The sequence below is a fragment of the Dendropsophus ebraccatus genome, chromosome 12 (assembly GCF_027789765.1).
Source record: "Dendropsophus ebraccatus isolate aDenEbr1 chromosome 12, aDenEbr1.pat, whole genome shotgun sequence".
Classification (NCBI taxonomy): Eukaryota; Metazoa; Chordata; class Amphibia; order Anura; family Hylidae; genus Dendropsophus; species Dendropsophus ebraccatus.
In genome coordinates this window covers 49,184,466-49,761,181 of record NC_091465.1, presented here as the reverse complement: position 1 = coordinate 49,761,181, position 576,716 = coordinate 49,184,466, and the positions used below count along the sequence as shown (strand labels likewise).

Here is a 576,716-nt window from a genome sequence, read left to right as displayed (position 1 = left end):
GGATAAGTTTTCTTTCATGGATCGCCGGAGGTCTCTTACCTTCCTTTGTGCGATCGGTGTCACAGGCAAGCTCATTGAGCAGAGCGGCTACTACTCTGATTAATGCTATGCCTATGGCATAGAAATGATCAGTGTATGCAATCTAATGATTGCATTTAAAAGTCCTCCAAGGGTTCAAAAAAAAAAAAAAAAAAGTAAAAATATTTTTAAAAATACCCCAAAGCCCCTTCCTCAATAAAGATTAAAATCACCCCCATCACATTTTATAAATAAAACATATAAAAATAATTAAATAAATAAACATATAATATACTGTGGCGTGCGCAATTGTCCGATCTATTAAAATTTAACAATTGTCATCGCGAAGAAGGAAAAAACACCAGTATTGCAGATTTTTTGTTACATTATATATAAAAAAAATAATAAAAAGTGATCAAAATGTCTGATCTACACAAATATGGTATTAATAAAAACTAGAGATCATGGCGCAGAAAATGACACCCCACACAGCCCTGTAGGTGAAAAAGTAAAACCGTTATAAGCCTCACAATAGGGCCATTTTATTAATAATTAATTGCAAAAAAAAACAAAAAACAGGATTTAACAAAAAAAAATATATAACATTAGAGAATCTGTGTAAACCTACATATGGATGTGTCCGGACTTACCTATAGAATAATGGTATTGTGTCACTAGTATAGTTTAATAGGTAGACACAGGAAGCCCCCAAAATTTACCATATTACATTCTTTTTTGTGATTTCACCAATTAATATTTTAATAAATATTATTTTTGGGATTACTTCGTACATGCTATGGCAGAATGAAAGACGGCACTACAAAATACACCTATTCCTAAAAAAAACAAGCCCTTACATGGCCCTGTAGATAGAAAAATGAAAGTGCTAGAGCTCTTAGAATGGGAGGAAAAAATTAAAACGCAAAAATAAAAATTGGCACCGTCCACTGGGCCATTTTAGGCTTGGTCGTCAAGGGGTTAATGCTCATGTGATCATGAACAGTATTTTCGGCTGTCATTATCAATAGATGGCCATCATTTGGGGCTAAAATTACGTCCATCTAGAAAGACAGCCGTTATTTCCCCATTGCGGGAACATAGCTCAATACTGTATTTATTTTTGTATACCATATTTTCCGGCGTAAAAGACGACTTTTAACCCCAAAAAATCTGCTTAGAAGTCGGGGTTGTCATATATGCCGCGTATGGTCGCCCCATACGGTGGGGCTGCTCAGTTAACTGACCTGGGGCCTGTTCCTGGCCCCTGCTTTTCTCCTGGCCCGTTCCCATTGCAGGCAGTCGGACGTACACTGACTGCGCCAGGAATCAGGAACCTTTTCCAAGCAGCCGAGCTTCTCATTGCAGGAGCTCTGAGACGCTCTGCTGTCTGAAGAGTTTTGAGAGAATGACTGAGGCTCAGGAAGTACCCGAAGCCTCTGTCATTTTTCCGAGGCTCTCCTGATGAGACGCTCGGCTGCTCGGGAGAGCTTCGGGGATCCTCAGCGCAGTCAGTGTACGTCACACTGCCTGCGCCGGGAATGGGCCTGGAGACACGCGGAGGCAGGGAACGGGCCCCAAAAGAGTTAACTGTTTTTTTTTTATTTAGCTGCAGTTAACCCCAGTTAACATTTTCCGGCATATAAGGTAAACCCCTGACAAGTCAGGGGTCTTCTTTTACGCCCAGTAATACAGTACTTCTCAGTTTTATTCATTAAACAAAATATTTACTATAAAAAGCTCTGTCAATATTGACAACTGCATTTTATTTTCTTATACCTAACAATAAAGGTACTTTATATTTTATTGTTTGGTGTTTTGTTTTTAAACTTCCAAAAATATTTACCACAAAAACTTGACATAAAGGGGTTATCCAGTTCTGCAAATATGCAAAAGAACACTGCAGAGACACCATCACGTGTCTTGACGTCAGTGAACTAGCCAGACCTTCCTCTGGGAAGGAACAACCAGGCCCAGGAATGTCTCCAATCAAGGAAACCACCCAAGCAAGGTATCTATTCACAGACAGCTGTTTTGTGGTATTTGCCCCTCATCAGTGTGGAGTAGGTTTCTGGCTAGTGGGAGCAATGCCTAGTAAGTGCATACAAAAGGACGCTGGTTGACCCCTGACTTCCTTTTGCATACACTTCCTAGGCATTGCTCCCACTAGCCAGAAAGCTACTCCACACTGATGAGGGGCAAATACCCCAAACCAGCTGTCTGGCTAGTTCACTGACATTGAGACACATGATGGTGTCTCTGCAGTGTTCTTTTGCATATTTGATTTCCCAGGGGGCAATGCTCTAGAATACACTGACGTTGAGACACGTGATGGTGTCTCTGCAGTGTTTTGGTTGATCTCCCTGAGGTCAACCAGCGTCCTTCTGCATGCACTTACTAGGCATTGCTCCCGCTAGCCAGAAACCTACTCCACACTGATAAGGGGCAAATACCCCGAAACAGCTATCTGTGGATGGATACCTTGCTCGGGTGGTTTCCTTGATTGGAGACATTCCTTGGCTTGCTTGTTGCTTCCCGGAGGAAGGTCTGGCTAGTTCACTGACGTTGAGACATGTGATGGTGTCTATGCAGTGTTCTTTTGCATATTTGATTTCCCAGGGGGCAATGCTCTTGAATACACTGACATTGAGACACATTGTGGTGTCTCTGCGGTGTTTTGGTTGATCTCCCTGAGGTCAACCAGCGTCCTTTTGCATCCAGTTCTACAAAAAACATGGCCACTTTCTTTCAGAGACAACACGACTCTTGTCTCCAGTTCAGGTGTGGTTTGCAATTAAGCTCCATTCACTTCAATGCAAAACCCGGCCTTGGAGACAAGTTGGAGACTTGGAGAGAGTGGTGGTGTCTCTGGAAGAAAGTGGCCATGTTTTTGTAGCGCTGGAAACCCCCTTTAAACTATCGATCATTTTTCACACAGTGCAGAATTATTTTTTTTTCTTTAGGAAGTACTGTAAAGACAGGTTATATATGCGCACAGTGCATTTTACCAGACACCTTAATGTAAGATTCTCTGTAAGTTTCATTAATTTAAACAGTTTTAGAAATACTTGAAAATACTTTTTTTCCTGATTACGCCACTCTCTTTGATTGCAGGATGTAAATGTACTTGGCATACAGAGATCATTTACAGGCAATAGCTGTGTGTATTTTAATACTATAGACATATTTTTCTGTATTACTTTTAGCTTTGGTATTCTTTTTCTTTATATAAAAATAGACAGAAAAAGAAAAGCACAGTTAACAGTCAAGAAAATTTGGGTGATCACCCTAAGACCCTAATCATATGGGTCATATCAGCAATGCAAAAATAAAAAATGAGGCCGCACTTTAAACTTGTTATGATGAAAGATGATGGATGCTTTATTTATCTATCTATCTATCTAAGTGTGACATTTCAGCTCTCCTTCCAGGAACGTTCCTCTTGTAAAAGGTGTCATTGAGGATAGTTTAAACATTGCCCTTAGAGGTGAATAAAATATGCACCCTATTTCATTATTTTATTTTATTTTTTTAATGATATTTTATTAGTGGCTTATGTAATATTTGAACATACATATTGAAAATTAATTACATATTCAAAAAGAAAGTCGCTCACAGGCAACAAAAGATTGTATGTTTACAATATCATACAGATACAATGAGCCTTTGTAATAACCTTAAAAGATATATTATCATATACAATACAACATAGTCTTACCAAAAACATAAGTAGAAAAACAGTAATTTATAATATCACCTTAAAACATGGTATAGATGTCAGATATTCAAATATGCTACCAATAGAATGGAGAGGATTGTCTTTAACAGAGAAAGGGAAAAGCTTAAGATATTTGGAGTGCTCCCAGAGTTCCCTTTTGGGCGGCCATGCAATACCAATCAGTGTCCTTAAATTGATTAATGACAGAGTCTCTCTCTTCTATAGTAAAATCATGAATTAGAAATTGTGTCCATTTGGACATAAATGTTTTTGTTGATTTTTCTTTGGTGCGCAATACATCCAAAAGTTCCCAATGAAAGATCTCCTTCAGAGCGGAGATTACCTCAGAAATGTCTGGTAGAGTATCCAGTATCCAGTGTCTTAATAAACATTTCAGGGAGACTAATAGAGTTAAATGAATTCCTTTAGAAGTAAGTAATTTAGGAGAGGGAGTAGTAGAGTCTATATCAATAAAATGAAAAACATAACTAAGAGGGAGAAGTGGTATGGCATGGCCCCAAGTGGACAAAAGATAGAGCCGCACAGAGTTCCAAAATTCCTGCACTCGCGTGCAGGCCCAGGCACAATGAAGCAAGTCTGCTTTAGGAAGTGAACATTTTGGGCAACTGTTTATGTGAAAAGTGTGGGAGTTGGAAAAAGAAATATTAAAGGCATATATAGCCTTGTGTATAAAGCGGAAATGTATTTCACGTAGAACCACATTGGGAGTGGCAGAATGCACTAGTTGAGATCCTCTCAATATTTGTTGGGTCAGATCCTCTGAAAACATTATGGAGGATCATTTTTTGAAAAAAAATTGTCTATATAAATTCTTTTGAGAACGTGATCTAAGTTTTCCATATGTATGTGATAAAGAATTATGAACTGGTGGTGTTGGGAATAGATTATCAAATTCTATATCACTTTCTGCTTCTGCTATGTCCCGCTCTCTGGAAGTAAGAAATTCAATTATAGAATCGTATTGAGGTAAATTAAATGAAGACAATTTAAATTGTGTTCTGACGATATCCCATGATAAGAAAGTGTTGGAATTAGTATCCAGCAGATCCCCAACAGAAGAAACATGTGCACTCTGCCACTCTGAGTAGTCTAATTTGTCTGAGTCAGGTGGGTAAAGTGGTGAATGCCACAGAGGAAATCTTTTCGATAGGCAAAAGGGTAAACCATATAATTTTCGTATAGCCTTCCATGTGGCAATGGTGTCTTTAAAGATAACACTTCTCTTAATTTCTGGGGGTAGTTCTGGTAATTTAGCATGTAGCAGGGTGGGTAAAGGCCAAGGTGCTGCTAAAGCTTTCTCAATTAAAATATTGGAGAAATATGACGTGTCCATAATCCAATCTTTAGCATGGCGAAAGAGAGCGGCTAAATTATATAATCTAATATCTGGGCATTGAGCGCCACCTTTAGAAGTAGGGAGACAGAGAGTGGAATAGGCAATATAAGGTCTCTTTGATTGCCAAATAAATTTAGTAAAATATGATTGGAGTAGGGAAACGTCAGAATGTTTGAGTAAAAGGGGTATTGTTTGCATTGGATATAACAGTTTTCCAAAACACATCATTTTGATTAAGTGGGTACGACCTAGAATTGACAATGGTAGAGATTCCCATCTCTGGAGATCTTGTTTTATTCTCTTAATTATAGGGCGATAGTTCAGGGAATATAGTGAGGAGGGAGTTCTGCCAATCTGGATTCCAAGATAAGTAATATAGGATTTAGCGATGGAGACCCCCGCAGGACCCGAAGTAGACCTCTTATGTGGAGTTAGGTAAAGAAGTTGACTTTTATGTATATTGATTCTATACCCAGAGAAGGAGCCAAAAAATTTTAAGGCATCTAATACTGCCGGTACATGTAGATCTGGGTTATCTAAATATATTAAAGTATCATCAGCAAAGCATGTAACTTTGATGATTTGGGAACCAACCCGTATGCCTGAGAAAAAGTCAGAAGAAATAAGATATCTAGCAAGAGGCTCCATCGCCAAATTGAACAATAGAGGGGATAGGGGGCAACCCTGTCTGGTACCTTTTTGTAAGGGAAAGCTATCTGAAAGGAAACCTGGGGTATGAATTCTAGCTTTCGGAGATGTGTATATTGTGGAAATAAAATCTTTGAATTGACCTGTGATACCAAATTTTGTAAGGTCATGTCCAGCCACTCCCAGCTGATATTATCAAAAGCCTTTTCGGCGTCAATTGCCAACAGACCTGGAGAGTGGCTGGAACGACCCCCAGATTGGACACCAAACTGGGCCGCTAGTACCGTTCTTATATTAGTGACACCAGAACGTCCTTTTATAAAGCCAACTTGATGGCTGCCTGTTAGTGATGGTAGGATGTCTGCCAATCTATTGGTCATAATCTTTGCCAACAATTTTAGGTCTACATTTATTAAAGAGATTGGCCTGTACGAATTAGGAGATGTCGGATCCTTCCCCTGTTTATGTAGTATTTTGATATATGCAGTATCTCCCGAGGGGAGCATGTGATGGTCAGTCAGAATAGTTTGGAAAGTAGAAAGAAGAGTGGGGGAGATGACAGAAGACATAGATTTATAAAATTCCGCACTATAGCCATCAGGGCCTGGAGCTTTGTTATTTTTAAGTGTAGAGATAGTGGCAGTAATTTCCTCCAATGTGACTGGGGCGTTGGGAGAATCAAGAGAAGGTGTATCAAGAGAAGGTAGAGTTAACGACTCTAGAAAGTTCTTACCAGCAGCTAGATCAAGCCTATCTTTGGAATATAGTGAGCGGTAAAATTGTTGTAAAAGTTGTGATATGACTTTAGGATCTTTTTGTATATTACCCGCTGTATCTTTGAGAGCAGGGATATGTGTAGTAGGTCTACATCCTTTTGCAAGGTTAGCTAACAATTTCCCTGATTTATTACCATAGCGGAATAAACGGGATGTATATTGATCTCTATATATAGCATTGAGTTTTTCCTGTGCAATTTCGAAAGCTTGTCTAGCTGCTGTCCATTTAGATTTGTTGTCATCTGTAGGGGAAGACAGGAAAAGAGTGTATGTAGAGCGCAGATCTTGGGAAAGTTGAGGCCGAGGAAGCGCTGAATTTCTGTCTGTGTTTGCATATGAATTGTGTCTGAACTGTGTTTTACTTTTCAGCCACACCTGCCTTGCCTGTTAGACTTCTGGCAGTGCAGGGGTTACTGCACTGCTAGGTCTGTTCAGCTGAGCTTGGTGCTGGGATCAGGGCTGCTCCAATCAGCTGCTGGACCTAAGCTCTGATCCTGGATAAAAAGCAGTCAGCTCCTCATTTCCCTGCTGGTTATTAGTTGTTCTGATCCCAGCTCCCCAGTTCCCTGTATTCTGCTCTATTCTTCTATTTTGTCTTACCTGGATTCTGACCTTTTTCCTGCCCTCTGACTACCCGCTTCTTCCTGATTTGGTACTGCGTTGCTCGTTCGGTTTCTGACTCGGCTAGTTGACCTTTCCGCATTGTGTTTGTCTGTCTGTCTGCGTTTTATGTTTTGCACGTATTCAGTATAGGGATTGTCTTCGTGGTTGTCCGCAACCGCCTAGGGTCGACCGAGGCAAGTAGGCAGGTGACAGTGGGTGGGGTCAGATTCAGGGCCCACTGTCTAGTGTCTTGTCTACGCCTGCTAGTCCTGACAGGAGTGATCCGAAATTACTATATCATGAATTTCAGAGTCTTCTACTCTGACACTAAACAGTAGTCTATTCTTGACCAGGCCGTTTGGGAGTGAGAGTAAAATGAGTATTCTCTACCATCTGGGTGTAGATGACGCCAAGAATCAGATAGGGAGGTAGAATTAAGGAAGTTGGATAAAATATTATCTGATGAAGTATATACAGTAGGGGTCTTAGTTCTTTTTCTATCTTCAGTTGTATTAAGAACAGTATTTAGGTCTCCACCAACTATTTTAAGATTTTTTGTCATCTTGCAGAATGAGGTTTTCCAATTTTTTTAAAAAAATCAGGTGTCTGAGTGTTGGGACCATAAACGTTATATATGCTATATTTGCCCGCTGGAGTGTCAATAAGAAGATGACATATCCTGCCTTCATCATCTTGATATTGAGATAATGCTGTACAGGCTAAATTTTTATGTTTAAGAATAACTACCCCCCCTTTACGGTTAATAGCTGGTGAACCATAAACTGCACCCACCCAAAAACATTTGAGTCTGAAATAATCCGATTCAGTTAAATGTGTTTCTTGCAATAATACTATATCGGCCCTAAGTCTCTTAAGGTGTTTCCGTATAGAAGTCCTCTTAGATGGGGAATGTAGTCTCTTAACATTCCAAGTGATTAATTTCATAAAATATTAATAGAAGAGGAGGTGTTAAGAAGAGACCCTGGAAGCACAATAACATAGTGGGTAACCCTTTCAGGCAGAAAAAGAGGATAGCATGTAGCATTTTCAGACAAACTAAAGGTGATATACCTAAGAATAAAACAGTTAATAATATAAACTAAGCGAATAAAGTGAGATGTGGACTTCACTTTTTTCATATTGTCCAATGTTCGGAGCATTTGCAAACTCCGCATTATGGAGAAGAAATTAAAAGAAAGAAATAACTGGTGGAGAGGTCACATCAACCTCCGCTCCACTAAATGAGTATATATTAAAATTAAAGACATACACATCCCTACCCTCCTGAGAAATGTGTGAGTTGTCACAGGGAAGCAAATAAATAAAATAAAATAAAAGGAAGAGCCAGTATATAATGATTAGTACTTAACCCCTTAACGACATCGGGCGTAAATTAACGCCCTCGCGCCCTGGTACTTAACGCATCAGGGCGTAAATTTACGCCCGATGTTTCCCCGATCGCTGCGTGTTCGCACATAGCGATCGGGATAGATGGCCTGCTATAAATCATAGCAGGCCATCTTAGCTTCTCGGCACGGGGGGTGGTTAACACCCCCCGTGCTTACGATCGCCGCTATTGGCTGATCAAATCAGATCAGCCAATAGCGGCGATCGGAACCTTTCTGGGTCATCGGTGACCCGGAAAAAAATGGCGATCGGTGCTGTCCGAGGACGGCACCGACCGCCATTACTGTAAAAAGTAATGGTGGTCACGGTGCCACCGGCCCGATCGCCGTGAACGGGTTCACGGCGATCGGGCCAGTGGCACGGCGATCAGAGTCCCCCAAAATACTAAATACCTACTCTGGACCCCTCAGCTAGGTAGCTGAGGGGTCCAGAGCAGGTATTTGTACATTACTCACCTGTCCCGGGGTCCTGATCGGCGTCTTCCGGGTTCGCTGCGTCCTCCGTCTTCTCATTCGGTCTTCGGCTCTTTCCTATTTCCTATTTTCCGCACCCTATCGCCGCTGAGTGTTGATCAGCATCGCATCGTGTTTTTTTTCTATATCCTACTGCCACGGTCTGCTGATAAGTGCCGCTTATAAGTGCGGCATTTATCAGCAACGCCTTTGTTGGCGTAGTTTTTTTTTATACTTAAACACGTAAAAAAACACGTAAAAAACACTACATTACACCACACTACATTGAATAAAGTTTGACACTACACCACTACATACCCCATATACTAGTCCCCGTATAAAGATGACCCCCAGAGTGTTTTCAGCATCGGACGCATACGCTATTATTGCCTCCGACACCGAAACAGCCAGTGAGGATGAATGGGGGGATCCTTCTTTCCTCCATTCATCCTCATCATCATCATCCAGTGATGTGTCTGGGGGTAGCGTAGCGTACGCTGCCCCCCAGACACGTATTTTCCGCCAGTACCGTCCCAATAAGAGATGACGGTATGGCGTGAAATTCTACTAACTCTGTGATCATACCTCTTTTGGTATTCTTACTGATTTAGGGTACGTGCACACTGCAGAATGGCGAAGGATAACCCTTTGTGCATTCCGCAGCTGGCACCCGCCGGCGGACTGATGCGGGCGCATGTCTCTACCCGTGTCATAGACTCCATTCTATGCACAGGCGGATTCCATCGTCCATCCAAAGAATGAATACGTTGGACGGAGAGCGGAATCCGCCCGTGCATAGAATGGAGTCTATGACACATGTGGAGAAATGTGCCTGCATCACTCCGCCGGCGGGTGCCAACTGCGGAATGCACAAAGGGTTATCTGTCGCGATTCCGCAGTGTGCACGTACCCTTAGAGTGTATGTAGGAAGGGACACCCGAATCCAGCCCCCAGATGCCCCCAGATGCCCCCTCCCCCCCATCCTCGGAACAAGTGGGAAGATCGTCCGGGAACTGATCTTCCCACTGCTGGATAAAGGTTACCACCTGTACGGGGATAACTTTTATACCAGCACCCCCTCTTCTGGTCCCTCGCTGCCCTGTAGCTTGCGGCACGATCCGAACATATCAGAAGTAGTAATAGAGCCCTAATATTTAGCAGCCATGGAGCGGCCCCAGCGCTTCTGGATATGAGGGACCCCGTATCGCACCAGGACAACATTTTCCAGGTGACGTCCCCCACACTGGAAAACAGGAGACCCCAGAAGAAGTGCAGAGTGTGGCGTAACAGGGGATTAGGAAGGACACCATTTTCCAGTGTGACGCCTGTCCTGATCACCCCGGCCTCTGCATACTGGATCGCTCCAAGGCACACCACACGTCATTGGGGTTCTACATTATCTAAATTCTGTCCCTTATTCCTATTTCAGGGGTCACGTTGATCCAGGGATTATTCTGATCGCCATTATGGAGTCGGGAAGGAATTTTTCCCCTGTGATGAGGCTACTGTCGTCTGCCTCACGAGGGGTCTTTGCCTTCCTCTGGATCAACACAGGTTGAATTTGATGGACACCTGTCATTTTCAACCTTATAAACTAATAATTGGCCTAATACCCCCAAATAAATTAGAATTGTCCCTTTTCCACAGCTAAATAGATATGGCCGCCATTCCCATTAGAGGATGCCATGATGCAATTACAAAGCCTCTGTGCGGCCAGGACAGTAGAAATCCCCCACAAGTGACCCCATTCTGGAAACTACACCCCATAAGGAATCTAACAAGGGGAGCAGGGGATATGGCCCCCTGGTGACGGCCACATTTGGGACGTAAAAATGAAAAAAAATTATTTTTTATTTTCTCTGCACATGTTCAACGTAAGTGCCCGTCACCAGTGGGGTCCATATCCTCACTGCACCCCTTGTTAGATTCCTTATGGGGTGTAGTTTCCAGAATGGGGTCACTTGTGGGGATATTCTACTGTCCTGGCAGCACAGGAGCTTTGTAAATGCGACATGGCCTCCATCCTCCATTCCAGCCTCTAAATGGCGCTCTGTCCCTTTGGTGGCTTGCCCTGTGCCTATATGGCACATTATGCCCACATGTGGGGTATTTTCGTACTCAGGGGAAACTACCCTACACGTTTCGTGTTCATTTTCTTTTTTAACCCCTTGTGGAAATGGAAAAAAATCAAGGCTAGACCAACATTTAGTGTAATTTTTGTAAAATTTTTACTCTAAATCATTAACCTTGTCATGATTTTTTCATTTTCACAAGGGGCTAAAAGATAAAAAAAAAACACTAAATGTGTAGCGCAATTTCCTCTGAGTACGGAAACACCCCACATGTGGACATAAAGCGCCATGCGGGTGCAGGGTAAGCCTCCAAAGGGAAGGAGTGCCATTTGGTTTTTGAAGGCTGGATTTGGATGGAATGGATTTCGAGGGGCCATGTTGCATTCAAAAGGCCCCTGTGTTGCCAAGACAGTTGAAACCCCCCACAAGTGACCCCATTATGGAAACTACCCCCGTCAGGGAATGTAACAAGGGGTGTAGTGAGCATATGGAACCCACTGGTGACGGGCACAAATGTGGAACAATGAAATATTACATTTTGTACACTATAATGTTGGTTTAGCCTTGAATTTATCATTTTCACAAGGGGTTAAAAGAGGGAAAAAAAACTAAATGTGTAGAGCAATTTCCCCCGAGTCCGTAAATCCCCCACATGTGGACATAAAGTGCCATGTGGGCGCAGGGCAAGCCTCCGAAGGGAAGGAGCGCCATTTGGATTTTGGAGGTTGGATTTGGCTAGAATGGATGATAAACGCCATGTCGCATTTACAGAGCCCTCGTGCTGCCAAAACACTGGAAACGCCCCACAAGTGACCCCATTCTGGAAACTGCACCCCTCAGGGAATCTAACAAGGGGTGCAGTGAGGATATGGACCCCTTGATGACGGGCACATTTGTGCCATGAAAGTGAAAAATTGAAAATTTTCCCTTTCACGTCACATTGTTCCACATTTGTGCCCGTCACCAGTGGGGTCCATATGTTCACTGCACCCCTTGTTAGATTCCTTGAGGGGTGTAGTTTCCAGAATGGGGTCACTTGTGGGGGGGTTTCCAGTGTCTCGGCAGCACGAGGGCTCTGTAAATGCGACATGGCCCTTGAAATCCTTTCCAGTGAAATTCAGCTTCCAAAAGCCAATTGGCGCTCCTTCCCTTTGGAGGCTCGTCCTGCGCCCCCTTGGCACTTTATCGCCACATGTAGGGTATTTCCGTACTCGGGAGAAACTGCGCTACACATTTTGTGTCTTTTTTTTCCTCTTATCCGTTTAAGAAAATAAAAAATTGAAGGCTAGGACAACGTTTTAGTGTAAAAAATTTATTTTTCTTTTTTCACGCCATATTGTTCAGAAAATCTGTGAAGCACCTGTGTGGTCCAAATGCTCACCACACCCCTTGTTACATTCCTTGAGGGGTGTCGTTTTCTAAATGGTGTCCCTTTAGGGGTGTTTTTTAGGTTTTGGCACCCCAGAGCCTCTGCCAACCTGAAGTGGTACAGTCAAAAATGACCAAATATAACGGAGGCATTGAAATTCACTAGGCGCTCCTTTATATCTGAGGCTTGTGGTTGCATCAAATAGCGCAATACGGCCACATATGGGGTATTTCTATAAACTGCAGAAATGGGGCAATAATTATTGGGGTGCATTTCTCTGGTAATAGGTTTATAATTATGAAAAATATTGGATTACAATAAAATCTCTGCACAGAAAATTTAAATTTTAAAATTTCTTACACACTTGGCTTTTATTTCTGTGACTCCCCTAAAGGGTTAAAACACTTTCTGGATATGCTTTTGCAGAGTGTGGGGGGTGCAGTTTCTAAAATGGGGTGCTTTGTGGGGCTTTCTAACATACAGGCCCCTCAAATACACTTAAACTGTACCTGAACAGGTCTTTAAAAATATCCGATTTTGAAATTTTACTGAAAATTTGGAAATTTGCTAATGTTTTAAGCTTCCTATTGTCTAAAAAAAAATGAAAGATCGTTTAATAAACTCTGCCAACATAAATTAGACATGTTGCTAATGCTATTTAATATATAATTTATGTGGTATAACCACTTTCAGTATAAACAAAAAAGTTTCAAAGTTGGAAAAATGCATTTTTTCACATTTTTTCACATTATTTGGTTTTTTTTCATAAAGATTCGTTATGAGTATCGACTCCAATTTACCAGAAATGTAAAGTACAATATGTCACGAGAAAACAATCTCAGAATCAGCCGGATAGGTAAAAGCATCCCGAAGTAATTAATGAATAAAGTGACACTGGTCATATTCATAAAATTTGTCTCTGTCATTAAGGCCATTTCAGGCTCTGTCCTTAAGGGGTTAAAGAAGTTGTACTTAAAACTAAAACCATACAAGGTGGAATTATACATATACATGCACACACACACACACATATACATATATACATACATAAATACATACTTACACACAGACACACACACACACCACCAAATGCATTACTACCTAGACTAAAGAAAATAATAATGTAGTAACAAGGTGTCCCTAATATAGTATTTAGTCAACATATATAGGACTAAATAGAGAAAAAATACTCAGTTTTAATGAGCAGCATAGCATCCAACAGAATAGAGATGGCGTTCATAATCATTCCATTTTTTCTACCGTGTCAGTAGGACCATCCAAACGTCGTCTCTTGTGCTTGTCTTGGATAGGTGGAGTGAGACCCTTTACATCTTTAAGGGAAGAAATGGCTTCCTCAGGAGAACTGTAAAGAGAGGCTGAACCATCCGATTTGAAAACTTTCAGTATGGCAGGATAAAGAAGAGCAAATCGTATTTGATTTTTTACCAATGTCGAGCAAATGTGTGCAAAAGCTTTACGTTTTTGAACCACTGCTGCGGAGTAGTCATTAAACATGAGGATTTTGTGGCCACGAATTGCAACATCAACTGTAGATTTTTTAAAGCTTTGTAAAATGTTGTTTTTATCATTATAATTCAGATACTTGACAACCACTTGTCTGGGTTTCTGTTCTTTTTTATTTGCATCTTGCTTTCATTTCGCTGGTGGGGGTCCCACACGGTGAGCCCTTTCCACAGTAATGTGACCGGGGATACCCAAGGCTTGGGGAATTTCTAGAGAACATATAGCATGTAATTGCATGGCTGGAATGGATTCAGGTAAACCTATAATACGTAAATTGTTGCGCCTAGAGCGGTTCTCTAGATCATCAGTCTTTGTTTGCAATGAAGCTGTGACATTCATATTCTGTTGTAGTTTTATTTTTGTAGAATGTATTTCATCTTCTAACATGCTGACTCTCTCCTGAAGTTCAGTAATCTGTGAGGTATGCGTTGCTATATCTCCCTGTATGGTTGCTAGGGAGGAAACTATAGTGGCCTCAAGAGAGGATTTTAAGCCATTTAATATCATCTTGGACACTTGAATTGCCAGTGCCTTGCAAGACATATTTAGTATTATGGTATTATACTGGTATTATGGTGTCACAGAGGTCCGGCACTGGGGTTTGTGAGGTATGTGTTTCCTCTGTGTGTGCCTCAGCAGCAGCACCTCGTGTCGGTGCCATTTTAGGTGTCCCTGTGACAGAGCTGTGAGGTAAATGAAGGAGGGCTTATGGGGAGGTGTATAACTGGTTCCCCGCTTAATGAAGCGGTGCCTCCGACTCCTCGGCACCCAGAGAAGTCAGAGATGTGGTCCGGCAGGGCCGGTAATGTCAGGAGTCAGAGCGGGGAGCGATATTATGAGCTGAGGGTGGAGGAGCTCACTCACACTGCTGCCATCCCATACGCGCCGGAACCGGAAGTCCCCTATTTCATTATAACTTAAGTGATGGCTCATTTTCAGTTTTTTATTTGAAAGCCTACTGTATATAAGGTAAAGATAAAAATAAGCAACTTTTTAGCTAAACCAAACATAAAAGTAAGACATAAATAGATAATATATCAATTCAGTGATTCAAATGAAGATATATATATATATTTTTTTTTTTTTGCAACACTGTTTTACATTAGCATAGTATTAAGGTACACAACTATTGCATATATTGCCCCAGATTTGATATAACCCTTTCAATGGTCCTTTTCAGAAGACAGATGAAAAAAAAAAAAAATCTGCCAATAAAGTAATGTACAGGCAGCTGGCTGCTTTTAGGTGGCTATAGTATGGATGCTTTTTGTATGCATACTATGAAATGTAAGGGCCCATGCAAACATCAGTATTATGGATCCTTCTTGTATGAATCCATTTTACAGCACCCAAGGTGTATAGGCCATCTGTACGCCCCATACTATAATTTTGGACGCCTCTGATCATGTTCAAGTTTTTGCCTTTTTACAAAGGTGTTTGCCCCAAGAAGCTAGAGAAGAATAAACTGCACAGCAAACCAAGTACCTGTTCATCCATAATATGAGGCTTTTCTATCTTCATGGGTCCTACAACCACATTTGGGTAAACAAATAGACATTTTATGTGACAAAAATGCAATTTTAAGGAAAGTATGTGTTCGCTGCAGCAGATCACTGTTATGTTTCTGCATTTTTTTTGCATTCAAAAATAATTTATGGGTCTGTGTTGTGCTACATTTAAAATACTCCGTTTATGAGACGTCTTTAGTGCACTTCCTGTTTTCCAATTATCTTTCATAGTAGCTGCAAAAGATAATTAAGCAATTTAAATAGAAGCATTCCGCAGATTGCTTTTACGTTTGATGATCTAGTCTTTTGTAGATTAGTAGAAAAAAGCAAAAGAAAAGAGAGTACAAAAAATAAGCTTGTGATTTGCATCTTAAGCCAAAGCAGCTGTCAGATTATGTTATTTACCCACTTAACTTTGCTAGAAAAAAAAAAAGTATTGATGTACTTACCACAATTGTTGTGTTGACAAACAATTCAGATTAACACCATACAGTGTGCTCTGAACTGAGTCCATTAAAAAAGAAAACAGGAATAAGGCTAGGTTCACACTGCGTTTTCAGCATCCGTTTAACGCATCCGTTTTTTGCAAAAAAACGCATGAAAAACGGATTGCAAAAAACGGATTCATTTGTGTGCATCCGTTTTTTGCAAAAAACACATGAAAAACGGATTGCAAAAAAAAGATTCATTTGTGTGCATCCGTTTTTCCACTGACTTCCATTATAAAAAAAACGGATCCGTTTTTTTTGGCGGACCAAAACGGACCAAAAAACGTTGCTGACCCTATTTTTCTGGACGTTAAAAAAAACTGATCCGTTAAACGGATGCTGAAAACGCAGTGTGAACCTAGCCGAACATAGAAATTTGGGCTGGCCAACTCCCAACAGCATTGATCAAGCTGAGATCATTGTCAAGATGACTGGAGGATTTGTGTACATTGATAATTTCTAGTCATTTAACTTGTATTTGGCACCATCTGTAATTTTCAGTTGTCGCTGACGTGGAGGCACGTCAATGGCAGATAAGAGACAACCAATGACTCCAACAGCATCTCTAGCAATAGTTGAAAGGAACTAATGTTGTAGAAGATGTCCCTGCTGTCCACCTATTTACCTAAAGGAATGTCGAGCCTTAAAGGGGTTATCAAGCGCTACAAAAATATCGCCACTTTTTTCCAGAGACAGACCCACTCTTGTCTCCAGCTTGGGCGGGGTTTTGCTGCTCAGTTCGATTGTAGTGAATGGAGCTTAATTGCAAATTGCACCTGAAATGGAGACAAGAGTCGTGTTGTCTATGAAAGAAAGTGGCCATGTTTCTGTAGCACTGGATAACCCCTTTAAAATGACCCATATTAGGTGTTCCAAATGTTCAGAGGGATAATATTACAATACATAGGGAGATACAGTTAACCCACACCGCAGACCACGCTGGCTAGAGTCAGTGGGATCTCCGGATACAAAGTTCAAAAACCCTTCTTTGATCACAAAACGGCTGACTAAGGGTGCAGAGACAGAGGTGAGATGTATGATGGTATACAAATAGATGAATGTCAGCTTCACTTTATTCCACGGAGCACGGGGTGCCGGGAGGGAGGATACAAGAGTGCAGGACACTATCTGGGATGGCCGTTTAAGGCATCATCAGGAAGGAGGTGTACTAAATACAATCAGGTTAGTGCATGTGATCAGAACAAAAATCAATCAATAAAAAAATAAAGACAAAGTCTAAACAAAGACACTTAGATCATTCTGCTCATTAGGTCCAAAGTCCAGTCTTTATGGATTTCACGTCTCAATGCCACAGGTCCGCTTGGACTTAATGAGCGGATTGTTCTAAATGTTTTTGTTTAGACTTTGGGGGAGATTTGTCAAACTGGTGTAAAGTAGAATTGTCTTAGTTGCCCCTAGCAACCAATCAGATCCCACTTTTCATTCCTCACAGAGTCTTTGAAAAATTAAAGGTGGAATCTGATTGGTTTCTAGGGGCAACTAAGACAATTCTACCTTACACCAGTTTGATAAATCTCCCCCTTTGTCTCTATTTTTATTGATTGATTTTTGTTCTGATCACATGCACTAACCTGACTGTATTTAGCACATCTCCATCCCGATGACGTGTAAACCTGGCCAACGAAAGGCATGACACCTGAAACTGCCGTCCCATGTAACGTCCTGCACGTCCCTTGTATCCTCCCCAGGCACCCTGTACTCCATGGAATAAAGCTAACTCCATCTTTGGGTGAGTGCAGACATTCTATTTGTATACCATTATACTACAATGTTTATAATGTTTAAGTGTCCCTGCCATTTAAAAACGTGTGACACGTTATACAGAAAAGTTTTGATCAGTTAAGGCCTGGATGTTCAGACCCCACAAATCACTAGAACAAGAAGGATGAAGCTCTCCAAGCCTCTGAAATGCAGTAAAATAGAATGTCTCCTTGCTTCCCTTCCTATACCTAATCCTGCTTGGTATTGAGGATTCCAGTTTACAGTCTGTGAGTCAGGGGTAGGAAATGAAGTGTGGAGGCAGTCTAGTTTGCTGCCCTTCAGGAACTTGAAAAAGCCTCTTTGACTCTTCAAACAGGAGACTAAAAGCATTTTTCTATTATGGAGCACAGACAGATATATAAAAGGTACCATGCGTCTCCTTGCTCTAACAGCTATCTAGCTATCTCACAGTGTCATCAGCTTGAACCTTGAACTGCAGATGGCAGATTCACTTTAACTTGTATTTGTACATTGAGAAGCCAATAAAGAGGGTGCTCAAGAAATTCAGAATCATTTAATTAATCTATTAAATTAATACATTAGTCAGCCAAACTTGATTCTCTGTGCCATGCCTTCTCCATGTCTTAAAAAAGAGTGCATTACATATGGATTTAAATAACAAAAAATGGAGAATCCCTATGTCATGGAACACCCCCTGTGAGCCTGCACTAGACATAATGCACAGAGTATCAACCTTGGCTGCTACAATGGTACTGTATTTATTACTTCCCATTCCATATGGACTAAATTACAAAATATAAGAATATCTATGAGTATATTAATTTACTTAATTTTTTTTTATTTTGCAGCCATACAACCATACAAATGCAACTAAACATAACCATTTTGTTCTGTCTATTAGATGACTAGTAGATTGCATCTGAAGAGCTCCTGCCCACCTATAGCTCTGCATCTTGTGTACATTGTCTGACAGGATGCATTCATCATCTCTCACTGACCGTAACCTTACTGTGCCTGATAAAGAATATTCCTATTTGTATTCAGACTCTAAGAGAGTGTACTGAGATAGATGTTTTCAAGCAAATTCTTTTGTTTTCAGTAGAAGCATAATCCAGGGGTGAGGAAGTCTAGTAAACAGATGGCAGGGTAGTCCATCATAATCTAAGCTGCAGTACTGGATTGTGACAGCTTCTAAATACAATTTAATGTATGGCTGTATAATGGTTATTTTTGAATGCTGTAATTTTCGCCTGTTACCGTAAAATGCAGACAACAAAATATACAGTACTATATAAAAATATAACATCTTTTTACCTTAACATGTCAATATCTTTAAAACTAGATTGTTAATAGTCATAATTGTACTGCATGTATATTTGTGATTTTTCTACAGTGTTACCAGCATTCACAACATTACTATAACATTCGTTTTAACTTTATACACTTTGTATGCTGTGTGAACCCGGCTATAGGCTGTTCACACTAAGGGATTTTTCATCTGTCATTGCCGAAAGCCGTCAAAAAGACATCCAATATTTGGAAATGACGGCCATCTATAATGATTAGAGATGAAGGAATCCGTCAAAAAAATTGGTCGTACTTGTGAATATTCGCGAATCACAAGCAAACAAATCTTAATAAAACAGCCAAACTATTATAGCTACAACAGTGGGACTATTACAGAGTAATGTTTTGTTTATTACTGTGACAGTGTCAAAAATTGCTAAAATGTCAAACTTTAAAAAATGTTAATAAGTCACTTATTTAATTTTTCGCCCTGGACAGCAGTGCACTTTGGTGTATTAGCAGTATAAAATATACAAACTAATAAGCCAAATAAACCATTTACCACATTCCAATCCCCTTTCAAGTACCTTTTGACCTCCCCTTTTGTGGCACCCTTTGTATTCCCTGTTAGTTTAACCCCTTAACGACATCGGGCGTAAATTTAGCGCATCAGGGCGTAAATTTACGCCCGATGTTTCCCCCGATAGCTGCGTGTTCGCACACAGCGATCAGGGAAGATGGCCTGCTATAAATCATAGCAGGCCATCATAGCTTCTCGGCACTATAGGCTGATCAATTCAGATCAGCCAATAGCGGCGATCGGAACCTTTCCGAAAAAATGGCGGTCGGTGCTGTCCGAGGACGGCACCGACCGCCATTACTGTAAAAAGTAATGGTGGTCGCTGTGCCACCGGCCCGATCGCCGTGGCTGGCCGGCCGTTCACGCCGATCAGGACCCCGGGACAGGTGAGTAATGTACAAATACCTGCCCTGGACCCCTCAGCTAGGTAGCTGAGGGGTCCAGAGCAGGTATTTGTACATTACTCACCTGTCCCGGGGTCCTGATCGGCGTCTTCCGGGTTCGCGGCGTCCTCCGTCTTTCCGGCACGTCTTCGGGTCTTTCCGGCGGTCCTCATCGTCTTATTTCGGCTATTTTCGGCTCCAGCCTCGTGATTTTCCGGATTTTGCGCTCTGCTGCCCTCTAGCGGCTGATATGTGTAATACACTTATCAGCAGCTACAGGGATGTTCGCACCTTATCGCCGCTGAGTGTTGATCAGCATCGCACGAAAGTGCGCTGCTAATCAGCAACTCCTCCTTTTTGGCGTAGGGTGTTTTTTTTCTATATTCTACTGCCACGGTCTGCTGATAAGTGCCGCACATAAGTGCGGCATTTATCAGCAACTCCTTTGTTGGCGTAGTTTTTTTTTTTATACTTACTGTAAAAAACCACGTAAAAAACACTACATTACACCACACTACATTGAATAAAGTTTGACACTACACCACTACATACCCCATATGCCAATCCCTGTATAAAGATGGCCCCCAGGGTGTTTTCGGCGTCAGAGGGATACGTTATTATTGCCTCTGACACTGAAACAGCCAGTGAGAATGAATGGGGGGATCCTTCTTTCCTCCATTCATCCTCATCATCCTCATCATCCAGTGACATGTCTGGGGGTAGCGTAGCGTACACTGCCCCCCAGACACATCTTTTTCGCCAGTACCGTCCCAATAAGAGATGACGGTATGGCGTGAAATTCTACAAACTCTGTGAGCGTATCTCAGGGTACACTTACAGATTTAGGGTACGTGCACACTGCGGAATGGCGAAGGATAACCCTTCGTGCATTCCGCAGCTGGCACCCGCCGGCGGACTGATGCGGGCGCATGTCTCTATTCGTGTCATAGACTCCATTCTATGCACGGGCGGATTCCGTCGTCCATCCAAAGAATGAACACGTTGGACGGAAAGCGGAATCCGCCCGTGCATAGAATGGAGTCTATGACACATGTGGAGACGTGTGCCTGCATCAGGACCCCAGATGTCTACTCCTACGGTCAATTACGATGACCTCACCGCTAACTCCATATTATTACAGATAACCACATCAAGTGATTTCCTGAGAATTCCCTCACATGAACTGAGATCTCGCTACTACGAGAAAGCTTCCCGCCGACTGGTAGCCCATGAACTTCATAGTGCTACCTTAGCGGAATATCACCGATCGAGTCAGATTCCACGGGGTCTCAGGAGCAATCTGAGACCAACCTTGTTTATTGAGGACAAGGAATATTGTGACAGATTCCAGGCGATATTGAACAAAAGTTCGCTGGATATTATCCTACTAACTCTCGAATTTTTACAAAAAAGTCATTAAGCCTGCGGATAAAGGTGGTGCGACAGTTGTCATGGATCGGCAAGATTATATATCAGAAATCCACCGACAATTGAGTGATACAACTACCTACACACCATTACCCCATGACCCCACCCCCACAATCCGTAGTCGCATTACGAGTGTACTAGAGGCAGCCGTACAAAATAAAATCATAGACAACAAAACACAAACTTTTTTGACAAACCCTCATCCCATTACACCAGTCTTCTATGTATTACCTAAAATACACAAGTCCCTTGACAAACCACCAGGACGTCCCATAGTAGCATCAACAGACTCGATCCTGTCACCCTTATCCATCTTCCTAGAGAAAATCATCACCCCTTTGATCAAGAATACTCCATCATTTATCCTAGACACAGGTCATTTCCTACAAAATCTCAAAAACCTGAAACAAGTACCGCCCTCAAGTCTACTAGTCACACTTGACGTGAATAGCCTCTATACTTCCATACACCATGACAAGGGCATACATGCAGTCAAAACACTGCTTACAGAAACAAATTTGTCTGACCAGTCTATAGAATTCTGCATCGAATTACTACACATAGTATTACATGAGAACTTTTTCTTATTTGGCGACACCCACTATGTACAACAATGTGGGACAGCCATGGGATCTAATGTGGCGCCCCCATACGCCAACAGCTACATGGCTCTATTCGAGAAGGAACACGTCTATAACCACCAACTATTCCAAACTCACGCCCTATGTTGGTACAGATACATAGATGACGTGTTCTGCATTTGGAATGGTAGCAAGGACACATTGAGACAATTTTTTACAGCCCTCAATAATGTTCGTCCAGAACTACAGTTTACAGTCCACCAAGACCTATACCAGATTTGTTTCCTAGACACACTAGTGACCAAAAGTACCGAAGGCCTACTCACCACAGACATATACTCCAAACCCACGGATCGCAACAGCTTGCTTCATTACGGTAGCTGCCATCCCAGAGCCACTAAATTATCACTCCCACGATCACAATACACACGGGTCTCAAGAATAGTCTCTGACAATACACTCATATCGTAACGCCTTGACAGTATGGCCAACAAATTTCAGGAAAGAGGATATCCCAGGGCATTACTTGAAAAAGAAAAATCCCGATGTCTCAATCCTCAACCCCACACCCCCAAACGCAATAACACAACGCGCATCCCATTTGTCCACACTTACCACCCCATAATTCCAAAAATACAACAAGTGGTGAGGAAACATTGGCCTATATTAACTAGATCTTATCCACAAATTAAGGAATTCTCCGAACCAGTCATGATGTGTCTCAAACGCCCACCTAACATCCGTAACACTCTCATCAGAGCCGATGTAGGTAATTTTAGGAAGAGTCCTAGACAAATTTTACTCAACCCCAAGAACAACGGCACCTTCCCATGTCTAAGCTGCATGTGTTGTTCCAACGTTATTAAAGCAGACCGATTCACACACCCACATACGGGGAAATCGTTTAACATCAAAGGACACCACACTTGTAACAGCCGGAACGTTATTTACCTCATTAAATGCCCCTGCGGTCTCGCCTATGTTGGCGAGACTTCGCAGCGGGTCAAAGACAGGATCAGCAGCCACAAGTCGACGATTCGCTGCAAAAAGACGTGGCTCCGATCCCGGAACATTTTCACGACAAGGGACACACTATCGCACAACTGAGATTACAGATTCTGGAACAGGTCGCCTATCCCCGCAGGGGCGGCAACATGAATCTACTTCTGAGGAAAAGAGAATCCTACTGGATTCACACTTTACAAACTCTCACACCGAACGGTTTAAATCGGGAATATGATATTTTATTTTGAATCTGTACTGTACTAATATTATTTGTTGTTTGTTCTGTACATTGACTATGTTGTTGCTTTGCCTCCTAGGTCCCATAAGCACTCCAACCTCAGAACCTGTGAGGTAGTATAAACCCCCCCTTTTTTTCCCCCTCCCCTCCCCCCCCCCCCCCTCCCTTGTCCCCTCCCTTTCCCTTCCCCCCCACTTATGCCTTTCCATAACCCCCCTACCTCCCCACCCCTTTTTTTGTTTTGTCCTATACCTCTTCCACCTTGCCCCCTCCTCTCTTTTTTCTGTTATTTTTCTACTCTACTTTATCTTAATCTCTCCCCCCCCCTGTTTTCCTTTGTCTTCCCCCCTTTTTTTTCCTCTTTTCTTCCCTTTTTTCCTTTTTTCCTTTTTCCTCCTTATCTTCCTTCTTTTCCTCCCCCCCCCTCTTTTTTCTTCCCCTTCCACCCCCCTCCCCCCCCCCTTTCTTTTCTCATCCTACCTCACCTGTGATCCCCTATTCCAGTACATTACATTCAGATCCAGACCTATACATTCATTCACATTATTCCCCTAGATGACAGACATCCTTTATTAGCTGTTTCACATACTCTTCTTGCCTCTCTCTATCACCCTATATCATGTTATAGCCATTTCACTTTGCATGCGATCCCGTACTGAGTGCGCATGCGCGGTTTCCGGCATGCGTTCCACGGTGGAACGCATTATGACGCGCACCGGAAGTGACGCGCCGCGCTTCCGGTTTTAGCGTTCTTAAGCCCGCATACAGCGGTTAGCCTCACACAGCGCTTGATACGCCCAAGGATAGTGCCAGGAGCGCTCCCCACCAGACATATCCACAGGTGAGCCACCTACACACCCCCGGACCGCATTGCTCCACTCTCCCTCCGGCTCCCCACTTTTCCACCTGCCCCATACTTTGCTTCTCCTACTCCTGCCCAGTCTGTTCCCTCTCCTATGACCCAAACCCCCCCCCCCCCCACTCTCCAGCATACTCCATGGTATATTGGATATGTATGTGACCCATAGCTCTGTATTGTTTTGCATCTTACTGTTCTAAGTGTACCCTGTTTATTATGCATTACAGCTGGTTCGATTCCTATGATACCCTTACTTATCTCTATGTTACATACTGTAATATCTGTATTGTACTGGATATAGCACAACATACCATGTGTTTGGTTTTTGTACATTATGTTACACACCAATTCAGCCTATATCCAGCGCACTTAGTATACACATACCACATGATACACGCAGATTTTGATGATCTCTCGGGACCATACTTGAGATGTCACTACGGCGACCTCACTACTAATCTCCCCATCTATTCCATTCCATGACAGAATTCACATACATATCTACTATCTAGTATTGTGTATATTTGGTTACTTACAGACGTATTTTTTCTTCGCAGCGATGTTGAAAGAGGTCCTGGATAGGATCGAAACGTCCACAGTCGCTTTGCATCCAATAATTGTCTTGCTAGTGAAAGCATTGTTATTTTCCTGGCTTCTCTCCTGCACGCTGTTAATAAATTTATGAACACTTTTGCATATAAAAAACGAGTGCTTCGGATTTTTTTCTATTGCATCACTCCGCCGGCGGGTGCCAACTGCGGAATGCACGAAGGGTTATCTGTCGCGATTCCGCAGTGTGCACGTACCCTTAGAGTGTATGTAGGAAGGGACACCCGAATGCAGCCCCCAGATGCCCCCTCCCTCCCCCCCCATCCTCGGAACAAGTGGGAAGATCGTCCGGGAACTGATCTTCCCACTGCTGGATAAAGGTTACCACCTGTAAAGGGGATAACTTTTATACCAGCACCCCCTCTTCCGATCCCTCGCTGCTTTGTAGCTTGCGGCACGATACGAAAATATCAGAAGTAGTAATAGCGCCCTAATATTTAGCAGCCATGGAGCGGACCCAGCGCTTCTGGATATGAAGGACCCCGTATCGCACCAGGGCAACATTTTCCAGGTGACGTCCCCCACACACAGGAGAATGGGAGACCCCAAAAGAAGTGCAGAGTGTGGCATAACAGGGGGATCAGGAAGGACGCCATTTTCCAGTGTGCCACCTGTCCTGATCACCCCGGCCTCTGCATACTGGATCGCTTCAAGGCGCACCACACGTCATCGGAGTTCTACATTATCTAAATTCTGTCCCTTATTCCTATTTCAGGGGTCACGTTGATCCGGGGATTATTCTGATCGCCATTATGGAGTCGGGAAGGAATTTTTCCCCTGTGATGAGGCTACTGTCGTCTGCCTCACGAGGGGTTTTTGCCTTCCTCTGGGTCAACACAGGTTGAATTTGATGGACACCTGTAATTTTCAACCTTATAAACTAATAATTGGCCTAATACCCCCAAATAAATTAGAATTGTCCCTTTTCCCCAGCTAAGTAGGTATGGCTGCCATTCCCATTAGAGACTTGCCATGATGCAATTACAAAGCCTCTGTGCGGCCAGGACAGTAGAAACCCCCCACAAGTGACCCCATTCTGGAAACTACACCCGATAAGGAATCTAACAAGGGGGGCAGCGGGGATATGACCCCCTGGTGACGGCCACATTTGGGACGTGAAAATGAAAAAAATGGTAATTTTTATTTTCTCGGCACATGTTCTACGTAAGTGCCTGTCACCAGTGGGCTCCATATCCTCACTGCACCCCTTGTTAGATTCCTTATGGGGTGTAGTTTCCAGAATGGGGTCACTTCTTGGGGGTTTCTACTGTCTTGGCAGAACAGGAGCTTTGTAATTGCGACATGGCCTCCATCCTGCATTCCAGCCTCTAAATGGCGCTCTGTCCCTTTGGTGGCTTGCCCTGTGCCCATATGGCACATTATGCCGACATATGGGGTATTTTCGTACTCAGGGGAAACTACCCTACACGTTTTGTGTTCATTTTCTTTTTTGACCCCTTGTGGAAATGGAAAAAATCAAGGCTAGACCAACATTTAGTGTAATTTAGTGTAAAAAAACACGAAATGTGTAGCGCAATTTCCCCTGAGTACGGAAATACTCCACATGTGGACCTAAAGCGCCATGCGGGTGCAGGGTAAGCCTCCGAAGGGAAGGAGCGCCATTTGGTTTTTGAAGGCTGGATTTGGATGGAATGGATTTCGAGGGGCCATCTTGCATTCAAAAGGCCTCTGGGTTGCCAAGACAGTTGAAACCTCCCACAAGTGACCCCATTATGGAAACTACACCCCTCAAGGAATGTAACAAGGGGTGTAGTGAGCATATGGACCCCACTGGTGACGGGCACAAATGTGGAACAATGTGGCGTGAAAATGAAATATTACATTTTTTACACTATAATGTTGGTTTAGCCTTGAATTTATCATTTTCCCAAGGGGTTAAAAGAGGGGGAAAAAAACAAAATGTGTAGAGCAATTTCCCCCGAGTCAGAAAATACCCCACATGTGGACATAAAGCGCCATGTGGGAGCAGGGCAAGCCTCCGAAGGGAAGGAGCGCCATTTGGATTTTGGAGGTTGGATTTGGCTAGAATGGATGATGAACGCCATGTCGCATTTACAGAGCCCTCGTGCTGCCAAAACACTGGAAACCCCCCACAAGTGACCCCATTCTGGAAACTGCACCCCTCAGGGAATCTAACAAGGGGTGCACCGAGAATATGGACCCCTTGATGACGGGCACATTTGTGCCATGAAAGTGAAAAAATGAAATTTTTTACTTTTACGTCACATTGTTCCACATTTGTGCCCGTCACCAGTGGGGTCCATATGCTCACTGCCCCTCTTGTTAGATTCCTTGAGGGGTGTAGTTTCCAGAATGGGGTCACTTGTGGGGGGTTTCCAGTGTCTTGGCAGCACGAGGGCTCTGTAAATGCGACATGGCCCTTGAAATCCATTCCAGTGAAATTCAGCTTCCAAAAGCCAATTGGCGCTCCTTCCCTTTGGAGGCTCATCCTGCGCCCGCTTGGCACTTTATGTCCACATGTGGGGTATTTCCGTACTCAGGAGAAACTGCGCTACACATTTTGTGTCTTTTTTTTCCTCTTATCCCTTTAAGAAAATGAAAAATTGAAGGCTAGAACAACGTTTTAGTGTAAAAAATAAATTTTTCTTTTTTCACGCCATATTGTTCGGAAAATCTGTGAAGCACCTGTGGGGTCCAAATGCTCACCGCACCCCTTGTTACATTCCTTGAGGGGTGTCGTTTTCTAAATGGTGTCCCTTTAGGGGTGTTTTTTAGGTTTTGGCACCCCAGAGCCTCTGCCAACCTGAAGTGGTACAGTCAGAAATGACCAAATATAACGGAGGCGTTGAAATTCACTAGGCGCTCCTTTGTATCTGAGGCTTGTGGTTGCGTCAAATAGCGCAATAGGGCCACATATCGGGTATTTCTATAAACTGCAGAAACGGGGCAATAATTATTGGGGTGCATTTCTCTGGTAATATGTTTATAATTATGAAAAATATTGGATTACAATAAAATCTCTGCACAGAAAATTAAAATTTTCAAATTTCTTACACACTTAGCTTTTATTTCTGTGACTCCCCTAAAGGGTTAAAACACTTTCTGGGTGTGCTTTTGCAGAGTGTGGGGGGTGCAGTTTCTGAAATGGGGTGCTTTGTGGGGCTTTCTAACATACAGGCCCCTCAAATACACTTTAAACCTGAACAGGTCCCTAAAAATATCTGATTTTGAAATTTTACTGAAAATTTGGAAATTTGCTGCTAATGTTTTAAGCTTCCTATTGTCTGAAAAAAATGAAAGATCGTTTAATAAATGCCACCAACATAAAGTAGACATGTTGCTAATGCTATTTAAAATATAATTTATGTGGTATAACCACTTTCTGTATACGCAAAAAAGTTTCAAAGTTGGAAAAATGCAGTTTTTCACATTTTTTCACATTATTTGGGGTTTTTTCAAAAAGATTCGTTATGAGTATCGACTTCAATTTACCAGAAATGTAAAGTACAATATGTCATGAGAAAACAATCTCAGAATCAGCGGGATAGGTTAAAGCATCCCGAAGTTATTAATGAATAAAGTGACACTGGTCATATTCATAAAATTTGTCTCTGTCATTAAGGTCATTTCAGGCTCTGTCCTTAAGGGGTACCAATATAAGTGTCAATTTAATTTCTATTTAAATTAATTTCCTTTAATCAAATTTAATTAATAATGAATTTAATGAAATTATTTATTTTATTTTATTTTAAATTATTACTGTTTATGGGTATCCCCACCTCCCTTCTCCTTTTCTTTTCTTTTACCATACAGGTGAATTGTGTTAAACCTATCCCGTGCAGGTTTGGGGCAAGTCAGTTGTGTGGGGCAGTATTGTATATATAAAGAATCATTCTGTATATTACTATTGCCATGACTAAGGGAGATCATCCTGAAACGCATCAGCATGTTTTTTAATAGATAAAAATGGTAGGCTCTCTAGAATACGCTCCTTTTTATTGTAGTAAATTAAAACAATAATATGTAATCAAAATGATTGAAATAATGTAGAATATAACACCTTCATCTATGATATTAAGAATAAAGTATATAACTAAAATGAGTACAATAACAAAAATATTAGATAGAAATATATAAAAAATATAAAAAATATTAAATACATAAAAATAGAGTGGCATCGTCTATAATAGACATAAAGTTCATCATATACTGGCAGCATTTGCAGGGCCCTTGCAAGCTGTCTTAATGATTTTTGTATATATAGGTCACATTTCAGGATAGTGTTGTTGCTGCATATAGAGAGGTTGTTCAATAGTAGTTGTACAGTTTCTTGGATACTTTATTCCAAAAGTCATTAGATTCGTAGAAGTTATTACAGTTTGTTATTTGTTTTTGCAATTTGTTATTAGTATCTTATGGTACATATTGAGTCTTGTCTCTAGTTTTCTGGATGTATATGTGTTTTCAACAGTCTATTTGTAAATCTGAGTGTCAGGGCAAGTAAGTTGTTGTGATTAGTAATTTAGTAGCATATAGAGTTAGTGGAAACCACCTCTTAGTAGCATTTATGTAGTCGGTGGGGATTTTCACTTTTGTAGCCAGTATCAGGGTTCTGTTGTCTGGGGCGTGTGTTGTCAAGCAGTGCAGTGTTCTTGTGTAGATACTTGCATTTGGGTATTGACTGGTGGGTCGGCGGCTCCGATACGCGTGTTATGGCTAGTGAGTGCACTACTGGTAGCAGGATGGCAATCTCTCTGTTAGATATGTTAGCAGCTGAATAGTCTATATACAACCCTCTATTGCAACATTTAGACGCATTTCAGAATAGCCTGTGTTTTTTATGTTGTAATGTATTTCTATGGAAAAGTAATACATTTTTAAAGTTTTACTTTGAGCTGTGGACCTTCCTCTTTCACGTGATGAGTATCCTTTGCTTACTGAATAAACATTGAACAGTTTTTGGTGCAGCAGCAGTAACGCCGAATGGAGGTCACACAACTCTGGACTCGTAGATTAATTTGGCGTCAGTATTCAGGCAGCTCATTGTGGGCCCCCAGCACCTCGACCTCTTATGATAACATAACACACCCTATTCCTTGGTAATAAACCATTTCACACGTTCACATCTAAAGAAACCTGGGCCTTCTCAGGGTTCGGCCAGTGGCAGCGGGAAAGGTAGCAGTCAAAGGGGTGGAAGTTGTGGAACACGGGGGCGTGGTAGCGGCTACTCTAAAAGGCTTAGATGAATGTTGCAGCTCCCAGTAAGATCAAGTGGTCAGGTGAATACTAACCAGGCTGGCATTGGTGAATGGATCCTTCAAAGTTCTAGCCCCACGGGAGTCAGTGGTCAATCATCTGACGGGTCCTTACTGTGGTAGTTTTGTCCAAAGCTTTCTGGCTGATTGTGAACCAAAGGTGACAAGGGACAGGACCTTGGAAACTCCCTCAGGACTCTCAGCCACTGTACTCAGATGATCTTTTTGAAGAATGGGAGGACAGTCAGCATTTAGAAGGCAGCATTAAAACTCCAGGGGTTGCTAGGCCCCGAAACAGTCAAGAGAGCAAGGGGAACCTTTTTATTAAGCATTGGGATCGAAAGGCTTGAAACTGAAGGAAGACAGCCTTGAAAAGGAAAGCTTCGTCCCTGACTGTGGTGATGATGTGGCAGACCCCACATGGAAAACATTGGGATCGAAAGGCATGTCACTGAAGGAAGACAGCCTTGAAAAGGAAAGCTTCGTCCCTGACTGCGGTGATGATGTGGCAGACCCCACATGGAATTTGGGATCACAGGTGTTGTCATTTTTGTAAAGGGACAAAAATGTGTTTTTCCCCCAAGCCAGTGTCAGGTTTCAAGAACAACTCATGGTTCCAGAGGCAAAAGGGTACACCAAGGGGTACAACATCAATTACTTGGCAGAGTAGTGTTTAGGAAGGCCCGAGGTAGATCAAGTGGTAAGTCATTAGTTAGCTGGCAGAGTAGCATTCTGGAACCTCAAGGAATCAGAGGCAGTGAACAACAGTCAACTGGTGCAACTGCCACTGCGATCAGAGTTATGTCAGTTTTTCCATCTCAGTGGCAGCAAAGACTATGAGGCTATGGTCACACGTAGCATGAGACTGGCCGTTTCGTGACCCGGCCGGGTCACGGAACAGCCGGTCTTAGAAAAGATCATCCTGGCCAGAACTGCAGTACTGGCCAAATGATCTTTAACGCCGCTGAGTTCTGATGCGGGTGCATCCGTGCATGCCCACATTAGAACTCCCCACAGCACACAATGGAGTGTGCGGACAGAATCACTCGCTCCATTGAGTGAACTGACAGGGTTTTCTGCGGCCACTATTCACTGAATAGCGGCTGCAGAAAATTGACACATCAGTTTTCTACGGCGCCGCTAGGGATCCTGGCCATAGTGTATGCTCCTGCAGCACTACATAAGAACTGCAGAAATCACGGCAGTTGTAACAGCGGCCGTGAATTCTGCATAGCTTACGTAGTGGGAACATAGCCTGATACTATGTGCACCATCTATGATCATATAGTGGGTGGTGTTTGGGTTCAAACTCAGGTACAACTTATATGTTGCAAGTCATGGAATGACATGGAATGCCTTTTAGTTCGAATGTCTGGGTATATATAATGAATGATTCACTCACGGTTAGTCGTCTTAACCAAAGACTTTTTTATTTGAATATGCAGTCCTGCATTCACCACAGCTGAGTGTTCAGACACTGGAGTATCTGGCGTTTCTACCCCTTCCGCAATGTTTTGGGAGGTGGGGCTCTCTTAATCATGCGCCATGACTAAGAGAGCCCTGTCTCCCAAAACTTTGCCGCAGAGACCTATGAACAAGACACATCTAGTGTACTGAACAGGTGAATCGGTGAATTGTTGTTGTATTTTAATGGTGCACATCAGACCAGCTACTGAAATTGATGAAGATATGAAATGCCACCACCAAGCTGCCTGTAACCATAAACATCTGGCAGCCCCATATCTGCAACATTGCGCAGCCCCATCTCTGCAAGTCAGGGGTCAGCAGCCTCACTTACAAGCATGAAGAAAATCTACCTATGCCTCCTCCATCAGGCTAGTGGGAAAAACACTGCCAACACTGCTGTCGAGATAACAGTCCCGGTGTGAAGCCATCACAATAAGGCCGGGTTCACACACAGTAAGACACTGGCCGTTCTGTGGGGCACAGAATGGCCTGTTTCAGTGAAGTTCATCCCAGCCGTTACTGCAATACTGGCCGGATGAACTTAAATTCTGTTTATTTGGGATGCGGACGCATTCAGTTGCCCCCCCCAATTCCAATTCACTCTAGCACAAAATGGAAAGTGCAGCTGGAGCTGCACTTTTTATTGTGTGAACTGACAGTTCTGTGCGGCCACTATTCAATGAATACCGGCCACAAAAAAAGACATGTCAGTTTTTCCTGCGGCTGCTAGGAGTCCCAGCCAAAGTGTATATTATGTGTATACATTCTGGCCGGGATTCCTATTAATCACGACCGGTGTTTCAATTTGCAACAACGCCTGTGATTAATAGATAATATACGTTGTGTGAACATAGCCTAAGACAGCACTATGTCAGTACCCACCCTATGGAAAAAATGCTAAATGGACTACTGGCAAAAATTGTTATTCTGTGATAGTCCCACTATCGTTGCTACTATAGTTTGGCTGTCTTAATGACATCTGTTTGTATTTGATTTGCAAATTTTTACAAAATCCACTTCAAAATTGGGCAACCTTGCGAAATAAATTTTCAACTGCTTCAATTATCTCTAGTTTTACACTTTTCTTATGGTGTATGTTATGAACATACCTGCTGATGCCTCCACTGCTCTCTCAGCACACCAGCTGGAAAGTGGGGAGGCGTCTGGACTGTCTGACAGGCATGCTGTTCAGCCTGTCAGAGTACAGAGACGCCGGTCCAATCAGAGCTGATGCTCCCCCCTTACTCCCTCCCTGCTCGGATTTAAACAGGTGGAGGCTTCCATGCCTCGCCCGTGATCAAGTCTTTTGGCTGGCTCATGCGTTTATTGTGTGCTCCTTTCTGTGTTTGACCTCTTCATCTATATTGTGGACTTTGCCTTTTGGATTCTGATTTGGATTTGACGTGACCTCCTGGTTCTGACTCGGCTTGTTTGGTTTGTTCTTTGTTTCCCTGGACTGCTTTCTCTGTTTGACTTCTGGTTTGGACTTGTGGTACTTCTGGATTGTGATTCTGTGTATGACGTGACTTCCTGGTTTGACCTGGCTTGTTGGTATTTGTTTTATCTTTCTCCTTTGTCTAGCCTTAACGGTTAGGTCTGCTGGGACTTGTAGTTCTCCTGTTGTTGTTGTTGCCCTTGCTTCCTTCAGACTTGTAACAGTTTCATCTCCCCTCCTGCACTTAGCCAGTGTAGGGAACGCCGCCCAGTTGGGGACTGCTGTTTAGGGCAGGTCGTCCAAGCAGGTAGGGATAGGGGTCTGGGTTCAGAATAGGGCTCACTCTTCCCTGCCCCGGACGTGACAGAATCACGGGCCAAGAGAGTGTATGTATATATATATATATATATATTATTATTTTTTCCCCCTCCTCTTGGTGCCTCAATATGGAAGCTATGACAGCCTTGGTAGAACAGATGCAGGGTTTGACTCAGATGGTTCAAGATTTGGCTGAACGGGTTCAGCATCAGGAAATGTCCCAGCCGCAGCCAGTAGTTGCTGCTCCAGTGGTTCCTTTGGAACCACAGGTTAGTCTCCCTGACCGTTTTTCTGGTGACTTGAAGGAGTTTTCTGCTTTCAAAGATAGTTGTAAACTGTATTTTAAGCTTAGACCTCACTCATCAGGGTCTGAGACTCAAAGGATAGGCATTGTCATTTCCCTTCTCAAAGGGGATCCCCAAAAGTGGGCATTTCCCTACCCCCCCAATGCACCTGAATTAGTATCTGTGGACCAGTTTTTTGATGCCTTAGGTCTTTTGTATGATGATTCTGATCGCACAGCAGTAGCTGAGAGTAAGTTGGCGTCTGTTAAGCAGGGTAATAGAACTGTGGAAGTTTATTGTGCTGAATTCCGCCAGTGGTGTATTGCTTCTGGATGGAACGACCCAGCTTTACGTTACCAATTTCGTTTAGGTCTGTCTGACTCTGTTAAAGACATGCTTGTTGGTTATTCCCCTCCTACATCACTGGACGAGGCTATGTCCCTTGCTATAAGACTTGACAGACGACTTCGTGAACGACGTAAAGAACGGACCACACCATCAGTGTCACGCACAACTGGGGTACGCTCTTCGCTCGAGTCTGCAGTCGAGGGTCCAGGGTCTAAAGGCGAGCCCATGCAGATCGGAAGTATGTCGGCTCAAGAGAGAATAAGATTCAGCATGTCTAAAGGACTCTGTCTTTATTGTGGTGGAGCTGATCATCTGCTAAAGGACTGCACTAAAAGACCACAGCAGGGAAACTTCAGCGCCTAGGTGGTTATCGGGGAGACCACCTAGGCGATCAGGTAATTCCAATTGTCTCCAAAAAGGTATTGTTACCAGTTACTGTTTGTTATAAAGGTCAAGAGAGATCAGGCCTTGCATTTGTGGACTCAGGGTCTGCTTCTAACTTCATTGATTTTGGTTTTGCTACTTCTCTGAAAATCCCTCTGCAGTCTCTCCCTGAACCTGTGAGGGTTACAGCAGTTGATACTACCCCATTAAAAAAGGGGTTGATTCAGTATGTCACTCCTGCAGTTAAGATGGTGGTTGGTTCTATACATTCTGAGCATTGTACCTTATTTGTTATGGAGAAACTACCAGCAGACATCATTCTGGGGTTACCCTGGCTCCAGGCCCATAATCCTGTGTTTAATTGGGAGTCTGGAGAACTGGTAAAATGGAGCTCTTCATGTTTAAAAGATTGTATGACTGTAAGTCTTGCCAGTTTGGAATTGAGTAAAATTCCAAGTTTTATTCAGGATTATGAGGATGTGTTTTCTGAGAAAGAGTCTGAAAAACTTCCCCCACATAGAATGTATGATTGTGCTATTGATCTGGTACCTAATGTTAAGTATCCTAGAGGTAGGATATATAACTTATCCAGGATATATAACTTATCCCGACCTGAGAGAATGGCCATGAAAGTATACATTCAAGAAAGTCTCCAAAAAGGCCATATTGGTCCCTCTGTGTCTCCTATGGGGGCAGGTTTTTTCTTCGTGGGGAAGAAAGATGGTGGTCTCAGACCTTGTATTGATTATCGGGAATTAAATAAGATAGCCATTAAGAACCAATACCCCCTTCCATTAATTCCCGATTTATTCAATCAGATCATAGGAGCTGTTTGGTTCACCAAGCTTGATCTTAGGGGGGCTTACAACCTCATCAGAATTAAGGAAGGGGATGAGTGGAAAACCACTTTCAACACTCCTGAGGGGTATTTTGAATATCTTGTTATGCCCTTCGGATTAAGTAATGCCCCAGCAGTGTTTCAAAACTTGGTGAATGACATTTTTCGAGAATTTATAGGCAAATTTCTTGTTGTTTATCTGGATGATATCCTGATTTACTCCTCTGACTGGTCTTCACATGTTCAGCATGTACGAATGGTGTTACAAAAACTTCGAGAGAATTCTTTGTTTGCAAAACTAGAGAAGTGTGTGTTTGGGGTTCAGGAGGTGCCTTTCTTGGGGTACATCTTGACCCCTAATGCTTTTAAAATGGATCCTGCCAAGGTCCAGGCCATTGTAGATTGGGTCCGTCCCTCATCATTAAAAGCACTGCAACGCTTTCTTGGGTTTGCTAATTATTACAGAAAGTTCATTAAAAACTTTTCTGAAATAGCGAAACCTCTTACTGACATGACCAAAAAAGGGGCGGACCTACTACACTGGCAACCTGAGGCCACAGCAGCATTTGAGGCCTTAAAGGATTGTTTTACTAAGGCCCCAGTGTTAACTCAGCCTGACCAGACAAGGCCTTTTGTGGTGGAAGTTGATGCTTCCGAGGTTGGGGTGGGGGCAGTCTTGTCTCAGGGTACTTCTGCTCTTACCAATCTCAGACCTTGTGCTTACTTTTCTCGCAAATTTTCTTCTACTGAGAGAAACTATGGCATAGGAAATAGAGAATTGATTGCGATCAAGTGGGCCTTCGAGGAATGGCGCCACTTCCTCGACAGTGCACAGCATCAAGTTAATGTTTTGACGGATCACAAGAATCTAACCTTTTTGAAATCTGCTAAACGTCTTAACCCCCGTCAGGCTCGCTGGGCATTGTTTTTTACTAGGTTTGATTTTGTGAATACTTACCGACCTGGGTCTAAGAACATCAAGGCAGATGCCTTATCACATAGCTTTTGTTCCAGCCAGACTCCAACATCCAATCCTGAACCCATCTTGCAAAAGGGAATTGTTATATCAGCTATTACCCCAGATTTGGCATCTGAAATCAAAACCAATCAAACCCTTGCCCCTAAAGACACTCCTAGGAATAAGTTATTTGTTCCTAGTCAATTCAGATTTCGTTTATTAAATAAGTTGCATGATTCTGTTTTGTCAGGACATCCTGGAGTGGCTGGAACAAGAGCATTAGTGTCTCGTGGATATTGGTGGCCTTCTATGGGCAGGGATATTAAAGCATATGTTGCATCTTGTGAGACCTGTGCACAGGCCAAAGTTCCCAGAATGAGACCTGCTGGGGAGCTTTGTCCATTGCCTATTCCACTTAGGCCATGGACTCACATATCAATGGATTTCATGACAGATCTACCTGCTTCTCAAGGGAAAACTGTGATTTGGGTAATTATTGATCGGTTCAGCAAAATGTGTCATCTTATTCCTTTACATGGTTTACCTTTTGCTAAGGAATTATCAGGACTATTCATTAGACATGTTGTACGGTTGCATGGTGTTCCAGACAACATTGTTTCTGATAGAGGGTATTAGGTACTAGGTAGGAGGTACTATTTTGTCCTTCTCATCAGCCTTTCATCCAGAGAGCAATGGAAAAACTGAACAAGTTAACCAATCTGTTGAGCAATACTTGCGTTGTTATATTGCTGATCATCAAGACGATTGGGTCTCTTATCTTCCATTAGCTGAATTTGCGTTAAATAATCATGACAATGCATCTTCTAAAATGTCACCATTTTACTGTAACTATGGATTCCATCCTAGGTATTCTTCTCTTTCCGATAATGTGTCTGATAATCATGAAGCGGATGCCATCATCACTGATCTGTGCACAGTCTGGGACCAGGGTCAGAAAAACCTGAAGGAGTCCCAGGGCATCCAAAAGAAAAATGCCAAACGTTTATGTGGTTACGTTTTTGAAGTGGGGGAGAAGGTTTGGTTGTCCACTCGTAAGCTCCGTCTTAAAGTACCATCTGGGAAACTGGCACCTTGTTTTATTGGTCCGTATGTCATTGTGGAAAGAATAAACCCAGTATCCTATCGTCTGAAATTGCCTGACTCGTTCAGGATTCACAATGCATTTCATAGGTCTTTGTTAAAAAAATACGTTCCTTCTCTTTCCGTGTCCAAGAAACCTCCTGCTCCTGTGGAGATTCAAGGTGAACTTGAGTATGAGGTTTCTAGAATTTTAGATATTCTCAAAGTCAGAAATTCTTGGCAGTACTTGGTTCACTGGAGAGGGTACGGTCCAGAGGAGAGATCATGGGTCCCTGTTAAATCTATCCATTCAGACAAATTGATTCAGAAATTTCATGAATCTCATCCGGACAAGCCCAGTCCATTTAAGGGTCCTGAGGCCCTGACACATAAAAGGGGGGGTACTGTTATGAACATACCTACTGATGCCTCCACTGCTCTCTCAGCACACCAGCTGGAAAGTGGGGAGGCGTCTGGACTGTCTGACAGGCATGCTGTTCAGCCTGTCAGAGTACAGAGACGCCGGTCCAATCGGAGCTGATGCTCCCTCCTTACTCCCTCCCTGCTCTGATTTAAACAGGTGGAGGCTTCCATGCCTCGCCCGTGATCAAGTCTTTTGGCTGGCTCGTGTGTTTATTGTGTGCTCCTTTCTGTGTTTGACCTCTTCATCTATATTGTGGACTTTGCCTTTTGGATTCTGATTTGGATTTGACGTGACCTCCTGGTTCTGACTCGGCTTGTTTGGTTTGTTCTTTGTTTCCCTGGACTGCTTTCTCTGTTTGACTTCTGGCTTGGACTTATGGTACTTCTGGATTGTGATTCTGTGTATGACGTGACTTCCTGGTTTGACCTGGCTTGTTGGTATTTGTTTTATCTTTCTCCTTTGTCTAGCCTTAACGGTTAGGTCTGCTGGGACTTGTAGTTCTCCTGTTGTTGTTTTTGCCCTTGCTTCCTTCAGACTTGTAACAGTTTCATCTCCCCTCCTGCACTTAGCCAGTGTAGGGAACGCCGCCCAGTTGGGGGCTGCTGTTTAGGGCAGGTCGTCCAAGCAGGTAGGGATAGGGGTCTGGGTTCAGAATAGGGCTCACTCTTCCCTGCCCCGGACGTGACAGTGTAGTTCATTATGTTTTGTCATTTGTCATGTTTAGTTCATTATGTTACCTGACCTCCCGCCTGACCTTTGACTATCCGATTGTTACCTGACTTTGTACTGTGTTGCCCATTTGGTTTGGACTTTGGCTTGTCTACTCTCCCTTTGTGTTTGTTCATCTGTCTCGTTCTGTGTTGCACCTTTACCAGAGCAAGGACCTACTTAGTGGTTGTCCGTGGCTACCTAGGGCCATTTGAGGCAAGTAGGGACAGTGAGTGGGCTCAGCTGTAGGGCTCACTGTCGTTTCTTGTCCCTATCTCTTCTGTCCTGACAGTATGTTTATTTTTGTACTTATTTATTTATTCATTATTTCATATTTAGAAATACAAGGCAACCAACTTAAATTACAAATCTATATAACTTTCTGAAACCAGTTGCTTTGAAAGAAAAAGATTTTTGCTGGATAACCCCTTTAATGCCCAAATGGAGACCATCGTAAAAATGTGCATTGAGGGTCCCTAAGAAGTTAACGACATTGTCAGTCTATTGACTATAGGCCATTAGTATTTGTTTGTGGACTTGCATGAACAATGTAGGTCCATCCCTGCACAGGGGTATAATTTGAAGTTTACACATTTCAGATGAGGCCTTGCCCTTAGCCATAATTAACTTTTAAAGTTGCGATTTAAGGCTTGCTGAATTACGTTGACATGTCTACAATTGTGGATAGAATATTGACCTATTAATTTCTATGGCCCCTTTCAGATCTGCACTGCAAATATTACTGGCCAGCCCTGGTAGGGACCTCATTTGTGCAGTTGTGCACGGATCACCATTCCCCTACGAATGGGTAATAAAATTCTGTAGTGCTGCTCATAGCCATGGGTCTGCGTCCATGGACAGCAGTACAAGATATGTGAACAGGGCCTTAGAGTTAAACTTCCAAATGCTCCAAAGCCTCGAACCACTGTGGTTGGGGGCTTACAAGGGTACTGCATGATATGTTATTATTAAAGAATAAAGAATATGTTAAAGAATATGTTATAAGTATGTAATGGCTACAAGAAGGCAAAATTGTATTATATCTCTTTTATGTAGTTCTTTATTTAAAAAATGTGTGTATATATATATATATATATATATATATATATATATATATATATATATATATATATATAGAGAGAGAGAGAGAGAGAGAGAGAAAAAAGCAGTTGGGAAGACAGCGTCCTTCGTGAATTAAAAAAGTTTCTTTATTTAGCCATATGCATACACAGAAAAAATCACGACGTTTCGGCTCTACTTACACATCCTGAGCCTTTCTCAAGTACTCGATAAAGGCTCAGGATGTGTTAGAAGAGCCGAAACGTCGTGATTTTTTCTGTGTATGCATATGGCTAAATAAAGAAACTTTTTAAATTCACGAAGGACGCTGTCTTCCCAACTGCTTTTTTCTGGATTATGTGCTGGATATAAGCCAACCCAGCTGAGGACTGTGCGTTCATAAAGGGATTCTGCTGCTTCCACAACGAATTGGAACTTTATATATATATATATATATATATATATATATCTTTAGTTTAACATCAGTAGACAGTTGCTGGCACAGGGATGCTGTTGTCACGGTTCTTTTTTTGAACCGGCCTATTTCCGGGCACTGGCCCAGCCTGAAGCACTGGAGGCGACCCCACTCGCCCCCAGTGGGAGTAAACCCCCTCCCCTCTGTGACACAGCTCCATTGATTCTAATGGGATTTCCTCCCATTGGGTGCAAGAGCCCGTCTCAGTGATTCAGGCCAGACCGGTGGCTCGAATAGACCAGCAGTGTGCACAGGAATTGGGCCAAGCTTCAAAAAAGGAACCGGGGACCGGCATCATCATGCCGGCCTCCATCTAAAGGCCAATTTGTCCACCTGAACTAGAATAATGTACCAACAACGGGCGGCCAATTCTCAAATAACAGAAGTAATTTTGGACTCAAAATAATGGACGTCATTTTAAAAATTATAAACAGACAAGGAAAAATGTTGGGGAAACATAGCTTAACACAGCTTTTATACTTTACTCTTGATTGGGCTTTTATTTTCTTAGGCAAGGTAAAATATTTTAAATGTTTAGTTTCAAGATGTACTGTATGCTGTCTGGGCAATAAAGTGACCCAGTATATAGAGCTTTTAAAACTAATTCCCAGGGAATCAAATCCCTTGCTATTAGTATAGTTTGGCATTTGTAGATTTGTTCACATTTGTGTTAAAGCTTATTTTCTTAACAAAAGCCACAACTGTGTGCTCTAGCCATCGTATGGTTAATCCAAGGTGCCCCCAGTAGACCTTATTGATGTAATGGGATCTATTCTTTGAATGACAGGAAAAACACAGCATGAAAACACAGATGTGAACATTGCCTTAAATTGTTGTTCACTTCTGTTTTTGTGGTTTATATAGCTAATATAAGTTCCAAGTAAATAACAGTTTCTTTTTTTGAATAGTAAATATTCAATATTACTGTAGAACAATTACATAAGTATAGCACAATTCTATGTTAATCATGTTTTTTTTTTTGTAATATATCTATCTATCTATCTATCTATCTATCTATATATATATATATATATATATATATATATATACACACACACACACACACACACACACACACATTTTATTTTTTTTAATTCTCCATTTTACTATTTATATTTAAAAATAATCATGAAAATTTTCTGTTTCCATTCTAACCACTAGGCCTAAAACTAGGCTAACACTTCCTGTCCTGTACAGATAATTTCCCAGTAGTGCCCTTCTTATCAACACAGACAGGAGCACAATGACAGGTGACACCAGTATTTAGATAAAATGATTACGGATGTCGGGGATCTGTTTTAAAGGGACTCTGTACCCACAATCTGACCCCCCAAACCGCTTGTACCTTTGGATAGCTGCTTTTAATCCAAGATCTGTCCTGCGGTCCGTTTGGCAGGTGATGCAGTTATTGTCATAAAACATTACTTTTAAAATTGCAGCTCCGTGCCCAACGGGCAAATCTGTGCTCTAACTTTGCACCACCCCTCCGTCCCTCCTTCCCGCCCTCCTAATCATTAGGAATGCTCCAGGCAGATTGCCTCCTATTCCCCACCTGTGTTACCACAGCACATGGGTTGGATCATTAAGACACCTGTGCAATGTTCAAACAGAAGTAAATGTTCCAGTGGTATTCCTAATGATGAAGAGGGTGGGGAGGAGGGATGGAGCGGGTGGTGCAAAGTTAGGGCACAGATACACCCGTAGGGCACGGGGCTGCAATTTTAAAATAAATTTTTTATGACAATAACTGCATCACCTGCCGAACGGACCCCAGGACAGATCTTGGATTAAATGCAGCTATCCGAAGGTACAAGTGGTTTGGGGGCGTCAGATTGTGGGTACAGAGTCACTTTAAGACTTGTTAGTGAGGCTCTGCGGACTATTTTGCATACAAGTATATATAACAGAGGTATACACAATAGCCGTTGCTCACAACTCCCTGTAGAATGACCTCTATAAAGGTCACTGAACATGCCCAAAAGTTCTCTCTTTCACTTGAATGGGACAGGTCCTGTCTATTATTGCCTATGATTAATGGGGCTTGTTGTAAAGCATATCTCTAAATGATGTAAAAACTGCTCAGGTAGGTTGGCACCCTGATCATGATAGACGAAGAAAAATAAGTAAAAAAATATATATTTATATACAATCAGAATATAGAAACTGTTTCAGTACCTGGTTTTGCTTAGTAAAAAAAAAAATCTAAGTGATACATTATGTTCAATATGGAATGAAACTATTACTATTTTTATTTCTAATAAAAAAGCAAACAAACATATTTACACATGGAAAGGAACCGAATACAAAACTGTAGAAAAGTCTAGGGAGTGACATACCTTATATACTAGTCAGTTCAATTTCTTTAGTTCCAAGTGAAGTTTTCATCCACCCTGTGGATCTAGAGATTTCTAGAAGCTTTGTGTGTAAGACCAAAAGGAAAAGGACTGATACTGTGCAGTACTTAAACCTAAAGGATTCTCCCACAAGGTTTTAGTTTAACCTAAGAGGAGTTTACTTTAAAGATAACAGGGCATACCTAACTAGCAGAAACTCTCCTAGCAATTACAGGACCAGTAGGCATTGAGAAGTGCTGCAATAAAATAAAATTAAAAAAAGGTATTGTAGCATATAAGTTACAGTACTTGCAAAATTCAATAATCTTGTTTTTTCTTTATTATATTTTTTATAACAATTATGTATTTTATTAACAACCATGCAGTAGTGATCATCTATTTTTAGTAACATTAAGCACTGTAATAGACCATGCAACAGAGGTCAAAAGAAAATGTTCTTGTAGCTATTCGCTCAATTTGTTGTTTGTGGGAAATTATGTTTGTAAGGAGCTTACAGCAAATCTTGGTAAATCAAAAGAAAAGTAACAAGTGATTATTCTTTAACCTACCTCATTGATTGGGTGTATTAGGCACCTATCACACAGTAAGACTGTCTCCAGAAGAGAAAGAGTCCTTAACTTTCCATTCTTATTGAAAACTGTAATAGCAGGATTCCAAAAAAACTGCCATGTGTCATATTAGCCCAACAGATGTTCTTATTGCTCCAAACTCTAGACCCACTTTCTTGTACTTGCTTTTTGCATGTGCCAAATTTCTATGCAACAGGCACGAACCTGGAACAATTTTCTGGCAATGTTGAGTGCCAGCATTTCACAGCATAGTTCCTATGTCATTTCATCTAAGTTGCAGGAAAACATCCTTTAGTATTTCCTCACATGCTGTGAGGATCAACACTGTGGGCTGTGCTCATCATTATCTAGCTATTGTATTTTAAAGCGACTCTGTACCCACAATCTGCCCTCCCCAAACCGCTTGTACCTTCGGATACCTGCTTTTAATTCAAGATCTGTCCGGGGTCTGTTCAACAGGTGATGTAGTTATTGTCCTAAAAGCAACTTTTAAACGTGCAGCCCTGTGAAATTGGCTTGGCCTACAGTGTCAGTGCATTAGGCTTGCACCTCCTCTCCGTCCCTCCTACCCACCCTCTTCACCATTAGGAACAGCCCTGGCAGAATTTCTCCTATTACTCACATGTGCACATGTGAATAGGAAAACCTGCCTGGAGCATTCCTAATGATGAAGAGGGTGGGGAGGAGGGATGGAGAGGGTGTGCCAGTCTAATGCACAGACACTTTCGGCCACACCAATTTCACAGGGCTGCAAGTTTAAAAGCTGTTTTTAGGAAAAAATAACTGCATCCCCTGCCGAACGGACCCCAGGACAGATCTTGGATTAAAAGCAGCTATCTGAAGGTACAAGGTTGTTTGGGGAGAGAAGATTGTGGGTACAGAGTCACTTTAAGGGATAGTCTGGAGTTTGGCTGTGTGGTTATTACACACAATGTAGCAGTATAATCCTAGATCTAAAAAATGTGCAAAGTAATACCTCAGTTTTCAAATGTTTCAGTACTCAAACTGTTCAGGACTTAAATCAAAATTTTCTAGAAGTAACATTTGGAACTCATACTTTTTTTCAGAACTAGAACATTTTAGGCTGGTGTTTCAATATGGTTGTAGCATACTTGCCACCTGTTCACCCTTCCTTCTGGCATCCCGACTCCTCCTGTCCTCCTGTAGTGTCTTTCAGGATAGCGCAAATCCTCTGAGGACCTACACCACTTTGGTACAGACTACAGTTGATTAAAGAGAACCCTGCCAGCGGTACAGTGGATTTTGACAGGGATGGGGGGGTTGGGCTTCCATTCTGAAGGGCTTAACTTCCTACTAGGGGAATCCTGTCTGGAACAAGGGAGGGTAACTGCCTACTAGGGGAATCCTACCCTGGGGGGGGGGGGGGGGGTTAAATGCCTACTAAGGAAATCATGCTGTGGGGGGGGGGGGGGGTTAAGTGAATACTAGGGACATGCTAGTGGAAGACGGCTAACTACTAGTACTGTTCTGTATTTTATGCATTTGCATTGATTAAACTGCGCTTTTCAAAGTTAGAAATGAGTGCTGTAGTCAGTTATTGCTAATTATTGGTAGGTGATGGAACCAAGTAAACACATTTACATAATTTCCTATGGGAATACACTGTTCTCAAACTGCCTTTCTGAACCAATAAAAGAAGTAAAAAATTTTGTTATTAGTATAAAGTATTGTATTTCCCCCCAAAAGTTATACAAATGACCAATATACACTTATGTAATTACTATATGAAGAAGTTTACTTTGGATTGTGTATTATTGAATGGAGTCACGTTTTGTATACCAGAATACAACCTAGCCATGTTGCTTAAGCTGTTTAAGCTCACTCTATAGTCTGCCATGCAATTTGGGATCTGGATCCACCATCTTTTCAAAAGAACTGTGATAGAAAGTTTGTAACTGTTCAGGCAAAGTGTATTCTGAGATCAAATATCACAGTATTCCAATTAACTTGCAATTAGCTTCAAGTTTATTAGTAGACTCAAGTTAGTGCAGCTTCACAACATTAGCATCGATTTAAGGAACTAAGAGAACGTAAGCAAATACTGCTATATTCATTTTAGATGCACTGACATTGTGGTCGACCCAGACCATTATCATGGCATAAAGATCCATGGAAAAATAGCACAACATCTATATTAAAGGGGAAAAAATACTAAAAATAGACTATAATATATAAAAAAAGACAGATAATATATCCTAATGGAAATGTTAACATATAGGACAATTAGACAATATTGTATAGTGTATATATAACCATAGATTTTTAAATGTAGATATTCAGGAATCCAAACCAGGAATTGTCACACATTTATAATAGCAGGTGTATATCATACCGGTGTACATAAGTTAATATATTTAGACTAGAGCATTTATAATACAAATTGCTTCGTTAGCTCGGCGATCTGTTTATCAGCAGGCTGCCTTTGAAGCCTGTGCTGCTCTGCCCCTGGTGGCTGGAAAAGCTGAATCCAGTCCTAACAATTTTCCTGGACTAAATCAAGGTTTTCCAGCCACCTGGGGTAGAGAGGTATTAAGCTGTACTGTAAATTAGCTCATCTCTAATATAGACAATAAAACAATTTAGAGGTGTGAAATTGTATACATAAATATCAGCAAACAAAATTTTAATGCCAATAGATCACCTCTATAGACATTGGTCAAGCACTCATGATTCTTAAAGGGGTTGTCTAGGCTTATGACCTGGATGACTTATCCACAGGATGGCCAATTATTAAAAGTGGTGTGTGGGCCCTAGCCAACTATATTGCCTGGGGCCTACAGTATATTAACCTTTATCTGCATTCTAATAACCACAAACTTTTTCAGTCAAACAACAAGGATTGGAAGGTTGTTAATGATTGGAAGATGTAGTGGTGACATCGTAGAATCGTAAAAGAGTGATGGTGGTGGTAGCACGTATTCCCCTTATACTCTTGTTCTCTTCTCTCCTTTACTCCACTTCTGTTTTTATGATTATATTTTTTAGAAAACCCTATGAAACATTTTCAAAAACAAAAGCTAAAACATATTTAGTGTTTAGTTGCCACTGATATAGTAAATTTCAGCATTTCCTTGGAGAATTTAGATAGAAACATATTATATATATTGAAAAGTCTAATGCATAAATGCCCTTGCCATTAAAGTATTGTAATGTTTGTGGTTTACAGCACATAAATAATTGGTTTGAGAATCTCAGGTTATTGATCTCTTCTTTAGTAAGAAAAATAGCCTTGGGTAAAAGATGTCTCCAGTACATTGTATTGCCACAGACAGGGACTAAGCCTGAATGAATAAAACTTATTTGTGTACTGTCCTTACAAGAAATGTTCTTACTGCAACAATGTTGAAACATACAATTCCAATAAAAGTAATATCTAAATCGAGAATAATACAGGAAAGAACTGTGTGTATTACATATGAGATTTGTACCTTATTTTATATAGTGGTAAGTCATAAATCAGTGTATTCTGAATAGGTAAAGGCAGGCAAAATATCTCAATGTCATTTTTTGTAAATAAAGAATACATCATAGGCATATGCAAAAGTAAGAAGTTAGATTTTGCATACTTCTTTTTTTTCCATTTCTGGAACTTAGGGGGACATTTATTAACACTGCGTACATGTACGTCAGTCTTAGATAAAACCCTGCCCCCATTCATACCGCAGGGTACACACTAGTGTACAGTAATGTACACTAGTATAAGGCTATGTTCACACAACGTCAAAAATGGAGAAAAAAACGTCTGATTTCCTTTTTTTAAAAACGTCAGTTTTTGCCACGACGGACTGAAGTTTTTGCCGCAGACGTCAAAATAATGAACATGAAGGCTATGTTCACACAACGTTTTTTCATCTCCGTTTAAAATTACGTCTGTCATTTTGAGTTTAAAATAACAGACGTTATTTAGCAGCCTGGCCTCTTCTTTTGCAACCGTTCTTTCTCCGTTTTTACTACTAAATTCAATGGACTTTTAAATTAAGATACACCCAAAGGGCAATTAGTAATCCCAAACTAAAATAAAGGGGAGGCAGGCTGCTAAAAAACGTCCGTTATTTTAGACTCAAAATAACGGACGTCATTTTAAACGGAGCTGAAAAAACGTTGTGTGAACATAGCCTAAGGCTGGTTAACCCCTTTAAAAAAAAACTAAAAACTAAAAATGATTATCGCCTTGTCCATACCAACCAAAGCTATAGAGCTATACCATTATTTATACCACATAGTATATCCTGTAAAAATAAAAAACTGCACCATAATTGTTGTATTTTGTCAATCCACCTTAGAAAAAAAATGTCATAAAAGAGATTAAAAATTCATATTTACAGTATGCTTGGTAAGTTGGTATCAATAAAAACTATCTTTCCACACAAAAAAAAAAATCCTGCTCTATCCATGTGAAAGATAAGCACGCTATGGATTTTTTCAGAAAGAAAATTTTTATTGTGCCAACGTGGTAATAGAAAACAAAACTGTTGAAATTTAGTATTGCTGTAATCATGGTTAAAAATATTTTTTCCAATATTTCATAATAGTTTAATGTTTTTCACAAAAAAAGATAATAGACAAATTTTGCTGCTAACATTAAAGGACAACTCCCGCGGGACCCCCCAAAAAAAAAAAAAAACACAGACACACACAGACACCATACTCACCATCTCTCCGGTGACGATCGCCACTCGATTCGCCCGCCGTCCGCCTCTCCGTCGCCGCCGTCCGCCATCCAGCGATGTCTCCGACTTCCGGGTCCAGGGGATGGAAAAGGCTGCCAGTGCGCTTGCGCACCGGCAGCCTTTTCATTGGCTGGAGCGCATCACATGGCTTCCAGCAAGCTCAGCCAATCAGGGCTGAGCAAGCTGGAAGCCATGTGATGCGCTCCAGCCAATGAAAAGGCTGCTGGTGCGCATGTGCACCAGCAGCCTTTTCATCCCCATTCACTTTGCATGAAGACGCCGAGGAGGAAGAAGACCCGGACCGCCCCTCGGCTCTGACGTCGTCGTCACCAGATGCCGCCCCGGAGAAGAGGACCGTGACGATCGTAATAGGTAATGTATACATTCTTTAACTTCCGGGGTCGGGGGTCCGAAAGTGGGGGAAGGGGGCCAGGCCGGGTATTTAACCACATTACAAAGTTATATAACTTTGTAATGTGTGTTAAATGAGCAAAAAAAAATTTTTGTGGGAGTTGTCCTTTAAATACAATATGTCACGGAAAAAAAAAACTATCTCAGATTTGCTAGAATATGTTAAAGCATTACAGAGCTATTATTGCTTAAAGTGATACAGGTCAGATTTAAAAACCAAGCTTGGTCATTAAGGTTTAAACTAGGTGCAGCCCAAAGGGGTTAAAGGGACAATACCCAAGTGTCTTGCATCTCTCGAATTACAATGGTGCTAGAGATAGAACATTTGGTACAATAAAATACCTTGAAAAAAACATTCACTTGTCCATATCATTTATGCATAATTGTCCATAGGTTTTTACCAACTGTATTACATTAAGTCTTAAAGGGGTACTCTGCCGCTGATAAAAAAAAAATCAATCAATCAAACATAGTTTTTACATTAACTATCCCTCCTGAGTTTGTCTCCATTTGAATTTCTTACTATTTGCAGGTCCCTGAACGCCCAGTTTGTGTCTTCATTACTTCCTGATTTGGGCTTTCCCATGATGCACTTTGTCTCCTGTGATGTCTAACTGTTACAGCTTGTTCAGCCAACCAGACCTGAGCAACCTGTTTCATCTAACAAAGTCATTAGGTAAGAATTAGGTAGGAAAAGATAGGGAAGGGGGGCAGATAGTTCATAGAAGCATATGTAAAGTTATATAACTTTGTAATGTGTTTCAATTACTGGGAAAAAGCTTTTCGTTAGGGTACCCCTTTAAAGTACATAAAAAAATACATGTAATATATGAACAATAATGAAAGTTAAGTAAAATATTGGTTTCTATGGGCAACAAAGAGAATATTAAATCTAGTCTAAAATGTTTCATTCCTTTTGAATCCATTTCTGTCTGTTAATCGAGTTTACTTGTTAAGAAAGTTGTTTAGGCTTTTCCAGAAGTATAATCACTCCTGTTCAAAGTTTGGGTGTGGTTTTGAAGCTCAGTTCTATTAAAGTGAATGGAGCTAAATTGTAATTCCAAAAGAAAAAAAAAAACCAGGGGACAGGGGTGGTAATATATATGTATATATATATATATATATATATATATATATATATATATATATATATATATAAAACATTTTTTAAAGAAATGCTAAATCCTGAAAAGCTCCTTAAATTTTTTGCTGTTGTGTTTTAGAAAAATGTGATTTTTTTTTTTATGCCAATTTTCTTTCATTGCCTATGACTTTTTTTTTTTTTCATTTTATGACTTTCATTTCCTGTACACACAGCATGTCAGCGAACATTTTGAAGAAGAGGTCAGCAGCCGACACTGGGCACCCTGAGAACCAGCACCTGCAGTGGAGCAGGATGAGTAAGTATATAACTCTGTTATATTCCCATAGCCCCAGCAGCATGATAAATGATCAAATTTCACTGGACAACCCCTTTTTCACTAGTTGGGAAAACTGGTCCAGCACCATGTACTCTTTACAAGAGAGTACTGGAACTATAACAACATCTACTGGGTGCTCAGTACACCAAAAACAAGTGTATAAAGTCTAATATGTAAAAAAAAAAAATACAGTTTTCGTGAAATCTTGATTTTATTCACTATACAAATAAGGTGTTTGGTGCACATGTGACTTTTCAATTTTAGCTTTAATTTTTTTAAATGCTTATGCACGCAATAGAATATGTTTTATTTTATTATTCATCTGGCATCGTGTACCGAATTTCAAGACCTAAGGATCAGAGATTTTTTTTTTAAGTAATCCCTGTTACTTAAAACAATACATCTTTTTTAGGACTGTAAGTATTATAAAAACACTGAGATGCTAAAACAACACTGATAATTAGTAAAGCATAAATACTAGATGAATAAAAACAATGAAAACAACTGTTTACACTGTATGACTAAGATGCATTTTAAAGTAGTATGTCAAAATATCAATGAAACAGCATGATTGGAGATTGTTAATAATTTACAAAAAGATCACTTAGGCAGAGCCCTTCATTTTGATTCAATACCCCCCTTTGGTTTCTAAATTACTGTTCTGCAATTCACCACAAACAAATTAAGTTAGGATATCTGCATTCTAGAAAATAAAATACAATTTTCTTTTTCACAAAATTCTACTTCACTAACAATACCAAGCACAAAATCAAATAAATATGGTAATATAAAAAGGTAAGATTCAATAAATACTATTGGAAGAATACGGGTCTGTGTATTTATTGAGCGAGCGCAAAGGGAAGGATATAAAATATAAACAAAACTTCAATCATTAGACCAATTATAATGTAAATTGAAAACTGGGCCTCAGCAAAATGAGTTTTCAGTAATTTTTGAGCAAGTGAAGAATGCTTCAAAAATAATGGTGATTGGCAGATAATTTTATAAATGAAGAACAGCTAGCTGAAATGATCGATGAGCAGACGTGGTTTCTGTAGACAGTAAAATTATTGTAAAAGCAAAAGAATTTGATGAAACATCAGGGAAAAGGGGTCTGACGTTAATCTATGCTCTTATTCAACATCATAACCTTAAATTTCTGTTTTTCTTTTATTTCAAATCACCTAAGATCTAAAATATTCCCCAACCTTTATGTTTCTGAAATGCTTTGATTTTAGAAATTTTTTTGTTAAAATACAGTAGAAATTAATACTTTCTAAAATTAATTGGGAAAAACTCTGTGCTATTTTATATGGAATTCATGGTGTGTGTGTGTGTGTGTGTGTGTGTGTGTGTGCGCGCGCGAGCACGGGTGCTTTGACTATTATTCTTTAATTCTCAGGATCAATGGAGGTTTTAAAGGCCTTATATAATGTTATAAAAAGGCTTGATTAAACAGCGGAAAAAGCTCGGTTCGATCCCTGGAATTCCGGGATACAGCCTATTACCTAGGCTGAATCACGGAATTCCAGGCAGTCCCCGGGATGTCTCCTCCTTTTGCATGGACAGGGAAGGCATCAGGAATCAAATGCAGAAGGTTCGACTAGGTTCGAGTTCGATCCAACCTAGCTTTTTCCGCTGTTCGATTTAGCCTAGTTATAAACACACCGAACTACAAGGCAGCATATACAATGCTTCTAATACACAGAAAGAACAAGTCATGATATGCCCCCAAAACACACACACAGAGCCCTGATCTTAAAATAAATCAACAATCTTTCATGGACTATATACCTTTGCAGAGTACTATGTAAATGATCAAAAATAAAAAATAAAAATTCAAACATTTATCTGTGTTTTATTCATTTTATTTTTCTCACTCTGATGCTGCCTTTTTATTAATATAAACCAATATTAAATCAATATAATATTTAGATTTCGGTATGGCTGGATAGTCGCTAACATTTGTTTTCCAGTAGATACTGGATGGATAATGTTTCTGGGGTGGGGCTTCACTGGATCTCCTTATAATAATTGTAAGATTTATAGTACAACATACTGTTGCTAACATAACAGTATTGACTTATGTAAAAAAATCAGTATTTTGAGAATGCTGCTATTCATATAATAAACTTGTTTCTGACCTGATGGTATAAGCTATATTTTATCTGACTATCCTTGTTCAATCAAATTGAGATTACAATGCAAAATACATGTTTTCAGCTTTTTCTATGAAGTTGAAAAACATTTCCAGTAAGAGCGAACTCTTAAAAAAAAAAAAAAAAAAAACATAATAAACTGTAGCCTCTGTCTGAGAGCTACATCTCAGATGTGCTTGAATGTTTTTCTCTTTTTGTACCTCCATTAGTATCTTGTCTCCATGGCAACCACAAAGAGATTCAACAATGCAACCTGTTTGATGTCTCCATGCTCCCTTAGGCTGGGCATCAACACTATAATCAATTTTCTATTGAATCCAAATATTTAGAAGCGCATAGAATATCACAGGCTGATGTCAGATCTAGGTTTCTTCATCACTGATGAGAAAGTGTCTGTCTTTCATGACATATAGACACAGCGGGTGACATAATCAACCTCAATCATAAGAGAAATGTTCAGGAAATGGAAGAACAAATATTTCTCCTACCAGGATAACAATGTACCTGTGCACTATGGTGGTGTTAGGTAGAAAATATCTGCTTACATTGTGTAAATGTCATTCAGGACAAGCTTTGTCCCTTACATTGTAAAGTACATATAATATAAAGGTTGCATTATAAATGGATGAATCACTCATTATGTATATTGTTTGTTAACATTCCTACAAAGAGTGTCATACAGGAAAGAAAACTTACAAAGAGAACATTGCCGGTAATTGACAGATTTGTGACCATCATGCTTGTGAAGCATGAGATGTAAGACCAAAATAATAAAGAGGGTGCAGTGGTGTTGTCCATCTATACTAGGCTCTATTACAATTCTTCAAGGCATGTTTCAGTGATGAATAAAACTACAGATGACTACCGGGTAAACAGAGCAATGCTTGTAACAGGAGACTACTTTTATGATTCACCACAGGATTAATTCATAGAAAAAAATAAAAAATAAATAAATAAATAGCGAGCGATCCTGTTCTTATCAAACTTCAACACAATTAAAGGGGTATTCCAGCAAATAGCGTTTTCCCACTAATTGAAACACATTACAAAGTTATATAACTTTGTAATATGCTTCAATCACCTATTTGCCCCTCTTCCCTATATTTTCCCCCCCTCAACCTCCCACCAGGAAGTGAAGTAAACTAATTCTTACCTAATGACTGTTGACCCCAGGCTTTTTTGTGGCAGCCATTTTGTGACAATGACATCATCAAAAAGGAGGTGGGTCTAAGCCCTGTTAGGCCAGCATCCCAAAGTGTAAAAACTTTGTTTATGATTGATTGTTTTCTTTTATCAGTACCCCTTTAAGAATGAGTTACTCACATCTCGGAGGGAAGGGAGGCTCCTACTCCACCTACCCCCAACCCACAACCAGAATCGCATGTAAGAGATGTTCCTAAATTAAAACTGCACTGTTCCAATCCTGCATTTACAGACAGTTCCTTATATCCACGTTGGGTAAGTGAGCATGAGCAATATATAAATACAATATCTTTATGGTACAAGAAAGATATTGTATTTATATATTGCTCATGGTCACTTACCTGACGGTCTGCAACGCCTCTCTGTCCCTCCTCCCCACCCACTTCACCATTAGGAACGCCCCTGAGTCGGATCTATTCTAATCAGAACATGTGTTGGATTGTTAAGGCAAATGTACAGTGTTCAGACAAGTAATGATTAGGCCACGCCAATTTGACACGAGTTTAAAAGTTGTTTTTTAAGACAATAACTGCATCACCTGCCAAATGGACCCCAGGACTGATCTTGGGGGGGGGGGGGGGGGTTGGGTGGCAGATTGTGGGTACAGAGTTGCTTTAAGGTTGTGTTCACATATTTGATGCAGTTTTATCGTGTTTTTGATTTTTTTTATGATTTTGGCAAAATCAGCAAACTGGTAAAACTATTTAGAGATACACAGCTCTGGGTACAACTGAATGAACACTATAGAAACAGCTCTGCTATTCCCCTCTGCTGCCAATATACATCTGCAGATATCTATATAGCTTTATCGGATGCTGTACCCTTTGCTCTCTTAGGCTATGGTCACACAACTTCAAAAATGGAGAAAAAACATCCGATTTCGCTATTTAAAAAAACGTCCGTTTTTGCAGCAATTTAACTGACTTCAATGCAATTGCATTGAAGTCAATGGGAAGACGGACGTCCTATGCACACAGTGCATTGAAAAACTGACTTTTTTGCCGCGGACATCAAAATAATGAACATGAACATTATTTCAGTTTTTTGCAAATAGCGGACGTTTTGTATTAGTTGTTCACACACAGTTCTTCTATTGTCACCGTTCTTTCTCTGTTTTTACTATTAACTTCAATGGATTTTTCAATTAAGCCACAACCAAAGGGTAATTAGTAACCCCAAACTAAGATAATGTGCAAACACCCGTTATTGCACTAAGGGGATGCCAGGCTTCGAAAATTTCGAAAATTTTAGACTCAAAATAACAGACGTCATTTTAAACGGAGCTGAAAAAAAAACGTGTGAACATAGCCTAAATGTGGCCTTTCTAAATGTGTACTTTCCATTACAGTAGAAACTAACATAGTAACATAGTTTGTAAAGACAAAAAAGTATATCATTTGACCACCACAGTATTTTATTTTTTGGACAAGGAGACAGTAAAAACTAAAATAGCACCATAGTTTGTAAAGCTGAAGACAAAAAACCCACATCCAATTCTTATAACATGTCAAAAGTTTCTGTAAATGACAGTGACACTTTAAATATTAGAAATTAATGTCTATCACATCACTTAATTCTTTTAGAACACGGAGGTGTTTACCATCTGGGATAACTTGTCTCTTTTAATTTTTTTAAATGTTTACCCAGTGCAGAAATTTGTCTTCAATTACATGGCTGATGTCATACATTCAAGTAAAGCTACACTTTTAAGTGGAACAAATTCAGCGTTTATGGCTTTTTTGCCCTTTAGCATCCTATGAAGCGGACAACCCTTTTAATATATAATTATAATATTTCATTTATAACTTGGCAAATTAGAGTGTCTGTATTTTATCAAACCAGCTCTTATGCCTGTTTAATGACATCAACACTATGACAGCAAAATGGAGAGCGGGCAGTAAATTTCAGAAGTGTGTCTGTGCAGGAATTAGCTGGATGCTGTTACTGTGTACCAAGGCTCAATCTTCTTGAAAGGAATCAGATTTACCTTTTTCATAAAAATGCAGGCAGCTGGAGCTCAAAATGGATTTCTGTCTTCCTGCTGAGACTTTGGCTTTCCTCACCTGCCACATATCATTTCTGTTCTTTTGTATTTTTACCTGGCAATGTTGAAGCTTGTAATTTAAAATTAAAACTAGCAGAGTAATAGGAAATAAGTACTTGCTGTATAACACACTAAATTGGTTTCACTTTTTATGTTAGTTGTAAGCTCCTTCCCTTACGTTATATGGAACACTTCTCTACCATATAGATACAGAGAAAAAAGTGGATGGTATTAAAGATTGAGATGGTGTGACGTGTAATCTTTAGGAGATTAATTTTTACCCTGGCAATGATATTTCACATTTCGTAAGAAGCAGAATAGGCCATCTGAACGCCACCCATATATAAGCAGTACTCTGAAAAAAATGGATTACTTATATTTGACAAAGATCAGAAATTCTCTGAAAATGGGAATTACAGAAATTGCTTCTTTAAAGCTATTTGCTCCTGTGTTTGCAATATTTGCAATGTAAATAGCAAATTCAATACAGCATAAGTTTATTACAGCCTCGTATTTTGCAGCTGTTGCCATCTTCAGAATACATCTTCTCTGGAGTCATCTGTGTAAATAGGCTTGGGTGATAGAGTGTAGTATTTGGATAGCTAAAATTAATATACTACTATTATTAATCTTCTGCTCAATTTAGAAATTAACTATTAGTCAATAGTAGAGATGAGCGAACCAGGTTCAGGTTCGAGTCCATCTGAACCCGAACGATCGGCATTTGATTAGCGGGGGCTGCTGAAGTTGGATACAGCTCTAAGGTTGTCTGGAAAACATGGATACAGCCAATGACTATATCCATGTTTTCCACATAGCCTTAGGGCTTTATCCAACTTCAGCAGCCACCGCTAATCAAATGCTGAAAGTTCGGGTTCGGATGGACTCGAGCATGCTCCAGGTTCGCTCATCTCTAGTCAACAGTAATATTCTTCTGGCAATGGACACTCTAAGACCTATGGTTTACTAGTAGTATATCAGTTAATTTTTTTTAGCTAAAACCACAAGTGAAACCAAAACAGAGAAAAGCTACAATTAAAATATGTGCACCTTTTTACTCTTTTTTGCAAATTATAAAGATGTCATCTTTGAATGTGAACATTCAAAAACTGCATTGATCTTCTCCTCTGGGGACAGAGGGGCTTGGGTCTTCAAAGACTGTCCTCTGCCAGGCACCATGGCAATCAGCTAATTCAAAGGGGTCCTAATACCAATGCCTTGGCACATTGCTGAAGAAAGCTGCAGACAATTTTTTTTACATATCTGGATAAAAATATTGTGCTTTTTTTTAAATCAAAAATACCCTATATCCCAGAAAAGAGAGATATGCCAGCAAGCTAGGAGCAAGCAGACTATCTGCAGTGTTCATGCAAGGTAAAGACGTTCTCTTCTCCCCCCACTTGCCATCTGTATAAGTGTACTATATACTGTACATAATCAGCTTAGAACATCAGCTCCACATTGCATAACAGTAAGGAGTATATCATGTGATGTGCTGTGATTGGCTACAGAAGTACGGGATGGTGTCTTGGGTAAGTACTACTGGCAAACAGCCCAGCCCTGGAGGCGCCACCATGGAGGGGCCTCTCACAGGCTTAGTAACAGCAGTGAGAGCACATTTTCATCAATCTAAAGGGTTAATCCGATAAAATCATGCAGGTTTTTAAACATTTTAAAAAAAAAGATAGATACACTTCAAATTTTCCTAAAGCATCACTGTTTGACGGAGTCAGGAGTCTTTGCCAGATATAGCAGATGATAGTAGGGAAGTCTTGTTTTTTAAGTAGACAGGTTGCAGAATTTGAAGACTTGAGTATACAATCAAGAGGTTTCTGGTTTGTATTTACTGACTTTTGCAGTCCTAAGCTATGTTCACACACAGTATTTTGCTCAGCATTTTTTCAACTAAAACCAGAGGTGGGTTGAAAACACAGAAACTGTGCACCTCTTTCCATTATAGTTTTTTCCTCTGTCCATTTCACTGCTGATTTTGGCTACAAACCCTGACCAAAATACTATGTGTGAGCACAGCATTAAAATACTTTTTAATGCTATGTTCACACTATGTATGTGTGCGGCTGTATTTTTTATGCTGCTGGAAATGTGCGGCTGAAACTACGGCCGTGGGAAAAAATAGACATGCGGCTGAAAACATACGGTCATTTACTTGGAAATCTGGTTCAACTAAAAATAAATAAAATCTTTAGAAAGTAATGCAAACACCTCTGGAATGCATCTGGGAAAGCAGGGAAACAGTTTACATGAATCGCTATTACCGGGGTTTGCGATCCTCTGCAGTAATGCCGATGCCTCTCATGGTTAATATATTGAATTAATAAAACACATTTTCTTTGTAATAAAGTCCCTTTCGTTGTTCATTAATTAAATTTAAACGAATCCATTATTTTGCAATGAAATATACTGTTTATATATATATATATATATATATATATTTATTTTTTGACAGTATATTTCATTGCACAATGATGGATTCATTTAAATTAAATTATTGAACAACAAAACTGATTTTATTACAACGAAAATGTGTTTTATTAATTAAATATTAATTAGTACAGGAAGCTCCATTAAGCCGTTAATTCATATTGCCGGCAATAGAGCATTCTGTATTAATCATCACTTTACTTTAACCCATAGCTGCACCAGGACGTTATTTAACGTCCTCGTGCCGCTATGGGAGTTCAGAGGGGGGTCGCGCGGCGACCACCCTCTGAACTGCCGCGATCCCGGGTGCCGCGTGTAGCCCGGGCTCGCGGCTATTAGCGGGCACGGTCCGATCGCCGTGCCCGCTAATTAAGTACTTAGAAGCAGCTGTCAAAGTTGACAGCTGCTTCTAAATACTTGCGGTTATACATCCCTGGTGGTCTAGTGGGGGGATCGCCCCCCTGCGGCGCGATTGCGGGGGGGCGATCCCTGCATCCATACCGGGCCGGGGTCTGCTCCGTAATGGCGCTGATCCCGGCTCGGCATTCTATTGCTTTTGGCTGCAGCAGCCAAAAGTAATAGAACACCGATCTCATGGATTCATGCAGTATAACTATACTGCATGGATCTCTATGAGAGATCAGAGTGCATATACTAGAAGCCCCCCAGGGGGGCTTCTAGTATATGTCTAAAGTAAAAGAAAAAAGTATTTTTAATAACACAAAATCCCCTCCCCTAATAAAAGTCTGAATCACCCCCCTTTCCCCATTTTATAAATAAAAATAAATAAATTAATTAATAAACAAACATGTTTGCTATCGCCGCGTGCGTAATCGCCCGAACTATTAATTAATCACATTCCTGATCTCACACGGTAAACGGCGTCAGCGCAAAAAAATCCCAAAGTGCAAAATTGCGCATTTTTGGTCGCATCAAATCCAGAATAATTGTAATAAAAAGCGATCAAAAAGTCATATATGCGCAATCAAGGTACCGATAGAAAGATCACATCATGGCGCAAAAAATGACACCTCACACAGACCCATAGACCAAAGGATAAAAGCGCTATAAGCCCGGGAATGGAGCGATTTTAAGGAACGTATATTGGTTAACAACGGTTTGAATTTTATACAGGCCATCAGATACAATATAAGTTATACATGTTACATATCGTTTTAATCGTAACGACTTGAGGAACATGCATAACAAGTCAGTTTTACCCCAGGGCGAATGGCGTAAAAACACATTTCCCCCAAATAAAAGAAATGCGTTTTTTTTTTTCAATTTCACCACACATATAATTTTTTTCTGGTTTCCCGGCACATTTTAGGCAAAAATTACATCTGCCTTAGCAAAGTACAATTAGTTGCGCAAAAAATAAGGGCTCATTTGGGTCTCTAGGTGGAAAAATGCAGGCGCTATGGCCTTATATACACGAGGAGGGAAAAACGAAAACGCAAAAATGAAAACTGGCTGTGTCCCCTAAGGGTTAATGAAAACATCAAATGTTTCTTCTAATTATGTTATCACAATAGCATTATTAAAAGAAACATTTTGAATTATATGTGCGCTCAGCTGATTGGTTGATCGGCTGAGCGCACATATAAAGAGCCGGTCCGCAGTACAGTGGCTTCATTGTGCTGCGGACCAGGGAAGAGGACACATCGGTGTGAGTATAAAGCTCTCCCCACCCCCTCCCCAGCACTGCACCCATCCCAGTAAGGAAAAAGGGTCACTTAACCCCTTCCTTGCTGGGATGGGTGCAGTCTGACATCAGTCTGGCCCCCAAAGGGTTAAGGGGGATGCAATACATCCTCCCTTAACACCTTGGGGGCCAGACTGTAAGCAGTGATATGTAAAGATGCTGCATACTGTAAGGAGCACAACACCGCTCACAATGATGGGTGTTGTGCTCCTGTTTGTGTGTTTTTTGTGTGTTTCTCCTTTTTTGTTTTTCAGATATCGGTATCCTGTGGATTACGTCGGATTCGGTGGACTACGTCGATGACCAGCGGTTGTTTGGTGTTTTTTTTTTTTTATAAAATGGTCAATGAGGGGTGTGGGGGTGTTTTTATTTGAATAAAAAAAAATTTTCACTTGTGTGTTGTCTTTATTTCTTTACTTTATAGACTTAGTAGTGGAAGCCGTCTAATAGACGGAATCCATTACTAAGTCGGGGCCTAGTGTTAGCCAGTATAAAATGGCTAACACTAACCCCCCATTATTACCCGAGTACCCAATGCCACCAGGGGTACTGGGAAGAGCCAGGTGCCAGTGGTCCCGGAGCGTCAAAATTGGCGCTCCTGGACTGGGCGGTAGCAGGCTGGTAAGATTTAGGCTGGGGAGGGCCTAAAACAATGGCTCTTCCCACCCTGGTGTTACAGGCTGCTGTCGTTTGGTTTTTAACCCGGCTGGTTATAAAAATAGGAGGGACCCTATGTGGTTTTTTTAATTATTAAAAAAAAAAAAAATTGCATAGGGTCCCCCCTATTTTTATAACCAGCCGGGTTAAAAACCAAACAACAGCAGCCTGGTAACACCAGGGTGGGAAGAGCCATTGTTTTAGGCCCTCCCCAGCCAAAATCTTACCAGCCTGCTGCCGCCCAGTCCAGGAGCGCCAATTTTGGGACACTGGCACCTGGCTCTTTCCAGTACCCCTGGTGGCATTGGGTACTGGGGTAATTATGGGGGATTAGTGTTAGCCATTTTATACCGGCTAACACTAAGCCCCGACTTAGTATTGTTTTTTTCTATTAGACGGCTTCCACTACTAAGTCTATAAAGTAAAGAAATAAAGACAACACACAAGTGAAATTTTTTTTAATTCAAATAAAAACACCCCCACACCCCTTATTGACCATTTTATAAAAAAAAAAAAAAACAACAACCGCTGGTCATCGACGTAGTCCACCGAATCCGACGTAATCCACAGGATACCAATATCTGAAAAACAAAAAGGGAGAAACACACAAAAAACACACAAACAGGAGCACAACACCCATCATTGTGAGCGGTGTTGTGCTCCTTACAGTATGCAGCATCTTCACAGATGGCTGCTTACAGTCTGGCCCCCAAGGGGTTAAGGGAGGATGTATTGCATCCCCCTTAACCCCTTGGGGGCCAGACTGATGTCAGACTGCACCCATCCTAGCAAGGAAGGGGTTAAGTGACCCCCCTTCCTTGCTGGGAGGGGTGCAGTGCTGGGGAGGGGGTGGGGAGAGCTGTATACTCACCCCGATGTTGCCTCTTCGCTGGTCCGCAGCACAATGAAGTCACTGTGCTGCGGACCCGCTAATTATATGTGCGCTGAGCCGATCAGCCAATTTGCTGAGCGCACATATAATTCTAAATGTTTCTTCTAATAATGCTATTGTGATAACATAATTAGAAGAAACATTTGATGTTTTCATTAAAGTAAAGTGATGATTAGTACAGAATGCTCTATTGCCGGCAATATGAATTAACGGCTTAATGGAGCTTCCTGTACTAATTAATATTTAATTAATAAAACACATTTTCGTTGTAATAAAATCAGTTTCGTTGTTCAATAATTTAATTTAAACGAATCCATCATTGTGCAATTAAATATACTGTCAAAAAATAAATATATATATATAAATATACATTTATTTATATATCTATTTATTTTAACAGTATATTTAATTGCACAATGATGGATTCGTTAGAAATAAATTATTGAACAATGAAAGGGACTTTATTGCAAAGAAAATGTTTTTTATTAATTTAATATATTAACTATTAGAGGCATCGGCATTTGGCATTATTGACGGCTATTTTTGAAGTACTCCGTACGGACCGCCTGTCAATCCACGGCCGTGAATTTGCACAGTTCCAGCCGCAAACAATGGTCTTGTTCATTTTTTACGGGTCCGTTTGTCAAGGGTCTGGGGATAGATTAAAATGAAAACGTTTCAATGTGCCATGATTTTATATAATCCCATAATCACTATATATATAATCCTTAATGAATATATCAGATATGCTTTTTGTTTGAAACAGCTTAATGCAAGATTATGCCTCTTACATAAACCTACATTTCCTGTGTGGTTGACAAAGGAAGTTTGAAGGCCTGCTGAAGAAGCTAAAATTCAGGAAGTTGTTCATATGAGACATTGCTATGCAACAATATATTGCGCACTTATAATATACCAAATATAGATAGAGATCAAATGTACCCAATCATGTTTTGTCAAATATATCCGTGTGACTTAATAACCACACCTTTTGTCATCGCATATAAGAAGAATGTGAAACTTATTAAACTAGGAAGTACACACAATTTGTGTCCAGAGTATCTGTATCGAGCTACTTCTGATGCAGGGTTCTGGGGGCGGCCCGGTACTACTTCTTAGAATTAATCAGGACAGAGACAGTTAATTGAAGCAAGGTGGACTAAAAATAGGACTACCACCTTGACACGTTTACGATAGGGCCGTAGGCTCATACATAGTGTGCACTGTGCAGCCGTATATCGTATACTTTCCAGCATACGCATGAACCGGAAAAATCCGGCCGATGATTTACCGCCCGCAATACAGCCGCACAGATACATAGTGTGAACCTAGCCTAAATGTAGTACAGGGCCGTTTCTAGGACCGGGCGGGCCGGGCCACCGCACAGGGCGCCGACAGCTAGGTGGCGCCCGGCGGCACCCGACAGCACCCGGCCCCCCGCACTCACTAAATCACCCGGCCTCCTGTGCCGCATCAATCGCCGCCCACCGCTATTGTGCGCCCCCTGGGGGGGATGGGGGGGGGGTGGATCTAGTGCTGGGGGTTGATGGGTCCGCCGAGGTGAGCTTCCGGCACAGACAGTCTCTGTCAGACAAGCCGGAAACTCACAGCTGCAGCCCCGAACCTCTCTCCTGCTCGATTATGTCATTTGTGGCGGGACCGCGGGGCTGCAGCTGTGAGCTTCTGGCTTATCTGACAGAGGCTGTCTGTGCCGGAAGCTCACCCTGGCCTTGTAACGCCCTCAGAGGGGCGACCCCGGCTGCTCCCCCTGCCCTACCATTGCTCCTCTTGCCCCCGGTTGCTCCCCCTGCCCAGTCTGCCCCCCACTCCCCCTGTCCCCAGACTGCCCCCTCCCGCTCTCCCTCTATTCCCCCTGCCACATTAGCTGCCCCCCCTGCTGTCACCCCAGCTGCCCCAGCTTCCCCCCTGCCACCCCAGCTGCCTGTCACCCCAGCTGCCCACATCTTCCCCCTGCCACCCCAGCTGCCTGTCACCCCAGCTGCCCCCATCTTCCCCCTGCCACCCCAGCTTCCTGTCACCCCAGCTGCCCCCATATTCCCCCCTGCCACCCCAGCTGCCTGTCACCCCAGCTGCCCCCATCTTCCCCCCTGCCACCCCAGCTGCCCCCACTGCCAACTTAGCTTCTCCCCCTGCCCATCTGCTCCCCCTGCCCCCCCCCCCCCCGGCCGCTCCCTCTCCCTTTCCTGCCCTCTGGCTGCTCCCCTTGCCCCCCCAGATTCTCCCCCTCTCACCGTAGCTGCTCCCCCTGCCACCCCAGCTTCTCGCCCTGTCACCCCAGCTGGGCACCCTGTCCCTGTCACCCCAGCTTCTCATGCTGTCACCCCAGCTTCTGGCCTGTCACCCCAGCTTTTCCACCCTGTTACCCCAGCTTCTCGTTCTGCCCCTGTCACCCCAGCCGCGCACCCTGTCCCTGTCACTTTAGCCTCGCCCTCCCCCTCTCACCCCAGCTGCTCCCACTGCCCCCTAGCTGCTCACCCTGTCCCTGCACCCATAGCTTCTGTCCCTCCAGCTCTCACCCCATCTGCTCCCCTTCTCACTCCTGCTACTTCCCCTGTCCCTGCCCCCTAGCTGCTCCCCCTCCCCCAGTCACCCCAGCTGCTTCCCCTGGCCCCAGTCACCCCAGCTGCCCCCTTGCCCCAGTCACCCCATCTGCGCCCCTGTCCCCAGTCACCCCAGCTGCTCCCTCGTCTTCTGTCACCCCAGCTGCCCCTCTGCAGATGAGTTGTGGTTGGAGAAGTCTTCATGATGGCTGCTCCAGATGGAGAAGAAAGCAAAAAGTGAGCAACGGCAATCGGAGAAGACGTCAGCTGTGAGTCTTTAGTAACTGCACTGTAATCACTTCTATAGTGTGCAGAGCCTGTGTACCATTGGGGTCTAAATGGGTCAGTGTATTGTTTGCGGTAGTGTACTGACACAGCCCTGCGGTCACTACAGTACACTAGCGCAAACTTTTAAACTAGAACCCAACTACAACAGCTGCAGGAACTACAACTCCCAGCATATCCTGAGGGCTGCAGACTGTCAGTAAATGATGGGAGTTGTAGTGCCTGCAGCTGTTGTAGTTGGGTCCTATACACTGGATGCTTTGTGATATATAAGAATACATAGATCTGTGGGGGCTCAGTGCAGGGAAGTGACCCCAGAACATCACTAACAGGGGATAGAAAAAAAACATCTCCCCTATCCCCTATTAGTGATGTTCTGGGGTCACTTCCCTACACTGAGCCCCACAGATCTATGTATTCTGATCTCCCACAAAGCATGCAGTGTATAATGCACCTAGGACCAAACTACAAACAGCTGCATGCACTACAACTCCCAGCATTTACTGACAGTCTGAAGCCCTCAGGATATGCTGGGAGTTGTAGTACAGTAGCTGCCGCTGTAGACAGATGTATTGCTGGACCTTCAGGGCTGATGGTTGTCACCCACAGATTGCAGCCACCAGGAGCCTCTGCATACAGTGATTTGTTAAAGGGTTGTCCACTAAGAAACTACAACTCCCAGAATACCCTGAGAGCTTTCTAAATAAATACACATCTTTTTCTATGGAGTATGCCCCCATTTCACTACATATTCAAGGCATACCTAGCACAGGTAGGGTACCAGACATCGGTTTCTATGGTATATACGGTCAGCCCACTGAACCCTACAGAAAAATCCTGTTCATTCTGAAGGGCTGCAACACCACTCTATGCTGCAATACACAGTGCTTCTTCCTAGAGACCCGTAACTTGATAAAAGCCCCTGTTCCTTTACCTGCGCTGAACTGAGTAATGGCCCTATTTCACGATCTCGGCTGATCGTTGCACTCTATTCCACGGGATAATTATCGTCCGTAGCGGCCGAATACAGACGATAATCGTTCTGTGGAATAGGGCCTTAAAGTGACTGTACCACCAGGCCCAGGCTGAAGCACTGGAGGCGGGCCGACCCACCCTTTGTGGGAGGAACCCCCCGCCCCTCTATGATAGGATTCCATTGATTCTAATGGAGTCACGTCATGGAGGGGCTGGGGTTTCTTCCCATAGGGGGTGGGTCAGCCAGCCTCCAGTGCTTCAGCCTCGGCCTGGTGGTACAGTCACTTTAAAGAGGACCTGTCACCCCCCGTGCCGGGGTGACAGGCTCCCGGCCATCCGTTAGAGCCCTCTATACTCAAGTGATCCCGCCGGGTCCTGCTTCCTGAGCCGGTCGGGTCACAGAGATATCAGCGCCCGAAGCCCGGCGCGCGTGCTGACAGGAGAGTCCGATGCCCATAGAGAATCATGGAGCATCGGACTCCCCATTCATTCTCTATGGGCATCTGACTCTGCTGTCAGCGCGCGCGCCGGGCTTCGGGCGCTGATATCTCTGTGACCCGACCGGCTCAGGAAGCAGGACCCGGCAGGATCACGTGAGTGTAGGGGGCTCTAACAGGGGGTCGGGAGCCTGTCTCCTTTAAGGTCTAGGGGGGGGGGGGGGGGCTCTTTTGTCAGGATTCGCCCTGTTGCCAAAATGGCCTAGAAACTGCCCTGATGTAGTATTACTATAAACCACCATCATTTGCACTATATCTTCCTATATCTTCCTGTACAGGGAAGTAAGTTGACATGACAACATAACATAAAGTGTATGTATCAAATAAATCTCTTATCTCATGTCCCTATGCCACTTACATTATTTAGAGTTTTTACACTGTATAGGATTCACGCACAAATTAGTTCACCGTTGGCCTTTAAAGGGTACCTGTCACTATGCGCTATCTCCCCCCAATACCACCACCCACACACACACACAGTTCAGTGTGAAGAAATGCAGCTTACCTTGTTGCTGAGGCCATGTCCCACACCTGATGGGTTCTGTGCATGAGCTGTATTAATTACAATAGGGCTCATGCACAGAACTCACCAGCCAAGGTCCATTTACTTGGCTATTGGCAAGCTTCGACTCTACATGTCAAACTGTGGAGGCAAAATATTGCAACAAGTACCCTTTAAGGTCAGATATACTGTATAAAACTGAATATAAGGAATGTAATAAAATAAAATCGGCCTGCAATTTATATATGTATATTATATGACTAAATAGCAGCATTAGTTATTCCTAGAAGTAAAGATAGGTACAATTTACATGCAAAAATGTTCAATGTATTCATCTACTGTATTTCAAATGTAATCTCATTTTCACATACATTCCTATCACTGTGAAGTGAGAGAACATTTATCTACCCTTCTGTGTTGCTGAATGTCCTGACCTTTGTGAATGCTCACCTATCATGCTTTTTTTCTGATTACATGGTTTTAAACTGTGCACATGCGACTGAAATCAGCATAGCAAACTGCCTGTTAAAGTCTTGATGTCATGTAAATGGAGAGTGTCATGGATAACTCCAAGATTAACCATGGTTATTTACAGAAAATGATAAAAGGAAGCATCATCCTACTTCCAGATTAGTTTTATAACAGGTACTATTTTATCGGACTGTTCCACTCACAAAAAGTTAGGAATATTTGGCTTTATTTATGGAAATTATGGAATTTATGGAAAAGTAAAAACAATTTATGCGAAGTGATATTATGTCATGACAGTAAGGGATTTATGTAGAGGCATTCAATGATGATGTCCTCATGTCAAACAACTTATTGAAACAAAAGACAACTTCACTAGTGGGTATTACTTGGCTCATCCCATAGTTTTTTTTTAATGAGATTAAAGTCTAGAGAAAGTGCAGGCCACTCCATTTGAGGTACCGCAGCACAATGACTGGATTAATTATGTTATTCAAGTACTATGGACTTGTCACTGTAGCATTTAAATAGTGTAAGGCAGCTCTGTATTGACTAGATACACCTGACCACACTGTAACACTACTACAACCAAAGACAACAATAGCTGATGCATAGCCCTCTCCTTGACAGCTCCAACATGATGTGGCCATCACTTCTGATACAACTCTTATCAGGGAACAACAATGAGGCCCACGGGTCCCTCCTTAAGCATAGATGCTCCCTTTGGTGGTTGTGGTATTACAATGAAGGCAGGTATGTCTACCCTTTCAAAAGGCACTTTATACGACTCTGTACTCACAGTCAAACCCCCCACCCCCACCAAACCCCTTGTACCAGCAGATAGCTACTTTTACTCCAAGATCTGTCCTGGGGTCTGTTCAGCAGGTGATGCAGTTATTGTCCTAAAAAACAACTTTTAAACCTGCAGCCCTGTGTCAAATTGGTGTGGCCTAGAGTGGGGGTGAGGGAGGGTGAGGTTGGTGGAGCATGAGGACATACCTTGTGTAACCTGGAGGGATAAGCCTTGGACACCTGGGGATTAGGACTGTGTAAGAACTAGTGGGTATAGTGAGAGGGAGGTCTTGCTAATGCCCCTTGTGGAGAAAACCGAATCAGTAAGAGCTGAATTATGCTTGGAAGTGAGAACAATCGTTGTTGGAAGAGACCTAAAAGAAGTTGTGGGACCAGTTAGAACTTGGTCGATATAATGGGGAATAAAGGAATAATAGACTGCCCACTCCTGAGCGATGAGTGGAGCTGGATCCCACAGTGATATGCCAGGGGAAATTATGGCTATTAGCTGTAAGGGTTGGCCAGCAAAGGGGCCAATTCTTCATGATAAATGTGGAGTCGCTCTCCGGAATGTGTGGTATAGAGTGGCCCGTTGGCCTGGAGGGGATTTGTTTCTTTATCAGGGGCGGTTTCCTTCGGGTTGGGGGGGAAGGCGGATGAGTGGGGGGATGATCTTGGGAGTGGGAACCGAGGTTGATTTTGAAGTAATCATTGGTGAGATGGTTAAAAAGGTATGGAGGAGAGTGTTTGTGAGAAAAGGCGTGATTTGGCACTGGTTCGGGATGATCAACAAGGGGCTGGCGAGAATAAAATAGAAGAGGATGATTGGATTAGAGGGTGGAGGGGAGAGAACCCTAAGGGGATAGAGCTGTATTCAATACAAGTCCGGGCGTCCTAGGGGATATCTCTTAGCAGGACCTCAGATAAAATGAAAGTCGAGCTTGTGATATTTTCAGGGGGTCCTCGAGAAGGAAGTAAGATTTCACCAAACCAAGGGAAATGGGTTAATATGATGTAAGTTATGATATTTAGTATTAATTATTGCGGTATTATTTATAAGAAAATGAATAAAGAATAAAGTATTTTTAAAAAAACCAGGGCTCTCAGTATACAGATAGGCATACTTCTTTACCCAATGCACTCTACCATCTCACACTTACCCCTGTTCCAGAGGCCTTCTGCTCTCTCTGAAATAGAGTAATAGCATCTCTGCAATCCATACAACATTTCTCTCAAGGGACATTCACAGCTATCTGGTAGAAGACTGACTCTTTCTAATGTTACTGCATACATTTTACATTTAAAAAAAAATAATGTCAATATATCTCAGGTCAATATATTGTAGCCAACTCCTACTCCCTTGTTTGGTAAGTTTCTAGATGTTTTGTTTGTTAATGTGGCAGCCATGCATATAAGCCCAAAGGCCATAGCTTCGGTGTGTCCAAATCCTTTATACTTTATACTTCATACTGAATAATATATCACTCCAGAAGGAATTGAAGAAGCATGAAACCTTTTGTTGTATTTAATTTAAGCATAAGGCCTTGTGAACTTTTTGCTCTATCCTTTTTATTTTCATTTCTAAAAATGTTAGAAATACAGGATCAGCAAAGTGTGGAAAAATATGGGGAAAACACTTATGGGGAAGTGTGTAATTTTGTCACTATTGACAGGGTACTTTTTTTGCATAGTCAATAGCAAAAGGCTTTACTCTATTATTTATGATCAATAGGTATAGTGTAGTGTTATGGGTGCATGTCCACCATAAAAAGCCACTGCACAGCAGCTATAAACTCCTTGGTTTTCTTTGAGCCAAAACAACTCCCTTCAACTATTATAAGTGTTGAAAATCTGCAAATAAGTAGGAAGAGAATTCGTCAGGGGGTTGTCTTGTTGCCATTACCCAGCACCATAAATGAGAACCCATTGTGATTCAATGCTTTTATTGATCTGTAACATTTTTATAACATCTATAACATATAACATTTTTTGCATGTCTTTTCTCATTTTACATGTCTTTTTCTCATTTTAAATAAAAAGAGACAATTTTTAAAGATCTGAATACACTTTCAATCAATAGTAAAAGAGCCAACAAAAGCGTTAATGTAAAATATGTTAGGCTGGGTTCACACTACATTTTACCTATCTGTTTTTTTTTTTTCATCTGTTTTTGCAAAAAAAAAGGATAGAAAAACACATGCACTTGTGTGCATCCATTTTTATCAGTTTTTCCATCGACTACCATTATGTAAAAAAAAAAATCTATTTTTTTTAACTTACACAAAAACATAGTCGACCTCATTTTTTGTGTCCGTCAAAAAAAAAGGGATGCCGATGCCTCTCATGTTTAATATATTGAATTAATAAAACACATTTTCGTTGTAATAAAGTCCCTTTCATTGTTCAATAATTTAATTTAAACGATTCCATCATTGTGCAATTAAATATACTGTTAAAATAAATATATATATAAATAAATGTATATTTATATATATATTTATTTTTTGACAGTATATTTAATTGCACAATGATGGATTTGTTTAAATTAAATTATTGAACAACGAAACTGATTTTATTTCAACGAAAATGTGTTTTATTAATTAAATATTAATTAGTACAGGAAGCTCCATTAAGCCGTTAATTCATATTGCCGGCAATAGAGCATTCTGTACTAATCAATACTTTACTGTAATTAAAACATCAAATGTTTCTTCTAATTATGTTATCACAATAGCATTATTAGAAGAAACATTTAGAATTATATGTGCGCTCAGCTGATTGGCTGATCGGCTCAGCGCACATATAATTAGCGGGTCCGCAGCACAGTGACTTCATTGTGCTGCGGACCAGCGAAGAGGACACATCGGGGTGAGTATACAGATCTCCCCACCCCCTCCCCAGCACTGCATCCCTCCCAGCAAGGAAGGGGGGTCACTTAACCCCTTCCTTGCTGGGATGGGTGCAGTCTGACATCAGTCTGGCCCCCAAGGGGTTAAGGGGGATGCAATACATCCTCCCTTAACCCCTTGGGGGCCAGACTGTAAGCAGCGATCTGTAAAGATGCTGCATACTGTAAGGAGCACAACACCGCTCACAATGATGGGTGTTGTGCTCCTGTTTGTGTGTTTTTTGTGTGTTTCTCCCTTTTTGTTTTTCAGATATCGGTATCCTGTGGATTACGTCGGATTCGGTGGACTACGTCGATGACCAGCGGTTGTTTGTTGTTGTTTTTTTTATAAAATGGTCAATGAGGGGTGTGGGGGTGTTTTTATTTGAATAAAAAATTTTTTTAACTTGTGTCTTGTCTTCATTTCTTTACTTTATAGACTTAGTAGTGGAAGCCGTCTAATAGACGGAATCCATTACTAAGTTGGGGCCTAGTGTTAGCCGGTATAAAATGGCTAACACTAACCCCCTATTATTACCCCAGTACCCAATGCCACCAGGAGTACTGGGAAGAGCCGGGTGCCAGTGGTCCCGGAGCTTCAAAATTGGCGCTCCAGGACCGGGCGGCAGCAGGCTGGTAAGATTTAGGCTGGGGAGGGCCGAAAACAATGGCTCTTCCCACCCTGGTGTTACCAGGCTGCTGTTGTTTGGTTTGGTAACACCAGGGTGGGAAGAGCCATTGTTTTAGGCCCTCCCCAGCCTAAATCTTACCAGCCTGCTGCCGCCTGGTCCAGGAGCGCCAATTTTGATGCTCCGGGACCACTGGCACCCGGCTCTTCCCAGTACCCCTGGTGGCATTGGGTACTGGGGTAATAATAGGGGGTTAGTGTTAGCCATTTTATACCGGCTAACACTAGGCCCCAACTTAGTAATGGATTCCGTCTATTAGACAGCTTCCACTACTAAGTCTATAAAGTAAAGAAATAAAGACAAGACACAAGTTGAAATTTTTTTTTATTCAAATAAAAACACCCCCACACCCCTCATTGACCATTTTATAAAAAAACAACAACAAACAACCGCTTTGTCATCGACGTAGTCCACCGAATCCGACGTAATCCCCAGGATACCGATATCTGAAAAACAAAAAGGGAGAAACACACAAAAAACACACAAACAGGAGCACAACACCCATCATTGTGAGCGGTGTTGTGCTCCTTACAGTATGCAGCATCTTTACAGATCGCTGCTTAGAGTCTGGCCCCCAAGGGGTTAAGGGAGGATGTATTGCATCACCCTTAACCACTTGGGGGCCAGACTGATGTCAGACTGCACCCATTCCAGCAAGGAAGGGGTTAAGTGACCCCCCTTCCTTGCTGGGAGGGGTGCAGTGCTGGGGAGGGGGTTGGGAGAGCTCTATACTCACCCCGATGTGTTCTCTTACCGCAGCACAATGAAGTCACTGTGCTGCGGACCCGCTAATTATATGTGCGCTGAGCCGATCAGCTGAGCGCACATATAATTCTAAATGTTTCTTCTAATAATGCTATTGTGATAACATAATTAGAAGAAACATTTGATGTTTTAATTACAGTAAAGTGATGATTAGTACAGAATGCTCTATTGCCGGCAATATGAATTAACGGCTTACTGGAGCTTCCTGTACTAATTAATATTTAATTAATAAAACACATTTTCGTTGAAATAAAATCAGTTTCGTTGTTCAATAATTTAATTCTAACGAATCCATCATTGTGCAATTAAATATACTGTCAAAAAATAAATATATATATATAAATATACATTTATTTATATATATATTTATTTTAACAGTATATTTAATTGCACAATGATGGATTTGTTAGAATTAAATTATTGAACAACGAAAGGGACTTTATTACAAAGAAAATGTGTTTTATTAATTTAATATATTAACTATTAGAGGCATCGGCATTCGGCATCATTGCCGGCTATTTTTGAAGTACTCCGTACGGACCGCCTGTCAATCCACGGCCGCATGTCCAGCCGCAAACAATGGTCTTGTTCATTTTTTACGGGTCCGTTTACAATAGGGCCGTAGATTCATACATAGTGTGCACTGTGCAGCCGTATATCGTATACTTTCCAGCGTACGCATGAACCACCAAAAATACCGCCGCACAATTACAGCCGCAAATACAGCCGCACAGTTACATAGTGTGAACCTAGCCTATTAACATTGCTGTTTTTTATTTTAGCTCAATTCATGAAAGGGTTAATGTCATACCTAATGTACGTAGATAGATCAATAGATCATTCTCAGTATAAAACAACAACACAGTCATGTTCAAATAACCACTAAGTGGACAGCACTGTTCTTCCTAAGCACTTTCTAGCTCAGGCTGCATTTATCTCTCCTTACTCAGCCACTTGAATCTTGAAGCTTGCCATTTGCTTCAGAGATCAATAAAATCTTGTTTATTTCTCACCAAGTCAGGCTCCGGGCTGTTGTATTATTTATCTTTTATTGCAATATCAGTTTATAAGTTAAAAAAAATGCTGCCAAGAACTTACAGAACTGAAAGCCCCATATTAAACAATCTGTGGTTCTCCTTTTTTCTTCTCTATTATCTCTTCTCAGCTGTCATAGAGCCTGACTAAGCTTTGATCATTTGTTTTCTTTTCTTTTCAGAAGAGTCAGAAGTCACAGAGCAAATAGTTGGTAGTTGGAACTAATGTTTGTATTTCAGTTGTGGACCCGGCTAAACATAATCCTGCTATCACTTATGTGATAGAACCCAGAGTGTGGTGTACAAATGTCTGCAATACTGATATTATTAATCTATGACATTTATTTAAAGAAAACAAATATGTTTTGTATTCATAAATGTAAACATTTAGCTCCAGAGGCGGACATACTGTATCACTTGTGCAGCCTGTTCAGCTGCACATAGGCCCAGGCCAGTAGAGGGGCCCACCAGGCTCAGATTCTAAAGTGTCAGCACAGCATGGCACATGTCTGTAGTGGGCCCCCCAGGCGGTATCAGCACCTGGGAAGTGTGGACCCACTTAGTGACTGGATGCTATGCCCATCCAGGGCTGGTTCTCCTCTCTCCTCCTGCTGCTGACAGTCCCTTCTGTACTCCACTGTCCAGCATACCTTGTATGAGAAGGAGAGGAGAGAATGTGTAATGAGAGGGGCTGGAGAGATCCTGCAGGGTTATGGCTGCCAGGGACAGGACTGTGATGACAGAGGCTGGAGAGATCCTGCAGGGTTATGGCTGTCAGGGAGGGGACTGTGAAGAGGAGCAACAGCAGCAGCTCTGACAGTGAATGATTGTCAGTGTGTCTGTCAGGCTGCTGGAAGTTGTAAGATAGAGGGTGGAAAGTGAAAGAGAAAGCACAGAGCCCCCATCCTCTGATGCTGATGTTTGATTGTAAGTTTATGCTTTTTTTGTCCTCAGAAACTACAACTCCCAGCATTTACTGACAGTCTGCAGCCCTCAGGATGAGCTGGGATTTGAAGTGCCCTCTCAGAAACTCCCAGCAGTCTCTGAGAGGTTCATAAGTATAAGGCATTCTGAGAGTTGTAGTTATTATTATTCTGGGAGTTGTGGTCACAGATACATCAGTGCAGAATGGGACAAGGTCAGCATGTGGCTTCTGACGGGTTCTTTATTTGTGTGCCCCCCATGATCAGTTCAATTGGTGGCCACAGGTACCCCAGTGCCACACTGGGGCCTGCACAGTCTGCAGTACAGTCCTTTAGTAGGTCCTGGCATCTGTGCTGCACTGTAGGGCCCTCCCGAGAAAGAACAATTAGGTTATGGGGGCCCAAAATTTTTTGCACAGGGGCCCTTTGCAGTCTGTGTCTGCGCCTGTTTAGCCCAGACAGTAAAGTGTCAGCAACAGCTTTGCACATGTGTACACTGCATTAAACATTTGTTCGGTGGAAAAATTTTAAGAAAACCTACGCCAGCTCTGAGCTGTGTAGGTTCACTGCGTGCGCACACTGGTCCGCACAGGATTTATGTAGCGGCATTGCACCTCTACATATATCCGGCGAACCTTGGCGCTGTGGGACATTTTCAAAAGTTTATTTCGGCAGGTTCCCTAACCTTTGAAGCAAACCTCAGTTTGTCTGAACCGAACTCTTAAACAAATCGCACTAAAACCGCATGTTTTTGTTCCAATGTTGCCGTTGGGAAAGAAAATCAGCAACATTGGAATCATCAACATGCTGTTATAAGTAATTATATACTCAAAAGATACTGGCGGGGAGAAAGCAATCTGTATATTGAAAGCAATAAATGTCATTGCTGTTATTGAGGTGGAAAAACCATGTCACCCCTCATGTGTGGTATGGCGTTCCTCCTTTGTTGTTATCACCAGTGTAATGCTTTCACAGTTAGTACCCAAGGGTGTGCCCATCTACTGGGACGGAGGAGCGCAGAAAGGTAAGCATAGGCTGACTTTTTTCTATGCATACTAAATTGAGCAGCCACCATCTTTACAATCTCCTTATGAACTTTCAGTAACAAACCATACCTTATGCAAAGTTCCTAATAAATCTCGAACCATAAAGTTCAGTTTACTTACCTCTAGTAAGAATCCATACAGAGCTACAGAAGTGAAAAAATCTGCAAGAAGATGCTATAGTGATGAATCATTCACCTGCATACTCTTTTAGGGTTTGGCTTTTGAGGCTGGGTTCACACAATGTAAGACATTGGCCGTTCTGTGACACGGGCGTGCCACAGAAAGGTAGGTATCAGTAAAGTTCATCCTTGCCAATACTGCAGTACCAGCTGGATAAACTTCAATTATTTAGAATTGGGATGCGGGAGCATTCCGGTGTGCCTGCAATCTAATTACACATAGCACGCAATGTAAAGTGCTATAGGTAATGAATAGTGGCCGCATAAAACTGATATGTCAGAATCCCGTCTGGTGTGTATACAGAGTGTATACACTCTGATTGGGACTCCATAGACTTCAATGCAATGTATATTTTCAATTAATCACAGCCAATGTTGCAATATGCAACGACGGTCGTGATTAATTGAAAATATATGTTGTATGAACATAGCCTAAAGCTGTATTCTAATTTATAGGGCATATACACAAATATTACCAGATATGGGACATATCCACAGCAATATGATCAACTGGCATCAGCTGCGACTGCACTCTTATCTAGGGAGAGAAGCATTGTGACAGCTACCCTTTAAGTACAAAATAGTCTGTCAACTGTATGTCATGCTTACCCATGCATAGTGAGACTCTCATCACAAGTGCCCAGGCACGAAAACTGCACACGGGACATCAATGAATAAAGGCTTGGGAGGGGATTGGGTTGAGGAAGCATGCATAGTGGTGTCACTCAGCAGCTCAGCATTACCTCCTGAGTACTAGAAATAACAAGAAAAGAGCAAATTGTGTCTTGTAAAGAGCAACAGCTAATAAACGGGTAACATTTAATTTGTTTATTGATTTATCACCCGTACATTGTCTACATCTCTGAGCATACAGGTTCCCACTCATGTAATTGGTACCTCTTTGGCACAAAAAGTGAAAAATTTAAAACATTTGGACAAACCAAAGCAGAAAAGTGGTGCTCAAGCTTTATTAACCCCCAACCTATGACATATAGCAATCAGTATCACTATGGATTTATGTGCGAGAAACTCGCAGTGATAAATACACAGCGATACGGTACATGTGAAGGCACCCTAAACACTGCAATTGCAGCATTTAAGTGTCAGTGACAGGGGTGGCTCCTGCCTCATTGTGGGGGTCCATATCAGTTTCCCTGATTGCTGGAAATGTAATCCTTAAAGGGAACTAATCAGCCCTGTATATTGCTCCTGAGCAGCCTGCGCACACACCGGCCGTGGCTGCAGCAGAAACTGTATACTGGGTAAAAAGACATTTTATTACTGGGGCGCACAGCAGGCAGAGGTGGGAAAGTAGTCATCTGGGCTACTCCCCGCCCTTGTGTAGTCACCGCTCTCTTCCTGTTAGCCCGCTCGGAGGGTATGATTGACAGGCAGAGAGGCCAGTTACTGGCGGTCTGCCTCAAACTCTGGTAGACCTGCCACACTAGAATGCTTGTATTGAATTCACTGTGAATGTTTGTGAACCCACCTTAAGGCACAGGGGATAATGGAGGGGTTGCTTTTCATTTCTGGCTATTTGTCACTTGAGAAGAATCCCATAATAAGAGGCCAGTCCAACCAGTAGTTTTGTTAACTAAGGTTTGAGACTTTTTCTAATTTCTTTCTAAACTATCGGAGCTCCATGTAAGGATTTCAATTACACTTCACTTTAGATCTGTAATGAACCATATTTCTCTTCTCTGTTTGATACAATGTAAATTATTCTGCAGCAGAAGAAATTTTTCACCGATAATAAAACAAGTGCTACAACAATACAAATCTTTGGGGTTGGCTGCTTGCCCCCTGCTCATTTGTCTACTGTCATGCCACATATCTTGTGCAGTGCTGATAACCGTGTTTGACCTCATTTGAAACAGAAATTAAATCTCCTTGTCTTATTGTGACTTTTATACAATACAATACAATATAGATTTGAGAAGCTTAAGGATCCTAGCCCCAAAGACGCTTTAGATACTATTGTGTTTTGGTAAAATACTCCCTGTCTCTCAGCATCTAATATGGTGACTGTGTTCCTGCTTTTAAGTGATTATTCCATTAAAGTGCTTATTCTATACACTAAAAGTCTGCTGCTGCTATAGAATCATTAGAAACAGAGCTTTCAGCTGCTAGAGCATTGCATTAGATCCAATTATGAGATGCTGTGGAAATCATTATTTCAGGATATGGAGTATTTTTTTTCCCTAAGAGGCTCGCGAAAACTTGAAGCTGGGATGGAAATGGATTATCAGCTTTTAGAGGCATTCTATATATTACTATTAAAAGATGATGATAACCTTTAAAAACGTCATGTTTCTTTCCAAAATATTTTAATCCTAGCTAAGAAAATTCATGACTTTGCTCTATACTAAAAGTTTAAGCTTATTGTTTCATAGTTTAATTATTTCTGTTTGTACCACTGAACACAGAAAAGGGCCTTCTCCTGACTTGTTTAGGTTTCTCCTGAAGGTTTAAATCAGCACGGCTGTGTCTCCTCTTACTTCCTGGTTTTGGTCAGGAGGTAAAGATATCAAGGATAGTACACATCGGTGCTAAGCTGAATCAGCTCTGCATCACTGTGTCTGCCATTGAGGTTACATACATCTCGCGGATTGTCCCTGGAGACATGTGTAAGTTCATTGGGAGAAATAGAGGGAGTAACATAATATCAGCTCTCGAGGATTCCATCTACCTCATGAGGCCACAGCACATTGTCGGGAACCTTGGCAATGAGCTGTCAACTCTACAGGGAGAGAAAGAGGCCAAAATACAAAAGAAAGCAGTTTTGCTAATGCAAAGCATTTGTAAGATTGCTTACTTTTGCATTCTCTATCACCAAACAGATGTTTAGGTGATGAGAATACCCCTAGGCTACAGACCGTTGTCTGCTGGAGGCCAAACAACTGCTATTGGAGAAGTAAATAATGAAGTTACAGAAAAAAGGCTATGGGGCACACTTATTAGTAAGAGCCGAAACGTGCCCTGTACCATTTGTTTAATTTTTTTAGATGCAATAAATACTACAAGCAAACTGATTGGTGAGTGCCGCCAATTCTATTGATATATTCTATGTGGGACTTGTTCCCTTCTATGTGCACCACCGAGAACAGAGTGCCAAACTTGATTATGATTTGACTTGATTTGATTCTGCAGTGTGAAATTTTTTTTTTTTGCATTTTATACCATGACTCATTTCTAGTTAACCCTTTCCTGGTAAGCCACACCTCCTTGTCAAAGGAAGAGGTGCATTTAAAGTGTACCTGTCATGTCCCCTCCCCTCCCTCATTGGATCAAGATGGAGGTTGCGTGCATTGTAGTCTGGACCTGTTCATTGTCATAGATACCCCGCATCTAGGCAAAGAGTGGAATTCACCATAGATCATGACAAATACACTTTAAGGCTATGTTCACACTACGTATGAGACCGGCCGTTCCGTGACTCCGGACGGGTCACGGAACGGCCAGTCTCAGGCCTGATCATCATCAGGATGATCTTTCCTCCGTGGAGTTCTGATGCGGGCCCATCAGCGCGCGCCCGCATCAGAGCTTCCAATAGCACAGCCGGTGCCGCTCACTTCACTGTGTGAACTGACAGGTTCTTCATTGAATTCATTGAATTCCGTCCACAAATAATGGACCTGTCAGTTGTTTGCGGCGCCATATGGGAACCGGCCGGAGCGTATACGATGTATGTACGCTCCGGCCGGGATCCCATAGGAAATAATGCTATGTTTTACCCCGCAAATCTACGGCTGTAGTTCTGCGGCGAGAACTATGGCCGTAGATTTACATAGTGTGAACATAGCCTAAGGCTGGGTTCACACACAGTATATTTCAGGCAGTATTTGGTCCTCATGTCAGGTCCTCATTTCAACCAAAACTAGGAGTGGATTGAAAACACAGAAAGGCTATGATCACATAATGTTGAAATTGAGTGGATGGCCGTCATTTAATGGCAAATATTAATAATAGCTGTTATTTTAAAACAATGGCCATTGTATTGAAATAATGGCAGTTATTTACCGTTATATGGCGGCCATACACTCAATTTCAACATTGTGTGAACAGAACTAGGGATGAGCGAACCGAACCGTTATGAACCAGATTCGTTACGGACTTTGCAAAAAGTTTGGTTCGGTACTGAACCGAACTTTCAAAAAGTTTGTGACGAAGTTCGTTAAAATCGCAACAGCGTCGCAAAACTGTACTTTAATCAGATAATAGAACAGGCTACAAGGGATTATTACTCCTATAATCCTTTGTATCCTGTTATTATGTGAATATCAAGGTGTGTGACGTCACTCCAGGAACAGGAAGTGCCTGAGCGTCCATGCTCTTTCTCATTGTGTGTCTAGACTGCAGAGAGAAAGGAGGTGTACGTTAGGCAGAGAGGAAAAACACATAGATTACATATCAAAACAACTGGATAAGTACAGGGAGAGATAGAGGAGTATATATTGTTTGTGAGAGAAGCCGGAGAGAGGAAGGTAAAAAAAATAAATCGCAAGATACAGGGAAAGCTTGATAAGCTCATACATAGTGAAAGAGGCTGAGAAATCAAGAGTTAGGTAGAGAGAGGGAGAGATAGGGAGATAAAAATCATGATATCTAGGGAGAGATAGGGAGATAAAAAAAAGAAATAGGGAGAGAAAAGTGAGAAGAGTCACTCAGGAGTCAGGACACGTAGCATTGAACCAGCTACTGTTCCGTGACAGAGAGGAGACACTAGACGTTTGTTTGTGATCAGCTGTTGTAGGTGACGCTAAGTCAGCGCCTCACAAAAGCTGTCCGTTTGTGCTCTGCTGGTTGCCGTTAACCCCGGCTAGCTGCCCGCAACCAAAAAAAGTTTAAAAAAAAAACCTTAAAAAAAAAAATTGGTTTGTTTTTTATCAGCTGTTCTAGGTGACGCTAAGTCAGCGCCTCACAAAAGCTGTCTGATTGTGCTCTGCTGGTTGCAGTTAACCCCGGCTAGCTACCCGCAACCAAAAAAGTTAAAAAAAAAAACTTAAAAAAAAAAAATACAAAAAAGTTGGTTTGTTTGTTTGTGATCAGCTATTCTATTTGAGATGAAGTCAGCGCCCCACAAAAGCTGTCCGTTTGTGCTTTGCTGGTTTCCATCAAACCCCTCTAGCCACCCGCAACCAAAAAAGTTTAAAAAAAAAACCTTCAAAAAAAATAAAAAAAAGTTTGTTTGTTTGTGATCAGCTGTTCTATTTGAGGTGAAGTCAGCGCCCCACAAAAGCTGTCCGTTTGTGCTCTGCTGGTTGCCATCAAACCCCTCTAGCCACCCGCAACCAAAAAAGTAAAAAAAAAAAACCTTAAAAAAAAGTTGGTTTGTTTGTTTGTTTGTGATCAGCTGTTCTATTTGAGGCGATATATATCACGGAGGCTGCTGTCCTTCAACTGTGATATAAAAAACCACCACAGTTAGTCACAGCAACAAACAGTTGCTGAAAGGCAGGTTATCTTGCCTTCTTTCCGGGTGCCTTTACAATAGGAGGCTTTTTTGTGGTTCCCTGCTGGCTAAAATCCACAGCGCATCGTTGGCTGATTTTATGCCACCTTCAGTACTATGGGGCTGGGCGCAAATACCCAGTTCAGCGCAGAACTGCGTATGTCCGGCCGGCACCCTAGTACTGAATGCCATTTTGGGAACGGTATAAAAAGGCCTTGTGGATTTTACTCAGCAGACCCACAGCCACATGTGAAGGTACCCATAGGGTGAGGTTTTTTGGGAGTGACAAAAGCAAGGGTGGGAGGTCAATCCCATACCCCATCAGGGTTTTTTCCCCTACCCACTTTAAAAGATAAGTCCAGGCAGTTATTATTGACCGGACTTATCCTTTAAGCCAGCTGGTGACAGCACTTCAAAAACACAAAAGCATACATCCATTGTATTGGACGCTACACCCGGTTAGAACATCAAACTGGTGTTAAGAAAAAAATATATATGTGTATCGCCAACAGCCATAGGCCCAGATTCAACAGGTTTGACACCAGAGTAGTTGCGTCAATTTGTAAAGTATTGCAAGTGCCAGTGAGGTGTCAATTTAATGAAAATTGGACACATATTTTTGGATAATGGAACTGGGGTAAAGCCTTCTTGAATCTGTACCTTCTTACATGTCCTTTCTTCACCTCATGCATTCTGAGGGTGAGGTTCTCTATTTTACCGTATCCGTATCCTGCTAGAATAGGTGTAATGTTAGAGGGGGTGTTTTTTTAATGTTGACTGTCCTGTGCTGAACTCTACATTAACATGTTGTCATGTTTAAAGAATGATTTTTACACACATGCATATCCTTAGCTTCAAACTTTAGTTGTCTGTACTAGGTCCTTCTGGGTCCAAAAGAATACTACTCCTACTAATGCCCCCACAGTCAATTGTCTATTTGGAAACATACTGGGTGGAAACTCCCTTCTCAACTTCTCTGTTTGTAACAATACTAGCCTGAGAGCCATCAACTGCTGCCTTCTCCTGGTCCTCAACTGGTCTGTTTTAAATAATACTGACATGGAATCAATAAAAATGCTGCCTCCTCCTCCTCAAGTAGCCGCTCCTCAATAATACTGGCCTGGAATTGATCAACTGCTGCCTCCTCCAGCTGCTCAAGTAGTCTTTTTTTAATTATACTGGGCTGGAATAGATCAACTGCTGCCTCCTCGTCCTCAATTAGCCTCTCCTCCATAATCCTGGCCTGGAATAGATAAACTGCTGCTGCCTCCTCCTCAAGTAGCCTCTCCTCGATAATACTGGCCTGGAATCAATCAACCGCTGCCTCCTCCTGCTGCTCAAGTAGTCTGTTTTTAATTATACTGGGCTGTAATCGATCAACTGCTGCCTCATCCTCCTCAAGTAGCCTCTCCTCGATAATACTGGCCTGGAATCAATCAACTGCTGCCTCCTCCTGCTCTTCTAGTAGTCTCTTTTTAATTATACTGGCCTGTAATCGATCAACTGCTGCCTCATCCTCCTCAAGTAGCCTCTCCTCGATTATACTGGCCTGGAATCAATCAACTGCTGCCTCCTCCTGCTCTTCTAGTAGTCTCTTTTTAATTATACTGGCCTGTAATCGATCAACTGCTGCCTCATCCTCCTCAAGTAGCCTCTCCTCGATTATACTGGCCTGGAATCAATCAACTGCTGCCTCCTCCTGCTCTTCTAGTAGTCTCTTTTTAATTATACTGGCCTGTAATCGATCAACTGCTGCCTCATCCTCCTCAAGTAGCCTCTCCTCGATAATACTGGCCTGGAATCAATCAAATGCTGCCTCCTCCTCCTTAATTAGCTTATCCTCGATAATACTGGCCTGGAATCAATCAACTGCTGCCTGCTCCTCATCAAGTAGCCTCTCCTTGATAATCCTGGCCTGGAATCGATCAACTGCTGCCTCCCGCTCCTGAAGTAGTCTGGTTTTAATAATACTGGCCTGGAATCGATCAACTGCTGCCTCCTCCTCATATAGCCTCTCCTCGATAATACTGGCCTGGAATCAATCAACTGCTGCCTCCTCCTCCTTAATTAGCCTCTCCTCGATAATACTGGCCTGGAATCAATCAACTGCTGCCTCCTCCTGCTGCTCAACTTGTCTCTTCTCAAGTTTTGGTTGCAATGAGGACCTGACATGAGGACCAAATACTGCCTGAAATATCTTTGCACAAAAGGATAAGATGAAGTGCGGCAGCTCACCAAAATCAGTTAAAAGATGCTTTATTTGGACATAGAAGGCATCAATAGCAGGTACTATCCACAAATAAACAGAGTGACGGCCATTTCAAGTATAAAACGCTTCTTCTCGGTGAGTGTCGCTTTATTCTTATCTTTCTACATATGGATTGTAATTTAAAATCCGTTACCTGTGTGTCCTGCTCTGCCATGATTGATATACAGAGCTTGGTTCACAACTGCAGTGCAACATAACTTTTATACTAATCACGGTTGTTGTTACCGATTTGCAACAGCGGCCGTGATTAATAAAAAAGTTAGGTTGTGTGAAAAGTAGTCAAGTATAAAACTCTTTCTTTTTATCTTTTTTTGTCGTTTTTTTTTTTTTTAAAAGACTAATGCCGCAGAGCTTATGGCTCAGGGGCACTGATTTGAAATATTGCATCCAGGCCACTAATAAAATGCTAAATATTCATATCTGTATGAGTTTAATCCCCAAACATAGATTCCCTTGAACATGCAAATGCGCACTTAAAACCCACAAAAGAAATAAAAAGGCATAAGCGTATATTTGCTGAAATAATTATCACGTTTGCTTACTATTAGCAAGTTCATTAGTGAAGCAGATATTGAAAATGCATTAATGCAGTGTAATAAAAATTCATTCTCTCATACAAGTGATGACATCACTACATTCGGTCCTTAGGACTCGGCCTCATTAATTTAATAAAGGAATAATCAATGTCTATTCTGACTCTCATTTTTTTAATAAAAAGTCATTGCACAAAATTGAATTTTCAGAGATGTCAGAGACTTAAATTATTCTAATCCTTTATTATTCATGATGAATAGCAAATCAGAGTAATAACATTTACTAATACAGAAGATGAACGGAGATGTAGATTCAACTACCCTTTTTTTTCCGCCTTTAGAAGTGGCTGATTTATAATATAATATCTCCACCTGTCAAGTGATAATTGTCAGACAAATTTACCAATAATATAACTTGCGCACAACAGTAAACATTTCCTTTATGAGCATTTCTTGTGTCAAATCGTAATCGGATGGGCATAAAGTTCCTCAAATATCCATGTGAATAATGTTGTTTGCAATCAGGAGCACTTATTAGTATAACAAACATAATATAACAAGCATAATAGATACAAGGGCCTTACCTTGTAGAAGTAGTCAAGCACCCAAAACGTCATTTAGGGGTTACAATTCTGAGACTGGGAACAGTTCATTTGTGAGACAGACTCAACTTCACAGTGAAGATGTCCAGTCAGTAATGGGTATTATTACATTCAGTTATTGGCTATGTTCACATCACGTTTTTCCTTTCCGTTATTTTATTTTTTAGGCTATGTTCACACAGCGTAGTACTTTGTACGGTGTGGAACACTGCATTGCCTTCTATAGGATCCCAGTCGGAGCGTATACACATAGTACACACTCTGGCCGGGATCCCATGCGGCGCCGCAAAGAACTGACAAGTCAGTTTTCTGCAGCCGCAATTCAGTGAATTGCAGCTGTAGAAAGGCCTGTCAGTTCAAACAATGAAGCGAGCGGCATCAGAACACTGGAAAGATCATCCGGCTAGTACTGCAGTACCAGCCGAGATTACTTTTTCAGAGACCGGCCGTTCAGTGACCTGGCCGGGTCATGGAATGGCCAGTCTCATACGCCGTGTGGACATAGCCTTAAAATGATGTCTGCCATTTTGAGTTCCAAATAACATCAGTCATTTTGGGAGCCTTCATTATAATGATGGCTGTTTGTACATTATTCTACTTCAGGTCCTTTTAGGTGGGGTTCTTTTTTTGAAGGTCCATGGAATTTAATAGTAAAGAAATTGAAAGTACAGTGGAAAAAATGTTTGTGAACAACTAAAAATAACAACCATTGTGTGGGGGAAAAAAACCATCTGCGAGTAATTGTCATGAACATTAAGTTGGCGTCAATACATACAACGTCAAATTTTTAATACATCATGAGGGACATTTATTAGGTCAGGTTTTTTTTGCATCGGGGTTGAAAATGTTTCCGCAGCGCCGACAGTATGCAGATTTATGTAGAGGCGCACTGATTTTGGCCTTTCCACCATATATGGTAATCGTATAAATTATTTAAATGGGGTTAAAGTTTGTTGGCTGGTTAGGCACTGAAACTAGTTTGCTAATTCCTAGTTATGTTATATGCAGGTCTCTTTTTATATAGGATCAACAGCATTAGACCCAGAGTAATCTAACATCCATCAATAAAGGACTTGGGTGCCTTACCAGCCGTTATAATCATGATACAGTGGTGCCTTGGATTATGAGCATAATTCATTCTGGGACTGTGCTTGTAATCCAAATCACTCTTAAACCAAAGCAATTTTACCATAAGAAATCATTAACATGTAGACAATTGGTTCCACACCCCCAAAATAATGATTTTTTATTCTTAATAACACGTAAAACTAACTAACTGAAACATACATTTAGAAACAGCAGAATATGTAATATTATAAGTTACTGTACAGTAATGGAGAGGACAGGAAACACAAGGGCTGACAGAGACTGCAGGGAGCATGAAGGAATAAGCAGGACATATGTGGGCACATACATGCAGCACTCTCTGTCCGGGGAGAGAGAGGTTACAGATTACCTCCACAGTCCTGTCCCCTGATGCAAGCCCCAGCCTGAAGTGGATCTGCTATGATTTGGAAGGTGAGAGGGACTTCCTGGGTCAGAGTACAGTGTTAAAGACCCCGCGATTCAGACCATGCCCCTCCCCCGCTCCCCCTCCCACCCAGTACAGGGAGTTCTTAAACCAAAGCAATGCTCTTAAACCAAGTTACAATTTTGAAAAACTGTGAGCTCTTCTTGCAAAAAGCTCTCAATCCAAGTTACTCTTAAACCAAGGTACCACTGTACTTCTTTATCCCCACACTTATACTATTGTATGTTGTAACTAAAAGTCCATTGGATTTCTGTGGCTATAAAATCTCTCAACAGTATTACGAAATATGTAATAACACTATTAAAAAAATAAATAAACTAATTCTATATTTGGTAGGGTGTAAGTGGTTGCTTTAAATATAGCACAGCTTTTGTATCACCCTTTTGTATCACATCTATACATGATGCATGAAATATATCAACTGTGCTGTGGAGATGATGTTGCCAAACATACATGCATTTCATACATTGCATGTAAATCATGCGCTTTTTCTTCCTTTTACTCATTCGGACAAACCATTGCTGCTTCATCAAAGTGTCTCTGACATATGTGCTTTTCCTTACATCTTGTTTTGTGTCTGTGATTCCTGTAATACTCAGCTTTAATTTCAAGTAGTCCATTCCATGAGGCTGTTTACACAAGCTGGGACAAATTAGCATAAAAATATTATATCCTCCATTAGACTGAAATGCAGGGCTGGAAGGGTCATTATTATCATAAATCGTAAGCTTCTATATCACTGATTTCCCTTTGGATTCCCCATTTGATCATTAAGAAACGTTATTACTAAATATAATAACTAGACAGAAGATCAATGGACGGAATGCTATACAAATAAAGTATTAAACAGAATGGATGTTTTACGTGAATCCATTGAGAGTATGTTTAACTGATCGCTGTTATTCTCTTCTTCAGTATTTTTGGTGTAACGGCATGGCAATCATCATTGTGCTTATTTACCCGCACACAAGTCACTTCTAATCTGAGGTGTAAATGGGTTTTTGTAGCACCTTCAAATGAGTTTTACTGGCCCAGACATTATGTTCTACACATAGAACTCGAAACTTGATATTTAATTTATACCTTTCAAGGAAATGCGATGAATGACTTCATTTTTCTACCCCATACCTTGCTTCCATATAGACTTTCATTATAGCCATTTACACAATTTGTATTGAAATTGTGTTCTACAAAACACTGAATATAAAGATTTGAGATACATTTTTTGTGTTCCATTAAACACACATTCTTTTTTTATTCACTTACTCATAGAAAATCATAGAATCAAGTGTCAAATAAAGTAATGGATACATAGACAGTAATATAAGCATATGCATGCACAGTGGTTCTCGAACGTAATTGGTTCAGGAAGGCATTTTAAGAACTAAGCAAATAATGTAAATGTGTTTAATTGGTTCCAGCGCCAACCAATAATTACCTACAGCACCCATATATTACATTGTAAAGTGCCCAGTATAACCACTACAGTACATTACAGAACAGCAGTATACTGTACAGTACATTGTATACAGGAAACATTTAACAAAACCAGCAATTACAGTATACAGCAATTACAATCACTAACTCCTCACTCATCCTTTACTGTATAGAGTCCCACCACCTCAGCACTGTAAAGTATGGGAGATGGTGGTGCACTGACTGTACTACTCCTGTACTGTATATGCACTCCAGCAATCTTATACAGTGCAGCATGGGAGATAGTGGTGCACTGATTGTACTACTACTTCTGTACTGTATTTGTACTCCAACAGTCTAATACAGTACAGGATGGGAGATGGTGGTGCACTGACTGTACTACTACTGTACTGTATATGCTCTCCAGCAGTCTTACACAGTACTGTACTGTATGTGAAGCCTCACTAGTGCTAACCTCATCATGTACAACCCACAAGAAACACTCACAAAAAACATTCAGATAATGAACAAAGTTTGAATTTTGAATGTCTCTTCCAGGTAAATTTTCCTTTGAATACCGAGGTATTACTGTACTTTAAGACTGGGGGCCCAAAAAGTGTTTGAGAACTGAGCAACGATTTGAGCACCAAAGCACCCTTTCGTTGAAAATACAGTTTGAGTTCCAAGCAGTTTGAGAACTGAGGTACCATTGTATTAGAATGAAAAAAACTCTAATACAATATTATTGCAATGGAGGTGATAGTCTAATACTAGCTGATGGTGAGGTTCAAAATTTGCCTCCGATCTTGCTGCTTGTCAACCTTTATCTGAGCTCCATTAGGACAGTTCTGATTTTCTGGAAATACGTTGATCCAAGGAATTATTTTGATTGTCAGACAATTCTTTCCACTGGTATGGGGCAACTGTCATCTGCCTCATGAGAGTTGGATCCACAAGGGATCTATGGACCATAGGTAACCCAGGTATAGACAGGGCGCAGGTACGCTAAAATGTAATCCCCAATGGGAGGAGACCACTACAGGACCTATCAAAGTAGATCAATTCCACAGATGTAAAATTAAAACAGTATGATTTATTTGGCAATGGTGCTTGAGAAAGGCCATCTTGTAATCGGCTGGCTGTAACGCATTGCCAAATAAATCTTACTGTTTGAATTTTATAACTGTGGAATCTACTTGGATAGGTCCCTTAGTGGACTCCCCTGTTGTGGATTACATTTTACCGCACCCGCACCCTGTCTATACATTGGTTACCTATGGTCCATAGATCCCTTGTGGATCCAACTCTACAAATTTCTACACTCCCCCACATTGGTGTTTCCAGGAGGAGCTGCGGTATTGCTATCTACATGTTCACTATAGATTTGTGCCTATTCATTTGCACAACTCCACCAGGTGAGTGCTTCCATTGCATCACTCACCACTTTTAAAGCATTTGTTCTACTCTATTACACCAGGAGGCGCCCCGTTTTCTTCTTGTTCCATCTGCCTCATGAGGGTCTCCTCTGGATCAACACAGTATGGTTATAGGCTTATAAAATCTTGTCTTTTTTAAGTCTACCATGTATGAATGGTTCAGATGACTACTCTTTCCCTCCGCTTTGCAGCTTTGCTTCTCTAAGTTGGTTGCTGTGTAAACACAAAAGGCTTATCATAGCCATAGCTGGAAGCCGAGGCACAGAGAGCTAATTCCTATTAAAAGCAAGGACAAAATGATTTTAAAGTACAGAGAACTAAAAAAAACAGTGAGAAGAAGATCATTATGAGATAAATCAACTCAGTAGGAGAAAACCTAGAAAACTGGCAGAGCTGAGTTTACAGAGGAGGTATGTTGCCATATGTACTTAGCCAGGAGCACTTAGTGTACTGCAAAATGAAGCCTCAATACACCATTATATTACACCTCCAGGGAACAATATTTCCATAATGCACGTTTTATGCAGTTGGTTGTGCTTCTTTCTCAGTGTTCTGTCACTGCTATTAGAAAGTTCTAACCTATCCAATCCTTTCCCATTCATAACTATGTAGCATTATCTACAGAAAATAAATTTGTGATATACATTGATCAAACACATCAATGTCATATTGGAGGGATTAACCTAATCTTAGCATTAGAAATCAATTCTGTAGGAACACCGTTAAATGCAATATACATATATCCTAAAAAAAATTATGTTATTCTTAATCTATTTGTAAGTCAGTTTGATTATTAAAAATGAATCCTTATCTCAGAAAAAAGCTCTAAAGTCTTATCTACACGGTGCCTTACTCCCATGTAAACTGATGTCAACAATCTGTCATTAGGAGAATTTAGCAGCAGACAGACCAAGATGGAACACAGGAAGTGGGGCAGGACTTAGCTAGTGCTATGCAGGGGAGAGACAGAGGCTGTGTACAATCTGAACTTATCTGCCTCCTCCAGTGCTGTATCTAAGGGGTATGTTTTTCCTCTTATGTCTGACCACTCAAAGCCTCCTGAATGTAATTCTTTCTCAACTATCTTTTTAGCTTTTCATCACGATAATCAGCATCAACTATAACATCAGCAGCAGTTTTCTGTGTAGTCCAGGGGCTTTTCTCATGTAATTCCTTCCTTGTTGTGATTGCATTGATAACCCCTTCTCCCTCCATATGCTGTCTATAGCACTGCATTGTGTAAATCATTCCCCATCACAGTGGCAATCCATTCTCTAGCATTAGTTTATGGTGTAGCAGAGGAAAGTATGTGCAATCCTGTGATTGGCCAGGCAAGAAAGGAAGAAATACATGTGGGAGCACTGCTCACAAACAGCCAAGCACTAGTCTCACCTGGAGAAATCTGGAGAATGCATGGGAACTCTCAGAGACTCAATAACAGCAGTAAAAGCACTAAAATCACCTTGTCATCACTGCAAAGGGTTAATGTAACCAAAATATTTCAATATTTCAAAGTACAATTTATAGTATTTTGAAATGGAATTTCCAGACAGTCCATCAGCCTTAGGCTATGTTCACACGTCGTATCAGACCGCCGTTCCGTAACCCCGGCCGGGTCACGGAACGGCTGGTCTGTGCCCGTATCATCGCGGTATCATCGCACCTGCATCAGAGCTTCCCATAGCCCACAGTGAAGCAAGCGGCTCCGGCTTTCTGCTTTCACTGAATTACGGACGCAAAAAACTGACATATCAGTATTTATGCTCATTCTTGGTTTGAGAGTCATGTGATTGACAGCTATCTCATAATATATGCTTTTACAAGAAAGGTCATCAGTCATGCCCCATGCAATAGAAAGGTGTATAAAGATTCCTTGCGGGAAGCGATTTTATAAGGCTGCGTTCACACTATGTATATTTCAGACAGTATATGTATATTTCAGTCACTATAGTTCAGTCAATATTGCAACCAAAACCAGGAGTGGATTAAAAACACAGGAAGGATCTGTTCACACAATGTTGAAATTGAGTGGATGGCTGCCATTTAATGGCAAATATTTGCTGTTATTTTAGAACAACGGCTGTTATATTGAAATAATGGCAGTTATTTACTGTTATATGGCGGCCATCCACTCAATTTCAACATTGTGTGAACAGATCCTTTCTGTGTTTTTAATCCACTCCTGGTTTTGGTTGCAATATGAGGACCACAATACTGACTGAAATATACGTAGTGTGAACCCAGCCTGAATGTGTGTGGGGCTGCTTCAGTGGGAGAATCCCTGCAGACATTAATGTGCCAGGAGCTGGGAATATTGACAGGCAACCGCAATCATGCAGTAGCCTGCCATTAACCCTTTAAACTCCTTGATCTAAAGTGATCAAATTATTTAAGGGAGTAAGTGACAGGACAATTACCTGTCACTGATTAATTGAGACCCCTGCAGCGTGACTGGAGGTAATACTTACCTCCGTCAGATCGGATTGGAAATCTTCTCAGTCTCCCCTCAGACGCAGATTGCAGATAATACTAATCAATGTTTTTAAATATATATTTTTTAAAAACCCTCCCTTAATAAAAGTTAAACCCCCCCCCCTTTCCCATTATACAAATAAAAATGTAAAAAAACAACAACAAAAAAAAACATATTTTGCATTGTAGCATGCAGAATTGTCCTATCTATTAAGTTATACAATATTATTCATGCATGGTGAACAAGCATAAATTATGAGAGGGAAATTTTTTTTATTATATTTTATTATATATCAGATTAAAAAAAAAATAAAAAAAATAAAAAGCAATCAAAAATTTCCATTGACACCAATATGATACCAATAACAATTAGAGATCATGGCACAAAAAATGAGCCCCAAACAGCCCTGTAGGTGGAAAGAAAAAATTTTTATGGCTCTTAGAAGGCAAGGAGTAACATTGCTTCAGTGTGACCTGGACATCTGTGCATTTTTTTCTTGATTGGAGGGAAATGTTCTGGGCACGCTCCTGTGACATTCATCAGGAGAGGGAGGCTTAGATTTCAGTTGCTGTCATATCGATAAACTTCTGGCACCTTATGTTGTACAAAAAAGATGTTTAACATAAAAATAGGTCAATTTTCTGTTGATACTTTCTACTGAATCTTTTCCCACAAAGCTATGTATCAGTCTGCTTGGCTCTTCCTGCTCTATAACATGAAACATGTAATTAAATGTACAAGTTATTTAAGCATGATAGAACCTCACTGCTCTCCTAGCATCATTATAAGAGATAGTTCTATTGTAAGTCTATGGAGACTGACTCCTGCAATGCGAAGGGTGGTGTTGCAAGCCGAAGAGAAAAATGCTCAGCTGCATCGTTTTCCTGGCTCTGTCTAGCAATTGGTGAGGGTCTTAAAATCCAGACCTCCAACTCATCAAAGTGTTTTACATGTCTGTGCTTTAAACACATGTTATACTGATACTGGCCCATTTTTCTTATAAATATTAGGCGCTTAGTTATATTTCTATACTACAACTATGCATTGAATTTAGAAATTTAACACTATGCCCTTTTAGTTAAATCTGAGGTCCAGTTTTATGCTAATGAGCTTCCTTGGTGCACTTCAGTGCAGTCCCAGTGCCACTAGTGCACTGCTTTCCCAGCCTGCTGATGTTGCTGCTCTATAATTATACACTGGGACTTCCTTCAAGGCAGCTCATTAGCGTAAAAACGATCACATTTTTTAACTAATATCTCAGAAACCATAACAACAAAAGGGACACACAGTTGGATTCAGCCCCACAGTGCCAATCTACTTACACTAAAAGGTTTGCATGGACGAAGTTTATGCTAGATTCGATTACGGTTTACAAGGTGTCAGACACAATCTGGCCGTTTTTAAGAAACTGTATATTTATTTGCTGATTTTGGAATAAAGTACACGGCTTTTAAAGTGATTGTTCCAGACTTATGATTTTGTACGCCTTACTTCACATGAGAGCTGATGTGGGATCCATGCTCTCCGTATGAGCTACTGGGAGCCTTTTTAATTGTTTTACATCATAAATTGGTGCCATGACTTCTTTGGATTGTTTTTATTGGCAAATTTGGTCATAACAATTTTCAATTTACATAAACTGAATAAAATATTCAATCTCAACAGTCTTAGGCTAGGATCACACTGTACTTTTGCTGGCCATTTAACATAACCGGTTTATGGGGGGGGGGGACAGATGCAAAAACAAATGTTAAAAACAAATGCAGTTGTATGACATCCATTAAGATCTGTTTTCCATTGACTTACATTATTAAAAAAAAAAGGATCGAAACAGATTTGCTTTTTTTATTTTTTTTAGAGTACACAAAAAGATTGATGACCATGTTTTTCTGTATGTCAAAAATAAATGGATCAGTTAAACGACAAGCTAAAACGGAGTGTAAATCTAGCCTTAAAAAAATAATAATAAAAAAAGTACACACACACACAAACACAAAAATTTGTATCATCAAAATATTAACAAATAATGCTATTGTCCCAGGCAATGGAAAGGGTAAGTAAAAAATATTACCAAATATTTTTTTTATAAATTGAATAAAAATTATCAAAAAGTTTCAATTACCTGAAAATAGCACCACATTTCCTCTGTAAGATGGAAAATTATAAAAAAAAAAAAGTTATAGGGTTCAGAATATAGCAATTAAAAATTTTTTTTTTAAAGAACTTTAAATAAAAGATCAAAATGTTGTGTGAACATAACTGTAATCGTACTGACATGAAAAAAAGACACGTCAGTTTTACTGCATTGTGAATGGCATAAAACAGAATCAATTATAAAAAAAAAATGCTATTTTGCTATACCAAAATATGCCCTCCTCCATTTTTCTTACCTCTCTCTTTCTTTTTTTCCTTCTCTTGTTTTTCTTTATTCTATATCTACCACTAGAGAATGGTACACTGACTCTTACGTTACAATATATTATGCAAAACTTCTATTTATACTGAATTTATTTTTCTTTTGTATCACTTTTCCTATTTCCAACCTGTGCTGGACATTTGTTTTTAAAGGGGTAATCCAGTGTTAGGAAAATATGGCCAATATGGTCACTTTCTTCCAAAGACAGCACCTCTCTTGTCTCCAGTTCAGAAGTAGTTTGCAATTAAGCTCCATACCCTTCAGCGTAACTGAGTTACAAAATTTCACCCAAACAGTAGACAAGAGTGGTGCTGTCTACTATGTTCTATGGAACAAAGTGGCTATATTTTTCTAATGTTGGATAACTCCTTTAAGAGCAATTTGGCTTGGCTAACTGGAATGGTATAGTTTAGTATTCTTCCTGTTTACTTAGGAAACACTTACCGTATTTTCCGGTGTATAAGGCGACTGGGCGTCTTACTTTCAATCAGATTGTCAGGGATTTGCCTTATAAGCCGGAAAATGTTAACCCCTGCCTGACCGCAGCGCTTCTGCGATCAGGCAGGGGTTAATTGCAGCTAAATGAATAAAATAACAAACAGTTAACTCACCTGGGCCCATTCCCCGGCTCCGCCCGTCTTCTTCTCCGGTCCCATTCCCCGGAGCAGGCAGTGTGACGTACACTGGCTGCTCGGGAGAGCTTCGGAAGAATGACAGAGGCTTTGGGTATTTCCGGAGCCTCCCAAAGCCTTTGCCATTCTTCCGAAGCTCTCCCGAGCAGCTGCTGGGGAGAGCATCGGCCATCCCCAGCGCAGCCAGTGTAAATCACACTGCCTGCGCTGTGAAACTGGACCGGAGAAGAAGACGGGCAGAGGCCGGGAACGGGCCCAGGTGAGTTAACTGTTTGTTTTTTTCAAATGGTCACCCCATACGAGGGGATGCGGCCATTTTTGAGCCCCCACCCCACTGTATGGGGCGACCATACATGGCGTATAAAACGACACCTGAATTCTGACAAGATTTTTCGGGGTTAAAAAGTCATCTTATACACCAGAAAATACGGTATTTCCTTGCATGAAACATATGTTTGCACAGCAATTGTTAACTCTATTGGACTTCTTAGCAAACCCTTTCTGTATTCTTTTCTTGTTGTGAACAATGCAAATTGTTTGTATATCTTTTACTGGAAAATGTTGAAAAGATCAATAAAAGCTTTATAAATAAAATAGGCTCAATAGTCAGGGAACATACATTGATGTAAAAACTTTACACGTTTTGAAACTTCCTATTTAATATGAGATAAATTATGATTTTGACTCGACATTTAAAATATATCATTGATTACAATTAAATGTACATTCATTTTCTAATGAAGGTGGCAATGTTCTCAATTACAATATTGTCTCAACACACTGTAATATTTTCTCAATTACTTTTAAGAGCTGTTTACCTAATCTTAGCAGCTCCATATTCTGCATAGGATTGCATTAGATACAGGTCCTTCCATGACTTTATTTCTGTTAAAACTCCTACTTATTTCTCAAATTCAAGAGCAAAGTTTATAACTGCAGCCTGTAATTACAGTAACCTACTGAATGTGGATGCATTAGCTGTAATAAGATGGATAAAGGGTACTGACTATATGCATATCATAATATAAATTACATACACATTAATCTATTGCCTTGTTGATTTACTGTAGAACCATTAAATAGGAGTCAGAAAAATATAACAGTTCATAATGTTAAGAGTAGAAAACATTAGGCCCCATGTTTGATGCATTCCCATAAAAAAAAAAATAATTATAGTTTGGAGAAGGATTGTTGGTCCTGGAATTTATTCTGTCAGATTTTGATTCAGGGAGCAATGTTTTTAAAGGGAAACTGACAGCAAAGGTATGTATATATTCATGCTGCCAGTTTCCAGTTGCCTACAAGTATCACACTAACATCAAAAATATACAGTATGCCAGTTTCCATTTAATTTTTTTGTTGTTGTTAAAGCCACGCAGTAAAATTTTATGTGTACCTATTTTTATTTTTATTTGTAAAAATCTGCATGGCTTTGTCAGATTACCCCCTCAGAGTGGTGACAAGGAGAGTTTTATGCTCTCACTGCTGTCATATATACAGAGGGGTAACAACATGACTCATACATAATAGAGTCCCTGTACACTGTATAATTCAGTATACAATAATACATATACACATAGGGGCAACATTGTGGCTCATATATAACAGGGTACCTGTATACTGTATTATACAGTAAAACAACATGGATCATATTTATGGAGAGGCAACAACATTTCTCATATACAATATATGAGCCAAGTTGTTGCACCTCTCTATATATGAGCCATGTTATTTCCCTGTATTCTGAATAGCACACTATACAGGGGCCCTTTTATATATGAACCACATTGTTGCCCCTATGTAAATATGAAGCATATATACAGTATAGTAAAAGAACATGGCTTGTGTATAATAGGGTCCCTGTATACTGTATTATACAGTATACAGGAATACAAGATGGCTCATATATTATATATGAGCCATGTTGTTGTCCATCTGTATGAGCTATGTTGTTTCTCTGTTAAACATGAGGCAAATTACGTCTCTCTGGCTGTGTACCTGTGAGCCGTCCTCAGCGGTCGCGACTGCCAGAATGAGGAGGATGAGCATTTAGTGCTTCCCTCCCTGGGCTGGTGCGAGGAGTAATCAGGCTGACCGGGGGAAGGGGTATACGATGTGAGCTGTGAGCACACATAGTGTGTGGGCGCCAACGGCTAGGGGGGGCCAATGGGTACCCAATGGATAAGACGGCCCTGCATGAGGGAGGCGCTTGGGACGTAAGGGCATGTCACAGTAGACGGGCCAAAAAAGAGACTGATAAGCAGACAAGACCGACGGCTGTGCAGCGTTGGGGGAGGATGTAGCCGGGCATGGAGGGGGTTGGGACTGGCCCTCAGAGTTGCCAGAGTTGCCCTATGGCCAGTCTGGCCCTGCCCTATCTAGAACCCATCCTGTATTCTTATACCACTCAAGAAACCAAGAGAGCCATTAAAATCACACACAATTAGTACCCTATTAATAGGGACACTTATCCTCCACACCACACACTATCCAAGACAGGGCAAGGACGTTACCTGCAAGGTGATTCAAAGGGTTGACCTCACCTAAGGGATCTGAGAATGATGTTGGTAGATCGTTGTTCTATTTAGCACCAAATCTGTAGGCACACACAGATTTATCACAGATTTCTAAACACTTACACCATCCACTGATGGACACACCGGGAACACAGTGTCAGCTCTTATACCAAAATCACTCCCGCCTTACTACCCCACACTAACCTCTAATTCTATCTTTCCCTGCCTCTAGCTATATTTTTCCCTCGCTCTCTCTCTTTATCTCTCCCTCATGTACAGATGCTTCTCTGTCTAGCATCTGAATGACCGCTTCCTAGTTGCTGCTACATTATATAGTGAGAAGAGGAGTGTGCTGTCAAATGGAGCTGATTAAACGACTGCAAAGCATTAAAGATAATCCTTTGCACCCGCCTTTTCCATGAGCATCCTAAAAAGAGGAGATTTGTGGCTGCAATTTTTAAAGCTTCGATCGAATTCTGCAAAAAGTTTAGTTCGTTAATGAGCCAACCTTTTTGAATAATTGTAACTGAACTTTGGTTTGAAAAGTTCCGCTTCCTTATCTCTAGTAAGGACCTTCATATAAAACTTTCCTGACACTGAATGTATCTATGTGCCCAATTTGAGGTCAAAGATCTAGTTGTTCAAATACCTACTAAAGGTCAGGCTATGATAATGACTGACAAGAGAGAATATTGAACCTATAGATGCCTAAAGACCTGAAGACGACAGACAGACTTTCACTATTATAATACAGAAGATGTACCATGTTGTTTGACTAGAATCTATACTAAGTCTACTAAGCAACAAGTGAAACACAAACAGATGCTTTTTAGTCTTAGGCTGGGTTTACACACAGTATATTCCAGTCAGTGTTTATTAACTGCAATACCACCTGGATTGTATACTTTATTAAATGCCAAATATGTAACATTGGATATGTGGGCTGTACTAAACGAAAATTGAAAGACAGATTAAGAGAACACATTTATGGAGCAACCCACAATAATATTAGAAATGCTTCTAATGTTTCAAAACGTTTTTCTTCCATTCACGCAGGTGATGTGTCTCCACTAAGTATCACTGGCATAGAAAGAGTGTCCTTCCCCGACCGTGGAGGAGATAGAAGACAAAAATTACTCAATCGGGAGGGGTATTGGATACTTATGCTAGCTACATCTTTTCCAAATGGCTTAAATCATAGAATGGATATTTTACTAAACTATTAGATACTTGTATTTATGTGTATTTTATACTAGCTTTGTATCAGTGTTTATCTATGTGAAGCATAAATTAGCCAGCAGGTGAGAGTTGGAGGGGAGGTTCCCATTCTCACATAAATTCCCTGCTTGGCCTCATACACACTATCTATGATTAAGGGCCGGTAAGGCCAAAATGCGTCAGACTGTGTGTCCTGTATGCATTTCCATGGACTTTTATGGACTTTTGTGATGACTTTTTATCAACATTATCAATAAACGGAAACATTTTTACCAGCAAGTGCAGACTCCTACAAGTTCCTTCATATTCCATTTAGTATTGTGGCAACTAAAACCAGGATTGAAAACACAGAAAGGCTATGTTCACACAATGTTAAAAAATTGAGTAAATGGCCGCAATTTCATGGCTAATATTTGCTGTTATTTAAAAACAACGGCTGTTGTATTGAAATAATGGCAGTTTTTTACCATTATATGGCTGCCATCCACTCAATTTCAACATTGTGTGAACAGAGCCTTTCTGTGTTTTCAATTCACTCCTGGTTGAGGTTGCAAAATACTGACCAAATACTGACTGAAATATACTGTGTGTGAACCTAGCCGTACAGTGTTATTACAACCCGCTACTGCCCTTACTGTGTGGTATGTGGTACTGTATGGCTATGTTCACACACTGTAAGAGACCGATCCCGGCCAGTACAGGCCAGATGATCTTTAACACTGCTTAATTCTGATGCGGGTGCATCTGTGCGCACCCGCATCAGAACTCCCCACTGCACACTATGGAGCGTGCGCCAGAGCCGCTCGCTCCATAGCGTGCATTGAAAGGGTTTTCTGCGGCCGCTATTCACTGAATGAGTCGTGATTCCCACGGAACTTACGTTGTGAGAACATAGCCTATGTGTGTTTATTGTTGTGTATGCAACTTTGCTCACTTTTCTAAATGCTGTCTTTTCCGACTAGTTTATGAACCTACTTTCCTCCATTTCCCTTGCAATGATGCTTGAGTTATGCACTGTAAAAGTAAATAAGAAAAAGCACAATGACCAAAGAGCATGTAATTGAAAATACAACTGTTCCTTGAAGATCAAGGCTTGCCTTTTTATATCTCTAACATCACTTTGCAATGTCATAAAGTCACTCTAGAAACCAAAGGACTGAAGTGATCAGCATATATGAAATTATTTATTTCCTCCCCAAGTTCAAAGTTAATTAGATTTTTCATCAGACTTACAAATTTGTGAACTAATGTAATGTTTAATTTCTATGTAAATTAACTTTTTGGAAAGTTGAGGCAGTTCAGATGCATTAAACTATGTGTCTCTAAGTTGATAAATACAATGAGTAAAAGCCCTCTGTTAGTTTTAAGCATGCCCTCTGGTCTGCACTAGAGATGAGCGAGTAGTGAAATATTCGACTTTCGAGAATTCATATCGAATAGGCACAGATATTCGACTATTCGAACGAGTATTTGTTCCCATTATAGTCTATGGGGAAAAAATTCCCGGCACTTGCAAATCAAAATTCGACCACTTGGAGGTCACCAAGTCCCCAATGAAACCTCCCTAAACGATGCAAACACCTCCGGAATGACACTGGGACATTAGGGGAGCATGCCCGGGTGCACCTAACACCCCAAAATCGCAGTATAACGGCATTCTCTGCAGTTGCGAAGGAAAAATATTTGTGAACGCTTTACAACAATTTATGGCAATGTTCTCACATTTTGTTCGTATTTCTTGCACAGTGTTACATACATGATTCCAATGTGCATCCGCAAATGCTGTAAGTTACTGGAACAGTATGTATGAAGTGACTTTTCTGGGCTACTGGAACAATATGTATGACGTGCCTTTTACTGGGCTACTGAAACAGTATATATAAAGTGCTCTTAGTGGGCTACTGGAACAATATGTATAATGTGCCCTTAGTGGTGTTAAACAGGGACACTATAAGTCACTTGTACACACAGGGTACTGGAATAAATACACCTGCTGATGCTGATGCTGCTGTTATATCATCTATGTCTTAGCACTGAGAAGGGCTTTTGATTCAGAGATGACTTTTTCGCTTGATCTTAGCCCTGAAAAGGGCTTTTGGGATCTGTAGTAAGCCTGCCTAACCAAAAAGCTACTAAAACCTATCTCTCCCTGCTGCAAGATCTTACCCTGGCTAGGTTGAAAGCTCATCTGTGGTCGATAGGAGCCAAGTATTTAAGATTCGAGGTCATGTGGTTCAGCTATCCAAAGAGGGTTGACGCCGTTTTCTCGCTGTGTGCGTACTCCTAGGGTCCCTCACGGCCTCCCTGCATGGTCATTGGATTTTAAAAAGCGCCAACTGCGATGGAAGGGCTTTCGAATGTTTGCCGCGTATTCGCCTCACTACTCGATTGAATTCGAATCCTTCGAATAACGCAATATTCGATCGAATACCTACTCGATAGAATTGTATTTGCTCTTGTCTAGTCTGCACGCATTGCTGTGAAGCAACTAGTGGCTAGATAGATTGTATTGCTTCATACTAACTATTACATTTGTAACCTGAATTTTCTATAAAATTGAGCTTCCATATTCTTTACCACTGATGATATACCAGCATCTAATTAAAGTATGTACAGGAATTAAAGAGTACCTCTCAATAATAAAAACATGTAATAATTGACATGTCAGAGAAATATATAAAAAGTTTTTATCAGTGAGGGTCTGAGTGATCAGACCCTTACCGAACAGTAGAATGAGTCAGGAGATGACCCTGCTGCCGCACACTCCTCTTCCCACTCTCTGTCTGAGACTTATACAGCCCCATAGACTTGTATTGGGAATCCTTCTATGTTATGGCAGTAGTGAATGTGTTGAACGTGTACTTGTTTTCCTAATTGGTCGTAATCTGAAAACTCAGACCTTGGCCGATCAAAAAAAAGGTAATATGTCTCTCTGAAATATAAGAAAAAAGAATGACAGTGCCTATTTAAGTGCTTTTCATTAGTTTTAAGTAAATTGTAAATAGAAATTTCTAAAAATAGTAACACTTTATTATTTGTTAATAGGGAAACTTTATTTAATAGGAAATAAGAACAACATGATTATAATTAAACACCCCTGCCTTGTGCAGATGCTGACAGAAGGCAATGATCATGATAAGAGATGAGCAATTACTAAAATGCTCGGGTGCTTGATACTCGAGACAAATATTTCGGGTGCTCGTTTCGAATAACGAACCCCATTGAAGTCAATGGGAAGCTCAAACATTTTTGCAGAGGACCAAAGCTCTGCACAGGGAAGGTTGTGTGAAAACCTGGAAACCTCAGAAAATGATGAAAAAAACATGGAAATGGACAGGAAACAGCAAATTATGGGCTCCCAGGTCTTTCCCCCATGTTTTTGTACCTCCTCCCTCACTCAAACTTCTGTTCACTGTCGGGCCAGTAATCTCCTGAGTTGATTGATGTCTATCAGGGGCCAAAGTACAGCCTTGGACACACTGATGCAGTAGCTGATCCATGTCTCTCTCCCTGTACAACGACTCCCCCTTCTTCTTGGCTCTTTCCTTACTGCACAGCCAACAGACCTCCATGTGATTGATGGCTATCAGGGTGTGATAATGCACAGCACAGTGAGGATAGGTATAGCTGAACTACAGATCCCAGCCAGCCAAGAAAATGTCAGCCTACTACTGCTTACTAGTAAAATGTTACCAAAAGTTGTTGAGAGGCATCTTCTCAGGTTACTCAGGTTTTCCAACTAAAAGTTCTAAAATACTGTTAAAGGGTTTTTCATATTTCCTAAAGCTTCCTCCGGCTTGTATATTGCCGCTATCTACGCTCTTTCCTTTCGAAACGTTATGTAAACAGTGTAGCTTGCAGGACTTTGCAGTTTCACAATTCCCATTAAAGTCAATTCAGGACCAAATCCCCATTCAGTTCCCTTGCACCTCTGGCACCTTTCTATGCAGTCCCCAATAATTTCCCTCTTCAGTCTCCTTTCCCCTCTGGCAGGCAGAAGGTTCCCCTTCAGAGAGAAAGATAATAATTATACCATGAAGTCTGGAGCAATAAAGAGAAACTGTTCTTGCTTCCTTACAATTTAATTCTCAAGCAGATTCTCAACTTTGCTGTATATCACTGCCCTACCAGTTGTAACCTGAAAAGCAGGGCAGAAGCAATTTGTATAGGTTGCTGCTTAGTGGCCAGAGAATTGTTATGCCAAGAATAAGGACCCAGCAGTGAGGAGAATGACAGCTAGGGATGCTGGGTTCTCCGGGTAATGAATGGGTGTATGACTATTCGATAGTTTACATAAACTATTAGGGAAGGTCTATATAAAGACCTATTATTGACATTGGCAACTCCTCCTCTATTTAAAATACATGAATATAGTTAAGACAGCATTCATGTGTATGTGGGGGGGATTGCGCAAGATAGCTGTCATTTAAAAGAACATTGAGCCAACAGTAAGTGCATTAACGTATAGTCAGCTTTACAAAAAAAATATGTTTTTCTACATTTATGGTTAAAAGTCTGTTTATATACATTAAAAGTTTCTTTTTCATTTTTGTCCACAATCTGATAAAAAAAAAAAAAAAAAAAGATATTAGCAATATAGTCTAGAACAGAACAAAATGTTTCCTTTCGAAGTTAAACCCCTGGTCATCCATAAATTGAGAAATCTCTTTTCCAAACCCCTTGGTAAGCGATTACAATCTTCATTTGACTATAGTGAATCCACAGCCCCAAACCATTTCACTTCTCTTTGAGATAATGGTATAAACTTGTTTTCTAAGGCTTTTGTACCCGCTGCCTGCCACTCATCTTTGAGATTGAAATGTGCTAAAGATTTCTCAAATCCAGAATGACCATAACTTTTCTGAAACAAGTTCATATACATTTGTTACATTTTCTGCCATAAGTCATGAAGAAAACTAGGACCATAGGAATGCATTATGTTCAATGAAACATTTTCCAAATTTACAAGCATTTTCTTAAATTGTATTGTTTGAGAAATATGCAAATTTGATGCAAAAGATAAACTTGCATAAACTTTTTCCAGAAAAGAAAATATTAAAGATGAATAACCTATAGAAAGGAAACAGGTAATGATAGTAAAAGTGCATGGCACACCCTAGTAAATATACCTGTTTGGCTAATATCAAGGATGTCAGTCCAGGACTAGCATCACTATAGTGAAGTTTTGCTCAAAACAACCAGGAGAATAATTGCTATAGGAAATGAGAATGCAGCAGGGGTCAAAGAGATACTGGTAATAGGGCATCTGTCTTTAGGCAGACAGGTTCATCCATCATTTTGCAATTAAATATACGGTTAAAATAGATATATAAATAAATGTATATTTATATATATATTTATTTTTTGACAGTATATTTAATTGCACAATGATGGATTCGTTAGAATTAAATTATTGACCAACGAAACTGAATTTATTTCAACGAAATTGTGTTTTATTAATTAAATATTAATTAGTACAGGAAGCTCCATAAGCCGTTAATTCATATGCCGGCAATAGAGCTTTCTGTACTAATCATCACTTTAATTTAATGAAAACATCAAATGTTTCTTCTAATTATGTTATCACAATAGCATTATTAGAAGGAACATTTAGAATTATATGTGCGCTCAGCTGATTGGCTGATCGGCTGAGCGCACATATAATGAGCCGGTCTGCAGCACAGTGACTTCATTGTGCTGCGGACCAGCGAAGAGGACACATCGGGGTGAGTATAGAGCTCTCCCCACCCCCTCCCCAGCACTGCACCCCTCCCAGCAAGGAAGGGGGGGTCAGTTAACCCCTTCCTTGCTGGGATGGGTGCAGTCTGACATCAGTCTGGCCCCCAAGGGGTTAAGGGGGATGCAATACATCCTCCCTTAACCCCTTGGGGGCCAGACTGTAAGCAGCGATCTGTAAAGATGCTGCATACTGTAAGGAGCACAACACCGCTCACAATGATGGGTGTTGTGCTCCTGTTTGTGTGTTTTTTGTGTGTTTCTCCCTTTTTGTTTTTCAGATATCGGTATCCTGTGGATTACGTCGGATTCCGTGGACTACGTCGATGACCAGCATTTTTTTTATGTTTTTTTTTAAATAAAATGGTCAATGAGGGGTGTGGGGGTGTTTTTATTTGAATAAAAAAAATTTTTAACTTGTGTCTTGTCTTTATTTCTTTACTTTATAGACTTAGTAGTGGAAGCCGTCTAATAGACAGAATCCATTACTAAGTTGGGGCCTAGTGTTAGCCGGTATAAAATGGCTAACACTAACCCCCTATTATTACCCCAGTACCCAATGCCACCAGGGGTACTGGGAAGATCCGGGTGCCAGTGGTCCCGGAGCATCAAAATTGGCGCTACTGGACCGGGCGGCAGCAGGCTGGTAAGATTTAGGCTGGGGAGGGCCTAAACCAATGGCTCTTCCCACCCTCATTATATGTGCGCTGAGCCGATCAGCCAATCAGCTGAGCGCACATATAATTCTAAATGTTTCTTCTAATAATGCTATTGTGATAACATAATTAGAAGAAACATTTGATGTTTTCATTAAAGTAAAGTGATGATTAGTACAGAAAGCTCTATTGCCGGCATATGAATTAACGGCTTATGGAGCTTCCTGTACTAATTAATATTTAATTAATAAAACACAATTTCGTTGAAATAAATTCAGTTTCGTTGGTCAATAATTTAATTCTAACGAATCCATCATTGTGCAATTAAATATACTGTCAAAAAATAAATATATATATATAAATATACATTTATTTATATATCTATTTATTTTAACAGTATATTTAATTGCAAAATGATGGATTCGTTAGAATTAAATTATTGACCAACGAAAGGGACTTTATTACAAAGAGAATGTGTTTTATTAATTTAATATATTAACTATTAGAGGCATCGACATTCGGCATCATTGCCGGCTATTTTTGAAGTACTCCTTACGGACCGCCTGTCAATCCTCGGCCGCATGTCCAGCCGCAAACAATGGTCTTGTTCATTTTTTACGGGTCCGTTTACGATCGGGCTGTAGATTCATACATAGTGTGCACTGTGCAGCCGTATATCCTATACTTTCCAGCGTACGCATGAACCACCAAAAATACCGCCGCACAATTACAGCCGCAAATACAGCCGCACAGTTACATAGTCTGAACCTGGCCTAAATGCGGAGGGTGCGGCTATGCTGGGAGAAAGAACAGAAAAATAGTGGGAGGATCTGGGGAAAGCCAATGGGGGACATTTATTAAGTCCGGCGTTTTTTTTGCGCCGTAAAAATGTCCCCGCAGCTCTGACACTATGGAGATTTATGTAGAGGCACACTGCCTCTACATAAATCCCATGCGCACCAGGGTGTGCGCAAGGAAACCTACGCCAGCTCAGAGCTGGCGTAGGTTTCCTTATCATTTTTTTTTTTTTTTTCGAAAAATGATAAATGAAGCAGACCCTGAGTCCCTAAGACACATACTATAGTGTTGTGAGCATAACAGAAATATGCCTGAATAAAAGCCACCATCGCTGGGTAACAAATGTGGAAGACTATACTGTGTTATAAAATAATAGTAAGAAAAAAACAGAAAGAAGGGAGGTTGTCTGTTTTTAACATCAAACTTAAGATCTGCAATGAACCACAACATGGGTAAACATTCATGAAGCGGGCAATAATGATACAATACTTATTAGCCTTTGTTATAAGCACCGTACATGGCTGAACAGGCTGAGTATAAAATTCTGCAGCAAATAGAAAAGGAACCAAATAAATAATGAAATCCCTATTATGGGGGAGGGGTTAACTATCCTGACATTAATTGGGACATACGGTCTACTAGTTACTCAAAGAGCTGTATGTTTTTATCTACATTTCAAGGCAATTATTCCTCTCAGTTGGTTAATGAAGCAACCATAGGAACTGCTTTGCTAGACCTGGTCCTGTCAAGCAGACCAGACACAATATCAGATGTGCAGAAGAGGCCATAACACTTGGGCAACAATTACCATAATACGGTAACTTTCAAAAAATGATACTCAATTGCAAATGAAGAATAAGATCAGTCTTGCTCACATCTAGTAAATGGGAATACTACAAATAAATGGAAAGTCTTTGCAGATTACTTAACTGAATTTTGTTTATACCCTCTGGTAACAAAATCTAAGATTAAATGGAAACAAAAAGGGCTGAGTTAGAAAGCATTGAACATCATAAGTAAAAAAAAAAAAAAAAAATGAAGGCTGAACATCCAGAAAAGAATGACTTAAAAGCTAATATAACAGTGAAATCAATTGAAATAAGTTTTATGAATTTAAAAATGGTAATTAGTTATTATTAGCTACCTAACACTAGAGAGGTACAACTGTATCTGATCAAAGTAAATATTAATGCAGTCTCCTTCCCTGATGGTATTTATCCACTAGTGATAAGGTAATTGATCATTGAAAGATATTGATTAATGATATGTGAGAGGATATGGATATAATTTACTTATTTTAAGAGCTAGTTTAATTGGATTGGAATGTCTGATGTATCAATATATTAGGAAGGATAGAAAGGTGATTATACTGCAAAATTATGAGCCGGGAATACTCTTATAACAAGCATATATTCATAAAACAAAACTATTGATGCTGAACCATTGTTTTCTGAGAGGAGGTAGGTGTAAATCTACTTGTTGGTCTTGATTAGAGATGTGTGAACTGAAAGTATTAACGAAGAAAAATGGTTTGTTACAGCTTGTCAGGCTACTGCTCTTCAAGTCGACTGCCACGTACTCCGGGTGCCTGGAAAAGCTGGATGCAGTCCTGGGAGAAGTCTGCATAAGATGCATCTAGATTCATCTTTATAAAAACTGTAGATCCAGAGACCAGAGCAATATACTGTACATGGTAAAAATTAGAAAAGAGCCAGACAACAAGACAATAGTGCATACTCAGTTAGTCAGAATTAGGATATCAAGAGGTTCTGTGTTAGGTCCATTCTTTCAGGACTTGGGCTGCTTTTAAATACTATCATTTGGTGACTTTAAGGTCACATAGTACAATGTAAGCACTTGACGTAAAAGTTTACACCTACATGGGGATAATGTGCTTTTGTGTGCCTTGTCATTAAAATGCCTTACTTTGTGGAGTTGTGATGATTTAAAGGGGTAGTGCGGCGCTAAACAATTATTCACTAAATAACACACATTACAAAGTTATACAACTTTGTAATGTATGTTATGTTAGTGAATGGCCCCCTTCCCCGTGTTCCCCCCCACCCACACCAGACCCGGAAGTGTAGTGCTCTATACTCACCTGATTCGTGTCGACCCCCGTCCGCCATCTTGGGACAATGATGTTATCTTCAGGAGGCCGGCCGAACAGCTCTGACTTACCCTCGTGCCGGCCCCCCTCTGCCGCATCATTAGCTGCTCAGCCGTGATTGGCTGAGCATAATTGTGCTCAGTCAATCGCGGCTGAGCAGCTGATGACGCCGCAGAGGGGGGGGGGGCGCATGAAGAAGGGCTAGTGCGGTCCGGCAGCATAGAAAAGCTCCTGTAAGATACTTCTTTCTTTATTTTGCAGACATCAAAAATGTAAATCAGGATCCTTAGGAGATGAAAATTTTCAATTTTTTGTGCAAAAGCATCTTGCACAAAAATGTACACAATGTTACCATTCCCCGATAGATTCTTAAAGCTTCTGTATTCAGTTTCTTCAGTATACAGCTATGTTCACACATTGCATTTCCGTTAGTCTTTTGGTCTGTTCTTTTTACAACCAAAATCAGGAGTGGGTTGAAAAGACAGAAACGGTTCACATCTTTCCATTATAGTTTTTCTCTGTTGATTACACTCCTGATTTTGGCTACAAATATTTTCCAAAATACTGAAAGAAACACTGCCCAAAATACAGCACTATGTGGGACATAGCCGAATAGTGTTTCTTTTTAAAGTAAATATGTTGCTAGTCAGTTCAGGGGAGTCAATCAGTAATGACTGGGCTGGGATCACTAATAGCCCCTATTATCTAGATAGGCACGAGTGTCTAAATAAACAAATATTTTTTGGGAGACACTTAAGGCCCGCTTACAGGTAGTGATTATCATCTAAAGATTCACTATAATGATTGATTGCTAGTGATAACTAGCACTTTAGTAGCAAACCATTCTGATGTTATTACATTCACTGATTGTTGTTATGAATAATCATTTTTACATCGTTTTATGGTCGCTAATCATTCCCCAAGACAACCCACACATCATGTTTTATCTGTGAACAGATATGTGAACGATCGGCAAACTACCAGTGATGATCTTTCGACACAAAAGACAATGATTAAGACTTTTTGTTTGTTGTTTGACCTATGGGTGTTATTACATGGGCACATAATTGCAAATTTTTAGTTGTTATAACAAATTTTCAAATGATAATCACTTCATGTGATAGGGCATTTAAGATTTCTTTTATATATTGTAATATTTTGTGTGATAAGAACATTTTCAAACAAGCAGTATTGATGGTGAGAGGCTGTACACTAATGCTTTATTATGTGGATGTACAGGCTATCAGATTGCAAAAACTTCATGGATCTCATTTAGATTTCAGTTCTTCTAATGTTAACCAACAATTGCACAGTCAAAACAGAGATGGGGCAACATTTTCTGATAAAGTGTTTATCTTTTTCCCCTGACAATAATAAAAAAATAAATTCAAATTTAATGATGTCACAGTAATCCCTCTGTCTCTCTCTCTCTCTCTCTCTCTCTCTCTCTCTCTCTCTCTCTCTCTCTCTCTCTCTCTCTATATATATATATATATATATATATGTCCCTTAAAACATACCCATCTAGTCATGCATGCGGCCCTGAGACTCCAACTAGCCACAGCCAGATGGAGTCCCTGCTGGCAACCATGCCCTACTGGGAGTGCCAGCACCCAGGGATGACACCTCTGTGATGCTGCTGGCTCCTATACTCCTATGCTTTCTCTTTATATTTTTGTTGATGTCACAGCAGTATTTGTTTTTTCTTCTCTTTTATTATGATTTGATCTCTTTTGAAAATGCATTTTAAATATTGGTTTTGCACTTTAAAAAGATTGCCTCTATAACAGAGATCCCTGAATATCTTACATTCTTATACTCTGCTTAAACATTACACCTTTACTTAAAACAGTAAGAGAGAACATAAGATTCCTATGCTCTCTCTTACTGTTTTAAGTAAAGGTGTAATGTTTATCACCTTTTAAATATAAGCACAAATAAGAAAACTTCTGAAATGACTTGAGATAGAAGGTTTTATAAAATTGTAGCATAGACAAATCTTTTTTTTTATTATAAATCCAGCAGTCTTTTAATTAAGCAGCCCTGCTGCTCATCTAGTAGGTTGCCTTAAAGGAGATATTGGCCCTCTTATCTTTTAGTACAGAGATCAAAGGGAACTAGAACTCTTACTCATCTTTTACTGAGTCATGATAGAAGTTGCTCTCTTGGGCACAGTTCCCTTGGCAAATTTCTGTCATTAACCATAAAAAGAGAACAGGTTAGACTCATATAGGACAGACATTGAGTGTATTTAATATGCAGTTTAAAGTGTGTTAATTGTTTGATAATTTGCTTTTACTTGTCAAAGGCATACACAATTTCTCATTAAAAATTAATTTGTGGCTAAAGTATACTTTCTTAATTCTTCACTGATTTTATTTAGTAAAACTCATGGAAGCCATACTTACTTACCCATACATTATTATACATTTTCATATGTGTTATATCTGAGGGGAAAAGTATGCCCTGGGCAAATAAATTTATGTATAATTTTCAATTAAATTTGTAAATTCTAGTCACTCAGTTGCCAACACAGTCAGTTAATTCAATACACTATGATTACCTTTTAAACATATTTGGCAGTCAAAGGCTATGTTCACACTGCATAATAATATCGTGAAAGGCGTCTGTTTTGTTAACACAGATGATCCATAATCCCTTGCAACCGTCCAATCACCTGCAAACACCACTGTGATGTCAGCACCTCACCCTCTATATAGAGTGAGCTACTTCCTTAAGGTGGGCAGTTGGCTGTGTGTGTAGTGGAGAGAAGGATTGCAGCAGGCAGTTACAACAGAGCAGGGAGAAAAAGAGAGATAGGGAAAGAGAGGAGAGTATAGGAGGGTGCATTGTGAGTGGTTGTCTGTGGGATCTGTGAAGCCAGTATCTAGTATACCAAGTCACTTGGTGTTAGGTGTGCATCATACCAAGTCACTGGGTGCTGGGTGTGCATTATACAAAGTCACTGGATGCTGGGTGTGCATTACACCAAGTCACTGGGTACTGTAAGACAGTGTGCATTATACCAAGTCACTGGGTGCTGTGAAGGCCGTGTCCATTCTAACAAGTCACTGGGTGCTGTGGTTGAAGTTAATGCAGTGTTCCTGCTCAGTTGAGTTCTTACTTAGCCAGATAACTGGCAAGCCTGATTCTAGAGCTGCTTCATTGTAAAAATTGCGTGCCCACCTGCCCCTGCTTATCTTTCACATCAGCACCCCCCACGACAAGCTAATCACCTGCCTGATCACACAACCCCACCCCCCTTGCGCAACCCCCGACCACCCCAGGTAGTCACCATAGCGCAGAGTAGAGTTGGTTGATGAGAGCTACCAGGTGACATCCCAGACTGAGGGACAGCATAGAGGTGAGCTGCTGTAAAACAGGGCCATGGCCACTGTAATTTTTATTAAGTTAATCTTAACTTAAATAACAGCAGTCCCTTTGGGACCACAGAATCTAGGTGACACCAAATATGACTCGACCAGTAATTTTAGCTGCTGCTGGAGGGAGATTTCAATTTTTTTAACTTCTGGTTCTTCTGACCCCAGCTTTTGTACCCCGACTATCCTCGTCATGTGGCTCCCCTAACGTTTGACTATTGTGCGCAGACTTTTCTGTGGATTGTGATTTGGTTTCTCTGCTGGCTGTTTTGTGTGACCTCAGCCAGGGATGCCCACCCAGTGGTGTTTGGAACCCTCTGCCTATATAATTCCTCCTCCATCACCATTTCATCAATCTACGGGCTCAGGTTTAGATCGTAGATCATAGCACTGCTCCCCTCTGCGATGATGTTCCTCCATGCAGTCTCCATGACATGAAGCAGGGGGGAGACGTCATTCACACTGTACTCATTGTGGCTAACCAACAGAGTTGCTTCCTTGAAGGGTATCAGCAGTCGACAGAGAGCATGCATCATCTGCCAATGGGTGACCTTGAAATTGCAATTCTTTTTGAATATGCCAGAATGCATGACGAGGAAGTCAGAAACGATTCATAGCTGATTCAACATGTGGAAGGCCGAGTGCCACCGCGTTGGCACATTGCAGATCAGCCGATGTTGTTGCAGTCCACTATTGTGCTGAATCTTAGGAAGGGTGCTACGTGACACATACAGTATGAGCATCTGAAGTGGGTACAAAGTTTCCGCGCCATCTTCAGAAGATCCTTCAGTCCTGGGAAGGAGCAAAGGAACCTGTTCAAAATGAGTTTCAGTGTGTGAGCCGTGGACGGAATGTGCGTGAGCCCTTCACACTGCAGAGTTAACACAATGTTCCTGGCTTTGTTCGTAACTATGTGGGGAATCTGCCAATGTGGAGGGGTCATCCACTTAGATATGTCGTCCTCCATGGCACAAAGAAGTTCATGGCCAGTGTGGCTGCATCACCCAGGCTGCACAGGTGAAGGACAACCAGTCAGTGATTCTATAAAAATCCTAGTATAAATATATCATATAATTTATTATGTGACATATATATAGTGTATAACATGTGTACATCACCAGCAAATACAGTGATCATCATTCCAGGGTTATAATATTCACCATTATTATTTATATCAATCAAACGTGGGACAAGTGTCATCAATAAAAGAGAAAAGGATGTTTACTTTCTCCACAAGGCTTAATGGTGTCCCATCACGGATATCTGTAAATGACAACAGCATGACTCGGAGCGCAGAACAAGCTACGTCAGTCTCTGATGCCCACGCATGCGCATAAGTAATAAAAGATCTATTGAGGTCATCTTGGATCAGGGTTGTGCTGCCAGAGTCCGACATAGGTAAGTATCATGTAATATAATGAACCAAGGATAAAAATCCCAGTCGTTTCTGGAGGCCATTAAAGAACACAGCCCGTCGGCTGAACTGTTCCAAGACTGCAGCTCACACTGGGTCACTATACTCCTACAACCTAATTAGGGAGGCAGAGTGAGCTAAGAACAACAGCATTGAAGGACAGGTGAGTTGCTTCTCTGAAGCCACATGGCATTGGAAATTGTAAGTAATTTACCAGTGAACAATGTATGGTTGATCTGAGAAAGGCTGAACTTGAACATGTGCCTTTTTTCACTCTACGTTACTATGTAACTTATAGACAAAGACAGTGCTTTCCGTACATTAAACTGCAACAATCTAAGAGGTGCTATGGTTGACAGAGATATAAGATATACCCATAATTTATCCTGTTAAGCACACAAATAGTAGAACATGAATTTCATGAGAGAAAAAAGCTAGATAACCAATTTAAGGGCATTTTTCAATGAATAAAACACAGAATTTTCTGGGATTGCTGCCGGCCTGATATCTCAACTCATTTAACAGCAGTTGTTATCAACACATTGTGGCAAGACATTTTGCAAACTGTTGCTGGAAGATATTGCCTATTATGTCAGCCTTTTCACGCAGAATAGTTTTATATATTTTTTCCCACAAGGGGTAAGGGCATGACACAGTATTTAACATAATTTAGCAGGCTTGTTGCACTTTTCAGCCCAGACGAGTCACATAAAAGACAATTTAAGACATAGAAACTGAGTTATGTATTGTGTTATAAACTCTGGCATAAGTGTTAATATATAATAAAAAATTATTGTATGTATTATTTAGTAAATACCGTAGGAAATTGCACAACATTTAACAATGCACCAGTGATACTGGATATAAGCAGCCTATAAGAAACACGCTGTAGTTAATAATCAGCACTGGAATCAGCAATATAGCAGTAAAGATAATAGGTAAGAAGTTTTGAGAAATATGGAGGAGACAAACATGCTTAATAGAGATGAGTGAATCACTCGGAAATTCATTTTACAAAGTTTGCAAATATTTGCACAAATTGGCAAATATTCGTGAATATGTTTGTTTCTGTTTTTTTAAAAGACAAAATATAGTAGCTACAAGAAAAGGACTATTACAGTAGCGTTTTTTTTTTCCCAACAGTTGTTGTTATGACAATGTCAAAAATTGAAAAAATGTCAATATTTTTTAAAAAATTCCAATCAGCCTGTCAATCATTCAATTTCCGCCATGGACAGTAGTGGATTTTGGTGGATTCGTGGCGAAATACGAATTTTCTCCCAGGACAGCAGTAAACATTGGTAAATGAGCACCCAGTGAGTTATTAAGATGAACATTGTGTTCACTGTGACTCCCTATAATACCCAGTGACTGGACAATACTGGACAATTGCTCCCACAGAAAACCATCCAAAATCCACCCTCCTCTCCTCTTTGTCCCTATCTCTCTGTATTTCTCTCCCTGCTCTAACTGCCTACTGCAACCTGCTCTCCACTATACACAGCTGACTGGCCGCCTACAGGAAGCCAATCCCCTTTTATAGAGAGTGTGTGTGTGTGTGGTGGGGGGGGGGGGTTGTGACAGCACAGTGGGGTTTTCAGCTGGCTGGATGGGTGCAAGGGATTATGGATAATCCCTTACTCCCGCCAAAAGACTGCACTGCAAGCTAACATGTGCGGGCGCCATGTTTAGCAAATTTGTTAAATAAATCACTGTAAATTTACTTAATTGAAGGAAGCGAATCGACAGCATGATTCGCAGCTAATCTTGCTTCGCTCATCTCTAGTTATTAGTCTTGAGCAATCTTCATGAAAGTGTCCAGCTTCGGCAACTTTTCCTAACTCAAACACTCAGCATTAAACTTGCTGTCCTGGGGAGCAATAGAAAACTTGGATACAGCCTATGGCCATGTTCACACTGTGTCAGAGGAATGGCCGTTGTCAAACAATGGCCACTTTCTTACATGTTCATCCATCTGATAATGTAGTATTGCCCTGATTTTCATAATTTGGAATGCTGGTACATTTGGGTGTGCCCACAATCCAGTTTATCATTGACCACAATGTAAAGTATGGCCAGGAGCCGTACTTTACACATTGTGAGCCCAGCATATTTTCTACAGCCGTAGGGAATAGACATTATCAATTATTTTATACGGCTGCACTGAACAACAGCCGTAGTGTATGCAGTGTATGTACACTACTGCCGTTGTCGCATTCACTGCGATAAAGCAGTGTTAGTAAACAACAGCCATTGTTACAACCTCCTTAAAAATACATTGTGCGAATTTGGCTTTTGGCTGTATTGATCTTTTCCAGGCAGTCCTTGGGCTGTCTCCACCATCTCCAGACATGGGAAATTAAATGGTGAGCGTTCGGGTGTAGAGAAGTTGACAAACCTGGACAGCGTGAGACCAGTGCTGAGATGAAAGGTAACACACATACTGTACCTTCCTCCTCAGCATTAGTGATGAGCGAACATCCCGATTTTAGGTTTGGTTCCCGAACATCAACAGAAAAAAAAATGATCGTTTTTTTGTTCGGTGATCATTCATGAATATTAACTAAATTCAGATGCTGTCCCTGCTCGTTTCACTCTCCCTACTGAACGGCACAAGAATCAGGAAAGACTGTGAGAAAATTTGTCTCAGCATTGCATTTTTATCGCATGTACGTAATCTACTGTATGTAATTGACGATAATCGTACATCCATTCACAGTAATGCCAGTAATAAACATGGGTACCACATTAACTGATGTTCCCGTCCTTCCCCACACATTCATTGGCCTTTTTAAATTTGTGGGAGGAAATTACCCAGCTGCGTATGCAATTGCGTACATTTGCATGTTTGAAAATGTTCTAAAATGAGCATTATAACCATTCCCATCATTGAACAAATTGTTTGTGATTGGCGAACACGAACAATTAGCATCAGGTTCGTAGGAACACATGAACATTTACGAACATGTTCGCTTATCACTGCTCAGCATCCCGGGCGTTTTAAGGGGCTATTAGCAGGTTAGATTAGTCTAAACTGCTGATAGTTCCCCTTTAACCTCTTAAGGACCCATGTCGTACCGGAACGTCATGGATCACTGTCACTTAAGGACCCATGATGTACAAGTACGCGGGTCCTTTAAGAGGGCGCCGCGGCCGGCCGGGTCCCGATCGGGGGAGATAGCCTGCTATAATACATAGCAGGCCATCTCTCCCTGTCGGCATGGAGGGTTGTTACCCCCCCCATGCCGACGATCGCCGCTATTGGCTGATAAGCCCATAGCGGCGATCGGAACCTTTCTGGGCCATCGGTGGCCCGATGACCCGGAAAAAAATGGCGGTCGGTGCTGTCCGAGGACGGCACCGACCGCCATTACTGTAAAAAGTAATGGTGGTCACGGTACCACCGTCCCGATCGCCGTGAACGGCCGGCCGTTCACGGCGATCAAAGTCCCCACAAGTAATAAATACCTGCTCCGGACCCCTCAGCTAGGTAGCAGATATTTGTACATTACTCACCTGTCCCGGGGTCCTGATCGGCGTCTCCCGGCGTCCTCTTCATCTTGTCGGGACTTCGGCTTCTTGCGTGACGTCCCGATCGGCTTTTTTCGGCTCCAGCGTCGTCTTTTTCGTATTTTTCCGGCTCCAGCGTCGTCTTTTTTCGGATCTTGCTCTCTGCTGCCCCCTAGCGGCTGATAAGTGTAATACATGTATCAGCCACTACAGGGATGTTCAGAATGTAGTAAAAAAAAAAAAAATTCCCAATTTTTTTTTTTTCTATTTTCCGCACCCTATCGCCGCTGAGTGTTCATCAGCATCGCACGAAAGTGTGCTGCTAATCAGCAACTCCTCCTTTTTGGCGTAGGGTGGTTTTTTTTATATCCTACTGCCACGGTCTGCTGATAAGTGCCGAACATAAGTGCGGCATTTATCAGCAACACCATTTTTGGCGTAGGTTTTTTTTTTATACTTACTGTAAAAAACACGTAAAAAAACACTACATTACACCACACTACACTACATTGAATAAAGTTTTACACTACACCACTACATACCCCATATACCAATCCCTATATAAAAGTGGCCCCCAGCGTGTTTTCGGTATCGGACGCATACGTTATTATTGCCTCCGACACTGAAACAGCCAGTGAGGATGAATGGGGGGTCCTTCTTTCCTCCATTCATCCTCATCCTCCTCATCATCCAGTGACGTGTCTGGGGGTAGCGTAGCGTACGCTGCCCCCCAGACACGTCTTTTCCGCCAGTACCGTCACAATAAGAGATGACTGTATGGCGTGAAATTCTACACACTCTGTGAGAGTACCTCAGGGTACTCTTACAGATTTAGGGTACGTGCACACTGCGGAATAGCGAAGGATAACCCTTCGTGCATTCCGCAGCTGGCACCCGCCGGCGGACTCATGCAGGCGCGCGTCTCCACCCGTGTCATAGACTCCATGTTATGCACGGGCTGATTCCATCATCCGTCATTCCATCAACACGTTGGACGGAGAGTGGAATCCGCCCGTGCATAGAATGGAGTCTACGACACGGACGGAGACGCGCGCCTGCATCAGTCCGCCGGTGGGTGCCAGCTGCGGAATGCACAAAGGGTTATCCTTCGCGATTCCGCAGTGTGCACGTACCCTTAGAGTGTATGAAGGAAGGGACACCCGAATCCAGCCCCCAGATGCCCCCTCCCCCCCATCCTCGGAGTTAGTGGGAAGATCGTCTGGGAACTGATCTTCCCACTGCTGGATAAAGGTTACCACCTGTACGGGGATAACATTTATACCAGCACCCCCTCTTCTGGTCCCTCGCTGCCTGAGCTACTGTAGCTTGCGGCACGATCCGAACATATCAGAAGCAGTAATAGAGCCCTAATATTTAGCAGCCATGGAGCGGACCCAGCGCTTCTGGATATGAAGGACCCCGTATCGCACCAGGACAACATTTTCCAGGTGACGACCCCCACACTGGAGAACGGGAGACCCCATAAGAAGTGCAGAGTGTGGCTTGGCACTTTATGTCCACATGTGGGGTATTTCTGTACTCGGGAGAAACTGCGCTACATGTTTTGTGTTTTTTTTTTCCTTTTATCCCTTTGTGAAAATGAAAAATTGAAGGCTAGAACAACATTTTAGTGTAAAAAATACTTTAGTCTTTTTTCAAGCCATATTGTTCGGAAAATCTGTGAAGCACCTGTGGGGTCCAGATGCTCACCGCACCCCTTGTTACATTCCTAGAGGGGTGTAGTTTTCTAAATGGTGTCCCTTTAGGGGTGTTTTTTAGGTTTTGGCACCCCAGAGCCTCTGCCAACCTGAAGTGGTACAGTCAAAAATGACCAAAAATAACGGAGCCATTGAAATTCACTAGGCGCTCCTTTATATCTGAGGCTTGTGGTTGCGTCAAATAGCGCAATAGGGCCACATATGGGGTATTTCTATAAACTGCAGAAATGGGGCAATCAATATTGGCGTGCATTTCTCTAGTAATAAGCTTATAATTATGAAAAATATTGGATTACAATAAAATCTCTGCACAGAAAATTAAAATTTTCAAATTTCTTACACACTTAGCTTTTATTTCTGTGACTCCCCTAAAGGGTTAAAAAACTTTCTGGATGTGCTTTTGCAGAGTTTAGTGGGTGCAGTTTCTGAAATGGGGTGCTTCGTGGGGCTTTCTAACACACAGTCCCCTCAAATACACTTTAAACCTGAACAGTTCCCTAAAAATATCTGATTTTGAAATTTTACTCAAAATTTGGAAATTTGCTGCTAATTTTTTAAGCTTTCTATTGTCTATAAAAAATGAAATATAGTTTAATAAATGCCGCCAACATAAAGTAGACATGTTGCTAATGCTACTTAATATATAATTTATGTGGTATAACCATTTTCTGTATAAGCAGAAAAGTTTTAAAGTTGGAAAAATGCATTTTTTCACAATTTTTCACGATATTTTGGGTTTTTTCATAAAGATTCGTTATAAGTATCGACTCCAATTTACAAGAAATGTGAAGTACAATATGTCACGAGAAAACAATCTCAGAATCAGCCGGATAGGTAAAAGCATCCCGAAGTTATTAATGAATAAAGTGACACTGGTCAAATTCATAAAATTTGCTCCGGTCCTTAAGGCCATTTCAGGCCCGGTTTAAGGGGTTAAATAGTAAACAGCGGTCTCTGTGGAAGACATATTAATTATGGTGAAGATGACAATACAGTCTTCTGTATCAGCATTTTCTTACCTAAAGATCTGAAGATAAGACACAGGCCACATTTGATGAATAAGAGGTAGAGGTCTCGGACACAGTCTTGGAGGTTGACATGTTATTAGCAAAACATACAGAGAAGACATTACTTCACCTTGAACGTGTGATTCAACTCACAGATTACAAAGCAGTATGGTTATGGGAAAGAATATAAGTTGAGATGTTTTACCAAAGCTCCTTATGATGAAAGAGAAATTTGACAATTACAGTGGTAGCCAATTCATCAAGTGCAAAATAAGCTTATTCAGATCAAGGCTATTTATTTTTTTTAAAAATGCACATTTTCCCCCTCTGTTGCCTCCAGTTTGGGTGGGGTTCCAAACTCAGTTCCATTGAAGTAAATGGAGCTTAATTGCAAGCCACAACTGAACTTGAGACAAGAGAGGGGGAAAAGTAGCCATGTTTTTGCAGCGCTGGATAACCCCTTTAAGGTAAGAATACAAGATTTAGGGCCTATTACACGGAGCTATTATCTGCCAAATCAGGCCGATTCGGGCAGATGTGGCCCTTTGTCATAAAGACAACAATCAGCTTAGAAGCTGGCAATCGAACATTGCATCTTTTAGATTTGACATAGGGGTTTATCCACAATTTATTATCCAGTACGGGGTATTTGCACAATAAACTGCTTTTTATTTATTATCACATTTAGGGATGAGCGAACTTTTGAAAAGTTCGGTTCGGTTTGTTCCCCCGAACTTCCCTGAAGTTCGGGTTCTGACGAACCGAACCAAACCAAAAACGAACCTTGCAATAACACCTGAATAATTGCAGCTACAATAGTGGGAATGTGATAGGGTATAGTTTCGTGTAGTTGCAGTTGCTATTACAATGAAAAAAGTGGAAAAAATCAAAGTGCAAAAACAGTGAAAAAAAAAAAATAGCCGGCAAATCGGCAATAATGCCGATGCCTCTAATGGTTAATATATTTAATTAATAGAACATATTTTCGTTGTAATAAAGTCACTTTCGTTGTTCAATAATTTAATTAAAACAATTCCATCATATTTAAAATGAATATATATATAAATAAATGTAAATTTATATATATATATATTTTTTACAGTATATTTAATTGCAAAAGTATGGATTCGTTTAAATTAAATTATTGAACAACAAAATTAATTTTTTAACAACGAAAATGTGTTCTATTAATTAAATATTAATTATTCCAGGAAGCTCTATTAAGCCGTTAATTCATATTCCCAGTAAAAAGAGCTCACTGTAATAATTAATACTTTACTTTAATTAAAACATCAAATGTTTCTTCTAATTATGCTATCACGATAGCATTATTAGAAGAAACATTTTAATCATATGTGCGCTCAGCTGATCAGCTGATCGGCCGAGCGCACATATAATTAGCGGGTCCGCAGCACAGTGACTTCATTGTGCTGCAGACCAGCGAAGAGGACACATGGGGGTGAGTATACAGCTCTCCCCACCCCCTCCCCTGCACTGCACCCCTCCCAGCAAGGAAGGGGGGTCACTTAACCCCTTCCTTGCTGGGATGGGTGCAGTCTGACATCAGTCTGGCCCCCAAGGGGTTAAGGGGGATGCAACTCATCCTCCCTTAACCCCTTGGGGGCCAGACTGTAAGCAGCGATCTGTAAAGATGCTGCATACTGTAAGGTGCACAACACCACTCACATTGATGGGTGTTGTGCTCCTGATTGTGTGTTTTTTGTGTGTTTCTCCCTTTTTGTTTTTCAGATATCGGTATCCTGTGGATTACGTCGGATTCGGTGGACCAGCGGTTGTTTGGATTATTTTTTTTAACTAAAATAGTCAATGAGGGGTGTGGGGGTGTTTTTATTTGAATAATTTTTTTTAAAAATAGACTTAGTAGTGGAAGCCGTCTAATAGACGGAATCCATTACTAAGTCGGGGCCTAGTGTTAGCCGGTATAAAATGGCTAACACTAACCCCCTATTATTACCCAAGTAGCAATGCCACCAGGGGTACTGGGAAGAGCCGGGTGCCAGTGGTCCCGGAGCGTCAAAATTGGCGCTCCTGGACTGGGGCGGTAGCAGGCTGGTAATATTTAGGCTGGGGAGGGCCTAAACCAATGGCTCTTCCCACCCTGGCGTTCCCAGGCTTTCCAAGTATTGACGCTCCGGGACCACTGGCACCTGGCTCTTCCCAGTACCCCTGGTGGCATTGGGTACTGGGGTAATAATGGGGGGTTAGTGTTAGCCATTTTATACCGGCTAATACAAGGCCCCGACTTAGTAATGGATTTCGTCTATTAGACAGCTTCCACTACTAAGTCTATAAAGTAAAGAAATAAAGACAAGACACAAGTGAAATTTTTTTTATTCAAATAAAAATACCCCCACACCCCTCATTGACGTTTTATTTAAAAAAATAAATCCAAACAACCGCTGGTCATCGTCGTAGTCCATCGAATTCAACGTAATCCCCAGGATACCGATATCTGAAAAACAAAAAGGGAGAAACACACAAAAAACACATAAACAGGAGCACAACACCCATCATTGTGAGCGTTGTTGTGCACCTTACAGTATGCAGCATCTTTACAGATCGCTGCTTACAGTCTGGCCCCCAAGGGGTTAAGGGAGGATGCATTGCATCCCCCTTAACCTCTTGGGGGCCAGACTGATGTCAGACTGCACCCATCCCAGCAAGGAAGGGGTTAAGTGACCCCCCTTCCTTGCTGGGAGGGGTGCAGTGCAGGGGAGGGGGTGGGGAGAGCTGTATACTCACCCCCATGTGTCCTCTTCGCTGGTCCGCAGCACAATGAAGTCACTGTGCTGCGGACCCGCTAATTATATGTGCACTGAGCCGATCAGCCAATCAGCTGAGCGCACATATAATTCAAAATGTTTCTTCTAATAATGCTATTGTGATAGCATAATTATAAGAAACATTTGATGTTTTAATTAAAGTAAAGTATTAATTATTACAGTGAGCTCTATTACCGGGGATATGAATTAACGGCTTTAAAAGAGCTTCCTGTAATAATTAATATTTAATTAATAAAACACATTTTCGTTGTAATAAAATTAGTTTTGTTGTTCAATAATTTAATTTAAACGAATCCATACTTGTGCAATTAAATATAATGTTAAAATATATATATATATATATATATATATATATAAATGTATATTTATATACATATTTATTTTTTTACAGTATATTTAATTGCAAAAGTATGGATTCGTTTAAATTAAATTATTGAACAACAAAAGTGACTTTATTACAACGAAAATGTGTTCTATTAATTAAATATATTAACCATTAGAGGCATTGGCATTATTGCAGAGGATTGCTAACCTCGTAATGCCGATTCCTCTAATACTGTTTCCCTGCTTTCCCAGATGCATTCCAGAGGTGTTTGCATTACTTTTTAAAGATTTCTTTGATTTTATTTGTTATTGTTATTTTAACCAGATTCGTTACCAACTTTCTCAAAGTTCGGCTCGGTGACGAACCGAACTGTTTGCAAAGTTCGTAACGAATCTGGTTCGTTACGGTTCGGTTCGCTCATTCCTAATCACATTGTATGTGGAGAATTTTGCTAAGGAAATGCCAAATCTTTGGTAAGTATTTTCTTTCTTCCATATACTGTTTGGGTCCCTTTTATTTTGTAGATTGTCACGGACATCTGACCTACAGCCAGCAGTCTTTTCTCCTAGACCCAGTGTACTCCAAATAGGGGTGATATGCATAAAGCTCAAGGGGCTGTAAGGTGAGAGTCCCCCATCCTGTATCCTATTCCAGTTCACTATACATTATCAAACAAGTAACTCGACTTACACATGCAATGTTCTTTGGTCTTATGCCTGAGCCAAAAAAGTGAACACAAAACCAATAGCGTCAGTTAGTATATATATATATATATATATATATATATATATATATATATATATATTATTGTTGTTGTTATTATTATTATTAACATTATCCAACATTGGTCCAGTCAATACTACTGTACAGACCAATCCAACAAGAAAGAAAAAAAAGTGATGGCACTGCCTGGCTCTCCACTAGATGGCACTATCTTAGGCTTGGTCCGGTATGTGGTGGTGCTCAATCCGAAATAAACATGCTGTATGAACAATGAATAAAGGATAAAATGAGACACTCACCAGCAGTGTATTCAGACCATCCGGCTTTTATTGCTCCGCACAGCAATAAAAGCCGGATGGTCTGAATACACTGCTGGTGAGTGACTACTGTACAGATTACATCTAATCAAGTTAATCTGTTATTTTAAGATTAATGCTACATATACTGTTAATATACTGAAAGAATTTGGCACATAGTAGGGATGAGCGAACTTTTGAAAACAAACCTTGCTCTAACGGCTAAATAATTGCAGCTACAATAGTGGGAGTGTGATAGGGTACAGTTTCGTTTGGTTGCAGTTGCTATTACAATGAAAAAAATGCCAGCAATAATACTGCACTAGTGATAAGCGAATAGTAAAATAGAGGTAGCATATGAACAATCCCAAAATTGGTGACAGCAAGCAAGGTTACTGTGTATTTCCATTAAGTGACAGCAAACAAGGTTACTGTGTGTTTCCATTCAGGGACAGCAAACAAGGACACTTGGGGGGACATGCATCATCCGGCGTACTGATGATTTTCGGCGTAAAGTGCCGATATGCAAATGAATTTATTCGCAAATGGGCAATTTCATTTGCATATTGGCACTTCACGCAGAGTACGCCGGGGGGCGGGGAGGGGGTTTGGAGGGGGCGGAACGGCGGGCGCGGACTCAGAGTCTGCGCGATTTATGATTTTTTCAACTTAAAGATACGCCGAAAACCTACTCCACCTTTCAGGTGGTGTAGGTTTTCGGCTGTGCGCACCGACGCTCACAGGATTTATGTAGAGGCAGTCCTGACATCATTGGTAAGATACCGGGGCAGGTTGGACTGCAGTCAAAGCGGTGGATGGTTGCAAGCTGGTGGAGGCAGAACTTGTGCAGAACTGGCCCCCTAAAGCTCCGGGGAGGTGACAGTGGCAAAAATGGGCTAACTTTATGGTGGTCTTCTGGGGGAATGTTGACCCAATGGGCAGTAACAGACATGTACTGCCCTTGGCCACAATTAAAGGAGCAGATATCAGCACTGGGGTGCACGGTCTTGGACACCAAGAATCCCAATGAGTCGCCAACATTTTTCTACACAACTGTGCAGTGGATGGGAGAGCCGATGGGACTTTTTTTTTCTCGGACTGTAATAGGACTTTTTATGGACTTTTTTTTGTTTCTGGGAGAGTGATGGGACTTTTTTTATGGACTTTTTTTAGTCTCTGGGAAAGTGATGGGACTTTTTTTTTGGACTTTTTTTTTTTTTTTTTACTTTTTGTTGTTGCAGCTAAACGGGGTTCTTGAACCTGATTTTAAAGCTATGAACTGATTTTCACTTAATAAATTCGATAAGCTTGAAAATTGAAGTTGCTTTCATGTGTTTTGGTTAATACTCACAGACAGCTGTCACATTACATTCTTCATTATTCAGCACCCAGATATATCTGAGGAGACTAATTTAAGGTCTCACCCTAACAGGGGAGATGTCACACATCTTGATATTCACAGAAAACCAGGATGCAAGGGATTATAGGAGTAATAATCCCTTGTATCATGGTCTATTCAGTGAAAAAAGTACAATTTTGCGTCACAGTTGTTATTTTTTCCAGATTCGTAACAAACTTTCTCAAAGTTCGTAACAAATCCGGTTCGTACCTGTTCGGTTCGCTCATCCCTAGCACATAGATATTGATAAAGGCATTGAGAACATATTTGTTTTGCTTGTGATCTTGAGCAATATTGGTGCCGCCAGCTCGGTAGGTGGTTAAGGGGACATATCTGCTTTAAATGCAGGGTTTATCAGCAAATATCAGATCCAGACCAAACCCTAAGGACAGAAACATTGTTAACTTTCTACGGAGAGGTTATGAAATAGAAAATGCAAGCCAATTTAGTAGTCAAAAGTATGCTGAATTATGACTACCTATCAAGATAATGGACTTTAGAAATAATTTACTTTTATGTATTTTGGGGATTTTTTGGGATCACTGCAGCCTGTCATTAACGGTGAGGGCCAGGCTGCTTTCTGCAGCCGGACCCCGCCTCCTATGAAGCGTGCTCGGGAGCGTTTCATAGCAAAAGAGCATACCAGTACACCCAGGGTCATCTGGGGACAGGCACCCATGGCGTACCAGTACGTCCTTGGTCGCTTAGGGATAAATTATAATTCTCTAATAATTTCTCTGTATTTTATGGCTCCACTTCTTTTAATATTCAGTCCCTTAACTTGACATGGCTAAAGAGATTATTGATAGAGCAATGCCTGATGTATTTGCATTAGAATGAATAACTGATTTGCTGATATTCTGCACCTGTTGTTTTTTCTGAAATACTTTTGATGATGGTTGGCATAACTACAGGAAAAACATCATACATGGAGCCTGCTCCAGGCAATAGTTCCTCCCCTCCTCATTATCTGCAGCTGCCGCCTTCTGAAGCAGAAAGTGTTGTATGGTTGTCTTTAATATTTCTGAAAAACTGCATGTTTCTTGGTGTTTTTATTTTGACAGAATGTGTTTGTGATTGGATGTTATGTTAAAATCTATGGAGAAATATAAAGTGCACTATATATGGAGTATTCCGTTTTTTTACATTTTTGTGGCACTTTTTGGGGTCAGTAGAATTTTGTTTTCAAAACGCAGGTATGGATTTTGTTTTCATGTTTTAACTCTACACTTCTAAAGGACTTATAAAACATAACAAAAATGCTTGTTCAGCATCAGTACCTCATCCATGTTTTCGATCCACTCCAGTTTTTGTTTTTTGTTTTTTGTAGCTGATCAATATAGACCAAAATATTAAACTACAGACTAGCTGTAGGGCTCTTGTGCACAGATTTACTCCACTACAACTAATGCTAATAGTTTTTGCTTTTTCGCTAGGGTTTATCGCTACAGGGTTTATTGCAGTTGTGCCCTATCTCCTACCAGGTTACCATAAATTCTGCATAATTGCCATAAGAGTTTTTAATGCTACCATTTTCTAGTAATTGAAAAACTGCAGTAACAACATTTATCTCTGCATCATAGATTTTTTTATACCGTTATTCAGTCTTACTGGCCTCAGTGTACCGATCCACCCCCAGCCATCCATCTCCTCTTAAGAAATATTGGGGCAGTGGTCTGCAGTTAAGTTACTCTGGTGATCATCACTGCAAAGTGCCAGATGTATTTTCATTAGAAGGGGAGGGCCTGATGGAGAGTATCTGTGAACTGTGAGTGGTTATCCTGCCCCCAGTGCACCAAACCCCCTCGTTTTTTAAAATAATTGTTTTATTTAAACCACAATTTCTGACAGCAGAAGACAACGGAAGGACACCCCCTCTGGTATTGCAAGGTCAGAATAATATTGTAACCAAGAAAAGAAGAGTTACAAAGAAAAGAAGTGTATAAATGGCAGACCATAGTTACATTTAAGGGCACATGTCTAGGGGGTGGACCCCAGTCTATCTCTGCTGTTTTTCCCACTTCAACAACATTGAGCCATAGGTCCAACAAGGGGAGGGCCAAACTTAGGGTGGAAATCCACCCCACATAACAGAAGATAAGTACCACTCATAGAAGTAGGGAAGAGAAAGATAAGACTGAAAAGAGAGAGAGAAAATCTTAAGAAGAAGAAAAACAAACAGAGTGGGGGGATAAGTAAAGGAGATGGGGGAAGGCATGAGGAAGGAATGAGGGTGCCCTTGGGAGAAAGCACATAGTAGTTGAAACATGGAGTGGAACAAGGTGTTCTCATAAGGTGTTCAGGCAGGTCAACGAGCACAACTCAAGGTGGGGTCGGGTCCCCAGAGTTAGTGCTGAGAAGAGCAGTATATTCAGCACTGTCCCTGAACTCCATCCAGGCATTTGTTTGGCATTTGTTTGGGTGAAACAAGAGTTAGAGTTCTGCATAAAGGATGTCAAGTCTCCCATTCTCATTAAATCGTTGACTTTATAGATTCACATATTGATTTGGGGTTTGGGGCATTTTCAGGATAGAGGTACGCAGGCCCTTGCTGCCATAACTGGGAAGTACAAGAGAGAGCACCTGTATTCCTTCACTGCCATCTTGCTGTGATGAAGGAGGAATAATGCTGAGGTGAACTTGAATGTGAGACCCTTGACTCGTTGGGAGATCTCCTTTATTTTGTCTCAAAAGGCTGTCAGCACAGGACAGGACCAAAAGATGTGTAAATAGGTTTCTTCAGAAGTGCCATACCGCCAGCAAGTTAAGTCAGTCTTAGGGTACAAACACACACGGCATATACGCTGCGTATTTACTGCTGCGATACGCAGCAGATACGCAGCAGATACGCAGCAGATTAGATCTAAATAACTGAACACAGTATCAAATCTGCTGCGTATCTGCTGCATATCTGCTGCGTATCTGCTGTGTGTGTTTGTACCCTTAGGCCATATTGCCTGTAGCTTCCCCAAGACCCAGTACCAATGGGACAAGATCTTATACCCAGCTTCCTGAAAATGACAGCTCTTGTGCACAAGGGTCAAGATGTTAATCCATGTGAGGCGGCATCAAGTCCAGCTGGAGATCTTCAGGACTTAAGTGAGAATGTTGGTGGAGCGTAGTCCATTGGAGACATTTAATCTGCATAAATTAGTGAGAAAGAGTGTGGTAATGGACAGGGGCCGCTACAAGGAGCTTCAAATTGCGACATTGGAGAAGGCAAGTGAAAATAGTGGGAGAGTTGAGAGACTCTCCACATTTTAACACCGCAGAGGCAAGCCAGTTCATGCTGGCGGTGAGATTTTTTTAACCTAAATGTATTTGTGGTGATCCATCAATGGAACAATAGGTCTGAGAGACCTGGCTCAAAATAAGGGTGACTAGTAATGGGCATCATGGGGAAACATAAGCGGAGTAACTGCAAGCTTACTATGGGGACCTTGCATGCACCAATCATGGGGCCAAAGGTAGGGTGAGAGCTCAGTGAATGCAGGTAATGTTTTGGAAACCAGGATATGCAGTGTAAGGGGATGTTGGTAGATGATTATTTTATAGCCACTCATTGTTTCAAGGAGAAGTGGCGCAACTAGTCAATTCCTTTTGTGTCCTGGGAGTCCAAATAATAAGTGTAAAGATCCAGTAGTGACACCCCACCACTACCACCTTCGACCTTCATAGAATGGTGCGCTTAAGGCACACCAGTTTTAACCCCCAAACAAATTTAGTTTGAACATTTTGTGCAGCACGATTAGATATTGGCCAATATGGGTGGGAAATTGGGGGGAAATAAGTCCATAGGTCCTTTAGGTCTGCAGGGATACCCAAGTACTTAAGTGACCTGGCTGCCCAGCTAAACCTGAAGAAGGATCAAAGGGAGGAAATCAACTCCAAACACAAAGAAACATTGAACACTTAAGATTTTGAAAAGTTTATTTATTCATTAAGATAGGTAGTGTGATGACAGGATTGGAGATGAAAAATAAAAGATTATCTGCATGATCATCTGCATAGGCAGCGACTTTATGAGTGGTGGATTGCAGCAGAAGGGTTGGAGTACAAGCTATGATTCATTTGTAAAAGTTTTGCCCATGACCCAAGGCTTTTAGAGTCTCTTCTATGAACGCCTTGCTGACCCGTCAAAGGCCTTTTCCACGGAAGTGGAACATCAGCAGAGTCTTTTAAAGGTGGGTGCTGTGGACCAGGTCAACTGCACAGATGGTGTTGTCGCAAGCCTCTCAGCCTAGAAGGAAGCCTAATTAATACAGATGAATGACCCCCCCCCCCCATGTGTTAGTGGGAGTAGTGGAACCGTTAGTTAATAAATTAACAAGACTGAGAGAAAGTGTGGTGTGAGCATGGGTTCCAGTGCCTTATAATAAACCAAGCTGAAACCATCTGGGTCTGGTGCTTTACCCATTTGTGTATTTTTATTGGCAGCCCAGAGTTCAGTGTTGGAAATAGGGCTCTCTAAGGTGGCCAATGCCTCCTAAGAGAGAGAGTCAGTATCCTCCTCTACTCCAAGACGGGTAAAATAGGCGCAAATCCAAAGGGTAATAGTGATATAAAATATCATTAAATTTATTTAAAGAATTAAGCTAGCGATACAACACGTTTCGAGACCCGTCTGGTCTCTTTATCAAGCGTCCTAAGCGAGATGGATCATTCCTGAGTCGGCTATGTATGTTTGTATCTGAAACCTTAAGGTAGAGCTAAGAGTGAGTAGATTGGTTCCATCATTGGGTAAAGAGCAGCATAAAAATCTCTAAACACCTTTGCAATGCCTGTCGGTAGGTGCTCCTTAGTCTGTGTGGGGATCATATTGTGGGGCATTTATGTTTTGTGACTGCTAAGTACGAAGTGAAAGGTTGATTGTTCTACCACATTTAATCCTGAACTCATAAAAATGCCTCCTATGCTTGGTGAGTGTCGCTTTTGCTTTATCACCCTAAATTTCTGAAAACGGTGCTGAGGATCAAGGTAAGGAAATTCCCTTCATCCTCAGTGCCCCTTGTGCTATAGGGATGTTTCTATCCTGCTGTTAGTTTCTCTTTAATTTCATTAAAACTGTGGTTGGTCCAGTTGTTGACCCAAATGCAATATTTTCTTGTCTACTTTTGAATCAACACTTTATTGTTTTGTAGTATTACTAGCATAGAGTATTTGTAATTGTTTTCATTTGTCTTAAAGTGAAAACCTCCAATTGTAAAAGGCAAAAAGTCCTAGATCAAGGAAGACCAGTCTCTTGCTCTACAGAAGAGGTCTAATACAGTGATAGGTTTTGTACATTATACATACTTAGAAGAAATATAATCACATTACAGTACTTCTGTGGGCTATCGCAGGGAACTCAAATGACTTACTACAATGACAATGATAAATATGCACAGATATTAACACATGCACACACCAGACAGACTTGCACAAATCACAGTTACCCTCAGCATGCACTGTCGGGTGCCATTGAGGCAGAAGCCATTTAAACCCATCCAACCAGGAAAATAACCCACTGTGTAGATAATAAATACAGACATAATCATTGTGGCCTGCGGTCAACATGAGCACTGCAGGATCAGTGCCGGCTGCTGCACTGCCAACCTGTCTGCGTATAAAGGAAGATGTATTCCTCCTTCTGTTGCAGGCTTACTGAGATGAGTTTTCTTTGTAAAGTATTTTATCCTAATCCTGTTTTGGAGGACACATAGCAATATGTTAATGCGAGTGCCACTTCAAACAAAGCTGGAACACAGACAACTGGTGGGGAAAACAGCAAATTGTATATTCATTTAGATCTTCAATATTCACCACAGAGGGCTGCTTGTGGCCGTTCTGTCCTATTATCTGCGAGCACATTTTATTTTTTGCTTGTTATGTTACACACCTGGGGAGCGCTGTCAGCGTTTGGGTTAACACGTGATTCTCAGTTTGTTAATAAAAATACCACAATGAAATGTTTAAGTGTGAACAATTTAAAGGTTTGATGTCATTATCAAAGTTGACATTCACATAATGAGGTTGTAGATTCCACCACCTTTATTTCAATCTGGAAAAGTGTCTCTTATAGGATGCATCTCTATTAAAGAATATTAGCTTTGTTTATGGAGTAGAAATAATGAACTTTTTAATATTCAGAAATTCTCTTTTATTTAGGTTGAACTCTTCAACACAGGCCAAAGAAGAAAACTGAACAATATATCAAAATTATATATTGCAATATATTGGCAGTAACATTTTTTCAAGAACACCCTTAATAAAACAGCTCTTTTTTTTTACTTCCTCTCATTCTCCAGTTGATGCTCTATATTCAACATTTAGGCTCATTTAGACAACCTCTTTTATAGGTGAAAAAAAAGTTTTTAAATTATTTAAATGAACATTATTTGCGGTCATCGTTATAAAATAATGACTGTTATTTAAGAAACAACTGGCGTTATTTGGCATTGCAGGAACATTGCCTCAGGGAGAAAACACACAGTTTCGTTATACCTATACTTATTGCATAGCGTTTGGGTTCCGATTGGTCGCATGCAGTAAATGAAATGCTGCTATTAACCTGTGGTTCTTGCCAGTTTTAGCAATTAAGTTCAAATTGCTAAATAAAAAAAATTGGCTAGGGTTGAAAGCAGCTTTTAAGAAGTGGATCCCCCAACATAAAGTTGAAAGTTGCTAGTGCAAGTTGTAGGAAGCATCAGACTTGCAGTCCTATAAGAAGGACAGAACGTGACCTCTGCCCTGATGGACTGTCGACTTCATATACATCCATGGAGGTGGTCTTGCTGCTCTGTATAGGAGATTGCCTTGTGAGAACAGGTGAGTATTTTTTTCCTCATTTCCATTAATCTTTCAAAACAGAGAATATATTTTACTATTGTGTGTGTGTGTGTGTGGGGGGGGGGGGACTACCTGAATAATGAAGGAACTACTTGCCTGATGTAAGGGAAGACACCTGCCTACTGGGGGGGGGGGGTCTGCCTACCTATGAGGGTAAAGGGGGCATACCTGCCCAATGGGAGAATTACCTGCCTACTGGGGGGACATACCTGCCCAATGGATGGACATACCTGGCTCATTGGCAAATTTCTTATGGGGAAAACATACCTGCCTACTGGGGGGTATACCTGCCTAATGGGGGAACTGTTTACCTGATGAGGGGACTACCTGCCTAAGGGGGAAGACATACCTGCCTAATGGGGGAATAAGGGGGAGGGGTATATGTGTAGGGGACCCAGTCTATCTTATTAACGATCTACTTACCTATCCACTTTTATTGCATCAGGTGGGGGGAATTATGTTATTATTATAATTTGGGGACTATAAATGTGAGCAGTTTAAAGAGGTTGAATGGGTGTTGGGACGGTGAGAGGCCTAACATGTTGTTCTGCAGATATGAGTCACATGGCTGTAAGAAGTCATCATTGTGATCTAGACCAGATGGAGAAGAAAAAGGAAAGACGTCACTTGTGGGTCACTGGATGAACTGCACCGTAATCACTTATATGGCCTGTAGTGCTGATATTTACTGCTGTATGGGGATTTATTCTTTAACAGTTTATGTGTAATTTATTTAATTTATGGCTACATAAGCACGGTCTAGGAATTATAAACCATAATTGGGTAGCCAACACAAATTCCATGTTTTTGTAAATTGAGACATACCATCAATAGATTTTGTTCAAAAAATGACACTAACATGTATCAATACTTTTCCTATAGTAATACTCTAGCAATACTGATGCAATAGGGCATCATACAGGAAAAGCTTGAGGGCAGCCCTGGTACAATATTTGTCCTAGGGTCCTTAGAATTCTAGATGTAGGGTATAATGACTTGCTTTTCATGGAATTATAAGCATGTTATTTTCTTTTATAAAGGTACTTTGATGAGTAGTGTCTGATAAACCATATTGACATGCACAACAACCAGAAATTCTTGGCATTTATTCTCTCTTTACCATTTTTTTTAGTCTGTTGAAAACTTGTAATGCTCTCCTAAAGCTCCAATTAAATTACTATATGTATCCTCCGCAGTTATAATCCATAATGGAATGAGACAGACATACTTTGTCTTCCCTATTATTTTTCTTGTGGATTAAACAATGGGGGATTATAAAAAGCAAAGATAATCCAAGAAAAGTCTTTCAATGAACATACCTCAGCAATCATTGTAAATAATTATTAGTATACATGTAAAGACTTAACTAAGATACTCCGGTGTAAACCTCACTTTTACATATCAAAAAGCAACATAACTTTCAGAAAATGATATAAGACGTTGAGACACACTTGGTTAAATAGAAAAACTCTCCATCTAACTATTTTAACATTGGTGCGATTAAATTACCAATATGCATTGATACCTCAGCTTGTCCTCATGGGAAACAGACAACAATGCTCTTATTTTTGTCACTGAAAAGCTTGGGTAGCAACAAATAATTTAATCAATATTTTTGCTTAGTAATATATTCTGTCAAGGATGAGTTAATTATTTTCATTAAAGGGGTTTGCCAGCATAAGAAAAACATGGTCTTATTATTCACATTGGCTATAGAGCCTTTGGCGTCCCTGCTGCGCTCCCACCCTGGAGTGGTTGGCTTCAGGAGAGGGGCAAGAGAAGATAAACTGGCGACGATTTATTACTCTATCTCAGTGATTCCTTCTCCTTCCTTTCTACTGCAATGACCATAATAAATGAATTTGGAACCTATTTGGGCCTTACTGTAAATTGGGACAAGTCAGTCATTATGCCCATGGATCTGGTAGACAATCTGCAATTAGACCCGACCATTCTCTTGAGGAGTGTTGACACCTTTAAGTGTTTAGGAGTATTCATTTCTAGGGACATTAGAGTCTATGAAAAATTAAATATGACACCTTAGATCTGTAAATTCCAACAGAAACTAGCCATTTGGCGCAAACTACCTTTATCGGTGGTGAGCAGAGCAAATCTTGTGAAGATGATCTGGATGCTACAATTACTGTACATCTGGCATAACTCTCCGGTATGGCTTCCTTCCCATCTTTTTCACAAGATTTATGCTCTCTGGGGTCCCCAACATCCCCGCATTAGATTAGAAACATTGCAAAGAGCGAAAAACAATGGGGGTCTAGCAATCCCTAATGCAGCCATGTATTTCCTAGCAGCCCAATTACAGCACCTTAGGGGGTGGAATGTGGGCGATGGGGGAAACCAAAACAAGGCACTTATTGGGCATCATTTACAGTCAGATTTTCTCTTTAAAATTTTAAAATTTTATTTTAGAATACTACTGCTCACCCCACAAATACCAACATTATTGCTTATTCACAAGGTGTGGGGGAAACTTAGAGACCTATATGGCAACTGTATGATGGTAGGCAGCTGAAAAGTTTTGATCAATTACAAAGCCAATTCACTCTACCCCACACTCAATTCTACAAATATTTGCAACTACGTCATACAAGTGAAGCGGAAGGAGAGATACTTATATTAGACGCAGGCTCGGACTGGACCACCGGGGGATCCCCAGGTGGGCCCGCCCCCCTTTGAAGGGCCCTGTGCTGGAGGTGGGCCTCCTGTTAAGCCTCTCCCTATAGTCGGGAGATCAGGGGGCCCTCAGCTGCCTTCCATGGTCCTCTAGTGATAAAAGAATGGCAGCAGGGCCCCTTCTTTCACTCCACTACTGTAAAGTCATGGGTCCCCCCTCCCCCTGCACTGTAAGTGGTATGGTCCGGTCCTAATCTGCTCCCGGATTGGCTCTCTTCCTGCCTGTCACTAGAGGCTCCCTCTGTCCTCACTGTAAACAAACCCTCACATGTGGCAGCAGGAAGAGGCAGAAAGCTGCACAGAGAAGCAGCAGCAGGGCCCCCTCCATCCCTCCTGCAGTCATGTCTCCCCCTCCTGTTGCTCTGTGTGCTGTCGGTGCCGGGGAGAAGGGGGAGAGGCTGCACAGAAGAAAAGGTGGAGATGGAGACTAATGGAGGCCCTGGAGCTTCCTGCATATAGTCAGTGTGAGTTTCTGTATATTTGTGTATCCTTGTCATCTGTGTGTATGTAGTGTGGCTATCTGTGTGTGTCTGTGTGTAGTGTGTCTGTGTAGTGTGGCTATCTGTGTGTGTCTGTGTAGTGTGGCTATCTGTGTGTATGTAGTGTGGCTATCTGTGTGTGTCTGTGTGTAGTGTGGCTATCTGTGTGTGTCTGTGTAGTGTGGCTGTGTAGTGTGGCCATCTGTGTGTGTGTGTAGTGTGGCTATTTGTGTGTGTGTGTGTGTGTGGCTATCTGTGTGTGTAGTGTGGCTATCTGTGTGTATGTAGTGTGGCTATCTGTGTGTATGTAGTGTGGCTGTGTGTGTCTGTGTAGTGTGGCTATCTGTATGTCTGTGTAGTGTGGCTATCTGTGTATGTGTGTGTCTGTGTAGTGTGGCTATCTGTATACTGTGGCTATCTGTGTGTGAGTAGTGTGGCTATCTGTGTGTTTGTGTCTGTGTAGTGTGGCTATCTGTGTGTGTGTGTGTGTGTGTGTGTGTGTCTGTGTAGTGTGGCTATCTGTGTGTGTGTGTCTGTGTAGTGTGGCTATATATGTGTGTCTGTTTAGTGTGGCTATATGTGTGTGTGTGTGTGTGTGTGTGTGTGTGCACATCTATTATGTATATAGTGTATGTTATATAATGTAGTTCTATGGATGTTTATAGAGAGACAGAAATGGCCGGCTCTCTAGAAGTTTTCCATAGAGTGCATGTAGACTGTACAGATAAGCGTATAGACTGTATGTAGCCCCCTTGAAGTGTGTGTGTGTGTGTGTGTATGATTAGATGTATGTATGTAAGGTGTGTATCTGTGTGTGTGTAGTGTTTGTATGATTAGGTGTATGTATGTAAGGTGATAGTTTAGGCGTCATTTTTAGTATCTCCTTCCATTGACCTTCCTCTACATATACATATACTGACTGAAATATACGTAGTGTGAACGCAGCCTCAGGCTGCGTTCACACTACGTATATTTCAGTCAGTATATGTATATTTCAGTCAGTATATTTCAGTCAGTATTGCAACCAAAACCAGGAGTGGTTTGAAAACATAGAAAGGATCTGCTCACACAATGTTGAAATTGAGTGGATGGGCGCCATTTAATGGCAAATATTTGCTGTCATTTTAAAACAACGGCTGTTATATTGAAATAATGGCAGTTATTTACTGTTATATGGCGGACATCCACTCAATTTCAACATTGTGTGGACAGATCCTTTCTGTGTTTTTAATCCACTCCTGGTTTTGGTTGCAATATGAGGACCACAATACTGAAATATACGTAGTGTGAACCCAGCCTAAGACCACATTCACACGTTCCGTATTCCACATGAAACATGGGCGTTAAAGGCCTTTAACAGACTCTCTTCCTGCCCTGGCAGCATCTGTGATAAGATACTGGGAGCAGGGGAACTGTACAAATATGTGCTGCACCGTAATGACAGTGCCACACGGCTGCTTTATTACAGTGCGGCTTACATTCGTACAGTTCCCCCGCTCCCAGCATCTTATCACAGATGCTGCCCGGGTGGAGTGGAGTCCATTACAGGTCTTCTACATCTGTCTTAAGTGGGGAACATGGAACGAGTGAATGCAGTCTGAGGCTATGTTCACACTGCGTATGATCCGGCCGCATTTCGTACGCCGCCGTACATGTGCGGCTGAAACTACGGGCGTGGGAAAAATCGACATGCGACCGGATGCGCACGAACCGCGAACTTATGTCCGTAGTACAATTATGCTTCCCTACCTTGTTTCGAAGCGATCTGAAACAGGTCATTTACTTGGAAATCTTCGCCCAGCCCAATAAAACTCACAGCACCTTTTTGATCGAAAAATCAAGTTCAGTTTGGCTGAAATAAGTACTTCATACAGGACCGCATGAAAATCCACGGCCGTGAGTTGGAACATTTCCGTCCTCAAACAATGGTCTTGTTCATTTTTCACGGCACCGTATACGATCCGGGCCTAAGCTCATACGTAGTGTGCATTGTGCGGCCGTATATCGTATACTTTCAAGCAAACGCATCAACCTGAAATCTATGTGCGTATATTCGCGGTTCGCACTACGGCCGGACTCATACGCAGTGTGAAAATAGCCTAAAGTAGGAGAAAAAAAGGGGTATAAAATCTGTAAAAAATGTTTCCTATGGCTATGTTCACACATCATCCAAAAAAGGAAAAGGGCGTCTACCTTTTTGTTTTAAAAAAGATGTCCGTTAGTGCATCATTTAAAGGGATTTCCATAAATTGCAATGAAGTCTATAGAATAAAGGATGTCTTTTCAGGTAATTCAATACATTGTGTGAAAAAGACATCCGTTACTTCATAGACTTCACACTAAGTTAACAGCATCCGTTGCATAGCAATGGACACTGTAAGGCTATGTTCACAGTACTTTTAACAGCATCGACTGCTATGCAACGGATGCTGTTAAACTGACAGGCGCTGGGCTGTATTTAGGATGTTCTTTTGTACTATTGATTGCGTCGGGTTAACCCGTAAATCAATTAGCCATTCACTTTAATGTAATGTGGTATCGCCACCCGCGTAATAACCCTAACTATTAATCACATTCCTGATCTCGCACGGTAAATGGCGTAAGCGCCAAAAAATTCCAAAGTGCAAAATTGCGCATTTTTGGTTGTATCAAATCCAGAAAAAAATTTATAAAAAGTGATCAAAAAGTCGCATATGCGCAATCAAGGTACCAATAGAAAATACATGTCATGGCGCAAAAAATTACTCCTCACACAGCCCCATAGAACAAAGGATAAAAGCGCTATAAGCATGGGAATAGAGCGATTTTAAGGAACATATATTTGTTAACAATGGTTTGAATTTTTTACAAGCCATCAGATAATATAAAAGTTATACATGTTACATATCGTTGGAATTGTAACGACTTGAGGAACATGTGTAAGAAGTCAGTTTTACCATAGGGCGAACGGCGTAAATGCAAACCTCCCCGAAATCAAAACAAATTCCTTTTTTTTTTTTTCAAAATTCCGTCCCCTCCGGCCGACATCTTTGGAACTCTCTCACTTCCGGGTCCATGTGAAGTGAATGGGAGAAAAAACTTTTCATTGGCTGGAGCGCATCACATGGCTTCCAGCAAGATCAGCCAATCAGAGCAAGCTGGAAGCCATGTGATCCGGTCCAGCCAATGAAAAGGCTGCTGGTGTGCAAGTGCACCAGCAGCCTTTTCATGTCCTATTCACATAAGCAGAAGATGCCGAGGAGAATTAGGACCTTGCCTGCACCCTGCTGTGATGACATAGTCACAAAATGGCGCCCGGCAGACGGGGTCGACTGTAATCGTGAAAGTATACTTTAACTTCTGGGGGGGGGGGGGGGGGGAAGGATCAAGGTTAGGAAAGGGGGGGGATCAGGGCCAGACCGCTTATTTACACACATTACAGAGTTATATAACTTTGTCATGTGTGTTAAATAAGGTTGACAGCTGCATCCGATTACTTGATGCAGGGGGGCTTCTAGTATAAGTGTCAAAGTAAAAATAAAAGTGGTGTTATTAATAAAAAGTGTATATCCAGAGTAGGTCGGCGCTTAACCCTTTCGTACCCACCAGGTTGGGCACCGTGCAGAGAAACAGTGATTGGGTGCCAAACCACTTTAAAGAGACAGTCTTTCCATAAATATCATCATAGAAGAACGAAGGAAGGTGGCACTCACCATCTGATGCAATCCAATATTTTTATTTCAGGACATATAAGATGCAGACATCAACGTTATGCAGACGCCAGCAGGTAGGTGGTAACAGTCTGTTTCGCGGGTTTCCGCTTCGGCGGTCCGTAGAAGCGGAAACCCGCGAAACAGACTGTTACCACCTACCTGCTGGTGTCTGCATAACGTTGATGTCTGCATCTTATATGTCCTGAAATAAAAATATTGGATTGCATCAGATGGTGAGTGCCACCTTCCTTCGTTCTTCTATGATGATAGTTATTAATAAAAAGCCCCCTCCCCTAATAAAAGTCTGAATCACCCCCCTTTTCCCATGTTATAAATAAAAATAAATAAATAAACAAACATGTTTGGTATCGACGCGTGCGTAATCGCCCAAACTATAAATTAATCACAATTGTGATCTTGCACAGCGTAAGCGCAAAAGAATCCCAAAGTGCAAAATTGTGCATTTTTGGTTGAATAAAATCCCAATTTTTTTTTATAAAAAGCGATCAAAAAGTCACATATGTGCAATCAAGGTAGCGATAGAAAGAACACATCATGGCGCAAAAAAATGACACCTCATACAGCCCCATAGACCAAAGAATAAAAGCGCTATAACCCTGGGAATGGAACATATACTTGTTAACAACGGTTTTAATTTTTTACAGGCCATCAGATACAATGAAAGTTATACATGTAATGACTTGAGGAACATATATAACAAGTCAGTTTTACCCCAGGGCGAACGGCGTAAAAATGAAAAAAAAAAACAAATAAAAGAAATGCGTTTTTTTTTTTTCAATTTCACCACACTTTGAATTTTTTTCTGCTTTTGCAGTGTATTTTATGAACAAATTCAGCCTGTCATTGCAAAGTACAATAAGTGATGCAAAAAATAAGGGCTCATGTGGGTTTCAGGGCGTCCAATTCTTATTTGTGGCTTTTAGTCTCGCTTACAGGATCATAGATAGGGGAATACATGTGTGGAATTGGGTTTAAATGTGGCTTCCAAAATAATTGTTCTTGCATACAAAGGCTATGTTCACACGTTTTTTTTCAGCTCCGTTTAACATGACATCCGTTATTTTGAGTCTAAAATAACGGACTTTTTTAGCAGCCTGCCTCCCCCTGCAATGACTGATGTTTGCACATTATTTTAGTTTGGGATTAATTTAAAAGTCCATTGAATTTAATAGTAAAAACGGAGAAAGAACCGTTACAAAACAAGAACTGTGTGTGAACAACTAATAAAAAACGTCCGCTGTTTGGAAAAGACTTCCGAAAATAATGTTCATGTTCATTATTTTGACATTGCAGTCAGTTAAATTGCTGCAAAAACCGACGTTTTTTAAAATAGCAAAATAGGACGTTTTTTCTCCATTTTTGACGTGTGAACATAGCCAAATAATGATTATGGAAATAAATGAATGGCACAAACAATAGAAAACTTCATCTGTCAACAAATATACAAGCTCAGTTTCAATGCAAGAAGAAAGTTTGGCAAAGTAAATTAACTGAAAAAGTTAAACAGAACAAATAAACAAAAGCAATACCAGAAACAATGACTGTCTACTATTGTTATAGTACATTCATTATCACCAATATTAATAATTATATAGAACATCAATGTGTTGGAGTAGAATGCTTTATATAGTGGAGCTGCTTTTCAGGACAAACGACAGCTCATTGATACACCAATTTCCAGGGATTGACTTTTTTTTTTTTTTTTTTTTTTTTTTTTTTTACAAAACACAAGAATATTGATGTATTAATAGCAATTCTATGTACCATGTATCATTCCCGTGAATAACAATAAAGAATAGTAAGCATAACGAATTAAAAAAAAAAAAAAAAAGGTTATAAATTATTTAAATATATCAATACTAGATAATGTGCCACTGACAAAGAAGATTGAAAACATACGCTAGGGAAATCAGCAACCCAGTAATGAGGCCACATAGCATTTTCATGTCTTATGCATGGCATAAGTGGATTGCTTACGTTGAGTAAAGTGATGCCCATGGCAGATGAGTCACATGACTTCACAGATTCTGTTGCTGAAGAAATACAGCTATTCTGCAGAGAAATGAGCATGCACAGGGATATGCTCTGCATATTAACAACCAGATATATCATATTTACTCACAATGTCTTGTCATTTTTTAGGATGTAGCAGAATTTTTTTTAGCTAATTCATGAATGTAGTCATGTAGTACATTGTTAATAGAACTTTGTGTACTTGGACACTCATGAAAATTTTATTCTGGGGATCCATGGAAGAAAACAACATGAACTCTGTGACAATCACTGTAGTCTATACCTGTATTGCTATATTGATATTAAACAGCAAGCAGCTCGCTGACAGACCCTGGTCTCCATTTTCTTCCAGCATTCTGCATTGTCATGTCACAGCGGGGAGCACTTACTCAATAGTGGTGTCCCATCCGAATCAATGACTGGCTGAACGGACGTTTCTCAGTTAGGTTATGACGTTGCGGGAGCTAGAGGAGGCCAAGGGCTGACAGTGAAATATTGATGCAGCGCTTGTGGGGGCATGAGGAAGGGTAAGTATAGATTCTTCATTATGTTCCCCCACCCAAGATTTTTAGATTTTGCCCGGAGTTCTTTAATTTACTGTTAATAAATATAATTAATTTTGCAAATAGCTTTATGTTCTTGATTAGTTTATCAGTATGCAACTTGATTCTATTTAAGAAAATAATCATATTATTATTATTATTATTATTATTATTATTAATTTCTCTTTAATTTTTATCTTTTAGATTTTAGTATTATCTCTGCCAGTTAATTTCTCTAAAGGTATATTTTGAACATACAATAGGTCTTATAGTAGTGGCTTCAAATAGAAAAGATAGCATACTCACCTGCCTCAGTCCCCCGCAGCTGTCATTCTGACGCTGATAGTTGGTGCATACAGCTGTTCCCTGCTTTCATGTAAATGCAGAAAAAGAGAGGGTGAAACAGGGGAGGGAGAGAATACGCGGATGAAGTGTTAAGATACCCGCAGTGGCATGGTAGCCAGGAAGATAAATGTAATTTATTATTTTCAATCTATGACAGACTAGAACATGTATATGCAAAGAAAAAAATAACACAAACGGCGCTGCATGTGCAGGTCAAAACACACTTTGGAGAAACATGCATATGTGTGCAAATGCACGCTCACCTGAGGGGGTCGTACACAATTAAGCATGACTCTAATAAGCGCTCTGGATCAACGGGGGATGCTGCCTTCCACCTTCCGATTCTCCAAAGTGGATCCTCGGTGTCAATCACAATAGTGGTAAAAGGAAGAGGTTGGTGGGATTTGTCTGGCACAAACACCCCTTTTGGAACACCGGCCACGTTCCCCTGTTCCTTCTTTGAATGAAGAGAACTCCTGGCACTGGTGTGAAGTCAAATTCAGGCTTTTATTTGATGCAACGCGTTTCGAGGGTGCAATTCCCTCTTCATCAGGCATAATACAGGACAAGACATAACAAACAAGAATCTTTTATAGTAAAACAGTAATGGATGACCCGGAAGTGCTTCCTGCTCTCTGATGACCTCTGACATCATCATCACACATTACACTAATACTAACAAACATTTGGCTAAAAACACATATCTTTCAACCGGAGATTGAGTAAAATAAAATAAAAATACACATCCTCATAAAAAGCGTTCTTTACATTTAATGGAAATGCTTCTCTGCTGTTTTCCAGACTTGCAAGATCACTATCTCTATCCCATATGGCTTTATAGTGCTGGACATAGATCATTACCAATATCAGCTGCAGGAGGCAGAATGTCTAAATGGTCTAGTGGTAAGTGTCTGGCCTATAACCAATGAGCCTAGCTGAAGTCATGGGTTCAAGCCCCTTGGGAGGTTAATAAAGTAGTATAAGATGTTTCATTTTACATATATCTATATTGATACTACATAGTACAAGGTAAATCCACCCTACAGTGAATGATTATGAATTTATATTGTGTGACTGATTATAACCTTAAAACATACATCAGATCTCTGCTACTTGGAAATCATTATAATATAGAATATAATATAAAAAGATATATAAAAAATTATATAAAAGCGGCATTTGCTAAATACCTCTATAGTATGTACTATTTGTGATAGTCGAACACTACCCATAGGTATAAGTATATGTGAATCTTCACTTGACAGACCTCATAGAGTCTGTGGCTCACCTTCCAGCACAATATAAGCACAGGGCTGTACTCCTGGGTTCAAATCCTCCATACATCCAAAGTTTTCCATTAATTGTGATCACTCGGTGTAATTCTAGGTCTAATAACATGCAGACAATTACCGCTGGCAAAGAGTGACCATATTACTTCCAATTAAAACTAAGAATACAGCTGTATAACCTATCTTGGATACAGGCCAACATTACTTTATGGTAAAGTTCATGTACTCATATACTGTACACTAGTCTACAAGGCACACACACAGAAAAAAAAAACAACTTTGATATGGCGACCAAATAAATGCGTCTGGTGTGCACAAAAGCCAAAATCAATACAGTAGTGCAGTCCCATAGGTCTCAATATGACATGAAATACATTTGGAAGTGATGTCGAACCCCTCCCATCTGACATTCTTAATGGGGATCTGGGACCATATTGTTCTACTGTATGTTCCCTTACTCGATTGGATCGCATGGTTGAACCAGTTGATTCAGACAATAAGTTCTGTTACTTCATTCAACCCTAAGGGCTGTAGTGTTTGCAAACGGTAGATCCAGTACATTTCTCTTTTGACCAACTGTTCACACCGGTTACTGGCACTGGAATTGATCTGATCAATAGGGCAAACGGTCAAACCTTTGGGGTCAGAATCATGCATTTCATAGAAATGCCTGGAGACCCCATGTTTTAAAAAACCCTTTTTTACATTGAGTCTATGTCCATTGAGATGGCAGTGCAAAGGTTGTGTGGTCTGACCCACGTATTGGAGTCCACACGGGCACTCCAACACATAGATTACATAGCAAGATTTACCATTTAAACTTTGCTTGATGGTATAGTTCTGCCCTGTTGCCCTGCTTGTGATGGTGGTAAAACTGTCCCTGATGGAAGTACCACACATACATCTCGGATGGTTGCATTTCGCCACTGCTACACATGATTTATTACTTGTTGTACGCTTCCTGCGTCTGCGTAGGCAGCAGGGAGCTATTAGGTTCTTTAAAGTGGGTGCTCTCCTGTATGTTACCAACAGTTTTTTGGGAAGCAAGGGGCCTAAAAAGGGGTCTAGTTTCAACAGGTGCCAGTGTTTCTGTAATACTTTTTGTATGTCTTTGTGTGATCTGCTATACCGAGTTATGAAATTAATCCTGTTGGGCTCTTGTTGTAGAGCAGGAAGCACTTCCGGGTCATCCATTACTGTTTTACTATAAAAGATTGTTGTTTGTTACCTGTATTATGCCTGATGAAGAGGGGATTGCACCCTCGAAACACGTTGCATCAAATAAAAGCATGAATTTGACTTCACACCAGTGCCAGGAGTTCTCTTCATTCAGAGAAGGAACAGGGGAACGTGGCCGGTGTTCCAAAAGGGGTGTTTGTGCCAGACAAATCCCACCAACCTCTTCATTTTACCACTAGACTAGAACATGTGTTTCAGTTAAAATGATCAGTCTGAAATAGTTTTTTATTTATTTTTTTTAGCTCCTTTATTGCAATGAACAAGTGAACTGCATAGGTTCTTTATCGAAAAGATTTAATCGATAAATAGCAAAGCACATTGAAGGGCGAGACGTGTTGTCTTTGTGCGATATAAACAAATTAATTAAAGTGGATCCGGCACTTTTAACATGCTGTCTAATCTGTAGACAGTATTTTATTAAGAGGAGATGAGCAGGTCACTATATATCACTAAGTCTCATGGGAATGAATTCAGTATAAACTGTAATTCATTTTAATTCTTGCTCAGTCTGGACATTTGTTCCTGTATGTGCATGCATGTAGAGATAGTTATCTGTCACTGAATGGGACCATCACTATATATCAATCTGCACAACTCCTCCCGCTAAATAACCTTCTGCCTACAGATCAGTCAGCATGTTCAAGGTGATGTCCTTTTAAAGATAACCTAGAAGAATTTAATATAGTCCAGTAGAAAACCTTTAAAAGTCTTATAGGAAAACAAATGGATTACACATTTCTCATATACATTTTTAACCCCTTTGTGTCAGAAATACGTATATTTACATTCCTGCTGCTGATGCCCCATGCAGCAGTAACCTCTGTCCTGTTGGATGGGCGATCTGTGCATAGAGTCTGCTCTCAGGCAGACTCTATGTATAGATCACCAATAGTACTCATATATGCCATGCTATGGCATAACATAGATCAATATTTACAATCTAGTGATTGTCTGAGTGGGCTGGAGGTGCAATCAGCAGGGACACCGGAGACCCACAGGAGGACACTGGGGAAACTTGTTACGAATTTTACAAAAAACACATTTTTTTGCAAAATTCGTAAAGAATCTTAGTTTGTGACATTCGGTTCTTTCATCTCTAATGATCATGCCGCAAATCAAAAGCAATTGAGAGATCATACCTTAATCTTCGTGTTTAACTGCTTATCCTGAAGATCTGCTCTATTCATTAACATTGCATCTAGAGATGAGCGAACCTCGAGCATGCTCGAGTCCATCCGAACCCGATCGTGGGGCATTTGATTACCGGCGGCTTCTGAAGTTGCACAAAGCTCTAAGGTTGTCTGGAAAACATGGATACAGCCAATGACTATATCCATGTTTTCCACATAGCCTTAGGACTTTATCCAACTTCAGCAGCCACCGCTACTCAAATGCCGAACGATCGGGTTCATATGGACTCGAGCATGCTCCAGGTTCGCTAATCTCTAGTTGCATCCTGTCTTGTTACTGCTTTGTCTTCTTTTCTAACTTCTGTTTGTTTGGGGGGGGGGGGGGCTGTTGTCTTTTAGTCAAAATCAAAGTTTGGATTATTTTTATAGCATTTAGGACATTTAAAGGCTATGTTCACACTACATTTTTCCCTCTTCCTTTTTGAAATGAAAAAATGATGTCCATCATTTTGGGTTTTCGCTGTTTGGCCGCCTGATGGCTGTTGGTACATTATCCTAGTTTAGGTGGACTGATTGGCCTTTGGGTGTGGCACTGTGTACATTGGACGCCTTTTCTATTTTTTGAAAGTTGTGGGAACATAGCCAAAGGGGTACTCCAGAAAAATTATTATTATTTTTTTTAAGATTAACTGGTCCAAAATTACAGATTTCCAAACTACTTCTATTTAAAAAATCCAGCACTTATCTGCTGCTCAGTCTGCTCAATTCATTCATACATACATGCCTACATGCATGTGCATCCACATGTGCACAGACTGCAGAGGGTCCCTGTGCAAAAAATGTGTTTGGGCCCCAATAACCTATTTGTATCTCCACATTTCTGCCTTAAAGGCACACATATGTACACACGGATATCCGTTACATCTGTCCTGGTTTCTCGGGAGGGCCCTACAGCGCAGCACAGATGCCAGGGCCCACCAAAGCATTGTACTACAGTCGTTGCAGGCCCCAGTGTGGGACTGGGGTACCTGTGGCCACCGATAGAACTGATCAGGGGGTCACCCAAAGTGACATGCGACAGAAAAGAAGCGACATGCGGACCTTGTCCCATCCTGTACTGATATATCTGTGACCACAACTCCTGAAAAAACAAGAACTACAACTCTCAGAATGCCTTACACTTACAAAGCTTTCAGAGAGTGCTGGGAGTTGTAGTTTCTGAAGGGACAACCCCTTAAGTTGTCTACTCATTTGTACTTCAAATCCCAGCATATCCAGAGAGCTGCAGACTGCAGTAAATGCTGGGAGTTGTAGTGTTTGCAGCTGTTGTATTTGGAGAGACCTGGGTGCATTACACACTGGGTGCAGTGTGGGGGATGAGAGTATATAGCTCAGAGAGCTAACTGGGGACAGAAAAAATGGGCCCTTAATCACTGTTGGTGCACAGGGGCAATACATATACTGCATGTGGCTGCACAGGTGGGATACATGTACTGTATGTGGCTGCACAGGTGGGATACATGTACTGTATGTGGCTGCACAGGTGTGATACATGTACTGTATGTGGTTGCACAAGTGGGATAAATGTACTGTATGTGGCTGCACAGGTGGGATACATGTACTGTATGTGGCTGGACAAGTGGGACACATACTGTATGTGGCTGCACAGGTGGGATATATGTACTGTATGTGGCTGCTTAGGGGAGAGATTAAAGAGAAACATAGTAACATAGTAACATAACAACCAGGCTGCAGGGGGGAGGGGCACAGTTTTTGGCATAGAAAGGCATAAACTTACAGCATGGAGGGGGGGGGGGGGGTCTGTGCTTTTCCTTACACGGTCCATCCTCTATCCCACAACTTCAAGCAGCCTGACACACTGACAATAATCACTCACTGTCAGATCTGCTGCTGCTGCTGCTCCTCTTTACTGTCCTGTCCCCGGCAGCCATAACCCTGCAGGATCCCTCCAGCCCTTGTCACCAAATCCTGTCCCTGGCAGCCATAACCTTGCACTATCCATCCAGCCCCTGTCACCACATCCCGTCCCTGGCAGCCATAACCCTGCAGGATCCCTCCAGTCCCTGTCACCACATGCTCTCTTACCTCTCCTCCTCACACAAGGTATGCTAGACAGTGGAGTACAGGAGGGGGAGGGGCTGTAAGCAGCAGCATGCAGGAGAAGAGAGAAGAGCCAGCCCTGGCCGGGCACAACATCCAGTGACTGAGTGGGCCCCCCAGCAGCAGGAGGCCCACACTTCCCGGGTGCTGATACCGCCTAGGGGGCCCACTATAGACATGTGCCTTGCTGATCTTACACTTTAGAGTCTGAGTCTGGCGGGCCCCTCTATTGGCCTGGGCTCCTGTGCAGCTGAACAGGCTGCACAAGTGAAAAGTCCGCCTCTGCACTGACGCACATACACACTGCATATACACATCCCTATGCACACAGTCACTCACTGCATATACACATCCATTTGCGCGCACACACACACACACACACACACACACACTGCATATACAGATATAAATTCACATGCACCCCCCCCCCCCCTACACACATACTGTACACATGCACTCACTGTATTTACACATACACACATGCACATCCATATGCACACTTAGGGTGTTATTACACGGGTCGATCGGGGCCCGATAATAACTGTAAATGAGCGCTGATCTGCTAGATCGGCGCTTGTTTACTGGGCCTATTACACGGCCCGATTATCGTTTAACAAGGGCCGCATGGACATTGTTACCGATATCATTGCAGCCCTTGCTTAACTTTATACATTACCTGTCCAGGCTGCAGGGCTCCTCTTGCGGTCCTCTTCTTCCTGGGTCCTGCGCGATCCAGCTTCAGATCGGCCTGTCTCAGTTGACAGGTCGCTCAACCAATCACTGGCCGAGACCGCCGCTCAGACAGGCCACTCTGAAGCTGGAGCGCAGGGTACCTGGGGAAAAGAAGACCGCAAGAGGAGCCCTGCAGCCTAGATAGGTAATGTATATTGTCAGCCACCGGCCGCACACCACTATTACAAGAAACGATGCACGGTCAGCGCCCGACAATTATAGGTTCAACCTATATCAACGATCAGCCGATGATCGTTGTCATCTGCTGATCGTATTTATTACACCTAGCCATAATCGCTATAGTGATATTGTTCCGTGTAATAGTATCCTTACACACAGACCTTATTTAAACATACATACATACACTTACTTTCCTTGCTGAATTTAGCAGTCTTCTAAAGCAGCAGGACATCAGCCCATGACCAGTTACAGAAGTCACTGGTCTTCAGGAAGAGGATGGTGGCACAGTTTAGGAGAGGACTGCAATTTACAGCTTCAGCAGCAGCAACTCCTACACCCTACCTTCTCCTGACCAGACTGCAGGAAGTAAGAATCAGCGGATAATAATTTCTGTAATTGTAGGAGCCATGGGCGTAGCTAGGGGTTCAGCCTAGGGGGGGCGAGTGAGTCTGAGTGGGCCCCCAACCAACCTTACCCATAGGGAACCTCAGCAGGTGACAAGGCTTTCTGAATAATAAAGGGAATATTCTTCTACATTACTCATAGTGGATAAGGATACAGAGCAGTGTAAGAGGCTTCTGTACATTTCACATATAGAACCACAAAAAAATGTAAATTGCTTAAGATTAGAAAAATATAGCTGCCTTCTTTCACAGACAGCACCACTCTTGTCCTCAGTTTGTGTGTGGTATTCGACTGAAGTGAATAGTGCCAAGCTGTGATACCACAGACAACCTAAGAGCAGGAGTGGCGCTTTTTTGGAAGAAAGCAACTATGTTTTTTTTCTTAATTCTGGAGAACCCTTTTAACCAGATTATCTTTGCCTAAAAATAATAGTGGTATAGGTAATAAGTTTTTAGACATTAAGGCTATGTTCACACTGTGTATGAGTCTGGCTGCATTTTGTACGCCGCCATACATGTGCGGCTGAAACTACGGGCGTGGGAAAAATCGACATGCGGCCGGATGCGTACGCACCGTAAACATACGCCCGCAGTACAGTTCTGCTTCCCTAGCTTGATTCAAAGCGATCTGAGCCAGGTCATTTACTTGGAAATCTTCGCCCAGCCCCGTAAACCACACAGAAACTTTTGGATCGAAAAATCAAGTTCAATTTGGCTAAAATAAGTACTTTGTACGGGACTGCATGGAAATCCACGGTCGTGAGTTGGAACATTTCCGTCCTCACACAATGGTCTTGTTCATTTTTCACGGCGCCGTATACGATCCGGCCGTAAGCTCATAAGTAGTGTGCATTGTGCGGCCGTATATCGTATACTTTCAAGCGAACGCATCAACCTCAAAACTGTGCGTATATTCGCGGTTCGCACTACGGCCGGAAACATACGCAGTGTGAACATAGCCTCAAAGGGGTGAGCTGGTTGTGATCATACATGTACAATCCAAGATATGTGATGAGCTGCTAGAATTCCATTTCCTATCTCTATCTATCTATCTATCTCTCTACCTATCTATCATCTATTTATCTATCTATCTATCTATCACATTACAGGAGGAGATATAAAAGGACAATGTCCTTCATGCACCAGCATCTTCTGCCGTTCTCAGCCCCACCACCTCATGACATCACCACAGGTCCTTCATCCACAAGTATCCTCTCCAGTTCTCAGCCCCGCCCCCTTATGACATCACCACAGGTCCTTCCTCATCGCTCTGCAGGCTGTCTGCAAAAGAAATAGCTTTTGCAGACAGCATTAAGCCTCTGAGACCTCAGTGGGCCCCTGCCAGTGTGGGCCCAGGATCCATGCCCCCATGTCCCCCCCACCTAATTTTGCTTATGGTAGGAGCTGATTATGGAAAGCTGTGCAGAGAGGAAGCTGCAGAGAGTATAGTTTAGAGGCCCCCTGTATTAAGGAGGATCATTACTGCGTCTGTACTACGAAACTTTGTACAAAGAAAAAAGCAGGCATAATGCAAAGAAGATTAGGGAAGCAGACGACCCAAGCAGGGAAGTGGCCCCTCTGGCATTTGTCCAAAATGCCACCTGCCCAGTCTGGCCCTGGTGACATAATGATGTCATTGTGATCAGCTGAGCAAATTTTGTAAAGAGTTCTTTCAAACTCCATTAGTTCAATACCGTTCATGGTTTTACTCAGACACAGTAGTAAAAACAGGCAGGTGTGTCCCAGAGAGCTATGGCCGATCTGCATTCTCTGCTTCTTCCGGTTGTGAGCCATACTAGTTCTTTCAGGAAGGGACTTTGACCTAACTGCACAATACCAATAAGCAGCAGCACAAACATTTCAATATCAGAATTTCTAAGTGTCTGGTTAAGAGAATTATTGTTTCATTGCAGATAAAGGGGCATTCTCTATAAACTAGAAAGTGAGGACAAAACCTGTAATGGAAAATTTTATAGCATAATGGAATCTGTTTTATACTATTGATGCTTTCATTATGACATATTGCATGTAATGGATGATTTAGAGAAGATCTAAGTGGACAATGCCAAATCCTTGCATGACCTTCAAAGGCAAGCATGCTGGATGTTTTCATTGTGAAGTGATGCTGATAGGAATTAACTGCTCAAATGACAGATTAGGAAAGAATAGAAGCGTTTGGGTACATAGAGGTACACCTGACAGACAAGAAGTCTGTCTCCACATCTGATTTGATTTAGCTTCGCGGCGGTGCACTTATGCAGACAACACACCGGATTGTGATAAACCTTCCCAAAATAAATGATGCAACTCTAAAAATAAAAAGCCGGATAACACAGTTATTTATTTTATAGTGCTTTTATTGATCCATTTATTGTCTATGACTTTTCTTAAAAAGTGACCCCCTCTCCTCCATTTATTACATAAGTAAATTAAAATGCCACAGCAATCAGTTCCATGGTATTGCTAATAGTTAGTCATTCAAATGACCTGAAAAATCCCACTCAATATATTGCAGTACCATATGACTACTATTCATAGGGTTTACTTGTCAAGTTATAGTTGTTGAATTTAGTGAACATTTCATTGGCTGGATAAACAGAGGTATAACTTAATGTCATGTATATGTAATGTTAAATTGGGCCATTACTAATAGATGACAACCTCTTATGTGTGTTTACCATTTCCTAGGACATCCCAGAACTATTACAGTTAAACATTTTTATTTCAAATTGCAATGTATTTATTTAGTTAACTAAAGTTTATCATCATTTCTTTCATTATCAGACATAATGTTAAGACAGCGGTAGACATTCATACATTACATGAAATCCATGTTAGGCCACTGGGGCTGTAAAAATTGAATTTATATATTCTATGGCATGAAGAATAGAGTCTTTATCTGGGACTCCAATGTATATTCTTGTATACTATAGAATTAGCATCAGTAATGATATGACCGAAAAAAATGAATGGAAACATAATGGAGTTGTGATAATGTTGTCTTGAGATGTTCCTTGTGGAAGAGGTTTGAACTAAATTTGCATCCCCGGCATATGTCACGGAGAAGGCACATATTCTTACCTTCTCCATGGCGTAAGCCAGCCTTAAGCCTGATGGGCAGGCAAGGGGGCAGGGAGTATGCCTCTTAGGATATCAAGAAATATCAAGAGATTGGCCACATTCACCCCCTCTTCAGTTGGCCGTACATATGAGATAGCGTAATGACATGACCCATCCCTGTTTTCTTCAAAATCTGTGGTTAGGGGGCAAGACCTTCTTTAAATCCTTTTTTTTTTAACCAAAGTCTGAAAACATTAGTAAATCTTATAACTTATCCCATGTTTTGGCTTGCAGATTGCAGTACTGCTGTATAATGTCCTACATGCTGCTGCTTCTAGGAGTGTGCTATAGAGATACAGCAGGATCCTTTCATCTGTGTGTGAAGTGTATGCAACCACCAACAAAAGAAATCCAATAGTCTATGGGATCACTTATTGTTTTACGGTGTATTTAAGACACCATAGCAGCTAGTCTCTGCCCACTAACCAATGGGCAACTAGAGATGGCGCCTATAAAGGGGAAAACTGTTAGTGACTGCCATTCTTCCAATGACAGAAATAAGTGTGCAATGATGGTGTTCTCTAGTCAGACATTGACCTTAAGGGTATCTTCATGAATGAAATGGCACTATTAGATAAGGGATATACGGTCACTTACACTTTTTAATTCACCAATCACTCTTCCTAAAGAAAGTACAAAATATTATATCTGTTCCTTTCAGCAAAGCACAATCATTAAAGAAACTATCAATTAAGACTTTTTCTGCCTTCACCCCATACTGGCCAGTGAGAATATATTTATTTATATATAATATAAAAATAGGATTTACGGATATAAGATGGCTATTATCATATACTGTACCTTATTTATGTGCAGACTTGTGTTGCCTTAAGAAACCAATTCTTGCTATCACTTTTATTTTTCAGGTACTGCTAACATTAGTTATGGGCATCCTATCCCTGCTATTCATGTAGCATTCATACATTTGTAGGTAGTTTCATGTGAATGCTTGAGTGTGGCAGAAATTGTAATTTTTTTTTAAAGGTTTTCTCATTCAATAACCATCCGTAACCTTTAGGATTAATCTGGAACGTAATGGCAATACCATGTTACAATTCACACTTTTGGTTTGGCTGAATCATTCTCTTCATTCCCAATCCAAACATGAACAACATACATTAACAGTTAACATTAATAAGCACATAGTGTTAATACATCTACATTGACATGTTTAAAAAACACATACACAGAACAGTCCTACAACTTAAAGTGAAGAGTGGGAAAGAGGAATGCAACGACAAGCCACCGGTATGCTTCTCTCTCCGATGTTATTGAGGCACATTTGAAAAGCAGGTTCATTTTGCCCTTAACATTATAGAAATTCCATTTACATCTCATTGCAATCATTGTGGCAACGCACTTCAGCACTGAGTTCATTAGAAAGAAAAGAACATGAAAAAAAAAAAAAAAAATTCAAGAAGTTCCTGAGCATTTTCATGGCAATGTGAGGAAAACGTCCACAGATGTGTACAGAGTTGGCACCTTGGGGGACAATTGATGTGACGTTCTCAGTTCACAGCAATATATCTCTTATTAAAATGCACTGAATGATTATACACAGCATTAGTAACGCAGCTTGGCTTCAGTAGATAAAAAATACAATTTAAAAAGGAACTCGGAGGACACCTTGTACATTTAAACCCACATTGTAGCCAACATTACATCTTTCTCAGATGAGTTTTTCAACTCTTCTTCGAATATCTACAGAAAGCCAGAGGGTCTGACAGTTAGAGAATATGAATGCTACAATAAAAGTACATAGACGGAAACAGCACATAACATGGGCAACAAGCACTTGGGAATAAAAATGAGGCTGAGATATCCACAGAGATATATCTGTACAGAATATACATGGCAGATGACTCTGATGGATAAACTTTAATATATATTTTCCCATATCAAGTGGGAATTCTTCCTAAAAGTGAAAATAGAACTTTTTACATGAAAAAGAGAAAGTTTCAAACTCAACTTGATACATCCTAAAAACTACATTCACATCAAAAGGGATTAATTTGTTCCCAGTATTAGACAGGTATCTCTTCAAAGATATCAGTCAAGTAAAATGCAAAGCTATCCCCGGATTCTGCATTGATGGGTTTGTGTCAAGACGTCCACTAGGATAAATACCTGCAGAAAACTTAACTTTTAAATTCAGACAAAATGGACCCACTTGAGGCAAATGAATTCCTGTATTCATTAAAAGACAAGAGCTAGAATAAATGTGCAGTTTGGAATATTTATAGGTGCAGTTCCCACCTGATCTGCAAGACTTTTAGCACTCTCTGCCACACATTAACTAAGTCATTGCCTTCCATTGGACATATGGGGACATTTATCAAAGGGTGTAAAATTTAGACTGGTGCAAACTGCCCACAGCAACCAATCACAGCTCAGCTTTCCTTTCAGCACTGCCTAAAGCTGAGCTGTGATTGGTTGCTGTGGGTAGTTTGCACCAGTCTAAATTTTACACCCTTTGATAAATCTCCCCCTATATTTGCTAAGGTAAGATAACTATGTAAGTCCACATAGTTATAATACATGTAATATTACAATGAGCTAACAAACTCAGCTTTGCTAAATAAGTCTCTTAGCAATGTTCATTTATGGGCCAGAAACAATATACCACATGTAAACTTTAAGAAGTTTAACTTCATTTTAAGTCATTTTATGAATTTACTCATACACAAAATGTATAAGACTTGATTTATAACTTTATTTAATGTTCTTGATCCCACTATATGCCTTAATGTGAAAAACTGTGATATATGTGTATTTTTGTTTTTCAATATTTTGAATATATAGTGTGAATTTATCATTCCATGTGCCAGCAATTTTGCAGAAACTAATAACACATTTCCCCATAGACCCTGACAGCCCCTATAAGATATTTCCTACCAGAGTCATACCTGGCTTATCCTTTTCCTAGTAAAAAGATGCAGTTTGTGACCCTAACCCTCTAAATTTTGGAGTGTGACTATGTGGCACTCAGCTGGTGTACAGAACCTAAGCCCTAGCAACTACACCCTATAGCTACAACCAGCTTATTGGTAGATCCTTGGAGTTGTCCTTGATGACACTGTATTTCAACGTTATGATTTAATGATAACTGTAAGAAGACTAATACCACTCTTCTCATCTCTGGTAAACTTTTGGTTTATCCATTGTTAGACGTCAACAAGTTAAGTATCGGGCATTTCAGCTATCTAATGAATAGTAAAGCTGAATTGTATCAGACTACTTATATTATAGGGAAACTAATAGCAGATTAGAAGACTCTAACCTGCTATAATGTTTCCATAGCGCACAGGAGTTCATCTTCTTACTTTCATCCTCAGCACTGTTTTTGTTAAACCCTCAGTTTAATAAAAATGTAGATTGGTGCGCTTACACTTGGGACCTACACCATTAGTGCACTGATCCACCCCGTCCACTCACGGATATTTATCTAGTCCTCTGCAGTGGAGTGACAGCAATGCATAGCACCACCTCAATATTCCTTAGATGATAGTGGCCGGTGGGGTAGATTGGTGCACTAAGGGTGGTTGTTCCGTCTGAAGTGCACCAAACTGCCTCATTTACATATTTAACGGAATATTTAGCTAAAAACAGCACTGAGGATCAAGGTAAGAAAATTACCCTTGTTCTTATTGTCCCTGGCCCCATGGGAACAGAACAGCAGGTTTGAGTATTCCAGTCATCAGTTGTCTCCTGAAGGAACTATAAGGGACTACTGACAACAAGTGGTGTTACCAATATAGTGGCCATAAGGTGGCAATTTCTACGCCAAAGCTGTAGGAGCTATATCTAAAACTGAGAACGATAAGGAGGACATATCTGACATTTTCAAAATCCTCCAGTAGAGCTGATAACATCGTTGTAAGTCTATTATTTCCAATGAAGTGAACTACTTTTAAGAAGTGACATTTCAGCTACATTTTGAACCGATATCTCGCTGCCTCATATTTCCGTTTCTTCTACCTGAGATTATAAATTTTATCATGTAGCTAGAGTAGTGAGAAATTCACATTACATTTCATGTTAGAAAGTTTTCAAGCTGTCAGTGAAATGGCAATGTTTCTGTCTGACTCCTTGCTCACTCACTTGATGCGCTAAACCAGTAAGGTTCTCGGCAGATCTATGGATTTTGGATGTTATTCCTACAAGTCAATGAACATGTTACCTATCATTCTACTGCACAAAACTCAAAAAGAAACCAGGGAAACATCAATAATCCTCTTCCCAGAAACTAATTTAGCTGTTAAGTTGTCATTTGTTCCTTTATAATTTCCATTACTGACTTGGCAGTGTTGGGTTTTCAACTTCAGGACTCTGAAGTTAATGCTAATGCCTATATTTACTGTATTCTACACATATCTCTGTATGGCTAGTACATGAAGATTTTTTCTGCATCTTTAACTGCTTGCAAAATTAATAACATTCAGTCCATTAATTACCTGTTCTTACTATGCTACTATAATTCTCCTAAAAATATAAGAACCTCACTAGATTCATATGATTTAAATGATAGGTACGACTCGTGAAATACAGTTATGTAGACCAATAAAACTGATCAATGTAGAAATATTGAGAAGTCTTGAGTTGTTCTTTCTCTAGTTGATAATTTTTTTAAAACCTTTTTTGAGATGCTCATACAGTTTAGCCAATCGACAGTATGGCAGACTGTTATTGGCTGAAAAGAAGGTCATGTTTCAAATAGTAAGAAAATTCTATAGTTAGCAGAATATTCTTAAAAAGATTATCCCTTCTTCACCCACTGTCATTGATCATAAAAGGCTAGTTTTAGCTCTTCCTGAAAATTATGATGGCCAGGATAGACTAAAGGTCCCCTTTATAATGATGTTGGCCAAACCATTCATTGGTGGATAATGATGTTGGTTGATATAGGGATCGAGAGTAATAGTGTTCAACTGCCCAATCCCTTTGTTCTCAGAGAGATAAGCAGCTGCTAGTGCAGACTGACTGCAGCTTACCCTTCCCCATAGAGAACACAGGCAATAAGCTCATTATCGCATCTAGGAATCAAAAGGCATTAATTACTATAGATATACTTACGTACTGATGCCGTGAAACCTGCAGTGCATGAGCTCTTAATCTAACATACATTTACACTGTATTAGCATAGATAACACTGAAATCTCATTTCATTTAATTATAGTCTGTTTGTACTGTTCCATTTTACAGGCATCTAAGAAATGGTTTCATCTTGGCAACTGGACGGATCAATAATTTTAGCTTGTAGAAGAACAGATACCTTTGTACATTTAGCTACCAATAACTATTATTCTGGGAAATACTGCTGAATGGAACTTTTATAACATAGCAAAACATATTTCATACTGTTCTCCATTGAATTTATCCATTACACACAGCTACCGCTACTACATACTATGCTGCCGCCTTCTTCCTATCTATCCAGTACAACATGTTTTGGTGACCACACTATGTAGGTAAGTGGCTCCAGTTAGGATCTAGTGTTGAGACAAAGTATTGTATAGCATGGGTCTTCAAACTGTGGCCCTTCAGTTGCTGCACTTCTACATTTTCCATCATGCTAGGACAGCCAAATCCAAAGCTTTAGCTGTCCGGGCATGATGGTAGGTGGCAGACATGAAAGTAAAATTTGAAATAGAAAATGGCAAAATCATTAGTATCTATCTATCTATCTATCTATCTATCTATCTCTGTCCATATCGTATATATTTTAACGATATTTTTCATGTAATTAATAAGCTTTTTTTTTCTTTTCTTTTTTTACATTTAACCAAAAATCTGGTATGGTTGATACTTATATGATTGGTGTTAAAATGCAATTCACATTTACAGGATTTCCTCTGAAACTCATTGTCTATTTTATTAACCCATGGTTTGTAATGGTTTAAGTTGCGTCAAAAACTACCATCTTTTTTCAGGCACTCTGGTTTCCTCATCAGGGTAACTAGGATAGAATAGAGTGTTGATATACCAATAATATAATATACTAATATAAACAATAATTATAAAAATGAAAATAGTATTAATCGTATCTTCTCTGAACTATTAACAAACATTGTCCCACATTTATTTAATTAAAAAAAAAAAAAAAAGGATCAAAGTGTGCCAAGATTTGGGCCATGACTCACTCAAGAAAGGAAAAAGAAACAAAAAGTGGGTGTGGTCAATCTTTTCAATGTGAATGAAACCCCACCCAGATGTGGGGGTCTAAGGCGGCACAATTTTGCAGTAATGCAGCAGATATACCAGCACAATCCTGCAACCATTGGTCATCAAATATGGATATGGTTTTGTCCAAATGCAACCAACATGGGAGCACATCTTTAGAAATTAGCCACCAATTAGGTGTAATTATGGCCATCTACCCTCTCCAGGTACCCTCTTCAGTGACAAAGAACCTACTAAATACTGATTGTCAATCCTTGTAGGATCAATTTGGATTATATATGGTAACTAATATGTTACAGTATATGTATCGGTAATGTATTGTGAAGGCCTTGATCTATATGAAGAATTCTGTTACATACAGTCATCCATATAACTACAGGAAAAATCACAAATGTGGATGAATGAGTGCTGTCCTAGGTTTTCCTAGAACTAATCTTAACTACAATGTTTGACAGGAATACATAAAGCTATACGGAAAAAAACAAACAAGAAAAAAAAACATGAAATCAGTAAGTCTACATAAGCTATATTTCTTTTAGATATGAAGTTTTTCAGCATTGTTGGTTTTGTTTTATACTATTACTAGGAAAAAATATAAAAATATCTGAAATCATCATTAGGCTATGTTCACATCATTAGGCTATGTTTAGTCAAAATAGCTGTTGTTCGATAACGACAGCCATGAATAATAATCTCAAAAATTTTTGATGGACGTCATTGTAAAACAATGGTTTAAAAACAACGACCGTTATTTTGCAGAAAAAGACGTTGTGTGAACATAGCCATAAAGGGGTTTTCTGGGACTGTTACATTGATGGCCCCTCCTCAGGATAAGCCATAACTGCCTGGTTATGTTTGGGCAGTAACACCTTGTTGATCAGACACTGATGGCCTACCTTGAGAATAGGCTAATAATCTGAATGTTTTATGTAGATAAAGTTGAGATCCATGTATTATTAAAGCTATGTTTATATGTCTTTTTTAGGAAAAATACTGGCTGTTGTTTGAGAATGACGGCTGTAAATAATCATGATCATTATTGACCAACGTCCTTTTTTTCTTTCTTTTTTTGTACATAGCCTAAAGGCCCTATTACACGGGTCACGGAACGGCCGGTCTCATACTACATGTGAACATAGCCTAAGGCTGTGTTCACACATCAAAAATAGAGAGAAGGCAGTCGATTTTGATATTTAAAAAAACATCCGTTATTGCTGCAATTTAACTGACTGCAATGGCAATGCATTGAAGTCAATGGAAAGACGGACATCCAATGCATGCAATGTATTGAATAAATGTTTTTACCACAGACATCAAAATAATGAACATAATCATTATTTTCGGACGTCTTTTACAGCGGACTTTTTTTGTTGTTGTTATTCACACACGGTTTTTCTTTTGTCACCATTCTTTCTCAGTTTTAACTATTAAATTCAATTGACTTTTTAATTAAGCCACATCCAAAGGCCAATTAGTAACCAAACTAGAATAATCTACCAACAGCCATCATTGCACTGAAGGCTAGGCAGCTAAATGACATCCGTTATTTTAGATGTCATTTTAAACAAAGCTGAAAAAATGCGTGAATAAAGCCTAAGGCTATGTTCCAACGCTGTATAAACAATGGCTATTCTGTGTGAACGGCTATTATTTAATGTTACCTACTGCCAGAATATATTATCACAATCATAAATTTTCAGTTGTAGGTAGCATTAAACAGCAGCAGTTCACGAGGAAAGGCCTTTGTTTATACAGAGTGGGAACATAGCCTAAGCAATTATATTATAAGTTACATATCTATAAAGTATGTAATAATTATGTCTAATTTTCCTAAGACTAGAAACTCTTTTAAAAGACCATGCCATCTTTGCTGCTAGAACCAAGGGAAGCAGACTGCACACTGGGAACAGCAAAAGGAAAAAGATGAGCTTTTACTGCCTACTTCTACTTACTCTGTAAATGGACCAATGTGGGTGCTCTATAACCTTTTTCCTTGCCTCTCGACTTTCTAAAAAAAAAAATGTTTTTAGGCGGAAAAGATTTTTTGTGTGAAAACTATGATCAGATTTATATTAGAAAAGAGTAAAAACTTTATACATCTCAATTTGGTTAGATCTGTTCTCAGTATTGACCTAATTTGTACTAAGCCATAATAAAACACCCATAAAAGTCTATTGGGTCATATCATACTCCTAAATCTGGATGCAGACAGATGTTTTCTCTGTTGGATTTATTTAGTGGGAAAAATTACTTCTATAAGAGAATACCTAAATAGTGATGAAAACAGAATGACTGCCTATGACTTCAATTCTCATGGGCTCTGCTGTGTTTATGAGTCTTAAGAATTTTAGCACTTTGCATGAACTTAAAGGTTAGGGTGAAGTTCAGGGTTCGAGATATCTTAATATTTCACTTTCAGACTAACCAGACTTCAAATATACCAAGATGTAGAGGGATTTCAAGGATTATAAAACAAAACAGCTTTCTTTCAAAAACAGCGCCATACTTACACTCAAGTTCTGTTTGGTATTACAACTTACCTCCATTTACTTCAATGGAACTGAACTGCAATACTAAATACAAACTTAGGACAAGAATGACATTGTTGCTGGGGGAGGGGCTTTATACCCATCCACAAAGATACTTCCTGCATTTATCCTTTAAATGGTCCAATAATAAAAGTTATCATACTCACACAGTCATACATGTATACAGTTGCTAAAAGTTCATGGTGATGCTGCATTGCGCGCTCTGTATTGTATATAATAAATGTACCTGGTTTGAAGACTTCATTACATTATTGTTTCCCAATATTCCCATAAGACTTCCCTATACCTGTCATCTGCTGAGTAATTTGTGGCACGTCCATAGATATGTTCCAAAACTGACATCTGATTAGCAGTTTGTGGCACTTAGGGGTCACAGTGCTAAAAAGGGTAGTTAGAGAGTATATACATATACATATATATAGCCATACAGCAGCATATTGTTTTGAATATCATTTTACAATTTGCTTGGTGCAAAATGACAAGTAATATCCATTCACTAGCTATGGAAATCATACATATAGTGAACTGGAACACTCACACTGTATGTTTATATAGCCCGTGCTGCAGTCAGTAATGTGACGAGTGGTGTATATCATGTATAAGAGTGATACATGCAAACAATACATGTAAATTATAGGATTTCTTTTACAAAATCTGTGCAAGAGCTATGCATTGTGCAGGCTCAGGGTTACCATTATAGTGCAGGGGTGGGCAAATTCAATACTCCAGCAGTTGTACCCACCTTGGGCGATAGAGTAGATCAGCAAGAGAACTGGAATTAGAGCTACAGTAAAAATACAGAATGTAAAATTTACCTGAAAAGGCCAATGGCTCATTGCTACAACAGTAGGCCACTATGTTTTTCTTATATGTATTAAAAATGGACTGTGGCAGAAAAAGATATGAATCAGGAACTGGGATTTACCTCTGAAACACCACACATCAATCTCATGACCATTACCTGCTTATATGAACACAAACATTTCACAAAATGTCCAAAAAAATAGTATGCATCATAATTTGTACTTCAACAACAAAAATCGTATTGAAAAGTTTTTTCCCCATTTTTCATATGTATATATCACAGTTTTGTCTCCAAAAATTGAAAAAGAAAAAAAAAATTGTACAACTAATATGTATTATTTGATACAGCTGATATTTTACAATAAAAATTCTGTTCTGAAGCTAAGAAGCACATTGCAGCCAAAGGCTTTCATTGTTTTGGCTGAGAAATGGGGGATGGGGGACAGGGGATTCGTTGGGGGGGGGGGGGGGGGGGGGTTCTAGGAGTACTATAGCTAAATAACTATATAAGTATACTAATTTTACCTAGTCACAATTATTTATATATCTATTGCAGTGTGCTTAAAAGTGTTACAAATGTCTAAATAAGCCCTTAACATTTCCTCAAACATAAAATCAGAAGAGGACAGTCTAATAAAATTGTGTCCATTGATCGATTCCTCGATTTGTCTCCACCTCTTACACTTGTACATACTAAATCATCCATACCAAGGTCCCCATCCTGTTAAATAACCCAACTGCTGACATTAGATATTGTGATCTGTTAGTTGAACCTCACATTCTTTATTATTCTTAACAACAATGCCTTCCATGACTTGATTGCAAATCGGTCATTCTGCTGGTCCAGCCAGTAGGTAATAAGTGTAAGCTCTTCTTAAAACATTAACCAGTTAATGCAAAGCTGCAACAGTATAACTGCATAACAGAAAAAAGAAAATCCTTGGTATAGATAAAAATCTGGATAGTAAGATTTGTAGTCTAGTAATATGGCCCATGTAAGACAAAAGTTTTTCACGACTGCAGCCGAGTTTATATTAAGTTTTGGTTTCAACTCATACAGAACATAGGTAAATTTCCCATAACTAAACATTGGTGGGCTTGAAATAAGTTGTATTCTGCTGGTCATACCTCAGATTCCAAGCTAGAGAAATGTGCAGATCCCCTTCTTTTATAAAGGGTTCCACTATGACTTGACCTAGGTTGACATTCTGGTGAGAAGATGTGTCTATGACATCGCAAATGGCATCTGCTGAGGTCCTCCAAACTACGGGAGGTGGGATGTATGGGTGCTAAGTCACAAGAGTGATGATGATGGTGGAGAAATGAGCAATGACCTCCACGTAAGTGTTCCCAGTCCAATCTTCTTTCAAGCTTTTCATCAGAGCAGCTGAAATATCTTGGCTCCTTATGGCAGTGAGGTTGTAGCACTTCTAAGCTACTACAATAACAAGAACCATGGCATGTATTTGGGAGGTACTCCTTGCTTAACTGTCGATATTTGCCTAATTTATCCACTGACCAGTATCTCATGGGTTTGCGAGGTGCAGATGATGTTTGTCGGTCTCTAGATGGGTATGTGCAGAAATAATTTGGTGAGTACCAACAATTATGACCCATTTCAGATTTTACACATGGAGGCTCTCTCTCACACACATCAGAATCAGAATCTGAAAGATCAGGATATTTACTTTGATTGGCGTTCATAACTAGAGGGTGAGAGTGGCTTCTGCACATATGAGAACGATTAGACTTTTTGTGAAGCAAAGGTTGAGACTCCATGTCCACATCTTCTCGGCGATGGTGGCAATCTCTTCCACAGCTTCGTTCGTCTTCATATGTAAACCTTGTATGGCCTCCATAGTGTGAACTATCACATACTTCCACACTGGCTTTATTTGGGCGGTTTGTGCTAGCATTTGGACCACCACCACTATAAACCTCACATTCCATCTCACATGTGCTCTTTCCTTGGTAACTACTTCCCATGTGGTCAAACTTTTTCACTGCTGTTTCAGGTGTACGACTCCCTCGTGCCCCACCACCTGATTTTGGAGTTCGTTCTTTTCCTCCTTGGTAGTTTTCATAAAGACCTCTTGAAATTTTTGATTGCCAACCAGGCGGCTCTGGAGCATCTTTCTCACGTACAATTGCAAAATAAGATGGTGGATTTTCTAGGAAATGTTCCCTTTGAGTTGGTGGTGACATCTGACAAGGAGATATTTTTTTCTCTTTGCTGTATGCTTGCCCTGATTCTACCAAATGATCAGAAAGGCCTTCAGGCTCGATTGGACCATAATATCTGTGAAAGCCGTCAGAGAATGTGTTCTTATGGGAATGACGAGGAGCAGACACTTTGCTATTAGGGTCATGGACAGTGCGAGTAGGAGTGTACATATCTTTATAACAGTTGGGACTCCTGGCATGACGCCATCTTTCTACAATGCGTCTTTCTCGTGGCAAAAAGTTGGAACATGGTAAAGGAGCAGATGGTGGCGGAGGTGGTGGTACAGAATTTGAAAGAGCTGGTATTCTTTGTGGTGGATAACAATGATTTAAAGTAGGAAGCTGTTGATCTAAAGCCTTTGGATCTTCACCACTGCAACAGCTGTACATGCCCTAAAGGTAAAACAACAATGTATAGTCATATATAAGTTCATAAAAAACACTACATTCATAACAAGCTTGCAAAGAATACAGCTGTACATATACCTTAAAAATATACATTTTATACATTATTGATTTTATGATATTTAGAGAATATTGTCTGAAAAACAATAACCCTCATAATAACAAATGTTCATCATAGATTACAATTTTATTCTAATTGTAATCTTTTCCATTATACTATCTATTTGTCATCTATCTATCATCCACTGTATATTTGCTTATCCAGGCTATTGAAAAATGCACCCTGAATAAAATCTATACAACAATGAATTTCTCTTGCTACTTTGTATTCTTTCCCTAATTCATCTTAAGCCATTTAGTGACACAAGCAGAATAAAAATAGCATGAAAGAAGCTTGCGTTATTGACAGGATATTGACATGCTATACAGACAGACGTGCTTTTCTTGCTTAGAATTCAGTGCTGCGTGCCTCTTGTTCCAATACCTTGAATATGTATGCTACTGTGCCATGAAAAAAAATTCTACCCTTTCCATATGTCCTTATTAATGTTTATTTGATGCACTTAATACTTTTGATCATTAAAATAAAATGCAGCATTACATAAAGAGAACCTGAGTAAACGTATAAATACTATTCCATGTAAGAAATCAGTGTCAGGCTGAGGTTTCTTAGACCCACTAGAGGATATAATTATAAGGGTTCATCCTCTAGAGGCCTCCTTAGCTTCAGCTTCATTTATATGGAATATCTTCTATATAACATACAATAGAGGCAATTGCCCAGTTAAGAAAGATTCATTATAGATACTTAGGCTTTGTTCACACAATGTTTTTTCAGCTCCGTTTAAAAGACGTCCATCATTTTGAGTCTAAAATAGCGGACGTCATTTAGCTGTCTGGCCTCCTCTCCAGCTGTTGGTACATTATTCTAGTTTGGGGTTGCTAATTGGACTTAAGGTCTGTCTTAATTGAAAAGTCTATTGAATTTAATAGCCAAAACTGAGAAAGAAAGAAAAACTGTGCGTGATCAACTAATAAAAGAACGTCCACTGTTTGCAAAAGACGTCCGAAAATAATGATCATGTTCATTATTTTGACGCCCGCAGTAAAAACATCCATTATTCAATACATTGTGCGTCTTTCCACTGACTTCAATGGATTGCATTGCAGTGAAAAACTGACGTTTTTTTAAATTGCAAAAGCGGCCTCCTTTTCTCTATATTTTAAGTTGTGTGAACATAGTCATACACATTTATTCACAGACTATTTTTAAAATTAAGTTTTCTTTTTATGTTTTTTTTTTTTTTACAACAGCCGTTTTTTTTAACAACAGCTGTTATTTGTCAATAAATGGTGTCCATCCACTAAATTTCAACAGTGTGTGAGCATAGCCAAAGGCTATGTTCACACAACGTTATATTTCGGCAAAGAAGAGACGCTCATTGCAATGGAATGAGCGTCCATTCTTTACTGCAGGGACGGCATTTCATTGAAGTCAATGCAATGCCGCCCGCTGTGTTCACACGGCGGGCGCACATTACATTGAAGTAAATGGCTAATTGATTTGCAGGTACACAAGTCAATGTTAAAGAAAGAATGTTACTGAAGCTCATACAGAGGTGTCGGCTGCAGGAACATCCTGAATGCAGCCCAGCGGCTGGCAGTTTAACAGTATCTGTTGTTATGTTAAACATAGGGGGAGATTTATCAAACTGGTGTAAAGTAGAATTGTCTTAGTTGCCCCTAGCAACCAATCAGATTCCACTTTTCATTTTTCAAAGAATTTGTGAGGAATGAAAAGTGGAATCTGATTGGTTGCTAGGAGCAACCAAGACAATTCTACTTTACACCAGTTTAATAAATCTCCCCCATAATGTTAACATAGCCTTTATGTGTTTCGGTTGAAAACTACTGACCAAAATACTAAGGGAACATAGCCTTAATGTAAAACCACAAAAGTCCAATACCGGTCAGTTAGCTATCACCAAATTAAAGAGGTTATCCAGCGCTACAAAAACATGGCCACTTTTGCATCCCTCTTGCCTCTTTAAAATTCAGTTCCATTGAAGTGAATGGGGCTTAATTGCAAACCACACCTTAACTGAAGACAAGAGTGGTGCAAAAGTGGCCATGTTTTTGTAGAGTGGGATAATCCCTTTAATCCCCTTGTAGAAACAAAGGAAGCAGGATCAAAATGGTGTTGGAGTCTGAGATGGGGGCCAGCAAACTGGGACCATTGGTACAATTGGTAATACACTTTTATGTGCAACGGTATATTACCAATTGCACAAACCTTTTCAGCGTACTGTAAGCATGATAGTCTATGCACTATGCACTTTTTTACATGCATTTATGCTGATGTAAGATACTATATTGCTTACATGTATGATATAGTGGCACCTTATTTTGTATTGCAACATGTCCCAGCAACATACATAGCCTCTCTCCCCCTAGGTCTTGATTTAATTTTTGTTTTTTGTTATAGTATGATCTAATAAAGCATTTATACAATTGACATACTATGGTTGTTTTGTTTGATCGATTTGGTGCTGAATATCTTATTATGGCTGGGTTCACACTATGTATATTTGAGGCTGTATTTGTGAGGCTGTATAGCAACCAAAACCAGGAGTGGAGTGAAAACACAGAAAGGCTATGTTCACATAATGTTGTAATTGAGTGGATGGCCGTCATTTAATGGCAAATATTTGCTGTTATTTTAAAACAACGGCTGTGGTATTGAAATAATGGCCGTTATTTACTGTTATATGGCGGCCATCCACTCAATTTCAACATTGTGTGAACAGATCCTTTCTGTGTTTTCAATCCACTCCTGGTTTTGGTTGCTATGAGGACCTGACATGAGGACCAAATACAGCCTCAAATATACATAGTGTGAACCCAGCCCCCATGTGTATTATTTCTCTTGTACAGCTACTCCTTCCAACTGGAAATACCAATGTGGAGGGACACACCGTGCAGCTTTCTGGTTCTCGAAAAAGTCAAACATTTTTCATTATTCAGACTAGAGATGAGTGAATTTACATTACAATCTGTACTGGTGTCTGCCTTTGGATGTCTAGAAAAGCTAGATCCAGTTCTGGGAAACTTCTCCCAGTTCCCCAGGACAGGATCCAGCTTTTCCAGGCACCCGGAGCAGGGCCAATTCAATCTTTAAGCAAAGTCTTTTAGATTTTAAAACATATTTAAACTGGATTTTAACACTCATGCCACATAAATAAATTGGTACAATGATCTTTTATACCTTTCATAACATTGATAGGTTTACTGTATATGGAATCATGTAGTATGTTTCCATATTTGTTTTCTCTTTTTGTGCATGCTCCTATGAAGTGAGAATGAAGTGAGAATGTACAATCATGTGTTATTTCAGGTTTGATTGATCAGTTTGTGTATTAAATTAGCAATGTTATGCAGGTAATGCCAGATTATGACTAATAGTGGTTTACCAATTTACTATTGACCAATTATAAATAATCAAATGCTTTTATTTTAAAGAAACCTAATAAAGAACTGGATTTTATGGGAGTGTGCTGAGGACCTCTTTTTCTTCCTCCTGATAGAAATAGCGTTTGAACAAAAGCCCAACATATACTCAACAAAGGCTGAACACTTTAGCCCTTGTACTGTACACAACATCTGACATACCTGCCGCCAACCTTCTGCCAGTGATGTTTTAATGGTGCTAGTCTCCACTGCTCAGCGCTACCTGTTCTCAGTCCTAACACGTACAGTAGTTAATGCTAGCTAAGCCAACCACTGGTTGAGTTGGATAACTGTTATGGCTAGTGGTTCCCTGAGTTACGTGATGGGACAGACAACAAAAACTGCAGAGCAGTTGGAACATCTTTATTTAGACCCCTCTAACTTTTAAGGGCAAGGTAGGTTTGGAATCTCCTAATGGAGCCTCTGATGCTGATCCTAACAGAACCTAAGGTGGACTAAACAGGCATGCACAATAGTAATTATATCGGACAGACACAAGGACACTTATTTAATTTTCACATTTAGTTTTGCTCATCCATACAGTCTGAGCAAAATGTTCTGGCTGCATTACAATCTTATTTTGGCACAAAAGGCAACAGGCTCTCGTACAGTCAATAATATGGATGTAGGAATAAAGCCTAAAATTAAAATTAATAAATCATTTGATACAGCTCAGCAATTAGGCCAAATTCCAGTATTTGCTGGTATTGGATATATTATAAATATGGTGCCAATTATAAAAGACAGCAGACTAGCCGACGTAAAAAGTCATTTAAAAGTATAGATTAAATACATTTTAATTCGATTTTAATTAAACTACAGAAAGCTTATGGCTACCTCTCTTTTACTCCGAAGACAGATTGTTGGGGACACATTCTAAGCATAACTGTGCTCAGCCAATCGCGGCTGAGCAGCTGATGACGTGGCAGATGGTGGCCGGCACGAGGGATGGTCAGAGCGGTTCGGCCATCCGCCTAAAGATTACATCATTGTCACAAGATGGCGGACGGGGGTCAACACGGATCAGGTGAGTATAGAGCACTACACTTCTGGGTCTAGCAAGGGTGGGGGGGGAAACAAGGGGAAGGGGGCCATTAACTAACATAACATACATTACAAAGTTGTATAACTTTGTAATGTGTGTTATTTAGTGAATAATTGTTTAGCGCCGCATTACCCCTTTTAAATAAACACAATTTAAAATACATAGTATGGAAAATTAGAAAAGAGTGGTCCTACAGGCAGAGTGGGGCACATGTATGAATCTGTGTCCTGGTGTGCTCGAGGGAAATTCTTTTTTTTTTTTTTCCTGTGGCTTCGCGTACACCTCTTAGTAAATCTGGCAGACTGCATAGTGACAGGGGAATTTTTAAGAACAATGAATGGCGATCTTGATAAATGTCCCCCCATCACCTCCCTATGATGTTGTGCAGTGGTTAGCATTGTTACCATGCAGCACTTGGATTCTGAGTTCAAACCCAACCAAGGGTAACATTAGCAAGGAGTTTGTATGTACTCCCCACGTGTTTCCTCCAATACATTAAAAATATACTTATAAATTTATCTGGAATTTAGATTGTGAGCCCCATAGGGGACAGGCACCAATGTGAATGATGGCAATCCTTAAGTGGTACGGAATATGTTAGTGCTATATAAATTATATGCTGCTATTATTGCAAATAATTGCAAATATTGCTATTATTAATCCTATTATTATTATTATTATTATTAATTATTTTCAATAAACTATGTGACTGATAACTTAATGTTTGCTGTATTAGGCTGGGTTCACACTACGTATATTTCAGTCAGTATTGTGGTCCTCATATTGCAACCAAAACCAGGAGTGGATTGAAAACACAGAAAGGCTACGTCCACACAATGTTGAAATTGAGTGGATGGCCGCCATATAACAGTAAATAACTGCCATTATTTCAATATAACAGCCATTGTTCTAAAATAACAGCAAATATTTGCCATTAAATGACGGCCATCCACTCAATTTCAACATTGTGTGAACAGATCCTTTCTGTGTTTTCAATCCACTCCTGGTTTTGGTTGCAATATGAGGACCACAATACTGACTGAAATATACGTAGTGTGAACCAAGCAGAGTCTGGCTATGTTCACACTACAGATGAGACCGGCTGTTCCGTGACTCTGGACCGGTCACGGAACGGCCGGTCTCAGCCCGGATCTTTCCTCCGTGGAGCTCTGATGCGGGCACATCAGCATGCGCCCGCATCAGAGCTTCCCATAGCCCACAGTGAAGCAAGCGGCTGGAGCCGCTCACTTCACTGTGTGAACTGCCAGGTCCTTCTGCGGATGGAATTCATTGAATTCCGTCCGCAAATAATGGACCTGTCAGTTGTTTGCGGCGCCGCATGGGAACCGTCCGGAGCGTATACAATGTGCGTACGCTCCGGCCGGGATCCCATAGCAAATAATGCTATGTTCCACACCGCAAATCTACGGCTGTAGTTCTGCGGCGAGAACTACGGTCGTAGATTTACGTAGTGTGAACGTAGCCTTAAGTGTTAAAATTAAGGTACTTGGTTTAGTGATGTTGCTTTTTCATCTATCCAGGCATATTTTATGATTACAAGATCACAATTTCTAGTCCTGTGACTTTAGCTTTTAAGCTCAGTAATATAGTTTAGCCTTTTCTTCTCAGATATCTGATCAATTTATTTTTCTTCCTGATGTTTTTTTTTTTTTTTTCTTCGAAATGGAAACAGTCACTAGGAGAAGCTCTTTTTAATGAAGACGTTATAGGTTGTCTTAAAGCCTTCTTTTTCATACAAAGCACTACCTCTCAGCCTCATATTAGCACCTCAGAGAAATGGGGTTAGTGGGTACCAATGTAGTCATCATCTTGTATCTAATGCAATGTTCTGTCCTCTGTCTTTAAATCAATACATTGTGCATGTTCTGTAATCACATTGCAATTCTTCAGCTGACTATTTTGATTATATTTAATAAGCAGCATAACATATTTTTCCTTCTTTTATTGAACACAAAAGAGAACAAAGGGTTAAAGCAGTCAGATCATTTCCAAGCTTATACCTAATGATTATGCAGTATTTACTGGATGTATTCGAATCCTCTCTCCGGCTCCTTTATCTGATCTGTTCTACGCTCTTTCTAGAATGATCTGTTATGTCTTTCTGTTTGTCCTTGTTTTAGGTCATTAATTTTTGAGAAACAGTAACAAGGCGAGGCAAACTGGAAGGAAGGGGGGGAGGGGATTAGATTAAGAGAGATGGAGGTAGTACACTATGCCAGGAATCACCTAAGAAACCATGGTGCGATAAAAAGACACGATTTTCAGGCAGCTGTTAATGTGGCTAGCATGTTAATTACACGGGGGCTCTTCTGTCAATGGACACTGTAGATAAAGAAACAATGTGTTGAAGAAAATGATAGGTTTGTGGTAAGGAAATGAAGGTTTTGGATACATGGAAAACAATACAGAATATTGCAAGTAAATTCTGCTATACTATACCCAAAATTGTCATTATTATTTAATCTAAACGATCCTTGGAATCTTTTGGTTGGAATCTTTAAATTCTGTCAAAAATAATGTGAAAATGAGAAGAAATCCGCAGCAAAATCTGTTGCAATTCTTGCTACTGTGAGTTTGAATGGGGAATATATATTTACAGCAGAATTTTTTCGTTGTGCTGCGAGTATGTAAATGCCGGTCCCCTTAAGCCACCGCCCGAAGCATACCTGGTCTGCATTGCGCTTGCATGTTCACACATGGTATTTCTGTCAGTCTTTTGGTCAGTATTTTTTCAACCAAAGCCAGAATTGGGTTGAAAACCCAGAAACTGTGCAAATGTTTCGGTTATCATTTTGTCAGTTCCACTCTTGATTTTGGCTACAAATTCTGACCAAAATACTGGCCAACATACACGTACAGCTGTAATTTGCATAATCTGACCATGTTTTGGTGCCAAAATGATGACTGTCCAAAAAGGCAGCAATAAAGTGAAGACGTTAAAAAAGGACAATGTGACAGTTTATAAATATGGGATGCTGATGTATTACATGCACATACCGCTTTGGGCCCAATTGAGTGTATTTGGCTCATTGACTAAGTTCGGGTCATTTCCTATATATACACATAGTATTGCGACTACATTTAGGTAAATAAAGTCAATGAGGTCTGTGCCAGTATATGCACTTATACATAACTACCCCATTTTGTCCTTAGATTATATATGTATATATATATATATATATATATATATGCAACATACAGTCCTGTTGAATCCTGATAATCCTGGGTAAACCCTGCAAAAGATTTATTTTGCCCTTTTCATCAACTTAGCCACATGAGGGCTTGTTTTGTGCAGGAAAGTCTGTATTGTTTAAAGATAGGGCCCTATTCCACCGGACGATTATCGTTCAGATTATCGTTTAATCGTTTGAATCTAAACGATAATTGTTCGGTTGAAATGCAGTTAACGATTAACGACCAAACGAGAAATCTTTGATCGCTTTATAAAACCTGGACCTATTTTTATCGTTGCTCATTCACAAAATGTTCGCAAATCGTTCGCATTGAATTAAACGTCGTTTGGTAGTTCGCAGTAGATACGAACGCAATAGCGAAGAAATAGCAAAGAAAAAACAATCACAAATACGATCATAAGTAACGATTGTCGTTCCATGGAAATGAGTTCCATGGAAATGAACATTTTCAGGTCTTTCGCAATAGCGGTCGTTTGAGATCGTTAATCGTCAACGATAATGCGAACGATAATCGTCCGGTGGAATAGGGCCCTTACTCTGTACCCACAATCTGCTCACCCCAAACCGCTTGTACCTTCGGATAGCTGCTTTTAATCCAAGATCTGTCCTGGGGTCTGTTCGGCAGGGGATGCAGTTATTGTCCTAAAAAACAACTTTTAAACTTGCACCCCTGTGCCAGATTGGTGTGGCCAATTACAAAACTTTCAAAAATTTGCTTTGTGACATCATTCTTTGGGACAATGTATTTCTTTTAATTCTAATTGAAATTCTTATTTTTGGTATTCTTTTATTAGGGTATATACATCTTTTTAACTAGAATGTTTAATAAGCGGGAACAGAAGTGTGCAGCTGAGTGGTTGTCTCCCAATTCTCTGTATTTGGGACCATGTTGTAACATTTTATTTCAAGCAAATGTAACAGCGGTACACAGCTTTCTGTTTTTACCATGAATAGACCGGTGTCGGCACAGGGATGCGCACAGCCCTGATCTATTGCCAAACACTGGCCTGTCCTGAAGCACTGGAGTTGGACCAGCCTGCCCCCAGTGGGAGGAAACCCCCTCCCCTCTATGATACAGATCCATTAGAATCAGTGGATTCATGTCATAGTGCTTCAGGCTGGGTCTGTACTCGGTAATAGACTGACATCGTGCGCAGGAACTGGGCCACGGTTCAAAAAATTGACCTTGGAACTGGCATCCCTGTGCTGGCGCCAGTCTATTCATGGTAAAAACAGAAAAGCAATGTACCACTGGTACATTCGCTTTAACTCCCCCCTCCCTTTATTAATGATCACTTAATTACTTGTAAAATATACTGCAATACATATGTACCATGAGGGAGATACACTTAGACCCGAAACTCATGCACTATCCTTAGTAAAATCCTGTAGCCTTAGGATTTAGCTGATTCCTTAAGAGTTGTAAACCTCTAAATCAATGAGGCACTGCAGCGGCTGTCCTGCAAACTACAGTTTAGAATTTATGCTTGCGGAATTTTAAGCTACACCAGTGCTTCTCAATTTAAGTCCTCTGGCCTCACCAACAGGTCATGTTTTGAGGATATCCCATACTAAGAACAGCTGTGATAATATCTGATGTACTGAGTATAATTATATTATCTGTGAGATACTAAGGAAATCCTCAAAACATGACCTGTTGGTGAGGACTGAGGACTGGAATTGAGAAGCACTGAGCTACAATATACTGTACATTTGCTTCTAATAAATATTGCAGTAAATAAAGCAGGTCACGCATTCATTTTGCACTGAGCACTAGTGATGAGCGAATACTGTTCGATCGAATAGATATTCGATCGAATAGTGAAATATTCGAATATTCGATATTCGTATGCATCTCCGGCGAATATTCGATAAATATTCGATAAGCATTCAAATCCCCCAGCTTCCGGTTTTACCCTCCAAATGGTCAAATAGATGTTTTTCACTAATCGAATACTTGTCCCCATAGACTTTAATGGGATCGAATATTGGATCGAATATTCGAACATTCGCAGGATATTCGTACGAATATTCGAATATCTCACTATTTGCTCATCACTACTGAGCACCACCCAGCGGGGATGGCATCAAACGGCAAAAAGTCTAATTTTCAACTTTTTCACTCTAAATCGCATGATTTGAAAAAAATTCCTTTCTATATGTCTATAGTTTGTGTTTTTGGTCCCCATAAATACAAAGCAAGGCATTAAATGTTTGGATGAGAGGCCTGTGAGTGGGCAGGGTTGATGAAAATCTTAGAATAAATTCTCCCTGGAAGAAAACAAATATGCAAATTAGCTATCTTCTAGAAAGGAGAAAGTAGCAACAAGCTGGCAATCTCCCTAGAAGGAAAAAAAACATATATTGTACCATTGACTTCTTTACAATCTCAGCTAGAAAAAATCTAAACCGTGGTGTTTTATTTCCTGTCACAAAACTAGTTATTATTTGTTCTGTGTACTCAGAATACAGCAGATATATGAATTGTTCCTGTGTCTATAATAACACAGAAAAAAAAAACTCAGCTGCACAGTAATAATTTAAATAAACATATTGAAATAAATCACTTAATTTAATAGGGAGAAACCTATATTGTGTCATGTGATAGCTGAATCCTTAGGTTTCTCCAGTAAAAAGATGGCTAAACAGACCTTCTTGAAATGTTTATGTATCAAATACAGGCAATCAAACTATGGGATTGTAAGGAAAATCGAATATATGAACCATAGATGAGAAACTATGACTATGACTGTGTATATATTTAAAATAAAGGACATAATGTAGCAATACACAGAACAGGACAAATGTAGAAATCCAAGAAATCCAAGAAGTGACAATCATTGTAGTGATCCCTTAAAGGGAATCTGACAGCTGTTTTATGCTGTCCAAACCTTGGGTTAAAGTGGTAACAGTAAGCTATGATTTAATCTGAAATGCTCGGGCATCATACAGACATCATAGTTTTAAAACCCGTCATGAACGGCATGACTAGTCACAAGAGGTGATCCCCACTTCTGCTCTCAACCCCTTTAAGCTTAAGGCTATGTTCACACACTGTAAGAGACCAGACGGTCTCTGAAAAGATCATCCCGGACGGTACTGTAGTATTGGCCAGATAATCTTTAGCGACGCAGAGTTCTGATGTGGGCACATCCATGCACACCTGCATCAGAACTTCCCACTGCAAACAATGGATCGAGCGGCCGGAGCCGCTCGATCCACTCTGTTCACTGACGGTGTTTTCTGTGGCCGCTATTCACTGAATAGCAGCCGCAGAAAACTGACATGTCTATGTGTATACACTCCGGCCAGGATCCCTTAAGCCTGCAGCACTACGTAAGTTCCATGGAGCTTACGTAGTGTGAACATAGCCTAAGTGTGTAAAGGGGAAGAAGTGTTATTCAAGGCCATAGGGGAAGGGAGGGGCTGCCAGAGATCACCTTAATGACTAGTTACCCTGTTCCCAGTGTCATATAAAACTGTAAGATGCCATAAAGAATCATAGTGTAGTGTGTTTCCATACCCTGCCACTGTTTGATACTACCTGTGGTTCAAGCAGAATAGAATAGCTGTCAGTTTCCCTGGAATATTCATGATGTAAATGATTCTACATTAAGGCTAGATTCACACACAACGTATCCACAGCAGATTTCTCACTGTGAATTCGTAGTGAAATCCGCTGTGGATACTTACCGATTCACTTCAATGGGCTGACATAATCGCAGGGGGGTGAAAATCCCACTGTCAGTATGTCAGCCCATTGAAGTGAAATTTGCAGAGAAAAAACCTTTACGGATACATTGGATGTGAAGCTACCCTAAAGAGAGTTTCTAGTGAAAACATATAAACAGTAATGCACTGAATTTGCTTTTGAGGTTTTGCACAATCATTTTTCTTTCTCCAGTGTACAGATACATTCATTCCAACCCTCCATATATATTTCTCAACAGAGTATGTAGCCGTTTTATAGATACATTAGTCATCGGGTGACGCACATTGGGTTATGTTGAGTTATGAGGAAAGGTAAGAAAGATCACGTGTAGTTGCCAAATTTTTCAAGATGGAAACAGAATATGCCTGTCTATTGGTTCAGAAAGATAAAACAATCTACATTTGTTCTATGTAAGTTCTATGACATTGAAGATATCTGCCATTTCTGTCTCTGCCTTATCTGCCTCTACTATCTTATATGGGGAAACCACAACATAATAACAGGAGATTGATTGTCTAGATGAATTTGCACAGGTTGACTCATTGTCAATATTTCATTGGTTTCTCAACAAGCTATTGGTTTTCAGTTGCTTATTTCCATTACATTTAATGTAAAGCACTGTGTGCATGGGTGGTTGATTGTTTTACTTTCTACTCCTTTCTGCCACCAAGTTATAACAAGCCAGGAGGGACAAGGTATGATTGCATGGGGACATGTTTTAACTGACTAGCCCTTTAAACGAGTTGCCTTGTTTTGTAAAGCACATTTTAAAGACTTAATCGGGGAGTAAATGAGGTAATCTACTGTTCCAAGGCAGAACGAAATTGCAAAGAACATCTGTTATCATTAATGAACGTTCCTAGGACTGCTCATTTACCTGATATTGGGACCGCATGAAGGCTTGTCAGCTGATATGATCCATTATGCTATCAAATGGTTGCACGAATGATATAGCTATTGTTCGTGTGGACAGGCCACTCAATTAATCATGCCATGTAAAGGCACTGCAAATATTACTGATCAGCATTTGTTTGCACCACACATGGCAGCACTTAAGGCTGTGTAAAAGGGCCCTAAGTCTGAACCAACTAGCTCACCCATCTTGAATTTCCCATCAATTAGAGGGTACCAATGGTTTTGGCTTTAAAAATGGCTTTAAAAATTATAACCATATTGTTAAAGTTTCCACACAAAAAAATGAAGCAGGTAGGTTTTCATCAGTATTAAACATGCAGCCACTAGGTGTCTCCCTTTTTGTCAAACTGTAGTCTATGCCCCTCCTGGTCTTTTCTCTTTTGGGGTATGTGCACACTGAGGAAAAGGCGAGGAATTCAGCTTTAAATTCAGCTTGAAATTCAGCTTGAAATTCCTCCCGTAAAATATGTACAGAGCAAAGTCCCATTGTGTTCAATGGGTTTTCTGCTCTGTTGTTCACACTGCAGAATTTCCGAGCAGAATTTTCTGCTGTAGATCTGCTAGAGGAATCCTATAGAAGTTAATGGGGGGCTTAAATTCCTCGAGAATTGCTCAGTGTGCACATACCCTTGGGAGCAGATCTACAGCTGAAAATTCTGCTCGGAAATTCTGCAGTGTGAACAACAGAACAGAAAACCCATTGAACACAATGGGACTTTGCTCTGTACATATTTTACAGGAGGAATTTCAAGCTGAATTTAAAGCTGAATTTAAAGCAGAATTCCTCGCCTTTTCCTCAGTGTGCACACTGAGCAATTCTCGAGGAATTGAAGCAGAAATTTTTCAGGCGGAATTCAAGCAGAATTTAAGCCCCCCCCCCCCCCCCCCCCATTGACTTCTATAAGGATTCCTCTACAGCAGAAAATTCTGCTCGGAAATTCTGCAGTGTGAACAATAGAGCAGAAAACCCATTGAACACAATGGGACATTGCTCTGTACATATTTTACGGGAGGAATTTCAAGCTGAAATTCCTCTTCAATTCCTCACCTAATTCCTCGCCTTTTCCTCAGTGTGCACATACCCTAAGGGCCCTGAAAGACTTCTGCTTGAAATTCCTCGCCTATTCTGCTCTGGCAGAATTTGAGCGGAATTTGAGCGGAATCCGCGCGGAAATCAAGCGGAATGCAAGCGGAATTACCAGCAGAATTCAAACCCCATTGACTTCTATAGGATTCCTCTAGCGGAATCCGCCCAAAGAATTGACATGTACATTCTTTGGGCGGAACGCGGATTCTGCGCGGAATCCGCGCGGAATTCCGGACGGAAATTTACTCTGTGTGCACGGGCAGTCGGAAATCCCATTGTTCTCTATGGAAAGAGCAATGTTGCATTTACACGGGCGGAATTCCGCACGCTTTTTATGGCGGAATTCGGGCAGAATTCCGCTAGAATTGCTCAGTGTGCACATACCCTTAGAAGTCAATGGGGGGCTTAAATTCTGCTTGAATTCTGCCTGAAAACTTTCTGCTTCAATTCCTTGAGAATTCCTCAGTGTGCACATACCCTGAGGGGACAATGGGACTTTGCTCTGCACATTTTTTACGGGAGGAATTTCAAGCTGAATTTCAAGCTGAATTCCTCGCCTTTTCCTCAGTGTGCACATACCCCAAGGGTGTGTTCACACCTATTCAGTTTAGAGCGGATTTCATGCTGCATTGTTATGCAGCGAAACCCAATGTGATACTCTGCAGTGTCACTGCCTGTGGCATAACATTCTCGCAGCGGGTTTTGATTCCACTGCGAGACTGTAGCCATTCCATACTTTACCCTTAGGCTGCCGGGCTAATACATTACCTGCCTGTGTTCCCCCTGGCTCCTGGCTCCCTGACATCTCACACAGCCAATTAGGAATGAATATCAAAGTGGACTTTGCTGTGGAACTCGCAGCATGAAACCCCTTTTAAACTCGGAACGTGTAAATGTACCCTTAAAAAAAGAGACCAGATACTAGAAGTGTCCTGTGCAGTCTTAGTCCTTTACACATTCATGGCGATAGGGCTGCTGTTTTATTGTTTAATGTAAACTTTTGTATATCACATACACCACTATAAATAAAAAATAATTCCCTTCCCAAAATATAATAAAACCACGTTGAGGGTGGTTGAGGGTGGTCGTTGAATGCTTTTTCCATTCCAGGAACAACAAGCTGGAATACACAATAAGATTAATGTTCTCATCTGTCAAGGAATAATTAAAAAAAGGAAAATCTTGTCCTTGAACCAGAGGTTAGAAGACTGACACAGTAAGTTTGGTTTCTAACTACAAATTAAGTCGATTAAGACAGAAAGATAATTGATGAGATATTTACCCTGCTAAATGCCAATAAAAAGTCAAGCCTCCCGGAATGCCTCATGCAGTGCCGCAGCTTCCAGTAAATGAGATGCTCCCATGCAAATACCAGCAAACTCAATCCCATTGCAACTAGAAGCATGTAGAAAACTCCAGCCATGTTGTCAATGTCCAGTTTGCTGCTCATAACTTCAATCTTGTCATTGTGACAAATCCCTGACAGCCACAGTCGTTCCAGCATCTCAATCTCATCTGTGGAGAGAAAGGCACAAGATGTAACAACATGGATTATATGTGAAATAATGTATGCAAATCTGTATCAACTGAAAGCAATATAATCAGTGTCAAAGGTTAAAAAGTCGCTAAAATACAGGATATGCATTGACTATATGTGTGTGTGTGTGTGTGTGTGTGTGTTTTATGACTGAGGATGCCCACATTTTGCTTTATACCATGCACAGAAGATTCACCAGTGGAAAATTACTGATAAAATACCATGATGTCATGTACTGAATAGCAAATGCAGCTCTGCTGCAGTAAAAATCCACTGTACGACAGTCCATGTATCACATCATAATAATCTTCAGTTCTATAGCGCCAGTATACTTTGCAGTAGAAGAAGGCATGTACAAACAAACTCTGACATTACATGGGAACAAGCTTATCGTCAATGCAAAGAGGAATGAGGTTTACAATTAGAGAGGAGCAAAGCGAATCTGGCAATGCCACATTTACTGCGAATCACGCTGTCAATTTGCTTCATTCTTTGACAGCGATTTGTTGACAAATTCGCTTAACATAGCGGCTTTAATGGCGGCCACAAGTGTTAGCCTACAGTACAGTCACTTGGCAGGAACACAAGATTATCCTTCAATATAGGACGATTCGCTTTCTGCAGGTAGGCAGCTGTCTGTGTGTGTAGTGGAGAGAAGGATGCAGCAGGTAGTTAATGCACAGTTAGGGACGGAGAGGAGGTTGGATTTTGGTTAGATTGTGGGTGATTTTCTCCGGAAGCTGTAAAGCCAGTATCCAGTTTACCAAGTAATTGGGTCCCTGTTGTGCATTATGCAAAGTCACTGGGATCAGTGAAGACAAAATCTATATTGTTAACTCACTGGGTGCAGTAAACTCATAGGGGGACATGTATCAAGGAGAAAAATCATATTTTTCGGCAGAAAGGGGCCATTTGCGAATAAATTTATTCGCAAATGGCCGTTTTGCGAATAAAATATTCGCAATTGGCCACTTTCTGCCTGGTACGACAGGGGGATGGGGAGGGTGTGTGGAGGGGGAACGGGCGCGCACGGGATTTATGTAGAGGCGGACTGAGCATGCGCCCAAGAAGAGAAGGTCCAAAATATGCAAGTTGGCAGGTAACAGACCCAGAGCTAACATAAAGAGAGCCTGAGTTTAAGTAAATTTGGGGCCTTAATCGGATGGCCTCAGTACAGCTGTTTTTTGGGGTCTGTCAAACCATAAAACCTTCTGTGGGGTCTGGTTGATGTGATCATAAAATGGACTCTATATTGTAACTATTTGAAAAATATAATTAGAATACTTGGGGAGGGGAAATTATTGCCGTTAAATGTTAATGTTCCTTCGTAATTGCTTCTAAATGGTCAATTACAGTATCTTCTCTCCATTATTCACTGTCTACATTTTTCCTGATCCCTTTATCCCCTCCCCCACTCCATGCACTAAAATGCACTGTATGTCTCTGCATGCACAGATACTGGCTGGTGCCTGGCTCTTGCAGCATTTATGTGCACTACCCTATAAAGGCTTTCGGGAAATCATTGTACAAATCAACCCCTTTTTACCTTTAGTATTATTCCAATTTCCTCATAATTATTAGCTCCTGTGAGCAATATCCTCACTCCGCTTATTTAGTAGGTAATATGTTTGTTACATTTGTATATGTAACTGCTGAAATGTATATGGCTGCAGAATGTATTGCCACCAAATAAGCAAAAATGATTGCTATTAGCTTTTTACTTACCGTTTAAATATTATTTGCTATGGAAAGTCTTAGATTTTCTTACTTCAGCACCAGATCTATCCCAGCCAATAATACTATGCATAATAATATTACAATATCATAAGCTATAATTTATGCAGGCAAATTAGCCGATTCTCACTTTCATTCATAGAAAATGATTATATATTTTTTTTAATTAGTATAAAAGCCTAAATGTATGTTAGACTTATGTAACAATTTTAAGAGCTTGTGATGAAATTATTATTGGATGTTCAAGCAAAAAAAAGATTTTGTAACTGAATTATATTAACCAAGCCAATTAAAAAAAGAAAACAAAAATATATATGAAAAAGTAATAATGCATTTTTCTACATAAACGGCTCACTTTCCTGCCACCAACTTTGTATATCTTGGATCCAGAAATGGAAAGATTAAGTCCGCTGGATTGTCTTTGTATGGGTGCAGAATTCACAGCCCCATTAGTGTTTACAATGAGTTGGTGTCATGACCTTCATTCCACTGCAAATCATTTCCTGAAGCCATCAGAAGCTACAATGTACATTGCTGTCATAAGCTGTTCAGTCATCAGTATAAACAGAAAACTCACTCTTCTTGTAATGAACAGGAGGTTCATGATGCCAACTCAATGCAATAACATGTGGTGTCAGGAGTTTGGTTCAAAGTTCGAGTTTGTGCCCAAGTAATGAACGGACACCTAAACAGTCATGTGTCTGTTGTTTTTCAATAAAGTTTGTTGAAAGACTGCTGGGCGAAAGGCTGAGGAAGCCAATCAGCAAGCCTGTAGGCACCATGGTTGCCCTGACCTGAATTGGTAAGGAGAAATATATGACTCTGGTAAAATAACACCTGTCTCTATGAGAATGTCTCCTGCAGCAAGCCAAAAATCATAGCGCCCCCATAATCATATGCTTTTTCTCTATCCTGTAGATGGGGAATAAGTCTCATTGGTGGGACAACCCTTTAGATGCTTTCAACTTTTTACGCAAAAAAAAAAAAAAAGAACTAAACAAATCTAGAACTAGGCAGTCCTGGCACAGCAATCTTACAAAGAAACTGTAGGGTGCCTCCCGAGCTGCAGAGTAAGGATGGTCCGAACCTGCCGAGGTTCGGGTTCGTATAAACCCTAACGCTCGGCATCAGAATCCCGCTGTCTGGCCGCTCCGTGCAGCGGGGGATACAGCGGGAGGACCGCCTGGAAAACTGGGATACAGCCTATGGCTATGGCTGTATCCCAGTTTTCCAGGTGGTCCTCCCGCTGTATCCACCCTCTCCATGGAGAGGGTAGACAGCGGGAATCATTGCCGAGAGTTCGGGTTCGTATAAACCCGAACCTCGGCAGGTTCGGACCATCCCTACTGCAGAGTAGTGCTGGATGAAAAAAAAAAAAGAAAACAACTCCCAAGAATACTGTTAGGATAGGGATAGGGAGACACAAGGACAGGTGAACCCTGAAGCTGGCACCTGCCTCGCTGTCCCTACCTACTTGCCTCAGATGCTCTAAATGGCAACAGACAAGTGGACGGCTGTCCCTGATCTCACTAAGTGCAACACTGAACAGAGCAAGACAATACACAACACAATGAAGGGGAAGTCAAAAGTCCAAGTCAAAAACCAACCGAGCAGCAAAGTAAAAAATCGTGTATAAAGGGGTACTCAAAGTGTCAATAACAGTCAGGTAGACAGAATACAAATGCAGGAAAATGTTATGTCAAGTAACACTAGTCAAACTAGGCACTATCGCAGGCAAGAACATTAAACAAGTTAGGATACTTATGGAGCATTGAGTCACAGCCCTAGGCGTGATTGGGGCTAAGGCTCCAGGTCCTTCCCAGATAGTCAGCTGTCAGCTGGTAAGTCAGCTGTCAGATGACAATCAGTGAACACACCTATGCTAATCGGCCAGAGAGTGAAACACTGGCCACTGCTATGGACGCCGAGCCAAACGCACTGCCCGAGTCCTAACAAATACTTTTTTACATACTAACAAGCACTCCATTTTTAAGCCTGCATTAACTTTTGTTAAAAACATGACTTTATTATTATACTATGTACCCTGTTTAACAACCCCAAGAAGCTATTTAACACTTTTAACTCCCCACTCCCCACATCCTTGAATACTGCCCCCTATCTCCCACGTGACTCTGATCTCCACTGAAGACATTGCCACATATTTCAAAGCGAAACCAATAACATGAGTCAAAACTTCAACCTATAGTCTCCACAACCCATCTTTCTAACTACTCAGTGCTTCTCCCCCACAACTAGCTTCTCATCTATTACCCCAAACTACTTCACAGACTGTGCCTAGCCACCTGGCCATTTGACCTAATGCCATCCCACCGTATCCCAATCCCAACACATCTATTAATCTCTCATCTACCAACAAATGACATCTTCCTTTTGTCTTTTAAACATTTCAACCTTCACATGCATTCTTAAAGGGGAACTCCAGGTAGAGGTTAAAAAAATGAAATGTCTGCAGAAGCATAAAGCATTACTTACCTTTCTATTCCATTTTTGAAACTACTAAAAAATCCATTTGTTTTGGAGGGTTTTGTTCTGTTTTGTGTTTCTGCACTTCCTGGTTTATCAGTTGTACACAGTACTACAGGTTCCAGAATGCAATGCTTTCCCTCAGCTGTTCATCACAGTCCCCCAACCTGCCTATTGCCCGCCCAAATCTGTTGCGGAACATCTAGTCTGTGTTTACACATCGCAGTTTCATTGTGTTACTGAATTATTTGCAGTAATTTATGATTTCATTGTGGTCCCACCCACACAGCACATTCTCTACCTGTAACACCACACAGTACGCTGTATTCTCTACCTGTAACACCACACAGCACACTGTATTCTCTACCTGTATCACCACACAGCATGCTGTATTCTCTACCTGTAACACCACACAGCACACTGTATTCTCTACCTGTAACACCACACAGCACACTGTATTTTCTACCTGTAACACCACACAGCACGCTGTATTCTCTACCTGTAACACCACACAGCACGCTGTATACTCTACCTGTAACACCACACAGCACGCTGTATTCTCTACCTGTAACACCACACAGCACACTGTATTCTCTACCTATAACACCACACAGCACGCTGTATTCTCTACCTGTAACACCACACAGCACGCTGTATACTCTACCTGTAACACCACACAGCACGCTGTATTCTCTACCTGTAACACCACACAGCACGCTGTACTCTGTACCTGTAACACCACACAGCACACTGTACTCTCTACCTGTAACACCACACAGCACTGTATTCTCTACCTGTAACACCACACAGCACGCTGTATTCTCTACCTGTAACACCACACAGCACACTGTATTCTCTACCTGTAACACCACACAGCACACTGTATTCTCTACCTGTAACACCACACAGCACACTGTATTCTCTACCTGTAACACCACACAGCACTGTATTCTCTACCTGTAACACCACACAGCACACTGTATTCTCTACCTGTAACACCACACAGCACACTGTATTCTCTACCTGTAACACCACACAGCACACTGTATTCTCTACCTGTAACACCACACAGCACACTGTATTCTCTACATGTAACACCACACAGCACTGTATTCTCTACCTGTAACACCACACAGCGCGCTGTATTCTCTACCTGTAACACCACACAGCACGCTGTATACTCTACTCTGTCGTTCAGCATAATTTACTTGTGTTACTGCATCATTTTTGTGAATACGCTGCAGTACTGCAATGACACTCCAACATGTGTGAACACAGCTCTAATTTCACTGCACACTTCTGCACAATTGGAGAAATCAATTCTTCTGGCTGGTCAGAGATGGTGAATCACTCAGGGGATTGGGGGATCCAGCCAAGCCTCTTGTGAGATCACGCCCTGTCCCTGTCTGCATCATCAGCCTGATCTCAGCAAACACACACAATGTGAGACAGAGGCATGGAAGATATGTCTCCTAAGGTGGGATAGCAGAAGGAGCAGGAGACAATGTCGATTTGCACAGGGGCCATTTTTTCACTTCCTGGATTTCTATCAGCTACCAGTGAGGCAGAACCGAACAGATACAGTAATACATTGTATAGACACATATATTTAACTTCTAATGTACTTTTACTAGAAAACAAGTTTTTATTATCCGGAGTTCCCCTTTAAGAAGCCAATCTCACTACTCCCATTCACATTACAATGTCTATATCAGCATGTCTATATCAAACTATTATCTCACTTCACATCCTTCTCACTTTTTGGCCCCCAACTTGTCTACTGAAACTACCAAAGTACTGTAACTAATAATTTGCTATCTGCCAAAGCCTTATGCTATCATACTGTTCTTCTTTTTTATAATCTCTCTACTGCCTTTGACAGATTTAACCAATCCCTCTTATTACAAATTCTCATCCCATGGCATGATAGACCTGACCTTGGATCTTCTCGTACTTTATCAATTGAACATTCAATGTCTCCCACTCACACATCATATTAACACCTGCTAAATTGGCACTCGCTTACCAAGCTTATGACATAGCTCAATAATTGTGTGAGCGGGCTGCATGGACATTGTTAGTAATGTTCGTGCAGCCCTATCTTTAAAAGAGAAGTCTAGTGGAAATGAGAATTTGCCCTCAGGCAGGGGCAGAAGGGAATATAATAAACAAACGCTACTTTACCTTTACCTTCGCTGTGCCCCCAAAGCAGCACATCACAGGCTTTATTATTTTCAATACTCAATCAGCCCTCGGCCACGTATCACTTATTACAAGGAGCAATGCATGGCAGGTGATTATTTTTCAACATATTGATAGACAGTGATCAGCCAGTGATCGGTTCCATCATTGTTTTCTTTACATGGGGCAATATCTGCCTGATTCCACAGATAATCACCCCATGTAATAGGGCCCAAGCTCTGTCTAATGCTTTTCTTCTATAGTTTAAGCAAGAAAGACTTCAATCTTATCTAGCCCTTCCTCATCTTAAGTAGACCTAGACAGCTGTATGATCTCTATTGTGCATCCCCTTGAATCATTACCCAACACTTCAGACTCTAACTGACCACTGAAACCTTCAAAAGTCACCCCATTTTTTTTTTTTTTTTCAGAAAAGCCTACAAATTGTAATAACCCTGTTTTTACCCATTGTACTGCTATGTAAAAAACTGCCTCCATCACCTAATGTCTCTCTTCCTTTACCCTGTGGATTGTAAGCATCAGAATCAAAGATGTCATAAAACAGTTAGATGTGGAATCTGTTGCCACTATACAAATAAATATTATTATTATTATTATTATTATTATTATTTCTTATAAATGGCAAAAGTCAATCTATTCCTCCATTTAAGATTTCTGCATTTATTTTTATGCTATTTTCATTAATAGCCCTTTAGGATTTCTCTTCCCTTGAGGGTCAGGTATAAGGCACATGGGCCCTAGAGCCAACAGTTGAGAATCAATGCTTCATGAGTCCATTAAAAAACATGTAAGTACTAGTAGCCATGGAAATTTTTCTTCTGTTTTTCCAACTATTTACATTTTTTTTACATTAAAAGCATTGGAAACAACTAAGAGGATTCCTGTAAAAGGATTTGACAGAGATATCTCTATGCAAATGATGACGAACAAAAGAAAGTAGCACTGTAGCTAGTTTCACTGTCTACGTACAGTATATCACATTCTATATCTATTTTGCCCTTTTCCATTAAACATAATTTCAATAGCCATGTCCTTTACCCTGATTCATGCAGCAGGGTGGCATTTAAAAATGTGTTAAATGAAATATCACTGCTACATTCCAATCCAATGTCATTTATTACATCTTTAGGGAGACAAGGTCTCACTCTTAGAATTGATCTTTGCATTAAAACACAAGAAAGCTCCGAGAGTACAGAAAACCAGAAGATTCTGTGAGAAAATTCTTAACGGGTAAGGCCTTGCACTATAAAAAAAATATATATATATATATAGGGGCATACACTGACATTTTTTTTACATTGCAACCTTGAGGGTAAGACTACAAGAAAGAAAAGCATGATGTATAAAGTTTATACTATAAACTATACACAATTGATATAAATAGATATACAGAGAAAGACAGTGAGTTAGTTAGTTAGTTAGTTAGTTTGAGGTCAATACATAGGATAGATAGATGGATAGATTAACCCCTTCCCGTTAGTAATATGTATATATATATGTTCCTAATGCACATATCCTGTGCAGTAGGAATGTACTGTAGATATACGTTCCGGACGGAGGGGCTTCTGATGTGAGCGGGACCTCTGCAGTGAGAGCAGTCCCGCACACATCAGTGTCCGGGGAGCCCAGTCTCTGGGGATTCCGCAGCTGTGTCTCATTAATCCCTTAAACGCGGCGATCTATAGCGATTGCATCGTTTTAAGTATTCAGTGACAGAACAAGCTTCTGTCATAGATGAGCCATGATCTAGGGGTCCCGATTGCATGTGCCGATGGGCCGGGGTAAGTCAATTACCTCCGTCCTGTCGGATTGGCGATCCATCTAAAGAGTCTGCTCTCAGGCAGGCGCTATACATAGATGGCCGATAACACTGATCTATGCTATGATATGGCATAACATAGATCAGTACATGCAATCTATTGACTGCATGTTTTACAGTGAAGAAAAGTGGAATAAAAAAAAACCTATAAACGCCCCTCCCAATAAAAGTTTAAAATACCCCCTTGGCCATTATAAAAAAAAAAAAATATATATATATATTAAAAAAACATATTACATATCGTAGCGTGCAGAATCGTCTGATCTAATAAGATATAACATTATTGTTCCTGCATGGTGAACGGTGTAATAAAAAAAACACAAGAAAAAACACACCAGGATTGCTGATTTAAATTATATATCAGAAAAAAAATAAAAAGCAATCAAAATTTTTCTGTTACACCAATATGATATTAATAAAAAAATAAAAATCATGGTGCAAAAAATGACACCTCAACCAGTCCTGTAGGTGGAAAAATAAAAGCGCTATGGCTCTTAAAAGGCGAGGAGGAACATTGCATTAAGTACCAGGCCCAAAATGCGCTTTCGTTTTTTCTTCCTCCCCTTCTAAGGGCTCTAGCACTTTCAGTTTTCTATCTACAAGGGCTTGTTTTTTACAGGAATAGTTGTACTTTGTAATGGCGTCTTTCATTTTACCATAACATGTATGATGGAATCCCAAAGTTATTATTTATGAAGATATAAATAGGTGAAATCGTAAAAAAGAATGCAATATGGTAACGCTTGGAGGGTTCCTGTGTCTATGTAATGCACTATATGGTAAAAGTGACATGATACTATTACTCTATAGGTCAGTCTGAACACAACCATATGCAGGTTTTCACAGATTCTCTAATGTTATATTTATTTATTTTTTATTAAATTCTTTTTTTTGGCAATTAATTATTAAAAAAATGAGCCTATTGTGATGCTTATAACAGTTTTATTTTTTCACCTACAGGGCTGTATGAGATGTCATTTTTCCCCCCATGATGTTCAGTTTTTATTAATACCATATTTAAGAAGATAGGATGTTTTATTCACTTTATTAGTTTTTTATATATATAATGTAACATAAAATCGGTAATCTGCGCACTTTTTTCCCTCTTTTTATCTATGCTGTTTACCGTTCTCAATGACGCTTGTTATATTTTAATAGATCGGACAATTACGCATGCTACGGTATATTATATGTTTATTTATTTTTATATGTTTTATTTATATAATGGGAAAGGGAGTTGATTTTAACTTTTATTGGGGGAGGGGCTTTGGGGTAGTGTAATAATGTTTTTTACTTTTTTTTTAAGTCCCTTTGGGGGACTTTTACATACACTTGTGTAATTATTCACACTGATCACTGCTATGCCATAGGAATACCACTGATCAGTGTGATAGGCGATCTGCTCATTGAGCCTGCCTGTGTAGGCACAGTGAGCAGATCGCCGATCGGACTGCACTGAGGCAGGTGAGAGACCTCCGGTGGTCCATTTGACAATTGGGACTGTGTGACTGCGGGGGTCCCGATTGATAAGTGACATGGGACTCCCCCTGTCACTTACACTTAAACGCATCGGCGGCAGCGTTTAAAGAGTTAATGACATGCTGCAGCGCGATCGCTGCTGCCTGTCATTAATGGTGAGGCGCCGGCTGCTTACTATGAAGCGCGTGGAGACCGGCTGCAGGATGTAGCTCAGGACATAGCTCAGAACGTACCGGTACGCCCAGGGTTGTCTGGGCACAGTCTTCCAGGGCGTATCGGTACGTCCTAGGTCGTCTAAGGGTTAAATTGACCAGGACATCCGTGCCTCAAAGGGCTATGTCTTGAAGGGGTTAAATCAAATTTGGACTGAATAATTTTGATTGCAATAATAGAAATAATGGAATTCAGATAGATAGATCTATTGAATGGTTTAGAGTGTTGTGTCTAGGTAAAATGAAATGAAGGTACCAATTTGACCTTGCAATGGTAAAGAAGAGATCTTTCTTGATTCCAGTAGTAATACTATTAAAATAACCCTAAACCTAAAAATATCAGCATCTATGGAAATTAATATGATATCAACAAACTTTTATGTGGTACATCTAAATCCTATTAGAACTGAATTATATCTGTAGGGGGAAATATTATACTATAAAGTACAGCTACAATTTTCAAATACGCTCAAACATTGATTTTATTTTTATACTGAGAAACAAAATTTAATTTTTTCCCCGTCTGCTTAACAACAAACATTCATTGCAGATTTTCACTTACATTTAATTGTCACTTTTCTTCATGCTACTTAATCACCAGTTATAGATTATATCTGCATCTACAGTATAGCATTGCAACAGTGAAATATGAAGAACAATTGAAAAGCAAGCAAAACATTTGTGCAGCTGGACCATAGGTGGGAATAGGAGAACTTGTATCCACCTAGTACTATTCTATCAATTTATAGGCCGGGTTCACATATTGCAAGACACCGGCCGTTCTGTGACCCGGCCATATAACAGAATGGCCTGCCAGTGAAGTTTATTTTGACTGGTACTGCAGTACCTCCTGGATTAACCTCTTTTCTGGTGAATTGGGATGCGGGAGCATCCTTGTGTGCCCACATCCCAATTCACCATTGCACACAATGGAAAGTGCGGCAGGAGCCACACTCTCCAATGTGTGCACTGTCAGGGTTGTGCGGCTGCTATTCAATGAATAGCGGCTGCAGAAAACTGACATGTCAGTTTTCACTGCTAGGACTATGTGTATACACTCCATCCGGAATCCTATTGACTGCAATGCAACAACATAACATTTGTATTAATCACGGCCGTTGTTGCCGATTGATACAAAAGTTACGTTGTGTGATCATAGCCATAAGGTTGAAATTGACACCCACCGACAAACAAATAAGGCTCAGAGAAGTTGATGGAGCAAAGTGAAACTTTACACATGAGAATGTAGTGATGATATATGTGATTGCAATATCAGAGAAAAAGGAAACATATATTGGCAAAACCATTACAATTGAAAGAAGGTTCTAGTACCCTGTTAAGCTGCTTCTAGTCTAGATACAAGATGAGAAACACTTGGGCATGGGCATACCGGATTCATATGGTATCATAATGCACATGTACCAATGGATGTCTTTGCTGTGCCTGTAGATCTTGCACAACCATTTGTTTCCATAGCTGTCTCACTATAAATATTCAATCTGGTCATGGGGCAGGCCACAGAGGAATTGCATGGGAAACACTTGCTGTGTGTGGTAAGCAATATTCTGCTGAAAAATGCCAGAGCAAGGCCTTGCCATGAAAGACAAAACATGGGAGGGCATGATATCATACATATATCACTGAACTGAGCTGTTGCTGAGATATCACTACTGGGGTGACCTACTGGCTGACAACAGCTCCATATTTAAACCTGACTGAGGTCCCTATGAAAAAAAGTGGCCTAGATGTCAGGTAATTCTTCAAAGTGACCATCCTGCCTCTCTCAGTCCAATAATCCCCCCTAGCGGAGTCTGTCAACTGGGAAAATATATTGGAGTGTATCAAAGAAGCATGTCTAGAAGTCAAAACATTTTCACCAAGAGACACACAACCCAAAGGTAGCCTTTGAGAGCCTTTTTAAAAGGTGTCATTTATATGTATGCCTAAGACATAACTACTGTCTATGCCAGTTTTTTCAGAAATCCAACATTTCTATATGGTGCTTTATTCAAACCAGGAAAATTTGATGTCAATGCCAGAACTAAGATTCATCATGGGATCATCTTTGGTGTTTGTTGCATTAGCAGTGGCACCAAGCAGAGTATTTAGTTCTGTCTGATTAAATCAGGCTTTGTTCACATAATGTTTTTTTCCAGCTCAGTTTAAAATGACGTCTGTTATTTTGAGTCTAAAATAACGGATGTCATTTAGCAGCCTGGCCTCCTCTTAGTGCAATGACTGGTGTTTGCACATTATTCTAGTTTGGGATTACTAATTGGACTTTGGATGCGGCTTAATTAAAAAGTCCATTGAATTTAATAGTAAAAACAGAGAAAGAACGGTGGAAAAAGAAAAACTGCATGTGAACAACTAATAAAATGTCCGCTGTTTGCAAAAGACGTCCAAAAATAATGATTATGTTCATTATTTTGACGTCTGCGGGAAAAAAGGTCAGTTATTCAATGCATTGTGTGCATTGGACGTCCGTCTTCCCATTGACTTCAATGCATTGCCATTGCAGTCAGTTAAATCGCGGTAAAAACAGACGTTTTTGTAAATATTAAAATCGGCCGCCTTTTCTTTATTTTTGACGTTGTGTGAACATAGCCTTTGGCTCTGAAAGTACTGTACACAAGTGTTACCAAAAGTCCACTAGTCAGTTGCGTCTGTCTATATCATTATTGTTTAGGCACAAGTGATATATGTGAAAACAATCTAATGTCAAGTTGTATGGACATTTATCATTCTTGCCAGTATACCCAACTCCATTTGTGACATCATAAAGGATTTTTTTTCACTTCCCCCAAGTTACATTGGAAAAAAAAATTAACCTTTGTTGTTATGTTGACAATTCCACTGGATGAAAAAGTGACCTTTTTTGATCATCATAAGTACATTGGACATTTATAATTAAGAGGCGGGAACAGCTTTCCTCTAGAAGGAACAAAACCATTATATTATAAGTATAAAATAGCACTCATGTGCCTTGGAATCTAAAGATGGTTCTAGCCATGAAATGGGAATCATCCATCAGTTAGACAACCATTCAGTTGTGAGATTGAAGCCCTACAAACATTAACTAAGCAGAAAGATTGTCAGATCTAGTTGGGGAAACCTCACAAAGATTGTCAACTCTAGATGGAAAAACCCACTGTGAGTGATTTTCTATCACGTCCAGACACAAAACAACAGTGTGTCACTTTGATACAAGTATTATTGCAGACTACTTTTATTTTAGCAGACTATCGGCATTTGTTTACTTGGACGAAAGACCCATTAAATGCTAATAACACCAATGACAAAATGGTTAATTAAAAAAAAAGAAAAAACAAATCTACAGCTGTTCATCCTTCCTGTTTCAGATGAATTAATGTAATCACTGGGAAGGGACTTGTCACAACAAGGGGAAAAATTATTACATTGCAAACTAGCTTTTAAGTGTCAATCCTTGTTAAATAAAGGTTTGATCAAATAGCGCAACATATACTTATGGCCGTGTAAAGTTGTTCAAAGTAACACCATGTCCTTAATTTCTCACATGCACACAGGAAAATCAATAACCTCATCTGCTGGGGAAAAAAGGCCTAATTTTCCTACTTGTTCCATTGCCGCTGGAAACACCCGACCAGGGAACATTGCAGACTAATGCTCTCAGCTGATTGGCTTGTTGTTCTTTTACTATAAGGCGACAGGCAGTGAACAAGATGTTGTACAAGTGATGATTGGTTTCTACTTTTCTAATTTTCAGTGTGTGTGGGGTAAGCAATTCTATTCAGGGAGAATGTATAGGGCAAATTGAAAACACAGCATAGACAAACCTAAAGCAACAGTGACAGCTGGTTAAGAAATAAACATTATTAGAACAGCTGTTGCAAATTGCCATTTTCTTTCTTTGAAGATTGGGTACAGTCAAAAATAACATTTCCTTTGTTCATGCAGATTGCAGATAAAATGTACTTTACTAAAAGTTTTAACCATTAATGCAGGTATACTTACACACCAACAAGACCATGAAGCCTTAGCTTGTGAGGTCTCATACTCTGCCACTCGGCCAGCAAAGAGCATAAGTAATTGGGCCAAGGGTCATGGAGGGAGTGATATGAAAGACACCTCTCTGTGATAGTATCCAGCACCATATAGTGGGGTTTATTTTAATTTTTACTATAGTACTCCTTTCTTCTACCTATGCCACTAGAAAAAATATCTCTTATGTGGCAACCATCTAAAATGAACCAGTTGTCAAAGGTTTTTCGAAAAAGACGCTACAGTCATGATGTTCTTTTTCCACAAAGTGGGAACTTATCGTTCATTGTGATGCTGAATTTAATGCATCACGCTCAGAAAAGCACGGGGATTATCAGAGCTTTGTTACACTGTTTCTAGTATAACATTGAATTTTGATTTGTACTGTAGTTTTACAAATGTCCTTCAGAGCCGTGAAACACAGGAGAGGAATATACAAGTGACAATTCCTTAGGATAATGTAATCATTAGGAACACTCCTAGTATTTAGTAATATATCAAATTACAGAAATCTGAGAAGAAACAGTTGGGCTAAATTGTACATACCATCTCCTAGAAATTGTAGCAATGCTAGATCGATGGGTCGCTTCCATTTAGAACCTTTTTGGAGAGCAATGCCATAACCTGTGGTGGCAAAGACTTTTCCGCTACCAATAGTCACTAGCTTACATCCTTCATCTTTTCGGGCCATGTAGTTCAGCACAGCGGCATCATAGATGAAAGCATCCAGTTTCCTTTAAAACAAAATAAGAAGATCAAATTAAGCAGCACAGAAAAAAGTAATAACAAAGTATTGTATTATTTTTAGATGGTGTTTTGCTCTATAATAGTGTTAATTCCCCCCCCCCCCCCCCAATCTGTAGTATTGTCTTTCATGTATATTTTGTAAATAATTTAAGAACATGGTACCTGATCGTATCAAGTCTTAACTGAGGTATGTGAACCATTCTAAACTCACCCAGTCTTAAGATTTTGCAGGGCATCTTCAACATGGCGTTGATTATATTTGATCATGTAAGCATGCATATCTGGATAGTTACTCCTAATGTTCTTCTCTGTACTACCATTGGGTACAGTACCAAACTTCAGTGGTGGGTACTGCTCATGAGGTCTCTGAAACTAGATTGGTAAAAAAAACACAGAATTATAGAGAGTCACAGTGACAAAATGAAACATTCTTTAATACTTGTCTAATCTTTATTGCTAATGCAGGAAACTGTTTATTGCCAATCACATCCCACTGTGTAAGCAATTCTAAAGGTAATATTGCCCAAAATAAAATCATTTTCATGACTACGCATGGCATACAATAACCACCTAAATGATCTAACTACTATAAAAGTATATAATAAAACCATATCTGGAGACATTTAATGGCCATAATATATACGTGTGACCACTGCAGAACAATAAGAATAATTATAGAAATGCAGATCTGTATGGTAATAGACACTTGCACTACATAAAACAATTTATCTTTGTGAGACAATTTTACCTATTTTCCTCCTTGTATTGTAGTCATATTATTTCAGAAATTAAGGAAAAATTTAGATGACATTATTGAGTCTTTTTTGAAGACAGGCTACAAAAAAAGTGGAAGATCTTAAGCTGGATCTGTCAGCAGGAAAACCGGGTTGCAAATAAGCCAATGAAACAATGGCTAGATAGTGCTAACTATCATGATTTCAGGTATAGCTTTGTTATTTCAATAACAAACCATAGCCTTTATGTTAATATGTAAATGACACTCAAAAGCCCAGGGGGCGGTCCCAAGAAAAGCAAAAGCCCAGATAAGTCCAGCCTATATCCCCTTCATGACAACTTCTGTACCTGCTTGCATCTGCCTTCCCCAACTAACAGCCACTAGGCAAAGAGGACTTGGTTTTTTAAATTTCATTAACATATTAAAAAAAAAGTTTACATCTCAGTGCTGGAAAGAATAAAAAAAAAAAAATACTGAAAAAGTATGTCCAGAATCCTTTTAAGAAGTCCTATAGAGCCATGTATTTGTTTACACATCTGTTTTCCTGCTTCCTCGAGCGGAGAGCAGCAGCGGAGGAGCGTAAGCTGGATTCCCCCTGATTTACTCAGTGTGAACATACCCTGATCCACTTTAAGCATATAACTTATCAAGAAAGATGATAATAATAAAAATATATATTTTTTTTAATTTATATTGTGCAAACAGATTCCACAGCAATTTACAATTCAAAGAATTAAATCTGTATAGTCTGAAAAAAAGAAGGGACATATGTTAAATATGTTAAAAGGCTAAATAAGGTTCCTGGTGAAAATGTTTTTAATAGTAGACTGAAATTAAAAACAATGGGGGCATAATCTCAGGTTAGTTGGGGGAGATAAAATGAGAAAATATTACTTTATTTAGAAAGTAGTAGATGCTTGAACAAACTTCCAGCACATGTGGTTGGTAAATCAACAGTAATTGAATCTAAAACTTTAGGAAATTATATAAATGGACCAAGTCTTTGTTTTTCTGCTAACTACCCCCAGTTTTTTTTTGTGTCTGTGTCATTATAAATAAAAATTTTAGTATGTCGCAGAGATAAGTCAAACCCCCACTGATTTATAGACAGGACTGTTAATGGAGATAGATCACAAGTTCCAGAGTAAAAACAAAAAGAGAAATGGCACTCACCATAAACGTTCATATTCTTTATTCCATCTTGTGTTACAAGCACTGGTGCACAGTAGAACATTCAGCTGCTTGGCCGAGTGATCAGGTTACAGCTGTTTCACTGACCTCTTAGAGAGTGAAGCAGCTGTAACCTTATCACTCAGTCGAGTGGCTGAATGTTCTACTCTGCACCAGTGCTTGTAACACAAGATGGAGTAAAGAATATGAAAGTTATGGTGAGTGCCATTCCTCATTTTTTTTACTCTGGAACTTTTTTTTTTTGGAAGATTTTTTTAGGGAACTGTAAGAAAGTACAGCACCACCAATGTTCTTTACTGAACTTCTCAAACACTTAGCTTGTTCAATACACAGTGCAGCTCATATTACCGGGCTACAGCATTGTCGACTCTTTTTCCCTCTGACATTTAGTGCATGTTATAATGGAGATGGCCTTGTGCAGCAGTAAAGAGATTCAGCAAGCCAAGAGAATCTTGTAATGCACACTCCTTTTTTGTAAAGCAATTAAAAATAAGTAACAAAAATATTGGACACTGGATCCATGGCATTAGGGTACAATGCCATACAAGGCACTCTACGGTGGCAGAAGTAGTGCCATCACCTCAATAATATTAAATAGTAGGGGGACTTTTGCAGAAAGACAGGATCCTTGCATACAGCTTGCCATGTACTGTACATGGGCACTGACAGAAAACAAGGCTATGTTTTGTAAAACTCCATCCAGTATATTATGAACGTTGTCTGCGCGCCAGTCAAATTAACGATCACGACAATTATTTTCAGACGTCTTTTGCAAACACCGGACGTTATTTTTTAGTTGTTTACGCACAGTTTTTCTGTTTTTACCGTCCTTTCATAGTTTTAACTGTTAAATTCAATGGACTTTCCAATTAAAGACACAGCCAAATGCCAGTTAGTCCACCTAAACTAGAATAACCAACAGCCGTTGTTGCACTAATGGACAGACAAATAGCAAAATGATGGATGTCATTTGGCTCTGACCCTGTTCATTGTTGCTATTAAAATAAGTGAGAAAGAATTTTCAAAAATAACTATATATAGTAAAAAAAAAAAAGGAAATACGAAACAGTTTTCTAATCTTTCATTTATTTGGAATAGGATAACTTCTTTGATCTTAGGTTCCTGTACTTACTCAAGTATATTGGAGAGCAGTACTAATCATAATTGACAGACTATCTTTGCCAGATGCTGCATGTCTCACTGGTACAGAAGTGGAGGTTGAAAGTGGAGCAGTAACATAAGTACTTTGTTTGGGATGGCTGAATTATAAGCAGCTTTATGTTTCATCATGCCATTGTGCACTGTGCTTTCTTGAAAGTTAATGTATATTGCACATGAGGGCTGTTTACTCATAATGAAATGGAGATAAACATATTTTATTTTAAAAACCATTCTAACAAAAATACTTATCTCACCATGAGTGAGAGCTATAAATATATGAATATGGTGTTTCATTGATAGAAATGTATATCCTGTTCAGAAAAGAATACAGGTAGGATGAATTAAGTCTTTCACTATATGGCTATGTTCACACAACGTCTTTTCAGCTCCGTTTAAAATTACATCCGTTATTTGGAGTACAAAATAACGGACGTCATTTAGCTGTCTGGCCTTCCCTTAGTACAATGACAGCTGTTGGTACATTATTCTAGTTTGGGTTACTAATTAGACTTTGGATGTGTCCTAATTGAAAAATCCATTGAATTTAATAGTAAAAACGGAGAAAGAACGGTGGAAAAAGAAAAACTGTGTGTGAACAATTAATAAAAAACATCCGCTGTTTGCAAAATACGTCTAAAAATAACAATCATGTTTATTATTTTGACGCCCGCGGCAAAAACGTCCGTTATTTATTATGTTGTGCGCATTGGACGTCCGTCTTCCCATTGACTTTAATGCATTGCCATTACCGTCAGTTAAACCTCGACAAAAACGGATGTTATTTTAAATATAAAAATCAGCCGCCTTTTCAATATTTTTGATGTTGTGTGAACATAGCCTATATCAGAATCTTATTATTTATTTTCAGACAATTGACCATAATAAATAAATTTTCTGTCAGTTTTTTTTCCAGCCATTTATGGCTCAAAATAAGGCTAAAAACTAGAGATGGGTGAAGCCGCTGAAAATTTATTGGGCCCAGCACAGACATTTGAGGGTGGTAACTGGAGCGGAACTTTCTTTAAAATATACGAGAAAAGAAAGAAAGCCCCTAATGAATAGACACATATAGAACCTATTTTTTTTTTTTCTAAAAATGTCAAGTAAAATTATTTTAATCTAACAATTGAGCTGAATGGGCCATCCAACTCCTAAAAATTGGAAATAAACACTTAGTTGGGATACACTTAAATAGACCAGAGACGCCCACCCTCAAAAACACATACCATGTAATGGAGAATGGAATCTAGATAAGTCAAGATTCGAGAAGGTGTTACCTTGATTATATTAAATAAAAGAGTGGCAAAGTTTCCAACAACCTTAAAGGGGTATTCCAGGGAAAATCTATAAATTAGCAATGGAAAGGGTTAACCAAGGTTAACCCTTTCCTAATATACTTACCTGTCCGTTTTTGGCCCCCCAAGGAGATCTCCGGTCCGGTCACGTGATGGTCCGGGCTGCAACTCGCGGATCCTCTTCTTCCGGTTCGGTGACGTCACCATAGCGGGCCAGCGTCGGCTCTCCTATTAGCAGCAGAGCACTAAACCCTGACTGGCTTGGTAGCGTGTAGCCAATCAGGGTTCAGTGCTCTGTGTCCCTGCTATACCAAGTTAGCCGGGTGCTGATGTCCCCGGCCCCCCTCCTTCATGTATTATCACCCCGATCTCTCCCCCGGCCCTCTGTATAATTACCCCCATCTCTCCCCCGGCCCTCTGTATAATTACCCCGATCTCTCCCCCGGCCCTCTGTATAATTACCCCGATCTCTCCCCCGGCCCTCTGTATAATCACCCCGATCTCTCCCCCGGCCCCCCTCCTTCCTGTGTATACAGTCCTATTCAAAGATCGCTCAGCCCCCGGTGTAACTGCTGCCTGCGTTGGCCCCGATCTCCGCACCTGTACTCAGCTGACAGGCGCTGTGTAAGTGAGTGCAGGAGAGATTTCTTCCTTGCTTCGTACACAGCGCCTGTCAGCTGAGTACAGGTGCGGAGATCGGGGCCAGCGCAGGCAGCAGTTACACCGGGGGCTGAGCGATCTTTGAATAGGACTGTATACACAGGAAGGAGGGGGGCCGGGGGAGAGATCGGGGTAATTATACAGAGGGCCGGGGGAGAGATCGGGGTAATTATACAGAGGGCCGGGGGAGAGATCGGGGTGATAATACATGAAGGAGGGGGGCCGGGGGAGAGATCGGGGTAATTATACAGAGGGCCGGGGGAGAGATCGGGGTGATAATACATGAAGGAGGGGGGCCGGGGACATCAGCACCAGGCTAACTTGGTACAGCAGGGACACAGAGCACTGAACCCTGATTGGCTACACGCTACCAAGCCAGTCAGGGTTTAGTGCTCTGCTGCTAATAGGAGAGCCGACGCCGGCCCGCTATGGTGACGTCACCGAACCGGAAGAAGAGGATCCGCGAGTTGCAGCCCGGACCATCACGTGACCGGACCGGAGATCTCCTTGGGGGGCCAAAAACGGACAGGTAAGTATATTAGGAAAGGGTTAACCTTGGTTAACCCTTTCCATTGCTAATTTATAGATTTTCCCTGGAATACCCCTTTAAGTTGGAGAAGATATTCCCACTGTACTGTATTTATTTATAGGAAAAAATATGGCTTTTCCCAAAACATGTGTACATATCAACACCGATTAGCGATTTAAGAAAGTGCAAGATGCAACCCATGCATGCATCTCTTGGGGTGTTTAAGCTTTCCCCAGATTAAATGAACAGGGAAGGGGGATACTCCTGATGGGGTATGGGAGTGACCTTCCCACCCTTGTTTTGACCGCTCTCAAAAAAACCTAATCCTAATGGTGCTTTCTCATGTCACTGTATCGCTGCTGCTTAAATTCATCAGCAGATCTTTATGCCCGTCGATGCTATGTAGATTTTGGGAAATATATAGTTTCAGAGTTGAATTAGGTAGTTACGCAGTGCTCTATAGTACTAAAAGGTGACTGAAAAACAGCTGTATATCCGCTGAGGCTTTTAAGCAGCAAAAACCAAAAAGCAAGCATTCACAAATGAATTCTTTATAAATAAAGAAAGGTAGCCTGCCTTTCAGCAACAGATAGCTTCTGGTAGTAGTTTCAGAAGTTTCTTATATCAAGTTTCTTATATCACGTTTAGAGGATATCATACACGTTTAGAGGATATCATACAAATAAATAAATAAATGCTCTGTGATATATACCCAATCCAGAACCCTTCCTATAGCTGTATACTACTCAAGAAATCACAAGAGCCATTAAATCATCAAACAACAAGTACCCTATTAGGAACCATTGTGCGAGGTCTAAGTACCCTTGTGATATCTTAAAAACCCGAAGAACAGTTACTGTCCAGTAACCATGCTTGTCAGCAAAAATAGGGTTAGATTTTTTGGCACAAGTGCAAGGGAAACATCTTCTTTGTGAGCCATTGCCATGGGGATTTGTGTCTGTATAATCCTGTTCTTGGGGCATGGGTTGCACTTTGTACTTTGGTGAGGCCTTATGCTGCTGTGGCTAATATACAGTATGCTGTGTTGGAAATGTTTTGGCATGGGCACTAAATTTGAAGAGATTTATCAAAGGGGTGTAAAGTAGAACTGGCTCAGTTGCCCCTAGCAACCAATTAGATTCCACTTTTTTATTCTTCACATTGGTTGCTAGGGACAGCTGAGACAATTCTACTGTACACCACTTTGATAAATCTCCCCCAATATCTCAAAATTGACTATGGGTATTTGATAAAGGATTATCCTATTCATTTTCGGTGTAAGGGGTAAAATTACTTGGTATGTAAAAAAATAAAAATAATAATAAAATTAGTTAGGGAGGAAGAATATTTTATTGGGGATTTTACTTTCATGGAGACTGGTATGTGCCCTGGAAGTCCTGATTCTTCTACTCAGTGGGGTGGTGATGCTCCATATGCTGACACATAGAAGTGTTGCCTGGGTTTGGATGGCCTGGGTTACAGATGGCGGAATGGTCTTTTCCACCACTAAGATGAAAGAATTTATCTTTTGTCTGATACTTTACATCTAATTCTTTTCCACTTTGGATGGGACCTGGCACTGGGTCTGTGGCAGTGACCCAGTTTCATCCTCCGATGATGCCAAGGATGTTATTTGTGGATGTGGATTTCACATGGGGTCTGCAACGTCATCATCTTCGTAATCTGGGACAAACTTGTCCTCTCCCAAGCTTTCTTCCTCCAGAGTCATACAGTACGGTCCCATACTGCGGCCAGGGGCTGCCCCTGCCTGACTGCCCTCACTTCTCTGGGACGTGTCATGCCTGAGAGTCTCGAAGCTTTGTTGAACTTGTTGAATATTAGGAGCTTCTTCAAAAATGTCATAGCGCCGAGTTAATGATTAAGGTGGATACTGTCTTCACTGCTCCCACTGAATTGGTATAGCACCAGAGTGAAGAGTGGAAGTGCTGCTCTATCTCCCAATCGGTACGGGTCTGAACACTCAGACTGGACCAATCAAAACTTTTAATATGTCTTTATGACATGTCAAAAGTATTTTTTATAACGACAGGTCACTACCCCTCTACTAACACAAAACTGTTGATACGATACTCAAAGTATTCTCAGTATTCAGTGCAAGGACGGGAGAAAAGAGAGGTAGAAGTGCTTTTCACAATGTAGTGTATTTATTCTTGGCATCTGCAATGGTTCAGGGGTATGTTTCCCACCAATATATATATATATATATATATATATATATATTTATTTATTTTTTATTTTTTTTATTTGTTGCATTGGATCCTGAGTGGGGTATTGAACTCTACAAAGCCTATATACCCATATAGGTGATTGGAAAAAGCTTATTGAGTTGAAACAACCCCTTTAGTGAATGTACAGTAATAATGAGCATAAAGGTATCTACAAAATGTCCTAAATATAATCCAGCAAAGTGACATTAAATGGATGGCTGATGCAATGTACATTGTTTAAATAGATCACAGGACCAATAAAATACGGTGAAGATCAGCATGATGTTTTTCTGAATAGATGTTTGATGTATACAATCTGAGATTAATATTTTAAGAGCATTGGTTTCCCATATATTCACACTGGGAATACTATTTATGATGTGCTCTTTTTAGAGCATGAAGAAAGTGCCAGCTATAGTTTTAACCTATACACTGTCAGACTTAACCTTAGGGCTGTTCTGACATTAACGTCAATAACATTACTTTGAAGAAAACATGACTGGAAAACAAGTTCAGACTCCTTTTTTTGTCTCTTAAAAGATGTTGGTAATGTTTCTTTTTCTTATACTGCTAGTAGATGGTCAATTCTGATCATTGAAGACAGAAAAAAACTGCGCAAGACCTGGAGTAAAAGCCTTGACTGACAGCAGCCTACACATGCATAAAGCGTTCTTGTGTACAAACATATACAAACACACTGACTACTTACAGTACACATGTATATGCAGTAAGAGCGTATATAGCCGAATTGTGAACGGGAAGGGGTTAAATACCTCTAGAAAGTGCCATTTAAAGAGAAAGTGTGGCCTTAAATTTCTTTCACTAACTAGAGTGCATTTTTTTTTATATTGTTATGGGGACTTCAATTTTGAATGATTTATTTTAACAGCATTTGGCGTCATGCTTTACAGCAAGCCTCATGTACAAAGATGTCAACAGACAGGACTTGTCCCTTTGAGATGAATGTGAAACACTACTGAAAGAACTCTGTGACTTTTTAAGGGGTCATTCCACAGGGAGCTGCTATTGTCTCCTCTATATACTAGGGTTGCTGTAATGCTGTACAGATCACTTTACAGCAGCCTCCTCTTATCACCACAGACAGAACAGAATGTCTCAGCTTAGATTTAGACCTAGTGATATTATAAAATAATCTGGCAAGATTTCAGGATTATTTTATAATATAGACGGTAAAATAGAAAATTTAAAGAAAAAAAATCACCAACATTTTTTTTAAAGAATATGTTAAACATAAAAACTTGATATAAACAATAGTTTATTTTCTGATGACACATTCCCTTCAACTCATTTTCACCTAGTACAAAAGGTCCTGTTCTAGGAAGCAGAAGTGGTTAGTGGACATTGCAGTGTGGCAGTCCCAAAAATCTATACCAGGTCAGGCCACACCCACCCCCTTAATACCTTACCCCTCCCCCTGCCCGCCCAACAAGCAAACATACATTGGCAAAAGTGACAATTTTTTTATTTTTTTTTAAATAGCTGCTTTGTGCAAAAATTGGGGACTTTTTGCCGATATAAGCTGGACCCAGGTTCATAAACCATTGTGTGGTGTTACTAATTTGGTAATGCTGGTAACATATAAAATACTATTAATATATTATATTGTATAAAATATTGTACAGTATTTGTAAAACAGCGATGTAAGTGCCTGAGAGTCCCTTTATTGATGCTGCTTTTAAAACAAGCAGAAATCATGTAACATTATAAAATTCCTCAATTTTGACTCTACTTGACATACTGTAGAGTAGCTGAAAACACTTGACAAATAATTCACTGAATGCTTTGAAGGCAACGGACAACCTACAATTTTCCTTTATTCATTGAATCTTGTAAATTCAATCTTGACTGTTAAGTGGGCTTGGATTAAGACTAGGATACTTTAGCATCTTGATAACTATGTTGTATATTCTTTATAAAACATATTGGCAATAGTCATTAAAAAAGGTTACCCTGGCTTAGAAAAACATAGCCGCTTTCTTCTAGAAACAGCATTACTGTTCTCCTTAGTTTGGAGGTGGTTTTGCAATTCAGTTCCATTGCAGTGTTTACTATTTTCTAATGGTCGTCGGGTGTCTGAAGTCAGAGTGGAAGAAAATTTAGGTTCCAGTTAGAAAATTTGGTTTATTAGAGATGTCAAGACTATAGTAAAAGAAAAAAGGAGCCTATAGGAGGTATAAAAAGACTGGAAGTGTAGCTGACAGAGAGACATATAAAATTATACAAAAAGCAAAACTGATTATAAATGCTGCTAAAGCCTCAAAAGAGAAAGAAATGGCAAAATCTGTTAAGGAGGGAAATAGAACCTTCTTCAGATATATAAGTGACAGGAATAAAAAGAAAAAATGCAGCATTGCTAAAATAAGTAAAGAGGACAGTACATTTATTGATAGAGATAAGGAAGTTGCTGACCATTTGAATAGCTACTTCTGCTCAGTGTTTTCAGAAGAAGGATTTCATAGTCACAATATGATTGAACATATCATTGCCTCCAGTTGTATGGTCTCGGCTCCAGTGTTTTCAGAGGCCGATATTGCCTGTTTATAGTTAAATAGGGTGATGGGTCAAGATAGTGTCCATCCCAGGGTTCTTAAAGAACTCAGATCTGTGAGTGCTGCCCCCTTGACGGATCATGTACAACCATTCCCTCTTAACAGGAGATGTTCCTGATGGTTGGAGAATGGTCGATGTTATACCCATCCCAGAAGGGTAGTAAAGAAGAGCCCAGTAACTACAGGTCAGTTAGCCTAACACTTTTAAAAAAGAAGATAATTGACCACCTCACAATCAACAATTTGATGGATCCAAACCAGCATGGCTTTACTGCAGGCAGATCATGTCAGACTAATCTCATTAATTTCTCCATTAAGTATGAAGGTGGTGCTGTGGATATCGCCTCTCTGGACTTAAAGGCAGACTAGTTTCACCTTTTTCACCATTTAAAAAAGTTGTTAGACTAGTTTGTTAAATTAGCGGTGGAACTAAAAACATAAGTACCAATTAACGAATTCCGAGAATAGAATGAGTGGTATAAACTTAAAAAAAAAAAAAGTTGCACATTTTTTTTTAAATGAAGCAATGGCAAAAAAAATTGTGACATCAAAATATATACATAAAAAGATGATAAGTTCAGCTAATGGTTATGGGAATTTGGTCTTGAAGAACTTGACTGTCTGACCCACATCTCGCCCTCCCATATCCCCTGGCGCTTTTTTTCCAGCCAATAAACATGCAGTGGGGGAGGGACAGGCACTAGAAATAGGCAGGACTTTAAAAAAAAACCTCTAACTGTGATTGGCTGGCTAAACTATGTCATCTCCTAAATAAACGAATAGGGGGATTTCAGATTTGTGTCACTTGCTGGTTGGAGCTAGAGAGGGACAGACTGTATACCAGGGAGAGAGAGCTTTTAGGTGAAGTTAGGTAGGAAGGGACCCCCAAAAGCCCTTGTTAGGTAAAAGTATAAAAACTATATATTTAGAAGCTGTTGTGAGAAAGGCAGTGTGTTCAGACAACTACTGGTTGCAGGATAATAACTTATCTTGCTACTACTGATTTGCGCAGTTTGCATCCTGTAAAGGAGTTGAACGGGTCTTTCATTTTATTGTAAAATAAACAATTATATATCCCTTATACGGCTGTATACTGTGATTGCGGGATAATACCTGTTATCTTGCTACTACTGATTTGTAGTTAGTTGTAGTTAGGTATTTGTAGTTAATTTTCGTCACCTGATACGTACGCAAGTGTGTACTGCTAGACCAAAGCATACACTTCTACTTTACGTTCATAATTTGTTCGTGAATCTTCAGCATACACTAGGGAAAATTGGGATGTTCGCTCATCACTAGTCTTAGATGCAGCCAGGCATGCTTCCCCTGCTGTCCTATATGCATTTCAGAGGTGTTGGCATGGTTTCCTGAGATGTCATTGTGCACTTAATGACCTCCTAGTGGTCAAATATTGATTTCTAGGCCCCAAGTATTTTTCTCCCATAGAGTATAATAGGATTCGATATTCATTCAAATATACGAATATCTGGAGCTATTTGAATCGAATTTTGAATATTTTACTATTCGCTCATTTCTAAACCTTATGGAAAATCTTTCAAGGACAGTGGAAGCTGTTATTGAGCCCTCTCCCCCTTTCTCCCCCTTTCTCCCCCTTCCTCCCCCGTTATATTATTGCCCATTGATGTAGAATGGAATGTCTTAAAAGTCACTGTGTGTTTATTTTTTTAAATATCTATCTATCTATCTATCTATCTCATGTCTATCATATCTATTGATCTATCAAACACTATTTAGCTGGTTCTAAATTCAAAACTGTATTCACATATGCGGCTTCAGCTTGATACATAAACTCTAAAGCGATTATCCGTAAATCAAAATGTAATTTGCAAACTATCTTGGCAACAAAGGTGCTAACTTGCATTTTTCGTGGTTACCTTGATTGCACCAGTCTTGTATGAAACTTTAAAGACTTCTAATGGCATATTGTGACAAGATTTTGAGATCTATGCACTAAAACTTGAATGTTTACAGTGCTTCGGGATTATAAACATCTCATTTTAGATCCTGATGTCTTAGATATAAACCAGCAATGTTGATTGAAGAGGATGATTATGCTATAATCTTTGCAGAAACAGAGTGGTATCATGTCGTCATCAATTATTTCCTAAGCACTATTTTAAGATTATGCCCTATATCTGGCTTTGTTCTCCTGATATTTTGAAGGTATGGATAAAAAAACAACCTGAAAGTCATTAGCTATTAGATACTTTTGATTTGGTAGTTTTTTTTCCCCCAACACTGGTGACTCAGGCTTTCTTTTCAATGATCAATTGATGGTAGTGTGTATTTTTAATTCCAAGTGACTAATCACTCAATTCAAATACTATCATTTGGTTTCAATAAGGAAATGTCTGTAAAATCAGCATGCACCTGGTCCATGACGTTGAGGTCATGATACTCCTTTTAGGTTGCATTGCTATAGTTGATAATGGAGCCCATATTTAATGATAGGCTTTTTTCTTCTGCCCACGAGATCATCAACCAGCTGTCTACTTAACAGATGATGTCATGCAGATCCAAGTTGGCTTACTCAAAAAATCTAGGAACGGTTTCTACTCAGCTAGTAACAATGTGTTAATGATATCCTAATTGTCAAATTGCTCCTAATTCTGTTAAATCTCGCCAGCAAACTGTTGGTCTCGGATGAGAATAAGCTTGATTCACCTGGGATAATGACAAAGCCCTTCGAGTTTTTACTTTCCAAAATGTCAGAAATGACACATCAAAATAGCTCTGCTCTTTGGATCATGATCCACTTACAAAACACATCGCAGAGTCACAGCACAATGTAGATGAAATAGCTGCTTTTTACAAAACAGGGGATTTTAGTTTTTTTTGGTTTAAAAATGTGCCTACTTATAACTAATAGCTGTCAAGTTTACATCCACAAATAGATACTAAAACTTAAAAGCTGCGTTATTTTTAGATATTTTGAAATTACAGCAGTCCCTATTCTTTTTACTTTGAGGGACCAATTGAGAAAGAAGAATTCACAATTTGAAGAATCTATAGTTGCGCAAAAAACAAAATCCGAATGTATGGACAATGCCACTACTTATACTCCCTCCTATATAACCTAACACTAGCTCAAACAAACCACAGTATGCATCCTATTTAGCCCAGCACAATCAGAGAGTAAGGGTTATTGTCGATATGTGACAATTGAGAGCCAATCAGTTTTGCAGTGCCTGTACAGGGCAGGATTCAATGCATGGCTGGGCCGCACAAACAATTGCTGTATCATTTGTGTGGCTATTAACATTCATTGTCATCGTCCGCAAGACTCCTATTTCCGTAATGAGATGTGGAGGTGATTATGATCAATTTTAATGCCGCAAAAAGATCAGAACAGCTGGCAGGCATTTTTTCTCTGCTCATCGGGTGATTAAACTTATTCATGGGCTGAATATTTGCCAAATTTCTAGGTGCATGTAAAAGGGCCCTAAGGCTACGCTCCCACACAGGTTTTTATCCATTTCCGGAGCAAAAAAATTAAAATAAAAAATTGCTAATAAACAGATCATTTGGGCCATTTTCCAGCCTCTTTTGCGATTGATCCATTTATTTTCATTCATTTTTAGACCATTTTTTTTTTTCAGGGCAATTGCATAATATTTTTTTTCAAGAGATGGGATGGTTTCAAATGACTATTCTTTTTTTTACACATGCAGACTTAAATGGAAACTGACAGCTCAGATATGCATATATTTGTGCTGACGGTTTCCCATTGCTAAACACTGTGGCTCACCCACAGAAAGAAAAAGACACCAGAGCTTTAGAGGTGTAAGGGAAAGGGCTAATAAGGGTAACAATGATACCAGGAATCGGCTTTTATTGTATAAATCTTTTTAGAATAGTGATATGTATAACTATAGACATGTATTTTAACATTTTTTTTCTTTTTCATTTTCCTTATGTTGCAGAGCCCTTTAAAGGGCTCTACAACTTAAAATAACATCAGTATAATATATGGCAGATGAAGTTATGCTTCTGTATATTTATATATCTGCATTGTTGTTTGTGTTACATGTGTCTAGAAGAAAGCTAGGGTGGAGTGTAAGTAAAAAAAAAAATGGAGAAGGTTTGTTGGAAACTTTCTGTCTGATCAAGAAATTGCAGCACTTACAGCTGCTTTAAATGGAACTTCTTGGTATCTTACTTGTCAGGGTCATTAAGTCGCTTAAAAAGTCAAAGTTAAAAAGTCCTGAGTCATTAGTAGTAAGCATTGTTGGAGTCTTATCCTGCAATGGTGAAGGGGTTGTGGGTGGAAGGTCTGAGATGGGTACAGTTTAGGGACATACCTATTGTACATATTAGACTATGATCAAAATTGCAATGTTTTCTTAGGGTGCGTTCACACCTGCAGATCTGCAGCAGATTTGATGCTGTGTTCAGTTATTTAAATCAAATCAGCTGCAGATCCTGTAGGTGTGAATGCACCATTAACCAGTAATGCCTTAGTTGACTGTGGTAATGTGTATTATTGTCTTTAATCATTTTCACATGGTGTATGCCTTATGTCTAAAGATGAGCGAACTTTTCAAAAGTTCGGTCCGACCGAATTTCGGATTTCTTCGGATTTCATAGTTTAAAGCATCTATATGATACGGGGGTAGTGCATTTGGTTGAATTCAATTGGTTGAAGTAATTTTTTTTTTTTTTAGACTTCAATATTCACCATTACAGGGTCTATGCAGGAAATTCACCATTACAGGGTCTATGCAGGAAATTCACCATTACAGGGTCTATGCAGGAAATTCACCATTACAGGGTCTATGCAGGAAAAAGGTCACAAATGCAGTGAAGGAGCAGCAGTAGTCATTGGAGGCCAGTGGAGGTCCAGCAATAGTCATTTGAGGCCAGTACAGGAGCAGCAGTAGTCAACATGGAGGCCAGACAGGAGCAGCAGTAGCCAACATGGAGGACAGGCAGGAGCAGCAGTAGCCAACATAGAGGCCAGGCAGGATCAGCAGTAGCCAACATGGAGGCCAGGCAGGAGCAGCAGTAGCCAACATGGAGGGCAGGCAGGAGCAGCAGTAGCCAACATGGAGGCCAGGCAAGAGCACCTGCACCAGGTATTTTTGTCTCTCAGGATAAGACGGATGTGATATACACACTTTCAATCAGAAGGGTCCAAGTATAGAAATTGGGTGTATATATATTGTAGGGATCTTCCCGGGGGATGGTGTGTTTGGACACAGTTCACATCAGACTTGGACTTATAAAATAACAGCTTGGCGTTTATTTGCAGCATAAACAGTCCAGCAAACATAAATACAGCAACACCGTGCTTTTAAGAACAAAACAAACAAAAAGGTCTTGCCCGTCTGGGCGCTTACTAACAGGTCTTCTCACCTATCTGCCACTATAACACAGCGTCTTTCACCTGGATACCGCAGGGTGTATCTTAGCTCCAGCCATGGCTGCATTCGCAGCTTCCACCAAACACTCTGATCACTCCTGGCTGAGAGCAATCACCTGCAGCTCTGCAGAGCTTTTACCTTTTCCAGGCTCATCAGAGCACACCTGATCACAACACCCAAAGTGGATCGGGGGGAGGGAATGGCAAGTCCCACTACCAAAACCTACCTGCCATTCCATGTAAATCCAGGCCCGGTAAAAATAAATAACAACTCAGCAGCATAACACTGCTGAGCAACAGATCCATCCTGGACTTACCATCTCACCGTATGTAGTAACCTAGGTGAGATGTACACCCCCTCGAGCACTTCACCTGTGACATGTCTCGAATATATATATTTATATATATAAATATATATAAATATATATATATATATATATATATGTAGCACTTTTTTAAAGATACAATGCTATACACCTGAATCAGGTATTTTAGTCTCTCAGGATAAGACAAATGTGATATACACACTTTCAATCAGAAGGGTCCAAGTATGGAAATTGGGTATATAGCACTTTTTTTAAGATACAATGCTATACACCTGAACCAGGTATTTTTTGTCTCTCAGGATAAGACAGACGTGATATACACACTATCAGAAGTATAGGACTTGTAAATCTGTACTGCACATTTTGGTCCTGTGCACCCTTTTCTGTCCAATGCCTAATCTATGTATCTTTTCCCCTCTCTTTTCCCACATTATCTTTTCAGTAGTCTGTAGTACACAACAGCAGCTTGCTTCCTCTCTCTCCCTCTACACACTGCATGGTGCGGTCATGTGACCGCTCCTTTTAAAGCAATACCAGCGTCACATTGCTACCAGCGTCGGACTCAGATTTTGGGGAAAATCCGAACTGGATCCCATACCGGGCGAACCAGTTCGCTCATCTCTACTTATGTCCCATTGTTAGGTTAAAAAATAATAACTAATAAAAAGGTTTTAAAAAATAAATAGAAAAAAAAAAAATCTTGTTTAAAGTATAAGAAAGTGCTACATAATAAACTCTTATCTCACTTAAATGCTGTTTTCTCTCTAAGAATGATTGACATGTATGAAATACAAAGGTGCTTCATGTCTGTAAAAGTGCTCTGATTTCTTTAGTCTTATAGGCGATCATTGACTGTAAGCATATCTTGTAATAACTGCTGCCTTAAACTAGTCCTTTCCCTGCATGATAAGTCTAGGCCACTGAAATAGTTCTGTAAATTTAATGAAGATCAACAACACAAATTCTTAATCCCTTACTTTTTTATCGCTGAGCCCAGACACAGTATCCACATACTCCTCCTGGATCATAAAGGCAGCCAGATTGGCAGTGTAGCTGGCTAGAAATATTACTGCAAAGAACGCCCAGATGAGAACCATGATTTTACTTGTCGTGCCTTTTGGGTTTTCGACTGGAACTGAGTTATTAAATACAAGCGCCCACAGCAACCAGATGGACTTGCCAATTGTAAATTTGGAACCACCTGGACCTGAAAATAAAAAAAAAGATTTTTTTTGTGAGTAATAACAGAAATATTTATAAGGAATAACACATACAGCTCTAACTTCTAAAGTAATTCACGTCTACAAAGGCTTATTAAAGGGGTTGGACATTTTATAGTAAAATAGTTTTGTATGCAGTATAAGAAAGAGTATTCACATTACTTACTGGCAGCAGCTCCTGTGTACCTCATAGAGCTAAAATCAGACTCCACTCCTCCAGGCTGGGCTGCCCTGCTCTGTGGTGATTCTATCCATAAGATGGCAAACGTGGAGGAGCATGTGACCATGCCCCGCCTCCAGTATCCTTCATGGGCATATACAGGCTCAGTGGTGGACACTAGGGGGCGGGGCATGGTCACATGCTCCTCCATGTCGGCCATCTTATGGACAGAATCACCACAGAGCAGGGTAGAACAGCCTGGTGGAAGTAAGTCTGATTTTCGCTCTATGAAGTATACAGGGAGCTGCTGTCAATATATTAAGTAAGTAAACTTCCCCCAGTTTCAAAGGGCTGGATCAAGCTTTTCCCCAGCATCTGGAGTGGCACGGACTTAAAAGCCAGAAGTCTGACAAGGTGCCGGCCAATCCTAACAAACCGGTTTGTTTTGTTCCAACTGTAAATTTGCTCATCCCTATTTATAACACTTCTATGTTTTACTTATTGTATACATTTGTAGAAATCAGCATTGGCAGTGATGAAGTCTGCACAGTCATAAGTGTGAGTAAAGATACATAAATTTTAACCTTATACTTTAAACAGATTTTAAAGCAATGTATGGTCATGTGACCATTAATAAACAAAGTTATAACAAGTAGAAGTAAATGAAGTAGAAGTAAATGAAGTAGAAGTAAACAGATTTGACAACTCTGCAATCATATATTATTACAAGAGTGTTAGTACAATTTAATATATGCCAAATACGTGTCTTGAAGTTTAAGCTATCTTGTAAGTATGAGTCTATTGTAGGAATAGACCTAAACAACTGTGGCACAAAATAAAAAGTTCCATAAACAAACCTCAGGATCCCAAAATGCAGAACATGTCAGTTATCAAATACCTACATTACAATAAGAGTATCATCTACATGACAATGAGAATATCATCTACAGTACATGAAAATGAGAGTATCACAAAAGAATCATACTTTTAATTGACTTAAAGCGGAACATAACCTTAAAGTGTAACTGTCATTTAAATGTCACGATGAGGGAGCACAGGGAGAGGAGAAAAAGCAGTCCTACACATCATCCTGCAATCTTATCTCACCAAGTCCCCACACCAGCACTGAGCTTTCTGACCTCTGAATCCATTGTTTTATATGCTCAGTCAATCTACAAACTGCAGGGCTGTTTGTCTCCTTTTCCTGCTAACTCATCCACCTGGGCACCTTCTACCTCCATAGATTAGGATTGATTCAGCAAACCCTTCTTGACTTTGCTCCTCTGTAATGTAGATGACTTTGCCTGATAATGAACAAATAAGACGTGAAGGAGAGAGGGGGAGGGTATAGGCTGCAAAACAGCTTTTTGAGTACAGAAAGAGCCTTTTTTGCCTAACAAAATCTATTACAGACTTTTTAAAAATTTCTTGTACTTTTGATTAATGCAAAAATATTTTAAATGCCTGTTTTACTTTAATCTCATATGATATCTTAATCTATAGAAGATTTCTTTGTGATCTCTACAGTCAAAAATACATGTTAGTGGATAGTGCCACCTGAGTTGTTGCCGTAGGGCCTGCCCCTCTGTGAAGTCATCACCACCTAAGGACCTGCCCCCTCCGTGATGCAACCAGAACTGTCCAGATCAGAAGAAGCTAAAGGAGGATTTCAGTAAGTTTACTGCATGTGGGTTAAACACCACACCTCATTCTTTTCCACATTCTGCCCAAATCGTCATGCAAGGCCATCTTCTTAATGTGGAGAAGAACGACATGTGTGGTGTTTAGCCCACATGCAGTGAACTTACTGTAACCCTCCTTCTGATCTGTACAATTCTGATGACATCATAAAGGGGACAGGGCCTATGCCTCCAGGTCGGCCCAAAGCGATCACATCACATAGGGGTGAGGCCTAGGCATAAGTGGTGCCATGGAGGGGCGGGCCTATGGCTCCAATGTTGGGGCAAGGAGTAAGATATAAAATATCCATAGTACAAGCTTAAGAATGTTGCTGAGAACTGCTTATATGGAAAAGAGTTGCTGCAGCCTATGTCTGATGCTGCATTGACATTAATTAACGATCAAGGATGACACAGGCGCAGGAGCTCGGCCAGTGTCATCCACGACCTGTCCTGGCTATCAGTGATATCCGGGGATCCGCCGCAACTCTCAGCACCGAAGCCGTGCTCCGGTGCTGAGAGTTAATCCTATACATACTATGGTCGTGCATGACCGCAGCATCTATAGCACTCCTGACAAAGGTCCTGACCTACCGGTGTCCATCAGGGCTATGTGAAGTGATCGCAGTGCCTTGATGGTAGCCATGGAAACCAGAAGCCGAAGGCTTCCGGTATCCTAGCTACGGATGCTGGCAAGGGGAGAAAGATAGGGAGGGAAGGCAGGGGGCACGCCGGCCATGAGCTCTTTCCCTTCCCCTCTCTCCCCTGCCGCTGTCACAAGAATTTTCTGCCGATGTCCATCGGGGCTCTGCGAAGTGATCGCAGAGCCCCGATGGTAGCCATGGAAACCGGAAGCCTCAGGTTTCTAGTTTCCAGGCTACGGAGGCTGGCGGGGGGAGATAGGGAGGAAAGGCAAGGCACGGGGCCATGAGCTATGCCCCTCCCCTCTCTCCCCTTCTGCTGTCACAAGATTGTAACAGCAGCAGGGAACAGAGGAGAGGGGGCAGACACAGGGATATCAGCTTATGAGATCATTATGATCCCATAAGCTGATGTCCTAAAACGACCTGGGCATTGAGGCATCAATGACCCCAGGTCGTTAAAGGGTTAAAGGAATTAAGTATAGTATAGCACGGTTAGGACTAGAGATGAGCGAAGCAGACGGAAATTCATTTCGCCAGCTTTGCAAATTTTCGGTCAAACTTTGAATTGAATCTTAAAGGGGTTGTCCGGCGAAAAAAATTATTCACAGAATAACACACATTAAAAAGTTATACAACTTTGTAATGTATGTTATGTCTGTGAATGGCCCCCTTCCCCGTGTTTCCCCCCACCCACGCTAGACCCGGAAGTGTGGTGCATTATACTCACCGCATGTCGTGTCGTCCACGGTCTCCGATCGTCAGCAGTGACGTCTTCTTCGTAAGTTCGGCGGATCTTCCCGAGTGCCGGCCGCCCTCTGCAGCGTCATCCGAAGCTCAGCCGCGATTGGCTGAGCATAACTGTGCTCAGCCAATCGCGGCTGAGCAGCTGATGACGTGGCCGCGTCATCAGCCGCTCAGCCGCGATTGGCTGAGCACAGTTATGCTCAGCCAATCGCGGCTGAGCGGCTGATGACGCGGCCACGTCATCAGCTGCTCAGCCGCGATTGGCTGAGCACAGTTATGCTCAGCCAATCGCGGCTGAGCTTCGGATGACGCTGCAGAGGGCGGCCGGCACTCGGGAAGATCCGCTGGCCTCCCGAAGAAGACGTCACTACTGAAGATCGGAGACCGTGGTCGGCACGTGACAGGTAATGTATAGCGCACCACACTTCCGGGTACACGGGTGGGGGTGGTGGGACACGGGGAAGGGGGCCATTCACAGACATAACATACATTACAAAGTTGTATAACTTTGTAATGTGTGTTATTCTGTGAATAATTTTTTTCGCCGGACAACCCCTTTAACGAATTTAATTAAAACAGCCGAAACTATAGTAGCTACAATACTGTAACTATTACAAAAGGCAAATGTTAAAGCGTGTTGAAAAAGGGTCAAAAATTGGAAAACCTTAATTAAAAAAAAAAATTGTCAATCATCCAATTTCTGCCATTCCTCTCCTCTCTGTCCCTATATCACTCTGTTAAACTTTCTGCTCTGCTGTAACTGCCTGCTGTGATCCTGCTCTCTCCTCCATTCACAGCCGACTGGCCACCTCCGTTAATGAACAGCCGCATATATAGGGTGAGGAGGAGGTGCTGAAATCACCCCCAATCAGCCCTCCTATTCTATTCTTTCCTCTCTGTCCCTAAATCACTCTCTTAGTCTCTCCATGCTCTGCTCTAACTGCCTGCTGTGATCCTGCTCTCCCCTCCACACACAGCCATTTGTTGTTTTTTTGGGGTTTTGTTTTTTTGGGGGGGATTCGCGCATGCGCCGTAGTGCGTCTGAGCGGCGCACTACTCCGACGCACTACGGTGCATGCGCAAATTTTGGGAGGGGGAGTGGTGAGGCGAGCCAAAGTGCAGCACGAAGCCATCACCACTCCCCCTCTTTGACAGTTATGAAAATAAATTACCGAAAGTAAAGGACCGATTGGAAAAATAAAGGTATGAGACACCACTACAACACACTGACCTTCCTCACACTGTCAGCACCTCAAAACAAGAAAAGGTGCTGACAGATTCCCTTTCACCCCTTAGCGACCCATGACGTATCTTGATACGTCATGGTGCCGCGGGGGGTGTTTAGAGCGGGGTCCCCCGGGACCCCGCTCTGAATGGCGCTGATCCCGGCTGACATGTGCAGCCGGGCAGTGCCTCCATTAGCCGGCGCGGGTCCTGTTGCTGCGCTGGCTAATAAAGCCTCTAAGCGCAGCTGTCAAACCTAACAGCTGCACTAAGATGCTGTACTCTCCCTGTCCCTGGTGTCTAGTGGGACGGATCTCCCCCCCGCGATCGCATCCGTTCTTCTGCCCGTGTCGAGCCTCAGTGTCTGAATGAGCCTCAGTGTCTGCAGCAGGCCATAGCAATCTATCACCGATCTGATCGATCTTTGCTGTGTATATACACAAAATTGATCTCTATGAGAGATCAGTGCTGTGTATATACAAGTCCCCCAGGGGGACTTCTAGTTAAAGTAAAAATAAAAGTAAAAATGTTTTTTGTATTAATAAAAAAATCCCCTCCCCCATTAAAAGTCCAAATCACCCCCCTTTTCCCATGTTATAAATAAAAATAAACAAATAAATAAACATATTTAGTATCTCCGCGTGTGTAATCGCCTGAAATATTAATTAATCACATTCCTGATCTCGCACGGTAAACGGCGTCAGCGCAAAAAAATTCCAAAGTGCAAAATTGCGCATTTTTGGTCGCATCAAATCCCAAAAAATTTTAATAAAAAGTGATCAAAAAGTCGCATATGCGCAATCAAGGTACCGATAGAAAGTACATCTCATGGCGCAAAAAATGACACCTCACACAGCCCCATAGACCAAAGGATAAAAGCGTTAATGCAAAACTCCCCGAAATCAAAACAAATTCCTTTTTTTTTTTTTCATTTGACAGCACAAATTATTTTTTTCCGGTTTCGCAGCATATGTTATGGAAAAATAATGCCTGTCATTGCAAAGTACAATTGGTTTCGCAAAAAATAAGGGCTCATGTGGTTCTCTAGGTGAAAAAATGCAAGCGCTATGGCCTTTTAAACATAAAGTAGAAAAAGCAAAAGTGCAAAAATGAAAATTGGCTTTGACCCTAAGGGGTTAAAGAATCGTCGGAATTCGCTTCGCAGAACGAAGCGAATTGACAGCAAGATTCACAGGGAATCCTGATTCGCCAAATTTGCTTTGCTTATTTCTAGGTAGGACTACAAACGCTATGGTTATGCAACCATTAAAATATTTTGTGTTGTGTATGCAACTTTCTGTCATTGGCAGAGATGAACAAAACTAAAGTAAATGTTTTTAACTTTTGGTTAAGTTCACAATTAACCCAGGTTCTACAGGTTTGTTTTGCTCATCTCTAGTTGTGATTTGTCTATGAAGTCATAAAGCTGCAACCAAGTCACATTCTCACATCACTTGCTTTTTGGAGAATGAGGCGTGCAACTTGTGACCTGCAACCAAGAACCCACCAGCTTTGAATTGTTGGTGACTGTTATATCAAAAATGCACTATGTTTCAAGGCAACCCCATTGACAATCAATGAAATCAGCAATTTTCATATTGTGCAACCAAAGTCACTGTTTGGCTCCAGCCTTATGCATAGAAATCTTGAATAGCCACTTCTCAATGCACATGGCTCTATTAGGTTAATTAGGAACCATACATTCAAAGCCAAAGAACAACCATTTCTGTTAAATCAAGAAAACCGTTCTGAAAGGTCTAAGGGGGAGATTTATCAAATATGGTGTAAAGTGAAACTGGCTCTGTTGCCCCTAACAACCAATCAGATTCCACTTTTCATTCCTCACAGACTCTTTGGATAATAAAAGGTGGAATCTGATTGGTTGCTAGGGGCAACTGAGCCAGTTCCACTTTACACCATCTTTGATAAATCTCCCGTGTGTAGAAACATTGTCAGCAATCCTGCTTCGTGTAAGAACAAGTTACTATGTAAATATAGAATAACCTTTACCCATCAAAATTACATAACAGCTTGAAAAATAAAATTGGTAGACTTGTGCCGCTTGCTTGTAATCTTGAAATCTGCAGATAACAGTTTATTACTATGTGAGGCTGAAAGTGGAAGCTGCTGTCGAATCTTCTGAGAATCTAATAATTAATCAGACTCCGAAAAACACTTCAATTGTTTAAATTAATCTTCAATGGGCTGTGATGAAAGGCATGGGTTTTGTTGCACAGGGAAAATCCTCAGAAAATTTCTTGTTAAGGGGTTTTCATTTTGTCTTGTTTGTTAAAAAAAACAAACAAAAAAAAACAATTTGTTTTGTGTGTAGATTTACAACAAAAGACTTTATTATTGTAGTCGCTGTTTATATGTGTAGATTGTATTTATGTTGTATACATGCCTGTTGGCTGCAGTTCTCTTTCCAGGCTACTGACACTGTAAGAGCTGTTAGGACAAGGAGACATACATTTGTCAGTACTTTTATGCTACAATTGTTGCCATCAGCAACAACGGCCACACTTTATGCAGTGTGGAACATTGCCTACATTTCTATGGGATCCCAGCCAGAGCGTATACATATCCTATACGCTCCGTCTGGGATCCCGTGCGGACCCGCAAATAACTGACACGTCAGTTTTCTGCGGCTGCAATTCAATGAATTGCGGGCGTAGGAAACCCTGTCAGTTCACACACTGAAGCTGCTCATGCCTCTTGCTTCATTGTGTGCTGTGGGAGGTTCTCATGCGGGCACGCGGTGATGCCCCCGCATCAGAACCCTACGGCTGGAAAAATCATCCGGACGGTACTTAAGTACCAGCTGGGATGATCCGGGCAGAGACCAGCCGTTCCGTGACCCGGCCAGGGTTACGGAACCTCAGTGCCCTGTGCGCTGTTGGGACATAACAGCAGTTTAGATGCTTCCATCTTGCTGTTAGTATCTCTTTAAGACATGTTGAATATCATATAGTCATCTAGGGTGACAGGCTCTGTATAATGTGAATGTCATTTAGACCACAAAGCTGTAACTTTAATGTGTAAATTCACGTGAGTCATAAAAGTTCAGAATTGAACTGATACAAAACTTTTGTAAGTCAACAAGGTAATGTAATTTATAAGAACATTTAACCTAAAACTGTTCCAGCTGGAGCTTTCACAACTATGCCTGTAAATACAATAGGAGTCAGAGAAAAACAACAAGATAACTGTACATGCATATATTATCTTTACTATGGTAATTGGCCATACAGCGCTTTCAGGTGTCTGATGTTGTATAATTTAGTATTGTCAAAAGCTAATTTGCTTAGTATAAGATGCAATAAACCTACCAGCTATTGTGAAATGCATTTGTATGACCGTTTTCATTGTTACTCTTCGCATCTGACAGAAAATATGATTTGTTTTAACAGACACTGTAATACAGCGATGCGTCCCTTTAGAGAAACTGCTAATCTAACACTGTGGAGGCACCATATGTTGGCAGACAGAATAGCTATGGACTCTCAATGCCTTTATGCATACAGATCCCTGCTCATAAGGGCTTTCATGGCTCCCTAACTAGAGGGCCAGTTATCAGAAACTTGATAACAAAGAGTTTCTTATATTATAATGCATGTAATTTTTTTAGGTGAAAATATGGCCCTAATTATCTTACTGCCAAAAAATGTTCACCTAAAAAAAAGGGTTGTGTAAACATACTGTTTTATATTGATTACAATGTATAAGGCTGGGATCAGACACAGTATATTGCAACCAAAACCAGGAGTGGATTGAAAACACAGATAGGCTATGTTCACACAATGTTGAAATTGAGTGGATGGCCGCCATTTAATGGCAAATATTGCTGTTATTTTAAAATAACTGCTGTTGTATTGAAATTTCAACATTGTTTGAACAGAGCCTTTCTGTGTTTTCAATCCACTCCTGGTTGAGGTTGCAATATGAGCACCACAATACTGACAGAAATATAATGTGTGTGAACCCAGCCTAACATTGTTTAGAATATTTTTTATAATACACACATTGTACTGTATATTTTATATATTTTTCACCATTCAGCATGAAAGCTATGATATAGCTGTGGTGAGCAGCCTAAACTGTGTATAAAGCCCTGTAATTTAGGCTAGGTTCACACAAGGTCAAAAAACGGCCGTTTTTATAATAATAAAAAAAACTCAGTTTTTGCCGCAATTTAACTGACTGCAATAGCAATGCATTGACGTTAATGGGAGGACGGACGTCCAATGCACACAATGCATCGAAAACTGCCCGTTTTTGCCGCGGTAAAAAAACATCAGTTTTTCAATGCAATGTTCGCATTGGACGTCCGTCCTCCCATTGACTTTAATGCATTGCCATTGCAGCCAGTTAAATTGCGGCAAAAACTGACAGTTTTTGTTATAAAAATAGCTGTTTTTTGACATTGTGTGAACCTAGTCTTAAGTTGTTTTTGTCTGATAAGATATGCAACACAGTTTCTTATATTTGCTTGTACTGTTTCTTATATTCCCTTGTACTTGGGGCATTACTTACCTACTGTGGGCTTCTAAATAAAGGGAAGAATTGTCTACCCAATTGGGGGGGGGTATCTTTGTAGGGAGATAATCTACACACTGTGGGCATCCCCCCCTAATTGGCAAAATTACATACATACTTGGGGCATCTAACTAATGGGGCTTCTATCTAATGAGAGAAATTTCCCACCTAGTAAGAGCATCTACCTAATGGGGTAAAAATGATCTACACACTGGGGACCTTATCTACTTCCCCAACTCAATCTTTATGTACTGCCTTCAAGCTACTTACATACTTACTCAAACTATGTAGGGCACCACCAAAGAAGGCATTATTTACAGCACTGATGGTCGGCAAGGTGGGGAATATGCTAGAAAAGTGCACATCCTACTAGTGATGAGCGGACATCCCGATGTTCGGTTCGGATCCCGAACACAAACATAAGAAAAAATTATCGTGATCAGTTCGTGTTCGCCGACTATCATGTGCAAATTGTAAATTATGCAGTGGTAAACGTTTGCAAGTTCGAATATGTTTGAATATGAGAATAATTGTTAAAACCATTCCGATCATCTAACAAAATGTTTGCGATTGGTGAACACGAACAATTAGCGCCATATTCGTATGAACTTAAGAACATTTACGAACATGTTCACTCATGACTAGATCCTACAATGTTTATCTGGCAAATTTCTGGGGGAGACGAGTCAAGGTTTGCAGGAGTCTTCATGGTATCCTGGATTAACCCTTTCTTACCTTGAAAGTAAATTTACCTTGAAAGTAAAAATCTTAAATTGTCAAATGTCACATAATTTTTAGAAAGTTTGCTTTAAGAAAAAAGTAGGCTTCAGGAAATGAATTGAGTGTAATGTATAATTTCCCTGGAGTGCTCGGTGTGGACACAAACAGAAATGATGCTGTCAAAGGTTTTGTCAAAATCCATCTAAGTGACGGGCTGTGTTTTATGTTCGCCCATAACAGAATTTTAATTACAAGGTTCTTCTGCTTCTTAATAAGTTTACACAATTATCCATCATGAACTATGATCAATTAGACACATCTCCATTATGTGGCTGCCCGAATGCCCAGGAAAGGCTTAGTAAGAAGCTTTCTACTTAAATTGATGTTAAATTAGGTTGACTAAATTATAAGAATTTTATGTAGATGATTTCTCTTTGACTTGGCTGCAAAATCCTGCAGTGTATTTTAGTGAGCATGTCAAGATGAGAAATCTAAAGTAACATCACTGTACATGAAAGCCTTTAGATCAACCTCCCTAATTTGAAGTATGCAATTTTATAACTTAAACTTTTTTTTAAAAAAATATTAGAATACTAGCCTGTGAGCAAGATATAGAACACAAGTAAATTCTCATTCTACCCATTTTCACAATCCTCACATATGAAAAAATCATTTGTTAAAAATCTGCAGGAGCTATGATAAAAGGGAGGCATCTGGCACAATGACAGCTATATCCTGAGGACATCAACCTGCCGTTATTAAAGTAAATTTATTAAATTAAAAACTGTCTCACTATTTCCATTACAATCATTGATTATGTGACAATTTGAGTCGGAGGGATTCATTAGTGGGGTCTTTCAGTCATCAAAACTTTTCATGTACCAGGGTAATATTTCAAATATTGGTCTTCTGGACTACTGTATATAGGTTTCCTATTATTTTTATTAATTCCCTACTTAAATATTTTGAACGCAAAACTAAGGCCTTTATTGATGAAGATAAGGCAGTTCCTGACCATTTAAATGGCCACTTCTGCTCAGTTTTTTCAGAAGGAGGTTTTCAAAATGACACTATAGTTGGACATAGCAATGCCTCCAGTTGCTTGGTTCAGCCCTGGTGTTTTCAGAAGGAACCTGCCCTCTCAAAGTTGAAAAGGACAAAGGGTTCAGATGGTGCACAACCCAGAGTCCTTAAAGATTGTTGAGATGTTTCCGATGATTGGAGAACGAACAATGTTGTACCCATTGACAAAAAGGGTAGTAGAAAAGAGTTCAGTTTCAATAAGTCAGTTAAGGCTCTATTATCCAGATCGATCTGGAGAAGCAAGCGAGTGCCGACCTGTCAGATCAGTACTTGGTTGCTCCTTGTTCATTACATGCGCCGAAAATGAGTGGGTAAGAGCGGGGGGACCTCGGGGAGCTGTGTGTGTGTGTGTGTGTGTGGGGGGGGGGGGGGGGGGCGCTCCCCGGAAAACCTTTAGATCTTTAAACCATAGAAGATAGCAGCAGTCTGCTGCAGCCACTTCTATTACACGGAGCGATGGCCGGCAGACTGTTGCTATCAATCTAGTTTTTTTTCAACATGTAGAAAGACAAGGATCAGCAGACATTGTGCATGTCGGCTGATAGTTGCCTTGTAACTGGAGCTATTACATCTAGTGATTATTGTCTGTGAGGGGCAATAATCGCCCTAATATGCCCAATAACCGCTTAACGCCTTAGCGTCCCATGATGTATCTGATACGTCATGGTGACGCGGGAGGAGTTTAGAGAGGGGTCCCGCCGGGACGCCGCTCTGAACGGCGCCGATCCCAGCTGTTATGTTGCCGCGCCGGCTAATTAAGCATCTAAATGCAGCTGGCAAACCTGACAGCTGCATTTAGATGCTTTGCTCCTCACTTCCCTGGTGTCTAGCGGGACGAGATCCATTCTTCTGGCTGTGCCGGGACTCAGCATCGCAATGACGCTGATCCCGGCTTGGCATTACATTGCTATGGCCTGCAGCAGGCCAAAGCAATGCATCACCGATCTCACTGATCATTTCAGGAGGACTTTCATTTAACCCATAGCTGCACCAGGACGTTACTGAACGTCCTCGTGCCACTATGGGAGTTCAGAGGGGGTTGCGCGGCGACCCCCCTCTAAACTGCCGCGATCCTGGGTGCCGCATGTAGCTCGGGATCACGGCTATTAGTGGGCACGGTCCGATCGCTGTGCCTGCTAATTAAGTACTTAGAAGCAGCTGTCAAAGTTGACAGCTGCTTCTAAATACTTGCTCATCTCAATACCTGGTGGTCTAGTGGGGGGATCGCCCCCCCCCCGCGGCGCGATTGCGGGGGGGGGGGCGATCCCCGCATCCATCCCGGGCCGGGGTCTGCGCCATAATGGCGCTGATACCGCCTCGGCATTCTATTGCTTTCGGCTGCAGCAGCCAAAAGCAATAGAACACTGATCTCATGGATTCATGCAGTATAACTATACAGCATGGATCTCTATGAGAGATCAGATTGCATATACTAGAAGTCCCCCAGGGGGGCTTCTAGTATATGTTTAAAGTAAAAGAAAAATGTATTTTTAATAACACAAAATCCCCTCCCCTAATAAAAGTCTGAATCACCCCCCTTTCCCCATTTTATAAATAAAAATAAATAAATAAATAAACAAACATGTTTGCTATCGCCGCGTGCGTAATCGCCCGAACTATTAATTAATCACATTCCTTATCTCACACGGTAAACGGCGTCAGCACAAAAAAATCCAAAAGTGCAAAATTGTGCATTTTTGGTCGCATCAAATTCAGAATAATTGTAATAAAAAGCGATCAAAAAGTCGTATATGCACAATCAAGGTAACGATAGAAAGATCACATCATGGCGCAAAAAATGACACCTTACACAGCCCCATAGACCAAAGGATAAAAGCGCTATAAGCCTGGGAATGGAGAGATTTTAAGGAACATATATTTTCTTTAAAAGGTTTTAATTTTTTACAAGCCATCAAATCAAATAAAAGTTATACATGTTACATATCATTGTAATCGTAACAACTTAAGGAACATATATAACAAGTCAGTTTTACCCTAGGGTGAACGGAGTAAAAACAACCCCCCCCCCCCCCAAATAAAATAAAAAAACATTTTATTTTTTTTTTCAATTTCACCACACATATAATTTTTTTCTGGTTTCCCGACACATTTTAGGCAAAAATTAGTTGCGCAAAAAATAAGGGCTCATTTGGGTCTCTAGGTGGAAAAATGCAGGCGCTATGGCCTTATATATACAAGATGAGGAAAAAACTAAAGCGCAAAAATGAAAACTGGCTGTGTCCCACCTAGGGCGTATAGTTACGCAATGGAAGTCTGTCCCCAGACGACCTAGGACGTAACTATACGTCCTGGGTGTTTCTCCGGCTATGAAGCGCACTCCGGAGCGGTGCGCGCTTCATAGCAGGTGGGCGGCGGCTGCAATCAGAAGCCGGGACCTCACCATTCATGACACGCTGCAGCGATCGCGCTGTGTTATTAACTCCTTAAGCGACTGCGGCGTATAAGTTTAAGTGACAGGGGGAGTCCCCTGTCACTTACCGATCGGGACCCCCGCAGTGTGACTGCGGGGGTCCAGATCGTTAAAACGGACCGCCGGAGGTCTCTCACCTTCCTCCGTGCGGTCTGATCGGCGATCTGCTGCACTGAGCCTGCACAGGCAGGCTCAATGAGCAGATCTCCGATAACACTGATCAATGCTATGCCTATGGCATAGCAATGATCAGTGTAAAAATCCAAGTACTCTATGTACAAGTCCCCCAAAGGGACTTCAAATGTGTAAAAAAAAAAAAGTTAAAAACACTAATACACTGCCCCAAAACCCCTTCCCCAATAAAAGTTTAAATCAACCCCCTTTCCCATTATATAAATAAAACATATACAAATAAATAAACAAATAAACATATAATATACTGTAGCGTGTGTAATTGTCCGATCTATTAAAATATAACAAGCGTCATTGCGAACGGTGAACGGCGTACACGAAAAGAGGAAAAAAAGTGCGTGGTTTACCGATTTAATGTTACATTATATATATAAAAAAAATTATAAAAAGTGATAAAAACGTCCGATCTTCACAAGTATGGTATTAATAAAAACTAGAGATCATGGCGGAAAAAATGACACCCCATACAGCCCCGTAGGTGAAAAACTAAAACCGTTATAAGCGTCAATGGGACCATTTTAATAATAATTAATTGCCAAAAAAAAGGATTTAATTTAAAAAAAAATATATAATATTAGAGAATCTGTGTACCCTGCATATGGTTGTGTTCGGGCTGACCTATAGAGTAATAGTATCATGTCGCTTTTACCATATAGTGCATTACATAGACACAGGAACCCCCCAAACGTTACCATATTGCATTCTTTTATACGATTTCACCAATTTATATCTTCATAAATAATATATTTGGGATTCCGTCATACATGTTATGGTAAAATGAAAGATGCCATTACAAAGTACAACTATTCCTGTAAAAAACAAGCCCTTACATGGCCCTGTAGATAGAAAACTGAAAGTGCTGGAGCTCTTAGAAGGGGAGGAGGGAAAAACGAAAACACTAAGCTCAAAATCCACTGGGTCATTTTGGGCCTGGTCCTCAAAGGGTTAAAGTAAAAAAAAGTATAATTATTTTTTTTTTTTATAAAAAAAAATCCCCTCCGCTATTAAAAGTCCAAATCACGCCCCTTTTCCCATTTTATAAATAAAAATAAACAAATAAACATATTTGGTATCGTTGCGCGTGTAATCGCCCAAACTATTAATTTATCACATTCCTGACCTTGTACGGTAAACAGCATCAGCGCAAAAAAATTCCAAAGTGCAAAATTGTGCATTTTTGGTCACATTAAATCCAGAAAATTTTTTATAAAAAGCGATCAAAAAGTCACATTTGTGCAACCAAGGTACCGATAGAAAGTACAGCTATAAGCATGGGATTAGAGCGATTTTAGGGGACATATATTTCTTAACAATGGTTTGAATTTTTTAAAAGCCATCAAATAAAATAAAAGTTATACATGTTACATATCGTTGTAATCGTAACAACTTGGGGAACATATATAACAAGACAGTTTTACCCCAGGATGAACGGCATATGCACAAAACTCTCTGAAATGAAAACAAATTCCTTTTTTTTTCAATTTGACAGCGCAAATGTTTTTTTTCGGTTTCGCAGCATATTTTATGGGAAAATAAAGTCTGTCTTTGCAAATTACAATTGGTGTCGCATGTGGGTCTTTAGGCAAGAAAATGCAAGCGCTATGGCCTTTTAAACATAAAGTGGAAAAAGCAAAAGCAAAAAAACGAAAATTGGCTTTGACCTTAAGGGGTTAATGTAATAAAGCTTTTAGTTTGACATCTTTAGTATTAAAATTGGAAACTATTCTAAAAAGAGGATATTTAATACCTTAAAAATAAAAACTCGATAAATCAAATGAACATGGCTTTACGGAGGACAGATCATTTCAGACTAATCTCATTGATTTCTTTGACTATGTCAAAAGTGCTGGATGAAGGTGGGGCCGTGGATATGGACTATCTGGATTTTAGCAAAGCCCATTATGAGCTGATAGAGACGCTAGAGAAATGTGGACTTAATCCCTGTATAGTTCAGTGGATTTGTGGTTGGCTGAAGGATAGATATTAAAGGGTTTTTATTAATTGCATGTATTGTGAGCAGAAATTTGTTACAAGGGTTTGTTCTGGGTCCTGTTCTTTTTATTATGTTTGTGACATAGGAGAAGGTTTGGTAGGTGAGGTTTGCCTGTTTGCTGATGACACAAAAGTGTGCAATAGGATTGATATTCCCAGAGGTGTCTACATACTCTATAGAACTCAAATGAGACCACATCTGGAAAACTGGGTCCAGTTCTGGAGACCTCGCCTAAAAGAGATATTGGTAAAATAGAACATGTTCAAAAAAGAGCTACAAAAATAGTGGAGGGTCTTAGGCATAAAATATATCAGGAAAGACAAAAAAAAAGGAAAGAACTAAAACTGTATAGTCTGGAGGAAAGAAGAAAAAGGGAGCCATAATCAAAAGCTGTAAAAATGGCTAAATAAGAAGGGGTGTTTATTATTATTATTATTATTATTATTATTATTATTATTATTATTAATAATAATAAAAATGGAATACAAGAACAAGGGGGCACAATCTGAGATTAATGAGGGGAAAGATTGGGAAGAACACAAGAAAATATTACTTTGGTGAAAGAGTGTTTGATGCTTGGAACAAATGTGGTTGATAAATCCAAAGTACCTGGCTTTTAGTATGACTTGAATTAACTTCTATTTATTAAAATAAAAAATTAATAATAATAATAATAATAATAATAATAATAATAATAATAATATAAGGGTAGACTAGATTGAGTTCATACACAGTATTTTGGTCAGTATTTCAATCAGTATTTTTAGCACAAACCAGGAGTAGACTAATTCTGTCTTATTATAGCTGTTTTGAGTAGACATGAAAGCAGGGGCGTAGCTAGGGGTTCAGTCTAAGGGGGGTGAGTAACTCTAAGTGGGCCCCCAACCAATTATGTTACACATAGGGAATGACAGCAGACAGCAATGTTTTCTGCATAATAAAGGGTATATTCTACTTCATTACTCTGAGTGTGAAGGATTTAAGGTCCCATTCACAAGTCAGTGTCAGTCTGGAAATCCTGATCAGGAGGCCTCAAATGGCATCAGGAGAGCATCAGGATTTCCTGACAGTAATCCGTTTTTACCATCAGGAAACCATCAGGAATCGCCTTCAGGATTTCCTGATAAAAAAAGTGTTTTTGATATGGTCTAGTATGCCAACATAAGACCCACATCCCTCCTAGTGCACCGTGCACATTTACCAATCCACCGCTCCCCCTCATGTACCGTGCCACCGTCTACCCCTCATGTACCGTGCCACCGTCTCCCCCTCATGTACCATACCACCGTCTCCTCTTTATGTACCATACCACTGTCTCCCCCTCATGTACCATACCACCGTCTCCTCTCATGTACCATACCACCGTCTCCTCTTTATGTACCATACCACTGTCTCCCCCTCATGTACCGTGCCACCGTCTACACCTCATGTACCATACCACTGTCTCCCCCTCATGTACCATACCACTGTCTCCCCCTCATGTACCATACCACCCTCTCCCCTTCATGAACCATACCACTGTCTCCCCCTCATGTACCATACCACCGTCTCCCCCTCATGTACCATACCACTGTCTCCCCCTCATGTACCATACCACCGTCTCCTCTTTATGTACCATACCACCGTCTCCCCCTCATGTACCATACCACTGTCTCCCCCTCATGTACCATACCACCGTCTCCTCTTTATGTACCATACCACTGTCTCCCCCTCATGTACCGTGCCACCGTCTACACCTCATGTACCATACCACCGTCTCCTCTTTATGTACCATACCACTGTCTCCCCCTCATGTACCATACCACCGTCTCCTCTCATGTACCATACCACCGTCTCCTCTTTATGTACCATACCACTGTCTCCCCCTCATGTACCGTGCCACCGTCTACACCTCATGTACCATACCACTGTCTCCCCCTCATGTACCATACCACTGTCTCCCCCTCATGTACCATACCACCCTCTCCCCTTCATGAACCATACCACTGTCTCCCCCTCATGTACCATACCACCGTCTCCCCCTCATGTACCATACCACTGTCTCCCCCTCATGTACCATACCACCGTCTCCCCTTCATGTACCATACCACCGTCTCCCCCTCATGTACCATACCACCGTCTCCCCTTCATGTACCATACCACCGTCTCCCCCTCATGTACCATACCACCGTCTCCCCTTCATGTACCATACCACTGTCTCCCCCTCATGTACCATACCACCGTCTCCCCTTAATGTACCATACCACTGTCTCCCCCTCATGTACTATGGCACTATCTCCCCCTCATGTACCATACCACCGTCTCCCCCTTATGTACCATACCACCGTCTCCCCTTCATGTACCATACCACTGTCTCCCCCTCATGTACCATACCACCGTCTCCCCTTCATGTACCATACCACCGTCTCCCCTTCATGTACCATACCATCGTCTCCCCTTCATGTACCATGCCACTGTCTCCTTCTCATGTACCATACCACCGTCTCCCCTTCATGTACCATGCCACTGTCTCCCTCTCATGTACTATGCCACTGTCTCCCCCTCATGTACCATACCACCTTTCTCCCCCTTATGTACCATACCACCGTCTCCCCTTCATGTACCATACCACTGTCTCCCCCTCATGTACCATACCACCGTCTCCCCTTCATGTACCATACCACCGTCTCCCCTTCATGTACCATACCATCGTCTCCCCTTCATGTACCATGCCACTGTCTCCCCCTCATGTACCATACCACCGTCTCCCCTTCATGTACCATACCACCATCTCCCCTTCATGTACCATACCATCGTCTCCCCTTCATGTACCATGCCACTGTCTCCCTCTCATGTACTGTGCCCCCGTCTCCACTTCATGTACCATACCACCGTCTCCCCTTCATGTACCATACCACCGTCTCCCCTTCATGTACCATACCACCGTCTCCCCTTCATGTACCATACCACCGTCTCCCCCTCATGTACCATACCACCGTCTCCCCTTCATGTACCATACCACCGTCTCCCCTTCATGTACCATGCCTCTGTCTCCCTCTCATGTACTGTGCCACCGTGCCCCTGTGTCCCATATGTGTACCATGCCCCCTTCTCCCCTTGTGTACTGTGAACTATGTCACCATCTCCCCCCTTATCTGTTGCAGACTACAACTCATATTATGTGATGTAGTCCTGCATATTATTACATACCATGCTGGAAGATGTAGTTCTACAGCCTACCCTATATACTATGCTGGGGGATGTAGTCCTGCATATTACCACACACCCAATGATGGGAGATGTAGTTCTACTATGCCACTGCCTCCCCCCTCCTATACCGTGTCAACCTTTAATTTGTTGCAGAACTACAACTCCCATTTGAACTGCCAATAGCACATGATGGGAGTTGTATTTCTGCAGCCTGGATGACAGCAGGTTGCAAAACTACAACTCCCATCATGCCCTGATGGCAATCCATGATGGGAGTAGTAGTTCTAGGGGTAGTCTCACCAGTCCTGGATCCTGCTCTTTTCCTTGATTTCTGGTGAGGTCCCCGAGGTGACAGGATGCCAACGTGAGAAGGGGGGGGGGGGGGATTCGGTCAAAAATTTGGCTGTTCTCTTCCAGAAACAGCAGAACCCCTGCCCTCGGGCTGTGTGTGGTATTGAAGCTCATTTCCACTGAAGTGAATTGAGCCAGGTTTTAATCCCACACACTACCAGGGCAATGCTGATTTTGGAAGAAAGTGCCAATATTGTACCAAACACAAACCCCTTAACCTGGCACAGCAGCATCCTCAGCACCTCAGTCTACATGACCCCACTCTTCTGCTCTGTCACCTGTAGGTCAACTATAAGTCTCACAATATATGACAGCTGCCCTCCCCACAGCTCAGCAGTATATAGCTGTCACGTGAGGGCTGAGTGAGGGCTGAGTGAGGGCTCTGCTGTTCTCACTGCTGCCAAGTACCATCAGTTCTTCACATGTTATGGGCAGAATACTTATGGGATGTTAGGGGCAAAATACTTATGGGATGTTAGCAGAATACTTATGGGATGTTATGGGCAGAATACTTATGGGATGTTAGGGGCAGAATACTTATGGGATGTTAGGGGCACAATACTTATGGGATGTTAGGGGCAGAATACTTATGGGATGTTAGGGGCACAATACTTATGGGATGTTATGGGCAGAATACTTATGGGATGTTAGGGGCAGAATACTTATGGGATGTTAGGGGCACAATACTTATGGGATGTTAGGGGCACAATACTTATGGGATGTTAGCAGAATACTTATGGGATGTTAGGGGCACAATACTTATGGGATTTTAGGGGCACAATACTTATGGGATGTTAGCAGAATACTTATGGGATGTTAGGGGTAGAATACTTATGGAATGTTAGGGGCAGAATACTTATGGGATGTTATGGGCAGAATACTTATGGGATGTTAGGGGCAGAATACTTATGGGAAGGTACGGGCAGAATACTTATGGGATATTAGAGGCACAATACTTATGGGATGTTAGCAGAATACTTATGGGATGTTAGGGGCACAATACTTATGGGATGTTAGGGGCAGAATACTTATGGGATGTTAGGGGTAGAATACTTATGGAATGTTAGGGGCAGAATACTTATGGGATGTTAGGGGCAGAATACTTATGGGATGTTAGGGGCAGAATACTTATGGGATATTAGTGGCAGAATACTTATGGGATGTTAGGGGCAGAATACTTATGGGATATTAGGGGCAGAATACTTATGGGGTGTTAGGGGCAGAATACTTATGGGATGTTAGGGGCAGAATACTTATGGGATGTTATGGGCAGAATACTTATGGGATGTTAGGGGCAGAATACTTATGGGATGTTAGGGGCACAATACTTATGGGATGTTAGGGGCAGAATACTTATGGGATGTTAGTGGCACAATACTTATGGGATGTTAGGGGCAGAATACTTATGGGATGTTAGCAGAATACTTATGGGATGTTATGGGCAGAATACTTATGGGATGTTAGGGGCAGAATACTTATGGGATGTTAGGGGTATAATATTTATGGGATGTTAGGGGCAGAATACTTATGGGATCTTATGGGCAGAATACTTATGGGAAGGTACGGGCAGAATACTTATGGGATGTTAGGGGCAGAATACTTATGGGATGTTAGGGGCAGAATACTTATGCGATGTTATGGGCAGAATACTTATCATCTCAGATACAGGGGACACCTAGAACCCTGTATGGGTACAATGGCCTATATGACTTTACTGCCCACCATGTGCAGAGCCTGGGGTCCTGCAGAGCCAGGAACCAGCACCACTCGCAGGGTTCGGGGCAGGCAAGATTCAGGCTGCTATGCAGGCGAGCTCTGGGTTTTGTCTGGGCTTCTTCTCCTGTATGCAAAGCCTGTGCGGAATCCATTATGACACACTTCTATACTTTTACTGGCAGCCTCCCACTGTTAACAGAGGCAGGAGCCCCCTGCCTATGTGGGCCCAGGAGGAGCAGCCCCCCCCCCCCCCTAATTTTGCTACTGCATGAAAGGAACTGTGCTTGCAACCGCATGCTTCTGTCCTTTTTTGTAGCAAAGTAGCACAAGGACCCCCATTGATTAAAAAAAATGACGTCACTATAAGATGTCAAAAGGTTGTTTTTCTTTCAAATCAAGCTGCAATAAAGTACCAGAGTTCTCCAGACTGGAAAGAATACCAGTTCCTGCAGGACATATAGCAGCTGATAAGTACTAAAAGATGTTAGTTTTTTTTTAAGTGAAATAAATTACAAATCTCTGGACTTTCTGGCACCATTTGATTTGAATTTTTTTCTCTTTTGGGAATTACCCATTTAGCATGAATTGGAAGGGTGCCTGTGACCTTTGGAGGTCATTCCATAAGGAGGAGGAGGTTGGGAACAATCATTTTTTTTTTCTCTAATGGTGTCAACTATGGCTATTTTCCCACTTCGGGAACATATTGGGCACAGTGGGCATCACAAAGTCATAGTCTAATTTTAGGCTTGGTGTTGAGAATGAAAACTGCAAAATTTCATGATTGTTATTATAAAACCTAGATTTAAATAAACTTAAAAAGTAAAAAAAAAAATAAGATTTTTTTTTTGTTAGGGACTAAAACATTATTTAAAACAAAAACTTACAAAAAAAAGTTAATCAACTTTTTTTTTTAAATAAGGATGAAATGAATTTTACCTATATTTTGCATGCTGTCAGATACTGGTTTTGCTGGAAGACTTTACAAAGCTGAGAGAGGAGCTGATTAAGCCTAGGTCCCAGGACAGGTGAGCTGATTATATTTGTGACTTGTTTATATGACTGCCAAGAGCCTAGCGATACTAGGTATAAAAAGGACAGAGTGGAAGTCAAGTGTTGCAGTTCCTCTATAGCTTATTCTGCATGGTAATGCTCCATGGCCACCCAATGTGAAGGGAACAATAATGCTGTTCCGTTACTTGAACAGAGTTAAGTTGTAGTTCCCTAGGCAGTAAGTGACCTGGAGAGCTAATGTGTGGCCAAAATGCCACAAGGTTTTCAATAGAGATGAGCGAACCTCGAGCATGCTTGAGTACATCCGAACCCGAACTTTCGGAATTTGATTAGCGGTGGCTGCTGAAGTTGGATAAAGCCATAAGGCTATGTGGAAAACATGGATATAGTCATTGGCTGTATCCATGTTTTCCAGACAACGTTAGAGCTTTATCCAAGTTCAGCATTATGCAATCACATGTTTAGGTAGGAATCCCATCTTATAAAGTTCCTTATTCACACATCCCGTGTCCGGGAAATCACATGTCTGGAATCATGTTTTAACTTTGATATTAACTTATGTTGGGCTATTCACACAGTCCGTTTTAATTTTGATCCATAGTCTGTTCCATTAAAAAAAGGATGTGTCCTAGTGCAGATTGTCATTGCGGTACGGTTTACTAATTGAAGCCTATTGACAAGATGTATCCGCTAAGGACCGAAGGACCACAGATAATCTCCTTCCAATGTTACGTATTAATCATAGGCATTGTTGCCGATTTGCAACAACGGACGTGATTACTACGTAACTTACGTAGTGCTGCCCTCTATGGAATCCCTAGCCGCGCTGAAAAAAACTGAAGCGACATGTCAGTGCACACAATGGAGCGTGCGGCTCCGGCTGCACGCTTCATTGTGTGCAGTGGGGAATTCGGATGTGGGAGCACACTAATGCGTCCGCATCTGAATTTAGCGGCAGTGAAGATCATCCGGCCGGTAGATCATCTTCTCTGACTCTGGTCTTTCCGTGAACGGCAGTGAAGATCATCCCGCCGGTACTGCAGTATCAGCTAGGTTGATCTTCTCTGACACCGGCCGTTCTGTGAACATTGCCTGAAAGTGCACTGTGAGGTAGTTCCCAGTAAACACATGCAAGCCACTGAGCACAAAAAAATCTAACTTTTATGATAAAAACTGACAACTTAACTTTCCCAGAATGATTAATAGACATAAAGCTAATACATAAACGTGAGTGACAGTAAGTAAAATATTGCATCTCAAAAGAACAGAGAGAATTGTTTCCATCAATAGTAGATAAACCTATAGGGAAATAGAGGTTGTGGAGGAATACAGGGATATTAAATTCACCTTTTAACCCCAATGCTCAAAGACAAGCTATGACAAACTGTATTAAGTCTGTCATAGAAATGACTGACAACGATTCTGGGCTGCTTTAGATTGTTTGCTCCAGTCGGTTGCTGCTAGGTTCTTGTCTGTCACCTAAATGGTTCTACACCTAGTTGACAAGTGACAAATAAAACATTCCTATGCTAGCAGTCATGGGATTAGTATGTCTTCTATGACACTTCCAGGTAGTTTTGGCACAGCGGTACAGGTTTGATGTGCATAATATTACCCTTTGCCACCACAAAAACAGTGGTTTTCTTTCTGCGTCTCTAACAATTTTTCCTCTCTTCATGTGAACCTGAATCATTAAAAAACAGAATCCACCCCTATCTTATTAAGGATACAGCCCAAACTATTATTGATGTCATACTATTTTTTTCAACTACTATAACCCCTTACTTATCAGTCTTCCCTTCTCAAAAATATCCCCATTCTTGCCTCTCTTGAATACAGAAGCCAGGATCTCTCCTGTGTCAATCACTGTGTGGCTTTGTGCACATAAAAAAAAAAAAAAAAAAAAGGCAGCCACCTTTTTCATTTAAAAAGATATCCATTATTGCCGCAATTTAATTGACTTAAATGCAATGCATGGGATGATGGACATCCAATGGACACAGTGTATAAAATAATGGTAGTTGTTTGCGCGGGCGTCAAAATAATCATCATGCCAATTCTTTTCGGACCTCTATTGCAAACAGTGGACGTTTTTTTTTTTTTTTTTTTGTTCACAAACAGTATTCGGTTAACCCCTAGACGACCCAGGACGTAGGGTTACGTCATGGAAGTCTGTCCCCAGACGACCCTGGGCGTAACTGTACGTCCTGGGTGTTTCTCCCGCTATGAAGCACGCTCCGGAGCGGAGCGCGCTTAATAGGAGGTGGGGGCCTGCTTCAGTGAGCAGTCGGGACCTCACCGGTAATGACACGCTGCAGCGATCGCGCTGCCGCGTGTCATTAACCCCTGAAACGCCACAGCGTTTAAGTGTAAGTGACAGGGGGAGTCCCCTGTCACTTACCGATCGGGACCCCCGCAGTGTGACTGCGGGGGTCCCGATCGTTGAAACGGACCGCCGGAGGTCTCTCACCTGCCTCCGTGCGGTCCGATCGGCGATCTGCTGCACTGAGCCTGCACAGGCAGGCTCAATGAACAGATCGCCAATAACACTGATCAATGCTATGCCTATGGCATAGCAATAATCAGTGTAGAAATCAAACTAGTGAATGTAAAAGTCCCCTAAAGGGACTTCAAATGTGTAAAAAAAAAAAAAGTTCAAAACACTATTACACTACCCCAAAACCCCTCCCCCAATAAAAGTTGAAATAACCCCCCCTATCCTATTATATAAATAAAACATATAAAAATAAATAAATAGATAAACATATAATATACCGTAGCGTGCGTAATTGTCCGATCTATTAAAATATAACAAGCGTCATTGTGATCGGTGAACGGCGTACACGAAAAGAGGGAAAAAAGTGCGCGGATTACCGATTGTATGTTACATTATATATTTTAAAAAATCAATAAAAAGTGATCAAAACGTCCGATCTTCATGAATATGGTATTAATAAAAACTAGAGATCATGGCGGAAAAAATGACACCCCATACAGCCCCATAGGTGAAAAAATAAAACTGTTATAAGTGTCACAATAGGCCCATTTTATTAATATTTCATTGCCAAAAAAAGGATTTCATAAAAAAAAAAAATATATATATATATATATATATATATATATATAACATTAGAGAATCTGTGTAACCTGCATATGGTTGTGTTCGGAATGACCTATAGAATAATTGTATCATGTCGCTGTTACCATATAGTGTATTACGTAGACACAGGAACCCCCCAAACGTTACCATATTGCATTCTATTTTACGATTTCACCTATTTATATCTTCATAAATAATATATTTGGAATTCCATCATACATGTTATGGTAAAATGAAAGACGCCATTACACAGTACAACTATTCCTGTAAAAAACAAGCACTTACATGGCCTGTAGATAGAAAACTGAGAGTGCTGGAGCTCTTAGAAGGGGAGGAGGGAAAAACGAAAACACTAAGATCAAAATTTGCGCGGTCCACTGGGTCATTTTGGGCCTGGCCCTCAAAGGGTTAAAGACCCACCCAGAGGCCAATCAGTCCACCTGAACTAGAATAATGTACCAACAGCTGTCACTGCATTGACAGGCAGCCAGACAGATAAATGACATCTGTCATTTTAGACTCAAAATGCTGGATGTAATTTTCAATGAAGCAAAGCATAGCCTACTAGTGCCTATTGATTTTAGAATACAACTAGTAAATCTATATAGTTTTTTTTTTTTTCAGTTTTTTCTTATTAATTTTTTCAAAATAGAATCATACAAAAGATTATCATTATAAGAAAAGATTACCATTATAAGAAATAGTATCCATTATCAAATCTTGTAATATACACAAATACAGCAGATGTAACTAGAGTCTAGAGTCTTAAGTAACTATAGAGGCTTGGACAGAGAAATGGCAAACTAAGTTTACGCACTTGGGAAGTACAAATAATACATATAATTATGTGCTCATTAATAAGTAAGTAATAATAAGCAATAATAATATCACTAGATAAAATCGGCACCATTAAGTTGGTGGACAATAAACTAATTTTTAGTGATCAGTGCCAGGCAGTGGCTGCCAAGGCTAATGAAGTCATGGGATGCAGCAAAAGTGGCATAGATGCTAAAAATAAGAACACAGGGGAAGATTTATCCACAGCATAAACTAGAGATAGGTGTCAGCTCACCCAATTGGCCGTAATCACCTTCACTTAATATGGACCTCCTGAACGTTATAGCACCCTGGACCAGATGAATCCACCACAAACAAGTTTGCATCCACGGCTTCTTAAAATCAATTTATATCTTTGATTGGATGTCCCAAAAAACAAAACATAGCTAAAACACGCTGACACGTTGCAGGGTTTGTTTTATTTGTTTTGTTTTTTGGGACGTCCAATAAAAGTTATGAATTAATTTTAAGAAGCCGTGGATGTTTTTCTTAGTTGCTCCTAGCAACCAATCAGATTCCACCTTTCAATTTTCAAAGAATCTGTGAGGAATGAAAAGTAGAATCTGATTGGTTGCTAGGGGCAACTAAGACAATTCTACTTTACACCAGTTTGATAAATCCCTCCCATAGTTTTTCCTCTGTACAAATCACTGGTCAGACCTCAGTTTAGGGGGCCTGGATGTCCCTTTGGTGGTATTATTGTAATATGCTGAGGGTATTGTGTTGCTGGGTGGTGTAGTGCAACCATAGGCCTCACCTTCTGAAACCTTCCTGTCACGGTGGGGTCCGAGGGTGCTGGGGCTTTTGTCTTCTTCAAGATACACGCAGGGACATATAATTTTTAATAAAAGTCTTCACACAATAGCAGTGAAAGTATATCAAGACTTTCCAGTCAGAAAGGAAGGATAACTAAATAAGTATATAACTATATACAACTATATACAATCCAATACAGGGGCATCCAATGATGGCAAACTGTTGACTTGATCAGAGTCCTTTGCTTCAGGGGGAGGGTTACCTTGGTTTCTATAGCTTAGACTTGGTGGATAAATAGGATTTCAAAGAGACAGACCTGTTCCAGAGACTTTATAGCTTTCCGCCTTTATAAGGTACGAATAGGTAAATAGGTGAATAGGTGCTTGAAGTTACTGAAGAGACTTGACGCTGTTGACGCTTACTATCATGTAGAAGGAAGACGCATGGTGAATGGGAGACCCTCTATCACTTCACCAATCCAACAGCAGGCACTAATAAATACAGAGGATGTCCTGCTGAGACTTTGAAGACACGTATTAGTACTTATGGCTGACTGGAAACAAGTTAGGAGGTTGAAGATGGTCTGACAGGATTACTGAGGAGACATAGGGAGGTTAGATGTGACTCTGGCAATGCCAGACTACCAACTGTCACTGACAAGACCGCACAGCCCTTCTGAGTAAAAGGTGGGTGGAGCTAACTTTCCCCTGGCCAATCACTAGAGTGTGCTAGGTTGCAGGGGAGGAGCACTGATCAAGCTCAACACTTGTATTATTAGCGATTAATACATAACAACAAATTAAATAAATACATAACAGAAAACAATACCACTACAAGAGAGCTAAGGAAGAGCAGCAAATACATAGGCCCTAATATAGACTGTCTAAGGTTGCCAATAGCAACAATACATTTCCAGATGCCTGACAATAAATACCATTCTGGGCCATTACATATGGAAAACTGGTAACCTGGTGCCCAAAAGAGCAGCTCATTATGGTGCAGGTAGGGAACAGTACAGGAAATGTAGTATCACTCGGTACTGTAGAGGAGATGCTCCACAGCCAGTCACTGCATCCACTTCACTAATACTGGGATTTTACCAGGAAAATGGTCACGTTCATTGGTTGATCAGCTAGTTTTTTTTTACATGTGCTACAGATGTCCTAGCTGTTTTTAGCATTGTATGTTGAGTCGATGAAAATGATGAAGGATGAAAATATTGTATCTTGAGGCCATTGTAAGTTGAGGGACCACTGTATTACAAATTATGGCCACTAGATTATGTGATAGAACATCTATCCAGGATTGCTATATTTGGAATCAGAAAGGAATCTTCCCCTGGTATGGGGCAATTGGCGTTTGCCTAATAATTTTTTTTTTTTTTTTTACCTTCCTCTAGATCAACACAGTAGGGTTATATGTTGAACTTAATGGACTGTTGTCTTTTTTCAACCTTATCAACTATAAAACCATGTAAGGTAGGAGATACGATGTGTATTATTGAGGCAGTGGTAAAAAAACAAAAAAACTATATGAACATTGTGAATAGAAACTAAAACAAAACATGTACACACATCTGGCTTCTACCACATACTGTATATGCAAAATATTCTGGGACATGTGGATAGCTTGGCTAACTGCAATGGATAAACCTGCTGGCTGCACAGTAAGGAAATAATTTAGAGAAAAAAGGTGGATTCCTTCACTTCATAAACTGTAGTTATGTACCATAAGAACATGTACAGACAGGTCAGAATCACATGAAAAACAGACAGATGTGTCCTTGTTCACAGCATAATTCTGATTCGGACCTGTCTGTACATGTCCTTATGGATTGTCAATAGCAGCTATCACGATTGGATTAGCATTACACAGCACATATGGATGCACGTGCACCATGAAGTTTGCACTTGGGTATGTTCTACATATACAGTCAATAAAGCAAACACTACAGACCAATGAAAAAAAAAAAAGGACCATTTTGGTCAGCTCTCCTAGAACACCATTCACACTAGGCAGGAGCACGTTGCTGAAGTTGCAAACACACAAAAACACAAAAAAATGCAACAGTTCACTACAATAGCAAGATACAGACCCACTACAGACATGAAAATAGTTAAAAGCAGCCCCCCCAACTGCCAAAAAAAAACTTCCACAAAAATAATGAGGCTCTTGGTTACCATTTGAAAATGGTGTAAACTACCCCACCACGTTACGGTGGCCTCATACACGGGGCAGTCCTACACTGTACTATGGCCTCTCCATGGCATGAAATACGCCTATGCTCTGGGCATGCAAGATCTGTCTTATACCGGCACAAGTAATTACACCACCTGGGTGGGGTAGGTGGAGTGCACTTGTAAAGGCAGCCACTCCCCCATCTGGAACACAGAAAAAAAAGGACAAATTTGGTCAGTTCTCCTAAAACACCATTCACACTAGGCAGAAGCACGTTGCTATGGCTGAAGTTGTAAACACACAAAAACACAAAAAAGCAGGGGGGGGGGGCTGCTTTTAACTATTTTCATGTCTGTAGTGGGTCTGTATCTTGCCATTACAGTGAGCTGTTGCATTTTTTTGTGCTTTTGTGTATTTGCAACTACAGACCAATATCAGTTCTAACACTACCAGAAAACTTTCATTAAAGGGGACCCCCCCCCCCAACAAATGGATTTTTGGTAGTTTCAAAACTGGGATAGACAGGTAAGTAATGTGTTATGCTTCTGCATAAGTTTCATTGTTTTTTAACCTCTACCTGGAGTTCCCCTTTAATGCAAAGCGATTGAATTGTATTATTTTAAAGCATAATTCATCCTTCATTTCATGTATTCAATCCAGGTTTTAACAAACATCACTATTGATACCATGGATCACATCCATTCTTACATTGACCAGTAATCCATATAACTACTAACATCTGGTGCTGAAACGCCAAATGATTCCAAGCATCTTTAAATCGATCCAGAGGTGAAAAATAATAGATGAACTTAACAACTTTATCCAGAATATGGTGTTTATCTGTTAATGAGGTGGAAAGAGGCACACAGTGTTACTGCTATGAAAGGCATGCACAAGTAAACAGATTACTCCCGAAGGAAGGTTGTGATGATTGTATCCTATTGTATAATTACTACAGACATGTGAAATAGTACTGTAGGGACTCGTACTAGGAAAGTGAAGGATTCCATCAGAAGACTGGGGAACGACAAAGAATGTCAACTTAGAAGAGGGATGGAGGGCATGAGGATATAAATAAGAATAATCTGCATACAAACAGGATCCTAATGGGTATGGCATTCAGAAAACAATGGGGAGCCATCGAAGGAGCAAACACATAACACTTACATTATTATGATGTGAATAACAGTTATGCATTATTTATCTATGCATGTTAGCGCATACAAATCCAAACCATGTGCAGACTAGATAATATGCTTTTTCTGACATTACGATGTGTGCATTTTGACTGGCAATAACACTTTTAAGGTAAAACATACACAGCCTTCAGTAAATCAACACCTAGTATTATAATGATCGGTCCACCATAAGCCATATGTTATGTAAAATATATACAGCTTTATCAAAGAAAACCACATGAACATAAACCATAACAAATTATCACATAACCTGTCTCAGAGAAAAGACAGGTTTCTCATTTAACTCTTTGGCAGTACACAGTTTTTGCATTAACATTTTTTTTTTTTTGTAATTTGGCATCTAGATTTTTTCTTTTTACTGATTAGAAAAGGATACTGGAGCATGTTCTTTTTTCCAATCTGTTTCTGTTTTCTAACTGATCAATGTTCTGACATACGGTTTTTAACTATACAGTAGTCCCTCAACTTACAATGGCCTCAGATTACAATATTTTTAACATACAATGGTCCTTTATGGACCATTGTAACTTAAAGGGGTACTCCAGCGGGGGGGGCACTTTTTTCATGTCATGTCTCGGGCCCGCGTCAGACACCCGGAAGCGGCCGGGAACCGGTCACCGGAGCGCCGCGATGTGGGACCCGCTGCTGGTACCGGGGAGGTGAGTGGACGTCTTTTCCCTCGGCCACCTCCTCCCTGGTCCCAGTTAAAAAGTGCTCCCCCCCCCGCTGGAGTACCCCTTTAAGACCAGACTCAACATACAATGCTACAGACAGTGAGAATCTGCAGCACATGTGAATAGCTAGATGATTGACCAATAAAAGTGGCCATTTTACTTGTAAATCCCCATCATTATTGAAGTGCATGCAGTGATTGGCTGTCTAGTAGCACCTCTCTAAAGTACAGTGTGATACTGCATGTCCTGTACTGCTCTATATATGGGCCAGGATGAGTTGCTCCTTTAGGCACCATTTTGCACCATTTCAAGTCCGCTAAGCCATTCAGCGGCTTCAGCTGGGTTTCATCTCTGGCTGAGTGAGCTTGAAACAACGCCTCTCAAGCCATGTCAAGCCATGTACCCTACCCGGGTATAGTGAAAAAAGGCCTCCCACCCAGAGTACCCCTTTGAATCATATTTTTTAAATCCTTTTTGGGATTACATGTGTGGAGTTTCAGAACCAAATATTAATTTCCCATATAGTTTTGTTTTTGATACAAAATTTAAGGGACAACTCTATTTCTTTTTTTGTACTTTATTTCAAAGGCAGCCATCTTCTCTGTTAAAATATTTAGTGATAGATTTTACGGCAGCTACACAGACACAGGAAATTGCGACAAAAATCTGTGACCTTTGCAAAGGACGGTGTTCAGGAAGAGGGAGGAGGGGTCATGAAAAGCTAACCTTTTGTGAATGGCCTGATCCTGTGTTCAATATATAAGGTATGGAGGTAAAAACTTCTCACCCAATCACTGCCATCATGGATCCGACTGAAACTAGCGCGCTCTGTAGATACAGAGCGAATGATAATGTCTTCATGACTTGGATTTAGTTTATCTGAAACATTGATGCAGCATATAACAAAACTCGCAGCTCATGTAGACATCAACCTCAGACTCCCAGTTACGTCCTCACCTTCAAAAAAATTGAGAGGTCTGTAATTTTTGTTGTAGGTACACTTCAACTGTGAGAGACTGAATCTATTAAAATGCAAAATAATACGTTTGCATTTTATAGCATGGAATAGGCACTTGATCACCTACCAAGCAGCAATAATTCTGTCTCTCACAGACCTGTTAGTTTTTCTTTTAGAAGCTCTTCCTACTCTGCACTCATTACCTGTATCAATTGCACCTGTTTGAATTTGTTGCCTGCTTACAAAACACAAATCCACACACTCTATCCATCATAGTCCAATCTCTCCACCATGGCCAAGAACAAATAGCTGTCTAAAGACATCAAGGACAATATTGTAGACCTGCACAAGGCTGGGATGGGCTATAGGACAATAGGCAAGCAGCTTGGCTAGAAGGCAACTATTGGCACAAATTTTAGGAAATGGAAGAGACACAAGAAGGCTGTCAATCTTCCCTGGTCTGGGACTCCATGCAAGATCTCCAAGAACACAGTCACACCTCTGAATCATGGGGGTTGAAACATCACATTTGGGGGTGCTTTTTTTTGCAAAAGGGACAAGATAATTGTATATATTGAAGGGAAGATGGATGGGGTCATGTATTATGACATTTGGGCCAACAACCTCCTTCCCTCAGTAAGACTACTGAAGATGAGTTGTTGCTGGGTGTTCCAGAAAAGCAATAAACCAAAACACACAGCCAAGGGCAACTTAGGAGTGATTTTAAAGGAAACGTTAGCATGATAAATATAGAAAAAACATGTACAGCGCCTCATAGGGTGACAGTTTCAACCTCAATCTGAGTAAGTTAAAGGATATGCATGCTTTATGTTTTCAGGTCGTCCATACCATAACTATAGTGTTTGCACAAAATATCTACCCAGCCTGCAGGTCCAGGGTCAGCTTGTCTGTAGACCCTTGGTAATACAGTCCAATGAATTCCAAATTAAAAAAAAGGTGTAAGTATAAAATCCTTTTTATTGTTAGTCCATATAAAAACAACGCATTTTAAGGACACTGTGTTCTTGAAACGTGTTGTTTTTATATAGACTAAGAAGAAGATTTTATACTTACGGCCTGCACAGAGAGTTAACTAGTAAAGATGAGCAAACCTCGAGCATGCTCGAGTCCATCCGAACCCGATTGTTCGGCATTTGATTAGCGGGGGCTGCTGAACTTGGATAAAGCTCTAAGGTTGTCTGGAAAACATGGATACAGCCAATGACTCTATCCATGTTTTCCAGATAGTCTTAGGGCGTTATCAAACTTCAGCAGCCATCGCTAATCAAATGCCGAACGATCAGATTCGGATGACTATTAACTAGCTTTTTTTAAATCTGGAATCCAATGGAAGCATTTCAAGGTCCTGGAGTGGCCTAGCCATCCTCCTGAACCCAATAGAAAGTCTTTGGAGGGAGCTTAAACTCAATGATGCCCATTGAGAGCCCAAAACCTAAAAGATTTGAAAAAGATCTGTATAAAAGAGTAGGACAAAATTTTTTGTTGCAGTGGGTGCAAACTTGTTTAAGAACTACAGCAAATGTCTGACCTCTGTAATTGTAGATAAAGGTTTCAGTACTAAACATTTAGGGAGGCATTTATCATCCGGCGGACGGATGATTTTTGGCGGAAAGTGCCGATTTGCGTATTATTTTATACGCAAATGGCCGATTTGCGAATAAAATAATCGCAAATCGGCACTTTCCGCCGAGTACGCCAGGGGGCGGAAAGGGGGCGGGAAGTAGGCGGGAAGTGGGCGTTCCGCCCAAATGTACGCCGAAAACCTACTCCAGTCCTCAGCTGGCGTAGGTTTTCAGCGGTGCGCAACGGCACGCACGGGATTTATGTAGAGGCAGTCCGCCTCTACATAAATCCCTGTACCGCCGGAGCTGCGGGGGCATTTTTAAGTCCGGCGTAAAAAACGCCGGACTTAATAAATGCCTCCCTAAGTTCTGTTTTTCTTTCGAATCAACTACTTTTTTTTATTTATATATATATATATATATATATATATATATATATATATATATATATATATATATAGTGTCTCTCATAGTGAAAGTATACCTAAGATAAAAATTCTTTTCAGATGGGAAAATTTACAAAATCGTATAGAATAGTTATTTTCCCCACTGTAGTTAAATGTTGATTTCGAGCAATAGACCCTTAGCTTTTATGTACGGTTAAAGTAACATTTTATATAACCAATGACATCATGGTTCCATGTTTGAACCATTTTTTTGCTCCAGAATGAAATTTCTATCCTATCCTCAGGACTAAATATCTGATCCATGCACATAGCTGTAATAAGGCTTGTGCCCATGAGCATGAGCTATAAATCAAATAACCCTCGTTCATTTTTATTACATCATCATACCAGCAGATGGGTATTTTGCAGTTTGATGCAAGAAATAATAGAGATCACTTACAAGAGAGTTAAAACATAAATAAAAAAGACTATTGAACATATTGGGGGACATTTACTAAGAAGTCTAATCTGTGCACCTATTCTAATGTGGATTGTTCTTTTAGTTTTGCCCAATCTATGAAAAAGTTGTGTTGCCATAGTAAATTTGTCGAAGTAGAATGAATGGATGAATACTCAAAACAGGGACCCTTAAAAAAAAGGCGCCCGGCGAAAACTGCTCCAACAAATAGAATTTAGACAAAAAAAAATGGGCGCAAAGCCCTTGATAAATCTGTGGTCATTCCAAATATTTTTTTAAAATATATTTATACTATATAGATAGGTGGGAACTTTATTGCAAAATGGGGTGTAAATACTAGGCTCAGAGGGATGTGATTAGAGGGCTAGTAGGCATGAAGTTATTGAGAAGCACCTACTTTACCCCATGAGCTTAGTATTCCCACCTTATTTTGCAATAAATTCCCTGCCCATCTGATTTTTTACTAAAAAGTACAGATACTCATTCAATTAGTAAAATCTCAATATTTCAGCAATGGAGTCATAACAAGAAATAAAAACGCTGTTGGAGCAAGAGCTCCTGGGACTATAAAACTATCAATATTTTGGTTCATAATTAAAGGGGTATTCCCCCTAAGAGCTAAAAAAATAAAATGCTCCCATACCTAGCTGGTCTTACTCACTAAGTCCCCCTGAGTATTTTGAACCATCTCCCATCTTTCTAGCTGCTTCCGCTCCAGAGTTACAAGTTTTTTAAAAAGCCAAACTATATCCAACATGGCGCAGGCCATCATGCAATGATTATGTCTGATTGGTCCATGATGTAGCAGAGCTGATATCCACAAGATATAGCAGAGTTGAGTGTGCGGCATAGCAGAGTTGAGTGCATGGCATAGCAGAGTTGAGTGCGCGGCATAGCAGAGTTGAGTGCATGGCGTAGCAGAGCTATGTGAGTTGTGAGGTCAGTGGGGGGGCTGTAGAGACGGTTGGGCTGCTGCAGGGGGGCATTGCGGTGCCGTGGGTGAGTTGCGGCGATGGGGCATTGGGGAACGGTCTTTGCCGGGGTGCCGCAGGTGAGTTGCGGGGGCCAAAGTGTGAGGGGGGGGGGTGCTGTGGGCTAGTCACGGAGAAGGGCCGCCGGCGAGTCACGGGGGGGTTGATCACTGGAACAGGAGCGCTCACCCTTGACACACACACACCCGGTGCTCACCAGACCCCCCTAATGACCGCAGTGTGTGTGCCACGGATGAGCGCTCCTGTGCTATGACACTTTTCCCTTCACACACACAGCCAACGTTGCCCGCTCCTGTCAGCCGCCCAGCCGCACCTGTGCTGTGATACCCATGCTGAAATTGTGCAGCAGGGGCAAAGCACATGATCGGGCTGGCACAGAAGCTAGAGCAGGCACAGTTGGTTGTGTGTGTGAAGTGTCACAGCGCAGCACAAGAGCGGGCATGGTTGGATGTGGGAGGGGGGGAGCAGGCCGGTGGATCATAGAAGCCGACATCTTTAGATCTGGGGGGAGCGGGGCGGGGAAACATAGGAGCGGGCATGGTTGAATCTGGGGCGGGGGGAAGGTAGCGGGCCGGGGGATCTCAGGAGCGGGCATAGTTGGTTGGGGAGGGGGGGATGTCACAGCACCAGGCGAGCCGGAGGGCTGACAGGAGCAGGCATGGTTGGATGTGTGTGGGGGGGGGGGGGAGGAGGGGGTCACAGCAGCACTGGAGGAAGCTGAGGGAGACTGTAACTATCCTCCCTCTCTTCAGTGGGCTGAGACGGAGGACACGTGATGCCAACACGGAGGGTGGGGGCGAGGAGCAGGGAACAGTGTCGGGTTGGACTGAGATTTGATGATTCTGTGTTTTTGGTGGGGGTGAATGCACCTAGATAACAGCAAAACTATGCAGAATCCATAATAAATTTATATTGGAAAGATGTAAAGCTACAGGTGGGCAACGTATTAATGCAAAAATAATTTTGGGGGGAATACCCCCCTAACTCCATATAGGTAGCATATGGGCCATTGTATTTTGGAGATCAAGCACAGATGCTATGGTCACCTGCCAGGGATGGCATGTCTTACAGGCATGTTGTAGCCAATTACCAACCTTCATGGTCATGTACTATGCAAATGTCCTAATTACTGTAATCACTGCTTAGTGATACACATAGTCTGTATGCATCTCTGACATGAAAGCCCAAAGTTAAATAGGAATTAGATACAACTAAGTTATTGCACCCTATGGAGAATAAAAATATGGCTCTAAAGTTGTAAGAGAATTAGACTGCAGTTGCCTTTTAATGATAACTCCAGCATATGACAGTATGAGTTTAGAACACACTGAGGATTTGTTACATAGATTAGCCACCAAATATTTTAATGATATAATTATAAATATCAGATACATGTAATTAGTACTGCTAGCTGCTCCATTACAATGCACCACTGATTTGTGCTGGATTGCAATTAATTTTTTGCATAGCTCGATGTAAAAAATGAATTCCTTATTTATTTTTTTTTATTTCGTTCTTCCTTTTTCCAAAGCTCAGCTCCATATATCTAGGTTATATTTTGAACGCCACAATATATATATATATTTTTTTTTTTTTCCATTTTCATCCTTAACCCCTAGACGACCCTGGACGTAGGGTTACGTCATGGAAGTCTGTCCCCAGACGACCCATGACGTAACCTTACGTCATGGGTGTTATTCCCGCTATGAAGCGCGCTCCGGAGCGGAGCACGCTTCATAGGAGGTGGGGGCCGGCTGCAGTGAGCAGCCGGGACCTCACCGGTAATGACACGCTGCAGCGATCGCGCTGCCGCGTGTCATTAACCCCTTAAACGCCGCGATCGCGGCGCGACCGCAGCGTTTAAGTGTAAGTGACAGGGGGAGTCCCCTGTCACTTACCGATCGGGACCCCCGCAGTGTGACTGCGGGGGTCCCGATCGTTGAAACGGACTGCAGGAGGTCTCTCACCTGCCTCCGTGCGGTCAGATCGGCGATCTGCTGCACTAAGCCTGCACAGGCAGGCTCAATGAGCAGATCGCCGATAACACTGATCAATGCTATGCCTATGGCATAGCATTCATCAGTTCAGAAATCAAACTAATGTATGTACAAGTCCCCCAAAGGGACTTCAAAAGTGTAAAAAAAAAAAAGTTCAAAACACTAACACACTACCCCAAAACCCCTCCCCCAATAAAAGTCTAAATCACCCCCCTTTCCCATTATATAAATAAAACATATAAAAATGAATAAATAGATAAACATATAATATACCGTAGCGTGCGTAATTGTCCGATCTATTAAAATATAACAAGCGTCATTGCGACCGGTAAACGGCGTACACGAAAAGAGGGAAAAAAGTGCGCGGATTACCGATTTTATGTTACATTATATATTAAAAAAAATCAATAAAAAGTGATCAAAACGTCCGATCTTCACAAATATGGTATTAATAAAAACTAGAGATCATGGCGGAAAAAATGACACCCCATACAGCCCCATAGGTGAAAAAATAAAACCGTTATAAGCGTCACAATAGGCCCATTTTATTAATATTTAATTGCCAAAAAAAAGGATTTCATAAAAAAAAATATATATAACATTAGAGAATCTGTGTAACCTGCATATGGTTGTGTTCGGACTGACCTATAGAATAATAATATCATGTCGCTGTTACCATATAGTTCATTACGTAGACACAGGAACCCCCCAAACGTTACCATATTGCATTCTTTCTTACGATTTCACCTATTTATATCTTCATAAATAATATATTTGGAATTCCATCATACATGTTATGGTAAAATGAATGACGCCATTACAAAGTACAACTATTCCTGTAAAAAACAAGCACTTACATGGCTTGTAGATAGAAAACTGAGAGTGCTAGAGCTCTTAGAAGGGGAGAAGGGGAAAACGAAAACACTAAAATCAAAATTTGCGCGGTCCACTGGGTCATTTTGGGCCTGGTCCTCAAAGGGTTAAGACCCATATTCGCTGTACTGTGTATAATTATTGTTACACATTGTGCAGATGAAATGACAAGGTGCAGCATAAAATCCTTTTTTTTCTCTCTCCTAAACGCCTTTTCTCTCACTTTGATTTATTTGATTAAATTTGCACCTTACCAGTTTACTGAGCAAGTTGGCAGATAAATGGACTCTGACGAATAAAAGATGTAGGCAGAAACTGAAAAATGAAGCTTTGTACAAACAAAGTCGTTTTACTATTTATCTGAATAGAATCCAGTAGTAAAAAATATCCAATTTTTTTAAATAGTCAAATGCATATTTTACTGTGGAAAAGGGCCAAAATACAGTGCAGAAACAGGACTTAATGCAAAGTAGCACAAAAAAGCCTCCCATCGATGCCTTTTTGGGCCACGTTCACACATCGTATGACACCGGCCGTTCTGTGACTCGGCAGTACCAGCCAGGATAAACTTCTTGAATGGGGATGCGGGCACACTCTCCGTTGTGTGCACTGTCTCTCAGGGTTGTGTGGTTGCTATTCAATAAATATGTCATGTCAGTTTTGATTGCGGCTGCTAGGTATTCTGGACAGAGAGTATAATATGTGTATACACTCTGGCCGTGATTCAATTGACTTCAGCACAATATACATTTTCTATTAATCCCGGCCGTTGTTGCAAATTTGCAAATTGCAAATAGAAAATTTACACTGTGTGAAAGTAGTCTTGGAGTGGAGAGTAAGGGGAGGGGGGGATTCCAAAAGGTATTGAAAAAAGACAACATATAAGATATGAAAAAAAAAAAAAAATCCTATACTAAAAAAAAGGAAATTTGAACTGTTCCTGCCTCCTTGTCTGAAGCTGTAGATCACTTTGAAAGATGTACAAGCATGCTACTGTATGACAGCGCTGAACAATCTTTATTTGGCAGAGGCATGATATTCCTCCTATAGAAATATAAAGCACTACTGTATTTCTGAATGCCGTAGTACCGGCCGGATGATCTTTAGTGCTGCTGAATTCAGATGCGGGCACATCCATGCACGCCCACATCCGAATTCCCCGCTGCACACAATGCCACACGCTCCATTATGTAAACTGACAGGGTTTTCTGTGGCTGCTATTCAGTGAATTATTACATGATTATTATGAAACTTACGCAGTGGGAACATGGCCTAAGTCCTACAAAAGAAAATCACACCATATTCTATTGATTATCACCTACCAGGGATATTTAATGTGGTGTGATACAAGGGCAGCATTTGTACCAGGAAGCTTCAAGGGCAACATATGTCTTTGTAAAGGCTTTATGTGCAGAACTCAGAAGTGTGCATAAGGTGGATTATTATTACTACTACCACTATAAATTCATTCTACAAGAAAAGAATAACTAAAGCAGATATTAAAGATACGCATGGAACTGAAAATGATCTAAATCTCCCAGAAACAGCACATCGCGTGTCCTACTTTTTATAGGCCATATCAGGTTTTACACCTCATTTAAGTGGTGAAAGTGACTCAATTTAAGAGAACATGACTGCGAAATGCCTGCACTCAATGATCTATGGAACACTAGCAGCAACCTTAACTACTTGACTTTTTAATTTTATATATAAAAGGTGATATCCTACAAAAATCTATCCTCTAACCATAGCTGATCAGTCACAAAAAAAAAAGTTTAATTGGGCCTCAGAAATGGATGGACTGTACCACATCAAGCAAAGGAAGCTGGAGTGCTGGCCAACTGTTTGCTCATGGCACATTTTACCAGAGATCTTGTGATTGGTGGTTGTCCCAACCTTTGATTGCGGGATAACTCCTATATAACCTCTTTATGGTCTACAGCAGTGCTTCTCAAACTGTGAGGCGGGCATCACCAGTGAGGCCCCCCCTAGTTGTTGGTGAGGCCCAGCTGGGGAGGAAGTTTGCACAAAAGTTACTATGATCTGCACAGTCCTTTAGCTGTTTGCAACTATCTCCATTTTAGAAAAATTATTACTTGCTTTATTAGAATCTAGAGCTTGGGAGATAGGTGTAAGGTAGCCCTAGCATTATTTTCAGCTTTTAAATGGACTTTTACCACAGATGGTGAGGCCCAGGCACCCTCTTGGTCAGTCTGGTGAGGCCCAGGCATTGCCTTGGTCATTTGGGTGAGGCTCCAGTAGAAAAAGTTTGAGAAGCACTGGTCTACAGTGTATATAATTCTAATATAATCTATATAATAAAAATGAATACCTGTCCATCTGTTTGTCTGTCCGTCTGTCCTCTATAGACTTCTGAATGTTTGAACCGTTTGACCCAAAACTTGGCAGGCAGATACATTGGGTGCCGGGAAGGTTAGAGCGAAGGTCCCATCTTTGCCAGATGTACAGGAAAGGAGGAGGAGGATAGGGAAGAGCGCCCAATAGAAATGAATGGGATAATCTCCACACTACACACAGGTGACATAATTAGAGCTGTGTGTCTCCCCAGCAGTATACAGGTGAGGGGATCAGCCTCAGCCAGAGCTATGGAAACATGAATGTGCAGATCCAAAGCACCACAGTCACAGTTATGAGAGCCAGGCCTGGTGGTAGCTCATGAGGAGAGGGTGGGGGAAAACAGACCCATAGAAATAAATGGTAGAGTGTTCTGGAGATCAGATTTTACCTCACAAAGATGATGTCTGAACACACACACACACACACACACACACAATAATGGTAGTTGGGAAGGTTTACTGAAGCCTTAGAAACCAATATGATTGCAACTTTCATTTTCAAAGGGAGCTGGAATTGTATTGGTTGCTATTGCCGGCTGCCTCAATACAGACCCATAGAAAAAAATGGTACACCTCCACTCCTACTATACACTACAGGAATACAGCGCCCCCCCCAAAAAAAAAATACAGTATATTAATACAGGACCCCCAACTATACACTACATGTATACAGGACCCCCAACTATACAATATAGGTACGCAGGAATCCCAAACTATATACTACAGATATGACTACCCCCACAACTACACACTACAGGTATACAGGACCCCCCACCACCACCTATACACTAAAAGTATACAGACCCCCAACTATACATTGCAAGTATTCAGGACCCCCTAACTATACACTACAGGTATACATGACCCCCCAACTATACACTACAGGTATGCAGGACCTCTTATCACACTATACACTACAGATATACAGGAACCCCCCAACTATACACTACACGTATACAGTGTAGTATCCCACTATATGTTTATTTTCTTCTTTCTTACACCAAGGCAAAAGTTATTCTCTACAGTGTCACAGTTAGGACAGCAAGTACTCCAACCACAGTCACACTCATTCACAGCACAGCTGCAGTTGCCAAAGGTTTAGCTACAGTACTCACACACCTTCCCTCTTTAGTAAGCATAGGCAGGACGTGCTACACCTGTTCTCCTAGTCTAGTTCACGACGAAGAGGAAAGTAGCCCTGTATTTAATCAGCTAGTGACTCAACCACCATGAGTTGCTAAACCGAACGCCCAGGGAAGCTGGAGCCTACACTGTGGATTTTTCTAGTATCAGGGCAGTCAACCACCTAAAGAAAGGAGTGGACTATAAAGGCTATACCCCAGTAGAGCACAGTGAAAGTTTAGCCGCTCTCTACTGACTTATGATCGGCTGAGTAAGAAGGATACTACTAGCTAGCTCCACCTAGAGACAGGAAACCTAGTACTCGTACTAGCCCATTAGAACGGAAACCCGACACTTAGGGGCAGAAGGCATTCATATATGCAGAGAAAAAAAAAAAAAAAAAAAAAAATATATATATATATATATATATATATAAATTAGGTGAGTGTAGACAGCAGAGATCCAAAATTTAAAACGATAAGGCGGCACTCCAGGAATAGTGAATAATAAAGTGAATTTATTCACCCATAATGTGCAATGTATTGCATATTATGGGTGAATAAATTCACTTTATTATTCACTATTCCTGGAGTGTCGCCTTATCATTATATATATATATATATATATATATATATATATATATATATATATATAATATAAATATAAAATGATAAGGCGACACTCCAGGAATGTATATATATATATATATATATATATATATATATATATATATACTCAAGTGAGTCCAAGGATTTCTACAGAACACTATAGAGACACTTCACCACATCTCAGCAGAGTACTCACTAGTTAGGCAAGGGGCACTCCTATCCAGTCCCCAACAACTTCTACTGTTAACTTCTTCTATCAACTCACCTATTTGCCTGTTTCTATTGCTACTGTTGATTTTTGCCCTAAGTACCTACGCACTGTTACTGCACTAAAGATATTTTTGTTAGTAAAGTTTGGACTTTGTTTAAAGTGGAACTCTATCATTTATACCATCACACCTGAACCTACAATCCGCACCTCACATCTGTCCTAACCAAGGTTCTGTTGCTGTGTGTCTGGGGGTGGGTGTTACCACTCCTGGCCACCTTGACAAGTGGATCCCAAAGCATGAGAACCCACCAGCAGGCCCAACACCAGTCCCCGCAACCTGCGCCATGACATACGGGACCACCCCAACCAAGATAACTCAGATGAAAATACCTTTTAACAATTACAGTTTCCTTTTAAGCTAACATTTAAGCAGGATCCCCCCACAAGTATACACTACGGGTACACAGAACCCTCCTTACTATACACTACAGGTATACAGATCCCCCCCCCAAAAAAAAACAAAAAAAAACTATACACTACAGCTATACATGAATTCCACTGATAACTCAGATGAAACAATACCTTTTAAACCATTACAGTCTCATTTTAAGCTAACATTTCCATTTACAATAAATGACAATATGCCACCACTGCAGATGGCAGCATAAAGTTAGATTCTGCATATTTTTCACATAGACAATTGTATGTTGCCTGCTCCAGAGTTTGATCAGGTAAAAATCTTTATGTCTATGTACCTGGCAAAAAAATGTGAATGTTGTTTATAAACAGGCTCTTTATAAAGTCTTATGACATGACATGTCAGTTTTGCTATTAGGTATTTAGGATGTTAAAAGTTTTTAGCTTATTTCTAATGTGCATAAGTTACACTTTACATAAACAGTGCAGAACTGTCGGGGTATAAAGGGCTCCTGGTGATTTCCCCTAAAAAAAAAAAAAAAAACAAGGGCATTGCCCTTCAGGGCACCCTTGAAACAAATCTTATTAACACGCTGACACTTTATACCCGGACAGCACCGGGTCCATTTTTAGGCTATGTTCACACGTAAAACTACGGCCGTAGTTTTTTGCGGTATGGAACAATGCCTTATTTGCAATGGGATCCCGGCCGGAGCGTACACACATCGTATACGCTCCAGCCGGGACCCCATACGCCCGCATCAGAGCTCCGCGGCCAGATGTACTTAAGTACCGGCCGAGATGATCCGGCCAGAGACCAGCCGTTCTGATACGTAGTGTGAACATAGCCTTAAGTATAAATATAAATATTTGAAAATTTAGAGGAGATTTACATGTATCAAACATGGTGTAGAGTAGAACTGTCTCAGTTGCCCCAACCAACCAATCAGATTCCAATCAGGAATGAAAATGAAAAGTGGAATCTGATTGGTTGCTAGGATCAACTGAACCAGTTCTACTTTATACCAGTTTGATAAATATCCCCCTTTGTTATTGGGTAATTAAAAATTACACTCAGATTTACTATTCTATGCACAATGCTACGTGGTGTGATACATGAAGCTAACCTGAGTACAATTTGGGAGTAACCCATTATAACCATTCATGAGCTTTTACAATTCATACTTTTATATTAAATATATTAAAAATCCCGGTTCATTGCCTTTTTAGCAGCATAATCCAAAGTGAAGAAATAGAAAAAGAAAAAAAAAAAAGAGAGAGATAGGGTTTTGCTAATACATTTTATAAATATGCAGTTCATTTGTTCTTTGATTTTATCGAAACTCAAGGTAAAATGAATCAAATCCTAGCAGCTGATCTGAGGAATCTTAAAAAAAAAAAAAAAATAGATCTGATTTTTTTCCTCCCTTGTTTGTCCTTCTATACTCCGCACACGGACTTTGTCATTTACAGCTATAATAATTGGCACATTTCACCCACAGAGAATACTCCTTCGTTTTAGATTTGTAGCAATACTAAAAGACACTGGGCACAAGGCCATCCATAAAATGAAAAGAAAAAGAATATATATGTGGGAAATAAAGGGAAACACTTTCCCTGTGATTTTTCCAGACCTATAATTGTTACCTGGCCTCACCTTCGATCACAGCTAACAAGCAGGTTGAGGTATAGAGAAGTAACATAGTCCTGTAGATTTATTGTAACCATCAAATTTACATAAAAAAATGACCAAATGTAGTAATTAATTATAATAACTAAGTTCATCCAAAGTGTATATGACCTTCTGATCTGGCCTTTAGGACTTCACACGTTCCATAAAATTGTCTGTGATCTCGGATTCGTGATCACAGACAGTACTATAGCCAATTGCTTTCTATTGGGCTTTTCACACGTTAAATTTTTTTTACAGATCCGCAATTCGTTCTGTGAAAAAAATAGGACATTTCATAACTCAGACGAGATGATGGCATAGATTCCCCCCATAGAAGTCTATGAAATCTGTGTTTTTCACAGATTGCACAGATCTGACATCACCAGTGTCCTTTGCTGTCCTAGGAGAAAACATGCTTTGAAAATTGATATTACGCCGCTGATCCACCAAGGTCCACTGCTGTCTGTGTCAGACATTGAATAATACACTGGCTGATTGACAAAAAAAAACTCTAATGTGGGACTGAAACAATTTTCTGAAGAAGGGATAATAAAACACAAGATTTCCACTAGAGGTAAAAAAAAAAAATCTTTCTATCTATCTACACTACCGTTCAAAAGTTTGGGGTCACCCAAACAATTTTGTGTTTTCCATGAAAAGTCTCACTTCTTCACCACCATACGTTGTGAAATGAATAGAAAATAGAGTCAAGACATTGACAAGGTTAAAAATAATGATTTGTATTTGAAATAACATTGTTTTTACATCAAACTTTGCTTTGGTCAAAGAATCCTCCTTTTGCAGCAATTACAGCATTGCACACCTTTGGCATTCTAGCTATTAATCTGTTAAGGTAAGCTGGAGAAATTGCACCCCACGCTTCTAGAAGCAGCTCCCACAAGTTGGATTGGTTGGATGGGCACTTCTGGCGTACCATGCGGTCAAGCTGCTCCCACAACAGCTCAATGGGGTTCAGATCTGGTGACTGCGCTGGCCACTCCATTACCGATAGAATACCAGCTGCCTGCTTCTGCTATAAATAGTTCTTGCACAATTTGGAGGTGTGTTTAGGGTCATTGTCCTGTTGTAGGATGAAATTGGCTCCAATCAAGCGCTGTCCACTGGGTATGGCATGGCGTTGCAAAATTGAGTGATAGCCTTCCTTATTCAGAATCCCTTTTACCCTGTACAAATCTCCTACCTTACCAGCACCAAAGCAACCCCAGACCATCACATTACCTCCACCATGCTTAACAGATGGCGTCAGGCATTCTTCCAGCATCTTTTCATTTGTTCTGCGTCTCACAAACGTTCTTCTTTGTGATCCAAACACCTCAAACTTGGATTCATCCGTCCACAACACTTTTTTCCAGTCTTCCTCTGTCCAATGTCTGTGTTTTGCCCATCTTAATCTTTTTCTTTTATTGGCCAGTCTCAGATATGGCTTTTTCTTTGCCACTCTGCCCTGAAGCCCAAAATCCTGCAGCCGCAGTTATCTTCATTGAAAAGTAAAGTGCTTTTCCTTCAAAAATAATGACATTTTAATGTGACCCCAAACTTTTGAACGGTAGTCTATCTATCTATCTATCTATCTATCTATCTATCATTGCTTGTTCCATGCCATCATCACACTGTTTTTTTCCCCCATGAATAGACTTTCTACATTTACTATGTCTATAGAGCAGCATTCGCGTACAAACGTCACTATGAGTCATGTTACAGAGCTCTTCTTTATATAGCTTCATATACCTTCTCTTCACCACTCTCTTCATGTGTTACTCTTGATAAAGATGGAGTGAGTTCATAGAAGCACATTGAGGTGGTTTAGTTACTTTTCTTTTCTTTTTGTGTGATACACATATCAATTAATGAACACTTTTCCTGAAGGAAGTCTCAGATTTCCTATCAGTGGGGTTAAATCATAAAGTGGTGCTGTATATAGGGGTCAGGGTCTGCTTCAGCCCCCTCCCTCCTCTCCTAGGCAGAAGGATAAGTATTTTACAACTGTTGATGAACCCGTGATACCTCTTCAGCGCTTGCCTCTTTTCTTTTCTTTTTTTTTTTTTTTTTTACTATGGTTTAGTATTTGTGGCTTAGATAGCTTCATGTCTGTTTTCTTTTTTTTTTTTTTATCTTTGTTTACACTCCTTATATTGAACTATGACACTACATTCATCACATGCATGAGTTTTCCCTTAAGACTGATATCTTTAGCTCCTTCAGACCAACAGACAAACATTTAATTCATGTTATTACACCACATATATCTTTGCTCTTTGCATATTCTTTTTAATATACATATATGTTAGCATTTGATTCATATCCCTTTTTACAATAGGAACAAAATGCAATTCCACTAGGACTTTATTTTATTTATGCTTTGTATCAGAATGTGTAAATGTTTATTGCTACTTTAATGGTGATACTGGTTATGTATATGTTTCATGTAATGGAAGACATCCCCACCTATCTGTTTCTATTGTAATCTCAGCAATATGAACACCAGACTTTCCCGGTCTCCAGTTTTCAGTGCAAATCTGGGAGATTAGCTGGTGTGATTCTGGTGTATTTGTCACACATAGTTTATACTGTACATCTGTTTATGTCTGTGAGATATCTCCTACCTCATACATCTGACAGCATACCTCTCTAATCCCTCTCATTTTGATTGACTTACTGTTATGCAAGATTGAGGACTGGATACATATACAATACTTACATCCCCAATAAAGAAAGGGAAGATATGCAGCCGACAATGATGAAATGAAAGGGATGTATTAACAATTAATGAATTGTCCATTTGGCCCAGCCTGCCAGATAATTGAGCTGTGTAAAGGCTCAATAAATGGCGATTAACAAGATTTAAGCTTGTTACCAGTACCTCTAAAAGGGCCTTTAGCTCTATTTAAAGGGAATGTCTAGATTTGATTTTACTGAGTAGACCTGGATACTGAAACATGATATTTTTTTCTAACCTGTTTCTACTTTCTGATTGAGCAGAATTCTGATCCAGCTCGCTTCTGGCAGGTTCGCTCTGTTGATTTTCATTACAAAAGGCCTTCTGGCCAGGGGCCTCGCCCCAGTACGCCAAACTGCTTGAATAGCAAAGGAATCTAACAACTAACTGTACAGTAATGGCACTAATGTTGAAGGTAAGAGACTTACTGTCATCCTCAGCGAGCCATGCACACAAGGGACATGTGAGCAGGTTTCCTTTTAGACTATGTTCACACACATTATTTGTGCTCAGTATTTTTCAACCAAACCCATAAGTGGATTGAAACATTGAGTGGATGACCGCCATTAAATGTCAAATAATTGCCGTTATTTGACGTTAACTGATGTCCATCCACTAAATTTCAACAGTGTGTGAACATAGCCTTTCTAACTTTCAATTCACTGCTGGTTTTGGTTGAAAAGTAATGACCAAAAATACTGTGTGGGAACATGGCCTAAAGCTGTTGTTATCAGGGGGGTGGGGGCATAGGTGGGGGGGGGGGGTATGGGGGGGTGGGAAGGGTAATGGAGGGGAGTAAATAAATGTAGTAGTATATGTCAATGTGGACAATTCATGCATATATATAATGTCGTATTTTAATTGTATGTTATGGATTTGGATACAAAATAAAAGGAAATTAAAAATAAATAAAAAAAAAAAATAATAAAAAAAAAAGCTGTTGTTATCAGAATTTAATGACATCCTTTGTAGCAAGCCTCATAGACATAGACACAATGAATATCTTATACCTTATGAATACCTTATTCTTAGTATGGGACACATTTGTGAGCGTTGTGACAAACTTACCTTGCAATGCTCCAGCATAAGATTTGAATCCCCCTAAGTGATTCTTGGACTGGCAGGTTTTACTGTCAGGCAGTTTGCAAGTATTTCAAGTGTATGTGGTTGGAGATTAGTAGACTGGTCAAATCACGTTCTGGACCAGAACCATGAGCTCCAATAAAACAGTCCCAGTGTATATTCCCCTTACTGGCTATCAAGTCTAGTTCACCTAGCTAGTGGTCCTTTTACACGGAGCGATAATTTGATTTCGTAGTATAAATGTGTTTTTTATCAGCTTTTAGACGGAACGATATATCGTTTGAAAAACATCGTTATTTTGGTTGTTTTAAGATCACTTAAGCCCATCTCACACATAGGGTGAATTGTTGAAAGACTGTTTAGACGAAGCAATCTGCGAATTTTTAGTGAACGACCAACGATGATTTGAGAACGTGTTGAAAGACCAAAATGAACAATTTCTCGCTCATCGCTTGATCATTCGCTGTGTTTACACGAGCCAAATATTGCTCAAATGCAATTGTTATCGCGAAAATTCAAACGATAATTGCTCTGTGGAAAAAGACCATTGCTCAGCATTTCCTGTGATTTCACTGTGTTCATTCTCTGGCTTATCTGATTTCTGCACCTGTACCTTGACCTTCCTGGTTTTCTGCCTGCCCGTATCTACATTTAGTGTTCCACGCACTTAAGTCTGTGACTGCCGCCATGCCTACCCTGACTGACTGTTACCACAAGCATGCTTTGTGAGCTCATTCTACAGGGAAGAGAATGGAGAGTCGTGAGCAACAGCTATTGTATGTTTCTCTGTGACCTATATACTGATGTCACCGGTCATAGTACTACTGTCTGTGTTGATAAGAAGGGCACTGCTGGGAAATGATTTGTACAGAACAGGAAGTCTCAGTCTTGCTTCAAGCCTAGGGGTGAAAGTTAAAACTGCAAGATTTCATGATTATCTTTTTATACTATACATAGATAGTAAAATAGAAAAAAGTCACCAAAAATTATTTAAACAACATTTGTAACATAAAAACATGATTTCTCAATAGGTACATTTTTTGATGATACATTCCCTTTAACCCCTAGAGGACAGGGACAATTTCAATTTTTGCGTTTTCGTTTTTTCCTCCTTGTGCCTAAAAGGCCATAGCACTTGCATTTTTTTCACCTAGAAACCCACATGAGCCTTTATTTTTTGCACAACTAATTGTACTTTGCAATGACAGGCTGAATTTTTGCATAAAGTACACTGCAAAATCCGATAAAAAAATCAATATGTGGTGAAATTGAAAAAAAACAACCAAAAAAAAAACTATTTTTTTTTTATTGTTGTTTTTACGTTGTTCGCCCTGGGGTAAAACTGTCTTGTTATATATGTTCCTCACGTTATTACAATTACAACGATATGTAACATGTACAACTTTTATTTTATTTGATGGGTTTTCAAAAATTCAAACCATTTTTAAAAAATATATGTTCCTTAATATCGCTCTCTTACCATGCTTATAGCACTTTTATCCTTTGGTCTATGGGGCTGTGTGAGAGATGTCATTTTTTGATCGGTTTTTATTACAATTTTTCTGGATTTGATGCAACCAAAAATGCACTTTGGGATTGTTTTGCACTTACGCCATTTACCGTGCGAGATCAAGAATGAAATAAATTAATAGTTAGGGCGATTACGCACGCAGCGATACCAAACATGTTTATTATTTATTTTTTAACTTTTATTAGAGGAGGGGGCTTTTTATTAATAATAAAACCTTTTTTTTTTTTTTTTTTTACACTTATACTAGAACCCCCCCTGGGGGACTTCTAGTATAAGTACACTGATCTCTCATTGAGATCTATGCAGCATAGTAATACTGCATAGATCAATGAGATAGGCACTCTATTGCTTTCAGCTGCTGCCAAAAGCAATAGAGTGCTGAGCCAGGATCAGCGCCATTATGGCGCAGACCCCAGCCGGTGCCGGAAGCAGGGATCGCGATCCACAAACTAGACACCAGTGAAATTGGCTGCAATAAATGTTCAGATGCAGCTGTTAACTTTGACAGCTGTATCTGAATAGTTAATTAGCGGGTCCGGCGATCGGACCATGCCCGCTAATAACTGCAGTCTCGGGCTACAAGCGGCACCCAGGATCGCGGCGGTTCAGAGCGGGCCCGGCGCGCAGGCCCGCTCTGAACACCCCTAGCGACCGCTGGACATATGGGTACGTCCAAGGTCGTTTAGGGACTGAAACACAAACTAAAAGGTGCAGAACTGACAAACAATGGGAAAAAAGTGCTGTCTGCTAAAACCATCATCCACTCAAACAGCTGGGGGTAACCTAAGCCAAATTCTCAGCATTTTAATATTGATAACCTATCCTAACTATAGGTTATCAACTTGAAAGTCCCAGACCACATTTTTAATGGTGAATATTGGTGCACACAATGATATTGAGATCTTCCCAGAAAGCCATTGGAATGTGCAGCTTATATGAAGCCTAAGGGTAGGGTGTAACATAACTGATCCAGCACAGTCAAGATGCTTTCGTGATAGAATCAATTATTACTGCCATATTACTGTTTGGTGAAGGTTTCTAATTAATTAATGTAACTGTCAAATTATACAGCCATGAATGAATATACCCTATAGTATTGCATTGCACCGAACAGTATGTCCATGTGAGTTTCAATAACATCATGGCTGGATTTCAGCCTCACAGCTTCCATGACATGATACAACACCTTATGCTTTCAAACTTATAAACAAGGGTAATATAGTGAATTTTTAGGAGACATCTATAGCAATTTTATTCTAGACCCTGAGACGCATGATGCGACAAAATCCATTTTTCCATTTATTGCGGTCGTTTTGTCTCATCCTTGATTATGAGCATGAGATTATGAGCATGCTACTAATGGCGGCTGAATTAAAGAAAGTTCTTATCTGGTGTTCTAATTAGCTAATCACATTTTCTCTTGATCAGTAAGAGATACTAATCATCCCCTGAGCCTTTCTTTGTGATTGGAGCATACTATGTACATCAGAACAATTATCTCAAGCAGATGCAAAGAAGAGAAGGAAAAAAAAAAACTTCTTGACAATCAGACAGCCCTTCTATTTATTTTAGTGTTCTGCTTCGTGTTAGATTCCAGCTCAGATCTCACGCTCATCGCTTCATAAAATCCTGATGGCGCTTTGGTGAAGAAAGTAATATTACACTCACTGCTTCACAATTCGGCCTGATAAGACTATGTTTACCTAGCACAGCCACATAACATAAATCTTGAAGACTGTGTAGCACTTTTTATGATTATTTTTGTTCTTTATTGTGTTTCTTTTATACTATATTTAAAATGGACAGGTTTTTCATTTGCTTTTATTTGATTCTAATCTATCTCCTCATTAAATCTAAACCACAATTTTCTTTAATAACAAATACAAACAGTAAATGCTTTAGCTTTTCGAAACAAAAAAGTTCATCAGTAAACTCTTATAAAGCCTGGTCAAATGTGGAGCCCTTCGTGAACTCTAGGACTAATGTGTAGCTTTATCAGTAAAGCTAGACCTAGACTTTTGTGTATAATTTCCTAAAATAAACATTTCTTATTGTTTTTAAATGAGTTGTCCAGGGAGCAGAAGAGGGCTAAAGCCTTCTGCTCCATGGTGCTGAAACTTGTTTTTTCACCTCCCTTATGAGATTTGGAGGGGAGCTAAGTTGCGATCATCATGTGTGGATTCCAACTCCTGGTTAGTGGTTGGCTTGAGTCATGGCCCTCTAGTGGTGACTTGTGCCAAACACAATCCAGGAAGTGCAGCTCATCATGTAGTGGGGCTCCATTACATATAAGTGAGAAAGGTAAGTATGAGAGATGAGCGGTAATCAGATGCAGCCCGCCTGTGTTCGGCCATGCTGGAGGTTTGATTATCTCTAGTAAATATGGCTTTCCCATTTGCTCTTCCCCACCACACCTAAATATCCTTTCCCTACTAGATTCTCAATAAATATTTTAAAATCTGCATCTAAGACTGTATTCACCAGGTGTTTATCTTAGGTGGAGTCCATCTACAGAGGAAACTCTATTACCTCTGGTTCTACAAGGGGAGAAAAAAAGATACAAAAATTATCTTATTTATAGTATATTAGAAAAAGAAAATCTGGGTGATATGTTTAATATAATAAGAGTAAAGTAGGAGGTAAGCCACAACGGCAAGTTACATTTCCACAGCAGCTATACAGAATGCTGTGAGCGAACACATCGAAAGATCACAAAATATTTCAGTTCCACATCTTCAACTGAACTAGCCTGTAGCAAAATAGCTATGAACAAGGAACGCTAAAAATAAAACAATGACATCCTCAACTATCCATGCTTCGAAAGTTATCATAAAAGGGAGTATAAGGATATCTCAGGGAGAAACAAAAAGAAAAAGTGATATAGGATATAAGATATAGGACACAAAAAACACTGAACTACAACCATGACAATTAAGAGCACCTAAACGGCAAAGTGCAAGATTATCTAAAGAAGCTAAAAGGGAAGTATTGGAGTTTAGGTACTTACGCTTTCCTGTGGAGAGACTTCGGTTATATCCAACAGGGCTGAAATACTCAAAGATGAAAACAGTCACAGCGACCACAGTAAGACACATGACAAACATCATGACCCAGACGGCAGGGCTGTATGGCTCTGGAAAAGAGGATAAGACTCTTGAGTATAAAAATAATAGAATATAAATGAATAGTAGAACATATACCAGGATCTTGAGAACCATTCTTCTGTTCTGTTATAACAGTAATAAGACTATTATAATTATCCATCTTAAGATTAGGGTTACACACAGTAAAATAAAGGCTAAACACAATCATAAAACGTAAAACCTCTGTATTTTAAGGTTATTACTATTATTATAAATACAGTTATTACTGTATTTTACTGTTATTTTACAGTGTGTGAAGATGGCCATAGGCTATGTTCACAAACCATCTTTAAAGTAAAACAACAGCCATAGAAATTGTCATGATCATTTTTTATGTCCGTCCTTATCAAATAACTGCGGTTAAAAAAAAAAAAAAAAAACAGTGTGTAACACAGCCTGTAAGTGGAATAAGCAGCACTTTTAGCTTATGTTCACAAACTGTATAAACAATAGCCATTCCGCATGAACAACAGTTGTGCAACATGTTCTTTAATTCCGGTCATAGGTAGCGTTAAACAACGGCCATTGTTAACACAGCGTGTGAGCATTGCCTTATGCATAATGTTAGGCAGTATTTTAATAAGTATGATTTTTCTTTTATTGGTTTTCACTGTATACCAAGAGATTACACAAGTACATGCTGAAGTTACATTCCTGCTTGACCTCCAGGATGCATGCCGCTGATATCAAGGCCTTCGTGTGTCCTACATCCTTAGGCTGGGTTCACACTATGTATATTTGAGGCTGTATTTGTGAGGCTGTATAGCAACCAAAACCAGGAGTGGATTGAAAACACAGAAAGGCTATGTTCACATAATGTTGTAATTGAGTGGATGGCCGTCATTTAATGGCAAATTTTTGTTGTTATTTTAAAACAACGGCTGTTATATTGAAATAATGGCAGTTATTTACCGTTATATGGCGGCCATCCACTCAATTTCAACATTGTGTGAACAGAGCCTTTCTGTGTTTTCAATCCACTCCTGGTTTTGGTTGCTATGAGGACCTGACTTGAGGACCAAATACTGCCTGAAGTATACAGTGTGTGAACCCAGCCTTATCCTGCACAGGTGCCATATCAGGGATAAAACAGTGCACTTAAGCTGAGGGAATAGGTTTCGGATGCTCAGCCCTTGATATCAGCAGGGTGCGAGCTTGAGCTTGACCAAAATGTTTATTCATAGAGAAGAGGAAGGAGGAAGAGTGGTCAGGCTTGCCAGACCACGGAACAAACACTGAGCCACAACTCGCCTTTGACTCTTCTCTACTGTAAGAAAATAACGATTGTGCTGAATCTCCTCCTAGAACAGTTATACAAAAGGTACTATGTCTACTAGAGCACTGTCATCTGTATCTCCTGGGTCTGGTCCCTGACAGATTCCCTTTAAAGGGAACCTATCACACGGTGTGCCGGGGCAGGGCCCGCCCGAACCCCTAGATACTTACTCTTTCCTGGAAGTCCCACTCCTGGACCTGGTCTAATGCTAAACACCAGAGAGGAGTCCGACGTCCATAGAAAATGACTGGAGCCATCATTTTCTATGGGAGTCGGACTCATCTCTGGTTTACGACGGAGATATCCCTTTAACTTTTTTAAAAACACTAATGCATTTTTTCCCAATATGATAGCATTTATGTATCCAGTCTCTGTCTAGGTTCAGTGGTTATTATTAACGTTAATCCAATTTGGACAGACAATTAGTAGAAACATCTGCTTAAATGTCAATAACATTCATAGATTCGCCTTGTTTCTCCAGGGAACATTTTGAAAGCAAAGTTGTTTCTATTTTTTCTTTTTTTTTCCGTTGAGGCACTTGGCTCTATGACTGGTCTTGAGTCAAGGATTCTTTTTTTTTAATGATTTCTCCTCCAAGTAATCTTCAGTCCACTAGAAAAAATGCTTCCTGATAGTTTGTGATGAAAACACCAGGAAATCTAATAAGTTTTGCTGTTCTGCAGAGCAGGAGATCCTTTTCTATTACTGTTCCTCTTCTCAGGTGTACTACTGCCACAAAGGCAAGACAAGGCACAAGTGTAAGTGGCACTTTGAATAGCTTAGATTGGTCCTACACTAATATGTGAGCTATCACAATGAAACACTAAGCTGGAGACCTTACAATTTCAGTATGACAGAACATATCACCAGCTACTATCTCTCAGCCTCAATCTCTCCCAAGTATTTTTTTTTATAGCAGAAAGTACATTTCTTCCCTAAAGTATATACTGAATTGTAATTGCACAAATTGTCATTTAGTTGAGCTGAAACCAAGTCCTAGCTGTAATTTATTTTTCAATCCTCACTTATTATTTTCAGGTTAGACAGTGTTGCATTTAAAACTATGCAAAGTTTAGTGTGACATTTTCATATGTTCCCAAAAAGGAAAAAAAAAATCTTTTGTCTAAAATGCAATAATTGGCAAATTTAGGCTATGTTCAAATGATGGCTGTTTTTATTGGATGGGTATCATTTAACGACTGTTATTAGAAAATAATTTGCCATTAAAAGATATCCATCTAAATAAAAATGGTGAGCTATAATATATCTTAAAGATTTAAACTGAAAAATATGTTTTAATGTAGAACTTTATTACAATACATTAGTGTCCATTTATAAGCCTGTTATTTATCTTTTAAGGTTAAGTTCACATACTGTCCAAATGACGGCCATTATTTTTTAGTGTGCGGCATTTGATTACTGGTGGCTGCAGAAGTTGGATGCAGTGTTAGGGCTCACTGGAAACTTGGATACAGCCAAAGGCATTCAACTTCTGTAGCCCCCGGTAATCAAATGCCCCACTAAAAATAGTGGCCATAATTTTGACGATGTGTGAACATAGCCTTAAAAGACAAGTAAATTTATATGGCATAATCTGCTTGAGATTCGCTTATCTCTAATCACCATTCACCTATAAATGGGTCCATACGGATGCACACCTTTAGTGGTCTCCGTAATCACAAGCCTGCGGACACAGACAGCAGTATAGACATGTGAACCAGGCCCTATAGTGTCCAAATTATTGAACAAATACATTTCAATTTACAGTTGTGCAACTATACCATTCATTTCTTTAAATTACATTTCAGAAGACAGCATTAATGCTGACAGTGATATCCCATATATATCTAGCAGAGATGGAAAAGAAAATTATTATATTATCCTAGTAGAAACATAGACAGTATGAAAAAAAATACATGCACCGTCTATGCAGCCTTCTGCAATGGAAGATTACATTTTATACTGATAAGGTATAGAGAAGATCCCTCATCGCCATTTGTGTCATCCAGCTATAGTAGGTTATCAGAAGTCTGACACTTGGTTTCTAAAGCATTTTTCCTGACATCCTGTGGATGTTATTTGCCTAAACTTTGTACTTCAGAAGATCAATGGGCAGTGTGGTCGCTTTGAGATTTTGTAAATTCGATGTGCCCTTTTTGCTTAGGGCTGGTTCACGCTGAGCAAACACGGCGCAATTCCGCGGCGGAGCTTTCTGATGCGGAATTGCGCCATGTTTGCTCAGTGTGAACTGGCTCTTATATAGTTTTTTTTTTTTTTTTTAAAGGATGTATTTTTGGGATAAACTTCAACAATTGCTTGACACGTTTTATGCTCTTTTTAGTTGTGTTGCCCTGCAGTTCCCAACACAGCCATTGGTGGCAGCAGAGGGGCCATGTCACCTCAATGTAGGAAAAAAAATATTTTAAGGATTTTACAACGTTTTATAAATTTTATATAAAGATATGCCAAAAATATAATTTTTATTGTCTAGAATTGTAGAAAAATCACTTCAGTCATTATCACAACTTATCACACCTTTATACTGGTGTCAAGATGACAGCCGCTTACAAAAAAATTGTCTAGGGGCTTATTTCCCCGTCCCATATTTTTCAGATGCTACGGACGAAGCTCTGTAGTGCAATGTTTCCCCATCCAGCATGATGTATCATTATCATGCCGGGAGCAGGGAAACTGTTTGAATATCCACAGCACTGTAATGAAGCAACTGCTCAGAGAACCTTATACACAATAACTTCTAAGGCATCCTACTTTATTTGTGTTAGACACTACTAAAGTGTATATATATATATATATATATATATATATATATATATATATATATAATATTTGATTGAAACAGCTGGTTTTTTTTTTATATTTGCTATTGTAAAATGAAAGATAGCAATATGGAAACAAAAATGTACTGTTTTCATTAAATATTAACTATAACAGGGAACTGTATCATTGCCAAGGACCGCTAATACCGCTCCCTATGATAGTGGTGTAATACTGCTTTCCCAGTTGCATTTCATAGGTGTTGACATCATTTTCTAAAGGTATTATGATTGACTTGGTCTCATCTTTACTCGTTTAGATTCAAATTTTCGATCAGATACTCGATCTGAAACAAATCTTTCGAGAAGTGCAATACTCAATCGAGTATTGCTCACTCATCTCTAATTATAATTAAAGATGAGGGTCAAAGAGGTAGCGACTCTCCTTAAGGAGAGCCCGTCATATAGATGTGTGGAGACTTACAGACCATTGCTGCTCCACTAAGAATTCTGGGAAGAAAGCATATGCAAAATAGCTCTCACACCTCTTTAGCAAAGAGATGTCCCTTCAAGTCAAGTCTCGCTCAGTCAAGGAGCCGTAGAACATTGACTGGGGATTTTATGCCAAGCCAAACAATCTCTTCAAAAGGAAAGATTTCCCATCTGCAGATAGCTATTTCGGGGTTTTTGCCCCTCATCAGTGCAGAGCAGGGTGTTGGAGTTTGGAGAGATTGTTTGGCTTGGCATAAAATCCCCAGTCAATGTTCTAAGTCACTACCCCTTTGACCCACGTCAATACAATTCTCATTAGCCAGCCAACATACTGCTCTGCACTGATGAGGGGCAAAAACCCTGAAATAGCTATCTGCAGATGGGAAATCTTTCCTTTTGGAGAGATTGGCTTGGCATATAGTCAATGTTCTAAGGCTCCTTGACTGAGACTTGACTGAAAGGGACATCTCTTTGCTCAATTAAAGATGAGCAGATTTACAGTAACAATGAAGCGAATAACTTTGTTAGCTTGGCAGCCGACAGTCTTTTGACTCCATGGGTGCTGGGAAAAGCTGGATCCATTCCTTGAATATGGGGAAAAGTCTCCCAGGACTGGATCCAGCTTTTCCTGGCACCTGGTGAGATAAAAGGCAGCAGGCTGATATGCTGACTGCCAAGCTAATGAAGTGATTCACTTTTATTACTGTAAATTCATCATCTCTAATCATGATCATTATTAGCGGCCATCTTTTTTACCAAGATAGCCATGTTTGCCCAATATGTTCCTGAAGTGTGAACGTGGCTTAAGTGTGCAAATTGTTTGTAGGACTAGCACAAGACTTTTTTTGGATAAATGTCACATTTTGGACACATCATTTTAATCATATTAAGTAAAAGTTGTGTTTAATTTATGCTTCAAACCACATACAGTACTTTGGCCTTCTCTACAATTGTCTTTTTGTTTCTTCTTGTCAAATGAATTACACCCCTTACAAGTGCTGGGTCCTGGATTCAATTTCATCCTTGCTATTTTACTCAGAAAGCAAACAGAGCTATTACTTATAGGCCTTAATGAAATACCTAAGGCAGAAGCTGCAGATAAGGTGGCTGAGGAGTGCAGATCATTGGTTTATTCGTAGTAAAGTAAATGAGCTATTCAGGCTATAGTGGCTCTTAGTTAATGACATTTTTATCTTATATTGCACTTACACTACAAATCTAAAACAGCATATTGCCTGCATGTAAATGCACATTGTAAGTTGTTAGGTGTCACAATCTCTTGTGGTAGAAGATAACACCATAAGAAACAAGAATCGAGTCAATTCTAAGACTTGGTACAACTCTTAAGCTGTTTTAGGTCTTATGGATGCAAATGTAACATGGCTTCATACATCTAGAGGTGCATGAAGCTGTAATGTACTGTACATTCTTATCCTCCTTGTTTCATACAAAGGAATCCTAATACTTATACTTTTGTTGGATTCAAGAATATACATTTTCACACACAATTTTTAGGGTGTGATCACACGTACAGGATCCACAGCAGATTTGATGGTGCAGATTTGAAGTTGCAGATTCAAAACAAATCAAATCTGCGCCTTCAAATCTGCTGCAGATCTTGAAGGTGTGAACGCACCCTAAAGCAGTATTATAAAAGTGTAAAACAGTTGCCGTAATTTACAATTAACCCCTTCTTTCCCGGGCCAATTTTCGTTTTTTTCTGTTTTTTCCTCCTCGTGTTTAAATGGCCACAGCAATTGCATTTTTTCACATACAGACCCAAATGAGCCCTTACTTTTTGCCCCACTAATTGTACTTTGCAATGGAAGACTTAATTTTTGCATAAAATATGCTGTGAAATGAGAAAAAAATTATATGGGTGGTGAAAATAAAACACAATATTTCTTATTTGGGGGGGGGGTGTATTTACGCCATGCACCCTATGGTAAAACTGTTATCTATCTATGTTATCTTTGTTCCTCAAGTCGATATGATTACAACGATATGCAACTTGCATGACTTTTATTTTATTTTACAGCTTTTAAAAAATTTAAACCTTACAGAAATATTAAATGTTCCTTAAAATTGCTCTATTCCCATACTTATAACACTTTTATCCTCTGGTCTATGGGGCTTAGTGAGGTGTCATTTTTTTTGCGCCACGATGTGTACTTTCTATCGGTATCTTACTTGCGTATATGCGACTTTTTGATCACTTTTTATGACAGTTTTTCTGGATTTGATGTAACCAAAAATGCGCAAGTTTTCACTTTGGAATTTTTTTGCACTTACACCGTTTACCAGGCAAGATCAGGAATGTTATAATTTAATAGTTCGGGCGATTACGCATGCGGCGAAACCAAATATGTTTGTTTATTATTATTTTTTTATAAAATGGGAAAATAGGGGTGATTCAAACTTTTATTAGGGGAGGTTATTTTTTTTATTATTAAAAACATTATATTTTTTTTACTAACAGTAATTAGAAGCCCCCTGGGGGACTTCTATATACGCAGCACTGATCTCCCATTGAGATCAATGCTGTGTATATAATAGAGCACCATCAGATCAGTGCTCTATCATAATGGTCTGCTGTAGACCACATACATAGAATGCCAAGCAGGGATCAGCGTCGGCCAACTAAGTACGGCGGATGTGTCTAGTGGCCGGATTTCCCCCCCCCCCCCCCCCCCCCGTGATGCAGGAGGGGGGGAGATCCGGCCACTAGACACCAGGGAAGGCACTGTAAAGCACAGTTAGATGCAGCTGTCATGTTTGACAGCTGCATCTAACTGTCCTAATTAGCGAGTGCGGCAGTAAGCAGCCGATCGTGGCGGTTCAGAGCAGGACCACGCTGATTTCTCCTGTGGTGGCGCTAAAGGGAAACCAGACACCTAATGCCATGTTTTCCTTAAGATAACAGTTGGCAATCAAGACGCAAGGGGATGCCTTTCTGATCTGCTGATTGACAAGCACAATTCTGTGGGGATTGTCTGTGGTCAACAAACCCTTTTATTTCCTTTTATTACATTTTCTTTTCATGTTATACACCTTTCAGTCATGAATTACAATACTTAAAGTTAAAGTTTGATCACCCCACGTTTATTCGCAGGTTATTACCATTGTGTTATCTTCCCGTTCTTTTTATCTGACAGCTCTGCAGAGCCTGCAAATGGGATTTCACAGTGTACAATCAAGCACAGAAAATAAAACTGTAGTAAAAAGTTGAGCTGAGCTAGTGCTCAGCCGGTACAGTATAGACTTAACCTCTGCACTGCAGCACTAACAACAACAAAAAAGAACAACATATTGTCTATTAACATGGTAGTCATTTTACATGCCAAGATAATACATTAAAGAGTAAAGGCCCTATAACATTGTCCGTAACGGCTGTTACAGACGATAATTGCTTTGTGTTATAGAAAGGTAAAAGGCAGTGATCGGCTGATATCCACAATGTTGATTCATCGTTGTCTTTCAACATGCAGCACACCGCCACTATCTCCTATCTCCTCTGTCATTGACTGGAGAGCAAGCTGCAGCCATTTCTGTAGAATGCAGTGCTAAGTCACCAATAGAAAGGCATGAAGCATGAACAACACTTGTACTGACTATGGGCCAACAATCTGTCTGGGGCAAAGAGATGAGGAAGGATGTTGAACCCATAGATCGCTCTATGGATGAGACTAAAATGTGTCTCCCTCCATCTCTCCCTAGGCTCTGTCCTACAAATAGTGGCCCAACCCTCTAAAAAAAAAAATGTTGGTAACGTGTTGTCATCAAAAATGGCAGCCCACCTATTAAACATATTAGAGGTCAGCAGATCAGCTGCTCTGTCCCCCAGTTTTGCATACAAATAGGACAGTGATGAATTTGCTGGTGGCTTATCGATCATTGGATACATTTCGGCAGATTGCGTCAGGAGGTAGAGGTCCTTTAGACGAAAAGATAAAAAGCTGTTGACTTGGGAATAGTCAAGGAATTGATACGGTTGTAATGAAAATTTGGCACATAGCTTGTGAAATGTAAGGAGCCCATGCTCTTGATGGTGGAATAATTGATGAAGAAAGCATTTCCCTGCCGCTCTACATTTTAGAAACATAGGATTATCTCTACCCTGGCTAAATTATGGGTAACCCCAGAGAGAGAGGTATCTGGAAATTAATTGCAACAGGCCATACAGTGGCATGTAGAAGGAGTGCTGAGTATTTAGTGTGTAACAATGCAGGTAAAGACCATGAAGCCCCAGGAAGATTTCCAAAGTGTTTTTAGAATTGAAACTTGAGCTTTGTAGCCAAAAACATAATGCCAATTTTGAGAAACTAAGCATCCTAATGAGGTAGCATTTGCCTAAAAAGGAGAGTGGAAGATTCTCCCACTTTTCAAGCTCAGAAATGATTTTCTTAAATAAAAGGGGATATTTTTAACCCCTTCACGTTAGCAATCTAAATATATACGTTCCTATTGCACATGCCCCGTGCAGTAGGAATGTAAATATACACTCACCGGCCACTTTATTAGGTACACCATGCTAGTAACGGGTTGGACCCCCTTTTGCCTTCAGAACTGCCTCAATTCTTCGTGGCATAGATACAACAAGGTGCTGGAAGCATTCCTCAGAGATTTTGGTCCATATTGACATGATGGCATCACACATTTGCCGCAGATTTGTCGGCTGCACATCCATGATGCGAATCTCCCATTCCACCACATCCCAAAGATGCTCTATTGGATTGAGATCTGGTGACTGTGGAGGCCATTTGAGTACAGTGAACTCATTTTCATGTTCAAGAAACTAGTCTAAGATGATTCTAGCTTTATGACATGGCGCATTATCCTGCTGAAAGTAGCCATCAGATGTTGGGTACATTGTGGTCATAAAGGGATGGACATGGTCAGCAACAATACTCAGGTAGGCTGTGGCATTGCAACAATGCTCAATTGGTACCAAGGGGCCCAAAGAGTGCCAAGAAAATATTCCCCACACCATGACACCACCACCACCAGCCTGAACCGTTGATACAAGGCAGGATGGATCCATGCTTTCATGTTGTTGACGCCAAATTCTGACCCTACCATCCGAATGTCGCAGCAGAAATCGAAACTCATCAGACCAGGCAATGTTTTTCCAATCAAAAACTCACAGCTGCGTTGTACAATGTATTACGCAGAGAAACTGGTCAAAAATACGTGAAATAATTATATAGGCTAACGGAATCACGTATTAAAATATAACTTTTAATAATTCATTTAAAAGTGTTGTATAGACAACCTCGCTACAACAGCAAAACAAGAACAAGAAATTATGTCCAAATATTAAAAGGGCACCTTACAACAATGCTGGAGTATTAAATCTCCAGGTACCCTGTTTTACTCGTACTCAATGGTACTGATAGATACGTAAAACAAGGTAATCACTAATAGTGTACTATTTCTGTCTTACTATTTCTGTCTTTACGCGTTTCACCCAGAGGTCACTCTGGGATCATCAGAAGACTATAGAATGACACAATGATTCATTATAGAGATTAGTAAAGTAACTATAAATGATACAGAAATGCAGATGTAATGGGTTACCATGTATTAGGAGCCCAGCCGGGCAATATACATGTATACACCTGTTATGGGGGTGTGAGATAAAGGGCGACAATGTGGTTCCTGATGTCTGTAATCAGATGTCCATGCAGTTTATATTACACTCTCAGGAGGTAGGCCCCCGATATACACTTGGAGCGCCTAGTCAAGACAGTGTGGCGATATATAGGAATGCAATAAGAATTCTGAATAAATGTAATAGTGTACCAAAGACCATATTGTGCAGGATGAAACACACACTTTTCTGGCAGAAGGGGTCTATAGGATGCCGGGGTAGCAGCCTACAGATACAGAGGTATCACTCAACTGAATGTGTTGGGGTTTAAGACAATGCTTATATCAATTCCCCTGATACCCCATAGGGCTTACTACACCTTTCTTGCATATATGACTCCCAGACTATTTCATAGTTTCCACCAAGCAGATGATATAGATGAACAGTCATTGGTATCTGATGTCACAAAGCATATCACACAAGTTATATTATAGTCGCATAACCACAAACGAGACGGTCAGAACCACATGTCCCCTAAGGGATCACTCACTGTCCCCAACGTGCCCGAGATGGTGATTCCGGCCCGAGATTTAATACTCCAGCATTGTTGTAAGGTGCCCTTTTAATATTTGGACATAATTTCTTGTTCTTGTTTTGCTGTTGTAGCGAGGTTGTCTATACAACACTTTTAAATGAATTATTAAAAGTTATATTTTAATACGTGATTCCGTTTAGCCAATGTTTTTCCAATCTTCTACTGTCCGATTTAGATGAGCTTGTGCAAATTGTAGCCTCAGTTTCCTGTTCTTAGCTGAAAGGAGTGGCACCCGGTGTGGTCTTCTGCTGCTGTAGCCCATCTGCCTCAAAGTTGGACGTACTGTGCATTCAGAGATGCTCTTCTGCCTACCTTGGTTGTAACGGTTGGCTATTTGAGTCACTGTTGCCTTTCTATCAGCTCAAACCAGTCTGCCCATTCTCCTCTGACCTCTGGCATCAACAAGGCATTTCCGCCCACAGAACTGCCGCTCACTGGATGTTTTTTCTTTTTCGGACCATTCTCTGTAAACCCTAGAGATGGTTGTGCGTGAAAATCCCAGTAGATCAGCAGTTTCTGAAATACTCAGACCAGCCCTTCTGGCACCAACAACCATGCCATGTTCAAAGGAACTCAAATCACCTTTTTTCCCCATACTGATGCTCGGTTTGAACTGCAGGAGATTGTCTTGACCATGTCTACATGCCTAAATGCACTGAGTTGCCGCCATGTGATTGGCTGATTAGAAATTAAGTGGTAATGTGCAGTTGGACAGGTGTACCTAATAAAGTGACCGGTGAGTGTACGTTCCTGACTTGAGGGGGCTTTGTGATCCCGCTCTCATCTGATTGCAGCCCCGGAGGTAATGAGAGTCAGCTGCGATCCCGCAGCTGACCCCCATTAACCCCTTAGTGACCGCCGAAACGGCGGTCATTAATGGGCCGGTGCCGCCGCTATATTTCATCTCCCCCCACCGTGAATCCACGGTGGGGGGAGATGAAATATGTAAAATCAGACCCCAGACCAGCCCCCCTAGTGCCCCGATCACTATCCCCCCTCCCAGCGGCGGCCATCAGATCCAAGATGGCCGCCGCCATCACTGTGAACAGAGTATATCTGTTAACAGGGATCTCTTAGTAAAAATGAATGAAAACCCCATGCTCTCCGCCACCGGAGGTAGCGGAGAGCATGGGGCAGTCATCAGGACCCCCCCTGTGGGGTCTCGGTACAAGCGATCAGTGGTATATACTATATACCGCTGATCGCTTGTGCCATGTGCTCCAGGCACTTTTTATCCCCTGTCATTCATGGTGACAGGGGATAAAAAGTGATGTCCCCCCACCCCCCAAGTCGCCCCCCACCCCCCCTGTCAGCCCCGTCCCCCAGTCACCCCCCCTACCCCTTATACATTACCTGATCCTGGAGCTCCTTCCTCTTCGGCGTCCTGGCTGGTTATGAAGTGCGCATGCGCTCCACAACCAGCCAGCTCTGAAAATTTAAAGTGACAGAGACGAATTTGGTCTCTGTCACTGAACTATGATTACTGTGATAGAAAATATCACAGTAATCATAGTAATACAGTTAAAATGAATGTGTGAAGTACAAAAAGTGACAAACATACAAATAAATAAAACACACAGTTTTTATTATAAGAATAATTGCAGTTTACTCCCAAATTACCCCTAACCCCCCCAGATTACCCGTAACCACCGCACGTTGGCCATAACCACCGCAAGTTGCCCGTAACCACCGCACGTTGCCCGTAGCCACCGCACGTTGCCTGTAACCACCGCACGTTGCCCGTAACCACCACACGTTGCCAGTGACCCCGTCCAGATTGTCTGTAATCACCCCATATTGCCTGTAACCACCCCAAATTACATGTACCCACCCCAGATTACCTATAAGCACTTCAGTCTATCCGTAACAATTCTAGATTGTCTGTAACCCCCCCCAGGGTTAAGATTACAGATTTTGGGGTTAATTTTCTCTCCTGTTCCTCGTGAAATTGAGAAATTTCAAACTAAAGGAACATATTATTGGAAAAATTCGAGTTTTTCATTTTTACTGTCTACTTTTGAATACTTTCCTCTAATATCTGTGGGGTCAAAATGCTCACCACACACCAATATGAATTCTTTGAGGGGTGCACTTTCCAAAATGGCGTGACTTATGGCGAGATTTTACTCCGCTGGCACTACAGGGGCACTGCAACCACACTGCTAAACGAACATATTATTGGAAAAAATTAGAGTTTTTCATTTTTACTGTCTAATTTTGAATACTTTCCTCTAACACCTGTGGGGTCAAAATGCTCATCCTACTCCAAGATGAATTCTTTGAGGGGTGTACTTTCCAAAATGGGGTGACTTATGGGGGTTTTTCTCTCTGCTGACACTACAGGGGCTCTGCAAATGCACCTGACGCTTGGAAACTTCTTCAGCCTAATGTTGAATACTTTCCTCCAGCCCCTGTAGGGTTAAAATGCTCATTATACCCCTAGATTAATTCTTTAAGGTGTCTAGTTTCCAAAATGGGGTCACTTATGGGGTTTCCAGTATACAAACCTCCTAAATAAACTTAAAAAAAGAACTGGTCCCTAAAAAAATCAGTTTTGGAAACTTTCACGAAAATGTGGTAATTTGCTGATAAATTTCAAAGCCCCGTAACACCCTAAAAAAGTAAAATATGTTTATGAAATGAAGCCAGAATAAAGAGGACATATTGGTAATGTGACTTAGTAACTAATTTATGTGATACGACTTTCTTTTTTAGAAGCAGATAATTTCAAAGTTCATAAAATGCAAATTTTTTTAATTTTTCATGATATTTTGATGTTTTTCACAAAAAAACACACAAAGTAGTGACCAAATTTTGCCACTAATATAAAGTGCCATATGTGATGAAAAAACATTCTCAGAATCGCTAGCATACGTTAAAGCATCACTGAGCTATAAGAGCATAAAGTGAGACAGGTCAGATTTTGAAAAATGAGCCTGGTCTTTTAGGAGCAAATAGGCTTGGTCTTGAAGGGGTTAATGGTATAACGATTCCAGGGTATGGCCTATAAATATACAATGACAATTGTTGTATTAAGGATTGTGACTCTGATAAGTCCAACAATTCACTCCCAAATACATGCCAACATTTTCCATCATTTGGTAAACTATTGGCAGATCAGAATAACATCGTCATCTGCAAAAGCCGTCAGTTTGTTCTTAACCTGGCCCACTTTGATGCCCCAGATCTTGCTGCCTTCTAACAGTCCCATAGATTCCATATTTTGTTTCTTTTCCTTAATGACTAAGTGAGTCAGGACATCATTGTGGTGATTGGACGAGTGGGGCAGTTACTGTGCGGTTGACATGTCTTACAAACAAGGAATATTGGTAATATGGTAATAATAATAATAATAATAATAATAATAATAATAATAATAATGATAATAATAATATGGTAATAATAATTATGAACTTTTAAAAAGGTTGTCAGTGAATATAAAAACATATGTGACTGAGGGTGTGTTGAGAAAAGCCACCATTACTTACGACTCATGGTCCGCCAGGTCACTCGATGCCTGGTCCTCACTACTACTTCATGGATGATAGTTTCTATTCAGAAACTTCCCCACTTAGCCAATCACTAGCCATAGCAGTGTCCCGTCTCAGTCAATGATTGGCTGAGCAAGCAACATGTCATAAGGAAAAAGGAAGTAGCAGTGAGGATTGGGCATCGGGAGCATTGGTGTAGCAGCTGTGTGAGATCAGGAGAGCTCAATATATGTTTTTTTGTTTGTTTGTTTCTTTTTTGTGTTTTTTTACAACCCTTAGGCCCCCTTCACACGTCCGGAAAAACCACCCGGATTTCCTATCAGGAAATCTGGATGGATTTCCGGACACATAGACTTTCATTGGACACGGACACCCTTCCGGATTTTTCCGGTAGGGTGTCCGTTCCGGAAAATAGGACCGTATTTTCTAGAACCGGTCCTATTTTCAACCGGAAATCCGGCCCGGACGCCCCCATCAGGAAAGCGTCCGGAGTTCCACTCACCCAGACCACCTTCTGCCGCTGCCCACGGTCTGCCCCGGCCTCCTGCTGCCTTTCTTCCACTCCCCCGGCCACTTGCGGCACACCCCCCCCCAGGGCAACCACGGCCACTCGTGGTACCCCCTCCACACACACACGGCAACTCCCCGGCAGCCCCTGTGGCAAGCCACGGCCACTCGCGGCACTAGACCCCCCAGCCGGGAACTTGCAGCACCGCTGCGGTCATCGCCCACCGCACAGCAGATCAGGAGACCAGATAAGATCCCCCTCCCCCCATCAAGAATTAAAACTCCCACCATGTCCTGCTGACAGGTCATGATGGGTGATGTACTTCTGCAGCCTGTGGTCATCCAGGTTGCAGAAGTACAACTCCCACCATGCCTTGCTGACAGGTGATGATGGGAGTTGTACTTCTGCAGCCTGTGGCCACCCAGGTTAAAGAAGTACAAGTCCCATCATGTTCTGCAACCTGGGTGACCACAGACTGCAGAAGTACAACTTCCATCATGACCTGTCAGCCGGGCATGATGGGAGTTGTACTTCTGCAAGCTGTGACCATCCAGTTTGCAGAAATACATCTCTGATCGTGCCCTAAAGGTTTTTCCTGATGGTTTCCTGAAGGTAAAAACGGATTACTGATACTTTCCTGATGACATTTAATGCCTCCTAAACAGGATTTCCTGAAAGTAAAAACTGACACGGACGTGTGAATGGGGCCTTACCTACATATACACTTTTCTTTAAATTTCTAAACAATCTCTTTAATCATTATAATTACAGCATAATAAATGGAATTGCAAGGCTGTTCTCACATTGCAGTGGCAGTTAGTTGTGTTTATATTAACTCCTGTGGTTTTTTTTGTTTGTTTTTTTCAGTGCAATACCTGAAACAGTCAAAAAATGTAACAAAAATGCAATTCATCTGCAGTGTGAGAACATCACCTAACTAGGATTTTCCTCTTTATTAAATGTAAAGAATGAGATTAATTTAGGATGTATAGAACATTATTCACACAGTGGGCATTGCTAACAAGCTTTGGATTTGCACTTTATTCTGCAATAAGATTATACAAACCCAAAAGCAAACAGCTTATCCAGAGTGACGTTATTCTCCATCATACCAGTGCTTATTGCCTAATTTTATATTCCTATAGCTTGTATTAAACTTCAGGACTAAGCCACAAGCTGTCTAGATATGTATGTATAATAGAGTATTTATTGTGTGCTGCGGGGTGATATTAAGCCTTTTATCAAATAGATTTGATTAAAAATAAAGGTCAGTATTGCATAAGTAATGGAAAGACATCTCACAAAGTGGTATACTATATGACTAAATATAAGAGCATGCTCTGCTGTGTCATTTATTGCAAAAATAGATGAGGATATATGGTTCCTCAGTAGGTTTATAAGAGACTGCGTTTGGTTCACTAAGACAATCACTGTTTTAAAAGACATATAGTTGGAGCTGTCTCTATATTATATGGTTCCTTATAAACAGGCTAGAGATTGCTTGTTACATAGAACCTGACTGTGGATAATTGTTTTAAAAATTTGTTACATGTTAGTTTTTGACTGCTGTCCTTTTATAGCACATATGTACAGTATGCATGTAACATGCTCGTTTGTTAGATTTGAACCCTTAGGCGACACTGGACATACCTGTACGTCCAGGGCCGCCTCCATGTGTTCAGAGCGGGGCCACGCGGCTGGCGCGCTCTGAACCGCCGCGATCCCGGGTGCCGCTTGTAGCCCTGGACCGCGGCTATTAGCGGACACGGTCCGATCGCCGTGCCCGCTAATAAAGTAATCGGATGCAGCTCTCAAAGTTGAAAGCTGCATCCGATTACTTGAATGCAGCCATCCCTGGTGTCTTGTGGGGTGGATCGTTCCTCCAGGACGTTGTCCCAGAGAAGCGATCCACACATCCTCTTCGGTCCGGGCTCAGCGCCGTAATGCTGCTGATCCCGGCTCGGCACTCGATTGCTTCTGGCTGCAGCAGCCGGAGGCAATCAAAGTGCCCATCTCATCGATCTATGCTGCATATCTATGTAGCATAGATCTTAATGAGAGATCAGTGTACTTATACTAGAAGTCCCCCAAGGGGGCTTCTAGTATAAGTGTAAAACAAAAAAGTGTTATTATCGATAAAAAGCCCCCTGCCCTAAAAAAAGTCATAATCACCCCCCTTTTCCCATGTTATAAATAAAAATAAATAAATAAACATATTTGGTATCGCCACGTGCGTAATCGGCCAAACTATTAATTAATCACATTCCTGATCTCGCACGGTAAACGGCAAAATTGCGCATTTTTGGTTGCATCAAATCCAGAAAAATTTTAATAAAAAGCGATCAAGGCAAAGGTTTGGGGAATAGTGGCAAAAATTTCAGCAGCATTGAAGGTTGAAAACAAGACAACACAGTTGCCTTTCACATAGTACTAAAAAAATCTGATTTAAAAAAAAAAAAAACGCTAGATCGTCCGGGGGAGCCCATAGCAGATAGCAGTGGTCTGCTGCCGCAGCTCCTGTTCCTCAGATCGAAGGCAGCAGATTGTTGCTATCTTAGTCGTTTGTCTTTCAACATGAACAATGTCAGCTGATCGTTGTCTTCTATTACACAAGACAATTATTGTCCGTAACGGCCAATAACGGACAAATACGGCGGACAATCATTTGTGTGATAGGGCTTTAACAGTGTCCACTGTTGAATGGTTTTGTAACACCGGATATCAGAGATCCTGAATGGAGTCCTAACACAAATGTGAACCTTGCCTTAGGGCCCTATTCCCGATGATCGTTGAGCGAGGGCTGCAGGGACATCGTTACCAATGTCCTTGCAGCCCTTGCAGCATACTTTACCTGTCAAGTCTTCTCCTCCGCTCTGTCTTCCTCCCTGGGTCCCGCGCGCTCTAGCTTCTAGCTCAGCTGACAGGCCACACTCAGCCAATCACAGGCCGCGGCGGTCCCGGCCTGTGATTGGCTGAGTGCTCCTTCAGCTGACAGGCCACTCTGACGCTAGAGCGCGCGGGACTCGGGGAGGAAGACAGAGCCCTACAGGAGGAGAAGCCCTGCAGGTAATGTACTGTGCTTCTCAAATCGTCGTCCGCCCGCTGCGCACCGCTATTCTACTGTAGCGATGCGTGGTGGGGGAACAATGATTTTAGGTCCGGCCCTAAATGAACGATCGGCTGATGACACGATCTTCGGCTTATCGTTCTCTCTATTCCACCGAGCGATAATCGGCCGAATCGGGCCGAATTGGGCCGATTCGGACGATTTATCGTTCCTGTGGAATAGGGCCCTTAGGTTGCTGAGCAGAAATCTATTATAAATGCCGTGAACAATATGTATAATGTCCACATTGCAGTGCCATTCCTCATGTACAGACACGGCAGTGTATCTTAACCCTTAGAGGACCCTGCTAGTTTCAATTTTTGCGTTTTCGTTTTTCCCTCCTTGTGCTTAAAAGGCCATAGCACTTGCATTTTTTCACCTAGAATCCCACATGAGCCCTTATTTTTTACGTCACTAATTGTACTTTGTAATGACAGGCTGAACTTTTGCATAAAGTACACTGCGAAACCAGAAAAAAAATTGCTTCCGGCTGCTGCCGCCGGAAGCAATCGAGTGCCGAGCCGGGATCAGCGCCATTACGGCGCTGACCCCGGAAGGGGTAAGATGTGTGGATCCCTCCTCTGGAACAACCTCCCGGAGGAGCGATCCTCCCCACTAGACACCAGGGAACGGCTGCATTCGGTAATCGGATGCAGCTGTCAACTTTGACAGCTGCATCTGATTACTGTATTAGCGGGAACGGCGATTGGACCGCGCCCGCTACTACCTGCGGTCCCTGGCTACGAGCGGCACCCAGGACCGCGGCGGTTCAGAGCGTGGCCACCGCGCGGCCCCGCTCTGAACGGGTACGTCCAGGGTCGCCTAAGGGTTAAACAGTCACCTGAAATATCGGGGATGCTTTAATTGTAAAAAGTTTGAAATCATCAGCACTGCCTGACAAAATAGTACAATGGAGGGACAAGGTCTTTGTTCAGGGAGATGACTGAACATGAACCTTTTAGAAGCATAACTGTCTTTGTAGCACTCCACTAAATAACCGTTTATGAAAGAGTAGCTACTCCTCAGTAAAAGAACGTATTACAGTCTGCTTAGAACTTGCCAAAAAGCAGTTAAATATCTCAGAAAATTACATGTAAGATATTCTGGTGAAATAAAACCAAGATTGAACTCCAACCTATGACCTTACACCCATCTATCCTTTGTTTTACAGTAAATGAAAGCTAAGCTTATTCTATACCTGGTTGGTGCTGGCGTCTTTCTGCAGCTGACCCGATGGTAATGCCTGACATCAGTGATCACTCTGATAATAGTAAATTAACAGTTTGGATACTGCAATCAATAGCTATCTTGGCTTCTGAACAGTTTTTTACATTTCATTAGTGGTGTGGTAGATGTAATCGGTCAATCGGTTGTCACAGCTTCTGCTAACCCTGTGCCTGTATTGACTGATTTACATAACATAGCATTTGTATTACATTGATCTATTTAAGCAATGATTATCCTATTTTAGTTACTGTAACCTTCTTTTTCCCATTTTCCATACTAAAGCTAGGTTCACACACACAACATAACACTGGCGGTTCTGTGACACGGTCGTGCCATTGTCAGTAAAGTTCATCCCAGCCGGTACAGTACCGGCTGGATGAACTTCATTTCTTTAGAATTGGGATGCAGGTGCATTTGGGTATGCCCGCATTCAATTTAACCATAGCCGACAATGTAAAGTGCGTCCAGAGCCGCACTTTACCTTATCTTCTCTGTCAGTCTTGTGCGGAGGCTACTTGTCTGCAGGTCTACAGGAATCATGGGTGAAACAACCACTCTAAGTATAATGTACCAAAAACTTCTATAGTGCATTAATCTAAGTTGGAAATTTGTATTTTTTATGTGTATTTTATTATGTAAGTAGTTTTCTATGGAAAACTACGCTATAGACATCTATTAATTGAAGTAAGAAACTTTGCAAACTGGCTACTGAGTTACTGTACTTTGTTCATACAGACATATATTTGAAAAGCTCTTAGCTATCAATCCTAACTTTTCTTTTTATGAGTTGCCATTATCTGAAGGTGCCACCAGCAAAACCAAGGTTTAAGAACTTAGAGCTATTTCTTTAGCCTCATGGGTTGGTCAGGCATCCTACTATGGCTGGCCTTCTCTCACACACAATGACCTTCAAAATGCTTCATAGCAGTTACACATCAAAACCACAAACTCGTAAAAACCCTGAGGAAATGTACATAGGATGACTGCTGACTGGCTTAGTTTTGTCCTTATTTCACCTTTCTATTTGTAGCTCAATGCTAGAATAAAACTAAAGATGCAAAGGTTCTGTTAACATCATGTTTGAAGCCTACGTTGGTGGTATACTGTACAGAGGAGAATCTCTCCATGTATGTCTCTGATAGAAGGTTGGGATGTATCACACTATAAAGGCAAATAGAATGTGGCTAATAGATTCCTACTTAAAAAAAAAAAATACACACGCTCCCACATGAAAAAAAAATTGCATGTGAATGTATACCGGCCAAAAAGAGGCCAAAATGATACAGCCAATACTGTATTGGCAAAATGAGATATCATGTAAGGATTCAGTGGGGTGAATTTGCTATTGTTTAAGGAGTGTCTGGCATGCTAACTGAATTGTACAAGGTGTTGAAACTTCCTTAGTGCACGTTGGTTAATAAATCCCTGCCCAATGCAAAAGAAACAGTAATTAGCAAGTCAGGAAAACACAACCCTCTAGCCAAACCCATTTTGAAAACATGAACACGTCGAAAAGGTGGTAAAGGTTGTGTACCTGCCATTCTCGAAAACTTCGGTCCTTGAGAGGGCAAAAATGTGGTGCATGAGGAACAGTAAATTCCTCTCCATTATGTTAAATAGTAAAATCTTGACTGTTATGCTTTATGATTATTTCTTAAAATTCTCTATAGAGGAGAGTTCATCTAAGAGCATCTTAGGTGTCCTTACTATGCGCTATGAGTACATTTCTAACCATGACACGAACTCTCCGGCTGAATATATGATCAGCAGTTTTTGACATGTTCTGTGAATATTGTCAATCCATAGCCATGACATAAAACAAGTATTTTGAAAGGACTAAGGCAGAAATAAAAAGAATATAAAAACTGTACGTAGTTTATTTTGTTTGAAAACCAGTAATCCTCACGCTGGGAAAAGAATAAATGATGTGTTATGTTATTACCTAAGAATGCTGAAGGGGAGACTGTTCCATTGCTCCTGGACACCATCACACTGATTCCTGTTTCCACAAAGGGAACCGAGAAGTCAATAATTTCAGATCGTTCCTCGTTTATAGTGAGAGAGCCGATGGCCATATCGGCGCGTTGGTAAAACACCTGTCAGAATAAAAGAGGAGAAATATAGATGCTGAAACAGAGACTGAAGAAAACGGCTGAACAACAATATGTCCATTTATAATATATCTTCAATGTGTACTACAAGACATAAGCTTATCATTCTATAGCACTGTAATTTATTGCTGGCTTTTCTGTCCCTTCAAAGAGGTTATTGTCTAATTTAAAAGGATGGAGTTCCTTCACTTGGTACAATTAATAAAGAGAAAAGACTAGTTTGAGAGGTTTTTCAGAAAATAAATATTGATAACCTATCTCTAAGATAGAAACATAGAAGATTGTCAGCAGAAAAAGACCACTGGGTCCACCTAGTCTGCCCTTTTAGTATTTCCTTTTTTATTATCTCAGAATAGATATATGTTTATCTCAGACAGGTTAAAATTCAGTTGTAAATTTACCAACCACATTTGCTGGAAGTTTACTCCATGCATCTACTACTCTTTCAGGAAAGCAATATTTTCTCAAGTTGCTTCTGATAATTCCTACCAACTAATCTCAGATTGTGTCCCCATGTTTTTGAGTTTAGTTTTGTTTGTTTTTTCAAATTAAAAACACTTCCGTCTTAACCCTTATTAAGTTCTTTAACATATGTAAAGGTTTCGATCATGTCCTGTTTCACCTTTTTACTTCAGACTATACAAATTCACATCCTTAAGAATTTCCTAATTTTTCCTACTTGTATGCTTTGGAGAGTCCACCATTTTTGTAGCATGCCTTTGGACCCGTTCTATTTTATCAATATCTTTTGTAGGTGAGGTCTAAAGAACTGGACACAGTATTCCAGATGTGGTCTCCCTCTTTCTACTGGTTATACCTCTAGCTATACAGCCCAGTATATGATTTGCTTTCCCCACTGCCTGGTTTCACTGATGACTAGAGATAAGCGAACCCGTCCATCCGAACCCGAACTTTCGGCATTTGATTAGCGGTGGCTGATGAAGTTGGATAAAGCCCTAAGGCTACTGTATGTGGAAAACATGGATATAGTCATTGGCTGTATCCATGTTTTCCAGACAACCTTAGAGCTTTATCCAAGTTCAGCAGCCCCCGCTAATCAAATCCCGAAAGTTCGGGTTCGGATGGACTCAAACCCGAACCTGGTTCACTCATCTCTACTGATGACTCATTTTAAGGCTGTCAGAAATCATTTCCCCAAAATCTTTCTCTTTTGACCTCTTTGCCAACACAGAACTGACAATATGATACTTGGATAGAGGATTCATTTTCCCCATTATTTTACAGACTTCTCCTGGAATATCAACCCTATTGCACTCTTTTGTGTCATCAGCAAACAGACAAACCTTACCCACCAAACCTTCTCCTATGTCACTTATAAACATACTTAAAAGAACAGAACCAAGAACAGACCCTTGTGGCACATCACGTGTAACCAGTCTCTGCTCAGAATATATATAATTAACAACAACCCTCTGATATCTATCCTTCAGCCAACCACAAATCCACTGAACTATCTAAGGATTAAGTCCAATTTTCAAGTTCTCTATCATCTCTTTATGGGGAACTGTATCAAAGGCTTTGCTGAAGTTTAGGTATGCAATATCCATAGCACCATCTTCATCCTGCACTTTTGTGACATAGTCAAAGAAATCAATGAGATTAGTCTGACATGAGCGGCCCTCAGAAAATCCATGCTGGTTTGAATTGTTAATTGTTAGGTGATTAATTATATTCTTTTTTTTTTTTTTAAGCGTTTCCATAATTTGTACTGCTACAGATGTCAAGCTAACAGGCCTGTAGTTACTGGGCTCTTCTTTACTACACTTCTTTTTTTTTTAAAGCAGTCACATGAAATAAAAGTTATATACCTTGCCTATCATTGAAATTGTACTGACTTAAGGAACATAGATAACATGTCTGTTTTATCGCAGAATGAGCAGCCTAAAAATTACCTCCACAATTAAAATTCCACTGTGCAAATATTTATTTATTTATTTCAGTTTTACAGCATATATAATGGAAAAATGAAATCTGTTTTTGCAAAGTACAATTGGTGTTAAAAAAAATAAGAGCTCATATGGGTCTATACAGTATGTGAAAAATACAAGCACTATGGCCTTTTAAACACAAGGGGGGGACAAAAGTGTAAAGAGTTGCTGTGTCCTTAAAATGTTAAAAAAACTATTGACATCTTAGCAGACATGTAGCTATACAGGGTGCAGGAGTAGCAGTTTGTAGGGGGGGCTGGTACAGGTTCAGCGTTGAGGCTTACAGGCTTCAAACAACTGAATGATAGTCAAGTGTGTTGCTTCACATCATAAAATCTTAACTTAGATGCTAAAGTATCCTAGATCCATTTCCTGCCAATCTTTGTGATGGACGACCATTGATTGGCAGATTTACTTTGTATATCATTTATTTAGTTATTTATTTATTTATTTATTTTAGGAAGCATGGAAACCTGCACGGACTTATTAAAACCAAATATTCCAATCAGAGATCATATGCAAATCCGCTGCTAAAATTTTTCCTCCAGAGGTGCACCAGTTCAAGAAGAGATTTATAAGCCTTGAATTCACACATCTATTTTAGGCAGGTAAATGAACCATTGCATTTGCAAGCTAATTAAATAATGTCAGACCAAAACTAATTACAGAAGAGCATTATTCGTACCACAGAGGTTATCTAATGATATGGTTTATGTAGGCTCACAAGTGCCGAGCTGTGTTATCTGTACAGACATTCAGAGGCATTTTCTTGTCATATTTGACAACCTGATCAAAGCAAATAAGACTTCTACTGTAGTTTTATTAAAAATATAATCTAATAAGAAACGCAAAAAGTTAGAAGCATTATTTTCAAATTAAAATAGAGCACATTTGTGCTTAAATAAATGAGAGATAAACAAATATTGCCATGCAAAAATTAGAGTAGGCTGAGATATTAGGTAGAAAGAAACAATCTTACATCATTGAATGTACAATTAAAGAATTATGTAAAAAAAATGAAATGTAACGTTTCTAGAATAAAGTTACAAACACAAGTAGGACCTTATGTGTTAACCTCTTCCCGTCAGACACATGTATATATTAGAGATGAGCAAACCAGCTGGATTTCTGGTTCGTATGAATCAGAAATCCCGGCGGCTGACTCCCACTGCCTACTCCCTCCGTGCAGCGGGTGGATACATCGTAAGTAACGCCTGGAAAACTGGGATACAGCCAATGCCAATGGTCCTGCACACATCAGGATGTCCGGAGCCGAAGGTAATGAGAGGTAGCTGCCATCCCGCTGCGGGAGTCCGGATCTCTTCTGCCGACATGCGGGGGAAGTTACTTACCTCCATCCTGTCGGATCGACGATCCATGTTTTGAGTCTGCTCTCAGGCAGGCTCTATGCATAGATCGCCGACAACCCTGATCTATGCTATACTATGGCATAGCATAGATCAGTACATGCATGTTTTACAGTGATAAAAAGTGTACAAAAAAGTGTAGTAAAAAAGTTTTTTAAAGTATTCAAAAAACCCTTATAAACCTCCCTCCTCTTGCGCATTATAAGAATAAAAATATAAAAAATTGAATAAATAAACATATTACATATCCTAGCATGCGGAATTCTCCAATCTATTAAAATATAACATTATTGTTCCCGCACGTTGAATGGCGTAAACAAAAAAAAAGAGGGGCGGGGGTGGTGATCGAAGCAACGGGGGTGGCGATCGGAGCATCGGTGGGGGTGGCGATCGGGGCGGCGGGGGTGGCGATCAGAGGAGCGGCGATCGAGCTGGCGCAGGGGGCTGCGGATGAGCGGGGGGGCAGGCGGCGGCCGGGGCTGCGGGTGGCCGGACTATCGCGCGACGAATGTTTACACGGAACGATCGGCAAATTTTTGGCGAACTACGAACGACGATTTATGAACATGTTAAAAGATCAAAATGAACGATTTTTCAATCGGTCGCCGCGTTTACACGCACGATTATCGTCCGAATTCAATCGTTATCGCGAAAATTCGCCCGATAATCGCTCCGTGTAAACTTAGCATTAGGGTGCGTTTACACAGAAAGATTTATCTGACAGATTTTGGAAGCCAAAGCCAGGAATGGATTTGAAAAGAGGATAGATCCTAGTCTTTCTTTTATGACCTGATCCCTGTTTATAGTCTGTTCCTGGTTTTGGCTTCAAAGATCTGTCAGATAAATCTGTCTGTGTAAAAGCACCATTATGCTCCACACTTAACACTGTATGTTGGAAACACAGAATGACAGAATCCTGCATTGACATCAATTAAAATGTGGTAATAATGGACAAAACAGCGGACAACATTTCTCTTTTTTTACTTAGTGTGAACATAGCCTGAAGCTGACCATACAGAATAATGCCAGTCAAGAGGGGCATAGGTAGGATTCATGGGGCCCCATAGCAAAAAACTGTAAGGGGTCCCCTGAATCCTGTATGTCCCCACCACCCATAGATAGCCAACTCAAACACACACAATGACGCACATATACACACACACAGAGGCACCCTTAACATATATACAAATCCACCACTAACATGCACACATTTACACTGGAATGTGATTACACTAGTGATAACATATATACCATGAATAGACCATATGCAGGGAAATCATCTCCCAAGTATAATAAGAGCCAGAAATATTATCTGCAGCATTTTCTTTTAGTGGCGGGTTCTTTTATTAGAGCCCAGCATTAATAGAAACTGCTGCAGAACATCTTTGGGAGCAAACCTGTCAATCACTTGAGACACTGCTGAAACACACACACACATATACACCACTGTTACACACACATATATACACACAGATACATATGTACACATACTGACACACATACACAGCACTTTCACCTCCCAGGGTAGAAACTAGAATGGAGAGTCCAGAAGGAGGTGTAAAGGACCTTTGATGATTTCATGCCCATCCTTACACAGAGGTATTGAGGACCTTTGGGTCATGTGATAAGGTCCTTCATCCCTCTCCTTCTGTGCCTACAGGACCTGGCAGGTCCTGCTCCTCTGTCCCTCTCCTTCTGATGTGCAGCCCACTCACCCTGCACTACAGTGAGTGGGCTGAAGAGTACAGTGGCGGGTCCCTCTTCCTCTGTGTGAGGGGGGGGGATGTGGTGGTCGGCTGTCAGTGGCATACCTAACATGAAGGCAGAGCAGGGCTTTCTGAGGCCCCTTTCTTGAAAAGGGCCCCATAGCAGTCGCCTTCCCTGCCTTCATGGTAGCTACGCCACTGCAAGTCAAGTGCAAAGCCCCTATTACACGGGGCAACTGGAGGAGACAACGAGCGCTGTTAGCGCTCATTTTCTCCTCTTTCCCCCTGCACTACAGTGAGTGGGCTGAAGAGTACAGTGGCGGGTCCCTCTTCCTCTGCGTGAGGGGGGGGGGGTGTGGTGGTCGGCTGTCAGTGGCATACCTAGCATGAAGGCAGAGCAGGGCTTTCTGAGGCCCCTTTCTTGAAAAGGGCCCCATAGCAGTCGCCTGCCCTGCCTTCATGGTAGCTACGCCACTGCAAGTCAAGTGCAAAGCCCCTATTACACGGGGCAACTGGAGGAGACAACGAGCACTGTCAGCGCTCATTTTTCCCTCTTTCCCCACTTGTTGCCGTCGCTATTACACGCGGCAGCAGCAAGCGGGTGAGTACAGCAGGGGCTGCGGGGAGCTGAGGGGGGAGGCCGGGTGGCTGCCCGGATGATCACTAGATTGTCTAGGCAGCCCATAGCATGGGGCGATGGCAGCAGATCAGTGCTATATTAGTGGTTTGTCTTTAATATTTGGAAAGACAAACAACTGCAAGATTGTTGCCTTCTATTACACAAGACAATTATCAGCCGAATAAGCCTGAATCGTTTCATGTAACAGGGCCTTAAGAGAAACCTGCTGATTTCTGCAGGACTGACTTAACGTCTGATGAGTTTTGTTGTCCACCTATCCCCCAACAACAAATGTCAGAGATGTGGAAGGCATATTGGATTCCATATTGTTTAGGAACATGTGATAAGCCACTGTCTGACTGTTATGGTGGTGGATTATCCCACCCCTCACCATGGAGTACTTATGAATGCTCAGCTGTGCCCAATGTTCACTTTCATAGTGCGGTTAAGAAAGATAACATGTTTCTGTTTGTTTGGCCAACAGTTATTGAAAGTGTATGGGAGCCTTTAGCCTCAGTTCTATCTACACGTTTATCTCCCCACCTATTTACCTATTTCCTATCCCCCCCACACACACACACAATGAAAGGTTTTTTTCCACCCTCCCCCTTGCTATCTTCGTTCCAACATGGCTGCACCATCCCCATTTGGATGCAGCCCATCCCTACCATACTGTCCATTCCTACACCAGTTCTTCAGTCACTTATTCAACTCCCTCCTCTCTTGTCTCTCGCTGTTCATGTTTCTTAACTTGATACTTGAAAATAAATAACCAAACTATCTTCTGTTTCTATAAAACTCTACAGTTATCTATCATTCTTACTGTCATAACTTTGTGTCACTTACATTAAGTTTCTTCTTTTCATTTTGCACTTTTCCCATTACTATCTCTTCTTTGAGTTTTAGCTGTCATATTATTTTTGTCCAGCTATCCCTGGGGTTAGACTAAAATGTAACTAACAACTGGCATCTGCTATAATATGTATTGTGTTGCACAGCTCAATCCCCATGCAGAGCAAACTATTTTTAAGGTACAATATATGTGATTATGATACAAAAAAAAAGGATCTTTTTAAAGGGAACCTGTCAGCTGGAAATTACACCCAAACTCCTTTCATGGATACAATGCTATATATGCAGAGAGACTATCCACCCTTTATTGTAGATATCTGAGCCTGCAATCACCTAAAAATGCTTTTTTATTATAGCTCTGAAGTGTCATAGAGGTGTGGCCAGGGCCAGAAAGTTCCAGAGATTAATAATTTATTTCTATTAAAAATCTCACATCTTCCAGTACTTAATAATGCTTTTTTATTTGTATAGCGCACACAGATAGCTGTTGTATGTCCTGCAAGAAGTGATATTTTTTATAGTCTATAGAGCAGGAGATGTTTTCTATGGGGAGTTACTACTATTACTACTACTACTACTGCTCTAGACAGTTCCTGACATGGACAGAGGTGGCAGCAGAGACCACTTTTTCAGACTGAGGAGGAAACACAACTTCCTGCAGGACATACAGCAACTCAAAAGTACTTCAAAAGATTTTTTAATGGATGTAAATTACAAATCTCTGGCACCAGTTGATTTAAAAGGTTTTTTTTTTTTTTTCCGTGAAATACTCCTTAAAAGCGAATGTATCATCAGGTACATTTGCTTTAACATGACCCACGGATAGATCGCCGCTGGCGCAGGGAAGCTGGTGCCATGGTCCATTTTTTGAACCGCGGTCTAGTTCCTGTGTACAGCGCCATTCTATCCACGGGTACGGGGCCAGGGCTGAAGCACTGGAGGCGGGCCGGACCACCCCCTAAGTGAGATGAGTCCCTCTATGACGTGGCTCTGTTGGAATCAATGGAGCCACGTCATAGAGGAAAAGGGGATTCCTCCCACTGGGGGTGGCCTGGCCTGCCTCCAGTGCTTCAGCCCTGGCCCAGTACCCGTGAATAGAATGGCGCCATACAAGGGAACTGTGCGGTGGTTCAAAAAATGGACCACGGCACCAGCTTCCCTGCGCCGTCACGGATCTATCCGTGGATTATGTTAAAGCAAATGTTAAAGCATTCGCTTTAGGGCTACTTAAGTAACCTTTAAGTAATAAAAGCATTTTAGGTAATTGCAGACTTCGACAACTACAATAAAGCAATCCTAACTTTTAACTAAAGACCTTGGGGGACATTTACAAAGTTTCTGCCCAAGGCATACGCCAGGGAGAAGGTGCAGATTTGCCCCTTCTCCTTGTCATACACCTTTCGTACACCCCACTAGCCCGATTGGCGGGCTGGGGAGCTTGAGGGGGCGTGGCGGGTCAGAGGAGGTGTGGCCTCATCCCGCGCCTCATTTATCACGATTTACGCCTGTTCACAGGCGTAAGTCATGTCCCAAATCTACACCTGCCCGGCTGGCCGGATTCACTAAGAGAAGTGCGCCTCTTAGTGAATCCTGCCGGGGAAAAGGGTGCGGGGCCTAATATAAGGTCGGCGTACTTGCACGCCGGTCTTCATAAATCCCCCCCCCCCCCAGTGTGCAGTACACAAGTCATACAAAAAATTAACTACAAAATGTATATAAATTGTACCTTTATTGATTAAAATATGGAAATATAAAATATCAGAAATCCACACATGGATAACAGCACCCCCTGATGAAGGAGACGAAACATACTTCGGGGTTTTGCGGCATCCCAGGCGAGCAGTGTATTGTTTATGAGTATGTTATGTACCTTGCTTCCGTTTAAAGCTGCACTAGTCACTTTACAAATGATGGTTTACTAGGTTGTAATTTTTGTATTTCTGTTTGAATACAACTACCAGTAGCAGATTATAATAGGTCCGGGGCCCTGAGCTCCTGGGGGGTCCATGGCCACCCAAAAAGACTTATACTGTTAGTGGTATATTATTTCCTGGCTACAATTGTGCCAGGAATTAAAAAAAAACACTGCTTTTTTACTGCAATTTTGTTCAAATTAGGGCATCATGACATTATCTATCCTGTACCATGAACACCATGATAGTGCTGCCATAGTTGGGTGGGGGGCCCAGGCTTGGTGAACAGCCCAGGGGGCCTATGGTAAAGTTAATCCGCCCCTGACAACTACAATAAAGGTAGTCGCCTTCTCACACCTTAAACAGCCATGCAGTCATGTACACAGTTTGGGACATCTTTTGTAGATGACAATTTCCTTTCAAGGGAGGTGCTTATCAATATGGTTTGCCTGGTATTTGTCAATGTTTCTGGGCTACACTATCAAACACACACAAGAGACTAGATGGGCCCTGTTTTGGAATTAAGCACATCCTTTTCTATAATCATATATACAGTAGTGATTATTATTGGCCTTTGCCCTATAGCATTTTTACCAGGCTGGTAAATATGTCTAATATTTCAGTGAGTCATTAGAACCATATGCATTGCATCTACATCTCAGTGCTCTATCTTTTTTTATTTTTGTCTTTTTAGATCATATCATCCAAGCCCTTTTGATACCAAGGTTCTAAATACTGCAAATTCAGAACATAAAATAAGTTTCGTTACCTTGGTGTCATGCATACTCAAAACAAGTGGTTGGCATTAGAGGTTGAAAAACCACCAACCAACTATGGAGCATAGTGGGAATCTTGACTTGTGTTATGTACGATATGCCGGAAAAATATACAGGAATGTCATATGAAAAATAGAGTCATTTATTGAAGAAGATATAAGAAACGCTGTACATAGGACAATGATACCTCAGCCCCTTCAATGGGCATCTTGGGATCTCTCCATGTGTCTCTACCACTATTCATAACAGTACAAAACCCTTGGAATCTCCATCAGCTGCCTTGTTGTATTTTCCTGGATCTTATCAATGGTACCTTTGTATGTTATCTATTCCATGTATTAATCAATTCTCATTTTGCTAAATAGGAATGCTATCCATAAGTTAAATGATGCCTAATAATTTCCCATACACTTATATAATATATGTTATACAGAGGGAATGTATTCCAAGCCTGGGCCCATGGGGAGCTACAGCATTACAAGGCATTGTAAAAGTAGTAGGGGGTTAGAACAAAAAAATGTGTATCAAGCCTGACCTTAATGAAATCAGTTATGCATGAAACTCTCTGCAAAAGAGTGCTCAGTAAATTTCATTATTGGCTGTAATAAAGCAACTGGATAGTAGAAAGAGAGACTATTTCTGTCCACTTTTGTAGCTGGAATATTGTAATAATAACTAGGCTGCATAATGAGCACTAAAAGTATTCAGTGCAATATAGAAAGCCTTCTGTGGTTCAGATTTCTCACCAATCAATGGAGGAATTGGGAGATAAACAGGTTAATCCCTCTGTTTGTATAATAATGAAGGTCACTAATCCTACAAACACCACATGTTTAATTGCCCAGGGCTGAAGTAGCTCGAAAAACCTGAAGACATATTCATAATGTGCCTTCACATGGAGTGTATGGTGCATGCAGAATTTATAATCATATTACAGCTATCCAGTTGAGATCAACATGCAAAAATCTGTTCATTTGCATTCCAACTGGTTGCCACTACAATGCTCCAGTATACAAAGGCTTTATGGAAATTTTACTATCTTGTTTGGATGAATAAACTTGATATGCATATGCGTGTACGTAAAAATAATGAGCTAGTCAGAGTTTTCTACCTATACCCACTTAGTACATTCCTTCTGTATCTTTTTTTATTTCCTGCAGGGAATTCTAATGCAAATATTTCTTGAAATGATTTAGCAGCCATCCAGCTGCTGACCTGTAAGAATAACGTCATGAGAGATGTCAATCAAACCCAATGAATGGAGGTTTCATTACATCTCATACACCACATTATCTTTATATTGAAGCTGAGCACAGTAATTCTGTAAAATCTATTAAAAGTGAATAAAACATACTTGGAAAATGGAGCCATTAATAGGTATATTATTGGGACTTGGGGTAGTCTAGACATATGGATCCTGTAAACTCAACTAGAATTAAATGGCTGCTTTCAAAGGAGTTTTCTGTCTGGACCATATTGATCAATATTTGATAGTTGGAGAACCAGTTTCTGGTGACCCCTCCAATCAGTTGTTCCAGCAATACCACTGAACCCAGATGTACCCCTATGCTAAAGTACTGGAAGGAAAATCACTAATGCATGGCAGCTGCTAAAATAAATGTAAGGGGCCAGTTCACCCTGAGGAATCAGTGCTGAATTTCAATGGAATTTGTTCTTTGCGGTTCACACAGCAGAATTTCCGCACAGAAATTTCCACGGTGGATCCGCTTTCCACCAGAAGAATTGATATGTCAATTCTTCTGGTGGAATCCCATTGAAATGTATTGATCAGTAAGTTTTAGCTCTGTAATTTTTCAGTGCCAAATCAGCACAGAATGCTCACAGAAATTCAGCAGAGAATCCGTGCGGAATTGGAAAAATGAATGAATTTGATTAAATGAAAAATGAATTTTCACGGAATTCCACCAGAGGTGATTTTGGGCAGAACACTTTTCTTGCGGATACCGCACAGAATTCTGTGAGAATTCCACACAGAATTCCACAAGAATACTTTCCACCCATAGAACTTTCCTTGCTGATTCAGCATTGATTCGTTAGTGTGAACTGGCCCTAGCACATGGACAGCTTGGTTCTGTGTAAGCAAAAGCTGAGCAGCGGGTTGTTCATGCTTTGATATTATATGCTCCAATAGGGCATATATACAGCAGGTACCTTCATGATATAAGCCCAAACATTGGTATCCATGCACAGAGATCAATCTGTTTTGCCCTCAAATAATTTGGTCCTCAACCAATATTTTGTTTTTAGGAAATTTTGTTACAGTGCTCAACTACTTTCTCAACTCCCAACCATGTGCAGTCGTGTGCTGTTGTCGACACTGGGGGGCTGCCCTGCTCCGTGTTACCACTTGTGTGTCACTTGCCTGAGACTTCTTCTCTAGCGAGTGGGTTGTGCACTATGAATGATAATCATGGTATGGTACTATAAAAACCACAACAATGCCCCCTATAACATATGTGCCTTTAGGTATAGTGCAGAAATATTTTCCCTACGGTGCAAACTCTACCTTATTTATTTGCCATCATTGAAGGTATTGATGGTTAACGTTTGTCATTGATGGTTAGCCTTTGTCATTAGAGATGAGTGCAACTCAAGCATGCTCAAGTGTGATTGTTCTGCATTTCAATACCAGTGGCTGAAGAAGCCCTAGGGCATCCGAGAAAGCATAAATACAGCCATGAGTTTTGCCCATCTCTAGCCATCATGTGTGTTAATAAAATATACCACTGTATGAAAGGGAAGGACCACAATGACACATGGCTGCATACACTTGAGTATGTGTTTTATACTATTTTATTTGCTGTGTTATATGTGGATTATTCATTCCCAGTGACCTTTTCAGTCTTTTCAATTGACTCTTCTTCTGACTCCAGGGCTGTGGAGTTTTAAAAAACAGAGACAACTTTATGCATTTGGCTCTTTGCTGTCACTTTCTATCACATCAGCCTGAACTTTAACGCCATCATATTTAGAACTTTCGCTGCCATGAGAGCAGACAAGCTTTGATTTTATGTTTGTTTCTATTTTAAGTAAGTTTACACCGCCTTCATCTGGAAGAACATTTCCTGAGGTCATCTAAATTCCACCCTTCCCCCTTTTAGTGTTGAAAGATGTAGACAAGCTTGTCTACTTTCACTCCTTAGTCAGACAGACCTATTAAGTCTATTTAGATGCACTTACAACTGTCTAGTGATTGGTCTACTGCTTTGGCCCATGAAAATAACATAACCGAGAAGGCCTTTGTGTTTCATATTCTTGGACATCTATTAAAATATTGTATGTGTAAAATTGTTCAGTAAACATAAACTATGAACAAAAAAATCCATATAATATGATATAAATGTCCGACGTTCTATAAAGCTACACAGCAGGATATCTGTACCTTCTCCTGTCCAGGGGGCGCCAAACTACAGTACAGCTTCTACGGAAACAGCTGTGGAGCCAGCAGTGGGAGCCCACAGTAAATGTCACCCTTTAACCCCTTAAGGTCAAAGCCAATTTTCGTTTTTGCGCTTTTGCTTATTCCATTTTAAGTTTAAAAGTCAACAGCGCTTGCATTTTTTCACCTAGAGACGTATATGAGCGCTTATTTTTTGCGAAACCAATTGTACTTTGCAATGACAGGCATTATTTTTCCATAAAATATGCTGCAAAACCGTAAAAAAATCATTTGCGCTGTCAAATTTAAAAAAAAAATAATTTGTTTTGATTTCGGGGAGTTTTGCATTTACGCCGTTCGTCCTATGGTAAAACTGACTTGTTATGCATGTTCCTCAAGTCGTTACGATTACTATGATATGTAACATGTATAACTTTTATTGTATCTGATGGCCTGTAAAAAATTCAAACCGTTGTTAACAAATATACGTTCCTTAAAATCGCTCCATTCCCAGGTTTATAGCGCTTTTATCCTTTGGTCTATGGGGCTGTGTGAGGTGTCATTTTTTGCGCCATGATGCGTTCTTTCTATCGGTACCTTGATTGCACATATACGACTTTTTGATCATTTTTTATTACATTTTTTCTGGATTTGATGCGACCAAAAATGCGCAATTTTGCACTTTGGAATTTTTTTGCGCTGACGCTGTTTACCGTGCGAGATCAGGAATGTGATTAATTAATAGTTCGGCCGATTACGCGTGCGGCGATACTAAATATGTTTATTTATTTATTAATTTATATTTATAAAATGGGAAAAGGGGGGTGATTTGGACTTTTATTAGGGGAGGGGATTTTTTATTAATAAAAACACTTTTTTACTTTTTTTTTTTACTTTAACTAGAAGCCCCCCTGGGGGACTTGTATATAAACAGCATTGATCTCTCATAGAGATCAATGCTGTGTATATACACAGCAAAGATCGATCAGATCGGTCATAGATTACTATGGCCTGCTGCAGGCCATAGCAATCTATTGCCGAGCCGGGATCAGCGTCATTCCGACGCTGAGGCCCGGCACGGGCAGAAGAACGGATCTCCCCCCCGCGATGCGATCGCGGGGGGGAGATCCGTCCCACTAGACACCAGGGACACGGAGAGCACAGCATCTAAGTGCAGCTGTCAGGTTTGACAGCCGCACTTAGAGGCTTAATTAGCCGGCGCGGCAACGGGACCCGCGCCGGCTAATAGAGGCACTGCCCGGCTGCACGTGTCAGCCGGGATCAGCTCCGTTCAGAGCGGGGTCCCGGCGGGACCCCTCTCTGAACACCCCGAGCGGCACCATGACGTATCAGATACGTCATGGGTCGCTAAGGGGTTAAAAACCAGAAAGTTTTTCCCCCTTATTTTTTGTTTTTAAAGCTGATGCACAACAGCCTTAGGCCAGTTTTACACGTAACAGATCCACAGCGGATTTCGCACTGTGAATTCACAGCGAAATTTGCTGCGGATCCCTTGCCTGTGATTTTCAAAGAGAAGACATACTCGCAGTGGAATTGACACCCTGCTGCTAGTATGTAAGTGACAGCCCCCTTAATCCCCCGCTGGCAAGAGCCGGGGCCGTATTAACAGCTGCTGCTGCCCTAGGCACTTAACCTGAAGACGCCCCATCTTGGGGAGCATGGGGGAGAGTGGTTTCGGAATCGCAGTTTTCATGGTTTTTTAACTGCTTGAAACATAAACAAATTTCCACATTGAACCAATGATTAGAGCGGTCTGCTTATTGTCTGAAGGAATTCTCACCACAGAATTGGTAAATAATAGCTCCGGGCATCACATTTAACACCGCCACACCAGACCTAAACAATACAGCACACTTATTGGCTGAGCAGGACATCCAGACATCAGGATCCCTTAAAGCAAGCCGGACCGTGGAGAAGGATCCTTTATAGTGCAAAATAGGGCCATGCAAGGATGCATGGGAGCATGGGAGCATGGGAAGCTTTTCTGCAGTGCTTTTAGAAAGCATGATTAATTGTGTGGCCAGGCCACACAAGCAATCTCTGCATCTTTCATGCAGGCATTCAAATGTACTGTATTGCTTAAGGCAGCACAAGCCCTGTTTACGCAATCAGGTCATTGAGCGGCGGTATTCCCTCTCCTTGGGTGATAGCTGACAGTTTTACCTGGGCTGATTATTGCCCCAAGGAGAATTTCTAGCTAGACTCCTTGCCATTAATCCAGCCAGTGTAAAAGGTCCTATAAATTGAATACATTTATTGAGCAGAGTTCACCTCTCATTAAATCTCGGTGTGGCACACAGAAATGAGAAAGTACTGTAGTTAGGACTAATGTATGGATATGTACAGGTCTTTGTAAATCCCTCCTATGTGTTCTGTACCCACAATCTGACCCCCCCCCCCCCAAACCACTTGTACCTTTGGATAGCTGCTTTTAATCCAAGACCTGTCCTGGGGTCCGTTCAGCAGGGAATGCAGTTATTGTCCTGAAAAACAACTTTTAATCCTGCAGTGCTGTGTCTAACAGCCGGGGCTTACATTTGTATATGCATTAGGCTGGCACCACCTCTCCGTCCTTCCTCCCCACCCTCCTCATCATTAGGAATGATCCAGAAACATTTACTGCTTTGCACAGGTGTCCTAACGATCCAGCCCATGCTTATTATACACACAGGTGGGGAATAGGAAGCAATCTGCCTGGAGCATTCCTAATGATGAGGAGGGTGGGGAGGAAGGACACAGAGGGTGTGCCAGCCTAATGCATATACAAATGTAAGCCCCGGACGTTAGAAACAGCGCTGCAGGAAGTAAAAAGTTGTTTTTATAACAACAACTGCATCCCCTGCCGAACGGACCCCAGGGCAGATCTTGGATTAAAAGCAGCTATCTGAAGGTACAAGTGTTTTGGGGGGTCAGATTGTGGGTACAGAGTCACTTTAAAGGCATAAAGTCCTTTTTTGTCACTTTGAACACAGTAGCATTGCTTTAAGCATATATGAAGGGGTTGTAGCTTTGCATTGCATTGTCTTTTGTGATAGAAACAAAGCAGGTATTTTATTACACAACATAGTATTTAGATAGAACAACATTTGCAAAGTCTTCCTATGTGGGAAACCACTGGATTTTACTTGAGTCAGTGCCAGCATTGATAAGGATGTGTAGGCATGCTACTTGACCATATAGGTAATTTATTTTTATAAGCATATATTTGTCAGTTTAGTTTACTTTACGCGTTCAGCGCTTCACAATATACACAATGCACCAAAAAAACTTCAATTTAAAAAAAATATACATGTACAGCATAATAAATAAACTTGTTTCAAAATAAAATATAAAACAGAATGATAAAATGATGTAACACATTGTACCTCACCTCTCCAATCATTCCATTCCATACTCCCTCTATCTTCTTTCCATGTTTTCCATTGGTCACCAGGTAAAGATCATAAGTAAATCCAATGGTTTTGGCAAGACGTTTAAGAATATCAATGCAGAATCCTTTACAGCATTGCTTGACAAATATGATGGGGTCTGTCATGTGGCTGTAAGGACAAACAGGTAAAAGGTCATGTCAAATTGAAAAACAATATAAACGGAGCAATATTCAATATCTTAAAGTGCCAATAAATCTTCTTTCTCTGGGAGATCTGTGGTTAGTTCTCTAATAAGCTCCGTCATACACCGTGTACAAGTTAACTAGAAGAACTGATGCTGAAGACAAAGGTACAGTATGTTAAACAAGAAAAGAGAAGAGCTACAGAGCTACAGCTTACCATGAGTTGTAGCCAGGGTTAACTTGATCCCTGACGCAACAATTGTGTCAGGGAGCTATGTTAAGTCAATTAGAAAGTTGAGTTAAATGCGTTAAGTTAACCCTGGCTACCACTCATGTTAAGCCTGGCTACATCTGTATTTGTCATCTACCAACGTGTATAAGCACAGAACAACCATGTAAATCTAACACAGGACGTATGTTTTTGACTCTAGAGAGAAACCTACACAATTTATAGACAGTTATAAAATTTTACTCCTCCTATATCCAAACCTTGGATGTGGATCTAAAACATATGATTTAACAATATCAAGTATTTTGACAGTTTAATACTGCACATGACAAAATTTTAATGGCATCCATACACTGCAGAAAAGTTTTCATATCTGACACTCCTGATGAAATGCCCGATACAATCCCATCTACTAAAAGTAGACTGTGCTGGCAAATTCAAAAAAGAAATGTATTTTCTGGCTGTCTAAGTACAGTAGTGCTCGCCTGATAACTAGCAATAAACTTCACAAATGAACGGGAAGAAAAAGAAGGCCGAGAGCTTTAAGAAATGGACATGAGGGGAAAGAGAAAGTGGCACATTACAGCCGGAAGACGAAACAAGCCTCTTATCTGTCGGCAGAATGGATCTTTTTTCCTGTTATGACACCACAACTCTTCATTAAACTGTTCGTCCTTTACCCATTTTGTCACTTTGATGGCTGGGAAAGGGATCTGTGACCTTTTCTCACTCTAGCTGCGATGTGAGTTAAATTGTCTGCGTCGTAAGATGAAGAATTGAGAGGGAGATTCGAAACATTTGTGACTGCTAGGTTAAAAAAATATTGTGCAACCTATTCTATTCTTTGTATCTGGCAAAACAAAGATAAGGTCATGGCTCAGTGGGCAAGACAGGGAAAAAAATAGAACCCTATGTACTTAACTCTTGTTTTGATGACTTTTGGTTTCACCATTTCCTAAAATTACAGTAAAACTGAGCACAGATGCTATTAAACCTGAAGGGCTGGCAGATTATAAAAAGGCTGCAAAGGGAGCAATAAAACAGGAAGAAAATATCCTCTATCAGGCTTATGTAACATTATAAGGCTAAGTGGATGTTCATCTGGCACATGAAGCAAGCAGAATACCGGGCTAGTGCATGGGGGCTAGTGCATTGTGTACTTTTTGGAGGGAAGTGAGTGGAGAGAGTAGGTCCTCAGCTGCTGTGCAGATTGCTATGGTGAGTCTAAAGTGTTGCTGGCAAGGTGTGAGTAGAGATCTCCCAAGAGAAAAAGACAGAACAATGAAGAAACTGCACACCAGGATCCCTTAGGCAGTGTGGGCCTTGAGAAAAGTACCTGCACTGCCTGTCCTCACCGTATACACACATAGACACAGCTCAGCCTGTAAATGCACCCATAGACACACAGCTCTACACAGACACACACACCCATAGCCATGTATGCAGAAAAACACACAGAGCTCTCCACTGTACACACACACACAACATGTGGACACACAGTCCTGAATGCAGAGACATAGTTCTACAATGTACACCCCTTACTTCACCCTCCACAGATCTGCATTATACATATACCTCTGCTCTCTATCAATTAAGACAAAGAGAAAAGAGAAGAGGGGGCGCCTCCTGGTGTAGTATATAAGGGTAAGTTCCTTAGAACAATATATAGGATGAGTTGCACGCACCTCGTAGAGTTGTGCAAAGATATAGGCACAACTCTATACAGCACTATAACGGGGGAGACACCGCAGCTCCTGCCGGGGTACACCAACCAAGGGCGTACATGATACAGATGTGTGTGTGGTCTTCCAGGGGCCACTAGACCATAGAATCCCGGCTTGGTAGTGGGCACAGGTGTTCTCTTATAAAGTAAACCACACCATATACTGTACGTGGCTACTCCATAAAGGTGTAGATTTATTGGTAAAACGACATGTTTCGGCCACCGAGTAAAAGGAGGCCTTTCTTAACTTGAGAAAGGCCTCCTTTTACTCGGTGGCCGAAACGCGTCAACTTGAGAAAGGCCTCCTTTTACTCGGTGGCCGAAACGCATCGTTTTACCAATAAATCTACACCTTTATGGAGTAGCCACGTATATGGTGTGGTTTACTTTATAATAGAACACCTGCGCCCACTACAAAGCCGAGATTCTATGGTCTAGTGGCCCCTGGAGGACCACACACGCATCTCTATCAATTAAGTGTCACTTTCATCACATTTCTGGGGCTCTGTCATGGTATATGTCTACATATCTTCAAAACGGCATTCTACCATACACCACAATGAACCCACCCTGCTCTAATGACTTTAATTGGCCATACATTATATATGTGACTATGTATGGCCATTTGGTCACATGGTCCTAAGTGACAATGTATTTTTTTTTTTTTGGGGGGGAGGGGGTAGTTCGGTATGGTAGAATAAACTTTTGTGTCCTCCCACTGCCTGCTACATTGTCCCTATAATGCTAAGCACCACATCTAGTGTCTTCCCCATTGACCCCATATATCCATTTTGAATATTCCTTTTTTTATGTTTCCAGCATAATACCAGCCATAAGACCTCCTTGTGTTATGCTACATCTACTCGCCTTTGCTTCTTCTTTATTAACCTATTATCATTGCTCAAAAAGCAGCGAGGTACTGTATTGTGGTAATTTGTAAGTATGAATGTGCCTAGGGGAAGGATTAAGGCCAGTTGTTACTTAAATTAATGTCCCATTCATGTACTATACAAACATGTTGGGTCCTAAACATTTTGAAATGCTCTTTGTTGATAAAGTCTACTTTGGTTAGTAGATAAGGATTCTGAACAGAAGGAGCCATTCAATTAACTTAAAATTCTATTAGACATTAAAAAAGTGGGCAAAGTCAACTGAACTTTACAAGCTGTCCCCTTTCTTAAAGGAGAAGTTCGGTGAAATTTTTTATTAAAGTATTGTATTGCCCCCCAAAAGTTATACAAATCCCAATATACAATTTTTACGGGAAATGCTTATGTGCTTTTTCCCCTGAACTTACTACTGCATCAAGGCTTCACTTCCTGGATAAAATGGTGATGTCCCGACCCGACTCCCAGAGCTGTGCGGGCTGTGGCTGCTGGAGAGGATGATGGCAGAGGGATGCTCAGTGTCCCTCCAGTGCCCTGTGTCCCTCAGTGTCCCCCTGCCATCATCCTCTCCAGCATCCACAGCCCGCAGAGCTCTGGGAGTCGGGTCGTGACATCACCATGTTATCCAGGAAATGAAGCCTTGATGCAGTAGTAAGTGCAGGGAAAAAAGCACTTTATGTGCATTTCCTGTAATAAGTGTATATTAGTGATTTGTATAACTTTTGGGGGGCAATACAATACTTTAATAAAAATTTTCGCCGGACTTCTCCTCTAAGGTGTATAAAAGCCAGTCACTGGGTCACAGGAGTGCAGTAGCCAGTAATTGGCTAAACAGGCATTTTCTTAATTTGCTTCCCATTGGTAAGGGATTTTGACCTCCTGCCTGGAGCAGAAAGAATGAGTTCAGGGTCTTTTTAGTATCCTGCTTTTTTTGATTCATTATAATTATTGTAAGGCATATTCTGAGGCAATGTAGACTCCGGGAGAGGATTTATAGGAATTTACATTACAACTGTGCCTATAATTAGGCCTTATCAGTAAGGGCAGGTTTTTATATGTTCATTGAATAGATGGAAACGTAGCCTGAGACCGGAAAAGACACTCAGTAATGTTAACCTTGCTGCCACCCTTAGTCTTGTGCTACTGCCACAAAGAATGCTAAGTTAATTGGCACAATTCTGATTATCTGAATATATTACTACAGAAGAAAAACACATTTAACCTTAGAGATTAAAGACAAGACAATAGACAAGACAATTTAAAACCACATGGTTTACTAGCGCTTTACATTAAAAATAATGAATACAGCAGCAAAAGGACGTAAATGTTCATATGTAATTAATGAAATAAGTTGTGGATTAGCCTCCTACAGTTCATTATGCAATGTTATATGAAGGTCCATCTTTTGGGGTTACATAATTAGAGATTTATAATCTATAATCCACATTACTAGATTTTAAAGTAGGAGTGATTCAGAAAAGATGATGAGGGCAGAACCAGGGGATCCAGTTTATTTCAGGCACATTAAAGCGACTCTGTACCCACAATCTGACCCCCCCAAACCACTTGTACCATCAGATAGGTGCTTTTAATCCAAGACCTGTCCTGGGGTCCGTTCGGCAGGGGATGCAGTTATTGTTTTAAAAACGACTTTTAATCCTGCAGCGCTGTGTCTAACGGCCGGGGCTTACAATTGTATATGCATTAGGCTGGCACACCCTCTCTGTCCTTATTCCCCACCCTCCTCATGATTAGGAATGCTCCAGGCAGATTGGTTCCTATTGTCCTTCTGTGTGCATAATGAACATGGGCTGGATCGTTAATACACTTGTGAAATGCTCAAACAGCAGTTAATGTTCCTGGATCATTCTTAATGCTGAGGAGGGAAGGAAAGGTTGTGCCAGCCTAATGCATATACAAATGTAAGCCCCCGCCATTAGACACAGCGCTGCTGGATTAAAAATAGTTTTTAGGACAATAACTGCATCCCCTGCCGAACGGACCCCAGGACAGATCTTGGATTAAAATCAGCTATCTGAAGGTACAAGTGGTCTAAGGGGGGGGTCAGATTGTGGGTACAGAGTCGCTTTAACCCCTTGCCGCAAAATGACGTTTGGGGAACGTCATGTAAAGTAGATAGTTAATGCTACATGACGTTCACCAAACGTCATGTTGTTCCTGCCTCCCCCCGCTGTCGGTAAGTGAGATCGGGCAGCGGGAGGAGGCAGTATCACACCACATCCTCCCGCTGCCTCTGCCTGGAGGGGAGCCGCGCTCCCCCCGGGCAGTTAACCCCATAAACGCAGCGGTCGATGCAACCGCAGCGTCTATGGGGGAGATGTGATGTTTTCCGCCGATCTGGCGGCGGGAGGAGGCTGCAGCACGTTGCCTCCTCCCGCCGCCACTGTCACTGTGTCCCCCGGCCCCCCTTCCCCTGCCGCCGGTACCGGAGATCGCCGCTATCAACGTTATAACGGCAATCTCCGGTACCGGCGCCGCCGACAGCTTTCATCTCCCCCCACCGTGAATCCACGGTGGGGGGAGATGAAAATGTAATAATCAGACCCCAGATCAGCCCCCCTAGTGCCCCGATCACTAACCCGCTCCCTCCCCGGGCGGCCATCAGATCCAAGATGGCCGCCCCCATCCCTGCGAACAAACGATGTTTGTTCGCAGGGATGGAAATGAAAAAATGATCAAAGCCCCATGCTCTCCGCCACCGGAGGTAGCGGAGAGCATGGGGCAGTGATCGGGGACCCCCCTGTGGGGTCCCGGAACAGGCGATCGGCGGTATATACTATATACCGCTGATCGCCTCTTCCCAGTGCTGCCGGCACTTTTTATCCCCTGTCACCATAAATCATTGGTGACAGGGGATAAAAAGTGTTACAGTGTCGCCCCCCCAGTCGCCCCCCACCCCCCCGGTCCCCCCCGTCCCCCAGTCACCCGCCCTTCCCCATATACTCACCGGATCCACGGAGCTCCTTCCTCTTCGGTGCCCTGGCTGGTTATGAAGTGCGCATGCGCTCCACAACCAGCCAGCTCTGAAAATTTAAAGTGACAGAGACCAATTTGGTCTCTGTCACTTAACTATGATTACTGTGATAGAAAATAACACAGTATCCATAGTAATACAATGAAAATGAACGTATAAAGTACAAAAAGTGACAAACATACAAAAAAATAAAACACACTTTTTATTATAGTAATAATTGCAGTTTACTCCCAAATTACCCCTAACCCCCCCAGATTACCCGTAACCACCGCATGTTGCCCATAACCGCCCCAGGTTGTCCGTAATCACGCCAGATTGCACGTAACCACCGCATGTTGCCCGTAACAACCGCACATTGCACGTAACCACCGCACGTTGCCCGTAACAACCAACATTGCCCGTAACCACCGCACGTTGCCCGTAACCACCGCACTTTGCCCGTAACCACCGCACGTTGCCTGTAATCACACCAGGTTGCCTGTAATCACACCAGATTACCCGTAACCACGCCAGATTACACGTAACCACCGCACGTTGCCCGTAACCACCGCACGTTGCCCGTAACCACCGCACGTTGCCCGTAACCACCGCACGTTGCCCGTAACCACCGCACATTGCCCGTAACCACCGCACGTTGCCCGTAATCACGCCAGATTGCACGTAACCACCGCACGTTGCCCCTAACCGCCCCAGGTTCCCTGTAATCACATCAGATTACCCGTAACCACCGCACGTTGCCCCTAACCGCCCCAGGTTGCCCATAATCACACCAGATTACCCGTAACCACCGCACGTTGCCCCTAACCGCCCCAGGTTGCCCGTAACCACGCCAGATTACACGTAACCACCGCACGTTACCACTGACCGCCGCACGTTGCCACTGACCGCACATTGCCACTGACCGCCACACATTGGCACTGACCACCGCACGTTGCCTCTAACCACCCCAAATTGCCAAAGACCCCCTCCAGATTGCCGTAAGCAACCCAAATTACATATAAGCACTTCAGTTTATCCGTAACCTACCCAGATTGTCCGTAACCACCGCATTTTGCCCGTAACCACCGCACGTTGCCCGTAACCACCGCACGTTGCCCGTAACCACCGCACGTTGCCCGTAATCACAACAGATTGCACGTAACCACCGCACGTTGCCCCTAACCACCCCAGGTTGCCCGTAATCACACCAGATTACCCGTAACCACCGCACGTTGCCCCTAACAGCCCCAGGTTGCCCGTAATCACGCCAGATTACACGTAACCACCGCATGTTGCCACTGACCGTCGCACGTTGCCACTGACCGCCGCACGTTGCCACTGACCTCCGCACATTGCCACTGACCGCCACACATTGGCACTGACCACCGCACGTTGCCTCTAACCACCGCACACTGCCTCTAACCACCCCAAATTGCCAAAGACCCCCTCCAGATTGCCGTAACCAACCCAAATTACATATAAGCACTTCAGTTTATCCGTAACCAACCCAGATGGTCCGTAACCACCCCACGTTGGCCGTAACCACAGCAAGTCACCTGTAACCACCCCAGATTGTCTGTAACCACCGCAGATTACCCGTTACCACCCCACATTACCTGTAATCTAATTTTTTTATTGTATTTTAGTAACTGCGCTATTCTAATAACTGTTTCTAGCTGCGGTTTTGCTCCAGCAAATTGGCACTCCCTTCCTTCTGAGCCCCTCTGTGTGCCCATACAGGGGTTTATGCCCACATATTGGGTACCGTTCTACTCAGGAGAACCTGCGTTACAGATTTTGGGGTACATTTTCTCTCCTGTTCCTCGTGAAATTTAGAAATTTCCAACTAAAGGAACATATTATTGGAAAAATTCGAGTTTTTCATTTTTACTGTCCATTTTTGAATACTTTCCTCTAATACCTGTGGGGTCAAAATGCTCACCACACCCCAAGATGAATTCTTTGAGGGGTGTACTTTCCAAAATGGGGTGACTTATGGCGGGATTTTACTCCGCTGGCACTACAGGGGCTCTGCAAATGCACCTGGCGCTCAGAAACGTCTTCATCAAAATCTGCACTGAAAAAGCTAATTGGCGCTCCCTTCCTTCTGATCCCTGCTGTGTGCCCATAGAGTGGTTTATGCCCACATATGGGGTACCGTTCTACTCACGAGAACCTGTTTTATAAATTTTTGGGTACATTTTTTCTCCTGTTCCTCGTGAAATTGAGAAATTTCAAACTAAACAAACATATTATTGGAAAAATTCGAGTTTTTCTTTTTTACTCTCTACTTTTAAATACTTTCCTCTAATACCTGTGGGGTCAAAATGGTCACCACACCCCAAGATGAATTCTTTGAGGGGTGTACTTTCCTAAATGGGGTGACTTTTGGGGGGGGTTCTATTCTGCTGACACTACAGGGGCGCTGCAAACGCTCCTGGCGCTCAGAAACTTCTTCGGAAAAATCTGCACTGAAAATGCTAATTGGCGCTCCTTCCCTTCTGAGCCCTGTTGTGTGGCCACATAGTGGTTTATGCCCACATATGGGGTACCGTTCTACTCAAGAGAACCTGCGTTACAGATTTGGTCATGCAGCTTCTCCCCTGTTCCTAGGGAAATTGAGAAATTTCAAACTAAACGAACATATTATTGGAAAAATTCTAGTTTTTCAATTTTACTGTCTTATTTTGAATACTTTCCTCTAATACCTGTGGGGTCAAAATGGTCACCACACCCCAAGATGATTTCTTCGAGGGGTGTACTTTCCAAAATGGGGTGACTTTTGGGGGGGTTCTCTTCTGAGGACACTACAGGGGCACTACAAACGCACCTGGCGCTCAGAAACTACTTCAGCAAAATCTGAACTGAAAATGCTAATTGGCGCTCCTTTCCTTCTGAGCCCGGCTGTGTGCCCATACAGTGGTTTATGCCCACATATCGGGTACCGTTGTACTCAGGAGAACCTGTGTTACAGATTTTGGGGTACATTTTTTCTCCTGTTCCTTGTGAAATGTAGAAATTTCAAACTAAACCAACATATTTTTGGAAAAATGTAAGTTTTTCATTTTTACTGGCCAATTTTGAATACTTTCCTCTAATACCTGTGGGGCCAAAATGCTCATCCTACCCCAAGATGAATTCTTTGAGGGGTGTACTTTCCGAAATGGGGTGACTTATGGGGGGATTCTATTCTGTAGACACTACAGGGGCGCTGCAAACGCACCTGGTGCTCAGAAACTTCTTCAGAAAAATCTGCAGAGAAAATGCTAATTGGCGCTCCTTCCCTTCTGAGCCCGGCTGTGTGCCCATACAGTGGTTTATGCCCACATTTGGGGTACCGTTCTACTCAGAAGAACCTGCGTTACAGATTTTGGGGTGAATTTTCTCTCCTGTTCCTCGTGAAATTGAGAAATTTCAAACTAAAGGAACATATTATTGGAAAAATTCTAGTTTTTCATTTTTACTGTCTACTTTTGAATACTTTCCTCTAATACCTGTGGGGTCAAAATGCTCACCACACACCAAGATGAATTCTTTGAGGGGTGCACTTTCCAAAATGTGGTGACTTATGGCGAGATTTTACTCCGCTGGCACTACAGGGGCACTGCAAACCCACCTGGCGCTCAGAAACTTCTTCAGCAAAATCTGCATTGAAAAAGCTAATTGGCGCTCCTTCCCTTCTGAGCCCTGATGTGTGCCCATACAGTGGTTTATACTGACATATGAGGTACCTTTTTACTCAGGAGAACCTGCGTTACAAATTTTGGGGTACTTTTTTTCTCTTGTTCCTCGTGAAATTGAGAAATTTCAAACTAAAGGAACATATTATTGGAAAAATTCGAGTTTTTCATTTTTACTGTCTACTTTTGAATACTTTCCTCTAATACCTGTGGGGTCAAAATGCTCACCACACCCCAAAATGAATTCCTTGAGGGGTGCACTTTCCAAAATGGGGTGACTTATGGCGAGACTTTACTCCGCTGGCACTACAGGGGCTCTGCAAACACACCTGGCGCTCAGAAACTTCTTCAGCAAAATCTGCATTGAAAAAGCTAATTGGCGCTCCTTTCCTTCTGAGCCCTGCTGTGTGCCCATGCAGTGGTTTATGCTCACATATGAGGTACCTTTTTACTCAGGAGAACCTGCGTTACAAATTGTGGGGTACTTTTTTTTCTCTTGTTCCTCGTGAAATTGAGAAATTTCAAACTAAAGAAACATATTATTGGAAAAATTCGAGTTTTTCATTTTTACTGTCTAATTTTGAATACTTTCCTCTAACACCTGTGGGGTCAAATTGCTCATCCTACCCGAAGATGAATTCTTTGAGGGGTGTACTTTCCAAAATGGGGTGACTTATGGTTTTTTTTCTCTCTGCTGACACTACAGGGGCTCTGCAAATGCACCTGGCGCTCGGAAACTTCTTCAGCAAAATCTGCAATGGAAAAGCTAATTGGCGCTCCTTCCCTTCTGAGCCCCGCTGTGTGCCCATGCAGTGGTTTACGCCCACATATGGGGTACCGTAGTACTCAAGAGAACCCGTGTTACAAATTTTGGGGTAATTTTCTCTCATGTTCCTTTTGAAAATGAGAAACTTTAATCTAAATGTATATATTATTGGAAAATTTTAACTTTTCATTTTTTTACGGCCTAATGGTGAATACTGTCCTCCAGCCCCTGTAGGGTTAAAATGCTCATTATACCCCTAGATTAATTCTTTAAGGTGTCTAGTTTCCAAAATGGGGTCACTTATGGGGGTTTCCAGTATACAAACCTCCTAAATCAACTTAAAATAAGAACTGGTCCCTAAAAAAATCAGTTTTGGAAACTTTCACGAAAATGTGGTAATTTGCTGATAAATTTCTAAGCCCCGTAACACCCTAAAAAAGTAAAATATGTTTATGAAATGAAGCCAGAATAAAGAGGACATATTGGTAATGTGACTTAGTAACTAATTTATGTAATACAACTTTTTTTTTTTAGAAGCAGAGAATTTCAAAGTTCATAAAATGCAAATTTTTTCAATTTTTCATGATATTTTGATGTTTTTCACAAAAAAACACACAAAGTAGTGACCAAATTTTGCCAATGATATAAAGTGGCATATGTGACGAAAAAACTATCTCAGAATCGCTAGCATACGTTAAAGCATCACTGAGCTATAAGCGCATAAAGTGAGACAGGTCAGATTTTGAAAAATGAGCCTGGTCTTTTAGTTGCAAATAGGCTTGGTCTTGAAGGGTTAAGACCAAAACAGGCTTTAGAGGCAAGGGGTTAAAGGGGGTGAAATAACTAGAGATGAGCAAATCAGTCAAAAAAATAGTTTCACAAAATTCACAAATTTTAGCATTGATTCTGAAATATTCGTGAATTGATTACTAACAAATCGCAATAAAATAGCAAAACCATTGTAGCTACAATAGTGTGACTACTACAGAGTAATGATTCGTACAACAGCTGTTTATATGACATTGGAAAATAAATTGGAAAATATAAAATTTGTAAGAATGGCAATCTTTAGCCAGTCAGTCTTAAAATTTTCTCCCAGGACAGCAGTGGATGTTGGTGGATCAGTGGCATAAAATCAACTACTACTCCACCTCTGTACTACTCCGCCTGTTCACTACCATGACTCTCCATATTGAATACGAATTTACTCTGGCAAGTATGCACAGTTATACAATAACCAACTAATTGGTAACATTCTTATAGAAGAAGGATTTGATTCTCAAAGAAGTACTTTTGACAGGTTGTAGAGACATTTCAAAAGTTTTGATTGGTGGGGGTCTGGGTGATCGCCCCAGACCATCCCCCCTCCCTCACAGATTGCTGTGCACTTAATATACAGGTCTTTCATAGTCACTTTTCCAGGTTTGTTCCAGGGATCACTGGAGGTCTGTACATCCAGATTCCCACCAATCAAACTTTTCATGTGTCTCTACAAGTGACAGCGCCTGAGACTAATGCTGCATTTACACAGACAGATTTATCTGACAGATTTTGGAAGCCAAAGCCAGGAATGGATTTGAAAAGATGATAGATCCCAGTCTTTCCTTTATGACCTGTTCCCTGTTTATAGTCTGTTCCTGGTTTGGGCTTCAAAGATCTGTCAGATAAATCTGTCTGTGTAAACGCACCATAAATGAACCTGATCTGACAAGATTCATTAAAGAATTGCAGGGACATTGTAAGATTATAAATAATAATTATAAACAAAGCGCAAAATGCTGCTAACTGATATAAATATCTAATTTTTTTTTTCTTTTCTTTTAACTGTCCCCCTCCAATGCAGTAATACATTTTTGCTATAAGTCATTAGGGATACAGACATTTACGTCTTCATTGCCCTGGGTCATCAGAGTTGCAGACACTAACCCTTTCTCTACCTTAGTCTCCGGGCGATGTTACTATACACCCATAAATTATTAATCTGGTGCACTTTTCTTTCTACTACTACCAACAAAACAAATTAAGGCTGAATATTCATGCTTTACATTTATGAATGTGCTTTCTTTGCCAGCATACAAGTGATATTGCCACTTAAATCATTTCTCTGCCTTAGCCAGTCTGTGTACATGTAAGACTCCTTCCATAAATTGTAAGTACTGCATTTTTAATGTCTTCAGTGTTTAATGATCCTGTCGTGGAACAGACCCCTCCAGCATTAACGAAAACAAAGGAGCCGTACAAAATTAACAAAGAAGACTGGGAGACAGAGTTTATAATTAAAGCAATTGATGTGTATGTTTCAGGTTCAGTCTAATATCTAAGATGGTCATATTATTATACTGTATATTGGGCTGGGTTCTCATTCTGCATAACTGCTTAGGATTTGTGATGTGAGTGCAGCCCTACAAATCTCCTGCAATGTACAGTACAATGCACAGGGATGGGTATTTTTGGGGGTATTTTTCCTGTCTGTTGTTATAGGTTGATCTATACGATGGTCAAATTGTTTAAGAAATAAAGTGATACTACTCTGAAGTTACAGAAGAATATTTTTTTCCAGAGTGAAATGGTCTTCCCTGCTGCATAATATACACTAAGGGTAGAAACACACGTACCGGATCCGCAGCAGATTCCTCACTGCGAATTTGCAGCAAAATCCGCTGCTGATCCCTTGCCTGTTAGTTTCTATAAGATTACATACTCGCAGCAGGATGTCAGTATGTAAATGCTGCCCCATTTACCCCCCGCCAGCCAGAGAATGCATTACCTGCTCCACGCTCTGACCTGCTTCGGGAGTTCCCAGCTGGATGTCTCGGTCAGCTAATCAGTGTGCTGCCCCACCACAGCGCATTGATTGGCTGAGCGGGATGTCTAGACGCCAGGAGCCCCCGAAGCAAGCCAGAGCGTGAAGCAGGTACAGTATGCTCTGGTCAGTGGGGGGTGGGTTAACGGGGCGACATTACATACTCGCAGTGGGATTTCAAGTATGTATTCTCATAGAAACGAACAGGCAAGGGATCCGCAGCAAGAAATCCGCTGGTGATCCAGTACGTGTGTTTTTACCCTAATACTTACCTAAGAAAGGCTTTCTGACAGAGGGTGGCAGTATTTCTGAAACTGTACAGTTTGTTAACTGTTTGAATGTTTCTTTGGTGAAAGAGCCAATAAATGGAAGCATTGCGAATAAGTGATTTGAAAACTGCGGAGTACCAGGTGCGATTGATGTGACAGGTAAACCATGGGGTGACCAAGTGTTTGTCGGAAACAAAAGTTCAGAAAACCTTACTGTTTATGGGGCTCTGAAGCAGACGGATGGTCACTGCATCTAAGCTAACAAAGAAGCATCAGAAGAAAAGGTGTAAATTTTCATAGCAATCGGAACTGGACCTATACTGACTGGAAAAGGGTTGCCTTCTTCAAATTTTCTGCTTCATTGCACAGATGGACATTGACTTGTCAGGCGAGAAACATCAGTGAACAAATACCGTTTAACCATTGCTTGGAGAACACAAGCTGGTGATGACAGACTTATGATCTTGGGAATGTTTTTTTTTTTGTTGTTTAACCCCTTCATGCTGCAGCTAGTTTGGACCTTAATGTCTAAGTTCATTTTTCTAAAAATCTGACCTGTCTTACTTTATGTGGTTATAGCCCTGTCATACTTTAATGCAAGCTAGCAATTTTGAGACATATTTGTACTTTCTGTAAGTGGAAAAATTTTGTTACTCTCCTGTGTTTTTTTGTTTTGTGTGAAAAACCTTAAAATATAATGAAAAACTGGAAAAATTACCAGTTTGCCACAATAGAAACTTTTGTCCTGTGGGGGAAAAAATAACAAAAACTGTTGCCACATTGCAAGATCTATAGCTGGTTTTAGGCTCATTTATTTTAGGAAGATATGAGTATAGTTTTTATTGAATATATATATATATATATATATATGCAAAGAAGGGGTCCTTGAAGCCTCAGTTATGAGTCTCAAAACACGGGAATAGCCAGATATCCATCTCTCTAGAGAAGGAAGCCCATTGCCAAGGGGTGCCTCCTAGTGGGGAGAGCACCAAACCACCCTGATACGTAATCCCTCAGGTCCTTACTCTGTTGCGAGCTTTGGGACCTAAATAGGGAAACACCAGGGTGGCCCCTGTAAGTCAAAGTCTAACTCTGTGGCGAGTATAACGACATAAGACAAGAGTTACCAAGGCTAGGCATCCATCCACAGACTGCAGTTTCGGCGCATTTGCCCCTCGTCAGTGTGGAGTAGGATTCTGGCTACTGGGGCGATGAAAAATAGACCAACAAAACACAACAATTAATGAACTCAGGGAGAACCGCGAAAAAATCCAATGGATTACTCATTTATGAGTCTCTACTGATTGTCCCCTACAAAATTTGAACATGCAAAAAAGGGGTCCGTGGAGCCTCAGTTACGAGTCTCAAAACAAGGGAATAGCCAGATATCTCTCTCTCTCAAGAGAAGGAAGCCCGTTGCCAAGGGGTGCCTCCTAGATAAATCCCAGATAAATCTACAAAAACAACCCAGTGAATAAACACTTCTGTGGGCGAGGAGACAGGGTGAATGATTTAAGGTTGTACTAGCAGGTAAATGTTAAAAGGGGAGAAAATCTGGGAGTTCAGACTGATAACAGGACAGTTTTTAACGAAAAGATCCAAACTGGATGGCTGGAGGTAAATTCTAAATGGTCAATGTCATTAAAAGACACTTTTGACATCACAGGGACATGTAAAAAGCCAGTTAGTGGGGGGTCCTAAGACCCACACTGGATAAGGGGAGCAATCTCTATGACAGCTCTATTATAAGTCTATGGAGCTTGCTAGATTGAGATGATTGACAGCAAAGAAATGCAACACGTTGCCATGTAAAGTTCTGCGCCCATTCTCCTGATCAGTGCAGGTCCCACTGCCAACCCCCATTGATCAAAACTTGACATATCAAAAGTTTATTTTACAGATAGGCAGGCTTTAAGTTCTGCTTTTCTAATTGATACTAGAAGGACAGAATTACAATAAATGTTTAGCACTGAGAAATAAAGTCAGCACTAATAAACAGTCATTAGTATATTGTATACTCTATGCTATGAAATACCCATACATTGTAATATGTATTCCAGGCCAAGCCACTAATAAAATTAACATCCACTTTAATGCCTTTTAATTATAGTTATTCTTTCATCAAGCTATAGAAATCTATAACTACATTAAACTTCTAATGTCAAAATAATGAAATGAGCATAACCAAAGGTAATGTTAACAAAAGTGAACAGCATGTAAACCTAATGGCTGAATGCAGAGGTAATTTACAGAAAGCACAGACTAAAATGTAATTATCCAATAACCTTTGTGTCTCTACTTTCTGCAAGTGGTTACATTTTAACTGTACAGTGAATTTAACTGTTTCTAGACTGTGAGTTCTATATTATCTATAATCCCTTTATAGACTATGGACATCTTTGAAAAGCAACTTTTTACTTTTTATGGTGAATTATTAGGTCACTATTACAAGTTTTGCTTACTTTTCAGTTCATAGCCTCTTTGTCTTGCTATGTGTTTTTCTTCTCTATTTAAATACAGTCTATATGATTCTCCATTGTTCTTATCTGTTCCTTTCTCTTTCTCCAGCCTGTAAGAGTTAAGGCCCTATTACACTGAACAATTATCGGCAGTAATCGTCCCGTGTAATAGAAGGCAACGATCAGCCAACATGGACGATGTCGGCTGATCGTATCTGTCATTTGTCTTTCAACATGTTGAAAGACAAAAGAATCTAATAAGAGCGATCTGCTGCCATCACTTCCTGGAATAGGAGTGGCGGCAGCAGACCGCTGATATCTGCTATGGCCTGCTCGGATGATCTAGCAATCACTCGAGCAGCCCCCTGCACCTCCCCATGGCCTCTGCTACACTCACAAGCTAACTGCCGACGCGTGTAATAGCAGCGCCAGCGAGCGGGCAACGAGGAACAAATGACCTCTGAAAGGGCTTGTTTGCTCCTCTATGTCGCCCCGTGTAATAGGCACTTTACCCTCCAGAGTTTCTCTCTCCCCTGTCTACTGTTTAAGCTGGTGTGTACCTCACTTCCTATCCCTGCTGCTATCTTAGAGGGCAGAAAGCCTATCTGATTCTGGCAGACTTATTTTTCCTTGAGCAGCAGCTAAAACATAAGAATTTTAAGATTTTTTTAATGGAGACTATTTAGAAAGTTGTTTTATTTTGCATTCAGTAAAAAATGCGGTAATACAGAAAATCAATACAGAGCAACGCATAGCATTTAACCCCTTAACGACATCGGGCGTAAACTTACGCCCTCGCGCCCTGGTACTTGGCGCATCAGGGCGTAAATTTACGCCCGATGTTTCCCAGCACACAGCGATCGGGGAAGATCATCATAGCTTCTCGGCACGGGGGGTGGTTAACACCCCCCCGTGCTTACGATCGCCGCTATAGGCTGATCAATTCAGATCAGCCAATAGCGGCGATCGGAACCTTTCCGGGTCATCGGGAAAAAAATGGCGGTCGGTGCTGTCCGAGGACGGCACCGACCGCCATTACTGTAAAAAGTAATGGTGGTCACCGTGCCACCGGCCCGGCCGGTGGCACGGCAATCAGAGTCCCACAAAATAAAAAATACCTGCCCTGGACCCCTCAGCTAGGTAGCTGAGGGGTCCAGAGCAGGTATTTGTACATTACTCACCTGTCCCGGGGTCCTGATCGGCGTCTTCCGGGTTTGCGGCGTCCTCCGTCATTCCGTTCGGTCTTCGGGTCTTTCCGGCGGTCCCCGTCATCTTCTTTCGGCTATTTTCGGCTCCAGCCTCGTCATTTTCCGGAATTTGCGCTCTGCTGCCCTCTAGCGGCTGATATGTGTAATACACTTATCATCAGCTACAGGGATGTTCAGAATGTAGAAAAAGGGTTTTTTTTTTTCCAATTTTTTTTTTTTCTATTTTCCGCACCCTATCGCCGCTGAGTGTTGATCAGCATCGCACGAAAGTGCGCTGCTAATCAGCAACTCCTCCTTTTTGGCGTAGGGTGTTTTTTTCCTATATTCTACTGCCACGGTCTGCTGATAAGTGCCGCACATAAGTGCGGCATTTATCAGCAACTCCTTTGTTGGCGTAGGTTTTTTTTATACTTACTGTAAAAAAAAAACACGTAAAAAACACTACATTACACCACACTACATTGAATAAAATTTGACACTACACCACTACATACCCCATATACCAATCCCCATATAAAGATGGCCCCCAGGGTGTTTTCGGCGTCAGACGCATACGTTATTATTGCCTCCGACACCGAAACAGCCAGTGAGGATGAATGGGGGGATCCTTCTTTCCTCCATTCATCCTCATCCTCCTCATCATCCGGTGACGTGTCTGGGGGTAGCGTAGCGTACGTTGTCCCCCAGACACGTCTTTTCCGCCAGTACCGTCCCAATAAGAGATCACGGTATGGTGTGAAATTCTACAAACTCTGTGAGCGTACCTCAGGGTACACTTACAGATTTAAGGTAGTTGCACACTGCGGAATGGCGAAGGATAACCCTTTGTGCATTCCGCAGCTGGCACCCGCCGGCGGACTGATGAGGGCGCATGTCTCTACCCGTGTCATAGACTCCATTCTATGCACGGGCGGATTCCGTCGTCCATCCAAAGAATGAATACGTTGGACGGAGAGCGGAATCCGCCCGTGCATAGAATGGAGTCTATGACACGGATGGAGACGTGCGCCTGCATCAGTCAGCCGGCGGGTGCCAACTGCAGAATGCACAATGGATTATCTGTCGCGATTCCGCAGTGTGCACGTACCCTTAGAGTGTATGTAGGAAGGGACACCCGAATGCAGCCCCCAGATGCCCCCAGATGCCCCCTCCCCCCCCCCATCCTTGGAACAAGTGGGAAGATCGTCCGGGAACTGATCTTCCCACTGCTGGATAAAGGTCACCACCTGTACGGGGATAACTTTTATACCAGCACCCCCTCTTCCGGTCCGTCACTGCCCGAGCTACTGTAGCTTGCGGCACAATCCGAAAATATCAGAAGCAGTAATAAATCCCTAATAATTAGTAGCCATATAGCGGACCCAGCGCTTCTGGATATGAAGGACCCCGTATCGCACCAGGACAACATTTTCCAGGTGACGTCCCCTACACTGGAGAAAGGGAGACCCCAGAAGAAGTGCAGAGTGTGGCGTAACAGGGGGATCAGGAAGGACACCATTTTCCAGTGTGACACCTGTCCTGATCGCCCAGGCCTCTGCATACTGGATCGCTTCAAGGCGTACTACACGTCATTGGAGTTCTACATTATCTAAATTCTGTCCCTTATTCCTATTTCAGGGGTCACGTTGATTCAGGGATTATTCTGATCGCCATTATGGAGTCGGGAAGGAATTTTTCCCCTGTGATAAAGCTACTGTCGTCTGCCTCACGAGGGTTTTTTGCCTTCCTCTGGATCAACACAGATAGAATTTGATGGACACCTGTCATTTCCAACCTTATAAACCAATAGTTGGCCTAATACCCCCAAATAAATTAGAATTGTCCCTTTTCCCCAGCTAAATAGGTATGGCCGCCATTCCCATTAGAGGATGCCATTAGAGGATGCCATCAATTCCAAAGCCTCTGTGCGGCCAGGACAGTACAAACCCCCCACAAGTGACCCCATTCTGGAAACTACACCCCATAAGGAATCTAACAAGGGGGGCAGCGGGGATATGGCCCCCTGGTGACGGCCACATTTGGGACGTGAAAATGAAAAAAATGGTATTTTTTATTTTCTCGGCACATTCTACGTAAGTGACTGTCACCAGTGGGGTCCATATCCTCACTGCACCCCTTGTTAGATTCCTTATGGGGTGTAGTTTCCAGAACGGGGTCACTTGTCGGGGGTTTCTACTGACCTGTCAGCACAGGAGCTTTGTAATTGCGACATGGCCTCCATCCTCCATTCCAGCCTCTAAATGGCGCTCTGTCCCTTTGGTGGCTTGCCCTGTGCCCATATGGCACATTATGTCCACATGTGGGGTATTTTCGTACTCAGGGGAAACTACCCTACACGTTTTGTGTTCATTTTCTTTTTTAACCCCTTGTGGAAATGGAAAAAATCAAGGCTAGACCAACATTTAGTGTAATTTTTGTAAAATTTTTACTCTAAATCATTAATCTTGTCATGATTTTTTCATTTTCTCAAGGGGCTAAAAGATAAAAAAAAACAATAATTGTGTAGAGCAATTTCCCCTGAGTACGGAAATACCCCACATGTGGACATAAAGCGCCATGCGGGTGCAGGGTAAGCCTCCAAAGGGAAGGAGCGCCATTTGGTTTTTGAAGGCTGGATTTGGATGGAATGGATTTCGAGGGGCCTTGAGGGGTATAGTTTCCAGAATGGGGTCACTCGTGGGGGGTTTCCAGTGTTTTGGCAGCACGAGGGCTCTGTAAATGCGACATGGCCCTTGAAATCCTTTCCAGTGAAATTCAGCTTCCAAAAGCCAATTGGCGCTCCTTCCCTTTGGAGGCTCGTCCTGCGCCCCCTTGGCACTTTATCGCCACATGTGGGGTATTTCCGTACTCGGGAGAAACTGCGCTACACATTTTGTGTCTTTTTTTTCCTCTTATCCCTTTATGAAAATGAAAAATTGAAGGCTAGGACAATGTTTTAGTGTAAAAAATAAATTTTTCTTTTTTCACGCCATATTGTTCGGAAAATCTGTGAAGCACCTGTGGGGTCCAAATGCTCACCGCACCCCTTGTTACATTCCTTGAGGGGTGTAGTTTTCTAAATGGTGTCCCTTTAGGGGTCTTTTTTCAGGTTTTGGCACCCCAGAGCCTCTGCCAACCTGAAGTGGTACAGTCAAAAATGACCAAATATAACGGAGGCATTGAAATTCACTAGGCGCTCCATTATATCTGAGGCTTGTGGTTGCGTCAAATAGCGCAATAGGGCCACATATGGGGTATTTCTATAAACTGCAGAAACGGGGCAATAATTATTGGGGTGCATTTCTCTGGTAATAGGTTTATAATTATGAAAAATATTGAATTACAATAAAATCTCTGCACAGAAAATTAAAATTTTCAAATTTCTTACACACTTGGCTTTTATTTCTGTGACTCCCCTAAAGGGTTAAAACACTTTCTGGATATGCTTTTGCAGAGTGTGAGGGGTGCAGTTTCTGAAATGGGTGCTTTGTGGGGCTTTCTAACATACAGGCCCCTCAAATACACTTTAAATTATTAAAGCTGGGTTCACACACTGTATACTTCAGGCAGTATTTGGTCCTCAAGTCAGGTCCTCATAGCAACCAAAACCAGGAGTGGATTGAAAACACAGAAAGGCTCTGTTCACACAATGTTGAAATTGAGTGGATGGCCGTCATATAACGGTAAATAACTGCCATTATTTCAATATAACAGCCGTTGTTTTAAAATAACAGCAAAAATTTGCCATTAAATGACGGCCATCCACTCAATTACAACATTATGTGAACATAGCCTTTCTGTGTTTTCAATCCACTCCTGGTTTTGGTTGCTATACAGCCTCACAAATACAGCCTCAAATATACATAGTGTGAACCCATTAAACCTGAACAGGTCCCTAAAAATATCTGATTTTGAAATTTTACTAAAATTTGGAAATTTGCTGCTAATGTTTTAAGCTTCCTATTGTCTAAAAAAAAAATGAAAGATCGTTTAATAAATGCCGCCAACATAAAGTAGACATGTTGCTAATGCTATTTAATATATAATTTATGTGGTATAACCACTTTCTGTATACGCAAAAAAGTTTCACATTATTTGGGGTCTTTTCATAAAGATTCGTTATGAGTATCGACTCCAATTTACCAGAAATGTAAAGTACAATATGTCACGAGAAAACAATCTCAGAATCAGCCGGATAGGTAAAAGCATCCCGAAGTTATTAATGAATAAAGTGACACTGGTCATATTCATAAAATTTGTCTCTTTCATTAAGGCCATTTCAGGCTCTGTCCTTAAGGGGTTAATGATAGAAGCTGAAAAAAATTGGGAATGATTTGAAACTTATACATCTTAATCCATAGGAAAAATCTACAAAACAATTGTGAAGTACAAGGCTTCAGGTACAAAAGGAAATAGAGCCAGCCCATGAGCAGGCTAGGAATGCTTTATGCCAGTCAATAAATACAGTACTGGGCCAAGGTTGGTGATATAAATTCCTCACAACGTTTAAGTTTGTAATTTTAAAAGTCATGATTGTGAGTAGTTTAATGATGATAAAACCAATATAAGGGAATAGATAGGCTCACTAAAGGTAGAAAAACAAATCAGTACTGCAGGCAGTAGAGTGGTAAATGGATTTTTGTTGGACACGGTTTGATCAAGATAAAGCTTCTCAGGTGTCACGTGCAGCAGATTCTTTGCAGAAATTTCTTAAATATCAGTTCTGAATAAAATTGTTTTCACAGCATGAGCACGCATTCTGCAAACTATATTTAGAAGAATGGAACAGTTACAGAAATTATAACACAAATTCTGCCAAGTGTGAACATACCATTAATCCATCAAGTCTCACTGATAAGTAAACTTTCTAACAAGAAACATATTTTTGACAAATAAATTCTGGTCCGGTAAATTCTCACTGATTAATGAGAAATAAATACTACTGTCGTATTATTGTTACGATCTCATTCCCATCTTGGTTATCTTTGGCATCTGTGTTTTGACTGCATGCGGTGGCTTAACCAAAGGTCTGGTGACCCCCAACTGAAATCTGCCAGTTTGGGTAACCAATATTTTTCCGATGCAAATCTGTGATCCCCACTCAATCCCACACAGTGTCAATTGTGGTGGTTGTGCTTCAGCAAATGTACCTGAATATTCTCCTACATGTCTAGTCAAGTTATAAGGAACTTGCATTGTCTGTGCATCCCCATTAGCTCTCAACCACTTTTCTCCTCTTTATTAGAAATGAATAGAGCGGCTCACAGGCATTTGCAGTAGCCATTCTGTTCTGTTGTACCTGTAACAATACTGTAAAGACAAATCTAGCAGCACATGTATCATGGTCTGTCCCTTTTTAATATACTGGGATAATTTTAAGGTGAGGGGCAGAGAGGTAACACGTTTTTTGTTTTTTTTTTAAATTGAGGTTTTATGTCATGTGATGGGAGGGCATTGGTCCTCATTGACATATAACATAGCTGCAGGACAATTGTAGGAGACTTTAAACTTTGTGAAAATAATGAGAAGAACCAGGGGCTTTGAGGATCTTGCTTACATGATAAAGACTGCTTTGGTACAGAGTAATAACCAGGCATATGGAGGTATATTAGAAGACTTATACCACTCTTTGATAGCCCTATTTCTGTTCTGTACAAAACGGAGCTCTAATGTGGCCATGAGCATGCGCTCTGATTTTCCATTTAACCGCACCTATATTTTATGCAGATTATTTATAGACAAGCAAAATGTAAAAGTATACTGTACTTGTCAGTCTTGTTGAGTTGTTTGCGGCAGGGCACAGAGTCTCTAATGCAGGTTCCTGTTGCTGGATCAACACCTTCCACAATTACAAACGGTCTTTCTTCCAAGGTCGCCACAGTCAAATGCTGGTCATCATCTACAGGCTGCAGAAACTTCCCATAACGTGACCACACAGGGTACTTCATCCGTAGGTCGCCATGTTCCCAGATTCCAACCTAGGCTCATGGAAATATCAAAACTTAATATCAGTAACATCAACCGTCTCAAATTAGTCTAAAATTTTACTAAATACATTTCAGCAGTTTAGTTTTAATTTGACTTTTTTTTTTTTTTTTTTTTTTTTTACTTTTGGACATTTTATATCAGCTCTTTAGATTATTCATCAAAGATAAAGTCCATTTTTAGTCTCTACTGACTCTGCTGGGCTGGAAATATGGAAGGCTGAGTAAGTGAAATAAACATTATTGAACTGTTTTTGTGATGTTAACCTCACGATTTATAAGTGGAATATATCATGAGAAAATAACCAACCTATTTTTTACATTTTTATGTTTAACATATTTTTTTAGACTTGTTAGTGATACATTTTTCTAATTTTCCATTTTTAATATCGAATAATCTTTGCTCTTCTGCACAGGTCATTGAGCATGCCGTCTCCCCTAAAGAAATGAACAGTCTGATCCAGATCATACTAATGAAGTCTGCTGTAAAGCATAGATGGGGAACGCCAACTGTTGTACAACTACATTACCCATCATGCCTGGAGAGCTAAAGTCAAAACTTTGGCTGTCCAGGTATGATGGAAATTGTAGTTTTGTGACTTCTTGAGGGCCAAAGGCTCTCCATCCCAGCTGTTAGCATTTTTTTTTTTTTTTCAAACTATTTTTATTGATTTTTTCATATAAATATTCACATAATATCAGTAGAACATATTTGCATTGTATGTCCACAGAAAAGAAACAATCAGGAGGTGATCAACCACATAGCAAAAAAGATGAGTGATAAGAGTACTTTCCAGTAAGTACATACGATTAGCATTTCCTGTTTAATACCTGAAACATTCCCAACCCCTAACTCTTCCACCACCCTCCACAGATGCAGAAAAAAAAAAAGAAAAAAAGAAATGAAAACCAGGTTTAAAGCGTCTATAACCATACCTCAGTACCTGATACGTTCAAATGTCCTAGTGTCCCTGCTAGCTCAGATGTTAAATACCACTTTGTCCCAGTAAACAACTTCATCAGGTCTTTTATTTGTTGATCTGAGAGAAAGTTTTCTGCAAAACATCTCCTTTTTTTGAAAAATCTAGCCAATCTCTGGCCAAGAAAGGAACTGTCCAGAGCAGAAAAGATTTTCTTTGGGGATTCATAGAAAACCGAGACAGAGTTCCTGCCTTGGCCAGAGATGTCAGCAGAGAGCACCGTGTCCTTAAAGGCAACCTATTGTTTTAATGGTGTCTGAACCACAAGCCATCGAGGCAGTGGCTGGCAGCTTTTACCCACATCTTCTGCCTCGATTGCATGTACATTATGTATGTTTGTGTATAGGGAGAAATCTATCAATCAGGTAGAAGCCACTAAGGTAGGCAGGTAGAAGCCACCAGGGTCCGTCCTGGTGATTTACGGATCAGGCAGCATGAAAGTAATGAAAGATTGCCTTTAAGCAAATTGTTTGCTATACTTGTGTCGTTCTACCTGAATGGTTTGCATGCAACTAAACATCAACAATTCAAAATGCCCTGGGGATGATTTCGTACACCGACTGCACTTAAAGCTTTATGGCTCAGCATTAATACCAATTTTACAAATGTTCTTGCAACTAAATGGACATAAAACATTACATCCATGTGGAAAACTGTCCCTTGAGACTATAAGACTGCATTACCTGGATTTGGGTGCAGTTTTTGATGCAGTTTCTCCTGTTCTCTGGTATTTATTCCTGGCATGTGCTCGAGAAAATGCATAAAAAACGGCTTGTGAGAAACCAGCTTTCACTCACGAAAATTTTTGTAATGAATCTGCCTCATGTGAATATACTCATAATGACCATGATTTAGAAGAGAGCACAAAAACATATGGACGTGTTCAAGTCTTCACATCCTTTCAGCCATATGGTGGCTTTATTTTTCTACATAGCCAGATTACATGGCTTTTATTTAGAATTCTAAACATTTCTATTTTTGTCCTTTTGTCCGCACAAAGAAAAGGCCACAAATAGTATACATGGTAAAAAATAGATCCCAGCAGGGTAAATGACTGTGTTTCCTCAGCTTATATGCAATTAATTACACTTTCAATGACGCAAAAACTCTTGTCATGCAGTTCAAAATGTTCGTGGGTGAATGTCAGCTCTGATCAGCCTAGTGTTATATCAGTTTGTGGCATAATGGAGAGAGCAAGAGGTGAGAGCACAGGTTGCAAGTTAAACAAATTGCATAGCCCCATAGTGTGCATAAATGTCCATATGAAATAAGTTTTATTTTTATAAAGAAAAAACAAACAAACAAAAAAAAAATCATTTGGTAATGGTAAAAGGTGATTTTAATCAGCTAGAGGTTTAGTGGGACATCTTTTTAATCTGAATATTTTGAACTGTTTTTCCATTCTAAATGGTAATAGACCCCAAGCTCACAATCAACATCAATATTCAATGCTTTAATGTAAAAAAAAAAATTGAAGGTAAAAGAAGAAAAAAAAATAAAGTAGAGGGTGAAACTACATACTAGAGGGGGCACTTATCATAAGTGTGCACCAGGTCTAGACTGTAAAAACATTTTTATGCATGCCACTGTCTTTCACAAAAATGTCATGATTTTTTTCTACTTGTCTAATGCCTTTCTTGTTGGAGCTTGACTTAAGTGGGCATGACGAGAGGGTGTAGATTTTTGCAAAGGCAGATTTATGACAATTTACTCCACAATTTTGCATAAATTGTAGCTAAAATCCACACCAGCTTGGACCTAGAATAGATTTCAGTAACAGGGTGCAGGGGCATCCCATTCACTGCCTGGCTTATTAGTGGGCATGCGGAAGCTGGCACACATTTAAAAAGATTAAAAAATGCTGGTTTTGTTTTGTTGTTGTTTTTTTTCCCCTTCAAAACACAGGATGCTCTGAATATAGTGTCTTTTGTTTGTTTGTTATTGCATATACTTAAAAAACAACAGAAAAAGAAAAACACTCATAAAAAATAGAAGGTCCAAAGTTTTGTTCTGTATAATTATTTTATATATTTATATAGTTGTTGGAATTTCTTTTTCTGACAAAGTGCTCTAACTGCTAACCGGAGCCATTACTGGGGGAGCTTAAAAATGAAATGCATACTGCTTATACTTTTAAGAGTATTTGTGCTTTTAGGTGCCTTTTTTATAGACAAAAAAAAATAATCAAAAGTATTAACATATGTCTACATGAGCAATATATACAGAATAAGAACATACTCACTGCATCTACAAATAAATATAATACAATAAAAACAAACACAAAAGCAAAAGCACTAGTTCCTCCAGCTCTCAAAGAATCATGGGTGTGTCCTGAATTTATCATCAGTTTTCTCCCTTTCCCCTCTATGCCTTCTCATTTCCAGTCTGCCCTAAGTTCAACTCCAGAGTTGGCAGAGACTAGCTACTATGATGTCTTCCCCTACACAGCACATTTTGTGCACAGCATAGAAGACCTCATAGGGGTAGCTTCACACATAATGGATTTAAGCCGATTTGCAGCAGATTTCACACTGCAACTTTGCAGCAAAATCCACTGTGAATCCTGCTACTGTGATTTTTAATGGGGTTACATACCCACAGCAGAATTTTTATTCCATTACGAGTATGTAATGCCGGCCCCTTTAACACCCCTGCCGCCCATCGCATATATTACCTGCTCAGCACAGAGGCTGCATCTGAGGCTCCCAATGGTCCTGCTCAGCCAATCAGTGACTGCAGCAGGGCTGTGCACTGATTGGTTAAGCAGGAGCCTCAGATGTGGCAGTGGCGCCAAGCAGGTATCGAATGCTGCAGGCAGGGGTAAAGGGGAATGAAAATTCCACTGTGGGTATGTAACCCTATTGAAAATCACAGTAGCAGGATTCGCAGCAGATTTAGCTGCAAACTTGCAGCGTGAAATCCGTTGCAAATCAGTTACATGTGTAACTACCCTAAGGCAGAACTGATCAGTGTAGCTGTGAATCCAGCACTGGTGTAGGAGAGAACGCTTACTAGAAGTGCTATATATACATGTCTCTGTTTTTTCTCACTGAAGCAAGAGTTAACTCAATGATAAACCAGTAAACAGTAAGCTCCCTACAGTAGTGTCTAAGAAATGGATTGCACTTCCAATCCATTTCCGTTTTCCTCATCATCAGTATCAAAGCGTTGAAAGGAAACAAACCGTTGAACTGATCCTTATTATTTGAATGGAACTATTTAAAATATCCAGTGTGGATGGACAGGCTAAATGGGAGATCGCAACTTGAAGCATTTCCCTGCCCGTCCCGCCCAAGAACTGATCACTTTATCTTTTGGCCATAAGATATGCTCCTAGGATAGCTGGTGGGAACCATTTGCAAGGCATTTGCAAGGCACAAAAGACTGTACGGAAACTTTAATATGTTTAAAAAGAAATAATAGTTGCTACGTGAAGTATATCACAAAAAAAATGAATAAATAAATTATATATATATATATATATATATACACAGTATATATATTACAAATGCCAGAAGACTACTGGTACCTGCTTACACTATTTCTTGGAGCTGTATCAAGATTAATACCCTTCTGAGACTAAATATTTCAGCTTCACAATAGAGTGTGCTCTAGCAATGCCAAGAATACTCCGTTGTCATCGATAGCAGAACAATTAGCTTAAATAAAAAGGTTTTTCTATCAATCACCATACAGAAGATACCCAGGGACTAGAAGTCTTCCACAGCCCCTTCTATTACTGAGATTCTGCTCTAAGGGACATATGCTTTAAGCCAGCGTTAGAGATGAAGCCTTCATCTTTAAATTAATAACTATTGTTTATCACCAGGAATAATTTTTTTTCCTAATATTTATTATTTAAACTAGTTTAATTTGTCATTAAATGGGCTCTAAGGGGACAAGTCCCAAAGCAGTCTATACTTTAATTTTGAATTTTTCTTCAGGCCCTATTACTTCTTCTTTTTCTTTTTTTTCCCTTTTTAATTTAAAAATTTTACTTTTATGCAGACCATATTGTACAAAAACTGACCATTACCGCCAGTGAACATCACAGCAATTATACAAAAGTGTATTACCCACACCCTTCTTTTTTCTCACTTACTTACTTACTTCTTTTTTTTCTAATTTCCATTTTTTTAAATTTAGATATATTTGTTTCCACAGTTTTATATCAAAATGTGCCCCAATGATTACATATGACCTAACAATGCCCCACTCATTTCTCAAGTGAGATTTTCAGGGAGTCAAGGGCTAATTAGCGCAAGATGTGAGAATAAATTACTATTTCTTTACAGACATATTATTTTCCCTGAGCATCATTTTTGGGGAGCAGTGTGAAAATGTTGATCAATAGTCTAGATTATGCGCAAAGGTAAGGCTAACACCAGGGGCGTAACTAGAAATGGCTGGGCTCCATAGCAAACTTTTGATTGCCCCCCCCCCCCCCAACTGACCACTAAACGGTCAAGTGAAGTCATAACTACATAACTGCTAGCTCTGGTCAGGAGTGCTTGCAGTTAAAGGGACATTTGCAAAACCCAGGAGACCAGCAGGGCCACCCGGTGCTGCAAACGATGATGGCTCAGGGGGCCCAGTGTATTGCAGGAGCAGGTCATGGGGCCCCTGATGCGGCGGGCCCCATAGCAGGCTGCTATAGTGGTAGTTACGCCCCTGGCTAACACATTGGACATACTGGATAAAAAAGGACACAAAAAGCCTAAGTAAAATCCTGCATTGGATGCATATTGGTTCTTGAGAATTGTTACAATGTTGCTAACATGTTTGTAATAACAGATTTTGTCCACTGTTCATTTGTCAGCAGAGATGAAGAAGCTCAACAAACAGCAGAGGCCTCATCGGATGAAGAGAATAAAGAACCTAATCTGAAGGAGGCACGCACCATGACTCCACCAACAAGAGGCCAAGAGGGCCCTGTTGAGCCTGGCCAGGGAGACGAACATCTGGCTTGATGTTAAAGAATAAATTGTGGGAGTCCTGCCTGCACTCCCTCTTATACTAAGGCTGTTGTTGGCATAAATGATTGTGATTAGTGGTCACACAGCCTCTGCCCCCCCCCTCAACCACTATCCTGTGCTTTATACTATTTCTTTATGTAATAAAGATATTTTGTGATATATCGGTGTTTGACTATTTTCTGGATATCACAAGTTTTTTACTTCCTATCTCTGCCTATCTCTCCCTCTCTCTACCTCCCTGTAAATATCTACTTGTTTGCCTATCTATCTATGTGCTTTCCCTCCCTAACTAGCACGGAGCTCCTCTCTCTCTGCAGTCTAGACACACAATGAGAAAGAGCATGGACGCTCAGGCAATTCCTGTTCCTGTAGTGACGTCACACACCTTGATATTCACATAATAAAAGGATAAAAGGGATTATAGGAGTAATAATTCCTTATATCCTCTTCCATTCTGTGAAAACAATACAGTTTTGCGACGCCGTTGCGGTTTTAACGAACTTCGTCACAAACCATTTTGAAAGTTCGGTTCGATAACGTTTCGGTTTGCTCATCCCTACTAGTAAGTTAAGTTAGCTAATGCATATCAGAGCTTCCTGACTCTCTAGATAATGTCAATGGAGAGAGGTATGGGGCAATTGTGATTTCAACTGCCTAACCCTTTCATTCTCAGACAGATAAAATCTTTTCTGCAGAGGCTTATCCACCCTGCCTAGTGTTGAGCGAAGAGCCCTAACCGTTCAGGTTTGATCAACACTAATCCTATCTCTATTGAGAAAACATAAATCTTCTGCCATGGTGACTGTTCATGTGTATAGAGAGAAAGGGAGAGATAGTTGCCGATAGAGATGTTCAGCCGATAATTGTTCATAGAATATGGCCACCTAACAATACAGGGCAGAAACAAGATTGCCAAATACTGTAGACTAGAAAAAAAAAAGTGATAATACACTCTTTACACAGTGCCTGGTTGGAAAATAGGGAGCAGGAGCAAGGTGAGAAACAGTAATGCCCTAACTTTTACTCTGTAGAGGGCATTATGTATTTTTTGAGACTGGAGTGAAAAATGGCTTCCAGATTGAATCCAGTCTCCGTCCAAGCCCACCGTGCATTATTAAACATGGCTGAGTGTTTCCTCTTCCCAGTAAATGTGTGTCTTAAAAGTGCAAATAGATGTTTATAAAACACAACTTGTTTTATGCACAAAAGCATAAAATTGTCCATGAATAATAATAATAACACTTGGCAGTCCGGTACTTTATGTCTGAAAAATGTGAAGGAGCACGACTGAAAGACTACATATCACTTTTATGAGTCAATTACAACCATTCTCATTTAACGTAGCTGCTATTGATAGGCTGTCCTTGAGAACATTGGAGCTTGCATAATTTACTTGAGTCAGGGGCTTTCTGGACACTGGTAACTGCTCTGCAGATACTTACACAGATCAGAGGGGAGGAAATATAACTTTATCAAGTCGAATAGAAGTAATAATAAGTGTGAAATTATCCCGGGTCTTGTCAAAGTCTTAAATCAACAGCCAGCTTAGGCTTGATCTACTGTAGGTACTAGGAAGACCCTTGTGTATCTTTATTATTATAAATCATCTAAACAGTCACAAGAAGCTTGTAGTAAAAAAAGGAACATGAAACACCCAAGCAGCCACTCTGCACTTTTTTTTTTTTTTTTACTGATTACATACAGATACTGATACTGAAATGTTCTTTTTTTCTACTACATTCTACTACATTCTTATTCTCTTGTAATTTTATTTTATTTTATTTTTTAATAATGGGAGCAGCCATCTTGCCAAAGCAGTTTAAACAGCATTTATAGAAATCCATCATCACTTGCCTGTGAGCATAGGCACAATAGTTTAGCCCAGACCATATTCAGATGAATTGGATTGCTTTCTGGGCATGATCTGTGACCTATGCAGATGTCATTACACAGGAAGGGGGGGGGGGCTGACCTCTGAGCTTTAACTATTGTGAATGGTGAGCTATCTACTAATCTAATTTTTCATTATAATGTTGTCTGTTGTGATGATGCCAAGGGCATTGCTAAAAAAATGACCTGTACAGAACAGGACATATCAGGTTATTGTTAAGTCTAGTGGCCAGAAAAACTTTTTGGGATTATTTTCTGATAGTAAAATGTAAAGTTAGAAATATTATCACTAACAATTCTCAACAATAATGTTTGACATAAAAACGTGATTTAAACAATATTAAATTTTCTAATGGCATAATCCCTTTAAGGTTAAACAATATTAAAAACACTAGCACTTACCACCTCCCAGTTCCTCTCCTTGTTGAGAGCAATCACCACCAGTGCAGGATTGATGAGGTACCCATCTTCATTAAATGAGAAGTCCTTTCCTCCCCAGGAGATGTTCATGAAATATCTGTGAAGAGAGCACGACAACCTCTGTAAATGATAGCAGCAAGATTCTTCGTTTGGTATCCTACTCTACGGTTCTTATGGTCTAATCTGCCGAAATTCAACAAAAATAGCAATCTGCATATCCAACTGAACAAGGGCATTACATTGTCCACATTGTGTCAATGATATGTAACAAATCTGTACAAGAGTCTAAAATGTTGTCTTCTATTCTTTATATTTCTCTGCATTATCAGTGCTTTATTTGCACTTGTGTTCCTTATTTATCTTTTCTTATGATTTTTAATTAAATTTTTGTGTATTATTATGGGGCAGCCAAGTTATCTGAGCTTTTTGTAACAGCACTTAGAGATATACTTGACAGCAAGCCCCAAGCATATAGACAGATATAGACAGGAGCTGTCCCAGTGACATGAATCTGAAAGGTTTTAGAGCACGCTCTGTGGCCTTTGCAAAGGTCATTCCACAAGAAGAGAGGCCGAGCTGTGAAAATGATCTATTGGCTTTTCTATCTACTGGTGTCACTATTCATGTAATGCTGTACAGATCACTTTCCAGCATCTAAGAGCACAGAATGTGTCTGAATCTGACAGACTCATCTTTTCTTTGAGAAGCAGCTAAATGCTAGAAAATTCCTAATGAAGACTATTTAGACTTTTGCATTCACAAAACAAATTAACAATTAAAAAAAAAATGTGAAAAGGTGTCAAAGGTTTCAATAAAGAAATACAGGGACTAGTTTACTTGTTGGGTACTCTTACTCTAGCACTTTAAAGAGGGTGACATAAATAGAAAGTACTGCGCAGGGTACCAGTCATCTAACACTGGTGCTGGATGCTGGTAGAAGCCTATCACAGTTTTTGCATTGTAGCTCCGCAGTTTCCAGTGACATATCTATAAATAAAGTTCCCTAAACCTGACACGTACACAAAACAATACATAAAATATGGGGAGAGATGCAGCCGTGTGTACATTTGCCAGACAAGTAAAGTAAGATAGCATAATTATAGTGGTGTTAATACGATAATATGATATGCATTACAGATACACTAATCTCCCTTGAGTCTGTCCCAGATAATTGTTTGCACACTGCACATACATCTTTCTTTCTGCCACCACATTTACTATCATCATTACCATCAATTTCCCTATCTGTCTGTCTAGTCTAAAGCCATCGTGTTAACTCACTAGGCTTCATAGAAATTGAAAAAGACAGTGTCACTGGTGTTGCAATTTAATCCATTCGGCTTAGTTTATTGGAACTTTTGGTGCAATGTATCATTTACTCACAAAGAGTATGTTAAAATAAAATGGAAATAATGATTATTGGTTATAAATGTGGTTATTTACATGTTTATTATAAATTTTAAAATGGTTGTTCAGGCTTGAAAAACTTGGATACTTTCTACCAGAAAAATAAAAAAAAATGTCTGTGATTTGGGTGCGGCTTTGAAGCCACTGAAGTAAATAGAGCTGTATTGTAATACCATACACAACCTGTTGACAGGGGCCATGCTGTTTTTGTAAGAAAGTAGCTGTGTGTTTTTTTTAACCCTTGCTTTGAGAAAATTGCATGCTTTAGGAGATATTCACAGTTGTGTCTGGACCTGTACAGTACCTGTTGTCCGTTTGTTTTTTGTTGGTGACTTGAATAGTATTTTCTGCAGCACTATTGTTGCTCTATCAAATATCCCCCAACCTTATCTGTTTCTTACTATGGACAATCAATTGCGGATTGAAGACAGACTTAATTGAAGGAACAGGTTGCACAGCCAACATTTCTCAAGGAGAAGGGATGAGAGTGGAGATAGGGAGTACAGGCAAAGATTATTATTATTATTTTTTTTTTTTGGGGGGGGGGGTTGTTTGCATCCACTATAGTGCTAAGCTCAGGAAAACTGACATGTACACAGTAGGGCCCACCAGTAGTATAGACTATAAGACATGTTGCATCGCTATTTAGGGGCCCACTGGTGGACGCATCTGTTCCCAGAGTCTGCCTGTATAGAGATGGATCCTGCAGGAAGGTAATAACCAGAATAAATGTCACATTTTTGACAGCTTATCCTGGAATTGACAGTTCACACTCTAAGGCTATGTTCACACTGCGTATGAATCCGTTCGTCGTGCGAACCGCGAATATACGCACGTAGTTTTGAGGTTGATGCGTTCGCTTGAAAGTATACGATATACGCCTGCACAGTGCACACTACGTATGAGCTTACGGGCGGATCGTATACGGCGCCGTGAAAAATGAACAAGACCATTGTTTGAGGACGGAAATGTTGAAACTCACGGCCGTGGATTTCCATGCGGTCCCGTACGGAGTACTTATTTCAGCCAAATTGAACTTGATTTTTCGATCCAAAAGGTTCTGTGTGGTTTACGGGGCTGGGCGAAGATTTCCAAGTAAATGACCTGCCTCAGATCGCTTCGAAACAAGCTAGGGAAGCATAACTGTACTACGGGTGTATGTTCGCGGTTCGTACACATCCAGCCGCATGTCTACTTTTCCCACGCCCGTAGTTTCAGCCGCACATGTACGGCGGCGTATGAAATGCGGCTTTAGTGTGAACAGAGCTTTATAAAGGTTCTCTGACTTTACCAGATATTCCATACCTAAGGCTCTCCAGCTGCCGTGACACAGTGTGTGAAGACCTTTTAATGTGGAAGCAATAAAGATTTGATCTTTTATATATATCTGAACTGCGCACCATTTTCTTGTGACCAAGACATATATAGTGTAACAATAAGGTTAAACAGACTGAATTTATTCTATTTGAAACAATGTTTCATCTAAGGCCGGTAAACATTTCATTTGTTTCAAGGAATGGCATTTCTATTCGACAAGAAACATAAGACTGCAAATCACACCAAATCTAGTCTTGTATAGATTATGTTCCTTTTATTCAACCCTATGGCTGTGCTCCAGGTACTCTGCAGTATATATGTCGGAATACTTAATTACTGGTATAAAGATGTGAACCCGCAGCATAGGCTTATTGTTAGCAAGGACTCAGACTCCAGTTTCTCAAACAAATAAAATTACTGACAAATTAAATTAGTAAATGTTATAGTTACAAGGAGTTACCAGACAAAATATCACTGTAAAAAAAAATATTTACTTAGAAAATGCACCAGAGGAGACATTGAATTTTGTATTAGATGTAGTTAGCAATGTCCTTCTAGAAATAAACCCATACAGGCTTTTATGCAGATTATTGATGGTGGTTAATGGACAGATTGACCATTGGATTGTTCCTTCTTAATAAGAACTAAGACTTAACATAGGAAATCAATTCTCAATGGCATGTTTCAAATAAATGCACTGATTCGCCATAACATTAAAACCACTTGAAATGAATTATATTGATTATCGTGTAACAATGGCACCTGTCAAGGGTAGGGAAATATTAGACAGCAAGTGAACAGTTAAAATATAGAAAACAGAAAAAAAAAGGAATCTTAAGGATCTAGACGATCCTTACATGGACCAAATTGTGATGGTGGACAACTGGGTCAGAGCATCTCCAAAACATTAAGGTTTGGTTGTCGCTAGTACTGGCATTCATTTAGATGTTACTTTGACAAGTGCCACTTAGTTACATTGCAAAAATGATTCAAGAGTAGTTTTAGAAACATGACAAAAAGTTTAGGGTGTAGAATGGGCCTCCTGTAAGATGTAACAAGTCCAATTCCCCACCTCACAACTTATATAACTAAAAGGATTTGCTTTTAACATCTTGGAAAATACCACTGAACTCCTTCAGAGGTCTTATGGAGAACATGACTCAAAAGGTGCGAGCTGTTATGGCAGTAGGAGGGGGACCTAAGAAATAATAAAGTAATAAGGAAAGGCTTTATCTATTCTGCTCCTTGACACTCACTTGACGTCCTTTCTGCTCTTCTCAAAAGTATATCTAACACAATGGGGCTCAGTGGGACGCAGTGTATGTTGCAGCAAAACCATGTCCACAATAGTGGGCAACTGCACCCCTCTCACTTTAGAAGATACTCTTGATTATGAGCAGAATGATGAGGTGATCACCAGGGAGCAAAACAGGTAAAAGTTGTGCCCCCACACATATTTCCCCCCTACTTGCAGGTTGCTCCCCCATTAGTGCATCTACACACAGGTAATTCCCCCAATAGTGCCCCTCCCACACAGTTATTCAATCCCCCTTTTTGCCAGGAAGGCTGTAGATGTGAGGGTGAACCCATATTCTGGTCTTCCTCATTGGTGCTGAGGCCTGGACGTGCAAGACACATCCAGGAGTTGGGGTATTTTCTTTTAGGGGTAACAGGCACAATACATGGAGGACAACAGTACAGGGCTGCAGCAGATACAATACAGGGGGGACAACAGTACAGGGCTGCAGCAGATACAATACAGGGGGGACAACAGTACAGGGCTGCAGCAGATACAATACAGGGGGGACAACAGTACAGGGCTGCAGCAAATCCAATACAGGGGGGACAACAGTACATGGGGGCACCAGATACAATACGGGGAGAAAAACAGTACACAGGGCAACAGATGCAATACATGAGGTGCAGAAGGCATAACACATGGGAGACAGAGGATACAATACAGGGGGCAGCAGGCACAATAAATGTGGGCAACAAGACATGGGGCAGCAGGCACAATACATGGGGGACAACAGTACAGGGCTGCAGCAGATACAACACAGGGGGGGGGGCAACAGTACATGGGGGCAGCAGATATAATACAGGGGAAAAAACAGTACATGGGGGCAACAGATGCAATACATGAGGTGCAGAAGGCATAACACATGGGAGACAGCAGATACAACACAGGGGGCAGCAGGCACAATAAATGTGGGCAACAATACATGGGGCAGCAGGCTGAATACATGGGGGGGGGCAAAAGTACAGGGGGCAGCAGGCACAATACATGGTACATGGGGACAACGGTATGAGGAAGGAAGCCTTCGTCTGTCAGAGTATGATGGTTTTTGTAAAAGCACAGTCGGGGGAACATGTCAGTATGAGAAAAAACAGATTATTGCCTCCTCCAACCTCTTGAACTTACTTATCCTGGCTCCCATGATGCAGCTCCTGAGGCTGCAGGATGAGCCGGCGCAGGACACATGATGACGTCACCATGCTGCCCCATGTTGGGACACAATTCAATCACTTCAAGGTCGCAGGCTTAAAACTGCCTGCTGCTTAGAAGATTATAGTATGGACGGTCCGGCCAGCCAGACCACCCATTATTATAATTGGCTACAACAACCTGCAGGCCAGTTTAATGAAATTCATTGATTTCCCTGCAATCCAGAGTTTGACGTGCCTGCTGTAGAGGCTTCTGGGGTCAGAGTAGGTCAATGTTATTTGGGTACAGCATCCTTTAGATAACTTTTGAGTTTTAAAATTCCTATTCAGAAATCATGAAAATAGGAAATCACTCAAGAAACAACATTACAATAATACATTGCATGGTGAAATGTTAGATGGGAAGCAACCATTAAGCTCTGAGCTCGCTGTAAAGAAAAGTATTCTTAACATCAAGCTTTCTCGTCTTGCAAGAGTTGATGAGCAAGGAGTGGACTATGTCCATTTCCTTTTCTACTGTGTCAGACCCTCTATGTGAGTGGTCACCCCATAGCTGTACACTTCTCTCTGCCACTTATTATGGCTGTATAATAGGGCAGAGCACAGAAAACAGGTCTTCAAATCTAAGAGAATAATGCTACATCAACCACTCATTACTCAAGCAGCTTGCTTCTTTATGGTCCATGTGGAGCTATTTTTTTCAACCTATCCCACTATTCCCGAATTAGTAGTTTAGGGTGCCTTCACACCTACCGTATCGCAGCAGAAAATCCACTGCGGATCCGCAGCAGATCCGCAGCAGATTTAACTAGATGAATAAACACAGCATTAAAAACGCACTGTCAAATCCGCTGCGGATCCGCAGCAGATTTGTAAGTGCGGATTTGATGCTGTGTTCATTCATTTAGTTAAATCTGCTGCGGATCTGCTGCGGATCCGCAGCGGATTTTCTGCTGCGATACGGTAGGTGTGAAGGCACCCTTAGAGTGTTTTAGCCCTGATTTGCTAGTGAGGGCCTAGATAGCTAAGAACATGGTCACCACTCAGTGCTCAATGGGAATAGCCTAGGAACTAACCACTTTGCTATCTAAGGGTATGTGCACACTGGGATCCTCCCCCACGGATTCCGCAGCTCGCCCCTGCCTCTCAGCCAAACCATTTTATGGTCAGGCAGACTCTGCCGTCCATCTGAAGAATTAACCGGCGAGCTGTGAAATCCACGGCAGATGATCCACCCCGATTCCTCAGTGTGCACATACCCTAAGCCTTCATTAGCATACCTTCCTGTAATGAACAAATGTAAAAAATACATACTGTAAAAAAACAATACTACAACAAATAGTACTATACTATGCTAGTATAAATAGTACTATAATACAATACTATGCTACTATAAATACTACTATACTATGCTACTACAAATTGTACTATACTATGATACTATAAATACTACTATACTATGCAACTTTAAATAGTAATATATTATCCTACTTTAAATAGTTCTATATTACTATACTATGCTGCTGCATATAGTACAATATTACTTGATAATATGTAATTTTTTTTTTCTTTTATGGTATAATTTCAGTTTTAATAAGAGCTGTTTATCATTTCCATTTGGCATTAAGAATCATTTGCCTAATAGTCCGGATTCTATTGTACTTTAACATTAATAACATGTTGTAAGGCTGGTATTTTAGCACTATCTTTGTCTCATATTCACGAAAAGTAAAAGGTTTTAGTGAACCTTAGAAGGTTGGAAAAGAAAATACTTTAAAATGTATGAAAAGCTAATAGCAAGCAGTGAAATTGTGTACATGTCTGTCAGAAATTGAACTTTGCTGCATTGCCACTTAACAATAGCATTTTCATTACTACAAGGTGTCAGACCAAAAAAGCTTTGTCTAGTAAGTAGTTTTGCTGCTGAAATTCAATGCGATCCATGTTTCTTTGAATTGAAATGTTTTATTCCATAGCCCACAATTTTCTCAACACATATTGTATCCAGTGCAGTTCTGTGACCTCCCTGACCTATATATATATATATATATATATATATATATATATATATATATATATATATACTCACTAACAAATTAATTAGCTTTTTCAGCTGCTTTAAAGGGGTTTGTACGGGTTAAAATAAAATTCCTGTACCTGCTATCATAGCCCAGATTGAAGCAAATTGGCAAATTGTGTTGAGGTGCAATACTGGTCACATCCTGTAGACTGGTGGGGCACTATTTTTGGAACAAAGTGGATATGTTTTTCTAATCTTGTAAACCCTTTTAAATCCCCTAAAGGAGAAATCTGGCATTTTATTATTTTTCTTTTTTATTTAACAGGTGTAAGGGGCAGGGGGGAACGTAATAAGCAACAACTACTTAACTCTCCCCTTGCCCGTGAATCACCATCTCAGAAGGTCCGGGACCCCTTCATCCCCCCCCCCCCCCCCCCCGAGTTATGATGACTTCATGAAAATGCGGTGCCCCGTCCCAGCCACTGACTGGCTGAGCAGGGCATCCATCAACCGAGTTGTAATGTAAAAAAGCTGAGAGCTGGAGGGTATCCTGGCACAGGGAGTGGTAAATATGCGTTCTTTATCATGCCCCCCCCCCCCCCCAACTCCCTGCACGAACTGAATTTTTGTTGCCCCATCGGACTTCTCCTTTAAGAGCAAGTTTGTTTGTTTGGGGTTTTTTTGGGTCTTTTTGCAATCTATTGACCTAGACTTTCTCTAATTTTTATCTGCGTGCACTGTAACAGTTTGAAGCTTTGTTTTTGAAAGAAAAATAGATTTATTATGGTTTTGGATATGCTACCTATTTAAATGCTGTAGGTGGCAAGAGACTTTTAACCTATAACTGTTAAAAGCAGTCATATCAGTGCTGTCAAAGGTGCTATCCTGTCTTACAAAATTGACAGGCTACCCTTATCAATATGAGATTGATAAGGGCATGAATAATGGCACCCAAGTGGGGTTGTAGGAATATGGCCCTTTGAGAAGATCGGCATCCTATTTATTGTTTACTAGGCACTGAGCTAGATATTATGTAGCTGCTGTTCCACACACTTCTGAGAGCTACAGCTCTATTAAAATCAATAGGAACAGAGTGCAGTACTATAAACAGAGCATTGTGAACACAAGGTAGCTGGAAACAACTGCTTGGGGCCCTGCGGTCATATGATCAGGATCTTGGTATCTTTAACCCCTAGACGACCTAGGACGTACCGGTACATCCTGCAAGTCTGTGCCCAGACGACCCTGGACGTACCGGTACGTCCTGAGCTCCGGAGCGGAGCGCCCTTCATAGCAGGTGGGGGCCGGCTGCAATCAGCAGCCGGCACCTCACCGTTAATGACACGCTGCAGCGTGACATTAACTCCTTAAACACCACGATCGCGGCGCGGCCGCTGCGTTTAAGTGTAATTGACAGGGGGAGTCCCCTGTCACTTACCGATCGTTAAAACACATGCCATGCACTGGCAGGCTCAATAAGCAGAGCGCCGATAACACTAATCAATGCTATGCCTATAGCATAGCAATGATCAGTGTGCATAATGAAAGTAATGAATGTAAAAGTCCCTCAAAGTTTCCCATTATATAAATAAAACACATAAAAATAAATAAACATATAATATACCGTAGCATGCGTAATTGTCCGATCTATTAAAATATAACAATCGTCATTGCGAACGGTGAACGGCATACACGAAAAGAGGGGGAAAAGTGAGTGGATTACCGATTTTATGTTACATTATATAAAAAAAAAATATATAAAAATTGATCAAAATGTCCGATTTTCCCAAATGTGGTATTATTAAAAACTAGAGATCATGGCGGAAAAAGTTACACCTCATACAGCCCTGCAGGTGAAAAAATAAAACTGTTATAAGCGTCACAATAGGCCCATTTTATTAATATTTAATTGCAAAAAAAAGGATTTCATGAAAAAAATATATATAACATTAGAGAATCTGTGTAACCTGCATATGGTTGTGTTCGGACTGACCTATAGAATAATGGTATCCTGTCGCTTTTACCATATAGTGCATTACGTAGACACAGGAACCCCCCAAACATTACCATATTGCATTCTTTTTTACGATTTCACCTATTTATAGCTTCATAAATAATACATTTGGAATTCCGTCATACATGTTACGGTAAAATGAAAGATGCCATTACAAAGTACAACTATTCCTGTAACAAAAAAGCCATTACATGGCCTTGTAGATAGAAAACTAAAAGTGCTAGAGCTCTTAGAAGGGGAGAAGGGAAAAACGAAAGCACAAAGATCAAAATTTGCACGGGTCCACTGGGTCATTTTGGGCCTGGTCCTCAAAGGGTTAAAGGACCAAACAGGAAGTGGGTGGTTCCAGTTTAAGGGAAGTGCAATGTAGTCTTTGCCTCTCTGGGATGTAAGGCGTATAGTTTTGCGGTCAAGTCCCAGTAAAGGGAAAATAGCCACTTTGCAGAGAAAGACCAATAGGGTTAGTTGGAAATCCTACTTTACTAAGAAAGCAAGGGCTCTCTTTCTTTAGTCAGAGAAGATGGCATCAATTGGTAAGAAACGATTAGACCAGACTTTTCTGGCCTTGTTACATTGTTACACTGGTGCATTTTCTCTTTATCTGTGCAATTCTTACTTTAATCACTTTTAATCTAAATATACCTGAGAAGAAGAGTGAACCGCAACTGCTTAAATCTCTTTTTCAACCGTCCACCTGTCCTTCAAAGACCCTTCAATCAGCTGATCGATGAGGGTGCTGGGATATACATAAAATGAAAATTTCCAATACTTAAGTTTTTTTTACAATCTGTAACTAACAGGGGAATATTCTATATTAAAACACCTTTTATACCATCTGCACAATACAAGGCTTTAAGGTGAAAGTAGCTGTAAAGAGTATTTTTACTATCCTGGCTTGCAAGTGAAGCAATCATTCATTCAGATAGAATAACCTTTGATGAAACGTTAGTAAGGAATTTTAATATTCTGCATTCTGTTTCATTTCCTGTCATCCTCTGCTGCCTTGATATGTGCTAATAGATTCTCTTTCCCTTTTTTTCCCACTTTTTGGCCTAAACTATATTCTTTATCTGCACAATGTAGCATTAAGAACATCAAATCTATATATCATGATGAGGATAGGCCATCATATTTGGCTACCATAAAACCCTTTTAACCCCTTCTTGTCCATTGTGTTTATAATAATGACACATAATAACTAATTTAAAGACACATAGAGAAACATAAACATATTGTTTCTTTTATACTCATACACTGCTATGTGTCCTTTATTTGTATAAACGGTTGGGTATGGTAACGGTGACACAACTATAAAATGGGAAAGCTGGTGAAAGAATAATAAAGGTTTGCCATTCAATAACAAGGCAACATCCATTCATTTACAGTGAAAAGTTGAAAGTCATGAACAATTTGTACTTTGTGGACTAGAATAAACAACATTGACACGTCAACTTTAGTACAATGCTGTCAAAAAGGTAAAAATGTTTCATGCAGAGGTATTAAGGTAAAAGATAAAATTCATGATTATCTCTTGAGTAAGTACAGTAGCTGTTACGCTATATACTATTGTCAGGATCCAGGCCCCGACAGCTCCAACAGCATCCCTGGCAACCGACCTGGCTGGGTGCAGGGAATGCGCTGATGGTATCCCTAGCTACCAGCCGGTTGCTTAGGGCTACCAGGTTGCTAGGGGCGCATCAGTACCCTTTGATCTTGCCGCGAATGGGGCTTTGCTGCCCCTGGCCGATAGGTGCAGCTAGCCATTATAATTAACTCAGTTTGTAGTGTTGGTCTGGGGCTGGAGTCTAAGCCCCAATGATGCCTGAGGCTGGGACACCAGGCCCATAGTTATGTTCCTCTGTTTAACATGCATTGCCTGTGATAGAGCCTAGTTTACTTGTGTGTCTTGACCTAGTGTTTCCTGCATTTGTGTATTTGGTATTCTGACGTCTTTCTTTTTGTTATCCAGTCACAGTATGGTGGTATTGATCAGGTCTGGTATGACGGTGTTATCCAGTCACAATGTGGCAGGATTGATCAGTGTGGTGTGGTGGTGGTAAATGTAAAGCCTGGAGCTATTACCTATCAATCCTGTGGTGAGAATTCCCTCAGACAATATGCAGACTGGTCTAATCATTTATTCAATGTGGAAATTTGTTTATGTTTTAAAAAGTTAAAAACCATGAAAAACGCAATTCCAAAATCACTCTCCCCCATGTTCCCCAAGATGGGGCGTCTTCAGGTTTAGTGCATAGGGCAGCAGCAGCTGTTAATATGGCCCTGGGCTACACCTGTCCTTTGTTGTCTTGGTCCCATATCCTGATAACTATACTGCTTATAGCTTATACTCCGGCCTGGATTCCAACCAGCCGCACAGAAAACTGACATGTCAGATTAGTGCAACCCAATTAAACAAATTAAGTTCATCTGTCCGATACTGCAGTACCGTCCGGGATGAACTTCACTGACACCGGCCATTCTTTGACAGGGTCGGGTCACAGAATGACCGGTGTTATACACTGTGTGAACCCGGCCTTACTATATAGAATTACAGGAAGTATAGTTAGATTTTACAGCCACAGGCCAGGGAAACATCCATAGCCTTTATTTCTCAATTTGTATAAAACAAATAAAGAGGGGAAACCTGTTAGCATAACCCTGGGGAAAATGTATTAAGCTCTGCACCTAGCACAAACTGGCAACAAAAATAGCAAATTTTTGCACAAGGACCAGGCTGACGCAGATCTTTTAGCTTGCTAAAAGGCAGCATCTGCTATGCTGTATTTATCAAGAGGCATGTGCAGAGGAAAAAAAAAATGTCACCAATTAATACATGTGCCCCCTAATGTTTTGAATAGTAAATAAAGGATGCATCATTTCAAATTGCATCATTTGTGACATAATATAGAAAATGGGGTTCAAAAAATGGTTTCCCCTTTTCCAGAATTATGGTCAGTTTATAAACAGAAATCTATTTATGAGTTTAGATACAGACATTTAGAGGACAGATTAATTGCAGAGCTTCCTGCGACTGAAAATCAATTCCATACATGTTAAAGGAGATGTTGTGGTAGCAAGCACATCAATACCTGCAAGCTACATTTTATTGAATGGGCAGTCACAGAAGTTTCAGCAACAAATCTTCCATGTATGAATATAACATTAATGGACAGAGGACAAGGATTTGGATCAAAGAGGAAGACTGCAACTTTAAAGGGACCGCCAGCCCACCCTCCTAAAAAACCCTAAACTAAAAGTCATCTGTTAGTAGGATAAACAATGCGTATTGCAAATCTGTAATTTTTAGTTTTTTACTCCTTTGCATTTCCCTGTTGTAAGCCTACAAACTGGGCATATTGATGCATAAAGAAGACTACTTTGCGCAAGAATATAACAGAGAGGATCACTTAGACTCCTTCATTTGTGGCTTATAGCAAAGGACATAAGAACAAGGACACAAGAACATGAAAAATGATAAAAATTGCAGATACAGAATCAGAGTTGTATACTCTACTGATGTATAATCTACTGATAACTTGAAGGCAAAGTTCGGGCAAAAGCTATTTTAAAGTATGTTATTGCCCCCTGGGTACGTAGCCCAGAGAAGGGTATTGACTATTTAGGAGAATTTGGGAATCCCCACCTATACATAAAACGAAACATCCAACCTTTATTAGCTAAAATAAGTAAAAAAGTGGATGTTTGGACGAAATTACCGTTGGGAATGGCTGCCCGGATAGCGCTCATATAGATGGTTCTCCTCCCCTAGATAAAAAATTTTTTAGCTGCCTCGCCGGTATGGATTCCTGATAAACATTTTAGAAGAATTGAGGTAATGCTGAATTAATTGATCTGGGGAAGGAAGAGAGTTAGAATTCGTTACGATTATTTCTACCCTAGAATGGATAAGGGGGGATTTGGATTGCCCAATTTTCGGTTGTATTTTTTGTCTTTTCAGTTGGCATTTATTCTGGCCCATAGGGACTCTGGGTTGTTGAACAGGAATAAATTTGTTGGTTGTGGTAAAGATATTTTTACCAGATTACAATCTGGAGGTATACGTGTGGAAAGTATAGGTAGAGATTGGTATGGGGCACTTTCTAATAAAGTTTGGATGGAGATTAAAAACTTGTTTATGATACAGGGGAGTTTACATTGTACAGAAATTTGGGATAATCTGCACTTTCCAGAATTTGTGGGTTTATATGCCCAGAAGTTCTGGAGGGAACAGGCACTTAGTAAAGTTAGTGATTTTTTTTTTCTGAGGGGATACTTAAGGAACCTAGGGATATCCTGGGGCATAATTATAGGGTTTGGAATTATAAATTTAGATATTTTTAGCTCACAAGTGCGGTGAGGAACTCTGGGGTTAAAAAAATAGTTTGTGTGACACAGAATGCAGGATTGGACAGAATTATGAATCTGCATGGGGTTAGGGGTTTGCCCTCTAAAATTTATAAGAGGTTAATGACGGAAAAATATGGTATAATTCTTCCGGGGTATAGACATAAATGGGAGAGTGATTGTGGTTTTTTTTTCTAGAGGACTTATGGGAAGAAATAGGGAGAAATATCAGGAAAGTATCCTATAATGCTGAACACCGGTTGGTACAGTTTAAAATTTTGCATAGAATTTATTATATACCTCAATTTTTGTGTAAGGTCGGGGTAAAAAACAATCCTACCTGTAATTATTGTAATCATGAAGAGGCCGGTTTGGTTCATCTGCTTTGGTCTTGTCCTCAGAGTAGGAAGTACTGGGATGGAATTATGAGCATATTAACATATTATTAACATATTAACATATTAACCAGATTAACATTATTAAACATCTGGAATGGTCAAGGATAAAGGGGCATACCCCTAGGGAACTAGGGTATAAGAGAACATGGAGTGGTTGGTAGCATTATATGTTAGGCGATATTTATTTTTAGGAAGGGAATCAGCGAGTATTTTTATAAATTAGGTATTAACTTTTTTTTTTTCTCCTCGCAGTCTGGACGGGGGTGGGGGGCGGGGGGAGTGGGATTGGTTGAAAAGTTATTAAAATGATTTGTATTTGAAAACGATTGTGTCTTTGTAACTTATATGATACTCCTCTGCTGAGGAGATGGTTGTTAATTTATTTATTGTTTTTTCGTAAAAGAAATAAACAAATTTAAAAAAAAAGTATGTTATTGCCCAACAAAAATTATACAAATTACCAATATACACATAATATGGGAAATGCACATATAGTACTTTTTCCCTGCACTTACTACTTTATGAAGTGTTTAATTTCTTGCAAAAATGGTGATGTCACGACTAGAGATGAGTGAGTACTACTCGATTGAGAAGATATTTGATCAAAAACTACGCTATTCGAAATACTCATTTTCAATCGAGCATACGTCCGAATACTCGGTTAAAATTCGATTCCCCTCCCACCTGGCACCTTTTTTCGACCTATAACTATGCGGGGGGGTTGGGGGGGAGGCCCTAGGAGCACACTGGCATTGCGAGGACAGCATCTACATTCATTGGCTGGCTTACTCATGTGACCTCCAAAGTACATAAACTTAAGACTTTCTGCTCGTTGTTAGATGGAAAGAGAAGTTTTAGCTGATTTTAAGCAGAAAAGACCACAAAAGCCTTTGCTAGGGCAACTAGAAGACACAGCACAGTATATTCCGTCCATATATAGAGAGAATCGGCCAGTTACCTGTACAGCAGCTGTTTTATTCACACAGACAGGCAGCTGGTGTGTATTCTGAATGAGCTGCACTGGGTTTAGTTGCTCCTACAGTATAACAGTTGCAGGACAATATCAGAGATATTTTTTTTTTAGTAGGTAAAGTGTGAATTTAGCTGATTGTAACAAGTCAAGACCCCAGAAGCCCTTTTCAGGGTTACTACAATACGCAGCATAGCGTATACATCTGCATAAACAGTGAATAGGCAGGCTACCTGTACAACATTTATCTATATTCATACAAAAGGAAAAAAAGCCTACATATCTGCGGGCATTATACGTCCACTTTTCTACCTATATTATATACACCAGTGTTTGCTTAGCTGCTGTTAGCTACAAATTGCCGCAATGCAGTACATAGCGCTCTGCAACCAATAAAAAACAAAACCATGATAAACATTCTTTCACAGTGTTTCACTACAGAACACGCAAAGTACATAAAACTTCTGTCTAATTTGTAATAAAAGTGCCATAAAAAAGTGATATGGTATATGACAGGGCCAGGCTAGTGATATCGGGTATGACAGGGCCAGGCTAGTGATATGGTATGTGACAGGGCCAGGCTAGTGATATGGTATGTGACAGGGCTGGGCCAGTGATATGGTGTATGACAGGTCTGGGCTAAAGGGGAATTCACATGGGGCAGATTACATGCAGAAATTTCAAGGGAAGGGAGAAAGAAAATTACTGTGGGTATTGTATCCAAGTTAGTATTCAAGAGGTGGTGTGTCACATGATGCCGGGAATGTTACCCCAAATTCAAAAAGTAGAGGGGGGGGGGGTTTATGCCACGGTTCTGCTCAGTCTAGTAACTTGAAAAGATGCAAGTTATTGCATTATCTGCGGCTCACAGGATTAAATCACTGCCCATTTTGCTCCATCCTCTCCTACCTGCCTCCACCCTGGGTTGAGCCTTCCATAAATCGAATTTAAGTCCCTTTATGTCAACTCTTCAAACATTGAAATGGACACCACTGGGTTGAGTCTTGTGTCCCCTTATTTTATTTTATTTTTTTAATGATCCATTAAGCTAGTGGTTGAGGAGGAGGAAATGAGCTGAACCATGCACTTCATACAGTTTGTTGGGTTGATAGGGGTACACTGTAATTGTCAGATCTTGAGAACACATATGGCACTTCCTTTTTTGCTGCTTTCCACCCTTAGGCTATGTTCACACAACGTCAAAAATGGAGAAAAATGTCCGATTTTGCTATTTAAAAAAACGTTTTTGCCACAATTTGCATTGGAGTCAATGAGAAGACGGACGTCCAATGCACACACATGCATTGAAAAACAGACGTTTTTGCCGCGGTTGTCAAAATAATGAACATTATTTTCAGACGTTATTTGCAAATAGCGGAAGTTTTTTATTAGTTGTTCACACAGTTCTTCTTTTGTCACCGTTCTTTCTCTGTTTTTACTATTAAATTCAAAGGATTTTACAATTAAGCCACAGCCAAAGGGCAATTAGTAACTCCAAACTAAAATAATGTGCAAACACCCGTCATTGCCAGGGGATGCCAGGCTTCGTTTTAGACTTTAAAATAACGGATGTCATTTTAAACGGAGCTGAAAAAAACATTGTGTGAACATAGCCTTACAGATACAAAGTCTGGGTTTATCCAGTGGCTGCTCATTTTGATAAACGACAGCTCAGTCAGTTGACAGGCGGCTGAGCTTATCCGTGATAATGCCCCCAGCTGCCCCCGCGGTAAAAACGTCTGTTTTCAATGCATTGTGTGCATTGGACGTCCGTCCTCCCATTTACTTTAAAGCATTGCCATTGCAGTCAGTAAATCTCGGCAAAAACTGACGTTTTTTTGACGTTGTATGAAACTTGCCTGAAAGTATAAAATTTTTTTAATTATTTATTAAACCCTTATAAACTCCCTCAATGAAAGTTTTAAATACCTCCATGCCCAATATTAATATGAAGATATGGAAAAAGAAATAAATAAATATATTACATATCATAGCGTGCAGAATTGTCTGATCTATTAAAATATAACATTATTGTTCCAGCACAGTGAACGTCATAAAAAAACAAAAACAAAGGATTGCTGATTTTTTAAAATTATATATCAGAATTTTTTTTTTATAAAAAGCAATGAAGAATTTTCTTGTACACTAATAAGATATTAATAAAAATTAAAGATCATGGTGTAAATAATCACACCCCAACCAGCCCTGTAGGTGGAAAAATAAAAGCACTATGGCTCTTAGAAGACAGGGAGGAACATTGCATTAATTTGACCCAGACATCCGGGCACCAATGACCTCGGTCATGAAGGGGTTAACTACTTCCCAACCTATGACTTACAAGACAGGGTCAGAACGGGATTAATATCAATGTAACCCCTTCAAGACAGAGCCCTTTGATGCACGGATGTCAGAGTCAATTTAATGCAAAGTTCCTCCTCGCCTTCTAAGAGCCATAGCGCTTTTATTTTTCTACCTACAGGGCTCATTGGGTTGTAATTTTTTGCGCCATGATCTCTAGTTTTTACTTATATCAAATTGGTGTAACAGAAAAATCTTGATTGCTTTTATTAATTTTTTTCTGATATATAATTTATTAAAATCAGCAATCTTGTTTTTTTTTTCCGTTTACGCCGCTCACCATGTGGGAACAATAATGTTATATTTCGAGAAAATCGCACAATACCGCATGGTACGATATGTCATATGTTTATTTATTTTTTAAATATTTTTTTATTTTTATAATGGGCAAGGGGGTATTTTAACCCTTAGAGGACCCGGCCAATTTTTTCACCTAGAAACCCACATGAGCCCTTATTTTTTTGTACTTTGCAATGACAGGCTGAATTTTTTTCATAATGGACACTGCAAAACCAGTGGGGTAAAACCCTGGGGTAAAACTGACTTGTTATATATGTTCCTAAAGTTGTTACGATTATAACAATATGTAACATGTATACCTTTTTTTGTATCTGATGGCCTGTAAAAAATTCAAACCATTGTTAACAAATATATGTTCCTTAAAATCGCTTCATTCCCAGACTTATAGCGCTTTTATCCTTTGGTCTATGGGGCTTTGTGAGGTGTAATTTTTTGCGCCATGATGTGTTCTTTTTATCGGTACCTTGATTGCGCATATGCAACTTTTTGATCGCTTTTTATTAATTTTTCTGGATTTGATGCAACCAAAAATGCACAATTTTGCACTTTGGGATTTTTTTACGCTTACGCCATTTACCGTGCAAGATCAGGAATGTGATTAATTAATAGTTTGGGCGATTACGCATGCGGCGATAACAAACATGTTTATTTATTTATTATTATTTATAACATGGGAAAAGGGGGAGGGGGCTTTTTATTAATAACAACACTTTTATTTTTACTTTTACACTTATTCTAGAAGCCGCCCTGGGGTCTTCTAGTATAAGTATAATGATCTGTCATTGAGATATATCCTGTATACTAATACAGAATAGATCGATGAGATAGGCACTTTGATTGCTTCCGGCTGCTGCAGCTGGAAGCAATCAAGTGCCGAGCCGGGATAAGCGCCATTACGGCGCTGAGCCCAGCGGCAGCAGGATTTGTGGATCGCTCTTCCGGGACAACGTCCCGGAGGAGCGATCCACCCCACTAGACACGAGGGATGGCTGCATTCAAGCAATCGGATGCAGCTGTCAACTTTCTGATTACTTTATTAGAGGGCACGGCGATTGGACCATGCCCGCTTATAGCCGTGGTCCGGGGCTACATGCCGCACCCGGGACCGCGGCGGCCCCGCTCTGAACACACGTAGGCGGCCCTGGACGTATGGGTACATCCATGGTCACCTAAAGGTTAAACTTTTATTGGGAGGGAGTTTTTAAGGGGTTTTTAATACTTTTACAAACTTTTTTGTACACTTTTTTTCACTGTAACACATGCAATCAATAGATTGCATGTACTGATCTGTGCTATGCTATAGCATAGCTTAGATCAGTGTTATTGGCGATCTATGCATTAAGCCTGCCTGAGAGCAGACTCTATACATAGATCGCTGATCTGACAGGAAAGAGGTAAGTGACTTACCCCCGCATGTCGGCACAAGCGATCGGGACCCCCGCAGCATGGCACTCACTGACAGAACAAGCTTTTGTCACTGAGCACCTTAAACACTGTGATCGCTATAGATCGCTGCGTTTAAGGGGTTAATGAGATGCAGCTGCGGGATTGCAGGACCACTCTTACTGCAGCGGTCCCTCACACATCGGTAAGCCCCTCAGTCAGGAATATATATATATATATATATATATATATATATATATATATATTTATATATACATTCCTACTGCATGGGGTATGTGCAGTAGGAACGTATATATACAGATTGCTGACGGGAAGGGGTTAATAGTCAAAATCCATGCATCAAAATGAGTAGTCAATTTAATCTTGTGAAGTTTTGGTCACCCATGGCCAAAAGCCAAACCAGAGGTGGATTCAGCAGAAAGAAGAAAGGTAAGTCTGTTATATTTCCTTTTTCTTTGGAATCCACTCCTGGCTCTGGTCCAAAAAACTACCATGGCAGTTTTCCAAGAAATTGCCCAGTGTGACAGCACCCTGAAGGTTGAAAAGTATAAACAGTACAGGAACAAGAAATAGAAGACACAAATTTTCATACATACTTTCCCTATGATTAGCCCGCAGTTTAGGGCCTTATAGATCTTTTCAGCGATGCATTTTAGATCATATTTTCAAATGGTGCTAAAGGGGTTATAAGATCAATCACTGCTGTGGTATAAGCTTGCAGATTTAGTAACGTACATATACAGAGACAGTACTACCTTTACTCTGATTTACCAACTCATTTGTATGGCATAAATGGGGATTTCTGAGACTTTAAAACCCCCTAAGGACCGGGCTAATTTTCATTTTTGCGTTTTCGTTTTTTCCTCCTTGTATATAGCAGTTGCATTTTTACACCTAAGGACCCACGTGAGCCCTTGTTTTTTGCATCACTAATTGTATTTTGCAATAACAGGCAAAATTTTTGCATAAAATGCTGGGAAACCATAAAAAAATTATATGCACAGTGAAATTGAAAAAAAAAAAACAATTCTTTTTCTTTGGGGGGGTTTAGTTTTTACGCCGCGTGTCCTATAGAAAAACTGACATGTTATGCATGTTCCTCAAGTCAGTACGATTAAAACGATATGTAACATGTATAACTTTTATATTAATTGATGGCTTTTACAGAAAATAAACGTTCCTTAACCCCTTTGTGCTGCAGCTAGTTTGGGCCTTAATGACCAGGCTAATTTTTCAAAATCTGACCTGTCTCACTTTATGCTCTTATAGCTCAGTGATGCTTTAACGTATGCTAGCGATTCTGAGATTGTTTTTTTCGTGACATATGGCACTTTATGTTAGTGGCAAAATTTGGTCACTACTTTGTGTGTTTTTTGTGAAAAACATCAAAATATCATGAAAAATTAAAAAAAATTGCATTTTATGAACTTTGAAATTCTCTGCTTCTAAAAAAAGAAAGTCGTAGCACATAAATTAGTTACTAAGTCACATTACCAATATGTCTTCTTTATTCTGGCATAATTTGGTAAACATATTTTACTTTTTTAGGGTGTTATGGGGCTTAGAAATTTATCAGCAAATTATCACATTTTCGTGAAACTGATTTTTTTAGGGACCAGTTCTTTTTTTAAATGGATTTAGAAGTCTGGTATCCTGAAAACCCCCATAAGTGACCCCATTTTGGAAACTACACACCTTAAAGAATTAATCTAGGGGTATAATGAGCATTTTAACCCTACAGGGGCTGGAGGAAAGTATTCACAATTAGGCAGTAAAAAAATTGAAAATTTAAATTTTCCAATAATATATACGTTTAGATTAAAGTTTCTCATTTTCAAAAGGAACATGAGAGAAAAAGCACCCCAAAATTTGTAATGCAGGTTCTCTTGAGTACAACGGTACCCCATATGTGGGCGTAAACCACTGTATGGGCACACAGCAGGGCTCAGAAGGAAGGGAGCGCCAATTAGCTTTTCCAATGCAGATTTTGCTGAAGAAGTTTCTGAGCGCCAGGTGCGTTTGTAGTGCCCCTGTAGTGTCAGCAGAGAGAAAACCCCCCATAAGTCACCCCATTTTGGAAAGTACACCCCTCAAAGAATTCATCTTGGTGTGTGGTGACCATTTTGACCCCACAGGTATTACAGGAAAGTATTCAAAAGAAGACAGTAAAAATGAAAAACTCGAATTCTTCCAATAATATGTTCGTTTAGTTTGAAATTTCTCAATTTCACGAGGAACAAGAGGAAAAAAGTACCCCAAAATTTGTAACGCAGGTTCTCCTGAGTACAATGGTACCCCATATGTGGGCATAAACCACTGCATGGGCACACAGGAGGGCTCAGAAGGGAAGGAGCGCCAATTAGCTTTTTCAATGCAGATTTTGCTGCAGAAGTTTCCGAGCGCCAGGTGCGTTTGCAGTGCCCCTGTAGTGCCAGCGGAGTAAAATCTCGCCATAAGTCACTCCATTTTGGAAAGTGCACCCCTCAAAGTATTCATCTTGGTGTGTGGTGACCATTTTGACCCCACAGGTATTAGAGGAAAGTATTCAAAAGTAGACAGTAAAAATGAAAAACTCAAATTTTTCCAATATTATGTTCTTTTAGTTTGAAATTTCTCAATTTCACGAGGAACAAGAGGAAAAAAGTACCACAAAATTTGTAACGCAGGTTCTCCTGAGTACAATGGTACCCCATATGTGGGCGTAAACCACTGTATGGGCACACAGGAGGGCTCAAAAGGGAAGGAGCGCCAATTAGCTTTTTCAATGCAGATTTTGCTGAAGAAGTTTCCGAGTGCCAGGTGCGTTTGCAGAGCCCCTGTAGTGTCCACAGAGTAAAATCTCCCAATAAGTCACTCCATTTTGGAAAGTGCACCCCTCATAGAATATATTTTGGGGTGTGGTGAGCATTTTGACCCCACAGGTATTTGAGGAAAGTATTCAAAAGTAGACAGTAAAAATGAAAAACTCGAATTTTTCCAATAATATGTTCCTTTAGTTTGAAATTTCTCAATTTCACGAGGAACAGGAGAGAAATGTCACCACAATATATGTAAAGCAGGTTCTCCTGAGTAAAACGGTACCTCATATGTGGGCATAAACCACTGTATGGGCACACAGCCAGGCTCAGAAGGGAAGGAGCGCCAATTAGCATTTTCAGTGCAGATTTTTCTGAAGAAGTTTCTGAGCGCCAGGTGCGTTTGCTGAGCCCCTGTAGTGTCAGCAGAATAGATTCCCCCCAAAAGTCACCACATTTTGGAAAGAGCACCCCTCAAAGAATTCATCTTGGTGTGTGGTGACCATTTTTACCCCACAGGTATTAGAGGAAAGTATTCAAAATTGGCCAGTAAAAATTAAAAACTCGAATTTTTCCAATAATATGTTGGTTTAGTTTGAAATTTCTCAATTTGACGAGGAACAGGAGAGAAAATTCACCCCAAAATCTGTAACGCAGGTTCTCCTGAGTAAAACGGTACCTCATATGTGGGCATAAACCACTGTATGGGCACACAGCAGGGCTCAGAAGGAAAGGAGCGCCAATTTACAGGAGCAAAACCGCAGCTAGTAATGGTTATTAGAATAGCGCAGTTACTAAAATAAAATAAAAAAAATGAGATTACAGGTAATGTGGGGTGGTTACGGGCAACCAGGGGTGGTTATGGGCAACCTGAGGTGGTTACAGGTAATCTGGGGTGGTTACGGACAACATGGGGTGGTCACGGGCAACCTGCTGTGGTTACAGGCAACGTGGGGTGGTTACAGGCAACGCGGGGTGGTTATGGGCAACGTGTGGTGGTTATGGGCAACGTGTGGTGGTCACGGGCAACCTGCTGTGGTTACGGCAACGTGGGGTGGTTACAGGCAACGTGGGCTGGTTACAGGCAACGTGGGCTGGTTACAGGCAACGTGGGCTGGTTACAGGCAACGTGGGCTGGTAACGGGCAACGTGGGCTGGTTACGGGCAACCTGCTGTGCTTACAGACAATCTGGGATGGTTACGGGAAACGTGGGGTGGTTACGGGCAACCTGCAGTGCTTACAGACAATCTGGGGTGGATACGGGCAACGTGGGGTGGTTACGGGCAACCTGCAGTGCTTACAGACAATCTGGGGTGGTTACAGGCAACGTGGGCTGGTTACGGGCAACCTGCTGTGCTTACAGACAATCTGGGGTGGTTACGGGCAACGTGGGGTGGTTACGGGCAATGTGGGGTGGTTATGGATAAACTGAAGTTCTTATAGGCAATCTGGGGTGGGTACCTGTAATCTGACATGGGCACCGCAATCTGGAGGGGGTCATTGGCAATTTGGGGTGGTCAGAGGCGACGTGTGGTGGTCAGAGGCGACGTGTGGTGGTCAGAGGCGACGTGCGGTGGTCAGAGGCATCGTGGCGTGGTCAGAGGCATCGTGGCGTGGTCAGAGGCATCGTGGCGTGGTCAGAGGCATCGTGGCGTGGTCAGAGGCATCGTGGCGTGGTCAGAGGCAACGCGCGGTGGTTACGTGCAATCTGGGGGGGGTTACATGTAATCTGGCATGATTACGGGGAACCTGGGGGGGTTATGTGCAACCTGGAAGGGTTACAGACAATCTGGGATTGTTACTGAAAAAACTGAAGTGCTCATAGGTAATCTGGGGTGGGTACATGTAATTTGGGGTGGTTACGGGCAATCTGGAGGGGGTCACTGGCAAGTTGCGGTGGTTACGGGCAACGTGCGGTGGTTACGGGCAACGTGCGGTGGTTACGGGCAACGTGCGGTGGTTACGGGCAACGTGCGGTGGTTACGGGCAACGTGCGGTGGTTACGAGCAACGTGCGGTGGTTACGGGCAACGTGCGGTGGTTACGGGTAATCTGGGGAGGGGTTAGGGGTAATTTGGGAGTAAACTGCAATTATTACTATAATAAAAAGTGTGTGTTTTATTTTTTTGTATGTTTGTCACTTTTTGTACTTTATACATTCATTTTCACTGTATTACTATGATTACTGTGATATTTTCTATCACAGTAATCATAGTTCAGTGACAGAGACCAAATTGGTCTCTGTCACTTTAAATTTTCAGAGCTTGGCTGGTTGTGAAGCGCATGCGCACTTCATAACCAGCCAGGACGTCGAGGAGGAAGGAGCTCCAGGAGCAGGTAACGTATATGGGGAAGGGGGGGGGTGACTGGGGGACGGGGGTGACAGGGGGGGGTGGGGGGCGACTTGGGGGGTGGGGGGACATCACTTTTTATCCCCTGTCACCAATCATTTATGGTGACAGGGGATAAAAAGTGCCGGGAGCACATGGTACAAGCGATCAGCGGTATATAGTATATACCGCTGATCGCTTGTACCGGGACCCCACAGGGGGGTCCCCGATGACTGCCCCATGCTCTCCGCTACCTCCGGTGGCGGAGAGCATGGGGCTTTCATTCATTTTAACTTTTTAATCGCTGTGAACCGACGTTAGTCGGTTCACAGCGATGGCGGCGGCCATCTTGGAAATGATGGCCGCCGAGGGAGGGGGGTTAGTTATCGGGGCACTAGGGGGGTCTGATCTGGGGTCTGATATACACTTATTTCATCTCCCCCCGCCGTAGATTCACGGCGGGGGGAGATGAAAGGTGGCGGCGGCACCGGTAATCCTCTTTACCGACGGCCGCCGCTATAACGTTAATAGCGGCGATCGTCGGTAAGGGGGGGGGGCCGGGACGGACCTCACACACTGCCCCAACCCCTCAGCTACCTCCGGTAGCCGGGGGGATGGGGTGGGGGCCGTCCCGGCCCCGCAGCCTTATTCTCTGCCATCGCCGTAAAAAGCTGATGGCAGCAGAATAAGGCCCATTAGTGACCGCCGTAGAAAGCCGTATCGGCGGTCACTAAGGGGTTAAAATCGCTCTATTCCCATGCTTATAGCGCTTTTATCCTTTGGTCTATGGGGCTGTGTGAGGTGTAATTTTTTGCGCCATGATCTTTACTTTCTATAGGTACCTTGATTGCGCATATGCAACTTTTTGATCGCTTTTTATTACAATTTTTCTGGATTTGATGCCACCAAAAATGTGCAATTTATCACTTTGGAATTTTTTGGCGCTTACGCCGTTTACCGTGAGAGATCATGAATTAAATAAATTAATATTTCAGCGATACCAAACATGTTTGTTTATTTATTTATTTTTATTTATAAAATGGGAAAAGGGGGGTGATTTGGACTTTTATTAGGGGAGGGGGTTATTTATTAATAAAAACACTTTATTTTTGCATTTTCCTGGGGGACTTCTATATACACAGCACTGATCTCCCATTGAGATCAATGCTGTGTATATATCTGATGGATCGGTGCTCTATTATAATGGTCTGCTGACCATCTGAATGGATTGCCGAGCCGGGATCAGCATCATTCCGACACTGAGCCCCGGCCAGCTCATTACAACGGATCCCCCCTCCACAATCGCATCGCGGAGGGGAGATCCCCCTCTAGACACCAGGGACAGGGCCACATACACAATTTAAATGCAGCTGTCAGCTTTGACAGGTGCATTTGAATAGTTAATTAGCCGGCCGTGAGGATCGGCCACGGCGACTAAGACCTGCGGTCCCTGGCTGCACATAGCAACCGGGGAACGCGGGATGCAGAGAGGGCTCACGCGGGGGGCCCTCTCTGATCCCCCTTAAGGGCCGCATGACGGGTATACTCGTCATGCGTCGTTAAGGCGTTAAGAAATATGGCATAACATCTTCTAAAATCTAAAAAAAAATAAACTAATCCATCAGCACAGGGCCGGGGGCGGGGGGTAGGGGGGGCAGCTGCCCCAGGTGCAGAGACCAGGGTGGGCGCCATCACAGGGAGCAGAGAGAAAAGGATCACAGTGGATGAGGCAGCCTGGAAGCCTCCTGCCCTCTGTCAGTGTGGGGAGGCAGGAGACGATTTTAACTTCAGTAGAGGTATTTTCCATACTGTACTGTCTCCTGGCTTCTGTTTAGCTATAATTGATGCAAATCAGGGCTAAACAGCAGCAAGAAAACAGTACAGAAAAGTTACTGTAGATAGTGAAGGACCTTGACATGTGACTATGATGTCACCGCAGGTCCTGTATGTACACTGCACTATGGTGGAGGAAGAAAGAGGATACAGGTGTGTGGGAGTGGGAGTGAGTCTGGGGAGGACAATCAGGGGGGTCTGGAGTGGGGAGGGGGGCAGGGGGGTACAGGGTAACAGTAGTCTGGGATGGGGGGAGACACACAAGAGAGTGTCCAATGTCTATTTAGGGGTCTGGTCTGGTTGTACATTATTCTATACTTAACCCCTTAATAACTTCCCTCTCCAAATATATATTCTATTTATATAAACCTCACCTACTATCTGTAGGGGTAGGGAACCTTGGCTCTGCAGTTGTTGCAGAACTACAACTCCCATCATGTCTGGACAGCCAAAGCTTTAGCTTTGTCCATGTATGATGGGAGTTGTAGTTTTGCAACAGATGGAGAGCCAAGGTTTCCTACGCCAATCTATAGAGCACCTGTATCTGTATATACAGCGACCATGATACAAGAGTCATTTTTCTAAATTATTTCTATTTTGAATTTGGTGATGGATACCTTACTGGAGGTATTACTGATGTTGTCTCCGCTGCTGAGTGGAGTTGATGGAACCTCGGGAAATCCTAGCTTCGATCGAACTCGAACATTCACAAACCTGCCGCATTAGATTGCTGATGCCTGCCTGGTCCATGGGAAGGAGAAGACTGCCCGAGTACTGCCTGGAATTCTGGGATTAAGCTTAGGTAATAGCCTAGGTAATAGGCTAAATCCCGGAATTTCAGGCAGTACCCGGGCACTCTCCTCCTTCTCCACAGACCGGTAGGGCATCAGCAATCAAATGCGGCAGGTTCGTGAATGTTCAAGTTCGATCGAACCTAGGATTTCCCGAGGTTCGATTAACTCTACTGCTGAGCGTATCTGTGCATCAGGAGATGGCATCATAGAATCACATTACACTGGGTGTCACACTGGAGATAGATCAGGAAGCTTCGCGTCCTAATTCACAGACAGTAGGGAGCGGAGACAATGGCACCTTCACAGGAACAGACAGCAGGGAGCAGAGACAATGGCGCCTCCTCAGGTACAGACAGCAGGGAGCAAAGACAACGGCGCCTCCTCAGGTACAGACAGCAGGGAGCGGAGACAACGCCGCCTCCGTTAAGGTACTTAGGGACCAAATTTTAAATTGGAAAAATAGAAGTACTTTAAAAAATGGTGATTGAGCCCAGAGCCGCCTGATAATCATTCTTCATAAAAACATTCCAGGTACACAGTAAATATGACATTATGTATCCCATATTGTGAACACCACACTAGTGCTGCCAGTAGAGATGAGCGAATCGCTCATCTGAACAATCGCTTATCTAAATTTCATAAAAAAAATAAATAATAATATATATATATATATATATATATATATATATGTTATATACCAGCAGTAAAGGGACAACATGGGCCCCCCTGTGCTTACTGCGCACACAAGGAGGGGGGGGGGACAAATTGAATCTTTGCCCCGGGTGCAGCAGAGCCTAGCTACACCTCTGCATCCGCAGTCTGCTCTTCCCTGACAGTCTTTTTATTTTTTAGATGACATCTATTTTTTAGATGACTGCTTCAGTCGCTGAAGAGATTCCAGCTTGTATGGCACACAGACTGCTTAACCCTTAGAGGACACAGCCAGTTTTCATTTTTGCGCTTTCCTTTTTTCCTCCTTGTGTATATAAGGCCATGCACATGCATTTTTCCACCTAGAGACCCAGATGAGCTCTTATTTTTTGCCCCACTAATTGTAATTTGCAATGGCAGACGTGATTTTTTTTTATTGGGGGGGGGGGGGGGTACACCGTTCGCCCTAGGGTAAAACTGACTTGTTATACATGTTCCTCAAGTTGGTACGATTACAATGATATGTAACTTGTATAACTTTTATTTTATTTAATGGCTTTAAAAAAGTTAACCTTTTAAAAAATATATAGTGTATATGTTCCATAAAATTGCTCTGTTCCCAGGCTTATAAGGCTTTTATCCTTTGGTCTGTGGGGTTTCATTTTTTGCGCCATGATCTGTACTTTCTATCGGTATCTTGTTTGCGTATATGCGACTTTTTGATCGCTTTTTATTAAAATTTTTCTAGATTTGATGCAACAAAAAATGTGCAATTTTGAACTTTGGAATTCTTTTTGTGCTTACGCTGTTTACCGTGCAAGATCAGAAATGTAATAATTTAATAGTTTAGTGTTTACGTAGGTGGCAATACCAAACATGTTTATTTTTATTTTTTATTTTTATTTATAAAATGGGGGGTGATTCTGACTTTTAATAGGGGAGCAGTTTTTATTTATTTATTAAAAAAAAATACACACATACTAGAAGTCTATCTGGGGGACTTCTAGTATGACTGCTCAGATCTCTCATTGAGATCTATGCAGTATAGATATACTGCATAGATCCATGAGATCTCTGTTCTATTGCTGCAGCCGAAAGCAATAGAGTGCCAAGCCAGGATCAGCACCATTACGGCGGGGATGCAGGGATTGCCACTCCACGATTCCATCGCGGGGGGGGGGGGGCGATCCCCCCACTAGACCAACAGGGAAGGGGGACAGTAAGTATTTAGATGCAGCTGTCAATTTTGACAGATGCATCTAAATATTTAATTGGCAGGCACGGCAATCAGACCGTGCCCGCTAATAGCCTCTGGCTGCATAACACCTGGGATAGCGGCAGTTCAGAGCGGGGCCGCCGACCCCCCTCTGAACTCCCCTCGCGGCACCAGGACGTTCAGTAACGTCCTGGTGCAACTAGGGGTTAAGTCAGTGATTGGCTATGTTCCCACAACGTTTTTTCTTGTCGGTTTATGATTTTTTAAATGACGTCCATCATTTTGAGTCCAAAATGATGTCTGTTATTTTAAGGTTTGACCGCCAGTCAGTGCAATGACATCTTTTGTTACATTATTCTAGTTTAGGTGGACTAATTGCCCTTTGGCTGTGTCTTTAATTGAAAAGTTCATTGAATTTAATAGTAAAAACGAGGAAAGGACGATGAAGAAAGGAATTAAACCGTGTGAACTAAAAAATAACATCCGCTGTTTGCAAAAGACGTTCAAAAATAATTGACATGATCATTATTTTGATGTCCCCACAGATAAAGTGCGTCATTTTATACACTGTGTGCATTGGACGTTGGTCATTCAAAAGCGGACGCCTTTTCTGTTTTTTTTACGTTGTCTGAATAAATCTATTGCATAATGCATAAGATTTATTGGGTTGATCCAGTCTCTTCTATAGGCTAAAATTCTCCCATGGTCTAAGCATTGAAAAGTTCAAATACAATAAATATCTATCAATAATAAGCACAGTTTAAAAAAAAAAAAGTCCAAAAAGTATAGATTTTTTTTCTAAATCTCGGAGTGCATTGAATGCCCTAAGTTTAGATTCCAGGAACGTAAACTATTCACAAGGTACAAAAACATTTATGTGAGCTCTGTAATACTGTAAAATTGCCCACAAAACAATGATTAGAAGTGTACTTTTCAGCTGACTATTTTCTTTGAGAATATACTGCTGGTCACATTATTTTCTAGAATTTCTAGTCAATAAATTAAATTCTTCAGCCCACTGAGTCGCTTCATCTGTGTTCAGTGTGCAGAACTGGATTGTCTCAAACCGTTAACAAAAATGTCATTCTTCTTTCTAAACCTGAATCAAACTTCAGGAGATCCAGTGTTCTGGCTAAATGATAATGTTTTCACAATCCTCCTGCAGTGCATCTGTGGCTGCCATGTTGCCTCTACATGGTCTGGTAGCAGTAACGAAGAATAGAGAACTGGTGGCAATTTCTTGGTTTTATATGTATTTTACTTATTGGCATTTATGATAAGAAGAAGTTTTGTTAAGGGAGGAAGGAAGGAAGGCCATCTCTCCAAGACACAAACAGTCATATCCGGGGGGGGGGGGGGATATGTTGATATTGGTCAGGTTTGGTATGGCGGTTTTGCTAACAGGTGAGCGAAGATGGGGCATCTGCAAGTTTAGTGCCTAGGGCAGCAGCAGCTGGTAATACGGCCCTGGGTATACCCTGTCACACATATTGTATGTGAGTGGAACCAGGCCCAAATGCATTGTACAATTGCTGCCCGATCTGACACTGCCTGCTTGCACAGTAACATTAGCCCGGGATGAGGAGGAAGATGTCACTACTTATATAAATGTATAAATTAATATGTATAATTAGGAGGTGATAAACGAGCCAGCAGGCAGGCAGAACAGTGTACAGAGGAGCCGGGGAAAGCCCCCAGTGTACCATACAAGCTATTTTACATGCTTTCTTTTAATAGAAATACTGCAAAATGGCAAATGAAGATAACACCAGTGCTGGAATCTGCATCTATTCCCCTACAGGTAAATTACAGAAGTTTCATATGAACAAACTCGCTATTAGTTTCCCTTTACATTTAACTAGAGATGAGAGAATTTTCAGTAATATTAAACCGAAGTGCTTCGGTGCTCATCAGCCTGCTTCCATTTAACTGACTGCCGATGCATGTTGCTTCTCCCAGGGTGCTGGGAAAAGCTGGATCCAGTCCTGGAAAACTGGGAGAAGTTTCCAGCTTTGCCAGCACCTGGGTGAGGGAACAGCACAGAGTGGCAGTCAGTTAAAAGGCAGTCAGCTGATGAGCGGATTGCACAGATAACAAAGCACTTCGGTTTGTTATTACTGTAAATTTGCTCATCTTTACATTTAACTTTTCGGGCACAGACACAGTGTAAACTCTGGACACAGGGCCATATTTACCCCTAGTCACCTGTGGTCCGGTGCTTAGGGCAGCACCTTGCAGGGGGGCAGCACCAGGGAGCAGGGGGAAGGAAACAACTTTTTTGTTTGTTTGTTTTTAGTCTCCCACCTCCCGTTTAGACTTGCCAGTAAATCTGGTGTCTTTTTGAGGCGGGTGGGGGTGGGGGTGTATGGTGGTATTGGTCAGGTTTGGTATGGCGGTGTTATTCAGTCACAGTTTAGTGGTATTGTTTAGGTCTGGTGCGGCTGTGTTAAATTTCTTCCATTTCTTCCTCAGTAATCATGTGCTGTTACCAAGATTATTGGCCGTACACCTATTGGTTACTGCATTAGTGTAAGGTTTTGGCTTCAAGTTGTAATATACAGTAAATGTGGGAATGCGGCCTAAGACTGATCAGATATCAATATGATGTTCAGAAACTAGAAAATCATGATGCTAATTGGTGAGTGAAGATGGGGCGTATTCAGGTTTAGTGCCTAGGGCAGCAGCAGCAGCTGTTAATACGGCCCTGTCTGGACCACAACATGAACCCTAGTGACATAGTGTTAATAATTATTATTATTATTATTATTATTATTATTATTATTATTATTATTATTATTATTATTTTGAAGTGGGGGATTTTTTTAAATTAAGTAATTAATTTAAAAATATATTAGAAATCACATAATCTAGAACTAACGGAAAGCTGTTTTTAACCCCTTCATGTCAGCAATCCGTATATATACATTCCTGCTGCACATACCCCGTGTAGTAGGAATGTACATATACGTTCCTCACTAAAGGGGCTATAGATGTGTGCGGTACTGCTGCAATGAGAGCAGTACCGCACACATCAGTGTCTGGGGAGCCCAGCATAATGACAGACACCTGCGATCCCACAGCTGTCATCAACCCCTTAAACGCTGCGATCGCTTTAGATTTAAGGAGAAGCTCCTGTAACTGAGTCGTGGGGGTCCCGATTGCTTGTACTGACGGGCAGGGGCAAGTCACTTACCTCTGTTCTGTCATCGTCAGGCTCTATATATAGATCGCCAATAAAGATCGCCAATAACACAAAGCACATTGATCAGTACATGCAGTGCATCTAATGATTGCATATTTTAAAGTGAAAAAAATATATATATTAAAAAAGTTTAATAAAAAAAGTTTTAAAAGTATTAAAAAAACTTATAATCCCCCCATAAAAGTTTAATATACCTCTTTGCTAATTATAAAAATAGAAATATATAAAAAAAAAAAAATAGACATATTATATATCGTAGCGCGTGGAATTGTCCAATCTATCAAAATATAACACTATTGTTCTCGCACAGTGAATTGCTTAAGCAGAAAGAAAAAAAAAACGCCAGAATTGCTAATCTTTTAAAATTATATATCAGAAAATAAAAAATTAAAAAGCGATTAAAATTTTTCTTTTACACCTATATGATATTAATAAAAAACAAGAGATCATGGCGCAAAAAATTACACCCCCAACCAGGCCTGTAGGTGGAAAAATAAAAGCGCTATGGCTCTTAGAAGGCGGGGAGAAACATTGCATTAAATTGTTCCGGACATCTATACTTCAATGGGCTTGGTCTTGAAGGGGTTAATGAATTGGTGACAATTTAAAATACATTGGGCAATGTAGCACAAACCGCATACATAGTAGTGCTGCACTTACTACTGCATAGATGTATTTGTGCACCACACTAATACCATACTCAGATGGTACCTGCAGTGCTTTGGAATAGGACAACAAATAAAACACATCATGATACTCATTCTCATGCTATTGTGATCACTGACAGAGATCTGTACCATATTAATATGCTTTAGTGTCTGTGCCTGGTAACATAACTTTGACCTACGAAGCTAAATTCCTTTCTTCATAGTTTTCGCCTAAGACGCATTTCACATAGCAGCAACATCAATGAAGTAATGCCTATAAGACAGATGGTGCTTGGGGATCTCACTAAGAATAATGATAGACTATTGATTTCTTCCAGGAACATTCATATCTGAACTATATATCACTTTCCAAAATATAGTCAGTCAAAAGAATTCTTACATTTCTAATAACTTAAAGGCGAAAATGATATCAGGAAAAAAAAAATACTTGCTGGATAAGTAAAACCATACTTACACCCAAAGTTATTGGTTTGTATCTAAAACCACATTTCTGCAAATGAGTATTACTATATAGCACAGAGAAATGAGATGATAATATGAAAACAGACAAATACAAAACCAACCATGGGAATCATATGTGTTTGACAATCTTTTCTCTGCTGACCTTCCTACTTTTTGTTATGTCAGACATTATGCTAGGACAGTGATCATTGGGGGAATGAATGATGCAATAGTGTGTCTGTGTATGCACCTCTGTGTTTTCTTCTCCTGCTGGTCAGTAAAATCTTTCTTACTGTTAACTAAATCAGCATTCCCAACTAACTCATACACCATTGCCATCTTACCTTCATTTGACACAATGTGAATAGATTGCTAGGCTATTCGGTGCACTGGGGGTGGATCTAGTGCACCAATCCACCCCAGGCGGCCTGCCCATCCTAACAAATATTAGCAGAGGAGAGTGCCATGCCAATATTAATTTGTTGGGATGGGCCAGCTAGGGCAGATAGGTGCACTGAGAGTAGTGGCCCCTCCCTCAGTGCACCAAAACACTTAATAAACAAAGATAAACTACAAACATCCTGAATATGTCACAGAGGATCAAGGTAAGAACAGTACCTTCATTCTTAGTGCCTTGTATGCTATAGGGACATATTAGATGATTCTAACATGCTAATAGTTTCCCTTTAACCCTTAGAGGATGGGGCCAATTTAAATTTTTGCGTTTTCGTTTTTTCCTCCTTGTGCTTAATGGGGTAGTGCAGCGCTAAACATTTATTCACAAAATAACACACAATCACGGCGAGCAGCTAATGACGCGGCAAAGGGGGGTCGGCATGCGGGACGGCTGGAGCGGTTAGACCGGCCTCCCGAAGATGTCGTCATTGTCACAAGACGGCGGCCAGGGGTCAACACGAATGCGGTGAGTATAATACACCACACTTCCAGGGTGGGCTGGGGGAACACGGGGAAGGGGGCCATTCACATACATAACATACATTACAAAGTTGTATAACTTTGTAATGTGTTTTATTTTGTGAATAAATGTTTAGCGCCGCAATACCCCTTTAAAAGGCCATAGCACTTGCATTTTTTCACCTAGAAACCCACATGAACCCTTATTTTTTGCGCCACTAAATGTACTTTGCAATGACAGGCTGAATTTTTTATAAAGTACAATGTAATGTGTGGTGAAATTGAAAAAAAGGAAAACACATTTATTTGGGGGGTATTTGCTTTTACGCCGTTGGCCCTGGGGTAAAACTGACATGTTATATATGTTCCTCAAGTTGTTAGGATTACAACGATATCTAACATGTATAACTTTTATTTTATCTGATGGCCTGTAAAAAATTCAAACCATTGTTAACAAATATGTTTCTTAAAATCACTCTATTACTATGCTTATAGCACTTTTATCCTTTAGTCTATGGGGCTGTGTGAGGTGTCATTTTTTTGTGCCATGATGTGTTCTTTCTATCGGTTCCTTAATTGCGCATATGTGACTTTTTGATCACTCTTTATTACAATTTTTCTGGATTTGATGTGACCAAAAATGCGCAATTTCGCACTCTGGAAATTTTTTGCGCTTGCGCCGCTTACCGTGCGAGATCGGGAATGAAATAAAAAATAATATTTTGGCCGATTACGCACGCGGCGATACCAAACATGTTTATTTATTTATTTATCTATTTATTTATTTAAATTCATAACATGGGAAAAGGGGGGGGGGTTGATTCAAACTTTTATTAGGGGAGGGGGGTGAAAGCAATCGAGTGCAGAGCCGGGATCAGCACCATTACGGCGCAGACCCCGGCCGGTGCCGGATGTGTTGGTCGCTCCTCCGGGACAACGTCCCGAGGGGGGGGGGGGGCGATCCACCTCACTAGACACCAGGGATGCCTTACTGCAAGTAAAAAGATGCAGCTGTCAACTTTGACAGCTGCATCTGATTACTTGATTAGCAGGCACGGCGATCGGACCGTTCCCGCTTATAGCCGCGGTCCCAGGCTACATGTGGCCCCGCTCTGAACACCCGTAGACGTTCCTGGAGGTACGGGTATGCCCAGGGTCGTCTAGCGGTTAAGGGCAAATGGAAGAAAAAGTTATTTGGACATCTACAGTTCTGTGTATATAAGCTATATAAGAGTATTATGGTGTTCCTTGATCCTAAGGTAGTTAAAAAATAGCCACTTATTTTATTTTACTTTTACTGTAATTATGTTCAAAATAAATACAAGTTATGATTGCCAGAGAGAGAGTAAAGCTTATCCACGAAGGAAAGAACACCCACATCTCAGCATATGGTGTCAGAACTGGGAATAATAACATTACATTGAGTTGTGCTAATAAGAAACAAAATAATAGAGGAGAAATGCAGTATCTTTTTTTTTTTTCATTTTTCAGATGTTGCAAGCCTGCAGCTGAATATACCTTCTGCTAGTGATTCCAGGCTTAAAGGGGTTGTTTCATGAAGCTGAATAGGTCTAAATTGATAAATTATGTGAAATGAATCATAATGTACTATTTAGGAGATCTAGACTTACTAATCCCCCATTGTTTTGATAACCTGCTGCCTTTTGTTACGACCCACTAAAGTGGCCCAGGCATGCTCAGTTCCACTGTAATCTGGTGCTTGGTCCTATAAGTCAGAAGAATTTTTATTGTTTATGAATACTGTGGGCAAACATTTACGGCAAACTGTGGTAGTCTGAGGCTATGTGCAAACAATTTTTTTACATGAAAAACATCAGTATTTTGATAAAGATGGATGTTTTTTAATGATTATGATGAAAAGATGTTTTTCATGTAAAAAAATGTTGCGGGAACATAACCATAGATGGCAAATTATAAAAATTGTTCCTTATATACAATTAGGGATACTTATCAGCTACTGTATGTTCTGCAGGAAGTGGTATTCTTTCCAGTCTGGAGATCAGAAGAGGTTTTCTATGAGAATTTGCTACTCTCTGGACAGCTCTGGACAGAGAGCACTTTTTCAGACTGGAAAGAATACATCACTTCCTGCAGGACGTACAGCAGCTGATCAGTACTGGAAGACTTGATATTTTTTTTTTATAGATTTCAAATCTCTGGCACTTTCTGGCACCAGTTGATTTAAAAGTGAAAATTGTTTTGCTGAACTACCCCTTTAAGGACATTTTGTTCTTTTGCACTAACTAGGGCTGTGGAGTTGGAGTGGTGGGGTCAGAGTCGGAGCTAGTTTTGGCTTGAGTCCAAATAATAAAGCACTAGCCCTTTTAAATAAGGGTTGTCAGGTAAAAGTTGTCGGCCACTATTTTGCAGTTTGTTTCTAGCTGGAAGAGTCCGTTGTGTTGGGTGAGATATGTGCTGTTCTCTTCCTGGATGCTGCAATATTGTATATGAGCAGAAGTAATATGAAGATATCCTGTGTAATCTAGAGGAGGAGGAGGAGCCATAAGTAGGAAAAGCCATAAGTAGTGTAGCAGGAACCTCTGTCCTCAATGTGGTGTTTTCTCTCTGGGAGAAGATTGTTTTTTCCTTCGGTGTGCTATGGCCGCAGCAGGCTGTGTGTGTGTGCTATGGGTACAGTAGGCTGTGTTTGTTTGTGTGTGTGTGTGTGTGTGTGTGTGTGTGTGTGTGTAAGTATGTAAGTGGGTTAGGGCTGCAGCAGGCTGCGTGTGTGTGTTAGAGAATGAGACAGAGTTTTAATGGGTATTCTGTGCAAGAGTAAAAAATCCAAGAAGTGGTGGGATCATAATATAGAAAGTCCTATTCAGCTCTCCTCGTGCCCCCGCAGTGCAGTGTCACGGCTCATCGTCCCCCGCTGGGCTTCCAATCCTGTGATGTCACGGCCCCATTTAGAAATGCCTGCTCAGCCAATCAGTGAGTGAGGCCGGACACAGCTGCAGTCACTGACTGGCTAAATGGGTAGTTTCTGTTAGACCGCGATGATTCAGGAGCATGAATGCTGACAGAGAGCTGATATATAAACAGGTATCTGGCATTGTTAGTAGGTTTTCTTTGTGTATTTAGTTAATAGTGAGTTCTTCAGGAGATGGTAGCTGGAGAGTAGCTGCATCCACTGCGCACACATACACAAAGAGGAGAATTAGCTTTATACCTTTGCCATATTCCCACAGAAGTTGCCCCAGGATCATGTTGAATCAAATTAGGAGGAAGCTGCTGAGCCAGATCTACTCTACACCAGTGTGTGGGAGATGCCCAAAAGGACAACTGGATATGATTGGGACATTGGGAAAAACCTGTCCTAAATGAATACTTGTTGCTTTATGCCACTTGTATGTGAGGTGGACATTTTCTTTCAAACCAACCTTAGATAGACACAGCTGCACATGGAAAAATAAGTCAAATCAGCAAGAGGGAAAAGTGTTTTAATCAGGTGATAAGGTTATAGTGTGACTGCCAATTTTTGATAACAAATTTCTAGCAAGATGGCAGGTACTTTTGAAGTCTGGCTTCAAACTGGTTCTGTAGATTATGAGCTTTCTATGCCTGGCAGAATTTAAGAAAAGAAAATCTTTGACATCTACTTAAAAATGGCTTGATAGACCAGATGTTACCTGCACTATTCTATCAAATTGGAATCCAAATGTTCTTTAGCAGGCTAAAGAGAGGTAGGGAACTTTCAGTTTATACTTGAATTATATTATATGAAAAATAAAGAGGGCAATTTCACAAATTACAACTGAAAATCAATTCCATTTATCTGAATGGGGATATTTTAGGTGAATAAGAATGACAGAAATTTCTGAAACAAATCTGCAATTTGTGAATTCTCCATTAGAGAGCTTGTTACGTATGCTTGTTTGAACGACTTGTTGCACTCATTTTACCCAACATGTGATTGATATTGAAGAAGCAAAACCAGTGCATCAAAGCAATTGGCACCTGCCTCATGAAGGTTTCTGCCTAAGGCTGGGTTCACACTACGTATATTTCAGTCAGTATTGTGGTCCTCATATTGCAACCAAAACCAGGAGTGGATTAAAAACACAGAAAGGATCTGTTCACACAATGGTGAAATTGAGTGGATGGCCGCCATATAACAGTAAATAACTGCCATTATTTCAATACAACAGCCGTTGTTTTAAAATAACAGCAAATATTAGCCATTAATTAGTCCTAATCACGTCTATGAAGTCTACACAAGTAAAGAAAGTCTACACAAGTATCAAATTCGTGAGCGCGGCTTTTAGTTTTTTTACATGTCATGATCTAAAATATGGTAATATTGACTGTCATCAAACCTTCTTGTAGCACCTGGTGCTTTACTATTGTCATTGAACCTAATGCTTACAGTTATAAATTTACATAGCTCATATTGTGCAGCATGTTTTGGTGATGTCATTAGTCTCAACCTTTCTTTTTAAACAGTGTAGTATGTGCTATAGCGAAATCTTAATTTACAGTCTTTACTGATTTGTAAAAGCACTAAAGGAGCACAGGGATGCTACCACAGCACATCTGCAACGTATACAGTTACCCTTAGGAGTCTCTGGCTATTACCACTAATTAACTCCATTACTACAAATTAAGTGATCTCATTAAGATTACATAAAGGAAGCTTGTTGCTTGGACATGTGCTGGTGAAAATGTATGAATAGAGAACAAAAGAAAAAATCAGTGCTATGCCCATGTTGAGCAAGCCAAACTTTTCTCTGGCATTTCAAGTCCAGGTTGATAAATCAAGATGTGGTAGAAATCTGGTCCCAATGCATCATAAATATTTTTTCTATAAAAAGGATGTTTATCCATCCAATGAGTTTGGGTTATGATTTATTATTTACCAAGGAAAAAAATGTGTGTTAAAGGGGTTTTTCCAGGAAGCGACATTTTATTATTTGTGTCTTGGGCTAAATGGAAAATAAAGAGAAAGTTCTTTATCCAGTCTACTCCCCTGCTGCTGCCATTTTCCTAAGCATCTAGTCCCCACTGTGGTTGTCCTCTTCCTAGTTCCTGTGATGTTCTGTGTGGGCAGGAATGCGTACTCTGCCAATCACTGTGCTAATCGGACAGAGAGCGTGTCAGGGCCCCTGGGAACAGAGAGACACAGGACAAGTGGGCCCTATGGCTAAGACCCCAATACTGTCCCTACCTACTTGCAGAGCAGGCCCTAAACGACCGTCCGCAACTGGGCGGCGTTCCGTAAGCTGCAGTAAGTGCACCGACAAGACACAGTACAGACAAACAAGGTACAATGACAGCAGACAAAGCAAAGTCACACAGAAGGGCAGGACCAAGAAGGCAGCGAGGAAAAGGGGACTAAACCAAAGGAGGACAAAAAGCCAGAAATGCAACAAGGTAACGGTAGAGCCAAAGCCAGAGAATGAAGCAAGATGAACTGGGGACAGCGCAAGGAACACTGAGGACAAGCGAGGCACACTGAGGACTTAACAACAAACAGAACCAAAAGACAAAGACTGGAGAGAATAAGGCAAGGGGATAAGGAAACCAAGAAAACAGGCAGAATAGGCTGGATCTAGCAGTACAGACTAGCTGGACAAAGCTATCAAGAGCACTGAGTGAAGGGAGAGACCAAGGTATAAGGAAACAGAAGTCCCGGACTGCAAGCTTATAGGTAGAGCAGGAGAAACACACAAGAGACTCACAGAAAACCAGAGGTGAAGAGACCTGTCAATCACAACACAGCAGACACAGTTAAACAGACTACAACAAGGAAAGTGCAGGGAGAACTGAGAAAACATGGACCAGAACACAGAAGACACAAGCAGAGAACACAGTAAAACCAGGAACGGAACATGGCCAAAAGCGCATTCTTTGGCGCAGAGGTCGAATCTTCGCAGCAGAGGGTGGCACTGGTGCCTTTTCAGGCGCTATCATGACAGAGCGCTTATGTGCCCACATACGCCCTGCTCATACCTTCATGCTCCCTGCAGCCTCTGTCAGCCCTCGTGTGTACGGCAAATTAATGCAAATAAAAAGCGTACACAACTGTGTAATTTACGCTTTGCACCTGATAATCTGTACATGTGCTTAGACCAAAGCAAACACTTCTACTGTATGTTTGCTGTTTGTTTGTGAATGTTGTGAATGTTAGGCGAACACGCACAGGAACCGATCACAATATTTTTGTTGTTTGTGTTCGGGATCCGAACAGAACATCGGGATGTTCGCTCATCAGTAATAATTACTTCCTGTGACTTGGTGTTTGTAATATGGAAAATTAGATTACCTAATCATCATTTTGTATTGTACTAAGTTGTTAAGAACCATTTTCATTTCATGAGCAACTCCTCTCAATAATCATCTGCAAGACATTCTTTATTCTTCTTTTTCCATGGACCCAAATGAGTAATTGCTGATAAATATTTGCATTGTTGTCACGTTCTGAGTGGAGGAGTGTAATAAAAGTTATCATTGTCCCTTTTGTGTCTAGTGGTGTTATAAACAAGAAACCTGGACTGCAATGGACTGGAACCAAAAAAATGTTGGTTCAGTTTTTTTTTCTTAGTAATGAAAACGGACCACAAAATCCCTGCCTTCATTTCTATAATTTTTTTTTTTTTTTTTTTTTACATAACTTTTTAACTTTTGGTTTTGTTGTTTTTTCTCTCTTACTATGCTCTATTCCCAAGACTTTGGGGGGGGGTTTGCAATTTGTACTTATCACTAAAGTATCAGATATGAGAACTTTATTTCCAATTTAGATGTAAACTTTAGGGTCAGGGAGTGTGAATATAAGCAAAATGAGCAAAATCCCCTGATGATAAATCATGCCCTCTTAGCCTCCTAATCACTACTATTCTCCCCCCAATCTCAGGAACAGGGGGCATATAGCAATATAATAGAATCAGTGAAACCAAGGATATAGGATAATATGGAATATATCTTTAATTCATTTGAAAGTTTCCAGTGACGTAGTATTTAAGCAAAGTTTGTTGAATAGGAATATTTAGATCTACATTCTCGGTATGTGAATTAGAATTATTTGTTACTGATACCACAATTGTTTTCAGTTATAAAAGAAAGATAAAAGATCACTTTAGATTAACACTTGATGGGATTTTATTCGAACCATTTATAAATATTGCTATCAAACCCATCAAAAAGGCATTCCTAAGATAATAGAAATAGGTAAGAATATAACCACTTCTACAGTAAATTGCTAGTGTAATCGATGACTATTATAACACCTTATTATATGAATTCCTAGGGATTAGGTCATTTTCAGTGTGGGACATTAATTATCAGGTTTAATGGTTTGCAAATCAAGGCTTCAGCAATTGTTAAAGTGTAATAATCACCACAATGAAAGGCGACTGCTGCTCCCTAGCCTGAAATAAATCCATGCACTTCAGTATTTCGTAACATTTAATTGTGAAGAGCATTATAGATATAACAAAATTTTTTTTTTCTACATATGATGACAATGACTTATTGTTTTTAAGATTTTATCCACACAAGCTACAGTACATCATTTTTAATCATCTTCTAAAGAAAATTCTGCTTTGGTATCTTTATAATTTAGTTCGACATATGAACACACAGGTATTAAAAACTACAGCCCCTGTGATGCCTTGTTAGCTATAAGTTAGTTGACTTTGGTAAAGGTGTTGGATTGGAAGTTGTAGCTGTACTCTTTATCTATACAATTATTTCAATCTACATAATGGATCAGTATGACAACAAAGACTAAAGGGGTTGTTTCAACACACCATACACCAATATAATGATGTAAAATCAATGTCTAAGCGATGGGGGTCCACCTGCTTTGACTTAGACCAATCAAAGTTTTTACGTGGCAATGGCTCTAGACATGCACTGTATCAATTTGTTTCCTGCTGGCACTGCTCAGCTTATTGTAAAGACCTTATTATTGGCCCACAATAGTCAATAGCTGTCAATTCAGCTCCTGGAGAGTCAGTAAAGACAAAAAAACAATCAATAATATAAGGTCAAAGCATTGTCCTCTATCAGCTGCACTTTTTTTTTTGTAGAATCCTCGTGGTTAACCACAGCCTTTACTAGCTGATTATTGATAGAACAAACAGTGACGGCATATTGCTTGTATATGGTGAGATAAAACTTTTAAATATTCATCCTTGATCGGGTGATATGCTTCCTTTTGATGGTCTGTTCTTATTATATTAAAAACTTTAATGTTAGCTATGTATTCCTTTATTCCCTGAGCTGCCCTTTAACTCTCAGTGACAGATTTGACATTTCATGTTAGACTTTTAAGCTAGATTTAGTGTACATAGACTTTTATTAAAAGTCTATGGTCTCCGGAGACAAACTGAATTCTCTAGGTTACTGGACTAGAGAATAAAGCATTGAAAATCAAAATAAGGTTTTCTTTCCAAAACCAACAGCTGTCCATTATATCGCCGCAGGTCTGTTCTTCAACTTTGTTATTTGTTACATGTTCTTGGCACAACGTTTTTGATATTTTGGAAAACAGAATTAATAAGCGGTTGTCTTTTTACCAATGTTCTGCCAGTATTTTTCATCATTTGACTGCTGACTCCAGTCATTCAATTCGCAATGTTTGTTTAATCTTGACACTCTGTATCCTGTTTGGGGCCAAGTCACAAATAATAACTGAATTATGTAGACTGGAAGAATGCATATAGGCTGAATTTTTTCCAAATTTTTTTATTTACAACTATTCTATTGCCATCTTTTATCATGTTTAAGTACCCCCTGGTTTCAACATCCAAACTAACTTAAAGGGCTTTTTCTGCTTTTTCCAGAGACAGCACCAATCTTGATCCCACTTCAAGTGTTGTTTGCAGTTAAGCTGCATTCACTTTAATACAATTGATTTACAAAACTATACCCAAACTGGAGACAAGAGTTGTGCTGTCTCTGGAATAAAGTGACCATGTTTTTCTAACCCCTTTAATGCAAAAGCTGAAGAGTACCCTTTCTGTATTCTCTTTGATTTGCTGTGTTCTAACTACTGTATACTATGTCTAGCCCTCTAACTACTGGGGTCTGCAGCTCCATATTTCATACATATTAACTTGAAATGTATCTACACTTTCAACAAAACCCTGTAGGATCCTTGTGCATCATTTTATACCTTGGACAATAAAGTAATGCTACTGAATTGGAAAAAAAAAAGTCTGCATACTAACCTGCACTGATACCATGCCATTGTCTTTCCAAAGGCTATAGTCCAAGGTACTCTTCCAGCTTTGGATAACAAGCCAACCCTAAATGAAGTGCCTACTAAACCAACCAGTTACTGAGACAAGTCTCCACTTCAGCAAATGATTAACTGAGCAGTTCTTGTGAGGTCGGCATGCCATCAGAAGCAGGAATATGCTTTGTTGCATAGTATGGTTAAAAAGGGAAAAAAACACATTTGAATCAAGATTAGGGATGAGCGAACTTTTGAAAAGTTCGGTTCGGTTTGATCTGGCGAACTTTCGTGAAGTTCAGATTCGGTCGAACCGAACCTAAAACGAATCTTGCAATGACGGCTAAATAATTGCAGCTACAATAGTGGGAATCTGATAGGGTATAGTTTCATTTAGTTGCAGTTGCTATTACAATGAAAAAGTGGAAAAAATCAAAGTGCAAAAACAGTGAAAAAAAATTAGCCAAGGTGTAAGTGATTACACGGGACATAGGACACAAAGTTCCTTGGACCCAGTAGGGTGGAAAAACAGACATTTGACAGTGGAACCAGCAGCAGTTATAGTACTGTATTGGACCCAGTGTGGAGGAGGGGGAGGAGGAGGCAGTAGCACTTGATTTCAAACAGCCCAGTATGGTTAAAAAGAGACTATTTGAGGAGGAAGAGGAGGCAGTACCTTATTGCACCCAGGCCAGTATGATTGCAAACCGACTATTCATGGAGGAGGATGGTAAGCCTTGGAGTGGTGGCCTGGGATTCCTCGCTGATGATGTTAGTTACCGCACTTTCCAGAATACGGACGAGTGGGATGATGTCCTTGATGCCTGCTCACAGAGTTACGTCCTCAAAAGGGTTCAACAATTGGCACGACATGTTCGAAGAAACCTGTGCACTATGAGGTTTACCACATGTGCCATACAAAGTGTATGACTCCCTGCTGCACTGCGGAGACAATGTTCCTCCCATTGTTGGCTACAACACTTCCCACTGTTAGTTGACCTGGGGTCAGCCATTCATATATCGCCTTCTCCTCCCTGATGGTCCGGAGGAGCTCCTGCCCACTGTGGCTTTGTTCACCCAGGCTCACAAAATGGAGGACAGCCTGAGAGCGCCGGGCCTTACATTGTTGGTAAGACACTGGGGCAGATTGGATTGCAGTCAAAGCGGTGGATGGTTGCAAGCTGGTAGAGGCAGAACTTGTGCAGAACTGGCCCCCTAAAGCACCGGGGAGGTGACATTGGCAAGAATGGGCTAACTTTCTGGTGGTCTTCTGGGGGAATGTTGACCCAATGGGCAGTAACTGACATGTACTGCCCTTGCCCATAATTAAAGGACCAGACATCAGCACTGGGGTGCACGGTCTTGAACACCAAGATACCCAATGAGTCGCCAACATTTTTCTACACAACTGTGCAGTGATGGGACAGGTGATGGAACAGCCGATAAGACTTTTTTTTGGACTTTTTTTGTTTCTGGGACAGTAATGGGACTTTTTTTTGGACTTTTTTTAATTAACTTTTTGTTGTTGCAGCTAAACCAGGTTCTTCTATTTTTTGAACCTGATTTTAAAGATATGAACTGATTTTACCTTAATAAATTCGATAAGTTTGAACATTGAAGTTGCTTTCATGTGTCTTGGTTAATACTCACAGACAGTTGTCACATTACATTTTCGATTAGGCAGCACCCAGGTATATCTGAGGAGACTAATTTAAGGTCTCACCCTAACAGGGGTGACGTCACACATCTTGATATTCACAGAAAATCAGGATACAAGTGATTCTAGGAGTAATAATCCATTGTATCCTGGTGTATTCTGTGAAAAAAAGTACAATTTTGCGTCGCCGTTGTTATTTTTAACAGATTCGTAACAAACTTTCTCAAAGTTTGGTTCAGCACCGAACCAAACTTTTTGCAAAGTTCGTAACAAATCTGGTTCGTAACGGTTCAGTTCGCTCATCCCTAATCAAGATATATAATGCTAACTTTTGGTGCAACCAACTGACATTCATTTGGTATAATGTGATATCATTTAGTTTACGATTCTTAAAACTACCCATTAACTTTTCACATGTGGCACATGTGGTGACATGGCCATGTTAGGTTAGGCCCATTCCTTGAAGAATAATTTTGTATAAACAGAAACATCCTCTGGTAAAGGTAAACCAAAGGCCAAGTATAAAAAATAAAAAAAAGTCCAGCATGCTGCTTCCCCATAAAAAACTTCTTCTCCTTTATTACATGCTCTTTAAAAGACACACATTACGCTTGGATAATTTTGTTTCAAGCATGATGAATGTAATGCATGCATAAAAGATTTAAAAATTATGTTTTTTTTATAATATTTAGTGTGCTAGACATCATTTTCGGATATTTGGTACCCATGTCCTTGGTAACTATTTTAAAGGGAATAATTTGCGTGCCCAATAGTGTTTGAAATACTGGTCCAAAGATGAGATTATTGGTCAATAATGCTGTGTACTTCTTGGCATTGCACTTCTACAGTACCAACCGGTACTGCTATTAAAATACAAATCCAAAAGTCAGGTGTTTAAAATGCATGGAGGTGCTTACCTCTAATGTGGTCCAAATTGTGTACCTTGGTAATCCACTCTTGGGAAAAATTACAAGTTTTTTATTATTTGATGATTCATTTAAACGTTAATAACCTTATTAATGTTTAGTAACAGAAAAAGGAAGACGGAAAGGAAAGCACACAGACAGATGGATACAATCATAACATTCAGGAATATGCCAATGAGAGACGAAAAGAGCCAAATTGCAGTTACTAGGGAGAATAGAATTCATAGTACATAATAAATATACAAAGTTCCATGTTGGTCCTAATCGTTTTATCCATATTTTATTCAAACCGTTGTTAGAATAATAAGGTGAATGTTAAATATTACCTGTGCAGATTTTCACTTCCATGACTACGGTTTGGTGCTCTGCAATCATTGTTAAATTCTGGTATAAAACCATAGTCTTTGTACAAAGCCTGAGCCCCTTTAGCGATTATAGCAACTCCATTTTGAACTCTACGATGGAGGTCATCCTTCCAACCAGCAGATAAAACTGTAAACAGACCAACCGGCAAGTGCTCAGGCATGTAATCTGTGCCTCCTAAGTTGGTTCCCACCATAAACCAAATGTACCCAGGTCCAGTTAGCCCAGCTTCTCTAGCAGCCTTGAACACTCCATCAGCCTCATCCTTGGAACAGTAGAGCAGTCGCACCTGTACCGATATCTCTTTTAGTTGTCTTTTTAGCTTTGACCCACTGGGGTCATCAGTAAGATTGAGTGTTAAAACACCTCGATTTTCCCATCCAATAAAACTACTGTCAGTGAGTAACTCAATGTAATCCACAAAGTCTTCATAGCCCGGAAACAAGGTGGTAATAACTGCAAAAGCCGTCCAATCATATTCCTCTAATACCTCAAAAATGACTTGCAGTTGCTGTTCAGTAGACGCTCCCAATTGTAGGAAGGTGGAACCTTTTTCCTGAAAAATCAAACATTTATTTATAAGAAAAGGCCATGAAACTCTAAAAGGGACAAAAAAAAGAGACATATTGAAGGTAAAAAGAGCCAAGAACAAAAGTTGACAATGAAACCTATTGAAAGCATAGTTAAATGTAGAAATATTAAAGTGAAATTAAAGAGTTTGTGAAATATATTAAAGAGTAGGCAGAACAGCTGTAGTCATTACGTGTTGAGCAAATGAAAACTTGGTACATGCTAGCATTGGCAAATTACTTATATAAAATAATAATAATAATAATAATAACAACAACAACATTTAAAACATTGTAAAGCTCTTATTCAGACAGATGGGTCTCCATGGTTATGGATTACAAACAATTCCATTGTAGCCTTTCCTTGTACTTTCTCTTCCTGCTAAGCTACAGACAACAAGCTACAAGATTGAGAGTAAACATAATGGGGTAACACATGACTGCAGGATCCGGATAGATAGGGTTTGTTTCAGTCCTCTTATGTTCAATTATTAAAAATCATCTAGTCTATAAATGGAATTGTACACTTACTAAGGCAATAATAAAGTTTAAATTACACACGCATGGTATAGGATCCCAGGGATACATTCTGCCAACAGCATCCGGTATGGTGCATGGCATGAAGGACTACCACAATGTAAAAATTGACCTCCTACTACTATTATGTAAGGGACTGTATTATAAGGTCCAGCTGTATCTAGTTATTCCATTGAATGTACTGGATAGTTGAAAAAACAATAAATTGCTATTAGATCCGCTAGTACTCATACTCACATCATGTTGAATCCCTTCCGCTGAATTGACAAGGGACTAGTTGGAGTTTGAGGTGCCTCTATGACAGGTAGTGTGTGCACAGGTAGTGCAGATAAGGGGAGATTTATCAAACATGGTATAAAGTGAAACTGGCTCAGTTACCCCTAGCAACCAATCAAATTCCACCTTTCATTTTCCAAAGAGTCTGTGAGGAATGAAAGGTGAAATCTGATTGGTTGCTAGGGGCAACTGAGCCAGTTTCACTTAACACCATGTTTGATAAATCTCCCCCATAGTGTGTAAACAGGTATTACAGGTAGTATGTGTACAGTTATGTGTGTACAGGTAGTATGTGTACAGGTAGTACGGGTAGTATGTATACAAGTAGTACAGGTAGTATGTGTACAGGTAGTACAGGTAGTATGTGTACAGGTAGTATGTGTACAGTTATGTGTGTACAAGTAGTATGTGTACAGGTAGTATGTATACAGGTAGTACAGGTAGCATGTATATAGGCAGTATGTATACAGATAGTACAGGTAGTATGTGTACAGGTAGTATGTGTACATGTGGTACAGGTAGTTATGTGTACAGTTATGTGTGTACAAGTAGTATGTGTACAGGTAGTATGTATACAGGTAGTACAGGTAGGATGTATATAGGCAGTATGTATACAGATAGTACAGGTAGTATGTGTACAGGTACTGTAGTACAGGTAGTATGTGTACATGTAGTACAGGTAGTTGTGTGTACAGGTAGTATGTGTACAGGTAGTACAGGTAGTATGTGTACATGTAGTACAGGTAGTATGTATACAGGTAGTACAGGTAGTATGTGTACAGATAGTGGGCACATGAGAAACCTGCTGTAGAATTGGATTGAGGTCAGGGCTTTGACAACTACCAGGAAAGTGGATGTCTTTCCTCCAGCTGGATCGGCAGATAAGAGGGACGTTGGGTGTATGGTGACTGAGGGGTGGCTACTAGTATTATGCTGCCCAGAGCCAGCTGGGTGCAGTATTGGTCTTTATATGTCATATGGCAAAGTGGCATTGCTAGCATAATGTCTTGGAGACAATAAGCTGTTTTAGTGATGCAAAATGCAGATGAACTTTTGACACTAGGAATTCTGTTAAACTGTAAAGTTTACTGAACAGTCTCTGTGTAACAATACGGGTAAAAAAACTCTGGCAAGACACAGGCTGTAAAGTACATGGCTGCAGTGCACAGTACAGATATGGTCCCAGTTTCCTTCAGCAATTGCTTTGAAGCACAGTCTCTCAAAACTTTTGGAACATTAAAGTGTTGCTGGTGTGGAATGCTGCCTATAGGAAGTCTGGCCAAAATGCTTCCACAGTGCAAAATCAACCGCTCCCTGACTGCCGCTTGGCTCCAGGTTTTTCCAGGCTAGGAAAAGGTACCCGCTTAGTCAATCAGTGACTGCAGTGGTGTCCCATCTTAGTCACTGACTGCCTTAGTGGGCCCAGGTCATGACATGGAATGAGTGGGAGCTTCTAGAGCCATTGGGGTTGTGGGAGTGCTGCGCAGCACGGAGACAGGTAAGTATAAATTCTTTATTATATTCCAACACCCCCCTGTCTTCAGCAGGGTTTTAATTTTGGCCGCACTTCTCCTTTAATGTTGTAAAGGGTGATGTTGGTGATAGCAGTCTAGGTAACTCAGATAATACTGTAGGGAAGTCCCACAGAATTTGAAAACTGTGAGGTAGTTATCTGGAGAATACTTTACTCACAGCTGAGGCATGACCCCACCAACAGGACATATGCAGAATGGTTGTGACATGTGGCAAATATGTGCTAACTCCGACTTGACATTAGGTAAACAGAAGAGAGTCTTTGAGGGTTTATTACCTCTTCTGCAGCCCATTTCTCTATCCAGAATAGTGCTTAAGCAAAATTTTCCTCTTAGCGTAGACTGTAGGCAGTCTGACATTCTGACTCCACACAATGCCATGATTCACCATCTACACAGCCCATATCTGACCTGTAGCAAAGGCAGCAACTGGAAGTAAATCTTCTCTTCAGTGCGGGCTTGCCCCTCTCGCAGGTATGGAAGTCTTGAGCAGCTCGGATTGAGAGGCCTGAAGTGGAAAGCACGCCTCTGTTGCTTGACCTGCTCTCATAGAGGAACTGTAGAATAAATCTTTCATTTGTTATTTGCTCAGCAGGTTTGTAGAGAACTGGAAACTTATCAAGACCTAAGGCTTTGTCTAAGGGCTCAACTAACATGGCAGATTATCTCTCATTGTAATAAAGACAATGATCAGCGGCTAAAAATGATCATCCGCTGATCATGTCATTTAAACCTGCATAAAAACCATCGCCCACCGAGCGCACATCACTACGTGTAATAGGAATGCGTGGCCGACGGCTGATAAATGTGTGAAAAATAATAAACGTTATACATACCTGTCCACATTCCCAGGTGTTCTTATAGCTTCTGCCCAGCCCGCTCCTTGCAGCCACCACTGGAACTTCTGAGATGGTCTTTGAAGTTACAGGCCACTTAGCCAATCACTGGCCAAGACGGGAGAGTTCCATGGGCAATGAATGGCTGAGCAGTCTGTAACTGCAGAGATCAGCTCAGAAATTCCAGAGGTGGCTGTGGAGGGCAGGCAAAAGCTAGAAGAACCCCGCTAGCATGGACAGGTATGTATAATGTTTATTATTTTGCACTTAAGGTGAGGGCTGCATGGATATTGCTAATAAACCAAGCCTTATGGTGTGAGGCCTATAACTGAGAAGTGATGTTTTTACTTCCCTGGTGAAGCCAGGACCAACCTGGAAAATCTTATCCTTTTGGGAAGAGAAGGGTTTGACTTTCATCTTTTGCAGTAACAGGTCCACCCTCGGAAAGAGGTGGATCGGGAAGATACTATGCTCAGAGCTCACTTCACTGGACAGCTACCTGAAAAAGTGTGATGTCACCACATCTTTACACAGCACTGGTAATCCTTGCAATATACTTCACTGTATGCTGTTTAGCAGTGTGACAAGCAAAACAGCAAAGAGACAGCACAGATATGATACCCAAACACAGTTTAAGAAGCTGCTTTTATTAACCGAACTTTGTATTAATCAAACCGGCACAACGTGCCAACTCACCAGAGTGTAGCCATGGGGTGCCACCGGCAGACTCCCACCGTACACGATTGTATGCTAACCCAACCTGCTAGGCAGGTATTCTCAGCCAGCTGTGACTTATGAACCAGACTCGACTCAACCTTATCAAAGGTATGGTTTAAAATTCTTTTTTTTTGTAATATATATATATATATATATATATATATATATATATATATATATATATATATATATTGTATATACACTACCGTTCAAACGTTTGGGGTCACCCAAAAAATTTTGTGTTTTCCATGAAAAGTCACACTTATTCACCACCATACGTTGTGAAATGAATAGAAAATAGAGTCAAGACATTGACAAGGTTAGAAATAATGATTTGTATTTGAAATAACATTGAACTTTGCTTTTGTCAAAGAATCCTCCTTTTGCAGCAATTACAGCATTACACACCTTTGGCATTCTAGCTATTAATCTGTTGAGGTAAGCTGGAGAAATTGCACCCCACGCTTCTAGAAGCAGCTCCCACAAGTTGGATTGGTTGGATGGGCACTTCTGGCGTACCATACGGTCAAGCTGCTCCCACAACAGCTCAATGGGGTTTAGATCTGATGACTGCGCTGGCCACTCCATTACTGATAGAATACCAGCTGCCTGCTTCTGCTGTAAATAGTTCTTGCATAATTTGGAGGTGTGTTTAGGGTCATTGTCCTGTTGTAGGATTAAATTGGCTCCAATCAAGTGCTGTCCACTGGGTATGGCATGGTGTTTTCAGAAGTGTGAACATGATTGCACAAGGGTTTTCTAATCATCAATTAGCCTTCTGAGCCAATGAGCAAACACATTGTACCATTAGAACACTGGAGTGATAGTTGCTGGAAATTGGCCTCTATACACCTATGTAGATATTGCACCAAAAAACAGACATTTGCAGCTAGAATAGTCATTTACCACATTAGCAATGTATAGAGTGTACTTTAAAGTTAGGACTAGTTTAAAGTTCAATCTTCATTGAAAAGTACAGTGCTTTTCCTTCAAAAATAAGGACATTTCAATGTGACCCCAAACTTTTGAACGGTAGTATATATATATAGAGAGAGAGAGAGAAAAGAGCAAAGGACAGCATCTCCTCATAAGGTGCTTATAGTTTTATTGTGCCAGTTTGCAAAAAGAAAGTGCAACGTTTCAGCTCTATGAGCCTTTGTCAAGCATGCTTGACAAAGGCTCATAGAGCTGAAACGTTGCACTTTCTTTTTGCAAACTGGCACAATAAAACTATAAGCACCTTATGAGGAGATGCTGTCCTTTGCTCTTTTCTCTGGAATACGATTGGGGTGAGGGTCGAACCCCGTGAGGACTGTGCATCCCGCACTGCGTTACCGCGGATCCAACTTGTATTATATATATATATATATATATATATATATATATGTTTATTTATTTTATTTATTTATTTATTTTTTTAAAACAAGCATATAACCAACATAATCCTCAACCACCGCTAAATCGGGTTCATACCAGGATCCAACTTCACATACCAAAGCTAACCAGGGAGGGAGGGAGGGAAACCGCTCCGGTGACACAGTAACTGAAAGATGCAGGTCCACTACCCGTATATATAAGGTATGTTATGGCCACATATCATGCTGGCCTTAGAAGCAGGCCATTGACATTGTGTGCTGTTCTGTAATGTTCACTATTTTTTTTTCCTACATAGGAGATACTGTAGATGGAATAAAACTGTGTGATAACACTTTTCTATTTTCCATGCTTTGTCATAAAGCACACTTAATAAGTAATACCCACCACAAAACACCTCTAATAAAAATAAAATACATAAGAAAAATAAAAAAAAATTATCATTGTGACTGCTGATGTCTCATAAAAAAAACCTTTCTTTCGTGATATTTCTTTGGCAGCTGACGGGCAAGTGAAATGTAATGCCAAGCATGGAGAGCGATCCCAGAATTAACAGTTCCTGAAGTTCGTATAGAACCAGATACCCATGAAATTAGATTCACTGATCTTTACTTGCATGGCATTGCCTAGCTTTTAAATATTCATACACTAATATCTCACATCCAAAATCATACACTGCCAACAGCGATGTAAGCCTGGCCTTTACATTGCAGGCTTCTTAAAGAAGAAGAAATGTGTCCTCAGTTTCCTTTATTTACAGTAAGCATAGGAGACCCCGACTGGTTACCCTTGACAGAGATATTCATAAGGACCTTCCCTGGTGGGTGATTGAATGTTAATAACTATATTAGCCTTGCAGATAACTCAGGCTGGCAGCAGGATGAATGAAGTCAGTGCACAAAGTGTGTATATATACTGTCAGAAGAAAACCATTTGCCCCAAGACCATTTGTGAAATATTGATGGAGGAAAATTTTCTACCAGACAGCACAGGAAAGGAAGGTAGTGAAGAAGGGGGCTAGGGCGAGACAGGAGAAGAAAGTGCTGCATGGACTAAAATGTGAGGAGGAGACAGACAGCCGAATGAAATAACCAATATGTAAATGAAAGACAAAGACTGATTGAAGTTGTGAAACAGAGAAGTCATTTTACAGACAGGCAAAATGTTACTGAAATAATACAGACATCAGAGGGAAGCAAATTATGCCGAATAAAGAATAGAATAATGAGAAAAGGAAGATTGGAAATAAATGCAAGGGAAAGGTGTTATTGATATGTGATAAAAAAGGAATAAAAAAAAGCCAAAATTCATAGAGGTGACTTCTGTTATATGAAGACTTTACCACCAGAGGGCTCTATGTAAGAAAAGCCAAGCAGAAAAATAAAGTTATTGTACATCCAGACAAGGTTCACAAATTTATCTTAACAATTGTTGGGCCGTCAAAAAATCCTTTGTCAGAGCTGTCAAGGACAGCAGCATCCAAGGAGAATGATGCCGCTACTAGACAGGGGTTTCATGAGCTACTTAATTTAATGGAGAACAAAATCCATTTAAAGGTTATTGTATTGGAGAGACCCTGCTCCTGTTACTCGAATGCAGATTTTATATTTTAAAAGACTATATAGCTGACAGTGGTTTATATCAAAATTCATTGTGACACTGATATTAGAGCAAATTTACAGAGGAGACAGATTTGATAGTGGTTATACCTGTTTAATGGAAAGAGGGTGTCAGAAGTTTTACTGATGTTTAGGCTATGTTCACACTTTGTACAAACATTGGCCGTTGTTTAACATTACCTACAGCTGGAATTAATGATCATGATTAGAGATAAGTTGGAAATACCTTCGCAAGCTTTGCTAATTTTGGTCAAATTTGGTAATGTTCTCAAATCGAATGTTAACAAATTTCAATAAAACTATAGTAGCTACAGTACTGGGACTATTACGGAAGGATGAATTTGTTAACACATGTTCTTGTAAAAGTGTCAAAAATTGGAAAATAACTATTAAAAAAAAGTCAATCAGCCAATCATCCAATCCAATGAAACCCAATTAATATAACACAGTAGGAGTGGAGTGTGAGCACTGATTATGTAAAGCGCACACTCAGTACAGTAATAAAACCCAACTTGTATAACACAGTAGGAGTTGAGCGCGAGCACTGATTATGTAAAGTACACACTAAGTTCAGTAATGAAACCCAACTTGTATAACACAGTAGGAGTAGCGTGCGAACACTGATTATGTAAAGCACACACTAAGTTCAGTAATAAAACTCAAATTGTATAACACAGTAGGAGTGGAGTGCGACCACTTATTATGTAAGGCGCACGCTCCATTCACTCATCCCAGTAGATTTGTATAACTCAATAGGAGTTTACAGTGCCCAGTGAGTGAATAATATGGACTTTGTATTTAATGGTCCCAGTGAATTCCTATAGGCACCCAGTTACTTGGTAAACTAGACACTTGGTTGACAGCTACAACAAACAATCTACCCACAATCAGCCTTCCTCTCCCCTGGATTCCTATATCGCTGTTAGTCCCTCCCTGCTCTGCTCTAACTGCCTTCTGCCATCCTGTTCTCTCCTCCACACACAGCCGACTGGCCACCTCACGTTCCCAAACTGCCTTATATAGAGGGTGAGGGTGAGGTTCATGCAGCTGATTGGATTATGGTTAATCCCTTTCTCTTGCCCAGTGACACTCCAGACAGCATTTGGAGCCACCATTTTATTTTTTTGTAAATTTCCTAAACCAATTGGGGGGAATTCGTTCTCAAAATGAAGCAAACTGATGGCCAGATTTACAGCGAATTTTGATTTGACTGATTTGCTTTGCTCATCTCTAATCATGATTATTTATTCGAGCCTTAGCTACCGTTAAACAATGGCGTTCATGCAGTTCATACAGCCGTTATTTCTACAGTGTGTGAACATAGCCTTCTACGCTACTACATAGTTTGAACAACTTATGATTTCTTCCTGGCTCACAATTTATGATATCTTTAAAATGGTATGATCATTCTAAAGGGATAAATATTAGAAAAAAATATTTATTATTTTCCCCAGAGAAACAGCACTCTTTGTGTCCATGGGCAGCGTCTGGTATTGCAGCTCATCCCTCTCCAAGGAAATGTTACTGAACTGCAAAGCCAAACACAGTCAAGGACAGACGTGACAGTGGAACAAAATCAGATCCTTTTTTTTAATCCTTGACAATGCCCTTAACTTATTAAAGTGGTTGTCTCACCCTTTTCACTTTGAAAATGGCCTTCAATCTGCTCTCAATTGTTATAAGTAGGGGAAGCTTCAGCCGGGCTAATATTTCAGATAAATGCCAGACAATGTAAATCATGACTGCCATATGAGAGTCAAGTGTTGTTGGGGATTTTTCATTATAGAGAGAGACTGGGACCAGGGTTATATTCTCTATAATGGCTGTATGCCCTAAGTGGACCAATGAGGATGAACTGTTTTTATAAGGTATTATATTGTTATAGTCAATTTAAATGTAGACCTTTAAAGGAGTTTTGTGGGCTAAATAGATTAAAGGGGTACTCCTGGCTAGCAGTACTTTTAGTCTGTGGCCAGGGAGGGGGTGGATATAGAAGGCCCCAGTCACTTACCTCCCCGTTTCCAGTGCGGGGTCCTGAATCGCACCGCCCCCTTTTCCTGTCCGGCGGCCGCTTCCTGGTCTGAGCTGCGGCCTGAGACGTGACGTCGCAAGGCAGCTCAGCCATCCAGCAGTCCTAGCGGGGTTCCGCCCTCACCGCTGGATGGCTGAGCTGCCTTGAGACACCACGTCTCAAGCTGTAGGTCAGACCAGGATAGGGCCACAGGACGGGAAAACAGGGCTGAGTGATCCAGAACCCGGGGAGGTAAATGACCGGCGCCTTCTATATCCACCCCCTCCCAGGCCACAAGCTAAAAAAAATGCTAGCCCGGAGTACTTCTTTAATGGCCTTTTCACAGGACAACAGACACCTCTGTTAATCAGCTATTCAGTGCCAGCATTGCACAGTGAATGGGACTAGAAGCAGTTGACTGTTTTGTGGCAGTGATGTGTAACAGCTCAGCTCCTGTTCAAGTAAATGGCAACAGAGCTGCAGTAAACCGGCATGGCCAATACACAGTGAAGGCAGCCAATTGCTTTTGGCCTCATTCACTGTGTAGTGCAGGTACTGAAAAGCTGATGGGAAGGAGTATCATGTATTGGTACCCTGCCAATCAGTGATTGATGACCTAGCCTGTGGATGAGCCACAATGAATGGGGCAGGATTGTGCGCTTGTGACTACTCATCTTTTTTTTTTTTTTTAAGGAAGACTTAGATTTTCATTACTAAGAGTTGGGGGTGGGGCACACAGCACTTATGCTCTGTTATTAGTGGCATCTGTCACCCCTGTTTTGCATTATGACATATCATACTGTACATCATAGTGCTTGTTCCAGTAAAAAGTGATCTTTTATCATCTCCAGATTGTGTTACCTGGGCGGAACTTCTCGAACAAAGCGCCACTTAGCCCCACCCACAATGGTACCGTAGGCCCCAGCCCTCCATGCCATCATCACGCATAGGCCCCATCCCCTCGACAACCATTGGAGGAGCAGGCAGGCCCGGCCTAAAGGTCTAGGCCCCACCTCCTCTAGGTCAGCCCATACCAATGGCCGCTGAGGTGGGACCTATGTGCGATGATGTCACGTAGGGGTGGGGCCTACAGTACCATTGTGGGCGGAGTTAGTTAACACTGTGCCTGTAAAGCCCCGTCCAGGTAGCACAATCCGCAGATGATAAAAGATCACTTTTTACTGGAACAAGCACCATGACGTATGTTATAAATAAGGTATGAAAATGGCAACCATTACCCTTTACACCTGTGTAGAGAAGTCAGAATGCAAAAAGGGGGTGACAGTCTCACTTTAAGTCTGTTTGCTAAAATGTATTGCAAATGTGCAAAGTAAAATGGCCTTTATTGGTTTTTAATGGTTTGTGTCTTTTTTTTTTTTTTACACATGCATACTGATGAAATAATATTAGATTAGCTGCGAAGGTCAACCACAGAAGAACATTTTTAATTATAAATTACTTTTAACATTTTCTGATTTGGGCGACAATCAATTTTTAATCAGACCAAATCATCATTATTAAAATTTAATTGATAACCCCCAAGGTGCTTCTTACTGATACAGAGTGCAGCACATTTGCTTATGATATTGACTCAGTTAGGAAATACTATACATTATTACATTATTTTTCTACCTATTAAATAAAATTCTAATGCATGTGAAGCGTATATGCAATCCAACCTATTTGAGAACAGTTAATCCCAATCCCAGCTCAGGGCATACACATAACATGAATTTAATAAAATAGAGAAAATTCCTAAACACATTTTTTTTTTTAATGTTTAATAACTTCTTTCCTCCAGTAAATACAGCTTTAGGCCAGGTTCAGACTATGTAACTGTGCGGCTGTATTTGCGGCTGTAATTGTGCAGCGGTATTTTTGGTGGTTCATGCGTACGCTGGAAAGTATAGGATATACGGCTGCACAGTGTACACTATGTATGAATCTACGGCCCGATCGTAAACGGACCCGTAAAAAATGAACAAGACCATTGTTTGCGGCTGGACATGCGGCCGAGGATTGACAGGCAAAAATAGCCGGCAATGATGCCGAATGCCGATGCCTCTAATAGTTAATAAATTAAATTAATAAAACACATTTTCTTTGTAATAAAGTCCCTTTCGTTGGTCAATAATTTAATTCTAACGAATCCATCATTTTGCAATTAAATATACTGTTAAAATAAATGTTAAAATAAATAGATATATAAATAAATGTATATTTATATATATATTTATTTTTTGACAGTATATTTAACTGCACAATGATGGATTCGTTAGAATTAAATTATTGAACAACGAAACTGAATTTATTTCATCGAAAATGTGTTTTATTAATTAAATATTAATTAGTACAGGAAGCTCCATAAGCCGTTAATTCATATTGCCGGCAATAGAGCTTTCTGTACTAATCATCACTTTACTTTAATGAAAACATCAAATGTTTCTTCTAATTATGTTATCACAATAGCATTATTAGAAGAAACATTTAGAATTATATGTGCACTCAGCTGATTGGCTGATCGGCTGAGCGCACATATAATTAGCGGGTCCGCAGCACAGTGACTTCATTGTGCTGCGGACCAGCGAAGAGGACACATCGGGGGTGAGTATAGAGCTCTCCCCACCCCCTCCCCAGCACTGCACCCCTCCCAGCAAGGAAGGGGGGTCAGTTAACCCCTTCCTTGCTGGGATGGGTGCAGTCTGACATCAGTCTGGCCCCCAAGGAGTTAAGGGGGATGCAATACATCCTCCCTTAACCCCTTGGGGGCCAGACTGTAAGCAGCGATCTGTAAAGATGCTGCATAATGTAAGGTGCACAACACTGCTCACAATGATGGGTGTTGTGCTCCTGTTTGTGTGTTTTTTGTGTGTTTCTCCCTTTTTGTTTTTCAGATATCGGTATCCTGGGGATTACGTCGGATTCCGTGGACTACGTCGATGACCAGCGGTTGTTTTTTTTTTTTTTTTATAAAATGGTCAATGAGGGGTGTGGGGGTGTTTTTATTTGAATAAAAAAAAATTTCAACTTGTGTCTTGTCTTTATTTCTTTACTCTATAGACTTAGTAGTTGAAGCCGTTTAATAGACGGAATCCATTACTAAGTTGGGGCCTAGTGTTAGCCGGTATAAAATGGCTAACACTAACCCCCTATTATTACCCCAGTACCCAATGCCACCAGGGGTACTGGGAAGAACCGGGTGCCAGTGGTCCCGGAGCATCAAAATTGGCGCTCCTGGACCGGGCGGCAGCAGGCTGGTAAGATTTAGGCTGGGGAGGGCCTAAAACAATGGCTCTTCCCACCTTGGTGTTACCAGGCTGCTGTCGTTTGGTTTTTAACCCGGCTGGTTACAAAAATCGGGGGGACCCTATGCGTTTTTTTTTTTAATCATTTATTTATAAAAAAAAACAAAAAACGCATAAGGCCCCCCCGATTTTTATAACCAGCCGGGTTAAAAACCAAACGACAGCAGCCTGGTAACACCAGGGTGGGAACAGCCATTGTTTTAGGCCCTCCCCAGCCTAAATCTTACCAGCCTGCTGCCGCCCGGTCTTGGAGCGCCAATTTTGACGCTCCAGGACCACTGGCACCCGGCTCTTCCCAGTACCCCTGGTGGCATTGGGTACTGGGGTAATAATAGGGGGTTAGTGTTAGCCATTTTATACCGGCTAACACTAGGCCCCAACTTAGTAATGGATTCCGTCTATTAGACGGCTTCCACTACTAAGTCTATAAAGTAAAGAAATGAAGACAAGACACAAGTAAAAAAAATTTTTTCTTCAAATAAAAACACCCCCACACCCCTCATTGACCATTTTATTAAAAAAAACAACAACAAACAACCGCTGGTCATCGACGTAGTCCACGGAATCCGACGTAATCCACAGGATACCGATATCTGAAAAACAAAAAGGGAGAAACACACAAAAAACACACAAACAGGAGCACAACACCCATCATTGTGAGCGATGTTGTGCTCCTTACAGTATGCAGCATCTTTACAGATCGCTGCTTACAGTCTGGCCCCCAAGGGGTTAAGGGAGGATGTATTGCATCCCCCTTAACTCCTTGGGGGCCAGACTGATGTCAGACTGCACCCATCCCAGCAAGGAAGGGGTTAAGTGACCCCCCTTCCTTGCCGGGAGGGGTGCAGTGCTGGGGAGGGGGTGGGGAGAGCTCTATACTCACCCCGATGTGTCCTCTTCGCTGGTCCGCAGCACAATGAAGTCACTGTACTGCGGACCGGCTAATTATATGTGCGCTCAGCCGATCAGCCAATCAGCTGAGCGCACATATAATTCTAAATGTTTCTTCTAATAATGCTATTGTGATAACATAATTAGAAGAAACATTTGATGTTTTCATTAAAGTAAAGTGATGATTACAACAGAATGCTCTTTTGCCGGCAATATGAATTAACGGCTTATGGAGCTTCCTGTACTAATTAATATTTAATTAATAAAACACATTTTCGATTAAATAAATTCAGTTTCGTTGTTCAATAATTTAATTCTAACGAATCCATCATTTTGAAATTAAATATACTGTTAACAATATATATATATATATATATATATATATATATATATATATATAAATATACATTTATTTATATATCTATTTATTTTAACAGTATATTTAATTGCAAAATTATGGATTCGTTTAAATTTAGTTATTGAACAACGAAAGGCACTTTTTTACAACGAAAATGTGTTTTATTATTTTAATAGATTAACCATGACAGACATCGGCATTAGTGCAGAGGATCGCAAACCCCGGTAATAGCAATTCATGTAAACTGTGTTCCCTGCTTTCCCAGATGCATCCAGAGGTGTTTGCATCACTTTCTTAAGATTTTATTTGTTATTTTTAGTTGAACCAGATTTCCAAGTAAATGACCGTATGTTTTGAGCCGCATGTCTATTTTTTCCCACGGCCGTAGTTTCATCCGCACATTTACAGCCGCATAAAAAATACAGCCGCACAGTTACATAGTGTGAACCTAGCCTTACATTGTCAGACAAAAGTAATTATGGGAAAAGAACAATATATACAGTGTATTATGCTATAAAATTGTTATGTTATGAGCTTGTACTTTTGGTATATTGGTATATTGTTGATTCATAATGTCCATCAGGGTAATTGGTATTTTTCCACTATTTATGATGGCGACAAAAGTGTTATTCTTTTGGTTAAACATACAGGAAACCCAATAGAACCTTCATAGACTATATTAAAATAAGTTACGCTTGCCATTATTTGAGTAGCAACCATTCTGTATGTTTGGCGCCTGCATACTCTCCCTGATGGAAGACAACTGTGCAGAGAAATACATCCACCATGCCCAAACCTTTTTGTTCTGAGGGAGGTAAGCTGCCACCAGAGAATTCTAGCAGAGGCTTTCTCCCTTACCCCCATTATAATACATGAACCTTGGGCTGCATATCTACTATGAAGGGATAACATGCCATAGGGGACTGTATAAAGGGATGTATCTACAATAGGGGACAGCATGTGAGGCTTTTCTAGTACAGTTGACTGCATGGGGGTGTATCTACTACAGGGGACTGCATGGGGGGTTCTATTATAAGGAGCTTATCTATAATAGGGGCTGCATCTGACTATAGGGGACTACATAATAAGGCTTATCTATTATAGGGGACTGGATAAGGGGGCACATCTATTACAGGGGCTTATCTACTATAGGAAACTGCATGGGGCCTTATCTACTATAGGGCACTGCATTGGAGAATTATTTACCAAAGCAGACGGTATGGGGGCTTAACTACTATAATAGACTGTTGTTAGGGCTTATCTACTATAAGGGATCACATGCGGAGAGGTTAGCATCTACTTTATGGAGATTGCACAGAGGGGTTGACTTACTATATTGGGACTTTTCAGAGAAGACAGATACTTCAACGAGGATACTATTAGGGGTAGGCACAATAAAGTCTTTTACTATATAAGCACTGCACAAAGGGACCCAATATTATTTGATAGATGTACGGAGAGGCCTAATACTATTTGGAGGCACTGAATTGGGTCTACCCACTATATGAGGGCACAGAAGGGCCAATACAGATGTGGGGGTTTTAAACAGAAGAAGATGGTGCGAGAGTGAGGAGTCTAAACTGTTTAACAGATTCTGTGGAGTTGTGGCTGGGAGGCACCCTTATGGTGTTCTCTGGATTAGGCAACACATCCCATGTGGTTCACTCAGAGAAGACGCCCCCTGTGAGTCACTGGATGTAACAGTACTGTAATTACTTACATGGTGTGCCGAGCTGGTATCTAACTTAATATGGTATTTGTACAATAGATTTTTTTTCAGTAGTAGAGTGGTGGGATTAGTGGTGGCATGAGCAAGCACAAGCATTAGACAAACAACTTACATGAGAAAATGGCATAATTTCTGACCTATGTATAACTTGTTTATGACAATTTAACATAAGATTTCTGCTCTAAAGGACCCATCTTTAATTTTTAGTTATTCCTGAGCTAGTGAGTGGACTTTAATGCCTTTGGTTTCTGCCATACACTGCGCACACTCAAATACATAAACACACACAGAAGAAGGAATCCTCTTTACGCACCATAAGGAGCAGCAGCAGTTTGGAGGAGATTATAAAGGGAGTACTGGGCAGATTTAATACTCATTGTAAGCTTTAGTGTATTCTCTATGATAACATTGTCTTTCTAATTGCTTCTGTCTTCCTCTACTCACTTCCCTCCCATCTCTATCCTCAACCCCCTCCTTAGATATTTATGGGCAGCATGTAATCACATCCCTCAGTAAACTGATTTAAGTTATTTAGGTAAAAAAAGATCCAAGAGCAGGATATAAGCTGTAAAATAACCTGTAGAGACCTTGCAGTAACTAAGATAAGCATAACAAATCAGCTAAAGAAAGTAATGTGCACACACATAAAATCCAATTATTCTATAGCCAAGAGTAATATTAGATGTCAATCCTCATACAGTATTAAAATGTCTTTTATGCATATACATCCTTTATGTTGGATATTGTATAAACCACATTGCCACTCATGGAAATGTATTCTGATCTATTAAGAATCAGGAACACCGAAATGTTGTTGAATTTCTCCAACTGTATGTGAAAGATATACATGTTAACTAAAAGACACACATAAAAAAACAAATATCACACAGTTTAAGAATGTTTAGAATAAGAAATCCAATTGCTTTTAGGTACAGAAAATGTAGGTTTACACAATTATAAGATCCAATCAAAGAATAAAAACATACATTTTATATTGTCTCACAATTATTTGTATTTCAGTTCATATAATTGTTAACAGTTGAGTGGTACAGTGATCGGCACCAGGTCAACCCCCAGCTATGACAATTTATTCATGGTGGAATCGGAGAAGGAGAAAATCCTATTTAAAAAAAAAAAACAGTACCCTGAGTCAAACTATGTTCTGTGAAAACAATAACAGAATAAGCAAATCTTAACCAAATCATTGTAAACAATCCAAAATAATATTAACATTTAGGCTGGGTTCACACTACGTATATTTCAGTCAGTATATGTATATTTCAGTCAGTATATTTCAGTCAGTATTGCAACCAAAGCCAGGAGTGGATTAAAAACATAGAAATGATCTGTTCACACAATGTTGAAATTGAGTGGATGGCCGCCATTTAATGGCAAATATTTGCTGTTATTTTAGAACAACGGCTGTTATATTGAAATAATGGCAGTTATTTACTGTTATATGGCGGCCATCCACTCAATTTCAACATTGTTTGAACAGATCCTTTCTGTGTTTTTAATCCACTCCTGGTTTTGGTTGCAATACTGACTGAAATACACTGACTGAAATATACATATACTGACTGAAATATACGTAGTGTGAACCCAGCCTGTACATGTAACATTAACAGGTAAAGAGGATTATCTCAAATATTGATAAATTCTATGCCGTGATATGATTTTAAGTCGCTGCCATCCCCAATAGTATACAAACAAGCCTCCAATCTGGGGTTAAAAATGGCATCAACTGCCACAATACCATGTAATAAACATGAAGGCCAAGATTTATTGAATGGTATGAAATAGAAACTGGTGTAAACTGCCCAAAGCAACCAATCATGGTTTACACTAGTGTTTTGTTACTCCCTTTGACAAATCTAGGCCTAAATGCTTTTATAGACCTGGCAGATGTTTAAATTGTAAAATTTAAACAAACAAACAATAACATGATCCACAGTGAATTTTTCAGATTTTAATATTGGAGAACTATTAACATATAATAGTCAAGGAGTCATTTATATTTACAGTACAGTCATTTGTATTTACAGTATATATATCTATCTGAACACATTTACTGTGTTAAAGGGGACCTGTCACCTTCCGTGCTGGGGCAGAGCCCGGCCGACCCCCCGCAATGCAGACCCATATAGTTACTGCTTCCACGAAGTCCCCATCCCGGAGCCCATCCCGCCGTAGAGATATCCCCATCCGAAGCCGGGCGCGCACTCTTCAGAGATGAATCCGATGCCCATAGAGAATGACAGCTCCAGTCATTCTCTATGGACATCGTACTCATCTCTGGAGAGGGCATTTGCGGCTTCGGACAGGGATATCTCTGCGGCGGGACAGGCTCTGGGACTTCGTGGAAGCAGTAATTATATAAAGTCTGCGCCGGGGGGTCGGCCGGGCTCTGCCCCAGCACGGGGGGTGACAGGTTCTCTTTAAGAAAGGGGGCAACAAATACCTCGTCACATCACTTCAAGCAATGCTACATAAGTAATTGCGAACATTCTTTGTAGCATTACAAACATAATGAAGTAACAGGAGAGAGGACAATAATACCACTATTATCTCGTGGACGGAATCCAGACACATTTTTGTGATTGAGTCCTTGAAGCTTATGGGGCTCAACCCTTAGTTAGAACTATTTGGTTTTTGGAAAGTAGAATGATTTTTCTGGTGATGGGGTCTCTCTCAAGGCCCGTTGGTGCTAGGCTGCATTTTCGAGCGCACCAATGGATCCTGGGGTTGATCCCATACCAGCCACTTTCGGAATTTTTCCATTTTTTTTATAATTCCATTTCACCGTAAAACTTTATAAGAATTTGTTATCTTGTGCATGCTATCACTAGGCTATTGGTTTTTGGGTGAAACTATTATAAGCATATAGGTTGTGCCAGTCCAGGTGTTACAGAAAGCCCCAAAATGCCATCTTATACTGTTGTCTAGAGTAAAGATGAGCGAACCAGATTAGAAGAAAAACAAATCTGGTTCCTTCATCTCTAGTCTAGAGTGATATAAAAGCCAAGATAGGTGACTAGGGATGTATCCATTTTGTTGCTACTAAAAGGGAACAAATCACCATTCTGAGGGAGTGTGACTTAGCCCCAATACCTTTGATGCTGTGTCTGGTAGACTCCAGCGGGCGACAAATACAAAATATTGATGCCAGAACCTAGGCATGGGGGCAGAGACTCGGCAGCATGTGCTCACACTGACTTCATCCTCTTCCCAGCCACTAATGCTAGATTTGTGCATTAAAATTACCAGTGCTCAGGCTGCCAATCAAGCATGAGTGGCTGGGAAGAGGGCAAAGGCAGTATGACTACATGCTGCTCAGGCTCTGTCCCCATGCCTAGTTACCGGGAGCCGGAACATTGATATTTTGTATTTTGGTTTCGGAGAGCTGTGCACAGCAGCTGTAAGGTACTGGGGCAAAGTCACACTCCTTTAGAAAGGTAAATGGTTCCCTTTAAGAAAAAACTTTGACAGTTCTAAAACATGTGCAACTTTTGGCTATTATGGTTTAAGTAATACTACTGTATGAAAGTACTTCTTTGGGGGTGGTCTTCTCAACGAAAATCTTTTAGACTAAAACGTAGTTTGGATAAGGGGGCAGACTTCTGAAATAAATAGTCTTTAGGAGAGGTTAGACACTTTATTTGTATCCAAAAGGAAGTAAAATAAGACTCAAAAAAAGTGAGAGCAGTGAACATTGCATGTGCAATCTGTGATCCTTCCATACATCCAGCGATCTCTCTATGACATGAGAAGAGAAGTGACACCAGAGAACTAGTCCAGAGCCTCAGTGTCCCTTTCAGCATAGTCGGCATGCATCAAAAAACACATAAGTGAGAGAGCAACCAGTTACTTGTGAGAAATGCTGCATCACAAGAGTGTACCTAGAGGGGGTAAGGGCATTTAGGATGACAAACAAAGCTAATATACAGTTCATAGCATATTTTTGCACAATTATCTACACATTGAATTCCAGATTGTTCTTTGCAGACTTTATTATATATTTACATAAATGGCAACTCGGTTTATACAGATTGAAACACAAAGCTTGTGTATACAAAAAGGACAATTTAACATTATACCAGAATTGACATCTGATACATATCACTCTTAACTTGTCTGATTTTTTTTTCCCACAGGAAGGCACTGTAGTTGTGCACAACCTGTGATGATTCTGTCATGTTACCTCTAATCTCAGGCAAGTCTTTCTTGTCATGGAGCCTTAGTATTAAAAAAAATTGTCTAGAAAGCAGAATGGCTGATGCTTTTTGCTCCCTTGCACTCATTTCCTCTCTTCCCATGTCTCGGAAAATGAGGGGTCCAGGACACGTGCCCCAAGGCCTCCACCACATAGGGGCTTCTAATAACTGTCCCCCAGGCCCCACGACCACTGCAGTGCAGGGCTGACCCAGAAATCAGTACACCTGTCCTGTATCTCCAGGTGAGTTCTCATTCAGTTGTGTATGTGCCACTAAAGCACACACACAATTAATGAAGCGCTGACGTACATCTGGGACTTGTGTGCCAGAAGAAGAGAACACACTCCTGCAGAACAGTACCATTAGGGGAGCATGTGGGAGGTGAGATCATACCTCCCAAGTGTCTCTCTTTTTGAGGGACAGTCCCTACTTTTAACCCACGTCCCTCCATCCCTCTTTGCCCCTTACATGTCCCTCTTTTTGAACTAGAAATTAAATTGACATTAATAAAGTCTCAATCTTGCTCTACAAAGTGTGCTATTACTGTATAATAGACCCAAACCTGCATATTATTCCATCATGTGCTGCAAGTTAAATCCTAAAACTTGATCCGAAACCGAACGATCGGCATTTGATTAGCAGTGGCAGCTCTAAGGTTGTCTGGAAAACATGGATACAGCCAATGACTATATCCATGTTTTCCACATAGCCTTATGGCTTTATCCAACTTCAGCAGCCACCACTAATCAAATGCCGAAAGTTCGGGTGCGGATGGACTCGAGCATGCTCGAGGTTCGCTCATCTCTAATCGTGTGACATTATGGTCCCTTTCACACATCATTTCACACATGCAGACTCATTGATTTCTATGGCCCCATACACACATCTGTAGGTGTTACCGATCCATTTTGGGGCCGTGATCCATGCCACAAAAAATGATTAACCCATTGTGTGTCCGTGTCACCTATATGACAGTGGGTCCCTGCAAATACGGACAGTAACTAAAACACATTGGTAATCTTGTCTGCGATTGCCGGTTCCCAATTAAAGACAGGATTACAGATTTGTGAATGAGACCTAAGGATACAATCACACATACAGGATCTGCTGCAGATGTGCAGATATGAATTTAACTAAATGCAATAATCTTCAGCAGATTCTGTATGTGTGAAAGCTTCCTATAGGGTGCCTTTACAGACATCGGATCCCCAGCGGATTTCCCGCTGCAAAATTTGCAGCGAAATCCGTTGCGGATCCAGTGTCAGTGCATCCGTATGAGAATACATACTCGCAGAGGGACTGACATCCCGCTTTGTGTATGTAAGTTAACCGGCTCGAGCATACATTACCTGCTCCGCTCTCCAGCTTGCTTCAGGGGTTCCAGGTGTCTGCTCGTTCCGCTCAGCCAATCAGTGCGCGGAGAATCCCTGAAGCAAGCCGGAGCAGGGAGGCGATGTATGCTCCAGGCCTGGGGGCTTGACTTACATTCTCGCAGCATGATGTCAGTCCCTCTGCAAGTATGGGGTGCACTGACACTGTATCCGCAGCGGATTTCGCTGCAAATCCGCAGAGTGAAATCCGCTGCGGATCCGGTGTGTGAAGGCACCCTTAAGTAAAAAGTAAAGAAATGTTTGTAATATTTTCTTATAGTGAACATCAAGTGTCCCTCTTTGGCCGTCAAGAAAGTTAGGAGGTATGAGTGAGATCACCTTTTTAATTCTTTATGGGGATTAATGCCCCTCTGCACACGGGGATATTACTATGGGACTGCACATATAGAGAGGATTAATACTATATTAATATTAATATTAATATATGAGACTGAACATATAGAGGGTTATTCTATAGGGGGTTGCTCAGACAGAGGGAGTTAATACTATATGGCGCTGTGCATACAGAAGAGTTATTACTGTATCGGGGTGCATATACAGAGGGGGTAGCAATTAAACATGTAAAGAGTGCACACAAATTCAGCTAATCCATAGGCCCCAATATAATTGTAGTTATGCACCATATTTTCTTAGTCTCTACATCTTTTCAAATAAGAGGATGAACTGTGGCTGCTTGCACTTTAAGGGTGCCTTCACACACCGGATCCGCAGCGGATTTCACGCTGCGGATTTGCAGTGAAATCCGCTGCGGATCCAGTGTCAGTGCATCCCTATGAGAATACATACTGTATGTATGTGTATGTAACTTAACCCTCCGTTGGCCAGAGTATACATCACCTCCTCCGGCTTGCTTCGTGGGTTCTCGGCAGGACGTCCCGCTCAGCCAATCAGTGCATGTGGCGGGGCAGCGCACTGATCGGGGGGTTAAGTTGCATACATTAAGCAGGATGTATTCTCATAGGGATGCACTAACACTGAATCCGCTGTGGATCCAGGGGGAAAGCACCCTAACACTGAACAATACTTTGGGGGCCCCCAGAATTTGTGCGGATGAATTGGCAACATCCTGCATCTATTGGACATTGTGTGAGGGTTATGATTATGCTTATATACAGTGACTGGGGTATGAACCCACCCCCTCATGGTTCGTAAAGTATAATTCCAAGATGTGGAAATGAAGGAAGTGTGTGCTGGGGAGCAGAAGGCATTAACTATATTCTGCTCCTCAACCTCTTTAATATAGCTACAGTAAAAAAAAAAAAAAAAAAAAAAAGCATCTGCATCCCTAAAATCAAGAAATTACACATTAAGTTATATTTTCTTAAAATGTTAACATTTATTTTTAGTCATTGCTTCACAGATTTTCTACTTAGGAGCTCAGAAACTCCTGAATGACAAATCCTGTGTAATCTGCAATGGCAGCTGTATAGGTTGTTACCTAGATTCCAAAGAAATGTTAGAATTCAAAAAAAAAAAGTTCTCTCCTACATACAGGTAATTGGCAACCTATACATTACACTCCAGGGTTTGCCTGTGTTAAGTAGATCAGATTGTGAGATCTTTTGCATACAGTAATTATTTTGATCTATTATTGTTTATATATATATATATACAGGTTGAAGAATGGGTTAATCTAGCAAGGCAGGTATATTGCTCTCCGGCTACTAAGAGGTAAACCTGGAGGCTGATCTTCCCACAGGTGCAGGGGAATTAAAACCCTAGCTAGTCTGATGGGTAGTGGGACTTGGGAGCAGCATGGTGTGGACAGTGCTCTGCTGCTGATACTGGAACTGTTTTCCCAGGAGAGACTTCTAACTAGGGATGAGCGAACCGAACCGTCACAAACCAGATTCGTTACGAACTTTGCAAAAAGTTTGGTTCGTCACTGAACCGAACTTTGAGAAAGTTCATAACGAATCTGGCTAAAATAACAATAACAAATAAAATCAAAGACATCCAAGACATCTTTAAAAAGTGATGCAAACACCTCTGGAATGCATCTGGGAAATCCTCTGCAATAAAGCCTACTCTAATGGTTAATATATTTAATTAATAAAACAGATTTTCGTTGAAATAAAGTTACTTTCATTGTTCAATAATTTAATTAAAACAAATCCATCATTGTGCAATTAAATATACTGTTTATATATATATATATATATATATATATATATATATATATATATAATAAATGTATATTTATATGTATATTTATTTATTTACAGTGTATTTAATTGCAAAAGTATAGATTTGTTTTATTTAAATTATTGAACAACGAAAGTGACTTTATTACAACGAAAATGTGTTTTATTAATTAAATATTAACTATTACAGGAAGCTCTATTAAAGCCGGTAATTCATATTCCCGGTAATAGAGCTTTCTGTAATAATATTTTAATTAAAACATCAAATGTTTCTTCTAATTATGCTATCACAATAGCATTATTAGAAGAAACATTTTGATTCATATGTGCGCTCAGCTGATATATAAATATATATATATATATATATATATATATATAAATATACATTTATATATATATATATATATATATACTCTATTTATATATATATATATATATATATATATATATATATATATATATATATATGCAAAAAAGGGGTCCGTGGAGCCTCAGTTACGAGTCTCAAAACACAGGAATAGCCAGATATCCCTCTCTCCAGAGAAGGAAGCCCATTGCCAAGGGGTGCCTCCTAGTGGGGAGAGCACCAAACCACCCTGATACGTAGTCCCTCAGGTCCTCACTCTGTTGCGAGCTTTAGGACCTAAATAGGGAAACACCAGGGTGGCCCCTGTGAGTCAAAGTCTAACTCTGTGGCGAGTATAACGACATAAGACAAGGGTTACCAAGGCTAGGCATCCATCCACAGACTGCAGTTTCGGGGTATTTGCCCCTCGTCAGTGTGGAGCAGGATTCTGGCTACTGGGGCAATGATACATAGACCAACAAAACACAACAATCACTGAACTCAGGGAGAACAGTGAAAAATTCCAATGGAGTACTCATTTACGAGTCTCCATTGATTGTCCCATACAAAATTTAAATATGCAAAAAAGGGGTCCGTGAAGCCTCAGTTATGAGTCTCAAAACACGGGAATAGCCAGATATCTCTCTCTCCAGAGAAGGAAGCCCATTGCCAAGGGGTGCCTCCTAGTGGGGAGAGCACCAAACCACCCTGATACGTAGTCCCTATTAACAGTATATTTAATTGCACAATGATGGAATCATTTTAATTAAATTATTGAACAATGAAAGTGACTTTATTACAATGAAAATGTGTTTTATTAATTAATTAGTAATTAATAATTAATTATTAATCATTAGAGGAGTCAGAATTATTGCCGCCAATTTTTTTTCACTATTTTTGCACTTAGATTTTTTCCACTTTTTTTCATTGTAATAGCAACTGCAACTAAACGAAACTATACCCTATCACACTCCTACTATTGTAGCTGCAATTATTCAGCCGTTATTGCAAGGTTTGTTTTAGATTCGGTTCGTACAAATCCGAACTTCATCCCTACTTCTAACCTACAGATGGATGAGAGATAACCCTGTATCTGCTGTGACTGTGCTCTAGGAGACTGTACAGGACTGTATGATTTCTGTGAACTTTCATTTATGCAGTTTGAAAGACTTATTTCTGCTAAAGAAAGCTGTATTTTGTTTGTATTAAGTTATGGGGATATTGTACTCCAGGCCTCATGCCTCAGGTTTGGTAATTTGATTTCTCTTGCAGGCAGGGCTGCAGAATATGTTGCTGCTATTTAAGCGATAGACATTAGCAAAGACACAGAGGAGGACACTGGAGATTACAGATAGGTGAGCATACAGTGTTTTTTTTTTTTGCACAAATAAAAAAAAAAAAAGTTTGCAAAAATTTATATTGTTAACAAAACAAAACATCCCTGTGATTCCAGCTTCACTCATCCCTAATAAACAATATAAATATATAATTATTTAACAGTGAGTTTTGCTAAGTATTAGAGGATGACGCAAACATATTCACAATTTATTTCTATTTCCACATACAGTAGAGTACAGTACATATGTAAATGGAAGATATTGAAATAAAATTCTGTAAACATTTGTATAAAAATAAAAAAGTAAAAAAAATTATAGATATTTAACAGAAGTACCTGACCTATGTTATTTGCAGTACGAGAGACAGACAGAATACCAACCTCCCGTCTCTTGCTTTAGACTTTATAATTTTACAAGTACTTGGAATAAGATTAACATGAATTGTTTCTTTCCTGTAAATCATCCCTAGCAAATCACTTTGATAGAACAACCAAGGTCACTTACTGGACATGATGGAACGCCTGTCATATTACTATTCAAGACAAGGGATAGAATTTCATATGTAGATACCGTAGATGTGCTCTGGCCTCATACATCTTTCAACAAACTAGTGCATAAGATTCTCTAGGAATTCTAATGCTACGTGGCCAGGATGTAAATGTTCCTCATCCCAATCATGATTTCTCCCAAATGCTATTGAGCTCTTTTACAGAGAGTTTCTGAAGTGCATTCTACCATCTCCTTCCAATGTTGCAGTATCTAAATTCATGGTCTTTGTAACTACTTGGTACAAGAGAAAGATTACATGTTCATTGATTTTAACAGCTGCCGTTCTTACATTTTCCTTAAAGGAAAAAGTGCGTGTACATACCTTGGGCGTCAGCACAATTGCAGATCCTCCATTAATGCCAATGATGGGCATAGATGTTTGTGCAGAGATGAAGTCAAGGATCTGAGCAACAGATTCTGTCCTTGTGTCATCTTCAAAGACAACCCCATGAATCCTTAGGCTGGAGAGAACATCACATATCTGCAGGATAAGGCTGCGTGGATTTGTGTCATTAAGTATTACAGAAACTGGATTCACTTCCATAGTAAAATTGCGGAAAGCTGAGGGTGAAAACCGGGCACTCTCTGGTGGGTAAGAGGTACCACTAAATATTATGGCCACATTGAGGGATCTTGGAGTGTCTTCTTTTTGGAATTCCAGAAAAGGACTGGCGCATGCCAGGGCCATTAAAAATAGCATCCTAGCAGCAGCGGGCACAAAGGCAGTGTTCACAGCTGGTGGAAAACACATCTCGAAGGGTTTTGGCTGCCACTCTAGACATGAAACAAAGAAGAAGGAGTGTTACAAAGAATTAAACAAATTGTAAATGAATGTGAGATATTTAAAAGTAACATCGTAATTTCATAATAATAGAAAATAAGAGATTTTCTATATTAATTTGGTAAATTAAAGGGGTACTCCAGAGAGAAAAAAATACTTAAAAAAAAGTCTTCCGGTACCTATCAGCTGCCGTATGTCCTACAGGAGGTGGTGTATTCCTTCAGGTCAGACACAGTGCTCTCTGCTTCCACCTATGTCCCCCCCATAGAAATGGTACATCGAATAGTACTGTAGTGCCATTTTAGTTTTAAATGCTATGACATGTGGCACAATTTAAGCTGTATTGTTGCTCCAGTAGCTTTAACCCCTAGACGACCCAGGACGTAGGAAGTCTGTCACCAGACGACCCTGGACGTAACTGTACGTCCTGGGTGGTTCTCTCGCTATGAAGCGCGCTCCGGAGCAAAGCGCGCTTCATAGGAGGTTGGGGCCGGCTGCAGTGAGCAGCCGGGACCTCACCGGTAATGACACGCTGCAGCGATCGCGCTGCCGCGTGTCATTAACCCCTTAAACGTTTAAGTGTAAGTGACAGGGGGAGTCCCCTGTCACTTACCGATCGGGACCCCTGCAGTGTGACTGCGGGGGTCCTGATTGTTGAAATGGACCACCGGAGGCCTCTCACCTGCCTCCGTGCGGTCCGATCGGCGATCTGCTGCACTAAGCCTGCACAGGCAGGCTCAATGAGCAGATCACCGATAACACTGATCAATGCTATGCCTATGGCATAGCAATGATCAGTGTAGAAATCAAACTAGTGTATGTACAAGTCCCCCAAAGGGACTTCAAATGTGTAAAAAAAAAAGTTCAAAACACTATTACACTACCCCAAAACCCCTCCCCCATTAAAAGTTGAAATAACCCCCCCTATCCCATTATATAAATAAGACATATAAAAATAAATAAATAGATAAACATATAATATACCGTAGCATGTGTAATTGTCCAATCTATTAAAATATAACAAGCGTCATTGTGATCGGTGAACGGCGTACACGAAAAGAGGGAAAAAAGTGCGCGGATTACCGATTTTATGTTACATTATATATAAAAAAAAATCTATAAAAAGTGATTAAAACGTCCCATCTTCACAAATATGGTATTAGTAAAAACTAGAGATCATGGCGGAAAAAATGACACCCCATACAGCCCCGTAGGTGAAAAAATAAAACTGTTATAAGTGTCACAAAAGGGCCATTTTATTAATATTTGATTGCCAAAAAAAAAAGGATTTCATAAAAAAAAATATATATATAACATTAGAGAATCTGTGTAACCTGCATATGGTTGTGTTCGTACTGACCTATAGAGTAATAATATCATGTCGCTTTTACTATATAGTGCATTACGTAGACACAGGAACCCCCCAAATGTTACCATATTGCATTCTTTTTTACGATTTCACCTATTTACTGTATATCTTCATAAATAATATATTTGGAATTCCATCATACATGTTATGGTAAAATGAATGACGCCATTACACAGTACAACTATTCCTTTAAAAAACAAGCGCTTACATGGCTTGTAGATAGAAAACTGAGAGTGCTGGAGCTCTTAGAAGGGGAGGAGGGAAAGACGAAAACACTAAGATCAAAATTTGCGCGGTCCACTGGGTCATTTTGGGCCTGGTCCTCAAACGGTTAAAGGGGTACTCCGGAGGGGGGGGCACTTTTTTGATGGGACCGTGGATGGGGTGGCTGAGTAAAAAGATGTCCATTCACCTCCCTGGTTCCAGCGGCGAGTCCCGCATCGCGGCGCTCCGGTCCCCTGTTCCCGGCCGCTTCCTGTTGTCTGACGCCGCCCGAGACGCTACGTCTCAGGTCCATTCAGCCACTCAGTGAAGGAGGCGGGATCCGTGTCAAGTCCGCTCAGATCCCGTCTCCTTCACTGAATGGCTAAGTGGACCTGAGAAGTAGCGTCTCGGGCGGCGTCAGACACCACGAACCGGGGAGGTGAGTGGACATCTTTTTCCTCAGCGACCCCCTCCCTGGTCCCATCAAAAAAGTGCCCCCCCCCGCAGGAGTACCCCTTTAAGTCATATATTGGCTTACATTCTAATATGAGATTTCTCAGCTGAGATATTATTGCAAAGACCTTTTGAACAGCATCTTTCCTACAGTATATCATTCTGTCATAACTTTTTTTTGTATATAGCATCTAAAACTATATTGCTGAGTGCTTATATATTTTACTAACAGAGCATTTTTTAACTGTTTTGCAGACAGTTGTCCAAGGTTATAAGCGGAAAGGCATCTTATTATGTGCTCTGTCCATGGATATATCATTACATCTCTTTACTGCTGCAAATTTGGTGAGTGCTGGAAATTCTCTGTTGCATCTATCACTGGACTTTTTCTTATCCATGAACCCCACCACACCATGGAGTGCTGACCGAACTTCTAGGATATAACTTTTACTAAGACACCACCAAGCATAGGTTAAAGGGAATCGGTCAACTGTAACTCATCTTCTAAACAGCTGATACTGTATGATAGATGTTAAAACAAAGATTCAAATGGTAACTTTAACCCCTAGGCGACCCTGGACATACATGTACGTCCAGGACCACCTCCATGTGTTCAGAGTGGGGCCGCGGTCCCGGGTATCGCTCGTAGCCCGGGACCGCGGCTATTAGTGGACACGGTCCGATCGCCGCGCCCGCTAATATAGTAATCGGATGCAGCTGTCAAAGTTGACAGATGCATCAGATTACTTGAATGCAGCCATCCCCGGAGGAGCGATCCACACATCATCTTCTGTCCTGGCTATGCAGCGTAGATCTGTATGAGAGATCAGTGCACTTATACTAGAAGTCCCTTCTAGTATAAGTGTAAAAGTAAAAAAAAAAATTGTTGTTATTAATAAAAAGCCCCCTCCCCTAATAAAAGTCAGAATCACCCCCCTTTTCCCATTTTATAAATAAAAATAAATAAATAAACATGTTTGGTATCGCCGCATGCGTAATCGCCCGAACTATTAATTATTCACATTCCTGATCTCGCACGGTAAATGGCGCAAGCACAAAAAAATCCCAAAGTGCAAAATTTTTGGTCGCATCAAATCCAAAAAAATTGTAATAAAAAGCGATCAAAAAGTTGCATATGCGCGATCAAGGTACCGATAGAAAGAACACATCATGGTGCAAAAAATTACACCTAACACAGCCCCATAGACCAAAGGATAAAAGCGTTATAAGCATGGGAATAGAGCGATTTTAAGGAACGTATATTTGTTAACAATGGTTTGAATTTTTTACAGGCCATCAGATACAATAAAAGTTGTACATGTTACATATCGTTGTAATCGTAATGATTTGAGGAACATATATAAAAAGTCAGTTTTACCCCATGTCGAACAGCGTAAAAACGAAAAAAAAAAAATAAAATAAAAGAAATGCGTTTTTTTTTCCCTTCAATTTCACCACACATTGAATTTTTTTCTGGTTTCGCAGTGTACTTCATGAAAAAATTTAGCCTGTCATTGCAAAGTACAATTAGTGGCGCAAAAAATAAGGGCTCATGTGGGTTTCTAGGTGAAAAAATGCAAGTGCTATGGCCTTTTATGCACAAGGAGGAAAAAACGAAAACGCAAAAATTGAAATTGGCCCTGTCGTCTAAGGGTTAATACATCCAGCTGTGCTTCCATGGAGTAAAAAAAAAATGCTTTTATTTTCTAAGGAGGTGTTACAGCTTGCTGCACTTCAGGAGCTCTGGAAAGCCTCTATGACTCTTTATGCTCTAGAATAAAATATTTTTTTCTACGCTCTCAAACCACCAACAGATATATGAAAGGTACTATGTGTCTCCTAGACCTAAAAGGTATCTAACAGTGTCAGCAGGTTGGAATGTGAACTGCAGCTAACAGATTCTCTTTAAGGTTGGAGACAGACATTCTACTTTGAATAGCTTACAATCTGCCTTGTAAATGTTATATTTCTTGATGATACTAAGTGAAAGCAACACTGGAATCAATACACTCCCAGCTTGGCCAACAGAAAAGCCATGGGATGGTAATTCCTTGGCACCACTGCTCCCAGAAAAACCTCAGCATTCTGATACAAAGGCCACCAATAGCAAATGCTGGCCATTTTGCCCATAGCACTAGGAGGGTGACAGTGTAATTAAAAAAAAAAAAAAAAAAGGTTTTCCTGAAAAACTGACTGAGCTATCCGCAGGATAGCTCATCATTCATTTACTGATGGGGTGCACACACCCAGCATCATCAGCTGTTTGCTGCCACACTACACAGGGAACAGTTCGTGTCTGTTCACTGTGTAGCAGTGGCGACCTGTACCTGCAGCTCAGCTCCTATTCACTAGAATAGGAGCTGGGCTGCAGTGACACCTCACCACTGCTACAAAATGAAAAGAGACAAACTGTGTAGTTCAGCACCGAAAATATTTTTCCTATTTTCCTCCTGTAAAACATAAGTGTGAGTTATTACAGGTACATCTTATAAAGTCAAAAATTTGGGGGATATATTATATTCACATATATATATATATATATATATATATATATATATATATATATATTATATATAATTTAGAAGTAAGAATACATTTGCCACATTTAGGTCATCGGCAGAGTGACGCGCTAATGATTCATCCCTTTTGCAGACCTCCATTTCTCTTCTATTTTTATTAAATGCTTAGGAATTTCATTGACAAGTAAAAAAAAAAAAAACAGTAGCAACCCTGCTGACTTCAGGAGGACGTGCATACATACCTATCATAGGAACAAATTGATTGGACGTCTAAGACTCTTAACCCCTTGTGCAGCTGGTGCAATAGAATTTGTCTCTAGCCCTTGCAGTGGTGAATTTCTTGAATATTGACTCTGTCATAAGCATGACCTTCTAACATCCCCTGAGAAACACATCTTATTCCTTGACTCATCTACTTAGTCTTCTTTCCCGGCTCTCACAATTCTGCTAACAATCTTCCACAAGCATTTCTTTTAAGACAGCTATTTGTATGAACATGAACTTCAAGTCATGTTTCTCTTCCATTAATGTCTTTAAGATAAGGCCAGATGGATTTGTAGAACAGACAGGAATTGCTGAATGTACAGACATTTATAATTATTGGGTAGTGATCCGCAGAGTGTTACAAAAGAAGAAATGTTTTTTTTTTCCCTACTGTGAAACAAGCACATCTAATATAGCTCATGATTCTTTTGTCTTCTAGTAAATGATTACAAACAAATCACTTGCAAACTGTTCATCATTTCTATTGAAAATAAGGGGGAAAAAGCTTTTAGAGAATTGTTTGTGATAACAGCAAAAACATTATGATCTGCTAAAAGGTAGAGAAAGCCTTTGATCCTATTAACTTCCGGTATAATAAGAATTGGTTGGCTGCTTATATATTATATTTGAATCATGTCTTCATAAAAGTAGCTTTATTATGGAGTCAACAGTATATTTATATAGGTCTAAAGGGTAGATTCATTCTTAATAAAGTGGTACTGTCACCCCTCTTACTCTTACTATGAGTGGTCTTTCGCACCATTCACAAGCTCAGATGTTGTACATTCTATATATACCTGTATAAAACTTGCTTGTGTCTTCTTTCTGCTTTAAAATCGCTTCATTAACCCCTTCGCCTCAGCAATCTGTATATACACGTTCCTATTGCACATAACCCGTGCAGTAGGAATGTATACATACGTTCCTGACTGACAAGGGCTTTATTATGAGAGCGGGATCGCTGCAGAGAGAGCGATCCCGCTCTCATGTGTGTCCAGCACCAGAGGTAAAGCTGACCCTCATTAACCCCTTAGTGACCGCCGATACGGCAGTCACTAATGGGCCGGTGCCGCCGCTGCATTTCATCTCCCCCCACCGTGAATCCACGGTGGGGGGAGATGAAATAAGTAAAATCAGACCTTAGATCATTTCATTTTTACTGTCTAATTTTAAATACTTTCCTCTAACACCTGTGGGGTCAAAATGCTCATCCTACCCCAAGATGAATTCTTTGAGGGGTGTACTTTCCAAAATGGGGTGACTTATGTTTTTTTTTCTCGCTGCTGACACTACAGGGGCACTGCAAACGCACCTGGCGCTCGAAAACTTCTTTAACAAAATCGGCAACGGAAAAGCTAATTGGCACTCCCTTCCTTCTGAGCCCTGCTGTGTGCCCATACAGTGGTTTACGCCCACATATGGGGTACCATATACCAAGAGAATCTGTGTTACAAATTTTGGGGTGCTTTCTTTCTCATGTTCCTTTTGAAACTGAGAAACTTTAATTTAAACGTATATATTATTGGAAAATTTAAATTTTCCATTTTTTTACGGCCTAATGGTGAATGCTTTCCTCCAGCCCCTGTAGGGTTAAAATGCTCATTATACCCCTAGATTAATTCTTTATGGTGTGTAGTTTCCAAAATAGGGTCACTTATGGGGGTTTCCAGTATACAAACCTCCTAAATCAACTTAAAAAAAGAACTGGTCCCTAAAAAAATCAGTTTTGGAAACTTTCATGAAAATATGGTAATTTGCTGATAAATTTCTAAGCCCCGTAACACCCTAAAAAAGTGAAATATGTTTATGAAATGAAGCCAGAATAAAGAGGACATATCGGTAATGTGACTTAGTAACTAATTTATGTGATACGACTTTCTAGACTTTTTAGAAGCAGAGAATTTCAAAGTTCATAAAATGCTATTTTTTTTAATTTTTCATGATATTTTGATGTTTTTCCACAAAAAACACACAATGTAGTGACAAAATTTTGTCACTAATATAAAGTGCCACATGTGACGAAAAAACTATCTCAGAATAGCTAGCATACGTTAAAGCATCACTGAGCTATAAGTGCATAAAGTGAGACAGGTCAGATTTTGAAAAATGAGCCTGGTCATTAAGGTGCAAATAGGCTTGGTCTTGAAGGTGTTAAATTGGTAAACAGTGTCACTTAGGTGGGTCTTCACAGCAGTTATGCCCCCTATCCCTGTCCCTCTAGGTGACACTGTCCAATACACAGAATCACACAGCCCTTTGAAATATCAATTTAAAGGGATTTTTGGAGACAAATACATATACAGTATATTACCAGCCTCTCTGTGCACTAAAAAAAAGGCTGCATACTTACCATTCCTGTCCTGCCACGGTTATCAAGTATTGCAGTCCCTGCTGCAGTCCTTTTCCTCCTACTTCTGATGATGTATTGTGCCTATAACAACTCCTCAAAAAGCCTATTGATTGTGTTCAGAAAATGAAGGGGAGGAAGAAGAGGATGAATGGAAGGAAGTGGCAAAGGAATAGGTTAGGTAAGTATTTTGTGTGCTCAGGGAGGAAGGCTACATAAAAGTACATAATGGCTTCATATCCTATGTTTAACTATGTTTTTAAAGCATAACTGTCATATTAATGTCACTTTTCAGAAAACTATAAGTATCAATAGTACAAGCGATGTTAAAAACTCTTGTAATAGGTTTTATTAAGCAAAAGTGTTTCCTTCTATACAGTATATTAAAAACAAACAAAAAAAACTTTTTATACATCAACCCTCACTTCAGATGAAGCAGGATTTCTGTGAGGGGGGTGAGTGAGCATGGAGCTGTACAAAACATTACATCCTACAATCTTCTCTCACCATGCTCCCAGATAAGCACTGACCTTTCTGAATCCAGTGTTTTACATGCCCAGACTGTACAGCTGATTGTCTCCTTTTCCTGCTCACTCATCCCCCTTGACCCCTCCTCCTCCATAGGCTATACTGGACACAGCAGAACCTGTCTTCACTTTGCTCCTCTGCAATGAAGATGGCTGTTCCTGATAATGAACAGATAAGAAGTGTGTGTGTGTGGGGGGGGGGGGGGGGGCGCTGTCTAGAAAACAGCTTTTTGAGAGAAAGAGTTTTTTTGTCTATTAAAACCTATTGCAAAGTTTCTTAAAATCGCTTACTGTCAGGAATGTGCAGTAACTGGTGAGAACTGGGCCTGTTTTTTGCTTTTGTGTGACACACCCGATTGCTTCTCAGCATCCAGCAATGCAGAGCTCTGTTAGACTTGATTACTGCAGCTGAGCAAGTCTTTTGACTGATTTGCTCCTCTGCCTGTCCAGTACCTGGAGCATCAGAGTGCGGGTCCAATGAGGTTCCGGACTGGGCTCTTAATCCTCATAAAAGAAAGCTAAAATAGTCTCTCAGCGCTTGAAAAAAAAAATTGGAGCGGGCACCACAATTCACAAAAATAATTAATTCTACTGTGTACCCTATAACATTAGACAAGTGATTAGGAAAAAAAGGGACAGAGAAACATAGGGTATAGACACACAGTCCACACCAGTATATATCATTAAAATAGCTTTATTAAACCGGTTATGTAAAAGACAATAAAAACACCTAAAAATTTATACACGGCATCAGCCTACAATACAGGCTGTGCTCACACTACTACCTGTCTTGATATGTAAAAGACTTATCCCAGGGAGACTACTGGGCAAACGGTAGCAAAACAATCTTGTTACAAAAATTGCTATATCCTCAGCAATCATAAAAAAAGAGAAAAAAATAATAATAAAGACATATGCCAAAAGCCAAATTCCACCTGCCGGTCCTGGTCCCCATGTAGTAGTGGAGAGAAAAGTCTCTCGGCGCTGGCTATTAAGGTTCATACCCTGATCCCAGATCCCCCTGTCTATTCCTGCGTTCCCCGTACCTAATCCCTCTGCTCGATTTACCTGTTATCTGACCTCCCGTCTGACCTTTAACTATACAAATGTTCCCTGATTTTGTACTGTGTTGCCCGTTTGGTTTCGACTTTTGTTTTACTCTCCCTTTGTGTTTGTTCGTCTGTCTTGTTCTGTGTTACACCTATACCAAAGCAGGGACCACCTTTGTGGTTGACCTAGGGCCGTTTGAAGCAAGTAGGTAGGGACAGTGGGTGGGCTCAGCTGTAGGGCTCACTGTCGTGTCTTGTCCCTACCTCCCCTGTCCTGACAGTTACACTTTAATTTCTAGTGTTTTCGCTACAGTTGAAAGTATTCTTGGCTTATAAAAGAAATGTGTTTATTGCCATACACTGTGACAATAACTAGTTCCCCGGAGCACCCCTTGGCTGCTGCAGCTAGGCCAGACGTGGTTAACAAGGTAATAGCCAATCTACAAAATTGTCCTCTCACTCATTGTCAGGTGACTGGCTTAAAGCTTTTGTGTAGAATGTAGAATGTTTTTCTACTATTAACCTTTATTGTTGCAACTGACATGAAATAAAATGGTATATTATCCCAAAGGGAAAATCACACTGTGGAGATGTTTCTGACATGAACACACTGGTATCTAGGAAGCACGTTAATCAAGTCATCATTTTTTATCAATATAAGTAACAGCTATGATTTCGGACATCACAATAGTAGGCATATATTTACTAGTTATTTATTAGTCCTAAGTTCCTTCGTCCTTGTATGATGATCTATGGATGCCGAGATTCAAGAGACTCCAGATTGGATATTGTGGTTATATAGAAATGCAGACTGAAGGCTTTGCATGGTTAGTGGCAATAATTCTGATATGAATACTGACAGATGTAACGCAATCCATTAATATATAAAAGAAACAAAAAGAGAAACCTGGTTATAGCATTCAGTATTATATTTAGTGCCGGTAGCATTTACAGATGGTTCATCTTCTGTTGTCTGATGATCTGGACCATGTCACATTAACTCAGTCCTCTCACAAAGCCTAAGCGCCTGTGACTTTATTTCAGCTGTAGAAAAAGTAAAGTCTAAGGCAAGAGCAGGACAGTGCCATCTGGGTGAACAGAAACTTGCCCCATCTGCTTAAGACTTTACTGCTATTAATGAATAGTCAACTCTGCATTCTACTGTAGGGTTTTGAAAAGGAGAAGTGTAACCCAAACTTTTGACATGTCATAGAGACAAATTTAGTCAAAAAGTTCGAGAGCATCCAAGCTAGGGGAAATTCTTTAAAAGTTAGTGATTCCTATATACATGTGAGCTACATTATCAAGCAATGGGTTGGGTCAAAATTAGTAAATTTACATTGCTAGCGAAGCAAAGTGCTTCCCTAGGTTTGGCATTCGGCTTGGGAATCCAATAAAGTTTTTACAGCGTACCTGTTTCTAAGAATGTCATCAGAATAATGTCAAAAGTTATTGATCAGAGCGGGTCTTACTGCTGACACCAGCTCTGATCAGAAGATATAGCCAGTAAAAGATCGCAGCAGTGTGATGCAATCCATAGCCAGCAGGGAAGCCCATCAAAATTCATTATGTAAGTCTATGGCTAAGTTCCCAATAAGTTTTTTCCTATCCGTTTTTGAAAATAAATCACGTCCATCATTTCTCAGTTTGGGCCACCGTCAGTGCAATGATGGCTGTTGGTGCATTTTTAGTGACAATGCCTATTTAAGAATTTCCACTCTTCATCTGGTACTGTCTTCATCTGGTACTGCTGGCTTCCTGGGGTGCATCCATTCTTTTTCTCCAGAAAGATCTTGTTCCACAGTACTTTTTACACAGAACCCCACTAAAGAAAACTTTTGACATGTCTCTATGACATAGTAAAGGTTTTCTGAAGAGACAGTAAAACTGTAAACCATACTTTAAAGGGGTTTTCCGAGATAAAAATATATAAAAAATTACCGTCTACTAAGGTGATAAAAGAAGAAAATACACTATGTTCACCTGTCTTCTGTCGAGCGTTGCTGCTTCGGTACACCCTGTTGCCACTGTTTACATGAATGACACACTCTCCCTGCTCTCCTGATGATATTCTGAATACCATAACCAATGACTGTGGTCTGCAGTGTGTTTGGAGCGTCATCAGCACAGCAGAGAGTGCATTATCCAGGGATGTAACAGAGGCAGTGGGAAGGCCAGGAGCAGAAAGTACTCAGAAAGTATTAGACAGCTAAGTATTGTATACTTTGTTTTTTTTTTATGGCCATAAATGGCTGTAATGTTATTTATATATTATTTTTTCAACCGTACTACTAGTTATGTAACTATATCAGTAAACTCCTGTAATAACTTGGGGGAAACAAAACATTAAAATCTGTACAGCTGCAGACCGATAGGGGCATATAGATATCATGAGAGGCTAGTAGGAACACAAACTCATATTTCATACAAGAATTGATTTTATTAGGCATTGTGGAATACAACCTTTCCCCTGTAGGAACCATTATGTAATATTGTCTGGCGCACACATACATGGATATTACTAGTGTTGGCATAGGAATGAAATATACTTTTCTTGAGGGCTTTTTTGAAGTAGCTTTTATTTTTATTCTTACAATGTTTTTCTTTTTCTGTCGTATGCAGAAGAACAAATCATGAACTATGTTCAGAGTAAGCTAATGTCCATGAAAAGCCATTTTATTCACATTACTGTACTCTCCACACTGCCAGGACAAATAGCCTGTGGGGAGTTTAATGGAAGTATAATGTATCATGGCAGCATTTTACACTAATCGCAAACCAATGGAGTGGAGTGATGACACAGGGATTCTGTCCTTGGTGAGCTTTGAATACCTGTGTCATACCGACCCTGTCACCGTATATTAGTCATGTCCTAAGTGTTCCTTTAAAAAACATATTGGAGAACTGAATGAATAGCAATTCCTTGATACATTGTTTTGTTATATTCATGACATTATTCTGGGAATAACATAAAGTTGCATGGAATTTACAATTTCTAATTCAAATCTGTCATCTTTGCTCAAGAGGTGTGAGAGCTATTTTACATATACTTTCTTCCCAGAATTCTCAATGGATCAGCAATGGTCTGTAAGTCTTCATACGTCTTTATGATGAGCTCTTCTAAATGAGAGTTAGTACGCCTTTGACCCACGTTGATAGACCTCTCACTAGCTATCCAACACCCTGCTCTGCACTGAAGAGGGGCAACAACCCTGAAACAGCTGTCTACAGATGGGAAGACTTCCCTTTTGGACAGATTGTTTGGCTTGGCATAAAACCCTCAGTCAATATATAGATGAGTAAATGAGTCAAAAATTCTTTTGCAAGATTTGTGAATATTCTGACTAGTTTGACTGGTTTCAATGCACACTACTGACCACTTCTCCCCAAAAAATTGCAGATCGTTCCGTGTGAACAGTTGTTCGCTGATTTAACCAATGTGTAAGATAGGCTTTAAGCGATCGCAAAACGATCGCAAAACGAATTTCCGTACGATATATCGTACCGTCTAAACGCTGATCGTTATGAAAAAAAAAAGTTACTCTGACATCGTTAATCGTACGATCGGGCGAATTATCGTTCTGTGTAAACGTAGCATTACACTGCGTTTACGCACACAGATAATTGACCAAATTATTTGCCAGATTTTTTGAGCCAACCGCAGGAATGGATTTAAAAGAGGAAAAACACCAGTCTTTCCTTTATGACCTGTTCTTTGTTTATAGTCTGTTTCGGGCTTTGGTTTCAGAAATCTGTCAGATGCAGCCAAATGCAGCCTTAATCCCCTATTACACAGGGCGACTAGAGGAGCAAACGAGCGCTGTCAGCCCTCGTTCTCTGCTCGCTGTCACCGCTACAACACTCAGCAGCAAGCGGGTAAGTGCAGCGCTGCTATATGAGTCGTTTGTCTTTCAACATGTTGAAAGACAAACAACTGCAATGATCAGCCGATATTGTTCATTTCGGCTGATTGTTGCCTTCTATTACATGGAATGATTATCGGCCGAATACAGACAAGAATCGTTCCGTGTAATAGACCCTTTAGGCTAGCCAGTCTACATATAAGCCAGATTTTAAAACAGCAGAAACTGTGAGAAATCTGGTGCAATCTTTGACTAAGTTAGCAATATCAAAGGATTTTGCTGTTTTGACATTTGTGTTGCATACAATAATAGACAGAGATTGGTCTCGGGGCAACATCATGGTATAAGATAACATTATTACAGTAGCTGGACCTCTCTAGCCTTCAATGCAGGTACACTCACTGCTCACGGTTCAGTTGATTTGCATATTTTTTTTCTTTTATAGTTTATTTTCATATATTTAAAATATATTTATATCATTAAATCGTCTATCAATCCTGCGATTTTCATTTCACAAGTTTTTCTTCTAGGTATTACATTTTTAATGTTGAGGACTGTATTTACTATGTAAGACCTGCCTATTAATACATTTACCATACTGGAGACAGAGTTCAACAAAGTAAAGTTTACTAAAGCAAAATTATTATCACTTTCAAATGTGATTATTTTTTTTTTCCTTGATAAATGACCCCACTAGGATGTAACAATGGCCTTAAGGGATTCTGGATAGTTCCCAGGAGATTCTGGGAGAAGATCCAACTCCAAGCTGTTCTATAAATACTTAACATCACATCATTTGAATAAGTGCAGAGGCATATTCTTGTTCTGTTAAGCCAAAACAACTACTTACTCGGTGTACATTATTTCGTAATTAACTGTGACTGTCACCCTGAAATGCCTTGTTGGTACAAAAAAAAAAAAAAAAAAAAAAAAAAAAAGATGAATGATAAAAATATAGAACAGAATTATTACTGAAAAATTACAATTGTCATTGTATATATATTTTTTTATTGTGGAGTTCAGTAGAGAGAATTGCACTATTTTCTTCAGCAGGAGAACAGGAGTAATCGGTACTTTGATAAACTCCACAATAATAAGAATGCCTCCTATAGAAATTATGATGAAGGCAGTAGTTAGTCCATAATTTGCCTATTTGTTTACTGTAATAATGATGAAATTCATTTTCTGCTAATTATTTATCAATGGATTAAGTAGTGATTAAGGTATAGTTGTAGAACCTTTAAGCAATGTTCCCACTACGGGAACATGTCGTCATTTAACATGAAAAGGCAGCAATCTTTTAGTAATCACTAGATAATGAACCGAACTTTCCATACCGAGATTCGTCGTGAATTATGCAAAAACAAGTTCATTATGATGGAGGCATGTGTCTGGAAAACAAACAAAAAAAGTTTTTCTCATCTGTCTGTGATCCCCCGGTATCCTTCTTCTGCCTGGCCAGTGGCTTCTTCAACTTCTCCTTCACAGCCTCCAAACTCCAGATCAGTGAATCACTAACGGAGACAGGATAGCACCATGGGTTGTCACCCAGCCAGTCAGTCTCATTCAGTCAGTGATTGGCTAATTGGGCTGTCTGCCTCGTCTCAAGAAAACCAAACTTTATGTTAAACCAAACTTTTGAAAAGTTCTTCTCTTGTAATGATGGCCACAAATGATAATTATGATAATTTTTTTGCGGGCCACCATTATCAATAGACATCCGCCTTTTGCCGCTAACAGCTCTTAGTGGGAACATAGGCTTAAAGTTTAATGTCCAGGGTTAACCTATTATTGTATAGTTTTAAATAATGAAACAGAAGTTACAACTACAAAAAGGTTAATAACTACAATTTGTCCCACAAGAGAAAATAGAAAAAAAGTTTTCAAATGTTTTAAAATTATGTTTCTAAAAAGATTGGAAATAAAAAGTAAAAGTAACTTAAAACTAATTACTAATTACTAATTTAAAATTCGTCCTGGTGAGGGGTAAAAAAAAGTGTTGTGGCTCCACTACTGTATATTCTCTAAATAGATGATAATTAATATGTATTTCTAATAATAATTGATGTCCTCCAACAACAGCTTGGCAAAAAAATCCTTTTTTTGGATGAATCCAATATGACCAATATGCTTGATAAATTCTAAGCTATTTGGAATTGACCCAAAAATAACAAAAATATTTCATTTACCTCCAAACAAAGCGTCAAAACAAAATGTACAACTTGGCCCATTGCTGGAATTGCACTATGTATAAAAGAGAAAATAGTTTCTTATAGTATTGGTTACTGAAAGCTTATTATAGACCAGTGCAAAACAAAATTAGAGCTAAAGTAATGAGACGATGCATTCAATGAGTAATGAAAAGCTAAGTGCAATCCATTTGTCTAAATGAGAGGCTATGCAGTATCTTCACTATACACAATGTAATATGCATTTATCATGGTCCAGTGAAATTACAGTTGCTGCAAATGAGAAAAGCAAAAGAAGACTATAAGAAAATGTGAAGGATCTGGAGATGCGCCCTGCCTGCTGTAAATAAGTTCAACTTTATAAGTAACTGATTATTTAGAACAAAAGAATGAGTAAGATAAACAGATATATTACAAGATCCTAGAATAAAGAAGTGAAAATCTAACAAACACCATAATTAACCATTAAAATGTCTAGATGTCTGTCTGGACAAGTGGACTGGACGACACGAGACAGGTGATGCCCTGGCACTGACACCCGCCCCTCTGTCCCTGCCTAATTGCCTTGACTGCCCTAGGCAGAAGTGGACAACTGGTTGACGGTACCTAGCCTGTATGAGGACAAGACAGACAAACAGCAAAATAGTAATGTCAGGAGTCTGGATTGGCAACTAGTGGTCTGCGTGGTACAGAAATGTAATCCAGAGAATAGGCCAAAAGTCAAAGCCAGAAGTCAGGGAACCTAGGATACAAATCAGGATACAATTGCTAGGTTAAGAAATCACTCAGGGACTGAGGCTCTATTGCCGGCAGGAAACAATAGACAGGGTGGGATATTTATGGAGCCTGGAGTCCCAGCGCCAGGTGTGATTGGGGCTGAGACTCCAGCCCCAAAGCCACACTACAAGCTGACCACCACCAGTCAGTCATTTACAACCTAACACAGCTGTGCCATTCAGCTGGGAATGTTAAAACCCCAACCGCGGCAAACTCAAAGGATGCCGCTGCGCCCCTAGAAACCCAGGTCGGTTACGAGGGACCCCATCGGTGCATCCGACAGGCTGGCCGCTGACTCGTGCTGGGAGCCAAGCGCGCAGCCCAGCCTCTGACAATGTCATTATTTACACTGCTGATGAATAACTGATGCATTACAAAAGGTAATGATTCTCCCTATGGAAATTAAGCTAGTAGGAAATTACAGAAGAATGCACCATGACGAAAAATATGAAAAATATCTTGTCTTCAAAAGAAAGAGGACTGCCTTCCCAGTAACATGTACTGTATAGGTTACTATCATATACTGTAAATCCATTTATTAGCCCTTTTAAGAGCCCTTGTTAACCCCTTAAGGACAGAGCCAATTTCGATTTTTGCGTTTTCGTTTTTTCCTCCTTGTGCTTAAAAGGCCATAGCACTTGCATTTTTCCACCTAGAAATCCGCATGAGCCCTTATTTTTTGCGTCACTAATTGTACTTTGCAATGACAGGCTGAATTTTTGCATAAAGTACACTGCGAAACCAGAAAAAAATTCAAAGTGTGGTGAAATTGAAAAAAAAAAACGCATTTTGTTTATTTGGGGGAAATGTGTTTTTACGCCATTCACCCTGGGGTAAAACTGACTTGTTATATATGTTCCTCAAGTCGTTACGATTACAACGATATATAACATGTATAACTTATATTGTATCTGATGGCCTGTAAAAAATTCAAACCATTGTCAACAAATATACGTCACTTAAAATCGCTCCATTCCCAGGCTTATAGCGCTTTTATCCTTTGGTCTATGGGGCTGTCTGAGGTGTAATTTTTTTGCGCCATGATGTGTTATTTCTATCGGTACCTTGATTGCGCATATACGACTTTTTGATCGCTTTTTATTACAATTTTACTGGATTTGATGCAACCAGAAATGCGCAATTTTGCACTTTGGGATTTTTTTGCGCTGACGCCGTTTACCGTGCGAGATCAGGAATGTGATTAATTAATAGTTCAGGCGATTACGCACGCGGCGATAGCAAACATGTTTAACTTGTTTATTTATTTATTTACTTTTATTAATAATCTGGGAAAAGGGGGGTGATTCAGACTTTTATTAGGGGACGGGGCTTTTTACTATTAACAACACTTTTTTTTTTACTTTTACTCTTATACTAAAAGCCCCCCTGGGGGACTTTTAGTATAAGTGCTCTGATCTCTCATAGAGATCTCTGCAGCATAGATATGCTGCAGAGATCCATGAGATAGGCACTCGTTTACTTCTGGCTGCTGCAGCCGGAAGTAAACAAGTGCCGAGTAGCGGACGGCGCCATCTTGGAGCGGTCCCCGGACGGCTTTCAGTTACGGAGATCGCTCCTCCAGGATAACATCCCAGAGGAGCGATCTCCCCACTAGACACCAGGGATGACGCTGCGTCCGGTAATCGGATGCAGCTGTTAACTTTGACAGCTGCATCTGATTACTGTATAAGCGGGCACGGCGATCGGACCCTGCCAACTAATACCTGCGGTCCCGGGCTACAAGCGGCACCCAGGACCGCCGCGGTTCAGAGCGGGGTCGCCGCGTGGCTCCGCTCTGAACGTCCCTAACGGCATCAGGGCGTAAATATACACGCTATGTCGTTAAGGGGTTAAGGCTATATTCAAACAATGTCTTTTTTGGGGCAATCTTTGTTTTACAAATTACGATCGTACTTGGCATAATGCGGCCTGTAAAATTGCCGAAAAAAGATGTTGTACAGTTCGGGGGTACTTATTAACACTAGCATCTCATACACCAGTCTTTAAAAAAATCCTCTGCCAGCACACAGGGCTATGGCCTTACTGAAATCATAGCTGCTGTAAATTGTAATAAATACGGAGTGTTTATAGGCGGCATACCCCCATTCTGCCTCTAAAGCATGAGCGTTGCAGATGGCAAACAGTTACAAAAATGTAAGACTTTTTAAGATCTATGACATCGGCAAAGCTTAACAAATCCTCCCAGACCCAAAACATACAGATAGGTTTATTTAGATTGCGAGCCCTTTTGGGGACAGGGAGCAATAATTGCCAAAACTATGTAAAGTGCTGCGGAATCTGTGTGCGCTATACAAATAAAAGTATTATTATTATTATTATTATTAATCAGAACTTAGGGGGATATTTACTAATAAATCTAAAAACACGATTTTGTCAAAGATGTTTTGGCATAATTCCCAATCTAATGTGTTTAGTCAAATCTATGTAAATTGTCTAATAGCATAGTAAATGTGTCTTAAAAATAATGGTCTTTTAATTAGTCTAATAAATTCACCTGGTTCGGAGCAGACGTAGCGATGCGCCAATATATGCGACTTTTAAAAAAAATTGTGCAGTTAATAAATTTAGCTAAAGAATTCTGGCGCACTTTCGATCTAATTAACAACAAAAAATCTAATTCAAAAAGTCGCATCTAATTTGGATAGTCTTGTCTAAAAAAGCTTAATAAATTCATATTAGATTTATTTTGAGTGCAAACTAGATATATTAGACTAAAAACAGTTTGATAAATGTCCCCCTTAGTGTTAATGGGTATTGTCTATAGTTATGTATCTCTGATTTGGCTGATAAAAGCCTCTTTATAGGGTCAAACACTAGTGTAGTCACCTATAAGCATGCTTTGGAAAAGGCTCATTCTCATTCTTGGCAATGACTATAGGTCTCACACACAGGCTAGTAATACTAGTGTGAAAGGGTTACACTGAAAATGTACTGATCATGACAACTTTGTAATGGGATTTTTATATAACAAGTTCAATTGTAAAGCCAGTTATTCAAAGCAATCTAATAATAATAAACATTCAGGCAGTTTCATTTTTATACGTATTGTTAAGATGTTAAGATGTTGCCTTGGAGTTAAGAATAAGGATGATTAAGTTCCTCACAAAGTGTTCTTTGCACTTTGTAATGCATTTTCTGTAGATTTACTGTGAAGACAACTATGCAGAATAAGACAATCTCAGAGACTGGATAGACTGAGCATGTTAGAATGTTTAAAGGGGTAGTGTGGCGCTAAGAAATTATTCACAAAATAACACACATTACAAAGTTATACAGTATGTTATGTATGTGAATGGCCCCCTTCCTGTGTTCCCCGACCCGCGTCATCAGCTGCTCCACCGCGATTGGCTTAGCATAGCTGTGCTCAGGGCCGTTTCTAGCACCGTGCAGGCCGGGCCACTGCACGGGGCGCTGACAGCTAGGGGGCGCCCTCCCCCTCCTCACTCAGCAGCAGTTACATTGTGCACAGGGAAGTAGGCTCGGACTTCAGAGCGCCCCCACACACAATACCTGGCTTCTGGGGGCTCCTTTGTGGCCTGTGACTAAAGGGAAGAGGATAGAGGAGGCAGCAAGGACTCCTTCACGTTCCCCCACGGCTCTACAGAGCATCCTGCACAGGCAGCAGCTCCTGTGTGACGGCGTCTCCTCCCCCGACCCGGCCTGGACACAGATGAAGAGAAGCTTCCTGTAAGTCCTGCTGCTGTCTGGAAGGAGGGGGGGGTCACTGTGGGGGATCAGCAGTACAGTGTTGGGGTGTATGTGATTGTGGGGGAGCAGGGTGATGGGCAGCTTCATACCCCACAGTCTGTACTTTCTCTATCTTCCTTCTAACTTCCTTTCCCCATAGCTCACCAGGCTCTGCAGCTTCAGTCAGGAGGAGGGGGTGGGGAGGGTTAGTGGCATAGGACCTCTGCCTGGTGATTTAACCCTTCCTAGACTGCACCCTGCTACAAAAAGTTACTCCACTATATTTGTGTGTAAAGAGTCCAATGTGCAAAGGTATGTGTGATGATCTATGGTATATATAGTGTGCTGTGCATGTGTGATATCCTATGGTATGTATAGTGTGCTGTGTATGTGTGATATCCTATGGTATGTATAGTGTGCTGTGTATGTGTGATATCCTATGGCATGTATAGTGTGCTGTGTATGTGTGATATCCTATGGTATGTATAGTGTGCTGTGTATGTGTGATGAGTTATGGTATGTATAGTGTGCTGTGTATGTGTGATATCCTATGGTATGTATAGTGTGCTGTGTATGTGTGATATGCTATGGCATGTATAGTGTGCTGTGTATGTGTGATATCCTATGGTATGTATAGTGTGCTGTGTATGCGTGATGAGTTATGGTATGTATAGTGTGCTATGTATGTGTGATATCCTATGGTTTGTATAGTGTGCTGTGTATGTGTGATATCCTATGGTATGTATAGTGTGCTGCTATGCTCTATATACTGCCTCCCAGACGGTCACACAATAGTATATACCGCCTCACAGAGGGTCACACAGTAATATATACCGCCTCCCAGAGGGTCATACAGTAATATATACCGCTTCCCAGAGGGTCACACAATAATATATACCGCCTCCCAGAGGGTCACACAATAATATATACCGTCTCACAAAGGGTCACACAGTAATATATACCGCCTCCCAGAGGGTCATATAGTAATATATACCGCCTCACAGAGGGTCACACAGTAATATATACCGCCTCACAGAGGGTCACACAATAATATATACCGCCTCCCAGAGGGTCACACAATAATATATACCGCCTCCCAGAGGGTCACACAGTAATATATACCGCCTCACAGAGGGTCACACAGTAATATATACCGCCTCACAGAGGGTCACACGATAATATATACCGCCTCACAGAGGGTCACACAATAATATATACCGCCTCACAGAGGGTCACACAATAATATTTACCGCTTCCCAGAGGGTCACACAGTAATATATACCGCCTCCCAGAGGGTCACACAGTAATATATACCGCCTCCCAGAGGGTCATACAGTAATACACAAGATATCACAGTAGGGGAGAGGTGGATCGCACCGCCCTCGCAATCTCCGGTCACCGGATGCAGTGGGATAGGACCAATGGGGTGCCCCAGCTGCGGCTACCTGGTTCGGGGTGCTCCGTCTAAGCAGATAAGTATGATACAAACATAAAGAGTAAAGAGACGTGCACTCACCAATGTGGTATGCCGCTGGGGTGCTTTATTAGAGGTTACTTCCACATATGCAGGGAGGGGGAGGTGGAGGCAGGTGTATTCTCAGGAGTAGACAACGATCGTTTCACGTGTTCCCACGCTTCTTCCGGTCTACGGAATGACGCCATGCCACTAAGGAGGTGCTTAATATACGTACAAGTGTAAGTGATACAAACAGATTAAAATAAAATTCAAACAAACGGTGCAAATTCATTGCGTTCGTTCAACCCTAATGGTCCGAGCGCATTTAGCTTTGAGATCCACAGAGTCTCTTTACGTAGCAGGTTGAGATGGCGATCCCCGCCCCCTGGGGACTGGTTAACCCTCTCCAAACCGCAGAATTTGAGACATCTGGTGTTACCCTGGTGGACCTGGCGTACATGGTCAATCAGCCTGGGTACGCCTTTCCCTGACCGTACAGAGTAGCAATGTTCTTTGTAGCGAATAGCCAGGGCTCGTTTAGTCTTTCCTATGTAAAAACGCCCACAGTCACAGACAATAGCATAAACCACGAACGTGGTTTTGCAGGTGATCAGACTACTGATGCGACAATCTACGCCGTTCAAGCTAATGAAGGATACATTTAGCAATTGTGGACAGTACGCGCAGTTGCCGCATCTCCTGTTTCCGTCGGGCATAGCGGCATTCAGCCAATTATCCTTCTTCTTCCTCGAAGATGGTGGTTTGATGGCATCTGCGATTGTTCTATTTCTGCGATGGGCTATGATGGGTTTGGCAGCGGTGCTCTCTTGTAAGTCTGGATCTTGTGCCAGCAAACCCCAATGTTTGTAGATAATGCGGCGTAAGGTGTCATTCATGGGCGAGTTTGCAAGGATAAAGGAGAAGCGGTCAGCCTTCTTGTCACGGTTGCTCTTTCTCCCCCTTAATAAATCATCTCTATTGGCGTTGCGGGCTCTCTGGAGGGCAACGTCCACCAATTTTTCCGGGTAGGCTCTTTCCAATAGTCTATCCTTTAGTTTCCTAGCCTGCCGCTCAAAACCATTCTCGTGGCTATTTACCTTCTTGACCCTCAGCATTTGGCTATAGGGTATAGCGTCTCTGGTATGGGCAGGGTGTGAGCTATGGTAGTGCAAGAGGGAGTTACACGAATTGGGCTTCCTATAGATGGAGGTAGAGATCATGTCATCGTGTATCTCTACCAGAACATCCAGGAATTCCAATCGCGTCCCTCCAAATACACTGGTAAAGGCCATATTCACATGATTGGCAGTATTGAGGTATTGCACAAAGTTGGTGAAATCGTCCTCTGTACCCTCCCAGATGATGAAAATATCATCAATATACCTATGGTATGCTCTGATGAATTTTATGAAGGGGTTGGCCGCTGAGAACACCAGGTCGCTCTCAAAAAACGCCAGAAAAAGATTGGCGTAAGTACACGACACTGGCGTCCCCATGGCCGTCCCGACCCTCTGCGTGTACCATTGGTCCTCATATGTGAAGCAATTATTGGTCAATATGAATGTGAGGGCTTCAGTGATGAAGTTGATATACTCAGGGGACTGACCAGACTGCCGGAGGAAGCAACCGACAGCCTCCACACCCGCATCATGTGGGATGCGGGTGTAGAGGCTCTCGACGTCCACCGACACGAGGGAACAGCCTGGGGGGAGGCAGATATCACGTAGGGCCAGTAGGAAATCACCCGTATCTTTTAGATACGAAGGGACAGCTGTGAGTAGCGGCCTGAGAGTCCAATCCAAAAACTGGGATAGACTCTCAGTGACCGATGCCACAGCGGAGACGATGGGTCTACCGGGAGGGGGGTGCACTTGCTTGTGCACTTTTGGAAGGTGGTACCACTTGGGGATCCTGGGGTGGTCGGGGAGCAATTTTTCTGCAGTTTTGCTATCAATAGCTCCAAAAGACACATGCACACGAAGCAAAGACCTTAATTTATCTTTGATTTTATTTGTAGGATCACCCTTAAGTGTGCTGTATACTGTGGTATCCGATAATTGCCTTCTCGCCTCCTCTCGGTACATCGCAGTTGTCATGATCACCGTGGCGCCCCCTTTGTCTGCTTTGCAGACTGTCAAATCAGGTCTTTTTTTCAGCCACGCCACAGCCCTTTGTTCCCTATTCGTGAGATTAGCCTTAGCCTCAGGATATACCAACGCTCTAGCGTCTTTCATAACAGCTTGTGTGAATTTTTCAATGGCCCCTCCCAGTGCCATAGGTGGGCAAAAGGTGGACTTCTTCCCCTTGGTGAATGTTGTGTCAACCTCACGGATGGATTCTGGGTGGTCATCCATGTTGACCAACATACTGATGCCCTGCAAATCCTGAATCTCCATACGACCTGCAACGTTAAAGCCAAGGGGACCTATGGTACATCTGTGAGGGCCCGATTGGGGTTCTGATGTTCCAACTTTGTTTGCAAAAAATTTTTTTAAGCCAATGCGCCTAAGGCCTTTTTGGAAGTCCACTTCAAATTGTGATAGGGAAAAATTCTCCATGAGCCCAAAGTTGAGGCCCTTAGATAATAAGTCCGTGCATTCTCGGGGGATCTCCATTCCAGAGATGTTGAGAACTTTGGGGGGTGTGACTAGTCCTGCCCTGCCCATACCAGAGACGCTATACCCTATAGCCAAATGCTGAGGGTCAAGAAGGTAAATAGCCACGAGAATGGTTTTGAGCGGCAGGCTAGGGAACTAAAGGATAGACTATTGGAAAGAGCCTACCCGGAAAAATTGGTGGACGTTGCCCTCCAGAGAGCCCGCAACGCCAATAGAGATGATTTATTAAGGGGGAGAAAGAGCAACCGTGACAAGAAGGCTGACCGCTTCTCCTTTATCCTTGCAAACTCGCCCATGAATGACACCTTACGCCGCATTATCTACAAACATTGGGGTTTGCTGGCACAAGATCCAGACTTACAAGAGAGCACCGCTGCCAAACCCATCATAGCCCATCGCAGAAATAGAACAATCGCAGATGCCATCAAACCACCATCTTCGAGGAAGAAGAAGGATAATTGGCTGAATGCCGCTATGCCCGACGGAAACAGGAGATGCGGCAACTGCGCGTACTGTCCACAATTGCTAAATGTATCCTTCATTAGCTTGAACGGCGTAGATTGTCGCATCAGTAGTCTGATCACCTGCAAAACCACGTTCGGGGTTTATGCTATTGTCTGTGACTGTGGGCGTTTTTACATAGGAAAGACTAAACGAGCCCTGGCTATTCGCTACAAAGAACATTGCTACTCTGTACGGTCAGGGAAAGGCGTACCCAGGCTGATTGACCATGTACGCCAGGTCCACCAGGGTAACACCAGATGTCTCAAATTCTGCGGTTTGGAGAGGGTTAACCAGTCCCCAGGGGGCGGGGATCGCCATCTCAACCTGCTACGTAAAGAGACTCTGTGGATCTCAAAGCTAAATGCGCTCGGACCATTAGGGTTGAACGAACGCAATGAATTTGCACCGTTTGTTTGAATTTTATTTTAATCTGTTTGTATCACTTACACTTGTACGTATATTAAGCACCTCCTTAGTGGCATGGCGTCATTCCGTAGACCGGAAGAAGCGTGGGAACACGTGAAACGATCGTTGTCTACTCCTGAGAATACACCTGCCTCCACCTCCCCCTCCCTGCATATGTGGAAGTAACCTCTAATAAAGCACCCCAGCGGCATACCACATTGGTGAGTGCACGTCTCTTTACTCTTTATGTTTGTATCATACTTATCTGCTTAGACGGAGCACCCCGAACCAGGTAGCCGCAGCTGGGGCACCCCATTGGTCCTATCCCACTGCATCCGGTGACCGGAGATTGCGAGGGCGGTGCGATCCACCTCTCCCCTACTGTGATTGACTGTGCTTTTGCTTCTGGATCTGTGCACACTTGCCTTGCCGGTATTCACATGGATCCCAACATGGAAACAGAGACGAGGGGAAATGAGGAGGTACTCCTAGCAGGGAGGGCGGACGCAGGTGTTTTCTTCACCTCCTGCAACACCAAGGAGGACATCCAGATTTTCAGCCCCAAGATATTGGAGCATAGAATTACAACTTTGGCTGAGCGCGAGATGAAGCTCTTTTGGACTGTCAATTCCCTTGAATCCTACGTCGCGAGCCAGAGAGTCCCCAGGGGCTTACGTATGTACAAAGCCCCCGCACAGTTTCAAGAGAAGGAAGATTTTATGTTGGCTTGGCAAAAAGCACACTTGCAACATGCTAACAATTTATTACTTCTGGTTTTGGAAGAAAACAAGAAAGAATACAATAGCATAACTGCGGACCTATGCCGAGCCAAGTTGGAATATCGCACCCGTGTGACTGAAGAGCAAGTAACCTCATTCCAGAAAAAACTGGATAAAAGACTTATCACACTGCAGACAGATATCAAGCAACAGAAACGTGACAAGTTCATGCGGGATAAAATGGACTATGACAGCGGTAAGCTGTTTGATTGGAGCAGTAAGAAGTCCAAAAAATCTAAGCCCCGCAAACGCGGTTTTTCAGAGTTTTGGACCACAGACTCCGATACCAGTGCCTCGGATGAGACCACGGGCCCGGAGCGATCAACTGTCTACCCCGGCCGTGCCCCTTTAGGAGGAGGATACGGCGAGGGGGCCAGAAGAGGAAGAGGCGCCTGGAGAGGAAAAGGCAGAGGGAAACAGGTGACATGGCAGGACTAGTCACACCCCCCAAAGTTCTCAACATCTCTGGAATGGAGATCCCCCGAGAATGCACGGACTTATTATCTAAGGGCCTCAACTTTGGGCTCATGGAGAATTTTTCCCTATCACAATTTGAAGTGGACTTCCAAAAAGGCCTTAGGCGCATTGGCTTAAAAAAATTTTTTGCAAACAAAGTTGGAACATCAGAACCCCAATCGGGCCCTCACAGATGTACCATAGGTCCCCTTGGCTTTAACGTTGCAGGTCGTATGGAGATTCAGGATTTGCAGGGCATCAGTATGTTGGTCAACATGGATGACCACCCAGAATCCATCCGTGAGGTTGACACAACATTCACCAAGGGGAAGAAGTCCACCTTTTGCCCACCTATGGCACCGGGAGGGGCCATTGAAAAATTCACACAAGCTGTTATGAAAGACGCTAGAGCGTTGGTATATCCTGAGGCTAAGGCTAATCTCACGAATAGGGAACAAAGGGCTGTGGCGTGGCTGAAAAAAAGACCTGATTTGACAGTCTGCAAAGCAGACAAAGGGGGCGCCACGGTGATCATGACAACTGCGATGTACCGAGAGGAGGCGAGAAGGCAATTATCGGATACCACAGTATACAGCACACTTAAGGGTGATCCTACAAATAAAATCAAAGATAAATTAAGGTCTTTGCTTCGTGTGCATGTGTCTTTTGGAGCTATTGATAGCAAAACTGCAGAAAAATTGCTCCCCGACCACCCCAGGATCCCCAAGTGGTACCACCTTCCAAAAGTGCACAAGCAAGTGCACCCCCCTCCCGGTAGACCCATCGTCTCCGCTGTGGCATCGGTCACTGAGAGTCTATCCCAGTTTTTGGATTGGACTCTCAGGCCGCTACTCACAGCTGTCCCTTCGTATCTAAAAGATACGGGTGATTTCCTACTGGCCCTACGTGATATCTGCCTCCCCCCAGGCTGTTCCCTCGTGTCGGTGGACGTCGAGAGCCTCTACACCCGCATCCCACATGATGCGGGTGTGGAGGCTGTCGGTTGCTTCCTCCGGCAGTCTGGTCAGTCCCCTGAGTATATCAACTTCATCACTGAAGCCCTCACATTCATATTGACCAATAATTGCTTCACATATGAGGACCAATGGTACACGCAGAGGGTCGGGACGGCCATGGGGACGCCAGTGTCGTGTACTTACGCCAATCTTTTTCTGGCGTTTTTTGAGAGCGACCTGGTGTTCTCAGCGGCCAACCCCTTCATAAAATTCATCAGAGCATACCATAGGTATGTTGATGATATTTTCATCATCTGGGAGGGTACAGAGGACGATTTCACCAACTTTGTGCAATACCTCAATACTGCCAATCATGTGAATATGGCCTTTACCAGTGTATTTGGAGGGACGCGATTGGAATTCCTGGATGTTCTGGTAGAGATACACGATGACATGATCTCTACCTCCATCTATAGGAAGCCCAATTCGTGTAACTCCCTCTTGCACTACCATAGCTCACACCCTGCCCATACCAGAGACGCTATACCCTATAGCCAAATGCTGAGGGTCAAGAAGGTAAATAGCCACGAGAATGGTTTTGAGCGGCAGGCTAGGGAACTAAAGGATAGACTATTGGAAAGAGCCTACCCGGAAAAATTGGTGGACGTTGCCCTCCAGAGAGCCCGCAACGCCAATAGAGATGATTTATTAAGGGGGAGAAAGAGCAACCGTGACAAGAAGGCTGACCGCTTCTCCTTTATCCTTGCAAACTCGCCCATGAATGACACCTTACGCCGCATTATCTACAAACATTGGGGTTTTCTGGCACAAGATCCAGACTTACAAGAGAGCACCGCTGCCAAACCCATCATAGCCCATCGCAGAAATAGAACAATCGCAGATGCCATCAAACCACCATCTTCGAGGAAGAAGAAGGATAATTGGCTGAATGCCGCTATGCCCGACGGAAACAGGAGATGCGGCAACTGCGCGTACTGTCCACAATTGCTAAATGTATCCTTCATTAGCTTGAACGGCGTAGATTGTCGCATCAGTAGTCTGATCACCTGCAAAACCACGTTCGTGGTTTATGCTATTGTCTGTGACTGTGGGCGTTTTTACATAGGAAAGACTAAACGAGCCCTGGCTATTCGCTACAAAGAACATTGCTACTCTGTACGGTCAGGGAAAGGCGTACCCAGGCTGATTGACCATGTACGCCAGGTCCACCAGGGTAACACCAGATGTCTCAAATTCTGCGGTTTGGAGAGGGTTAACCAGTCCCCAGGGGGCGGGGATCGCCATCTCAACCTGCTACGTAAAGAGACTCTGTGGATCTCAAAGCTAAATGCGCTCGGACCATTAGGGTTGAACGAACGCAATGAATTTGCACCGTTTGTTTGAATTTTATTTTAATCTGTTTGTATCACTTACACTTGTACGTATATTAAGCACCTCCTTAGTGGCATGGCGTCATTCCGTAGACCGGAAGAAGCGTGGGAACACGTGAAACGATCGTTGTCTACTCCTGAGAATACACCTGCCTCCACCTCCCCCTCCCTGCATATGTGGAAGTAACCTCTAATAAAGCACCCCAGCGGCATACCACATTGGTGAGTGCACGTCTCTTTACTCTTTATGTTTGTATAATACACAAGATATACCGCCTCACAGAGGGTTACACAATAATATATACCGCCTCACAGAGGGTCACACAGTAATATATACCGCCTCAAAGAGGGTCATACAGTAATACACAAGATATACCGCCTCACAGAGGGTCACACAGTAATATATACCGCCTCACAGAGGGTCACACAGTAATACACAAGATATACCGCCTCACAGAGAGTCACACAATAATATATACCGCCTCAGAGAGGGTCACACAGCAATATATACCGCCTCCCAGAGGGTCATACAGTAATACACAAGATATACCACCTCACAGAGAGTCACACAATATATACCACCTCACAGAGGGTCACACAGTAATATATACCGCCTCACAGAGGGTCATACAGTAATACACAAGATATACCGCCTCACAGAGGGTCACACAGTGAGGCTGGTTTCACACGCTGTAACTGTGCGGCTGTATTTTTTATGCGGCTGTAAATGTGCGGGTGAAACTACGGCCGTGGGAAAAAATAGACATGCGGCTCAAAACATACGGTCATTTACTTGGAAATCTGGTTCAACTAAAAATAACAAATAAAATGTTAAGAAAGTGATGGAAACACCTCTGGATGCATCTGGGAAAGCAGGGAACACAGTTTACATGACTCGCTATTACCGGGGTTTGCGATCCTCTGCACTATAGCCGATGTCTCTCATGGTTAATATATTGAATTAATAAAACACATTTTCTGTCTAATAAAGTCCCTTTTATTGTTCAATAATTAAATGTAAACGATTCCATCATTTTGCAATTAAATATACTGTTAAAATAAATATATATATAAATAAATGTATATTTATATATATATTTATTTTTTGACAGTATATTTAATTGCACAATGATGGATTCGTTAGAATTAAATTATTGAACAAAGAAACTGTATTTATTTAAACGAAAATGTGTTTTATTCATTAAATATTAATTAGTACAGGAAGCACTATAAGCCGGTAATTCATATGCCGGCAATAGAGCATTCTGTACTAATCATCACTTTACTTTAATGAAAACATCAAATGTTTCTTCTAATTATGTTATGACAATAACATTATTAGAAGAAACATTTAGAATTATATGTGCGCTCAGCTGATTGGCTGATCGGCTCAGCGCACATATAAAGAGCCGGTCCGCAGTACAGTCACTTCATTGTGCTGCGGACCAGCGAAGAGGACACATCGGGGTGAGTATAGAGCTCTCCCCACCCCCTCCCCGGCACTGCACCCCTCCCAGCAAGGAAGGGGGGTCACTTAACCCCTTCCTTGCTGGGATGGGTGCAGTCTGACATCAGTCTGGCCCCCCGGGGGTTAAGGGGGATGCAGTACATCCTCCCTTAACCCCTTGGGGGTCAGACTGTAAGCAGCGATCTGTAAAGATGCTGCATACTGTAAGGAGCACAACACCGCTCACAATGATGGGTGTTGTGCTCCTGTTTGTGTGTTTTGTGTGTTTCTCCCTTTTTGTTTTTCAGATATCGGTATCCTGGGGATTACGTCGGATTCCATGGACTACGTCGATGACCAGCGGTTGTTCTTTGAATTTTTTTTAATAAAATGGTCAATGAGGGTTGTGGGGGTGTTTTTATTTGAATAAAAAAATTTGTAAACTTGTGTCTTGTCTTTATTTCTTTACTTTATAGACTTAGTAGTGGAAGCCGTCTAATAGACGGAATCCATTACTAAGTTGGGGCCTAGTGTTAGCCGGTATAAAATGGCTAACACTAACCCCCCATTATTACCCCAGTACCCAATGCCACCAGGGGTACTGGGAAGAGCCGGGTGCCAGTGGTCCCGGAGCGTCAATATTGGCGCTCCTGGACCGGGCGGCAGCAGGCTGGTAAGATTTAGGCTGGGGAGGGCCTAAACCAATGGCTCTTCCCACCCTGGTGTTACCAGGCTGCTGTCGTTTGGTTTTTAACCCGGCTGGTTATAAAAATAGGGGGGACCCTATGCGTTTTTTTTTTAAATAAATAAATAATTAAAAAAAAACGCATAGGGTCCCCCCTATTTTTATAACCAGCCGGGTTAAAAACCAAACGACAGCAGCCTGGTAACACCAGGGTGGGAAGAGCCATTGGTTTAGGCCCTCCCCAGCCTAAATCTTACCAGCCTGCTGCCGCCCGGTCCAGGAGCGCCAATATTGACGCTCCGGGACCACTGGCACCCGGCTCTTCCCAGTACCCCTGGTGGCATTGGGTACTGGGGTAATAATGGGGGGTTAGTGTTAGCCATTTTATACCGGCTAACACTAGGCCCCAACTTAGTAATGGATTCCGTCTATTAGACGGCTTCCACTACTAAGTCTATAAAGTAAAGAAATAAAGACAAGACACAAGTTTACAAATTTTTTTATTCAAATAAAAACACCCCCACAACCCTCATTGACCATTTTATTAAAAAAAAATTCAAAGAACAACCGCTGGTCATCGACGTAGTCCACGGAATCCGACGTAATCCCCAGGATACCGATATCTGAAAAACAAAAAGGGAGAAACACACAAAACACACAAACAGGAGCACAACACCCATCATTGTGAGCGGTGTTGTGCACCTTACAGTATGCAGCATCTTTACAGATCGCTGCTTACAGTCTGACCCCCAAGGGGTTAAGGGAGGATGTACTGCATCCCCCTTAACCCCCGGGGGGCCAGACTGATGTCAGACTGCACCCATCCCAGCAAGGAAGGGGTTAACTGACCCCCCTTCCTTGCTGGGAGGGGTGCAGTGCCGGGGAGGGGGTGGGGAGAGCTCTATACTCACCCCGATGTGTCCTCTTCGCTGGTCCGCAGCACAATGAAGTCACTGTACTGCTGACCGGCTCATTATATGTGCGCTCAGCCGAACAGCCAATCAGCTGAGCGCACATATAATTCTAAATGTTTCTTCTAATAATGTTATTGTCATAACATAATTAGAAGAAACATTTGATGTTTTCATTAAAGTAAAGTGATGATTAGTACAGAAAGCTCTATTACCGGGAATATGAATTACCGGCTTATAGTGCTTCCTGTACTAATTAATATTTAATGAATAAAACACATTTTCTTGGAAATAAATTCAGTTTCGTTTGTCAATAATTTAATTCTAACGAATCCATCATTGTGCAATTAAATATAATGTCAAAAAATAAATATATAGATAAATATACATTTATTTATATATCTATTTTTTTTAACAGTATATTTAATTGCAAAATGATGGATTCGTTAGAAATAAATTATTGATCAACGAAAGTGTCTTGATTACAAATAAAATGTCTTTGATTAATTTAATATAGTAACTATTAGAGGCATCGGCATTCGGCATCATTCCCGGCTATTTTTGAAGTACTTTGTACGGACCGCCTGTCAATCCTCGGCCGCATATTCAGCCGCAAATAATGGTCTTGTTCATTTTTTACGGGTCCGTTTACGATAGGGCCGTAGATTCATACATAGTGTGCACTGTGCAGCCGCATATCCTATACTTCACAGCATACACACGAACCCTCAAATATACGGGCGCACTATTACATCCGTACATACGGCCGCACTATTACTACGTGTGAAACAAGGGTGATACACTAGATATACCGCCTCACAGAGTCACACAACAGTATATACAGCCTTACAGAGGGTCACACAATAATATACAAGATATACCCGGGGGGGGGGGCGGGGGGCTATATTTCAGAGTCGCCCTGTTGCCAAAATGGCCGAGAAAATGGCCTCGCGGCTGAGCACAGTTATGACGCGGCAGAGGGGGGCCGGCATGAGGGACGGCAGGAGCGGGTCGGCCGGCCTCCCGAAGATTATGTTTTTGACGGGGTCGGTCGACACGGATCAGGTAGGTATACTGCACTACACTTCCGGGTACACGGGCGGGAGTCGGGAAACACCATTCACATACATAACATACATTACAAAGTTGTATAACTTTGTAATGTGTGTTATTTTGTGAATAACTTCTTAGCGCCGCACTACCCCTTTAAGCAGTGACTGTACTCAGGTTTTTGTTTTTTCCTCCTCCCGTTCTAAGAGCTCTAGCACTTTCATTTTTCTATCTACAAGCCATGTAAGTGCTTGTTTTTACAGAAATAGTTGTACTTTGTTATAGTGTCTTTCATTCTACCATAACATGTATGATGGAACCCCAAAAATATTATTTATGAAGATGTAAATTCGTGAAATCGTAAAAAAGAATGCACTATGGTAACTTTTGAGGGGTTCCTGTGTCTACGAATTCCACTATTCTATGTTTTTCTATTTTTCATTATTTTCATTAATCTATAGGTCAGCCTAAACACTACCACATGCAGGTTTACACAGATTTTTTTATTTTATTATTAAATCCATTTTTTCCCCAATTAATTATTAATGAAAAGGCCCTATTTTGACGCTTATAATGGTTTTATTTTTTCACCTACGGGGCTGTATGGGGTGTTATTTTCATATTATATTATTCATATTATTTTCAATAATACCATATTTGTGTAGCTCAGACGTTTTGATCACTTTATTCACTATATTACTATAGTGATCACTTTATTACTATATTATGTAACAAAAAAATCTGTAAGGCTAGGTTCACACTGCGTTTTCAGCATCCGTTTAACGCATCCGTTTTTTGCAAAAAACGCATGAAAAACGGATTGCAAAAAACGGATTCATTTGTGTGCATCCGTTTTTCCATTGACTTCCATTATAAAAAAAAACGGATCCGTTTTTTTTGGCGGACCAAAACGGACCAAAAAACGTTGCTGACCCTATTTTTCTGGACGTTAAAAAAAACGGATCCGTTAAACGGATGCTGAAAACGCAGTGTGAACCTAGCCTAATCCTGGTGCTTTTCCCCCTCTTTTTTCGTTTACGCCATTCGAGATAACGATTGTTATATTTTATTAGATCCGATATTTACGCACGCTATGGTATATGTTTATTTTTTATTTATTTTTATATGTTTTATTAATATAATGGGAAAGAGGGGTGATTTTAACTTTTATTGAGGGAGGGGCTTTGGGGTACTTTTTTTTTCTCCACACATTATAATTCCCCCTGGGGGACTTTTACCTACAATCAATAGATTGCAGACAATGTACAATGCTTTGTCATAGGCATAGCATTGATCAGTGTAATAGGCGTTCTGCTCATTGAGCCTGCCTGTGGCAGGCTCAATGAGCAGAAAGCCGATCGGACCGCATGGAGAAAGGTAAGAGACCTCTGGTGGTCCGATACAGCGATCCCGCTCGATTGGTATGTGACAGGGGGCTGCCCCTGTCACTTACAATTAAACAAGGCGTTTAAGGGGTTAATGACATGCTGCAGCATAATTGCTGCAGCCTGTCATTAACGGTGAGGGCCGGGCTGCTCACTGCAGCCAGCCCCCACCTCCTATGAAGCGTGCTGCGGACGTACCGGTACGCGCAGGGTCGTCTGGGAACAGACCATTGCACAACAATGGTCGTTGTTATGAAATACATCCATGGTGTGAACAGAGCCTTACGGGCATGCATGGTGGCTGGCTGATAAATGTTCTTAGAGTTTTTACAATATCACCAGGATAGTTAGATACTGCACAATGTTTAAACAAAGGGTACTTATTGTGTCAGTTTTTAACGGCTCTTGTGGTTATAAGGCTGGTGTGATATAAGGCTATAGAAAGGTTTCGTCATGGGGCATATATCATAAAGAAGATGTCCTCTAACTGTGATAGAACAACCTACTAAAGATACTACTAGCAGCAATTTGTTGCTGAAAGGCAGGTTACCTTGCATGATCTAGTGAGCACACACACATGAATGGTTGAGGGAGCTAAATAAATTAAGGGGGAGCCAAATAAGTTATTCATATAACTAAATCCTCTACTGGTGCCTCAATAGATGGAACAGGCAACGCATGTAACTGAAGGAGAGATCACTGGGAATGGAAAGGGTTAAATACTTTATTGTACAGGAGTTGGAAGTTTTTTGATGGGGACTTGAATGTGTTTTGTATAGTAAAGTACAGTACAGTAAAGATTTACATGAATCGACTATCCAGTAATCTGAATAAGCAGGAACTCCACTGAGGAGGAACACTGGGTTAACTTCAAGAACCGCACCCATAAACTGGTTTAAATGGACACTGAATTCACAGCACCCAATGACTGATAATAACAACTGTTTTCACAGCACCCACTGACTGACTAAAAGTAAAGGCATTAGTAACTAGTTCTAATGCCCAGCCAGAATCAAGTGATATGGTATAATGCACCCAAAGACAAATGGTATAATGCCTAGACAGCACCCAATGACTTGATATAATGCACACAAAGACAAACTGTATAATGCCACAGTTGCACCCAGTGATTTGGTATAATGCATACCCAGTGATTTGTTATATTGCCCAGCCAGCACCCAGTGACTTGGTATAATGCCAAGCCATCACTCAGTGACTTGATATATTTCCCAGCCAGCACCTAGTGACTTGGTATAATGCACACCAAGACAAATGGTATAATAGCTAGCCAGCACCCAGTGACTTGAGATAATGCACAACCAGAGAATTGGTATAAAGCCACCTCAGCACCCAGTGACTTTGTATAATGCCCAAACAGCACCCAGGGACTTGGTATAATGTCCAGCCAGCACCCATTGACTTGGTATAATGCACACCCAGTGACTTGGTATTATGCCCAGGCAGCAACCAGTGACTTGGTATTATGCTGCGTCAGTCAGCATCCATTGACTTGGTATAATGCACACCCAAATAATTGGTATAATACTACTCCAACACCCAGTGACTTGCTATATTGCACACCCAATTACTTGGTATAATGTCCAGCCAGCACCCGTTGACTTGGTATAATGCACACCCAGTGACTCGGTATAATGCCCAGGCAGCAACCAGTGACATGCTATAATGCTGCGTTAGTCAGCATCCATTGATTTGGTATAATGCACACCCAGAGAATTGGTATAATGCTCAGGCAGCACATTTCTCTCTCTGCTCTGCTGCAACCTATTCTCCACTACTTACAGCCTACTGACCACCTCCAGGAAGCAAATAACCTTACATAGAGGGCGAGGTGCTGACATCACAGTGGGGCTTGCAGGTAATTGGAGGGGCGCAGAGGATTATGGATAATCCATTGTTCCTACCAAGTGACTGTACTGTAAACTAACATGTGTGGCCGCCATCTTGGCAGCCACATGTTTAGCAAATTTAGTAATCCCTGTGAATTCGCTTTCCAAAATGAAACCAATTGACAGCACAATTTGCAGCGAATCTGGCTTCAATCATAAATTCAAATAGGGGAACCAAACAAACCATTGCAAACGCAGTGCTAAAAAAAGAACAAAACAATGAGCTGCAGTTCACAGTCTACAGCATGTATTCCTATTGAAAATGAAGGTGCGCACTACACACACAGTATGCACCAGAATACATATCGAAACACTCTGCAAGAACATAGAAAGCAGGACTGCAGGGGATATGATAGCGTTATATAATAAGATCTGCCATGAGCAAATTTACAGGAACTTTTTTTTTTCCTTTCTTTTTTTCTACTTTGCAAAAATAGTTAAAGTTTACAAAAGTTGTGAATACACTTGACTGTATGTTTGTTGGCTAAGTAGTCAATGTCAGTCAAATAAGCAGCTTTACTTTTAACACTGGATCATGTCACCCATACAATCATTGTTCTTATTCAGAGAGTGAGCAGTAAAGAACAATTGAATATTTGGGAAATACGATACAGTGTATAGGGAAAGACAATAAGCCAAGTAAAAGATCTCAACTAAATCTGAAAAACAGCTATTGATTTTTTACTGTGCCCTACATTTATTATGATTGAGTTCCTTGTTTTCCCAAAGTCCTTTCTTGTACAATTATTGTGAGGATCTAGGATTTAAAGCTGCAACCAGGGATATAAAGGTTAAACTAAGGCATTGAGCAGAGAAGCTGGAAAGAGAATGTCTAGAATGTGACCTTTTACAAAAAGTAGGATGACATGCAAAAAGTCCAGAACAAGCACCTGGAAGCAACAAAGAGCAAATCTCTAAGATAGATGGATAGTAATGGAATCACTACTACTTTTGGAGTGCTGCAGTGATTCCATTACTAATTACCTCAGTACCTGTGGTCGCAGGGGTGCACACCACAGGCACCCACATATATCTTTTTTTTTTTTTTTTTTTTGCTGCATTTGTTTTTTCTCTTTTGTTAGATAGATAGATAGACTCTCATGAGAGCATTATTGTTACTCATATGTAGACTTGAGCAAATCACTCGGAAATTCTTTTCGCGAAGTTTGCCAATATTCACGCAAATTCGTAAATATTCACAATTCATATACCAACAATTTTTTATTAAAACAGGCAAGCTATAGTAGCTACAATAATGGGACTATTACCACTTTATCTGCAACTTTGTAGCTTCTTTGTAATGCTGGGAAGGGTAATCTGAGGTCAAGTTGCTGATGAACTCACTGTGCTTAATCCTCCCACCATTATTAAGTTGCAGATAGAGACTGAGAGGGATAGATAGAGATAGAGAGGGAGGGGGGAGGAGGGGAAGACGGAGAGAAAAGCTCACACACAGATTTTTGTGTCTTCAGCAGAAAGCAAAAGCTCACAACTGGGGCAAGGAGACTGAATACATGATAAGTATGGAAGAAATTGTTAGTCTCACCATGGGCAGTAAAATACAGTATGAAAAGTTATATTTGAGTGGAATAGCCCTTTAATGGACTGCTGCTCCTCCCTTTTTCTGGCATTGTGCCAAAAGATCTTTTTTTGTCTTGCTTTCAATAAATTATTAAATGAGAATTTTGTGTCTGGGGAAAACTAGAAATGAGGAAATGAGTCTGTGTTTTTTTAGATGAGAAATACATATATTATCAGAAATGATAAAATAATGGAACTTATTGCTTCAGCATTGGGGTCACAGTTTGAATTGCTTTGAAATTCACAAAACATAAGTGGATTTTTCTGAATAGACTTTACAAAATAAACAGACACAAAAGAATCTGTTATTGATTTCTTGTGCAGCAGATGGCCTCATTCTCTAAACAAGGCAAAAGAATCCTGTTTTCTATTTTCAACATATATATAACATTCTAGATACAGTAATATGATGTCCATTGTTTACTTTCACTATTGTTGTTGTTTTTAAAGACCAACCCTAAGACCCCCACCGGTTATCAGAGCTATGGAGTTGTGTCACTTGCTTGGGCTCACTTTACTAAAGCAACAGCAACCTCTATATGCGCAAGGCTGCGCCTGGAACCCAGGTCGGCTTGTTCAGTGAATGGGGCAAGCTGAGCTGCAGTGTAAGACACAGCCTTGTTTCAGAACATGGCTCTTGATAGGTGAAATTCTGCAGTGAAGAAGCTGCAACATTGCAGTCTACTGCCCCACTGTTTTGCAGATTGGTTGACATGTTATGGGCTCACTGTGATAAACAGGTCTATTGGTGTTGAGAGAACTGTTATGTAAAGGGTAACTGGAGGCAGCTTCCCAGAAGTCTCGCAGTACCTGGCACATAACACTATTGTTGGAGCAAAGAAATCATTGGAGTCTACCGATGGGAAATGGGTTATTATTGTATACCTAGAAAAATAACACCTTCTGTTACAAATGTGGTTTGGTGGCTCTGTTGAGCCAACTACACGCTATTTGACTATTTACTACAGGTACTGCATTATTTTACAAATCGAATCTCAGGCAGGTGTATTTCTAACACAGAAAAAAAAAAAAGGGACAAATTTGGTCAGCTCTCCTAGAACACCATTCACACTAGGTAGGAGCATGTTGCTATGGCTGAAGTTGCAAACACACAAAAACAAAAAAATTGTGGTGAGCTGTTGCATTTTTTGGTTTTTGTGTGTTTGCAACTTTAGCCATAGCAACGTGCTCTTGCCTAGTGTGAATGGTGTTCTAGGAGAGCTGACCAAATTTGTCCTTTTTTTTCTGTGTTCCAGATGGGGGAGTAACTTCCACACCGTCGGCACTCTGCAGCTGATGCTCGTAGATAAGAGTACAATTCCAAAATCAAGAAATTCTCGGCACTCCAAATGCACTTAGGATGCAAGGTGATTTTATTGATAAGACGAGGTGCACATACATATAAAGTCAGGACGCGTTTCGGCGCAACCGCCTTTCTCAACTGCCTCAGTTGAGAAAGGCGGTTGCGCCGAAACGCGTCCTGACTTTATATGTATGTGCACCTCGTCTTATCAATAAAATCACCTTGCATCCTAAGTGCATTTGGAGTGCCGAGAATTTCTTGATTCCAGATGGGGGAGTGGCTGCCTTTACTTGGTCGTGCACTCCACCTATCCCATCCAGGTGGTGTAATTACTTGTGCCGGTATAAGACAGATCTTGCATGCCCAGAGCATAGGCGTATTTCATGCCATGGAGAGGCCATAGTACAGTGTAGGACTGCCCCGTGAATGAGCCCACCGTAACGTGGTGGGGTAGTTTACACCATTTTCAAATGGTAACCAAGAGCCTCATTATTTTTGTGGAAGTTTTTTTTGGCAGTTGGGGGGGGCTGCGTTTACCTATTTACATGTCTGTAGTGGGTCTGTATCTTGCGATTGCGGTGAGCTGTTGCATTTTTTTGTTTTTGTGTATTTCTAACACACCCCACAGTGGTACTATGTTTAAACCCTTAAAGACCGGGCTAATTTTCGTTTTTGTGTTTTTGTTTTTTCCTCCTTGTGTATATAAGGCCATAGCAGTTGCATTTTTACACCTACGAACCCATATGAGCCCTTATTTTTTTGTGTCACTAATTGTATTTTGCAATGACAGTCTGAATTTTTGCGTAAAATATGCCACGAAACAAAAAAAAAATTATATGCGTGGTGAAATTGAAGAAAAAAAACACAATTTTTTTTCCTTTGGAGGGGCTTAGTTTTTATGGAAAACTGAAAAACTGTATGGAAAAACTGACATGTTATATATGTTCCTCAAGTATGATTAAAACAATATGCAACTTGTATAACTTTTATATTGATTGATGGCTCGTAAAAAAATAAAACCTTTTACAGAAAATAAACATTCCTTAAAGTCGCTCTATTCCCAGGCTTAGGCTATGTTCACACAACGTCAAAAATATTAAAAAGGCGTCCGATTTTCATAATTAAAATAACGTCCGTTTCTGCCGAGAATTAACTGACTGATATGCAATGCATTGAAATCAATTGGAAGACAGACGTCCAATGCATACAGCGTATTGAATAACAGACGTTTTTGCAGCGGGCGTCAAAATAATGAACATGATCATTATATTCGGATGTTTTTTATTTGTAGTTCACACAGTTTTTCTTTTGTCACTGTTCTGTCTCCGTTTTTACTTTTAAATTCAATGGAGTTTTCAATTAAGCCACAGCCAAAGTTCAATTAGTAATCCCAAACTAAAATAATGTACAAACACCAGTTATTGCACTAAGGGGAGGTCAGGCTGCTAAATAACGTCCGTTATTTTAGACTCAAAATGACGGACGTCATTTTAAACAGAGATGAAAAGACGTTGTGTGAATATAGCCTTATAGCGCTTTTATTCTTTGGTCTATGGGGCTGTGTGAGGTGTCATTTTTTGCGCCATGATCTTTACTTTATATTGGTACCTTGATTGCGCATATGCGACTTTTTGATCGCTTTTTATAAAAAAAAATTCTGGATTTGATTCGACCAAAAATGCGTAATTTTGCAATTTGGAATTGTTTTACGCATACCGTGAGGGATCATGAATTAAATAAATTTGTATTTCGGGCGATTACGCATGCGGCAATACCAAACATGTTTGTTTAGTTATTTATTTATTTTTATTTATAAAATGGGAAAAGGGGGGTGATTTGGACTTTTATTAGGGGGGGAGGATTGTTTATTAATAAAAACACTTAATTCTTTTTTTACATACAGTAATTAGAAGCACTCAGGGGGACTTCGATATACACAGCACTGATCTCCCATTGAGATTTATGCTGTATATATAACAGAGCACCGATCCATCAGATCGGTACTCTATTATAATGGTCTGCTGCAGACCATCTGAATAGATTGCCGAGCCGGGATCAGCGTCATTCCGACGCTGAATCCCGGACAGCTCATTAGAACGGATCTCCCCTCTGCGATCGCATTGCGGGGGGGAGATCCCCCACTAGACACCAGGGACAGGGGCCACATATACTCTCCAAATGCAGCTGTCAGCTTTGAGCTTTGTCAGCTTTGTCAGCTCACGCTGGGAGCCCTCTCTGATCTCCCTTAACGGCCGCATGACGGGTATACCCGTCATGCGTCATTAAGGGGTTAAAGCACAAGAAGTTAGCTTTGAAGTGTCACTGTCCTTAGAACTTTCAAAATATGAAATCAACATTAGATGGGAAATAAAGCAAGTTTGCAATTTACATTCTTTTCTTTTTTTAGCATTGAAAACATGGCACTTCCTGTGTTCTGACCTTTAAAAAAAAAAAAAAAGTCTAAAGACAGGAAGTCCTGTGTTTTCTAGGCCATCTGAGCGCTCACAGAGAAGGCAGTCATGTGATTTATGGACACATTGATACGGGACCATAAGTTCCAACACTGGTTGGAACTTCATGTGTTTAGTCTGTTATTTTTCTAACCAGCAGAAGACTAAAAAGCTGCCTTCAGGAGACTGGACCTGGATTTCAGATAAGTGTAGCTTTGTTTTAAAGCAGGATAAAAATGGGGTATCATAAAGCCCGACCTTGGTGATATTGTGTGTTATAATTTGTTTCTTTGCATTCTTGGTTTCAGATTTAGTACTGTTTACTCGTAGATATCACTTGTTTACACTGTATTGTATCTTTGTTATTTGCACATACACTTGCACTTTAGTGTTAATTGGTGCAGGATATTATACGTATTTAACTATTCATATCTGGTCTTATCTGTTGTCTAGGGGTCATCTTACATATAGTTGCAGGACAGGGTGTAAGCTGGTGCTATAGCTAACAGCTCTTGTTGTTGAAATTTTTTTAATTGTTTTTAGGAGTTAGGATCATGTATGTACTGCTTTGTGTATATATGTTTGGCTTATTATGTGATTATTAATAAAGACAGTATACTTGCTTGATTATATTGGTGTTCTTGTCAATTGTTCTATATACTTTGTTCTTGAAATAGTAATCTGTTTTAAGGCATGATAAAAAAATAATTATTGAATATAAATTGCAAACTTTCTTTATGTCACATGTTGATTTTGTAAGTTATAACGACAGGGACCCTTTAATTTATTTTATATCTTGAGGATAACTGCACATGTAGTTGCCTTCTCTTTTCTTTACTTCTATACATGCTTGTTGTAGTGAGTTACTGTAAAAAACGGGAAGTTGGAAAACAGTTTCCTGTTGTAGAAGCTTTTTGGCACATCACAATGGCACTGACCTGCTCCCCCTATGTTATGTTGTCTCTTTGTTGTCTCAATGTGTCAGTGCTTTATAGTTGAACATAGTAGATTATGAACAAATTCCCTTTAAGCGCACTGCAAATCGACAATTCACAAATTTGGAATTATGACACAATTTCAGTAAATCTTCTTCAGAGATGGGAACACTTTGTCCTCCATGTTGCTAACGTATTAATTGTATTGAAACTCTGGTAATATCTAGCCTCGTAATATTCTGACTATGCTAAATGGCACCACATGATTCTCACATAAAATGGAAACCCTGGAGGTTGGCTTTTTGAGCCTCAATACTTTGCTATGCCAGCATAAATCGAGAGAAACAGAAAACTGAGAATACCAAAGAACCTCTTGTACGTGTGAAATGAGTGGGAAGCAATGAAACCTCACACTAGATGGTTTCAAACTGAGCGGATGATGTTCTGGCAGGTGTACATCTTCCTGGGAATAAAAAAACAAAAACAAGCCTGACCCTGTAGCAAAGACAATGGGTTATATCGTAAGTGTGAGATGAAGTAAATCTAGAAATTATGAGCTCACTACAATCTCTCATAACACAGCTTGGTATCTTTCTCAAATTTGAAATTGCATTACCACCTATCTCCTCCTTACTTCATATAAGACATGATTATGTCCTGAAAAAAAGATTACAATTGTAGGAAACTATTGTCACATCTAGAATGAGTTGAACGATCAAACATGATTTGATGCTTGTTTACTTGACTACACAGTGTACACCATAAAGTTGCCTTAAACCGCAACAATGCATATAGTAGAGTATATGTCTATGTCAATAGCCCTGTATATTCCAGCCATGAGCTTACTACACATTACCAGACAATGGTGCAAATATTGGTGGCAATAAATTGAGATGTATGGTTTGATCAGGTTTTTAGCGCGAGCATTACTGTAATGTAATATTTTAGGTCTAAACAGAAATCTCATGCAAACCTTTGCCATAAGTCCAGTCAAAAGAGAGATCAGAGTGTACGGAAGCCAGCAAAGTCTCTAAGCAAATCAACAACAGTCTCTACCCAGAGAAGGATACATTTCTTAAGGGTTCTCTCACACAGTCTCTCAGTTTTACATGACGTAGGGATTCTCTCTCTCCCTACTTAAGTCTACCCCGATTTGGGCAACCAGGTGAAACAAGGTATCTTTACATACCTCATAAGAGATGAAGTTATCTCCCTTCTGACAAATGTTTATCCCAGTGAAAGTTCTGGTTCACCAGCATATAGGCTCACCAGCATATAAAACCCCATATACATGACAACTTCAGGACAAAGGAAGGATTCCCCAGTGCTCCTAATAAAAAGGAAAACTATAGGAGAAGCTCTTCAGAAATATATGGTTGCACAGAGCAGTTAATATACAGGAGTTTCCATGTGTAATTATTGTTCTCAGCAAGGCAGCTGAAACCACAAGTCAATAACATATCAGCTACACACCTCTGATCTAAACAAATATCCTCTTTAAACCCTTTTTTATTTAGTTCCTACAATCTGAATCAAAAATCTAAATCCTAACATTTTCTGCCGTTTTCGTCAGATATTGGCTGTTACGGACGATAATCGTCTTGTGTAATAGATCGGCCGACATGCACAATATCGGCTGATCGTTGTCTTTCAACATGTTGAAAGATCAACAATCTCCATAGCAGCAATCTGCTGCCGTCACCCAGCAGAAGAGGAGCGCCACTATCCGTGACTACCTTCTATGAGCTGCTCGGATGATCTAGAGATCCCCCAGCCAGCTCCTCCCCCTGCAGCTCCCCGAGCATCCCCCGACTCTTACCCGCTCGCTGCCGGTGCGAGTAATAGTGCCGGCAGTGAGCGGAGAATGAGGAGCAAGCGAGCGATGACCTGAGAGGTCGGCGGTCGCTTGCTCCATCTCGTCACCCCGTGTAATAGGGGCTTAAAATTGTCTGATCCCATCGTCCCATCAGTCACTACATCTTATGTGCTAACTTCTGTAGTTGCACAATACAGGGTGTCCCAGACTGAGCTAGTCTTTTGACAGGGAAGAACAGTGGTAGTCTGGGACCCCAGTCATAAATTTTTTCCTTACCAACCATTAGAGACATAAAACACCCAGGTTGGGTTAGAAAACTGCATTTCGAGAACAGCTATCAATATTTCTTCCTATGGCCATTGGCGTTAAGGCCAAAATAGCCCTTCACATCAGTAGATAAGGGTAACTATAAATACATAGCAAATTACTTTCATATTGCTCCAACAGGTGAAATTATTTTTTGTATTTAGAGTATAGAATGGTAATGTGCTTCAAATGTAAAGTATAGTAAGACATATTGTGCTGTCTTATAGAGTTTAGAGTTATGTAGTGTTAAAACTTCTCTAGTAGTCTACATAAGAAAAGACAAACTCCTTATAATTGGAGACATCAGGAGGTTCTAATCCAGCTTTGAATGACACTTTGGATGCTGTACTTCACACATGTAAAGTCATTACCAGCAGTCTACAGAGGATACATCCCAGGAGCTCTTAGCATAAACTCCAGTGACAAGCAAAGGAAATTCTGAATACTTTTATATTTTATTTTCAAGATTTTGTTAGAAAAAAGAAATCTCTGTGGGCAGCAAGAAGTCTGGAATACGGCAGTTTCTTGTCTGCTTTCCCTCTGAAGTCTGAGCAATTGTCTCCCTATTGATTATTGTAATAGCGTACATGGGGGCATTGATTCCAGCAATGAGGGAACCCGCAGATAATCCGCACATCACGCTGTGACCACTAACTGTTTACCTCAACTACCTGTTGATTATAATATTTAGGAAGATACATTATGAGTGCTGCTCCTTTTTTCCGTTTTTTTTTTTTTTTACGGTCTATAGCAGTGAAGTTTTTTTTTAGGATAAAAATAGGTCATTTATCCCTTTGCACTTTTATACTCACCATGTTATCAATATATCAGTATTTTATGTTTAGGGCCAAGTTCTCACTAAGTATTTTTTAATTAAGCAATTTAATCACAGCGGCCGATTTGCCACGTGTGAACATGGCCTAATAGTGTTTGCAGTCTTAATTCTGGTCACTAAGTTCCTGTATTGTAATTCTGGCCACTAAGCCTAATTAACTGACATTTTCTATTGTGTAAAGATCATTTAACCCTTTAAGAGCACATACTGTACCCGTACGGCATGTGTCCGCAAGGGGTATTCAGAGAGGGGTGATACATTCCCTGTAATATTTGACATAAATACCAGGAAATTGTGTCAGCCTTTACATGTAGTGTGCTCTTAGATTATTAGTTGCTAAACCCAAGCAAAATATTGCCTTTTATATCATATAAATAATATGAATACTATATATAGTAATATAAATATATTAATATAAATATAGGTTTTCATTTGCCTTAACTGCATATTAATATAACTGTACAAAAAAAAAACACTTTTTATCCATATATATATATATATATATATATATATATATTTCCTGCAGTATGATTTGTTTCATCCCAGCCTAGCTGCATCCATTCATTTCATTGCTGCAGCATAGGTCATGTGATCCCAGTTATTTCATAACTAATAACAGGTTCACTATCCAAAACAGTGGTAATTAATACAATTAGTATATATGATATAGAGATATGCTACTGTGCATTACATAAACTATACACAAGAAACAGTAGGTTTTTTTAAGCACAATTTACCAGTCCACATATTCTAGAAGCATCTTTTTCCTGAGGACTGGATTTCTGGGAGGTACAGGATATACACTAGAACAGTACAGGGCCTGTAGACAATATTTTTATTGACTGTGTACATTTCAGTATTCTATACGGCTAACCAATGCTTTATTTCCCTAGAAACAGGGCCAAAACTATTGAAGAAAAACATGCTTAACTGTGAGGGCTGACAGATGTCAATCAAAGATTCATCAGCTAACAGCTAACATCCAGGGTCAGCACAACCTGCACATATATAACACATCACGTTTTCTGCATTTTTTAGATATGTTTTTAGCCCAGTGCACTATATTATCCTGCCTTTGCCATTTGTCTCTGACTTTTTAACAGGAGACACAATTGTTAACTTGCTCCTTGTGAGCAATTACTGCTGAAATGGCCCATTAAACCTCTGGGTAGTTAGCGCACCTGCAAGGAATGGAGAAATGAAGATTTTCCCTGCTATTTTTTCTTCAGCTTCATAACTTAAGCAACAGGACACTTTCGGAAGCCAGAGTCTTTACATACACCATTGTTTTTATATCTTCGGGTTAGATGGGTGCAATTAATCTTAACTAAGTACCTTACTAGGGCAATAACAGATTATTACAAGAAAAACAACTGTTTATATAGAGGATGGTAACGCTTTCCCTTTTACACCTGTTTTTGTGTGGTAGAAGAAAAGATTTAAGTTTGGAATTCTCATAAATATTAGCAAAAAAAAAATAGAAACAATATTGTTTATCATTTTAAAATGTTACTTATATGAAATATTAGAATCTAAAAGCCTCTCTGGGGACTCTTTTTGGCTGCTGCCAATCTGTTCTTTGTATGAGATCAACAGAAGAGTGTATTGCACCTTTATGGGCATTTAAATGGTCAAAGGGGTTGGCCCATTTCCCTCTTTTTAGATTGGCCTATCACACCCTGCTCTCACTTCCTGGTTTCGTGTGGGGGTGCAGGGGAGTGAGGGCGAGGATGGGACCCCGAACGAGCTTGGCACTACTGGGTATGCATTTGACATTAAACATGCCTCCAGGGACAATCCACCCCCTACATGATCCTTTTTTTTTTTGTGCCAGGGTGTTATCAAGGGGTTAGGGGCTGCTAAAGTGAGTGGTATACAGAACTGCTGGAAGTTTAGACTTAAAGGAGTTATCCATCGTGGGGGCTATTTTTAGATCTGGGCGGGGAGGAGGTGGCTGAAAGAAAAGACGTCCACTCACCTCCCCGGTTCCGGGCACCAGAGCGCCGCGAGAACCAGGGAGGTGAGTGAACGTCTTTTCTTTCAACCACCTCCTCCCTGGCCAGATCCAAAAATTGCCCCCATGCTGGATAACCCCTTTAACATTGCCATTGATTGACAATAAGCAAATCTTTGGCTTGGGAAAGAGACTCTATGGGCGTTACTGATTCTATCAAGCTAATTTGTATACTTCTTTTTTCCCTATGAAGCATTGCCTGAAAACAAATCTCTATACAAGCCTCTGTCAGCTCAAGGAGGATCATTTTTCTCGTGACCTGAATCTTAGTCGTCTTTCTAGCCAACCAGTACTGACAAGCAGCAAGGAACCCAAATTAGCGATCTACAGAAGGGAGTCTTTTTCTTTGTTTGCCTAGTAGGGGTAGTACTTTCCATGAAGCATTACCTTAAAATGAGTCTCTATACACACCCTGTGAGCCGCATCTAAGTATTCTCTCTAAAGTCTCCTGCTCTGTACTGACAAGAGACAAGAAAGTCAAAACAGCTATCTACAGATGAGTTACTCCTGTTAGGAAAAAGTCTGGATTGTCTATTATATTAAAATATTCTTCTTTCTGGAAGAGAAAAAGGAGATGAATAAGGTCCAACATAAGTATAGCTCTGTGTTGGAGACCCATCGCCAGACTGTAGAAGACTTCATCGCCAATTAAAAAAAAAAAATAAATAACAGGGAGTCACAGTACAGAGAGCCAGTACAGAGAGTCACGGCTCAATGTGTCCATCAGTCACATGACTGCCTTCTCTGTGCGCTCAGATGGCCTGGGATACACAGGACTTCCTGTTTTCTGGAAAAAAAAAAACTGCCAGAAAACAGAAAGCGCCGTGTTTTCCATGATAACAAAAATAATAATAATATTAATAATAATGAATGTAAATTGCAAATTGCTAAAATCTACTTTTGGTTTGGATTTTAAAAGTTATAACGACAGGTACATTTAGAGTGAAGCTGCAGACAGTGTTATGTCCATCATGTTATACCCATTCCATACATGTGCATGATATGTGTGTCTGAATAATATGTTTTGCGATATTAGGCTTTGCTGGGCTTTCCTTATTAAACTGTAGTGTATGTAAATTGGTGTAAAGTGGTGTATGTATGTTGCCTGCAGTGTATGTAAATTAAGTACCTGGAGCCATTGGGCCCCCTCTCTGAATTCACCTCTACCCCTTCTGAATGCATAGCTCTGGCCTGATGATTGACAGCCCTCCCTGCTGAGGCATCAGCACAAGCTCATGTGAATTCAACCAGGACAGGCTGTCAATCATCAGCAGGAGGCATACTTGCAGCAGGGGAAGAGATGAATGAAGAGAAATGACTCCTTGACTTAGAGATGCTGCGTAACATCCCAATGACTTCAGGTACTTCATTTACATACAGCGCAGGCAGCAAAGTTTAATATCTAAAAACATATTACTCAGACACACTTATCACGCACATGTATAGTATGGGTATTGAATGACCTACATCTCATAGCCAGAAGCTACACTTTGAAAAAGTAGCTGACAGGTTTCCTTTCATACCAAAATGCATACTTGGTACCAAAAGTTATTAATCAAATAATTTTATATTTTGTCCAAGATTTATTCACATCACAGACTGTAAGAAACAACTATGTAGAGTGAATAATAAGGTTGCTGTTTATCTGCTGGGATGCAGTGAAAGGTCAGATGCAGAAAACATTCTCAGTGTAACCATAGACAGTGAAATTGTTTTGCATCATAGGTGTTGAGTACTGTAAGATTCTGCCATCTCCTCTCGTCTTTGCTATGACCTTGAAAAAATCAGTCGGCCTACAGTATGATGACTCAGGATCTGACACCATCCAACAATTCATCCAGGCTAGAAGGTGATATGTACTTGTGAGTGAGTGTCATTGTGAATCAATTAAAGCTTATCCTTATGATCTGTAGCCCAGGAATATATGCCCTGCATGACTTTCTAATGTCACACATATAAGTCAAATACTGTATATCACCAAGTTTATAAAGAACACCATGAGTAGCATTCGTTCAGATATAAAGTATCGATTCATAACATTTTTCTGCTTAATTCTAATTACAAGAATACATATTTCAAAGTAATTGTCTGTACTTTCTGGTCTTGAATAAAAGTAAGAATTATTAAATAGCATACTAGATGCATATGCCTTAGGCTATGTTCACACGCTGTGAACGACGGCCATTCCGTGACCCCAGCCGGGTCACGGAACGTCCGATTTCTGCCCAGCGTGCACATCAGCGTGCGCCCGCATCAAAACCTCCCACAGCACACAATGAAGCAAGCGGGCGGAGCCGCTTGGCCGCACAGGACTCCGGATGGAGCGTATACGATGTGTATACACTCCGGCCGGGATCCCATAGAAATGTAGGCAATGTTCCACACTGCATAAAGTATGGCCGTTGTTGCCGATGGCAACAACGGCAGTACTTTTACGTAGTGTGAACATAGCCGTAACGTGTTAACAATTCATGCTCAAACTCTCCTTCTTAAAGGGAAAGTATAGCCTAGATTCTTGTACTGATCACAATTTAAAAATAAAACATTCTATTTTTTTCTACTTTGTTTCTATTTCCACATGTTATTGTGCAGGGAGGGGAATACTGAGCACTGACTATCACCTATTGTGAATGGACTGATCTTGTCTTATATGTATATACTGGTTTTACCTTTAAGGGTAAATTCACACGGGCGTCTCGCACAAGAAATCCGCAACTAATCCGCAGCTAATCCGCAGCTAATCTGCAATACACATATTATTCTTATTATTATTAATATGTGTGTTGCGGATTAGATGCGGTTTAGCTGCGTATTTCTTATGCGAGACGCCCGTGTGAATTTACCTTAATTGTAATCTGTCTTGTGGTGATAGTGACTAGGCTGCTGGGCAGTTTTCGGTACAGACCTGGAAGTGTCAGTTTATAATCAGACCTACCCACTAGATCCCGACTAATCAGGAGAAAAAGTTGGAAGAAGTCTTCCCTTAGGGCATTCTCTTCCAGTTCTCTTTCACATGACCATGACAGCGACATAATGTAAGCCTACTGAACCATCTAACTCACATAGAAACAGAGTGGGAGGTGCATGGCAGGGGACATCTCTCCCCACTCTTTCTTATGATCAGTCGTGGGATGAACACTCGGACTCAATCAGTATAAATGGTTCATATATAAACTACATAACTACATAAGCTACTAAGCATCAGCCATTTTTTTTTTTTAGAAAATTTTCAGATAGCCTAATAGCCTAATATTTAACCCTTAGGCGACCCTGAACGTACCCGTACGTCCAGGGCCGCCTCCCCACGTGGCGGCTGCGCTCTGTACCGCCGCGATCCCGGGTGCCGCATGTAGCCCGGGATCACGACTATTAGCGGCACTGTGTGATCGCTGTGCCCGCTAATCAGGTAATCGGAGGCAGCTGTCAAAGATGACAGCTGCCTGCGATTACCAGCTGCAGCACTTCCCTGGTGTCTAGTGGGTGAGATCGTTGTCCCGGAGGAGCGATTTCTGTACCTGATGCCGGCCGGGGACCTCCCCAAGATGGCGCCGTCCCCGGCTCGGCACTCGTTTGTTTTCGGCTGTACCGATAGAAAGTACACATCATGGCGCAAAAAGTGACACCTCAGATAGCCCCATAGACCAAAGGATAAAAACGCTATAAGCCTGGGAATGGAGCGATTTTAAGTGACATACGTATATTTGTTAACAATGGTTTGAATTTTTTACAGGCCATCAGATACAATAAAGTTATACATGTTACATATCGTTTTAATCGAAACGACTTGAGGAAAATATATAACAAGTCAGTTTTACCCCAGGGCAAACAGCGTAAAAACACAAACCCCCCAAATAAAAGAAATGCGTTTTTTTTTGGTTCAATTTCACCACACTTTGAATTTTTTCAACCAGAATAAATTTATAATGTGAGGCTATGGAACCATCTTGGTCTAGTTGACACAGAGCTAGGAGAGCAGTGGCTTCTCTGATCACTCCTTAGGGCATTTTACTTCTGAAAAATCCACTGTCTCTAGGACATGGGAAAAAATTTTCTTTAAAGGACAGGTACACTTTAAATATAAAATTATGGGTATTTTGTAGTTTGTTTGTGACTGTCCACATAAAAAAAAAATCTTGAAACATTTTTTATACTGATTGCTAGATAAGCTAGAATACTTTAATATATATAATTTACAATCCACTTACAATTTATTTCAGCCACCAGAAAGTGCACACATCTTACTGTACTGACTAAGATCCAGAGATCAACTTATTCTGTAAAATAATATTTCCTTATCAAGATATATAAACCAAGATTTTATTTTCAGATAAGGCAAGCCAAATGACCCTTAGGCTATGTTCACACATCAAAAAAAGAGAAAAGGCACTGCCTTTTCTATTTAAAAAGAGGTCCCTTATTGCCACAACTTAATTGACTTTAATGCAATGCATTGAAGTCAATGGAATGACGGTGTATAAAACGGACTTCAAAATATTGATCAGGACAATTATTTTCAGATGCCTTTTGCTAACAGCATACATTACTTTTTATTTGTTCACACACAGTTTTAAATTTTTCACCGTCCTTTTTTACTATTAAATTCAATGTTTTTTCAATTAAAGACACATCCTAAGGCCAATTAGTCCACCTAAACTAGAACAATGTACCAACAGCCGTAATTGTACTGACAGGTGGCCAAACAGCGAAATGACAGACATCATTTTAAACTCAAAATGATAGACATAATTTTTTCTTTTCAAAAACTGAGAGGAAAAAACCTTGTGTGAACATACAAAAAACTGACATGTCAATTTTGTGCGCCCGCTATACATTGAATAGCTGCCGCACAAGCCTGACAGGTCACACAAAGAAGTGTGCGCTCCTGCACATTGATGTGCCCATATCCCAATTCAGCACAAACAAAGGTCATCCGGCCAGTACTGCAGTACCGGCCGGGATGATCTTCACTAACATCGGCCATTCTGTGACCTGGCAGGGTCACAGAATGGCCACTGCTTCACGTTGTGTGAACATGGCATTAGACTGTATAATTTTTTTAAATGTTTTAAGTAAAATAACACTTACCTTTAGATCAGATTTTCTCTCTTCAGGTACCAAGCATATGTGGTCTTCTGGCTATCTCCAATCTCCTTCGCTCAGTAGCCAATCTAAGATCATCTTGTTGAACTGAGTGCGGCGAATATTTTGCATGTAACTCAGTTAAGAACTTGAATGGTGAGAAAATGACGTGTCATCTAGCTGGTTCCTGAAAATGAAGAATCTGCATTATAGAAAGACGCTACATATGGTTCTGTGATTGAAACTGGTAAAACAATTAAATGTACAAGACAGTCACAAAATATGCCTTTGGGATTGAAATTTCTATTATTATCATTGTTGTATAGAACCTTGTAAAATATTTATATTCTCAGGCAATGTTATTATTAGATTTGTTTGGTGTTTTTACCCTTCTTACATGCCTGAGTAGAAGGCACCGCAGTAGATTATTGTGTACTAGAAACCAATAACAATAACATCTGGATGAAAAGAAATTACAACAGGACGCCTTTTTTCTCTGGTGAGGTAAAGACCTTTATAGACTATCATGGAGACATTGAAAACCAATAATATACTATAAATAGTACCTATTCTTCTGTAGGAGAAACTTAAAGGAGTACTCCTGTGAAAATCTTTTTCTTTCAAATTAACTGGTTTCAGAAAGTTATATAGATTTATAATATACTTCTATTTAAAAATCTCAAGTCTTCCCATACTTATTAGCTGCTTTATGTCCTGCAGGAAATGTTGTTTTCTTTTCAGTCTGACACGGTGCTCTCTGCTGCCATCTCTGGCCGAGACAGGAACTGTCCAGAGCAGCAGCACATTCCCATAGAAAACCTCTCCTGCTCTGGACAGTTCCTGTATAGAGATGAGCGAACCTCGAGCATGCTCAAGTCTATCTGAACCTGAACTTTCGGCATTTGATTAGCGGTGGCTGCTGAAGTTGGATAAAGCCCTAAGGCTATGTGGAAATCATGGATATAGTCATTGGCTGTATCCATGTTTTCCAGACAACCTTAGAGCTTTATCCAACTTCAGCAGCCACCGCTAATCAAATACCGAATGATCGGGTTCGGATGGACTTGAACCCGAACCCGGTTCGCTCATCTCTATTCCTGTATCAAACAGAGGTGGCAGCAGTTAATGAGTATGGGAAGACTTGAGATTTTAAGGCTATGTTCACACTACGTAAAATAATGCCGTAGATTTACTATCGTACAGGCTAGTTGTGAAACTACGTTTAATTTTGATTCCTAGCATGATTATAAACGGGATGAAACAGGTCATTTACTTTAAATACTGCGCCCAGCCCGAGAAACCACTCAGACATTTTTTTAAATCAAAATCAAGTTTAATTTGGCAGATATAAGTTTTACGTTCGCGGCCGCATTGAAATCCACGGCCGTTGTTGCAGTATTACCAGCCTGAAATAATTGATATGTTTATTTTTCATGGGGCCGTATAAACAACGGCCGTTATCTGATACATAGTGTGAATTCAACGGCCGTAGTTACATTGCATTGCAGTCATCATAGAGAACCTCAAAACAACGGCCGTAGTTTTGCGGCGCGGACAACGGCCGTTATTTTACGTAGTGTGTGAAATGGAAGTAAATTACAAATCTATATAACTTTCTGAAACAAGTTGATTTAAAAGAGAAAGCTTTTCGTGGGAGTACCCCTTCAAGTATCACTGACTATATCATAACTCTTTTGTATGAAAGGTAAGTTCTCATAGCCAGTGCTCCATTTATTTCTATGAGGCTTCCGAACTTCACCAAACTCAGCTCCTGAAAATGCTCAGGAGCCCTATGAAAATTAGTGGATGTGCTGTTTTTCCATGGTCTGACACACATTGCCAAGCTCAACCCATAGGGCAACGATTCCTCCAACCACAAACACACGGGTGTGAGGGCACAGGTCCAACAAAAAAATATATAATAAAACTAAAAAATATGTATAAAATATATATATATAAAATTTATTAAAAGACTCAACGCGTTTTGGAACCGCTCCGGTTCCTTTCTCAAGAGTCATGGAGATTGAACTAACAAACCAATAAAAAATCAATTTATACAAAAAATAGTCCATTATGTCAGAGGGGGTTGGACGAAGAAGGAGATTTAACCCTTAAGACATAAGAATTACATCAAAATATTCTAGGAATATAAATAAACCAATATCACAACATATATGTATCAATGACACTAAAGTTATAACTTATTGTAAAAATGACAAAAAAAAATATTAAAATATATGAAAAAAATTAAAAATAATAATAAATATATATATATATATATATATATATATATATTAAAAAATAATAAAAATTTAAATAAAATAAAATAAAAACTCAACTTTTTTTAAATTTTATATATATATATATATATATATATATATATATATACAAAATAATATAAATAAATCAAATGAAAAATGAATAATAAAAGGTACATGAAATCAAATATATATACCACATGAACATGACCTATCAGCAAATAAGACACAGTTCAGACTCTGGTGTTTTCTAGCATCTCATTAAGTCCCCCTGGAAAGAGAGTACCCATTCTAAATATCCAATAGGACTCTCTATTGATAAGCTGTCTGTATCTATCGGATGTATGTTCTACAATCTGTTCCAAAAAAGTCAATCTCAAACTACCTGGATCCGCATCATGTTTTAAAAAGTAGTGTCTAGAAACGCTGTGTAATAGAAAAGCATTCTTGATATTGGCTCTGTGTTTGTTCATACGGCCCATGTATTGTAATCCACAAGGGCACTCAAGAAGGTATATCACATACAGTGATGAACAACTGTACACCCCCGAGTCTGGAATATTTCATTAGTAGCAGTGGACATAAAAGTGGCTGATGGTGAATCCGCTATCCAGTTACAACATAAACACCTTGCCACATTGCACCGTGAGGTGCCAATGGGGCCATGGTTGTGCATACTAGAATCTGTATCAGAGGTTAATTTGCGAAGTCTGCTTGGCGCTAATTGACTACGTAGGGTTCTTGTTCTGCGAAAAATAACGGAAGGTTGTTTGGGGAGAATAGATTTTAAAACAGGATCACCGAAAATAATCTGCCAATGTTTCATTAGCACTTTTTTTATTTCTTGTGTGCCACAGTTATATTCAGTGATAAATGATACCCCATATTTATTATTTTTCTTCTCAACCTATGGAATTCCTATAGAAATCAAACTACATGTGAGTTACAAACATGTTTTTAGTAACTACAATTGTAGTAGAACTATTGCAGAGGATGCATGGATGTTTGAGTGCTCGCTTTAGAGCCAAGTTACTGCACCAATAGTCCCATTGTGTCTGAGCTGAAGTGGCCGCAGTATTTATTAAGTAATCCCTCACCTCCCCTATTAAATTGAGGCTGATCACATTAAATGATTGTGAGGACCTTTAAACCATCATTTGTTTCATGTTCACCATGTTTCCTGCTTGTTGCTCAGATACAATAAGGTTATTCATCACTCAATAAAGAAGAGGACCTCAGGGCTGATGTACCTGACAAAAAGCTAAATCTGTTTAGCTAAAGTATCTAGCCGAATGTAATGAGAACCACGGCTTAGAAAGCAGTGGCCATGGGGTTTCTTGTTCTTAATATGTGACCATTGTATTTCAAAGCTAGATTTAGGTTCTTACTGATAGGTCCAAGTATAACATCCATGATAAAAGGTCTATTGGTGAATCTGTTGCTGTTTGGGGCTGTCACTTTTACTAACCGATAATTCTATATTCATGAATGGTGACATGACAAGAAAAAGGACTTGCTAAATGTTGTTTCTCCAGCTGCTGTTCATAAAGCTCAATCTAAAAATGCATGTGTTTTTTGTTGGCAGTTCTAAAGTGCAAATGTGGAAACACAACCTAACATACTGTGCAAATCACATAATAGACACCAACATGTTCATAGAGTGTCGTACTAGAAAAGAGGGGAGGGATATTCACTTTGGCTATGCCCCTTTATAGACTGGGATGCCACATTTCCTTCTTCCACTTCTCCCACTTCAGCCCTTCACCAGTTGCAGTTCAGTATTAAAGGCATTATCCAAATTTAGAAAACGTGCCTGCTTTCTTTCAGAAACAGCATCACTTTTGTCTGGAGCTTTTTGCAGCTAAGTTCCATGGAAGTGAATGGAGGGGGGGGGGGGCTGGATAAACCCTTTAAAATGAATCTGTCAGCTGCAACTCAGTTTTCAAACTGCTTACACTGTCAGATGTGCTGTATTTATTCTCCAGTGCAAAGTGTCAAAAAGGCTTTCCCAAGTTCCTGAAGTGCAATGCTTCCTCAGTCCCCCACCCATACCTAACCCTGCTTCCTGCTGACTGTCAATCATGCAGGGATAATTATGGGATATCGAGGAGACAGTCCAGATTTCAGCTCTTTAAGGGGTATTCCACTCAAACATAACTTTTTCTATATTGCTGCCCATGTTGAGATCTAACAACTCAGTCTGTGCTTGTTATTTTTTATTCAGTCTCCTTCCTCCAGTTCTGAGATGCTACTTTCTGCTAAAGAGGAACAAAAAAAACTGTGTGTGAGCTTTTCTTTCTATCTCCTCTCTTCAGAAATGGCCAATATAAAGTCCCAGGCATGCTATATCTGCAACTTATTAAATACACAAATCAATACCTTAAAAACTACAGAAATAAGAAGGTGAAGCAGTTTGGGCATGCTATATAGGTATTTTGCAGCTTCTTTGTAATGCTGGGAGGGTTAAGAAAACCCCTTTAATGCACATAATGGATGTTTTTATAGAATCCATGACATTGCATAAGACTCATCATTCTGTAATCTACTTTATAAAATCAATTTAAGTAGCTATAAGCTTAGGAAAGCACAAGTACAAGATCAGCAAATGTTGTAAATACATTAAAACGATGTATCAAATCCACAGAACAAAACCACCATCATGGATTTATGGTATCATTATAGATGAGATATACATTATAAAAGGGCGGGTAGTGAGTAAAACTGTCTAGAAGAGCCCAATTTGTAAATTGAATCCTTGTTATATGTAGGTATGATATAATTGTTTGGCAGATAATACACTAAATGCATATGATTGCAGTGCCGAAAATAAAAATTGCATTGTTTTTTTAGATATTATTAGAAAATACCAATCCTCCGAGCTGCACTAGGTTCATTTACTATCCATCATTTTGCTATTTATTTAATGCTAATCATCCTATTACTTCACCATTAGCCTTGCCTGTGTGGAGGGAGCACCAGATTAACTCATTTAATATATGTCTTGTGGTGTAGGAGCTGCTGTAACGCCTGGAGTAGTGGATCCACTGGACCGTCACTAGCGATGGCACTAACCTCACCAGGGAGCGGAGTCTAAGGGGCCGCTGGTTTTCACCAGAGCCTGCCGCAGGGCGGGATGGACTTGCTGCGGCAGGCGACCCCCAGGTCGCTACCCCTGGCTTGGTTGCTAGTGACGGCAGGCGAGGCGTGGCAGGAGCAGTAGGCAGGAGATGGTGCTGGCAGAGGTCTGTAGGCATAACCGCAGGTGACAGGCTGAACACAGAAGCAATAGTGTAACAGAGGAGCAGGAACCAGGAACGAGGACTAGGGACCAGGTAGCGGACAGGAATCAGGAACAACAGGGAGCTGGGCCAAACGCTATGGGAAGCATGTAGAGGCTCCAACACCTGTAGTGGGGCAGGGCTGGAATTTATAGGAAGTGATTAGTGCACCTTCCAATTAGAGGCGGACTGGCCCTTTAAATCTGAGACAGCCGGCACGCGCGCGCCCTAGGAGGCGGGGACGCACGCGCCGGCCAGCACAGCGGGTGACAGGAGCGGGGCGAGGTAAGGCGCCCCCCGAGGCCGAACTAGTAGCAGCGCCGGGTCCCTGCACATGGACCCCGGCAGCTGCATGGAGAGGTCGCGGCGGGTGCCCGGAGCACAGGACGCCGCTGCGGCCGTGACAGTACCCCCCCCTTTGGCCTCCCCCTCTTTCTTGCCTGCAGATGGAGGCAAATCAGTGATGAAGTCCATCCCTATGTGGCGAGGGTATGTGGATTTGCGGATAAAACCCTTCTGTAAGTTCTCCCGGATGTAAGAGGACATGGCCTCAGTCTCGGGTACAGAGAGAGGGTACACCCGACCTTGTGGAGGAGAAGTTCCAGGAAGGAGGTCTATGGGACAATCGTACGCCCGATGAGGTGGTAGAGAGTCTGCCTCCGTGGCAGAGAAGGCATCAGGCAAGTCTTGGTATTCCGGCAGTAGGCCGGATAGAGGCTTGGCGGGGTCGGGTGACAACATAGAGTACTTGGGCTGAGGTGACCTCAGACACTGGTTGGAACAGTCCTGACCCCAACTAAGAATCTTCCCGGTTCTCCAGTCCAGCTTGGGGGCATGAAATCGCAGCCAAGGGAGTCCCAGGAGGATGGTGGAAGAAGAATGGGACAGGACGTAGAAGGATATCTTTTCCTGATGTGAAGTGCCCACCTGGAGGACTAGAGGTGCGGTCTGGTAGTGCACATGGTCGGTAAGAATCTCGCCCGTCGCCATCTTTGGACCAATGTAGCTGCAATAAAACTGCCTGCTGACCCAGAATCGAGAAAGGCAGTAATCTGGTGAGTTTGTCCTGAGGGCGTCTGGATGGAGACTGGCACAGACAACCTTGGAGAGGTGGCATTCACACTTAGGGAGACCTCTCCCACCGGACCTAGGTGCTGGCGTTTCCCGGACGCTTGAGGACGTTGGGGACATCCCAGCCGAAAGTGATCCGAACCACCGCAGGAGAGGCATAGGTTCAGCTCCAAACGACGAATTCTTTCATTAGGTGTCAGGTGAGCCCGTTCCACCTGCATTGGAATCTCAGGAGTCGACTGGGACACCGGAACGTCAGGATTCTGGAAGACCGGCACCAGCTAGTGATGGCGATGGGACAGGCTTAGTCGCCGTTCATGCCAGACCTCCTCCTCTCTCTCAGAAAAACGAGTATCGACCCTGGTGGCCAGTAGGATGAGTTCGTTCAGGGAGGTAGGTAGGTCTCGGGCGGAAAGCACGTCTCTCACCCGACTGGACAGGCACTTCTTGAAGGTGGCTATTAGAGCGGCCTCATTCCAGTCTAATTCTGCCGCCAGGATGCGGAACTGGATGGCGTAGTCACCAACAGAGGAGCTCCCTTGAGAGAGGTTGAGGAGAGCAGTCTCAGCTGAAGACGCACGGGCAGGTTCCTCAAAGACGGAGCGAAACTCGGCCAGGAAGGTTCGGAGATTACAGCCGCAGGGTCATCTCGGTCCCACAGCGGCGTGGCCCAAGCCAGAGCTCTACCCTCCAATAGGCTGATGATGAAAGCCACTTTAGAGCGCTCGGTGGAAAACTGACTACTTAAAAGTTCAATGTGCATGGTGCATTGAGTCAGGAATCCTCTGCACAACTTGGAGTCACCACCGTATTTGCTTGGGAGAGCCAATCGAAGTGTCGAAGAAGCAGCAGGAGGTGGTGGGCTGTAGTATGCTGCTGTAAGGCGGCAGTGAGTTGCTGGATCTGCTGCGACTGTTGCTGGATTTGTAGAGCCTGTTGGGCGACCACTCGGGCTATGTCGCGGATATCAGGCACCTCGCCGGGATCCATGGTTGGAGCCTACTGTAACGCCTGGAGTAGTGGATCCACTGGACTGTCACTAGCAATGGCACTAACCTCACCAGGGAGCGGAGTCTAAGGGGCCGCTGGTTTTCACCAGAGCCTGCCGCAAGGCGGGATGGACTTGCTGCGGCAGGCGACCCCCAGGTCGCTACCCCTGGCTTGGTTGCTAGTGACGGCAGGCGAGGCGTGGCAGGAGCAGTAGGCAGGAGATGGTGCTGGCAGAGGTCTGTAGGCGTAACCGCAGGTGACAGGCTGAACACAGAAGCAATAGTGTAACAGAGGAGCAGGAACCAGGAACGAGGACTAGGGACCAGGTAGCGGACAGGAATCAGGAACAACAGGGAGCTGGGCCAAACGCTATGGGAAGCATGTAGAGGCTCCAACACCTGTAGTGGGGCAGGGCTGGAATTTATAGGAAGTGATTAGTGTGCCTTCCAATTAGGGGCGGACTGGCCCTTTAAATCTGAGACAGCCGGCGCGCGCGCCGGCCGGCACAGCGGGTGACAGGGGCGGAGCGAGGTAAGGTGCCCCCCGGGGCCGAACTAGTAGCAGCGCCGGGTCCCTGCACATGGACCCCGGCAGCTGCATGGAGAGGTTGTGGCGGCGGCCCGGAGCACGGGACGCCGCTGCGGCCGTGACAGCTGCCAACATCTCTTCGCACCTGCTTTCATTTCAGGACTGAAATGGGCACTGAAACAGATCATAGCAGCCCCCCTGCAGGTAACAAGCTCACGGCACCAAAGCTGTTGGTCTTTGGATAGAAAATTTGAATGCAACTGAAGAGGATTAAAACTGGTGAAGTGAAGAGGGTCATAGGAGTACACTCAATATAAAGGGGGGGGGTTAAAGACAGGGAGCTGAAATGTTTGTAGCGTAATCGACTCGCTGTTAGTTGCGCTCAGGTCCGAAGAGCTTTTGTGAGTGCTATGGTTACACATTGTACAGCAATGCACCACAGGCCACTTTGGCACTGTCTGCTGCGAAAGATTCATCAATAGGAAGGCTAGGTAGTAATGTGGAATAAACTGCGAATGACTACTATCAACAGTGGAGCTCAATGATTTTAAGGTTTTTTTTATAGGACATTTTATTACATTTTAAAGGCAAACACACACACACACACTATATATATATATATATATATATATATATATATATATATATATATATATATATATGTGTGTGTGTGTGTTTGACACTGCATCAGTAACTTTATGACACATAAGCATTTACAATTGCCAAACTGTGCCCCGGTGATGTTAGGAATTGGTCCTGCCCATCGCTCAGAACAGCAATCCTGTCCTTAATATAGAGGAGCAATGACCATGCTTTTCTTTTGGTTTTCTCCACTGAGCTTGCATGTGCCTATAGAGGATGCTGGGATGGAATTAGCACTGGGCAAGATGGCACAGCACAGGGGCAGAACATTCGATAAGATTACAGCAATTGTAAGTGTCTATATGATATGATATTACTAATGCAAGAAGGTGCTATATTTGGCTATAAAGCGGCCAGCCCCATTATCTACATTAAGATTAACATAATATTTTGGATGCCTTTTACTGCCAATAGAGGGAGCTTGTGAGCTTACTGAAGACTGCAATAAATTGAAGTGATAGAACAGTATGCAGTTAGCTCCAATACTTCCCCTAGCCATATTCTAAATCTATTTCTATGTAGGGAATTTAAATAAACTAACCGTGGAGCAAAAATACAGAAATACAGTACTTATGAGAAGAAATAGGGGTGCACAACAGGTTACGGTCTGGTTAGTGCTTCAAACGGAAGGGTGGCAACCCAAACTTTTATGAAAGTCGTAAGTCATAAAATCTGGAGCACTCTTAGTAGTATGCAAAAATGTTTATAAGTTTATTTATCAGCGTGCAATAGGGAAAAGCCAGGTATTTACAACATTAAGCACCTTGCTGGTGCAACACATAAGCACCTGACATGCTACAGGACAGAGCCAGGACCGCTCCCACACACACTGCGACAGTGACGTTGAGAAATGTCCACTTGTTACGTATACATAAAAATTTCCAATTGTAAGCAAGGTGCTTAATGTTGTTAATACATTACTTTTCCCTATTGCACGCTGTCGAATAAACTTATGAACACTTTTACATACTACTAAGAGTATTTCGGATTTTCTCTGTCACATAAAAATACAGAAAGGCTCTTGAATTAACCATTAGTTTTAAGTAATGTTTACCAGGGGGGTTGTGTATTGAGAATGCAACAAGTATGTAACTGTGGAGTGTTAACTTACATGGAACAAAAATGTGTCTCAATTGCTGTGTTCAATCATTTCAGAGCCAAACATAGTAAATGTGGGCCAATATTTGTTGCAGATTTCAACTTCTCAACTGCTCATATCTTCCCTGTCTTCTCGGAAAATGTAATGTGTAACTGGCTAATCTAAAATTCAGTGGGACTGTGGGATTTTAGGCTTTGTTTTATGAATGCTCATCCGTCCATAAGCTGTTATGTTGTAGCCAGCTTATGGGACATGCATTGGGGCACAGATGAGATGTGATTAAGGAGAATGAGGATAAGGGAGGTAGAGGTTCCACTAACACAACTGGAGGAGAGGAGAAAGAAAGGACGGGGCTGGAGGGGACCAGGGGACAAGGTAATGTGAAGGAGGGAAACCAACAAGGGGATGGACAAAATGACAGGGGCAGAAATAGAGTGTGATTTAGTTTCCTGGTGTGATAATATTGGAGGAGTGAATAAAGGAAATCCTATGAAGCAAAGAGAAGATGTGAAGGACAAATGAATTGTACACAGAATATTGACTGTATATAAACTGACAATGTAACAAAGTCACTGCTGTACAGCCATTGAGGAGAAAGCTGCTAGCAATTTTACAGACTTTTCCCATCAGAGTTTTATGGCTTATCGGCAGGATATACCATAAAGGTCTAATTGATGGGGCTGGCTGCCAGGACCCCACTGATTCTAAGAATGGGGTGTACAGTCTATGTTGCTAGTAGGGAAGTGAGAAGAAATATAGTACCTGGTAAGCTTTCATTAATGTCAATAGAAGCTAGGAAACAGCTAGATGCCATATTAATGTATCTTATTGGGACTGAAGGGGTAATGTGTCTTGAGGGGCCTGCAAAACAGTTTTTTTATGGTGTCTTACAAACCACGCAATGTTTTATGGCAAAAAAAAAAAAAACAGCTCTCCCTTAAAACTAAGTTTATTCCTTACTGCCTACCAGAGGTGGCTTCAAAATCTATGTTAAACCCATAAAGAGCCTTAAAGCGAAAGTATCACCAGTACATTGCTTTTGTGATTTTTACATGGATAGAAAATGGACCATAGATAGTCTATTACCGAGTACCGGACAGTGTGAGGAGCGATCCCTGCTTCTATCCGGCAGGGGCTTAGGACCACAATGGCGCTGATACCATTTAGGTGTTCGAATGTGCTCCAGCAGTCAATTGTAATCAAGCACTAATCTCATTGATCAATGTACTGCAATTATCTGTATGAGCGATCAGTCGAGGTATTATAGAAACCCCCCAGGGGGCTGCAAATTACAGCTTTTTCATCAATAAAAAATACATCCCATTATAAAAGTTTAAATCACCTCCCTTTTCCCATTTTAAAAATAAAATTAAATAAACAAAAACAAACATATATGTTATCACCACCTGTGTGATCAGGACCCCTGCAGCATGCCTGCGAGGGTCCAGATCACTTGCATTCTTAGGCAGACTGTATGTACAGAACGCCAATAATACTGATCAGTGTTATGCTATGGCACAGCATTCATCAGTATGTGCAATCAGAGCATTGCATATATTAGTCCCCTAAGGGACTTATATATGCAATACAAAATGTGTAAAAAAAAAAAAAAAAAACTGTTTTAAAACATATTTTTTAAAAATATCTAATAAAATGCCCCAATACAGATTTATATTACCCCCTTTCCCATTATACATAAAACATATTACATATCATAGTGTACGGAATTGTCCGATCTATTGAATTATAAAAAATATTGTTCCCGCGCGGTGAACAGTGTAAATGAAAAGTTTAGTGATCAGTGCCAGGCAGCAGCTGCCAAGGCTAATAAAATCATAGGATGCATCAAAAGAGGCACAGATGCTAAAATAGTTATGCCTCTTTATACATCACTGGTCAGACCACATATAAAATACTGTGTACAGTTTTGGGCACCGGTATATAAGAAGGACAAAGCTGAACTGGAACAGGTACAGAGGAGGGCGAACCAAGGTCAATAAGCTAATGGGTGGGTGACAGTTCCAAGACAGGTTATCAAGCTTGGGGTTATTTAGCTTAGAAAAAAGACAAGACATCTTAGAGCTATGTTCACACTACGTAAGATTCCGGCCGTAGCGCGCTCCATGAATAAGCGGCCGGAGATTTACGTAGTTTGCGTACAATGGAAGGTATAGGATCTACGGCTGCACAGTTCACACTATGTAAGAACTTACGCCCGGATCATATGCAGCGCCGTAAAAAATGAACCAGCCCATTGTTTCGGGACGGAAATGCTGTAACATGTGGTCCCGTACGGAGTGGTGATTTCTTCTTTTTTACACTTTGATTTGCCGATCCAAAAGGTTCTGTGGGGTGTTCGGGGCTAGCCAAAGATATCCTAGTAAAATACCGCTGTCAGATCGCTACATGAGCCGCTTGGGAAGCGTACGTACATTACGGGCGTAAGTTCGCGGACCGTACGTAGCCGGCCGCAACTTGCGTAAATGCCGGCCGGAGTTTTACACGTATATGTTTGGCCGCAAAAAATATGCGGCCGGACATATACGTAGTGTGAACATAGCCTTGAGGCGATCTGTTCACATTGTACAAATATATGAATGGACAGTACAGAGATCTTTCTAGTGGTCTTTTTACTCCTAGGTCTGTAACCATAACAAGGGGGCATCCTCTACGTCTAGAAGAAAGAAGGTTTCACCATCAGCACAGATGGAGAGTCATTACTGTACGAGCGGTAAGACTATGGAACTCTCTGTCACATGATGTTGTCATGGCTAATTCATTTAATAAGTTCAAGGGAGGCCTGGATACTTTTCTTGATAAATTTAACATTACAAGTTATGGGCATTAGATTACATGTGATAGGACGTTGATCCAGGGTTTTATTCTGATTGCCATTGGAGTCTGAAACAATTTTTTCTCCCTGTGTTTGTACAATTGGCATCTGCCTTATAGGGGTTTTTGCCTTCCTCTGGGTCAACACAGTAGGGTTATAGGTTGAACTTGATGGACTTTTTTTTTCAACCTTTTAACTATGTAACTAAGTATGAATGCATTTTTCAAGACCTTTTATGGGTAAAATACTAATTTGAAGCACTGCTACCTACAGTAGGTGGCAGTAAGGGGCATGGTGATATACTTGGGGCTGCGTTCACACTACGTATATTTCAGTCAGTATATTTTAGTCAGTATTGCAACCAAAACCAGGAGTGGATTAAAAACACAGAAAGGCTCTGTTCACACAATGTTGAAATTGAGTGGATGGCCGCCATATAACAGTAAATAACTGCCATTATTTCAATATAACAGCCGTTGTTTTAAAATAACAGCAAATATTTGCCATTAAATGGCGGCCATCCACTCAATTACAACATTATGTGAACAGATCCTTTCTGTGTTTTTAATCCACTCCTGGTTTTGGTTGCAATACTGACTGAAATATACTGACTGAAATATACATATACTGACTGAAATATACGTAGTGTGAACGCAGCCTGCAGATGTATCTAATTGACATAGAATACAAAAAAACATGAAACAACAGGAGGGAAACACATTCTTTTTTTACAGAAATCATTTTAAGTGCTGCTACTTCAACTACTTCTGACATTACATCCAATTGTCTAAAGCTTATAGAGATTTGAAAGTCTGTCTATCTATTCAGCCAAAAGCTGTGTAAGTGTAAATGGTAGAGACAAAACTAAATTGCTCTAAATCAGTAGATTCTGAGGATGAAAAAGGTGTAATTCTTTTACCAGTAAAATGTATGGGTAGAATCAGCAAAAAAGGAACGCTTAGACCGTAGCAAGGAAGACAATGTTTGCGTCAAACCTAAACTCTAAATCTACAACAAAATGAGAACTTCTACGTAAATTTGCATACACTCTCACGTTATAAAGTAGACAAAAAAAAAAGAAAACATATAAAAAATACAAAGTACAAAGATAGTTGGCCTCTGTCAGTACAACCTGACCACAATGCAGTTGGATTGGGCTATTGTTGAAATATTCTATCGAATAGATGCAAATGCAATGAAAAGCATGCACAATATGTCAATGTATACAAATATGATTTCCTAATGACTGTATTACTTATTTATAAAGGCCAGCGTTATTCTGTGGATTTATAACTGCATTTCTTCAAAAGACAACCTGAAAGGCAATTTGGTTTGGTTACAGATAATAAGGTTCTCAGCGGCAACACTAACCCACTGGCTTGAAAATCATTTATTCTTTTGTCCATGCCAATATACATATCCATGTTATTTACTGAATATAAAACAGGATTTTTACCTTCTGCAGGTAATGCTATCTATCTAGTCATTGGGAGGGAAGCGTTCTTATTATCTTTCTCTGGTTCTGTCTTCCAGAGGTTTGGTTAGGCTACATATATTGAGCTCACCAGCTTCTAATATATACTGTATCTTTAATAGAAGCCTGAAACTGTTGGACTACAATGAAATCTGTCACCCAACGGCCACATTAAAAAAAAGTACACCATACATTATATATTATAACTTGCAGCAATCTATAATAGCAAATACACAGTGTGCTGCACTTTCTTATATTGTACATATGAAAAAAATAAATGTACATAAATCCAGTTTAACTGTGTGCTGGTGGGGAATTGCGTGTCACTGTCATTATAGCTTTAAAAATCTAAATCAAAAGTAGATGTGATATAAAGCAAGGTTTTTTTAGTTATCATGGAAAACCTAGCACTTCCTGCTTTCTGATTTTTCTTTTCTCTAAGAGTCAGAAAACAGGAAGTCCAGTGTATCCAAGGCCATCTGCCCGCTCACAGAGAGAAGGCAGTCATGTGACTGATAGACATATTGAGCCGTGACTCTCTGTATTGGCCGGAATTCCTGTGTTTAGTCTGGTCTTTCAACCAGCACAAGTCAGAAAATCTGCCTGCAGGAGACTGGACCTAGATTTCTGGTAAGTTCAGCTTTGTTTTACAGCATGATAACAACAACAAAAATAATGAATGTATATTGCAGACTTGCTTTATATCACATCTACTGTTGATTTGGATTTTGAAAGGTATACCAATATTGACACATTAAGACCAGCATGTGTCAACCTGTGTCAATAAAAGATGTCAATCTGATATATCTTGACATACTCTTTTGGGTTTTGTTTAAAGTTTCACTCCTAGTTTTATTCCTTCTTTTTCCCTTTGTTTTTGTAAACTTTCATGTGAATTTTGTCTGTAACTGTAGCGAGTATTGGATCAGCTGCTAGCTGTGTAACTAAAAACTGCACTTTTTTTTTTTTTTTTTTGCAGTACTGCACTGTGTAAGAGCACCCTAAGAGCTACTGGGATGGAGTCCACCCAAATTGGATCTGCATGTGAGTTAAGGTTTTATTTTGATTATTAGTGACTTGGAGTCGAGCTCAAGTCCATTTTGTTTTCTATGAATTACACAATTTATATCCATAAAGATTGTAAACCTGAATCAATTGTTCATTAAGATCTAATATATGATTTTATCTTTATTTTTTGAGCAGTGTATTTTTTATCTATTAAACTTCCACATTAGAATAACCAATGGGGACAAAGATATAGGCAAAAGCATAGAATTATTATTATTATTATTATTATTATTATTATCATCATTATTATTATCATTATTATTTTTTATTTATTTTTTTTTGTAACTCAAATTACAGATGCCTGTTCATAGCAGTAATGCATTATTAGAGGTAAGAAAATCACCCAAAGGCTATGTTCACACATTTTCTCCTCTCCGTTTAAAATGATTTTGAGGTTAAAATGACTAATGTCATTTCCTTCTTTGGCCGTCTGTCAGTGCATTGACGGCTGTTGGTCCATTATTCTAGTTTAGATGGACTGATTGGCCTTTGTCTTTTGAAATTAATAGTCCATTGAATTTAATAGTAAAAAACAGTGGCAGGATGATGAAAAAACAAATACTGTTTGTGAACAGCTAATACACTGTGTGCATTGGACGTCTGTCATCCTATCTACTTACATTACATTATTGCATTACATTGAAGCCAATTAAATTGCAGCAAAAACGGACGTCTTTTTAAATAGAAAAAGCGGACACCTTTTCTCTTTTTTTTACGTTTTGTGAACATAGCTAAAGATTGTTCCTGGAGAATTTGCTCCCATTCGAATATGAATGGGATTCAGATTGTACAGTGGCGTGCCTTATCGCTCCAAGTAGAGCAGCAGGGATTTTTAACAAAAGTCCCTATTCCATAATTCACCAGAAATCATTGCTAAAAAATTCACATTTTCACAAAATTCACGCCATCTAAGTAAAACAATTTTCTATTCTTACTCAGAATATATTCTCTCTTCTTTGTGGACCCCCTTTCACCAAGAACCCTGCTATACTGTCCTAGAAAATTGGTGAATCCTGATGCAACATGCGGCATTTCTTTTTTTCCTTTTTCTTTTTCTTCCTGATTCAACCACCCTTCAAACACTTTTACTAAGCGATCCCAAATGTGTCAGTGACTAATTAATACACCTGTTCCGCTAATCAAAGATCTCAGCATGCCTGAAAACAAGGTTAAGGACTACTAGCTCTGAGCGCAGAGCAGAGAGTCTGCAAAACTCATTGAAACAGTAGCAGCAGTGGCATTTCAACACTGCAATAATTACTCACATAAAACAATCCACAATCTAAATTAACATGGCTGCTAATCCCCTGTCATGAAAGTGACATAAGTATACTTCAAAGAGCCTTATCTAGAAAAGATTAAGATGATATTGTTTTTAGCGATTGAAGACTTTGATGTGTTCATGGAAATGAGCTGTGTGTTGCCTGGCAAACACAGAAAAAATGTGAACAATCAGCAGGAGTTGGCATGTATGTCCTCTACTCCAGGCTGTCGGCTTTTGTGGTCAGAAGGAGTAGGGAATCAAAGTTGAAGAAGCAGAAAAATAGCTTAAGGGTACAAACACACACACCGTATAAGCAGCAAATACGCAGCAGATACGCAGCAAATACGCAGCAGATTTGATGGTGCAGATTTGATGCTGAGTTCAGTTATTTAGATCTAATCCACTGCGTATTTGCTGCGTATTTGCTGCGTGTTTGCTGCGTATTTGCTGCGTATCGCAGCAGTAAATACGCTGCATATACGGTGTGTGGGTTTATACCCTAACAGCTATACATCAGGTATCATCAATACAAAGGACCAACGGGTCAGTGAGATCTTTTATAGTCAGGGCACAATCACTGAAGTCGCGAATAGATACAGTAGTTAGTATTTGTAGTTAAATATATGTTCACCTTTCTATACCCTAGCTAAAGAGTAGCTGTCGACAAACCTGACATGTCTGTTTAGTAAATACTCTTTCATAATGCCCTTTCATAGAACTCTCTAATACTTCTGGAAATGCATGGATAGGCTATATTTACACAACGTCAAAAATAAAGAAAAAGATTTTGCTATTTAAAAAGACGTCTGTTTTTGTCGCAATTTAATTGACTTCAATGCAATGCATTGAAGTCAACGGGATGACAGACATCCAATGCACACATTACATTAAATGACAGATGTTATCTGAGTGGATATCAAAATAAGGATCATGACTACTGTTTTTGGATGTCTTTTGCCAAAAGCGGACATTATTTTTAAGTTGTTCACAGTTTTTCTTTTGTCACCGTCCTTTCTCAGTTTTTACTATTAAATTCAATGGACTTTTCAAATAAGACACAAACAAAGGCCAATTAGTAACCTAAACTAGAATAATGTACCAGCAGCTGTCATTGCACTAAGGGGAGGCTAGAGAGCTAAATGACGCCTGTCATTTAAGACACAAAGACGGACGTAATTTTAAACTGAGCTGTGAAAATGTAGCGTGAAGATATCCAAGAAGTATTTGGGCTGTAACCCCGTTTACATGATTATATACATATATTATACTGTATGTATCTGCAATATTAAGGCCACACATTTCTTGCCTAAAACAAAAGCCAATTAAAAAAAAAAAAAAGTTCCTTTCCTTTCTGGCATTAAAGCCACTACTGAAGGTCAACTTTCTTTTGGACCCCTTGTTTCAAATTAACCTCGGGTAAACTCACCTCTCTTGGCTTAAGCTGATGCTCCTGCATTCTGGCTGGCCACTCGTTCAGTCTGTTTACTACCATAAACTAAATTTTTAACATAAGCCGTATGTATTTTTGGCTAGTGTATAACCACTGTAAAAACCCAACCATGGGTGGCTCATGGTATTGCAATAGTATTACAGCCTATGATTTAAAGCATTCAGTAAAGTGCAACTTTTAGTCCCCACAGCTACAGCTATACAGTCTCAGCAGTTTGTCCCTTGTTCCTTCAGATATGTAACTTCAAACTAAATTTGGGTCAAGTTATGAAAAATGGGCCCACTGAGTATCGCAAGAAGGTTAAAAAAAGATATAAAACCTATAAAAGAAGCTTTTAAGAGAACCTTTGTCATAAGACAATGACGTGACAAGAATGAACTTTTTTAAGAGTATCATTATTATATTTATTATATTATATTATATTATTATTATAATTATTATTTTATATGTTTTTATTGGTCAGGGTCTGTGACCAATCTGTAGAATGTTGCTGCGTACTCCTCTTCCTGCTATGTATCTGGAAGCTAGATGGCCCCATAAACATGCATTGGGAGTCGTTCCAAGTCATGTGACATACACAGAGCCAAAAGTGCCTATTTCGGTGTACACTTATACACCAACCAATAAAAACTTATAATATGTCTGTCAGATCAAAATACTCTTTAACTCTTTAAGGTAGAGTTCACAAAATAATTCCTCAGGAACCATATGAGGCCCGGGCCCCTTGCATGCCTTAGAAACTGTTTTGCATTATTGGAACCAGGTTTGTCCTAGGATTGCCAGCCATCACTGAATAGTTATCACTATGGTAAAACCCATCACACTAGGCCAATTTATTAATTGGTTCACAACCTTAAAAAAAGAACCATTGTGCACCTGTAAACCTGTACTAATAGGAAAAATCCTGTTGGGTTAGTTGACTACAATGTACTTTACAAATGTGAGAACAGCAAATTAATCTATAGGCTATTTATTCTGTACACTCTACCTGTCTACCTATGTAACAATGTGTATTGAAAATACTTAATTGTATTATTATTACAGCTGTATCAAAGCAATTACGTGTAACCCCTTGTAAAAGCCGCTAAATTTGAGATATAGATTTTGTGTAAGTAAACCTGACATTTTCCTTTATTAGTGATGTAAAGGGTCGATCCCAGTACTTTATACTCAATGGAATATTGTGGTACTGATTGATGTATGGTGCTACAGACGGTGTAAATCCCATTATGCTAAGCAACTACAACATCAGCATTCTGGCCTGGTAATTACTATGTAATTTAAGTTATAAAGGAAGGAAAAGGGATAATCAAGGGGTCAGATGTATATTTGGTAAAAGCTATAGGTCACAGCTCCCCCCTTGGCATTTAGTATTTGCAAATTACACATTCTAATAGAATAAGAGACTTCTGCCCTTTGAGCCAATCCTATACCCACAATGTGATAATGAGCATCTGGTACCATTCTCTTATGTAGTCTGGCACATTTCTATCCTTTTTACAGTAAAGTATTTTAAAGCAAACTTTTCAGCAATTGTCTGAGTTTTCCAATTTCTGACACCATAAAAATGCTAGAGTAGGGACCATGTCTCTGAGGAAACCTTAACGTTGGTGACATTGTACACTCTGTTTGATCAAATAGTTTGCTAAGAGCCTCACTTTTTAATACCTATAGAGCAGGTGTTATCGTGAATAAAGTTATAAAATAGTCAAAGTATTGGCATTAATCCAGTATATTATAATGGGAAAAAAAAAAAAAATTCTGATAAGGGCATAAATATTTACATTTTGAGTGTTTTCTTTGACTATCAGCTAGGAAATATATCTGCTTATTTACCTATTTTCTTTTTTATTATCCATCTTGTAGGATATATTAATGTTTGGTCAAAGCATGCACTGAGAGAGTCTATAGTACATGTAACTTTTTATATAACGCCAAGTTTTCCAATTAGGCAAACCTCTAATTTAGACTGGTGACAACCAATAAAAATACATTTTCACATATTTTAAAGGATAAATAATCCACTCCTATAGTGTGCACTGACAGGGCTTTCTGAGGACGCTATTCACTGAATAGCGGCTGCAGAAAACTGACATGTCAGTTGTTTGCGGTGCCGCTAGGGATCTCGGCCAGAGCGTATACTATTCCACATTCCATACAACGGCCGTGGTTTTTCGAAAATATACGTTAGTGAACATAGCCTAAGGGTGGAATGCTCCAGACAGCCTTGTTTTGTGTCTCATATGGCCAGCTCTAATCATGGGTTGTGGGGAAGTAGAAAATTTGTTATATCATTTTAATATTTCCATTTCACAGAATCCCAAAACACTAATGAGGAGATACAGATTAGAATGATTTTATGATATGATTTATTTGATATGCAGAATGAGCGGAAAACTCCTTAGAAGCTAGAAGAACTTTCTGTGTTTTCCAAAGTTTCATGTTCCAAACTTTATTCTCAAATGGATTTCCAATGTGTTGGCAGGTGAAATGCCACAAATCATTATCATTAAATCATTGTGTTATTCTGTCCTCCTAAACATAATTCCTTCATCTTGCAGCATAAAAAAATCTGACTTTTCCACATTATGCATACTTAGCACTACATGACACGCTGGCAGGGAGGATGCTATTTTAACCCCTTAAGGACGGGGCCAATTTCGTTTTTTGCATTTTCATTTTTTCCTCCTTGTGCTTAAAAGGCCATAGCACTTGCAGTTTTTCACCTAGAAACCCACATGAGCCCTTATTTTTTGCGCCACTAATTGTACTTCGCAATGACAGGCTGAATTTTTTCATAAAGTGCACTGCAAAAGCAGGAAAAAATTCAATGTGAGGTGAAATTGAAATAATAAAAAGGCATTTTGTTTATTTGGGGGGTATTTGTTTTTACGCCATTCGCCCTGAAGTAAAACTGACTTGTTATGTATGTTCCTCAATATATGTATATGTTTTCTTTTATCTGATGGCTTGTAAAAAATTCAAACAATTGTTAACAAAAATATGTTCCTTAAAATCGCTCCATTCCCATGCTTATAACGCTTTTATCCTTTGGTCTATGGGGCTGTGTGAGGTTTTTAGCGCCATGATGTGTTCTTTCTATCGGTACCTTGATTGCGCATATGCAACTTTTTATCACCTTTTATTACAATTTTTCTGGATTTGATGCGACTGAAAATGCGCAACTTTGCACTTTGGGATTTTTTTGCGCTTGCGCAGTTTACCGTACAAGATCAGGACAGTGATAAATTAATATTTTGGGCGATTATGCACGCGGCGATACCAAACATGTTTATTTTTTTATTCATTTTTATTTATAACATGGGAAAAGGGGGGTGATTCAAACTTTTATTAGGGGAGGGGGCTTTTTATTAATAACAACACTTTATTTATTTTTTTTACACTTATACTAGAAGCCCCCCTGGGGGACTTCTAGTATATGCACTCTGATCTCTTATTGATCTATGCTGTATATAGTAATAGGCACTTGACTGCTTCCGGCTGCAACCGAGTGCCGAGCCGGGATCAGCGTCATTATGGCACAGACGGCGGCCGTCAGTAGACACCGGGATTGCTCCACCGGGATTATGTCCCAGGGGCTATCTCCGCCACTAGACACCAGGCAACGGCTGCAACAGGTGGGCCCGCTAATAGCCACGGCCCTGGGCTACATGCGGCACCCGGGACCGCGGCGGTTCAGAGCGGGGTCACCGCGCGGCCCAGCTCTGAACACCCTTCGGACCGTAGGGCGTAAATATACGCCCGCGGTCGTTAAGGGGTTAATAGGAAATCCATTTGAAAATGTGTAAAGATAAATCTGTATGGGAATTATTTCACAGTTTTGGGGGTAATTCTAATGCTACAAGTTAGACTAGTGGAATAGCATCAATGCTACCTCTCTGGATTGCTGTCCACATCATTAACGCAAAACTAATTCTCTGAGGTATAATAATATGTCCCTTCCCATATGTCTCATATTAATACATACTGAATTACTAATATCTAATCTTTATATAAAATTATTATTTTTAAAGCAATGGGAACTTGCATATCAGCTCATTAACACAGTTATTGAGCAGCTACGTCATAGATATAATAATGCAAATTGCCAATAAACCATACATTAAAAAAATATGTGTACAATCATAACATATGATTAAAATTTAATTCAACTGTTCTGCTTATCAAACTTTACGAACATCTAAATATCACTGTTGTAATAGTTACTGCTAATTTCACTGGTCCTCTTTACAGCTGACATTAGATAGGGCATAGTCTTCAGACCTTACGGTCACTCATCTAAAGAGCTCAATAGGGTTGAGACCTGGTGGTTCAGATAGCCAAAAAATTTATGAAAATACTTCAGTTATTTAAAGGAGAACTCTGGGCCACAACTAAAAATCTGGGGCATCAGAAGGGGGAAGGGGAGCATTATAAAGAACTTATACTTACCCATCCTCTTGCCCCTGCAGCAATACATTACAAGCTCACTGACAGCCACTTAATTTTTTCCTGGTTTCCTGCTACCTCAGGACCCAGGGGAAAGTACCCGCTCAGCCAGTCAGTGTTTGTAGCGGTATCCTACCCCTGTAACTGACTGACACCAAAAAATGTTGCCAACCAACCCAAGAGGGTACCTGAAATAATAGCTCAAAAATGTGTAAAAAATCAAACAAACCCTAAAAGAAAACACATGTGCGGCACAAATTAACCACATAAAATATACATCATAATTATTGTTTAAAATATGGAAGCAAAACAAGCAACACAGCATGGGAGGAGAGACTGCACAGTCTGCATGAAAGAGGATATAATCTATCATACACTTTAGCCAGCGATTTTCATATAAATCAAAGTGCTATATGCATAATGCTAAGATAAAAAATGTTGGAGGCAAAGTGTGTGTAAAAATCACATCTGATATGTTCCAGACCACATGACAACAATAACGAAAAAAAGAACCATATATACATGTACATGAGTAGCAAACTAGAGCAAAGGGACCCAGTAAAGTGCAAGTGCAAATTATCTAGGGGAAAAAATAGCGAGACATACATCATGCAGATGTATAAAGCTGGAAAACAAATACACCATGCAAAGAAGCCGTGCAGCTCTCTTACCCATTAGAACACCCCAACGCCCTTCGTCACAAGGTGCATGATGGGAAGTGAGCTGGGTTTATTCAGAATGATCAGCCAATAAGAAATACATGCGGACAGGTGAGAGGCAGGAGTAATCTGTAATCCCTGTAACTGACTGGCTGAGGGGGCCTTCCTAAGCAGGGTTGTGATGTTGCAGGAGTGGGATCTAAAGGGGACTGGCAGGGGTCCAAGAGTGGTGATGCAGTACTGCTGGGGCATGGATATGGGAGGAGCTGGCCAGGAGCACTCTGTGTTAATGAGTCCATGGGGCTGGAAGCTGTCAGTGGGAAGATGGATTATTGCAGATAAGGTGGCCGGCCAGGTAAGGAGGAAGTCAGTCATCAGCCCAGCCACCACTGATAACACAACAGTTGTAACAGCTGTAAACATGACTTTTACCGTTCTACTGTTTTAGACATATTTACTGTGATTAGAATACCCCTTTAGGCGCTGTCTAAATTATTTCCGTTGCCTTTGGAAACCAACAACAATGTTTATCTTCTTTGCTGTCAGACATTGCACCTTATAATTCAGCTCTATCTGTGTATCTGTTAGCTAAAATAGCTGCCATGCATTGCATTGTAAGAGCAGTTAAAGTGTCACTGTCGTTATAACTTTCAAAATCTAAAGCAACAGTAGATGTGATATAAAGCAAGTTTGCAATATACATTCATTTTTTTGTTATTATCATGCTGTAAAACAAAGCTGAACTTACCAGAAATCCAGGTCCAGTCTCCAGAAGGCAGATTTTCTGACTTGTATTGGTTAAAAAAAAAAACAGACTAAACACAGGAATTCCGGCCAGTACAGAGAGTCACGGCTCAATGTGTCCATCAATTACATGACTGGCTTCTCTCTGTGAGCAATCAGATGGCATGAGATACACAGGACTTCCTATTTTCTGACTGTTTCCTGTTTTCTGAGAAAAAAAGCTATCAGAAAACAGGAAGTGCCGTGTTCTCCATGATAACTAAACGAAATAATGAATGTAAATAGCAAACTTGCTTTATATCACATCTACTGTTGATTTAGATTTTGAAGGTCATAACAACAGTGACACATTAATCTGATATTTATGAGGGGTGATGTTATGTTACGTAGCTGACGCAGGAGATATAAGCAGATATTCCATATCCCTCCGAGAATGTTTCTTTACACATACAATGAGCTTATTTAATATATAATATTTAACTGTTCTGGGTCAAAATTATGCATAATTGCAAGTTTTTGTAAAATTGGGAAACGTATTTGAAAAATTATGTTTTCAGAATTAGTTCATAAACTCCAGTGTGTGATTTACTTTAGTTAAATTAATAAATCAGAGATAGACAAAGAAGAATTCTGGAAAAAGCAGTTCACTTATCTTCACAAAGACATTTGTGATGTTGCTTGACATTGCCAGTTGGATACATTTTTTCTTCTTAGTGCCAGCTATATGTCTTAAGAAAAGCCAATGGATTTAATGATGCCCGCTGGCACCGACCTGATGATTAAAAAGATCATTTCCCTTTTTTATAATAATTTATGGGCAACATTTACCCAAATATCTTAGTCATTTAATTTTTTGTATCTGTTAGAAGAGGAACTGTTTTGTAATTTCAGGACATGGTGTTTTCTTTGAAGACATTTATTACCTTTACAATATTCTGAGAAAATATGTTTGCCTTATCCAGTGTCACTAAACATTTATGTGATGAATGTATATGAGTTAATTTGTGACAAAATATACGTCACACTAAAATCTTAATGGGTTCTACAGAAACTGAACAAAGCACAATGCTCAAAGTTATGATGTGCTCAAAATTAAAAGACAGGTACACGCTTGTAAAGAGGAACTCCAGCAAAATTGTTATTTTATTTTTGTTTCCAAATCAACTGGTACCAAAAAGTGATATTAATTACTAAATCACTTTTATTTTAAAAATCTCCAGTCTTTCCATACTTATCGGTTGCTCTATGTCCTGCAGAAAGTGATGTATTTTTCCCAGTCTGACAGTGCTCTCTGCTGCCATCTTTGTCCATGTCAGGACCTGTTCATAGCAGAAAAGGTTTTCTACGGGGATTTGCTCTGGACAGTTCATGTCAAGGACAGAAGAATTAGCTATGTATCTATTTACAGTATATTTCAAAATCAATAAAAATCACACATTGTCACACATTCATCCCACAAAGCTGAATACAATTGCTGTACAATTATGGGAGATCACTGCATAACCATAAAAAGTTTTTTGGCTCCTGGTCTGAACTGTGTCAGAGTCTTCGATATGCCAAGGTTGGTTAATGGGGTTATCCCAAGATCAAAGTTCAATGGAAATCAGCGACACTTCTAAATATCAATGAAATCATAAGATAATTTACCATAATTTCATAACGGAACACATAGCACAAGGGAGGAATTAACCGAATAGTACATTTAATGCTAAGTGGGGCAAATGGCTTCAAATTCAAGGGCTACAGCTCCCTTAGGCCATGTTTCCACCTTGTAAGGCTCCGGCCGTTTTGTGACCTGGCTGGGTCATAGAACGAATGGTGTCAGAAAAGATCATCCTGCAGTACCAGCCGGATGATCTTCACTCCTGATGAATTGGGATGCGGGAGCATCTTTGTGCGCCCGCATCCTAATTCCACGCTGCACACAATAGAGCGTGCGGCCGGAGCCGCAAACTACATTATGTGCACTGACAGGTTTTCTGCAGCCGCTAATTAGTGAATTACAGCCGCAGAAAACTGACATGTCAGTTTGTTGCGGCGCCGATAGCGATTGCAGACAGAGTGTAAACTATGTGTACAACAATGGCGGAGATTAATACAGAACTTACGCTGTGTGAACATAGCCTTAATGTGTAAGTGGGACTGATACAATACCTCTTTGCTATGAATAATATATGTTATGAGTTGGTACAATGCCTAATGCCACCCCTCTTTATAGCAACTACCAATCCTTATTTAAGCCAAAGATGTTAGTAAATAATCTCAGGGTAAAGTTTAATGGGCATGCTGTATTACTTTATTGTTGTTGCATGATATTATTGAAGTATGTTGTTATATGATACTTTGTCTTGATGTGCTAAATTGTAAAAATGAAAATAAATATTTGTAACAGAAAAAATAAATAAACCTGCATTATTACATACATATACAGTCATGGCCAAAAGTTTTGAGAATGATACAAATATAAATTTTTATAAAGTCTACTGCTTCAGTTTTGCTTCAATTTGCATTTACTCCAGAATGTTATAGAGTGATCAGCTTAACAACAATTACTTGCAAAGTCAATATTTGCTTAGAAAATGAACTTTATCCCCCAAAACACATTTCAAGATCATTGCAGCCCTGCCTTAACAGGACCAGCTAACATTGTTTCAGTGATTGCTCCATTGACACAGGTGTGGGTGTTGATGAGAACAGGGCTGGAGATCAATCTGTCATGATTAAGTAAGAATGACACCACTGGACACTTTAAAAGGAGGCTGGTGCTTGGCATCATTGTTTCTCTTCTGTTAACCATGGTTATCTCTAAAGAAACACGTGCAGTCATCATGCACTGCACAAAAATGGCCTAACAGGGAACAGTATCGCAGCTAGAAAGATTGCACCTCAGTCAACAATCTATCGCATCATCAAGAACTTCAAGAATAGAGGTTCCATTATTGCCAAAAAAGGCTCCAGGGCGCCCAAGAAAGACCAGCAAGCACCAGGACTTGTGTTTCAGCTGCGGGTCAGGCTACCAGCAGTGCAGAGCTTGCTCAGGAATGGCAGCAGGCAGGTGTGAGTGCATCTGCACGCACTGTGAGGTGTAGATTCTTGGAGCAAGGCCTGGTCTCAAGGAGGGCAGCAAAGAAGCCACTTCTCTCCAGAAAAAACATCAAGGACAGACAGATATTCTGCAAAAGGTACAGGGAGTCGACTGCTGAGGAGTGTGGTAAAGTCATTTTCTCTGATGAATCCCCTTTCCGATTGTTTTGGACATCTGGAAAACAGCTTATTCGGAGAGCGCTACCACCAGTCTTGTCTCATACCAACTGTAAAGCATCCTGAAACCATTCATGTATGGGGTTGATTCTCAGCCAAGGGAATCGGCTCTCTCACAGTATTACCTAAGAACACAGCCATGAATAAAGAATGGTACCAGAATGTCCTCCAAGAGCAACTTCTCCCAACCGTCCAAGAGCAGTTTGGTGATCAACAATGCCTTTTCCAGCATGATGGAGCACTTTGTCATAAAGCAAAGGTGATAACTAAATGGCCCAGGGAACAAAACAGAGAGATTTTGGGTCCATGGCCTGGAAACTCCCCAAATCTTAATTCCATTGAGAACTTGTGGTCAATCATCAAGAGACGGGTGGACAAACAAAAAACAACAAATTCTGACAAAATGCAAGCGTTGATTGTGCAAGAATGGACTGCTATCAGTCAGACTTTGGTCAAGAAGTTGATTGAGAGCATGCCAGGGAGTATTGCAGAGGTCCTGAAGAAGAAGGCTCAACACTGCAAATATTGACTTTCTGCATTAACTCATTCTGTCAATATAAGCTTTTGTTACTCATAATATGATTGCAATTATATTTCTGTATGTGATAAAAACATCTGACAAACACACATAAAAACCAGAGGGCAGCAGATCATGTGAAAATATAATATTTGTGTCATTCTGAAAACTTTTGGCCATGACTGTATACGTGGTACACAACTGATTTTACCAACTTTGATTATATTGAGTGGTATACATAAAAAATAAGGCTCTATTGCAAAGATCAGAAATGATCCCATTGTGTTGTCACGTATTTGCTCCCCTTATTCCATTTTCACTATTAACTTAGAAATAATGTGGAGTCCACGATTTCTAGCATAGGCGATTAGACCAAGTATGGATAGACCTCATCTCTTAACCCCTAGACGACCCAGGACGTAGAGTTACGACATGGAAGTCTGTCACCAGACGACCCTGGACATAACTCTACGTCCTGGGTGTTTCTCCGGCTATGAAGCGCGCTCCGGAGCGGAGCATGCTTCACAGCAGGTGGGGGCCGGCTGCAATCAGCAGCCGGGACCTCACCGGTAATGACACGCTGCAGCGATCGCGCTGCCACGTGTCATTAACCCCTTAAACGCCACGATTGCGGCGTTTAAGTGTAAGTGACAGGGGGAGTCCCCTGTCACTTATTGATCGGGACCCCCGCAGTGTGACTGCGGGGGTCCCGATCGTTAACACGGACCGCTGGAGGTCTCTCACCTGCCTCCGTGCGGTCCGATCGGCGATCTGCTGCACTAAGCCTGCACAGTCAGGCTCAATGAGCAGATCGCCGATAACACTGATCAATGCTATGCCTATGGCATAGCAATCATCAGTGTAGAAATCCAAGTAGTGAATGTAAAAGTCCCCTAAAGGGACTTCAAATGTGTAAAAAAAAAAAAAAGTTAAAAACACCAATACACTACCCCAAAACCCCTCCCCCAATAAAAGTTGAAATCACCCCCCTTTCCCATTATATAAATAAAACGTATAAAAATAAATAAATAAACATATAATATACCGTAGCGTGCGTAATTGTCCGATCTATTAAAGTATAACAAGTGTCATTGAGAACAGTGAACGGCGTAGACGAAAAAAAGGGAAAAAAGTACGCGGATTACCCATTTTATGTTACATTATGTATATAAAAAAAATCATAAAAAGTGATCAAAACTAGAGATCATGGCGGAAAAAATTACACCCCATACAGCCCCATAGGTGAAAAATAAAACCGTTATAAGCGTCACAATTGGGCCATTATATTATTAACTAATTGCCAAAAAAAAGGATTTCATTAAAAAAAATATATAACATTAGAGAATCTGTGTAACCTGCATATGGTTGTGTTCGGGCTGACCTATAGAATAATAGTATCATGTCGCTATTACCATATAGTGCATTACGTAGACACAGGAAACCCCCAAACGTTAGCATATTGCATTCTTTTTTACGATTTCACCTATTTATATCTTCATAAATAATATATTTGGAATTCCGTCATACATGTTATGGTAAAATGAAAGACGCCATTACAAAGTACAACTATTCCTGTAAAAAACAAGCCATTACATGGCCCTGTAGATACAAAACTGAAAGTGCTGGAGCTCTTAGAAGGGGAGGAGGGAAAAACGAAAGCGCAATGATCAAAATTTGCGCGATACACTGGGTCATTTTGGGCCTGGTCCTCAAAGGGCTAAAGGGCTAAAGGGTTAAAAAACTGTGAGCTCTTAAACCAAAATGCTCTTAAACCAAGTTACTCTTAAACCAAGGTACCACTGTATATACTTCTAAATGTCACACTGTTACTTGTTAGCATTTTCCACCCATGGCTCTTTAAATGTTTCTTCAAATCATTAAAGTAATATAGATGTTAAGTTCCAGCAGACTCACCACTGGGTTAAGCTGGCTGCTCATATGCTGCTGGTTTAGTATTGACCAGTCTTTGCAGCCTGAGAGATAGTAATTCCTTCATTGGCGCTGAAATCAATAGATCAACATGTCTATCTTGCTCCTTTCATTAGAGTTTACTTTTTGCAAATGTTCTTTTTTTTTTTTTTTTACTACAACACAGAAGTCTTTCACATAGGTTATACTGCCACAACTAGAAGACTGGTTCTGAGCATCTTCTAAACAACAAATTTTGTGAGCTATTTCTGGTGTGGTTTGTACCTACCAAATCCAGTCTAGGGGACAGGTAAACTGGTGATAGAGTCGTTTGCACAAGTCTCAATGATATGTATTGGGATTGAAAGCTAGCCTGTCTGCTCTGATCCTACAGCAAATCTACTGGAGCACTTTTTGGGGAAAAAAAAATGTATTATCAGTGCATCACATGCATAGCCATGAACTAAATCCTCATCCCTGTCCATTGCTGCAAATACACATTTTCCTGCCCACAATATCCCCCTTAATGCTAAAAAAAATATCATTAGAGACACAGTAACAGTGAAACAAGGTTAAACACCCATAAATATTCAGCATTTAAACACTGCAAATTGATCATGTAGCATAAGGTATTTTCATGTGTATTAAAGGGAAACTAAAGAAATCAGCAGGAGGTGTTAATCAGTGAATCATTAGTAGTCAAAAACACATTTTAGAGTACATACACACGGTGGCTATTGGCTGATGAAATACTTGGGCCATTTATATACCCCCCCCCCCCCATGCCCCTACCTATTATAGATGTAAAAATAGATAGATAAATGGAAAAAAATATTTAGCACTCCGGAGAGTTATGAAAGTGAAATATGAGATTAATTCACACATGCAAACAAGCAAAATGTCAGCTGTCATTTTAAAAAAAAACATACCAGTAACATATATGTTACCGATGGCTAAAAAAGGACAGAAGGAATTAGTCATGTGTTGTTCCCCTGTGTTTTTAATCATCTCTCAACTTTTAAGTGAACTGATTGATTATTTCCTAAGGAAAGAAGAAGCTAGCATGGAGATCTGCCTTTCTTCTAGAAGGTTACTACAGTGTTCTTTTTTAAAAACATGCTTTGTACTTATTATGGAACAAACAAACAAACAAAAATACAACACTTTTGCTTAGTTTCTTCAATATAGCCTCCTGCAGTGTCTGTCAGTAAAGTCTGTCTCAGGAGTTACAGCCAGCTCCTCAGCCAATCACTGACTGACTGGGACAGGACAGCACCGCAGCCAATGACTGGCTGAGCAGCTGTCACTGTTGTCTTTAGAGTGACATTCAACTCAGCTAATCACTGGCCATGGTCAGTGATTGGCTAAACGGGCAGGAGGCAACTGAAGACACCAAAGAAGAAGACAACAGGGGAGCACAGAAAGGTGAGAAAATCAGATCAGAGAAAGGTTCAGAGCAGAAATTAAACTGTTTTTGAAAATCTGCACTCAAAGATGTGCATAGCCTTGTCTTTAGGGTCCTATTCCACGGGCCGACGGGGGCCCGATCAATAATGTAAACGTGTGCCGATCTGCTAGATCTGCACTCGTTTACTGGCCCTATTACACAGCTCGATAATCATTTAACAAGGGCTGCAGGGACATTACTACCGATGTCCTTGCAGCCCTTAATTAAACACCATACTTTACCTAAGCATGTTGCAGGTCTTCTCCTGCACTCCTTCTTTCTCCCGATCCCGCGCGCAGCAGCAGCTTCGGTGCGGCCTGTCTGAGCTGATAGACCGATCAGCCAATCACTGGCCATTGCGGTCCTGGCCAGTGACTGGCTGAGCGGTGTGTCAGCTAAGACAGGCCACACCGAAGCTGCTGCTGTTCCGCACGGGACCGGGAGGAGGAAGGAGCGCAGGAGAAGACCTGCAACATGCTTAGGGAAAACATGGTGCTTGTGAAATTGTCGCTATTCCACACAGCGATGCACAGTCTGTGCCCGATGATTTTAGGTTTGAACCTAAATAAACAATCAGACGATCACACGATCATCGGATGATCGTTGTCTCTATTCCACGGAGCGATAATTATCCTCCTCATCTTACTGCGCCCCCTGTCTCTACACAACAATATGTGATTGTTTTAAAATATTCACCTGCCACAGCATTGATGGGTCTGGGCCTTAGTGTTTTGTCTCAGTTGTCTTTTTCTTGTCTTGTCCTGGTGCTATCTGCTTTTTTCTTTTGCATACATTAGTCTAGAGCTAGTACAGAGATAAATCACAGTGCAGCTATCTTAGTATTCTTGTAAGTTTAGGTTAGCTTCACATAAAAAATTAAAGCTCAGGCAAGTAGGTATAGCAAGATACTTGGCATTGCCTCTCATCGCTATGGGAGTTATAAAGGCAAACCTTGTCTTGTATGGAGCGATGCATAGAATATAGCACTATTCGGGGGTGATCTACAATGGTAAAAGTTCACATAACAGAAAAAGAACAAGGAAGCAGCGGCCACTCACCATTTAGTGCTTTTTATTGTTTCCAAACCCACTGGGTTTCAGCTAAACAGGTCAGACCATTACATTTCTGGTATGTTCCAGAGGCTACAGCTATTTCATGTATGCACCCTTCTTCCGGCCATGTACCTGTACTACGAGGCTGGAAGAAGCGTTCATGTGCCAAATAGCTTTAGCCTCCTAGGCACCTATAATGTAATGGTCTGACGTGTGTACCGGATATCCGGTTTATCTGGGAACAATAAACAGCACTGAATGGTGAGTGGCCACTGCTTCCTTGTTCTTTTTCTGATACATAAAATATAACCTTAGTTCTTGGTGTACATCTGACTACCAGCAAAAAGGTATGTTGATATATGCAATGGTTTACCCATGTCGGATTTATTTTGTTGAATAGACTATTGCCTTTTTTTTCTTTTTACTTAGTGTGAACATAGCCTCATATTGTTTTTGATTTGTTTGTTTGCCTTGTTCCAAATTACAGACTAGACCCTCAGAATGCCAATATTTGTGTTGAAATGGATCAAATAGTGGAACCAGGCAAAAGTTACATAACAGAGCTTGCAACTTTTATAGGATTTGTGTGATCAATGCAGGATACAATATGGAATGGTTGGCCCATGAGGCTTTATCTTTCCATCTTACTGTTAAACTGTTTTGAAAAATCCATTTGGAGTAATGCTGTCTACATAGCTTATTTTACATATACAAATCTATATATAAAAGAATCTATACAATTATATGAACAAAATCTATATAATTATTTTGCGTTGAAAAATTATATTAATTTACATGTGTTTATAGTCACAGAATCTTAAGTGAAACACAATTTGTTTTTTCTTGAAGCATATAAAATTACGTGAGCACATTTAAACTGTGATCTATGGCCTATGGCTAAAACCATCAATTATTTAACCCATCCATTAGCAGGCTATGAATATGATGAAGGTCAGAATAAAAGTGCATCTTTTGACACATTCATAATGCAGATTTGCCATGTGAGTCACTTCATTGCTGTTAAAAAAAAGTCTACAGAGCATTATAGTAAGCTAAAGTCTTGAAAGAAAGAAGTCATTCAACAAATTTGTTGCTTATTCATTTCTGTATTTATATACTTAAAAAGGGGTCAACTGCATGTGGGATTATGTCTAGGGGTCAAACTCTATGAGCTATAGGTACTGCAGAGCTTACTGGTGACTGCAGGCTGGGACCGACCCACTGGGAGAACAGGAAATCCCCTGGTGCGCCCCAAGCATCCAAAGACGTGCAAGCCTTAGTTACAGTTATAAGTTGGCGACTTTGATATGGCTTAGTTAGAGTGTATAGGGCTCTTCATGTTCATGGTCTTGCCCCAACAGATACTTACTCTTAGTGTCTTACTTCTCCCATCAGACACAGCACTGATTATACATGACTTGAGCCCCGCCAGTGCACCGATCCCTGGTAATCAACAACTAGGGCCATTGAAAATGTACTTTTGGATATGAGTGAAAAAGTGTTATGCAAATCAGTGTAAGTAAAGCAAAGCAGTTGGAAATGTATTCACAGTTGTATGCACCTTGTGAATGTGAGATGTAAATTGTCTTTTAAACAGTGCATTCATTTTGCTGTAACTTAATGGAAATAATTGGTTAACTACATAAACAATAATTTCATGGTACATTGCTATTACCATCACCTCTCCTACTACTAGAGGTATACACTGAATTCATAGGGCGGAATAGTAAAATGCATAATGGGACCTAACTTTATCTTCAACATCCTTTGCTTCCCTTCAAACGAAGTGATAAACTGTTCATAGTGTTCTAATAAAAGCAAATAAGATCCTAAAATTTTCTTGGTGGACCCTATAATGTTCAGCGTATTCCAAAAACTTTATTTCTTGTTGCTTAGTGCTGTACAGAAATTGTCAGAATGAACTTCAAAAAAGAGTAGTATAGGGATGGTCCGCACCTGGTTCGGACAGGGTTCGTACGAACCCGAACCCTCCGCAATGATTACCGCTGTCTGACCGCTCCGTTCAGTGGGCGGATCCAGCTGGAGGAACGCATGGAAAACTGGGATACAGCCATAGGCTGTATCCCAGTTTTCCAGGCGTTCCTCCCGCTGCATCCGCCCGCTGCACGGAGCGGGCAGACAGCGGGAATCCGATGCCGAGCGGGTTTGGACCATCCCTAGAGTAGTGAATTCTTATCTTAAGCACACACTACAGCTAATTCCAAAGGAAGCCAGTTGATTTATCAGGATGTTTTTAAGGTATAGTTTACCATTTATTCTACATAATCTGGGGTTGTCTGGGGTTGAAAGAAGTAGGAGTGGGAAAAAATTCTCAGTTTTTAATGGAATATGGAACAGATTTAAAAAAAGTGTACATGGAAAATGTACCTGAAAAATAATTATAGTGCAGCACTGTGCACAATAACAATTTTTCCAAACTACTTTCATTTTCAAATCGGCATCTAAATGCTTGCACAAACTGTCTATTGTCTACCCTCTCGGCCACTCATAATGGTAAAAAGTAATTTAGAAAAACTGTTATTGTGCTCAGTGCTGCACTATAATCATTTTTATATAACTTTACAGGGACACATTAAAGGAGATTATTAGAGGATTTAGTAGGATTAAAATCAATTTTCTGCACTAGAATTCCCTTAGCTGACAATCAGACCGTTTTTGTTGGCCAATTACAAAACCTATTTTCATCTTCTGAACTGTCAAATAATACTGTATACAAACTGAACTTCAGTTAGCATTTCCTAATGTACCTTTTATCCCAAGAGACCCTAGTGCTCTGATACAATAAACATGGCCATTGTAATAAGAATATTTGAAGACCGCATTAAATGCTACAATTTTCTCAAACAAACTGAAGACAATCTGAAATCCTATTACTTAAAACAATTCGGTCACGTCGGCAATTGAATGAAATTTGATTTCCGTAAGAAGGTCTGCAAGGATTGGAAAAGTAAAAGTATATTGGAAAAGAAAGGAAATACAATAAGCTAAGTGCATATCCAAAGGACATATCTAAGTGAATGCAAGAAGGAAAGCGCCACCTGGACCATTCGAGAATCTTGTAAGAGAACTAACCATTATGTGCCGATTGCATGGTAATCAGAGTGAGCTTCCAGCTGTGTAGACTACAGGTCACATGAGAAATGATTTGTTCATCTATTTAATAATTACCTCTTACCTTCCCATCTTTATTGCCCTCCAAACTTCTAAAAAAAAGCCATATTGATCTGCCCTGATCAAGGGCAGTGGGGAAGGCGTGCCAATGTGACAGCTTTCTCCTCATTAGAAAAAAGGTCACCGCTGCATAAATCACCATGATGTTACTGAGTGTCCTTCATTGTATCTTTATCTGATGTGGACAGGCAAAGGAGGGCAGAAAATAGTCCTCACACAATTACTTATTACAATCTAAGTGAAATTACTAAGAAGAAAACATAGACATTTTAAAGTATACTGTACAGTAGGTCCACCTGTAAACACTTATGGATAGCTCGCCTGTAAAGTGAGTTTGGGGTGGAAAAGGGTGGTGCAAAAATCATGTAAGGGGCCCCTTTAAGGTATGACTTGCATTCTGGATGCATGCTACACATGCACCATTCACATGGTAGACGTTTGGTGTACCTGAACCACTGCACAAAACTTTCAGGTCACTCAAATGCCACACATAAGTTGCACAGTTTACAACTCAAATGCTGCACATGTTTGACACGTCCTGCACGTGCATCACACACACAGTACACTTTCCCTTTATTAATGGAAGGTCATCCAACTATGAGATCTCCAGACTCTATCTCTTTGATATCTGTAGGGCTTTCCTAATCCTTGTACAGCTGCACTGGCTGACCTGCACCACCCACATGCTAGGTACTTGCTGTACCTGCACCACTGAGCCACCGTAAACACATGCCACTTGGCGGCCAGTCCCATAAATAACACACATTACAATGTTGTATAACTCTGTAATGTGTGTTATTTAGTGAAAAGAAGTTTTACACCCCAATTCCCCTTTAAAAAGTGATGGGGTTACCCTCTTCAAGTTGAATGCTTGCATGTAAGTGCAATTTCTGGTGCATTGTAGGTATTACAAGTGGTAACAGTGAGTTCAAATTAGTCAATAATGTGACAAAAAGTCCCAGGCAGCTCTAGCTTTATAGTTTTGATTGGAGTTTTATTCCGACGAGTATTTCTCCATCTTCTGTATAACATAGTAAAAATGACCAGGTAGTGTCTGAAATAATTGTACAAATGTCTTTAATGTGCCTGTCCGATAGTCTTCAGTAAGAGGTCTAGGAAACAATACGCACGCTAAAAGGGTGTAAGCGCACGCATTAATTCATGTCATACACAAGTGTAAGTGCTGCATACCAAAGATTCATCCTAATTAATTTTCTAGACACACACACTTGATGCTGCTGGAACATTTTGGTGATTCTGTCTATGTGACCTTGAATCATGTGCTGGCTCAGGGTAAGAATCGGAAAAAGCTCTCAATGAGAGAGTAATTTTGCAGACTGTCTGGCTTTTGTGTACTGACATAGCTATTTCAATTACTGCTGTATGATTCTATAAAGCCAGTAATTCTGGTCCAGCGCTTTCTCCAGACTGACTGACACTATTAGCACCCCCTTAAAAAGCTGTAATTAGTGACCAATTGTGTCCAATACTTAAAGGAGTTATCCAGAACATTAAGAGGTCATAAGTGTGATGTGTGTGATTTTTGGTGCTTACTTTCATCTCCACATTACTCCAGCTCAACTGCACATCATACATAAACCCTTCCTGGTTGGGGGAGGGTCCTTGCTCCTCCTAGCAGGCTGCATCCCTGCCCCGCTCATTCTACTGCCAAGATGGATCCCTCATTAGTAGTGATGAGTGAATCTACAGTAATAACAAATCGAATCACTTCATTCCACCCGGTCGTTGGCTTTCGGGTTGCTGATTTTGAACTCCCCTCCGGGTTCCTAGAAAAGCTGTGTGCAGGCCTGGAAAACGTCTCCCAGGACTGTATCTAGCTTTTCCAGGCACTGCAAAATATTGATATCTGCCTACAGCTCTCTGCATAACAGCACATATTGTTATAGTACCATCACAGTCCTGTTGCGTTTGTCCTCTGATTTCATGAAACTGCACCAGTTCTTAATTATTTTACAAAATCATAATAAAAACACAATGATACCACAACAGTATCATAGCAGTATTACAATGTATGCAGTGAGACTGAATACCAGTGTCATGGCGGTGGGATGACGGGAGAGGGCTGTGGGCAGGCTTCCTGGGAAAAAAAGTGAAATCACATACAATGGGGCCACCATCATGATGCTGAAGGGCACCTGATAGAGGACAACCAGAAGGTGGCTCTGGAGGTTACTTGACTGGTTTTAGCAGCGCCAAAATGGTAAGAAATGTCTAATAAGTGTATATACTGGCCAATTTACCAGGGAGCTTTAAAGAGTTTATAGCTAAGAAGAGTTAGAGAATCTTTATGTAGGGTGCTTACATACAGGATCGGCCCACTGTGTAATTCCTTCTGAAAATCTGCAGTATACCATGCATGTACAGTAAAAGGGGTTGTCCAGGGAAAAATGATTTTAATCATATTGAAATAGCCTTTCTAGTTCAGCAATTTTGTAAAATAATTACATTATCGTATGTAAATTTTTATTCAGATTGCAGTTGGCGTCCTATGACCTAACCACCCAGACCCCCAACCCCCTCCCTCCACCCTCAATTCAGCAATCTTGCTCATGTTTCGCTCCACCCTTTACATCAGCCAACCACTGGGACATCTACACCCCCTTCAGGTTGCCCTTTCATAATAGTCTTGTCCTCTGATGATAATGAGGTGATTGCTGTACTTGCGCTACAAGCTGAAATTATTAGCCTATTGTAAGGCTGGGTTCACACTACGTCTTTGCAATCTATTTTTTCAGTGGCTGGCCTTATTTTTGTGTACATTAAAAAAACTGATGCGTTTTGATCATCTGTTTACCATCTGTTTTTTGCACAAACTTATTGCTAAAACATAGTGTGAACCCAGCCTAAGAGTTTAGCAGTAGGACGACTACAATACTTTTTTCATTTTTTTATTTTTAAAAAATAGATAGGAATACAGAAAGTTTAAAAAAAAAAAAATTATACATATGTTTAAAATATACAATTGATTCAAACATTTTTCATTGAAGTCAGCTTCTTCTTTTCTACTCTTTTCCAGATGCGCCATTCATTTATTATCAAGCTATTTTCATCATCCAACTCATAATCACAAATCAAACTTTTCGACAACAAAGAAAGTGCAGGCAAGTATTTTTCTTCAATGAATTACAATGCCAACATGGTACCATGAAATGAAATGTTGAACTGCTGTGTGTTCTATATTCCATGCATTGGAAAACAATGGGACTAGAGTAGCACAAGATGCTTATCTAAATGTGTAGTGCTTAAACAGCTTGTGATCTGAAGACACGCATAAAGATGAAAAGAGAAGCAATGTCTTTCTTCTGCACCCTCATTTCTACAGAGACACCTCCGATCAACCACAGCTGTGCGAAATAAATAAATAAAGGCAGTGAACGGGCCTGATTGAGACAGTAAGCTGCGCCCTACTGATTACAGCGCCAAGAATAGAAGCACTTTCACTGATTGCTTGTTACGTAAATTATAACCCACCAAATTATTAAAACATATATACCATAATGTGTGTGTGTGCATAGCTATAGGAGACGGGGCGAGAAGGAGAGAGCATAATCAATCCCGAATAATACCATCATAGGGCATTTAGAATATTTAGTTTGCAAATTACCCTCTTACAATTCATTCAGAAATAGATTCTACAGAGACGATCTGACCGACTTTATAGATCGGTTGTGAGTTACCATCTGTATCATTGTCCAGAGCTGCATTCACCAAAACAGTCACCAAATATTAATAAACACAACCAAAGTTGCTCAGCTCCTGTTCAGCTTTAGAGGATTGCTAGTTTACTTTGCATTCGGTTGATGCACATTGCAATTACTGCTCTGTGTATACATTAAAGGGGTCATCCAGCAAAAATCTTTTTCTTTTAAATCAACTAATTTCAGAATGTTATATAGATTTGTACTTTAACTTCTTCCCGCCGTAGCACAGTAAATTAACGTCACTGCAGCCTATGCCTGATGCGCCAGCAACATTAATTTACCATCCAGGATGACACAGGCGCAGGAGCTGCGCCTGTGTCATCCACAGCTGCAGCATCTATAGGGCTCCTGACAGAATTCTCCCTCTAAAGAGGGAGAATTCTCTGCCGGTGTCCATCGGAGCTCTGCGAAGTGATCACAGAGCCCCGATGGTAGCCATGGAAACCGGAAGCCTCAGGGCGCGCGCCCGTGAGCTCTGCCCCCTCCCCTCTCTTCCCTGCGGCTGTCACAAAATTTGTAACAGAGGCAGGGGACAGTGGAGAGGGGGTAGACACAGGGACATCAGCTTATGGGATCATTATGATCCCATAAGCTGATGTCCTAAAACAACCTGGGCATTGAGGAATCAATGATCCCAGGTCGTAAAAAGGGTTAAAGGGGTTGTCCAGCGAAAATCTTTTTATTTTTTTTTCCAAATCAACTGGTGTCAGAAAGTTATATAGATTTGTAATCTGCTTCTATAAAAAACTCAAGTCTTCCCATACTGCCCACAGCAGGAGAGGCTTTCTGTAAGAATTCCCATAGAAAGTCTCTCCTTCTCTGGAGAGTTCCTGTCTCTGCCAGAGATGTCAGCAGAGAGGACTGTGTCAGACTGAAAATAAAACATTTCCTGCATGACATGCAGCAGCTAATAAGTATGGGAAGACTTGACATTTTTTAATAGAAGCAAATAACTTTCTGACACAAGTTGATTTGAAAGAAAAAGTTTTTCACTGGACAACCCCTTTAATTCTATATAAAAAAAAAAAAAAATCTCGAGTCTTCCTATACTTACCAGCTGCTGTATGTCCTGCAGTAAATGTTTTCTTTTCAGTTTGACACAGTGCTCTTTGCTGCCACCTCTGTCTGAGACGAGAACTGTCTAGAGCAGGTGAGGTCTTCTATGGGAATTTGCTGCTGCTCTGGACAGTTCCTGTCTCAGACAGAGGTGGCAGCAGAGAACACTGGGTCAGATTGAAATAAAAACACAATTTCCTGCAGAACATACAGCAGCTGATAAGTATGGGAAGACTTGAGGTTTTTAAATAGAAGTAAATTATAAATCTATATAATGTTTGGTTATAACTTTTTCTTTCAAATCAGTTAATTTGAAAGAAAAATATTTTCACTAGGAAACCCTTTAAAGATAACCCTATACTGTATATTAGATAAGTGTAAGGGTCCTATTCCATGGGCCGAGGAGGGCCCGATCAACGATGTAAACGAGCGGCGATCTGCTAGATCGCCGCTCGTTAACTGGGCCTATTCCACGGCCCGATGATCGTTGAGCGAGGGCTGCAAGGACATTGTTACCGATGTCCTTGCAGCCCTTGCAGCATCATACATTACCTGACTGCAGGGCTTGTCCTCCGCTCCGTCTCCGGGTCCCCCACGCTCTATCTTCTGAATGGCCGGTCAGCTGACAGGCCACACTCAGCCAATCACAGGCCGCAGCAGTCCCAGCCTGTGATTGGCTGAGCGCTCCGTCAGCTGACCGGCCATTCAGAAGATAGAGCGCGCGGGACCTGGGGATGAAGACAGCGCGGAGAAGAAGCCCTGCAGCCAGGTAATGTATGATGATGCTGCTGCTGTTTCTTCTCAAATCGTCGGTCGCCCGCCACGCACCGCTATTCAATCGTAGCGATGCGCGGTGGGGGAACGATGATTTTAGGTCTGGCCCTAAATGAACGATCAGCCGATGACACGATCATTGGCTGATCGTTCTCTCTATTTCACCCAACGATAATCGGCCGAATCGGGCCAAATGGGGCCGATCCGGCCGATTATCGTTACTGTGGAATAGGGCCCCTAGTCAAACCTGCTTATTGTGCCAGGAGTGGCAACCCAGCTGTATATATTGTGGTCTTCCTAGTCTCCTGAGATGACAGAGGTATGGAAAGATAATGGTCAAGCGGTTGAATTTCAATTTTCCCATCCTTTTGTTCTTTGGGAGATAAGCTGCCACCCGAAGTGTCAGCCGCTTATCCCCTTTATCTTTATTGAAAACCTTCCTCTCCCCATTGTGTGGGGGATTGGAAGAGATGTCTGTCAACCAAATGGGCATTTAGATGCCAGCTATCTTATGTGCATATCTAGCTTTAGTTAGAAAAGAATGCCGTTAGATTTCAGCTCTGCAGTTTTCAGCTTTGTAAATTCAGTTTTGAACTATAGTAATTCAAGATTAATAAAACAGTTCCAAGTTGATACTTCATTCATTAATTCTTATGTGTATTGAAGTCAGACTTCTGACATATTCATCATTTTGAGCCCAGCAGCCATTTGTTTTTCTTAAAGGCTTAAAGGGGGTATTAAGGGCTTACAGGAAAATACGACAAATTCATTTTGTAATAAATGACTTTTCAATATATTTTCTGTATGATTCTATGTTCATTTCCATATTTGTCTAGAAATGTTGGCAATTTGAATGTGAAAGTGTTTTATTACTGCCTAAGAATAAAGACAAACACAGAAATGACATAATCATAGAACAGAGGCTAGAAGTTATAATACGAGTCATTATGACACCACCTTAAAGGGCCCCGTTCACACTGAGCAAAAACGACGGAATTCTCACTGTTCTCAGTGTCCTGCAGTGGGTGAATGACATGTCACTTCTTTGAAAGGAGAGGGGAGGAAGCGGACGTGCACGCCGTCTCATTCATGCACTACAGGACATTGAGCACGGTGGGATCCTGCAATGGAGAATTACGACGTTTTCGCTCAGTGTGAACGGGGCCGAAGCCCAGAAACAATGACATCATCAGACAAAGGCAATTACTATTTTTACCCTTCTATTATTACTGATTCAAACAAAGCCACACATTATTATGATGTCATTACAATCACACATGAAAAATGCAAACATTATCTAGGAATAAATGCGGTCAACTATTGGTACTGTATATTATGACAACAGTGCGTAACCAAGATGCACATTGGTTTAGGCAAAGTTGGTTTAAAGGGGTAGTTCTTTTTCTTTTTTAAATCAACTAGCGTCAGAAAGTACCAGAGATTTGTAATTCACTTTTAATTAAAAAAAAAAAATCTCAAGTCTTCTAGTACTTATCAGCTGCTGTATGTCCTGTAGATGTTTCCCTTCCAGTGTAACATAGTGCTCTCTGCTGCCACCTCTGTCTGTGTCAGGAACTGTCCAGAGCAGTAGCAAATCCCCTCACAAAACCTCTCCTGCTTTCTAGACTGGAAAGAATATTTTATTCTTGCTAGAGTGCCCCTTTAAGTATAAATCCTGGCATAGAGAGGTCTTTTTTATTTGAGGTGGCAAAGTGAAGGGTTGGTCTTTTTTTCTTCATCTACACATTTCTTAAAGAGTCACTGTCGTATTTTTTTTTTTTTTGCAGAAATCAATAGTCCAGGCGATTTTAAGAAACTTTGTAATTGGGTTTATTAGCCAAATCTGCCATTATCTGCATGTAAAAAGCCTTTTCCCAGGTCCCCCCCTCCTTCCTCTTTTTCATCCACTCTGAAAAATCTGAAAATTGTGACTTGTTGCAGGAGACGTACTCTGTCTGCTCTAGGGAGAGGGGAGGGGGGAGGAGGAAGGAGGGAGTTAGCCGGCAGCAGAAAGCAGATAACAGAGGATTACAGGCACAGAGCTGGGAGACAGCTGTAATCCGAGCTCAGACAGGTCACTGGTGACTGTCACAGGAGATATCCCGTGAGGGATTTGTAGATTAACTCTTTGTTGTCCTGTTTTGGTCTTTTCTTTAGCTCTCTCCATAGGAGAACAATGAAGACAGGGGGGAGAGCTTCAAACAGCTTTTTCATGATAAAAATGCATTTTTCTGATAATAAACCCAATTACAAAGTTTCTTAAAATCGCCTGGACTATTGATTTCTGCAAAAAAATTTCACGACAGTGACACTTTTTAAGCTAGTTGGTCTTATTTGAAGGCACTAGTGAATGATGGTGCATTGCGACATGGAGTGACTTTGATGGACAGTTACTAAAAATCCATCTTCAAATAATTATTGATCACAGGTTGCGAGTCACAAGTGACTTGTCCACCATTTCCCTTAATAGAAGGGTGTGTGAGACTGCAAATTGCTTACAACTCATCTGCAATTTAGCTATTTTAACGGACAAGTCCCAACTGTAATAAGTAGCTTCACACATACCGTACCACAGTAGATTTGACTACAGATCCGTAGCAGATTTGACTAAATGAATGAACACAGCATCAAATCTGCACCATCAAATCTGCTGTGGATCTGCAGCAGATTTGACAGTGCAGATTTATTGCTGTGGTCATTCATTTAGTCAAATCTGCTGCGGATCTGCTGCGGATTCGCAGCAGAAAATCTGCTATGATATGGTACGTGTGAAGCTACCCTCACAGCAGCAACTCGGACAAGTCACACAAACATTTTGGTTGCTGTGTGGCACCATTCTCTTAGGGCATGTAGTAGTCTGACATCTGCTGTCAATTCACCCTCCCTGGGCTATGTTAGATGCTAGTAAAATACAAAAGAGATCGCTTGGAAAGCTCTTTTTGTTTCTTACTTACAAGAATGATGTGTTTTACATCTGGACCGGGTGCTTCTTCAGGTTGCTCTCTATCAGAAAGGTCTGATCCCGGACTGAAGTGATTGCTGTCATTGTTAATGAAAAATACTGAATTAGAAATCTGTCCGTGCTGACGTTTTTTTTAGTTTGCTTGGGGTGATACATGACTGTGCTGTTCTGCCATTAGTCCCAGGTGTCCGAGTTTCTATGTGTATAGTGGCAGCTCTGCTCTTGTTCATCCATGAACTTTGAGTTACTTCTTTTGACTTCATGTGATGTATCAATGTTTTATAGAAGTTTCTATCACTTTTGATAGAAAGAGTTATATGGCATGCAGTTATTCTAGATGACGGATTCCTTTGTACAAAGTCCAGGGGCTACATACCTGGGGCAATTATTTGGCTGACCAAAGTCAATAGTGCCCTCTTTCCTCCAGTTATCCTCTCCTCTCATTCATATTGTGGACAAGTTACCATCATCATGCTGTCTGTGCTGGGACACAGATGTTCAGAGCCCCTCTCGAACTCTTGTCGGCCTAAAATAGTTTGTGACCTTCAAGACTAAGGGAATATAGCAAGGGGATGATGGCTCTTTGCTTCTTCACAACTTTTAACAATGTGCATACTTTGGAAAGGGTGCTTTCCTGGCCAAGGATTCTAGGCAAGTTCCTTGGATTTTTTTTTCCAAGTGTTAACAACCACTAGCAGTTGAGCTTTTCTGTATCCAGCAAAAAAAAAATAGTCCGGCACAGCTGACACAATCACAGGTGATGGGTTGGTCAGTATGTTAGCAACATGCAGCCAACTTTGCATAGAAAAATAAACCGGTACAACCTTCCTGCTTTGCTTTGCTTTATAAGATAATCCCAAATGTATTTATGAAGAGTAGTGAATAGGCGACACTCACCATGTAAACTTGAATAGTTGTTTATTTGACGAAACAATCAACGGTTACAATATCTGGGCAAGACAAGACATTTCAGGGGTGTTCCACAGGCAACAGCCATTTCACCTTATTCACGCATCTTCCGGCCTGACAGAATGTTGTAACCGGTGATTGTTTCGTCAAATAAACAACCATTCAAGTTCATATGGTGAGTGCCGCCTATTCACTATTGTGCATGTATACATTTTCTGTATCTGTGCCCTAGAGATGTATATTATGTTGAAAGTAGTTTTCAAAGCGGCCTTACATGCCGGATGAATAGGGACCCTAAGGGTATTTTTGGTGTGTGCTCTATGTGCTTTCCTTGCACATACACTGAATATACTGTAGTTCACAAAGGTGATGTGAATACAGAACAGTTGCAGTATCTGGTTTCAATTAGTGAAAATAAATAAGTTGATCTGCTTCCTATAATATATTGATGTGGAAAAAAAACAGCTATAGAGTGATGCACTTAAAATGAAAGTGAGAATAATATTATTACTTGGATTAAATGAGCAAATTATTCAATGAACATGGCAGATTCAATTTCAGATGATGAATACTGCAAAGATGAATTCCGCTGACATCACAAATAGATGCATTAGGAATTATCATTAAGACTTAACTCTGGATAATTTAACAATAAAATATTTAGGGTTTGCTGTGAATTAGGAAACAATTGCAAAAAAAACCTAAATTACATTTCTAGAGGAATCTGTATAATTGTTACATATTAATCTGCTAAGAATATTTAAACGTATTAAAATGATTTCATTCTGCATTGGAATTCATTATTATGAGCCGAGGCTTGTGCAGATCTCTGGATGTCCCTGAGCTACATTTACACTGGAAGTAGTGCTACATTAGATGGAGCTGGGCTGTAACTACCTTCTTCTGCCCAAACACCTGTAATTTTCATTCTTTAATTACGTTTTATAAACAAAGATCTTAATTTTATTATAAATATCAGATGTAAACATTAAGGTAATTAAATCCTGAATCTTTTCATATGTTTATACTTACAATACATTTACAGAATGTAAGAAGAGGGTGAGAAAGGGGGCCATTTTCCTTTACAAGCCTTATGCTGGGTGGGTAAAACTACATTGCTAGAGCACTTAAAGTTACTCTGTCACCCCCTTTTTGCATTCTTTTGACTTCTCTAGACAGGTGTAAAAGGTAAATTTTGCAGTTTTCATATGGTATTGTATATCATACGTCATGGTGCTTGTTTAAGTAAAAAGTGATCTTTTATTTACTGCAGATTGTGCTAAGTGGGCGGGGCTTCACGGCAACAGCACCACTTAGCCCCACGGGGCCTGTGTGCCTATGACGTCATGGAGGGGCGGGGCCAACTGTGGGGCTGTGGATGGGGCTACGTGGCGCTGTTGTCGTGAAGCCCCGCCAACTTAAACAAGCACCATGACGTATGATACACAATACTGTATAAAAACTGCTAAATTTACCTTTTACACCTGTGTAGAGAAGTCAGAATGCAAAAAGGGGTGACAGTGTCACTTTAAATTTTTTATAAAACATGTTCACCAAAACATCAAAAAATCAGAACACCAAAAAGACTTATACTTTTAAGACTTATATTGTCACTTCTTTTCCGTATAAGGAACTCTCAGCACCCTTCTTAAAGTTACTCTGTCACCCCCTTTTTGCATCATGACTGCTCTACACAGGTGTAAATGGTAAATTTAGCCATTTTCCTACCTTATTTTATATCATACGTCATGATGTTTGTACCAGTAAAAAGACATCTTTTATCATCTGGGATTGGAATACCTGGGCGGGGCTTCACGACCAAAGCGCCACTTAGCCATGCCCCCTTTGTGACGTCATTGTCGCACAGGCCTAGACCTTTAGACCAGCCCTTTCAATGGCTGTTGAGGGGCAGGGATGACGTCACGGAAGGGGCGTGGCTAAATGGTGCTTCAGATCACTTTTTACTGAAACAAGCATCATGACGTATGATATAAAATGAGGTGTGAAAACTGCTAAATTTACCCTTTACACCTGTGTAGAGCAGTCATAATGCAAAAAGGGTGTGTCACTTTAAGCTTATTTTGTGGACATTTCATATCCTACCATATAAAGGATTTCTTTGTGGTCCCTCCCCTCAAAAATATGTTATTGTTGGTCGACAGTGCCATAGGGGCGGTGCTTAATGGCAGTGGAACCCCATATCTCTGCTCACATTGGTGCCATACCCCCCCCCCGATAATTCATTGGCATCTAGGCCCTGTCCCCTCCTCAGCCATTGGAATGGGCCAACCTAGAGGGGACGGGGCCTAGGCCTTTAGGTTGCCCATTCCAATGGCTGTGGAGGGGAAGGGCCTAGACGCAGATGATGTCATGGAGGTGCCCCTACGGCACTGGCACCAACAATAACATGCATTTTTGAGGGGAGAGACCACAAAGAAATCCTTTATACAGTAAGTTATGAAATGTCCACAACATAAGCTTAAGAATGGTGCTGAGAACTCCTTATGTGGTAAGGGAGTGACAATATCATTTTAATTTACTGTTCAGAACAAACACTGGGTGTTCACACATAGATAAAACAGCATAGCAGCATTTCACATGCTAAACTTATGTAAAATCCCACACTTGACAGCTGCTCTGCCCATGTGGCAGCCTAAAGGCCCTTTTACACAGAACGATTATTTCTGATTAGCATTCTTAGAAGCACCCATTTAGCTGATAATCGGCCCATGTAAAAGTGCTAATGATCAGCTGATGGGACAGCAACATCTAAAAGAGCCTGCATAGCCAATCACTGACTGAGACGGGATAGAGCCAAGGCCAGTAATTGTCTGGGGCAATTTTTTAAGGGCAGCACTATATAAAAGTGAGGGAGTACCCCTTTAATGCATCAAATTATTAGATTTAAAATACAGTGGTTCCTTGGTTTTAGAGTAACTTGGATTAAGAGTGCTTTGCAAGAGAAGCTTAGAGTTTTTCAAAATTGTAGCTTAGTTAAAGTGCACTGCTTTGGTTTAAGAGCTTGCTGTACTGGGTAGGAGGAGGAATGGATGGGGGCATGGTCTACATAGGGTCGTTGTCTACAGCAGTGTACTCTGACCATAGTTGTAACCCCTCTCTCCCCGGACAGATATTGCTGCATGTATGTGCCCACATATGCCCTGCTCATTCCTTCTCCCTGCTCCCTGCAGTCTTTGTCAGCCTTTGTGTTTCCCATCCTATCCATTCCTGCTAAATCTGCCTGCACTTACACTGCAGCTATACACACTGCTGCTATAATGAGCCGCACTTACACTCAGCTATACACACTGCTGCTATAATGAGCCGCACTTACACTCAGCTATACACACTGCTGCTATAATGTGCCTGCATTCACACTCAGCTATACACACTGTTGCTATAATGTTCCTGCACTTACACTCAGACATTTACATTGCTGTATAGAGAAGTTTCTGTCACTGTCCTCAAACACAGCTCTGTGACTCTCACTTCCTAATTCGTCCATGCTGAACATCCCCCCCCCCTTCCTCATTGCTGCCATGTGACCACACAGACCTCTGACAGCAGCCCTGCTTCTCTATTCTAGCCTGTTTTACTATGCTACTGCATTATGGGGATTTGCAGTTCCATCCTGTATTCACAAACTGCGGCAGTTTTTTTCAGGTTTTTACACTTACTATAGATAATACACCACATTTTGATTGCTATACTGTACAGTAACTTATAATATGACATATTCAGCTGTTTCTAAATGTTTGTTTCCTTTTTTTCATGTTGTTCAGAATTTATTTTTTTTAAATCATTATTTTTGGGGTGTGGAACCAATTGTCTGCATTTGAATGATTTCTTATAGAAAAATTTGCTTTGCTTTAAGAGAGATTTGGATTACAAGCGCAGTCCCGGAACAAAATATGCTCGTAATGCAAGGCACCACTGTACTGTTACATTTGCTTCTATTGAACATAGCCTTTAAGAAAATGGGGCATGCAGATATGGTGATTCAGGTATAAGCTCTAGTAAATATTGGAAAGGCTGAAGTGGTCGCATGAGTGCTGTCGCCCATTCAAACAACCAATTGGGAAGTGTCACAAATCCATCAATTTTATAGATATCCTTCTTGAACAAAATAATGTTGAAATATCCAGACTTGAAGCTAGAATGTAATATTAGTTACTGCTACACCTGCTATAATTACACTCCCGGTGTTGGCAGCAGCAGATGGGCCCCAGCTTAGAGATCCCTGCACTAAGTTCTCTACCTCTGTGATAGAAATATTTAGCAACTTTGTTCCCTGAGGGCTGAATGTGAGGAGAACAGTAAGACTAACATGAGCTTCTAAAATATTCTTCTAATCTCTTAAAAATTTCATAATCCCTTTTCCTCCTTTACTTTGACAAGAAAAAAATAACAAATTAACAGAAGAAATAAACCAAGTGGAAAACAAAATCAGCTCGGACTTCAGAATAGCAGTTTGGTGGTTAATGGCTGCTCAGTCTTGGGAATAAAACTTCTGTTTAGTTACAAATTTATAGGCAATGGGGGAATATTTGTTCACGTTCTGTTTTTTGCTCAAAGATGGGGATTACCAAAAAAACAACAACAACAGTATATTGCCACTTTGCCTTAACACAGGGGATGTTAAATTCCTCCCAATAATGGCAGCAATGAATCCATGTTGTCCCAGCTGGCTTTGTCTCTTCAGCTTCTTTGGGGGATTGCTGAAGAGCTGGCAAAGACAAAACCGGTTGATTCATTGCTGCTGTTTTTTATTTAATGGCCCAATCACAATCAAGTAAAATGACCCGAAACTGATTGAAAAATCAAGATAAATCTGGGCCAATGGATCTTTTGCCCTATATTGCTAAGTATTGTTCCCTGTATTTAGGAGTTAAAAAAAAAAAAAAAGTTCATGTAGGTCCTGCTCATTATCTGCTTTTATTTAAAACATAAAAAAGAAGAAGATGCTATTGGGAAGATGTACAATGCAAAAGAACTAGCAACACATTGTAACAGACTTTGTCTGCCTGTTGCTAAGCCTAGTACCTACTCTGGCTTAGCTTAGTCAAGGCTTCTTAATGGGTTGGACATTATCTGACATGGTAGCTATCTATAGGTGGCACTCTAAAAACTCTTCTCTCCCTTCTGAAGGATTGCTTTTATGCTCGATCTGAAAAAAAAAATTGGCTTAGCTCTAATAATAATGCGTAATGACACAGAAATGACTAGAGCAAGTCTGGGGTTTAGCACTGAGCGAATTTTTTTCTTATGTGTGCTGTAGATATTGTGCCATGGTGATTACTCTGAGGCAATTACAGGGCCCTAATTTTTCTATTTACCTTTGAGTTGTTTTGTTCTCAATACACGTTTCCACCTCATCTGCATAATGTTGTCCTGTATATTTATGCTATAGGCACAATAAATTTAAAATTTCAGTCTGAAGAACTGGCAATGAGCGTATTATCTATAGATGAGAATAGCAATATGCTCCCTAATACATTGTGACAGTTTTCATAAAGAATCACATTAGTATATAAACTCCAAACAGCATGGAACAATTACATGTTATACTAAGCGAGTTAGAAAGTTTTACTCTGCGGTAAACACTTGAAGTAATATGAACTACTCAGCAAATGGTGCAAGCACTCTACCTAATTAGCCAGAAAGATCAAAGTGCCCCTCGGTATTTATTAGCCTGACTACATCTGAATAGCTCTAAAAAGATAAAAACTGTAAGTGGAGTTATTAAACTCTGTAAAAGCTCTATCAGGGAGCTTAAAACAATACTATTTGATATAGAAAATATCATTTAGAAGTATATGGCATTTATTTGTTTAATATATCTTGTACATAAGTGTCTCAGAGTTTACTGTAAGGCACATTTATAAATAACAGGCCTGACGTATCCAAACCCCTTCAGTATGACACATCTCCTTCAGACATTTATAGATATGGTACATGACTATGGTGCCATGTGTTGGCTGATCTGGCTCAGCTGAAAAGTCACGTGTTGCCACTGGTGGTGCTTTATCCCTTTAAAATGTGTCAGAATGTTTGAATTCAATATGCCCAACCTCCATATACATTACATGGTTCAACTTCTGCATCTAGAGTCTACATAAGGCAGACTCTACATGCAGAGTGTCAATCTCACTGATCAATGTTGTGCAATGGCATGGCATTGATCAGTATAAGCAATCTAATTATTGCTTATACAGTACAAGTTTCTTAGGAGGGACTTAAAAAGTGTGGAAAAGAAGTTTTCTAAAATATTACAAAGCCCCTCCCTCAGTAAAAGTTTACCCCCCCCCCCCTTTTCTATTTTACAAATAAAAATATGTCAAAATTAAACAGACATATTGGGGAAGATTTATTAAACTGGTGTAAAAGTAGAATTGTCTTAGTTGCCCCTAGAAACCAATCAGATTCCACCTTTCATAAACTAAACATATAGATACACCCAGCGCAGATAATTAGTGGGTCAGTCAGAATAAGGAGGGTCAAGGTTATATAGGTGACAAATACCTGTATAGAAATCCAGCTGGAAAGGTGAATATAACACTTGCCCAGATGCCGATATCAATGGAGTTCAGCCGAAGTCCGCATCCAGCTTTTATGCAGGGTAGAGACGTTGATCAATAAGAAGAAATCTTCAGAACTAGGCAGATGCTCCGGCCTGTAGCACTGCACATAAGTTCACACAGTCAAATTTTCCGTGGCAAAAAGTGGGATCCTGAGTGACGTCACTCTCCTTAGGTATGGATCCTAGTGCAAGCCAGAAGTTATCCTATGCATTTCAGTGTACACAGACACCTTCATCAGGGATATAGGGTGTCCCCTACACACCTAGCAGCATTTATATATTTTTGTATACAGCGCTAGTTAGCATATCAACACACGGTATATACTAACACAGTGAGTTGACTGCATTATCAATATTTAGATTCCACCTTTCATTTTCCACAGTACCTGTGATGAATGAAAAGTGGAATCTGATCGGTTGCTAGCGGCAACTAAGACAATTCTTTTTACACCATTTTGATAAATCTTCCCAATTGGGTATCGTAGCACGCAGAATTGTCTGATCTAATGAAATATATTGTTTCTGTATGGTGAACAGCATAAAAAAGAAGAGGAAAAAATATATATTAAATTGCAGATTTTTTAAAATATTATTTATAATTTTTTTTATTTAATCCAAACAGCCCCATAGATGAAAAATAAAGGGGCTATGGCTCTTATAAGGCAAGGAGGACAGCACTACCTCAGCGTGACCTTTACACCCCATGCATCAATGGCCTTTGGTCATGAAGGGGTTTAAGTGGCCAGTCCAAATAAAATGACATTTAGATATAGACTGTCTTAATTAAAGAGGTAACCCAGTTTAAGAGGTTCTGTAGTTTTAGTAATAATCGACGATTTTTAAAACTAAAAAATGATGAAATCATGAAACACATTGTAATTTACATTTCTAAAACAAATGCCAGCACAAAACTTTAAATACAAAATAGTCTATATTTAATAAGGATATCACCAAGCTGTGAACTTAGCTGACTGAAAGAAAACAAAAAGAGTAAAAAAGAAAAGAGAAATAATAAAAAAAAAAGATTATAAAATTTCTTCAAGATAAAAATTCAGTCTGGAATTTGGCATAAGATGTTGGTTGTTCAGAAAATCAGTCTCAAATTAAAACCCTTTAGGGTATTTTCACACGTACCTGATCCGCAGCGGATTTCTCGCTGCATATTCATAGCGAGACCCGCTGCGGATCCCTGCCCAGTAAACTCTATGGGCAAACAAACTCGCAGCAGGATGCACATCCAGCTGTGAGTTTGTCCACAGCCCGCCCCATTAACCCCCAGCCGCTGGAGCCTATACTTCATCTGGTACCCACTCCGGTTACTTCGGGGCTCCCGGTGTCTTCACGTCCTGCTCAGCAAATCAGTGCACTGTGGCTGAGCTGATCCAGTACGTGTGAACGTACCCTTACTGTGTTTTGGAATAACTCCCGTTTTTGGCTAAAATACTGATCAAAATGCTCTAAAACTGAGCCTGAATACTATGTGTGAACCCAGCCTATGGTTAGTTTGATATGAGACATCAATAGGATAGAGTTGGAACAGAGACTTTAAGCTACAACAGTTCACATAACATGAAAGGTTATTTCTTACTAGTCGCTAGGAAAAAAGCATTATTTTTATGACCAAAACTTATTACATGCGTGATTAGAATTCAAACAACCAGGACTAACTGCATTATATATCCATTAAAGTGTATCTGCCACTTATTTTAACCAGATGAGACCACCCACACTGTAATCTAGCCTAGTACATGGATACATGTTGTACCATTGTTGTACCTTTTAAAAGTGTGTGTGCTTTTAATCCACTTTTCCCTTCCCTTACATTTTATTAGCCCATGTTCACACACTGTTTTCTCAGATTTTTTAAGGAGGTTTTCTATGCTAAGCTAAGAATTCATTCAGTCATTTTGGGCTATGTTCACACATCGTCAAAATGATGGCCATTTTTATTGGACGGTCATCATTTCATGGTAAATATTAACTATTTTATCTGTCGCTGGGATTGCATTTTCTTAAAGTCTACCTGTCATAGAGAAAAACTTTACTATGGGCCGTTCTCCCTGCTTTGTGTTAGCCGGCCCCATAGACCAACATTATGTGGGAGCCATGAGAGAACACAGTTAAGCACAGTTTTTCCTACCTTGTACTCCTAATCGGTTAGGGTTTAAACACTTAGATTGATAAAAGTGTTGCTATGTTTCTATGACATATCAAAGGTTTTATTTTTCCTGAAAGTGACCATTTAAGCAATGCGTGCAGTGATGGCTGCTTTTCCCACAGACTTTAACACATTACTAAATAAACTATTTAAAAAAAAGCTTATTTTTTATACCTATTTTTACAGTCTTGAAAAAAAAAATGCTGGTTTTACAGTGTGTGTGAAAATAGCCTTGGTGTTTTTTTTCCCCAAACATATATTTATTTTCAAAGTTTTACATAATACATGTAGGCATAACACATAAGCACAAGGAAAATACATCCTCAATAGGTGTAGTAACTTCAAGTATCATAAGTATGTCAGCCACTAATATCACATTTCTGGCCGAGGCTGCGAGAAAGAAGAACAGGATCCATAAAAACCCCTCCTCCCCCCCCCCAAAAAAAAACAAAAACTTTCCCCTTAAACGCCATCTGAACAACATAATCCCCTTCCTCCCCACTCGCAGGAATAGGAACACTCATGCACCGTCAAATTGCCGCTCTAGTCTTAGTCCCTGACTTTGAGGGCCCTCAGTGTGCACGCTATATCTGCTTTGAGATACCAAGATGTATTCCGGAAAGGAAGCATCACCTTCCTGATCTCCGATTTATCCAGAAATATCATTATGAATTTTTTCCATTTCCTAAAGAATGACAGTGCCCTTAGTTCCCTTGCCGGCTCAGCATCCAGTTGGTCCATCACTAAGTAGTGTTTCATTTGGGCTAGAACATCGTCGATAGAGGGCATGCCCCCTGTGAGCCACCTGGCTAGCAGACAGCGCTTTGCCACCAAAATCCATATGTGGATAAGGTGAGCGATCACCACATCCGGTGGCGGAATGTGTAGGATGATTAGATGAGGGTTAAGCGGACAGGAGATCTGAAGTTTTCTGTTTAGCCACTCTATCAGTGCCTTCCAAAAGGATTGGACTATTGGACAGGAATAAAGGCCGTGTTCCAAATCTGTATCCACCTCCCTACATTTCGGGCAGGCTATAATCCTGTCTTGATGTGACGGGGTTCTGGGAAAAGTGAATCCGTAGGTGGCGTGGTGCATTATTCTGAACTGAGATTCCCTCCATTGTTCAGAAATAATAATTGATCTGATAGTATTCCCCCCTTTAAGGGCCTTGTCTAGGAGGTCGTCCAAGGGCCACTTATTTTCCCAAAATCTAAGGATGGAAGAGGCTGGACCTTAAGTGACTGAGTCCTGTATAGGGCAGATAGGGAGTGTAAGGGAGTAGAAACCGTGACATAGACGGAGATGGGATTAGTAGACAGCTCAACTGTTAGATTGCGTAGGCGAGAAGTAAGAAAGCTATAGATCTGGTAATAGGCCAAGAAGTGGCCAGGGCCCAAATCAAATTTCGCCTGCAGCTTCGGGAAGGTTAGATAACTTTTCCCGGTGGTGCACACCAAATCCAAGACTCGGAGGATGCCCCTTGCCCTGCACTGCATGAAAAGGGGATTTTGAGTCTACTGGGGAAAAGCTGGTTGGTGCCAAAGGTCAAGAAATGAGCTTATTTGCCAAGGCAGTCCTAGGAGTTTACGGCCTATCTGCCAAGCTTTAATAGTGTCCCTAAACAGTAGACTGATTTAAATGTCCCGAGGCAAGTCGCCATATTTCGTGTGGAGGAGTCTATTGAGTGACCACGGGCCTACCAATTGGGACTCTAGATCGAAGTTGGAGTAACTACTCGACCCCCGCAGCCAATCCAGACCATGTCTCATAAGACACGCTATATTGTATAGGCGCACATTGGGGAGATTCAGTCCCCCTTTATCTTTAGGCAGCATCAATTTCTTGTGGGCTATCCTCGGCCTTCTGGAGGCCCATATGAATTTACGGATGGCCACCATAATAAGGGTGACATCCGTGTGCTTTAATAATAATGGAATGGTCTAAAGGGGGTAAAGCATTTTAGCAAATCCTATCATTTTGACCAGGGCTACCTTGGCAAAGAGCGGGTGGGTGGGACCAACGTTGGAGGGCCGAGCGGATCTTCTGAATTATGGGAGGGAAATTAAATGAATAGAGGGAATTAGACGAGGGGCCTATCTTAATCCCTAAATAGGTAATGGAATGTCTCGTTACTTGTATGGGCAAGGGCATGGGGGGGGGCAAGGGCCAGAGGGCGCTGAAGGGAGAGATCTAGTAAGTTGCTCTTTTCCACATTGACCTTAAAACCAGACTGCAGCCCAAAATCAGACAAATTTTGAAAGACCGTGGTTAAGTCTCTAACGGAATCATTAGGAAATACTAACAGGTCATCTGCGAAAAGAGCGACACGCACCTTACATGACCCCACCTTAACGCCCTCAAAATCCGTGGCCTTCTGCAATTTACGGGATAGGGGCTCAATAGCCAAGTTGAATAGCCAAGGGGAAAGGGGACATTCCTGCCGCATCCCCTTAGACAGTGGGAAGGCAGCAGAGAGGAATCCCGGGGAGTCGTATAAAGATCTTATATAATTTATAAAGCCAATTCCGGTTAGTACCCGCAACATCCATCCCCAGCTCACGCTGTCAAAAACTTTTTTCGCATCAATGGAAAGCAGAGATGGAGATGGATGCATATAGGGTCGGGTGGCCACTTCGTCCAACACTGCCATCACTTTGCGCACATTCATGACTGCAGAGCGGCCCTTAACAAAGCCCACCTGAGCCATAGATATGAGATCTGGGAGGATTGAAGCTAGCCTGTCGGCCATAATTTTGGTTATCAATTTTACGTAAATTGGGCGGTAAGATGCAGCTGAATGAGGATCTTTCCCGGGTTTCAACAGGAGCTTGATGTAGGTGGTGTTGGACGAGTCAGGGATAGGAGTTCCCTCTAGATAGGAGGAGAAAAGAGAGAGAAGTATAGGAGAAATGTCATCACATAGAATTTTATAGAAGTCAGAAGAAAATCCATCTGGGCCAGGAGCTTTATTGGATTTTAACCTGGTAATGGCCTGCTTGATTTCCTCTAAAGTGATAGGTGAGTTCAGGATAGTGGTATGCTCCTCAGATAGCATCAGTAGGTCATGTTCGTGCAACCAATTTGGCACCTCATCCGCAGTGACTGTATTGGAGGTGAAGTGTAAGGTCTCATAATATGCCTTGAGGATAGAGTTGATAGTTTGAGGGTTTCTCTGTGGAAGACCAGTGTCATTGTTAAGTTGTGAGATATGTTGGGTAGCATAAGGGCCTCTAGCGAAAAGGGCAAGCAGTCTACCTGCCTTGCCCCCATGGCGGAAAAACAGAGCGTCGTCAATTGTTCATAGTTCTAACGGGCCTCTTGCCACGACTTCTTAGTAGTGGGCGATGGAGAGGACAGAAAAGCCGTGTAAGCGTCGCACAGCAAGGTGCTAAACTGTTGTATCTGTGTGGAGATCTTTTTTTTCCTAACTAATGAGCCATGCACTGGTGAAAAATAGGTGTACTCATGTGCATCTGGGTGTAAATGTCTCCACGTGTCTGTGAGTTGGTTGGACTTACATAGTGATGCCAGTGGGGTGACTACCTGATGGGATAGCCTCGTACTGGTACGGTCTTCCACCGGAGAAAGGAACTCATTGAAATCTCCCACTACAAGTTTAAGGGGTATCTGGTCAGACAGTAGACGTCATACGAATAGGGCCATTAGGGCCGTAAATATTATATACCATGACGTCTTCCATGGGAAGACGGATATGTAGGGAGCACAACCTACCAGCGTCATCAGCAAAAGAGTGTAGTACTATACCCTGAAACGCTTTGTAGAGTTAAGATGATCACACCAGCTTTATGGTTCACTGCCGAAGAACCATATACCTCCCCGACCCACAGATTTTGCAACCTGAAAAAATCTGAGGCCTCCAGGTGAGTCTCCTGCAACAGAGCTACGTCTGGCCAAAGTCTTTTCAGGTGACGAAGGACCATACTCCTTTTTTGTGGGGACCTAAGGCCCTTCACATTCCACGAAACTATTCGTAACACAGTAAGAATATGTGACAGATGTTGCCTGCGTAGTGCTTCAGCGAGACTCCTATTCCTGCGAGTGCCCACCCCCCCTCTTAACCAACCCCTCCCAACCTCCCCCCCCATAACAAAAAATAACTGGCTTCCTTGATTACACTGAGTGCAACTTCTCATCAAGAAAGCATTGTTTCGTGACTTCACTTTTTTCCATACGGCAGGACATTAATGTCAGCAAAATCACACAGTTAAACATTCTTGACCTAGGCCCCTGCCCCATGGGAAAACTAATCATTATTGAGAGAGTCCGCTGCCTAGGTTTACCCATGAACTCAGATACTGAAGTAGGGTAAAAAACTTCCCGAACTAACTTTAGTCAAAAGCAATACTGAGGCAAACTTGTGAGTGACGAGCTGTCTCTCTGGTCGCCCCACCAGGGTGCTGTTCCATATTCCGGCTCAGACATTGGGCAGGGAGGAATGGTGGTTCCTCTGTTCTCTCGGTGGGCTAAATCAATCAGATTCCTGCCGGCGTGGAGAGTTGTCGCCCCACGAGGCTGGTGACCTCCTGGAGCCACGTTCCTTCACAGATTCAGGTGCCTCCTTGGTGTCATCTGGGGAATGGTAAGATGAAAATGAACCATCGGAATGGAAGACGCGTGAGGTCGCTGGGTGCAGGAGAGCAAAGTATATCTGCTTCTGGTATAGCAAGGAGCAGAGGGGTGATAACAGTTTTCTTTTCCGCGTTGTCTCAGCCGAATAATCCCTGAAAATCAATAGCTTGTGTTCCTTATAGAAGAGGCTGATCTTTAAGCTGCGGAAGGCCCTCAAGATGTCCGTCTTATCAGCATAATCTAAATAGCGGACGATCACTTGCCTTGGGCGTATACGGTGCTGCAGAGCCGAGTGAGACGTGTCCCCTGCAGAAGGTCTAAGATAAGGTCCCAAGCCCGTTCTACTTTGCATACTCTGCCCATATTGAGTAGCTCTGGGAGCAGTGTTTCACAGACCTGCTTGAAGTCCTTTTGTGAGACCGACTCCAGCACTCCAATGATACGCAGGTTGTTGCGTCGGGATCGGTCCTCTAAATCTTGTATTTTCTCCCATAACTGGCGGTTTTCCTGGGCTATCATACCCTGCGGGGAGGTTAGAAAGTCCACCTGATCCTCAATGGTTTGTATACGGGTCTTGAGGCGCTCGCCAAGTTGTTTCACCTCCGCCTGCAGCTGCTGAAATTGGTGGGCTATAGTGGATGCCAGCATGTCCTGCAGCTCGGAAGCCAGCCTGTTTGCCACCTTAACCGCCAGTTTTGCATAGTCCACTTGCATAGAGGACGTCTCCTCCCCTCCATCAGACGAACCTTTCGTGGATCGAGTGGGCGAGGTTGTTCTCTGACCTATGTCATCCCACGCCTTTGCCATTACAGCCTCCTCACGTTGTGCCAGGTTCTTGACCGAGCCGCATGTTTTGGGACTCGGGGTCTGCAGATAACGATCCAAGGTAAGTGCCAGGGGTCTTAGGGCGCTTTTAGCCATCAGTTGAGCCATGGTGCGAGTGGGGGCAGCTGCAAAGCTGAGTCGGGGCATGGAGCTGCGCTCTGTTCCATCCTCACCGCATGGTGCCGGAATCGGAAGTCTTGTTCATAGCCTTGGTGTTATGAATTATGTCAAGTAGGCGATATCTATCATTCCCTTGGCCCAAGCACCACTGTGCCTCACTGAGTGGTAAGCACAGTTTGTGTGGTCGATTATGTAAAGCGGCAGGCATATAGCACAGTGAGACTTAGAGGGAGACGCCTGATTGACTCTATTTACAGCCCAAATAAAGGCATTGATTTAATTAATATCTTAATATCTATCCAGTGGAGTATAGAGTACAACCAGTCTTTCTCTTTATTTTTTAGATCACAAATAACCTGTTTCACATCAGTGGGCCCAGATTCTGTTATGTGACATGGTATCAACTACTTTAGAATAATCAATATATACAACATCCTGCGTTTCATGATGGTCCAGTCATCTCTTAAAAACTGATCAGGTTGGTTTGACTGGATGGCTCCCTCATAAACCCATTTGATATGGTGAAATACATTGATAACCTATAGAAGTTAAAGAGAACCAATCACCTAAAATTTATTATCCCTATTATCAAAGATTCTCTCTCCCTAAGTCTATCTATGAAGATACAGACTGCCTTTGCAGTCTGTATCTTATACTTTACCTAATTCCTCTTCCTCTGTGCAGTAATGCTGGGCGCCGCCATCTTGATGACGTCACGCTGGAACGCACCGCTGGAACGCACGTGACGTCATCAAGACGACGGCGGCCAGCATTAATGCACCGGAACAAAGGAGCAGGTAAAGTATAAGATACAGATTGCAAATGCAGTCTGTATCTTTATGAAGTCTATTTATGAAGATACAGACTGCATTTGCAGTCTGTATCTTATACTTTACCTGCTCCTTTGTTCCGGTGCAGTAATGCCGGCCGCCGCCATCTTGATGACGTCACGTGCGTTCCAGCGGTGCGTTCCAGCGTGACGTCATCAAGATGGCGGCGCCCAGCATTACTGCACCGGAACAAAGGAGCAGGTAAAGTATAAGATACAGATTGCAAATGCAGTCTGTATCTTCATAAATAGACTTCAGAAAGATACAGACTGCCTTTACAGTCTGTATCTTATACTTTACCTGATCCTCTGGTCCGCTACAGCAAGGCCGGCGCCGCCATCTTGATTACGCTACTTGCGTTCCACCGCTGGAACGCAATTGACGTATTCAAGATGACGGCGCGCGGCCTTCCTGCACCGAACAAGAGGATCAGGTAAAGTATAAGATACAGACTGCAAAGGCAGTCTGTATCTTAATAAATAGACAAAATGAAGATACAGACTGCCTTTGCAGTCTGTATCTTATACTTTACCTGATCCTCTGGTCCGCTACAGCAAGACCGGCGCCGCCATCTTGATTTAGTCTCTTGCGTTCCAGCGGTGGAACGCAAGTGACGTCATCAAGATGGCGGCGCCCGGCCTAGCCGCTTTGCATGACGGGAGCTTCCTGTCTCGCGCCGGCTCTTTTGAAAAGAGGCGGCGCGAGATAGGAAAGTAAAAAGTAAATATTTTAAAAACACGGCCAAAAAAGTAATCAATTATATTTACAAATATTAATAAAATAAGTAAATACATCTAATTAGGGGAATTTTTTTTTTTTTTTTATCGATGATTGGTTCTCTTTAAGCTTACTGATAGTCTCCAGGATAACCTATTGACTCCTTTATAAATATTGGCACCACATGCCATTTGGACCTGGTGATTTGTTGTTATGATGAGGCACTGCACTTCTTTCTGTATTAGGCTATGTTCACACAACGTAAGTGTCATATTACTCACGGCCGTTGTTGCCGTTTCGCAACAACAGCCGTGACTAATATGACACTTACTTTTGCTACCCTCTATGGAATCCCAGACGGAGTGTATACACAGAGTAAACACTCCATCCAGGATTGTCTTCTGCGGCTGCTATTCATTGAATTGCGGCCGCAGAGAACCTGTCAGTTCACATAATAGAGCGTGCGGCTCCGGCCACACACTCCATTGTGTGTAGCGGGGAATATGGCAGCAGTGAAGATCATCCGTCCGGTTCTGCAGTACCGGCCAGGATGATCTTCTCTGACACTGGCCGTTTCATGACCTGGCCAGGTCATGGAACGGCCGCTGTCTTATGCCATGTGAACATGGCCTTAGGGGACATTAGATCCACAGTCCCCAGTTTATAGCTGGGTGGTCGAAGTCCCCCATAATATTGATTTAATTGCGGTTTATTGCCTCATCTACTTGCCTCAATTATAGTTTCTCTGCAATAACATGTAGGGAACCACTACAAAAATCAGCAAAGATATGCAGTAAAACCTCTTTAACAACCTTTTACCTATTATGTTTTCCCGCCACGTTATTTAATAACATTTCCAGTAAATTACAATCATCTGCAGGGCTAAATGAAAACATCTCGTAATATTCACATTGCACAATTCTGTAAATTCCACTTTTACCGAGAGCTCAAGCGTGTCTTTATAATTATAGTTTATTTTTTTTGCTCAAAAATAGAAAATATATGAGTGGTAAGATTGTAATCTCACTTTAAATAATTACATCCTCAATCGATAAAACAGGGCAAGAATTACAAATAAAGGGAAAAGCTGTGCCGCCGTATTTGTTTCATAAGATAGGTGGAAGAAATATGGTGCTAAGACTACGCACAAACAATCTGTGTTGGTAATAATTGACTAAATTGCCAAGCTAGAGTCTTTGTGCTATAAAGAACTCAATGGTACAGCATGAGCAGTGGAAAATTAGATGTCATTGATTCAGTCATTGTAAAGATAAAGCAGCTACTTAACCCGATTCTGTCTAATACTACCTGATAGGCAGTACATTTAATAGCATTGCTATGCCAGTGCAAAGGGTTAAAATAATGAATTCATCAATGGGAAATAAGGCCATTTGTGAGAACTTCATTCCCTACAACCTTCGGTTGCCGGCCAGGTTTTCTAGGCCATCGATCTTTGTAATAGTCAGTTTATTGGCACCTTAATTAACTAATTAATTATTATTTCATGACTTCTGGACGTGATAACGATACAAATTTACTTCTAGAGTTAAGTATATACTAGCTCATGGGACCTCAAAAGCCCAGCTGGTGCGCACAGACGTGACAGACATTGCTGGAGTACACTGACTACAATGTATAGTATATTACTGGACTTCCACACAACATCCACCAGTATAGTTCTCTAGAACAACCTTAAAGATCTTTCATAGGTAAAGAATGTTTTTTTTTAATCACTTGAATCGAATCTAATACAGAACACATATAAGCAATGTAAAACATCAATATGGACACAAAAATGTATCTGTATTACACCAGTGTGAATCCAGAATAAAAGTATAATAAATATATTGACCTTTGTGGTGCCCCCTGACATCGGTGATCCATTTTGAGTATGTACAGTTAATAACCACCACTGGTTCCAGTTACTTACCTACTTACACACATTTTCCCCAGCCAGTCGTCTCCTTTTATGTACTAACACTTTATGTGGCACAGTACCAAATGCCTTAAAACAATCAAGATAGATGGCATCCAACGATTCCCCTTGATCCAGTCTAGAACTTACCTCTTGATAAACGCTGATCACTTGACAGGACCGATCCCTCATAAACCTACGCTGGTATGGAGTTATTTTCATGGAGTCATTCCAGCATATCATCTCTCAGAAAATGGTTAAAAATTTTAACCACTGTAGAGGTTAAACTTACAGGGCTATGGTTTCCAGGATCAATATTTGATCCCTTCTTATATATTGGCATCATTCTTGCTATATGCCAGTCTTGGCACATCATTAAAACATCTTTAAGTACTACAAATACTGACTTAAAGGGGTTATCAGGAGAAGAGAAAATAAAGCCGCTTTCTATCAGAAACAGCACCACTCTTGTATTCAGTTTGGGTGTGGTCAAAGAAGCGGAGTTGTAATACCACTCACAAACTGAGGAAAGGGGTGATGCTGTTTTTTTGTAGAAATATCAGTCTTTTTAATCCTGTATAACCCCTTTTAATTCTTTGTGAATAATCTTTTTAAGGCAACACTGCACTTCTTCCTGGGTTAGACTGGTGGCATTTAATACAGAGTTTACCTTATCTCTTTGCATTTTACTTGACATTTAATTTTCCTCCTGTGAATCCAGAGGAGAAAAATATATATCCAGTTTCGTTCCATCACCCTCTATACTTCTGCCCTTGTAATTTTTTTAAAGCGCCAACACAGTTTTTTATTTTTTAACTATTTGAAGAAAATGTTAGGTTAATTAAAATCTCTTTGACAATGAGTCTCTCGGTGGCCAGCTCTGCCTCCTTTATCTTCTTTTATTCATACAGTAGATGTTTATTGCTTAGTATAGTACAGCATTGTATAGAATGAAGGAGATGGGTATGGGAAGACAGGAATTTGATGATTCTATATACATATATATATACATATTAACATTATTTAGTTTTATTCTTGTTGTATCTATGCCTGTATTTTTCATTTTTCTATGTTTTAATTCTTCTACATCAAATATTAAATTGCTTCAATGTGGGCTTTATTGAGCTTTTTTTTTCATTACATATTATATGTAACATACATGTCAACATAGACAATCTAACTCAGTTTAAGTACTCTACAAATTACATTGTATGTGTTGATATGTGCTGTGTGTTATTTGTAATAAGTGAAACAAGATCTAGTATATCTAATATCTATTATATCTGTTAGGTCTGGGCTGCATAGGAATAAGACAACTAGCACTTAAAAGAGAACTCCGGGGGCGTGGAAAAAAAAAGAAGAAAAAAAACAGACACACACATTTTATACTCCGGTGACGATTGCCTCTTGAATTTCCCACTGCCACTGTCCCTGTCAGCTCCTGTCGGTGTCTTCAGTCCTTCACTTCTGGTTTACAGTGAAGTAAATGGGAAAGAAAAGGCTACTGGTGCACATGCGCATCAGCAACCTTTTCATTGGCTGAAGCACATCATTTGGCTTCCAGCATCAGCCAATCAAAACTGAGCAAGCTGAAAGCCATGTGATGTGCTTCAGCCAATGACAAGGCTGCTGGTGCGCAAGTGGACCAGTATTTTTTTCTCTCCCATTCACTTTCACAGGAAGAGGCCGAAAAGAAGAAGACTGACAACATTAACACAAGATGGTGCTTGGAGAAGAGTACATGATCTAGAGTTATTAGGTATGTATGCCCTCTTTCACTTCCCGGAAGGGGGGGTTGGGGATGCAAGAGTGGTTTAACTATGTAATGTGTGTTAATTAAGCAGAAAAAGTAGGAATTCCCCTTTAAGAGCTGACAGATGAAAAAAAAAGTTTGGCCAATATATTTTAAATAATAAACTAGTGAATGATAGTGTTTTATAGTTCCATATAGGATTCACATACTGTAACTGTACCCCACTATGTGCTGTCTCTATAAATATTAACAAGGCTACTGAGAGAAAGCCAATAGGGGAGAAGTTTAGAGCAGGTTGCATGAGGTCACAAGCACAAGGTTGTGGGGGGCTCATAAACACTGAAGACTTTAGTGTAATTGACAGCGATACAACTCATAATATAGGGCTAGGCTGCATCCAGGATCAAATGTTGCAAATAATATTAAATGGTTCTAGTCAGTAGGACTTTGTCATTATCTTATTGTAGGAGATAGTATTTGGTTGTAAACTATACATTCATTGAACATTAAGTTTTGGATAAAACACAGGATTTATTCTGGTTTAGTTCAACTGGGAAAACTGGGTGCCATAAATACTAATAGAAAACAAGAATTCCTATGTTCATTTCTATTTTTATTTGTTATTATAAAGCTTGTGTTCTTAGAAAGTCATAGCAGGAATTTTATGTAACAATACAAGTGGACCTACAAAGGCTAAGGCATTGTAGCCATGAATTCCAAACATCAGAAAAAGTGTTTTATCCCTGCCAGGCCCTTACCATATAAGAAGAAGGAGCGTGACAGATATTAATGGCCAGATATCTCAGTCAGGAAGATTAATTTCACCTTTGGTCAAATGGCTACAGATCTGGCCCTGGACAGCTTTAGAAAATAGATCTGTACATTTTCTGAAATTGTTAAATACCCTGCTGTCAATATCGGTGACTAATGCCCTTTAATGATATATGAGCTGGAAGCCGGATAAAAGTTTACATATACAAATGCATCCATTAATGAAATAGGCAAATTAAACCAATCCTACATCTCTTACTAGATAAAAGGGACAACACAAAGTAATAACAAACAATACAGGAAGTGAAGGGCTTCTACTCAATGTCTTGAAAACTATTATAGATAATATTGAAGTCTGAGTGTACTTATGTATGGATGAGTAGATGCTTCCCTTTCTAGAGAATATCACTATGACTAAGAGAAATTCTGCCGCCCAAGTATTTTCTTCATGAAGAGTTTGGCTTACATGAAACATACCCAACCACTTCAAGGTTATGTTCACACTATCTACAAAAAAAAGGTGGTCACTTTTTCTATTTAAAAAGACCAATTTTGTAGCAATTTAATTGACTTCAATGCAATGTATTGAATTCAATGGAATGATGGACGTCTAGTGCACAAAGGGGGAGATTTATCAAAGGGTGTAAAATTTAGACTGGTGCAAACTACCCACAGCAACCAATCACAGCTCAGCTTTAAGCAGTGCTGAAAGGAAAGCTGAGCTGTGATTGGTTGCTGTGGGCAGTTTGCACCAGTCTAAATTTTAAACCCTTTGATAAATCTCCCCCAAAGTATATTAAATAACAGACACTGTCTGCGCAGACGTCAAAATAATGATTGCAACAATTATTTTCGGACGTCTTTTGCAAACACCAGACATAACTTTTTAGTTGTTCACACAAAGTTTTTCTCCGTCCTTTCACTGTTTTTACTATTAAATTCAATAGACTTTTCAATTAAAAACCCACCCAAAGGCCAATTACTCCACCTCAACTTGAATAATGTACCAACAGCCATCATTGCAGGCAGACAAGCAGCAAAATGATGTCAGTCATTTTTAAACTCAAGATGTCGGACATAATTTTTTTCTTTTCAAAAACACAGAGTAACAAATCCCAATATTTGCTAGGACTTATGCCACTCTTAGTCTCTATCACATCATTTCCTTGGAGACACTATCGATTACAGCAGATTTTCTTTTTCTTTCTTTTTTTTCCGCATGTCCAAATGCAGATTTCAAAAGTTCTACTTATAAAATTTCTAAGAAAGGAGTAGGCTCTTTATGGAATCTCACAGCCACTTGGTTCTAAGTCTCGCCAGTATTAATTTCAGATTTGTCTCAGAGGGTAAAGATATTCTCCTCTAACCAATTTGCTTCTATGAAGAAATACATCTCCATAGCTTTGATTCTGTACTCTTCTGAATATGTTATAAACATAAAAGTGAGTATAAAGTAACTGTAAGAATTTCTTCAATGACCTGAATTTTGTTTTATAATCATTCCTCCTTTTATATTAAAATAGGTGGTTATCACGAGCACAATGCTGCATCTAAGCTGCCTTCTAAATTGTTAAACAGGAGTTAACAAAAAAAGTTGCAACCAGATGCCTTACAAAATAGGAGAGTGTGTGCATGTATTTTCTAGTTACCATTAGAAAATATGGAGGGTCGACATACGGGGTTTTATTATACAAAGTTTAACTCAGAGAGCATATCTACATGTGAATGATATATCCATCACCATATTTTTGATGAACAATGTATATACAGGTTATGAGAAGAGAGTAAGACCCAAAAGTAGGAGGATGTACCTGTTAAGCCTTATTCACAGGCTAGGAGCTGCTTGGATCAGGAGTCGCTTATACCAGGCGGAAACTAAGAAAACATCTTTACATTTAGAAGTGTGCTAAGATTCCTCATTTTTATTACCTTATTCTTTTGTGACCATAGTATCACTACAAGGTGGGATATCTTCCCTCATTATTGAGGGAAACACCTCAATCCTATTTATCTAGGACCAATAATCTGAATTTACCCTGAATGGACCCCTACCAAGTGTGGGGTGAATTCCGTCTCGTGTTGGGGACGCCTGACCCAAGAGACTCCTAGCTTATAGGTAGGGCTTAAAGGGGTACTTAAGCAAAAATAAATAAACAAAAATTTTTCAAATCAACTAATCCTACTTTTGGGCCTTTCTCTCTTCTCGTAATCTGTATATATATTGTTGTTCAAAAAATAGTGTGATGGAAATATAATTCACATGTAATTGTCTCACTTATTATACTAACTCTGTGTACCACGAATGTTTGTACTAGTCAAGTTGAGACACTCTCCTATCTACTTTTGGTGTAAGGACTATACACATAGGGGGATATTTACTAACAAATCCAAAAACACGATTTGGTCAAAGATGTTTTGGCATAATTTCCAATCTAATGTGTTTAGTCAAATTTATGTAAATTGTCTAATAGCATAGTAAATGTGTCTTAAAAATAACGGTCTTTTAATTAGTCTAATAAATTCACCTGGTTCGGAGCAGACGTAGCGATGCGCCAATATATGCGACTTTTTAAAAAATTGAGCAGTTAATAAATTTAGCTACAAAAGAATTCTGGCGCACTTTCGATCTAATTAACAACAAAAAATCTAATTCAAAAAGTCGCATCTAATTTGGATAGTCTTGTCTAAAAAAGGTTCATAAATTCATATTAGATTTATTTTGAGCGCAAATTAGATATATTACACTAAAACAGGCGCAATTAGTTTAATAAATGTCCCCCATTAATGCTTCATATTAGTCCAGAAATCTTCTCTAATTGTTATAAAGGTGCATTTATGTGTGCTTTGCTTGCATATACAGTCTGCATTTCTATACAGAGTACTCATCATTCTCTGACACATAAAAAAGGTCCAAAAAACCATTAAAAAGTTTTGTCAAAGTTCAGACCCCTGTGCTGCAAGACAACCAAGCTAACCTTCAAAATGTGCAGAATGAACTCACATTGGACATTGTCCCCAAACTTATTCCACTAACTGGGCTCAGTATCTTATTTCTCTTTGTTTAGTACACAGTTTCTGGGAAGCAATAAAAGAGAACTTCATGGCAGGTCATTATTCATAATGGTGTAGAGCACATATTGAATGGTAAGGTGTCATGACACAACACCTACAACAAATCCCAAGCTTACTGCCATACTTTTCCCTTCCGGATTGTCTGGTAGGGTGGTATGCATCTTCTCCAGCAGGATTTAAATGTCGAGTGCTTGGGTTTGTGTGAACCCGATGTAACGCCTGGAGTAGTGGATCCACTGGACCGTCACTAGCGATGGCACTAACCTCACCAGGGAGCGGAGTCTAAGGGGCCGCTGGTTTTCACCAGAGCCTGCCGGAAGGCGGGATGGACTTACTGCGGCAGGCGACCCCCAGGTCGCTACCCCTGGCTTGGTTGCTAGTGACGGCAGGTGAGGCGTGGCAGGAGCAGTAGGCAGGAGATGGTGCTGGCAGAGGTCTGTAGGCATAACCGCAGGTGACAGGCTGAACACAGGAGATATAGTGTAACAGAGGAGCAGGAGTCAGGAACGAGGACTAGGGACCAGGTAGCGGACAGGAATCAGGAACAAGGACTAGGGACCAGGTAGCGGACAGGAATCAGGAACAAGGACTAGGGACCAGGTAGCGGACAGGAATCAGGAACAACAGGGAGCTGGGCCAAACGCTATGGGAAGCATGTAGAGGCTCCAACACCTGTAGTGGGGCAGGGCTGGAATTTATAGGAAGTGATTAGTGCACCTTCCAATAAGGGGCGGACTGGCCCTTTAAATCTGAGACAGCCGGCGCGCGCGCGCCCTAGGAGGCGGGGACGCGCGCGCTGGCCGACCCAGCGGGTGACAGGAGCAGGGCGAGGTAAGGCGCCCCCCGGGGCCGAACTCGTAGCAGCGCCGGGCCCCTGCACATGGACCCCGGCAGCTGCATGGAAAGGTCGCAGCGGCGGCCCGGAGCACGGGACGCCGCCGCGGCCGTGACACCCGAACTTACTGTAGGTTTACTCATCTCTATTGCTGAGCTACATGTTGGTAGGTAGAACAAAATAATCAAGTCTGTGCTGCTTATCCAGGGATCAATTGCTACAGACAAAAATAATGTGTTTTATTGTTGTTTAGGGATCACAAATTTCAAGCAGATACATAGACACCATATAAAACCACAATCATCACCAAGATTATACATGCCGAGCAATATCACTGATAAGAGTATATAAGCCTGCGGTTTTATAAGTTGTATTTTATCTGAAGAAGGAGTTTGTTCGAATTGCATCATACCTGTATACAACTCGGACTATAATTAAGAATTAACTATTTATTGGGTACATGGATTGTTCCTTGGTTGAGCATTGCCTATGAAAGTAGTAATATTTTTGCCTATAAACAAGTACACATCTTGAAATAGTACAAATCCTGTGTTTCTGTTTTTTTTGCCTCCCGACACTGTAAAAATCCCATAATTAATTGGAATCTAATGTAATGTGGAAATGTTGCACTCGTCCCCTTTGATCTCACGGTCATTGATTGGCAGTCTACCACCACTAACCACTGTGGCCTGACTAAACGCTGTTATTATGCAGGCACTTTCTTGTATAATTAGGAGCTACAAGTCTCCTGTATACAGTATCATAGTCGGCATAATGACCACTTACATATGATCAACTTACCATTTAGAAATGCTTGTCTCTTGGTGGTTTTCTCGTACAAGAGATAGCATTTAAGCAATGTGTTTGGAAGTGTCGTTATTGTGTCCCTTAGGAAAGGAATAAAATAGTCAGCTGTCTGGGATGTCACAATATTTTTTCTACCTAGCAAATTTCTCCAGCTTTAAGTGATTGCTCGCTCTCTTTAACTTGTATTCCCGTAGAGTAAAGAGAGAGGTTCCACTGGGTATTTGACACTGTATCATGCAAGATCCTTTTCCGTGGAGGGACTCTCCTACAGGCAATGTTTTACATTAGCTATCTTTTACTTTGCTCCTCCACTTAGGGCTATGGTGTTCTCTGGTTCGCTTTCTTTATCTATCACTGATCAGATGACAGATGCTCTGTTCAAGATGTGAGGCTGCATTTCCCTCCAGCTCACTGCAGGGGCAAACTTGGGTATTCTGTTCAAGACATTAATCATGTCAATCCAGTATCTGTCAGGGAAACCTTACTTCCATTCTGCTTGTACTTATTGTTCCCTAATGTAGAATGCTATCCTATATCCCGATCACAGGGTGAATATCTGATATTGATATCCATTTGATCCCTTAAGAGTTTGTCCTTTTATCTTGTCTAAGTGGTGTAAGAATAGATGTGCTACAGGGAGCAAGTGCATTGGGAGTGCAAAACGAACGATGGTTGGAAGGTAGAAAGGTACAGTATGTTAGAGAGATACTAAATATTGTGTGGTATAGGGTGGTGGGACATATATCACAGAGACAGATGGAGTTTCAAAAGGAATTTTTCATAGATAGCTTTCCACTGAAGGTTGTACATAAATCAAGAAAACAACACTATTTTCTCCTGATGATCTACAACATGCAGTGCTGTAATATAATGTTCCCTCTGATCAAAGTGGGAAAGCAAAGGCTTCTGAATAATTCATATATGTAAGTAAATATTAAGGAACTTTGATAAAACTTGGGTTAACTTCTATTTATCCAAAATAAGAATAATCTGTAACCAGACCTCAGCTTCATTTCTTAAACGTAACTCAGAAAATACAATGATTGGATGGTATGAGCAACTAGACTTTGGATGTTCGGACCATAGTCTAGAAACAGGTACAGCAGCAAAGGGGTGACTAACACTGAAGCACCTTACATCTACTGTAAGTAACCAGAAAAAACTCAAGCATTAAATCAGATATATAAGATTAGAGAAGATGGCAGCTTTCATTGAGAAGAAGTTTCAGTCTTGTTGGTGGGTTATGTCTGAGGTTTTATACATAAAAGGACACATTGCCTCCTTTTACATTTTGCCACCCAGATAGTAGCGTTATGTTCTTTGAAATAGGGAGTCGGGCAAGGCCGTATTAACAGCCGCTTCTGCCCCAGGCACTAAACCTGAATACGCCCCATCTTCACTCACCAATTAGCATCACGATTTTCTAGTTTCTGAACATCATGTTGATATCTGATCAATCTTACCACCGTAACCCCCCCCTCAAAAACACCCCACATTTACCAGCAAGTCTGAACGGGAGGTGGGAGGGGGAAAAAAAAAGTTGTTTCCTTCCCTTTGCTCCCTGGTGAATCCCCACTGCAAGGTGATGCCCTAGGCACCGGATCGGTGCCTAGTGGTAAATATGGCCTTGGAGCTAGGGGTCAAGGGCAGTCACGTCCCATGCAAATGAGGCTTCGGACAGACGTAAGTCTAAGCCTCCAGCTCTGCACTGCAGCAAGGCTGACCACTGTGATACTGTCTTACAATGTAATTTTCCAAGTTAGCTTTTACCACAATGTGACATATATTGGAAGCCGGCCTAGGATCAAACATAAAGCATTTAGACAGGTTGCCTTGTCAGATCTGTACACTTCTTCATGTGATACAGGTCACTGTTCTGCGTGAAGTCAGACTGGAAGAGACCACGGTGCTGGAAGCAGATTGTTGTCTTTATTTATGGAACATTTATGTTAGCTTTATACATTATGCAATAAAAAGTCTTAAGTAATTTAGAAATGAGATCTGATGACCAGCCTTGTTTAACAATATGATTGATGTTCAAATGAAATCTTAGATAAAGCAGATTGGGTTTTTTTTTTTCAATAATAATATTCATTATCATAATTTATTTAAATTACCTTTGTTCTCATTAAAAACAAAAAAAAATTAAATATTTATTTAAAAGAGTTCCATATCCCACAACGAGTAAAGCAATTTCAATGACTATACCTTGGTGGCTCACTTTTAAGGAGCATGATGTGTTCAATGACCACACGATCTTTCCAGCATTGCGGTGACATTGGCCATTGGCAATCACATACAGGCATAATAATATTTGCATGTGATAACTATAAAACAAAACCAGCAATGGTGACACAGCCTGTCCCCTGTGAGTGGAAAGAGTAGGAACAGACTGGGTTGCCATTTACCCCCAGAAGTAAGTCATCAGGGTGCGAACATTGAAACACAATAATCTATATTCAAAACTGTGGCCAGTGTCAAAAATTGTCATGGTAAAGAAAGAGACAATGAACAAAGACCAATAACAGCAAACTAGATGGGACACAAAAGGAAGAGTAAGGGCCATAAGGTGAGGGATACTTGCCTAAATCAGCAGACTAACTAAATTAAACAGGAGTAAAAGATTAATGAAAACACCTTAGTGTCCATTTACACATAAAGATTATGTGACAGATTATCTGCCAAAGATTTGAAGCCAAAGCCAGGAAGACACTATAAACAAAGATCAGGTCATAAAGGAAAGCCTAAGATTTTTCCTCTTTTCAAATCCATTCCTGGCTTTGGCTTCAAATCTTTGGCAGATAATCTGTCACATAATCTTTATGTGTAAATGGACCCCTCCATTAAGTAATGATAGCGCAGTTTAACTGCAGAGCAGCCCCCATTCACTTCAATTTGAACACAGCCGCGCACTCCATTGTGTAACCTGTCAGGGATGTGCTGCCGCTATTCAATGAATAGTGGCCGCACAAAACTGACATGTCAGTTTCTTGTGCGGCCGCTAGCGATCCCGGCCGGAGTGTATACTATGTGTATATAATCTGGCCGTGATTCCATAGATGGCAGCACAACGTAAGTTTTCTAATAATCACGGTCGTTGTTACGGTCGTTGTTGCAAATCGGCAACAACGGCTGTGATTATTAGGAAACTTTCGTTGTGTGAGCATAGCCTGATTCTTCATCCATTTTTTCTAGATTATGTAACCTATGTAACATTGTCTTCTATCGGTGATGAAAGTGGCTTGGCCGTTCAGCTGCAACATAGACTCCTTCCCCCATGGTTCTGAGTGAATATGGAAATAGAAGGCTCTCTTAAATTTCCAGATCTTTCATGAACTACTTTACTATTTCTAATGGTAAAATCGTCCTCCTACAATTCATAATCCATGTTTCTTTCCATTTCCATTTAGGGTACATCTGGCAGAATATTAGAGCTATTTTAGATCTGGAGTGAATGGCTAACATTAGAAATGCTAAAGCCTTTTTTAGAAATGTATTTTGATCAAAATCCATTGTGTTGTGAATAATAGATCAATATATATCCAAAGTTCTATTGTGCTTTCATTTTCACATGTAAGAGACAATTTTATTGAGCAAAGGAATTGAAGCTCAATGGAATTCATCTTTCTAAAGAAACTAATACAGTTTTGCGGCTAATGCATAGAGAAAATTATGTACATCCTATTGAAGTGATAGGAAATATTGTATTTTTTCTGTACGTACAATCTATTCCCTAAACAAAATAAAGGGCTTCTTGCTCACGAGTTCCTCTCTAGGGGATATTAAGTGCCAATCTATTACATGGTTACTCTTTCATCCACATACTAACTTACTCAATGAGTTAGGGGAAAAGAGGAAGGGGAGTACGACTAGAAGACTACAAGATTACTTTACACGTGATTTGTTTGTAGTCTATAATCATGGCAACACATAGGTCTTCATAACGAATAGATGATGATAGATTTTTTTTTATTTCAAATGCAAAGGTGAAAAAAGAGTTCTAAGGCCAGGTTCTCACTGCGTAAGCCACCATATAGTAGTTAGCCCCCAAAATGTTCCATGTAGTAGCCAGCCTCCAATAGTGTCTTATATAGTAGCCAGCCCTCCCCAATAGTCTCTTACACGAGGGGGTGCTGATAAGTCGTTGGCTTTGTGTCCTTTTTTGTTTCTATGGTAACAAATGTTACATCACATGAAAGCCTTACGTGTCTACTATATATTTTCCAAATTTTACGTATGTAGCGTATGGCAACAGTGAAACGCAGGAAAACAAAATGGCGGAGCCCAAGGCGATATTCAAAGCAAATAAGAGCAGAGGAGTGATAAAATTATTGTTTCTGCAAGGAAAGTCCGCAGAGGATAGTCATGGTGATATGTCGCAGACAATGAGGGAACAATGCCCTTCATATTCTGCAGTTGAGAGCTGGGTTACCAAATTTAAAACGGGCTGTTTCAGCACCAATGATGAGGAACATCCTGGATGAATAAGAGTGGTTGTCGTTCTCGAGATCTTTGATGCTATACACAACCTCATAATGGAGAATCAGCAAATTTCAGCTAAAGGAATAGCAGACATCATGGGGATTTCTTGTGAACGTGTTTGTGTCATTATCCATGAAGATTTGAACATGAGGAAGCTATCTGCAAAGTGGGACCCCAAATGTTTGACAACAGAACAGGAAAGCATGCGAATGAAAACTTCCTGGTCCATTTGTCAGCATTTCCTGACTGATAAAAACTTCTTGCATTGACTGGTCACTATGGATAAGACCTGGATTTATTTGTATGACCCTGAAACCAAGAAGCAGTCAAAAGAGTGGAGGCACAGTGGTTTCTGATGCCATGGCTGCTACAGATGATTGGTTTGGGGCACAACCGAAATCCTTCTTTTTACAAGACTTACAGAACTTAGAATACTGATGTAAGATATTTGTTGTTATCAGTGGAGAGTATGTGAAATAAATGTAAAGTTCCTATCTCATTTCTTTCTGGGTAAAGCCAAAGACTTATCAGCAGGCCCTCGTGTAGAAGCCAGCCCTCCACAATATTGTCTTATATAGAAGCCAGCCCTCTCCAATAGCATGTTATATAGTAGTTAACCCTCCCCGATAGTCTTATATGGAAACCAGCCCTCCCCAATAGTCTTTTATAGAAGTCAGCCCTCCCAACAGCCTGTTATATAGTAGCCAGTCCTCCTCAAGTCTCTTATATAGTAGCCAGCCCTCCCTCATATATTCACCATTCCTGCGGCTCCAGAGGCTACGGGAGGCGCTCGGAACCGGAAGCTTATGAAGACGTCTGGACTCTATTCACATACTGCTAGGCTGCAGGCTACGGCTTGCGGCCCACAAGAGTATAATATAGGGGGTCTAAGCGGCCGTTCAGACCTTCCATAATATAATCTGCAATGTCGGCGGGCCAGATTCAAAACAAGAGGGGAATAGTGTGGCGGGCCAAAAATAATGGCACCGTTGGCCAGATTTGGCCAGCGGGCCAGAGTTTCACATGTCTGTTTTACACCTTGGTATGCATTGGCTTAATATTAGGAAGAGTTCTTCATTTATAATTTACCTTCAAAAATACCAAACTCAGTCTATTTCATTGGTATTCTATAAGGAGTTTTAGTTAAGGAGGCATTCCCATTTCAACTTGTTATCTCTTATCCATAGGATAGTTAACCCCTTCCCTCATCAATCAGTACATTTACATCCTGATGCAGGAGGGGGGGGGGGGGTCAAAGAGAGGTCACACAACGGCCGCGATCCCAGTGCTATGTGAAGCCCGAGACCGTGGCTATTAGCGGGCACAGTCCGATCTGATCGTTCATTGCTGTATTAGGCTGGGTTCACACTACGTATATTTCAGTCAGTATTGTGGTCCTCATATTGCAACCACTCAACCATATTGCAGCCATCCACTCAATTTCAACATTGTGTGAACAGATCCTTTCTGTGTTTTTAATCCACTCCTGTTTTGGTTGCAATATGAGGACCACAAAACTGACTGAACCCAGCCTTAAAGGGGTAGTGCGGCGCTAAGATATTATTCACAGAATAACACACATTACAAAGTTATACAACTTTGTAATGTATGTTATGTCTGTGAATCGCCCCCTTCCTGTGTCCCACCACCTCCGCATGTGTACCGGGGAGTGTTGGTGCATTATACATTACCTGATCCGTGTCGCGCATGTCCGCCATCTTGTGCCAAACGTCATCTTCGGACGGACGCCCGAATCGCTGCCGCCGTCCCTGATGCCGCCCCCCTCAGCAGCGTCATAACTGTGCTCAGCCGCGATTGGCTGAGCACAGTTATGCTCAGCCAATCGCGGCTGAGCATCTGATGAGGCTGCAGAAGGCGGCCGGCACTAGGGACGGTCCAAGCGGTTTGGCCGGCCGGCCGAAGATGACGTTTGGCACAAGATGGTGGACATGCGCGACAAGGATCAGGTAATGTATAATGCACCAACACTTCCGGGTACACGGGCGGGGTCGGGGAACATGGGGAAGGGGGTGATTCACAGACATAACATGCATTACAAAGTTGTATAACTTTGTAATGTGTGTTATTCTGTAAATAATTTCTTAGCGCTGCACTACCCCTTTAAGTGTACTGCAGTTATCTCTATGGGAGATCACTGCAGTAATACGGAAAGTCCCCCAGAGGGACTAAACTGTTAAAAAAAGTGTTTTTATTAATAAAAAAAATCCCCTCCCCTAATAAAAATTCAAATCACCCCCCTTTTCCCATTTTATAGATATAATTAAATAAATAAATAAACATACAAACATGTTTGGTATGCGTAATCGCCTGAGCTATTAAATTATTACATTCCGGATCTCGCACGGTAAGCGCAAAAATTCGCCAAAGTGCTAAATTGCGCATTTTTTGTCACATCAAATCCAGAAAAATTGTAATAAAAAGGGATCAAAAAGTCGGATTTATGCAAGTAAGCTATCAATAGAAAGTATATTGTAGAAATTATTAGAAATTATAAGGCTGGGAATAGAGCAATTTTAAACACACTTAGTTTTTTTCAAAGTTTTTAATTTTTTAAAATCTGATAAAATAAAAGTCTCATAAAATACATATACAGTAGTTGTCATCATACCGACTTGAGGAACATATATAACATGTAAGTTTTACTATAGAATGGATGGCGTAAACACGAAAACCCCCAAAATGAAAACAAATTCCTTTTTTTTAACTTTACTGCACAAATAATTTTTTTCTGGCTTCCAGCATACTTTATGAAAAAATTAAGTACAATTAGTGGCACAACTAAATAAATAGTGGCACAACTAAATAAAGGCTCATGTGGGTCTGTAGGTGAAAAAATGAAAAAGCAAAAACGAAAATTAGCCCGATCCTAAAGGAGTTAAACGGCTTCTATAATTTTAAATTCTATATTTTTTTTAATTGGATAGAGGATAACTGAGATGGGAATATCCCTTTAAATGTTAAGATGACCTAATACCAGTCCCCATTTTCAACAGTAAAATAAGTACATAATTGCTATGTATTACAATGTGGAGTGTTATGTTCTACTAATCCATTTACTGTTTCAGGTGGAATCTCCAAAATTTCATTGCTGTGATTAAACTCTTTTAATAAGTAAAGAAATTAGTATATTTCATCATTATCTCTGGCAAGTGATTTCCTAAGGGTTATAATAACTTATCACTTAACTAACAGAGAGTAAAGTAATACAAAGTAAAGCTATTAATAATTCAAAATTGCACTATGAATCCTGAAGATAATTCATGGAATATTTGGCCTACTTTGCAAAAAAAGAATGACTTGAGTCTCATCTAAGCCTAAACTTTCTTTTAACATAGTGCCACTTTCTAATGTAACTACTATATATTAAAGGGGTATGACCAGCTTATAAAGTTACGACACAACACTAGGTTATGTCATCACTTTATGGTGATGGGGTTGCCACTTTTAACCATCCATAATCATCAGTATCAAAAGGGATGCAGCACTGGTATAGCACTGCATCTCAGCTCTGCATCTCAGCTACCCATCTGTGTAAGGAACTGTCGTATGGCCCCACTTAAGAGCCATCAATCAGGTAAACTTTTAGAAGAGTCCGAAAGGTTAGACTCTCACTAATTATAAAATGGTTGCACAGCCTAGCACTATGCTATTACTATAACAGGTGTTTTCCCATCCTGACAGGAATTTAGCAAAATCCCTTGAATTACCATTCCAAATAAGTCACCTTTTTTAAGTGTTAAATAGCTGACATGATAAAAATGTGTTATTTGATGGCACATGTGTGATCTGTGGGAGTACTACAGCTGAAAAATAGTGGAAGACTCAGGAATGACACAATTTCCCATCTAAGATTATTTAAGTAAGGAATCCCACATTAAACCAATTTACATTTTCAAATTATTGACACATTTAAGATGCACTGAAATCTCGCTGCATTCCACAACTTCTCACAATGTAGTGTAACCTAGATTTGAGGCTTAAAACATGCAATTGCACAATCATTACTCTGAGTTTCTAGAGTTTATCATCTTGTCTAACATCTATTCTCTTAATACAAAGGAATTGTATATTGTATTTTAAAATAGAACATATTGGTTTCCTTGCTAGTTTAGTGTCTGAACAGAGCTTGTGTGATTTACCTTCTCGGAAGTGTAGGCTTATTAGCACTTGACTATAACCTAGAGCAAAACCAACTTATTTCATTATACGAGGTCAACTGAACTGTAAGGAGTAATGGCTGTAATTCAGGACCAGTATATCTCAACTGCAAAATAAAGGTAAATGAGGCTATGGGTTAGGATTTGCTCTAGAAGCAATGGTTCTTGAATACACACAACCCTGTCACCAGCTCTCCTCTTGTCCTTCTTTCAATCATTTTTAGACTGAACCAGTGCACACTGGGAACACCCAGCAAATACTGTCACTTTAAAAATATTCTGACCAACATCTCTAATGCTGACCAGTCACAGACACTTTTCTTTCCTATCCTATTCTGTCCTTCCTTTCTCTCATCCATACTCAGCCCCACCACTCACAGGGAATTTTAGATTTGCCCCTGTAGGAGGAGTTAACCTGGTGGAGGAAATCTTTACTTAGTTTTCAGTGACTGAGGACACAACAAAACCAGTTCCTGCAGAAGTTAAGCCATGGCCTGGCTTTTGCCAGGATCCCCGACAGGGACAGAGACAGTAACAAGAGACTTTCCTTATGCAAGCAACTACCACAGTTATGCAGTGCTATCTTTACCTTAGGGGAGAAAAGCCACCTAGGATAACCCTAGCCCACACCAGGAACCCATTTAAAACGTGCAGGGTGGTCTCCTGAAACAAGAGGAACTGACCCCAGTAGGTCAAAGCTGCCAGAGTAAAGGTCTACATCCAGATAACTGACAACTGGGACTTGTGCTACCCACCTAGGACGGGATCTACGCAACTAGGGGCAGAAGGCGACCAGACTATAGTCTAAATGTGAGTATGAGTATCACTTATTTCTTTTTATCTACACATCAGTTCCAGCTGAGTACATGTTCTACATTGGGCAGGGTTCCTCTGGCAACTCCTCTTCTCTTCCTTCTCTTCACAAAGCACTTACTACTACAAGCACCTACTTCTACAAACACTGGTCTTATTCTACTGTCAGCAACCATGTTTGTCAAGATTTGCACTACCTGTATTGAGTGTACTGGTTACCTGCAATGTTGTTCAGTAAAGTGGTCTATTTTTGTACTAAATGCACAGGGCTCTGCCTCTTATATTGGCACGTTCCATGCTTTCCAGTGAGCCATCAGGACATGCAGAACAATTCCCGCTTGCTGCAGCCAGGGACGGCTGTTTTGTGACACAGCATGGGAGAGGGGTGACTTCACCACGGCCACACAATCGCCACGGCCGGCTAATTAACTATTCAAATGCAGCTGTCAAAGCTGACAGCTGCATTTGAATGGTGACTGTGCCCCTCTCTCTGGTGTCTAGTGGGGGATCTCCCCCTGCGATGCGATCGCGGAGGGGAGATCCGTTCTAATAAAAAAAAATCCTCCCCTAATAAGAGTCCAAATCCCCCCCTTTTCCCATTTTATAAATAAAAATAAATACATAAATAAATAAACTCACTGTAAACGGCGTAAGCACAAAAAAATTCCAAAGTGCAAAATTGTGCATTTTTGGTCGCATCAAGTCCAGAAAAATTGTAATAAAAAGCGATTAAAAAGTTGCATATGCACAATCAAGGTACCGATAGAAAGAACACATCATGGCGCAAAAAATGACACATAAGCATGGGAATAGAGCGATTTTAAGGAACTTAAATATTCAGAACTTCTGAATTTATTTTCTGTAAAAGGTATTAATTTTTTACGAGCCATCAATTAATATAAAAGTTATACAAGTTGCATATCGTTTTAATCGTACGACTTGAGGAACATATATAACAAGTCAGTTTCTCCATAGGACACACGGCGTAAAAACTAAGCCCCCCCCCCCAAAAAAAAAAAAGAAAAAGAATTGCGTTTTTTTTTTTTGTCTTTTTTTCAATTTCACTGCGCATATAATATTTTTCTGGTTTCGCAGCATATTTTATGCAAAAATTCAGCCTGTCATTGCAAAGTAAAATTAGTGATTCAAAAAATAAGGGCTTATGTGGGTCCATAGGCGAAAAAATTCAACTGCTATAGCATTATATACATAAGGAGGAAAAAACGAAAACGCAAAAATGAAAATTAGCTCGGCCCTTAAGGGGTTAAAGATACAGAGCAATGCCATCACATATCTGTCCTATGTAGCAATATCTTTAATACTTCTCACTTAGGGTATATTCACACGGGCGGGCTCGCAGCGAGACTCTCGCTGCGAGCCCGGCAGGTCCTGGCAGTTCCCATACACTACATACTTGCTGCGGTCTAAACGACCGCAGCGAGTATGTAATTATACCGCCCTTAACCCCTTTTGCTCCTGCCCGGCTCCCCCGCTGTAAGCATACATTACCTGTCTTTGCTGCACGGGTCCGGCTGCGGCTGGGCAACACACTAATTGGCCGGACGGGAGAGCAGGACGGCGGAACCGTGCAGCAAGGACAGGTAATGTATGCTTACAGCGGGGGAGCCGGGCGGGAGCAGAAGGGGTTAAGGGCGGTATAATTACATACTCGCTGCGGTCGTTTAGACCGCAGCAAGTATGTAGTGTATGGGAACTGCCAGGACCTGCCGGGCTCGCAGCGAGAATCTCGCTGCGAGCCCGCCCGTGTGAATATACCCTAACATTGATCACAAAGATAAGCAGTTATTTCCTTCACTGTGTTCTAAATGCAATGAGTGTGAGGCAAGGATTTTCCTAGGAAGAGTAATATAGGATTGACTTGGTTATTTGATATCACATTACAAGGAAATATATACGGCAAGTAAGCGATAACGCTTATTATGGCTTTCATATACTGAGTGGAAAGGATTAGTGGTGACACTAGACAGTTTTATACACGTTTTTGAATGCTTTCTCCAGGAACAGATGTTGCGCCAATAAAAATGTAGAAGCATAAACTCCTGCTTTAATTTTGAAAAAGGCTTGGAATTCATTTTTTCCCCAAACACCCATAGGGCTTATTCATACAGATGATAGAATATGCTGTGTCTATAATTGTCTGTGCTAACAATCTCCTCTGTGCAGAGCCTGTTCACCAAGTGAGAAGAACATCTGAAATGAATTCCCCACCGGTGCATGATGTCCCCCATGTGTAAGCCCCGTTATATGCTTACATAGGGTGTTTTGCCATGCTACATAGAGATAATATGCATTGTTTTCACTATATTAGTTTGCCTTTAATTTGCTCAAGTCTGATTTAAAATTCCTTTTGTACAGATAATGGATAGCTTGCAGCTACTTCATTCGCTCTGCCTAGGGAATCTGTTTTATTGTCATAAATGTCATGTTGCAAAAAGTGGTTATTCAGACTTTAAAAAGGCACAGCTACTTTCTTGTAAATATATCACCACTCCTGTCCTCAGGTTGTGTTTGGTATTACAATTCAGCTTTATTCACTTTAATGGGTCTGAGCTGCGAAACCATACGCAAATTGGGGACAGGAGAGATGCAGTTTTTGGAATAAAACAGGCGTATTTTTCTGAGCCTAGACAGCTCCTTTTAAAAGACAAAAGGGATAGCAGAGTGCAGTAACATTGGGTGAACCTATAATCTCACACAGTACACTGGTGCAGAAAACAAACAAACTTGTTGCATAACTATATGAATTGACAACTGCAGTTTTTGACTGACCTTAATATTTGGTGTGGTGCTAACCAAAGGTGCTCCACCCACAAAGCAGCAGGGTTATTTAGCTAAACTTGGCCATGACTTAAGCTGGTCATACATGTAAGATACTATAACTGTTGGATGAACATTGGCTACGCTAATAATATTCTCTTCTGATACCCACATACACATTCATGTGTTCTGAGTGCAGAACAGAAGAAGAGGAGTTCTGCCAGACTCCTTTGGAGGTGGCTTAGGCTGGGATCACACTGCGTTTTTGCAATCTATATTTTTCATCCATTTTTTTGCAAAAAAGTGATGTAAAAAACAGGTGCATTTGTGTGCAACACGCATCAGTTTTTTTAAACAGGCACAAAAATAAGGTCGACAATGTTTTTGTGTACGTAAAAAAAACGGATCAGTTTTAATCCTTTTTTTATAGTGGAAATCAATTAAAAGAAAAGCTCAAGATGCACACAAATGCATCAGTTTTTTTGAAAAAATAAAAAAAAAACAGGTGAAAAAATATATTGCCAAAACGCAGTGTGAACCCAATTTTATCTCTGCAACAACAAACAGAATAGGCAATTGAAATCTGGAGTCAGGAGTACCCAATACATATTACATGGACATATATGTGTACTAATGTGTATATCCTATGTCCTTTGGTCACTCTTGATTCCTGCTTCAGAAAAGAAGCACATGCCAATTGATTAACTGAATTGCCATGAAATCGGAAATAGTCTGAAATGATGTGTGATAGAGAGTTAGTTTTGAATGGCATGGAAAAAGAGAAATGTTATATATATATAGCACTGTAGAATTTACAGCGCTATGTAAGTGAGATACTACTCATTTCTGCATCATGACTTCCATTCAACAGAAGCCACCATACAGTGCCAGATCCAAACAGCTCAACCTACCCTACTGAGAGTACTATTGATTGTGAAGAAAACCAATGCATGCTGCTGTATGCTATTCTTGTCCTCAAATGTGAACAGTAAACAATAAAAATTCTATGCTAATCAAATAAAAAAAATAATTCTATGCTAATAAAAAAAATAATAAAAGAAAATAATACTCAGAAATTTTGTTCATCCTTAGCTTATAAAACAAGGTTCTAGAGCCCACTTGTATGTTTGTCTATACTTTAAATAGAAAAGGTGAAAACTTTCTTCCATAGAATTGAAACAAAAAGAATTTGTGAAAAAAACCATTGACAAAGCTTGACATTGAAAATCAGCAATGCATCGCTACAGCATAATGTTTGTCATTTCACGTTACCATGACATTCGCAAATTCAGAGCAGAGTTCACCAAGTGTGTATTTAAGGACAATCATAGGCAGAAAGAATTTACTGTACCTATACAGCATAAAATCATAATCTATGCTAAGTGCTAGTCACAAAAAAGCTTACATATGTGTCGGGCTCTATACAAGAGAAAGCTCCCTTAACTGTACTATAGCTTTATCAATCCAAGCACTTATGTGGCTATTACATGTCCAGAATAAGGTAAGGTAAGGTGAGGAATCCAATATATTGTGACAGCAACTAGAAATCATTATAAGCATAAGCATAGCAACGGATGCTTTCAAACTACCAGCCGCCAGGCTGCATTCAGCACATTCCTGCAGCCGATACCTCTTTATCGGCTGCAGGAATGTTCTTTTTTTACATTGACTTGTGGGCAGTAATCAACAATGCAAGCAAGCAATCAATTAGCCATTCACTACAATGTAATGTGCGGCTGCCGCCACACTTTGCATTGTGTACACATCTATTATTTCTGGGTGCTGCATTGCATTGACTTCAATGCAGTGCCGGCCCTGCAGTAAAGAACGGATGCTGATTCCATTTCAACCAGCGTCCTTTCTTTACTGAAAAAGGACGACGTTTAAATATAGCCTAACCATGACTAATTAATACACCAAATATCTTAGACTATTGCATAATATTTTTGTATGCGCTGAATAAAGTCAGTGTAAAAAACTGTGTAAGGGTATGTTCACACACGTTGGAGTGTCATTGCAGTAACGCCATGAAGCGCCAGGATTAAATACTGCATCGACAGGATTAAATACTGCAATAAAATGGTGCAGTACAGAAATGAAATTATTACCGCAATTGAAGGAAGTAAATGAATGTGTGAACACGTCCTAATTTAGTTGTATTCCAAAAATTGCAGTCGAACATTATTAACTTATCAATGTTTTTGGTAGAACTGATATTTCTACATAGCAAATAATTTACTTGTTCATGGAGAAAAGTAGTAAAAAAAGAAATGACCCACCGATTAGGACATGTACATCGCTCGCACAAGTAATTTAATCATTTACTGAAATGTTTAAAATAAAAAAGTTAAAGTAAATTTTGTCCCTAATTTAAGGTAGGAGGATGGCAAATGTTGCACTTGTTAGTTATAGTACATTACCTTCTAAAATAGGAAATTCCAGACATTGTTACTGATGAAAAATGCACTTTGATAAAAAAAAAAAAAAAAAAAAGATATCAAAGGAGAGGGGAAAAAACATATAAAGAAGTGCAGCAAATTATAAATTATAGGCTGTTCAGCTAAAATTATCTCAAATTCCTATAAGTGGCAACCAAAATCTGAAAGATGCTGAAGGAAGCAAGGGACTGTTCCAGTTGATCAAAGAATAACCAATTGTCAAAGGCTAAGCCAATGCTCACCTCCTGAAAGATCAAAGAAAATCTGAAGTTATCAGGGAGTATTGCTACAATCAGAAGATTATTAAAGGGGTGGTCCACGCAGGGAACGTTTTGTCTGTATCCCCAGGGACAGGGGTGATTGAAAATTATAGACTGTTCAGCTAAAATGATCTCAAATTCCTTGAAGTGGCAACTAAAATCTGAAAAGTGACGAAGGAAGCAAAGAACTAATGTTCGAATTGATCAAAGAATAATCAAATGTCAAAGGCTAAGCCAATGATCACCTCCTGAAAGTTTGAAGAAGTTATCAGTCAGTACTGCTACAATCAGTAGATCATTAAAGGGGTTGTCCATGCAGGCGACTCTTTAGCTATATCTTTAGGAAAGGGGTGATTGAACATAATAAACTACATTCTCTGGCTCCTGGGCTGCCTCCAGTATGACACAGCTATGTCCCTGCTGTGTGTCCACTCATGGGTTATGGGATTGCACCAATCAGTGTCTGAGAAAGCAGTGGCACAGCGCGGATGGAACGGTAAGATACTGGTGGAGGCACAGGAGCCAGGGAGGTGAGTGCATTTTACTATTTTATTCACCCCCTATACAATCACCCTCTTTCCAGGGCAGATAGCTTAAAAGTCAATTTACTGGAAGGAACCCCATGCAAAATCCTGTTGTTAACAAAAGACATTTCCTGAATAGGTCAAAAGAACACACTGACTGCCCCAAAGAGAATTGGTAAAATGGACTAAGAAACTAAAGGACAATTGTTATTTTGGGATCTAGTAAGTGCAGACTGTGTGCCCTGTACTAAATTCAAGTCACTGTATACTCTAGAGACAGTGAACATGGTGGTGCAAAATCCATGATATGGGGATGTTTCTTATACCATGGTGTTGGACCTATTTATCATGATCGTTTTACGCATATCAAAATACTTGAGGAGATCATGTTACCATATGCCAAAGAAGAATTGCCCTTTCAGACCATATTCACACAACATATGTTTTACATAAATCACGGTAGTTGTTGCAATTTGCAACAACGGACGTAATTTATGCAAAACATATTTTGCATTTGAGTGAATGGAATCCCAGTCGGAGTGTGTACACATAGTATACGTTCCAGCCGGGATTCCATGACATGACCTGTCTGTTCACACAATGGAGCGTGCAGCTGTGAATTGGGATGGGATAATATACCCTGCCGGGTCACAGTAAGCCTTCTAACTTTCTCCAATACTTACACTGTTTGGTAATGCTCTGTAATGTCCTCTCTGCTGCTGCTTCTGAGAACATGCCGGTACATACATAGGGACAACTAAAAATAAGAGATTGACTTCTTGTGAAACTGATGAAAAATATTATATACAAGCAGAGACTTAACTAGAAATGGCTGGGCCCCATAGCAAACTCTCCCTCAAGTGTAGTCATAATTGCATAACGGCAAGCATGCGTCAGGAGTTAAAGGGACGTTTGCAAAACCTGGGAGGCCTGTTCAGCCTAGGGGTGCTTCAAATGATGATGGCTCAGGGGGCCCAGTGTATTGCAGGCGAAGGCCCCTGATGCAGCGAATCCTGTAGCAGCTGCTATGGTAGTATTTATTGCCTTGTATGCAAGTTATATAATGGCAAGAAACGTTGTCCCTTTTCCTGTACACATAGCTTATCATGTACAGTTACACTTTCCTTTGTTGTTTGTTTGTTTGTTTTTTGCTAAAACCACAATTCTCATCTAAGGGGAGTAGCACATAGACATTATGGTAGTATGCAGCAATACAAACATAGCAATAACATTTATTTTCGGTATGCTAAAATAGTAACAAATAAAGGCATATATGTAATCTACAGTATACATTGCACATATATGAATGCAGGCAAAGTACTATTAAATGCCAAGAGCCACACAGCTGGAACACAGCACACTGTGCATGCTATGTGCCAGGTTCTTTCATGCATACTGCAGATCTGCATACTGTACACGCTGTGCACATTGCCTGCATGCTGTTATAGACCAGAATGAACTCTGGTTTTCAATTAACAGCATTCTATCTGTAATTAAATATACTGTAAATACATTGAGCATGAAACTCCTCCAGATTACTAGAACTTCAGGGATAATTTAGGCTGCATTATAAGGCCTAAGACTATCTGAAACTTCCCAGGAAGACTATCTGAGGGTTTGACCTGTACTGTAGGTTAGGGCTTTAAGATATTATTGTGTGACAAAATGTATAATTTTATAGAAACAATATTTATTTAGCAGAACTGAGAGTTATTCATTTTATAAAAGTTTTTGAGAACAGAAGCTTAAACAATGGCGGCTGCAAAACTAAGCATCTGTCTTTCAAACATTTGGACAGTCTTCTGGTTTTTCATTCATAATGTTTTATTGATTTTTATAGGCAGTGACAAAAGGAATCACAGAAGCATGCATACAAATAATAACAAAGGAAATAAGGAGCACAGAGACAATTGAAGGGGGACCCCCATATCAGGAAATTGTAATTTTTTAAAAAAAAGATACACTACCGTTCAAAAGTTTGGGGTCACCCAAACAATTTTGTGTTTTCCATGAAAAGTCACACTTATTCTCCACCATACGTTGTGAAATGAATAGAAAATAGAGTCAAGACATTGACAAGGTTAGAAATAATGATTTGTATTTGAAATAACATTGTTTTTACATCAAACTTTGCTTTCATCAAAGAATCCTCCTTTTGCAGCAATTACAGCATTGCACACCTTTGGTATTAAGCTGGAGAAATTGCACCCCACGCTTCTAGAAGCAGCTTCCACAAGTTGGATTGGTTGGATGGGCACTTCTGGCGTACCATACGGTCAAGCTGCTCCCACAACAGCTCAATGGGGTTCAGATTTGGTGACTGCGCTGGCCACTCCATTACTGATAGAATACCAGCTGCCTGCTTCTGCTGTAAATAGTTCTTGCATAATTTGGAGGTGTGTTTAGGGTCATTGTCCTGTTGTAGGATGAAATTGGCTCCAATCAAGCGCTGTCCACTGGGTATGGCATGGCATTGCAAAATTGAGTTATAGCCTTTCTTATTCAGAATCCCTTTTACCCTGTACAAATCTTCCACCTTACCAGCACCAAAGCAACCCCAAACCATCACATTACCTCCACCATGCTTAACAGATGGCGTCAGGCATTCTTCCAGCATCTTTTCATTTGTTCTGCATCTCACAAACGTTCTTCTTTGTGATCCAAACACCTCAAACTTAGATTCATCCGTCCACAACACTTTTTTCCAGTCTTCCTCTGTCCAACGTCTGTGTTCTTTTGCCCACCTTAATCTTTTTCTTTTATTGGCCAGTCTCAGATATAACTTTTTCTTTGCCACTCTGCCCTGAAACCCAAAATCCTGCAGCCGCCTCTTCACTGTAGATGTTGACACTGGTGTTTTGCGGGTACTATATAATGAAGATGCCAGTTGGGGACCTGTGAGGTGTCTGTTTCTAAAAATAGAGACTCTAATGTGCTTATCTTCTTGCTTAGTTGTGCAACGCGGCCTCCCACTTCTTTTTCTACTCTGGTTAGAGCCTGTTTGTGTTGTTCTCTGAAGGGAGTAGTACACACCGTTGTAGGAAATCTTCAATTTCTTAGCAATTTCTCACATGGAATAGCCTTCATTTCTAAGAAGAAGAATAGATTGTCGAGTTTCAGATGAAAGTTCTCTTTTTCTGGCCATTTTGAGCATTTAATTGACCCCACAAATGTGATGCTCCAGAAACACAATCTGCTCAAAGGAAGGTCAGTTTTGTAGCTTCTGTAATGAGCTAGACTGTTTTCAGATGTGTGAACATGATTGCACAAGGGTTTTCTAATCATCAATTAGCCTTCTGAGCCAATGAGCAAACACATTGTACCATTACAACACTGGAGTGATAGTTGCTGGAAATGGGCCTCTATACACCTATGTAGATATTGCACCAAAAACCAGACATTTGCAGCTAGAATAGTCATTTACCACATTAGCAATGTATAGAGTGTATTTGTTTAAAGTTAGGACTAGTTTAAAGTTATCTTCATTGAAAAGTACAGTGCTTTTTCTTCAAAAATAAGGACATTTCAATGTGACCCCAAACTTTTGAACGGTAGTGTATATACCTTACTAAAATAGTGTTATGACTAAGAGTACTGGCTTCAGCATGTTTTTTTATAATTCAACACTGACTGACAACTCCCTGACTCCTCCCTCTCTCCGGCCCCTTCCATATAATGTGCCATTTATAATACCTTCATTTGTGTCACTCCTTACAATGATACTGTTCTGGCTTGAGAATGATCCACGTTGCAGCACTTCATAACAAATGTATGATGAAGAAGCTGATGTGGCAAGTGATGAAGGATTCTATTTACATGGATTCTGCCCATGTAGCTCTATTTGTCTTCTATATTCTGCAAGGGTATTACAAGTTCATATTAGCATTAAGGCTTCTGTCGATAATGGCGCCATGACAGATATGACAGATTTGTTCTCATGTGGATCCCAACGAATTCTGACATCATATTGATTTAAAAATTTAGCCCATCAGTCTGTAGACTATGTTACCAGTACAGAAACAAAAAGGGTAAGAAAGTGCCTCATAAGTACAGGGTCTTACAACCAGTGGTTTGGTAGCCACATGTACGTGACTCCTCAACTGGCAGCAGCCGTAAGTGGTATTGGCAACTTGTGATGCCAGAGAATGAATACGAATATTATCTCCAGAACGAAAAAAACATACTACCTTCTGTTAACATTAGGGTTAGAGCCATATTACTTTGTGACTGTACATATACAAAGAAATTTCTATCTTCTCACACTTTTATTTCCCTTTAAGGTTTGGACAATTGCTACTAATGTATTGCAGTATAACGTCTTTTTTGCCTGTGGGTGTAATAGGAGCACACATATGGCAGCCACAGGTGCTTACAGATGGATTCCGGCTGTTGCGCCATGGGGGAGGGGGATTGGGTGTGAGCAATTGGAGCCTAAGCAGGAGAAGACCCCCAACATCTTACCTCCTAGAGTTTAACCACAGCATCTAGATCTAGGTGGTTAAATGACTGACACTAGAATTATTGCTCATCCCAATCTCTCATTGTCACAATTGTACCACCTGCTGTTAGAAGAACAATCACAAGGTTTATCTGACAAGGTCTTGAGTCGCTGGGCGGGCGAAATCCCGGGGGAAGATCTATAAACCAAGCTGTTAAAGGGTCTGACATTTGTCCTATCAGCTAACCAAATGAACGTCTAAGAGAAACACACCTGAGAATACTCCACAGGGCAATTTATGTTTTCAATTTCCGATGCAAAACACCATCAGAATCCTATCTACAACATTGCCCTAAATGTACAAACCCTGGCCACTACTCTATTTCATGGCTTGTGGACCTGCCCAGCAACCCAGACCTACTGGGGTCTCATACGAGACCTAATCTCCACCATATGGAGTAAAACACTCTTAATATGCCCACTAAGCCCATTATCTCCAGGAAGACCCCACTGCTGAAAGCAATACGGTTATTGCCACCAAGGGTATACATTTACTCCTCTTAATAGCAGTCAACATTTTGCAGAACATTTTTCAACACTGGTTAGACGTTTCCTTCCACTCTATAGTGGAAACTATTAAAACACTTAAAGACACACTACACTGGGAACTATTACACGTCCTTAAGACGAAAGAACAATGAACAAAAAACTTTATCCTGAAATGACGCAAGGTCATAGAACACGGTCTTAATGTAGAGGAGAGGAACAACATCATGGAGCATTTCAAGCTCACTGGTTGGTACTGTACAGAAGACCTCAAGGGTACATTAGGTGTGTTGAAGGTATGATGTCTTTCCTCAGGTTTGATCTCCTAACACTAGAACAAAAAGTCGGTCGGTCTCACTCACTTGTCCATTTCTGATCCATATACTGCACCCTATACTAGGACCTCTACCATTTTGGTGGGTATACTGTATCGTTTTCTCTGTTGAGACTTGAACTCCTGCTGGGTGCCTCCTCCTACAATCACATTTATTCCAGGGCCAGTTTTTTTTTTCTTTTTGAGTTTGCTTTATTTGTGTCGTTTTTTGGGTTTACCTAGTTCTCGCCAAATTTTAGGCTACAGTTATCCAAGGGAAGTGATTCCTCTACACTCATGTGCATGACTTATGGCCTGCTGAGCATTACCATAAAAGATCAAACTTGCTTAGGACATTATACCTCGGCTTGGCGGTTATTGTATATAATACTAGGAAACAACGATATGTCCTGTATCAGTATTTGTGTTGTCTTAAGCCATGTACATGCTCTTGTCTTCTGTAAAGGCCATATTCCACCAACAGATCTGACGACAGATTTTCTGCCAAAGATTTGAAGCCAAACCCAGGAACAGACTATAAACAGAGAACAGGTCATAAAGGAAAGACTGAGATTTCTCCTCTTTTCAAATCCACTCCTGGGTTTGGCTTCAAATCTTTGGCAGACAATCTGTCGTCAGATCTGTTGGTGGAATAGCGCCCTTAGATATTCCTTTTCTGAACGCTATTGAAATTAAGACCTTAACGTAGCACATTATTATATTTGAATTACGGCAGCATTTTATACCTATTTTACTGTCATATTTTGCTATCATTTTATTGTGTATGAACACTGCCTTAAAAAAAAAGAGGCATTTAGATTTTTTCTGCCTAAATTATAGTAATTGCACATATTAATGTATGCCAGTATTTGATGAACCTTTACTCATACCTTACGGTTATTCTAATAGGTTAAAAAGAAGATGACAAGAAGTTCTCCTCGATGGTTGTTAGTAATTAGTCTCCGGTGCTAAATGAAATCATATTATAATCACACTGTAGGGCCATACGGGAGTCTTGCCTAAATATGTTCTTCTTATTATGTGTGTTAAGCAAATCACATTCATTCCTGACATTTTAATAAGCAGCTAGATTGCTAATGTTTGCAATTTTTTTCAAACCTCTTTACACCAAACGAAGCCTCAAAAATTGTTGTGACTCTTTTAAAATGTCATTTTTAATCAGCATCCTCTCTCATGTAATTGTGTGATTGCGAAAAAATATGGAAATTAGGTGGGTTTTTTTTCAACTTTGTATGAAGGAGCTTTTAAAGTGTGTTGTCCTGGTTCTTAATACTACTCACTAGGACAGAACAAAGATTGTATTAGCACATTTATTATACAGAAAAATTTTATCTTTTTAACTTTTTAAAAAAGCAGTTTCCAAATATCTTCTAGATTGTATATGCATATTTATTTATTTAGTAGGGTCAAATATATTTCTGTTTTAGTATATATTTCAAATTAGTATATTGCAATCCAAATTACTAATTAAATTTTAAAATGTTGCATTACATTAAAATTCTGAATGTTCTAATTACATTAATAATCATTTTTTTCTTATATATATATATATATATATATTTATATATATATATATATATATATATATATATATATTTATAACTTTTTATTAAGTTTTAAGATTTAAATTACATAAGGTCAGGCAGTACCTTAAGGCTATGTTCACACAGCGTTAGAATGACAGACGTTTTTGTTGGACAGCTGTCATTTACTGACAAATAACGTCTGTTATATCATAACAACAGCCTTTATTTGTATAATAATGCCTGTTTTTATAAAATAATGGCCGTTATTTGTCAGTAAATGACAGCTGTCCAAATAAAAAGTCTAATCTAATGGTGTGGAAACATAGCCTCAGACTATGTTCCCTCTATGGGATGTTATCAGGAAAAGGAAACTGTCTATTGATAATGACAGCTACAGATAATGATTGTGATCACCCTTTGCCATTAAATGACGGCACATTCCCATAGTGGGAACTTAAAAGTGCAATAAACATTATATTCGCCATAAAGTATAGTGAGGGTATATGCATACAGAGTAATTCCCTCTCTGCCGGCTCCATAGACTCCATTACATGCGCTAAAGGATTCCGCTGTCCACCTAAAGAATTGACCCTGGAGCATATAATGGAGCCCATGGAGCCAGCGGAGAGTAAAGCAGGAGCACACAGGGACGAGCGGTAGAATCCGCCGCAAGTCCTCTGTGTGTTTTCCTTATTGTGCACATACTCTTACAGAATAAGGCTATGTTCACACTACGTATAAGTACGGCCGTTTCAACAACGGCCGTACTTTATGCGGCTGTGAACACTGCCTATTGACCTATGGGATCCCGGCCGGAGCGTATACATCGTGGCGCCGCAAATAACTGACACGTCAGTTTTCTACGGCCGTAATTCAATTAATTGCAGCCGTAGGAAACCCTGTTGGTTCACACAATAAAGCGAGCGGCTCCAGCCGCTTGCTTCATTGTGTGCTGTAGGAGGTTCTGATGCGGACGCGCGCTGATGCGCCCGCATCAGAACCCTGGATGAACCGGCCGGGATGATCCGGGCAGAGACCGGCCGTTCCGTGACCTGGCCGGGGTCACGGAATGGCTGGTCATTCACAGCGTGTGAACATAGCCTTAACTTCCAACAACCATAACACAGATATGTAGATTATCAAAACTTAACGCATGTAGTAGTTAGTTGGCAAAAAAAAAATCTCATCGTTTAGGCACTGACACTTTGGTCCTTAAGGGTTCAAACCCACTTGTTGACTCTGCAGCGAGTCTCCTCGCTGCGTTTTTGCAGCGAGACTCGCTGCAGATCCCGTCCCTTTACTTTCAATAGCAGAGAAACTCGATTTTGTCTGCAGCCTGCCCCATTAACCGCCCAGCCGCCGGGGATTATACATTACCGGGTCCCCGCTCCTGCCCCGAAGCAAGCAGAAGCGGGGACCCGGTAATGTATAATCTCTGGCGGCTGGGGGGTTAATGGGGCGGACTGCAGACAAAATCGCAGCAGGGATGTACATCTCTGCTGAAAGTTTCTCTGCTATTGAAAGTATAGGGCCGGGATCTGCACTGAGTTTTGCTGCAAAAACGCAGCGAGGAGACTCGCTGGAGATCCGGCACGTGGGTTTGAACCCGGGGGCTGGGTTCACACTATGTATATTTGAGGCTGTATTTGGTCCTCATGTCAGGTCCTCATAGCAACCAAAACCAGGAGTGGATTGAAAACACAGAAAGGATCTGTTCACACAATGTTGAAATTGAGTGGATGGCCGCCATATAACAGTAAATAACGGCCATTATTTCAATACCACAGCCGTTGTTTTAAAATAACAGCAAATATTTACCATTAAATGACGGCCATCCACTCAATTACAACATTATGTGAACAGAGCCTTTCTGTGTTTTCAATCCACTCCTGGTTTTGGTTGCTATACAGCCTCACAAATACAGCCTCAAATATACATAGTGTGAACCCAGCCTAAAGGGTTAAAAATAAATGTAAAATTCTAAGTTAACATGTCATAAGTTGAGTAATGCTACTATCTATTGTTAGATAGGTTGGATCATATTACAGTGTTTCCATCCAAGTCAGTAATGGATAGGCTCATTATGAACACTTAGGAAGACATTGTTGCTCTTTGATTTTTTTTTTTCATCTTCATCTACTGTTCCTACAGAGAACATAACAAATGTCATGTCATATTGTATGAAATAAAATCTGCTTTTGTGTATGAATAATGTGTGTACCTCATTTATTATTCCTATTTTCATATATAAATTAGACCAGGGTATGTATAAATTAGTATTTTTCAGGATTAGACACAGGAAATACAGTAGAATGGGACCTGGCTGTCAGATGGAGAAATAGTAGGTTATTCACTAATGTTTTGCACTAATTGCATTACAAACATGTATATGATTTCCCCTTGAATGCTCTTTCAGATTGCACAGATAGGTTGCTGTTTATAACATACACCTAAGGATTTTTTGGGCAGTATATCTATCAGAATGTGACCGACAAATGGCTGACAATGAGAAACAGATATCTAGATTTTGTCAGAATGCGTGAAGTCAGCTTTAGGCTATGTTCACACTGTGTATGAGTCCGGCCATAGTGCGAACCGCAAATATACGCACATAGTTTTGAGGTTGATGCATTCGCTGGGAAGTATACAATATATACAATATACGCCCGCACAATGCACACTACGTATGAGCCTACGGCTGGATTGTATGCGGCGCCGTGAAAAATGAACAAGACCATTGTTTGAGGACGGAAATGTTCCAACTCATGGCCGTGGATTTCCATGTGGTCCCGTACAAAGTACTTATTTCAGCCAAATTGAACTTGATTTTTCGATCCAAAAGGTTCTGTGAGTTTTATTGGGCTGGGAGAAGATTTCCAAGTAAATGACCTGTTTCAGTTCGCTTCGAAACAAGCTAGGGAAGCATAACTCTACTACGGGCGTATGTTCGCGGGTCGTACGCATCTGGCCGCATGCCGATTTTTCCCACACACGTAGTTTCAGCTGCACATGTACGGCGGCGTACGAAATGCGTCCGGACTCATACGCAGTGTGAACATAGCCTTACAGTATATCAAGCTCCTTTCTATCAGCTAAGGAATGAATATTGCTAAGGAAGAACTGCTTACATAGGAGTCATCTGACAGAGCTGTGCTGATACTAATAGTACTGTATGCTATGGATAGGGTGATTTTGTAATTCTCAGCGCTCACCTCCAACACACGCTCCTAAGTTTCCTAAGGCCTACAGATCCGCCATCAGTGAACTGATCAACATTGTTATGTAATTTTTAAATTGTAATAATTCATTGGTGTTTAGGCCGTGCTACAAATGTCATTTGATTTATTGGTGTATTTAAGCCATACTTTGGGGGGAGGGGTGACAAAAAATGTGTTATTTTGCAGCAATAATTCCTAAATGGAAAAAGTTTTCAACAGCCAGGACTCCCTTCCTAGAGTTGGTCAGCCCACCAAACTGAGTAATCAGGGGAGGAGGGCCTTGGTAGGAGGGGTGGCCAAGAACCCAATAGTCACTCTGGCTGAGCTCCAAAGATCCTGTGTGCAGATTGGGAAAAATTGCAGAAGGTCATCCATGACAGCAGCACTCCACCAGTCTGTGCTTTATGGTAAGGTGTCTAATAAGAAGCCTCTCTTCAGCAAAAGACACATATAAGCCTGCCTGGAGTTTGTAAAAAAGAAAACACCTAAAGAACTCTCAGACTGTGAGATACAAGACTGGACTTTCTGGCTTCAGTTCTAAGTGTCATGTCTGGAGGAAATCATTACCTTCTTAATACCATCCATATAGAGTAGCATCTTGTTGTGGGGGTGCTTTAAGCGGCTTGGACAGGGAGACTGCTCAAGGTTTAAGGAAAGCTAAATGCAGCAAAGTACAGAGATATTCTTAATAAAAACCTGATCTAGTCTCATCTGGTCTAAAACAATGACTATAAACACACCGATAACTCTGAATGACTGGGCCCCTTCCTTCTCTCCTGCTGTTCACAGGTGGAGTCACTTATCTGGAAGAATATGTCTTCAGGAAGAAATTGTTGGGGTGACACCAGATAATGGGGCAATAAAGAAGAGAAGTTCCCCTTTTTTAGAAAGTTGATGGTCTTAATTGTGGGGTTTGGTAGTGGGGTTTAGTCATCCAGCTTATGGTGGGAGGACAAGGACTATTTGCAATTTGGTTTTGAATGGTTTAGTAATTTGGAAACGTTATATTTATTGATAACTGCTTGTATTATTGGTTATTCCCATATTAAACGCACCACGGTCATTTTTAGCCACAACGGTTGTTTATCTGTATTTATGGGGAGGGGGGGAGGGGGTAAGCTGTCACTGACCTAACCAGAGCCCTGACTTGAACATCCCTGGAGAGACCAAACAATGGCTGTTCACCGACGGTCACCAATTGAACTACTTAGCAGAGGGCTACACATTGATAGTACAGTATAGTATAGTACAATGCCTGGTCAAAACATGAGTAATCATGCTATACATAGTCACATTATGTTCTGGATTAAAAAAAAAAGGTAGAGTCATGAGTGAAGGACCCCTTCTATGATGTACATATGCCCTAAATGAACAATCCTTTAACTTAGACCTACATATGTCTATAAAGATCTCCATCCCAGCCACCACCATTACCATCATACTTACATGGCATTATGCTTTAAAGTCTAATCACATCTTTTCTTTGGAATGACATTAAAGGTAAATGATGATGAATTGATAGCAGTTCAATAAAGGTGCATTCTCCACATCTGAAGATTTACACATGATCACATGAGAGTACAGGGCAGTGAAATGTCACAGTGATGGAGAAGATCTTAAAAGTGAATGTGGGAGGCATGTTTTTCCCTTAAATCACTATATTGCTGTCTTCATGAGTAATCATTTCTCTAGTGGATAGAACAACTGTTACAGCATCAATGAACATTTAGTTTATGAATAAATCAACACAATAAGTTTGAAGAATATCAAATTCCAGAGCTTTATGCATAAGGAATTTTCCAGCAGTGGATCCGTATAATAAACTGTGATTGTATAAATAATATATTGGATGATACATTGCATAAGGCAAATTAGAAGGATTTTAATAACTGTTGATATAGAAAGGTAGGAGTAAAGAGAATAACCCCCCCCCCCCTCCCCCCAACCCAACCCCTTCATTCCCCTCATCTGCTACAGCTCTGTTAAGCTTGGTTTGACACGGCCGTTTATAGCAGTATCATACGGCCGTTTATAGTAGTGCCCTGGTTATAAACCTTTTTTACAGTTTATTGTACCCCTATATGCAGGTTTATAGTTTGTTGTAAATTTATTTTCTATATTAGAATTGACTATACAGTCAAGGGGTGTGAGTGTTTTAAATTCAGGGGAATATAATACCTAAGAGCCAGTTCACACGGAGTAAAACTGGCGAATTCCACAGCGGAATCCCAATCTATGGGAGGCTCACGCACCTCCTCTCTCCGCGCCTCTCTGCTCTGAAGAATTTACATGTCAATTCTTCTACAAGGAGAGAGGAGGCTCACAAGCCTCCCATAGACTGCCAGTATGACACGGAGGCTGGCAGGATTCCGCGGCAGAGAATTGTGCCAGTTTTACCATGTGAACTCGCCCTTAAAAACACACCCCCTGACTGCATGATTACATCCATAAGGGATGGTGTATCATTGTACCCATATTGGCCCAGATTTATCAAGTGGTGTAAAGTGTACACTGGTGTAAACTGCCCACAGCAACCCATCACAGCTCCTCTTTCATTTAACCAGAGTTGAAAGCTGAGCTGTGATTGGTCGCTGAGGATAGTTTACACCGATGCATATTTTACACCCTTTGATAAATCTCCCCCATCGTGTTTAATGCTGGAAAACAGACTGGTACACTTAGAGTCCTGATTACAATTATCATTGTCTGGTATCAGCTGAGAAGAAAATTGCTAATACGGACTAATTGAATGTTAGGATATGCATTATTCATGTGGCCTCAGCTACAAATCAAATAAAAGAGATAGGTGACCCTATGGAACGTGCAAATGCTTTTCAACAGATGAATTCAGTCACAAGAACATCTGACATTCAGCCAGGCCGGGAAGATCACTATAAATACTCAGGACCACAAGTGAACTGTGGGATATAAATAGCAGCCACTACAAGCCGGTAATTTAAAATATACAGAATCATCAGAGGAGAAATGAACATACAATTAAAAGTGGAAGTCACAACACAAGGGCAGGTAAGACTTACAAAGTACTGAAAGACACTTCAAGAGAATTGCACCTTTATAGCTTATAGAGCATCATCAGGTAAGGCTGGGTTCAGACTGCATTTTTGCAATCCGTTGTTTTTTCATTTGTTTTTTGAAAAAAAAAACGGATGAAAAACGGATTGCAAAAATGAATGCAGTTGTTTGCATCCGTTTTGATCCGTTTTTCGATTGACTTCCATTATAAAAAAAAAAAAAAAAAAAAAACGAATCAAAACGGATCCGTTTTTTTTTTTACGGACACAAAAACGTTGCTTACACTATTTTTTTTGTCCGTAAAAAAAAACGGATCCGTTAAACGGATTGCAAAAACGCAGTGTGAACCCAGCCTAAGTGTGTACAATCAGAATACATTTTAGTAAGAGGAAAACTGGGCTGGACCCTGGTTACCCTAAAATACTCCTGTTGGCACTGCACAGGAGCCAAAACCGCTGTGAAAGTTTAGAAAGGTAAATTGCTGACATCTGGTCTCTGTCACTTATACCAGTAATTGTCTATTTCAAGACTGAAATGTTTTTAAAGCAACAATGTAATGATCACTGTTAGGAATGGAGACTGGGCCATAGCTTCTTGTAGCTTAAAGTGTACCTGTCGTTATAACTTTCAAAATCTAAATCAACAGTAGATGTGAAATAAAGCAAGTTTGCAATTTACATTCATCATTTTTTTGTTGTTGTTATCATGCTGTAAAACAAAGCTGAATTTACCAGAAATCCAGGTCCAGTCTCCTAAAGGTAGATTTTCTGACTTGTGCTCATTGTAAAAAAACCGACTAAACGCAGAGAGTCACAGCTCAATGTGTCCATCAATCACATGTCTGTCTTCTCTTTGGGCCCTCAGATGGCCTGGGATATACAGGACTTCCTGTTTCCTTTTTTTTTGTGAAAAAAAGAGCCAAAAAACAGAAAGTGCAATGTTTTCCATGATCACAAAAAAAAAGGAAATTGCAAACTTGCTTTATATCACATCTACTGTTGCTGATTTAGATTTTAAAAATTATAATGACAGTGACACTTTGATAGATCTCCATCTAAATCATAAAAATGAAAGTCTGTCTGTCCCGTATAGACTTCCAAACGCCTGAACCGTTCAACCCCAAATTTGGCCCACAGATACATTGGGTGCCCGGGAAGGTTAGAGCGAAGGTCCGGTCCCTGCCAGATGTACAGGAGAGGAGGGGAAGGGAGAAGAGCGCCCCATAAAGATGAATGGGAGAATCTCCACACTGCATACACAGGTGATATAATTAGCACTGCATCTCTCCAGCAAAAACGGCAGTTGGAAGCCTTAGCAACCAATAGGATTACTACTTTCATTTTCACAGGGAGCTGGAATCTGATTGGTTGCTAGGGCCAGCTGCACAGTGGCCAGATCCACAGAAATAAATGCAGTAAGGGTGCCTTCACACCTACCGGATCCGCAACGGATTTCACGCTGCAAATTCTCAGCGAAATCGGCTGCGGATCCAGTCTCATTCAACCCTATGACACTAATACTCGCAGCAGGATTGAAATCCCGCTGCGAGTATGTAAATTAACCCCCGCAGCGGCCAGAGCGTAACTTACACTAACAGAGGCACCCATCATCCCGCCCGCACAGATTGCTGTTAGATCGTGCAGGCTCCCCTCCAGTGTGTTTAGCGCTGTACTGCTGCTGCCAGGCTGCCCAGCTTGCTTTGGGGGGGGGACATCGAGAGCCGTGCCCGGCAGCAGCACTGAACACACTGGAAGGGAGCCTGCACGATCTAACAGCGGTCTGTGCGGGAGGGATGATGGGGGCCTATGTCAGTGTAAGTTACGCTCCGGTCGCCAAGGGGATTAATTAACATACTCGCAGCAGGATATCAATCTCGCTGCAAGTATGTAGTGTCATAGGGTTGAATGACACTGGATCCGCAGCGGATTTTGCTGCGAATTCGCAGCGTGAAGTCCGCTGCGGATCCAGTAGGTATGAAGGCACCCTAACAGTGTACAGTGTATATACAGTGTATACAATAAGGGGCTTACCTGCCGGGTGGTGGTGTTGGGGAATGTATACAGTAAGGGGGTGTTGGGGAATGTATACAGCATGCAGGCTACCTGGGGGGTGTATACAGCATGGGGGCTACCTGAAGGGGGGAATGTATACAGCATGGGGGCTACCTGCAGGGGGGACTGTATACAGCATGGGGGCTACCTGCAGGGGGGACTGTATACAGCATGGGGGCTATCTGCAAGGGGGGCAGTGTATACAGTATGGGGGATACCTACAGGGGAGAGTGTATACAGTATGTAGGCTACCTGCAGGGGGGTATACAGTTTGGGAGCAACCTCCAAGAAGGGGGTGTGTATACAGTATGGGGGCTACCTGTGGGGGGTGGAGTGTATACAGTATAGGGACTACCTGCAAGGGGGGGTTGTATATAGTATGGGGGCTACCTGCAAGTAGGGGGAGTGTATAGAGTATGGGGGATACTCGCAGGGGTGGGGGATCTATACAGTATGGGGGCTACCTGCGGGGGGAGTGTATACAATATGGGGGCTACCTGCAGGGAGGAAGTGTATACAGTATAGGAGTACCTGCAAGGAGGGGGGTGTATACAGTACGGGGGCTACCTGCAGAGGGGGGGAGTGTATACAGTATTAGAAACTTTGACAATATAACCAGGCTCAGCATAACACTACGAATATTGTATATAACCAGGCTGAATATAATACTGCCAATGTTGTATATAACCAGGCTCAGTTTAACACTGTTAATGTTGTATACCAGGCTGTATACTGTATAACACCGCCAATGTTGCATATAACCAGGCTGTATATTACACTGCCAATGTTGCATATAACCAGGCTGTAAATAACACTGACAATGTTGTATGTAAACAGGCTCTGTATAGAAAACTACCAATGTTATATGTAACCAGGCTCTGTATACAGTCTGATCACATGATGACATCTCAGTTTGGCTATTAGGTATTTAGGATGTTTAAAGTTTTTAGCTTATTTCTAACCTACAATTTACATAAACAGTGCAGAACTGGGATAATAGTGTATAAAGGGGTATATAGGGCTCTTAGCGATTTCCCCTTAAACAAAAAAAAACAAAAACCAAGGGCATAGATTTGCCTCCTGGGTGACCTTGGAACAAATCTAATTAACACACTGACACTTTATAACCTGGCAGCGGCGGGTACATTTTCTAGTATCATATAAAATTCAGGTGGCATTATTGTGTCTTCCACTAGTGAATTACATAATGCTTTAATGTAGGGTACTAAGATGAGGATAATGTTTTGTATAATATAGGAATTTAAAGAGGTACTTCAACATCACACAAATAAAACCATTACACAAAAACATATAAAGTACTAATATAGTGTTATCACTAAAAGTATTGGCTACAACTAGAGATGAGCGAACCGGGTTCGGGTTTGAGTCCATCCGAACCCGATCGTTCGGCATTTGATAAGCATGGGGCTGCTGAACTTGGATAAAGCTCTAAGGTTGTCTGGAAAACATGGATACAGCCAATGACTATATCCATGTTTTCCACATAGCCTTAGGGCTTTATCCAAGTTGAGCAGCCCCACGCTAATCAAATGCCGAACGATCGGGTTCGGATGGACTCAAACCCGAACCCGGTTTGCTCATCTCTAGCTACAACATGTTATTGCTTGATTTACCCCTGACAGGAAGTTGTAAGTGAAAGAACTACAAAATGTGGTATTGTCTCCGGCATCATCCTCTGTTGTCTCAGGAGGTTTATCTGGATCATGTCTCTGAGCTCTGTAGAGGGATGTTCTGCAGCAGCTCTAGGCAGGAAACTGTAAAGAGTGCTGTGGGTGGGAAGTGAGGAGAGTGAAGAGCTGAGAGCCAAGGGAAAGCAATAGATTCTGGGAATTATAATACTAAACAACTACTCAAGCACAATAATTATCTGACCCACATACACAGAAAACAAATAGATTTTTGGTGGTTTCAGAACTGGGCAGAGAGGCAATGTAAGCAAAGCTTTAGTCTTCTGCTGTATTTATCTTTAACGTAGGAGTACCCCTTTAAGGCCCTCTGCACCAGGATCGTTACCACACCTAATCTTCTAGATTGTCATGTCAATCTTTGTGTCTCCAATTTCTGCCTGTAAAGCATAACGCTCTTCTGCAATTAATCTTGGTAGGTACAGAGAATCACTAACTATGGTAATAGCCACGGGGCCCCATTTTCCTTAAAAGCAATCATGGATGCACTTAGAAGAACATATTGCAGATGTCCTCAGCTTACCATGTGGCTATTGGATCAGAGTCATATCAACACTTATCTAAGAGTAATGGTAAGGTTATCCTTCCAGGCACTGGATGCTCAACCATAATTCCTAGATATTTTACATTGACATATTTCATGTCAGTTGAGAATTCGATTTTTCAAAGAAGCATGTCCATGATGCATATATACAAAGACATTTCATCCCATGCCTCCATGCATTTCTGAAATATTGCCCATACATGCACAGATGTATTTCCTGCCGTGAATGACAATATATCATGGCTTACACAATTTCCCATTTCGCTCACTAACATGATTTTGGCCGCTGACACCTTTTAGCTCTGTAGTCGCCCTTCCTGTGGTATGGACTGATATACGGTGTATTTTATAGCTTTTTACAATGTTGTTATCAGCATTGTCATGTTAGATACTCAAACTGCTCTCTTAACAGATGTATTAGAGAAAAAGACTGTCTATAGTATTCAAGAATAACTTAAAAGCTAGAGGTAAATTGGAGACACTTTCAGCGCTAACATCTCCTTTAAGTGATGAGAAGGGAGTGATACTATATGTGCGATTATGCATGAAAACAGCAAATCTCAAAATGAACGCTGTCATAACAACCAATATAATGTCTGACAGGCTGTACGACATCTGGCTAAGCTACCTCAAAGCTCATTTCTGCCGCTCATACCCTACACCGATCAGGTTCCTCAGCAGCAAATGTATAATAACATAGATCTCAGGAATTTCAAGTGGCAAAATGTGATTCATACATTTTCATCTTCCTGACAATGACATAACCCAGTTTAATACATAGAAAAAAAAATATTGTACAAGGGGAACAAATTGCTGTGAAAGCACTAGAAGATTTATTTAAGGTATATGGTGGCTGTCAAAAAAAACGTATCATAAAAATAATTTCACAGCGTTCAGCGTTGTGTTTTATGCTGTAAGTACGACTCTCAGCGTGCTTGAAGGAAATTAAAGGGAAAAAAAAAAATGCGACTCAACAGACAGTCATGTGCGAAACCCAGATACATCTTTGACAATTAACACAGAGGGACGGAATGTTCTGAAGATGAGAAAAGGCTCAAGAGACTGGAGGAAAAAGAACAAAGGGAAACCTTTTAAATGAATTACAATAGAATACATACAAACACACAAGAAGACGCCAAGGCCTTAATGTGTTTTCTTGTATTCTAGCAGTTTATTCCAAGACGCTTCTCAACGTATAGATGGTTTGTGTGTGTGAGAGGCACTGTGTGCGGAGGGTCAGCTTTTCATGAACTGAATGATATAACTGAGTTTCCTTTACAATGACACAAAGCCTTTACAAAGAAAGATATATGTGACTGCAGAGAGATATAGAACATTACACCAAAGCTCTGGCCATTCAGGGCTTCATCCACACAAAGGTGAACCCATTAGTATTACAGAAGCCACCAAGAAATAGCTTTCTCGCCAGCTGAACCTACTGTTATTAAAGAGAAGAACTAAAAAAAGGATATGTTATTAATAGACAAACATTATACATAGCAAAAAAGAAATGTCCATCTTATAGGAACTCCTGGACATAAATTGCTGCATGTCCCTCTCCAACAGGCATCAGACCCAGAAGGATTATACGATCTCAATGCTTTAGAGTTCTTGTTAAACTTGAAACATTGATAAATGCAACAGATATGTTGTACTGGTGTTGTATCAATCTGATGTCTGAACTGTTATAAAAAATGTACTTTAAGGTAACCTGTCACATTGTATATGCAGTTCAATCTGTGGGTAGTTAGAGATGAGCAAACCTCGAGCATGCTCGAGTCCATCCGAACCCGATCGTTCGGCATTTGATTAGCGGTGGCTGCTGAAGTTGGATAAAGCTCTAAGGTTGTCTGGAAAACATGGATACAGCTAATGACTATATCCATGTTTCCCACATAACCTAACCTTAGGGCTTTATCCAACTTCAGCAGCCACCGCTAATCAAATGCCCCACGATCAGGTTCGGATGGACTCAAGCATGCTCGAGGTTCGCTCATCTCTATGGGTAGTATGTTATAGAGCAAGAGAAGAAAGATTTATGTTGTTTTTGGAGAAAAGATTCAGTATAACCTCTTTTTGGGCAATGTATTCATGTGGGCGGTACTACTTAGTCAATCACTAAGTAGCACCACCCACTTGACTACTTAAACTAGAATGTGCAGAAATTTACATAAAAAAAGAGTTATCTAGGAATAATTCTTAAAAATCTGTATATTGGTATTCAGATCTCCTCCTGCCCCATAACATGCTGCCTGTACAGTAGATTAGACTGCAAGTGACAAGTTCCCCTTAAAACAAATTTATCATCTTAGATAGCACATCTGTCCATTTATTTGATTATTAAAGTGTGGATGAGAATTGGTCGGCTCCTCCACAAAACATGCCCCACTAGGTATGACATTAGGACTTGTGCTGACTTCTTTCTATGTAATTGGTCTGATACAGGCTTATTGGTGGTTCATCGATTACCATTAGTAAACAAATAAGTAAAGGAGACAGATGAGTGATGAACTCAAACTAAATGATGTCAAATATTCGATAGGTTAGAGAGTATACATCACCAATTAGACTGATAGCTAGAGTTTCTGTCATTATTAGTTGGATGCACTTATCTAATGTGCATGAGTGGTTGGCAGACTATATCACTCTATTAAATGCATCTGCTATAGAGACTTTGCAGCTGATTCATTTGGCTTAGGAAACATTTACACCACACTAGTGGTGTCCATTTGCTGTATGTATTAGGGAGTCTCTCCACATATACAACCAATGCTGTAGATCCCAATCACCCAATAGAGGTGACCTCCTTGATGGGATTACGCTGCGCATGAGTGTTTAAAAGAAACAGTATATACTGTGGTATATGTTTTGTTTTTTTAAACATAAGAATGCTATAATGCTGCATGTATCCTATCTATACTGTGTCTAGGAAATGCCATACTATATGTACACACCCACTGGACACAACAAAAATGTAGTGTTAAAGAAAAGCCTTTTCCCACAAATTTGGGCATCCAGCAAAGTATCAGTTTTTCCATTTGCTAACTCTGCCAAAACCATGTGCAAAGGTAGACACAGTTTTATATAGATCCACCAAGACACATACAATTTTTTGCTGTGTGGAACAGCACAGATGTTATCCAGTTATAAAGACTACATCATTAAAGCTTGACAGAAAGATGCATGAATACAAGTAGAAGCTGGTGAATGCACAACCATGTCCATGTGTCCATCGGACAGAGAGGGCTCGGTAGGTGGAGGAAGACGCCAAAAGAGCTGGGGGACCAGCACCACCTTGGAAGAGAGGGTGAGCATAACCGCAATGTAGAACACCTCGGTACTCCACAACATCCACCACTCCTATGCACATATTAGCAGGAGGCAGAATTTTAGCTACATGGTGGATGAATATTTGTCTCCTGGTACTGAGTGATGGGATCTTCTCCGTTCAATTTCTGAGTTTCAAAAATGAAAACCTGGCCAGATGCCTTGGATGGGGCTGTCCTGTCCTGAAGCAAGTGTGCTCTCTGAATGGGTGTTTAGTAGAGATGATCGAACAGGGCTTATATCCACGTTTGTACGAACCCGAACCATCGGCATTTGTCTCCCGCTGCCTTCCTGTTCCGTGGGGAAGGTGGAGACAGCCCGAGTACCACCTGCAAAACAGGGATACAGCCTAGGTAATAGGCTGTATTCCTGTTTTTCAGGCGGTACTCGGGCTGTCTCCACCTTCCCCACGGAACGGGAAGGCAGCGGGAGTCAAATGCCGATGGTTCGGGTTCGTATGAACGTGAACACCGGCTGTGTTTGATCATCTCTAGTGTTTAGCATCGCAGAGGTGTCTTCACTGACAAGCAGATCTACCAATTATTCACAGCCAACATGAACAAGCTGACATTCTTAAAAATGAACCAGGTGTGGATCCCACAGGACTGAGGAGACAACATACAAACCACTAATCTACAGTGTTAGCTATCTCCTCCTCTGCCCCTTTCTACCACTACCTCCACCTCCTACACTTGAACTCCAAGTCCTCTTTCCAATTGATTACTTAGTTTAATTTATTTATTTATTTATTTATTTGATTTTTATTTTATGTTATCATTTTCAATACTTTCTCTACCTCTTTTATTGCAGGTTAATTGACCAGTCCCCCCCTCCAGCTTTTCCTTTTCTTTTAAAGCCCTCTATCTCTTCCTATACCCATTTTACAGCCATTTTTGGCCCCATTAATTCTTGTCCCTATTGATTTCAATGGGTTCATGTCAGGTTTGCAAACTTACGGCCATACCCTGCTCAATACTACTTAAAATGTGTCTGTCAGGACAGGTCAATGATGATGCACAGACAAGTGCAATCCTGGCGTTGTCGCACGCCCTCTGTACTTAACTTTTTGTCCTAGGCCAGACGTGTCAAACTCAGGCCCTCCAGCTGTTTTAAAACTACAATCCCCATCATGCCTAGACAACCAAAGCTAAAGCTTTGGCTGTCCAGGCATGGTGGGACGTGTAGTTTTGCAACAGCTGGATGGCCTGAGTTTGACATCCCTGTTCTAGGCAATACAGGACAATGTGCAGCCATTCCTTAAACTAATATAGGTGGGATAGGTCACAAGGCAAACTAGAGTAAAAAAAAAAAAACAGAGGACAAAAATACAGACCAAGTCAGGAGACAAACATGTAGTCACGGACACAAGCCAAGGTCAGGTAATCAATAGATCAGCATAGCAAATTACAGGGTAGGAAGCGAGTATAGGCACACAATGTATATACTATAGCAGGCATCAGACATAGTGAATGACTAAGTTTCAAAAGAAACAAAGCCCCAGTCTCAGACCTGATTGGGGCAGCTAGACAAGAACCTACACAGGGGGATATGGATGTCAATCACCAGCATGTCAATCACCAGCAAGGCAAGGAGTTAACCATTAAGGTACTAGTAGAATTCACTCCAAAAAATGCACAGGCATTAACCAGAATTCAATCAACTAGGCCAGTAGAGAATCACCCATGTTCACAGTATGAATATATAAAATCATTCTGGCTGCATTGCCCGTTACGAAGGGCACCACCATGGGGTAGCCATGGCCTATCCCTGCAACTCCAGCCTTCCCAAGCTGCCAGGGCACATCCTGGAGAAGAACAGCAGCTGGAGGAATGGCGACTGCTCACAGTATCCCAGCAGAAACAGAATAACATACAGTATTGCGAAAAGAGCCTAACCCATGCGAGAGTTGCCTGGAAGCTGGAAGACATTCTCTTCCCTTTTCAATAGACAGTAATAGTCTGTCAAACTGAGGTGATAGTGCATATAAACTTGATAGAAGGGTGATTAAGATTGGTATGTAGTGAATATAGTCATCCATATGGACATGCTGGTCTGGCACTTGCTCATATTACCCTCTCTCTTCTCATCCCTCATAGGACAGAAAGGTCAATTCAATCTTGAGCTTCGTAGAACACTCATTGTTTCTGAGTCAATGGAAACATTTCATTCCAAATGCTATCACTTATAAGGAGTCATTTGGGTGGTATGGGTAAACCTTTTCTAACGCATCCTATTCCAGCACTGTAAACCTTGCATCTATTTTAACTGCCAGTTTAATTGCATCTTAAACAGGCTGAGGATTTTTTAACATTTCAGGTTTGCTTTTTAGACCATATCCCATGTGTTGTGGATTGTGTGTTCTACTTTTATATAGTCGCTGGCTCTACTTCTCCAAAGCACACAGTCATAATATTCATTTATGTTTCCAGAGGGAGTAGGAATAAAACAAGATGATACTCTCCTTCCAGCAGTGTGATTTCGTAATGCCGCTCCAGATTCATTGTGTATGCATAGAGAAGCACATCAAATAAACCGCTAAACTATGTTCTTCTATAGTGAGTGGCATGACTGCTCCCAAACAATACTGTAAATTATATAGAAAAAAAATAAAGCAGTCACCGCTAAACTCTACATTATGATATGTGCAATATTAATTTCTGGGGATCACATTTCACATTCCTCGAATCAAACATCAGATGCTTCAGTAGCAAATAATACAGGAAACAAATGCTGATATTGTTATTCTGTAAGGATTTAATAAGCAGTCATCGAAAGCCTTTATCACTTCTCAAAGAAGTCCTGATTGGGTGAAGTGCCTATCATGGCTGCCAGTGACTGACAGGTGCTCCACCCAAGCCCATTGGTTTCAAAGAATACAAGGATTCTGTGCCAGCTGCCCTGCCTATCCAGCTGCAAAGCAGCATAGATAAAATACATGAAAGTTGTGAATGTGAGGAGTTGTTCCAGTCTTCTTCCATTCACATAAAACCTTAGAGGTTCCAGCGAAAATCAACTGGTTTCAGAAATTTATATAGATTTGTAACTTACTTCTCTTTAAAAATATCAAGTCTTCCAGTATTTATCAGCTGCTATATGTTCTGCTGGAAATATTGTTTTCTTTTCAGTCTGACACAGTGCTCTCTGCTGACATCTCTGGCCAAGACAGGAACTGTCCAGAGCAGGACAGGTTTTCTATGGGAATTTGCTGCTGCTCTTGACAGAAGTAAATTACAAATCTATGTAACTTTCTGAAACCAGTTGATTTGAAAGAAAAATATTTTTGCTGGATAACCCCTTAAAAAGAAGCTCAAATTAAAATCAGTACTGAATGGTAAGGGATAAAATTCACACAGCATCAGACTGGGATTCCATAGGCCCACCAGGGAAATATGTGTATGTTTTATTGCTTCATAAACTTTGATATTATCACATATCATATAATCAATAGGGTCATATTGGTTATTTGTGAATTAACCCATAAGAAATAGACCACAGTGGAAAGTGATTGACTCATCATTGTATCAGGGTACAGGCTTATGGAGAAGCTTCTGTCTGAACCTGGGATTAGAAGTGAAACAGAGGTACAGTATAAAATATTGGCATATTTTTAGTGATTTGATTGAAAAGGAATGCACATTTCAAAGCAGTAGAATTGTAATGCCTGTCATCATGAAAAGCAGGCAATGAGCTAGATTTTTTATGCTAGAAAATATGCAAAGCACTCGTGTGAAGGGTTTGTCCAGAAGGAATAACGTTATCTCAGCTAGCCCTGACACATGGAGCACTTTAACTGTTCTTTTTTTACTCTTTTGACTGAACTTAAATGAATTGAGGGAGCTTAAAGGGGACTTGTCTCATTGAAAATTGAGACTTTTCTGCAGGCAGCGTGGTACACAGCAGCAGGAGATGAGCAGATTAATATATAGTCTTGCAGGAAACGAATAAACAGTATAAAATGTTGTATATCGATCTAAACCTCTGGTCTTTCTCCACTTGTAATATGGGGTATTATTCCTGTATGAGTTTACATATAAAAATAGCTGTGAGCCATTCAGACCACCTGCTGGACTCCTAAGCCCAGAAAATGCAGACATATTATAAGTTAAATCAATTATTTTCCTACAAAACTATATAGTAATCTGCTCAGCATCTTTTACTCTACTATTTGCTGCCTGCAGAAAGGACATTTTTAATATTTGAGGCCCACTTTAATAAAAAAAAAAAATCATGTTTTTAAATGCTGCTTGTAATTGATTACTGTCCTAGAAACATAGAAGATTGTCGGCAGAAAAAGACCACTGGGTCCATCTAGTCTGCCCTTTTAGTATTTTCTTTCTTACTGTCCTGTTTATCTGAAGGGACAGTAAGATCCATGTACTTTGCATCCCCATTCAGATAAATGGAACTGATTTTCAGTTCAATAAGATTCAGCAAGGAAGCCTGCTGTATTTGAATCTACAGTAGCCAAGGAAGAGCGTGTGGAAGAGAGGCCCAGTGGGATTGCTGGATTATGAAGTTTGTTGACTGTGCTGTCTGGTCACAGTAGCTCGGATCAGTCACGACCAGTCACACCAAACACAAAGAGACAGTGAGCCCTGAGCTCAGCCCCTCCCACTGTCCCTACCTAATTGCCGCAATCTGCCCTAAAATGGCAGCGGACAACTTGGCGTCGATCCCTGGTCTGGATACGTTATACAATAGACAAGACAAAACGAACAAACACAATAAGAATAGTCAACAATCAGGGTCACAACGGTCTGGCAGCAAAAGTACAAAATCACAATCCAATAAGCAGAGTCAAAAAACAAGCAATATGGTCAGGGGCAGGCGGCTAGCAAGGATGGTCATAACACAAGGCAGAAGGGTCTGAGAAACGACAGATAATAGCAGAACTCAAGCAGGCAGAGACTAAGTCAATAACCGGCAAGGCACAGGCAGAAGCTGAAATCTTAAATAGGACACCAGGAACCAAGTCCAGAAGATGATTGGAGGGACCAGCTGTCAATCACTGAGGCAAGGCAGGTTAACTGTTACATGACCAGAGGAAACTTTGCAGCACAGACACGGGTGGGGCAGGGAAAACAATTAGCAGACCAGAAGAAATAAGACACAGTTCAGACAGGGCACAAACAAAGGCAAACAAAACACAGAATAAATGAAAGATTAGGGCCAAAATCGCAGTCTCGGTCGTACCTTACGCACCGAGGACTGCGCCAAAGTTGCATTCATGACAGGATCTTTACAGATCTCCCACACTCCATGTTCCTGAACAGTGAATGGTATCAGTAGTTCTGCCAGCGTGCTCCCAGTGTATAGTCTCTTGTCTGGTGTAAGGTGGAGTGTTCATGATGTTGAGGAGTAAATAATAGACTTGGGTTTACACGGTGAAACAGGTAAGGGACTACTTCTAAGATAAGATAAAAGCACAAATTTTTTCATAAAATAATTACTTTTTTGGGGATAATAAAGCAAAATTTTTAAAGACACAAATTTGAAATTTATTATGAACACTGCTGTTATAAGGCTATGTTTACGCAGCATCAAAAAAAAAAAAAGACAGAAAAGGTGGCAGTCTATTTATTGAAGTAAATAGAATGACGGACGTCCAATGCACACAGTGTATAAAATGATGGCAGGTTGTCAGTGCAGTCGTCAAAATAATGATCATGACAATTATATTCGGACGTCTTTTGCAAACAGTGGATGATATTTTTTAGTTGTTCACACATAGTTTTGATGTTTTTACTGTCCTTTCACCGTTTTGACTATTAAATTCAATGGAATTAGACACATCCAAAGGCCAATTAGTCCACCTAAACTAAAATAATGTACCAACAGCCATCCCTGCACTGACGGGCGGCAAAACAGCTAAATGACGGACATAATTATAAACTCAAAATGGCAGGCATCATTTATCTTTTCAGAGGAAAAAACGTCGAGTGAACATAGCCATAGGGTGAATAAAATTTGTGTGAAAAAACAATGCCCATTGATGTGTTTGTCCAGACTGACACACTGATTTTTTTTTTATTAAAACAATATATAATTTTAGACCTAGAATCTCCAGATTGACAATATATTTAGACTTCAGTTTGCACTAAATAGCCCCGTTCTCATGCAGTGCTCACATTTTTATAAATGCCATATTACTATTGCCGTTTTCTCGCATATCGTAAGAGAATCTCTTTAATAGGTGAGCTAAGTATTTCTTCCTACTCTTTTGTTTCCACTTAATGCTATGTTTCAGCTACTGTTTCCGCAAAGAATTGTGTAGAGTATGAAAAGTATAGAAGACATCAACTAATATCTTATATTTAACCTACTAAACATGTCATTATCAGGAGTTTACCTGAGTCCCAAAAGGCCCTGCCTGCTCATTTTCCTGCAGTATATACATTAATCTTGAGGTTATTCTTCCCAAGAATAATCGCAGCTTCAGACAAAGATATTCATTTATCACTTGCTGTTTCTTTTCAGAGTCCTGCATTATTCTGTTGTGAACTTATCACAGGCAGGTGAGAAAGGCCTGATGACAGGTTAACATTTCTCTAATTAGATTACAACACTGAAGTGGTGTTAGTTGAGTTGTGTGCATAGAACGGTTGTTCCACCCACTGCTTTCTATTTCTAAGTCTTCTACCACAGCTGGGAAGCCCAGGAGCCCTTCTCTCTAGCACCCTCCATCTCATGTCTCCTGCCCCACTCACCCTGACTCATTGCAGGTGATGCTAAGTCATGAAAAAAAAGTGAAAACCCCGGATAATGTTGCCAGAATTCTATAAGTTAAATTTACAGCAGGCTCCCTGCAGAATCACTCACAGGATGAAAAGACAAGGAACCTGCTGTAACCTCACAAGCTGGCACATAGTTCAAACGAGGTGGCAAACTTGATTTCACAGCATAACACTTCATACTTAGCATGTACTTTGGATACTTCCTCCCTTTCACTTCTTTTCAGAAATGGAATTTCCTATTAGCCAGTTAATAGACTATACCAAATAATCACTGGAAATTATTATTTCCATGATATGAAAAGTATCTAGAAAGAACCTAGATTTACATCTATTGCAGCTTCCACACAACTGTAACTATTTCCTATCACATTGTGGCCATAAAAAAATTCCCAAGTTGTATAGAGCGATAATATTTCAGCAGTAGTTCATAGTTCACACTGTACCTCCACATGTCTCCAGACTTACCTATATCCATTGTGAGCCCTATTGAAGATATTTATTCTAAGGCTGCATTCACACGTTTTGTGTTCCGCACGGATCACGAACGTGGAATGTCTGTAACGGACTCTCCCCCCTGCCTGGGCAGCATCTGTAATTAGATGCTGGGAGTGGGGGAACTGTAACAGATATGTGCCGCGCTGTAATGAAGCAGCCACGTGGCATTACAGTGCAGTGCATATCTGTGCAGTTTCCCCGCTCCCAACATCTAATTACAGATGCTGCCCGGGCGGGGGGAGAAGTCCATTACAGACATTCCACGTCCGTGTTCCGTGCAGAACACTGAACGTGTGAATGCAGCCTTAGCGCTCTATTACACCAAGTGATTATCGGCCGTATTTGGCCGATTATGGCCATTCCGGCCAATAATCGATTGTTGTAATAGGTCACGTTAAAAGGCAATGATCAGAAAACATGCACAATGTCAACTGATCATTTTCTTTCAACTTATGAATGAAAACGGTCATAACAGCAACTGTCTACTGCCCGTCGTTCCATGTAATAGATCTAATGATCATCCATACAGCCCCCAGTGGAACAAGGAGAAAGTGATTGCTGATCTGACAGGTTGGCACTCGCTTTTTCCTTAAAGGAGAAGTCCAGCGAAAATTTTTATTAAAGTATTGTATTGCTTCCCAAAAGTTATACAAATCACCAATATACACTTATTACGGGAAATGCTTATAAAGTGCTTTTTTCCCTGCACTTACTACTGCATTAAGGCTTCACTTCCTGGATAAAATGGCGATGGCACGACCCGACTCCCAGAGCTGTGTGGGCTGTGGATGCTGGAGAGGATTATGGCAGAGGGATGGTCAGTGTCCCTCCAGTGCCCTGTGTCCCTCATTGTCCCCTGCCATCATCCTCTCCAGCAGCCACAGCCCGCTCAGCTCTGGGAGTTGGGTCGTGACATCACCATTTTATCCAGGAAGTGAAGCCTTGATGCAGTAGTAAGTGCAGGGAAAAAGCACTTTATTAGCATTTCCCGTAAAAAGTGTATATTGGGGATTTGTATAACTTTTCGGGGGCAGTACAGTACTTTAATAAAAAATTTGCTGGACTTCTCCTTTAATATAGAGCCATGTAATGCGTGTAGTGCAGCCCTTAGGCTAGTTTCACACATGTATTTTGCATCCATATCACATCTGCTTTTCAAGAACTGTAATACAAAACAAATGTTAAAGGAGAAGTCCGGCCAAAATTAATTTTTGATATGTTGTTACTTATGAAAAGTTATACAAATTTCTAATGTACATTAATTATGGGAAATGCACATATACTGCTATTTCCCTTAATTTAGTAGATCAGGAAGTGTTAGAAATATCTCTGAAGAAGTGACGTCACGACCCAGGGTGTAATTCCTATGGAGTGTCCAGCAGGGGGCGCTCTCTATATAGAAGTCTATGGGACTTTATTGTTTCTATGGGTTTCTATGTAATGTAATGTAATGTAGTGTACAGTGCTTTATTGAATGAATATATCTATGGAATACTTTGGGGAGCAAGTGTCCTTGCTCCCCAAAGTATTGCATAAATGTATTCATTCAATACATTCAATACACAGTAAGCCCGCCGATCCGCCGCATTTCCGCCGAATTTCCGCCGCATTCCCGCCGATCCGCCGCATTCCCGCCGATCCAGACCATATACATTGAACTACAGCTCCCATCATCTGCTTCTAGTATGAACAGGTGATGGGAGCTGTAGTTGGGTAATGGATATGACATGCCGCCGGGCGCAGGGGGAGCCGCTCAGTACACAGGAGCGCTCCCCCCTCCTCCTCCTCCTTCCGGGATAACTTCCGCCTATACCAATGCTGAGTCCCTGCCTGGCCGCCGCTCTCCGCTCACATATACCGGCTCCCGGCATCAGCGCGGACACCAGGATGCATCGGGAGCCGGTATATGTGAGCGGAGAGCGGCGGCCAGGCAGGGAGTCAGCATTGGTATAGGCGGAAGTTATCACGGAAGGAGGAGGAGGAGGGGGGAGAGCTGCTGTGTACTGAGCGGCTCCCCCTGCGCCCGGCGGCATGTCATATCCATTACCCAACTACAGCTCCCATCACCTGTTCATACTAGAAGCAGATGATGGGAGCTGTAGTTCAATGTATATGGTCCGGATCGGCGGGAATGCGGCGGATCAGCGTGTGGCGGATCGGCGGGAATGCGGCGGAAATTCGGCGGAAATGCGGCGGATCGGCGGGCTTACTGTGTATTGAATGTATTGAATGAATACATTTATGCAATACTTTGGGGAGCAAGGACACTTGCTCCCCAAAGTATTCCATAGATGTATTCATTCAATAAAGCACTGTACACTACATTACATTACATAGAAACCCATAGAAACAATAAAGTCCCATAGACTTCTATATAGAGAGCGCCCCCTGCTGGACACTCCATAGGAATTACACCCTGGGTCGTGACGTCACTTCTTCAGAGATATTTCTAACACTTCCTGATCTACTAAATTAAGGGAAATAGCCCTATATGTGCATTTCCCATAATTAATGTACATTAGAAATTTGTATAACTTTTCATAAATAACAACATATCAAAAATTAATTTTGGCCGGACTTCTCCTTTAATGGAGCTGTTCACATTGAATATAAAATGTTGCATATGTTTAAAGAATGCAGCATGTGCTACTTCCATCCATTTAGCAGATGAAATACACCCATGGAAGCCTATGGAGATGGATTTAAAAAAAAAATTTATGAAAAATATGCAGATAAACTTTCCACAGGTTAGCTCATTGGTTCGCGCTCCCGCTGATCAGCATCACACCACACAGTGAATGGGGCTGGAAGCACCTTGGATCCCTCACTGTGTAGTTGTGCCAATGTGTAAATGCAGCTTAAAGGGGTACTCCAGCGAAAAGCTTTTTCCCAGTAATTGAAAGTTAAATAACTTTGTAATATGCTTTAATCACCCATCTGCCCCTCTTTCCTATCTTGCCCCCCCCTCAATCCCCCACCAGGAAGAGAACTAAACTCATTCTTACCTAATGACTGTTGACCCCAGGCTGCTCTGTGGAAGCCATTTTGTAACAATGACATCATCAAGAGGGAGGCAGGTCTAAGCCCTGTTAAGCCAGCCTCCCTTTGTCAGATGACTCAGGTTGCTCGGCACTGATTGGTTGAGCAAGATGTAAGCCATCTATCAGTTTTACATAGTCAGTTAGACATCACAGGAGACAAAGTGCATCATGGGAAAGCCCAAACCAGGAAGTGAATAAAAAATGAAGACACCAACTGGAGCTTCAGGGACCTGCAAACAGTGGGAAATTCAAACTGAGACAGACTCAGGAGGGATGGTAAGTGTGAAAACTATGTTTATGATTGATTTATTTTTTTTACCCCTTTAACTCCCTTTCAAGAGAAAAGCAACTGAGCTGCAGTAACCATGTTTGGCAGCAACAAAGTGAATGGAGACAACTGCATCCTGCCCCATTCATTGTGTAGTGCAGACGCCAAACCCCCTGCCAGACTGTAAACAGGGCTGGAAGAAATTGCCTTTGTTCACTGTGTAGTGGCCATACCTGGATAGCTCCACAGAAAGGCTCATCAGTATGTGTTACCCAGAAAACCCCTTTAAAGCATAGATGCATCTATACCTGATAAATTTTACCTCTATTTTTCCCAGTATTTTTACAAGGTTTTCACAGGTTGCATTGTGGACATAAATGTAAGAACTAAGATGAATGAAGAGTAATATGGTGAATTAACCATTGTAAATTGAGATTCAAATGCTCAGGTATAGGGATTAGAAAAACAAACTGTTTCTAGAAGAAGCAAGCCTATTTTTCAGAACTGCATTGATTTTAATTTTAGATGACATGTCCTCTTGTAAAGAGGCTGCTACAATAATGGGAAAGTTTGAAAAAAAAAGCCATCCTTTTTGGAAAGGGATCCTCTAATCATTTTCATGCTGCCCAAACAATGGCCAGCATGACAGGCTCTCATATTACAACAATGTATGATTCGTTCTGAGCTATTTCAGAGAAATCATAATTATAACACCAGCCTGGAACATGACTCTGAGTCATCCAGGCAGCCCCTGGTGGTTTTCATACAAGCTGTAAAAAATATGTGCAACTCTCAAAGTTATCCCTTATCCACAGCCTGCTGGGACCAACTAAACAATCTTGAGAATGAGAAACCAAGTACATTCCGACAAGAACCCAAGTCCATTCTGACAAGAGACTCGGCTTCCCCTTCTCGAAATTGTGGTAGGGCCCAGCAGGTATATTTAATTTCCCCTTTCCCTCATGTTCCAATGTGGTTTTCCTATTGTGGACGCTTATTTCTAAGGACAAATTTGTATTGACCAAAAGATTTTACACAGGGGTGTATAGCTACAATTGTGGCAGCCATAGCAGCTGCTACGGGGCCTGCCGCATCGGTGGGCCCTGTGGGCTGCTCCTGCAATACACTAGGCCCCCAGAGCCATCATCATTCGCGGCAACTGGTGGCCTCTCAGGCCTCTTGGGTTCTGCAAGTACTCCTGACCAGCGCTTGCAGTTATGACTATACTTCACGGCTCAGTGGTAAATTGGGGGGGGGGGGGGGGGGGGGAGCGGGCAATTAAAAGTTTGTTATGGGGCCCTTTCTTGCATATTTCCTAAAGGTTGTTGACTTCCAATGTCATAGCTCTAAGCACCAATGTAGTATGTAGGTATTTTACATATAGGTAGAAATTTTTATTCTTGTAAAGGATGTAGCATCTGCCTTTATACTGTAGCTACAAAAAAAAGTGAACATATTTGATAATCTTATGTCTATCATGACAGGTTCTCTTTAAGTATTGCAGTTCTGCAAGGCGAGGTTGTGTCTCCATGAGTTAGGCAGTTCACAGTTTCTTTCTGTACAAGAACATACTAAATTAAATTCTGATTCCCAGAATGATTTTCAATTCGACCATTCTGAGCATCCGGTCACTGCTCTGCTCTGGCTGAAATCAAATGACTTATCCTTCAGCTAAGCTTTAAACTTAATCTTCACATTACAAGCCACAACTACAGAAATTTATTGGGTTTTCCTAAAGTTAAACATCATAAATTGCTGGAAACCAGGGTGAGACACAAAAGTAACATTTTATTAGTAGACTGACTATGTTAAAGGAGTTTTCCTGGACTTTGATATTGATGCTCTATCCATATGGCATTTCTGTACAGATTAAAACCGTATTTTCGGTTTTGCATGTGACAGTTCTAAAACCCCTCGAAAAAAAATTATGCATTTGCTTAACTTAGAGGGTGCGGGCTCATCTTTTCACTTTGTAGCAAATGTGTAAATCACAGATGTTTGTGTAATAGCTGAATGATCTGAATCCATGAATCATTTACCTCAAATAAATAAAAGGAAAGTATTTGAATTAATCAAGATGAAGTCGATAAAAAAAATTTGAATCACTCAATGCAGTATCATCAACAAAGAATCCCAGTTAGTCCCTTGTTGAACCTCCTCTGGATTTCATGACGGACATAATTCTTTGAGGCATGGACTTCGCCAATGATAAACCATATCCTACATTAGGCTGGTTATATTTTGGCAGAAAAAAAGTTTCTCATTGATCAACTTTTTAAGTTTTTGCTGAATATTTTCAATTGGATTTAGATCCAGGCTGTTAGTAGAGATGAGCGAATCAGCCGGATTTCTGGTTCGTATGAATCAGAAATCTCGGCGGCTGACTCCCGCTGCCTGCTCCCTCCGTGCAGCGGGTGGATACATCGTAAGCAACGCCTGGAAAACTGGGATACAACCAATGCCAATGTCTGTATCTCAGGTTTCCAGGCGTTCCTTACGATGTATCCACCCGCTCCAGGGAGGGAGCAGGCCGCAGGAGTCAGCCGCCGAGATTTCTGATTCATACGAACCAGAAATCTGGCTGATTCGCTCATCTCTAGCTGTTAGCTTCTATGTCAGAAAATGGATTTACCTTTCCAAGGTGCATTATCAGGCAAAAAAAAAAAAATTACATCATCAACGTACTGTATTAGGTAAAACTTTGCACACACACACACACACACACACACACACAATATTTTTAGCCATTTTGAGCCATAAACAGCTATTAAATAGTGTAAACATAGTCTAAGTTTGTACAATAATCATAGCTATAGATACTTTTTAAATCTGTCACAGATGAAGACAAATATGTTTTGTCTTGTGTTTTTTTTTTCATCCCAAAAACCTGAAGTCTCATCCCTCTTAAAATCAGCATTAGTACAATCATAAAGGAGCTTTTCATACCCAACTTCAATGTTTAGAGAATGAAGGCATAGAAATTGAGTATTCAGTACTGAGTAACTTACAACATTTAGTCACTACTATAGCCCCCTTATAACTCCAGTCCTGACCTGTGTTTTTTTTTTTTTTAATAATTTTTCTACAGAACAGAATGAAGTGGGTGGTGGACAGACACATTTCTACTCTAGATACTATAGAATGAACTAAAAACAGTGACCCATGACTCCATATATGAATATAAATCCTAAGAATAAACCGTGCAATGTGTATGACAGTAATGCTGTATCACAGCCATTCCCAAACACTTTACAGGTATTTTCTACCTAACTGGCCCAATATTCCATTCTCGGCACGCTAAGGTCAGTAATGACGTTATCAATGATTATTGCTGGTCGACATTTATCGACATTTCAGTTGAAGGCTTTACATACTTTTCACACTAGTGTAATACAGATATATTTCATTGTTTGCTTTATGGCTTTAAAACCTCACTGAACCAAACTTACCTAGGCTAGGTTTACATATTTGTGCCTGTATTCAGTGACCTTTTTTTTTTTTTTTTTTTTTTTGGCTTTTTGTTCTTCAGACAGATACATAAATACACTTGAGTAGATATAAGCCTATGTTCATAAAAAATACACAGATAAACATATTGGTACACTGCTGCTTAACTGTGTGTTGTGATTTAAACTTCTTGCACCATGATAAATGGTCACCTTGTGTAGATGGATTGGGCTCAGGTGCTTTGTGGGCAACACTCACAGCGGGTTCAGCTGTAATATTAAGCTGATTTGTAGTAAACTGTAATCCCAGCCAAAAAATCCTTTTTATGTCAGAGTCAATACTGGAGTGATCCTTGAATGCAACAAAGGTTGCCAAGTCAGCAGGGGCGTAGCTAGGGGTTCAGCCTAGGGGGGGCGAGCAAGTCTGAGTGGGCCCCCAACCGATTATGTTACTCAAAGGGAACCTCGCTTGACAACAATGCTTTCTAAATAATAAAGGGTATATTCTGCTCCATTACTCATAGTGAATTAAGAGCAGTGTTAGAGGCTTCTACATTTACATATATAGACACATAAAATAAAACAGTGACTTACAAGGGGTGTCTTCTCATCGGAGTCGCTCACTATCCCAATGTCATGGATGTATGGGCAGTATAACAGGTTCACCTGAGATCTGTAGTTAAAACTGTAAAAAAAAGTTAAATCCATTATGCAAAGACTATTATTTTCCCTATACACTGACTGACCCATATACCATAGAGGTAGATAATTTGCATTCTGCCTAAGACAGGTGCATCACTCACAGGGAGGTACCGCAGGCTCAATCACTAGCTAACTCGGGCAGCCACTACAGGCTGCTGCACCCTGCTCTCTGTGATCCGAATCACAGCTTTCTGATTTAAACATACTTGTCCCTTATCCTGTAAGAGACTGGGGTGGAGGGGTCGGACCTCTGCCCCCATTCCCCCAGGATCTCCAGATCAGCCCCCAGCTCCTCTATGAAGCTGCCAGAGAGAACTGGGCCAAATAGGGTTAAATCAGAAAACCACTGTTTTCCACATGTCCAGCTCCCCCTGGTTTCCACATGTCCAGCTCCCCCTGGTTTCCACATGTCCAGCTCCCCCTGGTTTCCACATGTCCAGCTCCCCCTGGTTTCCACATGTCCAGCTCCCCCTGGTTTCCACATGTCCAGCTCCCCCTGGTTTCCACATGTCCAGCTCCCCCTGGTTTCCACATGTCCAGCTCCCCCTGGTTTCCACATGTCCAGCTCCCCCTGGTTTCCACATGTCCAGCTCCCCCTTGTTTCCAACATGTCCAGCTCCCCCTGTTTACCAGCTCCCCCTGTTTCCACATGTCCAGCTCCCCCTGTTTACCAGCTCCCTCTGTTTCCACATGTCCAGCTCCCCCTGGTTTCCACATGTCCAGCTCCCCCTGGTTTCCACATGTCCAGCTCCCCCTGGTTTCCACATGTCCAGCTCCCCCTGGTTTCCACATGTCCAGCTCCCCCTGGTTTCCACATGTCCAGCTCCCCCTGGTTTCCACATGTCCAGCTCCCCCTGTTTCCACATGTCCAGCTCCCCCTGTTTCCACATGTCCAGCTCTCCCCGTGTCCACATGTCCAGCTCCCCCTGTGTCCACATGTCCAGCTCCCCGTTTCTACATGTCCAGCTCCCCCTCTTTACCAGCTCCCCCTATGTCCACATGTCCAGCTCCCCCTGTGTCCACATGTCCAGCTCCCCCTGCTTCCACATGTCCAGCTCCCCCTGCGTCCACATGTCCAGCTCCCCCTGTTTCCACATGTCCAGCTCCCCCTGTGTCCACATGTCCAGCTCCCCCTGCGTCCACATGTCCAGCTCCCCCTGTGTCCACATGTCCAGCTCCCCCTGTGTCCACATGTCCAGCTCCCCCTGTGTCCACATGTCCAGCTCCCCCTGTGTCCACATGTCCAGCTCCCCCTGTGTCCACATGTCCAGCTCCCCCTGTGTCCACATGTCCAGCTCCCCCTGTTTCCACATGTCCAGCTCCCCCTGTTTCCACATGTCCAGCTCCCCCTGTTTCTACATGTCCAGCTCCCCCTGTGTCCACATGTCCAGCTCCCCCTGTTTCTACATGTCCAGCTCCCCCTCTTTACCAGCTCCCCCTGTGTCCACATGTCCAGCTCCCCCTATGTCCACATGTCCAGCTCCCCCTGTTTCCACATGTCCAGCTCCCCCTGTTTCCACATGTCCAGCTCCCCCTGTGTCCACATGTCCAGCTCCCCCTGTGTCCACATGTCCAGCTCCCCGTTTCTACATGTCCAGCTCCCCCTCTTTACCAGCTCCCCCTATGTCCACATGTCCAGCTCCCCCTGTTTCCACATGTCCAGCTCCCCCTGTTTCCACATGTCCAGCTCCCCGTTTCCACATGTCCAGCTCCCCCTGTTTCCACATATCCAGCTCCCCCTGTTTCCACATGTCCAGCTCCCCCTGTGTCCACATGTCCAGCACCCCCTGCATCCACATGTCCAGCTCCCCCTGTTTCTACATGTCCAGCTCCCCGTTTCTACATGTCCAGCTCCCCCTGTGTCCACATGTCCAGCTCCCCCTATGTCCACATGTCCAGCTCCCCCTGTTTCCACATGTCCAGCTCCCCCTGCTTCCACATGTCCAGCTCCCCCTGCGTCCACATGTCCAGCTCCCCCTATGTCCACATGTCCAGCTCCCCCTGTTTCCACATGTCCAGCTCCCCCTGCTTCCACATGTCCAGCTCCCCCTGCTTCCACATGTCCAGCTCCCCCTGCGTCCACATGTCCAGCTCCCCCTGTTTCCACATGTCCAGCTCCCCCTCTTTACCAGCTCCCCCTGTGTCCACATGTCCAGCTCCCCCTATGTCCACATGTCCAGCTCCCCCTGTGTCCACATGTCCAGCTCCCCCTGTGTCCACATGTCCAGCTCCCCCTGTGTCCACATGTCCAGCTCCCCCTGTGTCCACATGTCCAGCTCCCCCCGTGTCCACATGTCCAGCTCCCCCCGTGTCCACCTCCCCCTGTGACCACATGTCCAGCTCCCCCTGCATCCACATGTCCAGCTCTAGTCTATTCCTAAAGATACAGACTGCCTGTGCAGTCTGTATCTTATGCTTTTACCTATAGCTGTGTAGCGGAGCAGTAAGGCCGGGGGCGGCCATCTTGATGACGTCAGTGGTGCGTTCCAGCGCTGGAACGCAAGGGACGTCATCAACATGGCGCCCGGCTTTACTGCACCGCTACAGAGGACTGGGTAAAGTATAAGATACAGACTGCACAGGCAGTCTGTATCTTCAGAAATAAACTTCATGAAGATACAGACTGCCTTTGCAGTCTGTATCTTATACTTTACCCAGTCCTCTGTAGCGGTGCAGTAAAGCCGGGCGCCATCTTGATGACGTCCCTTGCGTTCCAGCGTTGGAACGCACCACTGTGACGTCATCAAGATGGCCGCCCCCGGCCGTACTTCTCCGCTATACAGGATTAGGTAAAAGCATAAGATACAGACTGCACAGGCAGTCTGTATCTTCAGGAATAGACTTAGGGAGCAAAAATTCAATAGCGATCTGAGTGGGCCCCTGCCAGAGTGGGCCCGGGGGCGGCCGCCCCCCCTGCCCCCCATC

The 576,716-nt window shown here is 40.8% G+C and overlaps 1 protein-coding gene and 1 long non-coding RNA gene across 2 annotated transcripts; one reads left to right on the top strand and one right to left on the bottom strand.

Annotated features, from left to right (window-relative positions):
• Positions 1–159,667: 159,667 nt before the first annotated feature.
• Positions 159,668–401,758, bottom strand: GRIN2D (glutamate ionotropic receptor NMDA type subunit 2D). Its single transcript, XM_069946428.1, has 12 exons — positions 401,330–401,758; positions 375,236–375,828; positions 329,291–329,405; positions 320,825–321,036; positions 297,899–298,067; positions 281,757–281,910; positions 260,620–260,745; positions 207,948–208,177; positions 191,103–191,263; positions 190,691–190,878; positions 175,937–176,169; positions 159,668–161,161 (listed from the first exon to the last, which is right to left on the bottom strand). Exons 1-12 carry the CDS (start codon positions 401,756–401,758, stop codon positions 159,668–159,670), a joined length of 4,104 nt encoding a protein of 1,367 aa, XP_069802529.1.
• LOC138768540 (uncharacterized) lies at positions 279,758–327,093 on the top strand. Its single transcript, XR_011359163.1, has 3 exons — positions 279,758–279,823; positions 321,774–321,838; positions 326,842–327,093. It is a non-coding gene; the product is annotated as an uncharacterized lncRNA (long non-coding RNA).
• Positions 401,759–576,716: the final 174,958 nt, after the last annotated feature.

Bases quoted from the DNA above. Each gene is read 5' to 3' on its own strand.
- GRIN2D (XM_069946428.1), bottom strand. From the start codon at position 401,758: ATGTGTTTTCCACCAGCTGTGAACACTGCCTTTGTGCCCGCTGCTGCT. The intron at 281,911-297,898 runs GTGAGGTACAAT...TTATTCTGACAG, and splicing joins GGAATGGAATGATTGGAGAG to GTGTTTTACCAACGCGCCGA. The intron at 161,162-175,936 runs GTAAATATCTCA...TTTTACCTTTAG, and splicing joins TTTTATTGGCATTTAGCAGG to GGCATGTACAGCTGTTGCAG.